We start from the raw sequence: 574980 nt of genomic DNA, 5'->3' as shown, positions 1-574980 counted from the left end.
AAAATAGATTTCTTAATATAAAACTTGATGACTTTGTGGGAGTTCAATGTAGTTTTAGCAACAACACAGCACAATCAATGTGTTTTGAAGTTTAAACCAAGACAGTAACACAATTCACTGTGGCTTCATGGTCTTCAGGGTAGTGTTTTCAGGATGTGAAGGCAAAAATTCGAGTGTGGTGGTCTAGAGATTGGATGGGGCTGCTACAAACAGTTCAGATCAGCTTTTGCAGCTCTTGAAGCGAGTTGACTTTTAGGTTGAATATAAGCCTGCTTCTGCTTATAGAAGGCTCATTTGCCAGTTTCCCATCCCACTTTAAATATCAAACCCTCTGCCCACTGCCAAAGCTTCAGCTGTGTTTCTTTTTCTGATTAATGTGAAGATGCTCTTTATTTATCTGTTCCCTTTTTCTCTTTCAGAAGATCATTGTCAAGGAGACAAGTCAATGTTTTGTCGCATGGAGGTCCTCTCCCGTTACTGCTCCATTCCTGGCTACAATAAGCTGTGTTGCAAGTCCTGCAACACCTACAACAACATATCAGGGGATGGCAATGTGACCAATGCCAATGTAAATAAGAATAATATCATTGAGGAGGAGCTCCTGACAACCCGCAGCCCTCCAGTGGGAGTGTCCACCACACAGTCTGCCACTAGCCCTCCTCTGCTCTCCAAAACACCTGCACCCCCTTCCAATGCAACTGAGGAGCACCCAGAAATAAATGCAGTGGATGTCCCCTATAAAGTGGATGGGTTGGATAACGAAGTACCACAGCACAACATCATTACACGGAGGAGGCCGTATGAAAGGACAAGGAATCAAAGAATTCAGGAGCTGATCGCTGAGAAAATGAAAAGAGAGACTCTTAGGAAAATAAACTAAAATGGAAATACGACGCAAACAACATTTTTCTCTTATAGAGATTACCAACATCATAGTATTGGCCATTGTAGAGACTAAAAATGGGGGGAAATTGAAGTGGTGCTATGGCAGAGATACCAAATTCTCAAGCCTACTATAAATGGAAAAGACAGATTGTTTCATAAGTGCTAATCTGAACACTTGGATGGCTAGGTTAGGTGTACAGGGTACAGCAGAGTATTAGTGCAATATCCCTACAGTGTGCCACTGAATCCAAACAAACCACATTACTTAGGTCAGGTTAGCAGGTTTCTCAGTTACAGGCTCTTTAAATTCTTCTATGCCTGTGTAAAACTGCTTGGGAATAGTAATGGGAGTCACACTTAGTATGGAAGAAAGCGGTCCCTAGACATAATAAATCCCTTTAACTCTGACAAGCAGGGGGTCAGCACTCCTGTGATGCTTCTGTGCCTTGCACAAACCCTGGCACTAGCACAGCCCACTTCGGGAAGTTTCTTAGGACATTCCAGGCTTGGTTTGGCTGACCCTGGCAGAGCTGCCTCTGTGGTCACAGCTCGGCATGTGCTCATGTAGCTTCCTGAACCAGGGCTGTGTAAGAAAATACAGAGAAAATTCTGTAGCCGTATATTTATGTGTAAATTAAAAACTGACAAACAGTAGTTTATGTACTTCCATAAACAATTTCAAAGAATTCTCCTGAACTTTTGGATACATGCAAGACATTTAGTAGGGTAGATCTGGCCAACTTGGACTGACAACATCCTAGTCTTTCTGTTTACAATTATCCATATTTTTTATAGTCTTTCAGTTCCTGTAATGCAACAGCCTCAGTGACCTTATTGGTTGGTGCTTTTTTTATTGGTCTGATTTTTTTTCTACCCACATTCTGTTTAACTTAAAGATGACTGGATACTGTTGTCTTTTCTTTGGTGCTTTGTTAAGACAAACTTTTTTTTCCCCCCACATAGGATGCAGTTATTTTTTTGAGGAATCAATTTTGTGTTATCTTCCTTTTTTTAGGACAGCTTTATTGGTGCAGAAGTGAACAACTATTTGCTGTGCCCTTACAGGAACAAACACACACACACACAGATGTGTATTCACAGCACCAGGTCTGCTAGAAAACTTTAAGATGTGTAACCTGACAACCCTTTGAGTACTTTTTTCCCCCTCAGGGTCATCATGGTTTTCATAGGTCATTTTGCATTCCTGGTTGGAGAAAAGAAGATGAACTCAGCTTGGCTCTAACACTGCCGAGACAGGGAGCATGGACTGGTTCCTGCTGTGGGTGGCATTTGAGCAGTTTTTTTTCCTGGCTTGGATTCTTCCATTTGTTGCTTCTTTGCTGGTAAATCTCCTGCAGAGCCTGGGGCTTCTCTGAAATCCTCTCTTTACCATTAGGTAGGTCTGGTGGCTCCAAGTTCAGATTTTCCAGTCTGAGTGGAAGATCTCACTCTCCAGCCTGAGCTGGTCCTGGTTTGAAGAGGCACCAGCAGTATGCCTGTTTATGGAGTCACAAAATTATTGGGAATGTGCTGCATTCTCAGCAAAGTGTGAGCTCTTCTCTGGCCCAGCTGTTGGCAAAGAGTTTCACAGGTATTGCAAGGTAAAGCTCGTGACTTCCTGTGACTCTACCTTCCTTCTGCCCTTGACCACCACGACTGAATGAACTGCCCAGTCTCCTCTTCTAAATGAGCCATTCCTCCTGGAAAGGAGGAGGGAGTCTGCTTTGCAGCACCTACATGTGGGACTGTTTGGGCCTGGACTGTGGCTAGAAGTTTTTGAAGCACAGGATCTGGTCTAAGAAAAATTCTTCATGGAGATACTAAGCCAAGCAGAGAAGGAATGTTTTCAGCTGATGTCGTGGCATCAAGTGGCCCTTCTTACACAGGACAAAGGGGATACACGTGGAGCAGCTCAGATAGTGAAGGGATGAGAGATACACTGAAGACCATGGAAACTAGAAAGCCCAACAGGCCTGCTAAGAGTCCAGACCATTGGGAAACATCCCCTGGGCCAAGCAGACATGTCTGCAGATGTGGAGGCAGCAGCCAGCACAAGCAAAAATCTGTTCTGGTTTGGAGAAGTAAAGCTCAGGCTCTGCAGTTTGGCAGCACAGCAGGAAGAGTTCCACCACAGGCTTTCACTCCTGGGACATGGAGTGTTCTCCTGCGGTTAAAGGTGCTTGTCCTTGGTGCCCTGTCCCAGCCTTGCTCCATGGCCTGTCAGCCATCCCATGGCCATGGTGCGTGGACAAGCCCCAGGATCCTGGTGCCAAGGGATTTGTGGTTGCCTACAGACAGAACAAGTTTTAATAACAGAGTGGCTTCAGGTCACGCCTGTGCACAACAGCAATGTAGTAATGAGCACTGAAGGGAAAAAAAAACAACAACCACCATTCTATTTATAAGCAAGGAAGACGTGTCTAGATCAGCATCATTCCAGCTGCTGTGCCATGGGAGACACAAGCTGTAGCCGGGCTCCCAGCCTGTAGTCATAGTATTTCTTGCCTTCCACATTTCCTTTACACAGATGTGCTTAGTATAAAACTAATCTTTTCCCCTTCAAGTTAATATCCTTTTAGCTCTGTGGACAATAAAAATAAACCACAACCCCCAGCTTTTTCATAGACTAGAAGCTCATCCAAGCATATGAAACTTAGGAAAAACCCAAAGATAGAAAGGGTTGGAGCTGGATTTACGCAGATGGGGAGGTAAAAGTTTGCTGCCTGGAGGGTACCAGTCTTACCCTCTGGGACTTTTTTGAGACCCCTTGCTCCAATCCCCTGAGGTAACTAATTTAATAGATGCTGTTTTGCCCTAGCCTCTGGAATAGGCTTAGCCAACTAGGCAGTGTGAAGAAATACCACAGAAGGCAGTGCCCATAGCTCAAAAAAGCATTTTTCCAGATAAAGTGGAAAGTTCTGCTGCCTCAGGGAGCAAGAACAGCCTCCTAGAAGGCTGGTCTGGTGCTATGTTAAGTTCAGCATTCATTAGGAACCCCATGAAATGTCTGGTGCCATCTGCATTTGGGAAGGGCTTGTTCCCTTCTCAGTCTCACCTTCTGGGAGATTTAATTTGGTTTCTTTCTCAATGGTTTTAATTCTCCTGAATGTTTCTCTAGCTGTTTTTTTTTTTGGGGGGGGGACACTTAACTACTTGAAGCAGAAGCTTCAGTCTACATTGCTCAAGACATGGAGAGGCTGATGGACCATCTGTTTAAGGATCAGGAGCCACCAGCTGCCTTCACACTCTTCCTGTATGAGAAGGAGGGAAGTTAAATCTCTTCAGACCAGGAAAGATGCCTTCTTTACAAGCTGCCATGGGTTCTTCAGAAGGTGTTTTTTTCCAGCAGTTCCCCAAGAACATGTACATCACTTCTACTGGAAAACACAACACAGGGCTCTATTGATAAAGAAAAAGCAGCCCCAGACAAAAGGTGGGGAGTTGCTCTCCTGAGCTGATTTAATTTCTGTGTCATGCAGTGGAAAATTTGGTCTTTTTTTTTTTTTTGTTTGGTTGAACTTTGACAACTGTTTCATCTTCTCTACAATGCTGTAATTGGGCAAGAGCATCATCACAGTGGATCTTCTGTGACCAGTTTGCTGTTGCCCAGGTGCTGCATTTTCAGACATAACAAGCAGAAAGAGATATTTTAATGTAATCTAGTCCCCAGAAACTAAAGCAGGTTTATAAACAAATATATTCCTGCAGAGACTATCTCAGAGATCTAAGAGATAAAGAAATGTGCTCCCACAAAAGCAATGTATTTGTGATCTAACCATGTAAGTACACAGTTTTTTCAATTGTCATTTTTCTGGCTGTCTAAACCTAAAATCCAAGTGACAGCCACTCTTGAGAAAAAAATCCCAAACAAATTCTGGTTTCTTTGGCTTCAGTCATCTGCCAGTTTTTTCACCATCATTTCTTTAAAAATTTCTGTTATCTATTATGAATGCATCACTTTTTATATTCATATATCCATTCAATATTTAGAGTCTCGCAACACCTCCATAGAATGCTTTCAGATATTTTGAGAATTCTAGAAATGGTGCTTTACCAGTACTCAAAGGGTTTTATGTTTTATTTTATTACATAATGCATTTAATGTCTTATTTACTCACCTACAATGCACAGTATTAGCTATGTTCCTCTGAATATCTATATGCAACTTCCATTCACTTACATATGCCTTCACAGAGATTGCAATAAATAGCCATTTCTTGTATATTAAAAATGTATATACAAATTAGAATCTTTAATTTTATAATTTATTAAATTCAAATGTCTGTGTTCTTTTGCAAAAAAAAAAAAAAAAAAAAAAAAAAAAAAAAAAAAAAAAAAAAAAAAAAAAAAAGTGTTTGGCTTTTCCCTGTGCTTTTTTCATTGAGTTGATGTTATGCAAAGATGCTGGAGGACAAAGAACCAGCATCTTCAGATTCAAAACCAGTTCAATTTCTACAACTTAATGAAGTGGGATTGGGATACATTTGCTGCCTAAATCCTACATCCGTGTTACAACATCCATTATCCAAGGCTAAATATCAAGAAGTCACTGGACCAAAAGTTGATAACTGCACAGAAATTAATCAAACTCACTTAAACCTGCTTGAGGCCCAAATCCATCCTGGTCCATGTATCATCTCTTTAAAAGGCTCAGTTATCTGGGCTTCTATTCAGGACTGATGAGTGAATTCTGCTTTGCATGTCCTGTTGATAAAGTAATTGCTCCTTTCCATGAAATTCTTCTGCACGCATTCTCCTGCTGTATCCTGCACACACAGAGCCAGGTTTACTTTAAAGCATAATTGAATCTTTCCCATCTGATTGAAGTTTGTTGCTTGAGGATTTGAAAGATCCCTTCTTACTGTGATTATTCAGTGAGCACCATGCAGTGCATTCAAGTCCAGCATTCTTTAGTCAGGTAATGAGCCACCTCAACACTTTCCATCTGGAAAAGTAATTTACATACTTTAATGCTCCAATAAAACAGTGGACAAACCCAAACCTGGGGTTCATTGACTGTGATAATTCATGTAGCATTTATAGCTGTGACAAGGGTGATATTTAATTGCCTTTTTCTTTCAAAGATTTAAAGATTTTTAGAGTGTCCACGGCAGACATGAGGAATACCCAAGGTGGGGTCAGTCATGTCCAACACCTCTCCCTCCCCCTGGTCTTGCTCTCTCTTTCTCAAATGCCAAAAGATGACACCCACAGGAGGCCTTCTCTTCCCCTCCTGACCTATGTCAGATTTTTAGCCCTTTTCACCATCACCTGGCTCTGAGGAAAAATTGTTTTAAAAAGGCAGGTCAAGGAGCTGTGATTCTGGGCCAGGAAAGCAGTTTTCGGGTTATTCTTAATTACACCAGGCAGAAAGCAGCTCCTCCAAAGTGCTGTGCAAATTTGGCTCTCCTTTCCCCCAGCGAGGGGGGCACGGGATGATTCCCAGCCTCCCACAGGGTGTTCTGCCTCAACACTTGAATTTGCTCACAGGGGTCAAAAATGCTGCTGCTGAGCTTTCCTGGGAGATAAATGCCTGGAAACTCCACTGGGGCTGTGTGTGTGCATGGGGATGTGTGTGTGTATGTGTGTGTGTGTGCAGTGCTTACCTTTGCTCTCCTTCTCCCCACCACCTTCCCAGTCCTTCTTTAGCAGCCTCCCAAAGCTGAGCAGGTCCCGGAGCAATGGAGCCACAGAAACGCATCAAGCACAAGCAGCACTTCTAAAATCTGATCGCAGGGAGGAGCAGGGCAGGATGACACATGTGGGAGAAGCCTTATCCTGTTAACCTGCCGGGGTTTATGCTTCATCGGCCGAGCGCTGCCAGCAGCATCCCCCCAGGGATGAAGCTGAGCCCAGCAGCCCCGGGGCTCCCGGCAGGCCGGGGGTGCCTCTCCTCGCTGGAGTCACCACTAGATGGTGGCACGGCACAAAAAGTGCGAGCATGAAACGGCCGCTGGACTGTGATCCCAGCCTGAAAATTCCCTGGGTCTGGTGAGGTGCGCTCGGGAAGGGCCAGATGGAATAAACCCCACTCGGCTCACCCATCACAGTGTGGATGTGACAGAAGATGCTGCTATGCCCTGGCTGTGCCCTGGCTGTGCCCTGGCTGTGCCCTGGCTGTGGCTGCTGGGGGGAGAAGGAATCCTCCAGGAGAGAAACACAGACTGCACCTGCAGTGGAGAAATAGAGACATGATCAATCCCACCACTCAAATCATTGAAAATACCTCAAGAATAAGTTGTTTTCTGGGTTTGTTATTTCTCAGTGCATCTGAAGACATCTCGGCTTCTCCAGAAGAAAGTTTAGAGGCTAGTAACATTACAGGAGGTTCCACTGATGAATGTAATTTAATTTTTTAAATTAAGAGGAGACACAACAGCTGTGGAAGGAGAAACCTGTTTTAGGTGACCTGGGCTGCTGGCAGGACAGGGGGTTTCATGTGACCCCAGGCAGGAGAAGGTTTTCAAGTGATGGCAGTGCTGCCCTCACTGAGAGCTGCAACAATTCCCAGTGCTCAGCTCTCCAGCCTCTGTGTGTGTGTCCAGAAGGGACCAATCCACACCAGTGTTCAGGCACTTTGGGACATGGGATGCATGATGAAAAATGCATCCATGCAAAGATACAATTTAATCATAGGCAGATCAGTGACAGCAGAAATAAAAATGTTTACATTATTTTAAATAAATAACCTGGGCTGGATTCCCGTGGGAAGTTGCCAGCAAGTTGTCATCACGGTTTGGACTTCTGAGCCTTCAAAGTATTTCAAGAAAAGTCTGCACTGGCACAGAACTCTCTCTGTCTGCTGGCCCTGAGCAACCACTGCCAGTGAAGCTGTGACCATGTCATGGCCTAGAAACTCCCAGCAAAGGCTCCCAGGAGTCATTTTCCAGCTTAATGAAACTCCCAATGAAACAAAGTACCTAAATCCCTCTGAGCCTTTGCAAAGGCTCCCGACAGGACTCCACCCATGTTCCCAGCTGGATGGAGAGCTCAGGTCCTGGAAAGGAGCCTTGTGCCCTGGGATGATGTGCTACAGCCACCCAGCCCTCACAGCAGCTGGTTCCTCACCTGAAAAGGGCAAGAAACAGCCAGGAACTCACAGAAAATCTGTATGCATCAGTAACAGTGTTGGCATACCTAGCCACCTCCAGCTGCTGTGTGAGCTGCAGTCAAGGCAACAGCTGTGGGTGCAACAATTGCAACCCAACTCTGTCTAGTTAATACAAAACCAGCTCATTAATACTTCATGGCATTATTTTCACTGGTACCATAGTGACTGCCTTCTGTAATGCACAGGAGGTTAGTGGGCTGGGGGATGTAATTAGAGAACACAAATCATCTGGAATCTGGCACGAATCAGGTCAAAACATTTCCCTTTTCTAAACTTTTAATGACAAACATGGAAACACAGAATCACAGGATGGTTTGGAATGGGTCCTTAGAGATTAACTTATTCCACCCTCCCTGCCATGGGCAGGGACATCTTCCACTAAACCAGGTTGCTCCAAACCCTGTCCAACCTGGCCTTGAACAGTTCCAGGAACCCACAACCTCTCTGGGCAACCTGTGCCTCATCACACTCACAATAAAGATTTTTTTTGTAATCTAAATCTCTCATCTTAATTTAAAACTGTTCTTCCTTGTCCCATTCAATATCTGCCCTGTAAAAAGTCACTCTCCCACATGCAAGAGAGGAGCAGCTCTCCCAGGTTGTTGATGCATCTTCAAGGAGGACCTGCACCGAAGTGTGGAGATGCTCAGTGCCATGGTAACCCTGTCCCCCAGCCTTGGCAAGAGCCAACAAGCTGCAAAAATGCCCAGAGGAGCATCACCTGTTACACTTACCCAGCTCTGCTAAACTGTGTGGATTTCCCAAAAACTGGAAGCATTCCAAAAAAACCCCAAAACTAACAAATATAAAACCAAACCAAGAAATAACTGTTAGGATTTATATCTCAGACACTCAACCAAACTCTGCATAACTAACAACTGGTGTTTTCCTCTGCAGCTCAGGCACTGCTGCTGTTGCTGTTTTCTTTTGCCATTAATGCCATTTGGTGACAGTTTTCCTGCACCCAGTAATGCTGATTGACTGCACCTTTGGAGAGTATAAATACAGGAAAATGGCATGATTTATCCAGAACCATCCTCACAAGTGCTTGGGAAGAAACCTATGGCATTCTTGAAACAAGCATTCAAAGTTGCACCTTGTTTCTTTTAAATCAAAAATTTTTGAAGATGCAGCTGATGAAAGAAGAAACCAAATGGCTGTGGTGTATAGGTAAAAAAAAGAAGAGGTATATTATACTTGTTCCTCCCATCTAGCATGTTCTATTCACTCCATCAGACCTTTGAGAAGGAGGCAACTCCAGCAGGGAGGAGGGACTTACCAGGGCAGAGGAACCATCTTAAAGACTCTTTTTAAAGATAATGTATTCATGCACATCTGCACATGTGGAGTTTCTTTCCAGATCAGTGATCTTCCTCACAAGATGTTTTTCCCAAGCTCCATACTGCAGCTGCTTGGCATAGCTCATGTCTGAGGGTTTTTTTCCTTTTGATGGTAATCATGTTTCCTGTAAGCAAGAAGGAAAAATCGAAGCTCTGAGCTACTTCAGCATGATTCCAGCTGATCATTGCTGTTGTGAATTTAATGCATGAAGGTTGTGGGTCATTTCAGCTAAATTCAGCTGTTTGGCACCAGAAGTCCAGACAAAAAGCTTAAGGTTACATACCTTTTATAGTGAAATGCTGAGCAATGGCTATTTCCAGGAAAAAAATAATCTGCTTGGAACCATATCCTGAAGGGATGCACAAGCCTGTTTAGCTGCTTATTTCTTTTTATTGGAGATAGAGAAAAACTTGAATGATGAGTGTGGGCTTGGGTGACTAAATCAGCTGTTGCAGCCAATTCCAGCCTGAATGCTGGTGGCACAGAATATTTGCATTAAAAAGGAAACAGTTATTTTTAATCTAGGATTTCTGTTTTTCTGCAGCAGGTCAGGAGAGGCGTTGTGGGGAGCAGCAAGGCTCAGAAATGCAGTCATACTCTCTGGGCACACAGGGATGTTGTGTGGGATGGCTATTCCCCAGGAAAGAGCAGCAGCTGTTGGGGCTGCCTCTGAGGACAGTGCTGGGAAATAAATACAGAAGGAAGATTCTGCTGCAAGACGACAATTCATCTCCCCACACAACCTGATGCTGCAAGAGAGGCTGTGAGAGGGACACCGGGGCTGCTCCAGAATTGCAATCAGCTGGCAGCATGTTAATAAAGCAGGAAACTAAGGCAGGTCCCTGCTGCCAGGGACCCACAAGGCTGGATGCTGCCAGGCCCCCCTGCCAAACCCATTTGCTGTAATGCCCTTGTGTGGTCTGAGATAAACATGAGCAGGGATGATACTGGGAGCAGTGGGAGAGGGGGTTGGTGGAGCAGAGCTCTGGGAGGTGCTGTGGCAGAGCTGTGGCTCCTGCTGTGCCTCCACAGCAACCTGGATGTACAGCCCAGCCCAGGGATGCACAGCTCAATTCAGGGATGTACAGCCCAGCCCAGGGATGCACAGCTCAATTCAGGGATGTACAGCCCAGCCCAGGGATGCACAGCTCAATTCAGGGATGTACAGACCAGCCCAGGGATGTTCAAGTCAATCCTGGGAGGTACAGCTCGGCCCAGGGATGTAGGGCCTAATTCAGGGATGTACAGCTCAATCTTGGGATGTACTACTCAATCCAGGGTGTACAGCTCAGGCCAGAGGTGTACAGCTCAAACCAGGATGCACAGCTCAATCCCGGGATGTACAGCTCAATCCCGGGATGTACAGTTCAATCCTGGGATGTACAGTTCAATCCTGGGATGTTACAGCTCAATCCCGGGATGTACAGCTCAATCCAGGATGCACAGCTCAATCCCGGGATGTACAGCTCAATCCCGGGATGTTACAGCTCAATCCAGGATGCACAGCTCAATCCCGGGATGTACAGCTCAATCCCGGGATGTTACAGCTCAATCCAGGATGCACAGCTCAATCCAGGATGTACAGTTCAATCCCGGGATGTTACAGCTCAATCCCGGGATGTTACAGCTCAATCCCGGGATGTACAGTTCAATCCCGGGATGGTACAGCTCAATCCAGGGATGCTCAGCTCAGAGCAGAATTGGAGCAGGGACAGGGGAGAGCAGAGAGCAGCACTAACGAAGCTGCAAACCCCCACTGCCTCTTGGGCAAACCGGCACAAATTTGTTCACAAATTAAGGCAGAGAAGGAAGAAAAACAGTCCCAAACCCTACGGACCCTTCCAGCAATAAAGCATGAGGGAACCACGGCTCCTCTTTTCCCAGCCCAGCTTGGAGCAGAGGCAGCCCTTCCCCTCCCGCAGCAGGGCCCCGCAGCCCCTTCCCCACGGGGAATTGTCGGCAGGCCATGGACGAGCCGCAGGGATGGATGTGCGATGGCCGCGCCCGGGGCTGCCCCGGTGCCTCGGCGCCCGCCGGCTGCGGCTGGGGCAGGGCAGGGCAGGCAGCCAGGGGATATATTTAGCAACAGCAACAAAACAGGCGGCGGGATCAGCTGACTGAGGCAGGGAGCTGGCGCATGGGTTAGTGTTAGCACATCTCCCGTGCTGGAAACAGGGAGCGGGGCAGAGCCGAGCCGCCAGGGGAGAGGAGAGCCGCCCGTGCCCGCAGCCCGCAGGTAACGGGAGGGGAGGGGAGGGGAGGGGAGGGGGCCGGCCAGGGACTGCGGGCTGGGGGCCGCCAGGGATACCCGGGGCGCTGGCAGCCAGGGATGCTCAAGGCTCGGTGCAAGGGGAGCCGCAGGGCAGCGGGTGATGCTCCCCGGGGGCCGCAGGTGATGGGGAGGTGACCCCGCCACCCCAGCGCGGTGCCCCGGGCAGGGGGGGCCGCATCCGGGCGGGACCTGATCCAGCCCATCCTCCGAAGAGTTTTACTGCAAATAGGTAATTTAATTTCCTTCCGGGGGAAGGGCGCGTTGGCAGGACTTAGTTACTGATTAGCGCTATCGTGATTTAACACGACATGCCCGCGCCCCTGGCCGGGAGCATCCGGCCGCTCCTCATTGCCGGGCCTGGAGTGACACTGCCCGGCTCAGGAAAGGGCTGGCAGGGCGGGGAGGGAGGAACCAGCCTTTTCTTTAAGGCTTGAAGACATGAGAGAAACAGAGCAGGCGGGGAAAAGGCTAATAAAAAGGCCCTGAGGTTTAAAACGAGCATCTCCTGCTGTCAGGTCAGCAAATCCCAGTTTGTCTGGCTTTACCAGTAGCGCCTGAGAAAAACCAGTGAGGGCCAGCAGCAGCCTGGGGAGGGATGGGCACCCAGAGAGCTCTGCCCTGGGCTGGAGCTGCTCATTTGTGCTCCGTGTGTGAGCTGCAGCTTTGCAGGGAGGTTCAACAAAGCCAGAATGACAAGCAAGGTATTAAAATAGCCAGCAAGGCACTTTTGTGTTTAATCACACAACAAAGCTATATTGTGTCTGCAGATTAGTCACATACAAATTTCGCTGGGGCAAGCAGTAAAAACAAAAATTAAAAAAAATTTACAGGCTATGTGGTCATTTCTGCCAGAAGGAAAGATAAGCAAAGCACGGGGGGGAGTGTTTGGAGAAAAAAAAAAATCTGTACAGTTAGAAAACACTGCAGCACAAAATATACTGAAATATTTGTAATTCAGTATATTTAACTGAGTAATGGGAGCAGTTTTACAGAAATTCATCCTGAAAAAGGAGTTGAGGATGAGTATTTATACATAAAGGACATGAATTAAATCCCTTTGACCCTATGTAAGCATTCAGGGGAGGCCTTACCTCTCTATAGCTACATTTATGAGCTATGGACAAAAGTGACCCTGTACAATGGCACCTACAGCTTCTAGAAGAGACCACTGTGATGTTGCTTTATTTAGGTGGTGCTCCTCATAGGGGAAAGGCAGCTCCTCTCCTCTTGGGTTCAGCTCCTGCCTGCTTGGACCAAGGGTTAAGTCAGAGCCCTGTCACAGTGAACAGACATGGAGCATTAAATAAGGGAGTAGTTTGTGCCTTCCTGCTCCAGCAAGGGCAGTGAGACAAGCTCATGCCCTTGCCCTACACCTCTCTGGCTGTGCAACCTTGCATTGCTTCAGGAGGAAGCACCATTGCTGATGTCCTTAATGAACCTTCTATTTACTGCCACATTTATTGACTTGGCTTCTTTGGTACATTTATGAAGTTCTTTATGAAGCCATGGATATAAAAGTACCGCCAGCAAACTTATAAAATGCGGTTTTTGTTAACAGCCCTGTTTACCACAAGAAGACATCAGGTGGCTCAGGTAGAAACAAGCCCAGGATTTCTTTGCCACAGCAGATTTCCACACGCTGACCATGTCTGCTCTGTCCTTTGCAGCCATGGCACCCCGGATCAGACTGAGCCTTTCAAAACCTCTCCCAACCATACGGGAAACCCATGAGGAAGTGATGGAGGATCCCAGCAGCAACCCAAAGCGTGCTGGAAGTGCTGCAGCCAGCCCAGACTCGTACTCCAGTGATGACTACATCCAATCCATCTGCCACCTCGCCAGACCCACCTTCCCAGCCCTTCTGGAAAGCAGACATAAGGGTCAGGACAGAAAGGTCCTGAAGACCCTTGAAGATGTGTCAGGTTCTCCACCGCTTGCGGGGACACAGCAGGAAAGGTCAAAATGTAAATTGAGCAATTTCATCTCGAATGTGGTGCCACTGGGAAAAGTCCCACCTGCAGAAACCAACTTTTGGTCCAGGGAGGACCCCCTGGAACAAATTTACACCAATGCAGGCAATCTCTGCTCCTCTAAGGCTTCTTCCTATGGTGAAAGTGCCAGCACTGGTTACTCACAGTGCAACTCTTCTGCCCCAAATGATGACCTTCATCCCACAAACCTGGAAGAAAAAAACACAGGGAAAACCAGTTTTCCACGAGTGTTCAGTTTTCCAAGGCTTCCCTCCCCAAGACCAGTTCAGAAAGAAGCAGGATGCTCAGAGCTGAGGTATCTCAGAAGGGATGAGGGAACAGTTTTAGGGAATAATCACAGTCAGAAAGAAAATGGCCCTATGATCATTAACACTGAAGGGCTATTGGCACCCTCAGCCAGAGGCAAGGTTGTAGGAAACCCAGCCCTGCCCTGCTCTGCAAGAAGGCAGAATTCGTTCAATACAGCAGGCATAGATGAAAAAGAAGGAAGAGAAACTTCTCACTGTGACAAAAATGTCGTGGGTGATGTTCCGACTAAGCAGAGATACTTCGAGTCTTTCCAGGTACCTAAAAAAGCCACCATCCATAACTGGATTTCAGAGCACAGATGCATCTGGAAAGAAGCAAAGATAAAAGCTTGTTTGCTCCCAGCCATTGCTGAAGTGTGAAGAAGTAGCTGCTTAGAATAATTTTATTCACAAGATATAACCACCCTGTGCTCTAGCAGCTCTCCCTGGAGTCCTCACACAGAAAACATGGCTTGAACATGCATGCGAGTCAGGCAGACTCTTGTGATCCATCATATCCCTCATCCGTGGGCAAAGGGACAATTCAGAGTCTCATCTGCTAAGGAAACAGCAATCAGTTCTCATTTTGGAAAGGCAACAGTTCATAAAGCATCTCCTCCCACCTACAGCCTAGAACTGCCCTGAGCATGAAGAAAAGCTGGAGAGAGCTAGAGAGAACACAAATCCCATCTGTGCTGGAGAAGAACTGGGAACACTGAAATACCAGTGCTTTCCAGCCAATGCCAGGCAGCCAGATGTTGCTGACACTTGGGAACAGTTATTGAAAAAGGAACCCTTTGCCCAAGGCTCGGACAGTACGAAATGCACTCTCTCTGATACAAACATTTACTGGGAGACCCACCATAGATCCCTGCCTCTGCACCAGGATCCCACTGGAGAGGTCATCCATTAGAGCAGTAGCATAAAGAAATATTTCTTAAAAGTCATAAGAAGTCTTTTATGAGGATTTGCTGGAGGGCAACATGGAGAATATTACAATCCTTGGGTGGGGATTTCCCTGGTGCTTACCCTGGCACGACTCTGTTCCCTTTACTCCTGGACTTACCCCTGGCAGGAGGAGAGCTGGGAGCCCTGGTGGGCATTGCCATGGCAGTGCTGTGGCTGTTGTGGAGCCAGCTGTAAAGAAACAGGCATCATGTTGGACTCTGCACTGTCACAGCCAGACTGCACACCACGGGCACCCACAGGATTTGCTGCTCAGGTGTAGGAGCCCCATGAGCCCACACAGAGCTCTGCAGGCTCAGAAGAGCAGCCTTGGCTGAGGGGCAGCCTAGGGATGCTGAGCTGGTGCTCACAGAACCTGAATGTAAAATAGTAACTTGTGTTTCCCTTCATACCTGTGCTTCTGTATTCTCACCTACCTGACTGTGCTGATGTTGACTGAGCTTTGCTTCGTGCTGCGAGATTGAAACATGGAAAAAACAATTGTGCATGTTCCAACCATCCTGCACACAGCATATACAAATAACTCATAGTGATGGTATTGCTACATGGGATGTCTGTAGGATGAGAAGCATTCCCACAAGGCTGGGAGGTCCTGGCATGGAGTAGTGGACACATGCCCAGGCCATCCCTCCCTGCCACACAAAGACTTCTCCATCAGAGAAGCTGCCATGGGCACTTTCTCCTGCAGTCAGAACAACCTCACCCCCCTGTGTCTGGTGCCACACTCTCCATAGCCAGTCAGGAGATATAGCTGAGAAAACTGCAAAGCAATACCAGCCTAATTATTACTACTACTAGGAATAAATGTTTTGGCACAGCATAGAGCAGAGGGACCAGGCTGTTTGCTCAACAGCAGCTAAGATGAGAAACAGCATTGGAAAGCTGCAATTATAAAAATGCTCACAAGTGATTTCCAAACCACCCTCAAGCAGATTAAATGAAAAAGCAACTTCTACTCAGTACCAACATGAGTGTAAATATGTTCAAAGGATCAAAAGGTGAGAGTGTTTGAGCTTCTCATCCTCACATCTCTTACCTCAAATATCTTTTTCTTCTGTTGAAACTCATTAGTGCTATGGAGCTGAGCTGCTTCTTAGCTCTGTTTTTGAACTAACCACACAGCAAGTACAGAAGTGAAGGTGTCTCCAGCATTCATTAAAGATGATGGAGAAAGTTGAATCCTGGAAGTCCCAACCTGCTCTGCCTCCTCCACACCTGTCCCTCCCTTCTCAGGAAAATGTTGGGGTTCAAGTGATGCTTGTCCTCACTGCTCTGCTGTCATTTAAATTTCTCTCCATGTGAATATTTATGACTCTAATGCCTAACAAGTCTTGTGCCAACTGCATGTATCACTGCTTTTGACAGAGGAAACAAATAAAATCCTTCCATCCCGTTGTTGTTTCCATTCTGCATTCCACGGGGGATTATTTTTAGTGGGGGTCTGATCAGCACCTGGGGTGTGTCTTGCCATTCAAACACCTTCTCACTCTACCAGGTCACCAAAGGCCTTCACACCTCACCCCTTCAGCAGCTGCTGCCCAGGACTGTGATTCCTTCTCAGCTGCCACATAATCCTGCAGGTCTCTACACCCTGAAACCCATCACCTTTTCTCTCCAGAGCAAAGAGGCACAGCAGCAGATGAGAGCTACAACTCAGGACACACTGGGGAAAGCCTCCAACTGCTCTAATGTTGGGCTGGGAGCAGGTTGTGGGGGCTGGGGTGGGCCCAGGGTTGGGCTCAGAGCTGGGGACATTTAAAAACCCAGTGTCAGTTCCAGGTTTGCTCAGCAGCAGCTGCTATGTGCCCATGGAGCACCAGGAGTTTGGAGTTAGGTTTGGAGCAATGAAGCTTTGGAGTGAACTGCCTCTTTCTGCAGAATACTTTCTCTTTAGTGAAAACTGAGATTCTACTCCAGCAACTGGGTTTTGCAAGAGGAGCCAAAGCTGCTGGGATGCAGCAAAGATGGGGGCAAAGAGACATGAGCAAATTGGGGTCATAGAATTGGAAAGGCAGGGGAGGGAGGAGGGAAATGGGGGGCTGGTGGTGAGTGAGCAGGGCAGCTCTGAGCAGGAGAGGGATGATAGGTGGCAGGGCCAGGAGCCCCAGGCTGAGGAATTCCAGCTGTGCAGTAGAAGCTCTGACAGGTAAGAAAAGAAACGCTGGTTTAACACAAGATGGAGGCAGCAGATAGGGAAGGTTGTTTCTATCCAGGTTCACTTAAGTCCTGTTTTGAAAAGCACAGTCCTCACCTTCTTCACCATCAGTTCTGTTGGAAATGACCATGTTGGTCCTTGTGAAATCACTGCATAATTAAATACGCACCAGTTCCCTGGATGAGGCAGTTCTGCAGCTGTACAACATCACCCACCTCCTGCAGATGTGCTTTGGGCTAGTTCAGGGAGGGGATGGGGATTGGGGCAGTTTGGGGAGGGGATAGGGATCACTCCTCTGTCACAACCTCTCTGCTCCCCAGCTGGTGAGGGAGCCTGCAGTCCTACTGTTGGATGGGATAATGTGGCCTGTAGTTATAGAGCACTTTTCTCCCTGTTCACCCCATGGATGCACACCGGGACCATCAGAAAATGCTCTCCCTCTTTCCCTCTCTGCAGAACAGCCCCTGAGGAATCACTGGTCAGGGTAAGTCTGTAGAAGTTGCTGCCTGTTCGGAAGTGCTACCAGACAAGAAAGAAAACCTGATTGAGGAATGTAGGTCACAGAGAGAGATAAAAGCCGTGCTGCTTCCATGGCCAATCTCATGGCAGGCTCTGCATTTGAAGTCACCGGCAGAAAAATCTCATTTATTGAGATCATCAGAACTGCCAAAGGGATTTGGATTAATTTGAATGGGGAATTGGTATCCAAATCCCACCGGCAGCTTTCAGTCTCAGACTTCACATCCAGTTCACAGGCAAACTGTGAGCTAACATGGCAATTTTGCTTGCATGATCATGCAGCCTCTTCCTGCTGCAAACAGTAAATGCATTTGGACACAGAGAATCATGACCAGAATTTACAAACAGGAGATGGCAAGGCAGAAAGAAAACTGTCCCACTCTTTCCTCAGATTCTTGTCTTTTAGATGACAGAAATACCCATCAGCTGAAACCAAAGATGAAGAAGCAACAGCCCCACAATCCTGTCTCTGGTGATCAGACCTGTGCAGTGCAGGAGCTGCTCAGAAGCCTCACCCAGCCAGGAGGGGCCTTTCTGTGCCCACACAGACACCCAGCAAGGGAGATGTTGATAAACAACCCAAAATCTGAGCCAGTGCAGAGTGGTTACAGACAGGGATATGACATGAATGGGGCTCTCTCAGCCAGGGATTGCCATGTGAGAGACAAGGGGAGCAGATCGAAGGGAGATGCTGGAGGGGTATGAGCAAAGTTGGCAAAATCAGTTTCTAAAAAGGTCTTTAACTTTGAAGTTAGGACTGAAGCAGCTATTTTTAATTTCAGAAAAAAATCCAACTCTTAAAGCTCCAAGGAAACCTTAAAGCTCCCACCTTTTAAGGAGATCAGACCTGAGCCCAAGGCAAAACCAGGATGCCTCAGCTGAAAGCAGGGGCTCTGTGGGTGGTGCTTCAGGCTTTCCTCCTGCCCTGAAGTGCCTGCGTTTGGGCCTAATTCCTCATTGAGGGCAAATTTTAATTAACTTTCAGACTTTCTAAGTGCAGACTAACTTCATTTATCATGGTGCAGAATGAAGTTAAACTGCATTTAGTGATAAGCAGGAATCCCTTAGCTTTGAATGAAACCTTGACTGAACCATCAGCAACATGATTAATGGCAAAGTGCTTTGTATTTTCCATTTGCAACTGTAACCATGGGCAGAAGAGAGCTCTGAAATGATGGCTGAAAGCTTTTCTGCTTGGGTTTGAGGAGCCAGAATGTCCAGGCACAGCTCTCTGCTTTGCTCACCAGGACCCACACGTGTTTTGGTGGCTGGCATCACTTATGTGGGGCACAGTTGACAGCAGGGATGACCCCTGAAGTGCCACATCATGGGCCCGTGGCCTTTCCCCATGCTCAGGGATTGTCAAGTATAATCTAATTTGCTTGACACGAGCTAGAGCTGATGCAAAATACATGTTGTGTAAATAGAGAGATATTGTTCCTGGTAATTGCAGCCTTCCTGGAATTAATGGTCCTGGAGGCAATGCTTCCTAGGACTGTTGCAAAGAGCTGTAGAAAAACTGGGCATTTTTAGAATACCAGCTTGTTGCTCCATAAAGTTTGACCAAATGCCATTTAAATCAAAGGGAGCCTTTAAGTGCTTTGAAATGGGCTTGTAATGGGAATAATTTTCTGCTGCATTTAAAGCACGGATTTCTAATAGCAGCTGATAGGGAAAACCAAATTATTAGTTTATTTATTTGTGTGCATTAGCATTGAATCAACTGTTTCTCGTCTTTGCTTTTAAATTAACCTAGCTGAAAGCCCATGAGCCTGCTGTGAGCTTAGCAAAAACTGTGTGTAAACCACAAGGCTTTATCTGCCTGTGCCTCACACACCTGCAGTGGCTTTGTCCCTGAGGATCAGCAAATCCCTGCTCTGCAGGGCGGGTGGTCACGCATGGGGAGAGCAGGAGGAGCCAGCAGGGACACTGCCACATCTCATCTGGCAGCACAATGTGACATTTGCAAGTCAGCTGTGCTTAACTGAATGTTTTGTTATTTTTTCCTGGATGGCGAGAATGTGGGAGAGAAAATAGTTTATATCAGAGGTGCTGGGCTGCTCTTTAAAGCTCTCTGAAAAGAGGCTGTAGCCAGGTGGGTGTTGGTCTCTCCTCTCAGGTGACAAGGGGCAGGACCAGAGTAAATGCCCTCAAGTTGTGCTAGGAGAGGTTTAGATGAGGTATTGGGAAAAATTTCTGGATAGGTTGTCAAGCCCTGGAATGGGCTGCCAGGAGAAATGGTGGAATCACTGTCCCTGGAAGTGTTCAAAAAACATGTATGTGTGGCACTTAGGACCATGGTTTAGCAGTGGGTTTGGCAGTGCTGTGCTGAAGTCAGTGATCTTAGAAGGCTTTTCCAACCTTAATTATTTTATGTTTTTCCAATTCACTCAACGAGCACTGGCTGAGCTCTACTAGCTCAGCTTCAGAACAGGGAGATGCCACATCTCAAGTGTCCAGGCTCCAAAACAATTACACAAGAAATACCAAATTTGCTCCAGATGTTCTTCACATTCCCCCTCAGGTCATGCTATAGAAGAATCAAAAACTGCTCAGAATAAATTGTTTTGGCTCACAAAAGCCCTTCATGGTTGTTTATCAGTGTCAGCCTCCCACCAGGCCATGCTGAGCTGGAGGTGTGTAAATGCTCAGAGTGGCCATCCCTCACTGGCTGAGCCTACAAACCATTCCAGCCTCATCAGTGGGATGAACTGGGGGCTTCAGATTGAGGCTGATTTGCACAAAGGGCAAAGGAACCTGAGCAAGGTCCTTGCTCACAGAGCCAGCTGTGGGGAACAGTAAAAAACACAACTGTTTTATAGGGGCTGCAAATACAAGCACAGACCTGATCATGCCCAGTTTTGAATACAAAATATCCAAATCCTATTCCAGACTCCAATTTAGGACAGATGAGTGTCTAACAACTGGTGCTGTCTGCTGGTGAGAAGGGTTTGGTGGTACAAATATTGCAGGTGAGTTCCTGCTGCTGCCCAGAAGAGCTGATAGGGACGGGCCAGAGTGGCTGCAGCTGGGATTCTGCTGCTGCTCCCAGCTTGGTTCAGTCCCAGCCCTCCCCAAAACATCACTACACTTGTTCCTTCAGGCACTACAAGGTGACATAAAGCACAGGCAGGCTGTGGTGACATTTGAGCTGCTCGGTCAATGTTCAGCTTCCCTTCAGGTGTGCTGGGGTGTGAGGCATCCCCAGCCCTCGAGGGATGATGACATCCCTGCCTCAGATGCCAAATTCTCTGTTGACTTTCCATGCTGCCTCTGCTCAGACCTGGTTTGCTGGAACGAGGGCACAGACAGAAAACAACACAGCCTTTTTGCTGTGCAGGGTCAACTCCTGGAATCAATTGCTGCAGGATGTCAACAAGATAAAATTCAGCAGGATTCAAGGGAGGATTAGACAGTCCTGTGATCAGGAGCGTTTATGCAATGCTAACTGGGTCAAAGAAATACAAGACAAATTAAGTGTTGTGCTTCCCTGAAGGGCTGAGCTGATACCAGCTGGGTTTAGAACAGATTCCTCCCCACCTCCCTTTCCCAGTCTTTTTATAGCAACAAGCAAAATAGCAGGATCTATTGTAAAGTGTCTTCTCTTCCCTTGGAATAATAAAGCTCTGCCTGCTTAGGAAGTCCTCGAGACCAAAGTGACAACTGATCCATGCTACAGCACTCAGCAAAACCCTCCCCTTGTCATTTTAGAGGCAGAAAATAAAAGTTTTCTTCCTCTGCTGTCTCTAAGCTTCAGAATCAACAACTTCTCAAGAAGGGAATGAACTGCACAACAAACTGGCTGCAGATGAGCTGCTTGTGTCTCCACCCTGAAACTTACTAAGTGTAATTAATCAAATTAATTATATAACTACAATAGTGTTAACAAGAAAAACATGTGGGGTAAATAGCTGGATCCAGAGGCCAACAGTGGTATTATAGGGAAGTGGCAGGAGGATAATGGGAGTGATGGTTTCCACCACTTAAGAGAGAAGAAGAGATTGGGTCTTGCAATACGGAAAAAGAAGAGCAAAATCCTCAGGATTTTAGAACAGAGTTCACTCTCCAGGTTGGCAGACTCTGCACCAGGTGCTCCAAGGTGGGACTTGCCATGGAGGTAAAAGGTGGAGGCTGGGGCACCCAGTATAACCTTTTACTAGATTTTATTTTTCAGTGGAAAGATGCTGACAAACATCCATAATCTCTGCACATTTTTCTGACACGTTAAAGTGCTCCTGGCACAATTGGGCAGCAGGCACAAGGCACTGCATGTGACAGCAAGGGCAGTGCAGCTGCTCTGAGCACATCAGTTCACTTCATTACATTTCTCTGTCTTCAACAACAGGATTCTGAGAGAAAAGCCTCATTGAGGCTAATGCTGCCAACAGAAAATTACCTGATGGTCTCAGACAGGCAGCAGAAATCTTTGGATTCTGCACCCAAAGATGAAGCCTCTTTCCTACAGTCCATTGCAAAGGATACAGGCTAGGAAGGAAAACCTGTCAGCATTTAAATGTCACCTCATTAGGCTTGGCAAAATTTGTGATGTCCCTTGTATTCAAAATTTTCATAGTATCATAGAATGGTTTGGACCTTAAAGGTCATTTTATTCCAACTCCTTGCCATGACACCTTCCACTAGACCAGGTTTCTCTAAACCCCATCTAGCCTGACCTTGAATATTTCCAGGGATGGAGCAGCCACAACTTCTCTGGGAATCTTTGCCAGGGCCTTGCAGAGAAGAACTTCCTAATACCCAATATAACCCTGCCTTTTGTCAGTTCGAAGCCATTCATTTTTGTATTTCCTTCCAAAACTGACAAAGAACAAACTCTCCCCAAACCCCTCCACCACATTTAGTTTCATCTACTACTAATTCTAGCAATTTAATTTCAAATGGAAATTCAAACTGTTTTTATTGTTTCCCTTTTCCCTGTCCTTCCAGAAATAGCAATGGTTAATATGGCCTGTCCCACTTTGCCAGGCTCAGAAATCTGTGGGGCTGTGAGGACCCAGCTATCAACCAAACATTGTAATTAGTCTTTATTAGAATCCTTCCTTTCTCATCAGAAGGCATCAAGCACCATATTTACACCATAGTTTGTCACACATTTGTTTTTCTTTTAGAGAAGTGTTTTTTGATTGGACCACAATAAAACAGTTGCACTCTTGGATTTTACTGCTCCTGGTACAAGCACTCACATCCTGACCCACACGGGCTCCCAAGGTCTCTCAGCTCCACTGTACTTCAACAGACAATGCAGACTTATGGATCAGAACCTTTGCAGATGTATTTAAGGAGTCACTGCTCTCAGAACCTTGTACAGAGTGTTCCAAGCCAGCAGTACAGTACTTTTAAAATCCTTGTGAAAACGAAACACTTCACCACATGTACTCCTTTTCCTGGGGAACCAACCCACCTGACAGACTGAAGGCACATTGCTCATCCTGCTGTGGAGAGGAGCAGAAGGCAGGACAAGGCCATGGCTCTGTACTCTCCTCAGACCATTTGATCTGCCTGAATGCAGAGCAGTTTTACCCTTGCTAAAATCCCTCAGCTCATGGGATAAGATTCTCACCTGCAGGACAAGAGGGAGTAGAACCAATCCCAGAGTCCAGGCTGGGGACTGCAGGTGTGACCTGCTCCATCACCCAGACACCCAGGACCTTCAGCTAGCTGCTGGTTTTTGGAATTATTTCTGCTTTCTGTAGAACAGGAATCATTCCTATTTAGGGGACAAAGATTCATAGGATTAGCCAAACATATAAGAAAAAAAAAATTTAAAAGATAAATATATATATATAAAACCCTCCAGATTTTCCAGATCAAGCAAAGAATTACAGAGGTAAAAGAGGAACATGTATTGCAGTGCCAGGTGGTTCTTTCTCTTTATTCATTTCACCAGTTCCTGCAGGACATGAGTAATACACAGACAAATGTAAGGGAAAGGTTGACTGACTCCTGAGGATGATGTAACAAGTTGAAACTGCAGTTTTCACACCGTCAAATTGAAAACTTAATTAAATGGTACAGCCACGCCAGGGATTTGTACTGGACCCAGCAAAAAGGTAAACTCTGCTCAGTGGAATGTGAATCCTGTGTTGGGTGCCACAGGTCAGACACTGCCCTCGTGCCTGCAGGGCCCTGGGGGTTAGGACAGGTCTCAGGGAAGACAGGCTGTTCCATGGGCACATGTGGTAACTTCATTTTTCTGCACTCCTGTTTTCCCAGTGAAAGCCCAGTGGAGTCAATGGAAAATTTCCTGTTGGCTGTTTTGACCCAAATTTCTACCTTTTGTTCATCTCCCTCCTCCCTCACTGATCTGTGGATTATTCCACCCGAGGGAGAAAATTTTACATAGGGGAGTCCCAATCCTTCCTGTAGTATATTACCTGAACTTACAGCAGGAATACTCCTAGTTTACTACCTGCAAGCATTAGCAGGCATAGCCCCACTTACACAGGTGTACAGCCTCTCACAGAACAGTTAAGGCGCAAACATTTTTCAGCTGCCTCACACACCAACTTAAAACACTGCAAAGGACATGAAAATACATAAATTGGTGAAGTCAGAAACCGAAAATCAAAGAGCAGTTGAAAGAAAAGCATGTTTGATTTGATCTTGCCTCACTAGGCAATGCATGTAGAGTTTTACAGTGTCTAGTTGTTTTCATTCACCGGCAAACTGGCCAGCCATTAACCCAGCACTGCCAAGCCCACCACATCCCCAGGTACCACAGTTGAACATGTTTTAAATCCCTCCAGGGATGGCCATTCCACCAGTTCTCTGGGAAGCCTGTTCCAGTGCTTAACAACTCATGGAGAAATTTTCTATTGAAATCTAATATCCAATCTAAACTTTTCCTGACAGACCATTTCCTCTTGTCCTATTGCTGGTTACCTGGGAGAAGAGACCAACCTCCACCTGACTACAGCCTCCTTCCAGAGAGCTGCACAGTGGGATGAGGTTCTCCCCAAAGCTCAGTTTTCAGAGGTATTAACCAAGGTAAATATTCACTATCTCCATTTGGTTTCCTTTGCACAGTAACCTGTAATTCATCTTCCTGAGCCTGTTCAGCCTTTCAGCAGCTGTTCCACGGCTGGCAGCACATGCCCCCCTGTGATTCACGTGAGAGCACAAGTGTGGCAAGGACTTGGTCCCCAGCATCCCCCCACCATGCTGGTCATGAAGCACTCTCACAAGCCACTGGAGCCTGGCATGTCCCCAGAGACCAGAAAACTGCAGAGAAAACTTAAACTAGAAACAAGACAAAACAACGTGTAGCCTCATCAAGTGACCAATATGTTAATTAATCTCTGTGGTCACTAAAACCCAAAAGGAGGGTATGTATGTTTTTTATTTTCTGTAGTGTGTGCTTTTTTACAGTAAACATCTACCATGTTTAAATAAATCAGTACTGTCCACTGATACACTAGGGAGACTTAACCAAAATGTACCGTTTTATCTTTTAAAAACTGATAATCTGTGAGAACACTAGGCTTATTTTGGAATAAGAAAATATTCAAGTGTACCAAAGATCCCTATAAACAGCTTAATTAGATTTACTGCTTTCCATACAGAGTAAGGGAACATTTAGAGAGTAAACCATTACTGGCTTTGGGTTAGAAAGGGAGGATGAAAAGCAAGAAAAAGACCAGAACGCTCACCTTTAGTGAAGTATGGCTTCTCCCAAGAGGTCACTTCATCTACCTGGCATAGTCTTGTCCTTTCCACTTACCTTTTTCTCTTTGGGCTCAATTCCACAGGTTTTAAGGTTTCCTCTGCTTCACCAGTGCCAGTAGAAAAGACAAGCCACACTGCTTTGATTTGGGAGATTCTCACCCTAGAAGGCCCAAATCCAACTTTTTTCTATCGCTGAAGAGCCAGTGGACATGGGGTATGAAGGACCAGTAACCAGTCTGTCCAGAGAGATTGTGTAGTCAATTCTATTAAAATAGTTCCAGTTATTTGCTTATTAACTGCAAGTTAAGCAAAGACAAGATTTCTTTGACCTGGCTGAGGATGACAGGACAGAGGCTCAGCTCAGTCCTTTGCCTTTGAGGGAGAGATGCTGTTTACTCTCTGACAAGAACACTGGCCTCTGCCAATTTTGGCAATTTTTCTATAAACAGCTCTCCCCATACATGCATGTCAGGTTTGCAGATACTATTTAAGACCTTGTAAACTCCAATCTGGAACCATGTAACAACTGTACTTAGCTGAAAACATAATGTTAAGTAGGTAAATACAACAAGGGAAGACCCTACTGAATGATTTTGTCACCACGGACCAAGTATGTCCTTCTCATTCCCATCATGACAGCTGGATTTATAAAACCAGTACTAATTGGCAGGGATGTTACCAAACCAACTGCTGCCACTAGAAAAGGTTATCCCTGGGCCTGAATTCCCACAAATATTCTTCAGAATAATTCTACAAGCTACACTTTGTTCATGGCACTGAAATAGATTCAGGCTGTGTGCAGCTGAAGTCTGTGTTTCCCACTCCATCTAGTGGCAATCTTGCAAATGTGGTGGGAATTAACATCTCACCCAAGGGACAAAAGCAAAGAGCAATCATAACTAGGCCTGCAAGGGACCCATCACACTGCTGGGGACTTACAGCTGCTTCAAGAGAGCACGTTTTAAACCTACAAATAAGCTGAACATCCTGGGGCCTGTGGCATTTATGGGAACACTGAATTAGATCATTTATTTATTATGTTGGTAGCAAAGCAGCACCAACATACAGAACATGGGCTCTGAGAAGTACTGGGTGCTTCAGTGCTCCACACTCACACAGGTGTGCTCAGGTGTCTGATGTTTCCTGCTGCCAGTGATGGGAACATCACACCAAACGTGCTGAGGCTGCACCATTACAGACCCTGAGACAGAGGCACCCCCAGAGGAAGAATGAGGTATGAAAATACACAAATGACGAGTTTGCTGAATCACATTCCTGAAAAAGAAGTTGAAACTCTGTTTCCCTCCCATAGTAAATTGACTGTCAGACCCCAAAGCCTACTTTGTGCTTCTGGAGCAGTAAGAGGAAGGAAGGAGGGGGGTCTACAGGACTTGAGACAAAACCTCCACTGCACAACTGACCTTACAGACTGACCTGGAAGGTCAGAGGATGCCAGCTATGAAGACAAGGGGTTGAGCTCTGAGTAGGTTTGGACAAGGTTCTCCATGAGCTCTGGAGGCATTTCTGATCATTCACTTTGTAATCCAAACCCAGCTGACTGGAGGAGATTTCTGGTGCAGCAAGAACAGCAAAGTCTTTCTGGGATTATCAAATTCCTCATGTTTCCATTATACTCTTCATATACTTCACTCACTTTGGCTGTAACTCTTGAGGAAGAGCTTTACAAATCAAGTTAAAACATGAATTAGACTTCAAGAAGGTTTGAAACAGATACTGGATTTATTGGTCAGCTATGAGTAGGAAAATACATTGGTAAAGAAAAAGAAGACCCTGTATATAAATATAATACTAACTAGTTAAAATTTGACCAAGAAGAAAGTTCCACTGAAGAGAACAGTAAAAGCCCTTGTTTACCATCAGACCATATTCAGTTTCCCATTTATCTTATTGAAGAGCTGCCTATAGACAAATGCAACATTCTTTGAGCTTAGTGCAGATAATGTGCTGGTTTTTGTTACATGAATGGTAAACAAGAGTTAGTCCAGTGCATTACACATTATACAGAAGTACTGTGAATAAAGACTAAGATATTCTATTTTAGACACTACTTAAACATACCAAGACACTTAAGAGTTACAAATTTATGCAACCAAAAGAAAAGAATAGCAGTTAACATACTAAAAAATACTGTGTCCGGCTGAATGAGAAAGGCTTTGCTACTGAAGCGGTTAACTGAACTTTTCAAAGTTTTACAGTGTAATCAGGGTTTTTTTCCCCCCTCCCCCACAATGGTGTTGCAATTATTTTGTCTTTCATACAGGTTTTGCATGGTTGAAAAAGCAAAGCATAAGCTATTTTCTAAGCCTGCTATTAAAAAAAAAACAACCTTGAGAGATTTGCTGAAGTTACACCAAATGCATACAATATTCTTAAAATCAGTTCAGTCAAATGCTAGCCAAATTTACCTTTAATTTAAAGCTGCTAAAAGGACAAAATAATTACAACACACACCAATTTATATGCTCTTCCCCCCCACCTACTTGTGTTATGTTAAAAGCAGTAACTTGTGGTATTAGTCTTGTACTCTAAACAATTGTTTTAGTTAAAGGTGTAGTTCAATTTACACTTTGACACCCAGAACTCTTGTTAAATGTAAATAAAACTAGACAAGATATGGCAGAGTGTACTTTAAGTGGAAAAAAGCCTGGTCTTACCTAAATAAATCCTTACAACCCCAAGGACGTTCTGTGACTTTTGCTATATGTGCTTTTACAACAAGAACACTGAAGGTACATTATGGCAACACCCAAAACCACCTCGAATAAAAATATTGCAAATAACCACTTCATGTTAAAAACTATGAAGCAAACATTTTGATTTTGTGAAGGTTTATTGCCTTATTCTATGTTATAGCTGGAAATTGAGACTTTTGAGTTAGATTTGTTTGACACAAGAATGTATTTTCTTTGAAAGATTGTTTGACAAAGTTAATCTCAGCTCTGTTTTGGTGCCATCTGGTCTTTTCCTATTTTCAAAACATTTCTCCTTCCTTCCTTCAGCCCCTGAGTCACAGCTGCAGTCCAGTTAAAACCCAGAGAAGTCAAAGGAGTGTCTTCAATGGATTCAGAGGGTTTTCAATCAGGACCTGATGGACTACCATAAAAGCTGGAGGAAATGGTTATTCAAATGGACCCTTAGACCATAAGGTGACTAAGCAGGAACAGTTGTGTCTCCAAACGCACAAGGGGCCATATTTTCACATGCTGTCATAAATTCAAATATTTTTTAAGACTAAGCAATAGAGGAGAACACATACTGGATAAAGCTCAAACCTTTAGAATCTAACAAGTGCACTCAAGCTCCAGCATCTATTAAAGTAAATTATCCCCCTCTAAAAAAATACAAAATGAGTAAGTGCTTCCCTTCCCCTTCTGTAAAGCTTTCTGGACTCCTTACACAATCCAGATATCAGAAAACAAAAATAGTTTGCTTAGTCTGACAAGCTAAATTGGCTCATCATTTCTGGAAATTGTCATGATGTACATTACCAAGACATCATTAAGGAAACATGAGTAAAACACCTTTTATTCACACTTTACAAAAAAACCCCAAAAAACAAACAGAAAAAAAATAACACTACGCATTAAATCTACTACAGCAATACTACCAGCATTTCAATGTACTGATTATAAACTGGACATGTTTGGTGTTTTTACAACTAAAACCAAAACAAGATAACCCCAAGAGATCAGGTCCCAGACAAGGATTCAAGATCAAAATTTCTCGTATTGAAATTTTAAAATGTACATTTTACACATCCGAACTGTTTGCAATTTTTACTTTGAGCTTAAAACAGAACGGTTTGAGCACACGTGTGTGCTGACTACTTTTCAATAAAATTTTGAATCATTATTACCAATTCACTTTCTTATATATAAAAACCTCATAATATTTAGAAAGTTTTCTCTTAATGCTCAGTGTCCTTTTGCTTCCCTGCCCGCAGCTGAAACAAAAGCTGTTTAAGACCAAGCTCTATCTCCATTATTAATTTTTTTTTTTATATTTATTATCCAAGTCGTATTAGTCTAAGGAGATGATGAATTCTCCCTTTCAGGATACAAACAGACAAGTTAAATTTGTAAGCTGTTACATACTTGGCTTCATGACACAAATGGCACTGAGGGTACACTATAACTTCGGTCTTGCTTGACACTTTAAAATAAAACTTGGTCACTTTAAAATATGATCTGAAGAATTGTCTTTGGGACCTGTACTGAAGATGCATTTATTTTACACTGCTTCATTAATAGAAAATGTAGGGCTAGGTTTTTATCTTCAAGGAATTATACTTTCAGAAACTGAGGAACACACAAACGAAAGAGAATCCACATGATAGTAACTCTTAGTGGGAACAACGGCACTGTGCAATGACACTGAAAGAAGCAGTGCATGGGCATTAGAAGCTAGAAACTGTGTACCCATAACCTGAACATGTTCCAAAGTGTGATATTCAATGCTTCACAAAGGAAAAAAAGATGCCACAGCTTATACAAAAGTATCTTCATAAAATTTTCACAAGTGTTAACATTATTTAAAAAAATAAAAGAGGATGCACAGGATCTCTCTGCATGCACAGGCAGTGCTAGTTGAGAACAAATTTAAGCAGGCACAGTGGAGATAGGACAAATATTTAAAACAGAAATGAAGAAGCTGTACACAAGTATCCCTAGATTTTACTTCAAAAGTTAGAAATGAGAAAAATGTCTGAGTGTGTACACATCAAGTAATAATTTTCAATCCATACAGGTCTACTTATATTCACTGCTCAGCTTATCTGTTCTGCAAGAACTCTATGCCTCTCTTTTTTTTTTTTTTAATTAATCAGAAATAGAATGTATTTCCTTAACTCTGTAAGATATTAAGATTTTATAGGTTTGGATTTTGAAAGCAACGTTCTCAATTGAACATAAAAAGTAGTATAAAAGGGCTAACAAAACCCTAACAGTGCAAATCATTAGCAGAGAAAACCTGTGACAACCTCTTTTACACGCTGGCCTTTATAACACATGAAAACAGATAAAAATTTAGCCTTAGTTTACAATACAATCATTTTCCAAATCTGATTTTTCTTTTTTTTTTTAAAGTACAAAATCTCATAAATCAGGTTTTCTGTTGTTCATATACAATCAATAAAGGCTAAATTCAAATTCTATATTTTACAAACAAGTCTGAAAAAGGAGGGAGTGAAGTACGGAGAATGTTCTGTGGATGTTCCTACTGGCCTCAAAAAAGTAGTGCTACAGATAACTGTGCAAAGAGAATACACTGTATAACAATTCCCTATTTCAAGGCATGAAAATGTCACGTTGGAGAAAAGAAACAGGAAGGTTAATTGTAACGTATTAAAGAAAGGTGCAAATGCACCAATCACTGTGGAACAGTATACAAAGTATATTGGGCTCAGAATTGTGTCTGTTGATAGCACCTGGCTTTTACTATGTCTTTAGCAAATAATTAGATTTAAGATTAAGATTATTAAGAAAAAAAAAAATCCCTGTTGGCCATACCTCACTCCTCTATATTCAGATTTTACAATTGTACAAGTTAGATTGAGGTTGCCCTCTAAAATGTATTTGACTACCTCCTGCCAGGGAGATGGATTCCATTTACAGGAGGCAGGAAAGGCAGCAAAAGCTCCAGTTGTGCAAAAAGTGAGAAGTGGTCAGAAGGGATGAGTGGATGTGGACAACCACTTATATTGTTCTCTATTAACCAATGATGATCCAAAGGTCCAAGAATGCCAAGTATGTTTAGCTGAGGTTTAGAGTAGAAGATGTAATCAATAATACCCTAAAACAAAAGGGAGAAAAAATTATTGTTAGTATTTATTCTTGTCTCAAGTTATTATTCCAAACAAGAGGTGAACTCAGTGCTACAAGTAATGAAATATCCCATTCCTTCTCTATAGCACATCACAATTTAGGAGATTTCTTCATCCTCTATCCAGTGGGATGCTCAATATAGATTAGGAAAACAAAAGAAAAGGCCACTCTTTATCACTTCTGCTGTGCTTTTGTGGGTTTCAATTTCCTACCTCCTACAGAGCTTCAAATCACATTTTGCTGATTTTGAAGAGGAAAAAAACCAATTTTTGTTTTCCCTGGGCAACAGAGAACTGAGAATTTTCCAGAGGAACATGGATTATCTCCTTGCACTTGACAGCTTAAGTGCCCCTGTCATTTAGCTTGGAGTATCAAAATACAAACTCTCACTGTTTACAGGGAAGGTTAAGAGCATCCCAACTCTTGCAAAGCTATTGCAAGTTATTAAAAAGAATAAGACAGTTTCTAGGAGACTGAAGTGTTGGGCATTCTAGTTTGCTCTGTTTTAAGTATAAACTTGGTAAACTTAGCTACTTATATAACAACTTCACAGAACAAATCACTTTTGTTACACTTGAAAATGGAAAACTTCTCCAAAATATAAGCAAGTCCTTACCTTGAAGTCAAATGTGTAATTTGTATAAGGCATTAGACCATTCTCATAGGCACTCTTCAACTTGAAACCATGTGTAATTCTTCCATTTGTTGTCCCATTTTTTCCATTACAGCTGAAGTTAGTAAGACTTTCATTGTATCTCAGTTCCTTAAAATCTTTGTGGTTTGTTTCCACTCCACCAGTGCTCAAGTACTCAACAACACCTGTGAGGAGACACATTACAAACAAGAAGGTATAAACAAACATTCAGCAAATAAGTTCGTGTAGGTACTTGAAGTCAGACACACAACTTTAGGCTTTACATAACCAAAACCTTAACAATACACAGTACAATCAACTGTAGTTCTTTTAAAAGACGGCAGGGCAATGTGTATCAAGAGCAAATGTCACCTAGAACAAAGAGACATACTTTGACCAGAAAAAATAATAAGGCATAGATTGGGAAGGGGAAAAATGAAAAAAATCAGAAGTAAAATTCTCTCAAGGCTAGTTACTGGCTGCCTGTTCTTGCTTTTATGCTCAGGTCCTGCCATTCAATGTTCTTCAGCTAAAGTGTTGCAAAAAAGCCTCTGAAACAGTACTTCAAAAGAAGTTAAAGAGGCTGCAAAGCCAAATTGATTAGATTTGTGTCAGAGAAAACTGATTGTGCCTCAATGTCAGAATAGCTGTGTTAAAGTTCTGGAAGGTAAAAGAAGCTGTTAAGTTGCTCTGAAAACACAACCAGACACATGAACTGGTCATTGCAATCACCACTAGTGATACTGGCCTTCCTGGGATCAAAAAGAATCCCACTTCCATTACTGCTGAGCAATAACTGCTCCTTAAAACCCTAACAGATGTTAAGAGTTGCCAAGATAAAGCCAGAAGGAAGGGGACCAGGAATGGAGATGATAAGATTGAGCAACCAGCAGTAAGAAGGAAGGTTGGTTCTTGAGTACAGCACTTCAGCTGGGTGCCTGAGTAAACAAGGTGGCAGTCACTGAATGTGTTCTTTTCTTGCACTTTATAAAAGTGCCACCAAGTCAAGAAACAAAGTTCCATGTTAGTAAACAGCTCTGGAAAGTCCCCTTCTAAAGGGGATGTATTGAATTTTAGAAGTTCTAAAACATGACAGAAAGTGATTGTATGGTAGCAAATTTAAAAGTAAAAAAATAATGTTTTCACACTTAAAATTAAGAAAACCAAATTATCAGCAACACACTCATATTTCCAGTTATTTTTTGAAGGTATTTTAAAAAATACAGGAACAAAGTGAGAACATAATCACAGTGGAAATGCTTCTGAAACACCAGACACAGCTACAGCACAGGCAATAAGGTCACAAATGGAACGGTTCTTTCTCCTCCTCCTCTCTCCTACCTTCTCTCTCCTCCTTCTCTCCCCTTAGCATGTCTAGAGCTTTTATTATCAAACAATACATTCTCTAAATTGAAAAACTTAACATTGTTACACACTTGAAACAGTCTAAAGAATAAGAAATAGAACTCTTACCAGAGTCTGGTAGAGAATTGAGATCTGCACACAGTACAAGTGGAATGGTTCCAAGTTCTCCCGAAACACCAGGTTTGAGACTACGAGAAGCTTTATCAATAATGTTCTTTACCTCGGACAGGAACATCATAGTCTGAACCAGCTTCACATCAGAATAATCTGGGTCCCAATGCATATGTGCATTAGCTACAAGAACTAGCTGCTTTTCCATCCCAAGATGTGGCTTTCCAGCTAAAATTTAAATTCAGTTATTTATTTATCATTAGTCAGCGAAAGAAAACACTATTACATAAATTTAAACAAAATGCTTAAGGGAACAAAAAATAAAATACCAGTATGACTTCAAGAGCGTTAATATAATTTGAAGGAAGAGGGTCAGATAACTCCTCTTATATTTAGGAAGTGTTTTAGTTGATATAAAGCATTAGGAATGATATTTCACATTCAAGACCACTAACAGACTATCTTGTTACATGTAATGCTTTTGTATTGACTGAAAATTAACATAAGTAACAGATAATCCTAATTACAGGCAAATAATGTTTTTCTAAAAAATTACAGCAGCTTTCCTCAGGCTATGATAGCAAACAGGCTCTGTTCATACCTCATTAGGCACCAAGCTCTGAATTCTAACTTATCCACATTTTAAGTTACCTCTCTTCCTGGAAGTGTTTCTTAAAAGGCTTGTTTGCTACAATCTGAATTAACAAAATATCATTTGGATAAATATAACAGAGGCTGAGTAGCTTCCCACTGTGATACTTATAAAGCCAATTTACATTTCCTAAATTAAGAATGACAGGGCAGAACAAAGAGGTTGTATAAGCGTGACAGTAAAGAAAGTAAGTTAAAATTATGGAGATACATGATCTAGAAACACAACTAACAACAACTGATTCTTTGGTATTTGTACATAATTTTAAGAAAAAAATCCCCAAAACTAAACAACAAAATCACTCAAACTCAAGTTTTTATATCTTTTTTTTCCTTAAAAATACAAGTGGGGGAAAAAAAATAACCTCATCATTTAAGCAATATGACTTTTCTCCAAAATCTTCTTTGGAAATAAGTTTGTCTGAACATACGACCTGCAAAGCCAAATTCACCTGCAGAACCTAGTTCCTCCTCTTGTTTATTACAACAAGAGTAATTTTTTTTCATTTACAAAATACCACCTATTTAAAAAAGAAATGAAATGAGACTTACATGACATTTCTATCAATTCCTTTCGCAGTTCTAACAGAACAGCGACTCCAATGTTATCTTTTGTCATAACTCTGTTCAGCATTGCCTCTGAACCTTCTGAATTTGCCATTGCTAGTTGATTGAACTCAACGGTATGCTTTTGAACCAAAGTAAATCTAAAAGAAAAACATACGCAATTTTTTTCAGCAGCCAGATACAGTTGGAAATGCTATCAATAATTCTCCTTTTAATTAAAGCTCAAGCACATTTATGATGTGAAAATCTCAGCCAGTCACATCATTTTCATAAAATTTGAAATTGAAATGAAGTGATAAGAGTTTTCCTAGCTATTTTCATGTAGTATATAGTACCTTAGTTACAATTAAAAGATTTTGTTAAGAGAGAGAGATATTTTTAAAAAGTCATGCTTGTTTCTAACTCTGCATCTGTTCCTAGTTCAAATACCTAGTTCAAATACTGAAATTTAACAGAGAGGGACAAAATAATTTTCCAAGCCACTGGGTAGCAAACCTGGCACCTACTTGTGAATACACAGGAATGGAAGCAGGAAAGGACATTATTACCATCATATCCAAAGTTGTACAAGTGCAATATGACACAACTAGAAAGTGCTGCAGCTCTTAAATGATTAGGGTTTTTTTTACAGAAATGTGCAGTGATACCTTCTCCTTTGCTTTACCAAAGGCTAATGTATCAAAAAGTCAATTTCATCTCAGGCCTTATTTTAGCAATTTGGGGGATTACAAATTCCTTTACTCAAAAAAGACAAGAAAATCTGCTTCATCTTTCATTATTTCCTTCATTTTCTGTTATTATCACCTAATGGCTGGGACACCCACACTCAACAAGTGAAGGATAATTTAGTGAACTCCCAACCAGCACTGCTCAAACAGAATGAAATCTCATTCAACTCAGTATTTCAAGGTTAATTTTTTTATTGCTAGCTCCACACAGAATGTTCTCTCATATAAACCACTCTTTCCAGGGGTAGGAATGCTCTGTATGAAACCCTGTGCTTGGCTACAAAAAGACACTTAAAGCCCAACTGTTCGAACTATAGACCAACCTGAGAAATTATGTAAAAGACAGCAAGAGACAACAGAAGGCTCAGCAAACCACATTACTCACTTTTCTGTTTTGAAAAATATTGCACAACCATCAACATGTTTTCTTTCCTGTTCTGACATTGTCCTAGCTCTAGATTTTGGACTGAAGAATCCATTATAGCCACGTTCTTTCAATTCTACCAGGAAAAAACTGTAGTACTGCTCTGTTTCAACCTCCTGTAAAGTTAAGGAAGCACAGCATGAACATTCTATTAGCAAAATATAGAAGACAGATATTATTTAGACTCTTCAGAAGTGTAAATCACTTTCAAATTAGATTTAAGGGGAAAAAAATATAAGAATTAAGTACATCAGAGAATGCAAATTCAAGAGCAATATCCCTATTTTAAGAAAATATAAATGAATTTCTGTAATCCCTGGAGTTATGATTATCTCAAGCCTCTTATTTGAAAATGTGTCAATTACAGCCCCACATACACACACAGGCACAAAGACACCCCCACGAACATTGCTTTGATCAGGGGCTGCTGGTTCCCATTCCAACTGCGGGGGCTGAGAGCCTTCTTTTGATGTCAAGCAACAAATAACGTTCTAAACATCACTTCTTTTTCTTTTGTTTGCAGAAGGTTTTGAAAACAGACCATTTACTATAAATACACTTAATGTGAAGAAACCAGCACGTGGCAATAGAAAAAGAAAAGAAATAATGGTGTATTTTTTTTTTACCTGCAGACTTATGATGTCAGCATTGCAGCTCAGTATTTCCTGCATAATGGCTTTTTTTCTGTATTCCCAGTTCAAGGCCCAGGATGGACAATAGCCATACAGCTGCCGTGTGGCATATTTGTCACAGAGGACGTTGTAACACATGACAGAGAACAAGGCTGCAAAATAATAATTTTACTTACACACTGATAGATTAAAGAAAAAAAAAATACAATTATGTTCCTGACTTTTGTCTTCTGTGAATTTATCAATTTGCGCTTCATTTGTTTCAACCAAAACACAGCATGTGTATCTATGCTAAAAAAATTTGTTAGCTCTTCTAGGGAGACAAATTACATGTTTGGACTTATGGCAGCTGTCTTCTAGCATTTAATTAGGAAACAAACACCCCCCCTTTATATGGTTAACACAGTGAAGAGCAGAAAAATATGTTTCATGGTAAGTGGTGCTGTACTGTAAAAAATCCAAAACAAAGTAAGCATATTTGAACACTTGTATTTGCCAGCTACACAAAGGTCTGCAAGTCTACAATTAGATTCTTTAAAATCTACCTTAATTATGGCCACCACAAACTGTAAGAGATCCACAGGCAGGCTGAGGATCCTTTCCCACAAAGAAGAAGTGTAGGCTTATGAACCCCTCAAATACTTCCACCTCAAAAAGCCATTCAGGCATAGGACAAGAAGTATCTCTTCTCTGTATTAATTTGACACAGGAGTAATAATGAGACAGGCTGGGGCAATTTGACAGGTAATCCAGCAAGCATGGATTTGGGGGCTGTTTTGTTGGGTTTTTAGGTTTGTTTGTTTTTAAAAAGCACTTAAAGAATTTGTAGTACAACAATGAGATACTTGGAAGCTCCTCTCAAATGCAAGAAAAAGAAACAAGAACATTGTTTGAAGATACAGAGAACTGAGGAAAAGAATTTTGGGCTGACTGGCGTCAAAGTCTAGCATTTTGAAAACAAATAAACAGGTGACAATAAAACAGAAGCTGCATTAACATCATGACCTTTGAAGCAATCACCTTAATAATGGGAGAATTATCAGTCCTGAAAGAGAAGACACTGCAATAATCGAGAAATACACTAAGATTTTTGGTGTGTGGGTAAATATAAAAAATAGTGTTTTAAACAATTTATGCAGGAAAAAAGTTTAGTAAAGAATTAAACATGACATGAATCCTAACAGCAAGAAAAATGCTGAATCAAGGATGATACCCTGATTACTTCAAACAATTCTACATTTTTCAGAAATCATGCCCAAATGCTTCCATTTTTTTATTCTTCAACAAATATTAAATTAAGCCTGTTATAATTCTCCCATTTAACTAATTGTGGACAACAGTTTCAATTCCTGTGAGGGGGACATTAATTAAAAATAAATTACTTTGGAGTAAAAGATGGGTAAATCTGGAACAGGTGTTCCAATTGGGATAGAATGACTTCAGCTGGCTGGTCAGCACTGCAGAGATGATTGGTTAATTTAAGCATTAACTTCTTCTCCAGTAAAGATCAACAACTTTTATTAAAAGGAAAACAGAAGAAATGAGAAATCCTTGAAGTGTTACAATACCTGTTGGTCTTGTACGGTCCGGTTCTTGCAACATAATCCAGGATCTTGGAGGTGGCTGTTCTGTTGAAACTATGGGAACATTTTAAAATAGAGATACAAGTGATAATCACATTTATTTTACACAGCAGAAATAAATGTTTTAAAAATGATCACTTACTTCTTTTTGCAGTACCTGCCAAATTATCAAGCAAATAGTTCAGTAGCCGTCGTGTCCCATCTGGTTCCTGATACAGGTTCAGAATATCCTGTGTAAGTGGGTTTCCTACAAACCAATTCACAGGAATATTGAATAAAATATACAGAACTATTGCAGACTTGCTTATCAGTGTTGAAAGCTGACATCTTGGAGACAAGATCTACTATGAACTACTTTGGAGTTACAGATTTCAGGTCTTCAATCCCACAAAACCCTGGATGTGTGGACAGCCCTAGTGAAGTTTAACAACATTCCCTAATTCTGCTGCGGGACTGAGCATCCCAAAGGTGCTCCTAAGAGCAGCAAAGAACTTGTGTGGTACAACAGGCAGAGCTGATGAGCACAAACACAGGAGCGACCTCTGCTCAGTGTGAAACATCCACCAGCAGTTGATCTGACAGTCAGATCTCAGCAGAGACTCTGCCATCTGCCAAACATAAGCAGATTGCAAAAGTTGTTGTCATGGACAACACACACTGCAAGTGCCCTGTTTTAAGGGGGAGATAAACAGACTTTTGAGACTTAACAGTGTTTAGAGTATTATATCTCTCAGTGCTTCTGATTTTGTGACTCAAAATTCCCCAAGGTCAGCAATTTTGTAGGCTAGAATCCATAGAGTTCAGAGGGAAAAAAAATGTGAAAAGACTTAAATTGCTGCTTGCATGAACAGCACAGAACCCTGCAGCTGTACAAAGGATGCTCCCTTTCTGGCTGGAGATGTACCACAGTTAACCACAGACTATTTCTTAGTTAAAGCAGAACTGCGTTCAACCCCCATGCAAGCAACAGAAAGCTTCTGCACACTCTGCAAAAAGAAAAGGAAACTTCTTTCTATGGGCACTGCTCTGCTAAACCTGTTATTTTTCTAAATAATCCCTAAGTAACAGTATTTCTAAATGTGGAGTGAGCAGCTACATCTGGGATTGCTAATCAGTAACATTTTATGAACCAGCAGACTACAGCCATTACAGCTCAGCAGCAGTATCACTAAACAAGAAGAGATACCAAGAAAAAAACAGCAATACCTTTCAGACCCAAAGTCTGTAACTGGAACAGTTTTCCCAGCTCAAAAGGTAAAACTCGTAACAGGTTGTTATTTAAATGTAGTTCCCTGTAGACAGAGCAAGAATCATATGGGTCTGAAAACAGAGCAACATTTATCTGCAGCAGTAGAGAATTGAACCATAAGAGAATCAATACAGGAGCAAGCCACAATATTGAAAAATTCAGAGACTAAACAGCAATGGTTAGGGAAATCCTGCTGTACACAGAAACACACACCCAGACAAAACACATTATGTTGAAGTACAAAGGAAAGGAGCTGTTTGGAGAGTTTATCTTAAACAGTCAGACATTTTGTGAACATTAGCAATAATTAAACACTTTAATATCTACAAGTGATGATGCAGTAACAGCTCAGACAAACCAGGTCATGAAACAGGTCAGCTGTGATTAAGAAATAAAGGGAAATTATATCCCTGAAACCAAATTAAAAAATCCAGGATCATGGCAGTATGATTACAGCTATGGCATTACCATGCAGTAGTCATTTACAGCAGTAATTTTCTGTTGGTTTGAGTGGTTTTCATAATTTCAGTGGTAAGACAAAATATGTGCTTTGTAACTCACAAAACCAATATACAGACAGGAACAGAATTCATATCCTGAATCCTGATATCCCAACAAATCGGACAGAGAAAATAGACTTTTCACTTTCTTAAATGAATTCCCACTAAACAGTGAAGACTTTCATAGAATCAATCAGTCTAAAGTTGCTGCTCCAAAGTGTTTAGAACTTGGTGCCTAGAGACTTGACAAGTATTTCTGAAAAAAAAAAAAGAAAAAAAAGAAAAAAAGGAAACCCAGAGGGCAAGAGTTAATTTAACTGTTGTTGATTTCTACAGAACAGCATTGGAGGGTTTCAATGTCTTTCTGTCATAAGCAGCCCAGAATTGACCCCAGGATTCGAGGTGTGGCATCAGCAATACCCAACACAGGGGGACAGTCACTGCCCTGGTCCTGCTGCCACATTATTGCTACTCCAGGCCAGGTGCCATCAGCTTTCTCAGCCAGCTGGGCACACCTGGCTCATGTTCAGCTGCTGCTGACCAACCCCACCAGGTCCTTTCCCACCAGGCAGCTTCCCAGACACTGTTCCCCCAAACTGAAGCACTGCTGGGTTGTGACCCAAGTGCAGGACCATGACTTCACCTGACTGAACCTCACACCACTGGCCCTGGCCCATGATCCAGCCTGTCCAAATCCCTCTGTGGAGCCTTCCTGCCCTCCAGCAGATCAACCTTTTCACCCAGCTCTGTCTCATCTGCAAATGTACTGGGGGTGCACTCAAGTTCTTTCAAGCATATCAAGAGAATCTGTTTTACAGCTGAGCTTTCCAAGTTAACATGTTACACTGCTTATTTTTTTCTCCTTTTTCTGCAAAGATCAGAAATCCTACTGCTCTGACATCTCTTTTTTCAACTACTTGCAGTAAAAAGGGAGATGAAAGGAGTCTTGGGTGAGCTCTACAGTATACAGACCAAACCCAGAGCTCCAGATGTGGGAGCTGGGAGAGCTGTTATCAGTTCTCAGCGCTGAGAGCACAAATGTTTTCTGTGGCTCGGGATATCAGCAATGCCCAGGGTTGAATTACCATTAGTTTGAACAACTTCCCAGAATCCAGGGGAAGTGTCTGCAGCAAGAAAGAGCCAGCCTGGAACACAAAACCTCAGCCCATCTGGGACCTGCAATGTGCTCTCACATAGGATGTGCTTATGGGTTTTTATTCCCTTTCACTACAGTGAAAAAAAAAAAAACATGGAGCAGCTGCAATTACTGAGAAGCACAGTGGGTTCATGCACAGCTTTTCACATCTAGAGATGTGGGTTCAAGTGCTGTGTTTTGGTCATAAATAGAAAGCTTATGTGATCCTAGACCTTAGCTACACATTTCACATTTACAAGATTTACTCTTGCCTGCTCAGAAGAAACTTAGGACTTCAGCAAGAGCTGAAGCTTCACAGAATCAGCCAGAATAAATCACAAGTTCTGGGAAGAAGGCATAATTAGTTGACATTACTGATAACTCTGCAATGCTAAGCTATCCCCATGCCACAAGTGTTACATTTACAAAAATGTTTTAAAAAGAAAGACTGAAAGGAGGCTAATGAAATACAAAGATGAATTTGAGACTATTCCAGTAAACTTAGGGTTGCTAGCTCAAAATATCCAAGGAGCTGGATAAAGAAGGGAAGAAACCTGTTACTAATAACTGCTTTAAATTGAAATAATAATGCAAAGAAAGAACTAGAGCTTAGAACAGACTCCTCTCCAGTTGAAAGCAACTATACAACATGCTACAAAACAGAGCTGCCAATTACGCTTCAAAAAGCAAGGTCCCTTTGCTCAGCCTCCAAGGTTGAGACTTGAACTGCTCTGGAATTTGAGCTTTTAGCACCAATTTAATCAGCTAGTTTAATCCTCTCCAACAGAGCGGACTTTTCTAAAAGGGAGGAAAATGCAATGACAGATATTTCTATGTACAAACTTGCTTTGCTTCCAGTTTCATGAAAGCTGTGCTGGCACAGTCCATTTCTCTATCATTGTCTTTACTTCTAATAACATTCTCGTTACTTTCAGACTCTATTTTCTGGATTTGAGAAAGCTGTTCAGAAATATCTTCAAAATTAACAGCAATAAAGCCAATTACTGGCAACTGTCTAATAAACCTAAGATAAGGCTCTTCCTTTAGGTCAAGGGCAAAAGACTGTTGCCTGTAAATATTTACTCTTATATAAATAATTTATATATTTATGTAACAGTGTTTTTAAAAAGTAAAATGCTGCAGCCTTAAGGATAATCTAAATAGGCATCATTATTTGTATTTCACTTCCAAAAGGAGCTTTCATTCCCTGTTAACTTTGTATATCTTTGCATTACAAAACCGAAGGAAAAAAAAACTCTCAAAAAGCTGTGATTAGAACATTTTTTCTCCTTCCCAGTTTGCACAGGAATGCAGTTACATCACAGGAAAGGTGGGGGGGAGATGATACTAGACATGTTGCAATTGTTATACAATAAACAGAACAAGAACTATTGTTAAGTATAATTACTAAATATGAATAAAGAGGAAAACATTGTAATTAACATGATTATAAATGTTTAATCTGATCTTTTTCCTACCCTACTATGAGTTAAAAGCATTTTTTTTTTTGATGCTCCACTTACTGTTTGAGACAACCACCACATAAAAGATTTGTAAAAGAATCTGGAAAGAGATGCCTGAGTGAAAACCTGACTTGGAAAAATATAAAATGGGAGACTGCCATCAACCAAAGATTTCTGAGGCTCATTCTGTGCCTCACACATCAGATCAGCAGATTACAGAAAAGCCAGTACTGCTATACCTGCACAGCCCACAGCAAGTATTCAGGGAGACACATAAGAAGAGAGGAAAGGGGTATTTACTTGTGCTGAAATTTGAACTGTTGCTACAAAGACGATAAAAGAACAATTTTAACTCCTGTTAGGATTTCCATACCTGAGCGACACCATGTTTCCGAGCTCTGCTGGTAAACTGCGGATTTTATTAGAGGACAAGTCCAGATATACCAGATTGTGAAGCTTGGCAATGTCTGAAGGAATACGGGATAAGGAATTGTCACTGAGGTGCAAAGCTGTCAAATGGGTCAGTGTCCACAATGATGAACTTAAGCTTCTCACTTTCCCTGTGGAAGAAAGGTACAAGAGAAAACAGAACACTTAAACAGCTTGAGGCTGTTTTTCCCAATCCACATTTAAGGCTTAAACATCTGTCTTTATCTAGTTCCATGCAGACAAAACATATTAACTAGCTGACCATGAATTTATCATTACAGAGGTATAAGAAACAGATTTTTTTCAATTATAGTTTATGTCTGAGATGAAAGACAGTGCTTTGGTTCATCCTTTATTTCTGCACATCTTTCAAACCAAAAATCTTTACTCTATGGCATTAATCCAGCCAAGAACAGATAGAAACACTATATTTAGGGTGACTAAGATGCTTAGTTGAGAACATGGATTTCCATCTGGCATTCAACTAAAAGCTGTATCAACTATTGCCAGATATTTAAAAAAAGGTATGATTTTTTTTGTATAAACTGAAGGGTGGAAATATGGATTTGGGTGAGAGAATCAAGATTTTTACACTGACACATGCAGTGAATGTGAGATATCATCAGAAGGTCTCAAAATATTTCTTCTCTCCAAGACTTTTTTCCCTCCAGGGGTAAATCCTTCTTCATTTACAAAAATCATCTCACTGTACCAAAAGCATTAGGAGTACCAACACTGGTTTCTCCAAAGCAAAGAGTTAGTTGGAACAACTTTAAAATCCCCACAGTGAATCATCAAGGTTAACAACAGCCTGGTTAATATTACACCAACATACACATTTTAATATTATACCAACACAAACATAATTCCTTTCCTAAATTATTTTCTTCAAAATAAGAATTCATATTTAGTGCCCAGGGAAGGTTACTCTGAGACATCTGGGACTCAGTCCCTGGGAGCAAAATGTTTAATACTGGTATAATTTCTAGCGAGCTATAACAAAACAAAGAGCATAAAAAACCTTGTAGCGAAAAAAAACATGATTTAAATGAGATCAGTTAAAACATCTGTGGCTTTTTATATTATGTGACCAAGTATTTTGCAAGGAAAAGACAGTGTGAACATTAATGAAACAAAAACACTGCACATTTTGCAAGGCAAATGCATACAGTTCTTAAGGGATTGATGCTCCTCTAAAGCTCGTTAAAAAATCTTTTGAAAGGTTTTAAACACAAATCAATAGTTCTTTGCATTTTTAAAACTGAATTAACACCTCTTCCCCACCCCCAATGCAAACAGGTGACTGTGATCATAGAAAGCCTTGTAGCTGAAAGGATTTCCAATCAACATCCCTGATCCAGGCTCTCCACTCCAGCACCTCCCTTGGCGGGAATCAGTCTAGAGTGAGATTACCAGGCATGAAAGGAAAGAGCCATCACTTAGTGCATTTCCTATGCAGAGCAGCAGATGTCCAAGAGGATTCCAAGCCTAATGCTGATATATAATGCTGATTCCTGAAGCAGCATTTAACTGGGTTTCTGCATCTGTAACCTTCAGTAAAGAATGCCATTCACATGGTGAGGCACGTGGGGGTACTGGAAGCAAGGCACAGATTCAGTGAACTGGATGGAAAGATTCTTCACAATTTGAAGAACTGTTTGTTTAGTCTTTCTTCCATAAATCTCTCTACTGAACAGTCATTTATAAATCCTACATGGCAATTTTTGCAGTTGTTTAAGAACCTACATATTTATGCAAAATTACAGCCTAAATTTAAAATGTCACAAAATAATTTTTTTTACTCCTTAAAATACTTCCTTTAATTTCCTTGTAAACACACTTTTTGTAGCAAACACAGGATTTACTCTACCAATCAAGAGTGGTTGGCTAGTTGAAATACATGTTTATGAATTCTGAGCATTATCTTATTTTTCAGAAAAGATTAAAGAGTCCAACAGCATTTCAAAGCCTGCACAGATTGTGGAGGTTTTGGTGTTTGTCTTCAATCTTAAGAACAAAGCAAAATTTCCAACTGCTTTCAAACAGAAAACTTTTGCTTCATGGACTAATATCTTATTGTTACATTACCTACAGTAAGAACATACCACTATAAATCAACCCCAACTTCATGCCCTTCTCTTTGACAAATTAAATTCATGCTCTCACTCACTTCATCTTCCTAAAACACACAGAGCTCACATCCATATCCTCACCTTGACAACTTTCCTACACATGGGGATTTCCTACCTGCCCCACCTTACCCCTCCTACAGCTCCCTGTGTTATCCCAGCCCAAGCTCTTCCCTCCACACACCCCTCGGGCTGGCAGCTCCCAGCCCAGTGTTTTGCTGGCTCACTTCACCCTCGGTAACTCCACTCACATTTGGCCAAGCCCAAACTACTTGCAGTGAGTTTGTAACTCAGGACCATGCCTCAGTTTCTTACCACTTATTTCCAACTCTGCCCAGTGTGATTTCTTTCCATTGGCTGCTTCCTCTGAGGACATAATTGTGTACATCCTCCGTGGATCAGGTGGATCGTACTTTTCCTTGGGCATTCCTGTTGAAACAAAAAGTCAAGGGATTAATTGAGATATTATACTGAGAATTCATTAGAAGGTAATTCCCAATTTCAGTTAAATTTCATATTAGACTTTTGTACCAAATACTTTTCAAAGCTACAGATAATGTGCCCATGTACAAATGTCGCTGAATGGGAAACAGTGCTATAAAATAAAAAACCACAGAGATTTCTAATGCCCCTAGACTGGCAGACAACAGCCTAGCCCTCCCTAGTAATTTACCAGAATCTGCAAAGCAGTTTAAAAATTGTGTCCCACCACCTTCCACCTTCCTCAAAACTGACACATCCCATTGCAGGCACTTATCTCAACAATGAAACTTCAGAAAGGGATGATCACCACCACTGGGATCTCTCATACTCCTAGAGAACACATTTACTAATAACTCAGATTACCAACCAGCTCCAGGTTTACTCCAATTCTCAACTTTTCACACAAATCAGCATCAAAAAAAGAATTAAGGTTTCAAAAAGATCCTCAATTCTTTAAATCTGCAAAGTGGTAGGTTTTAATCCAACTTCACCCTACTCTCTGCAGTATGAAAATATTGGACCCAAGGTAGATGTTTCTATCACTTTCTTCAGATAGGTATTTAATACTGAAATTTAACTTCATTTTTCTCATTCTTTTTCACATCATTCCTGGTAACTTTATAAGAATAATTTTTCTAGGTTCTTTTTACCATACTCAATCATGTACCATGACAGAGAAGCAAACATTTGTCTTCAACAAACAACGAGCTATAAATCTATTTATATGAAATAGAGAAATTCAACAATGCTGGCTCAAATCACACTAAAAAACACATTACAAGCAATATTATGCAATTATTCAGTAAAATACATCACTACCCAAACCCACTCAATTGAGCAAGCAGCTTTACTGGTCAAATTTGTAAGGACATCTTCCAACTAAATCTTTTAAAGCTTTCTCATTTTTTCATTTCCTGGGACAAACTGAAAAATGTTGTCATTATATAAAATAATCAAAGAATAACTCCTAGTAAAAAAGACTATCAACCGAACTTATGATTTGTTTACTGATTTTACTGAAAAATGCTTACTCTGCATGTTAAACAAAACAACGGAAATCCACCAAAAACTTTCTGAAAACTATGCATTTTAATTAAAATGAAGGTTTTACATATCACATGCTTACTTTAATATAACAGTTCTTTTAGTAAGTCACACTCCCCCTTCCCCTTCCCACTCCCACTACTGGTCAGAACCAGATTTCTGCAGTGAAGAGAAATTCCCCTTTAAGAAGTGAATTGTGGGTAAAAGGATCAGATTATAAATAGCAGCTGGGTGAGGCTCCTCCTAGAGTGAAGGCATTTGAGTACCCAGGGTGTGGGAATCACTAAGTGTAACACTTTTTTCATCAAACTTCACTAATTAAACGGGAGGAGAGTGGATTATAACCTCCAGGAAGGTAAAACCTTAACTTCTCCCTGCAGTAATTATGCAACTGGTGCAAAATATATTTATCAGAGTAATGTGCAGAGCATCTCTCCTGAAATTTCTATGTATAATTATATGTAATTCACAAAGACCTTGTAGGAATGCTCCAGCTTGTCAGGAAACATTTACCTTCCTCAGACACTTACTGCTTTCTCTTCCTGCCGCTCCCTGAATTAATAAATATGTTCCAATTTCTCGAGAAGCAGGTATTGCAAAGACAGAAATCTCATTCAGCACAGAAACACGAACACTCCCCAGAGCACACTCAATCACATGCACTAATTAACAGCTTTGCTGCTACCAGCAGTGTATCACTGCTCACCGCTACAAGAGGATGACATACTTTTCCAGTGGGTTTTGTTAATGTACACTAGAACCAGCAGAGATTTAAGAATTTGAGGGTTTAACACTGGATCCTGGTGATCCTGCACTCCCAGTTACTCCATGGCACCACTCTCCCTCTCAATAAAGTTCCTGCTCTCGATAGTTTTCCCTCTCTCACTGCTGCATTTCTCAGGGCATCAGTTCCTGCTGTTTAGAATTACCAGGTGCCAAAAAAGCAGCAAATGCTTGAGAGCCTCCTGGCTGAAGGAGCTGCTGCTGCCTGAGAGCATCACTGCCAACAGCAGCAACATCTAAAATACTGTCATATCAGGCATTAGCACATCTTCATCTATCACCCAGAACTCAAAATTTCTCAGGAACTGACAGGAAGGCTAAATTTGGGTTGTATCTCACAGTAAAGCATAAAATACAAGCACAACACCTTGAATTGCATTTCAAAACTTCACAGCATGGAGTAGTTCAAGAAAAATCAGTCTCTTTTACTGTCTCCTTTCTCCACCTCCCCAAATCCAAATTTAGTACCTGCTGAGCTGCTACAGTAAAACATAAAAGGTGAGGCAAACATCAGATTAAGTGATAGAGTTTTGTTAGACTAAAGCAATTTTTAGTAAGACCCATAAAATAGTGTTGAACATCCTTAGAACCATTGCTACCTGCAGCTCTTAACAATCATCATGGTCATTTTCAAAAGGTCTTATACCACCTGTAGTTTTCACTTGCACCAACACAGATGGTGGAAGCACCATTAATGTTAGGCTGTTATCACATACAGAAAATCAGTTTGTAAAGGAGAAAATTTTTGTAACAAAGATATGACATGGATGCCTGGAACACACTCCAGACTACATAAATTTAATGAAAAAGACATTAAAATATGTTTGAATGCAAATGAAGTTGTTTACAATCTTGTACCAGGTTGTTAAAATTGTCATTTTAACAGCTGTAAAAACAGAAGAGCTTGAGAGTTGTACTGAGTGCGGCTGCCTACTCCCACTGTGGGTCACTCAGTCCCCACACAGAATTAACACCCCTTGCCCCAAAGAAACTGAGCCAAGGCCAATGAGGTCAGCAGTGCACAGGGTCTGATACAGGGAATTAGAGCTCAAGCCTCCAGTGCAGACACTGCTTTAAGCCCTTGTTTGAACAGAGGGTGCTTAAAGACCCCTCTGCATTGGGGCAGGGTGAGGGGCAGCAGGGACCCACAGCCCCTGCAGGGAAGGAGGGAAGGATGACAGGGACCAGAAAGAGAAGGAAAAAACCTGAAGGTTGTTATGTCAAGGGAGGGCCAAGCTGCTGGAAGAGAGCTGACAAAGCTGGCTACTGCAGCAGGTGGGTGATGGAGCTCTGGCTTCCCTCAGAACAGAGCACTGGAGACAAAGCCAAATGTTTCCAGGCCAAGCTGCACCTGCCCTGACTGCTGCCTGTCTCCAGATTACAGCCATGACTGCAGCCAGGCCATGCAGAGCCAGGCTGGGAGCTGGGTCTGGGACTGTCCTGGACAGTGACAGTGTCATCACCAGCACCACAAGCTCCTGGGGTGCACCCCTAGCCACAGCACCAGGGCCATGGATGGCACCATGTCGGGAGGAGCTGGTGGCCTAGAAAAGGACTTCCTGGAGGCCAAGCTGGCTTAGATACACTGCTCAGGGTAGAGGAACAAAGGCACTTTAGTTCACTGCCTGACAGGACATTTGGAATGGTAAGTGTCCTTGGCTATGGACATGTGCAAAGCGGAAGCTGGACTGTGAGGTAGTTAATGCTCCAGGTGACCGTGGAAACTACCAATAAATAATCTCTTCAAAATGGAGAAATGAGTCTGCTCTGAGTGACAGGGCAGGAAAAATGATGACTTTTTCCTATTCTACCCTTCTGCTATTTTTATTGAAATTGGAAGATGGCAAGGAGGAAGAGTTAAACAAAATAAGTCAATGAGGATATACTTTGAGATTAAGGTTTTTGGAGCTTTTTTAAGCACACCAGTACTATAGCAATTCTTCATTTCCTGAAATGCTTTCTACAGTACCATGATAAATTAACTCCATTTCAAAACTAAATGGATTGGACAACTCCTGTAGACCAAGTACAATCTTTTATACTATTACTATGGTTGTAGATATCAAGTTTGCCCCTAAAACATCTTCTTTAAATTAGGAAAAGGAGACTTGAATTCTAAAACTGTGTAGAAAATTATGAACAAGTAAAAACAATACAGTGCTCAGACATAATTACAACTGATCCAATCAACTATCCCAAAATAACTATTTCCATACTTACTGTGATCTATAAAAACCATTTACAAATCTGGGAGTACCTTTAGAAATACTTCAAGATCACAATGTTGAAGCATTATAGCTTTGCTTCTGAAACTTCCTATCACATGTCGATGACTTCTTTTGGCATCCCCTCCTTCCTCTTTACTTGCTTTTACTTGTCACCAACACACTAATGCAGATCAGGAGATAGCCAGAAGGGGAAAGTAAACAAAGTAGCACCACACCTGATCAAAAATTACTCAAACTTTTTTGCTGCTTTAATTAAAAACAGCGAATAAACAATGCAAATCTAGATCTAATAAAGTAAGAAGTAACAAGACAATTGGACAATATTTTCCATTTGTTGGTGCAGGGCAGGATTACTTGCCAAATAAATTACTTCTCAAGTGCTGAAAAGTAGCAGGATAGAAAGCAATCTATTAAGTTGCTCAAAGATTTCATAAGAAAACAATAGCACATATGAGAGACTTTTTTTCCCTTTCTCTCTCCAAACCCTCAACTGGAAGCTCACCCCAGATCATTCTTTTGTAACCTTGTGCTTTTAACCCTGAAGCTCTTTTCCATGCAATCCGAAGTTTCACTTAAAAATGGGTTCCAATGACCTTCCCCACAAATATAAATGTTTCTTAAATTGACTGGTCTGTTTTGAATTCAAAGTTAATTTAGGATCCTCCTCCACACCCTCTACCACTTGCACTGTGGTTTTACAATGCATGAAGCAGAACTAAGCTGGTCCTGCTGCAGTTCCTCGTCCCCAGGACCTTGCATTTCCACTTCACTCTTGCATCAGCACCGACTTTTGTCTGATAACAAAGGAGCTGGTGAAGAGAATTAAACTGGCTAAAGAAGGGGGAAGAGGAAAAAAAATATATTTGAGGGAGACTAGCTTCCTGTGTTATTATTGCTGTATAGCAGGAATGTATGTGTGGATTTGCAGCTGTTGAAATCAGGTCAGCACCATAATGGCACTTCTGGCCACACTGACACAAAATCTCCCATAGCAGGAAGCAAACTCTTGCTTCCAGTTACCCTCACCCAGTTAAACAGTAACACTGAACAAAGTCTGAAATCCTAACTGAAGGCAAAGTACATTGCTTTTTAGATAACTTAAGGCTGTAGCAGGTCTAGAAATGTATAGGCTAATCAGATGTGTTAGCCTGCATTGAAAGGGTTAATTTCTACTGTTAAGCTTTATTAGAATTAACAGGAATTTCTGCTTTCAACTCCTACCAGTGACCTTCTTCAAAGGGAACAGAAGTACCTCTAAAAGATAACTACTGTACTTTGGAAAAAAAAATCTTTAAGATAATTTCACAGTGCTGTATTTCAGTTTTACTATAAAACTGCAGATTTGCCCTTTCCTACTCAAAGACTCACTATCCCTTCTTTAAAAAGTGCTTTTCCAACATGAACCAAGCTTGCTGCTTTTCTTGTCCTGTCACTGGCGGCGCTTTACTCAGCAAGCCATGAATTTCTATGGGAACTTAATTACATTTCAGCTTGAAGTACAGGCAAATAAGCAACAACACCGTCCCTGGCCAGGATGACAAAGGTGCAACATCTGGCACCTCCTCACAGCAGCTTGAACAGGATTTATGATAAAGGTCATCCCTGCAGAATTTACACACTTGACTTGATGAGCTGAGTCAATGACTGAATTTATCCTCAGCCTGTTCCCAGCCTGGGCAACAAACTCGAGAGTGATGTCAATACTGAAAACTGATGGAAAAATATTCATGGGCAAGATGCCATGATGAGGAAAGGAAACAAACACCCAATGCATCCCAGCTAAAACCTCGAGTGCCCTGTGAAGCACATTTAATGTATTTCAGCTAAATTCTTATTTAAAATTATTTGGCATCACCCCACCCACCTAAGGCATAAAACTAGAGAATTGAATATTTTTTCTGTATCCTGACACTGTTCCTACAAAGCCTTCAAAATCTCATGTTATCTTATTTCTATAAATGTCTTACTCAAAACATACTAAATTGAAACTTTGCTTTTATAAAAATAAAACTTAATATATGCCTGTAGTTTCGTATTTCCCAACTACTAGCAGGGATACACCATAATATAGCACTTGCATTCTGCTATGAAACATGGATTGCTACATAATGCATATTTTGTTGCAATATAGTATACAATATATATTTATGTTACATGTAATTTACACATGTATTTTATACAAAATGTATTTTTGTATATGCAACATATCTGCAAATTATATTTTGCTACAATGCACATAACCAGATAAAGCACATAAACCAGATAAAGTTCAGGGAAGCAGGTGTGAGCTACTGCCTGAAAGAAAAAAAAATCTGAAAGAATTAAATCTGCCTCAGAATTGAGAAATCCATACTACAGCACATTAGAACTAAAATCACAAATATTCTGAAGCTGAATAACAAGAAATTTAAGGACTTGCTTATCTATTGAAATACAACCTTACATTTAACTTTGTAGGCACAAACCAGATCCCTCTATTGAAATATATACAGAGAAAACACCAGTGTTGCAAGAAGCCACATATTTATTTTTTCCCTACTAGTATGCTACTTCAAGGGAAATATCAAGTCTGTTGTGTAAACACCTATTATTTGTGGACTAGTACAAACACTCTTGGCATTTTATTTGAAAAAAGCTGTTCAAGTAATTTTTTTTTTTTTACAGTAAGTATTTGGTATTGAAAAAATACGGCTAGGAAAAATCCGACTGGGAAATCAGCTAAAGGGCAACACCTGAATTTTTCAGAACACATGCTGGAAGTTAAAAATTTCCTTTTGCCCAGTGTGGGGAGGGATGGCATGTACAGCCTGCGGGCACAGGCAGAACTGCAGCAGCACAAGGACAACTCCTGAAACATTCCCCCCTCCCAAGAGACTCAACTATAACATGTGGGAAAGTGTCAAGATCCCTTTAACCCAATTTATAGCTTAATGTTGGAATAATCTAAATTAAAATTATAAAAATAGCTGTTGAGTCAACATGAAGTCAATTGATTCATTCCAAGTACTTTTTCACTCGCTAAGATCATATTTTAGTGGCTGTTCGCATATTAAGATTTAATGGCTTCATCAGGGACATAATGCTTCTCCATCCTATTTTGAGGACTTCTAAAACTGTAACTTTACACAAGCGCAAAAAACCCCCACGAGTTACCCTTCCTCTTTTTCAGACTTAAGATAATGCTTTGGGATGTGAACATGTGTAATAATAAATACAAGATACTGATTAAGTCAATAACAATTAATTCATGTAAGTGTATCTGGAATATTACTAATCAGATGAGTTATATGAATTTGCATATATAAGTTCTTCTAGAGAAAATCAGAAGCTGACAAATGCTTTAATATTCTTTTAAAAATCTATAAAGCTGTTAAAGTTCAACAAACCCCTTAATCTAGCCAAAGCTGACTAAAATGAAACATAACCCTCCTGAAAGTCAAGCAAAGCATCCTGGTTCAGACAAACTGGGCCATAAATGTCAAAGGATTTACTTGCTGTCTTCAAATCAGGAAGGCTCCATTAGACTAGAGAGCACTGACTAGAACAGGCTTTAAATTTTGTTAAGTTCAAAACTCAGTCATTTCATATTTTTAAGAAGAGCATATTAAATTTTGACCTGTAGGTATTTCAAATTTAATTAAAGTTTCTTTGTCCTTCATAACTGCTTATTTATGGAAACTGGCTGGTTCCAGTTGGCAGTGGCAGGCACAGGGAGGAGGATTTTCCCAACTTCTACTTTTTCCACTCAACCCCTGGCTATTACAATTTCTCACAGATAAGCAACGTGCAGCCCTGTATTTTAATGGTGTACATGTAATCCTCTAAACCTTGCACAGCATGAAAAACACAATGCAAAGAAGCAATTGCCACTTCCATGTTCAGTTGCTATAAAAATCAGTTTAGGTTCAGAAGAGAACTCTAAAATGACTGGAGTACATAAGGCACAATTGAGGACAGAGGTCCTTGACTGCTCCATCTTCTAGACAGACCTGTTTCATCAGACTCATGATAAAACCCCCTCAAATTCCCACCCCTTACCCTGCACAACATATAATCATTAGAAATACAATCTCCAAATGTTCTCAGTGTTGCAAACATGGTCCAGATGATTAGAATAGTTCTTAATTATAAGAAATTGTATCTAATTATGACTATAGTAAAAGGCTGCTGTATACAAAACAAACACTAACACAAAACCAAATTGCAAAGCAAAGACTGACCTTAACTGGTACCCCTGGAACCACATTGGCTAGTTAATGAGTACTGCACAGCACTCAGCTTTTTGCACATTCTGTTAGTGTATTCTGAAATGCCAATATATTAAAGAGATATCAGATTCACTAATTACTTCAAGAATTTAAATAAATTACATTGCATTACAGAATTGTATACTGTACGAGTCAGATGGAACCAAAAAGACCAGCTTTAAAAAGGAAGAGGCTGTGTTGTAAAACATACAGCTTCAGGTTTTATAAATGTAGGCAGAAAGACCAAGGCTTAAAAGCTTCACCTACAAATATCTCTAGAAAGCTGAGAATAGTCTTACACTCCAAAACATTAATATAATACCAACTCCCACTCCATTGGTTGTATCCAATCATATTTGACAATTTAGTTATTTAGATTCTTCACAATGCATGGAACATTGATTCTTGTTTAGGGAATCTAGTGCAAAACTTCTTATCTTGGTCCAACTCAGTAAGCTATTCTAAAGACTGGCACATGCACCAACATGTTCCTGACCACATTTTCCTTTATGTGTCTGCAGAATGTTTACCACATTTCTGTTGTTTCATGGGGGAAAAGTGAAAGTCACCACACAATATTTCTTAGTCTTATAATAGAACTAAGGAGTAAAAGAGAACTCAGCTACTTTAAATGAAGTTTGGACATCAGCTTATTTCCAGCATTCCTGCTATAGAACTGAACTAGAGCTTCAGATGAGTATCTAAAGATAAGATGAGATGTCAGTATTTAAATCTGAAAATCTCTGCCTTCCTAGAACACAATTTCTAGATACCTAAATGCTTGTTAGTATTAGTGTTGCTAAACTAACAAAAGGTCAGGATGTTACACAACTCATCATACAGTTGATGCTCTACCCACCTAGCCACATCCTGACAGCAAGCAAATTATTCACAGATTGGTTTTACTTCAAATTTAACCAAGCCTGAAAATGTTTTTCCACAACCACGATGTTGTGCAGCAAAGCCAACTCAAGACTTCTTTCCTGTCCCCATGTTCCACTGCATCACCTCTCTCAGTTGTGTTGATGCAGCTGTTTGTGAGGCAATTCTGAAAACCAACAATGATACTCAGGTAAGAAAGTGGGGTTTATAGGCTGTGGGGATTGGGGTTTTTAAATAATGAAGTATCACTGCTCAGCCACATCACTGGCTGCTTTTGAGCACTACTCTGACAACAGCTGTACTGACACAGATGATGTGGATTTAATGTGCAACCAAAGTAGCAGCTTTCCAAATTCTGCCACTGGAGAGAAGCGCTGACCTACTAAATCAGAAGAAACCATGAGGTGATCTAGTCCCCTGCTCCCTATACAGAAAGCACCTATGCCGTGACTGGCCACAGCAAACCTACAGAGGTAGATCTTTCATCATGTTCCTCATCAAAACATCCTTACTAGTTTTCATTATTCTTCACACTTACTACTTGTTTCTTAAGGCTCTCATTCCTGAAAGTACCCTGCAGATGAATTCTGATTAATGCTGCACTGAAATCCTTCTTAATCCACAGGACCTTTGCTTTGTCAGACAAAGCTCCTCTGTTGGGTGAGCAACTGTTAGAACTTCTTTAAAACAGTATTTAAAAGTATTAATGGTCAGAGTATGGCATAAAATTTCTCAACACTTTTTATATTCAGCCATTATGTTGCCTTTTCTTTGCTATGACACACATCAGATGGTGCACAGCCAACCCTGGTGGTGTTTAAGTTTAGTTTCAAGCCTTCTGTCTTTGTAGGTGTTGGCTAAACATGGCCTTTGTTGCAAAAATCACATGAAAGATCTGTCTCTGAAGCAGGCTTTTTTTCTGATCCCTGACTTTGTAAACTGATCTATGCAGAGAAATACTTTTGTGGAGCAGCATTTAAGTCAGATCAATGTGCAGGATCCACATCTCACCCATCAATACACTCCAAAATAGCTCAAGCAATAAAGCTGTGTATTGTTTGTAACATGCAGGATCATGACATTATTGTATATTCCTGGCCTCCTAACCATGGCAAGATGCTGCACACTCATGAAAGGATCCATCACTCAAATGGCTTCGGCATGTTCTGGAAAACCCTGGTGCTCCAACTGAAACTGCTGCCTTGCTAAGGAAAGGGGGAAGCTGAAAGGATGCTTTGGAGACATTGGTATGATAAAATAGAACAAAAACTTTAGGAAAGTCCTCAGGTAGGGAGCCCCTTCACTTGCAGAATAAAGGCTGCATACCAGGAACATGAACTAAGATGCACAAGAGAGCCATCCAAATATCCAGGCTGTGTTCACAACGTTGAGCTGGCAGCCTCCATAGAACAACTAACAGCATTCCTAGCCCAAAAAAAATTCTAAAGTCAAATCAATCTCTTCCTGCAGATCTCCATTGTAGCATAAATTGGAATCCTAACAGCAAGGACTTCAGTTCTAAAATAAACTGTGTATATTTACTGCTCCTAGTCCCTCCTTGATTCATACACCAGAAAAAAGGCCTCCAAGGCATTAACGAAAGGATTCATGTTGCAGTCTTACAAAAGGAAAAATTGAGCTGTTGCCAATCTTTTTTTTTTTTTTTTAAACAAGCACCATCTTGGAAGTGCAATTAGCAGCTAAAAGTACATGTTAAGCATTTAAACAGCTTTTTCTTTGGGACCTGCCTAAGCATTTGTAAACTCTTCAAGATGTCAGCTGCAGAAATTGCTCCATGTAGAAACTGAGTGCAGGTCCCCAAGCTTATGCCAAAACTCTCTTGTTGAGTGGACTTGTACAATCCAATTTCAATGCAAGAACATAAATTATGTCACTTAACACAATGCTAATAATCTTTCAGGGCATTGTACAATAATCACACTTCCAAGTGTGAAGCACCAACACTTTAGAAGGAACAAAACCAGATTAAACCCTGCAGTGACTCAGTTTGAACAATTTATGCATGAAGCTTTCAAAATTACACCATGGAGAAGGCTAAATTTAGACTGGAATCAGTAATGTCAGTATTCTGACATGGGAAGCAGTGTAAAACCTCAATATATGGACTGAAAATCCCAGATACTTTGTATGCAACTGGGCATGGGTCAACCTCTGCCTCACGCAACTAGAACTGAAATCTGGTGGTTGGGTCTGCTGAAAATATTCTTGTGGTGTTTAAAGGTCACTGGTAGCTTTTTAAAGCCCAGCATACACAACTGTAATCTTTCAATAATATATATATTTCCTGAAAATAAAACCCCCATAGAAATAAGTGCCAGTTCTTGTACATCCCTTCAATTCTGAAGGCTGAAAGGCATCCTCATTCCTAAAGATTCTGTGTAGAATTTTTGCCTAATGTGGACCTGTTTGAGACTGGGATATAATGGCCAGACTGCACATAAACAAGTGTACAGCCAAAAAGACACAACAAAACCAGAAAATAATAATTTAAAACTCAACAGTCTGTTAGCAAACAGAACCAGGGGCTCTGCAACAGGGACTGCACAAGTGGATGGACGAATTCTGGTTCACCACATGGACACCTGGCATGGTGGTGAGCCAAACAGCATGGCACAGTGCACCACAAACACTTAATATTTAAGTTTTTAGGTAACAGATTAACAGAATCATTTTTGTTTACACAGCCATGTTTTCAAATATAGATTCTTTTGTTCACATGTTGGGAAAGAATTTTTAGTTTTCTCAGTCTTTGAACCATTTTAAAGACAGTGGTTTCCATCACAAACATTGTGCTTGGTTATAAGAATGTCTTCCTAATATCTAGTACAGCCCTATCCTGAAAAGGTGGTACCATGCTCATTCAATTTGTGACCCTTCATAACATGTTTTGATGTCTTCATGTATAAAATGTCAAATGTATTTACCTGCCCATGCAGTATTACAGTTTCATCTACCTTTATATTTCAGTTCTTCCTCTAAAATTCAAGCACAATAAACAGCCTGAACATGAGACTGTATTCAGAGTTCTACTTCAGAATGCAAAAAGGACAGAGAAGCATGGTAGGGTCCTTTTTAAACATGGGCTGATCCAAGTGATTCAGGTAAAAAAGTGAACAAAGAGTTAATCCAAATGCGAAGGGCTCCATTTCAGTAATAGCATGAATAAACCCCCACAGAAGTCTCCATTGCTAGCAGCAAACTCCACAGAGTCCAGATGAACCAGCAGGAAGAACAGAGGGCGGATAATCCTGTAAAATTACCCCAGTGGAAATGTTGATAAATTCCCAATTACGAGACCTGCTCTAGAATGAAAAAAAATGTGAGATACAATACAATTACCAGTCAACACTTGCACATCTTTGTATTTAAGCCAGACAAATACCATAGGTATTTCTTAATCCCTTGGATTTTGAATTAGTTACCCACTATGGTGAAATCTAGATTATGAAAATAAGACCCAGAAATGAAATGAAAAGTAGGCAATCTGCAACTCTAGTTATAATGCAAATACCCATCCATGAAGTTCCATTTTCAGTGATACGATTTTCTATGCGTTTGTGGAAATACAGATGGCTGTATTAAAAAACAAACAAACAAAAAACCAAAACAAAAATAAAGCAAAACAAAAAAAAACCCCAACAAAACCTTTAGCTTGCTGCATTTGTTTTGAACACACTCCTTATATTACACGAAGCAAATCAGCACAGAATCAGCTTGGAGAAGACCTCTAAGATCATCGAGTCCAACCTAGGACTACAACCTATATCAATTTTTAACGTTCGTGGAAAAATTGCTGATAAAATATGTGTTCAGCACAGATACCAAAAGAGACAGGTGCATTAGATATCTCCTTTCCTAAAGCCCTGTCTGATCCCAGGCTTATCGCTCTCCATAAAATTCTGGAGGAGGAATGGCTGTCCTGTGAGCCCCAAGACGCACCGGGGGGTGTGGGAGCTGCCCACCGCCAGCTCCTCCGCGCGATGCGGTTGGGCAGGCAGCCCAGGCGCTGTTTCCCGGTGTCCAGCCGAGTCGGTGACCCCTCTGGAGCCCCGCCCGGTCACGGACCGACGGCCGGGCCCTGCAATCCCAACCGCGGCGCCGCCGCCCCCGCCCCAATTCCTTCTGTTTATCCCTGCATGCGCCTGTCCCGCGGCCTCGCGCGCCCGCCCCCCGCGCCCCCCCATTGGCCGCCGCCGCTGTCACTCACGGCCACCGCGGGCTCGCATTGGCCGGCGCCGCTGTCACTCAGGGCCTCCGCCCGCCCCGCCGCTCCCTCCGCCGGAACGAGCGAGCGGCGCTCCGGCCCCGGCGCCAGCGCGGCCGCGGCTCCCGCTGCCGGCGGGGCGGGGAGGGACGGGAGGGCGGGCGGCTGCCGCGGCTCCTTCCGGAGCAGGCGAAGCGCTCCGCTGACAGGCAGCGCTGCCGCCCCTCGGTGCGCGCCCAGCCAGGCGGATCGGCCTCCGGGGAGGCAGCGGCGCGGGGTGCCGTGCGTGGAGGGGTGGACGGGCAGTTCCCCCGATTGATGTCATTTCCCTCGGCCTTTTGTTTAATTATTTTAAACTCAATTGCACGGTGAGGAAAAAAACAAAAAAAATAAAGAAAACCAATAAAAACAACAAAACCTACCAGCACCAATGATAACAACAACAACAAAAAAAAAACAACTTCAGGCTTTCAGATGCCATTATACTAATTTCTCTTAATTGCCTCCGCGATGCAAACAGAGCCGCGCTCCTGCGCGGCGCCGCCCGGCCCAGCTCCCTCCCTGCCCGCCTCCCCTCGCCGGTGGGCGCTCGCGGGGCTCGGCCCGGGGCCGCAGAGCCCCCTCCCCGCCGCCCCCGCTCCCAAAGCCGCCGTTCCCCGCCGCCTCCCCGGGCGCGGAGCCTCCCCCCGGCCGTCCCCGCGGCAGGACTGCCCAGGCCCAGCACACCCCCCCCACCCCCAGAGGGGCCTCGGCCCCCCCCGACACCCCCAAAGGACGCGGCGCGGGGGTTTCTCCCCGCCGGGCCCGGGGGTCCCCCCTGGCCGTGCTGCCGCCAGTTCCCCCTCAGCGCGCTCCCCCCGCAGCGCTGCCCCCCCCCCCGCACCCCGGGCAGAGCCCCCCGCTCCGGGCCGGGCCGGCCGCCGGGGCCGCCCCTACCTGTGGCTGCAGCATCCCCGTCCCCCCGCCGCCCTCGCTCCGCCGCCTGCCTGGCTCTTTGTTTCCTGCCGCGGGCCGGACGGGAGAGCGGCTCCCCCCCGCCTCCTCCTCACACTCATTGAAAGCAAACAAGCATCATGGCGGCGCTGGCGGCGGCGGCGGCTGCGGGCGGGCCGGCCCTCCTCCTCCTCCGCCTCCTCCTCCTCCTCTTTCCTCTCCTCCTCCTCCTTCCTCTCCTCCTTCTCCTCCTCCTCCTCTCGGCTCCGCTCTCCGCCCCACCTGCCCAGGCCGCCCGCACTGCGCGGCCGCGGAGGGAGGCCGGGGAGGGGGCGGCAGGGCCGGGCCGGGCCGGGGGGATGCGGAGGGAGGAGTTTGGAGCGGGTTTGGGGGTTCGGCCTCAGCAACGCGGCCGAGGGGAAAAGGGGGTGAGAGGAACGAGCGGGCTGCGATGTGAGCCTCGAAACCCGTGTAAAATAAATGGTGTAGGGCAGGGAAGGGGTTCATAGCAGGAGCCCGAGGAAGGGGAATGGGAATGAATAGTCGCTTGTTTGGAAAAGAACTTTTAAATTCTCCTGGAAAAGACCAAGTAGGGAACTCGGCTCTGAAGCGGTTGAGTTCGGGTACGGTGCAGGTGATAGGCCGGACGCCTTTTTGGAAAGAGAAGATTTCTTCTGTGTTTGTGTTTTTAATGGTGAACCAGAGCCTCGGATCCTTTGCTGTGACACACTCACAAACAATGTTTACTGTCAAATGTTCCCCAGAATCCCCAGCAGTGCCTTTCTGAAATTCAGGTCGAGTCTCACATCATTTTCTTCAACTGATTATTGGATTCAAACCAAGATATTTCAAAAAATTAAGTACATTCTCATTAAGTGTTATGATTACTGTCCCTGCACAGGAGTTTCTGATGAGAGATGCCAAGTGAAATGATGGTGGGGAAGTGCCATCCATGGTGTAATATTAGCAAAACTCCTAAATAATGACTCCCAAATTGAGGGTTTTGTCAGTTTTTGTCATAGAGTTAAAATGCTGGAGCATTGATGATGCTGCAGCAAGTGAGGACTTGGTACACACCACTTCATCCAAAGGTATAGTGAAGACAAAGACACTGTCCCAAATACAGGGCCCTGTTTCTGATCTGGGAAAGCTGAATAGGAATTGAGGCCTCCATTTAGGTATAACTGGATATGTCACTGGAAATAAATGGCACTCACACTGTTGTGCAGCCAGGCATTCTCTTTTAACATAATGTGAAAGAGGATGTTACCAGGTCCAATTTCTGAGGAATACCACCCCCATCCACCGAGGCCAGTGCTTTGGAAAACATGACCCTGGCACGCCGCAGACCAAACCTGCTCACAGAACGTCCTCCACGGAAAGGTTGACGCTTGGTTGGAAATAATCCTGCTATCCTTCAGATTTCTGTTCAGCCTTATCATATCATATATCTGAAATGCTCTTGGATGATAAACTATCTCCTCTCCACATGGTGCAGTCCTGTGCTAAGACATCCGAGCCTGCTCCATTACGGATGCGCAGGGGCTCCGGCAGAATGCCGTATCTGCTTCCCCGGGCTGGCTGCCTCTGGAGAGCTCACAGTCATTCACAACTAACTCGAGTAGCTCTACATGTCATTCTCCTGCACTGCATGTCTTTTCTTTCCGATAAGCAGCTGTCCTGCACATTCTTCAGTTAATACTTTCTGGGTCAGATATGGCCTCAATAGACTATATCATTTTGCCCAGAGCTAATTCTCCAAAAGCAGTAGGAAAGTCTTTGAATACGTTGCAGGATTTTCCAGGAATTGCTGCTCAGCAAAGAAAATTCAGTTGATCATAAGTGTCTCGAAAAATGCTTGCAGGGAACCTTCATTCCTCAGGGATGGGCGCTGGGGTAATATTACATTAGACATGGAAAGGTCTCTTGGCAAAGGCCTTCAATGCTGTAAGTGGAGAACAAATGGCAGAAAATACTGTAATTCTCAAATAACTGAGAAAAGCAAATGAGAACATTAGAGAAAATAATTTAAAAGCAATTTAAAATAATTCTGTATTATTGTCCATTATATACATTAACAGATCACAGCAATTTGGCAGATTTCAAGTTAGTGAACTTTATTACGATTTTACAGGTTATTTATAAAACAACAGCAATATTTGAAAGGTCTAAAGTTACAGCCTTTTATGTCAACAATTTTTTTTAACTGCCAGCTTGTGTGGTTTGAAAGAGCAAAATGAAGTAGTAAAAACAGGTATGTGGGGTTTTTTTTTTAGAAACTGTTATGTTCCACTGAATTTCCTGTGCAGAAGTGCTGTTGCTCATCTGTACGTCTGATTAACTTTTGCTCCCTGAAAGTGTTATCAGACCTGTAACCAGGCAAACAGCAGAGCAGATGGCCACTGCCAGTATCGGTGTTTCTGGTCTGAGTGCTTAATGAGATCTGAGAGTGTAACACGAGCCTCTTTCATTTTGTCTGTCTCACATGGCAGATATACTTGGTGCAAGTGCTCTGGTTGCTCAAGGTCACAGATTCATCAATCAAAAGAGAGCCCTTCCCGTTAATCTTTTACCTGCCCATGACAGTTCCATACATCTCAGGAACTGCCGTGTCACACTGAGTGCTGTTGTCCTGAATATGGAACAGTAGTGCTGTGAGAGACAACCAGGTTAAGCAGAAATTAGCCACTGTTTAAAACACAACATTAGATGTACTTTACTCTGAGTACATGAAACAATGAGTTTTCATTCATTAACTCTAAACCAAAAATGCCTTTTTGTGCTGTGGAATAAGCCTTAAGCTGGGCCAAACCTCCCATCCCACACAACACCATGTCCCACACTATGAAGGTGAATGCCCTACAACATTTCTCACCTTACACTTGAATACACAGAAGTATTTGCTGTGAGGGGTTTAAAAAAATCACAGTAGTCCCCACCATTTTCTCTCTAAATGCACACATTCGAGGCTGGAACTGGGAATGTGCCTGGGAGGCCTCCGAGGCCACTGGGTCCATTTGACCAACACTTACAGCTGGTTTGAGGTCCTGGTGCCTCTGCACTGACAGAGGGATGTGAAACTTGTGGTAGAGAGTAGTCTTTGTGGCTGAGCAGTAGTAATTTTTTGCTTTATTTAAATTGCTAAATTTGGTGAAGATATACTCTTGAAATATCTATATACTCTTGCACAGTAGAGGCTTGTTTGACTTCTAAGTTCTTTGTAGTAAAGGATCCTGCATGGCTCATACATGACCCTATCCTGAGGGGGAGCAGGTACAGAGGGGTTGTGGCTTGTGGGATCTCTTGTGTCTGGGGTTACAGAAGAGGTGACCAAGAAAAGGGTCGGTCCTACCCACTCCCTCACTTTCTGTGCCCAGGAAATATGACAGAAGCAATGTAACTGGAGGAGGAAAGGAGTTGGAGAGGAGAGCTCAGTTACGGTAAAGCAGGGGAGATAATGAGGAGGAAAGAAGGAGTAACTGGGAGATGGAGAGGGATCCCAAATAGGAGGGCAGAGCCTAATTATGGTCTCCATTTTTAGTCTGTGTGGGTATAGATACCAGGATCTGAACTGCAGGATGGCTTCCATGGCTGTTGAGATCAGTGGGATAGCTGCTCTGAACATGGCATATGCCTAAAATGACAGGTAGTCTGAAAAATGAGGACTTGGAGCACTCATATTGTGCTTCTGAAATCATTGCATTTTTAATGATTTCAACCTTAAGTTTTATGGCCTGCTCTCCATCTACTGAGTGAATGTAAGAGCATCTTCTTTCACAGCTGGATAGTAAAGATAAATCTTTGATGTTTATTGAGCATTAAAACTACAGTGAAAGCTCCATACAAAAAGCATTGAGGCAATTAATATTCCTGCTTTCCTCTGCATGGAATGGAGTTCAGTGGTTTCCAGAAGACCTGTATGTAAAAAGGTAATTGAAATCTCCCCTTATGCATATCCACAACAGAGATGAATTCAGGAAATTTAATCCTGGGATGGCACAATTTTTAGGTAAGGGCTTTGCAGCCTTGGAATTACTTTAATATGCATTGTTAGACAAAAGTGGAATAAGTACTTTGAAAGAAACTGAATATGATCAAAGGCTTTCTTTCTAGAAATACCTGCATTTTAGTGGGAAGACTTCAACAGTGAGAGAAGAGTTTCTAACTCCTTTTTGCCTTTATCCTTTGTTATGGATACTACTATATAACTCTCCCACCACCTGAGATGTTTGTGTACTATGTTTAGATGACTCTTAAAATTATTTGGATATTTGATAAACTATCAGGATTGCAGCAGTTTAAAATGTGCATTGAATCTTGTTCTCTATCTCAAGCTTGCAGGTCTGTAGAGCATTGAGTCATTAATACTTCCTAGTCTGTACATTTGTGCTATACTGTAGCAGTGAAGTAACAGATCTAAGAATGCCATAATTCTTATTGTCCTAATCAAATATTAAAATCTGAAGGCTGTTAAGAAGCTGGATTTATGAACCATGATGTTGTTTACCTCATTGTCATTTTTTAGACACAGGCTGATTCTTGCATGTTCCTAGAATCACCTCTCCAACTCATGGTCACAATTCTCCAAGAAGATATCCATCTTTTCATATTAGAACTAAGTTATTAATGTGAAAGAAAATATTCATGGTATGACCTGCCTGCATTCATTACATGGACAGAGCTCCTGGTTGCATTCAGAGCTCTGCAAAAAGAGCACAAGGCTTTGCCTTTCACAGCAAAAGCTTTTATGTATGTGAGTGAATAGAGCAAATTGCTATGAAATACCTGAATGCCCAGTTATGGAGTCACAACTGAGAGGTTAAATGCCAAATAATGGCATTATTAATGTAAGATGGAAGAATTCTCTTTATTGGAAAGCCAGTGTTCAAACTACCCATCCAGATCTTTGGTGTTTTCTACCATATCCTCTTCCCTTTGTATCCATTTTGGCGGCTTTTTCCCCTTCCTCTGTCAGCATCTTATTTTTCATCTTTATTCATCGTCGTTTTCTATGCTTTTCTCTAGCAACAGAAACATATTTACTTGCAAGCTGATCCCATCTGTGCTCCCGCATTGTAAAGCTTCCCCCTGCCGTGGCACTGCATGTCTGATGGAGTTTGATGCGACGGGTGGGAAGCTCCAGCCTTCCGGAGTGCCAGGATTTCACACCATGGATCAGGCAGGCCGGGCACTGCCCACTGGGCATGGTTTTCTTTTTAAAAAAAGAGGGTTTTTCTTGTGTAAGAAAATGCAATAATACTGTAATCATTTGTTGCCTGGCCGTTCATTGAAATGGAGGAGTGCTGAACTTTTAATTTAATTGGGTCTCTCATGCTTGCACTGCTTCCTGCTCATGAACCAGAATATATGAGGACTATAACTCAAGTATACACTAAGCTGTCCCTACTGCAGTCTCATCCCTTGCAAATTAAGTAGGATCAGGACTCAAAAGAGATAACTAAGGAGACCTATGTCCTGGAGGAAATTACCGTGAATTACAAAATGATGGTTTCTCTCTTAATAAAAAATGAACTAATGCTCCAGTGTGACACTATGGAACTCTTCAGTTTATAAAGGTACTGTCTTTCAGGAAATATATATGTTAATCCAGTTGTCATGCATAAATTCTCATTTGGGGCCTGATCTAATTCCCATTGAAGTAGAGATGGACTCAATCTACTTAAATTTCTCCATGCAGTTTCACGGCTTTCCACTATCTTCATCTGTTGTATCACATTACTGTGTGTGGGTAGAGTTGCCACATTCCACCCATGACACAACTGTTTCAGTGGCAAGTGAAGTGATACGTGCATATGGTACACACAGGCTTTACACAAACCGTATGCTTTCAGACAGCTATCTGTGTAATTGGGGGACTCTGGAGAGGCTTCCTGAAGAAAAAGTCCATTTGCTACATTATTAGAAAATGTAGCAGACTTTGTTTATTATCCCCATGAACTAACTTTTGATATTTGAGGGATAGAATGAGCAATTTATTGTTTACCTTTCGTAAATTAGCAAGTCAGATTTATTACTTGGAATAACAATAAAATGGTTGCACGAGGATTTTGGAATCAATCTCTTAATATTATTATTTACTGTGGCAAATCTTAGGCACAAATTTTGCTTATTTAGCAGCAAGCAACTTCATAAAATTTTCAATTACAGTTATACATAGTCTTCTTTATGCAATGTGTTTTGCATTTCCAAAATGTTGACTGTCCTCATTGCTGAATGTTTTGTATAGGAGATTATTATTATTATTTATCTGAAGAATTTTGGCTAAGGGCAGTGTCTGGTGGGGACAAAAACCTCCAGAGAATTTATAAAGTATGCTTTAAGCTTGAGGCTATTATTGGCCTATTATTCTTGGTGTTTTTTTCATTGGTGGTTGCAAAAAAAAATTACAAAATGACTGAATAAATTTAGCTGGTAGTTAAGTGTAGCTATTTCTATATTATCTCAACTGACAAAATGCTTTCCTTAGGACATTAGGTATGCAGAGAGAGGGGACAACATAGTGTTGGGTCAAATGCCAGCACAGCCAAAATAATTAAATATGAAAACTTCTCAGCCTCTCATGGAGCTACACATTAATTAGGTTGTTCCCCACCTGTAGGTCCATTGCTTTGGGACACACTGGAGTAGGATCACCCAAAGTAGTGTGGGCATATCTGCGTGTGTGAGCTGCTCACTGCAGGATTCCCCTGCACTCAGAGAAGGCTGCAGTACCTTGGGGCTCTAATTTCTTTTTGAAGGCTTTGAAGGCAGGCACTGGGGCTGAGGTGATGAAACTGGAAGAGTTTTGTTTCCAAGCACTGGGAGACCTCACTGAGCTGAAGGAACACAGGGTATTCACTGCTGCAAAGGGTGGGGGGTGGCTCAGTGTCTGCAGCCATGGCAGCTAAAAGGCTGCAGCACGGAACTGCTTCTGCTCAGAAAAAGGGTGAAAATCATTGCCTGCTTTCCAGGTGATCACTGCAGGTGACAGGAAGAGAATTTGTCCAACATTCACAGCTGGTGATTGGTGTGGTACATTAAGGGCTTTTCCACTCCTTTCAAAATATTGGGCATTTTGAATAAATGCCCCCGAGGAGGGACAAAATGCCAGGTCACTGATCTGACCTGCTGTTGTTTCCTCTGTGTCCAGAATTGTTGGTCTGCAAGATTAAAAAAAGGACAAAAATTTGTCAGACAAAAAAATCAAAATGTTTGAGCCTAATGCAGCAGGCTGAGGCTAAATCACGTTCCCCAAAGTGTGGCTTTCAATATCAAGCCTACTCCTGAGGAACTGGCAAATGCTCAACGAGCACAACACAGAGACAACTGGCAGCCTGAGTCATTTTCGCATATGATTGTTGAATGTGACAGATTGAGAATAGCAAGGAGTACGAGTTCATGCTATGAGAGTGAAGTAACCCAGCATCCGCTCGCTGGCTCGAGCCTGCAGAGAGATGTGGAGTGCTGTGGCAGAGAAATGCCACTGAGGCTTTGGAAAAATGGCTTTAACACACATGTTGTTTTCTTTCCTTTGCTCATTTTTATTTCACCATAGAATGTTTCTTTCTTGTCTTCATGGCAGATGGAAAGTAAGAGAAAAACCCTTGACATGTTTGTAAAGCCTGGATTGACATTAATTTATTCATCTTTTTGCTTTTTCTCTGGTTACCTTTTGCCTTTCTACTTTTACTGATGCTGTATTGACCTTTTTGTTCCATTGCTCCAGCATGTTGGCTGTACAGAGATGGTTTCAGATAAAACTGGGATAGACTTGCTTATAGAAATTATGTCTTCCAAACTGACCTGGTGGGATTTTCTTTCAGAGCAAACTCCAACAGGCTGAGAAAGTCCAGGGGAATTACCAATGAAATATCTGCTGCAATCCAACCTTCTGTTGCAGCTGATCAGAGAATTATATCTGAGTCATTTATTAATTAAATTTAGCCACAGTTTATTTTGACACAAGTTATTGGAAAAGGCAACTTCTTCCCAATTTCTTATTCAGAATTGTTTGGTGTGTGGTCTCCGCCAGCACAGCTGAGCTCCTCGGCTGTGGGACATGTCTGTAATGTGTTCTGCACTGAGCTGCTGTTTGGTCTGCTGTTCAGCTATGTTACATAGTATGTAAGGGATTAGTTAGTTTAGTCTTTGTAAAGCAATGTGCTTGATTAATTAGTTGTAGAGGTGTTTTGAGGGTTTTGGATGGGAGACACCATGGACCAGTGACACGTTGCAACCAGTGACATGTTAAGATGGGTAACGTTGATGCCCTTGCAAAAAGAGAAGCCTCTGCACAGCTTGAGAAGAATAAGGGAAGGGTTTTTATGTGTCCAGAATTTTTTTCTTTTCTTTTTTTCCTGTAAGATCTTACGTGTAACCATGGGTTCAGGATATATATGGTCCTTTTTACAACAATTAGAACCAAGCCCTTTTTCTCCCTTAATTCTCTCTTAGTCCAGACTTTGGGAAGATGATCATTGCTGGGAGCCCCTTGGCTGCAGTGAATGGTGAGTACCTGGACTGACTCCACTGGGCTCTGTTTTGTTCTGCAAATAATTATAGGTAATACATTAACACAGAGGGCTGCCTAATGCACCGGGCACGCTCTGTTTGCTCACCACAGCAACAGAAAAGGATTAAATGCATTCTTTGTGTTCGTGAGCTCTGGGCCCTTATTCTTGCCAGCCCGAGGTGATTTATTGCTTCAAATCTGAGTTGCCAGTCCCTGGCGGGGACGTGTGGAAGTGAAGTGACCTGTACAGAAATTGGTCTATTTAAACCCATATTTATTTGGTGAATCGTTTGCCTTAATGGCTGTTTGTGACAGCAGCTGCCTGTCAGGGATGTGCCAGTGGGTGGTGAGGGGCCCCAGGAGAGCACCCAGGACCTGGATGTCTGGAGCTGCCAATGCTGTTTTCTCCATCCTGGTACCTCCGTGTCTGTCCATGGATCTGACACCACAAGGAGCTGCACCAGCCTGGGCACTTTTCTGGCATTCCCTTTAACCTCATTTCCTAATTCTCTCCTCGATGCTGCTGTTTGTTCATGAGAATTCAACAAAATGCCTTCTCTCCTGGGTGACTGGTGCCCCTGAGCTCCCCAAGACTGGCTCTACATGAACTGAAGATGCTTTTAATGTCCTGGAGCCAGAGTGGGACTTGGGGCTGTGGAAAGACCGCGGGTGCCAGGCCCTGCTGGGGACCCTGCTCTTCCAAATAATGGACAGCAGGTGGTAGCACATGTTCATTTCATCACTTTTGGGGTTTTTTTAAGAATTAGGCTTTGCAAAGCTTCATCTGATTTTCTAAAAAGAGAAAAGGTGGGAAGGCTGCTCCCGGAGAGGGTGAACACTTGGCTTGCTTCCAAACTTTTCAGTTTTTCCAGGAAAGCTCAAGCCCCCGACATTTCTACAGACACTTTTCCTCCATGAGTTCCTTCGCCCTGTTACCGAGAGAGCTTGTCTTGGCTGCAATCCCTTCCTGGATGATTTCCCTGCGGAAGTGCACAGGTAACGCTGAGCCAGCAGAGCACCGGGCTGGGAACAGCAGCGAGCTCGGGCACACTCTGAGCACCTGAACTAAAGCTGAATTAAACTGGTTGCGTCAGTTACCAAGGAAAGAAAACACGCTCTTCCAGCCCAAAATCCTCCTGAGAGGTGTGAAGGTAGCCAGGGCAGCGTGTCAGACAGACAGGGCTCAGTCCACCCTCCAGCTGGCAGACAAAATATCCAGATCCTTCTCCTCTGCAAGCTGAGTGGCAACAGGAGCAATGGAAGCATTTTTAGACAAATATTCCTGCAGGGTTTCTGATAAGACAGTAGTTTTTGTTGGCCTGGTGAGACCATCTGCATGGGCAAAGGCACAGAGGTGGTTTTGAAATATCCAGCCCAGTTAATCTATGTGTCAATAATACATTCATCCTGAGATTTATTTAATACAGACGCTTTGTTTACTCCTGGCTTTGGGAATATTTCAGCTCCAATAAAAGTGAAAACTTGCTTGTTTTTTTAATAACTGGACTTATGTAATTACCTGACATGTTATGACAGTCTACCATAGCCTGAACAGCAGAGCTTCAATCACACATCAAATGTCTTAAACGAAATTAAGACAATCTAACCTCAGGTTTCTTGTTGGACTGGGTTTATAATTACTTTCAGACTGCCCTGAAAAACTCCCACATGTGGACAACAACACCTGCAGTTTGGCCACTGGGATAACCACTGAGTTGTTTCCAGAACCCAGCTGGTGAGTGCCAGGAGGCTGAACCCTCCTACGTGGCCCGTGTTTCCAGGTGTAGCTGGTTGTGTAAAAATATTATACGTGTAATCTCTTATATCTGTATATATCTATTTATAGCAGGGAGAGCAGAAATGCCAGCATTTTGTGCTCTAGGAAATGGATACTGTCACAGGAAAATGTGATTCAGCTTGGCTCCACTTGTTTTGAACTGGTTAGGTTTTCTCATGATTGAACTAAAAGCCTACTGTAATTAAATTGTGAGCTTTTAGGTCGTGATTTTGACAAACCAGAACTTTTCTTCTGAAGCAGCAGGCTAGGATTCTGTTTCAAACTTAAATTTAGAAAAAGTAACAATTTTCTAAGGAATTAGCCAGAATTAAAAAATTTTCTAGGACTTCTGAGTAGTTTAAATCAGTTCTCAATACACTCTAGTCACTGTGTCATCTGTTTTTCAGTGCCAACCTGTCTCAGGCAGGTGCTTATTACCTTATGTGGCAATATAACCTTTTGTTTCATTAAACTTTTACCAGTAAAACCTCATTCATTTTCATCTGGATAATCTAGAAGATGAATTATTATTGCAGTCCTCCTGCTTTACAGTGTTGTAGTTGAGCCAAACCCCAGCTTTTCCAGAAAAGCAAATATTAATTTTGTGTCCCAGTAGCTGGTAAATCACATGGTAACTTTAATTGCAAAAATGGCTCCTCAATGACATTGCATTTTTTGTAAAGCTTACACAAAAAAAATACTCTTTAGTAAACCATCCTGTGAAAGATACATTTGAAGTAGAGAATAAGGGGGTTTTGTAGCAGTGACTTATTTGTTCCTAAGTGGATGTAGAAGTAGTAACTGATATGAAATTGCTGGTCAAACTTAGCCAAATTCTGACGTGTAATTGCAACATGCTGCTTCAGAAGGGTGGTGCTTGCAGAAATATCAGAGCGTGTAAGTAGAATTCCCTTCAGGACAGGATGATAGGGAAGCTCTGGGAACAAGTCCTGAAGTAGACTGGGTGTCCTGCCAGTAACCTTCACTGTGGTGACGTGGGAGGAACCACCCATTGTAGGAGTGCAGATGGCTCACGTTATTAGAGATGTCCCCAGCAGGACTAGTCAGTGCTTTATTATTTAATTTCAGCACAGCAGGGAACATGCTATTAACAGCAGAAGGGATAAGGATGTGCAGGATCCTGCCCAGCTCTGTAAACAGAATCTAAAACCTCAATCTCCCTTCCATCTTCTCCTACCTGGCTGATGGTATCAGGGGCTGGACCAGGGTCCAGGACAAAGTCCTTCCTTTCTGTGGTGTCTTTTGTGCCTCCCAGCAAAAGAGCCCAAATTGTGAATAAACACTGGCACGGAGGTGGAACTGGGACAATTTGGTTTTGCTTAGTGGTGTAAATTATTTTAACTTTGTTTCTCAGTCCTGGCTTAAAAAATAAATAAATAGAATTTCTCAGAGACAAGTTACAGACCTTCGTTCAGGGAAGAAGCATGTCAGTCTGAAAGGCCAAGTGATACATGTTTTTCTGTGATTTGGGAAGCCCTGCCATTTGACCCCCTTGGTGGTGGCTCACATGATGTAAATACTTAAATGTAATACTTAAATGTGTCCCTTGACTGCCATTTGGTGCTGTTTTCTAGCCCAAGTGACAACATGTGCGTGCCTGGAGAATAAAGTGATGCTTCACTTGATTTTGGCACAGAACAGAGTTCTTCTGTTGTTACTGATGGGTGAGCACGTTAAAGGCTGTGTCCTTCCCTGGTTTAGCAGAGCTGTACATCAGCTCTGGCTCCCTGGTGGGATGTCAGAGGTTCAGTTCTCTGGCTCCTGGCCAGGACAGGCAGGAACTCCCTCAGTGTCCTGCTATTAGATATAGATGGGGCTAAGGAGAGCATTAGTAATCAGAGCAACTCCACCCTGTTTGGTGGAGATACAGTACCTTAATGGGAGATTCCCGTGGAAAACTCTAGTAAAGCTGATAAGAATCCACAACTGACCTTTGATGTCTGCAGCTTTCGGATGCAAAATGTTTAACTGAAGGAAATGGTGAATCTGAGGTGTTCCCAAGTAGATCTGAACAAGAGAAAGCTGAAAATGTATTTAGAGCTTTTACTACAGATGTGTAGGTTTAGTAGGGTCCAGCCAGAGGGAAAAGGCTTTCCTTTCAATGAGAGGATGCTGTGGCCAATTTCCCTACAGAGTCCAGATCCGGCAAGTCTTGTTTGATAGAAAAAAAAGAGTTTCTCTGCTGGAGCTTTGCCTGAAGAGATTTGGAACCTACCTGTGTTTTTCTCATCTTACACAGTTTTCATTTGAGTATTTGTGCTGCTGAGGTGATGTTTGCAGAGGACAGGATTGTTCAGGGTGTTTTGTTATGTACATTTTACTAGTGTACATCCCTGGAGGCTTGTACAGCCCTGAGGAACACACTGTCTCTGTCACAAACTGTATCTCTCCAGCACGGAACTGAATGAAGTAAATCATAATCCAGTGCAGCAGGTGAAGTAACCTTCTGGCTCATCACCATGGGAGAGCTGGAAGAGGAGAGCAGCCCAAGCTGCAGGCGTCAGAGGGGAGTGGAGGTGATCAGCGTGCAGGAATGCAGAGGGGACATCTGCTCCAGACCCCGGCAGTGACAAAGCCAAGCTGCAGAAATACCCTTTGTTTCTTGGGTGGGAGAGTTCAGGAATTCTGTCAGTTATCACTGAAAAGCAGACTGCAGCCTCAGTCCTGTTTTCTCCAAGGGTGAGATGTGTAGGTTCTGATCAAAGGACCTGGGTTGTACTTAGTGTGTATGGGCTCATCAGGGCCCTACAAAGCATTTCAGTGCTTTTGCAATGAATGTGGACAATTTCATTGGTCTTATTGAAAGTCTTGGTGTATGTAAATTCGGTGTTGGAGTGCTTTGCATGGTTACAAAGTCTCTAGGAGAGAAAAAGGGCGATTTAATGGAAACATTCAAGCACTTCTAAAAAACAAAATTTTCCTTCAAGCTGGACTGCCTGCATTCAAATGAGGCTTCTCAGACCACCTATTCAGGTCAGATAAAAAAACCCAACCCAGATAATTCAGGGTGAAAAAATACTTCTGAAGACAACGACCTCAGTTAGCATCGCTTCCAGTAACTTTGTTAGTGACGCAGAGTTCCTTGGTGCATCACAGGGTGTGTTGAGTGTATTACACTATGTTATATGGTGTAAAATCCTCCTCATTTGGCAGGAGAACTGCTGGGCAGTATTTTGAAGGGCCTGTAGCTTGTCCATAAAAAGACCTTTGTTTTTGAACGGCTGCACTGCTCTGCACAGGAAAAGTGATGTTCCATATAACCAAGTTGTAAAAAAACTCAGATATTTCTGGGTTTAGCCCTAACTGGTTACCACTGTGGGCAGATGTTAAATATTTCCTTTTTTTTTTTTTTCTTGTTTTTTTTTTTTTTTTTTTGTTTGGGTTTTTTTTTTTTTTTTTGTTAGTTGTCATATTTTTAAATGTACTAAAAGATAAAAAATGTTGCATAAATATTTCCTAATCATCAGACTTTTTAATACAAGTTCAGCCTGCTCTGTAGTGTCTGATCTATACTGTTGCTCACAGACGTGACAGAATTGGTGCAGATGTTTTCCTTCCTATATCACAAGTAACAGCTGAACACACAAATTCCAGCTTTTTTCAGTCAGAACTGATCATTGCCTCATACATAGCTTAGTAATATATAAAAAATAGATTTCAAAATGTTACAGGGAACTGAGCAATTGTCTTTTTTGCCTGCTTTATAACCCAAACCCAGTTCTGTAATTTTCAGGAGTTTTCTTTGTCCACTCAGATGCTCTGGTCAAGGTATTAGCTTCAGTAGGTGTAACTGGCCCCAGAAAACAGGAGGAGGGTTGGGTGCTTCCTGGAGTGGCAGAGGTCTGGTTTGAGGACAGACCAGCACTGAATGCCAGCGCCAAGTTTTCACTGTTCTTCCTTTGCTTATTTAGACCTGTCTCTAATCAATAGCTGGCCTTACAGCATCTGACAGATGATCCATTATTACAGATGATCCATGTGCACTTAACAATATTAGGAACGAGGCTGTGATGTGCTACTTCTCTTTGGTACCCTTCCCAAAGGGAGTAATTGCAACTCCAAGGGACGACCACTCACTTCCAAGCATTTAAAAGGAAATATCCTGGATGTTCATTCTCTGGAAAACAGCAGAGAAGCTGAACTGGAGAACAAGCAATTTAAAAAGAAATGGTATAAAATATTTGCAGTTTACTTTCTACAAACCAGGTTGCCTTTGACTTCAGTGAAGTGCCCCAGGATATTTGCCCAGTGGGGTATTTTTGGAGGGTCCTGGGAGTACTGGGGTGCCAATTCCAAGACCAGCAGCAGCAGGAGCAAGGCTGGTGTGCCCTGTGGTTTGGCTGTGCCTGCAGTGAGGCACTGCAGAGCTTCCCCACACAGGACATTACGTTCCAAAAAAACTCCAGCTAAGCTGGGCCAGCCATGAAGCAGAGCTTACACAGATCACTGGATTTTCCACAGTTGTTCAGTTGCTTATAAGAAATGGGAAGGAAAATCAGCTCTGTTATCACAGCTGCCTTTGCAGGGGAAAGGGTGGATTTTATGATGTGGTTACAAGCATATTATTACCTTATAGTAATTCCTAAGTAATTCCTTAATTTGAAGGTAAGAAGATTTGGGGATAAATATCTATTTTCAACCAACAGACTTTCCTTTGGTTCTTAGTAAATCTTCAGAAGTGTTTTGATTCATGCACATGAGAACCCATCTGCCAGGGTTTTCGTAAACCAGCACCTCTCTCTTCTGTCACCATCCCCTTATGCCTGCTCCTGCCCTGCACTGTCCTTTTCCAAAAGTGGCTTTTTCTCCTTGATGTGGCAGCTCCTTCCTCTGCCTCTCTCCTGGCTCTTGATCCCCTGCCCTACTTCTCTCCAAAGACCAGGACTCATTATGCTCAGATCTCACTCTGATTTTTATTTTTGCTGCTGTGTCACCTAACTGACTAGCTATGGCCATCTAGCAAAAAGTCAAAAGAAAGAGAGTTAGTGTTAATTTGAGGGAAAAAACCCTCTATGAATGTTATGTGCTTTAAAAACATTAATATGTTTTATGCTCTCTGTCCTCTTGGCTCTCATCATTTATAAATTTGCAGCTCTGCAGAAGAACACACTCCTCAGCACAGCAGGATCCTGATTTGATCCTAATTGTGACTGCTGGGCCTGAATAGGCTGTTAGTCAGCAAAGTGCCCCGTGCACACAGCGTGCTGGGGAGCCTGAGATGTGTGACCAGATTATGTGCCAGCTGTCACCTCCCTGCCCCGTGCCCTGCCAGACCCTGATTTACCTGCAAAGGGAGGGCAAGGGCACAAAGACACCAAACCTATCTGGGTACAAAACTTTGGGAGCTGAGAAGACCAAGTTTTGATGAGCTAAGCTCAGGACTAAGCCAGGCAAAGCTCTTTTAACTTAGTGACCACCTAGAATTTTTCTAGTGTAAACATAGCCCATTATACAATTTTTTCATCAGTGAAAGATTGCAAAAGAGTACACAAACATTTACAGTTGTGTGTTCCAGACCACTTAACAGCCTATATAACCTTCAACATTTGTGAGCCTCTGATTGAACTCCACAAGAAAATATTACATTGCAGGTTGGAAGGAGTCTGAAACCTTGCTGTTCTCTCTCCCAGGAGAGCACACAAGTTATCTCACAGACTTATGCAATTCTTGTTTTGCATTGCTGCTGAGGGCCCTAATGAGCTCAGCTGGCTGTGCCCCTGGCCGGGGCTGCCAGAGCTAAAGCTGTGCAAACCTGTGGTTTCCCCAGTGGAAATTGCAGCCAGATAAGTCATCTTCATTTTGTGTCAGCTGGAGTTCCTGCAATGTGTAGTTTTATTCTGATAATATTGGCCAGCCACTTCGGATTTTTAGGGTTGTTTTCCTAATGGTGCAAAGGTGTAAGAGAGTGGAATTCCCTCTCACTCACCCATGTGTACAATCCTGCAGAAAAATAACCTGAGATATGAAGTTATTTATTGAAATATTTTTAATGGATAATCATGCATGCTTGTATTCTTCTTGCATTAAACAAGACACTCATCTATAGGATGATCCCTTTTGTGTCCCATAATACCAGAGAATTCAGCAGTGCTGGTGCTTATGGAAGTTGGACTCCTCCAGAGTCACCAGCAGCACCCTCTGCTCTCTATCAGGCTAGTTGGATTTAAAGAAGTGACAAAGTATGGGATTTTTCTCTAGCCTTTGAGCAACCTTTCCTTTTTAATGTTTATATTTGTATCTGCAGGTGGTATCTGATCCATAAGACATGTTAATTGAAAGCCTACTTTAATCATTAAAAAAATGTGGGAAATAGCTGGAGGGTGAAATATCAGGCTGGGATTATGGGACTAAAGCTGCATTTTACAAAGGAAAACCTTGTGCCTGGCAATTGTGCCTTGTAATGTTTCAAGAGCCGGAGGCGCTGAATTAATTCTCAATACAGCTGAGTTCTAATTATCCAAATAGATCAGAGGACCCAGGAGCAACACATCCCCCACAGTGCTCACAGAGCCACCCCAAAGCTGTGTGTTGGTGTTCCCTGAGATGTTGGGCTGTGTGCAATCACCATGGGTGGTACCTCAGTCAACATCATCTCTTACCTCACTGTCATACTGAGGGATGCTCACTATGAGGAGGTTTGTTGATTTTAAATAGGACGGGACATCCCCTTATTTAGGTAATGTGAGTAGAACATAACTCACTCTGAGGTAATGGAGAGTGGGATTTGAAAGGAAACCTGAAAAATGATGTTCCTATAGGGGAGCTTGCACTCTCTAGACAATTTTCCTTGTATATTCCCAGAAGGACAAATCAATAGTTCATGAGCACGTTGAGCTGAAGTTTATCAGACTCATTTATTTTAAATTGACAGAATAGGGTGTGGTATTTTGAGCCATGGGTGGAATGTGGATTTTTGGGTGTTTTCCTGATTTATGATTGGAAATACTTAAAAAGCGATTTCTGTTTTGCAGAAGAATAGCTATGTCATCTTCCTGTGAATAACACAGGGTGTTCACATCTCCATGGTAATTGGATGTGATAAAACAAACAGATGTTCTGAGGTTCTACAAGGAAAGTCCTGTAAAGGTCTGAGTTTCAGTGCTCCCTAATGCACATACATCCCTTTGCCTTCACATTTCTCATAAATAACAAGGTCCACTGTGGGGCATGCTACAAATCATGGAGAAGAAAATACAAATCTGAAGAGAATTATGGCTGGAAAATTTTTCATTAACTTTGTTAAAAAAATATTGGAGAAGATTTTAGGAATAGGGCACTTGACTCAACATGCCTACCCTTCAGTTCCCTCTGCCCTAATCCTGTCTTCAACTTTCATTTCATATCCTAATTCCTTTCCTCTTTCAGAAATGAATAGAGATATCTCCTAAATTCCTCAGGCTCAATCTCCTGCTCTCCAAAGGCTGCAGCAGCACAGCAGCCCCTGAAGGAAGAACACTCTGATGAACACCCTCCTGCCCAACACAAGCCTGTTACCTTTCACCATTGTGTTTCCATGGGCACACACACCCACCACACAATTTCAGGAAGCCCTGAGAGACTATAGCAGTCAAATGAATGTGATCCTTTATTTGAGCAAGTGTCAGAAATTGTTGACCTTCCTGGTGCAGCTGCAGAGCCCTTTTTCCAGAGCCAACTCCTGGGGGGTTAGGGCAGCTTGGGAGGATTTTGGGGTCTGGGGGGTGCTGCTGAGGTTTTGGGTTGTGTTTGCCATGCATGAGCAGTGATGGAGAGGAGGGGAGTGCTGCTGTCTAAGTCAATATATTCTTGTTGACATTTCACTGATGCCTAAAAGCTCAATATGAGAATGTAGCTGCTTCATGCTCTGTGCTGCCTTTGGGCTCACACAGATGCTGCTTTCCCAAAAGGCTTCATGCCCTAAATGGATGAAGCAAAGAGTGGGAGGGGAGCATGGGGTGGTGGGGAGAGCTCCTCCACCCTGCCTGGAAGGTCTCTGCCTGTGCTGGAGCAGCACCAAACCCTCCTGACTCCCAGCCCAGCATTTCACCCACAGCTTTTCTTATCAAATTTTTGCATTCTTAAATGCATTTGATGGACTGCCTTTGCTGGAGCACCACAGATCTGCTGAGAGGCTCTCTGAAGTGCTGGAAGATTAAAGTGTAAATAGAATATTTTTGGGGAGCTAGCCATATTCCACTGATAAACCTGAGGGAAGAATGGATCAGAAGAACCCAGCCAAAGTCGCTGCTGGCACGTGGGGTGTCCAGTAGTTTTGGGAGTTGTCAGATTTTCTCTTTCTTCATATAAATTTAGAGAAGACAGAGTTTTGTCCTTGAAGAATAATACAAAGAAGTATTGAAAGTATATTCACCACACTTTCTATCTTTAAGGCACCCTTTAATTTCAAATGCATTGTTCCAAGTTGTTTTTGCTGGAATAATTATAAGGTGTTGCAGTTTATCACCCTCTTGGATGACAGCCATACCTGGAAAAAAGCACTGAATAAAAGCCATGTTAGCAGTTAGCCCTGGGCTGGTTCCCACTGTGAGCCAAGCGCTCTCTCTGGAGCTCAGCTGTTTGCAGTTGGCAGTCCATTTATTTAAAAGCTGTTAAAATACCTAAATATCTTTTTCCTAGGAATTCGATGAAATTGTGTGCAATTGATTTCCGCATTTCTAGCTGGCAGTTAATTTTTTTTTTTTTTTTTTTTTTGTTTTTTTTTTTGTTTTTTTGTTTTTTTGTTTTTTTGTTCCCCATTAGCTAATAAAGCTCTTGAGCTTTATGGAAAACTGCTTTCCTGCCACAATGAAACAATATTAATATTTTGCTCTTAAAAAAAATCAGTGTTCATCTGGGGGTCACAAAACATTTTTCAAGGGTGGATGACTGAATGGGTTGGTATGTATACACAAGACAGACAGACAGACAGACACACACACATATATATATATATATATATATATATATATATATATATGCCATCTGTCATGGGCTTTTCTGTCACTCTCTGTTGTCTCTCACTGCAGCCACAGCTGGTTCTGGCTGGGGTGAAAGCTGACCCTCACCAAGGAAATGTGGTAACTTCCAGACCTCCAAATTCTTTAGAAGTGGTTTAAAAAGTTTGAAAACATCCATTCAGTCTCTTTCCCTGCCTACTTTCATAGTAGAAAAAAAGACTGGGAAATTTTGATTATGTTTTTTCATTAAAAAAAAAAAAAAAAAAAAAAAAAAAAAAAAAAAAAAAAAAAAAAAAAAAAAGGCAAGCAAGCAAACCCCCCCTCAGGTCAAGCTGACTGGAAGATTTATGAGGGTGAGTTGGGGGAGCTAATTTTCTTGGAAAGTTTCAATTTCATTTCTAAGAAATAAGAAAATAAATATTGAAGCCTCCATTTCTTTTTTTAAATTAAATATAATGCTGTTTTCTAGCCAACCCTAAGTCTAAAAAGCCCAAACAATAACTAACATGATCCAGTCTTGGGTGCCAAGGTAAATCCTTTCTGGCGTGAGTAGAGACCAGTGAGCTCTGGGCAGGCGCAGTAGTGGGGAGAAAGGTCAGGGCAGGATTTCTGGAGAGATTTCTTCCTCTCCAGGAAATTTTGATGGGAAGCCCATGAGCCCTGGATCTCTTCCCTTTATCCAACCAATAACTCAGGCTCTCAATCCCCAGCCAAGTGTCTGTTCCTTTGACAAGTCCTTTGGCCCCATCCTCAATGTCCAGGGGCTGGTTCCCCCGTGGTTGTTAACAGCTAAGCCTCTTCACTCCAGCTTGGGAATTTTATCCTCTCCTGCATTTATCCTCACTGGCCTCTCCTCTTCCTCATCTCTCTCCTCTCCCTCTCCTCTCCCCTGACACTCTCCAAGCCTGGCTTGGCCTGCCCTTTGTCAAAGCTCTGAGATTCTCCTTCTGCTCCAGTGCAGGAGAAACGTGACCACACACATTGAAAACCAGTTTGCTGTGGCTCCTTCTCGTGGAGGTGGATTTGCCAGGGAAGCAGATAATGCACAAACTCAGTCCAGGGGCAGGAAGCATCAGTCTCGATTGCTGATGACACTTTGAGGGGAAAGTTGCATGATTCTGCCTGATGTCAAATGACAAATCATGGCACTCTAATGCAAAATTGTTTCCACTTCCTTTCCAGGAAGAGAGAAATTAATCCAACCCAAAACCACCCATGCAGGAGCAGATGAAGTTGCACAATGGGGCGTTTAATGCTGGGTGATTTTTAAAGTGAGAAGATAAGGGGATATATCTCATTTAATTAGGAAAGCAACAGAGTCAGTTCAGAGGTTTAGGCCTATGAGCAGCAGCAAGTTTGGAAATAAAACAGACCTCTTTCAAAATATACTGTAAGATCTTTTGCCAAACATCTACTCTTATTCACCTTTCAGTGATCACTGGCCTTTTTAATTAAAAAAGGGAGCAAATTCCCTTATTATGAACTCTTGACTGTCAGTAGGAGAAGAAACATCTGTCCTGTGTTAATAAATTTTCAGGATTTTTTCCCCAAAATACCTCCTTTTTATAGGCTTTAGCTTTATGAATACTATAAATGCAATAAATTGTATCAATTTAAACATCCACCAAAACGAGCAGTATACCTGACTTTTAATAACCATGAGTGTAAGCCATAGAAGAGAAATCTTTATGAAATGCTGTGAAACTTTTATGAAATGAAGTGCAGTCACTGGAAGCTTTGCCATTAACTTTGCTGGAGTCAGCTTTTCCCTTCTGTTCACTTTCAACTTTCATTTCTTTCTCCAAGCATGGGGACAATACCTGTCCCTTTCTGCCACCTGGACCTAGGCCAGGCTGGCCAGCCCATCCCTTCCTTTCCATCCACAGGTTTATCAGTTTCACCAAACCTGCACCACCACCCTCTTTCCTCCCTGTTGCTTTGCTGAAGGCAAGTGGAACCCAAAGCTGTCCCCAGACCACCTGCCTGGGATGCAGCCTGGTTAAACGCAGGCAGGTCTCAGGTCTGAGGCCACACCTGCATTTGCAGAGATCAGCATCAGCACTTTGGTGTCTAAGCACCATAAACCAGGAATTTGGCACTAACACAGCCACTGATTTCCTGAGGTGGGCAGGAGAATTTCAAGCTGTACCACAGCATCACCTGCTGCAGGATGTGCTTCCCCATCCTTAAGTAAAATTATGGTCCCCACCTCTTTTCCCTCCCTCCTTCCCTTGCTCCATCCCTCCCACCCTTTTTCCCTGCAGTCAACTGGTTCCAATACAAGAGCTGACTCACCCTGAGCTGCTTGGATACTGCATAATAAAACCTTGATGTACATTAACTATCCTTGGATTTATGCATAGCTTCCAGCAATGCTGGCTTTATCAAACCATTAAAATGAATATATATTTAAAATATTTTTTTTTAAAAATTAGGTAATTTCCCTCTTCAGGACTCAACAATCAACACCTTCCACAGTATGTCCTAGAATGAAGAAAAAGACATGTTCCATAACTAAGAAAACAGAGGTTATAAATATTGATCAGGTGGGAAAATGAGTGGTTCTTGGTGTTTAATACCCATTCTTCAGTGCTGGGTACAGCAAGAGAAAATGGCCCAAAAGACTCTCACCTCAGTAAAGATGCTCATTGTCTAAAATCTAGGAGAGCCTTCAGACTTTCTGGATAGCAGCACATGTTGCTACACATGCACAAAATGCCTGGCTTGGATGTTTTATTTACCTTGGTTTGTTTTCTAGTTGCCATTCAGGCCTTGGAGCTGGCCTGTTTTTCACACCTGAGGCTCACAGAAGGTCTGTAGGTCAGTGCTAGACATGAGGGAAGGGGCAGGAGATGGCTGGCAGGGGAAGTGATGCCTCCCAAGTCCTAAGGGTAATTATTTATGTAACCAGAACGTCACTCACTGGAGCAGTGGCTGGAACAACAGGCCAGAGCACTGAGAGCTGTCTCATGCTGAGGGAATGGCTCCCCCAACAAGTGTTGCACTGATGGGTGGAATTTCTAAAGCAAATGCAGCCACTGCTCTGCCTCTTGTCCCAGGGCCCTGACCCAGAGACCGCTGCAGCCAAAAGGAGACTTTCCATCAACTGGAACACACTTGGAATGGAATCTGAGCCCCAGACACACTAGATCTTGTGCACAGAAAAATAATTAGAAAAATTCAGTTGGCTGCAGTTGTTACCAACTCGCATGTTTGTGGATTTGTCTGGCCGGACACATGGTTGGGAGAAAGAATTAGGGCTGCACACAGATCCCCCTAGAGAATTAACTTCCCTTATTCCTATCTGACCAGCCCACCAAAGCCAACAAACATCTTGACACCAGACTCTTTACTAAGATGTTTGTGAATCTGCAGTGGAAATGAGACTCGAAGGGCCAGATTCCATTGCTGAACTGGTGAGAGAGGACTGGGCCAAGTATCAGGGGAAAAAATCTGCTGGAAGAACTCTAGGTAAATTTATCTTGCCCACAAAAATCTTTTCGCTGGAGATATGCTCAGCCAATTGGGGCTTGGGAGGTTGGTATCCTCACTCCAGCTTGGCTGTGAGCCCACTGGGTGATCTGGGCAAGTACCTTTGTTCTGTGTGGCTCATTGGAGGCACTTGAATTATTCCACAATTAGATATTCCTGGCACTCTAGATGCTTCACAGCTATTGCATTTTTTTCCCCTTCACACTTCTGGGCACTCTGCAGAGGAATCTTGCATAACAGAGGCTCTGGAGGCACAAGTCAGAAGTAAATCCTGATGTTGGGGTGTCTCCAAGCCTTTCCTACAAACCTGACACTTCTGCTGACAGACCTTTTGCTCGTGCCCAGTTTTACAGTCACTTAACCTGTTTTTGTCCATCTACTGGGAGAAAGGGTTTCTTGCTGAAGAGAAAAGGAGGATTAATGTGTGATGAAATAATGAGGGTGCTGGGGAAGCAGCCCTGAGTCAGAGGGCTGTGGGGGTGTGTTACTCACTGTGAGCACAGCCTGACTTCTGCCTGTGCTCTTCCTCAGGATCAAGCTGGATACGAGCCAGCAGATCAGCACTGCAATTAATGGAGACTCACCTACTCGTGCTAGACTTGGGTTTGCCTCAGTGTTTACACGGCTGGTAAAGATCCAGTTGCCTTTTTTCCTTCATTTGAGCTTTGACAAATCACAGTCAGGAGAAATATTAACCTGAAATATGTGTGCTGAACCTTTGATCGCCTTGAGCCAATGAGAAGCTGTGATTAATTTTAATCCTTTAAATGCTCAAATGCAAATCCAGAAATCTGAATTAATATATTTTGCTGGCATCAGTAGAGGATTGTGAAACAGGAAATTAAGAGTACAATAACTTAAACAAAATCTTATGAAGAAATAATAGCAGTGGTATGAGTAATGAGTCAGAGCGAAGGCTGGGCTGTTCAGAGAAGCCTGTAGGAGTAGGGTACCAGTTTGGTGGGATTTGGGGACCTATTGCCCCTTAAGTTTCTGGAAAATTCCAGCCTAAAGCTGTTGCCAACATTTTATTGCAAGTTTATATCTTCATAGCAAAAGTTCTTAATAAAATTAGCTTTCCTCTGACCTTGTGCTGAGTCCCAGCAAGGACCTTTGCCTGTGGGTATTCCTGGAGTCTCTTGTCTGCAGCAAGGACTGATTTGTATTGCACAGGGTGAGTAGAGATGGTCTCCATCATCACACCAAGAGATGCTGCAGTTTAATTGCTTCTTGCTACTGATACTGGGCAGCAGCCTCACAAAATGCAAGATGTAAAATGTATCTGGTGGTTTTGATCCTGTAAACTTGGGTTATGCATTCATCTCCAATTTATCTCTAGTGTCATTCGTCATACTAAAAAGTGACATAAGTATTATTTATACATGATGGTTACCCTACTAAAGTACTTAGAAAGATTTAATAGGTGATAGATGTTTCCATGAGGAACAGGTGTCACGAGTGAGTACAGTCATATGAGCAATAAATAACGAGTCATAAAAGACTAATTCAGTAACAACAGATTAATCATCATTAACCCTCTCTGGAATATTTATAATTGGAATCAGTTCATTGATTTTCTGCCTACAAGCACCAACAGGTTAACCAACCACTTGTATTGCTGAGCTACACCTCTGCAGGTCTGATCCTGATGCTGTTTGCATCCTGTGGGACTGGAAATGATGCTGCTCCAAACTCAGTGACCTGGTGCCCCTGGTGCCCCTGGTGCCCTGTGCTGGGCTCCTCTGTGGCTGCCACAGGCAGGGGACATCATCCCACCAACACATTCCTGAAAATACCCAGAATATTGACTAGCCTGTGCACTAGTCAGTCTGGGGGGGATGAGTTTGGGAGTCTGTAATGTCTCTGTTTCTCATGCTGCCAGTCTCCGCTGTCTGAGGAGTCTGGGATTATGTCTGAGCTGAGGAATTGTGTGTGTGTGTGTTTGTGTGTGAGCCACTGCCGGAAATTCAGCATCTGGAATCCATTGTGCCACAGTCATCCCGAGCTGAGCTGCAAGCCAGAAGGATTTCAGACTCCATGGGCGCATTTTTTTCCTCCGTGCTTGTGGGATTTTTAAAGTGCGGAGAGAAACCCAAAAGAAATCCGAATCCCAGCATCTCTAATCCTCACAAGTTTACTTCACATTCTTTGGTTTTGAGGGTCAAATTGTGACCCTTGTACAGGAGCCAGAGAAATCTCCTTCCTCCTTCCCTTTCAAACAGCACCCACTGTCACCAGGCACACTGTGCCCACAAAAGCCAGTCTTGGAGAGCACTGGCCAAAGCTCCACACTGCCTGGGAAGGATGTGCAGCTTCATTTCACCTATTTACACCACTCACATGGAGATTTACAGACCACAGAGGAGGTGGAAAATGACCTCTCCAGAGCCCCATGTCTACCTCTGTGCTAGGCATCATCCCTGTGCTGCCTGCCTCATTCCCTTAGAGAAATGCACACCAGGAGGAAGGAGGGAGAGCAGAGAGAGGAAGGTGGTAGAAAGGGTGGGTGTGGGCTGCATTGTGCTGGTTCTCATGAAGGGCTCAGGACCCTCAGTTTATCCCAGAGACTGTGCCACCCCTCCTGTGCCCCCAAAATGCCAGCAGCCCATGAGGATTTTTACCCCTTTGGAACTGGTGATTTCAGTCTCACTTCATTTTAGAGAGAAGTTTCTCTCTGAGGTTTTCAGAGGCTGGAACCTGACACCTCCATGCTGCAGGAGGCAGGAGACAGAGCCTGAATGCCCAGAGGCCCCAGAGGCCAGAGTGTACAAGGGGACACTGGGAGAGGAGCTGGAGCATCCCTCACTATGGCTCAGCCTGTGATACCTGTGGGGCTAAAGAAAAGCTGCCATCTCTGTGGCACATACTGTAGGGCTTTGCAGTGGCATAAATCTCAGAATAAATAATTCCCCCTTTGGCACAGCCCCCTCCTGCAGAATGCCACAATTTGTGGTGGAGGGATTTGGATTCTTTGCCTGTTGTAGGGTTCCAGAACCCCACTGCTCAGATGGTGCCTGATTCCGAGCCTGGACTGGTCTGTGGTCACACAATCTCATCTGTGCCCTGCTAAAATTGCTCTTAAATAGCTCTTCTCTCTCACAGGCATTATCTTTCCAAGTATTTATAGAAAGCAATCAATGTCCATTCTCACTTGTGTAGACTGAGGATGTCACTTCTCAAAATCTGTCTTTGAGGAACTCCCAAAGTGACGTGGGCAGTCAGTAGTTCCTTTTTCTGCTGCTGACTTGGTATTTCCCTTTTTAATGCAAAATCAATGTTTTCTCTTTAGCTGGGAAATTATTTATTCAACAGTTCTTTATTAATGCCTCTTTCCCCCAGTTTCTTTGATTTTCCTGGTGATACCTAACCAAATGCTTTACTGAAATCTTGGTGAGATCTACCACATTCCTGTTCTTTAGGAAATGAGATATCATTTCTGAAAGTGTAATTGGTGTTACCTTTGATAACTTGCAATAGAGGTTCATCCTGTTTTTCTACATCTGAATGTGAAATGAGACTTCAGGCACATTCAGGTGCTGGAATCGTTATTCCATGTATGGAATTTAGTGATTAAAGGTAGAAATTTGAAGGAGATAGATGTGGGTTTCTTTCAGAAGATAGATAAAGCATCAGGAAATGAGATTTGAAGCAAAATGAAAATGCTTTGGTTGTTAAATTTAAGAAAATCCTCCATTCAGTTGGATTGTATGCAAAAAAAAAAAAAAAAAAAAAAAAAAAAAAAAAAAAAAATCTGTGTTTCTTCTTTTGGGTTTTCTTTTGATGTATGACACATGTCAAGACGTGAGTTTTGACCGGGTGTATGAAACTGTAGTTCAGATAAAGGAGACCTTCCCCAAAAATCCATTATTTCTGCCTTTCTTATACTTTGCGGTCATGTTTCCTTCCCCTCTGTAGTGAACTGCCAAGTTGGGGGGTTTGGTGCCAGCTGGTGGAGAGCAAGGAGGACTGCTGCAATGGAAAACATGAATGCTTTCACTTCAGAGCAGTGAAATAAGCAGCAGGAGCCCCTGCCCATGTCTGATGAGCCTCTGGGGGTGGAAGGGATGTGATCTACCCATCACTGGCCAGAGCTGCCTTGTGCCAAAGATTCAGAGACATTCAGGTTCAAAACCCCAGGAACCATGTTGTGTTCAATGTGGGACTTGGAGAGCTCAGCCCATTTTGCCAGCCTGGTGTAAGTGACATGGGAGTGTCTTTTGTGTCTCTTGCATTCTGCTCTCCGTGCTGGCCACTGTGGACATCCTCTACAGCAAACCACTGGTGTGAAGTGTGACAGCCCCACACAGCCCAAGCAGCTCTTTCTCTGCAGCTACAAACCAAGGTTTGCTCCTGTGTCCTCCTGTGAACATTTTAAGTGTCATAAGAAACCCAATAGTGTCCTATTACAATCCTGTACTTTATTGCCTTAAAACCCCACTGCTGTAGGAGTAAAAGTGCCTCCCCCCCTCCACTTTCAATACCCCAAACTTAGTGATTCAAATATTCCTGAGCTATCAGCTCCCCTAATCCTGCCACAGAATTTATTCCGAACTCCAGCCAGTAAGTGATCACTGAGGGAGGCTTGAGCTGAGAAAACAAATAAACCCTGGTACATTCTGAAGAGATGCAGATTTTCACTGCGTATGAGCCTTGACAACATACATGTCTGCATTCAGCAACAAATCTGTTATCTCCTGGCCTCAAAAATATGCCACAGATGCAAGTTACAGAAAAACAGCTGCTACAAAAAGAGGATGTGTAAGTAGTTACCATCAAAAAAAATCCACAAACCTAAACAAATGTGAACTACTATAATGTCTCACTGCTTACCACAACAGAGAAAGCAAGTCTGGTTTAGAGGGGAAATGATGCAAAGCACCGCTCTCCAAATCAGAAACATCCCAGTAAGACCTCCCATAGCAACAAAGGATTAAAAATAACAGAAAGAAAACAGGACAGGGCAGCCAGCATTACCTGGGCTGCATATTCGATTTAGAATCCCTCACTGTCAAGCTGAAAACATTCACTGTTATGCTGAAAACATTTACTGATTAAATGACCTGCACCCAGGCACTGTCAGGAGTGGCACTGCAGTTGTGGTGCCCTCAGCATCATGGGCTGATTACATCACACTAACTGAGGTCTCCTAGATAGAGTCTTCAGTGCACAACCCCAGTTACTAAAAGCCCCAAATTCTAATCAACCATGTAGCTATGGTTTAGGAGAAGGAGCTAGATCTGAAACAGAAAAGCTGTGGATTTTAATTTGGCCCCTAGGAATATTGCCTGCGGCAGGGTCAGGCAGGGGTTATTGGGTTACATGAACTGTGATATGAATATGGGGCTAGAAATGAAGTGGGCCCTCAAGCACACAGAAATTGGCCATTTCTCAATTATAGGCTCACTTTTTGAGCAGCTTCAATGGACGTGGTCAACTCTTGGCCATGAAATGTTGATGGAAAACAACTGCAGTGAATGAGCCTTTTGACTGTACCTGATAAATGATAGATCTTCAAAGAGGGATAAGAACTGGACTGTACAGAAATTCATTAAGAATCAACATACAACGCATGGTGTATTTTGAGTCTTGGGTTTTAAAATCTTAAAATGTAGCCAACTACTTGTACTCTTTTATATTTTCTTTTATTACTTCAACCTTCTCTCTCAGTGGAGTTTTCTGTTACAAGCTGCTATAAGGACTTCCCAGCTCCATTTCTGGTGTGGCAGTAGGGTCCCAGACTATATTTGGATATAGGAATTTCAGAGTGGTAACTATTCACTAATTACTATTTTGGCCTCTGCAGCAGCATATCAGGCTCCAACACCTTGGCTTCTTTCACTTCAGAAATCAGAGAGTGTCTGCCTCCCAGCCATGAAATGGTTATGTGCTGAGGAACTTTCTGCCCAAGACTTTGTGGGCACTTGAAGTTTAAAAAAAGTAAAGAATAAAATTCAATTTAGCATTTTCTCCTGCCTGTCCACCACACTGCGACTCTGTAATTGGTGAGCTCTTTGCCATGTAAAAAGAAAATAATATGAAAATTCAGAAGAAAAGCTCCCCAATTCCCTAAAGAACCAGAAATGGGAACAACATATTCTGAAAGTTCATCCTCAGCAGCCAAACTCTGATCCAACACAGATGTAGTTGAATATTGTAGATGGAGAAGATTATTGTTTTATATATTGTTTCTCTTGCTTTATCATTCTCTACATTTTTATGGGCTGGCCACATCTTGCTTCATGTACGAACATAAACACGTATGTGAATGAACACTGTTGTGCAAAGTCTTTTTCTGATACCAGCACTGGGAATTTTCATCCTGGGGTTATCTGTACAGCGCACGAACACGCACGCTTCTGATTCCTGGGTATTATGCCATTTCCTGATAATAAAAGTGTGCAACCCCAGTTTATTGCTCTCCATTTGGCAAAGGAAATCAATGTTTATTTTGTATGTCTGAAAAGTACAAACTCGATTAAAGGAATGACCGATGAAATACTGACTCAGGAGTTTGGACACACATTTAATCACATGTGTGGGAGAAGCCCCCTGGAAGATTGATTGTGCTGCCCATTGAGATTGGTGTCAGAAGCCATCACCTTCAACAGGAATAAGAACTGGCCAAATCTTCAAGTGCCTCTCCAGGCTTATGGTTGGCAAGAAAATTCCAGCATCTCCTGCAGGATCCTGACTTCTGCTGTGCACACAGAAATGCTCTGCCCAGAAAAGCCCACATCTACAAGGACCCCCTGCTGCAAAGGGCAGCTGGCTGGATCCGGGTACCCAGCAGAGCATAGCTTGGATCCCACAAAGAATTCATCCATCCCTGTGGTATTAATTTTACTGTCTTTGAGCAATGTACAAGTGTGGGCAAAGGTCACAGCTGGAAATGGCCAGTCCTGCCTTGTAATGCTGAAGGGGGAATGGCAATTTGGTTGTGTATTTCCCATGCATAAATATGGCAAGTTACAAAACTCTCTAATGTTTTAGTTAGTTAAAATATTACTGACAAATTTTAACCAGGCCTTGCTCTAGCAGCTCTATGCCTGATTTTTAACACATGAAAAATAGAAGTTTTTTGCTGGGATAGTCTGCATCTTCAACATTATCATTGGTAGAGCTGAAGTCACTGACAAAATTTTTCAGTTGTGTCATTTTCAGTGTGATTTAGGCACAGCTACTTTCAGATGAAAAAGACATTAGGAAGGAGAAAAGCCACACTGGGCGTTGTAACCATGACAGTGACCTGCTCACTTCCCTACTACAGATGACTTGTGTATTTTGATGGTCAAGCCTATTGAAACTACACAACATACTCTGTTTTTCAATTTCATGGACAATGATGTAACTCCAAAACAAGCAATCATTAATGAAATATCGTTCGTCCCACCCAAAGCAAGAAATGTCACACTGCTCCAAGCTTTGCTATTACACTGAAAATGTCTAATAAAATATTTCTAAAAGAGCTTCTGCAGCACTATTTCTGTCCCAGGCATGCCAGCTGGTCTTCTCTGCCACAGGAAATTCCTTGTGATCCACGGTAGGGATGCTCTAGGTACATCTGGAGAATGGTTCTGGTGGTTACAGTTGGGTAAATGGTTCCTTGCTCAATATCCTCAGTCATTATATCTGCTAGATTTTGTGTTTTCTTTAGAAACCAACAGAACTGGGTTATCTCATGCAAGGCCACAGCTGAGAAGGAAATATCAGAAGAGAAAATATATGGATTTGGAAATGTGTCGTCTTGTGGAAAGGTGACTGTGTCATGTCTCATGCATCAAAGGTTTCCTCATGCCTGACTGCTGTGGGAGGGGTGAATGAACTCCACACCAAGAATTCACACGGAAACCTCAGAATTTCAGATAGACTTGTTCACTGCTCAGCTTCATCTCTCATCATCATTAAAGTAAAAATATCATATAAACCAGGAAATCACTCAGTAAAACTTGCTCCACATTAACCCACACTGATGGAGTGAGAGATGAAAAAGAAAAAGAGAAGGCTAAAGAAAGGCACACCAAATGCAAAGGCAAAGTTGCTGTGTGAAATGTGCTGCCTCCAGGGCCACACAAATCAACAGCAGATGTTTGAGATAACCTCTTGTGGCTGGAACTTGACCTGTCAAAGAGCAGTTCTGCCCTACAGACCTTCACTTCTTCCCCCCTTAGGAGGGTAACAGGAGATCTTTCTGTCATCCACTGGAATTTCTCTTCTACCACGATGCTAACTCTGGTAATTCAATACATATCAGCCTCTGAAACTGATACATATCAAGGGGCTGCAGAGGTAGGAATCCCTCCAAGCTCTGATACTATTTTGGGGATTTATTAGGACACTTCCATGGGACAAAAAACTCTGAAATATTCACAGCAACCCACATTGCCTGGGGTCTGCAGCAAGTGGTATCCTGTGGATGGGCCACTGCTGTGTAGGAATTGGGAGCTGGGGTGAATGGGGTTCACATGCACAAGATTGATCTCTCTGCTGGTGTCCTGGCTCTTCTTGCAGGTAATAGAACTATAAAAGTGGTTTTTTGAGCTGGCAGTTGGGCTCTGATCCCTCACAGCAGAGTAAATGTGACGTGACTGAAGCTGGTAAAAAATGCTTTGCAAAAGCTCAGTCACTCAGCAAGTTACTGGGATGAATACTTTTGTCACCAAAAAGTGGCAATTAATTCTTCACCCAGGGGATCTCTGTCCTCTCTTCCTCCAGGCAAAAAAGTTTATATTCTGCTATTCCTGCAGAGCTCATTGTAGGGACATAACAGAAACAAGAGAAGTATCTTGGATTTGATTAACCCTCATATAATGAAGGCATGGGGAAAAAAAAGCCCAAATAAAGGTGAAGCTGAAGAGGAATTTTGCCAACGTTCTCATCTTTCTAGAAGCAGTTTATCACTTTCACTCAGCTGCAAGGGGCAGCCCCGGGGTGGTGGGCTGGCAAGCAGGAGTGTTTCCTCGGTAAGATCACCACTGAAAGAAACCAAATCAAATCAATTCACCTGAACTTCAGCGATAACCTGGTTACACCAGAGATCCAAACTGAGTCTTGAGGTCTGTTCTAAACTAATCCTTGTTTTATCACATTGCTGTGCCACTATAGACACAGGATAAGGCTTCCATCACCCTCCATCATCACATCTCTAACAACACTGCACACATATGAGTCTAAAAGACCTTTATTGCCCATCCTTCCTCCCTCTAATTTTTTTTTCCTTCAGAGGTTGAGTTTCCTAGTTATTCTCCTCCCTACATAATGAAAAATACTGTAGTAAGGAAGAAAATGCTCCTGCTTATAATGAAAACCACATTATGGCAGAGCCCTGGGGACTGGCTGGGGGAGGTGGAGGCAAGGGGCTCCCTGGCTCTGCTCGAAGTATGATCCAATAAGTCATTTCCAGGGTAAACACATAAATCTGTCTATGTTGAACAGAATCCAAACAATCAGAAGTATTCCCCTTGCCTTATTCAAAACATCTCTGCTGCTACTGAGGAAATAAAAGGAGTGGATAAAAACAAACACACTTTGGTGGAAGTCGAAAAAGAAAACATTCAGTGTAAATGTTCAGATGGCCACTGAGTAACTTTGCTCAGAGGTGAAGTTCTGGCTGCTGCTGATGTTACCTGCCTCACTGGTGGTGTCATGAATGCCCTGATGTTGTTCAGGGTGCTAGGATGAGATGTTAGGATGGATGCCCCAGAGAAAAGAAAAAGTGGGATGGGGAAAAAAAAAATCAACAGTTCTTCCCCTGCAGCAAATATGGTTTAGCTAATGTGCAAGTCTGGATTTGTACAGAAAGCAGAACCTCCAACAGCAGCCTGTTTTCATCAGTCTGCCCTGCTGGGGAAATAGGACTGGCTCAGTTGAATGGTAAAGATCAAGGACAAAATTCTCTTTATGAGGGTCAAAACTCCTTGAAATTTGCAGTGTCAAATTAAAACCCCAAACCTGATAGACTTAGCAGTGCAAATGGAAGCTACTGAGCTCTCATAATGCAAGCTCTCCCACTCCCAAAGTCTAGCTCTGTGTGTGATGTCACTGAAGAAGCCACGATCTGCTACAATTAGTGTCAGGTATGGCTCACCCTGCTATAAACCAGTGTCTCTCTGAGGAGCTTTTCAGACCCAGAACTATTGTCTGGTATCTGGTTTAAAGCATTGTTCTCATTGCCATCTTAAACACCTTTTTCTGCAATGGCAGTGATGTTCTCAGAGAGCTGGAGTCACAGTGAAACACCAGGTGTTACAGAGGCATTTTCATCTGGGTAGTGACTCCAACTGAGCATTTAAAAATGGTGACACTTGAAATCACCTCTCTAGCTATCTTCTAGGATTCATTTCTGCTGCAGAATCCTAAAACTACCCAGTTTCCTACTGAGGTGATACAAACAATTCTGTTTTCTACTTTAGGTCTTCGTTAGGAATACTGGGAGCAAAACACAATGTTCAGCTTTAGCTCTCTCCCAAACTGTGCCATTCAGTTATTTTCCTTGAAAGCCCTGTCTTTCACCTCTGCTGTTAGTTTAGCCCAGTTACACTTCAAGTTTGTTTGTTTAGACAGGTTTATAACCCAGTAAAAGGTGAGTCAGGTTCCCTGAATTACGGCTGTAAATCGCACAAATGCAATCAAGTTGTGGCCAGTAGAAGTCAGGAAGATGCCACCAGTCACAGAATCACAGAATCACTGGGTTGGAAAAGACCTCCAAGATCATCGAGTCCAACCCAGCCCTAACACTTCAACTAAACCATGGCACTGAATGCCACATCCAATCTGCTTTAAACACATGCAGGGATGGTGACTCCAACATCTCACCAGGCAGATCATTCCAGTACTTTATCACTCTTTTGGTAAAAAACTTTTTCCTAATATCCAACCTACATTTCCCTTGGTGCAGCTTAAGACTATATCCTCTCCTTCTGTCAGCTGCTGCTTGAAGAGACCAAACCCCACCTGACCACAACCACCTTTCAGGGAGCTGTAGTAGTCAGTTTATCCTTTCTGTGTAACCAGCTGGATTCTGCCCTGAGGATCTACTGGCAGTTCAGCAACACAACTACAGGTAATTTTCCAGCAAACACACACAGGAGTCTGTGTATCTCTGTGGGTCTTTTACAACTCTTTGGTAGCTGCGTGCTTGTATCTGATTTACTCTCTACTCATTCTACAATTCTACTCATCAGTCCAAACCCGTCAATTTTAATTTGAATTGGTTAGCTAGAAGATGATTTGGACTTCCTCTAGGTTATGATTTTCCTGCCTCTTGCTCAGTTGACGCCACTCTTGAGCTTCTGTTTCTTGCAGGAGGTTATGAAATGTGCTTCCCAAAAGTGCAAGGTCTACAGCTTGGATAGGTCATTCCTGTCCTGGTCCAACCCCTTCCCGCATTAGCTCAGAGGGATGTGTCACTGAGACGCACATGAGCCTATCACTCGACTGCTCCTACACACAGGGCAGACTGCAGAGTGAGTAGTAAGGAAGGAATTAAAATTTTTATGTCACTCCCTTCACTGGAGAGAACGTTTAGAGACATTATTGGCATAGTCATGTGGAGCGTTTTCCAGACTAGATTTCACCGGAAGATTTCAAAGCAGTTCTAAGGATGTAACTTTAGATGATTTTGCAAGGAACAGATTAATTCAGCCTTGCATTAGAGCTGAAGAAACTCCTAGCAAGAGTAGAATAAAGCCCATTTTGTGCAGATGGAAGCTCATTATCTGAACTCATATGGCTCCTGCAGTCAGTGTCAGGGAAACAGTCACTGGTGAATCTGTTCTCCTACATCAAGAAGGAAAGAGACAGAGCACCTAGGAAAGGAAGAGCTGGAGAACAATTGGGGCACTCGAGGATGGCATGGGATGGGTTTGGCTGTAGAGGATGGATTTGTTATGTACACACATCTGGAAGAGAGTTCACAGCTATTCTGGCAGAGGGAACCCTTCCTTGTCTCAGATACACATATCAGGTCAGAGAGGTATATTGAGCATCTGCTTTATCATCTGATCATCTTTCATATCAGGTCATTCATGGGTAGATTTGATGTTTCAGTGGGGTTTATTTCGCAAAGGACATATTTTCCTCCTTAACTCTGCTCTTCCCATGTGTAACTTGAAACGTGGCTACCAAGGGCTGAAAGTGCTGCTGAGTTGCTTTTAGAGGCTCAGGACTTCAGTTCTCAGGTTGGATAAACACAAGGCATTACAAAACCAAGGAAACTGGTACTTGAGTATTTTTAATGATCTGGACTTTAGTGACTTCCCTACATTTATTAAAAAAAAAATCAATGATGGAGCATGAGATTTAAATAGGATCTACTAAAGCCCACTGGACCCTTGAACCATCTTCTCCTGGTCTAATTCGTGCTTTAGAGCTAAAGGAAAATACCACAAGCTTAGTTCTAGGGTTCACCTTGGAGACAACTCTAAGCAGAAAGCAGACTTGATAGGTATTTCATGTCCCTGAAGGGGTACATTGTGCTTTCACAGCTCTCTGTGAAGGTCAGGAAATCAGCTGCTCAGAGCCTGTTCTGAACAGTTTGCCGACTGAGAACTCCAACATCTGGGCTAGGGGGATTGTGCTTCACAGGAAGGTCGTGAGCAGTGGGGGGTCTCTTATAAAATTGGGCTCCTACTCTGCATCCATTGATGCTTCTTGTCTCAGTGAAAATTGCTGTTCTATTTCTATGAGATGACTGCTGAAACTCTGCATGCAGCTGCTAACAGTGGGATGCTGGGGGATATAATGCATGTACTAAGCCATTTTCTTGGAAGCTTTGTAGATATCAAAATTCTGGAGAAGGAAATTATTTCCCCTGAAGGTACCTCCCTTTTGATGCCTTCTGTCCCAACAGTGTTCTTCTGATGCCTCACTTTGTGGAAGGAAGCAGAAAGGCTGGTTCAAACAGTGAGGATACTGCTTTCCCACAAAAGACCTGGCAAAATGTCTGTTGGTTTAGTTGCATTTCCAGCAGGATTAAAACTCATCTCCTTTCTTTTCCTAAATCAAAACATGGAAAGCAGAGGAACCACAAATACTGGAAATAAACATTTTCATAAAATCAGTCTGAACTTTGCCTTTAAGTGTTATTACTCTAACAATTATGCCCAAATAAAACACAATCTACTGGCAAACAATACGTCAAATCTAAAAAAGAAAATGTAACTTATATTGGTTGATAGTTTATTTTGTATCTGACTGTTCTACCAGAACCATTAAATCCTGGTTAGCTTAGGATGGTTAATTTGTTTTTGAAAGAAATCTCCATCTGTGTAATATGTTTTGTTAAATCTAAGCCAAATTAAATAGAAAGAAATTGTATTTTTGCAAACCAGATATGTTTTGTGCTAATTTTGCAGACGTGCCTTTTAATTTTCTGCCCAATAAACAGTGCTCAGATCCGCTGAAAATAGACCATGTCAGTCATTACTGAAACCTCCTCTAAACTGTCAGTAAATGCTATTTGTGAGAGGTGGTCCTTTAATAAAAAGGGAACAAGAACTGGATGTAGTTTACCAGGGGATACTTCTTAGCTCTTTCTGCTGCCAAGAGGCCAAAGCTTTTACTGCATTTTGGCACTGTTTCACTAGCAATGCACATTACAGTTCAGTAGGAGCAGGTAAAAGAGAAATGGGTACTGGAATTGCTCCTTTACTTTTTGTTGGCTGCAAAAAAACCCCAAAACAAACAAACAAACAAAAAAAACCCCCAAACAAACAAATAAACAAAAAACCCCAAAACCGAACCCAAAAATCTCAAACCATTCAGTCTCTTCTTGCATATGTTTTCTCAAGTGTAGAATAACACACCAGCAAGAATTGCAGGGTAAGAAGAGTCTTCAAAGGCAAAATTTGTAAAGGGCAAGTCCTACCTGACTAGATCATCTGACAGAATTCTCGTAAGGAAAAATAAAATATTTCATTACCTTTGGTTTTCGAGTGTGATCTGAGGGGTGAGAGAAGGACTTTTGTGACTGGGACAGAGACACTACAGATGCTCCATCCTCAGCATCACACGCTGCCTCTGGCTTTCTTTGGGATCTTTGATAAGTCCGTTATCCCAAGAGAAGGAATAAGTATATTTATTTATCTCCTCAGCAGATGTTTTGCCCTTTTAAAACCAAATGCAAATGTTGACTTGTAGGTGCTGTGAATAGTCTGTTTTACATACAGCTCTGCTCGTTAAAGGCCACAGGCACAGATCTGAGATTACAGCTGTAACACACAGCCTTTGCCCCAACCCCAAAGTGCATTTACTGCCCCCAGCACTATCCTACTGTGCTTGGGAACTTCCAGCAATAAAGACTTGCTTTCTTAGGCATTCTCCTAGCAGCTGATTGCTTATCTAAGGAAAAGTGACAGATATGAGCATAAGCAGACACACAGGTACTGGATGCAAATTATCAGAGGGAAAAGATTCCCTAAGGCCAACAGTTAGGCTTGGATATAGCCAGTGGCCACCTGGCCCAGAGCTAATAAGAAGCAGTTAAACCCAAGAATCCACCAGTCTGAATAAGAAAGGAAGAAATAGGCTTCATCTATTTATCCTCACTTATTTTAACTCAAGGGATAATCCAGAGGGTAACCCTGGGGCCAGGCTCAGGACCTGCAAAGCCACACCCAGGTGGTGCAGCAGGTACAGCCCCTGTGCCACTGCTGCTCCTGAGCACTCCCCCAGAGCTGCTCTCTGCTGAGCCAGGTCACAGAGAGGCCTGAGGGATGCAACACTCACAAATGTAGTTCATGCTTCCAAAAGCTCAGATCTCATCCTAAATCCTCAAACCATCCCTGTGGAAAATAGAACTAAGGTTCCCAAAGCAGCTGTGTATTTGGGATGTTTCCTTGAAAATCTGGTAGTCTCCACCTGTGAATTGTAGATCAGATAAATCACTCTGTTGTGTGGCTCAATGTCTCCTGTTCATGGGTCACCCTTAGCTATATTTTACTTGTTCATGTAGTCATCACCAATTTTAGCGGACTGATTATGCCTATGAAGGAGAAATATTTCTTTTGTTGTTTGGGGTTTTCTTTTTGTTTGTTTGTTGGGGTTTGTTTTTTCTTTTGTTTTGGGGTTTTTTTATATTTAAAATCCATCAATTTAAAGGATAAGAAAGAAGCTTAAGTTGGTTAAGTATTAGCAGACACCAGGTTCAGGGTAGTGAATAAGCTGTGGTTACACCATCAACAGAGCACAGAGTGGAAGATTTAGTACTGGGGTTTGTATTTTGCTAGTCAGAAAAACAACCAAGCTAATATTTATTTCTGTTCATGGGAATTTATGCTGCTGATTTTTGTAAAGTCAAAGGAAAAGGTAAAGATAAAGCCTTGCATTGGACCTGGTGGGTTTCTCTCCTGTTCTTCAGTAACCCTGCAAATCTGAGGGTGTAGAAACACAAGCAACTGCAATATTTTGTTACCCTTCATACAGCTGTGCTTAGTTGTTGACAACATGACTTGGGAGAAAGCGGATGGTTTTGCAGTCCAGAAGTCTGGAATTCATTAGTGGAAATTTTCAGACGTGGGTTATTTTTCTGTGTTTTTTTTTTAAATTATTTTTTTGCTGAGCTACAAAATGTCAAAACAAACAGATGAAAATTCATCGTGAGGGGTGTTAAAGAGTTTCTTTGCTCTCTTTCACCAAAGAAGTGACTGGACAGGAAAATCACTTGAAAATTACTTTTTCCTGGTTTGCTTTATTTGTGACATCAAAACCTTTCCTGAGAAGAGGAGCTGTTAAGAGCTCCTCTGGAATTCAGGTTTATTTGTAGAACACCAACTAAAGCCTGCAGTTGTACTAACCTCAGAAAGGAATGGGGAGCAGACAGAGAAGTGATGTTAATTTATTCACTGAAGAGTTCAAACTATGCAGTTTTTCCCCTCCAAGGAACTTTTTCTCCTGCTCAGGAATAGAAACTGCACAGTAAATATTAACCTGTGACATCCTGACTCGAGACAGGAGTAGATTGGTTTGAGTTTGTTTGCTAGGCACTTAGTGAGAGCAGACTGCAGCATTTCAATATTGCAACTGCCTGGAAGAAGATGGAGGTGGAATTTGTTTGTCAAGAGTGAAAAATTCTTTGCCTGAGTAAAAGCACAGGAGTGCTGAGCCCTCCCGAGGCTGCTGGTCTGGCAGGGATCTTGGTCAGGTTCTGCTTTGAGCTCTTCCTTCTCAGTTTCATACCTGTTTCTTCCACTTTGTAGGTTTTTCCTCCATTCCCACCATCTGGGTTTTTTGCTCTAGGCTCCCCCTGTTTAGGGTGACAATGGCATTGTCTCAGCTCCTGCAGTGTTTTCCAAGACATCCTGTGCTCCAAGCCTGCCCCAGCATCCACCCTTCCCTGCTAGTCTACTTCCCATTATCCTTCAGACAACAAATCTTTCCTATCTTGTTACACTCCTCTGATGCTGAGCCCTGGGAGAGAGAGCCTGGGCTCTGGTCCAGGGCCAACAGCTTTCTGACAAGCACAAGCAACACCGTAACAAATAATGGGGCTTTGGAGAGCTGCCTTTCCATAAGGCAAGGGGAGGTGGAGGGAGCAAACAGGCATGTGGAACCTCTCTTGTTAAAAGCTTTCAGCACACGCTGTGGATCTGCTGCAAAAGATGTTTCAACACCAGCTTCTGGAAGCTGTGCTGCTCATGAATCATGAAGTGGTTTACACACACCTCAGTCTGGGAAAGCCTTTAAGCCTCAGGTAAATACAGGTTAACAAAACTGCGTTGGGACTTCAGAAGTGTTGGGTAAACTTCTCTGGAACTGGGGGAATTGTTTGTTTAAAAAAAAAAAAAAAAAAAAAAAAAAAAGAACATCCCTGTTCCTGCTTCCCATTTTTGGGCCTCTTGGATTTCCAAGCTGAGTTAGGTGTTACCCTCCCATGCAGACAGGGAAGCAGATCTGGTGTGTCACAGCAGCCTCAGCAGAAGTGATGTCATAAGAAAGCTTTGCCCTAGTCCAGACAGGATGATGACTCTCTTCAGTTGGACTAAGGACTAGCTGAGCCCCTGGCAGCCCTCCTCTCAAATCTAATACATAGAGAAGGTGCTGCAGCTGGTTATATGTCTGTGCTCCTTGGACTCAGACAGCCAGTAAACAATGTGACTAAGACACAACGAAATTGGACTTTTTTTTTTTTTCTGTAAACTGTAATATGTAATTATGGCAGACGATAATCCCCCAATTCCTGGAAAAGGAAAAGATTCCTATCTGGGATGTTCGTAGCATGACACAGTTCAGGAAGCAAAGGACTTTTCACAGTATTCACTGCAAAGCTAAAGTAGCAAATTTCCGGTCCTTGGTGCCAAGGATGCTGGTTCTTGTGAACTGACATGCTTCCTTCTGGTTTCCAACATGGAAATTCTTGTTGTAACTCCAATAGCAGATGCAGGACTGACTGTGAAACTGTTTCTTCTGCCTACCTTTTACTGCTGCTTCTTGTAAATGAACTCCAAAGATATGGGATGTAGAATACAATGATTCCTTATTTGAAAATTTTTCATTATATTTTTAGCACATCCAAGTTAAAACTGCATTCATTTAGGTTGCTTAGAAGTAATTTCAATTTTTCATGATAGGTGGATTCATAAATGTGCAGACTAGTGTTAAATGTAGGCCATTTAATTCAACACCTATCTGTGTCTGAATTAATTTAAAATGTAATCAAGCTGCATTATAACAACATTTCCAAGCTTCGAGCCTGGACTGACTGTATGGCATTCCCATCTCTCTTGGGCTGCAGCAATGCTGTGCCTGTAGCTGTACAAGCACCAGTTTAAACATTGCTATGGTTAGAAAACTTTAGCAATGCTTCCCTCCGAAACATGGGCAGAACTGTTGTAGGCTGTAAGGACAGAGGAGGCTTGTGATCATTCCATGTCCTGCTGCAGGACCCCGAGGTTACTGCCTTGATGCAGAGTTGATGTTCTGCAACTCGATCATCTGAGGGGGGTGGAGGAGAGCCCAGTGCCTGCAGCTGTACAAATAAGGGATTTAGCTGCTTGGGTTTCAAGTCTGCCAGCCAGTTTTGGTCAACTGAGTTGAAAACTGACTGTCTTTGCTGTCAAAATGTACAGCACACACACAAAAAAAAAAGTTTCAGACTTGAATTGCAATTATATGTTTTGACTAGGGGAGAATATTTTTAAGAGTAAATCCCTTCATTTTAAGTGGTAACTAAAATATATAAAACAGAAACATCTATTCCTCTTCAGTTTTCTAGCAACTTTGTCTTATTTACTCCTCCAACTCTTCCTTAAATTTTGTCCAAGTTACCATGAGTTAGTATTTTTTTCTCTTTAAATTGCAGAAACAGTAGGAAACATTTAAGAAGTACATGCTCAGTTTCAGCACACAACTCAAAGAAGGACAGTTAAAAGTGGAGAATCAAACCCATGATCTGGTCTCCCATTTGCCCAGCTAAAAGGATGAGGTAAACTGTAGGTTCACTAAAAGCAGAAAACTCAGTTCTGAAGCAAAACATCGTCCTCGATTTACCCCATCTGGTATGTTCACACCAAAGCACCCGGAGCCCAATGACAATACCACAGGAACTTCCCTTGCCAAAGGCAACTTTGCAGTGCAAGAGCATGAACACCCCCACAGGGATGCCATCCTTTCATGCATCTCATGGGATACTCTAAACACGAAGTTCTAAATCCATTTAGTAACTGGAGCTGTCAGGACTCGGTGGAGTCCATCTGAGTCAGTGAAACCCAAAGGGGATTTCTACTTTTACAGTAAGACAAAATTCCTGCGCTTAATAGAGGAAAACTATATTTACAACCAAAAAGAAGAAAAAAAAAAAAAAAAGAAAAAAGAGAAAATACATGGAATTTTTACTGGCAGTAAAACAGTGCAATTCATAGCTTGGTTCTGAGAGCTGTTTGGCTGTGTAGTTGGCAGAAGCTGCCAGGGACAGATTTACTCTGCAGCCCATGGGGCAGTGGCAGCAGAGGCTGGTGTGGGACGTGCACTTGAGGTGACACCATGGGGGAGCTGCCATTTCACTGCACAACCCTTCCTCCATTCCAGGCTAACCTAAGGATAACATCCCGCACATTTTCACAGGTTGGAGAGCAGTGCTCCTGTTAATGATCAACTTGTGACTTCTACTCAGTGGTCCCCATCACCCTGTTCCATAGCAATGTTGTGTGTAGTAAACAAACAGATGCACTGAATTATTTTTTTTTAAAGTGCTTCCTAATGTCTAGTACAGAGATAAAAAATCCTGAAAGTGAACTGGTTTTGCATATGGCTAGTGATAGAAAAGTTATCTTGGAATCTCCTGTGTGCAATACCTTTATTTCCACCAATGTTGATGTGCAACCTGATTTTGACAACTGGTAGATTATGGCATATCTAATGACCCCGAACCCCTGGAAACAGAGATGTAGATGAGTCATTAACTGTCAGTGAAAGAAAATGACAACTTCTATTTAAGCAGAGTTAATGCCATTTTTCTTTGAATAAACTGCCAAAAGAACAAGATCACAAGCTGTTAGAAAAACAACTTGAAGAAGCTGTAGCTGTGATTTGTGTCAAGCTCAGGAGAAATATAGAATCTGTAGGCAAGAGCAGACATCATCAGAATAGCTGTGACTCTGGGACAGAAAATAACTCACCTGTGAGAAGAGTTTTGTTCAATGTTTTATCAGTTGCTAGACAACAGCATCACATATCTATCATAACTGGTTTTTATTTATTAAAGCTGAGGAATGCCTGGTTACCTGTGCTTGGACTTCGGGTACTTTACCTTCACCCTCCTCTAAAATAAATAGTCGCACTGGAGTGTTAAATAGTCCAGTCCATTTTAGCTTAATCTGGCTCCCCCCTTTGATTTATTTATTTTAATCAAAAACGGGAGAAAAGGGGGAAGAGGTGGTGTTTAAGTTCCCCTATGTAGCCCTTTAATGCCTATCTCAATTAGAAGGAAGTGATAGGGGCAGATTAGGATTTGGGGATATGGACAGATTGGGATTTGGGGATAAGGAGAGATAAAACAAATAGATCTGAATGTGTGAGGTAAAGCCAGATGCGTCTTGTTATATGGGCTGCTTTTAGAAACTTGGATTTGTTTTCTTTCAGCCTAGAGCTGCTGATAACTGGAGCTGTTTGGAGGTAACTCCCATTCCCAACACCTTGCCTCCCTCCAGCTCGTTCCAGCTGCTGCTCCAGCAGCTTCTTGCTGGGCAGTGGTGACAGAAACAATGTTAGGGGTGAGACAGTGGAGAAAATTGGACTGTTATTCAGCTTGGCTTTGTGCAGAGTACAGGTATGTGTTTTGCAAAATCAGAAGTTTCTTGCCAGGGAACTCTTTAAAGGGCAAACCAGAGGGCAGCCAGCAGCAAAGCCATTTTCTGTCTTCAGAGGTGTTATTCTCAAAGGCCAGCATAAATCCTTGAAGCATTAAAGCTGTGAAAACAAAATGAGAGAAGAATGAAATGAAATTGTTCTTACCCAAATAGCAAGCAAGGTTGATAATGCTTAGAAATAAAATTACCCAGAACAGTGCAGAAGTTACACTTCACTCTGCTCTGCTCTGTAGTGATGAGTGAGCCAGTGCAGCTGGGGGAGAGCAGAATTATTGCACACAGAGGGTGGTTGCTGTCAGGAGGTCTCTGCAGGAACTGGAGAAGGAGAGTGAGGCTTTCCTTCAGTGCAGGAGAAGGAGGTGATGCTGTGGCCTGTGTGGGGTGTGATGGAGCTGTGTGAGCCATATGGAGGAGCTGCAGCAGTTTTTTGGTTCTGTGACCAGTTCCCTGTTCAAACACTTTCAGCCAAGTCATGTTTTGGTGCATTACTGGAGAGAATTAACTTCTTGCAGTGCTTTTTCCATCTTTTGATTTTAAGCTTCTTGACTTCTTACGTGAACATGCTTTCTGCAACTATTGTAAGTAGCTAGCTTTGCTCCCTCCAACCCCATGTAAGCTGAGAGAACCCCAAATTTATGAAAAATACTGAGTAGATGGACTTGATCCCCAGAAATGGGGCAGGGGAGGACAGGTATGCAGATACCTGTGTTAGTCTGTCAGCATTCCTCACTCTTGACCTGAAGGACCACAAAATATGCTGGGAAAACTAATCCCCTACTGAAAGCTGGCTTGAAAAATCTGTAGACTTTTCCAAGAATTTATTTTTCTCTCTGACACTTGCCATCAATTTATTTGCAGCTCCTGTTATGAAGAATTTATGTAAAAACCTCAGGAAACCACTTGATGCTTTTTAAAACACAATGCTTTAGATGAATTATTACTAAATGTGCCTTCATGGTTTTTAAAGTATTTAAGATTAGTTAAGTAACTCTCCCCTGTTCTCAAATTAAAAGCTGATAATTATTATTACCTACTTTTAAACTGAAAATACCAATGCCTTAGCCCTACACAGATCCTAGGTAAGCAGCTAGTTGACACCTCAACTGAGAGAACCATCAAAATAACAAACATTTTTTTCATCTCTTTTGAACTTCTCTGCAGAATAAAGGTGTTGCTGTTTTCACTTCAAAGACTTTGCTAGTTGTTTTCCAGACTCACTGTGGAGTTGAGATGGAGGCAGAAGGTGTCCTGAAGCTCAGCCTGACCTTCTTCATATGCCAGCAAGGTGAGCACTTCATTTTTATATTTTCTGTTGGTAAAATTCAGCTTCACTGGAGTGACTCCTGGTTAACAGCAGTCATCGTTATCAGACTGGGAAGAAAACAGAGAGATCCAGACCAAGCTGTCAGTCCAAATATTCTTGAGAGCCTTAGTAGGGAAAAACACTGTCTAATTTTGTTAAAATGAAAGTGATGGTGATGAGAATGTTCAGAATTTGTCCATGTGTTAAATATTTTTTATTCAGAGTAATACATAAAAATTGCAGAAGTGCAGAAGCCTAGTTGAGGGGGATGATGGTCTGTAATGTACAGTCACTGCTTTTAGGCTCTCAACTTGCACATTTTGAAGCAAGAAATCTCTGAATAAATTATAGATAATTACATGTAATATAAAAATATATAATATAAACTAAAATAATGGATTTCATTGTTTATATAAGAACTTGTGCTGTGTATTCTAGTATTAATCTAGAGACAGGCTATTAGTTCTCAGAAAATGTTGTAACCACTCAAAGAGCAGTTCAAAAAGGCACTTTAAAAGGAGTTTTATAACCTAGCCATAATCATGGAAGTGCTGGAGTTGGGACTGCCGTTTGGTCACCCCTTGTCCTTCACACCACACACAGGTCACTCAGTGGTGACTCACAGGACAGGGTCTATTCCAGTGGTGTCACCAGTGAAAGGGCCATAAACCAGCTCTGGGGCCTGTTCCATTGTATGCCATTGCTCTTCCTAATTTTTTCTTGATATTTATCACAGTTCTTCCCTTCTGCACTCCACATCCACTACTTATTTCCTGCACCTGTTTACTAATGAGAGGGATTTGGTCCTTTCCTTGTCCTGGGACAAGGGAATTTACTGAAACTCCTCACCAGGAAATCCAGTCCCCATGGAACTGAACAGAACAGAACAAGGTATTAAGGGATGTATCTGGACCTCTTGAGTGTGCAAATGCAGTTTGAACTATCTGTCCTTAAAATGCTGATGGCTGCTTTTCAGGGCAGGTCATAAATGCTGTGAGAACTAGTACCTGTATTAGGTTCAGAGGGAGCCTAAACACAAATCCTTCCTCTTTCCAGCCACATGCTCAATGATTTTCATTGCTCCTCTCCTTTGCCTATTGGTGCCCCAGGCAAATTCCTCATTACCTAAAACAGTGATACAGTGATCTCCATCCTGTACCCTACTGTTTCCTACTTCTGTTTTTGATCACTTGTTACAGACAAAAAAAAAAAAAAAAAAAAAAAAAAAAAAGAGAAAAATGTAGCTGGGAAAAAAATTCCTGATTCTTTGGGTGCCCCTCAGGTTTGTGTTCAGACTTTAGTGGGAAGTTGCACCAGTTGACCTCCTTATTACTCATCAGTTGCCTGTCTCTTATGACAGGAAAATTGCAACCTTCAATTTACAAACTCTCTGTCAGAACTGCTCTGTTTTGGTTTGGTTTTATTAAATGATCTCATGAGAAGAGCACTTTTCCAGAATTTCTGGATCCTTATGCTGAATACAGTAGGTGATACTTTCAAATATTTTGGCTTTTAAAGTTTAAGAAGTTGTGAGATGGGATCAGTTTGATCATCTCATCTGAGTGCTGTAAAATGTGTCCTTCAAGCCAAACAAACCCACCAGTAAAAAGAATTAGTGTACTCTCTAATGCACTTCCAAAATGTCATGAAAAAGCCAAATGGGATCAGACAGATGCATCTGGGAAGTGTTGACTGATAAGTTATCAAGGTGATGCATTAACCATTAATTAATGCAGTTGAGTCTCATTTTGTTTAGTTTTCTCCCTGGGAATGTCACATAGAAACATGAAATGTCTTGCACGAGTGGAATTTTGGGCTCTAACTCGTGATCTTTGGCAATTAGTATTGCAGTGATGTTAAAAAAAAAGTGTTCCTTTCCTACTGTCTGCATCCCTCATTAGTTAAAATGCTCCACAAGGAGCAAATAGGAAGTTTTCCTTTATTGTATATATTTAATATAAATAGCAATGCCATGTAACACACAGAGCTGTGATTGGGAAAGTCCCTCTTCACTCGGGCTGGGCTGGGGGAAACAAGATGAGAGGTTACTTTAGAGGAGGAGCAGTTACCTAAGCAGAGAAGAAAAACTGGAATGGAGTGTCAAAATGACTTGCCTGATGTCACAGGTCAGTGACAGAGCTGGGACTGCAAAGGTGACAAATCATGGCCTGTTTGGTCTTATTCTGGGAGACTGGGGGAAGGAAAACAATCTTGGTTTTTAAGGAGCATGGTGTGCATAGCTGTGCACACATTAAGTGAAAAATACACTTAATTTGTCCCTTTTTATAAGATAATTTAAATGCTTTTAATTTTATGACCTGAAAATATTTCAAATCTATTTTTTACCTTAAAACTGAGACAAAATTTCTCTTTCTTAAAGTGGCACAAAAAGGTTTTTTTTTATGTAATTGAAATGTTAATGTTCCAATCTTTATCCTTCATTCAACCTCTCCATCGAGACAAAAAGTGAAAAAGTTTGAGGGAATCACTACTTTAGGTAAAAAATGACCTGCAAAATAAATGCAAGAGGAAAAGAGCCATTAAAATCTAGCTTAAATAAGACACCTCACACTTGAATTTCAAGAAGTCTATGAGATAACCAGGATTATGTCTATAAAATATTTTGGTACTTTTAATAAGGAAGAAGAAACTATTTCATGAACCTGCTTATTTTTAAGTCATGTTTGTTGGAAGAATAGCTTCAGCTGTTCTGTGAACGCTGTCAGTCCAAGTGTGCTGCACTCTCTTTAAAAGCCACCATTCATTCCTTTTGTCTGGAGGAGGCTCTGTGAGATAAGAGATGACTTTCTTTAGAGGAAGATAAAGCTCGAGGCTCTGCATGGGCCCTGTCTGCAGACCTGACCCCAGCCAGGGGCTGTGGCCTTCCTCCTCCTTGCCATGTCTGCCCCTAGGAGAGAGCCTGGGCCAGGAGGCAGAGGCTGGACAAGGCTCCTGAACAGTTTCTCTTCTGCCAAGTGCATGGAAGGACCACAGGGGCTGAGCAGGAGTTGAGGCTCCCCCTCAGGTGAGCCCAGTGACCACGTTCAGCACTGGCAGGTGCTCCCGGTCCTGCCTGTGCAGACACAGGTGGCTGCTGAGTGTGTGTCAATTCCTGTGGCTGGAGGATGGGGGACACCTTCCCCTGCCCAGCTCAAGGGGCGCTGCCCTGACAGGACAGACCTGTCCTGTTTCTCCACACCACTGCGAGGTGGGAAACCAGAATCAGTGCACAAACCCTGCTCCTTGTGCTGCCCATGGGCACACAGCCAGGTCTCTCCAGGGTTCCTGTCACCCCGAAAATCCCTGAGCCGGCCTGAGTCACCCAGACCTGAGGTGGACATGGCATTCATCCTGTCCTGATGTGACTGGAGGATGTAGCCTAGAGCCGTGCCAGAGAGAAGGTTCAGGTTGGACATCAGGTAGAATTTCTCTATGGAAAAGGTTGCCAAGCATTGGAACGGCCTGCCCAGGAGGGTGATGGATTCCCCATCCCTGGAGGTGTTGAAGAAATGGTTGTCATTTAGCGCACTTGGTGATCTGGGAGGTCCTTCCCAGGCTCAGTGGCTCTTGGCTCCCCGTGTACAGAGCTCGGCAGGGCCGGGCCGGGCAGGGCGGGGGTCACCGCGGTCCAGCCGGGCTCCTACGGCCGAGCTCTGCCCCACGGCCGGGCTCTGCCCCATGGCCGGGCTCTGTCTATTACCGGGCTCTGTCTATTACCGGGCTCTGCCCATGGCCGGGCTCTGTCTATTACCGGGCTCTGCCCATGGCCGGGCTCTGTCCATTACCGGGCTCTCCCTCCGCCGGGCTCTGCCCATGGCCGGGCTCTCCCCATTACCAGGCTCTGCCCATGGCCGGGCTCTGCCCATGGCCGGGCTCTGTCCATTACCGGGCTCTGCCCATGGCCGGGCTCTGCCCATCCCGGGCTCTCCCCATGGCCGGGCTCTGTCCATTACCGGGCTCTGTCTATTACCGGGCTCTGCCCCATTACCGGGCTCTCCCCATCCCGGGCTCTGCCCATGGCCGGGCACTGCCCATCCCGGGCTCTCCCCATCCCTGGCTCTGCCCCGGCCGGCTCAGCCCCCGCGGGGCCCCGGGCAGGGGGCGGGGGGAGGCAGGCCGGGCCCGGCCCTATAACCGGGGCTATAAGAGCCGCGGGCGGCGGGGCCAGCCCGGCGTCAGCCGCCTGTGCCGGAGCGGGAGGGGCCGTGCGCTGCCATCATGTGCGGTGAGTGAGGGCTGAGCCCGGCCGGGGGGACAAGGGCCGCTTTGTCCCGGGCCCAGCGGCGTCGGGCTGCGGGTCCGCTCGGGGCTGGCCCCGCTGTGTCCATTTCGGGGGGTGGGAAGGACAGGGGGCGCCTGGCAGGTGAAGGCGAAGCCCCTCCACTCTTCTCCCAGGAGCGGCGATCCCGTTCCGTTCCTCCCTCCCCGAGCCCCCCATGCCCGGCGGCGTGTCCCGGCTTTTGGGATGGGAATGGTCCCGTTCCCGCTGTCCCGGGGTGCCCGGTTCACCTTTGCTCCTGGTCCCGCTGCCTCTGATGCCCGGGATGCGCTGGGCTGTGTTTCCTAACCCGGGACCAGGAATTGATCAATCGTGAGTCACTTCCCAACGGCTGCGATAAGGGAGAGTTTGCGGTTTTCGAACAAAGGCAGTGAAGGAGTTTAATTCTTAGCTGTTGTGAGTTTATTCACCTCATTTTATCTCATAAAGACGAGAAGATAAAGATGTACAGCGTGTACACAGTTGCTCTGATGTGCTTTGGATCAGATGGGAATGGAGGTGCGGGTTCAGAAGCCGCTAATGCACTTGTGTTTAGTTGTGGAGGAAAATTTAGCGAAATTTTGTCTGTCCCTGACATCTCCTCTCAGGTCTGATGAAAGTAGAAAATTTTGCACTTGTACTTCTTAGTTATCATCAACAAAACCTCTTTTGTGGGATGCAGACTGAAAGTGAGTTGAGTTGCTGCTCCCAAAATTGTGCTTTCTGAATTAGGTATCTTTTCCTTGCCTCCACATCCTTTCTAATTGTAACCTCAGACAGAACAAGGAGCTCGGGAATCCTCTTTCACTTAATGGAATCACGAGGTGATATTGTTTCAGCTCCTGTTGTTTGAGCTCCTACGTGACAGATCACTATCAATGGGACAAACCCGATGCCTTCTAAACAAAACCCCTCCAGGTGAGAGACCTGGCGCAGGGCCCGAGCCACCTTCGAGTATTCACGGAAAGCCCTGAGACATGTAATGATAATATCCAAAACTCTGCATGTCTGGGCTGCGTATTGATTGGGAAGTGATGGTGTTAACAGGGCTCGAGGAGTTCGGCAGAACGTCCAGCTTGGGGTGGAGCAAGTGACTCAGTATGAAATGGCTGAGAGTTCATGAAGGGTGACAGCAGAGTTGGTTTTTTTCCCATCAGCATTTAGAGACCTTTTATATTACACTTCTTTTCATGAAAGGTATCCCCCAGCCTGCTCTCCTGATCTCTACAGGGAGTGTAGAGTTCTTCAGACTGCAACAGCAGTTTCAAAATCACTTTTTGTTGTTGTTGTTTTTATTTTTTTTTCATATCTTTCCAGGTTTTAGTGCTGATTATAAGCCCTATTGTGTTTTCTTTGGCTTCAGGTAGCACATGAAGATTTATAGCCCTTGGTTTATGTGTTGAAAATACGTAGGCCATAAATACTGCTATAAACATGCTCGTAAGGAAGCCAAGTTGAGATGTTATCATTCTCACGTGTAAGACAGTGTAGCGAAAGTATTCAAGCAAAAGTATTCAAGCTAAAGTATATACTGAAGTATATATAAGGGCTTAAACAATAGTCAAGATGCACTTAAACTGATGAACTCCTTTAAATCAAAGTTAGCTTCATCAGGATATGAAGTTGAGACTTTTTTAAAGCTAAGTCTCTGGCATCAAGAATGTGCTTACCCCAACAGAGGTATCCTTCTATTTTTCAAAAAGTAAATAATTGTGTTCAAATTTCAAGTATAGGCTGCCCCCTTCTTGATTTTGGTAAAGTCTTGCAATTGCAGGAGTTCTTGTGGAATTTTTCCACAAAAAGTACTCAATTTACTTTTCCTCCTTTTGACGTTCTGCTTGTAAATCCTGAAAGGGGAAGCTCTAAAGTCTTGATATGCATGTAAAGCGAGAGCCTTGTATTCAATGTCTGCACACTATTGAAGCTGGTTTTAGTAATGTTTTAGCAACCTTCTCTTTCTGTTTTTAGTATCTGCTTCTAAAGGTAAGCCTTACATGACTGACCTAGTTCATCCTTCTAAGCAAACTGTGAATATGGAAAGTAATAAACTAGATTTAAAATTCAGATCAAGAGGGTCATGTCCTAGTAAAACAATTGGGCGCTTTTCCTGGATTTTATGTTTTTAAGTCTTCTTAGGGAAGCAAGATCTGGAAATGGCATCTAATACCTTGGGGAGGCCGTCATAAAGGAACTTGTTAGCATCACCAAACTCTTATCATAAGTATGATTCAACTGAGATTCAGTCATACTGGTGTGCTTCCAGAAAGAATTAAGATACAAGGAGTCTTTATCAGAAGCTGTTTCTATGTGAGTTCAGTAATGTGCTTTAAATCTGGCCAAAATGATGACTGAGGAGGGAAAAAATACGTGAGTGGATAAATCATGGAACAGAAACATACTAGAGAAAGTGTTACTCTCAGTGCTTGGAGTAAGATTTATTTCCCTTCACTGGAAGAGTTTATAACATGTTCTTTGAAGTCAGGCTGCAGCCTATTGTTTTCATTTTAAATGGCCTCTGGTGACTTCTGTATCTTCTAGTGCATGTGTGGAGGTGCAGCTCCAATTCCCTGGAAACAAGGATCTTTTTAACAATTGCAGCACACTGGTAGCATTGTAAGGATGGTCCCAGAGGAAGGTTCTTCCTGGAGCTCTGTGCAGTGAAAGATGCCACATGGAACATAGAAGGATGTTGAGGCTTAAATTCATTGTGAAATCTGGCCTAGAAAGTAGAGCTGGATCTGAAATGAGGTGTGTGGCAATGTTTTGGAATGATGTTGAGAAATTTGTATTGAAGAAATTGAAGAATGCTGCTCTTGAGGTTCATGGTTGGTGCCAGAGAACGGTAAATATCTGTCTGGAAAAATGATCAACAGGCTCTCAGTCCAAAGTGACTGCTTATAACCAGAGGCATTATTTTTCAAAGCATCCATGAAGAACAGTATTAAGCAGTTCAAATTCCCAAATACCTCCTTAAATACAAGAGTTGTCTTAATGTCTCCGTTAATGTTGGATGCGCTAGAAATAATTAGGCTGAGCTCCTCGTAAATCTCACTTCTGAAGCAGAAAAGTATTATCCACCCTTTAATCTTTCCAAAAACATTCAGAGGCAAATGTAATACTCTCTTTGTCTCATTGTCAAATCATCAGTATTAATGTCTTATAAACCAGTGGAGTAACCAAATTCACAGTAATATTTATAAGGGAGATTTATTGGTGTATCATTATAACAGCTTCTTCACTACGGCCATTTACAGTCCAAAAGCCTTAATTGAGGAGGAAGAGGGTGTTAAATTTCAAACAAAGGCTTTCTCTATCTGAAACACTTGTCTGAACTGCTTATCTGTTCAGTTCTTAAAGTCTGGGTTTTTTTCTAACTGTAGTCTCCAGTCCTGACGTGTTGCTTGGAGAAACTGTTGAAACAGTGAAATTAGTTGTTTCTGTTTTCTTGGGGTACAGAATTGCAAGAATTAATAAAAAGGCCTAATGTATCCTTTTAAATGCCACAGTCCCAGGAAGAGCGGTAGGCAGAGAAAAGGAATGGCTGTGTTTTCCTTTGCAGGTGACTCTTTTATTACACCTTTTCTTAATATGAAACAAGATCCTCAACACCCTTCTAATAAAAAAATAATAATAATAATAATAAAAAAGTCTGTGTACTTTAAAAAAAAAAAAATTAGGGTGGGGAGCCAAGCCCTGAACTAAAAAAGCCTCTTCTTGGTTGATGACTGGTCTATTGAAGAGAAGAGGGGTCAGACTCTGGGGCTCGGGCAGGCAGGGAGTGGGTTCAGGTCTGGTTGTGATGCTCTGGAGGAGCTGACCCGGGGCAGCCCCAGGGCTCTTGTCCCTGGCTGGGTTTGGCAGGCGGGATTGTGCTGGTGTTTTGGGCGACCCTGTTTTGTACCTTCTGTTTCTTTCTTTTGTCGCCCTACCCTATTGACTTCTGCCCTTTCCTCATGTTTTCTTCTCCATTCTCTCTCTGCTGAAGTGACTGTTGCACGCAGGATTAAGCTGGAGCCTTTCAGAAATAGATGTTGTGCCTCGTACCTACCCATGGGTATTTAAGGCCACGACTTGGATTACAAAAGTCTCCTTGTGTTAGTACTGGTGAATATATTCCTTCTTTGAATGCCTGGATATGAAATAGATCACAATGTTCCCATTTTCAGCTGTGGTTTTCGTGAAAAGTAGAGGTTTTTTAACCTCTCCTAACTGGTTAACTCTTGGTGGGTAACATGAGGAGAGTGAAACTCGCCAGTAAAATTTATGTGTTGTGTGTTCAAATGAGGGTTCTGAGTCCTTTATTGTATTTAACTTCTCATTTAAAAATATATTAGAAAGAATTGTACTAAATGGGATGTTGGATGCCCCTAGGACTTCTCCTTGATACTAGTTTTAAATTGAGTCTGAAGTGATGCAAGTTTTTAAAATAACCCCTTTGCTTCTTTTCCCCCCTCCTTCCCCCTTTCTCTTTAAACAGGAATTTTTGCTTATCTAAACTACAGAGTGCCTCGCACTAGGAAGGAAATATATGAAACCCTGATAAAAGGATTGCAGAGACTGGAATACAGAGGATATGACTCTGCAGGTATGTTAACCAACTCAATAAATTAATTTTAGCAACCAGTAGCTCCTTCCATGACTTTACTTGGTACTTTCCATGTCTGGCCTCTTGGATTTTTCTTTCTTTATTCTACAGATTAACAGATCAGAACTAATTAGCTTGATTCTTGGAATGCTACAGCTTTCCTCAGGACTTAAAATTGGTTGTTTAGCTCAGTAATTGGATGGTTGAGGTTAGTACACGTAAGCAAAACAAACAGGGTGTGGAAGAAGATCTCTTTACAGGGCCATGCAGTTTGTGCCTCAGCCTTTTTCGTGCATGTGAATCCCAGTGAAGGATGGGGAAGATTAAACTTGTCTTAAATTTGAGTTGGCTCATTTCATCAGGAAAAATATTTCAGTCTGTTGTCAAATACAATTTGAGATGGCTCATGTATGTTTACTTCTGTGCAGTGGATATAGACTTGATGTAATTTCATTTGAACGTGCATAGGTCTAACAACAGACTTCAAATATATCCATTTAAACCGTAATTTAAAAATACTCATTTCAGTGGTGCATGTCCCTGTTTATATTTTCTCAGCCTTTTCCTCATTCTAGTGTATTTCATGCTTTAAATAACACTTATGACTGTGTTCTGTGCTGTAGGAGTGGCAATTGATGGAAATAATAATGAAGATAAAGAAAGATTCATCAAACTGGTTAAGAAAAGAGGAAAAGTAAAGGCCTTGGAAGAAGAGTTGTACAGTAAGTGTTAAAAATGACCCCTTTTCTTTGGCTTCCCAGTCAGATACCATCTGCATCTCAGAAGAAATTCAGACCATAAAATTGCAGTTATGATTTTGCATCAGCAATAACTGCATTGGGAAATCTAAGCAGCTAAATTTTTTGCGCCTCTCAAATCTGCACTTAAAAAGCAACCTGATATTCAGATCCAGCCCCATGAAACTGTCAGTCTATAACTCCCTTCTTTTGGTTGCTCCTTTGTTCAAAACCTGGGCTCCTTTGGTGCTTTACCCATGTGATTTCTGTGCTGCATGGCTGAAATGCTGAAACATGCACTCTGACAGAATTTATGACTATTTAAGCAGCTGGCTGTCATCACAATCTGCTTTATGCAGTGCTTCCATCTGTGAAAGGCTGAAGTTGTGTTTTAATACGTTTACATTATAATTTGTAGTAATGGGGTCTGTTAGCCTGGCTGTTAGTATTGGCTAAAAATGCTCTTGTCTTGGCAAACAAGGCTTTAATCACAGTTGCTTGAACTTTCTGAAGTGTAATGTCAAGAAAGCAAATGGTTTGAAAAAACCTCAGAAGATAGCTTTTAGAGTTTTGCCTGTAGGAATTGTCTTTGTGCTTTACTAATTTTGTGTGTGAGAGAAAGAGGGAGAGAGGCAATATTAATTATTCAGTAAACTGAATTTCTCCTGTATAGAACAAGATGACCTGGATTCAAAAACAGATTTTGAAACACATTTTGGAATTGCTCACACTCGCTGGGCGACCCATGGAGTACCAAGTGCAATAAACAGTCACCCTCAGAGATCAGATAAAAGGAATGGTACGTAATCTCTGCAGCACCTGAACCACATGAATCTGAAATGATTCAATCCACAGAGCACATATGTTCTTACTATTGTTATGGTATCTATTTTTTATACTAGGGCTAAGCTGTTGCCATTCTATTTAGCTCAGACACTTTTAAAATGAAATAGACTCTTCTCAGGCTAAAGTAACACTAAAAATTAATGAGATGTGTTCTCTGAAAATTGCAAGTTAATCGAAGTATGACATTCTTGTTTTGAAAGATAAGACTGAAAATATGAATGTGTAAATACTGCCTGGTCCAGAAAAGGGAGATTTCATATCATTCTTTATTTGACATGGCTTGGTGCTCTACTAGGCATAGTTTAGATCTCTATCAATAATTTGTAAGCTTCTGCTTTCAGTTGTCCATGTTGTGATAAACTGTAGCTCTGAAAGCTATAGCAAGTGGTTTCAAGTGTACTTCTCAGCATTTTTTCCCTTGTAATTTTGTGTTCTGAATTAAATATCTTAATTGTTTCTTGCTCATGAATATATATATATTTTTCTCTTAGAATTTGTTGTCATCCATAATGGAATCATCACAAACTATAAGGACCTGAGAAAATTTCTGGTGAGTCTATGGCAACTCAAATCTAAAACTAGAAAGCTAATACTCCCCCAAACTGCCATCAGATCTTTCATCACTTTGGTGGAACATGAATTCAAGTTTTTAGATATAATCTATAGAAAAGCTGTGTGAAAGAGTCTCCTAATAAAGATACTTAGGAGCTGGTGAAGTGCAGTATGTTCCTGTAGTTCTAAATGCAAAGTGTTTATGAGCAGAGTAGCAGTTTGTACTGAGATTTTCTGAGAGGGTGTGCAGAGTGGGCTCCCTCCTGTCTCTTGGTGCTTGACAGATGCTAAACAAGTCTTATGATGTGTCTTATTCCAGTATTTCCCAAAGAATATCTATGATATGATAAGTCCTTATATTTTATCTATAGTGATATATATCCTCTGGTCCAATGTAGTGCTCCAAGCTCTGACTGCAGTTTCTGGTAGGAAGCAGCTGAAAGGCTCTTCAGTGTTTCTTGCCTGAGGATGCACACAATTTTTACTCTTCTATATGATATTTCAGGAGAGCAAAGGATATGAATTTGAATCTGAAACGGACACAGAAACAATCCCCAAATTGATCAAATACATGTATGACAACAGAGAAAGCGAAGACACCAGTTTTTCAGCCTTGGTAGAGAGAGTTATTCAACAGTTGGTAAGTGGGAAATTACTTTTTTTATTCCTGTACAACACTATAAGATACTTGTGGGGCTCCTTAGCATTCTGCCTTATGCATTTAGATCCTCTGCAGGAGTTCTTAGAAGATGGTGCAAATAACACTTTTAGGCTTCTAAATAATGCTTAATAGACCAAGAAATGAGATTAAAATTTTGGAGACTTCAAAGGCTTTTCACTGTTAAATCTTTAAATTGCAGTAGCAGCAGTTTTTATTTGTTGAGTTTTTTGTTTTGTTTTGTTTTTAGCAAGAAGTTAAAACAGCTTTTTAATGAAGCAATTTAATTTAAAAAAGGAATAGGAGCCTCTGGGGGTTAAAATCTCTCATAAATGGCAGTGTGTTCCTGAAGGTTATTCTGATCGTGTTGAAACACTGCTGTGATTCAAGTTTGGCCAATGCCTTGGCTCTCCTATTTGGAAATAGATCTAACAAGCTGGACTGGTTTCCAAACTGTGAAGTGGGAGTCTACTGTTACTCAGTATGTGAATGCTTAAAAACTTTGATAGATGCACTGCAAACTTGGAGAAAGCTGGCTTTGTTTCCTCCCCCAGTCTCCGGGCAGATGTTTTCCCTCCCCTTCCTGCAGTTTCTTACACTCTTTTCACCTCCCCATCTCCTCTTTAAAGCAGCTCTGTAGGATTCCTTGGAGCAGGGCTGGAATCCACACCAAGTCAAGGCCTGTGTGGGTGAAGAAGGAGCAGCCACAGAGCTGAGGGGAAGGGAGGCTTCACCTGACCCCAGAACAGAGGCAGAGTGCTCTGAGTGGAGCCCTGGGAGAGGAGGAGGGAATGTCACCATCTCTGTCCTGCTGGCAGGGTGTGGGAGCCTTGGCTCCTGCTTTGGGAATCCTCCTCCAGGAGTTTGCCAGCTGTGTTAGTACAACTGTAGAGTTGTTTCTGATTTTGATTGTTTTTTTGTGTTTTGTTTTTGAAATACATTAATGAGAATTTGCTGCTTGAACTAGAAATAGTAACTCCAGGTTTTTGGTTGAAACTACATGATAATGAACTACATGCAAATTCTGATTGAAGGTCTTAGTGAAAGTAAATATCTAGTAGCCTTCATGTTGATTATGAGTAACATCTCTGACATTTTCATAACCTTTGCATTAGAGTTTATTGTTTTTATTTATAAAGAGAGTCTAAGTGCTCACTTCCCGATCTTTCAGCTGTTGCACCTTTAATGTGCATGTCAGCTTGTTCTGCTCCATGGCCAATTCCTTTAAAGGTGCAGTCTGCCCTCCAGGAAGAGATTCCTGATAGCAGCTCCTCCAGTGCCTCTTCAGAGAGGGGCCCCAGCTTAATGAGATGCAACTATTTGAGATAAGTTGTTTAGGATCTTTTTTTTTTCTCCTTTGTGTTCATTGTTTCCAGGAAGGTGCTTTTGCATTGGTTTTCAAGAGCATCCATTACCCAGGTGAAGCTGTTGCCACCAGGTTAGTAAAAGTCCATTTTATACATAATGCATGATTTATATTAGGTTAAAAAAAAAGCCAGCCTCTCTTAAAGATACTAAAATATTGATGTTTAAAGTGCTTAATTAACCAAAATCAGTGAGTCAATAAAGAATCTCAGTGTATCTGGTGTTTCTAAATTTGTATTAAGAGAATGGTAACATTTTTCCTCTATCAAAAAGGGAAGGGGGAAGGGATATTGTTCAGTTTTAGTTCCCATTGAGTAAAGACTGAGATAATTATATTCATGTTGGCTGAAAGACCATTATAGTAACAGGTTATACAAATAGTGTTCTATAGCTGTCATAGCATTTATGGTGTCTTTTGGTATAAGTTCTACTTTTATTTACAACTTGAAAAATAACTCTCAGGAAATGTAAAGATACTAAAATAGCAAGTGATTAAAATAGCAAGTGATGGGAATAAAGACTGTTTTATATTACAACCCAAGAGCCCATTGCTTTGGTGGTCTAAAATAAGACTACATTAAAATTTTGAAAAAGCCAGCTGTACCATCACTCCAACTGGAGAACATCTTCTGAAATGAACTATTCTGGATGTGGTTAACGTTTGGTTTTTTAGGGCTGAGTGATTTAAGAGAAGCTAATCTTGTAATCTGAGTGTGACTTGTTCTTTTATTCTTATGATTTTTTTTTAATAAGGTACTCAGTGACATGTAGCCCCTATAATTAAGAAATAGTCTTAATATTCTACGGTTTCAGAGGTGCAGTAGGAATATTTGATGCTTCTGAGTTTGAAAGGCTAAAGAGTGTAATAGTATTTCAATTCTAAAAAGCATGACAGCATATTGTTTGGTTCAAATTGGTCCCTGTACTAAGCTGTTTTCTGATTACTGGAAAGAAAACAGCTGGTTCATATACATTTTCCTCTACCTGGATGTAGTTTATGGGTAAAGAATCACCAACATGCATGGTAATTCCTTATGTAATAGTATTTGGTGAAGAACCAAGTTTATATAACTCCTGCCATATAATGGCCTTAGGACATGGTTAAAGGAGGCTCTTCCTATTTAGGAAGCTGGATGGGATATTGTCTCTTCAGCTTCACTGACGTCTGGTAACTTCTTTATATGCACATTTCTCTTTATAAACTTGAGTGTTTTCATTTCCTTAGGAGAGGAAGTCCTTTGCTCATTGGGGTTAGGAGCAAGTACAAGCTCTCAACTGAACAGGTTCCAGTTTTGTATAGAACATGTAAGTTGATAAACAAAAATACATTATTTTTAAGAATTAAAATTACTTTATGATTAGAAATTAGGTTAATTGGTTTTTGTACCATAAAACTACCAGCTGATGCCCCAAATAGCTTCTTGGCTGGAGATATTTTTATACTACTGAATGTGAAAGTCCCATGCCCCAACCTATCTCTGTAACTGTGAGACCCTAAACCTGTATAGTCTGCAATCTTAACTTGAGTAGAATTGCTTTTGCATTTAGAATGTCCCATTTCTTTAATAGGCAACATTGAGAATGTGAAGAACATCTGCAACTCCCAAATGAAAAGACGGGACAGCTCAACCTGCCTTCATGCTGTTGGGGATAAAGCAGTAGAATTTTTCTTTGCTTCAGATGCAAGGTAGTAACAGTACTTCAGCTTTGCTGAAAATAGTGGGTTTTTGTTTAAAAGTGAGATAGTTCTGGAAATCTAAGCTGCCTTGCTCTTGTACAATGGCTTTCTGAAAGAAGAGCTTTTAATCCAGGTAACATCAGAAAGCCCCCAGGCTTGAAAAATGTTTGCAGTTTAAATGCTGCTGACAAACCTCCTCAAGTGTAATACCTGTCAGTTGCTGACCTCTATGTGAAATACATTCAGTGTAGGAAAGTAATTTGGGTACAAATAGACACTCATCAGCTGAGCATTTGGGCAGACCGTAGGTTAGTTGGGGTTGTGATGTTTTCAATTCACATATCAGAGGAGGAGAATAGTGCTGTAGTTCCAAGCTGGGCAGGAACCTGGACATCAGGCACACATTTATCTTGGAAACAAGAGTAGCAGGATCCATCAAAGAGACTGAGAGGCAACTTCAGACCGGCAGGAATGGCTGCAGTGGCTTCTGAGCCTCCTGCCGTGGGTTGCTGTGAGAGTGCAGGAGGAGCAGCAGATGGAGCCATTGCCTTTAGGATGGCTCTGTCTGCAGTTCTGTCCAAAAGGAAGAGAGGAGCAGGGCTGGCAGTGCTCTTGTGGCATATTTAATTGCTTTGCTGTTACCAACTCTGACGTGTCATGTTTGTCTTGCTTCTGTTTTTTTCTCTGTAGTGCTATCATTGAGCACACCAACAGAGTGATTTTCTTAGAAGATGATGACATAGCAGCTGTAACTGATGGGAAGCTCTCGATTCATCGTCTGAAGCGCTCAGCTAGTGATGATCCTTCCCGGGCCATCCAGACCTTGCAGATGGAATTGCAGCAAATCATGAAGGGTGGGTTGAAACATCTGTAAATGAATATCAAAGATGGATACTTACTGTTGTGTAGTGGATGAGGCAGGAAACTGCTAATTTTTTTGTGACAATTACCTTTTATTCAGGCTGTTTGTACTGGGAGCTGACAATTCCAAGTTTTGAGACCAAGAGAGAATGGGCAGTCTGGGACCCTATCCATTTTAGCCTTGGAAAAGTCATAGATACTTCTATTCATTTCAGTATCTAGTGAAAATGTAACTAATGTTAACGTGTTGTAGTGGTTGGCAAAGTTTGGTTGTAAATTAAGAACTGAAGGGGAACACAGATGTTTCCTTATGAAGGAAATTATTTATCTTGTCAGTATCAGGAAATGGAACCCACCAAACACAGTGACCTATCCATCCTTCTTTTCCTCTTGCCTATACTAAGCTTTCATTTAGGCTAACGCAGTCAAGTTAGTCTTAAAAGTTCTCTTGTAACTGGAATAGACTTAAAATAACAAGCATTGCCATGTCATATTTTTGTAAACAGGTAACTTCAGTGCCTTCATGCAAAAGGAGATTTTTGAACAACCAGAATCAGTTGTCAACACAATGAGAGGCAGGGTGAATTTTGAGAGCAGCACAGGTAATAAAGAACAGCCTTTCAAACTACATTAAGTTTGAAATTTGTAAATATGCTATCTAGAAAATGAAAACCATCATTGATATGTGTCTTTATTTGTTTGCAGTTCTTCTGGGGGGACTGAAGGATCATTTGAAAGAAATCAGAAGGTGCCGTAGACTGATCATTATTGGCTGTGGGACCAGTTACCACGCTGCAGTTGCTGTATGTTCCCAGCCTTGGTTGAAATGCACATATAACTTAATTGCGGGGGTCTCAGACAACAGCTTTTCATCTGCTTTTTCTTCTGTGTCAGGCTTTGTCTTTCATTGAGGGGTCTCACCCTTTTATTTGCCTTTCCTTAATGCCACATTCTTTACTAATGCTCCAATGCCATTAATTACCATGATAGAAGTTAACTTTTTCCGACTTGGTTTTTAAAGCTCTGGTGAGCTGTAATTACCAGCTTTTCTAATAAGAGTTTATTTAGATTTTCTCTGACTTGTAAAATGTCCAAATGTTAGTGGGTGGCAATATTAACAAATGCTGTGTTCTGCTTGAATACAGACTCGACAAGTCCTGGAAGAATTAACTGAATTACCAGTGATGGTGGAACTTGCCAGTGACTTCCTGGATAGAAACACACCTGTGTTCAGGGATGACGTGTGCTTTTTTATAAGCCAGTCAGGTGAGCTGCATTTGCCTTTGTGTGAGTGCTCTAAGATTGCTTTCCATTGCACTTTGCATCCTGTCAGCCTGGGTACAGTTATTTAGAACACACTTGTGTAGAATTTGATGCTTTTCAGGAATCATTTTTTATGTCAAGGTGTGAATGTTTTCCAGGTGAAACTGCAGATACACTCATGGCCCTGAGGTACTGTAAAGAACGCCGTGCTCTGACAGTTGGCATCACAAACACAGTTGGAAGTTCAATATCCAGGGAGACTGACTGTGGTGTGCACATCAATGCAGGACCTGAGATAGGTGTAGCAAGCACAAAGGTAATTGCTGCTCAGTGTTTGTCTTTCACCCTTCAGCCCTGTGGAATACAATTCAAATTTTAATTGCAGCACTTCAAACTGAGATCATATTCACTCTCTGCTAATTTCACCAGAATTAGCTGCTAAATGTTTTTGTTTCGTCTGCAGGCTTACACCAGCCAATTTGTGTCTCTTGTAATGTTTGGCCTAATGATGTCTGAAGACAGAATTTCCTTGCAGAAAAGGAGACAGGAAATCATTAGTGGACTAAAATCATTGCCAGGTATATTGATATTTTGGGTTTGAGGAGGCATAGGGGATGTTGGCAGTGTAAAATACTACTCAGGGATATTTCTTTCTCATTTAAGTTTCACTCTCCCCCTCATCCTGAAAGGCAGACAATATGGGAAAAATGGACTGGTTGTTTCTGCACTATTTGCCAATTTCACAAGCACTCTTCCAAGAAACTTGGCAGGAAGATTGGAATTCTCATGGGTTGGGTTTTCTAATTACAGTATGGTAGTTTTGTAAGAGAAATATTACTTGATCTCCTAAATTCATACTTTGAAATTTTTTAAGCTTCCCACTTTAAATCAGGATAGATAAAAGGAAACTAATTAAAGAGGACTTTTAAATGGATGTTTCACAACTTCCTTTAGAAATTCAAATGGGATGTATGACCACTGCTTAAACCAATAGTTACTTTAAATTTATTACTATAAGTGAGGCTGGAGAAAATATCCTTAAACTCCAGTCAAAGTTGCTGAATTAGTAGCTGAATTGTATTAAGTGTATTTGTTCTATTAGATAATTAGAACATTCTACTACAACCAACCTATTTTTTCCAGTTAAAAAAAAAGTTGTTTTGTTTTTCCTGTGCCTCAATAGAAATGATTAAAGAAGTCTTGTCCTTGGATGAGAAGATACATGATTTGGCTCTTGAACTGTACAAACAAAGGTCATTGCTGGTTATGGGTCGTGGGTATAATTACGCCACTTGTCTGGAAGGAGCTTTGGTAGGAACTTCTCTATATTGTTTAATATTATTTAAAATAAGATTTTTTTCATTTCTGCAAGATTGTTTATTTATAGTATTTTATTACAATTTAATTCTTCTGCAGTAGAACTGTTGTCTATAACTAGGAGCCTTTCATTAAACATGTACATAAGGTGAACCTGGATCAGTTTCCTGTTTCTTTCACATAATAAACACAGTATTTAATGAGCCTATTTAAAAACGAGAAACTAAGAATTTAAGTTGTTGACCCATTTGAAAACAACATCAGAAAAACACAAAATGTACTGATGTTGAGAAGAGATGGTCATGCAGGAAAGTCATGAATTATGTTATGAATGTTGTGGTAAAATGGACATGTATCCATCCCTCAGAGGATAAAAGTGTTAAAGTAGACTGCAGTAGCCACAAGGTTGTGCTGAGTGTTTAGTTCCTAAAGTTCCTGTTGGTTACTACATGTGCATGGGCGAGTTCTGCTGTTGCCCACAGCCTGCTAGAAATCCCAGCAGCCACTGGTGTGTTTTCACTAATACTTGATACTGGGTACATGTATTTAAGTAGCAGAGGTACAGCCTTGGTGCTTTGTTTCTTATGGCTGTTGTATTTTTAGCTGATTTAGTACTAACTTGAGGCATTTCCCTTTTTTTTAGAAAATAAAAGAAATCACCTATATGCACTCGGAGGGTATCCTGGCTGGTGAGCTGAAACATGGGCCCTTAGCCCTAATAGATAAACAAATGCCTGTTATCATGGTGATCATGAAGGATCCTTGTTTCACCAAGTGCCAGAATGCTCTGCAACAGGTCACTGCTCGGCAGGTACAGTGTCCAATTAATTAACTTCTGCTGTGTCATAGGAAAAGGGATTGTACACCCTGCATTGCTGCTGCCTGTGCACCTGGAAAGGGATGTACTGCTGATTATTGTTAGTTATTAAGTTATAAATAAGATGCTACAGCTGCATTGCAGGTTGTTATTACAGGTCAACATCAGCAGTTAAAACTGCTTTCATAAGGCTTGTTTGTTTGTTTTGGGGTTTTTCTGTTTTGAAGCAAATGAAATAATGCTGAAATTCTATAGGGTGAAAACATTCAAATCTTACAATTGAAAGTGAAAGTCAAGAGCCATTATGCAAGTCTGGCATTGCCTTTGTTAGCTACTTGAGTATCTTCAAACACATACAGGCATGCTGTGAACAATATTTCAAAACAGTTCTAGGCTAGCTCTTCACTTAACAATGTGAAATTTTATTTTCAGGGTCGTCCAATCATTCTGTGCTCTAAAGAAGACACTGAAAGCTCAAAATTTGCCTACAAAACCATTGAGCTGCCTCATACAGTTGACTGCCTTCAAGGAGTGTTGAGTGTCATTCCTCTTCAGTTGCTTTCATTCCACCTGGCTGTTCTCAGAGGATATGATGTAAGTGTTTTCCATATTTAACACTCCTTTTTAGTGAAGTTTTGAACTTCCTCCTACCAGTGTAAAGTGAGAGACCCAGTTATATGGCATATCTAAGATTCACTAGCTATGAAAATAGCTAGTGAGTCTCATAGTGATTATGGTTACAAAGGTGGCATTTCAGTGCCAATTCTTCAGTTTCGTATTTTTTAATTAGTATCCTTCTAAAAAAATTATAAAGCTCTTTGGCTTAGTTTGATTAGTTAAGAGTGCAATTAGTTTCAGAGAACCTAATCTTGAAATGTGATATTGTGCTTTGACTTAAAATAGGTCAGTGCTTTGTACAGCTTGGTTTGTTGATGTGTTGGTGTGTCAGTTTGGTAATGACTGCTTTGGAAAGGTACCCTCTACAAAACAAATTGTATTTGTTCAGAGGGTTTTGGAAGCACAGATGAATTCAGCTGCAAGTCATTATCTGCAGATCTACAGTCTGTTTTGTGTGTGTGTTACTGTGTCTAGAATAAAGCAGAACTCATTAGGAAGTCTGAAAAAGCACACTAAATGAACTGTCAAATGCAGAATGTCAGTATTACTCTGTCATACTGAAAGCCTGTCTCTTCATTCTAGGTGGACTTTCCAAGAAATTTGGCCAAATCTGTTACTGTAGAATGAGAGCCAAGAACAGCGGATGTCTTTGTCACCAGACCTCTGTGTTATACTTGTAGAATGTGTTGTTCTGAATGGATAGGTAAATGTTTTTTTCTAAAGAGAATGACAGTGCTAACTGGAAAGTGTCAGGATTTATCTTGCAGCTTTAAAAGCTTTTGATGTGCCTTGTACCCAAGTGCTTTTGCTCACAGCAAATACTTCTCTAAGTCCTGAAATTGCCAAAGAAGATAAAAATTGTTTACACATGGTATACTGAATGAACTTTTTTACTGTGCAATATATATATATATATATATACAGCTCTCTTCAGAGTAACTGTGAACTTTTTTTTAGCCAACACTACATAACTAGTTTCAAAGATATAGTATTTATAAGTACAATTTGTATAGCTTTTTTTAAGTTATTTTTTAGTACATTGCTTATCTGTAACATTGGTAATGCTCAGAATGTAAATACTGAGCGTGTTGATACTTCTGTACAGTTGTTAGGGATTTTCCTTCTTCAGCCTCAAACTGGAAATTTGTTGTCCCCTCTTCTTTCCCAGCTTCTCTTCCCCCATTGCATCCGTGTTTTGTATTTAACCAGTTATTTGCAAAGTTCTTCTGTGGCTGTAAATTCCCAGCTATGTTTTAAATTTCTGCTTCTTTCAACTGTTTTGAAAAGCCAGAATGACATTTGTTTTGTATGCCACCCCAGCTCTTATTTGCATAACATGTATAGTGCAACAGAATAAGGGAACTGGATGTCTTTCAAGTGATATTTTTGTTTGAAGAGGGTACAATGAAATGACAATGCAATTAAAAGATTATATAATTCTTCTTATTTTGTGGTTTGATTTTTTTTTGTGTGTGTGTGTGTGTTTGGGTTTTTATTTGTTTCATTTTTGGTTGGGTTGTTTGTTTTGTTTTCTTTTTTTAACTTGATGACTTCTATCTTTGGTCTGAAGGAAGTCCTATTTTAGTACCATATATATTTGCAAAAGCACACTTTGCTAGTTGTGAGCCAACTTGCAGTAGGGGAGCCCCTATAAACCTGCAAAAAAATAAGGTAGATAAACACAAGAAGTTCTCTGCTCATTTGTTTGTTTTTTATTTCCAAACGGCCAGACAGCATAGTATTTCATTTTTCTGCATTTTATTAACTAAATACTTCAATAGTCAAGTTTTCTTTGATAGTTCTTCTGCAAGTTTGGTTCTAAGTGGAGGTGTTTGAATGTTTACTTAGGTTAGGAGCTTGAAAGTGTTACTGGAAACTGGCTTAGCACTTTTTATAACCACATAATAGAACCAAAATCATAACGAAAAATTCAGTACTAATCTGACCTAAATGCCAGGAATATGTAACTCTGTATCTAACATGTTCTGGTAAGCGATGAAAAGGCCCCTTTTACTCTTGAATTAGTATTCTCTTCATATTAAAGACTGGAATTATCAAAGCATACTGATGTCATCTAGTCTATATGCAGCATTTAATGGATTTATTAAAAAAAATTACAGCTGCGTTTTTCTAAAATCATCTGTGAGAACAGAAATGACAGAAATGAAAGTGCTCATCAGTCCTGGGAGAGGTGGAAAATTGAGTTTATTTTTAGGCCGCACCTGTTTTAAAAAGAAGCAGTCCTTGTGTCGAGGCAGGGGGTATGGAATGGATAGAAGGCCTATGATTTTTGAGTTGAAAATAGCTCAGGGAGGGAATAAATCCCTTCTCTTCTGAGCCATCCCTATGGAAAAGGTGTGGGCAGTGCGTGCTCGGGGGCTATGGCAGCACCGGCAGGTCTGGGCCTGCTGTGGTGTGCTGTGCTGTGGTGACAGGCTGGGACTGTGGGATGGCACCATGGGATGTCACTGTGCCACCATGGGATGTCACCATGTCACCATGGGACGTCACCGTGCCGCCGTGGGGGCTTCTGGCCTGCCCGAGCTGTGAGGAGCCGGCAGCAGGATTGGTGCCCCAGCCGGCCGTGACACGGTACTGCTGTGAAGTGACATCATGACTGTCGTGACAGGCTGACGTCAGCCAATGACGCAACAACTCCACTGAGGGCCTGAAGTCATGCGATGACGTCACAACTATCGTGACATGCTGACGTCATACAATGACACCACTGCGGGGGCGGGACCGCGCGGACCCGTCACTGCGGCCCTTTAGCGCGCTCCCTTATATAGCGGCCAGCTGGTCCCGCCCCCAATCCCGATTGGCTGAGATCTTTCAGCGGGGGCTGCGATTGGCCGTGGCGGCTGTCAGTCAGGGGCGGGCCGTGCGGAGCACCGGGAGGCCATTGTGGCTGGGGCAGCGGGAGGCGGCGGCCGCGGCCGGTCCCGCCGCGTCCGACCCAGGTGAGGGGGCGGCCGCGAGGGGCGTGCTGGGCCCGCGGGGCCGGAGCCGGGGCGGGACGAGTCCTGAGCCGGACGGAGTTTTCGGCTTGTCCCGCGGCGCGGGCAGAGCCGGGGCGCCCCGCGGGCCGCTGCCCGGGCCCGGCCCGGCGGAGGGACGCGGGGGAGCGGCAGGGCCGGGCCCTTCCTCCTCGGGCCGAGCCCCCCGCCCTGCCCGTGCCGCAGCGCTGGCCCCGGGGCAGCCGCCTCTGCTCGTCCTGCTCCGCTCTCGCTCCGTGCCGCCTCCGCCGCTGCCCGTGTGCGGCCGGCCCGGCTCGGCTCCCCCAGAGCCCCGTCCCGGGCCGGAGCAGCACCGAGCGCCGCCGCCAGCCCGGGCTCTGCAGCCGGAGCGAGTTCTTAGCAGAAGTTTTAGGAAAGCTGTGAGAAGGCTCTTTTTGCTCGGTTCCTGCATAAACAGCGAAATTGCTTACAGCACATGCATGTTTCGACTTTCTCTCTCTTTACACCAGCTTGCCCTGGCAGAGTTCTGAGATCCTTTCAGTGTTTGCGTCTGTGTGTAACAGCTGAATGATACTATAACAGGTAGTGGTGAAAGCTTCCTTTGGGCAGTAGTAATGTGGGTGGCTTAAAGAAAAAGGACTACTTTCCAAGAGTTTCCCGTTGCAAGCTACTTCCAAACTGCTGTAATCCTTCGGCATTACTCAGCTAGTGCTTTGTTACACTTTCGTTTTAAAGGTTATGAGAAGTGAGGTAACTCACTATGATTTTGTAGTTGGAATATTATGTTTTGATAAATACTGCTGTAAAGAATAAAAAAAAACCCCTTGACACTATTGGATGATAGCCCTTAAAAGGGCACACCTGAATTAGAAGTGCTTTTGCAAAGGTGAATAAGAGAATAGGGGGAGATTTTCTGCACGGAATTCCCATATGTTTTCATAAATACGTGTGTTTGTATATATACACATTCACTGCTAATATTGTCAGCAGTAGAATTTTAGCTAAAGGCTTAAAATTCAATCCAAGCTTCATGTTGTTCTTGTGTTTCGTTGTCAGTAATAGTATTTCTGTAACCAAAACAACCCTGGGAATGTGTTCCCAGTCTGCTTCATAAGCTTTTGACTTGAAGATATCCAGAGAACAGATCTGGTTAATAATAAGTTGCCATTTTAATAAATGTATTTTAGGGAAGCGACTGTTTAGTGCAGGATGTATTCTATAGTGCAGTTGCTTTCAGCTTCTAAAGATTTCTTGCTGGAATTGTGTATAAACCTACTACTGGCAGGTTTGGTGTGTTGGTTATTTTTCTAGTAGGAGAATAACAGGTAAGTACTAAGAAACTTACTTGACAGTTATACTTCTTACTTGCACAACAGAAAATCTATTTTTATTTGGGGGCTCTTGCCCCCAGAATGGATTGTCTGAAGTCCTGTGAACAGCTGTAATCCTTAGTTTTACTTTTATGTGTATGTGTGAAGTAATGTATGTCCTGATGCATACAAGCAACTTGAAGCCTGGATGAAAGTCAGGACTCATGGAGAGGTGCTTTTCACAGAGATTTGCAAATGTGTTGAAATACATAAAACTTGTGTGTTCTGATACCCCATTTCTCTCTTCAGGGCTTTTCTAAAGAGCTTATCCTCATCTCCAAGTGATTTTTGAAAGATGATTTTGTGCAGATAATGGTTCTTAAAGGGAGAGGTTTTTCAGCATCAGGATAATTTCCTATTCCTGTATTTCTTTATCCCTGTTGCAGAAAAGTGTTTCATTAACTACTGAAGAGGTCCAGCTTAGTTTTTGTGTAGCTAACAAGTTGATATCTTGTAACTTGATACCCAGTTTATGCAAAATCTGCACAATTTTTTTTTTTGTTTGTTTGTTTTTTTTTTTTTTTTTTTTTGTCTCTAAGTCCTTGCAGAGGGAGGATCTTGACCTTCCTTTCTTACAATATGGAAGATTCAGTGAAAACACCACAGCTGCTCAGGAACTGTTCATCAAAACACTTGGTTCCTCAGAGTTCATAGCTTTGAAAAGGGTTGCAAAGAAGAGTGGGATGTACCAGGAAAGTCTGGGAGCTGCCCTTGAGGCATCCTTTGGTCTCATGTTAGTGCTGGCTGGCTGTGGCACTGCATCTGACTGCCTCTAATATTATTGTGTAGGAGATAATGTTTCCTTTCTTCTGCCTGTGACAGAGGCAGAAAGTTGGTAGCCCACATTTTTTTTTTCTAAAGCTTCTAAGAGGAAATGGGAAGTAAATTGACTGTCTAAATTGCTGCTGGAGATGACCCAGTTGAATGTCTGCCTCTTAAAATGCTGCATAGATTTTGAGAAACTAGAAGGTAAAAGGGACTCAAAATATTTCTCGAGAATCTCTTAACACTATTACAGTTTGGTTTAAACTCTTTACTAGGGCTTGGAGGTCTTCCACCTATTTTACTGCATATTCCTTGAGTTTGTCTGCTGACATAAAACATGAAAAAGGTGTTGCTCCCTCCTACGTGCACCGAGGAAGAGAGAAATACAAATTCTAATTCTTGAAGCAACCAAAAGTTCTTTGTGTGGCTTTGTGCCCTTCTAGGGTGGGTGTCTGGGTTGCTCTTGAGGCTTTCCTGTTTTGCATTGGCTCACAGATATTCGATGGGGCCAGTGGAGAGAGAGACGAGCTGTTCTTTCTGTTACCAAAGCAGACAGCACAGAGCACAGCTGCTCCGGGGGAAGGGGCTGCTTGCATTTCCTGTTTTAAGGAACAAGTTTCAAGTGATTTGGCTGTGCAAATCACTCAGGGCTCTAATGGCACTATCTGTCATAGTGAATGCAAAATTATAAAGGGGAGAATTTGTTAGAGAGTTCTTCAGTAATTACTGAGGTAATTTTCTTGTAAGGTTTGGAAGAGGGATGGACACCCAGGAAAACTGTTGGTCTGTGCTCTCGTTACTGTAGCACTTCAGAGCTAAAGAGGTTGAGTCCATTACTGTGCTTCTCTGATATAATTACTTACCTCTAATTCATTCTTGACAGATGAATTTAACTTACTCTCTATTGTGGGAGGAAAGTCTCTTCTACACTGTAGCACAAAAGTCTTCATCTGTAGTACTACAAGGACACTGAGATAGTGTAGGGTGTTGTGGTGTGTGTAAAATGGGAAGGAGAGTGTGTTACCGTAGGTCTGGATCAGGGAAGGGTTGCCTGGCAGAGGTGAGAAGGTAGAGCCATCCTTGAAATTTCCTGCTGAACAAGGCTGAAGGGGGTGTTGGAGAAATTGCAGCAGCCACAGGGATTTGGGGGCAGTTTTGTTTTAAACTTGTTTTGCTGTTTTAATCAAGTCTTTTATTAAAACCCTGTTCCTTTTGCCCATGGCCTCCATGGATGTCCATCATCACTTTTTTCTGTGTTCTCTGTTTGAATAACATAATTTTTGATATATTTTTTCTGTAATACAGAAATTAGTACAGTCCTAGCACATAGCAATAGTTCTAAGTTATGGAGTAGCTTTCAAGGAGTAGAGAGTTGTGTTTACGTGGTTTTGTTTTTAGAGTTGTTTACTTAGATGCTTTTTGTTTGAGGGATTGGAGTAGGAACGTGCATTCCCTTAAAGCTGTGAAAGCTGTAATTGCTGTCTGTCTGCAAGCATTTTTCATTAGCAGTGGTAATGCACAAAACTGAAAGAATGTTTGTTTAATGGTGTGCTGTTGAAAAATTCATACGTATTAAAATATGTATAATATTTCCCATCTTGTCTGCCTGAAATTAGTGAGATATTGAACACTTGTTTTCTTTCTTTTTCTTTAAGATCTTGAAAACTTTGCCAGGTCCCTGAGAGAGAAAACCACATGACACTACACCATGACTGACAGTAAATGTGATAGTCAGTTTTACAGTGTTCAAGTTGCAGATTCAACATTCACTGTGCTAAAACGTTACCAGCAATTGAAGCCCATAGGATCAGGGGCACAGGGCATTGTTTGGTGAGTAAAAAATAATTTATTTAAATATGAAAAGCAATAAATATAAAGCAAAGTTTGCATGTATTTGTGGTAGAGATACCAGAACATAAAACACTGATGATAAATTCTCTTGTTGCAGGGTTATGGACTAAATAAATTCTAAACCAATTGCTTGCTATAGTTCATGTGCAAACCTATTTTTTGTTGTGTTTTTAGGGAAAATTAGTATTTGGATAATTGCATAAATTAGAATGGTCAACAGATTTCTTCCTTTCTCATTAACCACTTTATTTCTGTTTCTAGTTCTCCCATTGCCCTTGTAGTTGTGATATTGCAGTGTAAGGTATGACAATGGTGAGAGATTCTGGGTTTTACTCGTTTCTTCATCATGGCCCCCTTTCTTCCCCCTCTTTTATTCCCAATCACTCCTGTCCATTTCTAGGAGCCATCAAAGCAGTGCCTTGCCATTAACTGGCAGGATGAGGCAAATCAGTGTCATTGTCACTCCATGGATTAACCAGAAAGGGATGCTGTGTGAGGGGCTGGGCTGGCCGGCTCTCCCTTGGTGTGTCACCCCAGCTTTGTGTCCAGCCTCCACTGGCCCAGGACATGGGAGTCCTTAGGCTGATCCTGAACCTTAGTCTCTTGTATGGCACCACACCTCTGGGCCAGCTAAAGGTAAACACTTTCAAATGTTTTTCAGACTGCAGCAATCCATTCTGCACAGCTTAGTGCCAGCCCCTATTTTGTTGGGCAAAACTTACTTGGTAACAGCAGAAATGTTTATTGATGTGGGTTTTCATTCCATAAACAGGGGAGCAAACAGATGTACTCAGGAACTCTGTGATATTAACTTCATCACAACACATGGTGGGCTGTTCGTGCTCTGAATCCAGCCTGCAGTTTGTGTTCGTCTCTAAAATCTGCAGAATAAGTGTGATGACTCATGTACTGTGAACAGCTCCTTAACTAACAGCACCTGCCCATGTCTTCTTGGCCTTTCCATAACCACAATCAGTTATACAAGGAGGGAAAGAGTGCATTTCTGTGAGATCATGCCTTTATTTTACATTTTTTTAGCTACTCCTTTTGCCCTGATGATAGGTGACAAACAATCAAATGAAAACACCATATTTCATTCTTCTTCAGTGGGTTGAGTGATGAGGGAGGTCCTGGATCTTGGTCATTAGGATTTGGGAAAGATTTAATATAGTACTGACATTTTCCAGGTGTCAGTGCTCTCAGAGTTGGTTTAGATGGTGTGCAGGAATTCAGGCTGCTTGAAAGTGCTTCTCCTTTCATTAGAAGCAGAGCATTTTTAAACCAAATTAATCTGACTGGATCTCTAATTGAGAATGAAGTGTAGGTAGTGTTAAGGTCAACATGTTGGGAGAAAGAAGAAATGATTTGATTTATTGACTTGTTTTGAATCTACTTGACTTATGGAACAACAGAGTGAAACATTGCATAAATTTTCATCTTCCTGTGAAATAGCTCAAGTCGAACAAGGAGCAACATCTTAGTTTCTCCTCAAATCTTTAGGCAAGCGGAGGATACAAAGAACTAGGAAGTAAAATGTAGAAAACTCAGTGTAAGATGAGTGCTATCCTGCTATGTTTGGCTGAAAAAAATTGTCAAGTCATTAGGTAACACACAGATGGGACTTTTTTTTTATCATCCCATGTTTAATATAAAAAATAGGAAAAAATTTTCTGGGGTTTTCTGTCTGGATTTCATTTCTTCTATGAGAAATTTTTAATACCACCTTTGTCACTTAAGCAAGGAGAGGTCTAAGTTTGCACTTTTTTCTCATGATTTATGGGAAAGTCCGTTGGTATTGCTCCATGTACTTTTATCTTTGATATTGAAATGTAGGAAAATAAGTTGTTTTAAAAATGCATACTTAGGAAAAATGGTAAATGAGAACTCGAAGAAGATGAAAAAGTAACTCAGTTGTCCTGTAGAGGATATTTCTAGCTCTGAACACAGGCCAGGAGAGAAACTGGATATACCTTTTGTATTTTATGTACAAAACACACATATTTAACTTACTGCACTTCTTTGTTCCTAAGTGTTAATACAGCTGAAGTCTGGTAATCTGTTCTGGACTGAATCAAAATAACTTTTGTTGTTAATTTCCTGATATCTCTTTTTTTTCCTTTCTTGTCCTTGATTTCCTAAATTTTCTAGTCAATCTCCAAAATAAGAGGTGGAGTTCTTCATATGTGCTTAGACTGAGGTTTGTCATACATATGATTTGTCAGATCACAGAGGGACTTCCCCTAAAATTATTCCTCTATCTGCTGCTGCCCTGTGATTTACAGCTAATTCATGCAGAACTCTGTTGGTTACTAGTTTGATACTAATTCACAGGTATAGTCATTAACATATGGAAGTCATTAAACACTAAAGGCATTAACATATAAAAATTAATTTACATGTAACATCTTTTGGGTGAATACTGAAATATCAGTGCTTTTGTGTTTAGAAGGAAAATAATTTCTCCAACTGTCTGGCCAGTTGCTTCCCTCCTACTCTGTGTTTCCTTTTGCACAGGCATAAAGGCTTTAAATCAGAGACTGATGGTAACATTCAGTAATGACTTGTGCATTTCACAGAACTAAGCTGAAATAAATGCCAGCAAGTCTTTAGTGTAAGTGGCACGTTGGTTCAAATTGGAGGCATGTCCCAAGAAAACACATCTCCTGGGTGAGCCCTGCCTTGTGGTGGTGTTGCTTTTTGCCAGGAGGGAAAACAGTGACTTTATGCTGGGAAACTTGATATAATTTGAGTGTTGTTGTTCTCACAGGGAAGCTGTACTTTCTGTTAGACTATTGTAGTGCGATGGCCCTTTTAAGTCTGGTGTCACATATAACTTGATGAGAGAGGAAAGGAGCTCACAAAGAGCTTATATGTGCTTGGAAAAAATGTGAATGAGAATTCTTTCCTACCCTATGAAAGTAACGTTAAATGGAAATGGGGTAATGTGGGAATCCTTATTTAAAACTGAAACTGTTTAAAGACTGGAACTCCTGAGTAGCATGTGCTAGGAATTCACATGTATTTTGCCAAATAGTCTGTGTAACTAATGAAGAGTATTGCCACTTTAGTCTTATTTTGTTTATACAGATACTTTAGCTTTAGATTCTTACAGCTATTAAAGCAAGTTTAAACTTTGACCTCAAACTGCAGAGGGCAGGAACAAACAGAAGTGGAAAACAGGGTAGATTTGAGGGTCATGGTCACTTTTAAACTCCTGTATTCCTCCCTTCAGTCTGAGTTTTCCTTATTTCTCAATTCAGTGCATTTTTTTCTGCCCAGAAGCAGATGAATGTAATTTTCTGCTAGGCACTACATTTTCTTATCATTGCAAACTATCCATGTAAAGGAGAATATTGATCCCTGCAGAATGGATCATGGAGACATCATTGTGACTCTCCTTTAGCAGAGAAATTTCTGCTGCAAATACTAAATGCTTGTCAGTCAGCAAAAGTGTCCAAAAAATATACCAAATATACAGATTAGGCAGCTGCAATGCTTCTTGATTTTAAACAAGCCTGAAATATTTTTAGATCTTGCAATTTTGACTGTGAGTCTTGAGTCAGCAGTTTCAGTGTAAAGACAAAAAGGAGAGCAGGAAGACCTTTGATGAATGTCAGTGCTTCTGTTTGACTTACTTGTATTTCTTAAAGGTTGTGTAGTTTTTAAAGGACGTTTCTTTTCTGAATTAAAATTAGGTGTAGTACCAACAGAGGTTAGTAGATATACTTTGTCTTAAATCTTGATTTCTTCCTCACTTCTGCCTCCCTTTTACCCCCTGCTCTCCCTCAAACAGACTTCAACTTGTTTGTCTTTGAACACTTGTAGTGCTGCGTTTGATACAGTGCTGGGAATCAATGTTGCTGTGAAGAAGCTGAGTCGTCCCTTTCAGAACCAAACCCACGCCAAGAGGGCCTACAGAGAGCTCGTTCTTTTAAAGTGCGTCAATCACAAAAATGTGAGTCGGCCTTTGTGTTCCTCTCCTTACTCTGAGTTATCAAAAAAGCTCAGCATTTGTTCTCTCACTTGCTGTTAGTAACCATAGGAATGGAAATAGTGACAGGCTGGAAGGATTTGCTGTGGACAGTGCAGTTCTCCACAGTGTATGGCTCAGTTTTGGGTGAGCTCCTTGGGGTCTGAGGTGCCAAGGGGAGAAGGTTTTTCTGTGTTGTTGGTACAGGGCTGCCATCAGTGGCAGTGTTAGAGATCAAGCCTTGCTCTGTTGTATTTTCCCTTTTTAAACCATGTGCAGCAAAAGCCTGTTTGGCCCTGGGATGGTTTGTGGGTTTGACCATTGTAACCTCACTGCATTTAAATCTTCTGAGCTTAGGCAAGATTGGTATTAAACACAGTGTTTAACTGGTGGGGTTTTCAGGGCTGCAGCACTGCCTACAAAAGTGAAATGCTAGGGACAATACTTGTGAATTTTGAAATCTTTAAACTCTCTAAAGTCAGCCTTGATGTCAGTAACTCATTGTTCAAATACAAGAATATCAGGTTTATGTGACTGCTGTGTGCTGGTGCTAACATGAACTAGAAACATTCCTGGTCATTGAAGTTGTGCAGTCATCTCAAACTTCCTGCAGTCAATTAGCCTTACAGGGTTGCTTTTTAAGTAAGCTTTTGGTGAGGCCCAGATGTAGCAGAATAAAAGCAAGGTGGTTATTAAAGATGGCAGTACAGCAATTTTAGCAGTTCTGGAAATAGTGCATCATAATCTAAGTTTAATGGGATGGCGTGGGGCACCTCTGTGCATGTGCTGTTGGACAGCCTTGGTTAAAATTCCTTGCACAGCATGTGATTTAAAATAAGAGATTATTATTTATGGGGGAAAATGGGATGTATTTCAGACATTGGAGAGGGAGCTAGAAGGTGTCATATAACTTTAAAAAAAAGCAAGTTATTTTGTTCTGTCTTAGTTCCCTTGGCACACAAGCTGCAGTTTGGAACTATTTCTGAATTGGCAGTTTTTCAGCATATGTGAATTAAGTGCAGCCAAGTAACATTCAGATTGTGTATATAGTAACAGTGTGCACTTTATTTTGCATAGTAACTTCTGCAGTAGTGGAGTTTTGTGTGAATTAAAGCAGAAGTTTCTTCTAATGTTTGTTTTTATTTTCTAGATTATTAGTTTATTAAATGTATTTACACCACAGAAGTCACTAGAAGAATTTCAGGATGTGTAAGTACTAGATTTTTTTCATTTTCTCTGACAAATACTGGCCTAAGCCATAGAGATGTATTTCCAGGATCCTACAGACTTCATGCTTTGCTACTTTCAAGAGTAGCTAAAAGCTGAAGTAGACAGAAAAAAAGGGATATTTACCTTTTATTCATTAGTTTGCCATACTTTTCTTGTACGTGCATCTGGTTTGTGAGCATGGTCCTTCACCTCCATGGATCACCTCAGAATAATAACTCAGTGTGGATAATGTGAGAGCAGTTTTTTACTGTACCAGTCACATCAGCATAACAATATTTTGGCCTCCATTCAGAACTGAATATATTTCTTTTTTATTCAAGCATTATCAGTTGTTCTAGAAAGGATTCATGGCCATTTGAGTGGTGGGATGTCCCTGGGTTCCTGTCAATGTGCTGTTGTGGTTTGTGAATAGGCTGCTTGGGTAAATGAGGGAGTGTTTGTGTCTGAAGAGGGTAAGTAGATGACAACTGAAAATTATTTTATGATTATTAGTTTTCACTGTGATTATCCTAATTTTCTTATTTTTTTAGAGTAAAATACAATGAAAGAGCATTTATGTTGCAATATCTGCAATCTCTACATCAACTTCACTCAGTCTTAGTTTTTCATGATGCATAAAGATAGAATTATTCTCTTGATTACTATTTATAAAACCAGTGGAATTTTAATATTTTCTGATGGAATATTAAACATTTAACTTTTAATAGTAGGAATTTCTGAATAAATAATTTTACTTTATAACTGTGATTGTGCATGGGTTTATCATTGGCTTTTTGACATTTAGCAAGGGAGGTGATTCTTCTTAAATATCTCTTATGCAAAGCTTAAACCTCATATGAAAAGTAAGATTTGAGTTTTCTTAATGCTTTATTTTTTGTGCTTTAGATATTTGGTTATGGAGCTGATGGATGCAAATTTGTGCCAGGTTATTCATATGGAATTGGATCATGAAAGAATGTCTTATCTTCTCTACCAAATGCTATGTGGGATCAAGCATCTCCACTCAGCTGGTATCATCCACAGAGTAGGTAGTAGTAGATCATTAACAATACTCTTTGTGAACACAGTTTTTATGAAACAGGGAGGAAGGGAGGGGGTTGTATAAATAAGCACATACACCAGGGCAGGAAAATGCAGTTATTAGTAAAGTGAATTTTTGGTTTATCCTGATTGTGGAGGGGAGGGGGGGGTGTGGGTATTATTCTTCATGTTAATCCCTCCTTAACTGAAGTAATTTCTTGTTAGGATTTGAAACCCAGCAACATAGTAGTAAAATCAGATTGCACGCTAAAAATCCTTGATTTTGGACTGGCAAGAACAGCATGTACTAACTTCATGATGACTCCCTATGTAGTAACACGGTATTACAGAGCACCAGAGGTTATCCTGGGAATGGGATATAAAGAGAATGGTAAGTTCCTGGAGTAATGCTTTAAATCTTCTCTCTAAAGTATGTCTCTCTTGGAACATAACTACGTAAAAAAAAAAGAGGGAGGGCTATTTTCCCTGTCAAATTCGTTGTTAAAGTATTCTAATCATGGTATTGGAAATGAAAATTATTACAGTGTAATTTTTTGGTTGAGACTATAATAATCTTCTGATCTGTGTGCTTTTCTCCATTTAACAGTAACTGCTCGCTCTACCCTGCTATAGTTTTATCTTGTCATATATTCGCCTATTATCTTTTTGGCCATGTTTTTTATTCTCAGAAAAACTGTTGAGACACTGATGCTGATTGGTATTAACAAAAACCTAAACCAAAAGATCAGTATATAAATAATAAACCCTTTAATCACTGTAATTTTATTCTGAAACATCTTCTTTTGACAGTGTGTCCCCTTTTGCCTCTCTGATTATTAAAATATGCTGCAGATCCCTACCATAATCCATGTCTTATATTCTCTTAAGTCTGCCTAGCTCAAAGAGGCTGGGAGTTATATTATTAAAAACAACACAGCTGTAATATATTGAACAATCAGCCAACAAAATTGCTGCCAAGGAAATTGTCCTTGCATTATTGGGGGTTTTACCTGCTGATTTTTACTAGCACTAGACTTGTATGCTCTTTGCTTTGTCACAAAGGCTTGTGGATGCCATGGTTTTGTATATCTCTAATTCTGGCTATGTAAAACAAGGGACTTGTGGGACCTTGCTGGGCCCTTGATAATGATAAAAACACTTTATTTAGTGCAGAAGGCAGATTGTTGTACAGCAAGTGCTGATGTGGATCAGAACTTGAGCAGAGATTGTTCTGGTTGGGACAAAAATTAATTATCTACAGGACTGTGGGAATACAGTGTGAGCTTTCAAGTAAATAATTGTGGTATTTAAAAAAAATCTCTTTAATCTTTTGTCCTTGTTGCACCTAACATATGATAGTGGATATCTGGTCTGTTGGGTGCATTATGGCAGAAATGGTCCTCCATAAAGTCCTGTTCCCAGGAAGAGATTGTATCCTTCTTCATGGTCACTTCACAAGTGTAAACACTGACTCTGTTTTACAAAGTACCAAATTCAGGAACAATCAGTTGGTGTTGATATGATTGAAAATTCATGTGAGCAGTTTGGTTTTCCACATCGTTGTGTTTTACTGTAGATGCAGATGGTTTTGTTTGTTTTCCTCACATTTGTTCATGATACTTCATAATTTGATCATTTCACTTTTATTTTCAGTTGATATCTGGTCAGTTGGGTGCATCATGGGAGAATTGGTGAAAGGTTGTGTGATATTCCAAGGCACTGATCGTATCCTTCCCTAGTCAACCTTGAATCACATTCCACTTCCAACAGAAACACAATTATTTAGATCTGTATAAAAGCATAAACAATATTTTCAATAATATGTTTTACTAGATCCACTGTACTCTTTGAAATTAGTGTCATTAACCAAATTGTTGAGCTCTTAATTTTATTTTCTTAGTAGAGTACATTTCATGTAATTTATAGTGATTGAATCAAATGTGTTATGACCTTTTGTAGCATAAAAGACAGATACTGCTAGGTTTGAAAAATAGAAAAAAAAATGTTTTTTACTCTTGTCCTTTGTAGGTAAGTGTTTTAAGCAAAAGCCTACAAAGTTACTTCTTAACTATGCATGGACTTTGCTTATTATTTGTTTGAACAGTAAACTATTTTTTTTATTGCACAATTTTTTTGAGTTTTAATCAGATTTTTTTTCTTGTTTATTAGCGCTTGCTGGGCAAAGGTGACCTAATGGCAAGCACACTGCATGAGACCTTTTATTATTATTATTATTATTTAACATAAAAATAAAAACTTCCTGGAGATTCTTTTTTTTTTTTTCCATTTTATGAAAATTTGATTTTGGACTTACTTTTTCTATAAGATTGTTATTCTTCCATTTCTCCCTCCAAAATTTTTGACCAAGATTTCATAGAACCATAATCACAGAACGGTTTGGGTTGGAAGGGGCCTTAAAAACCATCTCATTCCAACCCCCTGCCAAGGGCAGGGACACCTTCCACTATCCCAGGTTGTTTCAAACCCCATCCAACCTGGCCTTGAACCCTTCCAGGGATGGGGCAGCCACAGCTTCTCTGGGCAGCCTGTCCTCATAATTGTGCTCCAAGTTTTTGATGTCAGTATAATATTTTTGCTCACAGCAAGGAGCAACCACCACTAAAACATCAGGGGCCTGTTCACAGATGCCTGTGTATCTTATAGAGGAGGATTTCCAATTTTAATGCTAAATTTCATGACACTAATCTTCAACAGTTGATCATACATTATTTAGTAGTAAAATGATTAAATATTAAGTCTCTTTTTTTTTACCTTTCTTCCTTTCTATATTTATTATTTTACCTTTTGAAGCCTTCAGACCAACCTAACACAATTCTTCATGGATGTTATGTGTCTTTCACCTGCATGTTGTTAGCATGGGCTATTTTGATTTATTCATGAATAAATGAAGGAAATTTTGTTCATACTTGTTGAATCACATTTGTGATTCTCTCAGGGCCACTGAAGCTCCACCAGTCTATGTTTCAAGGAGTCTCCTCCCCTGATAGGGAAGTGCATAGCTGTGCTTACAGGGATTTTTGCCTCTCTTAAGAGTTTCAGTTCTCTTCAATGTGAGATACTGACAACTGTTTGTGTTGTTGGGGCTTTTCCTGAGTGATCACTGTGTGGGTCAGGTTGTCACCTTCAGCTGCAGGATTGTCTTGGCAGGGTGGTTTATGGGCAGTGCTGCTGTGCATGGCCATAAAGCTTTCCTTTTCTTGATTGTGTTTGGGGTTTGTTTGGTTGCTTTTTTAAAAGTTAAATTTTAAAATGTCTTACCATTTGGGCATTTAGAGGAGGGAGCCAAGTTCAGCATATTGCCCAATACTTGCCTTTGACTGTCTTCAGGAAAACCTGCTCTTAGACTCAAGAATTTGTATTTACCCCAAGGGTAGATGGGAATTTCTGGGATACTTGCAGCAGTGCTCTGGGTGGAATGAGATGCTCTGTGTTGCCAAGGTGATGGATGCACAGAACCTGCTCCTGACTGTGCTGGGGAGGCCTGAGTTACTGCCAGTTGCTGTTGAAAATGAGGAATGGAGAAAATCCAGGGAATGTAGACACCTAAGGTGAAATAGAGGAAAAACTTGGCAGCAGCTGCATGTTTTTGATGTTCTTTCTGCCCATAACGGAGAAGGAAACTGCCTGACCAGTGCAAAAGGCACAAGGAGTATTTGTGCTTTCTTGGGAAAAGTCGTGCTTGGTTGTGATTGTAATAAGGACTCTGTTTTCAACCTCCAGAGTCCCAAAAGGCAAATAGACTTGGCATGGATTAAATGCCTGGTTCCTTCTGACCCTGAAGTCTCTAGAATGAGGAGAGTGGCTTTGTGCCAAGGCTGCCAGGTCAATCACAGAGCTTACTCTGCCTGCTTTATACTGAAATCCCACTTGGGTTTCTGATAAGAGGCTTATTTTAAGTCCATCCTATACTGAGAATTTTTTTTTTCAACTTTTACCATCCATAAAGCACTTCAAAACTGAGATATTGTTTTTTGCCCATTTTTACCTCTAAAGTGGGGTGGGTCATTTTCTGCCCTTCCCTGCAGTCTTCTGAGGCCTCAATAAACTGGACTCTAATTTGATTATCTGACTAACCAGGCTGCTGTTACTCAAAGGAAAAGCATCTTCTTGAACCTAGATTGGTGGAGATCTCAAATCAGTTTCTCAGCTAGGAACAAAATTTCCTGATGTATGTTAATTTTCCCTCTGTCTGTGCTTTGTTTTAGCATGACTGTTAACAATACTCAGTTCTTAATTTTGATTTTAATGTAGCTTTTCCATTGGAATGCATTCAATAAGCAAATAAAATTTTCAATCTTTGTATCAGAAGTCTAAAGTCTTAGCATGGAGCAGTGACTATACATATATTCATAATTGTATTTTTGACACACTAGCTGAAATAGAAGCACCTCAGTGTTTTATAAATAAATCTTAATTCAAAGTACAGCATATTTGTTGTTTAGTTGCATAGTCTGTCTATGAGAATGGATAGGTTGATGTGCTGGATGGTGAATTTAGCTATGGATGTTGGCAAGGTCAATGGATAGGTTCTGCTGGAATTGCACATTCTTTTATCAGGAAAAATTGAAAAGTGTAGATCCAAGTTGACTTAAATATCAGGAATATTAATGCAGTGTCTCCTGAGTGTAATAAATGAGCTTTGTTTCCCCAGCTGGGCTGGTTCAGAGCAGGCTCTGATATCTCTGTAACAAGAGTCACCATGGGGAAAATGCCCTCACTTGAGAGAGGGAGAAGGGACAATCCTGAAGAAACATGAGGCCCAATTTCAATTTGTGACTTGTTAATACTAATCTTATAAAATGTTTAAATTTTGAATTATAAGAACAGAGTTATCTGCATTACCATGATTGATATAACCTTCTGGAGTATGGATTTCCTGTTCAGAACTCCTCTGGACCTTTTCTGAAGTTGAAAAAGACCCAACCAACCCCACCCAAACACCGACCAAAAAAGCCCCCAAGCATCCAACTACACCCCTGCAAAATGCTCCAACTCAAAGTTTGATTTCCTTAGGAGACAGGTACAAAGTTCCTTACTTTGGATGGGATGCATTTATGCTTTAGGAGTTTATGTGTATTTTCTCTACTATCAAGAATCTTCAGTGTTCCTGATGTTACATTGCACTTCAGAAGATTCCACAGCAGCCTTTCTTTTCTGACCTTAGAGTTGTTTTGCTATGGATACAACTGCTAAATAAAACTTCTTTTTGGATTCTAGAAAAGTATTATAATTAGAAAAAGATACTTAAGCATAATGCATTGTGCAGCACTTCCAGCCTGTCCTTCAGAACACAAAATCTGAGTCTTATTTTTGTGTCAGTGTAGCTTTTTGCATGGCAGCTCAGAATACTGCTGATGCTACAGTGCAGTTCATCTTTGTGTCCTCTGTTCAAGTGTCTGTTAACTTCTCAGATTTTGCAAGCGGTGTTTTTGTAGAGCGCAGACTTCAAATTCTTCAGCTGATTTTCCTAAAGATATGCTGCAGATATTGATCAATGGAATAAAGTTATTGAACAATTAGGAACACCATCAGCAGACTTCATGAAGAAACTACAGCCTACTGTGAGGAATTATGTAGAAAACAGGCCAAAATATCCTGGTATTAAGTTTGAAGAGCTCTTCCCAGACTGGATATTTCCATCAGAATCTGATCGTGACAAGTTAAAAAGTAAGGCAATTTTTTTTTCTCTCTTTTTTCCTATGATGTTAATTTAAAATGTCTGCAGAACACCAAAAGCCTAATAAAAATATTTATTGCAGTAGATGTCAACATTAAAAGCTGCATACCTTCTATTTCTTTCATTTATGAGAGGTTCTCAGATTGTAGTAGTAGTTACTAAATACGTACTCTTCCCCTGTTCCACGATTCTGTTTTAATTCTCTTCATTTTAATCATTGAATAATGTCTGTCACTTAAGGTTCTCCAAAAGTAATGCTTTTTATTGATATTATTGCTGATTATCTTTTTCTAAGTGCATACAGCTCATTGTGGCTTATACTTTATCTTTAGATAATTACTAAGAAAATAAACCCAAAACCAACAGTCCACCTTATTATATTCTGTAGAGCAGAAGTGAAATTTTGCATTGCATGTCCTTTGTTCCCAGTATTTATTTCCTGAGTCAGACATTAAACTCTACAGCTCTTTTACATGTGTGTTCTTTTCACCTTTACTTTCTAGCCAGCCAAGCTAGAGATTTATTGTCAAAAATGCTTGTAGTAGATCCAGACAAGAGAATTTCTGTAGATGAAGCCTTACGTCATCCTTATATTACTGTCTGGTATGATCCAGCTGAAGCAGAAGCTGTAAGTTTGCAATTAAAATAAATTTTTAAGATTCCAATTTAATAACTTTAAAAATACCTTTAATTTTAGTCAAGAGCATGCTTTGAACTCATTGGCTAACGTGTCACACAGGAAACCTTCAGATGAGCATTAGGGGCAGAGTCACCTGAAGGACAGCTGCTGGTGGGAAGTTGATGTAATTTTGAAAGTGGTTGTTAGTATTTTATTTTACTCACTGGAAGAGGTGCCTGTTTGGTGGCAATCCTGGGCTTTTTGAAACAGAGACTTGGTGTCTAAGGCCCTGTAAAGCCTTACAATGAATTTAATTTTGGTTGATGCTTCTAAACAGCCTTTCAGTGTGAGGCAGGACTTAAAAGCAGATTCTAGAGTTGTAAAATGAATGTGTCTTTGAGGTATAGGGAATAAACTGCCAACAATAAAGGTAAAAAATGCTAAAAAAAGTTGTAATTTTTAGATTTTTTTTATTTAAGATTGGGTGTGTTAACCAGATGTAGTAGGCACTATAGACTTTACTTTTCTTTGTAGCCTCCACCTCAAATCTATGATGCACAATTGGAAGAAAGAGAACATGCAATTGAAGAATGGAAAGGTAAGAAGTGAGCATGACAAATTACACTTATGGTAGTATCTTGTGTTATTAATGAGTGTCTGCAGCGTGTGCTGGATTGTGTAACAGACTGGAACCACTATTCCAAATAAGCAGTACTGCCTGAGGCAACAGAAAAAGAAATCAGTGAAATCATGGAATCATGTTGTGTGTGGAGTGAATACATACCTAGGTGTGTGAATGCTCATATACACATGGAACATTTGAAGTCTGTTCAACAAAATGCTGCAGTTTTCTTTTTTTCCTTCCCTTTTTGTTCTTAAGTGCTTGTAATCTCTATAGCTTTTTTCCTTGATAGAGAGTTCTCTGAAAAAGAAATATTCCTCTTCTCAGTGTGCATTATTTAAGCCATATCTCTTAACAATATTTACTAGTTCATTTGTTCTAGAAATCTTAAATAGCAGGAGAGTCCTTTGGTATAGTTTTTTTCCTCTAATCTCATTGCTTATTTATTGACCAAATAGATTTAACTGTTGACTTAAACAAAAGAATAAACAGCAATGTGGTATTAAAATCAATTCCACCTTATAGTTTTAGTCAAAACCATTGAATGGTGAGGCAGTTAAAATTTTAACATCTTCTATCACAAGACCAGGGGTAATAGACATCTTTTATGACTAGTTTGAAAGCTGCTTGCTTTTGTAAAACAGCTTTATAAATTTCAGATATTGATTCTGCTGATCTATACATATATTATCCTTAGGGCATGCCTGCACAAATAGGTAGGTTTCAAATCATCTTTGATTACTGCAAGGTGGAAAAGTAAAATGGATCTGCTAAATGTAATTGAATGCATTTGTAAACATTGTTAGTCAGAATTGAAGAGTCCTTAATGTATTTAGATATTGTTATCTAAGTTGCATTAAGACTATAGGTACATACAAGCTTCTGTGATTTAAGTTACAGTTCTGGATTTTTCAGGGTGTTATTCGGATGACTGTATCCTAAGTTGTCCTTGATTATTAAATGAGGGTTTTCATACAATGTTTTAACTGTTTAACCTTTTTCAAAATATCCAGACTTTCCTCAATACACCCATGGAGATGGTTCTTCAAGAATAAATATTGTGTATAATTTTGTTATCAAAATAAAATTTCTAGGGAAGTTTACATAAAATCAAATTTTGAATCCAAATCTGATTTTTTTTTTTAGTTAATATTAGTGCATTGTAGGTATACATAACATTTTGGAGTGGGATATTTGTTACTTTTAAGTGGACAGCTATGCTATTTATGTGATATGTTCATTTTGGTACAGTTTTTCTGTGATGCTTGAGGAGATTTGTATAGTTCTCTTATCATTGTTGTAGGGCTGGAAAGAGGGCAAGTAAATACCTCTACAGGTCTTCTTCCAGACTGACCTTTTAACCATTTCCTTGTACCTTGATACAAATGTGGATTGTATACAAATCCTCTGTGATCTTACAGTGCTTTTTGTGTCTCTTTTTTTCTTTTGTCCCACTGTTCTTTCCTAAGAATTAATATACAAAGAAGTTATGGATTGGGAAGAAAGGAGCAAGAATGGTGTGGTAAAAGATCAGCCCTCAGGTTAGTCATTGTTTCAGTAGTTCTGTAACTGTCACACGTAGTGCTGTGAATGAAGAAATCTGCTCAATAGTCCAGGTAGGCAAAGCTTTTATTGTCTGGGACTCTTGAGACTCCTTTGCCTTTTGAGATCCATGTGCTCTGTTTTTTTTTTAGTTGTTCTGAACTTGTAGAAAAAGTTCACTGGTCTTGTGTGTCCCACACCCTGACCTGCCTTGTCCCCAAAGGGCTCAGTCATCAAATGAAATTATCAGCACCAGTTACCTCACCTGGTGCTCAGATAACTCTGTGCTGAGTGCTGTTCTGAGGGTCAGCATGAACCCTTTTCCTCGGGGTTAAACAGCATTAGGATACTTAACAGTGCTATTTGTGCCTGTGATGGAATCCATGTGTTTGCTGCTGTTCTCACAGCTCAGTAATCAGAATATTGTACTGTCCTTTATTAACTATACCTGTTGGATTTCTTGACACTCAAGTCACTATTCACACTATGCGTTGTTAGTTTTATCTTCCTTTCCTCCACAGAGAGGGAGAAAAATAAAAGTCTCTTAAAAGGTCACCTTGGCTTTTGAGTGCTAGGGTCCTTAGTGCTTACTTTTCTCCTTTTTTATTAATTCATTGATTTTCTAAGGATTTCTGTGGGGAAAGTGCTGCTCACAGCCCAGAAGCACGGTTATTTGTGACTGCAATATTGTCTTGCCTCAGATTTTATTATGTTTGGTTTTCTTAGCACAGATGCAGCAGTGAATAGCAACACCAGTCCTTCCCAGTCATCATCTATCAATGACATTTCATCCATGTCAACAGAGCAAACATTGGCCTCAGACACAGACAGCAGCCTGGATGCCTTGACAGGACCCCTCGAAGGATGTCGATGATCAGCCACGATTGCAGACTTGACTTTGGAAAAGAGCTCTTGTTTCCATTGGGCCTGAATTGCTTGTGAGTTAATGGAACCAAGTAGAAAAACTCCATGTTCTGCATGTTCTGCTAAAGTAATGCCTGTTGTTTTTTTTACTCAGTTGTTATGAAATTGCCTGCTTAATGTTGTAGAATGGAAGCAAATCAATGTCTAAAGAACAAAAAAAAATTAAATTTAGACACTAATATAGGCTTTTCTTTGTTTCAGCCTATTTCAGGTGAGCAGTTACAATAGACTTTTAGCCAATAAACTCCTCTTAAGTGGGTTCCTCAATCTCCAGTTCCAGCTGGCAATCTTCTGTGACACAGTGGTTGTTTACATTTTAGTACAGTATTGCTCATTAGTAGGTTTTTTGAATGTATAGTCCCTATGAAGTTTGTTTTACAATGTGACTGTGGCAGTTTGCTTTATTTAATGACCAGAGTGTTGTGTGTAAGTGTGAGCTCACATGTGGAACGCTCTCAGTACTATGTTTAAAGGGCAGTTTTTCTTCTACATAGTACTTCTTTTTTTTTTTCAATCAGACCCTTTCTATCTTCACTTTTCAGCAATTCTCTCTTCTTGTAGAAGAGATAAATGTGTGTTTTAAAGCATAAATCCATTACTTTGTATTTCACCTGAGTGTCTCCAACTTTTTCAGTCTTTTTAATGCAGATGGAAGATACAGTGGCTTAAATAAATTTTGAGGAAGGATGAGTGACTTTTCTGTAAAGCAGTGCCTGTTTAGAAGAGGAGAATGTGCTAAAATGTTCTGTATTTCCTATCTTGTGATACTCATCCTTTAACAAACACGAACAGAAAAATAAGTTTGATGCTTTTCATTCACTACAAACTCTGATAAAAGGAGAGATGACTTGGAGATACTTGCAGCCTCAAAAAGCTGCATAAATATTTTCCATTTTTTTAATGGGTCCATTCTATCTAGTGAGTAATTAAAGAAATAAAAGTACAGTAGTTCTGAGTCACTTGTAAATTAAGCATGTAGTTAACAGAGTTTACTCTCACCTTAGGAAAGTCTCTCCATTTGTAGTAAAAAGTAAAACATGTTTAACACAAATTTTCTAAATGCAGTGTCAGACAAGTGGAGGAGGTTATTTGCTGTTTCCATACAGATTTATCAATACAGTTTTCCGAATCAGATAATACAAAATTACCTGTTACATTGCATAATCTGTTGAATTAGAAAATGCATTTGCAGTAGAGTAGGGCTTAAATTGCTTTATAACACACACTTGTGACTTCGTGCACATTCACTTTGGAGTGCACAGGTGTGAAATTTTGCTAAAGGATCTCATGTGTGCATGTGTGTGACTGAACTAGAGAACTGCAAGAGTAATAGACATGTAAAAGATGAGGTAAACCACCACTTTCTTAAAGGCACTATATTTAGCTGTTGATCAGATACTCTGGTCTTGAATATATAAATAGAACCTGTAAAATATACTGGCCCAGACAGCCACTGCATTACTGACATACTTCTCTTGTAAAACACAATTGTCCATTGTTTCAGACCTTATAATTCAAAAAGCAGCACTTTCTTCTTATGCAAACGTTGCTTTTATATTAAAATTTTGCCCCTTTTTAATAGCTTAATTTGCTGTGGTAAAAATATCAAGATTTTAGTGTCCCAGAAGATTAAAAAAAATTAACAAAATAGTTCATGTTACCTTGAATTGTATTCTGGCATCTCTGATTTTTTAAATTCTGTTTAATTGAATTGCAAGATATTTGGGGCTTGTGTTTTTTCTTATTGTTTGGTTTTCAACCAAAGGATAACTTACTTTTATCTTTGGATACTGACAGTATATGTGAAATATTTTTAGTGGATTCTTGTCACTGGAAAAACATTTAAAAATACCTATTTACCGTATAGCAGAACAGTACACTTTGTGTTCTTTTGCTTTTTTTAGTCCATGTTATTCGTATAAGTTAAAATAGCTGAAGACACCTATTCACAAGGAACAATTAGTGATTCATTATGGAAGTCATCTGCTGAATTTCATTTTTCAAGACTTTTAAATTTTTCAGCTGAAGTTGCACTGTGCTATATTCATTTTAACAGTTTCTGCTTTAGAAGACTTAAGATTTATTTCTTCTTCCCCATGTGATTTGAATATTCACAGAGTTTAATTTTTTCTATTGAACTTGGGCTGCTCAGCAGAATGGAGGGTCGGACCAGATGACTTCCAAGTCTATTCTAACCTAAATTTTTTTGTGATTCAAATTGTCTTTTAATGTTTTTAACAAAACTGTTCTGTCTTCATGACTTGAGCTGATATCTGACCTCCTCCTAGTACATACTGTTAGCTTGAACATATACTCTTGGAATAAGAAAAGAAACCCCAACCTTGAGATTAAACGAGTTTATTTGTAAATCTTGTAGGAAAAGCTGTCTCATACCCTAATTTTTTTGCGGTCTTCTTGCTGTGGCATACATTGAATTACCTTCAGAGCATGCATGAAATGTTTGTGAATATTGTGGATTTTGACTCCAGTTTAATTCAAAACCTTAGTTCAAATGCATATGGATCTCCAGAGGACACCTCTGCAGACAATACCCACCAAACCCTGCCAGGTGCATGCTGCACTTCCCAGGCCATCCCAGTGTGCTCATGTAGGCCCTCCATGCCCTGCATGCAGCCTCTCCCCATATCACTGCTCCTGACTGCAGGGGAAATTCACTGCCAGGTTTGTGACATGATTCTCAATGCCACGAGAACCTCCTCGCTGATGGAAAACAAAATCCAATGTAACTTGACTGGGGTTTAAAAATTAAGAGAGTTTGGTGTGCAATATAATGACTTTTATTCCTAATACTAAAGTTATGTATGTAAAGTGATGCAATTGACCTTTCTTTTTTGCACTTTGGCATTTCTAAATATTTATGTGTATTTAAAGATAAAGAATATGTGTGTGTGAACATATATATTAAGAAAACAGCTCAGTTTTGTAAACATGAATGTTACTTTCTTTTGAGAGACTTTGTATAGTGTTAACACTACTGCAGCATAAATAGACAATTTATGAACTATGACTAAAATAAATGGTGGTCAACATAGATACAATCTGTAATCTTAACTGCTCACCTGAAAAAGAAAGGGATCTTTGGCTGTCAATAGATACTTTACCAGAAACTTGTTAAACATCTGAACACTGAGTAGCTGAATGGCATTGCAGAAATGGAGTATGTTTTAAATAGTTCATTTCATCTGTGCTCATATCATTTTTCCTCAAAAAAGCCTTAGAAAGAGAAGCTTGGTATTTTGCAATCTGGGTAAGCAGCCTGTATGTGTACTTTGAGGAAATACTGTGATATGACAAGTCTAGGTCTTTATGGAAAAAGATGAGAAACGAATGTCAAAATTAAGGCTTTGTCTGCATGGATCATACAAACTAAACTAGTCTTAGGACTGGAAACTACAGTTTGCAAACAGCCTTTGAAGTTTTGTAATGTTTCCAGCAAGGGCTTGCATTTTCTTGTCAAAATAATGAAAAACTCAACCTTGACTAGAAATTAACTAGTTGGTTGGAGAGTTTCAAAAGCTGTTAGGAACCAGAGGGCTCTTGAGGTTTTATCTTTTTTTACATCCTAACAGAGCATATGTGTTTATTCCAAATTAATTAAAAAAAAAAAAAAAAAGCAATTCCATATGTTTAATTTTTCTTTCTTAAAGGAAGGACCTTAAATGCTAAATCGCTTTCCTTAAAATGATAATTTTATGAATGAAGCTGGATTTAGCTATTCCAAACACAGCTGACATACAGAGTCTCCAAGGACGGGGTGGAGGAACCTTGTGTTGTCACAGGGGCCACCCTCCATCTGGGAGTGAGCTGGGAGGTCACAGCTCCAGGTGCAGACAAACCTTTGTGGTCGCTGGGGAACGTGGGTTCAGTCTTGCAGCAGCACAGAGTGTTTGGGGAAATGCTGAACTGCATTTGCCTGCAGGTTCTACCCGTGTCATATGGATTCCAGCAGGGCTTGATGCTAAACATAGTGAGACCATATACTGGGAGCCAGATTCTTTCCTGGGATGTGTGTTGTGTCATTCCTGCTCGAAACTGGTTTTGATTCAGGGACACCTGCATCCAGGTGCAGAATTTGGACTTGAGTTCTATAATGAATCTAGTGATTTCTTTGCTTTTCCAGAGTGTCTTGAATTATTTTTTTTAATGTGTTGAAATATGAAATATGAAAAAAAATGTATTATGGATCATTATTTTACATATTTTAGATTGTCTTTTACATGAGTGATGTTCTAAAAGCTTCTTACACAAATTGTCAAATCAGTTTTGGTTTTTGCCCGCTCTGCATGCTCAAATGATGTCTGGAGCTAAAATCATGTTTTAAGTAAACCATCTTTTCTCACATTAGCTTTGGAGGAAAGTGGAGAGATAACCATTTCTTCTGTTTGTGTTTTATAAAATGATTATTTTTGCAGCTATAATTTCAGTTGTTGGATTTCAATCTCACAATGTTGCTTTGTGGATATAAATTTCCTGGGTCCGCTATTTCAAACATGTGTATAACAAGTCCAGTATAAAATCAATAAAATGCACTCTTCTGCAATTTGTTATTTGAAAACATGGCAAATCATTTTGGTCCAAGAATTCAAAACAAAATAGAGAAAATAGTTTTAACTGTTTAAGTTTATTCCTTGATGCTGCTGCTTATTTTTTTAAAAGGTGCTTGCAGTTTTGCACAAAAGAAATCAACTTTATTAATTGCTGGGTTTGAAGCACTTTAGGATTCTTCTAAATACAATCATGTATGGTGTGAAAAGGAATGACATAACATGCTTAATGTGCTTTAAATTTCGGTTGTAGCCTTTGCTAGTCTGATAGATTTGATCAGCATGTTCCTTTAAACCCGTTTTCAGAGATTAGAAATAAGAAACCTTTTGGGGGCTGAAATTTAACACCTGGTAAGAGATGATTTGAGGAATACCTTCTGGATGGGTGACTTGGTTGGCAGTGTGACTACCTGGCCATCTATTAGATAAAGACCCAGCAATGTCTGTTCCTGTAGCAAGGGCAGCTCGCTGTGAGCACTGGGATTCTTTTTTTAAACAAACTTTTCTTAACTCCTGGCTATGCACCATCAAGTTGTATGTGCTGTGGTAGGGCCAGGAGAGCTGCTCTGTGGGACTCCCCTGCAGCAGATGCTCTGTGACTACCACGGGGAGACACTGTCCCTGCTCTGCTGTGCTCCAAATGCCAAACCCCTGGTATTACTGGGGTGTCCCTGAGCAAGTCCCTGTGATTCTTTCCCTGGCTGAGCAGTAGCTCAGCACTCCACAGGCTCCTTAGGACAACAAAAGCAGAGGAGAAAGGAGTCAGGTACAAAGAGTGTTTGGTGCTGGCTGCCTGAAGCAGAGATTGTGTTTGTTGCTGATCACAGAGCTCCTTATACCCCTGAGCATGTGCTGTTGTCTTGTCTTCTAATGGGGAAAACCTTTTTTTGAAAACCCAAGTGTGTCACAAGCTTTTCTATGAATTCAGATGCTTAAATTGGTGCTAATTTTTTAAAAGAAAATGTAACAGATGGTTAGCACTGTATTTGTCTGTTTTTGATACCTATATTTTCTTAACTGGTAGCAAGCCAAACTTTATAAATTGACTAATGTGCATTTTCAGCTTCATCAGATTCCCAGTTTTTCCTAAAGTAAAATGTTTAAACTTCCATGGTAGCTACTGCTTCTTTGGAACCATTGCCTTCAGGTGTTTTAGACACTGATCAAATGAACACAATTAGGACAGACAGCAATACCTAACTATCCCTTTCTTTGAATCACAACGTGGTTCCCCAGGTGGTTTTAGCAGTGTAGTGTGATCAAGATGCCTAATTAGGAGCGAAATAGAGATACCTGTGTGCAGTTAACTCAGTACATTGAAGCCTTACCTGGTTGTTAAGATAATTTATAAAGATTATACAAATCTTCATCTATTTTAAAGAGGGAATAACAAGCAGAAATAATTAACTGTTTTTGTACAAATTAAATGTAAATTCCAGAAAATATATTATTTATTACAGAACACGGGCTATTAAAGAGTGTAATAGGCTCATTGAGTGATTAGTTAGGAAATCCGGTTTTATCCAATGACTCAAAATAAATCCCCTCCAAAATGTAGTTCTTTGAGAATTTCTTTTGAATGCCTTCAAGTTTTACTCCCCTCAGAATCCTTTGTAGGTTTGCTCCTCTTCCCCACCTTCTGTTTACCAAACGTCACCAAAAGTAGCATCAAGCCCTATCACTTGTTACAGTGTTCTGGTTTTATGGCCTTAACATTAGTTGTAGTGTGGTTTATAATTTCAGAAGAAAGATGTGCTTTGAAGTCTCACTGTAGATACATGTGGCCTCTTCTGCCTATGGAATTAGGCTTTGATTGTCATATCTCATCCTCGATGCTTGTGCAATAGGAACATATTCCTCTCAATGCAGTGGCTATTTTGTCTGATGCTGGACTTTGGTTTCAGGATGACTAGAAAGTTTTTTTGGGTTTTGTTTTTTTTTTTTTTTACTGGACAGCAGTCACACTTCATTGGTTTTTTTGGACTGATACTCTTAAGAAAATAGAATTTCATAAGGAAAACTGTCAATAACTAGTTCTGTAGTTCTAGTTAAAGCCTTGTTCTGAAGCTTTTTGGTTGGTTGTTTATTTTCTTTCCAAAAACGTTATCGTAAAACAGTACTAAAGCCACTGTAAAATTACAAATAAATATGTATACATAAAAGATTTGAGCAGTCTGTCTTATTTACCATATTCTTTCTTTCTTGGCTCTTCCTCTGTTGAAGTTTAATGTTCTTTGTAACCAATGATGTATGCTTGATGTATGGATTACTTCTTTCAGAACACAAAGTTTCAGTTACCACTTTAGCTTCCAGTTAACTGAAACACAGGTGTTGGCATGAAAAATGAATGAAAAAAACTTTTAAAAAATTGATTTGAGCAGCTTCTTCCTAAACAACTGGAATGTTTGGACACATTAACAGCACTTGGTTTTACTACCAAGTGTGTTTTGAAACTTGTTTGGGGGCTTTTGTTGTTTAAATGGCAGAAGCTTGAGAAAAATAGTTCCACTTTGCTTCTTTTGAGGACGATGTGTGTATTTTTGCAAAGACAGTGATGAGGTCTCCAGGCACCTTGCAGAGCTGTCTGCTCTGACTCCAGGGAATGGGAAGTAAAACTGAACTGCTGCTTTGATCTACTGGATTTAATGAAGGGTTTCTGATATTAAAGGGAGGATTAACAGCTGCCTTCCCAGATCCAGGGCGAAGGCTCTCAGCCAGCTTTTGGTGTTGTGAAAGCTTCACCTGGGACAGTCTGAAATGATTTTTACAGCAATGTTTCTTTCTTGTATAGAGAACCTGGAAATTTGACCTCTTCTCTACAAGGCTTTGCAACAGAGTGTCTGGATAAATGAGGGACGTCCAGTACATCCCAAAGCATCCCTGTATTAGATGATGGGATGTTTTTCAGGCTGCTGTTTGAGCTACAAGGAAGATCTAATCTATTAAATACACACCCGCAGCAACAAAAAAAAATAGGCAGGATGATGATGTGTGAGCAGAGAAATGCTTTGCAAAGCATTACACAAGAACGTTCCTCCCTTATGCAATACCTTTTCTTTATATTTCCTGCAAGTCCTTGATGCTGACAGGACAGTTTTTAAAAAGTTAGGAGGCAGTGATGTGATTGAACAAAACTCAAACATTTTTTGAGGAAGGAGGGATTTCAGAAGCTGATTTTTCTCATACTAATGAGGTCTAAAAAAGAGAGTAGAAAAAAGAAGAAGAATGCAAGTGCTGGAAATCAAATTAAAAGCCTGCTCATTTGTGATTGCTTGGTATGAAGGTGGCAGTGAAACAGGCTCTTGTTCAGCAATACACTCACATGAGTGCATGGAAGGGGTTGGCCAGAAGGCACTTGGGAGTGAAGAGTTGCAATGCTGCCTGGGGCTTGGAACAGAGCTGGGCTGTCTCATTCCATGAGCCTTGTGGGGTAAGGCTCTGGGTTTTTGAGTCATTCGTATTTGATCTTAAAACAATCTCCTTGCTCTTCTCTGGGGAAGAAGAAGAACATCTGTGTGGTTCCTGCTGACACACCATCACCTGCTTTGGAGACACTCAGCTCTCAGGTAGGTGGCCACTCTTACTTTTCATCTGGCTGGAAGAGCAAATAACAAACCACATGTTTTTATCATACAAAGTGTAGTTTGCAATTGGTACAGGTTTAAGTAATTTGGTATTTGTTTATGTGAAAGTTCTGCCATGGGTTAAAAGAACAGTGGTCATTTTTGTTGATACTTAAACTGTGTGTCAAGGTAGTTACTGTATTTCTCAAGACCAATGTGTTATGGGAGTGCTATAGGAAGGCTGATTATAATCCAGAGGAGCAAATGGCTTTGTAAGAGACCTCCTTTCTCTCCACGAATGAAGAATATCCCTTCAGTGAGAGGGACAGCAGCTCTGATCCCAGGCACAGTGCAGGTGGGAGCTGTAGGGCGGTGCACTGCTGTCTCCTTGTTTCTGTGTTTGTCTCTACCTGAACCAGCTGCTTTGGGGTGCAGGTGGGAGCTCAGCTCTCTCCTAAAGCCCAGGGAATACCTATGGCACCCCTGGGATGGCTGCTAAAACACTCCAGGAGGTGTGACATGCTGAGATTAAAACCACTAGAGCATTTAGAACATCACTTGAGGCTACCCGAAAAATACCAGAGTGCTTTCCCAGTGCACTGCACAGGCTGGCTTGGGAGGGGGGAGTATCAAAAGTCCCAAAGATTTTTCCAGTGTAAGAGAAAGTCCCTGGAATTAGCAGGGAAGGACAGAGCTCCTGGGGTTCCCATCGTGTCTAACAATTGCTCACTGCATAATTGACAGGCAAGGTTTTCTGCTGAGTTTCCTGTTTCACCTCAACAGGAGCAGACCCTGGGACTGGCCTTTCTCCACCAGCTTACCTCCATTTCCAGGTGACACACTCCTGTTTATTTCCACTTGTGCATTTCCCCAAAGGTTCCAAAGAATTCCTCTATTTCTCTTTCTGAGAAATTTAATTTCTGAGCATTTCATTTCTTGTCTCTTCATCTTCCTTTGCTCTCTCTGCATGTCTCATCCCCATCTCCCCCAGCCTGTACCACTTATGCTGCTGTCCCACTTTCCAAAGCATCCCCTGAAACTCCAACTGCAGCACTCTGTTCTGCTCCAGGCTGGTAGAAACACAGACACTGTAAAGCACAAGATAATTTCCCCCTTAGAAAAGCTCTAGTCTTTTAAAGTTAGCCTTTTTAAACATATGTTCCCATAAATACAAGTATTGGCACCCCCAATACATTTCCAGTCTTTGGTGTTATGTATTAAAAGTTGCAATTTTTAGATATCCTAATTTATAAGTATAAATAACCATATGGCCAAAGGAGTCAGTTTGTGGGTTGATTGGGTTTTTTAGTGTTTTGTTTTTGTAGTGGAATACTCCAGTAGTGTAACAGCAAATGGCAATGCAGCATATTTTAGGAGATACTGGTGATTCTGCTTAAATTGCAGTTCCCTTGTACTGCAGGGGAAAATAGAATAATACAGCAAAGATATTTAAAAAAAAAAAAAAAGACTAAAATCCCACAAACAGTTCCTATACTAAGAAGAAATTGAGGAATACTTTAAGAAATTAAAGATTAAATGGATCTTTTTCTTTACACGAGGCAAAGTGTAATTTGACATTTCCCACTTGCCATCTGTTGAAATGCAGCATGTTGAGGTATTTTCTGGTTTATGTCAATTTACATGACATACTTGTAACTTTTAACTAATTAACAATGTTATATTTAAAACATTCCTTTTAACTGCACAATAGTAGAGCAGCATTTGGAAAGTGAAGCCTGGAAATGTTGCTGCCGTTTGGCTTTGATAACAAGCTATGGGTAAATCTCCATTCAATTTCTAATCATAGAAATTGGGAAAATACTAATGAACACTTTCCTCAGAGCTGTTAAAATTCATGACTTGCAATTTGTAAAGAATAATGACTTACTGCTAATGCTGCTGAGCCGCCTGCACATTATTCCCTGGAGAAATGCTTGATATTGGATTAAGGCAAAAAGGGAAAATACACAATAGAACAGAGGATTTTCAAGAGCTCTGTGCAGCCCTGCAAAAAATCTTTTAGATGCTCTGGAGTTCCTCAAGCACCTTACATGAAAATGAGTTTGAATGACTCTGAATAATTGCCCACCTAATCTTGTAATGCTGGATCCTGGTGCCATTCCCAGTGGTACAGGGAGGCATTGACTGCAGCAGCATCCACAGATCCTGCTCCTGGTCACATACAGTGGGAAGCGATGCCTTCCCTGAAGCCTCATAGTGTTTAAAATCCTTTAACTTGGTAATGACAGATTCCTACTCAGCCTTTTCTCTGGCCATCAGCATCCCCAGAGCTGCCAGGTGGTGCTGTGAGGGTTTGCTGCCAAGTCCCCAGGGCAAGCAAAACTACGACTGCCATCCCCTGGGACCTGTCCTGTCTTTCTGTGATCCCACAAAACATGACTAAGAGCTGTCTTGGTTTCTTGGGAGTCTTCTGGCCAGGCAAGGTTTGTCAGGTTTCTTTAGAGTTCCCCTCAATCGTGGTTCCTCAGGAAGGAGCCTGTGAGCTGCCCAGCTTGCTGTCCCCAGGCCCTCCAGCCCTATCACCCACTCAGTGCCTCTTCTGCTTAAGAGGGGACTTTGTTTGTGTGTGCCTTGCTCTGCCTTGCCACAGGTCCTGAGAGTTTTCTTCCTCCCCACAGTTGTTTGGAGCTGCTCAAGTACTTGGAAAGGGTCCATTTTGCCAGAGCTGGGATCTTATTTTAGCCTCCAGCTTTGCTTTTTGTGCACAGCAGGTTGAGGTCTTGAGCCGCTGTACCCATCTGCTGCCCACTCCCATTGTCACCATGGCTGGTTTATTGTCATTTCTAGGAGCTACTGCTACTTTCCTACCCCAGCTCTGTTGGCTGTAGCTTGTCTGACACCTGCAGGTGGCTCATTTGAGAGCTGAGCACCGTTAAGTGGCTCAATTCCCTGGCTGGGAGGGGAATTCTGCAGCACTGTCCCAGTCTCAGGGCTGCACAGGAGGAGCAGGGAACCCCCTTTGCAGGCAGAGAGACACAGCTCCTTGCATTCCCCTCCCCACACTTCAGGAGACAGACCTGTAATGTGTGTTTTGGCTGGTCTGTATCCAGCTGGTGAGGCATGAGAGAAATTGCATGGATGTGAAATGGCTCATGCTGCTCATCCCTGGAGCATCCACTGCCTCGGCTTCGGAGCGAGCAAATGGCAGCAGGGCAGGGAGGGAGGCGACTCCTCCGGTCATGATGCTTCAAGGACAAGGAGCTGGAAGTTAAGGAAAAATAGGCCACATCAGCGATATTCCAATTCCTCTTGGAAAAACTTTGATGTGAATAGATACAGAGTGTTTATTTTAGCTGCCTGTTCTCACAAGAGATTCAAGCACAGCACAAAAATAACTCGGCTCTAAGTAAAGGAAGAGCAACCCTTGCAGTTTAAATGCATGTGTCAGAAATAATAGAGACAGTTTAAAATAATCTGGAAACATGTTTCCCTCATCCCCACATGTTCAGTCTCATGATATAAGAAATTAAAATGAGCTGTTTTAAGTGCTGCTGTGTCTCAGTGTTTTACAGGTCTCTTCTGAAAACCTCTTCAGGTTTCCCTCTGCCCAGCTGACAAAGCTGGGATGTGTTCTTAGCAGAAATTGGGTCTGGGAGGTTATTGAGATGCTTTCCCACCTTAACCTGCACTCCCTTCAGTAGAAAGAGTCCTTAGAAATGAGTAGGCCTGTGAGGTTTTGGGGATACAAAGAGTGCCTGGGGTGAAATATGTAAAAGCCAAGTAAGGCTTTAGCTGTGTGAGGGGGAAGATGCTGTACTGGTGAAAGGTGGGGAGAAATCCACTAATTTGATTTTGCAGAAGTGAAACAATAAACTGTTTTAAATTCCACTATCAACCACCCTTCTTTCCCCACCCAATGCTGCAGTTGCTGCAACCTAAACTTTTTCCTCCAAACAGGGATCTTCCTGGAGCATTAATGGCAGTGCTTTAGAGGAGTTCTGTGCCTATTAATAAGCTGACAGATGGCTGTAGTTTCTGATGAACCGGATTCGGTTTCATTGATTAATCTGTTTTCTGCCTGCCCCAAAGGACAGGCACAGCTGTGCCCACCAGCAGCTGCTCTTGCACAGGCCTGATTTCCATAGGCACATCTGCCTGCCTGGTGAGGAGGTGATCCCAGTGCTGCTGCCATGGGGAGGCTGGAGAGAGATGGTCTGGAGTGTCTGCAAGGGCAGGATGGAGGAGCAGGGCAGCCAAGGGGTCCCCATTTGAGAGCTGAGGCACTGGGAGGAGTCTGAGCTCGTGGTCCCCATTGCAGTCACACTGTTAAAACAACACTGTGTAGGTGAAATCGGGGAGTTCAATGGGAAATTCAGAGAGCTGACTTCTTCTCTTGGTCCCCAAGCCCAGGTATCACTGGAACTGATTCACATGGGGAGAGCCATTGGAGGCAGCAGGTTTGCAGCACATGGGGCTGGGACTTGGGGACAAGCAACCCTTAGTCTTGTGCCTCTTTTACAGGGTGGCTGCCAAGCTCCAGGTTAGGAACTCAAAGTACCCCAGACCGACATCAGTGGGGTGTCACAGCTGGGATCTCATATGCTCTGTGCTTCCTCGCCCAGTTATGATCTTGATGAGGCACAGCAGCTCATAATGTTGATTTCCTCCCCCACACCTCTCTGGAATTGAGTTTATTCATATGCCATGTTCTCCTTTCACCTCCCCTATGGCTTCTCCAAGAAGATTGCTTGTACTAGTTTCCTGACAATGTAAAGGTCAGCAATGAAAAGAGCTGTGGGTTTGGTTTTTTTGCCCTGAGGCAGAGGAAGAGCTCAGTTCCAGACTCTCAGCTTGCAGAAAGCTGGGATGTTTTGAAAAATTGTTTCTTATTTTGGACTGACTTGGGATGGAGCTTGTGATTCTCTGCTGTGACCTCTCCCTGGAGCACAGAGATGCTGCCATGTGTGGTTAAAATTTAACATGCTTGAAATAGTTCCTCCAGGCAAGCTGTGGGATTCAGCCTCCCTCGATTCTGGCCCTGTGCCAGTTGCCTGTTCCCCTGGAATCGCTTCTGAGCTCTAGAAGAGAGACCAGAGACCCCTTGCTGTGCCTTTTGTGGGTTATCATTGCACTGCAGACAGATGAGATGTGACTGTTCCAAAAGGGATGTTGATCAGCCCTGGGACTGTGCATGTTTGAGGTCACTGTCTGGATAAAAGCTCAAAACTTCCTTCACACAAAAACTGATGACAGAGAGTCACAGAATGGTTGAGATTGGAAATACTTAGGTGTTTCAGTATTCCCTTACATTATCCCATATTGGTCCAGACTTGGTTCAGCCTGGCTTTTAACACTTCCAGGGATGGGACACCACAGCTTCTCTGGGCAGCCTCTGCCAGGGCCTTACCACCCTCACAGGGAAGAATTTCTTCCTAATATGTAAAATCTACCCACTCTTTGCCAATTTGAAGCCAATCCCTCTTGTCTGGTCACCACTTGCTGTTGTCCAAGTCCCTCTGAGCTACACCATTGGAGTGTTGTTGTAAACTGGGTTAATCAGCACTTTCTTGTCTTCAGCCCAGGGCTAGAGCTGAGCTCAGCTGCCAGCAAGGGAGAAAGCAGAGAGATCTGCACACAGCTGGCAGGGCACCTCCCTGTGCCAGGCTCAGCTTTCCTAGTTTGTTAAAGCAGCCATGGGGTTTGTGCAGGTAGCCAAGAGCTGCTCAAAATGCACTTCCAGGTGTGCACTGGAATGGCTGGACTTGGCATGACCTGAACCCACCACTGTGCTCCCAAATCACCCTGCTCTCCATGGAGCCCCTTGTGCAACTGGGCTGGAGAACATGCGTGGAGAACATATGGGGGACCAGTGCTGCCCTCTTCTGCAGGATGCAGTCAGAGCTGTGTGTGGAATGAAGGACTTTAATGCTCTCTTGGTTTGCCATTAATGAATTGAAAGTTTTGTTCTTGCTGGGGCTTTATTCAGCTTGGACTTCCATGATGTTGGAATAATGAATGTCATAGCCTCATCTTTTGTTTTCCTCTTGCAGCTGAATTAAAAATAAAAACAGTTTCCTGTGCTTTTTTTTCAAATCCCACTTGGGTTTTAATGCTGAACGAACTATTTATTGTGGTAAATATGGTGAATAAAGGAAAACAAGGAAAATGTTCTCTGTGCACCTGCAGAAAGAGAACCAGGATGGACCAGCCCTGGCTGGGACAGGCTCTCAACCCTGGCACCTGCCCATGTCCTGGGCCTGACCTCTGTTAAACTCCTGGCAGCAACCTTGTATTGTTTGATAGCAATCTTTTTACAAAAAGAAACAGAAAACAATAAAAAGCAAAAGTAAATAACTTGATTTTTGAAATCTGATTACAATTTTAATTTAGTTTGCCTTTTTATGATGCATGTTCTTATACAAAGGTGCTGCCCTGTTCCAGTAGAGGAGGAACAGGTGTGTGGCTCGATGCCATAAGGACCTGAGCTTTTTAAGCTTTAGGATGTGTAAGGAATATTGGATATTGCCTGTCCGCATAACATAATGCTTTTGTGCATAAATAAAGGTCTAGGGCTGCAGCCAGAAAATTAGGGTTTCTTGCCTTTGGGCAGCTGGAAGCTGCTTGAAAAATAGAGCTGGAGTGTCCCTGCTGTGGGCCCAGCAAAGAGCCCTGAGCACGTCTCAGCTCCTCGGGCTCGTTTGGAGCTGAGGGCGCATCCCCCTCATCCCGCCCCAGGGCTGGGGGCTGGGGCTGTCCGGGCCCTTCCCGCTGGGACAGCTGTCACACTGATGGGGTGTGTGGGAAGGGGGAAATGACCTTTTTCCTCTCCTCTCCGGAGAACAGCAGTGCTCAGCCCATCTCCCACTAGATGTCACGGTTGGGGCTGGGTTGGGGCTGCCGGCGCTGCTGGAGCCAAAACGCCCGGAGAGGAAAAATCCCACCCTTTTCCCAAGCTCTGTGACAGTTTGTAACCAACATCTTATAAAAACAAGCTATAAAATTATTTACATTCCTTAAAATGGGGGCGAAAAGACAGGTGTGGGGGAATATTCGAAAAAACACAGGCTCCTGGCAGGAGAGGGCACTGTGTACTTGGCTATAGCCAAGGCAATGTGCGGTTGGGATGAGTATTTTGGGTGGAAAGCTGTGCAGCCTCAGAGCAAACACCCCACTGCCCCTGAGGTCTGAGCAGCCCCGTGCCCTGGACAAAAGCTCCGAGGACAAAGCTCCTGCTCCTCTTCCCACAGGGCGCTGGTTTGGGTTAAAACCTGCTTTGTACCTGATGCTGGTTACAGGGGCAGAGGGGCTGCTGGGGGAACGGGCTGGGGTGAGGGCAAAGCCAGTGTGGGGAGGTGGGAAACAAGGCTGCACCACAGGCAGCACCTGCATCACTCTGCAACAAAAGCATCCTCACCAAACACATGCAAATACCTTTAATTTGAGATGCTTTTCTCCCTCAGCAACTGTATTTTGTATCATAACCATGATTTACCTGTTTGCTTTAATGTAGGGTTTCCATCTGGGGGAAATGGAGTTTCACTGGAAATGTGTGCTCTTATCCTTTGTTTTCTTCTGTAGAATAACTCCTGTTGTGCTATAATGGGGGGGAAATGGCTTGGAAGGAACCCCCTCAAACTGCCTATCTCACAGACTTGGCTTTTAATGGAGGCAGTTTTGATGCAATTCCCTACTTTAGTTTTATTTTAGCTTTACAGATCTGCAAGGAAGGATTTCAAGCATTGGGTTTGTTCAGCACTAGAGGCAAGCTCAAGTCTTTCTTACACTCTCAGAATGACCCTCAAACCCTCACAGGGAACAGCCTGTTTAGTTCAGTATTTGTATTTCTAGTAAACACTAATGGGAGCTGCTGGTGTTCAGGCTGTCATTCGGTTTTAAGGATTTTATTTCCCTTTCAGGTTCTTCCCAAGGCCTGTTTCCATGTGGGACTTTTGTCTTTGCATAAAGATGAAGCTTTGACTTTAAAATAGGGAAAATACTGAGAGCTCCTGCGATCCCTCTGGAAATGATCACTGAAACAAATGCCTGCTGCTCGGCTTGAAGCGAGCTGTCGTGTTTAGCTGCATTTTGGATGGTGTCTATAAACACAGCAGCTGTCTGCCTGCAAACGGGACTTTCCAGCAGTGCATAATATGAAAAGAATCTTATTACCAGTTAAAAAAAAAAAAAAAAAAAAAAAAAAAAAAAAAAAAAAAAAAGAAAGGCTCAAAGAGCTCGGAGGATGCCAGCTCCCTATCAGCTCCAAGAGCAGTCTAGACATCTCGGAGAGTCATCAGACTAATGTGATGTGCGTGAGGCATTCACAGCTCTGCGTGCCTTAAAGACAGCTGGGAACAGGGAGCTTTCCTCCGGGATCAGCACAGCTCCCCAGGGCTCCTGTCCCTGTCCCACTTCTCACCTATTGCTTTCTCTCCTGCCCGGGTTGGGGTGCCAGAGGTCACCTCTGTAATGAGGCACAGTAGGTGATGATGAGTTTCTTTTAGTGTCATTAACCTCACTGACACTTTGCCCAAACCTCAGGGGTACTTGCCAACCCTCCTGGGGCAGGGCTGTGGTCACTTCTTTTAGCTGAGCCCTGTGGCCATGGGAAGGGCTGAGGCTGTGGGAGCTGCAGGGACACTGCCAGGAGCTCAGACACCTCCACTGCTCCCTGCCCTGGGCCTTTCCTCAGGGTGGTGAAGGAAAAAAGCCAAGATCTGACCCCACTCCCAACATTTCCCCCAGCCACAAGCTGCTCTTCCATCTGCTCCAGAAACTGCTGCACTGGAATACCCCAAGATGGGGCAGCTCCTTCTGCCAGGGACCATTTCTGAGTCAAGTGTCCCCATCACCTCCCATCCAGGCTGCTCTTTGGGGCAAGAACAAACCATCTCCCTGTTCCAGGATTCTATTTGTAAAACATTACAAATTTTTTGGGGAAAAAACCCCAATGCCTTGCTCTTTAGCAAGTAATTTACTTATTTGAGTGCAAAGCCAGGGATCTAAGTGGGCTTTCTGCCATCCCTTGTGACCAGCTGAGCTGTGGGCGATGGATGCCACGGGGAAAACTTGGCTCTGCCTGCACTGAGGAGGTTCCCAAAAAAGAAATACCAAAACACCAGAGGAAAGACTGCTTTCGTGATAACTTCTGGCTCATCCAGAGGGAGAAAATGTCAGGAATTTCCCAAGAATATCTGTAGTCTTTGACTTTCCAGCTGAACTCTAGAGCTGTCTGGGATGGAGGAGCACCAGAGGCTGCAGGTGTCCTGCCTCTCCTCCAACACCCAGACCTGGCATTTCTCACAGGGCTCTTCTTTTAACAAGATTCAACAAAATTTATTTGGTGCTTCTGGGTTTTTATTCTTCTGTTTTGTGTTGACAGGAGCATGCTGGGCTGGATACACAGCTTCATTGTTTGCATGTTACAGGGGAAAAAGCAGCAAGAAAATGGTGAGGCTTATGGTAAACTAGCAGTTCTTTGCTACCATTTTTGGAAAATACAGCACAAAATCCAGTAGTTCCAAGCAAAGGTACTGAAGAAAGAGGGAAGGAAAGAGATATGTCACTTCATGTGTTACTTTTCCTAGGCAAAGCAAGCAGAAAACAGTGGAAGGAATAAATCCCTGTTCTTATTCAAACTGATAAGGAAAACACATATTAAAAATACAGTGAGAGATCTCTTTAGGGGGCTTTAAATTATGGCCCCAAAAAGCCCTGACAATTTACTGGCTTGAAAGCACAGGACTGAAAGTGGTTCCTGTGTAATCACTGCCCTGTGAACATGACTTTGCTCTTCCCTGCACCCAGTGCTGGAGTTTTGTGCTTCACTGTGGAGTCAAAATCTCCCCTCAGCTCAGGACCCTGCCTGCAGGCTCAGGGATGCTGGGGGTGATCAGTCCCTTCCTCTCACCTCACCCCCCATCCATGGAGGGTTTTCATGGCTGAAGGGGAGCATGAGGAACCAGGGGTGAGACCTGGTTCAGTCCACATCAGGGGAAAATTTTGGTGAGAATAAAGATAAACAATGAATGAGCCCTGTCCTGCTCTGATGCTGCCAGCACAGGGGACAGAGAGGGACAGCAGCATATTTGGCCCTCTGAATCAATCATTTTTTCCTAAATGTCACTTGAAGAGAGTGGTCGTAATGTTGAGTCATTACCAGCCATTTGCATGTACAATTACAACAGGGGAAAAGATAAAAAAATCAATACCGAGATCAATTGAGAGCTCCCTGCTCTGGGTCTTTTGCCTGGAGCTTATCATTAGTAGACACTCACAGAGCAGAGTACTATTAATTAGAGGAAGCATTTCCAGTCCATGGGAAATGACTGGCAGGTGGAAAATCCTTGGATTTTTGTTTAACTATGTTTTTTGGAGGTGGGTTTTTTTTCCCTTTCACTTCTGACTCTTCAGTGTCCTGAGTGAAATATCTCCTTCCTACCTGTGTTCTGAAAAAAAGTTTTCTCACCTGGAATTATGGGAAAAGATGAATTTCCAAAACATGTGAGCAAAAGCCAGGGACAGCTCTGCTTGAGCTTAAACCCTCTCAAATCACAGGGCAGTGAGCCTCTGATCCTCCTCTCTTGCACCCTTTCCCCCAGCACTGCTCACAGCCTGGTGTAGCACATAAATAACAAACATTTCTGTTGTTTTTGCAACAGCAGCTGATGGGTTTCCAGGAGAGGGGGCTCTGGGCAGGCAGAGCATTCTCCAAGTGCTGCAGGAAGCCTCAGCCCTGGCCTGAGCAGGACTAGAGCAGGGCTGGTGAACACCAACCTTGGCTTCCACACTATTGGAGTAACTTGCATTGAACCTCCAAGAAAAACCCTTATTTCCCCCCCCCCCAGCTGCCCCCAGGCTGTGGCATCCTGCCATCCCCAGCTCAGGGCACCCTGCAAGGCAGGGCTGGTGCGGTGGCCTTTGGCTGCTCCTCCCTGACCCCTGGGAAATGGCTCTGTGCCAAAACTCAGCTCCAGAGCCCCCAGCCCACCCACTGCTAAGACCAGCTATAGATTGGCAGCGAGGAAAGTACACAATTAACTGCAAAAAATCCAATTATTTTTGCTTATTTTTGACAGTTCTGTGAGCTGAAATGAAGACCAAGTGCAGCAAATGTGTTTAGGGACAGCTGTGTCAGGGCTGTGCCAGGGCAGCTTCACATCTTTGTGCTGGGGAGAACCCACTGGATCTCAGGCAGAGAGTGAGGATCTCAGCAAGATTTATTTTTTTCTTAGCATTTTGGGGGAGTTAAAACAACTTTAAGTGTGTGAGAGTGTACACAATCCTGCCTGGACTGGCGGGGCTGTGAGCCTGTCTCTTGGCACTCTGTTTGCTTTATTGTCTGTGGTTGTGCATTTACTTTAATTAAGAAACAAATGCTGAAACCACACTTGAGATACTCTTCCTCCTCTGCATCATGGTTTAGCTGATCCCAAGCAGCCTCTATTAGGTGGCTTTGTATTTTGGGGATTTTTTTCTTACTTGCTATTACTACCATGAAAGCATTTCCAGGCCCCAGGGAAGATGAGGGGGAAAAAATCTCTTTAAAAACAGCAATTATTCTTAGTAAAATATTCTAAATAATTCATTGCTTACTGTCTGTAGTGCACTATTAAATGCCTTTTAGCTACTGCTTGTATAAACTCTTATAGCCCTGGTTCAAAGCCAAGCTCAGGTTAATGATACAGCGATTTCTGTGGGAAGCTCCCTGTGTCCAACAGAGCAGCTCCTGCAAAAGCCCCACAGAGCTGCACACAGAGGGGTCTGTGTGGGCAGGTGTCTGTGTCACTGGGCTTGCTTTTAACCATATTCTCAGGATTTCTGAGCCTAGGAAATCTCATTCTCACCCAGCTCTGGAGAAGCTGGATGGACAATGTACTCCATTGGTGCAATGCTCTTCCAGCAGAAACCCAGGAGACTGAAGAACATGACAATTGCCTGTAAAGGATGGAAGAAAGGGCCACAGATGTGAAGCCAGCAGTGCCTCAGTTCACCTGCCTCTCCAGGAGCCTGTTCTCCATCCACACCCACCGGAGATAAAGGAGAGTCCTCGGCAGACTGGGCTCACTGCAGTGCTCATCAGTGTAGTGTGAGGGTGTTTTTTCTTTTATTTATCGTATGCCTGCCACGTATTTGTTTCTATTTGGTTCAATCCCAACGCAGCACTTCAGCACCTAAATCTGATCCAGATGAGTCCTTACTTTTCTAACAAAAACTTTACCTCAAAACTGGTAAAAAAATTGTGTAAGAGGACTGACCTGGGCACAGCATTAGAGCCAAGGTATCTGCCTCCAGCTCATGTCTTTGGGCATCACTTTTGGGTGCAGCTATAAAGAAAAGGCTGAAAGATACTGAAGCATGAAGATTTAAATTTACATTTCCTATATAAAGCTTTTTTTAATTTGCCTATTAGCAGATATTAGCATCTCTTTGCATCCTTAACACGTGGGTAAAAAGGAAAAGCTATGACATGGCTCAGCAGCCACCAGATACATCACATTCCAAGGTCATTTCCATCAGCAATTCAAGCAGTGCAGTCTATAGGATGTTTCCAGGAAAAATGGCTGGCAGAACCAATTAAAGGTTTTCCAGTTTCATTCCTGTTTAAATGATGAACATTGCAGAGTTTCAGCAGGCATTGAACTGTTTATTTTGTCATTTCAGGTGAGAACAGTTCAATTTATGATTTAAATCTTAGAGCTCTTTGCAGAGCTGATCCAGGTTAGTTTCCAAGAAGCAGAAATTTGTTGCTAGACCTGACAAACACCCATCTCAGCTGCCAGCCCTTCTCCAGACACTGCTCACCCCATGGCACTGGGATGTTTTCCCTCAGGTCAGCCACAGACCCTGGATTTGCAGGGTTTGGCTCAGGGTGCTTTGGGAACCAGCAGCCACGACCTGAGTTCTGCTCCCCCAAAGGTCCCCAAGTATTTCACAAATGGTGACCTTCACTTTATCTCTTGGAGGTAGGTAAATAGGAATATACTAATTTTACAGATGACTAAACAGCGTAGAGAGTTTAAATGATTTGGCCAAGGTCAGAGCAGCCAGCAGTGGGACTGGGAGGAGATCCAGTCCTGCTAAATCCCATCACCTCCTCCCACAGCTCTGAGCAGGCCCTGCCTATCACAGAGCTCAGGGGCATGGGGTTGAATTTAAATAGAGCTCAATTTCATTTACAGCAAACTCCAGGATATAAACTGGGGGTTTCAGAGCAAATCTTTTATCTGGGCATTTTTTAAGGACTGTGTCATTTAAAATTGCACTTGGCAGAAATCAGGCTCTTAGAAATCAGAAAATAAGCTGCCTCCTGAATGACAGCTATGAGGAAACAGGCGAGTTAGGGGATTAATTTGTTTGATTAAATCTTTAAAGAGTTTACTGAGAGTGCAGACAGGTCTGCAGATTATAGCATGGGTGCAGTGATGGGCAAAGGAGTTATTTAGATAGAGTCCACGTGCTATCTTTCATTTTTCTCAGTCTGTAATTACTTATAAATAAAATAAAAGCAAAACCACAACTGAAGCCACAGAATTAGTTACTGTGCTATTTTTGCTCCTCCAGGATAACAAAATAGTGTGAATGACTAATGGCAGCAGTGCTTCCTTCAGCCACCAGCACCCTGACACGGGGGCTCCAAGGAGAAATCAGTGCCACAGCCCAGATGGGCTTTTGCTAAAATCCTTTTTACTTTCCCAAACATTAAAGCAATCGCTGAAAGCACACGTTCAGGATAGGAACAGGCTGAAGACACTGGAGTTTTTGATCATAGTAATGAGCTGTTTTCATTAGGGCTGAGAGGCTGGAATGCCCCATTTGTCTCCAGGTTCTGCTGAGCCCCTGGGAAGCTGTGCTGGAGCAGCTTCCGAGAAGGGGTGTCCGTGTCACTGGCACTGGCTGCTGCTGTCAGAAACAGAAAGCACATTTATTTCAGCCAACAGCAATTAATGTAGTGTTTTTCTTAAGTTTTTTTCTATGATATGCAATGCATCAGGAACCCAGGAACACAGGTTTCTACTTTATTTAATGACTGAATGCAGCAGTTCCCTGCCAGCCCTCGGGCTGCGAGGCAGAGGCTGTGGCAGAGCAGCAGCTAAAGGAGCTGAAGGAGCTGGACTGAGTCTTCTTCCCAGCACTACGAGACTTTTCACAAAATGCCAACCACGGGGTAAGGTGCTGCTCGCAGGGACACCTTCCCTCAACCAGCTTTTCATGGGACACATTAGGGACAGGTGGGGCTGGATCTTCTCTGCACCCTTTGGTCTAGGGGGGCTCTCATCTGTGTTAATAATTTCAGGGCAAATAAATCCTTTGCCAAAGTTGCCATTAGCTGCCCAGAAATGGGGATGAGCTTGGTGCAATTTAGCACTCCACCTGATGGCCATGTGGTGGGTATAAATAAGGGACAGCCCCTAAAACTCAAGGTTTGCAGTGTGGCTGAGGTTAGAGGTGGGCTGAGTTTGTGATGTATGAGTAAAGGTTTTTGTCTTGATTGCAAGTTTTGAAGGGCTGTGAAGCTGCTGAGTTGGACCCTTGAGCTGCCTAAAGGAAATGCCAGGTGAGAAAAATGAAGTTTTTTAACATAAGAAACTACAGAGGAGTTAAAGGTACTGAAATGCCTCACCAGGCACTTGGCAATCTTGTGCTGGGCTTATGAAAGGCTCGTGTGGGGTGAGCATCTGCCTTGTGAGAATGATGGCTCAGGTGGGGGCCCAGAGTCCCCCTGGCCTTGTGGCCACATGGTGAAACATTCAGAGTGGGACACACACAGGGGACAGCTGTAGGAGTGGTGTCCTCAGCAGCTCCTGATCCCTGTCCCAGTGTCCTGACAGCACTCCCTGTCCCACACCCTCAGGGAGAGATGTTGGAGGAGTTCACTGTGTGTGGTTTGCTCTGCTAAAAGGCTACAAGTGACTGCTCTGGGGGGACTGGTGCCAGGTATGGGGGGCTTAGTCTAAAAGTTTGGGAGCCTTCACTAAAGCTTGAAGACACCATGGAGCTGAGGGGTTGGGTTCTTTTTGGAAATATTTGGTGTGGGAAAGGGTGGAAGTGACCAAGTGATGCTGTTGCTGTCATAGGCTTTCAGAAACCCTGGAAGAACTTTGTTGCAGGTGGCAGCTCAGGACCTCCCTCTCTGTGCTGAGGTCCATCAGTCCCTGTTGCTTTGCTCCCTCATGTCTGATTTATGAGGTAGGGCTTGGTTGGTGTCCCCCTGTGAGCCCTGTGTGCTGTGTGCCAACCTGCTGGGCTGGACTGGCTTGGTGGGAATGATGGTTCCCAGCAATGCTGAAATATCACTGCACTATTGACAGAGCAGCTGATGGATGTGAACATCACTCTTGCTTTTTATTTGCAATTAATGCTGGGTTTGTGCCTTGAACTCTTGTTGTTGTCAATGCACACAGACCTGTTCTGAGCCATTAACCTGACAGCCAGTGAGTGGTAGCCTTTATTTTGTTGTTTTTGAAACAATAGAAGTCCTTTTCTGGAAAATGAATGGATCAGGTTATTAAAATCCTGCAGGAGCACTGTGGTGAGGCACTGAAAAATCAAAATCCCGTTCTTAATCCCAGCTGAAGACAGCAGAGCTTTGCTGGCCTGTGTTGAGGCAAGAGTCTGACCTACTCTTCTGGGTTTGCTTTGGGACAGGATGTAGCTGGTGTTAGAGAAATTCCCACTCTTTTTATGCACTGATTACCTGGGGGTACCAAATGGTTTGGCTGACAAATGGTGTGTTTCCCATAAAATGGCAGATTTTCAACACAAGCCCTGTCCTGTAGGATTTCTCCCATCTGATGATGCACAAGTCTTCTAGCTTGGTCAGGAGTGAAAAGGAGCTGGGTAGACAACATATATAAACTTATACAAATTTGAAATTTCTGGTGTAAAATTTAAAAATTGAAAGCAACTTCCCACAATCATTGTCAAAACAATGGTGGTAGGACAAATTCAGGATATCTCTCCTGAAGAGCAGCAGAGGCTCCAGTTTCACATAATGTTACTCAGAACAAGATGAATCTTAGCAGCAAGTCTTTGCAGAGCAAAGAGTTCCTGTGCAGCAAATGGCCCTGAGCTGTATTTTAATTGCAGTTCTGATTTTTTATTGTTATTATTCCAGAGGCAGCTTGGACTCCTGTGCTATTCTTCTGTTAAATGCATAAATAGGCAACAGTCTGGCAAGAACAAGTACATGGTGCAAAAAGAAATGTCCTGGGGGCCTGAGTGTCTCTGGGATAAGGTTTAAACTCAAGTTTCTTCACAAGTTCTCCCAAGCCCTTCCCTGAAGGCAGAGGAGCAGCAGGTAACATCCTTGCTCCCATTGAGCATTGCTGCCATTCCATGGCTTTGAGTTGTAGGGAGAACTTGTGAGACTTCTGGGTGGCACAACCCACAAATGCACAATATGCAGCATAGAGGTAGAAACAAAAACAAAGCCATAATATTTTTGTTGTAAAGGCTGAATCACTTGGAGAGAGAAAGGGAGTTACAATATTTTGTCCTTGTTTGCAGTTTTAAGTACAGCCCCCCTCTGCTTTTCTTGTTACTGCAGCATAAGTATTTAGCAAAGCATTAATCTTGCTTGTCAGTAATAACATGCAAATTAAACACCTGCTCTAGGAATCTGTAGTGCTTTGTTCCATTAGATGGTATTGACATGTCAGGTATTTGGACTTTAATTCAGAAAAATGGTGCCATTTTCATTTATCTCCCCTAATGAAGAATGAAGGTGTGCACTGATACACGGCTGCCCACAGCAATGCAGCTAAAAGTGAAAAACAATACTTAATATAGCCACTAAATTACGTGTGACATCTCATTTAAAGATAAACAGCCTGAAGGCATATGTCCAAGTGGCATTGATGAAAATTTTAAATGTTCCTTTGAATTTTCATTAAACCACCAATTTGGTAGTGAAGGCGCTGTGCTGGCTGGGAGATGGAATGTGTTGCTGCTTTAAATGTGAGCTGGAAGGAGAAATAGGAGAAACCTGCGAGTCCTTGAGAGACGTGGATATGGATTGGCCTAGACATTCCCCTCCACTCACATGAGGAAATAGGAGCTGTGGCCATGAGATGGGTGGAAGCACTTCTTGTGCTGTGAGATGTCAAAGCTTCCCTATCCCCACCTGCACAGTGACACTGGTGCCAGAGGCTGGGCACAGCACAGAGAAGTTCAGCCTTGCAGGGCTGTGTGTGACTGTGAATGTCCCCTGGTCTCATGAGCTGCAGGCTGGATACTGCTGAACCCTCACTCTGTCACATCTGACCCCTTTTGCACATCTTACTCTTCAGCTTTCCATCCTTTTCTGTAAAAGCTCAGCTTTACATGGAAAAATGTGGACACAAGGGGGAACGGTTTAAACTTTCTTCTTTAAAAAGAAATTCCTTCTGTGAGAGTGCTGAGACACTGGCACAGGTTGCCCTGAGAAGCTGCAAGTGCCTCATCCCTGGCAATGTTCAAGGCCAGGATGGGGCTGGAGCAACCTGGTCTAGTGGAAGGTGTCCCTGCCCATGGCAGGGGTTGGAACTGGATGTTAAGGTCCCTCCCAGCCCAAATCATTCCATTATTCTATTAAATGTTCCTTAGCAATTTAAACATGGAAATTACATCCTATTTTCCATCTTAGCAGGGAACCCCTCTATGCATTTGAAACATGTTCCTTCCTTGCTCTTTTTTCCCCCATCTAAATAATCCAAATTAATTTGCTCTTTTATCCGTGAGTTTTTCAGTCAAGTTTTGTTTTCCCCTGGACCTGGTTGGCTTCGCTGTGTCATGCCCAGCTAGACACAGTAACTGAGCTGAGGTTCTTCCAGTACAAAACAGAAGGAAGATCCCTTTTGAGGGGTTATGTTCTGGCAATAGAAAGCCCATGTTTTCAGCAGAGCTTCATCTGTGACTTTGTTGGTGTGGGCAATCTGGGCTGTTGAGATGTAAACCTTGTTTGTGTGTGCAGGGCTTTTGGGAGTCTTCCACAGCTGGTTCCCAGAGGCAGGCCCTGGGGCAAAGCATCTTGTGACAGAAACAAAGACTTCCAGAGGGAAGGCACACAGTGCCATATTCTCCTGCCAATATTTGCCCATCTCTTGAAGTGACTGCTAGAATGGTGTCTCTCTATAATGTTTTTCCATTGCTGTTTTTGGATGAGAACCTTTGATTTACTTTCAACTAATTTCTTTTGAAGACTGCTCCAGAGATGAGCTCTGTGATTTATTTTTGTCCAGATCTCCTGAATTTGTATCAGAGATTTTTTTTGTTTGCTTGCCTGTTTTCCCCCAGAAGGTAACTGGCAGCAGAGGCAACAAGCTCATGCAGAGGGTGCTTTTGTGGCCAGACACTGAACACACAAATGACCAGGCTGCAGATCTTCAAAAGCATCCAGCAGCATGAAAAGGCCATGCTGGAGGCGAACAGCAGGCACTGAGAGACCATTCCCTCCAAATCTTTGATTAGTCACATTTAATGGGATTTCTTCTCATGCTTTTGAGCTGCTCAGCAATGCTGGAGTTTGACCAGCACTCATGGTCACCTATTACTGGCTCCAGTCAACTTCCATACAGTCACTGAATGTTTGTTTGTGTCTCCCTGGTAGATGTCAGGCTCAATCTAAGACACAGCTCTCAGAATTTCCTGGTATGGGGTCACTAGGATCCAGCTCTGGGAAAGATTGCATACTTCTACTTGTTCAGTCTTGATTTTGATCAGGAGAAGAACTGATGTCATTGCATCATTCCTAAAGCTCACCCTCCTTTTTTTTTTTTTTTTTTTTTTTTTTTTTTTTTTTTTTTTTTTTTTTTTTCTTTTCTTTTTTTTTTTTTTTTTTTTTTAAGAACATAAAGCAATTTGACACCACAGGCTATGCTTGTTGGGTCTTATTTTTGCATCTTTCAATGTGACAATATCCATAATAAACACAGGCTGGGATTGCTTGTGGAGAATCTACCCTTATTTTGAATAGATCCTTTCCATTTCCTCCCAAGATGTTTAAACCTTGCCTTATTAAAAATAATAGAAATGCATTTCCCCGCATATAAAATATTAAAAGCAGTTTGATGGGTTTTATTGTTTAATAAATAGTTTGCACTCCCAAGGCTCTTTCCAGCAGAGAATATGAGTACTTTACAATCCTTTCTGGTGTCTGGCCATGTGAGTTGCCTCCAGCAAAGAGAGTTCTTAATTCACAAAGCACCTCCCGACCACGCGCGATTGTCAACCCTGGCCCGGTGAGCTCTGATCACAGCTGGCACGAGCTGGCCCTGCTGCCATTCCACCCCTAGGGAATCAGACATTTCCATACCCACTGAATCTCTGGGTATTTCCTGATGGACACGGCAGCCTGTTAGAAGCTGGACCGACTTCACAAGCCAAGCAGGAATTGGGTATTTCTATGAGTGGCCTCATTTATTTACATCACTGAAGTATCCGTGTATTGCATAGCTGTTAATTTACTTACCTCCCCCAGACCACAGGACACGGGGTTTTTCCATGTTTCCTCTTGTCCAGCTGGGAATTGAGACCCAGGGAGAGGAGGGGGAGCTCAAGAGAGCCCAAGGCAGAGCCAGGAAGCCACGGAGGTGCACTGGCCCTGCAGGCTCAGCCCTGCTCCTGCTTCTCGCTCACGTTTCCCTGAGCTGTGACAAGTGACATTTAGCAAATTATGTCAAACTGAGAATTTGTTGATATGATTCTTCTGGCTTGATGGGAGGGGGTGGGGAGGAGGAAGCCTCTTGATTAACAAGAAGAACTAGCAAGAAAAACTCTTTTCTTCAGCAACAAATCCTTGCAAAGGCAAGAGAGCTGTACAGGGGAATTGGGGCTCTGCTGAGCTTCCTCCACTTCTGCTTCTGCAGCTTCATGGCAGGTGTTGCTGTGGGTCACAGATGATGACTTAATGATGCAGTATTTTGGTGGCCTTGCCTCCTTTCCCCAGCACAGTGCAGGTTATCTGGGAATGTTGAGGAGCAGCCCCTGCCAGCCCAGCCTGAGGATGGATCTCTGTGGTCCCATGCTCGAGGAAACTTAGATTTCATAACAATATGCTTAAAAGTCACTATTACACAGTCGGTTTATGGTGCCCTTTCTGTATATTTTCTGATTTACATGACTCCTCTGGATGGCAAATCCAGGGCTCTCTTGCCTACAGACTGTGGCATCCTTTAGCTGGGTGTTTATGGGTGATGGCTGCTAAAGAAGGGGGGGTAAGTGGTGATCTCAGCTCTCCGAGATAAGGGAATGGGGTGTTTGAGACTGCTGTAATGAGAAGTGAGTGAAAATGGCATCAGGGAATAGATTCTTAATTTAAATAATGAGCGCCCTTTGTTGCCTGACAGATGGTCATTTTCTGAGAAATGCAAAGTCTCTTTGGAGGGGTCAGATTGCTTGTATTTACATGGAATAATGAGGGAGAGGCACCGGTCCCAACACATGCTGTGTTTTTCACATTTTTCCAGGGGTATTCCCAGCTGTCTTTGAAAAGAGCAGATTTGATCCTTTGCAAACCTTGTGTGAATCTGACCACGAGTTATTATTGCACAAGGAAATCAAACAGTGATGGGAGTGTCTCTGATATCCAGGCAGCTATTATAATGCCCTTTAAGCATCTTTAAGCATCTAGTTGCTAGAAAGGAAGCTTGATACTGATGCCAGAAAACATCTTGGGCCTGAATGTGCCTTTACTTGTGCAGGGCTGGCTGCAATCCAATATCCAGTTATCTGCACGCTGGTGGTGTCTCTGGGATTTAACTCGTGGGAAGGCAGATGGATGGCAAAGAATTTGCTTGGGGTAGGGCACCTTCCTACACACTTCCTCCCTTGCTGCATCCACTTTTAATGTAAGAACTAAAGATCAGGCACCCAATGGTCTGTTTTAACCATTATCTATTCCACCAGTTCTGGTGATGGGCAGCAGGGATTACAGAACAGGAGGGGGTTTGGGGTACACCAGGAACTCCTTGCTGTTTCACGGTATTTTAACTGGGATGATGACAGCCCTGTTGGGGCATCAATCATGTCTGCTCTATCTGAGGTGTCTCAGATGTCCAGCTGCCTCTCTGGATTGTGCAGGTTCTTGCTGTCCCATCAAACAGAGCAGAAAGGGAAGCAGCCTGTCCCAAGCCAGTGGTCAGGAGACAAAGGTCCTGGTTGCAATGGCTCATTCTCCCATGGTGTTCAAGAACTTTGTTGCCTCCTGGTCAAGGTCAATATTTTGTGTACACAAGCATTTAAAAGAGGTACAATGCAAACTAACCTTTGAAGGCGTGTTTTGACCATCCTTGAGCCCCCACAGAGGAACTATTAAGGGCAATTGGTGACCCTAGCATGGTTCTCTTACTGTTCACCAATCACCACTTAGGCTGAGGATTTAGCCCAAATAAACCCTTACAGTCCTATTAAGCTTCTCCCTAAACAGCAAGGAAAACAAACACTAGTCTTGAACCCCAAATTTTCTTAATGGCACAGACTGTACTTAGGTGTTGGGTTCCTGCCTTCTGTGTATGGGTCCCTATTCTGCCCTATTTCTTCCAATGCCAAAGAAGGATGAAGACTTTCTGTGGGTGAATGTGCAATGATGACCATGTCCCAGAAAAAGGAGAATTCAGCTTGCAGATATACTAAAACAATCTTCTTTTGAACTCCTTGCAGCAGTGCAGGGATATGTTTTGCTATCACATTAAAAAAAACAACAAAACAACCCTAACCTCCTGATTCTGAAAGTCTAGAAAGGCACACACAAGTTTGAAAACACTAAAGGCAGTGACTTTAGTTTTGTTGCTTGGCAGCTGAGAGGTGTTCCTATAAAATTCAGCAGTTTTGTACATCCTCACCATGTGTTCTTTAATCTCTGGGTAGCAATGTGTTCAGAAGAAGCCAAGGCAATCAAAACCCATTTTTCACACTGAATCAACTACTGGTCTCAGATTCTGGTCTGTGTTTTATCCCAGAAAAGGCTTGTTGTCACCTAAATTTGGAGTATGCCACGTCAGGCTGCAAAATCACTTCTTTCCTGGACATGGCCCTTAATTATATATGCCCTGTTAAGACTTGGAGACTGAAACCAAAACTGTATTGACAGCACTTTTCCCCCTTTTGGTTAATTCCTTGCCAAAGGTGGTTGCCTGCTGTGTTCCATATACCCTGTTCTCAGACTGACAGAAAACAGATTTGGGCAGCATGGTGTCCCTGGCAAGGTTTTTGCCATTCTGTTGGCTGGTGCTCCTTGCCAAGAGCTCTGTGCATCTGGGAGGGAGCTCTGGACAGTTGCTGGACAGTTTGCAGGACACTGGTCTGATCTGTGTGGTTTCCTGGCAGTGTATAGAGGCATTGGCTTTGCTCTGGCATGGATAAGTTGTTACAGCTAATAAAATATTTTCTTTTTAAAAGGGTATTTTATCTGATTGACCTGCAGAGAACCAAACAAGTGTGTTTATCAGTGGCATTCACATGGACAGGACTTATTTTCAGGGCCTGGAAGAAAAGGAAGAAGACAGGAGTGGCAGAGCAGTTGACAGTGTGTAGTATGACAGGGAGTGAAACCTTTAACCAAAACCAAAGCACAAGTAATTTTTAGAGGTTAGTATTCTAAATTTAGCTTCAAAGATGCTAAAAGATGTGTAGATGATACAACTGGTCAGTGATCTCACAGGCGGTGAAAATTGTATGTTAATCCAAAAAATACATTCACGATCTTCTGCACCCTCTCACCCACACAAGTTATATTTGTGCTTAGGGATGACAATTGTGTGTAAATGGAGTGGTGATATCCAGGGCTGACCCACTGGTGTGCAATGGGATGCTCCTAAAGAACCTGCCCAGCTCTGTTGTGCTCTGTGTGAATGCAGGTAATGAAATGCCAAGGGCTTTCATTACACTTCCAAATATAAAGGAAACCTTCATTTATCCATGCCTGGAGAATCAGACAGAGAATCAGCATCAAAGAGAGCCTCCTACTGAAACCATTTGATGTTATAAAGGATAAAGAGTATCTGGCAGAGGCCTTAGAGGGGGGAAATCTGACAGGCACTCCAGTGCTACAAGCAGTCCAGCCTTGTAGCCTCCAGTAAAAATTGCTCCAAGAGTACAATCATAATGCACAGGGGCATTCAGAGCATAAATTGATGCTTTGTCTTTGCCTTTTTTTTTATTTTGTACTAAGAGTTTGCCCTGCAGCTCCTGGATTAATTAAATGCTGACAGTCTACTAGAATAGGGGTGGAGGCTCTCTCCTGGCCTTTGGATGTGTTGTGCAGAGTGGAGTACACAGTGCCCCTAGGAAACGAGCTTGTTCCATTAGGCAAAATCAATAAGGCAGAAATCTCAGTGAAGTTCTCCTATTAAATTACAAACAGACTAAACCCCTAAACCAGGTGACAGTGATCATTGCTTTTACGTCCAGGACAAATGCTTGTGGGAGCACTTTGGTCAAAAAGGCACGTGCACATCTGCAAATATCAGCTTTGGGCTGCTCCCTGTGGTGGCTGAGTTTTCACTCCTTGGGCTATAACAACAAAACTTTATTTGGCCTCTGTGCCTCTCAGCTTTTTTCTGGGGTACTTAGTGTAACTGGTTAATGCAAACATTTACCATATAGGATCATCTCATGACAATAAATTCATGCTCTCTCCCCAAGAATGTTGTCCTCAATATCTAATTTTCCTTGGTTGCAGTACAGAAGTTTTCTTGTCATGTCAATTTTATCTCAGGTCCAAGCTTGGTGGGGCATGAAGAGCTCAAACAGCTCTTCAGAAAGTGCCATTAATGCACAGGCACTGCCTGGGATGCAGCAGCAAACATGCCATGCATTTACTGTCCTCGAGCAGCCCAGAGTGACACATGGCCTGCCACCAGCTTTTTTGTCAGTAATCTTTTAATATTGCAATACTCATGGCTGCAAACACCTCTTGGACTTCTCAGCTGGGGCAAAAATCAACAGGTTGTTTATTCCTGAAATGGTTGGACAGGGCTTTGATCAATCTAGTCTAGAGAAAGGTGTCACTGCTCATGGCAGGGGCTCGAGACAAGGTGATGTTGAAGGTTTCTTTCAACCCAAACCATTCTGTAATTCTATTTCACAGGAAACCTTGTCTGTAAAGGCAAGAGCTTGGACACCAACAAGTTTTGATAGGCTCTGAGACTTGCCAGGCCTTTCACTTTCCCTCACAGGTCCTGTCTCCAGCAGCTCAGGAACTGTCAAAGCAGCAGATGCCACAAAACTTGATCTTAGAACATACAACACAGAGAAAAAAGTGCAAGGAAATCGTGATCCTTACTGGTGTCATTTTCACAGGAGATAAATCCTAATCCAATCCTAAAAAAATTCATTTTACCTACTAGATGCAGGTTGGTTTTCTTACCCCTGTTGGGAGGGGCAGGGAACAGGGGAGTTCAGCTGCAGCACCAGGGGCACATATTGGGCATTAGAAGTGTGGGCAGGTACTGGGTTTCTTTGGTTGGATGGGAGAGTCTCCATTTCCAGAAACTCTTAAGAACAGCTGGATAAGTTTAGTCAGAAGTGTTTTCCCTGACTGACAGCCCAAGGAAAGGGTTAGGTCACTTGTTCTGGTCCTTTCCAGGGTTATTTGTCACCAGTGCTGAAGGTCCTGTGCTCTGTCAGGGTGCTGTGTTTTTTTTGGAGGTTTCCAGAATTAAAGTCCTCCTTGCAGTTCCTGGAAAAAAATGGCTTTTGGGAAACATATTTTGTTGTGAGGGTCAGAGACTAACACCCTTCCCAGCATCCATAGCAACCTGCCTTAAGAATCTCTGCTTGGAAATCTTGTAATCTTGCTTGGATGCTTTTTGAACAGTTTCCAGGAATGTTCTGCTCTTTCCCATTCACAACTACTAAATATATGCTCTGTTTGGACTGCAGACCCAAGTCTATTTCTATATTTATTTCCAGCAGATTTTAATTTTTCTACCCTGGGTAGAACAATTTGGTCTGTTCTTAAACCCAAGACCTTGCTGCCCCCTCTCCTGCCACTGCCGGATTTTGGCATCACTTACAAGGAGATTATTATTCTGGGGTACTTCTGTGTGGACAAGGACTGTGCCAGCTTCTGAGTGACTGGAGACAGACTTAAAACCAGAAAAAAATATGGGCAGGAAAAAAAGAAAATCAGTTGTCCCTAAACAAAGGAGTAATAAAGAGTACAAAGTGCTTTATCCTGTTTATAAATGGTTAACTGAGTTTTGGGGCAGAAAACACTGTAGTAAAGCAGTGAATTCCTACTTGTAGAGCATTCCTCATTCCTCAGGGTTGAAATGGCCAAAGGTTTTCATGTGTAAGGCACAAAACAAGTGGCTGCTTGCTTTCTTGTCCTCCTGTGTGCTCATATTTAGCAGGGCTTTATTTATTTGATTTGGTGTGAAGAATATGGGCTCATTGTTTACACTGCATGAACAAGGATGGCAAAAAAAAAAATAGATTTTTATCAGTGCTACTCTTGCCTTTGGTTGCTACCCTGGCCTCTGGAGTGTTTATTTCTGCATCTGGTGAAGATTTAAAGGTGAGGAGCAGGATTTCAGAAAATATTCTCAGGCATGTGGGTAGTGAAGGACTATTCAATTTGAGCTGTGTCTTGATTAAGCTTATATATCTCCTTATGACCTTGACATGGAAATTCCCCCTTTAAATAATGTTTATGGGTCTCCAGGGTCATATCCAAGCTTCTGTGATGCAAAACATGACTAATGAAATTACTGTGTCCTGACCTGACAACATCTTTCTGGGCCATAAAAGGCTGAGCCTAGAGCAGTGCTGGGATGTCCCAGCTCTGCTGGGAACCCACCTCCAGCCTTTGGGAAGGGGTTTAAATTCAGAAACAATGGTATTTTAAAGTGTGGGTTGAAGCATTGCAAAGCTCCAGTCCCACAGGGACAGCCATGGTTCTGTCCCATTACTCCTCACTAACACCCACCACAGCAGCTGGCTTGGCTCTGCTTAGTTATTTTTCCTCCAGACAAGGACTGTGACCTTTGATAGTGATGGAGGGAAACTGTCCCAGCAGTACTGGTGCTTTAGAAATGAGGGAAAAGGAACCCAAGCCCCGAGTCTGTTACTACAGAAACAAAATCCTTAATCCACCAGGGCTGGATGGTGCAGCAGGAATGACTGGAGTCTCCAGCAGAAAGGCAGGTGAAGGGGTTAAAGACAAAGCTGCTACTTGTTCCTCCATGGCATTATCTGTATGATTGCTTTTCATATCTTGTTTATTGTGGTTAGCGGAGCAGCTATAATATAGAGTGCTAGATGCAATAAATCTTGTCATTGCAAACAGCACACTTTTCATCAGAGCTCCAGGAATTGCAAGGTAAGCATTCAAAGGCAATCTATAGATTTAATTATATAGAAAGCCTAACCCGTGTGTAGATCTTAAAATAAATTATAACTGTGAAGGCTGCATTATGTTCAGTTTTATTTGTATTACGTGTATTATCCTGTTTTAGTTGTTACGAGGACATGGGGAATGGCATTGCCAACACAGTGTCTTCTGTGGTTTTGTATCAGCACTGAACAGCCAAGGATGCTGATAATTTAAGGGATGAGAGTTTTTCAGCTTTTCTGACAGCTGTGTCTATAAATTTACACTCCTGAGTTTTAAAGTCTTCTCAGATGCTAATTGTAGCATCAAGAAATCCCACGGGGTAAAGGAAATCATCTCCGATTTTATTTACTGAAAGAGGCCTGTGACCACAAAGCAAAACACTGTGCATCAAAGTGACAGGTCCAAATTGCTCTAATCTCCACACTCAGGTCCTGGCACTGGGCTGGTCACAGCCTGTCCCCACCCAAGGGACACTCTGCTTGTCCCCCTGCCTGGGGCAGGAGTGAGGGGGTGACTTACCCTGACAGCAGAAAACACCCACCTGAGTCCTGGCTGTTTGGAATTACAGCAATTTCAGCAACTTTCATTTTTTCCTGAGTTGTAGAACCCCCAGCTTGGTGTTGCTGGTGTGTGGGCCTGGGTGGGTTGGTCCCAGTGTGGGACTTTCCTCCCCCAGAACAAATTTTGTGAGAGCTGCAGGAGTGCAAGGGGTGCTTTGGGATGGTTTTGCTGAGACTGGTGTTGTCGGAAGATGCCAGTTCAGTGACCCTAACAAGCTTCTGGGGGTTGAGCTGCTCTGCTTTGGGCAAGGTGTGGTTCTGTGATGGTTCCCCCAGCTGAGGCCTGAGGGGAGCCCTTGAAATGGCAGAAATTGGACTGTTAGAAATGGAGAGATGGATTTGTCATTGCCAATTAGCCACGAGACCAAGCTGGGTGGGAACAACCTGGTGGCAAACACCAGTTCAGGATCCCTGGCTGGCAGAACCTGCTGTGACCTTCCCAGCTCAGGACAGGGCTGGGGAGCTCCTGGGTGGTAGGTAAATGTGATGTGTCACTCAAGTGTTTCACCTGGACACAGTCAAGGATGCTTTTGGAGCACTCCTACAGACCATGAGTCAGGAGAAGGCTGCCCAACACGCCCTCAGGGTGCACGTTGCCCAGACAGGTTTGTCCAGGAAGGAGCACCAAAAAATTCCCGCTGGAAAGAGGCAGAGCAGGCAGTGGATGTGCTCCAAATTCTCCACATCCAAATTCTCCACACCTTTCTCATCAGCAGCCCTGAGCAGGACTGAAAGGTGTTTGTGCTCATTTCACTGACTCACTGGTCACCCTGGATCTATAGTGGGGAAATGATGTTCACAGCTCTGCTGATGAAAACTGTAAAATTGCTGCCAGTTTATTTCATTTTCTTGGGCTGTGTGAGTGAGGAGCTACTTCACAAGGGATTTTGTACTTGTGGCACTAGGAGACTCAGGAGTGGTGCCAGGCAGGAGTGGAGGGATCCCCACAGCACTAAAACCAAAACAGGACTAGGTTTTGGCTCTAGTCCTGTTTTTCACTTATGGCACTGCTCAAAGTCCTCTTGCTCTGCAAACTGCTGAGTTTGCCCAGTGCTTCCATTCATCATCCTTTGTTGGACACAAGGATTTCCTATTTCATAGTGAGGGCTGGAAGAGCAGTAATTGGTAACTGTAAAGGAATGTTAAATGGTAAGAGCAGTGTAAATCTGGCATAAAAACTAAAAAGCACATTTTCTTCCATCTCACTTTGCTGAAGTAAACCACATCTGACTAGAAAATGTCTAAAATCAATAACAGCTAAGCCTCAACAACAAAATACATGTACCTAATTAGCACAAAATTTATTTCCATTCATAAGCAAGATGCTGAGGTTTCACTCCTGCCTCATTGTCAGCAGTATCACTCTCCTTGTGCCCCCCTTGCCAAATCCCCTGAGATCTGGGGACAGCAGCATTTTGGATTTAACACAGTTAAGATGTTATATGGGGTGAACTTAAAACACAATAATTGTCTGGCAACTATGCCAGGGTTAAAACTTTGAATAACTCTTTTCAGCTGTGTGCTGGAAGGATGGGATAGGCAGAGCATGGCTCAGTCCCCTCTGTGGCAGGAGCAGGGGGAGGTCACTGCCTGATCTCAGTGTGAGCAAGGGACCACCTCGGTGCGAACTCCTGCAGCCCAGCTCTGCTTCCCTTGCTGTGCTTTTTGACTTCAGGGATTAGTTTTCTCAGCCATATTAGTATACATTGGAGCAGCAGCACAATCCCAGAAAGAAGCTCTTTTGTTCATACACACAGCAGGAGCAGAGACGTGTAATTTGTTTGTGTGGATGGGGAAATCCTGTCCCATGTTGTTTTTAATGAGATGTCCTTAAAGCTGGGTTTTGTGCTGATGGCAAACCTGTGATCAGAGTTGGTGACAGCAGCTGTGCACACAAGGACTTTTGCTTATTAATTCAGCACAGGCATGTGATCATGAAGAAAAGGCCTTTCCCAAAACTCTCCCAAAATCTGCCTGAACCCACCTCATAAACCTCTGCAACTTCTTTTACCTCCCCTGCTCTGGTGGGAAAAGCAAAGTGTCTGCTCCCACCTGTCCTGTTTTTTGGCAGAGCAGGAGAATCTCTCCCTTGCAGCTCTGATATAGATCTGGGTGGTTTCTCCTGTGCAGGATCCATAGCACTCAGAGGTTGAGGGTGAGCTACACCCTGTTGCTTGCACAAACCCACATTCTTCAGGTCTCCAGAGGAAATCCCAGTCCTCAGACCATAGCTGGGCTGGTGCTGAGCTACCCTAATCTCACTGTTACCTTTCCAGAGGCTTCTCCAGGGCCTTAATTCAGGACTAGACCCTGGGGACTGATGCTGTCCCTGCTCCCCTTCTGAGCAGGCGTTGGTTGGTGAGAAATGGGCACAGTCATGGCACGTGTCTTGCTTTCAGCACGCAGAGCTGGTTGGTAAATGGAGTGTTTTGCTAATGCAAGAGGAAGTGGATGGATATTAATTGCTCTCTGGCAGTTTGTCATTTTTCCTGTTGGTTATTGATGGAATAGCAGCGGCCTGAGGGAAAACAGCAGAAGAGACACAAATGTTAGGAACAACCTGAAGTCAGAAGTAGGAGGCAGAAGTAGGCTGCATCTGCATTTTAAACTGAACTTTTCCCAGTAGATTTACCAATATCCAAATATTTCATCAATTCTTGGCCTCACCATGCTGCTGTCTCATACCATGCTTATGGCAGCATAAATATGGCAGAATAAAAATTTCTTCTCATGGTCAAAACATCCTTTCAAAATTTCAAAATGAGCCATTTTGACTATTCTTCCAATTACTTTACATTCCATTTATTATGAAAACCACAAATTTTGGGGGAAGAAACTTCCCAAGCCTAAATCTCATTCAGCCCCAGATTGAGAGCAGAGCAATAAAACCTTAGTTTAAGTAGAAAGGAGCCTTGTGTTGGATTCCTGAATGTTTTGGCACTTCTCTTCTTTGTCTTTTTCTTTCAGCACATCTGCTTTCTTTGGGGGGATTGCAAATGAACTAAAATAATAATAATAATAATAATAATAATGCAATTATTTTCTCTGCTGTGGGTGAATTCCTGTGTTGGAGTGGAAATGGTGGAGTTATAGATGTTAGAGCCAGCAGACCCTGGAGTGGACAGAGCTTAGATGAAAAATGCTGGTGCTGAATCCCACCAAACATCATTATGATCATCTTGGGCCAGCTCTGGGGAGGGAAATCTTAATTACCCAGGTTAGGCTTTCATTTATCAACTCTTCCAATTTAGCATAATAACCCTGAAGAGGCAATGCTCCTTTGCCAGCAGAGGCACTCTGTGCTATTCCTAGTTCAGAGCAATGAGCAGGTACAAATATTCAATGAAATTTATTAATTTCCTATAGACAGCAGAAGAAACCAAATTATTTTGCCCTTTACAGATAGAGTTACAGCTTCTTTAAAGATGCAGAGCTACAACAACATCTTTTGGTTGGGGGAGAGTCCAGGGGAGAACAGAGTGCACTTGAATTGCTTTTGCTGTGAATGTATGGAAAACCTGGACCAAAAAGGGAATATTAATGCTTTGCTCTGTCTCTTTGCACACTGCATTACTCAGTGATGCTGCCTAGCTCTCAGCATGCTGTTTCATTTATACATGCATTTCTAATAATCCTCATTCTGTGCTTCAGCCTCTTCTCCATTTTTCTTTTTTCCCCCCAGTCCCCACATTCCTGGCAGCTGGAGTAGGTTGGGCTGTCCAAGAGCTGGTAGACAAAACAACACCATGTTCTCACCACCTTTAAACACAGGAAAGATAGAGGCTTCTCTTGGAGAAAAGGCTTTGCTGTTTTGCATTTAGTAGCATTCGAGTTTCACATCCCAAAAATGAGATTCTGTCCTTCTCCCTGAGAGCAAGGCTGGGAAAAACTCTAAATAGACATAGGGCAAAGAATCATTGAAATGCATCTTTTTTTTTTTTTTTTTTTTTTTTTTTTCTCCACTGCTTCCCTACCCCCCACCTCTGATGTAAAGTGTTATTTGGCTGACACCTGGTGCCTGCCACCTCCATCATGTGTGCTATTAACATCCTTTGCACCCACTGGGCCCCTTATCCCCAGGAGGGGTGGCTGCATCGTGTGTTCCTGGGCAGGGGGAAATCCAGGTTCCCCAAAACCCAGACTGGGAGAGATGAATGGGTTGCATGGGGCTGGTTTTACACAACCTCAAACTGAAATATTCACTGCAGCCAGGATTTTGTGCAGGTGTTGTGACATGGGGGGTTTGTAGGTGATAAGAAAATGCTGGAAAACCTGGGGGATTTTTTTAAAATTATATATTTGTGTGGGGAAACTTTTTCAGGCTCTTGGAAAGAGTGGTTTGGCATGTGTGGTGTGATGCCATTAAAGAAAGCCAAGCTTAGCTGAGCTTCTGACTTGGGGTGATGGCAGGGGCTCCTCAAACAGGGACAGACAAACACCAAAGTGACCGCACAGGTCGTGTCCTCTCCTTTTGGGGTGTCCTGAGGCAACCCCAGCTCAGCTTTCACACCCCAAAGCAGCCGGAATTTAGGATCTGCCCTGATCTTTGTGCAAACACTCCAGAAAAGCAGTTCAGAGGGGTCTCTCCCAGTCCCTGGAGTGGGACCACAGGTCCTGTGGATGTCACTGTCACAGGTGAGAGGCTGAGCACAGCTCAGGAAGGGACCTGGTGTGCAGCCTCCGAGCAACTCAACGTGTTCCCGACTTCAAAGGCAGGAACTGAGAGGTTTCTCCCAGCCTCAGCTTTGTTGTTCCTCTTCTCCAACGCTCATAAATTATCAACAAACAACTTCAGCTATCAAGTCAGTGAGGAGGACTGGGTAATTATGTTTGTGGTTCAAAATGAGGGTTGTCAATTTTAATTAGGGAAATCTGAGGGCACAGGGAATTTTTAATGTTACTACCTGAACTCTCGAGTGCTGCCTGGAAAATAATTGTAAATGAAAAATTAATCAGGGCTTGGTGGGGAGTGCAAGGGGTGCTCCTTTTTCTCCTATTTTAGGAATTTTGTTTTCTTTGAATCAAATTTGGGTCTTGTGATACAACTGCTGTGAAGTTTGATTTTAATTACAATAAGGAAAAGGTATAGGCATGTACCAAGGGGTGATTTCAAGGGGAAATCAGGATTTTAGAATCCAACAATCATTACTATTTGAATATATTTCTCAGGTATGAGTTTCAGAACAAATCCACTACCTGATGGGTGCTGCTCTCTGGGGTTCTGGTATCAGCAAGACAATTCTGAGCTGGTTCTTATGGCCCTGGCCCTTCCTGCAGGTTTCCCTTGCCCTGATGCTCTGCCCTCGTACAGGCAGGATTTGGACTTTGTACCCTTCCTGGGCAGGGCTCAGCAGCGTGCATGGAGGAATCTTAGGACTAAACATCAGTGAGTGTCACTCCCATCATCCCTGTTCCTCCTGAAATCTGGGGAGTTTCATCCTTTAATGTCACCAGCAGCCAGAGGGGCTGTGTTTGTGTGACTGCAGTATCTGAAGAGCAGGCAAATGTCAGCCCATCCTGGGGAGTGTGTGCTAAGTTTTAATCAGCAGGCCAGCATCTTCTCCTAATTTATTTTCCTTCATTTAGACAGGATTTTCTGTGTTGCACATGATGCTGTGAATATTTATGATGAGATTTTTTTTTTCTCTTACTGCTGCTGTGATTAACTAATTTGGTACTTCCCAAGGATGAGCACAGTGAAGGTTAAACTGATCAGGACCAATCCTTACCTGGCATTGTCCTTTGAGCATTAGCGGAATGGATAGGTGTGGTTTTGGCACTAAGGATTGTTTTTCTCAGCCAGATGACTCTGCCTTGCTTCAACTGTGCTTGGAACCAGCAGAGCTGTGTCCTAAGTAGTCTCAAGACAGCAGAAAGATGTTTTAGTGGGCTTAGATCAGCCCAAGGGGTTTCCAGGTGCCTGCCACATAGGTGGGTAGGGTCACAAATTAAGGGAGGAAAGGAGGGGAGCTTGTGTTCCCAAACCCCCTCCTGCTCAAACACCTCTGGGGCACTTGCACCTCACTTGGATGCTCATTCTGTGATCCTGAAAAGCTGGGAAGTGTCTGTGGTCTGGGAGAAGAACTCAGGGGATTTTTTTAATTTTTTTTTTTTTTTTTTTTTTTTTTTTTTTTTTTTTTTTTTGCCAGGCAGGGTGACCCAAACATCACTGGTGTATCATCCCAAACCATGCTCCGGAGGCAGCTGCCTTGCTGCCTTTCATTAATTTTGACATCTCTTGCTGCAATTACTGATTTGCAGCCAGGCTTGAGGAATACAAATATCAAGGAAGGCTGCAGCCAGGTGAATTTGTTCTCATGCCACTGTACCCACAGTCAGGTCTATAACTGTTTGATACTTCAGCATTTGGAGGGAAAATATGCACAAGAGAAATACACTCCTGATAGCCTCCACATTTGGGGTGGTTTCTGCAAATTGCAGCTGATGGTGTTTCAGGCTGTGCTGTGATTTGGGGCTGGGAAGTCAAAGTCAAAAAACCAATTTGGCCTGAAGATTTTGAGACTTGGGGACATGATTAAAACACTGTTACTTGGTTCCCATTTATTATCCTTGCTCAATACAACTCTGTAGCCAAAGATCTGGCCCATTTATGGATTTCTCATGTCATGAAGAGACAAGCTGGGGGTGCTGTCCTGTAAATTGTTTGGTGCCCTCAATTATTTCTCTCCACGAGCCTTCTTTGTTCAGTTGCTTCCCAGGCGAGTGCCTGGCATTGTCTGGAGGGCAAAAAGTGCCATCGTTCATCTGCACCAGGGTGGAGAGCTTGTAAACTGTCTGCCTGCAAATGGGATAGAGGGTGGTAATTAAAATGTGCTCTCAGAACACAGAAAGAGGTTGCAGACAAGTATTTATCGTCTCCCAGGCCTTCAACAGGCTGGTAAAACATCAGAGCACATTTAAAACAACAGCTTAATTAAATGGTACTACAGTCTTAATCTTGCCTGGGAAAATCATTGGCTTGTTTCCTCTAAACTGTGCTTTTAGAGAAAGGGAAGGAAAAAAACATGCACAGTCAAAAACTTGCTTGTAAAAATACCTAAAAATGCAGAAAGGGGATACAGCATTTGGCTGGGCTTTAGGAGAATGACCCTGGTTCTGCTGATGCAGCTTCTCTAAGACCCCCCCTGCTCTCTGTCCATGCAGGGACAAAGCTGGTTTGCAAAGAGCAGGGCTGCAGCAGCAGCTGACACTGCCCTCAGTCCCACCTGGGCACCACTGCCTGTGCCTGGAGGCTGTGGGATGGGTTGGTCTAAACCAGACATTATGGGGAATAAATGGCAAAAGAGTGAGGCTGAACCTACATAAAACATGGAGGAGGGGACACGGTGCTTCAGTCACAGGCTGGTGCCATCCTGTCCTCTCCCCACAGCCCTGCCAGGTACAATTCAAACTGTATCAATCCCTGCTCCCCTCAGCCCTCCAGACACAGGTGACAGAGGGATAACACAGCTTTATCAACTGGGTCTTAAAAATGCTAATGAGCCCAAATTGAGCCTGGCTTTTCTCTGTGTCCAGAAATGCTTCTGCTTCTCTGAGTGCTGTTCAGTGGGCTGCTCTGCAGAACATCACCTTGGAGCAGGGAGCTCTATTAAACCAAGTGAAGGGTCTGATCCAGCTCCTGCAGCCTGATGGGGTTTATTTTTGGAGTTTCACACAAGTGTGGCAGTGGGCTCTGGAGCAGAGCCTGTGGATGTGCAAGGAGAGTGTGCTGGCCACAAGTGATGCCCAGACAGGAGCACCCCAGCAGGAGCCAGCTCTCCATGCCTGGGTGCAGTGCTCTGAGGGGTTTGGGTGCTTGTTACAAAGCTAATCCCAAAGATGACTGTAAAGAACCGCAAGCGCCTTCCTCCCTGTCTGTTTGCATTTGTGGGATCTGACCTACTTCTTATTTGTAACGCAAAAGCATCTCTTGTTTTCTGACTTGCAGTGAGCTCCTGCAGGAGTGCTCAGTGCCTGGGAGTCCCAGTGTCCTGCAGTGCAATGAGCTCCACCTCAGAAAAACCTCCAGGGGAAGGAAGGCGGTTTTATGGGAAGCTGAGTTAACTGCACATGTGCCAGGACATGTCCCCAGCCTGCATCTCTGTCCTGCCTCTCCTTGCACCTGAGCTCAGTGCCAGCCCTCCCACAGTCAGGGCTGTCAGGTGTGGGGGTTGCTGCCTTTCTGCTCCCAAAACCCAAAAGTGCAAACCCTCAGCAATACATCCTGCAAAATCACACTTTGTGTGGCCACAGCCACTCCCTGTTTCTGCAAGGAGAGGGATGGTTAAACCCCCTTGGGGTGGAGGAGCTCTTCAGTCCCTGTGCAGCATCACTTGGCAAGGCAGCATTGCCAAGAGAAGAGGGGAGAGTGGAAGGGCAGGAGGAGCACTGATGGCTGTGCCTCAGTGCAGGGCAGCAGCACATGCTGCCCCTCCTGATTTGCAGCACCAGCATCCCTTGGCTGTGTGTGTCCATTTTGTCTCCCCTGCTGCCCATCCACCAGCACTCCCTGGCTCCCCTCTCTCTGGGGCAGAAGCAGCTGATATGAGCCAGGGAAAGAGGCACCCAGGATACACTGTGGGTTTTAGAACTAAGCCTGAACAGCAAAGAGACATTAATATATGCTCTTTCCCCTCGTAAATATTTCTTCAAAAGACACTGCAGCTATCTGGGATGTTCCTACACAACAGCAAGTCATAAATGATGGCTTTCTTCAAGGAGAGTAGACTGGAAGTTCAGTTAAATACATCAAATTAACTGTCAAAATAATCTTCCAGGAGTTGATGAGCCCAAAGATTAAATGGCATGTTATTTCTTCTCTCTGCTTTTTTTATCTTAGCAAAAGGGATTTGCAGTATATTTCAGAATCCATATTTTAAATGAATTGCAAATAGTTTCTATAGACTTGGCCTATATGAAAAGATTATTACCCAAAACAACCCCTCTGTCAGGGGGAATGTAGGTTAAAGAAAAACAGGAATGTAAATAAGTGTAAAGTCTTTACAGTGAATTCTGCAGGGGGCATGTTTATTTTCCCTTGAATCCCCAAGCCTGGCTTCCTATGCAATTAAAGGCTCTAGCTCTTCATTGCAAAACATACCAGCATTTTTGTGTGTGTGTGTGTCATTAGTAAATATTTGGGCTGAAACTGTTTAAACATAAGCTTTCAATAATCTTTGTTTTGCTTCTTCCCCCTGTTCCCTGGCTGAGTCTTGGTTTGAATCTCCATAGACTAAAATTTCATGATTTTATTGGAAGAGCTTAGGCATCTTGTTAATTTTGCTGTTTAGCTATTACCAGGAAAGTCCTAATCCTCCTCTGACTGCTGTTCAGTATCACATAGTCAAACAGGGATACAGGATGTGCAGCAAGAAGTTGTTATCCTGAACCACACCTGAGCCCACTGCTGGCATCACTCACCTACCACACATTAAACTGTATGGCCCTACCAAAACCTCCTGCCACAGGCTGGGAGCAAAAATTGTAACAAATAGATGCAAAAAAGTGATAAAAGCCAGCAGTGGCAGGGGGTATGAGGAGGCACAGGGCAAAGAGAGAGAGTGGGAGCAGTCAGTCCTGATTTTCAAGATCTGACTATGAGGCACCGTTCCCACATTGTTCCTGTGTGAACACTGTCAGGGAAGGATGGCATGTGCCCAACCCATGGCTTCATAGCTGTGATGCTTATCCACATGTTTATCTGGAGTTCTGAATTCCTTCTCCCCTTCCAGGATGTTTTATAGGCAACAGCTAGTGATTTCTTTAATTTATTGAAAGACCTGTAGGGCAAGTAAGCAGAGAGAGGGAAAAGAAATCCAAAGCTGCTGGAGAATTTCCCCATTTACTGTGCTCCTGGATGTTCATGTCCAAGCTGAAAAGTAACATTAATTACAGGCATCTAGAGAGGGCCATAATCATCTGTCATTCATGGTGACAGGATGACATCTCCTGTTTGGATGTTTCAGCATTACCATTCCCAAGCTGAAGAGCCCAGGCTATGATGATAACTGTTCCTGACAAGCTCGGGAGAGGGATTGGACATTTTGGATGTGTGAGTGTGTGCAGGGGAGGTGGTGTGGCAGCACAGGTGTGTTTTGGGCCTTGCACAGATGAAGAGCAAACAGGTATTTTCATTATGAGCAATTGTAGTTTGGATAAAAGGGGAAATAAACACAGAAGAAAGCAAGCATTGAATATGAGGTACCTTGTGTGCTCTCCATACAGCTTCTATTGCAGATTCACCACCACATCCAGAGTCCCATTAAGCCAGATGCTGCACCACCCAATGACATTAAACTCTTCCAAACAACACACAAAACGTGATAAGTTGTTAAAATTTGGTAGCTCAGTTGTGCATTTTATTATTGCTGAATTTCCACATTTATCTGGGAGCACATATGAAAACAAAGGCTCTCCTTTCCCTGGACCAGGGTCACAGGCTGCCCACTGGCTCAGTGACCTGGTTAGAAGGGACCTCTGTGGAGCTGAACTTCACCCTTTGCTTCTGGAAATCTCATGGATTTTCTTGCTTGCAGTATGAGTTCCAGGAGAAGTGCTTGTTTGTAAAAAATAAACAAACACTAGTAGCTATTAGGAGCTGGTCTGTTTATTCCCTCCATCTATGGTGTTATGATTGCAGCTGTCATCAAAATCTTGCTTGCAAGTGCCTAAACTGAGTAAATTGGAGAGCAGCAGGGGCAGGAATCCCAGACCCAAATAATGGGTTCAGCATGCTGAGCCTCCCCAGTTCAGGACTGGTAGGAACCCATGTGCATATGAACAGATGGGCAGTATCACATCTCTGCAGAGCAGGGCCTCAGAATGGCAGGTCTTTTTTTGTCTGGGTGGGTATTCTCCCTCCTGTCAGATATCAATCTCTTGGAGAACTGGCACCTCACATATCCTTCCTGGCTTTGGCTTCTCTGTGTGTCTGCATAAAGTGGGTCTGCTGGCTCCTGCTCACTTCAGAGCTGTGTAGGAATTGGGGCACCCTGCCTGCATTGCTGCCTGCCCCCAAAAATGTCCCTGCCTGCCCCACAAAATGTTCCTGCCTGCCCCATAAAATGTTCCTGTGTGCCCTTGTCACCCGTGTGGTGCTATGGCTTGTCCCTGCAGTGCACTGCAGGTAGTTCACAAGCTGGGCTTGGTCACGTAGCTCAAGTGTGTGAGGGATGCAGCATCCTCATCACTCTTGATTAATAATGTGTCAAGAGAGACAAGAGCCACTTACCTGTGAAATTCACTAATGATGTGTTGTATTAAATAACAGCACAGATGAAGAATAAAGAATAAAACAAACAACAACAACAAAAAATCCTCATCCAACCCCAAATCCAAGTTAAATAATGTAAGGAGTGTCTCCTGTGATCATCTCACTGTAGATTAGATCAATAACAACCTCTGAATAAAGCCAGGAGAGTGGCTCTGAGCCCAGAGCTCTGCAGCACTGGCAGTATTCTCAGCCCTTATCGTGGTTTACTACAGAAATGTTTTCCCTGTGCATCACAAGGTTCCCTGGCTGGATAATATACAGCCATTGTTGAAATAAATATTTCGTTAATTTTTTCTTGTTGGAAGAGAGATCAAGCAGTAATTCTTCGCTGCCACCTGGAAAGAATATGCAAAGCCAGTTCTTCAAAAGGTCAGACTTACACCAGACACTGAATATAGATAGAAAAGGAAATCTGCGCTCATTCTCCCTTTGGGTGGATGCTCGGCATCACAAAGTTTGGGGTGCAAAGTTTCTTTTTTATACTTACAGAATAAAGTTTTTAACATGAACTCTTGAGAAAGCTTGTGAGAATCCCTTCTGGGTCTTGACATGACATTTCTAACTAACATGATGAATGCCTTTGTTTGCTTGTGTTTATTTTTCTCCCTTAACTGAACCAGTCTGGGTGTTTATTGTGTAGTTCATTATTTATACCGCAGCATTCAGCTGCCCTCATCGGATCAGCTCCCTCTGTGCAAACACACAGTGGGAAAGTCCCTTCTCTAAAGAGCTTTAGCCATCGGTGCTAATTAGAAGACAAAGGTGCCTGCTGCTCTGCCGTACTTTGTTCTCGCTGATAATAACAGGCAGTTTGTTTTCGCTGATGTCCCGGGAGACAATGGGATTGTACCTCCCACGGGTCCTTTGCCAAGAGTCACTGCCCCAAGGGTGCAGGTTCAGCCGTGGAGGATTTACCCAGCCCGGGAACAGATGAGGATTTGCAACACACTCCTCGCCTGTAGGATGCTGAAGTCCTGGCATGTCTTTGGGGTTTTTTTAACATAAAATAAATATCTCAGCCGTGGGAGGTTGTCATTCAGGTGTCTTTCTGTTGGGCAACCAAAGAAACCTGGCTTTTCCTGACAGGAACGTGGCAGAAGGTGGGGCCATGGTAGCACCCTCCAAACACTCTGATCCATTTCAAGGACTCAAAAGGATTTAAGCTGCAAGTTCTTCTTCCATCTTTCTTTATCTTCAACCTTTCCAGTCTCTGTTTGGGAAGATATGAAGGAATGGTTTCCCACGTTTCTGATTATTACACAGGGGGAGTGCAACATACAATGAGAGTTAAAATGATTTATCATGTAGAATGCTCCAAAGGATACACAACACAGAGAATGAGAGAACTGCTGGAACACAATCTTCTGGCAGTGCATGAAAGGCCAGTAATGATCTTGGAAACCTATTGATTCAGGGATTAGCATGAAAGGCATCCAGCTATGATGCTTTGTTCTGTTTTGGGTGGCATCACTGGAGACCTTGAGGAAGGTCAGCAGATCACACTGACTCTCAGCCATTCCAGCTGGAAGTTGGGCAAGAAGCAAAGACCTCATGGAGGACCAGATGCTGTATCCACACTCACTGTTCCAGGATAAATAAAAGAAGAAAATGCTTTTCATTTGTTTGAGCAGCTGTTGTTCTCCAGTGAATCTTCCTCTCCATCATTTTCAAATGCAAATTGTCTAACTGTACCTATTTCGAATGAGAAAGATAAAGAATGATTTAAATACATAATTCTGTTGCCATTGAAATGGCATCAAGCACAGTTTGATACTGCAGTCAGAAGGGTTACCAGTGTAGTGACACAGAAAAGGCCAGTTGTGCTGGCTGGGCACGTCTCCTGACTGCATTACACAAGGATTTTCAGAGAGGACAGAAAAGTAACACCATGAAATAAGACCTGGAGGATCTAAAATGGTTTTAGTTTTAAAGTACAGCTGCTGTGTCATTTGCTTCCCCATCTCCCTCCCAGCTATTTCTGCAGTGGTGGCCATTAGATGTGGCCAGAAATGCAGACTTGGCAGCATAGACTTGGTCCAAAGAACCCTCTGTACCTTAGAGGAGGATAAAGCCGTGTCAAGCTGGAAGCAGAGAGCTGCTCCATTGCGGTGTGGCTCTCCTGTGAGCCCTGCACAGCCTGCAGGGTGGGATGGGCAATGCTGAGAGCACACAGATCCATGGGCAGCCCTGGACAGGACATTCCTGCCTGGCAGCAGCCCTGCCCTCACCTGAGCTGCTCCTGCTCCTGCACCTGGAGCACCAGGAGCTGCACACCCACCCCTGCTCACCTGGGGACAGCCCTTTGGGGACACCTCTGCAGCTGGGGCAGCTCAGTCACTGCTTTTTCACAATACACAAAGTCTGACTGCAAACTGTACAGCTCCTTCATTAATGACTTGCTGGCTTCCTTCCCAACTCACGGCTTCTCCATTTAGACTATTCCAGTCACATACACTCTCAAAGCAGCTTTTGGCTTTTACAAAGGCAATCCAACAGATGAATAAATAACAATAAGCTCCAGCTGAATGCATTCAGGAAACTTCTGATAAGAACTAATTTATTTTACTTTATTATTTAGCAAACCAATATATAAAATTACCTACCACAAGAGAAGATGAGCTGATGCACTGATTTCCTTTTAGCTTTTGGTTGCTGCTATTGAAAGGTTCAGATCTATTTTTTGCATGGCAGTTATGTAAGAAAGAGGTTTTTTAAAAAGACAAGCTATTTTCAGGGTTTCCTGACTACCGAAATAGCCCTGTATCATCAATCCTTTGAAGTATCTAAGCTTCATCTTGAAAAGCTTACACCCTCGACTGGTTTTAAGGAAGACATCACTGAAAACTCTTCCATAAAGATTACAGCTGACACCACCTGTCCTCAGGCACAGTCAGACATCCCAGCACATGGGTGAAGTGTTCCCAGGGGATGGCTGTGCCCCCCAGGAATGGAGCACCAGCTCAGATCTCCCTGCCCTCAGCTCTGGCAGCAGAGCCCATTGCACTGACTCGTCTCTTCTAACATGAACAGGGAGCAGCACACACACCAGGAGTGAAACCCCAAATTAAATACTACAAAAGCAAAATATTCCTTGCACATACAGTCCTTCACTTGGGAAGATAATAGAGTGTGCATTATCTCTTCTAGCTGTGCTGTCCTTGAAGGGCACTGAGGCTCCAGGCAGTTTCTGGGCTCCTCCCTCCTGCCAGAGGCTGCAGCATGGTGTTCAGAAAAACTCATCACAGGCATGGATAATCCTAGAAAGCAGGGGGACTACAGTGAATCTCCAGTAGTTTGGCTGTCCATGCACCACGCTGACTCTGCTCTGACAACAGAGTGTGGACAGACTCCCTGGAGTCAGAGGAAACCAGACAGGGCAGCGGAAAGAGCAGCCAAATATATTCCCCTGGCTGGAAATAGCCACTACTACTAAAACATTTTGGTGGATACAGTGACTCTGTATTCCTGAAAAATACAGTTATAATGGTAAGGGTGAAAACTGGAAGAACAGGGAACTCACTGGTTGGGATCCACAAGATGCCCAGTAAAGGAAAGCAAACCTTCAATAATTCTAAATGTGGTGGAGTTTTTTTTTAATCTTTAGACCTTTTCTATTGTATTCTGATCTCTCTGCTTGACAAAAGAAACAGCTTGAAATACTTAGGCCCCATTCCTAAAAATAAGAATCAGTTAAAGGCCTCAGTACCTAAAGAAATGTGTGAGTCTTTGCAAGAGCCGTAACTGTATTTCTATACTGTCATATTCTCTGAAAATCTTAGTTTGTAGAAACAAAAAAACCTGAGCATGGGTAACTGAAAATTTTATGGTGGGTCCAGACAGTAAAGAATTATTAATGGAAATCTGTCTATGGCATACCAGGAGATACTGAAAGTTGAGTGTGTCACATGCTTGAGCTGCTTTATTTATACAGTCATTTATTCAGCAGTCATCCTGGTAGCTTTTCTACCCTTTCAACTTTGTGAAAATGTAGAACATGACACAGTTTCCTTGCAAAGCTTTGCGTGGTTATATCGAAATTAAATTTGTCATTACTTAAAAAGGTCACAATATGCAAGGAATTTGTTGGGATGTTAAAGAATTGGAATGACGTTCTGTTCAATTTTAGAACGTTTAGCAATTAATTCATCAAGAGATTTGTCTAAAAAATCAGTAACCTGAAGCTGAGGGTTTGGCAAGCAAAGGCAAATATACAATTCTTGGAAAGAAAATAAATTGAGAAGAAATCAAGGCTTAGTAAAAGAAATCTATAATGGTGTATTTTCTTCTAATGTGTTTAAGAAGGCACTTAAATGGCTAAGACTGGCCAATGTGGGACAGGGTAGGTTAAGTGACTTTGAGTACTAACAATGTCCCCAGGGTTCACAGGGATAAAAAGAAGAGAGAAGCATATTTGAAATAAATAGAATATTGAGTGTACTAGAGCTACTAAAGAGCTACCACCAATTAATTTCTGGGGTGAATGGAAATGCAGAGCAATGTGATACGTGTCTGGGAGAACTCTTGGAAGAGAAGAATGCCTGGCAGGGAAGGGTAGTGGGGAAAGAATTCTCCTCTGTTGCCATCAGATCCTTGTCCATCTCTCCACATCCTTCCTAGCTCCCAAAGGCACAAATGCCAAGCTGTGGCTGGCTGTCAAACTGCCTGAGTAACCAAGCAACTCCAAATATACATATAGAAGTGTGTGTATGTGTGTGTATATATATATATATATATATATATACACACTTATATATTAAATGTCTTCCTTTCCCTCCCATACATAAATATAGGCAACAGTATCCTGGCTCAGATTCTTAAACTGGTTTCCCATTTTTATGATTCCCTCCCTGAATACAAGCTGGAATTTTTTTTTTTTTTTTTTTTTTTTTTTTTTTTTTTTTTTTTTGTGTCAGTGGCCAAAAAACATTTTGCTGGCCCTTAACACCTTGAGCACCCCATCAGCCCTTCTTGCCAGCCCAGCAAAGGCAGGCTGTAACTGAGGTGATGTCTCTTGCTCTGCAGCACTGGCAGTGATAATTCCCAAGACAATTTAGCTGTGCTTTGAGGAATTAGTTAAACCTCCAGCTCTACCTAGAGCTGAGGAGTTTGTGGGGGTGGGGATGCTGCATGAAAAGTAGGCAGCGTGAGACAAATATAGAAACTGTCAAGGGAAGCTTATTTCAAGCCTGTCCCCCCAAACCCACCAGTCTATTATTCCAACCATAAATTTGTCCTTCGGTGTTTGTTTTTCTTGTCTTAGAGTCTGAAAGGCCTATTTCTAACATTGTGAAGCCTCAGCTGTCATATCTGCTTTCCTCTTATTGCAAGCTATGCACTGAAGCACCGTGCCCTTTCATATCAAATACATCATTAAAAAAGAGCCTTTTTCCATCAGAAAGAAGCTCTGGGTACAGCTCTTCAAGCATTTTTCTCTTGCAGCCGAGCCAATCTAAGGCATCCCCACCTCCCTGACCTGTTTGTGCCCACACGTACAGTCTCCATCCCCTCACGTGTACCTTGGGAGGGGGAGTGCAGGGGGCTCCCCATGAATTCCTTGTGGATTAAACCCAGAGCTCTGAAAACACATCTCAGCACATCAGAGGGGGGCACTGACCCCTGCCATGGAGACGGGGAGTGTGTCCTTGTAACCACATCTTCAGACACAGCTAAAGGCTCTTTCTGCTGCTTACAGACACTTCCCAAAGCAAAGCCTGCAAGCAGTGAAAAACCTGACCTGAAACCTTTATACAATTCTCCAGCAGCCAGATAGAGACCAGAACCATTTATTTATCTTTAATGGCACTGTCTTTAGGCATTTCCCCAAACACAATTAACACCCTTAAATCCTCAAATCAATTCATCTTCTCCATTTTGCTGTGATCAAGCAGCATGCTGTTATTTATTTAATCCTCTTTGGAAACAGCGGAGTTTGGTGTGAAAAGAAGAGCCACATTTATTTTCAGGCATTTTAAATTCATTGCAACCCCATACTCGTAGATACAAATGAAGATTTCAATCTGAAACACAATCCAGGGTGAGTCTCCAAAGCTGCACTACAGTCTTGTATTCTCCTTGCAGACACAACCCTCCCAAAAGACTCCAGCCCCCAGCATGCTCCCAATCCAATGGCATTTCTGGAACCAAGGTGACAGCTTGCATGAAGAAGCAATTAACCTGCCTTGGCAAAACCAGGGGGGAGTGAGAAGAGTCATGGCCACAGCTGCTACGTATTCCTGAAAATTCGGTGCAGCTGCCAAGCTTGTGAGACAACCCTGCACTTTTCAGCGAGTGAAAATTTGCAAGCTGTTTGATGTGTTGGTTGTCAGGAGGAAAAAGGGATGCTAAAAATGACTGGTGGAGGGCTCGGTAAATGCTGCGATATCCCAGGAAGGTACTTAAATGCAAAAAAAAAAAAAAAAAAAAAAAAAAAAAAAAAAGCCAAACGAAAAAAAACACCTCTGTGAGCAAATGTGCGTTTGTTTTGGAGAAAATGCTTTAAGTTAAACTCGCAAAGGAGCAGAACAAAAGCTGAAATGTGTCACAATGGGTGTCCGCATCCAGAGCACACTAATGAGCCGTTCCACCTAATGAATGAACCCGTGTTCCATGTTTTGGGGACAATGCCAACAAGCTGCAGCTCTGTGACACACGTGCTGACCCCCCCAAAGGGCGTTTGTGCTGCTGCCAAGCCTGGGGCCAGCCTTGCCAACCAGCTGGAGCACAGGGCACTCCGAGGGCTCTGGGAGGGAACAGGAGCCTTGCCTGCCCTTTCCACACTGATTTGGAGCTGGGCGCTATTTAAGAGTGTATGAAAGTTTAGTTTTATGCAAACCTGAGAGTTTGTGAAGAGAAGCAGCCTTGCCAGTGCTCATCTCCTCAGCAGAGAAGAGCTGGGTTAATTAGATTTGCATCACCAGTTGCATCTGCTAAATCAAATTTCTTTAAGCCATTCCTGTTCTTTTCCCTGGGGTGAAGATGCTGGAAGAGAGGAAACTTAACTGGAGACAATAAATCCTCTTAGTTTTCACATTTTTGTAAAGTCTTAAAAATAGAAGTAGCCATTTGTTTTTCCTCTAGTCCTGTCAGAGTTAAGGACTTGGGTGTGTATTTGTACAAGATACACGTGTACATCTATAAAAATCTTCACCTCCTCTTCTTCTCCCCCACACATACGGACTCACTGCTGCACTTGAAATTCTTCAGTTGCTTGCTAAAAAATGCTCTGAAGAGTGATCAAAGGTTAATGAAAAGTTCAGCCAAGGAGCAGACCCCAGCAGAGACAGCAGTTCTTTAAAGCTTTCAAACAGCTGACAAGAAACCATCAATAAGTATTTGTGGTCAGGGATAAAGAGAAACATCTTTTTGAACATATCCAAGCATGAAACCTCCATGGTAGTTTCCTTATAATATTATCCCTACATGTCAAACCATGTCATTTTTATGAAGAAGACTGATTTATATATGACAGCAGCAACTTTTTACAGCCCTCAGGGGCTGTGACTTCAATAGCTAAGATCCAAGTAGTAGTAGAACTGTAGTCTACTACTCCCATACCAAATGGCAGTGGGAGGAAGATGATTGTTATATTTTCAATCCTGTAACCAGACTTTAAGTATTGCCTGCAAGTGCAGTCAATTTGCTTGCAGGGCTCAATGAAAATGTCCTTCATGGAGCAGTGCTTTTTTATTATTATTTTTACTCTTTTTTTTCTGTGTTTCTCATGTTTTAAAATAGCACTGTCTTGAAAGTAAGTTTTGCATAGATGCCTGGGAAACTTTTAAGGACATTTATTTATGTTTTGCAAATGTTCATGTTACAAAATGAGTGTACTTGTGTTGTTTGTGTTCCTTGAGCACTGAGAGCTTCACTCACGTGCACTGGGTACCTCAGTGTTCTCAACATCAGGTCAGGAGAAAGAATTATCACCTCACGTGGGCTCTGGTTTGTGTTGTAACACCATGGTCAGAGTGTGGGGGCTCATGATGGGGGGAAGAACTTGGAGAATGTGTTCTGGAGGAAAAGATTGATCTATATTCTCTGGGGTTAATTATATAGTGGATGCCGATGGACTGGACAGAGACTTTAAGATCCGTAAGGTATTTGTAATGGGGGTTTATCATTCTACCTATCCTGTTATTGATTGAAATGGTAGTGACAAGACATCCGGATCCTACTGATTAATTTAGATATGTTAATTGAGTGTGTGTTCTAAACAGGGTTTGATGCACTAGTGCACTTTTTCCTTACTTTATTTTCCTGTCGCCATGGTGCTGTATATGTAAACATGCCTTCTTTAAAAATACCAAATATGAAAGCAGATTTAAAGCGTTTTTAAATGTAAGTGCTGGGATCAGAAAAACATGTGTGGTGTTTTGACATGAGCTGAAAATATATCCAAAGGCTCCTTTCCAGCATGCTGACAAAATATATAAATTAGCCTGGCAAAGGTCTGGCTCCCACCAGAGCTCCAGCTCCATGCAGAGCCCTGATCCTGCAGAGCCACTGGTACATGGTGAATAATCATTTTTCTAGCAAAGATTGTACCTGTGGTTGTCACAATAAGGACCACAGGGAAGGCAGAAGCTCACTGCCCCTAAATTCAGTGATAAATTAGGATTGCTCTGTGCCTGGCTGCTGAAATGGTGGCTGAGAAACCCCCACAGTGGCCTTGGCTATTCCACCAGTGGGGAGAGAGGGAGCAGAGTCTGCTCCAGAGAGGAGCAGGGAAAGACAGCATTTCCTAAAGAGGAGCCCTGAGCATCACATCTCATACACACCAGCACTTCCTTCTTAAGGAGTCATTTAGTGTTTCTAATTTTAGGCCCAGCTTTACCAGCACTGAGAACTCAGGCCCTGATTACACCAAAGTCACACAAGCACCCCAAGAAGGAAGTTAACATTAGGAGTGTAATTCCTTTTAGAGCATTACAGATCCTGTAATTTACACTACTAATTCCTACAGATGCTCTGGAAAAGACCACTCAGAGTGTTTCTCAAGCATGCTCAAGCAAGTCTCAAGTCTGCTGGTGGGAAGTTCAAATTCAAAGCATTAATATCACTGCTTAGCTAATTGTACCTGAAGTACAAAGGGGTCATGTGGGCTTTAAAAGTAATTTGAAAAAAGAAATCTTCCCCTAGAGAGATCAGCTTGTTTCTCCCAGGCAGACCTGGAGTATTGATGGGACACTCATTCACGTTCACATCTTGTCTGTTCTGATAGAGGCTGAAGGAAAATCTCCCAAGGGAATGCGTGTGGCTGCTCCAGTTCTTGTGTTTCATCACTGCACCTCATCTGTGCTGTCCTGCAGCTCAGGCTGCTGCACTGCTGGCAATAAAATACCAAAGATCAAGCTGGAAATCAGGTCAGCCACCGTGTCTCAGTTTCAGCTGTTCTATTTGCTGCCTAGGACAGCCAGGCACAGACACCCCAGAAGGTTCACCTTTGCCTTTGCAGGGAACCCCCCTCTCCATGTTGCTGGATCCAGAGGGATTATATTTTGCTTCTGAGAGATATTAATTGGGTAAATTATTCCAGGTGTGAATATTCCCTCACCTTGGTCACTCCATCTCCCTCCCAGCAGTTGGAGGTGGAGGGGGAACATCTTTTAGCTGACGAGGAGCCCTGAATCACTGCCAGCTGTGCACTGTCCCCAGTCCTGTACACCTGTCCCAGATGCTTTATAGCTTTAGTGGCCTTGCAGTTAAGGGGGTGTAGCTGCTCTAGTGTGTGTCTGAGGGGGATTTCTCCCCTCATTACTGCACTGTGCACTTTCTGAAGCTCTCTTACAGCACGTGTGGCTCTTCAGCCATGGGCAAGCAGCAGTTCTTGGGTTAATTGGATGCTGAGAGCTTTCACTCAGTGTTTCACTTCTGTGAGTTTTGAAGTGGGTGAGATCAAGTGGGTTGTTTTCCCTCAGCTTGGTCCTAGGCCTGTGTGAGTTCTGTGTGACCATCTGCCAGGGAAGCCTGTCTGTGTCCTAGGAAAGGTAAAAGTGGGATGAAGTTCTCCTGTTCTTCATGAACAACTAAAAACCATGAGACTCTTGCTTACTTCTTGTTATGATTGCATATCATCTTCTGTAAAACTAAGCACAGATAATGTTTGTGGGTTACTTTGGCATACAATAAAGCTTAGTGGCATATGGCCAAATTAATTCAAATGGAATTTTCTTTGTCATGCTTCTACTGGCTTCTTGCCCACAACCATTCCATTTGAACTTTGATACAGTGCCTATAAAATAACGATCACTTGGGAAGTGGGTGAAGCAATGAAAATACTTAGCAGCTCTTGGGGGGCAGGTACCTAGTGATTTTCCAGAAGTGCTCAACATGTACTGTACTGACAGCTCTGAAAATACAAAAAGTTGAGCAGGTGAAGAAAGATGTTTGATCCTGAGGTAGGGAAGTACTTGACCTTCTGTGTGTGTTGTGCCCTCCTGTCACTCTGGGCTGTCTCTCACTGCTGTAGAATACATGACACGTTTACAAAGGACCCATTTAACACCTGAAATAAGAAAGGGGTATTTTTGTGGCTTCTTTCCTAATAGTCTGAACTTCTAAGCTATTCAGGTCGTCCTTTTATTTATAACAGTTTTCTCTTGGTGGAGTTCATAGCAGTTTGTGGTGCTTTGTCCTGGTATAGGAACAGACAACTTATAAAGGACTAGGACATTGGAGGAAAATAAAACCCCACCAATCCACCCCCCCCCCAACCTCAAAAAAAAAAAACAACCCAAAAATAATAATAAAAAAAACCCACCAAAAAACACACCAACCCGCCCCCTCCAAAAAAACCCACAAACCAAACAACCCATTTGGAGAAAAAGCAAATCGTCACCTGGTTTGTTGTGACTCTGATTTTCTTGGGGGGTCAGGGTGGAGTGTGTGGAATTGGCAGTGAAGTGTCTCTTGGTCTATAACTAGTGACTGAGGGGTGACCTGAATATTTGCTGTAACTCTCCTTGCCTTGTTGAGGACCTCTGGCTCACAGCAGAGCTTCTCCAAGCCCCAGAACAAAGGGCTCAGTGTCTCACTGCATAGAAATTACTTTCTTCCTTCTGTCTTATCTGCATACTTCAGGTGTGTGGCAGCCAGGCAGGGGCTGTCTGGGCTCTGTGTCCTGTAACCCTGGGATTCTTGCAAAGGTGGGGGACTGTCACATAACTAACTTTTTTTGAAATGCCATCAGAAAATAAAATTTGAGGTATTTGCCTAGAACCTCCAAGTTCCTTGTTTTGATTCTAGGAATGGACCTCACATGAGATGTTCAGGCAATTCCTCTACTCAGGACAGCAGAAACCTGTTTGAACAACAAAACAATATGTGATAAGCACTGAAATTATTGGCTGGAAAAACACAAGTAATTAATCAGAATCAGGTGCTTTGTGAGAATTCTGGACCTTAGTTTGTGCATGTCAAAACTCCAGCTGGCTGGCGAGGACTGTGGGAGCATCCAAAAAGTTTACCTCTTTAAACATTTGCTTTATGTCAGCCTAATCTCTCTGGACAGTGAATATCTGGTGTATTCTCTGCTCTCATAATCAGGTTGCTTTACCTTGGTGAAACTGAGAAGACAATCCAACCTTTGTTTCTGATGGTTACTTTTCATACAAGATCTTCTATCTCCAGCAAAACCAATTATATTCTTCCATATTACATTTCCAGTCATTTCACAGTTGTCTTTTGCACCGTGGAAATGGAGCATAAAGCCTCTTGTAAGTGCCAATCCTGGTAAAGTGAGTCCTGTTTCAGTATATTATGGTTGATTTGCAGTGTTTCTTGCTGTTACTATACATTTCTGTCAAGGAAGAGGAGGTGGATATGCTGTATTGCCAACTACTGAGGTATTACACAGGTTCAGCATTGTAGTTTTCCCTGATAGCAAATGTTGTAGTTAGGGATGCAAAATGGCTTCCATTATAAAATTCAGACTGAGTGTTCTCATTGTTAACCTTGGGATGAAAGTTGTCTCAAAAAAGAAATGAAAGCAATAAGAAAATAAATTATTTGACCCACCACAGTCCTTTTATTGTGAAATTTGCTTCAAGTCCTCTGCCCAGTTATTGAAACTTAAACTTTTCCTAAACATGGGGAACTGCAATAAGATACTCTGCAAGTAGCAGAACTAATACATATCAGCTTCTCAGCAGTGACAGGAGTTACTGAGCTGCTTTCAGAGCCAGGATGGTCCTGTGAAGCCATCAGTGTTGTCATATTCCAATGATGTTGTACCTCTGCTAAGGAGCCCTGGCAGATTCAGGCTGGCTCCACATCTGGGCTGGCTCCACATCTGGGCCATGGTTGTCCTGGAGGCTCATAAGGCACCCAGAACAGCAGCGTTGATAGCACAGTGTTGTATGGCAGCTACAGCAGCCATACAGGGTTAGGAACATGGAAGAGATGGGACTGAGAAGGGTCCCATGAACATGAAAAACATGTACATGAAAAACAGATCTCTGGCACAGATGAACTTCTTTCAGTCCTGGGCTTCTTGATAAGATCAGAGCTTACTATGAACGGAACATTCCCATTCACTGTTCCCTTCATAAAGAAGAAAGGAACCAATTTTGTTGCCCAGGGTTGCCTGGTCCCACTGCACTTTGCCCTGCTCAGCTGGTTGTGGGTAGTGGGAGAAGTGGCTAGATGCTTCCACAGTGCTTGGTTGATGTGCCAGTTTTCATTCTATTTCTAGAGCAGCTTCCTTAACATGAGGATCTTGCTTTCACTCCAGCAATCCAGAGTTCAATACTGTCTTCCCAAAGTCAAGGGCAGGGCAAAGGTAACTGCAGCACCAAGGAGATAGTTCTTAAGCAGGGGTTAGAGGGCAATGAGAAGATGAGTTTGTGGTGTGCTGCAACAGCAGGGGTCAGGGCCTGGGTCTGTTTCTATTCTCAGTGACCTACTCTGACTCTGGGAAACTCGGGCTGCTTCAGTCCCTATTTGTAGGGAGAGGGAAACACTCCCTCATCTTCACCAGAGTAGCAAATATAACAGCCCTTATCTGAGGGATTTTCTTCAATACCATGATGCTTCTTACCCTCTTTCCTCTCAGCTCTGGCTGCACAGGCAGCCTTAAAGGAGGGAGGGGATCATCCTTTCTCCCCTCTCTCCTCTTAGTGCCCTTACCAAAGAGAGGAAGCACTTTCGTGAAGGCAAGGAACTGCTGTGCTGCTCTGAACGTGCTTGATCCAGAAGAGGCTTTGTTAGCTGACTCAGCTTCAGCAGCACTGAAATGAAATTAGCAGGTGTTAAGCCTATTTTGAAATGCTGCATCACTATGACCCGATTAATAACAGCCTAACTCTTTTAAGCTGCCTCCTTGGCCTTCTATGATTAAAATTTTGCCAATACATCATGTTGTTCCCTTGGTTTTTCTTATGCCAAAATGAAATTCACTTTATTGCATTAGCCTTGGTGGCTGGAGGATGGTTGTTACTGAAGGCAGTCAGAAATCTCTTGTCCTGTTCCTGCAGTGAGCAGAGTGTGTGCAGCTCCTGATGGAGCTCCATGGGTACCAGCCAGGGCTGCCCCACACCCAGGGATGTGCAGAGCTGTGCCTTACCCATGGCACCAACTGACCACTGCTAGAAACTTACTTTATCTGGATTGTTTGGTTAGAGATTCCAGACTCAAAGCTTGCAGGACTTTTCTGGCCGGTTAAAACTTGTCCTGTTTGGAAATGATGTGTTTTTCTTGCTTCTCCTGTCTTCTGACTGCTTGTGGAGGTACAGAGAGATCCATATTGTCTGCTGATTACTGTTGTGGCAAATAGCAAACAACATTGCATTTTTATTTTGTTTTAATGCTTAGGGTGCAAACCTCTCCTGCATTCCTCATGTAGTGTGTGTGATGTAGACTTCTGTCCAATCCTTTGCTGCAGATGCTGTTGGTAAAGCAGCTTCTAAGGAAACTACTGGGAACAATGAATTGGGACACCTGTCTTGGAAGATGAGAATGGTATCACTCCTCTTGTAACCTTCACCTTCCCAGACTCCTGTTTTCCTCCTCAATTTGTTTATTTAGCCTAGATATTTCCAGGGCAGGGCATGGCTCGTTTCTTCCAAGCTGCATTCAGCAGAGCCCTGATCCTCTGATAACGCAGCAATAAATCTCCTGGAGAGTTTCCTGACTTGACAATTGCCTGCTGAATCCCATCTTCAGACATTCAGGAACCCAACAGGCTCAGGTATCTTGGATATAACCAGCAAGACAAGAATGAAAACCAGGTCAGCTTTTTGAGAACTAGTGTCTTGATACCCCATCATCCTGCAATTACAGGAAACGAGATAACCAAATTTTCAATATCTAATGCACTATCTGCTGATAATCTGCCTGCTGCTTTTGATGACTAAACCAGGGCTGACTCTCCAGGTGCTGTTCCTACTTGACTTATGAATTTGACTCCAGCATCTGATGCCAACACAGATGACATTCATCCATCTGCAGGAGGCCTGTATGTCACCAAAACTGAGTTTTAATATGGTGACTGAACTTTATCCTGTTCATTTCTGCCATCTAAGCATGCTGCTTATCCCCACATGCCCCTGAAAAATGCTATGAATCTCCTGGATGCTTGAGTTGTTGAAGGGCCATATCCTTTCTCTCCTTCCCAACACACCTGGGCAGTGAAGTGTTTACACCCACAAACATGAGTGAGCTCTCAGCAGCTCTCAGCTCTGCCATATCCAGTGTGAGGGCATGCTCTGTTACACTAAAACTGATCTAATCCCATTAAAACCCCCAAGCTGTGCAAGTTCAGACAGCCTAGCTCTTTGCTCTGAGTTCCTGAGTACATCTCTGAGAACAGGAGAGAAAAGGCAGATATTCATTAATGACTTTAGGCACAGACTATGACGAAACTAAAATTGCACTGCTGCTAGAAGTGTTTGTGAAGGGATTTTTTTTTTAGTAAAGAATTTCTTTGGCTTGCTATGATTTCCTTAGTTAGTGCTATTTTCATGCAGATACAAAGATTTGTTGTATAACCAGTGTTTGCACATGTCCTGTATTTTGATACAAATTGTCTAGCACTAGAGCTATCCTAAATGGTCATCACAGTAAACAAAGGCCAGTCAGTGTGTGTTGGGTGAAAGGAGCAGATTTGCAGTAGAACAGCTGACAGTGGAAGAGACAGTGTGAGACTGCAGCCCTGAATCATGTCACTGACTTCAGGCAATGCAGAGCAGCAGGAGACAGGACTGCAGCAGATGGTCTGAGTTTGATTAATCAAATGTCCTGAATTAAAGCCTGATTGTTTTTCTTTAAAAGAAGTCGGTTAAAAAATAAAAGCAAGCTGACAATGTAAATTCATGCACTGTCTATTGCTTTTATTAACTTCAAATAACTGAAGGCTGAAGGAATCGTTGTTTTCCTGACAGATCTCAGCACATGGAACATCAGAGTGTTTAAAGAGATTTAAAACATTGTGGGGATCAAGCACAGGTACAGCAAATTCTGCATCCTCTGGAAGGATTGAGCATGGTGGGCTGGGAACCTGGTGAAGGACAGGCAGGGCTGTGCTAAAATACACAGGGCCCCACCAGCCTTGGGAGCTGCTCTGGGCCACAAAACCCTGTCCAACCCCAGACATTCCCCATCCTGTGCTTGAATTCAATGTAGTTGAGGGGCTGAGCCTTCCAATGTGAATTCCAGAGAAGGACACCAGACCTCAGTTCTCCATGGCTGAGATTGCATGTTTATTTTTTGCTTCTAAATAATGCACATTTCATTATAATTAATCATCATAATCCAAGAAATGGGGAGAATTTGCAGAAGTGGTGAAAATCATATTCAGCTCTGATTTTCTGTCTCTAAAAACAGCAAAAGCCACCCAACATTTTAGGAGTGCAGAACTGAATTAAAACTATAGATTGATCATAAGTCCTCTTGGCTCCCAGCCAAGAGCAGAGCTATTAATTTGACGCAAATTAATCTATGCAAATTTGCACACTGATTTAATGAAGAGATAGACATGCAATCATTTCATTACTTCTCAGATTTTCAATTAGATTGAATTCAGTAGCTGGCCACCATCACAGTCGCAGAGTTTTGCTAAAAGGTTATTTGATGAATATTTATGAATTTGTGACTCTGCTACAGCTGGGCTTAATAGCAAGTATCATAGTTTCTGAGTACATGCAAACGATTCTTCAAATATCCCAATGCAGTGATTGATTTGCCTTTTTTTTGTCTTGACTGCTCTATCTTTAATCCAGGTTATTACTCTGGTGTTCTGGTCGGAGACAAATGACTTGCTTAGGGGTAAGTGACTGTTTTAAATTATTACAAACACTGTCTTGTTTCATGGCCATTTCAGTGTGAGACGTGATGTTCTGAGCAGCTGGAAATGTGACAAATCTCGCTAAGAGTGCAAACAGATAAAAATTGAGACAACCCATAATACTGCCCTGGGCGAAAAAGGTGTCACTTCTACAGATGTCTGAGATTAGAGGGATGGATTCCTTTCTCATGGAGTTCTATAATGATGTTCAGCTTGCAATCACACCTAAGGATGTGTTCAGCTGGAAGTCTGAGGCTTCCCCACTTCAGTGAAGCCAGTACCTGCTTAAGCATTGTCCCAGTTTGAACTAGTGTTTCTGAACCTTATCCAGCTTTTGCTGAAATTAAAGGAGCTAGGGAAAAAAATATCTGTGACAGGAAATAGGAGCAAGTCCAACACATCCTAGTCCTGCTTTTCATTGTTTCAAGTTTTCAGTTGTTGTAAGGATCCAGATTAAAAACTGAATGCACAATGCACTCATGTACTGCAGGACCATTTTTGAGCTAGAGGGTGTTTGGGGAGCAAACCAGGTGAGGAAGATAAAGCTTTAATGTGCACATGCACTCTCTCAAGGGTGCAGAAATGTTCTCCTCTGGACTCATTTAAGGCCACAGATGATCATCTAGTTTTAAATCTGAAGGTTCAGCCACTTAGTTCCTCCAGGCAGCTGCTTTTATTTTTGATAGGCTTTGGGGTTTTTTCTTTCCATCTTTCAACCTGCCTGTTCACAAGACATTAGGTTGGAGTTGAACCAGATCTCTTCTGGAGACAGCCAGAATCAGCAAAACCTAAGCAAAATAGTGGCTGTCCTGAAGTGGCTTTTACATCCCAAACTATAGACAGAATGTTAGAAGCTTAGAGTAGAAAACATTTCATTTGGTGACAGGCTATCAGGGACATGAGGAAAAAGTGATCACAGCATTATGAGCACTCTGAATCTCCATTTTTCTATGTTGATCCAGGTAGGCTCTTACAAAACCTCTGAAACCAGTGTCAGGGCATCTTCCTGTAACCATAGGTGTGCTGTTTAACATCTGGCATGAGGGACTCTGTGTGTCTCTGCATCTCTGCTCAGCTGTGCTACAAAGGGGATTTGCTTTGGCTGTTCCAGGAGTCAGCCTGGAGAACACACAGCTGGTAGTTTGGATAGGGGATAGGGGAGTTGTGATACTCTTCAGTTACCACAGAAAGCAATTCTGATGTTTCAGGTCAGCATCTTCCTGTTTATCACAAACAGCAAACTTTGCCTTGGACTTTAGCTCTTTATTGGTGCAATGCAGGTGAAAGGACAGGTAATGTGAAAGGAAAATGGCTGTAATTTGTGAGCTTTACAAAATGAGATCTTGAACTGCACAAGGCAACATGGAAATTAGCCCTATATTTTATCCATTCAGAACTGGAAAGAGCTGGCTAACAAGAGTGAAAACAAACTGATGTCTTAGTACACTGGGATGGAGGTGACAATGGTGACTTCACAACAAAACTAAAACTGGTGTCACTTGCACCTTCTGTCAGACCCTGAGGTGTGCCAGTTAAACCAGTTCTGTTGCCCTTTGGTAGACACCCACATATATTATAATTACTCCCACATAACTACAAAACTGGCTCATTTTACCTGAGCAAGAGTATTTTCTTATGAAGAGCCAGAAGAGCAGGATGTATCTAGAAAGACAAGAAGTGGTGATAAGGAAGTGATGACTGAAGGAGGCTACACCTCCCTTTAGATTTCACTCTCCACTGGAGCCAGGGTGTTAAGTTTATTCCTACTGTAACATACACCATGTTATATCTTCTCACTGACCTCTGTGTGCTAGCCAGGCTATGAATTAAATCTTCTTTGTGCTGGAGGAGTTTAGCTGGGAAAATGGGAGAGCAGCAGATTTCAGAGGGTTAGGAGGTTACCAGCACAAGAAAGGCGTGTTTCCATTCTGCTGAGAGGGACTCCTATTCTCTTTCAGTAGCAAGAAGATTCACTATTCACTAATAGCTCCTGAAATAAAGAATATTTATAAATTTTTGCAATCTCTTTACTCAGCAAGGTCAAAAGGGTGTTGCTTTCATTGCCTGTTTCTTGCACTACATAAACACCTGCAGGTTATGTCAGGCAGGACTCAGCTGCTCTGTGAGGAAATGCTGCAGGATTTCAACACAGGCCTGGGCTGCCTGGGAAGAAGAAAAACTCATTCAATAGAGGCTTTGGGAAAGTTTGTAAAAAATTGCAGGGTTTGTCTATCAGTTATGTAAATTGGAGTACATGGAAAGGAGGATTATCAAACTGGCAAAGCAATACTATCACCAGGATGTAACCTAAGGCTGAACCATTGCAGGGAGGCTGGGCTGAGGCGGGGCTGCAAAATTTGACTCTATTAAGGAGTTTCTGATTTCCACACCAATTTATTTGCATGATGTCTGTGAGTGTCTAATCTCCTCCTGGTTATTTATGTTTTTCCCTGTCTGGAGAATATCCTCCCTGAGCTTTTTCTTTAATGTAACAAAAGGAGGTTTCATCACTTGCCAGAAATGTGACCATACAACTTGGAGAGGTGTTGCTGCTTTTACAGCTCTGTTATTTGACAATGTGTGATGTTTCCACACTTAACTGGAGAGCTTGTCCAATGCCTCATTGCCCTCCTGAAAATCGCCTTTCTTCTGAGCAGTGGTGACAAATGACCATCACAGGGCCCACGGAGCAAGAGGGAAACTGTAAAACTCAGTAGAAATTAATTTCCTGAAGCCACAGACTAAACCCCACATTTGCACAGCCCAATCCATTCCAGCCCCTGGCAGCTTTTCTGCCTCCCTGTAAAAGCAGTTGAAGTGTGTCTCCTGCGCTGATCTTGGAGCTGGTTTTTCTTGGCTTTTGTGGCTCCCTGAAAGGACACAGCATGTCCATCTCGGCACAGTGCAGTGTCTCTTCCAAACTGTTCCTCAGGACTGAGCAAACAACAAACACCACAATCCCATTTTCCCTTTAAAAAGCAAGGATGTACAAGAAACAGGACCACCCAGTCTAAGGGACTGGGACAGTTTTGTCCCCAGTCTTGTTACTGACCCATGCTGGTGTTTCTGGCATCTCCTTGCCCTTGTCCTTTCCTTGGAAGGGGACCCTGAATTGGCAGGAGATATCCTGGAAGCTGAGGAGATTGGTGTGAGGGAGGAACACAGGAGATCTGTGTGTCCTCATGGATAAGGCGCCCCTGGCTTTACCTGAGGTAACTCCCCCAATACCATTCGTGGTCAGGTTCGTTATTATTACCACAGCTGCCTTCAGGAGGGAGGCACTGGTGCACTCCTGAGTAAAGGAAAATGGACGTAAGGAGCACTACAAAGGTGCTTTTCCTGCCCAGGGCACAGTGCTGAGGGGCTGTCTCTGAGGACTATCCCCTGGCTGTCCCCTCTGCCTGGGGACCAGGAGGAGACCCCTGCCCTGTGACAGGCCCCTTGGGCACGGTTGGATGCCCTGTCCTGCCCTTGTTCCCCACTGGGCTTTCAGCACCCCCTCGCTGAGCAGGGCTGTGCCAGCACCAGCTGCTGGAGCAGGCATGGAGAAGTTCTTCCCATGATTTAAACTTAACAAGGGAAATAACTTGTTTAAACAAGGAAAAAACATTGCCTTGTTTCCTGTGGTGTGTAGCCTGTTGGTCTATGGAGGGGCTTCTACTGCAGGGTCTAATCTTCTGCTGCGGCTGGCACTTGTCTGCATTTTGTGCATATTTCTCTCATGCCTTGGCTGCAGGTAACACTGCCTGCTAAGTTGTGCTTCACTTGCACCCCTGTAACCCTCTCCAAACTGTCCCTGAGTGGGGAGACGGCTCAATTTATTGTCTCATAATATTAGGTCTCTCAGCCATACTGCAAATAAACCTCAGGGAGAAATCAATATATCCCACCCTCAGCACATTGATTTACACCACCTTTCTAGTGATGGCTCTTGTAACAAATGCAAAAGGGGTTTTAAAGACTTATCTGAATGCAAATGTGTTCCATGCGCAAAGCACAGCAGTGTGTGGGGTGGTAAGGAATTTGTGGTCCTGAAACAACTTGCACAGGGTCACACAGGCTCATGCAGGGCTGACTTCTATGCATGTGAGTGCATGTTTGAGAGATGCAGCCCACGGTCTGGGAGGAAGCAGTAAAACAGTGGGATGCTGCCTCAGCATGTGGGCTATAATAGAACTGGGATGGTGACAATACATGACGACAATAAAAATATAAATATATAAATACATGCAGTGACAGGGTTTGAACCTTGAAGCACTTTGTGTCAAGGGAAGAGCAGAGCTGAGCACAAAGGAGCAGCACACACCATGCCGTGCTTTTGAGCTGCCTGTATTTTGGTGCCAGGCAGCTGAGTGCCTCAAATTTTTGTGTGAGAGCCTCAGTGAGATGGTTACAGTGCCAAAATATTGGCCTTTTAGCTAACAGGGCTGCAGTGAAACTCCCTGCTCTGAGTCAGGCAAGGGGAGAGGGTTCAGACATAGCTGGGGTTGATTAGGGGCTGCAGAGGTGGGTCCTGTCAGTATCAGAACAATGTTCTTCATACTTGCTCACACCCCAAAGCCCTCCAGTGACCTGAAAGCCACCCAGGATTGTGTCTCTACCTATTTTTTAAATTTGCTGTATAGACAATAGAAACTTATTGCCTATTAGAAAAATCTATTTTCTTATAGAAAGTATAATTTGTATTGTTGGGTGGTGTGTGAAATCCAGGCATTGTTTAGCCACAGCAAACCTTTGTGTTGAGCTGCCTTTTGGGGAAGTATCAGTACCTGATGTGCCCTTTCTTATGGCAGAGCACCCACCACATTCACCAGCTGAAGTCACCACTCTGAGGAGTTATAGGGGATTCCTGAGGTGCTGTTCTGTGCCCTGGCAGAACAGCATCACATTGTCCGTGTAAGCAGCCAGAGACAAGCACTGGCAGCACAGCCTTGAGAAAATGCTGAATGCAGCTTTTTGCTGGCTAAAAAAGGACTTGGAGCTCTCTCCTGCTGCTTCGTTCCCAGTGTGTGAAGCGAAACAAGGCTTTGTACATTATTTGAAAGCAAACGGGATTGTGTCAAAGATATCTGACTTTACTATTAATTATTTCTGCAGACTGGAATGACCCATGGGAGTCAGATATTTTAGCCAGCTCCTCTGGGCAGGTGGATAATACCATGAAGTGTTCTTATCTGATGGAAGTGGGCATCACCCCCTGAATGATACACTGATACACCCCAGCAAAGAAGCTGACAAAACTGAAAAGAAACAAATTCTATTGTACTTGGAGCTGAGCAGTACATGAATTTAAATAGCTACTTGGTATATTGAGTACATAATTTTCCTGCTCCATTACTCCACTGTAAAATGATCACTAATGAAGATAGAATTAAGAGTTTGAAAAAAATGCTTTGAAATACTTTGCAGTTTGACTCAAAGTGGTTCCTTGTCTAAAAGGGTAGATCTGATAGCTCATAGAGCTGCAGATATTGCTGATATGCACTATATAGTTGCTTTAAAGGTGTCAGCATTTCAGAGCGTTGAGCTGTACATCTGCATTGCTGCAGCCTATGAGTTCCCATTAGGGAAGTTTCCAGTATTTTCCAAGCTTCATCTCCAGTAAAATTGCTGGTCCTTGAGGAAGAAGGGACAGAGGAGAATAATTTCTTATGTGTTTGTACAGTGTCTACCACAATAGGACTCCAGTCCTAACTGAAACCTTTGGGTACTGCCACAGAATAAACAATCTTCCAAATGAGAAATAAATCTTCCAAATGTTTTTTAAGGGTGCTTTAGAAGGCTGTGTAGCATGTCTGAGTCCTACTGTACTAGTTCCCTGGACCAAGGAATTACTGTTGATAATTTCATAGGATGGGTGCTTGGGTCATAGTGAGAGCTAGGCATCTGACAGTGTTTTCTCTTGAAGTCCTCAGACTCAACCAGAGGTACAAAACCTAAACAGAAGCTTCGACATCCTTCAGCTCTAAGGCTGTATTGTTTTGTCTGAGCTTGTGGGGTCCTAAGATGTCCTCAGAAATGTGACCTGCTGGGGTCTGAACATCTCCTTGGGTCCAGCAGGAGCAGAGGGTTAGGTTAGCTCAGGACCTCGTTGGTAGGCAGACTCAGCAATGCATTTTACTGATGTTGTTTCAATATGTAGAATGTTTGTTTCTTGAAAGAAAACAAAACTCTGTCTTAGAAACAGAATTTGTAATGATTGTAATTTGGGTAAAATTGGCACCTTTCACTTGAATGACCCTCTATGCAAAGATTATTTCACTCACTGAACATCATGATTACCCATCAATTCCCAGAAAGGGCACTGCTCAATTAAGGCACCTCTGCCTGCATGGCAGATCAGTGCTGCAGCAGTGGTACTTTGCATTGTCAGTGAGCTGTGTTTATGGTGCACATTTGATGTTCCACTCATAGTCCCATATCTTACATAAAACAACATGTATTTTCCTTGCAAGGAGCTCTGCTGTACCACAGATCTGCTGTGCAGCTGCCTCTGTCCCCAGCTCAGCTCTCAGTCCCAGCAACATCTCAGAAAGTGCAATACTTTAAATGGATGGTTGCATGTGAATCAGCGTAGGCTGATTGTATTCATAAGCTGCCACTGCTCTGGGCATGTACAGGAACAGGCATTGCATCAAAAAATGGAACAAAAAGCCACAGAGGCTTTTATGCTTCCAAACACTTTGGCTGTAACTTGGATATTGGGAAATGCACTTCATAGGACAATGCACAACCTCTGCATTGAGACCCATTTGCATGATTTGTCTCTTCTGTATTCATGAACAGCTCTCTCATTATGGATATTTCTCACATTTATTTTATTTCTAGTTACAGTGATTTATGATTGGGTTTTAATTAACTTCTCTTGTCTGGACCCTACCTATATACTTAATTGAGCCTTGCAATCTAGGCCTCACACTGGTGGACGTTGCACATGGAAATACCCTTGCAGCCACTAGCTTTAAATTAATCTCAGATTAGATTCTGGAATGGAGCAGCTACTGAAGATGATCTCAGCTTTTGTGATTCAGAGGAGGTGAATAACTTGTTCAAGGTCTCTTCTGAGCCCTGGTCCCCCAACACCAAGTTCATGCTCAGTGGTCCTCAGACTTCCATTCCATTCCATGAGCTGAGCTCACTGTGCCTGTGGATACACCCTGCTGTCCCAGAGGGTTGGCTTTGTGGATGCTGCCTTTCACTGTCATGGCACTCAGCAGCTCTAGTGAGAGCTCAGCTGTGATTTTGGGGGGTGCTGGGACCCCAGAGCAGAGACAGGAGGACAGCAGACAGTGCTGTGGTGTCAGTCCCTGTGAGGCTGCTGTGTGTTCCAGTCCCAGAGAGCCCCTGTGCAGTGCAGCCCTGGCTGCAGGAACAGTGCCATGAGCCAGCTTTGATGTGACATCAGACTTTTACTATGACAGTCCCTCAATTTTCTAATAAATTTGGGTCAACGTTGTGGGATAATTAAGGTTGATCCGTTCTGCAGGGCAAGCAGGAAGAAAATTCATTACTGCATGAGGAGGTCAAAGAGGGCCAAGGTGGAGAATATCTGTGTTCCAAGCACTGCTGTTTAGTGCTGCATCCTAATTGATCAGTGAACTATGTAAATGCAGAACCAGTCAGGCTCTGCATTTTATAAAGTGTCAGAACTTTTGAGTCTTGCTTTGGAAAGTTACCTTGCTGTGCTGCATGCTGCCAAGAAAATAGGAAAACGGGATCTTTAACAATTGTTCATTTTTAATTCATGGCAAGTTCTTCTTATGGTCTTTACACTGTGCTTGGCCTGCTGAGCATAGTGATTGCCCCTGTAAACAAAATACGCACAACACAAATACAATAACAAACATTCTCCAGCCCTTCTCACCTTTTCCCCCCTCATGCTGGGTGCTGTGCAAAGGGCAGAGGTGGTTCCCTATGACTGCAGACGATCAAGCTGCTTTGTAATAAGATTTATTAGTTGGTCTTGTGGGCAGGCAAATTCAGGAGCTAGAATCAAAGCCCACTGAGGTCATTGTTTCACACTCCCTTGGGTGTAGACTTCCTTTCTTTTTTTTTTTTTTTTTTTTAAGAAACCTGATCCCAAGTGCAGTCTCCATCTTACTTCTACCTGGGCTCCAGGATGCTCGGTAGAATGGTGCCATGAGCACCACTGCCCTGCACAATAGAAAACAGGAGCATCTCATAGCAGAGCTGGGTCCTTGTATGGATAATATGGATAATAATTCCAGCACTTCTAAGCTGGAATTCCAACACTGGGAGGAGGAGATTTGCTATAAATACAGGGCTTTGTTTGCAGAGTTTAACTTGCAGGATTGTGCTCAAGTCCCATAGCCTGAGCACTCTGCTAGAACAAATTGCTCTGAGAGATCTCAATGTTTTTCATTTTACTATGACTGGAAGAATGCCAAGTTCTTTTCATTCACTTGTAGCAAAGAAACTTACCTGACCTCAGGGCTTTACAAAGTGCAATGAGTTAGAATCATGCAGGAATGAGAACTTCCTATGAAGCAAGCTGCATATTCATTTTTACAAGTGGTGCAGGAACAGAATTCCTACTTGTTTCATTAATCACTTTTGTGACAGGCCCTTCACCACTCCTTCCTATCAATGCTAAAGCTGGGAAACATTGTTTTTCACAATGAGAGAGGCAAGAAGTGGATCCCTAATTATGAATACTATTACAGAGCAGAAGCAAATCACTCAAGGCTGTTTTAAGTGTCATGCAATGGAAATCATCACTCAGGCTCAGACAACACGCATCTGTTACTGATATTAGAATTGTTAATGTGAGCATGTCATGGTTTTCCTTTGTGATAAGATTGTGCAAATTAAACAAAACAAAAAAAATTCAGAGGGTGCTTGATATTCTGGTTCCTCCAGGCAGAATTCCTCTGGTGGGCCCTGGGCTGTTCACTGTTTGAAAGAGTGGAGTGGAGGACTTGCATCCCAGTCTGGGACAGGTATGCTGTGAGTGATGGTCTTGTTATGAAGAACAAGGAATTTCTAATCCTGAGAGAAGGAGGTTGAGGCTCTCATAGGAGCTCAGCAGCTCACAGGAGAAACAGCTTGGCTTTTACTGCTTTGTGAAATGAGAGCTGAAGAGAGAATGTGATTGTTGAGTATAAATTCAAGAGGAATAGATGGCAGGAAGGAGAAGAACTCTAGTACTTGTTGGCCCATGTATCTCTCAGTTCTTTCCCAGTGCTTTCCCATTGTATGAACAGATTATTGAAAGATGTTACTTCTCCTAGAAGACTCTGGTTTCCTTCTAGTCTTGGACCCCAGCAGCTGTGGTACTTCTATGCTTGGCACTAGAGTGGAACACTTAGAGTCAAGTTGAGATAAATTTAGTTTCAGTGGGAGGAGGATTCCAAATACGAGAGCTGCAGGGATCTGGGAAAGGCTCACAGTGTTCAGGCAAAGCACCTGAAATAGCCATAAATTGGCTTTTGATTAGTATCTGAAGGATTGCATGACGTGGGAGCGTGTGATAGCTGAATTGTGATGGCTCAAAATCCTCTGCAGTCCTAAGGGAATGTGTGCTGAAATAAAGAGACTGGGTAACATCAGTGAAGTGGGGAAAAACCTACATGAGGAACATCAGCAGATTTACTAGCCAGTGGTTTCTATTTAATTATTGATAGTAATTCAAGTACTTCTTACTCTGTTTTGTACTATTTTACAGTATTTTCCTCTGTGTATTGAATGTCTGATTTACTAAGGAACTATATGCCTTGGAGTTGTGTAAGAACAATGAATGTATTCATCAGCTTTCATATAAAGCAGCTGTAAGATCTCACTGAGGAGGGCTTCTGCAAAGAGTTAAGCTGGGGGATGAAGGGAAATGTAAAAGAATTATACATAAGATTGGCACATCCATCTAATGTGCTACATGGGCTCTGTCACAAGGTTGGTTGTTTTGTTCTCCCTCTCTGCTTAGAACTTAGAAAAGCATTTCAGAAATTCAGCATCAATATCTAGGGTAAGACTTCAGCTCCCACTTAGGGCCTGTAAAAAGGGGCCAGGGTCTCAAATGGAGGGCTGTGCTCAGCACTTTCTCCTTGGCTGTGGCATGGACAAAGGCTGCTCATCACACTCAGCCAGGAAGAACAGGGCACAGATCAGTGCCTGCCCTTCCAGGCTCCCAGTGCCTGCAGAGAGGGGGGCTGGCTACAGGCATTCTGGGGAGTCACGGTACAAAGGCAATGCAGTGTTTTGAATTCTGCAGCAGTTTCTTCAGTATGACTGGTGTGGGATGGCACAGACGAGGGAAACTTTGCATGAAATATTTACCTGAGTGAATTGCCAAACTTTCCGGATAAACCACCAGGGAACATCAGATCGTTTCTGTAAGTTCACCTCTGCCAGTGGACTCACTGCAAGTACCAGGAAAAACTCTCATCCTTCCTCTGCACTGCCTTGCATCCTTGCTTTGTGTTGGTAAGATGGAGATTTCCTCATCTGGAGCTTTAATGGTTCATTGTGCTACAAAAGACTTCATCCACAGGTTTAACTAAAAGGAGGTTGCAGTGAGGTTCTCCCATGTAACAAGTGATGGCACGAGGGGAAACAGCTTCAAGTTGTGCCAGAGGAGGTTTAGATTGGATATTAAGGAAAATTTCTTCACTGAAAGTGTGGTCAGGCATTGGAACAGGATGTCCAGGGAAGTGGTGGAATCCATGTCTCTGGAAGTGTTCAAGAAATGTGTAGATGTAGAGACATGGCTTAGTGCTGGATTAATGGGCGGACTCCATAATCTTAGAAGTCTTTTCCAACCTTAATGATTCTAAGATAATATAAAATTCCCTGTCTAAGTTGTTCTTTGATATTCCACTGGAAGGGGTAGCCCATGATGGAGGGCTGATAAAATAGGATGGAAAACCTCACTGGGCCTCCCTGAAGGAATAATTGAGCTCAGAAGAACAAGTAAAAACACTTCCCACACCCTCTCTGGGCCTGTACTCTGGACTTGGGCTGCTCTTCTTGCTTCTCTTCTTGACAGCTTGAGCAGGTTTGGATCAACCCTTGCAAATGGGAGTGTATGCCCAGAAATTACACAGCAACACTCTCATGAGATGCTACTCACCAGGACTAGTTTGGAGCCATTGCAAACAACTGGATGCACACAGGATGATGTTTTACACTGTCCTCAGCTATCATCCCTCTCCTGCTGTAACTGCATCTGAAGGGTGTGATTCCCCTTTAGAGTCCATTATAGAACCAGGTCAAACATGAGGAATTCGGGTTTTTACCTGCCTGCTAACCTGACACACCATGTAATTTGATCTGGGTGAAATTATCTGACTAGACATGGCACTCTTCAAAAGTAGAGGATTAGGAACTATTTAGACAAAGGAGAAGACAGGTGTATTAAAACACAGTGATAAAAGTTGCTTACCCTATATTTACAGGGAAAATTAAATTAAAAAGGAAACTGTTACTTATTTGACACTGAATGCGGGAATTATTGGGGAAAGTGTTACTCATTTCACTGTGAATGTGGGAATTATTACTAATTGCAAGAGTAATTTCTTGAAAATGATGCTGTAATGATTCTTTCTATTACAAGTGGCAATGCTGTCATTACTACATTACTCAAACTCAAATCCACGGGGGAAGCTCTGTAGGGTGAGCAGTGATTGAATGTTCCACATTAAAATAACTACACTCAGACTTAAATTTAGAATATGCGATATAATCTAAAGTTCCCTAGATTTCTTAAGATTCCTCTTCCACAAAGATGCTTCTCTTATCTGCTCTGTGGATGGGCTAGTTTGTTCTTTTTATACTAATTAGTTGTTCAGGACATGTTTAATGATAATATTCAGAAATGAAAGAGTTTTAGCATTCATACAATGGTGGAAATCAAGTAATGAAGAGCTTATTTCTAATTTATAATGCTGCGTGGAGAAAAATTCGTCAGTCCTATCCAGAGCTTTCCTGGTTTTGCTGCCTCTTCAAGATAGGATTTAAGCATCTCTGTGGAAACATCCTGTGGCAGTGTGAGAAATATGACAGAGGTAGGTGCAACAAATGCTACTCCAGGTCTCATTTTGATTCTGTAAGCCCTGGTGAAGTGGGCAGGGTGTGTGAAGGATGAAGAAGGACCCTTCTGATCAGAGTAGAACAAAGTTATGAAGTTGGGCTTCCACACAGCCTCTCTCTGCTAAGTGTCTGTCTCACTGACCCAAGGGCACCCCCAGAATTTCCTAAGGAAAGCAAGGCAAGCCCTTCCCCTGGGAAATACTTTTGATTCAGTTCTCCCAGAGCTGAGGAGCCTGCTTGATCTGGAATTTTAACCAGTGTCTTCTGTACTACTCAAGAGTCAATTCTTTGACAGCCATATGGAGGCATGTGGATTTTGTGTACAGACATTCCTTGGTGTGGCAGAGACCAGGGAACACCTCTGAAATGCAGGGAGAAAATAAGGTGCTTTCCTCTCCTTGCTTTTTTCCTGTGGTGCTCCTGGTAGCAGCTGAGAACTGAGCCACTGCTGTGCCCTGCCCTTGGCTTGGCTTTCAGTGGAAGGTTGGCCTGACCTAAGTGATAAATGCTATTGTAGGAACAGGTCTGAAGGAGAGTTTTATTCTGGCTTCTCTGCACTGAATGAAGGGGAAAGAAGCCCCCAAAACAATTTTTGGTTGAGTTAACTGGATGGAAAATGGGTAGTCATAGAAAAACACAACCCAGTTCAACTAGGAGGTGAAGGAGCTGGGGGAGATGGATTCTCTCCTGCTCTTGCACTTGCAGAGCTTCTGCTCTCTGTTTCTCCACAAGGTCCTGAGCAGGGGCTGCTGGCTGGGACTGCTGAGGGGTCCCACATGAGGGTGGTGGCTGGCCCAGTGTGAGCCCTGAGAGTTTCTCCCTGATCCCACTGCTCCTCACTTCAGTCATGATCTTCCTTCTTTACTGAGGTTGTCCCAGTGAACTACAGCTGGGAACTTGTCAGGATCCTCCTCTGGCAGAGAAATTTTAGTCTTGGCTCTTCCAACATATTCTCCTTTGTAAAAACATTCAGAATGTGTTTTCTTTTTAAGTGTAATTCTGAACACATTAATGATATTGGCAATTACTCAAAGAAAAACATGTAATCAATGAATGCTTGCTAGTCTGTGGGATGATAAATTTTAGAAATACAGTCTGTGCTTGCCTGGAATTTATCGCTTCAGGCAAGGTGATGGCTGCAGCAGTGCCATTTCCAAAGGCTATGCTGTGCATTTATTTTCTCATTAGCATCTAGTTTCTATTGTATATTTTGAACAAAGGTAACCTTGGAGTAGGAACACATTCCTTTCTGTCAGGAAGAACTTGTGATGCTGTTTCAAAGGTGCATGCATGATTGAGCAGCAATACATCACAAGAAGCTCTGCAAAGAAGATAATTCTCCATGGGCTGTAGTTGAAGAAAAGAAAAATCCATTTTTTTAGATTACTGTACTTTGGGGAGGGGGAGGAGGGTTAATTTATGTGTGTTGTGACAAGCTCTCTCAGATGGTGAGTAGACTGTTTGTCAACTCATAACTATCATTCTCCAAAATAGCAAAGATTCATTGATTTGCATTTTAGTAGGTTTTGATAAAAAATCTATATTCCTTTTGAAAGGAAGAAAGGAAGCTGTTGTCAGTGAAAATTCTTTAAAAAGCAGAAATTCAGAGGGAGTTTTGTCATTCAGGAGAGGAATTTGAAGCAGTGACTCTAAACTTTAACTGCAGCATCCAGTGTACAGTATAAAACCCTTGGTATATTGCTGTCATTTTATGCCCACGATGCAGACAGACTACACTGAGCTGGAAGTTCACAGGAGCTGCATTTCTGAGCATGGAGAAGAAGATGTGGTGGGGAACTGAGGAAGAGGAGTCGTGTGGCAAAAAGCACTGAGCTGTGCCCTGGAGGAAGAGGAGGGAGTGGTGGAGGGAGAAGCGTTTGTGGCCAAGAACATCAAATGTCAGGGGGAGGCCTGGAAACAGCCTCTCAAGAGCTCCTCTTTTGGAAGCACCTGGATGCCAGCAACATGTCAGAAACATCAGACCCAGCCCAAGAAGGTAACTAGGAGTGCTCCTTTCTGTAGCTTGGACCAGAGCTGGGATAATAATCACTGCCCAGCACAGGAAAGACACATTCACATCCCCCAGAAACCACAGGGCATGGTTAGAACAGGAAAAACACTGGCAGCAGAGGCAGGTATTGCCCAGGACGCTCATCCCAGGACTCTCATTTTACAAAACACAAGCTGAGACCTTTAACAACTCTGCTTAACCTCAGTTTCATCTGCTCCAGCAGAAATGTGTCCCCACATCTGAGGTGAGCACTGATGCAGGGGAGAGGCTTCTGCTAAAATCCCACCAGAGACTGTAAAACCTCTGATGTTTGGAATGTCCATCAGTGCAGGGGCAGCTGCCTCAAATGCTGCCAGGATTTTGACTTAATGTGCCCCTGGAGCAGCTCCCAGTGCCACCAGCACTCTGGGCACACCCTCAGGGATGAGCTGAGCTGTCCCAGGAAAACAGAAGCACAGATAATGAGCTGTGGAAGGAAAGTGATATTCCTTCAGGCTGCTGTTGGGGATGGGTGTTATGACAGCTGAGCTGGCTCTGTGTGCCGAGTGTGGGGCTGAGTACAAACAAACTGCTCAGGCTCATCCCACTCCAAAGAGAGAGCAGAGCCTGGGGAATTGCAGGGATACTAAAGGGCTGCCCCAGCCAAAGCAGCTGGACTGTGGCTTTCAGCTCTCAGTTCCACTGAGCTGTGGTGTTGGCTTTTGCTCGTGTATTTGTGGTGATGGGGGTGGAACTGACACCCTGGAGTTTCTCGTTTTCAGGGTTTTTCTGTGATGGCAAGTTTGAATCCTCAGCTTTCCTAAAGGACACCAGTGTCCCAGGAAATTGCTTCAGGGGAAACGGGGCTGATCAATCCTATGCCAGGTTGATCCTAAAGGTGAAACCTCCATCAGAGGAGTGAGGGGTTTAAGGATAAACTCCTGGTGAGAAGCACTGTGTAATCGCAACGTGGAAAGATGGCTCTTGGCTTGAGCTTGAGCTCTGCAGTCAGCTGCAGCTGGGCTGGCTCAAAAGATCACATTAAATCTGTGTCTGGTCCTATTCATGAAACTTGATGGGCTTTGAGCATAACAAACTTTAATGTGTTTGAAAGTGCCTTAAGTTGGTAATGGTGATGAAACACAAAGAATCATCCAAATTTCTTCTGTTTACTTCTCTAGTATAAACAGCTTTATTCAGTAGTTCCTGCACGGGGTAGTTGAGATTTTTAACTGACAACAGAATTCCACATATGGCTCAGAAAATGTTGGCATCCTCTTGTGTGAAGTTTGTTAAAATTGTATGATAGACATCTTGTTCTTTAAAAAATCCTTTTCCTTTCAAACAAATTTATTCTGTGTTTTAAAAACTGTGTTTTAAAAACTAATTGGACAAGGCCAAGGTTATAATTAGATTTATACTCATGTAGAGTAGTCTCCTAGGACTATTTTGTAACTCCATGTCTGAAACTGAAGTTTGTCAGGGTGTCAAAATTTATTAAGAAAAACTTGTCATCTGCTGTAAGTGACAATTGCAGTTGTACCAGGAATTTTTCAGTACCAAAGGCAGAGATGATCTCAGATGGGGGGGGATCTGCCGTCTACCTTGTCAAGCTGGTTTCCTCCCTTCTGTCCTGGAGGTGATGCTGATGGCTAAAACTGTCCTGCTGGTGGTTTCTGTGGGATTAAGAAGGTTAAACCAACATGAGGTCACTCACTGAAGGCTGATTCATAGCTGTTAACAAGTGCATTCAGTAATCATATTTTTTCTCCCAAAGCAATCACATCTTTAAGAGGAGCAGAAAATAATTTATTTAGGACATAAGAGTCTTCAGAAGCAGCCTAAACTCTATTTAATTCTTTTTGAATGGGAATTTAAATTCTCTCCTTCTCTTACACAGAAAAATGTGCCTTTGTTTGCATCATTTCATGGCTAAGAGGTGTCTGGGCTCTCTTAGAAAAGCACAAATATTTCATTCAACTTACCTTGGGCTTGTAAGTGCCTTTCCCACCCATACTCTGACTTTGTTGATTCTCCCCTTGTGCTTTTGCCTGCTGTTATCACAAATCAGTGCTACGTGCTGGGTCCTGGCTGAACACAGGGCTGTTCCAGGTCCTGGCTGGGCACAAGGTGTGCTCCAGGTTCTGGCTGGGCACAAGGTGTGCTCCAGGTCCTGGCTGGGCACAGGGCTGTTCCAGTGGGTCTCTGTGGAGAAGTTCTGCCCTGATCCTCTGTGACTGTGCTTTGTGTGGCAGGTGCTGTGTGCACGGGCCCCTGCGGGAGAGGATCAGCTCACCTGTGCTTTGTCTGCTCTCCTTCCTGATTATTACAGGAAGCAGCAGCTTTTACAGTGTAAATGAGAGGCTGCTGCCAACAAGTTCCTCCTGATCCCATGGTGCAAATCCTGCATATTAAAGAAGCTGTTCCTCATGAGACACACACTATCATTTAGCACATGGAGGTATCAACAAAAGGCAGGTATCCCTTTGCTAACAGCTTCATATCTGGGTGGTCAGAGTTCATCTCTGTCCTGAAGAACTTGCAGCTGGAGCTTGCACACAAGACTCACAGGGAACTTCTTGAATGGGGAATTTTCCAGCCGGCAAACTTGAGTTTGACAGGTTTGTGGAAATGACCTGACTTCCCAGACCTCTGACAGAGCATATCCATGTCTGAATGGCCACTGATTCCTGCCTTCCTAGAAGCCCCAACCCTTCCAAAACCCCATACAAATGAAATCCATAATAAAGGCTTTCAGTTTCATAAAAAGACTGAGGGTCTTGGACAAAAATGATCCTGGAAAAATTTGTTGCTGTTTTTTGCTTTGTGTGTTAAAGTCTTGTTTTCTGGTGAGCTCTATTTATCACCTAATAGAAAAGGTGGAGGAAATGTGCCTTTGAGAACAAACCCATTAAATTACTTCCCCAGGGTCTCACATGTACTCCAGAAGCAGAATTGAACTTACAGCTCCTGAGTATTAGTAGGGCCTTAACTGCAGAATGATCTCAGTCTTGTTATGTGAACATAATCTCAGCTATATGCTGGCTGACTTAAACCTCTAAAAATAAAAGCAAAGCTTGAGCTCAAAAATGAAATAAAATGCTGCAATCTCTTCAGTACAAGTGAATTATTAATATTAACCATTTAAAGAGAATTGTTGCTGTTGTAGAGGAATAGCCTTTTTAAAAAGTGTTTTCAAAGGACAAATGTTTATATTAAATAACCAGACTGCAGGGAATCAGCTCTGAGAAAGCTGCTTTGAGTCTTTAGCCATAATTTGCTAATGAATTTCATCTTAAATGCAGTTAAGATGTAAGACTTTGACTAGGGACTGGATTGAAAATAATAATTTTTCTTCTTCCTGTTTTGTCTCTGGGCACTTGTTAAGAAATGTTTGAATGCAGTGAAGTGTTAAGAGACTGAGAGCTTGTTAAAATAGCAGAGGGGCAGCTGTTGGAGGGGAGGCAAAGAAGAAAGTAAGGAATGCATCTGAAGAATCTTTCTTTCCAAGGAAGATTAAAAGTACTTCAATTTGAGGAAAAATAAATGTCCTTTCAGATCTTCCTGTTACACACTTTAAAATCAAATGAGGCAGAAAATTTGTTTGGCTGCTTCTATGAGCATCAGTCTTTTATGTCTGCATTGGGACACTGGACCTGGTGTGCACAGGCCCAGGCTAATTGCACTGGTAATGGGCTCATGCAGCAACTGGATCCAAAATTGGATGGATATTTAGGAATAATGGATGTACTCATAGTCACTGGGATTGGCTAAAACCAGGATAAAGTGCTCAAATATCTATGTTGCAGTGGGTGATACATTCAATTTTGATAAGGACATTTTGCATTAAAAAGGCTTCTCTATCCTCAAAAATTAATCAGCTTCTATATTTATTGCTCAATACCCATCACTGAGCTCTGGTTAGGCATCTTCAGAGATGGCTTCTCCCAGTGCTTCTGCATCCCCTGCAGCCTTCCCAAATGGTGTAACCAATGGGATCAGCTTTAACTATGGGGACAAACCCAGCAGCTCTGAAGCAGAGAAGTGTCTCTGTCCTGGTGTTTGCTGGCCTGGCAGGGGCTGAGTTCAGGCTGTGTCTGTAAGAGCAGCCAGCCAGGCTCTGCAGGGCACAGCCCTGGGATGAGAGACTGCAGCAGGTCAGAGCCTGGTGCTGACAACACCAAGGTGGTGGGTGTAATCCCCACATTTAACAATTCCCTGAGCAGTTGGACTTGATGATCCTTGTGAGTCCCTTCCAGCTGAGAACATTCTGTGATAAAAATCTGGAATAAGAAAACTGCAGCTGGATCTTCACAGGAACTGTGGGGCTGAGCACAGGCAGCAGCTGCAATTGTTCACTGCAAGTCCTCTCAAATAAGAGCCAGCTCATGTTTGTCTACAAACTGGCACAAGGGCAGATGTCTCTGTCTGTGTTTGCCACATTCTAAAGGAGGGGGCAGGTTCTCCATGAGTCCAACCCACTGGTGCCAAACAGGACAGGACTGCTTGGCCTGTGCCCTGTTCGCTTCTGCTCTCTCTGCCTCTGCTGGGTGGATCTGATGCTTTTTGGACCCTGCCTGGAGCTGAGTCTTTTTGTTCTAACTGAAAATTAACCTCCCCCTTTTCCAAAGAACAAAAAGGTTGTCTTTGGTTTGGTTTTGGTTTTAGTTTGTTTGGTTTGGTTTTGGCAGAATTTCCCCAGAGCTGGCTCAGCTCAGTTGGTTCCAATGAATTCAGAGCTGAAGGAAGGCAGGGAGCAGCACCTCTGCCTTCAGAGCTGCTCTCTCAGCTGTTGGCTCCTACACTGGAAAGTGGAGTTAACAAGGAAGATTTGTTAAGTGAGGTGTCTTAATTTTTGTGAGATTATTACAAGTTAACAGGACAATCTGTGGAGCAGACATCTTGCACTGGCAGCAGATCTGAGCTGACTCTCTGGAAAGGTGGCAATACACTTTTGCTTTTGAAAATCTGAGTTGATGTGTGTGCAAGGTTAGCTTGTTTCGTGGTTTACAGGCACAGATACTGAAACAATTCAATTAGATTGCCTGTGATTAAGGACACTTTTGCTGTTAATCAGTGTGGATTAGGAGGAGAGGTTTAAGAGTTTGAAGGGGGAGCTATAAATACAGAAGGGGATTTATTAATATTTGAAGTGCAGGCTGTCATTCATTCAGCTGTAAGGTTTTGGGATCCCCAGAAGCCCCTGTTCCATTTCCCAACAGCATACAGATGGGAAAGTCTGTTGACAGATGCATCATATTCTGTGGGAGATTTAGTGGGAATGTTTGCCCTGGACTTTTAGTATTATTCATATATAGTTCTTATTTAGATTGGATTTTAAGCAAGAAATCTGCCTCCATTCTAGTCTTGTTTGCATTTCAGGGTTTACTTGTACACGTGCTAGTACAGGCTGAGCTAATGCCACTGAAGCCCTGGGTGGGATGTGGGGATGGAGCAGGCACAGGGGCTGAGTTAAGGTCCTGAGGAGCCTGGCCCTGAGCTCCTGTGCCACCCCAGCTGGTGTAACACACAGGTACAGATCACCAGTGTGCTGGGACAGCCCATTGCTCTGAGCCCATCACCAGGGAGTCAAAGGAGACATCTGGCAATGACTTTGTAACCAGACCCTCAAATTAAGGTACCCTGAACTCTGAAACTCTGCAAGACCTCCAAAGATTTCTTGGCTGATATGCACCTTGCTAGGCAGAGATATAGATATCCAGACAACTAAAGAATATCCTGGCTTGTATTCACGTTGCTGGCTTTGAAAACTGGAATGGTATATTTTAGGGACTGAATTAAGCCATTTAAATCATCCAGCCTGACTTCTGTAACATCAGAGTTTTTCCTTACATTCTGATTGAGAAAAAAATATATCTTTTAGCTATAAGGACTGGTCTGTCACATCCCCCAAGAGAGCTGTTCACCTACAAATTGTCCTTAGTCTTAGAAGTGCATTTTGTTGTGCTGATGCCTTTCAGTTGAGTAGGCAAGTCCATAAAAATGCCTTTGATGTTCAGCCTAATGTGGTAAATTGAGCCTGGACATTGGAAACATTGCCCAAGAAGGGCACAGAGGTGACCTGGCTTAAAATTTGGCTTGTCTTCACCTTAAAAATAAAAACGAACAAACAAAAAACCAAACAAAAAGAAAACCAAACCAGATAAACAAAAAGTCCCAAGCAAAGAAAAAATACACACAAAAATTATTGCCATCTAGTTTACAAATGATCACAGCCAGTCCCTGTATGGATGCTATAGTGTTGCTAACACAAGGGGATCAGGAGTAGTGCTACTACTTTTCTGGCTGAGCAATAAAAAAATCCACGTTGGGTTATGAGTAGTAATTTTCTTCTACTACTTTTCTGGTTGAGCAACCAAATAATCCATGCTGGTGTACGAGTACTTTTCAGCCCACAACTGAAAATGGCTTTATCAAAATCCTCAATTAAAACAAACCCTCCCCTAGCCTCGAATATGAAATCCTATTCATTGGCAAAACTCGTTAGCTTGTCAGTTTGTTAAGTATTCCCAGGACTAAACTCACACTGCCAAAAAGGATAACGCAAAATGCAGAGTTTTAACAGAGCCATAAGAGGGATGGAAGCTCTCCTTTCTCCTGCTAATGTATTTCCAGCTCTGTTTTGCATCCTTATAACTCTGGGGATCAGAGTCTGCAGAGTACACGATTAAGCATTATCACTGTGATTTCAGAGCCACCCTGTTACACAGAGTAATAACTCATTTTCCACCACTGTGCACACCAATATTGCTGTCAGGGCTGAGAGCCTGACCCTGGCACTGGCAGTGCAGGGGAAGGGAAGCTGCAAACCAGCAATAACCATTGTGAGCACTTTTACACTTGGTAAAGCCAAACAGGCCCGTGGACCAGAATTGCAGACTTGCCATAGGCTTCACAGGCTGGGCAAAATAAGGCTGTTCTGTTCCTCCAAGGCATTCTGGTTTATGGTTATAGTTTCTGTGGGTTTATAAGACAGTCTTATGTTTTCCTGGAGGCACCATTTTCATTTTGAGGGCAAATCATGACCAGTGTTGGATTCGTCTGTTTAATGAGATTGCTCCAGGTAGAAGTTGCTCTCTCTTAATTAAAACATTCACTTGAACTCAAACCTGAAGAACTGTTTGGAAGCAGGAGAGCAGCAGCTGCTGGGTGTGGATATGAGAGGGAGGCTGAGGTTGGTGGGAAGGTGCAGCTTTGAGGCAGAAAGAAGCACAAGAACCTTTACTCTTTAAATCCTTGCTTTTTCAGTCTCCCTGTTGAGCCACCTCACATGCAATGAAATGATGGCTGAGATGTCAATTGATAGCATATTACAAGGGGCTCTTGCTGATTATAATCCCTAGACACAAAACTGGAGACCTAGTCCCCATTTCCCAAACAGGCAGGAATGTTTTCATTACTATGTTAATTCAATCTCTCCTAGAATAGTGATACTTTAATTGCTCCTCTGTTTTCCTCAGACATAATCCAATTCCCTTTGGCCTCCTAGTTTATCCACACATTAATTGGGTTATTGCCTTGTAAAACAGAAGGGCAAATATATAGCTTAAATTTTATGACAGACAGTTAATAAGCACGACTGAGATTTTTTAAAGTGCCCTAATGCAATTACGTGCCAAGCTCACAGGAATTTCAGTGGGATCTTGGTGCCTTCCTGCATCACACTTCTTGGAAATTCCCATCCCAGATATGTAAGGTTGACTATATTTCTTTATTGTACACTGAGTACTTCAAAGTTTCTCCTTTTCAACCTGAATTCTTGATCCTACAGTCTTTAATCCTGTAAATCTGCTTTTGATTTAATCTAGTAAAATTCCTTTTGATTTCCTTGATTAAGGATTGTGGGGTCAAAGCCTCTGAAGTACAGCTGAAATATAAAAAAGGCAGACCCAGAGCTTGGGGGACTGGTAAAGGGACACCCAGGTTCTCACATTCAGGACTGCAATCCCTGTCAAAGGTGACTCTGTGCTTGTGGCTGCAGGATCAATGTCCATCCCCTGAAATCTGAGAGAGCTGCTGAGCAACAGCCTTGTTCAGCAAACACAGAAAGCTCTGGAGCTTTCCCATCTCTCCACACCACCTTGCTGTGGAAAGGAGCTCACTCTGTCTGTGCTGATTGTCCAACAAGCAGCTTCCTCTGAGCCTCCCCTGTCTCATGGGCACTTTTGTCCTGTGAACTTCAATTGACTGTGTCAAGAAGCACTGGACCAGGATAGCAGCAATGAAAATTATTAGAAAAAAACCAGAGACTGTCAGGGATGGCCTTAATTCATTTTGACTTGAACAGTGCAGTAGAACACCAGGACTGAGCACACTGTGAAGATCTTCCCCCCTCCTTGGCTGTTTCAAGCACCACTTGCAGCAGCAGGATCAGAAATAACCTTCACTCACAATCAAACACAGCCTGTGACTCCTTCAGCTGGCTCTCCTGAGAGGCGACAGGTTGCAGCAGAAGGGGAGATGGCTGCTGCACCCTCCCATGGGATCCTGGTGAACACCAAGCTTGGGAAGCCACGAGCAAAAAGCCACCACTGTGACAGAGCCTTCAGCAGGGAAAAGCCTGGGCTCTTCAGTGTCACTGACCTGGAGTTTGAATCAAACAGCATAAAAGGCAATAGGGAATGATCAAAGGGTGAATACTAATGATAAGAACATTACATTAATGAATGGAATATCTACCATGCCCCACCCACAGCACACCTGTGGAGTGGCAGTGATCGATTTTCTTCAAGCTGGCAAGGAAGAAATTGGGAATTGCTAAAGCAATACATGCTTTGGACTCTCTAATCTTTTAAAATATGGACTGAATAAAATGGACAGGGTTCATTTTGCTTTGATTGGTATTGAGATAAAAACACTTTCCATCCAACCTTACACAGTGTAGGTGTTATAATGGCCAGGAAAAACCAGATATTTCATAGAGCATTACAGGAGTTGCTGAAAATCAGAACTAGAAATAGATCAATAAGTTGCAAGTGGTGGGAAAGAGCTGAGGGCAGGTGCTCCTCCAGTTCAAGCAGGGACTGAAGACCCAGGGCTGAGTTGAACTGGAACCTCTGAGTCCTGGAGAATGCAAAACATGATGTGTTTTGGTAAAAAATTCTTTTCTTTATTGGAATCTTTCTTGTTTAAAGTAATTTATGGATTTAGAATCAGTCTCAAGTAACTTTCGCTGACATGTGAACTGGGCTTTTTCAGGAAGTGCCATGTTCCTAACCTCAGTGGACAGAGGGATAATGAACATCCTGGTTCACATGGGTGTGTCATGGCTCAATATTTCCTTCTGCTTCTGACTCTTCCATGAGGAAAGTCAACCCTGTTGTTGGCTGGGCTTCCAAGTGCCTGTTGCTAAAAAATTATTTCTATCTGGAAAGTGTCTTGTCTAAGAATATAGAGATATGCCATCCTAGGGGAGCTGATCAAAGTCCCTGGAGGGGCTGGATTGTCTATCAATTACAGACAAATTCACAATATTTTAAAGGTACAGTTGTCTAAACAAGCTGAGAGCTTTATGTGGAATGTTTCTGATCAGTTACACTATATTGGCTATGACTGTCATAAGTATCATCTTAAAATCTACAAACAAACCCTGTGTTGTGTCTTTCATTTCCAGAAAACACCTTTAATTTAAACAGAAAACATCTGGGTAATTAAGGCAAGCACAATGCTGTAGTGAGGAATGTGCCATCCAGCTGTGATCGTGCTAAGTGCCCAGGTTTCCTTTCTCCCTTCCCAAGAAATTAAAGGAGTTACAGTCTGGTTTCAACTCGGTTCCAGTCTCCAAAGCTCTCTTTGCCCATTTCCCACCGTGGCTGGAGGCGTTCAGCTGTGCATTTGCAGAGAGGGAAGGGTTCCATGCCTGGGCTGGATGCACAGACAGCAGCTTGGGAGCACCTGAGCCAAGCCTGAGCGAGGGCAGCTGTGCCAGCCTGGCTGGGCTGAGCCTTCCCCGGGCTCTGCTGCTCCTGCTGGAGTCTTCACCGTGGTTTTCTCCCTCCTCAGCTCACCCAGCCAGCTCCTAGGACTGAGCTGTGAGTCCTCCCCTGGGGAAAATTCCCCGTGTTTCATTTGGGAAATAATAAAAATGAAACGTGGAGATTTCACAGCCTGCAGTGTGGTGGATTTGGAAAAGACAGAAATGACTGCAGCAGTGCTCTGTTAAATGCTCACTGCCACAGGGGAAGAGATGCTGTGGCTGCTAAATTTGGGGTGGATTAAAACTCCCTTGTAGTGAGGGTAGAGTATTTTCATTTGGAGCTTGGAGTCCGTCCAAAACAGAAATGCAGAAATACAGAACAAGCTGTGATTCTGACAACTGCTCAATTCTGTCCTTCCCTCCCTTCTCCCTGAGCAGAAAAACAACACAAGTCTTGGTCTCAAACTCTTGGTCTTGCTTTTCCTTTTAGCTGAGGACTCATTTCAGGTAAATGCTGCTGGGAAATTCTATTTCTTGGAAACCCAGAAGCCCACAGAGAAAAAAAAATCTCATTTTAGGAGATTTTTTTTCTTCATTGCAGGCTTCAGAGTTTACATGAAGGGCCAGGATATACTAGTTGGGTTTTTTAGTTACAAAAATATCTTAAATAATGTTTTTTTATAGTCTCATACTCTTTATTTGTTGTTGGTCTTTTCTAATACCTTTCAGGATTTATTAGCTGTGTATATAGAAAACACCCTAAAATCTGATAATCTGTAATACTTTTACTCAGGCTATTGAGTTGATTGCACCTTGTGAGACTTGGTGACATCTTAAGTACTTCATTGAAACTACAGCTATAAGATGATCATTGCAAGGTTATTGGCATTAAATATAACAGTAGCCACAGGGGTTTAAAGCTGTTGCATGCATTAGAAAGGGAATAAAATATATTGATTACACTGGAATTTATTCACAGTCCTTTAAGACTTCACTGTGTCCAGATGAAGTGGGAAAATGCTGATCTTGCTGATAGAGGCTGAGCTCCCATCAGCTCTGCAGCAACAGAGTCAGGCCCACAGGAAAAGCCTGAAATCAAAATACCACTTGAGCTGCTGCTGCTGTCTCTCTTACCTACATGGGATGTGGGCTCCAAATTCACAGTAGAGGGAAGTACAGCACTGATTTCCTCAGACTGATTCCCAAGTGACCAACAAGTCATGGGGGATTGGGTGTTTTCCCCCAGTGAAGTTCCTGGTTTTCTCTTTGAGGTGTGTTGTCTTGGCCCCGTTCCCTGTAGGAGAGCTGCATGGATTGAATGGTCTAAAACCTTTAAGATCAACAAGAAATTGGCCAGCACAGATGGGAACTTGAGTCCTGTCACTAACTTTGAACAGGCAGTGTAAGATCTCAGGGATAAATGAGAAGGCCTAAGGGAAATGTTGTGCTTAAAGAACTTTATTGCTTACATTCTGTAGCACTGATTTTGATTAATAGCTCTCCAATGCTGGGAGCATCATATCCAGATCAGAGGGAGCTCCACACATGAGCTACACAGAGAGCCCAGAGCTCACTCTAAGGGGCATGATCATAAAATAATTTGTGTGGTTGGAAAAAGTAAGATGATAGAAATGGGAAAGGGGCAGAGGTGTTAAAAATGCAGATATGGATTATCTTTCAGCTCCGTTTCAGTGAGGCTCAGCTGTGGTGCATGATGTGTGTTCAGAGGTGTCAGTCTGGGTTGTTAACCTGGGACTTTGAATGGAGCTGCATCTGGGGTGCTGAAAATCATGATGTGATACAGATTGAACCACTCCTTTGTGTGCCATGACACAATTTCCCTGGCCCAGAAGGACCATTCAAGGCTGAGAGGTCATTTGACTCCTAGGGATGCACAGACTGTAACTTTGCCATCTACAAGTGCTCTGTCACTCTGAAAAATCAGCCCCATGCCTGGCATGAGATCTGAATTTCCCCTTTGTGCCAGCTGGTGCAATCCAAGTCTCAGGACTGCTCTAACTGGAGAGATCTGTGAAGGTGGCAGTAGCAGTTGAATCTTTATCAGTTTTTTCAGATGTGAAGGTAAACGAATCATAGACTCTGTGACCTTGAACTGAACACGACCACTCTCTTTACAGCCTCAGCATAAACCTTATCAGGACCACGTGAAAACAGCATTATCACCTTTTGGAACTGAGTGGGCTGAGGGCTGTGAGCTGTCCTGCAAGCCAAATGCAGCTCTGCTTTCCCTGGCCACAGCCAGCCCAACTCCCGAGAGATTAATGAGCCAAGTTCTGATCTCAGTTATATTTGTGGACTTGTCCCATATCCATCCTATATAAATCAGTCTTACCCTGCTCAGCAAAGCCAGCTGGGTTTTGGTCCCAATTAAATCAATGGGAATGCTGCCATTGGCTGCAGTGACTTTGGGTTTCATTTGGGATTGAGAGCTTTTGGTCTCATTTAACTGTTTCCTACTGGAAAAGGCAACATTGTCCCACAGCTGAAATAAATATTTGGCATCCTCTAAGCAAGGCAGCTCTCATGTAAAGGTGCATTTCCTTTCCCATAAAAACTGCTGCAATATTTGGTTGGCCAGGATGGTTCCCTTTCATGCTGAATCGAGGGCTCTAATAAGCATGATGACAAAATATGAGGAATTCTATGTAATTATGGCAACGGCACCACCTGCCTCTAATTAAGCTGCCAAAACATTTGGTCTAAAATGATGCAACGAATGAAAAAAAAAAATTATATCCAATATTTTGGCAATGCAACAAGAAGCTGGCTTTTCTCACATAATTAGTTTTAACAAAGTGTTGTTAATCTGATTTTTGATTAATAGACTATTTAATCTTATAGCAGGCTGACATGACTCTGATCTGCCTCTGGTTTAAGTTTTTTCCACAAAAAAAGGCTAAGATTTGTAAGAGTTTTAAGAGATATACTTGTATAAGAAACATTAGATTTTCTTATTATTTTCATTGTTCTTCATGAGAGCCCCAAAGGTTACATTCTCTGAATTCACTGAACTTTTAAGTCTTTCATTAAATTGGAAGCCAGAGGAAAAGCTCTTTTTCTTTCCCTCTTCCAAATTCCTTGTACAGAGAAGTCACTGGTATGACTAATTGGGGGGAGGAGGGGTGCCCAGAAAGCTGACGAGCTCTGCACATTTCAGAGCTGCTGGTCGGCTGGCAGAAAGTATCAGCTTTGTGGACTGCTGTGATGCCCTGGGGTGTTTGGTGGCTAATGGTCTCTCCCCCTAGAAGGGCTTCTCCGGTTGGATTTAGTGACAATGAGGAGGGGAATATAATGTGTATCAACAGCAAAGCAGCCCAACCGTTTTTGCAGGACTTGTGTGGCCATTTGGGTTTCAGAGCTGTTAATGTAACCTGGCATGTTAAATCAGACATGATCAACACTGTAAAAGAGCCAAGCATACCAACAGTACAGATGGGTGGCAGATAATGAAAGCAGCCGTGGTTCAGCAGTGTAAAACTGCTGATCAAACCACGTTAATATGTGGGTCTTATAATTCTGAAAATCAGCATTTGAATACACCAGGATCCAAACAGGTAAATGTGTATTCTCTGTAGGCACCACCGATAAAAAACAAGACTTTAGCAACTTGCTTGTCTCTTGCCCTGGGTGCCTTAAATGCATGATTTTTCCATTACCTTGTGCCCCCTGCAGCAACTGGTGGCTCCATAAAGTAAAGGTGTAAATAGTTTCTGCCAGCTGCAGTTTGATGTCTGTTGTTTCACCCGTTGAGTTTCTTTCCCCTAGCAGTGTCTGGGCTGAATTAGCTACTCCCACTCCCCCTGAAAATTCTTGATGAGCTTTAAAATTCAGAGGACTTTCAAGAAAGTCCACAAACTTGACAGCTCTGGGCTATTTGTAAAGATGACTGTTAATTCAAAAGATTTGTTTCACTTTTCTCATCCTGAAGTAACAATAATGGCACTGTTCTTGTATCTGGTATATTGTTAAGCCAGTGTTGAGATTGCAGCATTTGAGAAAAGGTTTCCTGGTGCAGTTCCCTGCTCTAACAGCAGAGATTTGATGACATGAGTGATACTCCCTTTAGAGGTCAGACAGCCTTTATGTCTGTGTGCTCACGCACCCTTCAGAGCTGGGTGCAGAAGTCCATTTGTTATCTCCAGGCTGCTTTTGTGCAAGCAGTAGGTTGGCTTTGTAGCCAACCTTAACAGATTTGCTAAACAAAAACTGAGTTGATGTGTGGTACCCTGACCCTCCTGGTGTGAGGCTGCAGCGTGAAACCACCTCCAGATTCTACCACCTGCCAGCACTGGAGATGTGGAGCATCCTCAGTAAATGTTTCCTGTGCAGCTGCTGATAAGGGAAGACAGTGAGGGCCAAAGGTCTCACTGAGTGCTGACCGAGTGTGTGAACCACAGCCCGACGGGTGAGTGGCCCACACTGGCTGCTGAAGCAGCAGGAATTTGAGGTTACTCACTGTTCACTGGCACAGCAGACAATAATAAAAGCCAGGATCTCCACTGATTCCCAAATCTTGCCAATAGACTGCCCTGCTCCTCCAAAACAACAGCAACAACCCTTAGGTGGCCACCTCTCCTCTATTACACATTGGACTGGCAGATTAAATTCTTAGGACTTTTTTTTTCTTCTCTATTTATCTTCTAATTTATCAAGTAAGTTTTCAGACACAGATTTGGGAATACCCTGTGTTTACTTTTAAATGCACTTGGTAACAATTGTTTTCTTAAAAGCTTATCCAGGAACTGAACAAATGGGCTCCTGAGCCAGTCTGTAGAAAGAGGTGGCTAGGGTCAGTTTAATATTTGCCATGATTAAAGTACACACTGCTGAGTAAATACAGAGAGGAATTATATGTTATTTGACTAGCTGCTAATTATGGTGAGCTCTTCCTGTCTGTGCTTCCTGTTAAAAAGATGAAAGTCAGATCCCTCAAAATTCTCATATTTTGCTCCTTTGGAAAAAATGGTCCGGTAAATAAAACCAGTATTACTGCTCTAGTTTGTATCATCTTCTTTTGCATGCTAATCCGGAGTTCCCCTGAGATAATTTGACAAGAAGGCCATTAATGCAAATTTAAGCGTGACCTAGAAAGGACTTATTTTTCATGTACCACATTGACTCTCTGCTATTGTTATTTGTTCTTCTTTGTTTTAAACTGCTTGGTGTTTTGGAGTTGCCTTTTCTTCTTTTTTATTTCTCTTTTTTTTCCCCTCATGATTATAGTAGCACAACTCAGAAGAAACACATTGCTTTCAAATAAAATGCTGGAGTCAGATATGAAAGTGTTGCATGTAAAGAACAAAATTTATCTAGCAAACACTAGATATAGTTTGGGAAAACTCTATTTGTAGGTAATTAACAAAAGTTGACTTTCATTTCTTTCATTTTCCTGGAGAACTTGTATGTAATTTTGTTATAGATACCTGAGCTTTCCTAGCAGGTGTGCTCTCAAAGCCCTTCATTGTCCAGCCACACCAACTGGCCAGCAGAATGGAGTAAATGCTTACAGACCAAAACTATTGCAGATGTAAGGATTAAACATTCTCTTTTCCTCAATGGTTTTCTTCAGTAGTTTCTAGGCATAACACCATTTTTGGGAACTCTGGCTCTGGCATTCATGTAAGTTATCTGTTGTAGAAGAAAGCAAGGAACAGTCCCAAACACTGCAGGATCTCAATGATTCTGGGTTTGGTTATACTTTGTAAGGGGTAAAAAAGTCAGAGATCCCACTTCCCTTTAGGCCTTTACAGGTCACTTCAGGGCTCCTACTACTTTTATAATATAATAGATATGGAAATGAAGTGTGTAACGTTTCCCAAAGAGAACTCAAAGCTCTGTACCATCTTCTTTCACTAAGCCCTTAAAAACCACACATTTGTTCACAGTCGGGAGAAGTGGATCTAGCTGGTTTCCAGATAAAATGTGGCTTGTTAGTCTGTCGTAGAAACCTCTCTGTCCAAGCAAGTAGGAGAAAACTGAAGAAGTTTTCCTGCTTTGGTCTGGTAATGGCAGAAGGAAAACTTTACTTTCCCTCTAGCTCCCGACTGCGCTGGGAGGGCACCACAGGTGCGCACAGCCGGCTCCGGGCTTAGTTAATATTTCTGCTTTCCAGGTCGATCCATCTGCTTAATATTGGGCTGGAGAGAATGCAAAACACTTCCCGGTGTAGCGCAATGCGGCCAGCGCTCAGTCCTGAGGCGGAGGGAAGCTCAGCAGCCCGGGGTTGCGGGGTAATTGAAGTGGAGGTGCGAGTCCCGCTGGAGCCAGGGCCGTGCCTGTCCTGCCCTGCCCCGCCCTGCCCTGCCCTGCCCTGCCCCACCCCGCCCTGCACTGCCCTGCCCTGCCCTGCCCTGCCCTGCCCCGCCCCACCATGCCCTGCCCTGCCCCGCCCCGCCCCTCCCTTCCCTGCCCTGCCCTGCCCCGCCCTACCCCACACTGCCCCACCCCGCCCTACCCCGCCCCGCCCTGCCCTACCCCACCCCACCCCGCCCTGCCCTGCCCTGCCCCGCCCTTCCCTGCCCTGCCCCGCCCTGCCCTGCCCCGCCCCACCATGCCCTGCCCTGCCCTGCCCTGCCCCGCCCTTCCCTGCCCTGCCCCGCCCTGCCCTGCCCTGCCCCTCCCTTTCCTGCCCTGCCCCGCCCTTCCCTGCCCTGCCCTGCCCTGCCCCGCCCTTCCCTGCCCTGCCCCGCCCTGCCCTGCCCTGCCCTTCCCTTTCCTGCCCTGCCCCGCCCCACCCTGCCCTGCCCTGCCCTGCCCTGCCCGGGCGCTGGGCCAGGCAGCGACACAAACTGACACCCAGCCAAGCTTCTGCTGCATCCAGCGTCCGGCCCGCTTGACCCCCCGTCTGAGTAACTTGTGTTGCCATTTGTCACTGCCAAATGTTTCTTTATTCTGCCTCAGTCACTTGGTTCGCCACTCATTTGACTCCCTGCATAATTAACTTTGCCAGCCAATTGACTCGCTGTGTAATTATCTTTGCCAGTCGCTTTGGTCTGTGCATATTAATCACGGTGTGTGCAGTGGGCCCCGGGGCAGGCTGCGGCTCGGTGGGGCTGGCACAGGGGCCGGCCAGCCCTGGCACCCACCGGCGCTGCCTGTGCAGGCAGAGAGCCCAAGGGCTGCCGGCGCAGACGGGACCTGGCAGGGATGGGCCGGCAGCAGGGCTGGGACAGCTGCAGAGACATGCTGCCACTTGCTGCTTCTCTTCCCTGACCCGAATTTAACTCCGCTTCCCAGCAGTGCCCCCCTCCAGCCCTGCCCCATCTCATTTAATTGCTCTCATATCTGGTCCCCCGCCTTTGCTGGCGTCCCTGACACACTTCCCCATATGCTTTATCACACTCGGCTTGTGCAGCCCTTTGCTCCCCCAGCAACCTGCAAGGCATCCCCAAAGTCTTTGTTCAGCTTCAGCTGGGGGGCTGTTTGGGCAGGATGCCTTGGAAAAATTATCTGACTTAGAGTGACAAGTGTGAAGAGCAGTTGCAGACAGTTTATACATCCTCCTCGGGGAAAATAAACCTGTTAGTGTGTGCCATATGCTACAAAGAAGTGGCTCTCGGCCACGCAGCTGAAACACTGGAGCCCTTCCTTGACTCTTTGTCTGCTTCTCTATTTGTCTTCAAAGCAGGAGCCCCTTACAGCTGACACTTCTTAAGTCCTGTTTACCAAATAGCTGTGGACTTTGTAAATAATGCAGATAAAAGTTTTGGATGTTTTTGGGAATAAATAACATCATGGCTAGATTAATCTCAGGATAATGTACTTTGGACAACTATCTTGCCTGCCTACCTTTCAGAAAGAGTTGTTTTTCTCCATTGGTGCAGTTTGCCTTTAAAATCTCTTAAGCCTGTGCTTTGTTTTGCTCCTTCTGTCCAACTTCAGTCTAGCCCCTGTATTGCTTGACTAAATTTCGAACAACTTCATTCCCTATTGGATATGCTTTAGCTCTAAAAACACGATTCAGCACCAAACCCAAAGACTTCCAATCTAATTTTCCCTGACAGTGTTTTATAGTTTGCCTGGACGTATAAAAATCCATTGCTAGGATTTTGGCCTCTCTGCATCCTTTTGTAGTGACTGGTTATTTCATAGTCCAGTCATTCTCCTTGCTTAGAGTACCTGTAACAAATTCTTGTAAAGAGCTTTTTAAAATCCTCTCCCATTGCTCAATGTTTTGCATCTGTATGTAACTTAACAATGTCATGCAGGGCTTATTTTTCTGAAGTGTCAAGAAATAATAAACTCCCAAAAGCATTTCTGAGATACAAAGGCACAGGTCGGTATGGTGCAATCAAGAATGGTGTTGTTACCCCACTTAATTTTAGTTGAGCTCTCCAACAGGAGCTTTCCAGGTGCTGTGGTTAGGATGGCTCTAACCTGAGGTGCTTTAGCTCCTCTGCCCAGCCCTGTGCAGCCTTGCTCAGAGGTTTCTCATGGACCTGCACACGGTGGCTTGTGGGATGAGTGATGTGAATGTTTTGCTCATGTCAAAGGGAGGAAAGTATTCCCCCTCCTCCCAGCTTGTCTTTCAGTCTCCAGCCCTTACATTCCCTCGCATGTTCCTTGGAGAGCCCAAATTATTGTTGGTAGTGGTTTTGTTTTGCAAGAGGACGAGTTCCTTGGCTGACTGATGCACCGGCAAATCATCTGTCCTGGCTTGGTCTTCCCTTAACTTTCGCATAACAAAAGGAAAAGGAGCGAAAGGAGAGATCCCATCTCAGCTGTCCTGTGCTCTCACGCCTGCGTTTCAGTCTGGGGCAACATAAAGGAACTACTCTGCTGGGAAGAGATCTGAAATTCACAATCTGGAGTCTTTCTTCTGAGGTTTAGGAAGCTTTTTTTTTTTTTTTTTTTTTTTTTAAAAAAAAAAAAAAAAAAAAAAAAAAAAAAAAAAAGAAGAGTTAATGTGTGAAGTAATGATTGCTGTTTATTACTATTTTTTTTTCCCTGAAATGTCTCTGCTCTGCCTCTCCCGACAGCTTTGAGCTGCAATAAACCCACCCAGAACTGCACCAAGAGCCAGTTCTGACTGGTGCAGACAGTGAGGCTGCTGAAATTCGATTTCAGCACAGGAAGTGACATGACTGGAGAAAATTCCTCAGCTTGATATTTAAGAGCAAATATAACATCACTGGTGGTTTGGCTCGGGCTGCCGTTGTTTTGGACTAGGCTTGGGTCAGTGGGGAACACAATGGCAGAGGGGCCCTGCTAATGCAGTCTCACGTTTCCTGCTCAGGGACAGGCTGGGGGACCAGGGAACAGCCTGGGGGACAAGGGAACAACTTTGCATTTCCCCCAGGTCAGTCCCTGCCTTTGTACAAACTCAGGGCTCCGTGCACAAGGAAGTCCAGCAGAAAGGAGGAAAGAAACATGGTCCTTGCACCGAGCTCTGGCTAAAGATTAACCTTGCTGACTGATTGAATGCTGGGTACGAAAAATGTTAAAACTAAGAGACTAAAAAAACCAGGCTGTATTTTTCCTTTCCACTGGCTGATGGAGGGCAGTGTTGCCACCTGTTTGGGCCAACATTTTTAGATATTAAATAAACCTAGTTTCCTTCTGTGATACAGCGCTGAGAAGTTAATTCAGCTCTATTAGAAAAGTCTACAGCTCAAAGTGAGCCAATAACAGCTTTGAGCATGTCCTTAAAACTATGTTTCACACCCACCCAGAACACAGAGATAACAGTGTTTACTATCACTTTGTAACTCTGGATGACTAAATCAAAAAGTAATGAAACGTGGCTGCCTGCTGTGTTCCTTCTTCCTCTTTCATTTATTCATCTTTCTGTAAAAGAGCCCAGGGTCTGTTATCCCCTCCTCTGGGAAAAGCAGGAGCAGGTTCCCCTCTGGGGAAAGCCTGGCTGCATCTGGGGAGACATGGAAGCACAGAATGCTTCTCCTGGGGGATTTCACCTTTGCTGACAGAGTGGGCTTTGCCCAGGACTCCAACTTTAACCTCCCCACTGAATAATCCTGCCACCTTCCAAACCCAATGCAATATGCCTCTCTCTACCAGTACTGACAACAGACTGTCAGAGCCAGGGAGGAAAAAGAGACAACAGTAGAGGAAGGAAACAGGGATGCTGTTGGAAATCATTGGCCTTTGAAGACCTTTTTTTAAGTCTCTCTATTATTGTGAAGATGAGCTTGCTATAAACTCCCGAATGGACAGACAGAGCCTGATGTGCAAGAGAATAGGCCTGAGACAGTTTTCTATTATCTGGGAGATTTCTGTCTTAATAGAAGCTTTCAGAGCCAGCATGAGAGTTGAGCTCTAAAATTATGCCCCCACAGGAACATATTGTGTTCTGATGGAAAAAGCAAATAAATTGTGTTTTATGATATTGGACACACACAGTATTATTCTGCTGGTTCTCAAGTCACACCGACTCCATCACTGACATCGAGCCTAAACATCTTGTGTGGCAAAAATCACTTTCTGTTCTCACTGAGAAAATATAGGGCAATACCGGGTGAAGGTGGTTGCTGTGTTCATCTCACAGAGCTCTTAGGAGTTTTCTTCTCCTCTCTGCTGCTCAGCCCTTTCTACTCTTATGCACTCATTTTCCTTTTAATTTTTCTTTTGACAGTATCTCCTTACTCAACCTGTAAGTGTGAAAATCAATGTTTACATAATTTGAACCAGTTACAACTAATTAAAGCAAACCATCCCCTTCCAGGCTGGGCTGAAATGGAGAACAGTCTTTGTCCCAATGCACAACACCCCTTCTGTCCCTGCCTGTCACACAGCAGGAGAAAATGGTAACAAATCAGAATGTCAACTTAGATGAAGTTCTGCTACCACACCACTACTCTGTGCTGTGATTTCAGCCATCAGAACAGAACATTCAAACCTGTGGTTTACGAAATAGATTTTGTACTTCCAGTCTTGCCACTACTTTATTTACTTTACTACTTTCTTTACTTGCCACTTGTGGGTGGTGCCCTGTTTGGGAATGCTGGCCATGGCTTCCATTACTGGCTGCACTATTTATCATTATTCCACATCATTCTATTTTCTGCCAATGGCAATCATATTGTGGCAATGGATTATTTACCTCCTTTCAGCTTAAATATGATCTATATATTTCAGCCCAGCTTAATAGCTCTTACATTTACTGTGCATTTTTTGAAGATTTTAATCAGATGCATGCTGCAATAATTCCTATAATATTTATTTTTTTAGCAAAACCCAGGATTCAATAAAGAGGCAGCCTTAGTGTTTTACAGGTTATTAAAAGGAAAGAATCTCATTAGCAATTTTTTGTGTTATACTTTTTTAAATCTGCAATTAAGGGAATATAATTACTTTTCACCTTGTGTTCTGTTTGCTTTTTCATTCCACTTCTGTGCTTGGGGTATGAATCATGTTTTATTTCATAGTTGGAAAGCAGTCATGGGTGTGCTGCTGATTTCATGTCTGGGCTGTATTTTTGGTAGAGACACTCAACAGCTACAAATCAACAAAGGAGTCACTGAAGCCAAGTTGGTTTAGATGAGCAAAGGATGTAACCTTTGATCTTCTGCAAGAAAAAGCCCTTGACCCTACTCCTTTGAAAAATCTAATTTCAAACAAAAAAAGTACATGACTGTCAATCAAACACATACTATTGTCTGGTGAGGGTTTGCCCTTGCAGGCTTTTTTCCTCCTCCAAGGAATGCAGTCGACAGAATTCAGATAAAAACCTGATAGCTCAGAAAGACCCTTCAGCAAAATGTTTGTCCAGCAGTGTTAGAACTTGCCCCTGATGATGAGTTAGATCCACCTTTGTCATTCCCTCACAACTCTCACGCAATTAGGCAGCCGACTCCAGCCCTCCTTGGAACTCACTGAGAGTTTCCAGCCTGGATCTGCTCCTGCTGACAATCAGTTTGACACAGCTGGGGCAGAGGGGGCCTGGCCCATCTCTCCCAGGTTACCTGCCTGTGTCCTGTTCTCCCTTCCAAACCTCAGTGTGTGGCACTGATGCAATAACTCCGGAGGCTCAGCCGAGCTTTCCCTTGAACCTGCTCTGTAATTAACTCTGGTATAGGTTCTTATCAGTAGATTAACTTACTGCACAAACATTCTGCATTTCCATAGCTTGCAAGCCACAGAGGAACTTGGCCACAGCCTTGGCATTACTCAATATGTCAGCTGAAGTCTTAGAAGTTTTCCAGACCTCTTAATCTTTACTCCTCACATAATATTGTTCCCTTCAAATAGATGTCATTCCACCCACAGACACTTTGCCTCGTGGGGATCTAAAGCAAGCTGGGTTGAGTAAAGACCCATTTCACACATGGAGGAAAACACAAGATAGATAAGACCTCTAAATATAAACCTCCATTTAGGAGGACAATAAAGCCCATGCTTAAATCCATTCCTGTTGTAATTATTGGTGTTATGAGAGCTATAGAAACTAAAGCCCTATTTGTGCTTGATGTTGTATGAATATATAATGAGGAGGAAGTGGTGTGTCCTGAAAGACTGCCTGGCAATGTAAGGATAAAGGCAACAGGGAGATCCAAAGAACAGACAGGAGCACGGGAAAGTTGACAAAACTTTTATCTACAAAAGGATTCACTGGCCAAAACAAATTACCTCTTCAACAGCACTGTGATCTCTGTGGGTATTGTGGCATATCCTCAGCCCTAAGCATGTATTTAAGTCTAATTGAAGAAATTAAAGTTTAGTGTGTGCTTCAGTGCTTTGCTGAATCAGGGCCACGCTGCTGCCACCAGCCATTCTAACGCTGGACAGAGACGAGCTGAAGACTCTGTGACATCAGTGACATTCCTCAGCAGCTCCCAAACTGGGGACATCGTGTCCAGCCAGGAGAACTGAAGCCCCTTTCTGTGCTGTGATTTTCAACTCTGATTAAACCATCTCAATATACATTCCCGAGGCCACTGATGTAATAGATTCCTTCCAGAGGAAAAAAACTGGTCAAGCAATGCTGCCAGGAAACAGGAGCCCTCACACTTGGTGCCTGTATTTATTGTAAATATCCTGACTGAAGTCTTTTGTGTGATAGTTTGAGAAGCAGCTTGTTGTTGTCACCCTCTTCAACTGCACCATTGTCCAAGTCTGAAAAGAAATTGGGATCTCATCTGTGGTGAAAAAAAATCCATCTTAGAAAAGGAGATGAAAAACAGTAAAGACAAAAATAGCCTGAAAATGGGTTTTCAGTGGGAAAGTAAGTTTCCCGGAGTTCTTGTCAAAATAATCTTCATCAACAGAGAGTTCTTAAATGCTATGGGATTTTCAGGGATTTTTTTTCTGTAAGAGTAGATTCAATACATGAATGCTCATTCCCCAAAGCGGTGCTCTCCCTGACCGTATGGTCACAACATGACCCCCAGTCCCTTGCTGCAAACAAATTCAGCAGCTTGGCAGCCTTCTGTGCAAGGGGCCAGCTCACCTTACCCTTAGTCAGTTCCCAGAAGCAGCAAAATTGAAGGGGAGTTTTGCAGCTGAGGAGGATAAAACCCTTGAGTGTTTGTGCTGGGCACTCCACCATGCCTGTACCAAAGGCTTGAGAGCTCTTCTGCTGGAATCAACAAGCCCCTTGTCCCAGAACTCCAAATGTGCAAGGCTCCTTTATGTGTTAAAGCAGCTGAAATGTAGACAAAAGAAGCAGCCAGTTTTTTGGCACACTAATACCATTAAATGTCATTATACTGTAAAAGATCAAAGAAACTGAGCTTGGACCAGAGCTCTCCCTTGCTGAAACCAGTCAGTGACTGCAGGCTATGGCATCTGGGCAGGCCAGCACTAACCAGAGGGGCACATCTGCTGGCTGGGCCTGGCTGGGAGTCCTCAGCCACACAATCAGCATCCACAGCTGCTTTCCAGCTACTGCTGAAACTTGTGGCCTTTCCCTGACCACTCACCAGATCCTCATTGAGGTGTCAGAGCTAAAGACAAGGAATGTCAGGTAAAATGTAGGGCAAGGATAGGGCTCAGTCACCACCGAGTGCTGCAGACTTTGACCCTGAGGACATGTGGGGACACTGCTCCAGGGATGATAACAGCTGTGGTGGCTGTGGACAGCCACACCGCCCTGTGGCTGCTGATGGGCCTCACCTGGTAAAAATTATCCCAGCACTAACAAAAGAGCACAGGGAATTACCAAAATTGAGAGGGGAATGTCTTAAGTGAAACCACACAGCTCACTGGGTGCGCCTTTCAATTTACAGTAAATCCCTCAGTGGAGACATCATCAATCTGCCACCACAGGTACTTTTCTAATTAAAGTGAAAACATCCCACAGACATTTCTCAACGTCCAATGCTCTTTCTCCACTTGCAGTGCTGGTTTTGCTCTAGGAGCTCCTCATGTGATTTGGTTAAGGGCTGCCTTGGAGTGTGCTCCTTCTCCCTGCAGCCACCACAGCACAGAGACCAGGGATGCTGTGACAGGCACTTGCTGAAGCTGAACTGCTGATAGAGTTTTGGGCAGTTCTGTCTTCGTGGAATTAATTCCCCTGTTGAGTCAATAAAATCTGGATGTTGGAGTTAGCACAGAGTGTAACACTGAGCCATGTGAGTGAGAACTGAGAGGGTTTCTTAACTGAGGAAACCATGCTGGTGACTGTCAGAGGACACATTTTTCCTTTCACAAAACAGAATGCAATGAATCAGCTGCTGATGAAGAAAATATATCTCTGGGCACCTTTTTTCTTTCTATCTGAGAGCCACATCTGCATGTGAAATGATGATGAGTGAGAATCCCACCCTTCCTTCAGAACCCTGAACTTCTGCAGCCGGCTGGCAACAGAGGGAATGTGGCTCAGTTGTCTGGAGAGACAGCAGTGATGAAGATGTAAAGACCAGAAACTTCTCTCTGGATTTTTTCCATGGTGTTTTATAGATTCTACCATCACCTTCCCTCACCTGTGGGAAAAGGTTATGGTGGGACAGGGAACAATGCTGTCACACAGCTGGGTGAAGCTGCACCTTTGTGTGCCACGACCAAAAAGTCCTTTTGTAGGAAGGCAGAAACAAGGAGAGATTGGGAGACCAATTCAAAAGTATTCTGGGATTTTTGTGGTTTTGTGATGTTTCTTCACTCTCCCAGGTGTCTCATTAAAAATGAATTAAAATGAGACAATTAGCTGCTACAGAGAATTTACAATGCTGCTGCATCAAAGTACTTTGGAGTACTCACTAAATAAGAGCCAGGTAATTGGTACCTATCTCTACTGCCTGTCATAAAAACAATGGACATGGCAAGGGTCCTGGAGAGATGTGGTCTTTATTGAAGAAAGAAAATGAATGCTTAAAAACACTAATTATAAACAACATATATAAATTAATATGATTAGCAGTAGCTTGACTGGCTTTTTCTTTCTTTTCTCTTTTTTTTTTTCCCTGCTTCCTTCCACACAGTTTTGTTCTGGTTGGCTGTAGAATGAGTCTCCTGGTGAACAAATAAAGGCAGAAATAATATTTCACAAAACTATGGTCAAAATGCCCTTGTGCTTCTTAAAAATGGGAACACATCAACTGGAACCCACTGCCTGACAGTGCCTGCAGGAGAGCTACAGCTTCTTCTGTCTGCTGTCTCTGACCTTGCTGCTTCTCCTGTTAGTTCTTAAGCAGAATTCAGGTCTTGACTACCATCAGGGCCAAAATTAAGGCCATCATTTGCCATGTCAAAGGTACTGTGAGTGCAGCAGCAGCCCCTGTGTGTGTGGGGCACACACAGCCTGGCCAGGTCCTGCTCTGGCACAGGCATGTTTGATCCCTGCAGGCAGAGCCACCAGCCTGGCCTCAGGGATCCTGCCAACCCTCTGCTGTGAGCCAGGATTTGCTGCTTTTCCGCATCTTCAGAGTGGTCTGACTGCTTCTGCTTCCCCAGCTCTCTACTCTGCAGGATTTCACCCCAACAAAAGGAGGAAAGAAACAGAAAAAGCAGTAAGGCAGGGGAGTGGCAGGAGAGAATTTCTGATTAACTCGTTTTCACGGGCTCCATTTTTATTTGAGACTATACCAATTCCAGTTTTCATAACAATGCATTTTTCCTTTGACAAGTACTTATTTCATTTCATATAGTTGTCTAAATAGTTATCACACTGCTAATGTTTCCAGCCAGAAATTATTCCCCAGTGTGCCAGATCCAGACCTTCCAGTAATTTGTGTATGCAAATTTAGATTATTATTATTATTATGTTCACATGTAATACTACAGGTAACAAAATGAAAGAGCAGGTACAAATTATCTGCATAAAAATCTGCATAAAATATTCACATAGAGAAACCTAATTTTTCTTGTTTGTAGAAATGTCTGAACATGTGAGATCTATTAATCAATCTCACTTGCACCCATACAGCTCATATTTTTTGTGTGAATCCTAACACCATCTCCCAGTAGCTCATAAAATATGATCACTGTGAGGAGCTGAGCAGAATTCAGAACTGTATGATTATTTGGTTACTACTCTGGGTCTAAAATGTCTTTTTTTTTTTCTCATTTGACAGCCAGCTCAACTATAGTGATCTGGGATTTAGCAGCTGATGGCTGTTCAGCACTATAGGATGCTTAATGCAATTAGCAAAGTTAATAAAATGTTGGACAGGTGCCTTGTACCAGGGAGAAAAGGCATTGTTCTTATTTGTTCAGGATTGAACAGTTATGTTACCTTGTTTCTTTTAAGAAAACACGTATTTTAAAAATGGGATGAAATAAAGAACAGAATCAATGATTGACTTGTTACTGATTGAATTTTACAGTAAGTTTCCCTGTTTTCTGCTTCCAGGAAAATACAAGCACAATCCTTTCAGGAAACAACACCTACCTAATTGCAGAGGGGCACAGAAACAAAAAGTACACTGAAAACGGCAAAGCCTGAAGAAGATTACCCTGGAATATCTGAGGAACAGCCTGGAGCCAGATCTGAACCATCTACCTTTAATAATGGGTGGAGGACAGGAAATACAAGAGAGGTCAAAGAGGAGTAAGTCCACTGTTCCTCCTCTCTTTGACAGAGTTGATCCCTGGAAATCACACACTTATCAGCTTTACACCTGGGAAGACAGCACAGAAACCCAGTCAGTGAGAGAGAGCTGAAAAGTACTTATCTGTAGAACTGGGGGGAGCAGAAAGCTCCTGCTGAGAGGTCAGCCATGAAGCCTAAGAAAAGCAAGGATAAGGTAAGTGTGAGAATTTGCTTGGACCTTCACTGGAGAGCTCACATGCTAGAGAACTCCTCTGTTTAAGGTGAATGTTTTCCTGCATCTGCCCTTGAGGGAAAACTAAACTAGGTAGTTCTTTGAAGTAATTTCTGTGTTGGTTTTAGAGGAAGATTGGGCAGTCTAAGTGAGAGTCTGTAATTATGATGGGCTGGTTTTTAAAGTTAAAAAAAAAATATTTACATTTAAAGAAAAGAGCTTGAAAGAGATATTGCAGAGTCAGTCTGTTAGGTTGCTTGTCCTCTGTTTCAAATCATGTTGTTCCAGGTTGTATTGCTTTTGTGCTTCCCTCACCTCTTCTATATTTATACCTTTCTAAGAAAAGATTCTATTATGGCTGAAGTGAAAGAGAAGACAGTCTTAGTTTCTTTGTCCCCATCTTGCCTCCTAAGCCATCCACTGCAGAGGCATCTGCACTCAGGGAATACACACAGCTGCCTCTGACACTACACCTTCCCCAGTTCTGGGACCAGAACTGAATCAAGAACAAAAAGCAGATATGAAAAATAGTGTCTGGAAGACCAGCATCACTTATATCTCTGTGATTGTGTTGGATTCTCTGTCTTCTGAGCAGCCATGGGTGTATTACAGGGTGAGCAAAACCCCAAAGAGGCCCAGCTGAAGGCAAACCAAGGATGCTCCAAGTCCTGCCCAGCTTGTGAAACTCTGTCTGTTTTGGTCCCTCAGATATCTGCAGAACACAGGTGTGAAAACAAGGAGCATTTTATAGTTTCTGATGAGGGAAAGGCAGAGCTTCTTGTGCTGAGACCAGGATTAATGCTGATGTAGCTCCAGACTCTGTGTAGAGCCACTCCTTTACCCTTTCCATAGGTCCAAAATAATTCTCTGTTCACAGTTGTCACCTTGGTACCACTGGTAAATGTAAAATGGGAGCGTGACTGTCATTGTGGGCTTGGGTTGAGAAGTTTGTAATTGCTTGAGAGAACTGTAGTTGTTTGCCTTCACTTAAATTGGTAAGAGCTGGTGGTTAAAACCCTGGACTGGGCCAGAGGAGTGGCCAGGACAGAATCTCCTTTGTGGATGGGGGAGCTGACTTCAGCCTGCACTTTGTGTGAACAAGCAGGGCTGCCCATCCCCTTAGACACTGCCTGAGCTGACAGGAGAGTACTGATGTGTCAGCTCTCTGTGGCTCCCCTCTGCAACCCTGGGCTAAAAGAATTCCCTAATCCTGCTTATCTGAAGTATTTACACACCTCAGAGTGTCCAGGTGTCAGCAGGAATGGCATGGCTGGGTTTCAGGTTTGAGTCATCGGGTGAAAGCAGTGTGGTCTGGGGCCTGTAGTGACTGGAAATCATTACCTCGTGTTGGCTGCTTGTCCTCTGCAAGATGAATTTGTGGGCTTGATCCTTTTTCCCCACATAGATGCATAAAACACCCACACACCTGGCTTGTATTAGCGTGTCCTCATTGGCAATTTCCCTAAAGACAAACCAAGCTGGGAGAGAACTGGGGTGTTTTAACCGTGTGCAGCTCACCTGGGGGAGAACTGGGGTGTTTTAACCATGTGCAGCTCACCTGGGGGAGAACTGGGGTGTTATAACCATGTGCAGCTCACCTGGGGGAGAACTGGGGTGTTTTAGCCATGTGCAGCTCACCTGGGGGAGAACTGGGGTGTTTTAACCATGTGCAGCTCACGTGGCCCGTGGAGAGCACAGGTACAGCGAGGGAGCTACACAGGGGGAGCTGGTCCTGCTCAGCCGGCCAGGACTGACATCCTCTGCTGCTGAGCTCCTGTTCAGTAACGAGGTCCTGCCTTCCCCAACGTGTGCAATAACCTTTCCCTCCGACAACCACGTTGTTTCATCCTCCCTGGCTACGGGCAGCGCAGGTACAAAGCAAGCCCTGCTCTCTGAGGACTCGCACTTTAAGAAATAAGTAAATAAGCGTTGCCCCTCATCTTCGCCTGCTGCGAGCAAAAGCTCCCATTGCAATCGCAGGTGTCTGAGCGGGGGTTCTCGGGAGCAGAGGGTTCCCATGGCTGTGAGGGGTCCCCAGGGCAGTGCCCGGGCCTGCGGTGCGGGCGGGGGGAGCGCTCGGCAGCCGCACGGGGGGATTCGATCGGCGCGGCTGCCAAAGCCAATTATCGGGGAGAAGACGATATAATTATATTAGGGAACATCTGTACTTCATTAAAAGCCCTCGCGGGGCGGATTCGCGCCCGGCCACGTTACACACAGGCGCTTCCAGCCGCTCCTCGCCCCCCGTTCCCCGCACGGCTCCGGCATCTGCGCCGCCCCGGGGCCGCGCCCGGCTCCTGCTCCGGCTCCTGCTCCTGCTCCTGCTCCGGCCCTGCGCCGCCCCCCGCCCCGGGCCGCTGCACCTGCCCCCGCCGGGAGCCCATCCCACCCCATCCCACCCCACCCCATCCCATCCCAGCCCGTGCCATCCGAACCCATCCCATCCCCTCCCGGCGCGGCGGGCAGGCGGCGCTCTGCGGCCGGGCTGTGCGGGGCTCCGGGGCGGCGCGCTCCGCTCTTCCTCCTCCTCCTCATCCTCCTCCTCCTCCTCCGCGGCGGCGGCGCCGGGCAGATGCGGCGGATCTTGGGGCGGCCGTGGCCCGCAGCGGGCTCCCGTCCCCCCGCCGGCCCCATGGACGGCAGCGGGGGCAGCAGCAGCAGCCGTGCATAGCTGGGTGAGTGCCGCTCCCGTCCCCTCCGCCCTGCCCGCCCCCAGCGCGCTGCCGCAGCCGCGGGTGCCGCTCCTCCGTCTCCTTCTCTCCGAGGGAAAATCTCCCCTGAGCCCGGCTGGCCCGGCTGGCGGCGGGGCTGGGCTGGGCTGGGCTGGGCTGCGGGGACCGGCTCTGCCACCTGCTCCCTGCGGCGGCTCCGGCCCCGGCTCCGGCTCTGACTCCTGCTCCCCTCGGGGCTGCGGGAGCGCCGCCGCCTCCTGCCGCTCCCTCCCGCCGGGACGGGGCTCGGGGGGCGCTCCCCGCTCCTCTCCGCCCGGAGTCCCGGGCTGGGCTCGCAGCTGGGCTCCCGAACATTTGTTTCAGGGTAGGACTTTACCAGTATCAATTTTAGAGTTATTTTGTTTCAGTTAAATTTGATTTAAATTGACCCAGCGGTTGTGAGAAGCTGAGAGGGGGAAAAAAATGTCAGTTTGAGGATTGTTTTCTTTACCTTGCATTTAAAGCTCTCTCTCTGTATATTCAGTAATGATTTCCTTTTGTAAAATTATTTTGTTGTGCTTTATTAACTCCGGGAGTTTAACAGCCCTCCCAGACAGACAGGCTTGTTAGAGGCTGAAATAATCAGCAGACAGTGCCCTTGGTCGTAACAGGTGCAGCGTGCATATTCTTATGAACAATGAAATGGTTTCAGCGTTCAGGTTTATTTGTATGCTCTGCATTTCTGTGTCTCTGGAAAAAATTGTCATGCTGTGTTATGTCAAAGATGTGCCCACGGCGTGAGCGTGTCCACAGTAGCCAATTAGCAGGACAGGGCAGCAGCTGCACAGACCTCGGTGGTGGCTTTAATACCCAGGGCACTCCTGGGCGACATCCCATAGCCTTCGGTGTTTTGGTGCCTGTTTGAGGACCCACGCTGGGCACTGCTCCCTCTGGCACAACATAAAACACTGGGAGATGATGAGGAAAAAGAGAAGTGCAGAGGAGGAACCATTTATGCTTTGATTGTATTCTCTAGACTTGATGGTCTCTGCCCATCAAGTGTTGAGTAGGGTGGTGATGGCATATCATATGATGCTACTGAAACCTGAAAAACTGACATTTGTATTCCACAGGAGAAATTTCCTGGGCAGGTATTTTCCAGATAAAAAGATAGTTATTGTTTTAAGAGCTTCCTGGGCTCCTTATTTAAGGCAAACACCCTGAGTGATATCACAGTTGGGAACTGGCTTAATGGGAGTCACTAAGGAGTCAGACTGTAGATCAGGAGGAAATTAGGCTGGAATTTAATTATTGTTCTCAAGCCAGTGCAGCTGAAAAGGTGTATTCCAGTAGTCCCTGCCCAGGTTCAGTTCCTGCTGTGGGATACCTGTGCTCTGTGGTGCAGCCAGTGGCACCTTTGCCTGGAGATGTCCCTGCCCTCCTGAGCACTGAAAGATGCCAAAATATCTCCTTGCTGGTGCCCTGTTTCCCAGGACTCTTTTGATCTCACTGTTTTGTAAGGGATGGGAGAAGGAGTGGGCAGCCTCTGAGGGATGGAGGAGGATGACTGGGTAAAGGAGTGAGGATGGGGAGTGAATTTCTTTGTCACACTCTGGCTCTTTGTGTACTTCAACGAAGAAGTGGTGGAGCAAAGGAAGAGTCAAGCCAGGGGAAAGTGCCTGATAATGAAGTCCTGGGTGATATTAATGGAGGCACTGAACAAAGCAAAGGCACCAGAGATGTCTAAGAGGTCTGAGCTTACTGTGAGAGATGCCCTACACTGCACAGGCTTGGTACAAGCTACAGCTTGTAGCTACCCCATCATAGGAGACATTGCTTCTTCCTCCAGGAGACTGGTGAAATAAAGTCATGGAGGTGTTCTCTGGGGCTTTCAGCCCTCTCCAGAGGGTTTCCCCAGTGCTGGGATCTGCCAGGTCATGCTGATAAGCTGCAACAGCACTGAACTTTGTGTTGTTTTGTAGTGTCTGCAAACCTTGGGACAGCAAAGTGTCTTGCAAACGAGGTGGAGAAATATAACCAGGATTCCTTGTGGTGTCTTAACTTCCCCTGGACTTCTTACAGCCTCACCCAGAGTTGTAATTCCATCCCTCGTGCTTCTTGGTCTTGTGGCAGGTGAAGGTAGGGATATATTCTGCCTCCTTTGAGTCAGGGCATTTCTGTGTAGTTTTAATTCAGCCAAACAAGGAAGATAAATACCTCGTTAACCCTTTGTAAGGTGTGACTAGTACAGCTCCCTCTGGTTTATTAAGGTAAAAGGGCTGTGTACTGTTAAAATACAACATGCTTCTCAAAAAGCCATTACTTAAGAAAATGGTACTTTTACACCATCAAGTCCATTTCGTCTAATGATGTTTAGTTGAAAATGTTTTTAGCGTTTTTAAATCAACTTTGAGGACAGCAATCTTAAAGGATTCTTTAAAAATCCTTAGAAATAATTAGCAGCCTTATTTAACTTCTTGGACAATTTATGCTGGTGAGAGAGTGATTTGTCCTTTTCACGTTGCTGGCAAAACCTGATGCTGCTGTGAGTCAGCCGGGTAATGTTTATGGGTCTGCTACAGCAATGAAGCTCTGCTTAGTGGCCCTTTGGTTGCCTGAGGCTTTTCTTGCTATACATGCTTGTTTAACAGGGCTTTGAAAATCATCTCTGGAAGCCAAGCTATATGTTTATGCTGCAGATGCTGGTCTGGCCAGGGCTGTGTCCGTGCTGCAGCTGTGGCTGTGGCTGGAAGTGCTCTGCTCTGCAGGAGTGTCTGACTGAGTGGAGCTCACTGCATCCTAACGCTGCAGCTCCCTCCCTGCTCCTGCTCTGCCCAGCTCACCTGCACCAGGGGAGTGTGTCCTCAGCCACAGACCTCATCCATCTGCACGAAAGGACTCAGGATATCCTGGGTTAAAGTAGGGTTGATGCAAGAGCAGAGACTCCTGGACACTCTGGCCAGCAGATTTAGCAGACTGGTAGCCCCAAGCCATTAGCTAGCCCAAGAGTTTAGCAGGATGTAAATTGAGTTAAGATATTTCAGATAGTGAGGATGAGAGAGCACCATGTGCTGAAAATGAACAAGGCTTTAAGGGTGTTCCATTCCTTTTGCTCAGTATTGTTCCTTTCTGATGCAGAGTTATGAGGAGATGCTTTCTAGGTGCTGCTGAAGGCATATGGAATTTGTGAGAACTGGGTGGCAGTGCCTGTCCTCTGAGGAAAGCCTCTTCTCTCACAGCAGACAGTTAATAAACGAATGCATTCATTTGCAACTATAAATTCCTAGTCAGAAGTTCAAATCTGGGTGGTGAATTTCTTAATAAACTTCATTTATTCTGTTTTCTGATTTCCTTGCTCAAGGACTGCTCTGCCTGTGTAAGAATAGTAGGTCACAGGCTCTGGGGTGCTGCTTTTAAATATCACCATGCTGGTTATTTTAGAAAGGTTTTGTCTAAGCAGACTCTGGACACTTTTCCCACCTGCAGGTTTCCTGAGGATGCAGAAGCTTAGCAGGTGTATAGTGAAGGCTTTTTCTTTGCTGGCCAAATGTTTGCTCATGTCCTAAATATAACTTCTGGGAATTTGTGTTTGTTTTGGAGCTGGGGAACACTTTTCTCTTTTTCTCTCTTTATAGATTCAGAGAATTTAGGCATATGATTAACATTAAACATGTGAATATTCTCCACGGACTCATTTTTTGGATCAAAGGCAGAGTGCTCAGTCTGTTGAGAGGATGGAGCCCACAACCACTAAATGCAGGGAGCTGATCTGCTGCTATGCTTGTCTAAAAAAGAAGTATATGATACGAGTGCTTTGGATTTATGTCTGTCTGTGCCCCAAATCCCTCTGCTAAACTGCTGTCTTGATGTTGCTTATCTACAAAGTGCTTACAAGCATTAACAAACCTTTGTGATGCTGCTGAGACATGTTGTTATCCCCCTTTTCCATAAAGGGATGCTGAGAGAGTTTGGTGATCTCCTGAGACCACTGTGGGTTATGGACAAAGCTGGGCACTGAACGTGGGGCTCTGAATTCCCAGCCCAGGAAGGGGCAGCAGCTCCCTGGCAGTACTGGGTTCAGCACTGCCATCTCTCACACTGCCAGAATGCTGCCCAGATTTCCATCCTGACACAGAAGCGTCTCATATCATCTGCTGGATCAGGCTGCAATGCAGAATACAGCCTGTCTGCAGGAGTGAGCAGTGGCCTGTTAAGGGAAGGAATCTCAGAGGGAATTGTGTGTCCGTGCTGGCTCTCAGCCTGGCTGGATGCTACAGGCAGAGCTGATACGTCAAGAGTCCTCTAATCTGAGCTTAGAGAAAAGGGAATTTTTCCATCTTCTCTAAGAACAGGGATTCTTGATTTCTGGCTGATTTAAAAATACTCAGAGTGCCTCTACCAAGCAGGGAGCCCGAGTCCATGCATATAAATATAGACACACAAGGTGTGTGTGCCTATGAGCTGGCACATGAATCAGTTTCCAAATCTGAAGTTGGCATGGTGTCACTTTTGGCTCCGAGGTGGTTGTTTTTCTTCTTCCTGGTTTGATTGTGTTTCACTTGCTTAAATTAGAAGAATTTCTTGAAAGAGAATGAGCAAACTTCAAGCATGGAAGGATGTGCTTTGCACTGGTCTCACTGTGCTTGTGCAGAGGTGAGAGGCCAGTGCCTGCCTCCCTCCCTTGCCCCTGGTGCATAAGACCCTTCTGGACCACTGCAGGATTCCAGGACATTGAGAAACAGTCCTGGCCAGGCAGGCTTATTCTGGGTCCAATTATAAGGCTTTGTCACAGCAAAGGTTCACAAGGTTCTGTGGTTTTTTTATTATTATTATTTTTCCTTTAGGAAATGCAATTCATCAAAATTCAGCATTCTGTAATATAAGGCTGGTGACAAATTTGCACCGATTCTCAAATTTTCCACAAGACAGCCATCTGCTGTAGCTGCACACAAAAATGTGTGAGGGACAGATAAGCCATAATTGGGAATTTACTACCTTTATGTGCTGGGTGAATGAACCATCCTGAGCTTTTGCATGTCTATAATGGCATCTTTTCTTCTTTCCTTTTATCCTCTGCAGGGAACCTGTGTTCTTCTGAACTAATGTTCCCTTCCATAAATGACCCAATCACCCTTCATCACTGCTCGTTAGATCAGAAACTTATTAGTTAATAGCAGTACTGTTCTTCCTTTTAGTCCCTTCTACAGCTAAGCTCATGGCATTTACAGACAGACTTGTTAGTCATTAATATTCTTTGTATTCTTCATCTTTGGCTTCAGAAGAGAAGGCCTTTCATCTTTTGCCTTGCTTTGTTTTTTTAGAAGAAGCCAAGTTTGACTGGAGGAGAAAAGAAACCAAAAAACCATCTCTCTACTGCTTTCTTACAAGCTTCCAAGCAGTCTCCCCTGCTGACTTTGTACTTTCACAGTAGACAAACATTGACTTTGTTTTCACAGAATATAGCTGATTTTTTTTCCCTAGTTTGCCTTTTTGGTTATGCCTCAGTAGCTTGACAGGACAGGATTAATTAGTCAATGACTGTGTCTTTTGCTGAAATTCTCATTTTTTATTCAATTTTTCCATCAGTTTTATTGTACCCGAAACCAAGTTGGTGTAGAGAGAACGCAAGCATGAGTCTAAATTTAGCAAAATTGTGAAGGATTTCCCTGGTTTGGAGACTAGAAGATTACTGAGATTGATCTGTGGATTTTTGTTCTCTTCTTTAAAAGAAACCCAAATGCTGATACCCAGGAATGTGTTTTAAGTCTCTGCACTGGGGGTGACATGTGCGTGGGCAGGTACAATAGGAAATCATGTTTCTCAGATGGGGAAGATGAGTCTCTTTGTTAACATCACTAAATTCTCACTACTTGTAAGTGGTCAAATCCTTTGCTAATCTGCAGTGCTAACTAAAAGGAAAATACAGAGAGCAGCATTTGTTGTCTGTGATCACATGAAATCTCACACCTCATTTCTGAAGAGCAGGATCAAAAGATAAAAAACTTGGTGCCTGAGTTATGTGTTTTGTTCTTGAGCTTTGTTAAATGCTTATTTGAGTGTGCCAGTAGTTCATATCCATTCTGCTCAGGTTTCCTCACTCCCAGCTCTGATGCGGTGCACATCACAGTGTGATCATTAAGTGTGATTACTGCATTTTTGACCTATTTAAAAGTGTCTGGCTGTGAAATTCCAAAGATTCTAATTTAAGCTATAAAACAGATTATTAATGTGCCGCCGCTTACACATTTCATGGCTCATTTCCTGATTACAGCAGTTTTGAACGTGTCTGTGTAGGCTGTTCCAAAGCATGTGTATAAACATCCTGCACCGTGTTCAGCCTGGTCACCTGGCTCGGGGATCACGTTCTGTGTGCCTTCCACAGCTTGAAAACAAATAGAAGAGAAAGCCACAAGTGCAGGAAGTTGGGATGTTCCACTTGGGTGCTGTCAAAAGACCTGATGCTTTCTGCAGGAAAGGCTGGAACTCAGGACAGGGTGTAGGGATGGGGATCATGCAGGGATGTGGAAGCTGGGCAAGGAATGTCTTCAGACAGTTCCCTGCTGTGCCCTGTGGGCTGGAGAAGGTGCCCTCTGAAAGCATCAGGGATCCATGGCTGTCCCTGGATTGCTGCCAGGATGCTTCAGCTGTACTGAAACTGGAACACAGACAAGATGCTGAGTGTAGTCAGTGGATCTGCAGAGAGAAAAGGTGGCTGTTGAGATCTTGACTCTTTTCCATTGCTTCATTCAAATCAACTTGTTCATGGAACTGGAACTCTGCAGAGCCTCCTTAGCCAGGTGAGCAGAAAGTTTGGGGTTACAGTAACGTGGGTCACTTATGATACAGCCATTAGGATGAGCCAGCATGGAATAATTCACCTGGGTTACAGGTGCAACTGCAAACAGTGGGTCCAGTGGAGAAATTCAGGTACAAAGATCAAGAGCAGGTGAAAATGTTGTAGAAAATATGCTGTGAGGCACTTTTGTGCAGGTACATTGAGTCTTCTCCTGGTGAGGACATAAAGAAAAGCTTGTCTTGCTGTGTTTTGTAGGATCAGTTACATGCTGAAAACTGCACCTGGAGATTTCTCTCTGAGCTGGGAACATGTGTAAAGCCAGGTGTGTGACTGGCTGAGTTTGGTGCTTTGTTCCAGAGGGGCTGAACCTTGTCCTACATGAGCTGCCAGACACGGATATCTGCCTCTGTGTGAGATTAGCTGTGATTTTATACAAGTTCGGGATGCAGGATGAAAACAAGGTCTGGAGCAGGTGTGATGCTCTGTATCAGGGGTGGGATTTGTGCTTCTGCTCCTGGCATGTGCACACACTAAACAGCATTTCAGTGTGTATTGCTTCAGAGCTTTGTGAAGGTAGAGTTGCTGTCTTTCCTCACTCAGTTGCTGGAACTGATCTGGATCCTCTGGATCCTTCTGTCTTTCTCCCAACAGGAAGGTTGGCTGAGGCCTGGTGAAGGTATCATTGCATAGTGTACACAGCTGGGAGAGCATCAGTTTGTCGTCTGCAGTTGTCTTATTTCTTAATGTGGTGTAGTAAATTATAAATGTACACAAACATCTACGGAGTGTTTCATTCATGAGCTGCCAGACTGCACTGTGCTTTGTGAAAGTGCTGGTTTGGGGGTTGTTTTTGTTTTGTGAGATAATTTCATTATCTGATACCAGGCATTTCCTAGAAGTAAATTGATCACACGAGGACTCTGTGTCCATTAGTGATTCTGCTAATAAAAATTCGGTTGTTTTTTTTTTTTTTTTCATTCCATAGACGACCTTCTGTACCACAGCCCTTTTATGCTTTATGTTGGTTATTAGCTGTTATTAGGTCGTTTTAGGAAGGTCATTTTTTTGTTATGGGCATGCTGTGGGGCTTGGAAGCATATGCCACAACATCCTGTAGGCCAACAGAAGTATTTGAAAGTCTAGATTGTTAGGAAAATGCACAGGAGGGTTTGTATAAATAGGGATGGTTATGGGGAAGCCCCTCTGGTGGCATTACTCACATGCCTCTCTTGGGGCTGCAGCAAGTGCTAACAGCCATCCCATTAAAGCAAAGATCTTCTGAAGTGGAACCACAAATGACAGCAGAATTATGATTAAAGGGCGGTCAGTACTGATGGCAAGCCCAACATAACATACAAGCCTGGCTGCGGTTAGGGGAATGTGCCCATCTAATAAGCAGCTTAACTTGGTATATTACTGTGAAATAGAAAGAACCATGGAATATGTGATGTGAATGGTAGGCTGGATTTCCCTGTCACTTCGTATTTGTGTTCCTGGAGCTGCCCTGGTTTCTCCAGGGTTACTTCTGAATTGCACCCAAGGGAATGAACGGCGGATTTCCACTTCTCAACACCTTTCTTTTTAATCTGGAAACGAAAATTTCTTTGGTTTAGCTCTAGATTTGAAGTTTTCATATCAGACAAAATGTGTGCTAAATATCTTAGCAGTAAGAGTAATTGATCCAAATGTTTTATTTTTCCAGTTCAGCTGCTAACTGATGCAACTTCATCCAACTCTATTGAAGAAAATGGGCGTTGTTCCTTTCTCACTAATAGCCGTGGAATTGGGCCATTAAAGGCCAATTCCAGGAGAGATATTAGCAAATACTAAGGCTTGATCCACAGCACTTTGCAGTCAATAAATCAGCATTTGCTGTCTACACAATAGCAGGTCTAGCAGGGTTTGAGTGTCTTTGAGATTGAGAGCCCTCGTCTTGAGTATTGCTTAAGTTTCCTGAAATCAGTTAAATTGAGATAAAGCCAGTGACTTCTTCGTGTCTGTTGGAGTTGCTCAAAATTTATGTTCCTCACTAAGAATAGACTGTGCTCTGCTGGGGGCTGGGCAAAGTGGAAACTTTTCCCCTTGAACTGTAAATAGCCTGCTGAATATTTGTATTCTAAAGGTGTTCTGCCAGCCACCTAAACGGTATTTCTAAATTGCCCTAAATCCCGTCCTCGTCGTTTCTGTTAAAGGTATCCAGGTTTTGCTCTTTGTAGCTGTGTGAAGTTTCCTTTTCAGATTGATGAAGTTTCCCTTCCCTCCCTCAGGATTCTTCTTTACAACCTAGTCTCAGGGGTGTGTTCTGGAAGGAAAAGCCTTTCCACAGGCTTGTCTTACCTACCAGGCTGTGTGTTTGGGTGTTTCAGCAAAGACCCCAAGAAGCCGGAGGTTGTCCTGCACACCTTCATCTCCATGCTTTGACAAGCCCCATTTCAAAGCTCTTATGGCTGGTGATTTTTACGAGCGCGTGTGGAGAGGAGGAATGTGCAAAGTGCCCGAGATGGTGGGGCCTGGAAGAAGCCTGACAACTGCTTTGTGTAAGATGAGCTGCGTTGGGAGGAACAAATGGTGCATTGAGATGACAAATGGAGCGGCAGAGGTGCAGCTGGGCTGTTCCCTGCTGGCACAGGGGGTGCGGCCAGGCAGCTCCTTGGAAGGAGTTTGTAGTCGATATAAACAATTTCCTGTTGGCTTTGGGCTTTCTGATGAATTAGTGATATAATTCTCATTGATTTAATTAAATCAGATTCCAGGGGCTTGATTTGCAGAGTTTTCTGGTGGTAGTTTTATAACTACTATAGCTGGACAAATAAATGGCCTTTATTTTCTTGCTTGCTAGGTGGGGTGTCTGGTGATAATTACTGCATTTATCACAGCGTCCTCCCATGTTGGAGACAGGCTGGTTTCCACTTGTGATAGACAGAAATAGGGATAGTGAGATTCTGGGATTTGTCCAGCGGCTGCAGTGTGACAAGAGTTAAGTGCTGGCACCCTAAAAGCCAGACTGGTCCCACCAGTTGTGCATCACCATCCTTTGGGCCACACTCTGCCCTTCCTCGGGAGGAACCGCACAGACCTGGCACTGCTCCCTGCCCCAGGGTGTTGCTGCTGCCACCAATTAAAGCTCAACTGTGCAAAGATTTGAGGTTTCGGGGACCATCCCAGCTTGGCTTTTCACCTGGTGAGACAACGTGCTGGTGTCACATTGCTCTGGTTAGTTTTGGTTTCTCTCACACGAGTTTGTGTGTTGGCTTTTGTCAGGAGATCAGGAAGGAATTACAGCTGCATTCGACTTAATTATTCCTCAACAGTTCAATCATGACAAAAGTGCTCCACCCCAACTAGTAAAATAACACTTAAGAAGACTTAATAAGAGTCAATATCTGAATTTTGTTTATATCTATCTTTTTATTTTTACTAATTAATGTGCTGAGTAACAAGTTTAATAAGACCAGCTTGTAAGATAAATGACAGTAAAAACATGGGAAGAAGAGAATGCTTGGGTTTTTTTTTCTGTAACAGGACTAGAGAAATTTGTACCCATGGGTTAGATTTTCAAAGCCTCTAACCCTCCCCTATTGAGTTTTTTGGTCTTAAAAACAAAGATGCTGTCAGCACAAGTCACCACATCTCCAAGAGTGTCGTTTACCTTTCATAAATAATAATAAAGATCTGTATAAATACTCCCCATATGCTGCTGCTGGATTGTATTAGTGAAATATGTCGCTGTTTGTGGCGTGTGCAGCCCCATGTTTCATGGCACCGCTTGAAAAATGCGAGACATTCATGTGAGTTATTTGGAAGACAGTGACAAACCTATTTGGCAAAGCTGTGCTCTGAAGAGAGGCTCCAGCAGAAGCAGACATGTGTGACCAGACACCACCAGTGCTGCTGGAAGGGTGGATGGCTGTGGGGCTTTCCAGTTTGCTGGGTTTTCCCAGAGTGACCTGTGGGACCAAGTGCTCACAGGCACCAAGCAGAGGGCCATGAAGATCTTTTTTTTTTTTTTTTTTTTTTTTTTTTTTTAATAGCTTGTGTATTGTTTGGTCTCTACTACATCTTGGCATTTCTTAGCCTTGTCTTTACTGAGCTTCTTGGATAATCTGTGTGTTGCCAAGTCGTGCTGCAGAGCTCAGCAGACACAGCAGAATCCAAGGCTGTGATCAACCTCTAAAGCAATGTAGACTTCACCTGACAGTGCTGGCTGGAGCAGGTTGAACCCCAGTACATCTGGTGCCCTGTACTGCTGAGTGACCACAGTTGGGTTTTTTTGAGCCAGAAGAACAGGGGTGCTCAGGGACAAGCTGTGTTTGGATTTGGGCAGCTGAGGAGAAGGTTACCCCAGCCACCCTTCCTGCTGAAGCTGTTGTGCTCTGCCTTCCCCATCCAATACAACAGGGACAACTGATAGTAAAGAGCAAGCAAGAGCCAGCTTTTGCCTGCATCATTTTATGATTTTATCTAGTCCCTGAGCCTTCACTGTATTATCTCCTTAAATCTCTGTGCCTGACACTTTTGCTTTAGCAGAGTTGAATGTATTACTGTCCTGGGTTGTAAAAGAAAAGCGTGTGCTTGCAGGCTTCCATAGGCTTCCTGGGAGGGTTTGGAGTAAATCTCCCAACGTGCAGCTGCCTGCTTCAATTCTCCCTTTTCATGCAGCTCTTTTTTTAGCAGTGATCTATTGCAAGGGTAAGTTGCTATATGCAAATTTGAGATTAAACCTTTTGTGTTTCCAGCATTTTCTGTTTGAATTGCTCAGAGAGCAGTTGCAGGTTCCCAGCTTTGGGCTCTGGCTGTGCAAATGCCCCAGCTGAGGGCTGGGAGTGCTGCTGCATTCGAGGCTCAGCCTTCCTGGGACAGTGAGTGACAGGATTGATAAAACCCGTGGGTGGGTGATCTGTACTGCAGGCAGCAGCAGCACAAAGTAGGGGCTCTTTTGCTTAATGAATATTGAACTTCTCCTGTCTAACAGCAAGTTGTGTCCTGCTCTGCAAATGAGCATCTTTGCAAGAGGCTGAGCTGCAGCCAGGGGGGACTGCTTGGGAATTCATTAATTCCTGTCTGGGTGATGAGTGTGATCCAAACAAGGCTCTGCTGGTCACCCAACAGTTGGTGCCATGCAAGATGACTTTTTTCAGTTGTTCAGTTCTAATTATTTTCCTCTCAAACATCTTTACTAAGGGTTGGATGCTTTTCTGTGGATGCATTTCTCTAGCTGCCCACATTGCATTTTCTACATGACAATGTCCTCAAAGAATTGATGTAATAAATTTGTGCACTCATCAGTCCCTAAATTCAGCAGAGTTCCAAAGGGCAAATGCATCTCAGGAGCATTGTGACTGTTGCATGAAATGGTAATTGTAATGCATGGAAGATCAGCTGCTGATTTATTTTTATTAGTGCAGATGAAAATTACTGTGATGTTTCAAGTAGGGCGTAAAATAATATCTTTAATCTCATTCCAGGAGGAATATTAAACTTCACATTTTGTATTTCTTTTCTTTCCCAAACCACTGAAAAATGCTTAGTATGTAACTTGAGTGTCTGTTCTATCATGTTTATGTAGGAAGGCTTCTCTTTTTTTTTTTTTTTTTTTTTTTTTTTTTTTTTTTTTTTTTTTCATGCTCATAATAGGGAAAGTGTATTTTGATTTGTTGTGTTTTATGTTGTATAGAAGTTCCAGTCCTTTGATCAGAAAAGTCTCCATTTTTAAACAGAAATGTGCCTTTATCCTCATAGACAAGAGTGCATTAGAGAATACTTTTCCAAACAGGTCACTGCAGGTGAACTTCAATTTAAAACAGTTGCTATCAGCAGGAATACCTGGGCAGTCCCTTGTGGAAGGGACAGTTCCTACTCTTGGTTTCCTACAGCTGAGAACCAATTTGTTCCTGGAGACTTCATAGATACACAGGTAGTTCCCTGGAAGGCTGACTGTAAACTGAGGTTCTGAGCAATGTCTGTGTCTCCACTTCTGGAGTTTCCCCAGCTATCTTGGCACGAGCTGCAGGGAGAATAAGCCCTTTGTAGACTTCACCTGTGTCCTGTCTGTGACAGTTAATCTGCTGCCCACGTCCATACCTCGGGATGGTTGGCAGCATGAAACCAGCCCTGGAAATGGGAAATAGTGCCCCTTCCTGCTGCCATTTTGGGGCTGGCACATTATGAGAGGTGAGGGGCACGATGTGTCCCAGCTGCTCTGGCACCCTTGCATGCTGTGCTGCTGCTGTACAGCCCAGGTGAGTGTTAAACGTGGGTGGTAACTGATGGCACTGGCCACGCCAAACATCCCTGAAGAAAGAGTGATGATTCTGCCAGGTGACTCAGCACTCCTGCTCTGAACCACCAAAACAGAGGAGAGTAGGCAGAGTTGTGAATAACTACGGGTTATGGGCAAGCCAGGACTTCACACCTGCGTGTGGGGATGTGGATGTGTGTTTCTGTCACATTGCCTGTCTCTGAGTGCTGCTGGAGAAGAGCATTAGGTAGCAGTGGTGTTTCAGGGGGGTTAATTGCTAATCTGAATAGCATTTGTGGGGAAAATTGTAAAAGGCCTTGAAGAGAATATTAAAGGATTCAAGTATTGCTTAAAGTATTAACAGAAGATGCACATGTAGGTGTGTGCATGCATGTGTGTAATTGACAAAGCAAAGCCTTTGAATTGGAAATCATTGGTACAGAAATACAGTTAAGGGTTTAGAATGGACTTGGTTCAAACAGCCATAGGGAGAAGTCAGCAGTAAAAAGATGTGTGGCAAGGCATTCACTTCTTTATCAATATATTGATTATGCTGAAGGTGCAGTGTGTATAGACATGGGTCTTCTGGTAGGAAAAGAAAAACTATTTTGGGAAATGGGAAAAATCACTGGAAGTGCTGTAAGACATTCTTAATACTTTTTTCTAAAGTCTGGAGAAGGTCCTTGTGAGTTATGCTCTGTGTTCCACAAAGCTGAAGACTGTCCTCTGTCTGGGAAAAGCTTTGCACAGGTGAAGAAACTGGTGTGGTCTAAGACTCCACAGGTATAAGAGAAAGAAAGTAATGATATGAAAATATTTATAATGACAAGAATTTGTACACTGCTGAAGTGACACTTCTGCTGTGAATAATTTTCCATAATGAAAGTCAAGAGTTGGGCATCCTGGTGAGTTGACTTTGACTGTTTGCAGTGGGAATGCTCAGAGATGTTCCTGAGGAGGGCAGGTTGGTGCTTATTATTCCATGGAACAACTCAGATAATCTTTCTCTGTCAGTAGCACACAGCCTGCTAAGGGTTATGATCAGCTGGCCTGGGGAGGGAACACCTGGAGTTGTGTGGTCAGGATGTCGTCTATTCCAAATGCCTTACCTGCCTTGGAGCCCTCTGTATGCAGCTCTGCTGAGTGTCCCCTCATCTGTGGGTGTAAAGCTTTTTGTAGGCAAACTTTTGGGAGGAATTTGGAGGAAGTGGCTTTGGGAGTGTTAGAGGTTGATCTGGGCAGAGACCTGATAACCCACACTGCTCTTGTGACTGGTCTGTCTGCTGTTGACCTTGTTAGTGGTGTCCCTGCCCTCTCTCAGCAGGTTTAGGGTGTCTGAGGGACTGTGACAGAAAGCTGCCACGTCTGTGTGCTCCAGAGCGAAGTAGGAGAAGGGATCCATTACCACTTCTGTTTTCTCAAGATGTGCACTCACCCACTTGTCGTTGGTGCCCAAGGCCACTGTGGATTTCTGCACAGTGCTGGGGATGCTGAGCCTGTCCTGTCCCTACACTGCAGTGGGCACACTGCACAAACACTGTTAACTCCATCCAGACCAGCTCACACTGTGCCTCACTGTTCACATCAAAGTACACAGTGGCCTGCAGGTCCTGGCAGTGTGAGAGATGTGATATCTGTGCAGGGTATGGAGCCAGTTCATTGCTTTATACTGCAGAGCATAAACCTGCCCCAAGAGCCTTCTGGTCACAGGAGGCAGCTCATCCCTGTCTCCTGAGCTTTTGTATAACCAATGGGCTGAGCTACTGTGGGGTGTTTTCTTTTAACTAAGTGCTAAATCTTTGAATGTACCAGCTCCTGTAGGAGGTATTGGTATTTTTAAGGATTGGTTTCCGCTTGCAAATACACTGCTTGTATTCCTGGATGAAGATATTCTTGGAATACTTCAGTGCGAACCCTCCAGTGGGCAATCTTTTATTCCAGAATAATGGGCCTTTGTCCAATTTAACATAATGTACTTTGGAAGTGGAAGCCTGCAGTTTGTTGCACAGGAAATGCACTCATTTACCAAATCTCATTAATTAACTGGCACCTACTTAAGGGAAGTCTCTTCTCTCATGCGGTGTTTAAAACCTCATCTATCATAAAAAGTAGCTCTTTAGTTTTTTAGAGTTCCTCTTTGATTTTACAAATTATTTCTTCTGCATATTAAAAGTAATTTTTCTGCTGTTTCGTGTTATGAAAAAGGGACTTCATCTTTGAGAATTACAGTTTAAGCTGCTCAGAGTTGTGTGGCAGCTCTGCGCTTGCTGCCAGAAGCTGGGACTGTGCTCAGGACACTGCGTCTCTGCCGTTCAACATAATATTCTACGTGATGAAAAACTAAAGTAGCTATTTTCTTCTTCTGTGTGTAGCCCCCACCACTTCTGAAAGGTACAAGATTAATCTTCTGGCTGCCAATCTAGAGAGCTTTGCCCACAGCAGAGACATCCAGCAGCGCCTGCACTGCACCAACTGTGTCAGACAAACCTCGTCGCCTCTCCTCAGTGGGCTCTGTAGAAATAACCGTGCAGACTTTCCTCCTCAGCCACCTCGTCTTTGCTCCTTCCCTTGCTTCACTTTGTCATTTCCAGGTCACTTGCCTTGCCTTTGTCAGCATGTTTAGCAGTGCTCCGTGTAGGCACTGCCCTCGGGAGCACTGTCATGCATACTAAATCCACGTCTGGGGCCACGGCGTGGAGTGGCCCATCCACTGGGGAGTGAGATACAGCTGTAGGGAAGAGCAGGCAAGCTGCTGACCTTCTGGAGGCCAGCTCTGGGCAGCCACACGGGCACCTTCTCCTGTCCTCCCAGAGTCAGAGTGCCAGGGTGGCCCTTGTGCAGGTGGGTGCACTGCTTCTGCCACCCCTGTCTGCTCTGACTTACCTTCAGTGGTGCCTGAGCCAATCTATTTCAGTAATGCAATTATTCACGTTGAGCTTAATCAATGAGCCACAGAGTAATCTACTGGTGGCTCCAATCAGTGGAATTAGAAGGATCAAAATGAGCTGCTCTTTCTGAAAATGAAGCTGTCGTTCACACAGAAATGAGTTCAAGGGAGCCCTGTTCTTTATGCAAGGCATGCTGTGACTCAGAGTACCTGTTCATGGAAGTCCTTGTCTTGCTGTAATGTAGGAGTAGGGTCTGTGCATGTTTAGGAGGATAGAGATCCCAAAGCAGGAGGGCCAGGGTGATAACCTTGCTGAGAGAATACGAGTAAAGGGCTGCAGAGAATCCTGTAGTTTGCTGTCTGCCTGCCAGCAGCACCAGTGCAGTGGATAAAAGATTGTTCCAATGGGGCCCAGCTGAGTGTCTCAAGGACAGTGTGGCACAGCCCAGGCTGTCATCACTGCCTGAGGTGGACGTTTGTGCAGCTGTCCAGCTGTGAGCTGCTGTGTCTGGTACCTGCTGGCATGAGCCTGCTGTCCCCATGCAAGTGTTCCTTATACCTTCAGCACCAGCCAGGGAACACACAGCATGTGGGCAGCTCCTCCTGCCTCTCTCACATGTGCTCGTCCTTCCAAATGACAAGAATACAGGGAGGATTTCAGGGAGTGGGGAGGGATTTGGTGTGAAAGCTGGCACTCCTCTGTGCTTGGCAGGACTTTCTCCAGGCTCACAGCTGTACGAGGGGAGGCCAAATGTGCCCCCCTGTCTGAGCGTGCCTCGGCACAGCTGTGGGGAGGAATCCTGCTGACTGTCAGCCCCGTGCTGTGATCTTTACGTGCACATCTCTGCCTGCCCTGGTTATGTGTTACTCTGCAGACCTGCCTGTGTCTGCTGACTGGACCCGAAATCCCACAGTGCTGTCTCCTCCCCCACATGTGCTGGATGCCACTTGCCCACTGACAGCGTGGCTTGAAGGTTTTACCCTGCCCGTGAACTGATGCCAAAAGGGAATCTCTTTCCTTTTCAGGAGCTGTGAATCTCCTCCCTCTCTCTTGCCTCAGGTTTGGAGGTTGTGGGTCTGACAGGAGCAGGCTCACTGGGCTCATAGTGTGGGCCATGTTCCCTTTTGATGAGGGGCAGGGCAGTCCTTGGAGGGGTTTTTACCTCTCAGTATGTTCATTTTCTGCTGGATCAGCAGATTTAACAGCCTCATCCCACTTTCTGCCAGTTGCTGTCTGTTGCAAGGAAAGCAACAGGCAGAAGTGGGAGAGCAGGATCTCTCCTCCACTCTCTGCATGGTCACACCACATTATGTTTAACATCCAAATGCTGTCTTGCTTACTTCTTACCTTGGATGTGACTGCAAGTGGAAACTGCTGAGCTTTTATATGATTATTTTTGAGTTCTGAGTATCAAAATGCAGCCACAAATAGCTGTTTGGCTCTATAAAGCTAAAATGCTGGGGATGTGTAGCAATTATTTATTGTCAGACTCAGTCTGGCTGGGGTAAGTGAGATGGTGAGATCTAAATACTTTCACGCTTTCAGAGACCTCAGTTCTCAAGTTGGAGATTAGGCCCAAATGTTCATGGTGATCCTTCTCAAAATGCCTCATCCCAAAGGGTGTAACACTCCCTGCCCATTCTTGGGCCTTCAGCTCAAGTTCTTGAGTTCAGTTCCTGTCCCTGGTCATCCCATACTGTCCTGTAGAGGTAAGGGGAGACAAATCTGAAGGCATTTTGAATTGCCAGAGCCATTTGTGTCTTGTGTATTTCAAATCTAGCTGCAGAGGAGGGTTTGTTCTACACCACATTACTGTTATTTTAAGGTATCAGTTTGGGTGTTTGGACAGTTTTTGTGCGTTATTTGTAATCTTCTCAATAGATGTTTATGAGATGCAGAAAACCTAGTCTAGGATTCCTGCTGCTCAGTAAAAATAAAGGCATCATTGAAAAACATCCAGTTGGATCCAGTTTTTCAACTTAGTTCAGATCCTTGATTAGGGAACCCAAAATGTGGATGAGAAAGCCAAAGTGGACAAGTAACCAATGTTCCCAAGACACCAGACTATCTCTGAGCACGTCTCTGGCATTGCCTTTCCTCTTGATTTACAGGAGAAAGTGGGTAACATTGTGATACGTGTTGGCAAAATGGGAACTTCTCGTGGCAGCCTCTGCAGGCTTTAGGCATCAGTTCAGCAAAACACAAAACCATCTGAGCAACTCCATCTCTGCTGGATGGGACATTTACATGTTTACTAAATTTTGAGCACATGAGTAGCTTTGTTGGCTGTTGCATTTTGAAGCACACATTTAAATGATTTACTGACCTGGGGCTACATGCAGATGTGAATATTAAAAAGGAAAATTAAAGCTTCCAGTCCAGATTGTGAATCTTAAGCACATCCTTTCAAGGCAGTCTTGAGGATTTAAGCAAACATTTTCCATTACGTTTAATGGAAGATACATACCTTAACTCCTGTAGACTGCTTTGAAAAGCATCAAGTGTTCCAGTGTGAAGCCCTAAATGCTGGATGTCTTTGCATTGCAGGTAAGTGCTCAGCTCTGAGGATCTTGTAACGTCTCCTGGTCACTGTTTTGCATCAGGATTCTCACTGTCCTTGTCAGACTGTGCTGCCAGCCCTTGCAATTTTGTCTTTAGCTTCATGGTACTTACTTAGTTTTATCTTGAAATAACAATTCCTCATCCTGATCAGTACAGTTCAGTTTCTAGTCTTATTTCTACTTAGCATGTGTTGCAGGGGGAGATGAACATTTACAGCCTTTAAATTCCTGAGGGAAACACTTGAAACACTTGACAGCATTAACCATAAGCACTCTTATGGTTAGGGAATAGGAATTTTATAGACTTGTGCATGTCTTTTTAAATCTTTAACATCAGTCTCCTGACCTGTTGCATTGCTGGGGGAGCATTTGGTGCCAACCTGGCACATGCAGCCTCACAACCTCCCACATGGGCATCAACCAGACACGTGCACTGGGACACCGGGTTTCTGTCCTGCTGTGTTTTCAGCATGAACCTCAGCTGGAGGACTTTCCTACCTGTCTTTCTGAAAAGCACTCACAGCTGTCCCAGCTACTCACGTTTCTTGATGCTCTGCCTTCTTTGTAGTGGTGCTCCAGGGATTCCAGATTGGTGCAGCAAGTGTAATTTCTGTGTGCTATTTGTAGAACTGCTTTGGTTTTTTGGAGGTAAAACTATTTTCCTTCAACTCTGCCTTTTGTTCATAGGCACGGTGCTTGAGGCAGAGCGTTTCATTAAAGATTTATGTAAAGCAGGGGCTGGTCTCTGAAGCAGGAGGATAAAGCTGTGCTTCAGAATGCTAATGCAGAGCTGAAGCAGTTTGCATAATGCAGCACCGGTTGGCACCAGCTGATGTCTCATCCAAGAGAGGGAAACTTGCACCATGTTGGTCTTTGCCACCCTGTAACTTGGGGGATCGTTCACATTTCATGTAGGTGAGGAAACAGAAACATCCTGCAGGCAGGCCCTGCCAGGAGCCCCGAGAGTGCACGGGCTGGGAGGAGTGAAGGGGGTTTGGCTCTGGAGCTGGGGTGGCAGCAGCCACTGCACTGAGCTCCATTTGTTGGAAGGAAACCACAACCATGTGATTTTGTTCTGTCTGCCCAATCCTCCCTTTTCCAGCTGGCATGAGCAGAATGTGGAGGTGAAGCTCAGCTTATGTTTCCTTCACTGAAATCTCTCTGATAACTTCTGCAGTGCCTTAAATGTATGGAGAGTGACCTTTCTTCTGTCCTTGGTTCCCCAGTGCTGTCATGGTAGGGAATCCAGGGAGTCTATCAAACATTGAGACACTTGTGAATATTTACAAGTGCACCCAGCAGCACTGGTGTGAGTGGCTCCACTGAGTACCTGGCAGCTGCTGCAGTGCTGCTGGAAACATGCCTTGTGGGAGAGGACATGTGTTCCTACAGAGCTGGAGCAGGGACTGTCCCAGCCCCATCCTAGCAGCTCGTGCAGAGCCAAGCAGCCTCTGTCTGACAGCACTAAACAGATATCTCAGAGCATATGGAGCTTCCCCTGGGCTCCACAGTTGTGCACAGGAACCCACAGTACTCCTTCAGAGCAGTGCTGTTTACTGTTCATGGCAGGTGCAGCTCCTGTTCCCCAGTTTGCAGGCAAAGCTCCTTCCTGTCAGGAGGCACCCAAAGCTCCCAGAGACTTGCCAGCCTCCAGCCATACATTAATGTATTGCTGAGCTGTTTCTTTGGATGCAAAGGCACGACAGGAAATGGAGTTTGTATTCATGGAAATGTAATTATGTATGTTGTGTAAACTAACTAGTAAGAGTAATTCTGGAACTCATAACAGGACAAGATTTGAATACTTATTAATCAAAACAATGGTGGTTGCTGAGTGGGTTGGAATAAACATCTTTATCCAATAGGAAAGGCTGTGTTGTCCCATCCTCCTTTATAGCCCTGACAGCTGGAAATGACCATCCTGCAGACCTTGTGTAGGAGGTTTTGGCAAACGTGGTTCTGGATTGTCTCTGCTGTGTGGACATCCTGCAAGTTACTGGATAAAAGACTGGAGCAAGCTTGCCTGCACAGGCAGTGCCCTTCCAGCTAATCTCCTGAAGATAGGATCTATATATCCCTTTGAAGTCATTCATGGAGAGCCATGATAATGTGGAAATCTCTTGGACTGTCTCCTTCTGGCAGCAGCTGCAGCTGGCCTCACATGCCAGACTGCTGCACTGAATGTGTGAGAAGCAAATGCTGCTGGAGGACTCTTGGCATGCAGAGGGGGGTGGTGGTGGTGAACAGCCTTGTCAAGGGATGAACAGGATAGGGTTTGACCTAAGGCTGAAATTTCAGCCAGAGCAGCATTAATGGTTCAAGTGTGGATAAGTTGGAGAGCCCAAAGGTGTGGTTGCAGATGGTCCTTGTGGTGTGAGCTCCCAGCTACATCAGCTGTGTGAAACAGTGATGTGTCAGACCCAGGACTGGTTGGTTTCACTAATTTCACCGTGAACCTGAATTAATAGAGCAGACTGTGACACTCTCATTTGTAGGTTGTTTTGAAGTAAGGCTGTGACAAATTGGAAAGTCTAGTCCCAGTCCTCTTTATATCAATCATCTGCATGGAGGACACCAGCCAAGTGTGTGTTTTAGCAAGAACACACCTAGAGAAACACCTGGTGGGTTTTGCTCTGCATTTGCCAGAGGCAGGCAATGCCAGCTGATAACTTTTATAAAGGAAAGTTCTGAGAAACTCAAGTTATTCTGGTGCACATCAACTTGGTTGCAATATGAGTGGAGCTATAGATAAAGATTGGCCAATGTTGTTAATCTTAAGCAAGGGATAGTTTTCTAGTTCTCCTAAACTGTAGAATACGAATTGAAAAAAAAAAATCCAAATCTATTTCTTCACTTTTGCGGTCTCCATTTTTGGGCAGTGCCTGTGATGTAGGACAGCAAAATGTCACCTGGCTTACCTGTTGTCTTCAGCAATGAATGCAGGCAGCCAGCAGTTTCCAATGACTTTCAGCATCTCTGCAAACAAGCTCTGGAAATGTCTTTGCTGATCTACAGACAATGTCAGGTCTAGGAATAAGAGGTTGGCAGTGTCACATTGTTGTTTCCCAGCAACTTTGGAGGACAGGGTATACAGGAAATAAATCTACCAGGTAGGATTTCAGATTGGCCAGGGCTGTAAGTAACAGTTTATTGAGCTTATTTATGATGTGGCACCTAGGAAATGAAATGGAGAAATGTCAAGTGCTTTCAACACCAGCCAGTTTAATGCCCCCTCCCCCTTGCTTGGAAGCTCTGTCTTGGCTTCATGCCGGAAGCATATTATTGTAATAAAACACAATCACATTCTAGGTGGTAAATGGAATTTACCCAATAATTAAAACTAGAAATAAAATAAATTCATTCATCATCTTCATTCCCAGCATAGCTGACATTCTTAGCACTATATATGGTATAAAAATGTGCACCTTGGGCTTTTTAGCTGTTTATGGTGTAATGACCAAATCCATCTGTGAGAGTCTTGGGAATTAGAGCTGAAGCAAAGCCACACAAAAGCTAGATCTGAGCAGTTCCCATAAAGGATGTTTCCACAGTCTCTTCTCCTGAAATTGGACTTTGGCCCAGGCTTCGGCCCATCTTCTTTCCAGACTGTTGGTTGTTACCATTGTACAAAGACAGACCAGCCTCAAGTTCCTCAGCTGAGTAACCATCTGTCTGCCCTCCCACACAGACACCTGAAGATGAGATAATGTTGAAAAGAAAACAAATAAGTTGAATAATTTTAAAGCCTCAAATGCATCTTTTTGCAATCTTTAAAATTTCCAATGTATTTTTTTTAATGTGTTAATAGGATAGTTATATTCTTAGAGGTTAAGTTTGCTTGTTACATTAGAATTATGCATTCAGTTTGATAGAGTTGTTTCATAATGTGCTAAAGGTCTGTGCAAATGCACAAATGAGTTGGATTCAGTCCTGAGGGCCAGCAGCCCTTCTGCAAACCTGGGGCCTGACGTGAGCTCTGCAGTCTGCTTTGCAAGTTATGTCTCTTTGTGCAGTCTTACTGACTAAAGCCTTAGTAAGCAGTCAAATAATCCAGTACAAGCAGCACAACTGAGCACGGCAATTTCTTTTCAGAGGGGTGCTTGCTAATATTAGGATAAACTTACACAAAATAGAAAAATTAAAGTCAACTTTGAAATGAATCCTGAAATGCAGCTAGAGGGATCTTGGATTAAAAACCTCTTGTGTGCTGCTTTATGAACAAACAACTTCATCCGTGATAGATTGTGAGCCCTGAGCGTACATAACAAGGCAATTAAGAGAAAGCACAGTCAATGGAATAATATTGCATTATCTTTTTGTTTCACATAAGTCCTGTATCTCCTTTCCACTGCCAGTTTGCTGTAAATTGCACCTTGTCATTAATAGGATTATTGATAACTCTGCCAAACAGAGCTTCTGCAGAATTTAGTGTTAGCTAAAATGCCTCCTTCACCATTTAAAAGTGTTACTAATATGCTTTAAACATAAATCTTGTACCATTAATGCTCTAGGTTACAGCCAGCAGCAAGCAGAGCTCCACGGATCACTAAAGCTGGAAGACAGGGATGCACTCCTGCTGTGGGATGTAGTGTGTCCAGCTGGTGGAATTTTTTTCAAGTCTGTATGCTTAAAAGTGAATTTGCCCTTCCCCCATGGGGCAAATTCAGGGGTGAATTCCACCCTGGATTAATTGTCTTTGTGCCACGATCGACTGTTCACCATAACAGTGGTATTTTCCTTTGCTTTCACCCTCTCCTGCAACTTCTTGGAGACAGCAGCTGTGGTGCAGGTGGCCCCAGGCTGTGCTGCTGGGGTTGGCTCTGTGGGTGGCTTGTGCTGGCCTTGGCCATAGGGACACGGTGATACACAGGTTCAAAGTCTGATGGTCTCCGGGTCAGCTGAAGGATGTGGGTTCACATCCAGCAGCACAAAGTTCTTCATCTCCTGCCAGCAAGGCTGTCAGCAGTGGGGCTGCATGTCATACATGTCACACACTGTCACCCTGCTGGGACCCAGGGTGGGTGACTGCAGGACATAGGCTCATTTGGGGATAAAACTCAGAATTGTGGCTGAAACTTTCTCCAAACTGCTTTTCTTTGCAGAGTAGCATCACATTTCTGCAGCTTGGGTCTGGGTCTGAGCCAGCCGCTTCTGCTCTTTGTCACCCTGTCCTGTGCAGGGCATCATTGTGGCACCTGTACTGTGGCTGTGCAGGGAGAAGGGTTGGTGGCACTGGGTCTCCTCTGCCCTTTGACAGCTCCCCAGATCCTCCCTGCCTGATGTGGTCCCACAGGTGCTGAGTGGGATTCCAGAGCAGGGCGAGTAAGCAAAGGTGCCATTGCCCATCACTGCAGTTTATTAGGAAGAGTTATATTGTAGGATATATATATCCTGCACTACTTTGCTCCTGCTGTGAAATGCTTTATTACTGACAGGTCTGAAAGCTGCAGAGGATTTGCAGAAATGAAAATAAATTACTCTCCCATGTCTGGTGAGAGCCAGAGATCATCTGTCACTGCTTTTGGTGTCCCACCTCCAGCTTCAATCCAGGTTGTTGTCTGGACCATGAGCTCATTCAGGTGATGGTTGCTGCACCCAGTGTGCCCTGTTTGTGTGTAGTATTCTCTAGTGCACGGTCCAGCTCAGACTGAAATAACACAAATGGATTTAATTGTTTTTTGATGGAACTGTGTGGTATCAATCGGACTTTGTAAAAAGACACAAACAGACGTGCTGTGGTACCATCCTGATATTTTCAGGACAGTGACCAAATTCAGGTCAAGCAAAGATGGTGCAAAGCAATTCCTTGAGATTTTCATTACCAATGTGGTGATGTTCAGATATTGTTGAAGTCTGTGGCCTGCCTGGAGTTGGAGCAGTGACCACTATGTGCTCCTGCAGTCCCTTCTCTACTCGTGTAAAGCAATGATTGAGGCCTCCTGCTCAGTCATTTAGAAGATGGTTGTTCTCTCAAAGCAGCAGTTTGTCAGACTGCAATTTTAAAATTACATTGTGTTTTTCTAGGACTTGGCAGAACTTTTCCAAGTCTTTTAAAATAGTAGTCCAGAAAAGATCATTCCTGGTGCAATTAAAAACGAAAAGAAGGAGGAAGAGTGGTTTGAAATGAACTGTTTGTTTGAGAGCTGGGTTTTTGCTTTGGTTTTTTTCTAAGAGAATGGTGCCTGAAACTCTTGCTTTTGAAGATGTATTCCCACACTGAGTCACATGCAGAATTCCTGCAGAACAGCCTGGCTGGTGTTTTAGAGGTCAATATTTGTTGACTATTTCAGTGATGTTGCTGGTGCACAGCAGTGGTGTCTTGCAGAGGAGGGCTGCAGGCATGCCCTGAGATAAATTGATTCAAAAGGTAGGCACTGCCTCTTGGCTGCTTTAATTTTCCTCCTGCCAGGTTCACTGTGCTGGTGTGATTGCAGCACACACCAGGCTGGAGTTGCCATCTTTCACTGGGTGACAAGGACAAACATTCTTGCTTTCAGAGAGACTGAAGGTTTCTCTATTGTGTGTCACTGTGTCTGGGGAACATGTAACTGTATGTCACCTGTGACAAACGCAGCATTAGAAATAAGTCTGCTGTGGGTTAAGAGCCTCTATGTGGAGGTTATGTGGCTGTTATGCTACTAAATGTCACTTTAACTTACACAGTCTCACTCCAGCCTTATTTCTCAGTGCTTTGGTTGGTGAGCGTGTGGTTTTGTCACTGCTCCTCACGAAGTGCATAACTCAGCGTGAGTAAAGACACCCATCTGAAACCATAATGTACAGCTACATTAAGCCCCATTAGTTAAGAGTCAGACTGGTTACAAATGAGGGTGAAATGGCCATTTCATTGCTGCATCTGTCTCTTCTCTGTGTGCATGTTTAATTCTTTGAACAAAGGGTGGGGAATTAGGAGACACCTCTGTGATATGTTTGGTGCCGTTTTGAGCCAGCCCAAGTCTGGGAGAGCAATTGTATTTTCATCATCTCTTTGAGTCATCACAACAAGTGCCAGCTCAGGTTTGATTGCTGAGATAGGATTGTTGCTGAGGTGTGAGACACGGAGTAGAAGGAACACAATGTGGTATTTAGCTGCAAGACTGAGCTCAAGATGCTGACAGTTTGAAAAGCTCGGGGTTGACTTTGTGTGCCAAACAAATTTTGGAAGAACACATTGGCCACGCGATGATGTCACATAGAGTCACTTTACAGATGGTGCCCACAGCTCAGCAGAAGGCTTGGTCTGAATACAAAGACCTCTTCAGGGTTCTTCTAGGTCTCCTGGTCGGAAGAAAGCCAGTACTGATGTGATGCTGAAATGCAGGTAGTGAAACTACTCATCCAGTAGAATTCCTGCCTGAATTCACTTGCAAATCAAAAGTGTCATTGAACTGCCTAGAGCAGGTGAAGATTATCAAAGGTTTGCAGATGTGAGAGAGAAGAAAAAAATTCTAAAGATCCTACAGAGGACGGAGACATGGTGCTGGACCAAACTCTTTCTTTGTGGGAGGATCATTTGGAAGTTGGAAGCTCCTGGAGACTTTTGTAGAAATGAGCGTTGTATAATGATGGACTGAGCTCCAGAATAACCTCTTGACTCTGGCTTCTCATGGTGTGTGGTGTGGCAGTGAAGCAGAATGAAGAGCTGGTGTGACATGGAAAGCTTTAAAAGCTGAGGATTTGGGAATTTTGAAATCGAGTTCTCACAGAGAAGTCACTCAGCTGGCAAAATGGACTACAGCCCTGAAAAATGGTGGTGGGTTGTACCATACGTGAGATGGAGCTTTTTTTGCCCCCAGGTAATTGTGGTAGCCACCTAACTGCTCACTATGTTAATACAAATTTTAAACAAGAAAGCAATTAAATATTTATGAATGGCAGGCACACACTAAAAAGTGCCCTGGACAATCAAGAAGAATGTTGGTCATTAGTGTGATAAAAGATGTATAATAGGCTAAATCACTTAATTTCCCACACATTTCCGGATTTGCCAGTGGGAAAGATTTCACTGAAACGATCACAAAACAGACTGAGATAATCTTGGCCAATATCCTCCTTTTTGACAAAACAGATTCTAATAATAAAATCCTGCGTTTGATCACTTATCCCAGTGAAAGGCTTTTCATGGTCCTTCCTTTTCATAGTGTTTAATAGGCTGTGGCACCACTGCCAACCAGCTTGGAGCAGGAAGGGAAGGAGAGCTTTGTGCTGGCCTTGGCAGGAAGGTCAGGGCACAGATCTGGCCAGAGTGCAGTGGCCTTTGCAGGGACCAGCTGGGGGGTTCATGAAATGTGTGGGATGGAAGTGAATGGGAGCACTGGTGTGAAGGGGAGATCTTCACAGATACCTCTATTTAGAGGATAGTTCTTGAACAACATGCTTGTTACAGTATGGAGGACATTCAGATGTGGGTGAATTCCTTCTGTTTCCCAAAAGGGCCCCCCATGCCAGGACTGATGGGAACTCTTGGCCCCACTGACATACGTTGAGCTCCCCAGGTGAGGTGATGTGACTGCAGGTGGGCACTGCTGAGCAAATAAATAGCAATACATCTCTGCTTTTGGACTCTGTAGCTTCTCTGCTGTTTAATCAGCTAAAATTCTTTGAAGAACTTAAGTATGCAGAGCTCTGTCTAAAACTGAATTATGGGTTGTCCTGTTCATGTAGCACAGTGTGGTGTTTTCAAGCAATCTCTGAGCTGCTGGGTTGGGGTTTTTTTTTCTCACTGACTATTAAAAGGCACCCGATTCTACCATGTTGTTTTAAAGCTTGAGTATTTCAATTTTGTGGATATTTTAAGCTGGCATCCTTGAAATCCCTAAGAAACCAGCCTGTTTCTCTGAGTCCCAGGCATGTCTTCTGAAAACACTGTCAATGTCATAAGAAGCTGTTTCAGTGTACGGCTGCCCAGAGCAGACGTATTGATGTTATTTAGCCTTCACTTGCCAAGTTGAGTGTTAGGATTGGGTTTTCACATGCGAGGCAGCTATCAGCTTTACAGATAGCCATATTTTCATAAGCTGCATTTGGCTGTCACACCTTCTCCTGTAGTTTCTTGATATGCAAACAAGTCTCAGTTATATATGCTCCTGGCGTATAAACTGATATCCCTGAAGAGTTCCTGATTATCCTTCCATTAACTTTTACTCTCCTCTGTCTCCCTTGGGGAGGTAACAAGTAGTCTTTCCTCCATCATGGGTTTCCAGCTGGTTACCTCCCTGCTTCCCTCCTAAATAGATTCTCTCAGTAGAGAAGTACAGTCTGTGAAATTTCAGTGCCATCTAAAAGTACAGCAGGGACTGCTGACATGGGAATTTCGAAATTTGAAATTCAAGGAGGGCATCCTGGATGTGCCCTCCCAAAGAATAGAATAACCATACACGTCTAAATGCAGAGTTGTAGTGAAGCCAGGAGCAGGGGCTTTGCTGTTTGTACGTGGTGTTTCAGCTCCTCAGCTGTACTGCTGGAAACTTAAATGGAGGCTTGTGTGAGCTTCTGCCATTCTTACATTTTCTGGTCTAATTAGTGTTTACAAACCAACATTCAGCCCCTCTTCTTGGTTTCACTCAACACCACACACCTCACAACATTCCTCACTTCCACAGTTTTCTCTTTATGGAGTTCAGATTGTTTCTGAAGCAGATTCCCATACCCTGTGTCCATCATAGCTGCAGCTGGGGACATCGTAGCAAAGCATTCAGCAATGAAATCTTCACTGTGTGCTTGTCCATCCTCCTGCAAACTCATGCAACAGTAAAAGTTTGTGTGAGTACAACCTGAGTCCTGTTCCCAAAGACTGGGTCCATGGAGGGTGTATTGTACTGGGAACCCTCCCATGCAGGTTCTTCCACATGCTAATGGCTTGACCCCTTATCTCTATGATTTTTTAAATTCTAAATGTTCCTAAAGCAGTCCTTGAGGCCACTCTGTGCTATCACGTATTCCTACTTGGATTATATCCAGTTGATGAAGGGCTGTGTGTATCTTCTGGTTACTGCCTTAAATTGAACATAAAGCAGGATTCTTGTCAATATGCTTTGTTTGCAGCAGGATGCTGGCTCAGCTTCTTTAGAAATATTCAAACTGAAATAATTATTTAGTTGAATAAACATTTCAAGACAAGTTGCACATTTCTTTGTTTTGGCATTAGCACTCTTAGAAAATTTGCAAATACCAGAGACTAGGTTTTTAAATGTGATCTTTAACCTTGTTGCTGTAAATATTGATGTGAGCCTTCAGTTCTGTTTGGGGAGCAAAGGTGACTCCCCTTACCCAAATAAGCAGAAGCATACTTGTGGAATATTCACACTGATTTCAATACCTTTTTGTGGCCACAGAACAGAATTAAGATAGCAAGAATATGGTCCCAGCTTTGAGGTGATGCCAGGCCTAATTTGAGCATGTGATTCATCCATTTCCCATGAGGAGCGGAAAGTCAAGGGTTTTCTTCAATTGCAGGTATAAATCTACAGGCTTGAGAGATTACAGGTGACATTAGACTCTTCCTCTTGCAAATACTCCGTGTTTGCATATCTGTAGATGCATAGTTTACCAGAAATTCCCCTGTGGAATTTAAAATCTCGTGTCTGTCTGTGCAGGTCTGGAGCCTGAGAAGATTAAGTAAGGGTGAGACATTTAGCCACAGGGTAACAACTCTGGTGTACATTCAAATTTTGTATCCGCCAGTTTGTTATATTATTAAAACAGTACAATTTCATAACAGTGAGAGTTGCTGCTTTTTAAACCTCACTGTTGCTCAAATAATATGCCAAATGAAGGAATGAATATAGTTTTTATATGTTGGGTGTTATCTGTAGACACAAATTGGGATTTTCACTGTCCCTGTACAGCATATCCTTTTCCAAGCACTCCAGAGGGGGCTCTATGTCCCATCTGGGCTGCCCAAACCTTGGACAAGCTGCTGCCCTGCAGTCTTGGAGGGCGGGGGGAAGAAAACCTATGTGTGTTGTTTGGGGCTTCTCAGAGCACCAAAATACTGAGTAATTAAAGCTCTGTGCCTTCTGACAGGTCACATATCTTTTTGATCTATAGGATTTGCACCCTTGACACCATCTTTTGAGGAGCACTCCCAAAAAGTATGGAATGAATGTAGATTATGTGGGAAATATCTCAGTAGTGTGCTCACACAGCTCGAGTCAGCACAGTCTCCCACTGTTAACTGGACATGTCCTTTATGGAAATTGGCTTTGTAGCCACATTTCAACTGCTGAAGAGTTATGAGGTCAGCAAGTGCAGTTCAGAATTTAGCTCATTTTGTGTATATCTTGGACCATGCTCACTCCTGCGTTTTATACCACAAAAATCAATGGAGTGATGCCAAGAAAAAAATCATCTCCTAATATTTAGAACCAGCTCCTCTGACAGGAGTGTATTTCACTGAGCTCCCTCCATTGCTGTAGGAAGAATTCTGGTCCTGGTTCCTGAGGGTTATAATTTCTGCATGGGCACTGAGAATCACTAACAAGAGCAGGTTTTGGATGGATATTGTGCTTCAGGGTACGAACTATTCTCCTAATTCAGGAGCTGAAAGAGGCTGCTGTAGTGGGCAAAGTGTTGTATTTCTGCCCCCTGCAGTGCCTGTCTAAGGTGCACCCAGTGGTGGCCAGCATGAGAGGCAGATGGGTGAGCTGGATGGACCATGGGCAGTTCTCATGTTTCTCTGAGAGCAGATTGCTGATCCCAAAGCCAGGGCATCATATTGCTGGTGCTTTGACCGGAAGCTAAGAACTAATGTCTGCAGTCCTTTTTAATGACAGGCTTCTAGCAGTGATCACAGAATTGTCTTGCAGAGTTCATTTTGGCTAATGAGCAATTAGTCAGCTCAGCAGTGACTCTCCCTTGGGGTGGTCAGGGCTGAGCATGGTGCTTCCCTGGGGTGTTGGGAGCCCCAGCAGGTGGGTCCAGCACTCTCACCTGTGCTGCTGCATGGGCTGCAGCTCACATTTCCTCCTTCTGAAGCAGAGGGATTTATTTTCCAACTACAGTCTTGCAGTGTTATCCTAAATGTCAGCAGTCTTTTTTTTTTTTTTTTTCTTTTTTAAATACTTAATGCAGCCAGAGAAAATCTGTCAGCTGAAGACTCCTTGCCCGCCCAAATGAAGGTTGAACTTGTATGGGCTTAAGCATATTCCAGCAGGGATGTGTTTAAATTTGTGGACAGCCAGAGATGCTGCTGCTACTTCCTGGGGCAGCCTCGGGTCACGCTGCGGCAGCGGGTGGTGGGACTGGGAGTGGGCACAGATGGTGCTCCAGAAGGGGAAATCCAGAAGCTCACGAGCTCATTTCTTTTAGGAAGACGTGTCCATATGTCACCCATAGAGGATGAGAGCCTGCTCATCAGTCTGGAGCACTCTGAGGCTGCTGGGATGAAATAACCTGGGTCTATGTCTGAGCTGGAGCCTGGTGCTGGCTGTGCCTCTGTGCTCTGTCCACCCTCCCTGCCAGGGAGGGAAGTCCTGAGTGTCTGAGTGTTTGTTCAGTGCCTCTCCTGCCCAGGGCTGCGAGGGGGGACTTTGCTAGGGAGCCTGCATTGCTGAATCCATCACTGACATTCTCAGCTCTGACCTCTCAGTTTTCCTGCCCACAGCCCTGTGCACAGCTCCTGGAGGTGAGTTGAGGCTTGGGGATGTGAATACCATATATCAGGTGCTTGGTTGTCTGTCCCCTCAGCCAAGCACCGCACACCAGAGCACAGAGATGCTCCACACAAAGGATGCCTTGCAGCTGGACATAAATCTCAGGGATGCCTCCAGACCCTGGCAATTGGCACAAATGTCTCTTGAATTTTTGCTCCTAATCTGGTAACTGAGCATTGCTTGAACATAGTGTAATGAACAGTGGTGATAAATTGTCATTGGTGACAGTCAGAATATGTTGACGTTTTCTGAGATAAAAATGAGACCCTCTTCCATTTAATATTTTAGTGAATTTGGGGAAGAAAATAGGTCAACAGAAATGTTGTCCCACTCAAACTGGAGCAGTGGTAAGGAAGTGACTTGAATTTCTGTATTTACATATTGAGGAGGAGGAATGCACTCACATGAATGTGTGTGTCTCTATATAACTGCATTTACGTATGTAACACCAAAAATACATCATTATGCATTCATATTCACATGTGGAGTCTGTCTCAGGATATATGTGTAGGTATAAAAATATGATTTATAGATTTTTAAACCTCCCTGGCAGATTCCAGGAGACCAATTTCTAAATGTATGCCAAGATTTTTGACTAAGAGACAGGTAGCAGTAGGTGCTAATAAATGAAAGAACTGCAAGTAAAATGTTGTGACATCCACCTCTCTGAACAACCTGCGGAGCGCTGGCAGAATCATCAAACCGAGCTGAGAGTAATCAGCAGGGACTGATAAAGCTGCTCTTATAATTATTTGTTTGATATACAGCTTTCCTTCTTCCCTCTGCATAAATAGCAGAATTGCTTTGCTTAGTGTGGGAGGCTTTTTTTATTCCTGTCAGGGCTTGTTCTCAGCAAGATGTCACGAGAGGAGGACTGAGATCTGCATTTTTTTGTTTTATTTATGGGTTTTCCATTGTAATTCTGGCAGCATTCAGTTAGCTGGGGAGAGGTGGCCTTGCTCCCACAAAGCTGTTGGTGCTGCGGGGGCCAGACTCTGCCATGCTGCTTTTAAGCCTCTCTGATTGCTCCAGGTTTGGCCTGGAAGAAGCTGTTCCTGGGAGGAGGTGGCTGCTGAGGTCTGAGGGCAGTGGCAATGTCGTGCTCAGGTGTTTGGATATTAAATACAATTTCCACAGCGGCTTTCTTGATTTTAGGTGTGAGTTTGATGATGCCACAGCCCAGGCTGCCCAACACAACCACACAGCCCTGCAGGTTGACAAGTGTTTGTTATCCTTAAATAACTTCCTCTCCTCACCACTTCCACTGCTGAAGCAAGAAAATCCAAGCATTGACTGATTTCCAGGCAGTCACAGTGGTGGCCCGTCAGCGATGACTGAACTGAGCCAAAAGGCTCCTGTGGATGTCAGTGGTTTCTGGGAATGCTGCCTGTGTGGTTTTGTTCCGGGATTTCCCTCTCTGTCCATGCCTGGTTGAGCTCTGACTTCAGTCAGGGCAAAGTTTGCAATTTTGTGTTTAACAAAGGTACAGTGATTCATTCTCACCCTAAGCACTCTCATTCTCCTTTTCTCATTTATGTTCTATTTAGACTCTTTTATTCCTTAAAAAGGGAAGGAAAAGGGTAATGGATAATTTCTAAGCAGATAAAGAAAGGATAACTTTTACTTTAAAAAAAAATTTAAAGAATCTATGCACCAGAATAGTTTTGATATTGTCTAAGGGTTTTACCAGAATACCGGGAACTCAGGAGGAAGGGGAGGTCTAAGGGGAGAGAGAGGCACATTAGAGCAGAAAATAGATTTCTTAGCCTAAAGAGAGAAATCCAGACTGCTGCCTTTGGCATGCATTTGAATATTGTCAAGGGCATCTGGAATATGTTGATAGCTGTTCTCCTTCTAATAATTATAAAAATCTGCTAATGATAAGGCACAGATTTGCCACTGGCCATGTCTGCCACGTGCACACCCAGCACTGGGAAGGGGTCTGAGACATCAGAGGCTGTGTTGCTCTCCTGGCAGGGTCAGCACCAACTCCCTGTTACTCAGGAGAAATACTTCAGACTTGAACCAGATTAATGAAAAGAGAAATTGCTCTGAGACTGAGAAAAAAATCTTTACACCCATTGCAGTGCTGTGGGGGGATTGTTCTTGAGCGATTACAGCTCATCCTTTCAATACCTTCTGATTCCAGGCAATGATGGCATTTTAAGATAAATAAAGTGTTCATGGCTCTGCTTGTTATTGAAGGGCTTTTATTATTGCTGATGTTACATGAAAAAGGAAGTTATTAAAAAAATGTGGCACTAACAAATTGAAGCCCCCAGGGAACTGTTGCCTGAATGGGATTTTGATTGGAGCTCAATTTAATTGGCCATAAATCTTCCCTTTTCTGATTTACATTCTACTTCAGACCAGTCTACCAAATTCATGATAATCAGGTTTTCATTTTTCTCTATTGAGCAAAATACTCTGACATGAGCATAAACAGGAATATTCCTTCAGCAAGGTGACCTTGTTCTTGCCTGCACTATGCTGGTAATTGATTTAATGCCTCCTTACCTATAAATTGGGCTCCTTTCTGAGGCATGTCTGTCAGATTTCGAGGTAATTGGTTAGCATGGTTGTTTTTCTGACTGCAAGATATTTCTCATAAGCCTCTAGTACAAGATCATTTTACCTCTAAGATCATTTTACTGACATGATGGAATGATTTCAGTGGGCAGACTTGCACTGGCTCTGCTGCAGCTTTAAATGCACCTATGTGTGTTTCTTGGAGAGCTACAGAAGATCTTGTTCTAGCCTGGAGTAAATCTGTGGAGTTGTAGAGCCCAGTAATTTCTGTGCAGTTCAATTTTGCAGAAGAAAAAGAAGAAAAGTTTTCCAGGCACCCTGAGGCTCTTGGCCCACATTCTCTGCTGTGGAGTGTTGTGTACCACAACACATCATAGAGCTGTCCTGCCCTGTCCTCTCCTCTGCTACTCAGCTCTCCTTCCCTTCCTTTACCCAAGGTTGCTTTCTGTGATTGCTGGCTTAGATTTGTGAGTTTTCCTTCTCCTCTCTAAGGCAACTTCACCGGGCGAACTCTTTAGGGAAGTGATGTGTGTGGGTGGATGAGTAAGAGGTGAGAACCAGGTGGGATCAAAGGAAACAGAATTGACATCTAATTCTGATTAGATATCCAAAGCCATAAATTCACTTGCTGCTCTTGCATCCTCATTCGTGGGAATCTCACTGAAGTCCTCAGCTGCTGCAAGGAGTGGGTACAAAAGGGGAGGGAACCTGCATTGAGATGTAATCATCATTATTGGGATTGGAGAATATTGCAGTTAAGTGTTTTTCCCCAATGTTCTTATCCCTTGTGCTTCCTTTGTGTTTCTAACTCATGTAGAGACTCCATTATATGGCTCACTTAACCATTTCCAGCAGTACTGGGATTGACAGGTTGAGTTTTCAGCAATCTCACAACTTCATGGGCTGTAAATTGAATGTTTTAGGGCCTGGTGAAAAGGTGATAAGAAAGTTGCATCTGCTACCAGTTTCCTAATTGCATCATCATCAAATACATTGGGTTTGTTAATGCCAGGTACTCTTGCTGAAAATACATTTATAACCATGGCCTTGGCAACTGGAAGCAATTACTTTGCAGTGGTTTTCCTTTTGTATTCTGAAACACCAGAATTTGTTTCTTGTCTTTCCCCTACTTCCCTCCCTACAAAAGAAGCAGAGAAAAATCTGAATGTTAACTTGTTATGATTATATTCTGATTTTTTTTTTGTCAGCAAAGATGAATAGCTGGAAAATTACTGAAAGTAATGTAAAGAAAAATGAGCATCTGCTACTGAAGTTTCTGATGAGCTCAGTGGTATTTAGGGCTTGTGTGACAGCAGTGGGCAGGTACTGAGGCTGATGAGACCTCAGTGTATCTTGTGCTGTTGTGACAGGGATTGTGCACAGGGTTTGTTCTCCATATAGTGATGGCTGGGTAATAGACCTGGTTACTAAAACTTGTCCAGATGATTTTCCAAAATGTTTTATTCTGAGCCATCTTCCTTTAGCTGTGGGTTTGGTGATTGTTTGATCAGAAAAGACTTTTGCAGGATTGAGATGGGATGAGAGAAGTCTCCTATCTTGATTCCAAACTCACTCTGGATTAGGTGTGTTTGTTAAAGTCTGAGCCTTGCCAAATTAATGCTTGACTTGGGTCTCCCTTGGTTTGTCCCCTGCCCATGCTCCCTGAATCCCGATTTGCTTGAGTGACCCTGGAGCCTCCCTGATGGCACAGATGGATACTCAGCCTCCACACCATCCCTTACCACCCTCTCTAGCTCCTGTAATTCTGCTGGGAGATTGTCAGGAGCTTGTGCCTTTCATCCCTGAAGTGGGAAGGCTTTTATTTATTTGGTTGATCCGAAAGTTAAGTGGGTGGGAAGATAAGTCGGCAGCCCCGTTCCCTTCGTCACATGGCACCAACTCTTGTTTCCCCTTGAGAGAGGCAGAGCAGATGGAAGGCAGAGATGAAATGAAGATCAAAAGTAAACAGTGTGATTAGGTTTTTGATAAAGGATAAAACACTTATCACATCAAAGGCACTGAAAACCACATTAAATGTTTCCTGAACATTTCGTGTCCATGTAAGCATTAACTGTACTTGCCATGGGGACACTTGTAACAGCAAGTGGTGGAGCTGGTGGGTATTTACCCTCCTGGCTGTGCTGCAGGTCACCTGCCTGGCCCAGGAAGGCAGAGCTGGGAGCCTGCAGCCATCCTTCAGCACCTTGAACCTCTCCTGCCACAGATCCACAGGCCCATGTGCATGCTCAGGACTCCTTTAAGCCTCTTCAGTTTCCCAGGTCTGGGCACTGGTTTTCCAGAGATTCAAGGCACTTGCAGATGTAGATAGGTGCAGAGTTTGTGGGTAACTTTTTTCCCAAGCACCGGTGATCCTCTGGTTCCATGCTTTAGCTCAGTGAATCAAGTCCTGAAATATTTTGTGTAAGCAGCATCATTTGTAGTGAGAAGTCTCTGTGTCTCTTTTCATGACTGTGTTGAAATACTGGGCAGTGCTGGCCAGTGGAGAAAGAGAAAAAGGTGTATGTTGCCATTACTTTTAAAGTGCTGGTGCTGATTGCTCTGGCCACTGCTGGTGGACATAACATTTTGGTAAAATGCAAAATGTTACCAGCCCAGAAGAGCAGGATTTGGTGTTCCCTTTTCCAGGTAGTGCTGAGTCCAATCTGGCTTTGTTTCCAGTTCATCACCTTGTTTTTCTGTAGGCAAGGAAGGAGGCACATGCCCTGTCTTCTGCCCCATGGGAGGTTCTGTGAAATAGAGACCAATCCCAGAAAGAGTCTGCCCCTGGATTTTCCTTTTGTATTTTTTAACCAGTGCAGAAACATTTTTCTACCTCCTGCTTTCAGCCCTTCAGAGCACAGAGGTAGTTTAAATGCTGTATGTGTGCAGCCACACACAGTGTATCATCAGTCATTTTGCGTGTTGAGGGTGGAAGTTTGCCCTTCACTAACATTTCACCATCTCACTTCCTCCAGAGCACCACTTATCAAGTGAAATTGGCATCAGATTTGCTTCTGAAATGAGAGGAACAGCAAAACATTTTGTATTGAATTGGATGAAAGTTCATGGAAGAACCTGCTGAATGTTCACATGCTTAAATCTTATTGACTTCATGTTAAGTTCAAGAGGTTTTCAAGTGAGGTTTTGAGTAATTTTTGCCACATTTGAGCTGTTGTTTCCAGGAAAAGTGGAAAAACCTTTTTACGCCAAAGTGGACTTCTTTACAAATATCTAATAATCTGGACTCAAGTTTTACTTGCCAGGGTTTACATTAAAAGCTCAGAAATGGGGCAATACTTGAATGGAAGTGTGTGAGAGTCACAGAGAAGGTAATTAGAAGCGACTGCTTGCACTCATTAGTCCAAGCTCCCACATGAAGCAGGGCTTGAAGTTTGCACAGAGTCTTGTCTAGTTGAGTTTTGAAAACCTCCCAGGATGGAAATTGAACATCCTTTCCAGGTCTCTCTTCCAATTTCACACAGTGCTCAGGGGATGATTTTCTCTTCAGCTGGAATTTCTCTGCTGCAGCCTGGGAGTGCTGCCTCTCATCCTGTCACTGTGCTCTTCAGGGAAGGCTCTGCCTCTGTCTGTGCTGCCTTTTCCATCATCCAGAGAGTTCAATAAGACAAATCTCCTTGGTTGTTTGCTTGTTTGTTTTCCTCTCAGTGCTCCCCTTGTTTCTGTATTCTCTGAGTAATTGACAGCAGAACCATGCCTGTGTATTTGGGCTCTTTCAAAGACAGATCTTGTTTCTATTTAGTACTCTTGAAAAGAGAATTCTGGAAATGTATGATCAGAAAAAGAAATTAGATGGTGTGAGCAGAGAAGTCCCTGTCCCGAATTCATGTCTGCCAATTGCTAATGTTAGTTATTTTTGAGCTTAGTAATGCCAGAGGCTTTTATCCTTTGTACAGCTGGCTTCATCCTGCTGTGAATGTAATGTGAAAGGGAGCAAAAGGCATCTGTTAAAACCTTCAGGTCTTCTTTGGTGGCAAGTAAGGTGGCAATCATGCACCAGCTCAGATATGATACAGGCCTTGCCTGAAAACTTGAGGTTAGACCAGGAATTTCATAATAAAATATCAAATTTAATTTCTTGACAATACCCAAGACAGATGTCTCAGTGACAGTTGTACAGCTGTTTTATTTCCTTTTAAAAAAATGTAACTTTTTCTTAAAAGGCATTACCATGTATTTCAGTGAGATTTCTCATTTAATAAGATGCAAAAGCTCAGGCAATATCCTGTTTAGATGGTTTCTATTTGATAATAAAAATGGTTTTGACAGTGAGAGATTGCACCAAATAAATCATTACTTGTGAGTTCTGTTTTATGCTGCAGCCAGGATGTGTCCTGTAAGTTCACAGCTATTTTAACTTTTTTCTTTCCTCATCTAGACAGCTGTATGTCCATGAGATTTATTTCTTGATCTATGTGGACATGAAATCCTTCTTGGGATTATTGCCATAGAAACAAGCCATAACATAGAGTGTGTTAGAAGTAACAAATGGGATTTGGCAGTCCTTCCCATTTACTACACAGAATCTGAGCTATGTAGTACAAAAAGCAGCAATTACTTGCCCTCAGAGCTTTATTAACAGGCACATCTGCACATTCATTAGAACTGAATGCTTCAACTTCCATCCTGGCTGGGATGGCATTTACAGATTCAGGTCTTTAAACTAAAATCCAACATCTAGTTTATTTTCCAGTCAAGATAGGAATAGGTCAGGTTTGACATTTTGGTTCCCTTTTCTTGGTTGCAAATCCCAGAGGCAGCCCTTGTGAGCCTCCCAGGAGATAAGTGATCAAACTGCTGGCTCCAGGGAACGGTCCCTCCTTTGAAGGATGAAGTCACCCAAGTTTTGCTTGTAAAGCCTGATCTCCCACGGAGGTGGGACTCAGCTCCCAGCCTCTCCCAGGGCCTCACACCCTGCCAGGCTGACAGGAATGACTCCCTTCTTGGTGGCCCAGGGTGGTTCTGAGCTGGGGGAGTAGATGGGTTGTACCAGGCAGGGAAGGGTTTTCTGCAGGAGTGAGCACAACAAGCTGTACCTGGAGCTGAGGCTGAGCTGATTGTCTGGGTCACAGCACAGCTGCTGATATACATGAGGGAAAAAGGCAAACTCCAAATTCCAAGCCAAATCCATGGGTCAGCTTTTGAAATTGTATGGGATAGTGAAGAGGCAGAAAAGCAGAGGGAACAGAACACAGAAAGTGCAGAGGAATATATTAAAACCCAAGATGTGTCTGCTGTCTCTGTGTGCCTGAGCCCTGTCAGTGCTGTCACCATGGCCCTGGGCTGTGGGAGGTCAGTGCTGGCTCAGCAGGGCACAGGTTGCAGATCCTGCTTGGCTCTGGTGCTCTTCTCTTCTCTCTTTCTTATCCTCCTTTTATGAATGAGGTAAAATCAAACATGGAAACAGTCAGGTCACGGAGGGGTCCCTTGTACAGACCTGGAAGGGAGCACACACTATTCTTTTCCCATCCATGTCCTATAATGCTGCCTCTAGCCAAGAGAGGAGCAGCTTCCAGGGGGGATTTCAGAGGCAGCTGGAGATGCTTTAAAGCTCTCAGGGCAAAATCTCTCATTCCTCTGCAGCAATTCAAAAACAAAACAACTTTGCTCAACAGGAGGAATATTAAAAGCTGATTGTAAACCACAAAATCAAGATGAAACCTAGAATGCAACCTGAAAAACTCAGATAAGTGAAATAGAGGGATTTGAATCTGGGCTATGCTCAGAGTCTGCCTGGCCTCCTTTTCAGAAGTGCTGAGTACTGAGCAGCTCTAGTGAAGGTGATGAGTGCTCAGGATTTCTTTGAAACATTTATTTAGTACCTAAGTATAGATCTAGGACTGACTAACTTCAGGCTCCAAATATAGTTCAGGTGTCTGCCTTCTCCCTCTTCCTCATTTCTCTATTTCTTGCTATTTAATCTCTCCATCAACTCCCACATTCTCTGTTTCCTCCAACTCCCTTAATTTTCCATCCTCCCCCAGTTGGCTTCTGCTCCTGCTTATATCTCCTCACCCACTCTGACACCTCTGCTGTCCCATGGGAGCCACAGGGTATTCTCCAAGGTCCATCCCTAGCAAGCTCTAGATGGCACCCCTTATCTCTCCCTCACACCCCAAACTCTCCCTGCCTCATTCTCAGGAGGGCAGAAGTTCGAACAAACTGCTTCATCCTGTTCAGGAACCTGCTGAGGGTTTAAATCCCAAGTATATCTCCTCTCCTGTGTGGGCCTGACCAGAGATGGCAGTGAAAAGGGAGTCATCACAGACACTCTTGACTGGGGGAGAGCCCAAAGTAGCTGCCATCACCTTCTGGCCCAAAAGCATAAATCAAAATGTCCCATTTTGTGTGCTCTGCCTGTTGCAGGTGTGATCTGCCAGTGCCAGCAATGAAAGAGACATGAAGGTTATCAAGAAGGGATCATGTTAATTTTGTGAACAGGAAACTCCTTGTTAGTGACTGTGTTCTTCAAATCAGCCAGAAGACAGATGTGGCTGTGGGTCTGATGGATCTTGTCCCTGTCTCTGTTGCAGGAAGGCATGCCCCAAACGCTGACTTCTACCAGTATGTTTACCCCATGTGGCTTCAGCCCTCATCTACATACTTCGAAGGAAGGAGAACAAGGAGGGCTGATCTTCCAGGATGGAAACCTTACCTCAGCATCTCTGGATGCTCTAATCCAGCATCTGATACCTACGACTGATTACTACCCTGAAGTAAGCAATTCACAGTATAATAAATGATTTAATTTTGATGAATTGGGGCAGTGCTTTATGCAAAAGTGCAAATGTGTTAAATTTTGAATTAAGAGGGCTCATTTAAAAGCTGCATACAATTAAAGCTTGGTAAGTTGATGCATTGCTTTAAATGCTGTTTCACTGCTCTATAATTGTTCCCATGAAAAAGCAGATCCCAAAGATGATACTGCCTTTAAATAAGAGAACAGGGTAGAGGGAGCTGTCGTGGTGATGAATTAGTGATGTAGCAGTTGGAGCACTTCAAAAATAGCATCACTTCCCAGAGAGGTTTAGAGGAAAACTGAAGCAAAAAAACTCCCAAGTCTGAACTGGCATTAAATTAGCTGAATTTCAGTGGCTGCTGGAGTCATCCAGGTTTGCCTGTATGTACAGAGCATTCCCTTGGTGACAGCAGAGATGCTTCTTCTGGTGGGTTTACCTGGTATTGTATTCACAGCTTGGCAGTCACTGGACAGCAGCGACTAATCCTTGCTCCATCAATGGAAATTAAGTGTTTCCTCACCAAGAGTATGAGGATCTAAACTGGAAGCAGGTTTATGGTCCTGCAAGCTATTAACTTCACTGGATTTTGCACATCCTCAGTGGAATTCAGGCAGAGTTTGACTGCAAGACTTTAAAGTGCTAATATATCTCCATGGCTTGTATTTCAAAGCACAGAGGAGCATTGACTTCTGGGTACTTGAGGAGACTGGGAAAGCTATCAATGCAGGGCAGGCAGCATGGTTTAAATTACCCAGAGCTCAGTTTCTGATCAGCTAAAAATAAGTAATAAAGAAGCATCTCAATTAGGAAAAAAAAAAAAAAAGGGAACAGAAAGGCAATAAAAATAGGTAATGGACAGATCAAGCTGTGAGATTTTCATTAGGCAATGTGTGATATGTAATATTATACCTGCTGCTTGGGAGCATGGCTAGGGCTGAGGGAAAGGAGATAATTCAGGTGCAAGGATGCAGGGAGGGGTCAGGATGCAAACAACTGAGACTTCATGCATGCATTTTAAATTCACTGCTGGAATAATTTGAATAATCCAAGGATTTATCTAGCAGACCTGCTTCCCACAGCTTCACAGATGTGGAGCTGCATATGATATGACTTGGCTGATAGAAATGAAATTTGGGGAGTTAATAGAATAAATGAAATATTGCTTAAAATATGCTGGGTGAGATCTCTTCAGCAATGGGAAGATGTGGCTGATGTGAGGGTGTCTGCAGCTCCCAACCCGGCACAACACAGAGATTTCTGCCCATTTACCTTTACTATCTCCACCATCCTGGTTGTGCTGTCTCCTGTACCTGGGCTTGCTCCTGCACACTTTCTTCACTGGATGTTTGCCCAGGCTTTAGGTAACCAAGGGCTGGGAGTGGATGCTGTGGAGGAAGGAGATGCTGCTGCCCCCTGTGCCCAGTGTAACCAGTTCCATATTCAGAGTCAGGAATTGTTATGTCTTTTAGATAAAAAAGGTCTTGCCAAGTAAAAATGAAAAATCTGTGGCTGCTTACAGTAGGTCTACTTGTCTTTGTCCTGCAGAAAGCCTATATCTTTACATTCCTGCTGAGTTCCAGACTCTTCATCGAGCCCCATGAGCTTTTGTCCCGAGTTTGTCACAAGTGCATTGAGCAGCAGCGGCTGGATGACCCCGTGCTGGACAAGGTTAGTTTATCTTTACAGCAGAAAAATATGAGCTATTTTCAATGGGTAGGGGATTCTGGGGCTCTGGTGTGTGTCCTTTGCCTCTCTTTAGATTGAATGAAGCTTTCTCAAAATGGATTTGCCACTGAGATCCTGACATTGAGGCATCCTGGTATCCATGTCTGAGAGCAACGCTCATAGTCACTTCAAATCTTCTAATTTTCCCTTTCCCCCTGTCTCAGTCTTCCCAGGTGACTTTCCCTCTTAACTTCTTTAAGGCTCTGGTTGAAGCCTGCAGGATGCAAGGAGGTAGGACATAACCCTCACACACTGTCAAGTGCAGATGTCCACACACCACTCTCTCTCCCATTTTTACTTAATGTCTCTGCCCCTTTCTTTTCTTGAACCTGGTACAGTACTATTTCCTTTTGGCCTTCCCTGTCACTTTGGGCACTGTGTAACAGGGGCAGGTGCCCACCACCCTCCTGCCCTCTGTGCTGCAGAGTGGCACCAATGGAGCACTGGGAATGGGCAGGAGCAGCAGTGAGGCCTTGACAGGTGAACAGAGTGAGAAAATCTGAGCTGTTCCTGCCTCAGCACTCCTCCCATTTTGCCCCAGGGACTGTGCAGACTGGTGCAGTGTGCAATACGTGTGCATCCTCTGGCAGTGCCACAGACAGTGCAGTAGTGCTGGATCCCACTGGATGCTGTTCAGTGCTGGATTCTGCCCAAGCTCTCCTTGCTGCATTTATGAACACTTGTTGGTACATTATCTGGAGCAGGAGATGCACCTTCAGAGCAGTGGAGGGGGAAAGAATGTGCATTTGTTGCAAATTTCCATAAACACCAAAATTTTGAAATTGTTTTCAGGATCAGGCTTTCCAGCTTTGAAACTGTCAGTCTGGCATCAAATACTGAGTTACTCACATCTGACCATGTGCTTGTTTTTGCACAGGTAACTGGTTCCATGAGTAACAGGAACTCTGCCTTCACTGTGGAGAGCCATTCTCCAGAATGTTCAGCAATCCCAGACCTGGGTTACCCATACAGCTAGTGTTAATAGAAATAGCTGTATGGGGTGAACCATGCAAAACAAGTTTTCTAAGGTGTGAGGTTCTATTCTCCAGTTCTATGACAGATACAAGTTTAGGAGGATTAAATGTGAGCATTGCAAAGTTCTGCTGCTCATTAAACTTTTACAAAATAAGAAACACTGTCTTATGGAGACCTCTTATCTGCCTGAAGTGCATCTGGATTTTGTAGCAACACAGGGCTGGTGGGACACAGCTGATTTTGTGTTCCCGAGTGTGGGGCTGATTTTGAAACTTTGTACACAAGCAACCTCCCATCCCATGTCCTGTGACTTGCACAAAGTCCTCTCCATCAATTCGTAATGCAGTTTACACAGCTGGAGCAAATGTCTCCCCAGACCTTTGTAGTTTCCAATAAAGCTTTCCCTTTAGCAGCCACCTGCTGGTCTTTGAGCCTGAGCTTAATGCTAGCTGACAGCAGTTATTTTTAGAAATGTGGTTCATTGAAACCTGTTGTTGGTGGAAAGCTGAAATATGCATTTTAACCACCTTGGTTGAAAAACAAAGAGCTGGGGAGCTTAAGAGTGTAATTTTTCCTGATTACAGGGTATACTTAAGCTGCAGTACGTGGGGATGCAGAAGAAGGCTGTTTGTTTCAGTCTGTGTTTTCTGTAAATAAAAATGCAGTTTGTTGTTTAACACCATTTCCTTTTCACATAATGGGAGATAAAAGCTTTGGGAGCAGCCACACTGGCTGTCTTTTGAGATAACACTAATTCACCAGTTGTGCCATTCCCTGCATTTCCCTCCTTGCCCCATCCCGACTATTTCCACTGCCACATCCTCGGATAAATCTCCACCAGAAGTGGGCATCAGCTGTATGCTATGTGAGTGTCCTTGTCCCATCATGACCTTGAGTTCATGAGGGAAGAGAGCAACATTACCAGCAGCCCAGGTAAAGTTACAAAAGTGCTGCTGTTTTGTTCATCTTTTCTTCATTGAACATCTGCCACTGGTCAGTAAGCAGTTTTTTTCATACAGCCAGAAAGCAAAGGAGCAAAAAATCTCTTTGTTGGTCAAGAAATTCATTGCAGTTTTTCAGAGAATGATGAATATATATATAGAAGGGTTGTAAGTACAAAAGGGAAGAACAAATGGTTTGAATCAGCAAAAAGGCCAAATGTTTTTAAAAAAGGTATAAAGGTTGCACCAACAAAATGTCAATCCAGCCATAAACAGGCCAATTGCATGTGCAGAATACTTAAATCTGCATGTAAAACAGGCAGTTGTGCATGCACCTGAGTTCTGGTACATTTTGCATGCCAAAATGTATTATTTGTGCACTACACTCTTTGTATGCATGTGTGCAGGTTTTGCAGGTGCAACACAAATGCCTTCTTTGAAAACCTGGCCCCACACTCACTGACACACACAGTGAGGGACTTTAATGAGTAAATGTTTCATTCCCTGCCCATCATTTTGCAAAAATGGTTTGCATTTCAGGCTCGAATCAGGAAATTTGGACCCAAAATCTTACAGTTGCTGACAGAGTGGACAGAGACATTCCCGTATGACTTTCAGGAAGAGCGGATGATTGGCCACCTGAAAGACATGATTCACAGGATAGCCCCATGTGATGAGGTGAGGATGCCTGACTTGGGATGTTCTGCTGATATGTTAAGTTCATCTTCCCACTTGGTTCCTCCTTTTCCTCTTTTTTCTGCATTCTGTTCCATGCCTCTTCCTGGATACTCTCAAGAGTTTTATTCTCCAATAACATAAAAACATGTAGTGTCTTCCCTGAAAGCCACATCTCCCTTTGGGTGCTCCTGAAGCAGTGAGCCCTGGAATTTGTCTCCTGCACATCAGATTGTAGGATAACAACATTCCCATTTTATAGAAGGAATATATGAGGGCATAGCATAGACAGAACATGCTGGTGACAATTCAAATAGCAGCAGAGCTGTGATCTCCCAAGTTAGAATCATAGAATCACAGACTGCTTTTGGGTTGGAAGGGACCTTAAAGACCATCTTGTTCCACAGCCCTGCCATGGACAGGGACACCTTCCTCTAGACCAGGTTGCTCCAAGCTCTGTCCAACCTGGCCTTGAACACTTCCATGAGTGGGGCATCCACAGCTTCTCTGGATCCAAGTTCTTACATTTAAAGAAAATACTAGTCTTAGTGGACATGTAGCTTGTCTGGGAGCATGGAAGTGGCAGAAGACAGCAGTGTGTGGCCTGCTGAGCACAGACTCAGGTTAGATGTCTGTATGATCCTGGTGTTCAAATATGTGAGCTCTGTGTGTGGCACAGGGGATCACAGTGAATGGAGCCTCTGGGAGACCTGCTTGCAAATTCAGGTGGGTGAACCTCATAAATTAATTTGGAAACATTAAAAAGACCACAAAGTTCATGAAAATAATAAGCAAATAGTACACTGAGAGTCTCTAATTACTTTTAGGTTAACCATGGGATGTGGAAAAATTCAGTTCCACTGGCTACATGAAGGCCTGGCCTCAAGCCACAGAGGGGTGCAGTCCAGTAGAACAAGAACATACCCATGAGGATGAGAGAGAGAAGAGTGGAGAGAGGATAGAAGGAATTAGCAGGGCTGCAGCACAACAAAAATTAAATTGAGCTCTCTTATGCACATGAAATATGTCATAAATGGGAACAGCTGCTCTTGGACTGGGCTGGCATCATGTCTGGCACTTTCAGGGAGCTGTTGGCTGGCATGGACTGACTGGCTGGGCTGGGCAGGACAGGGAAGCAGTGGTGGAGGTGAAGGCAACAAAAAAAACTTAGAGCCAACTGGCTTTAGTTCCATTTGGCAGAGTAGTAGAATTCCCTCAAGGAAAAGAGGGAGGACTTGCTCCTGGCCAGCCATGACAAAAGATGCCTTGCAGCCCTTCAGCATCAGAAACCCACACAGAGCCACCAGAACTGTGTCCACTGGAAAGAAGGAACCAAAGAGTGGAGAACAGGAGCACACTTAGCATGTGCTCTTTAGCAGCAGTAGTTGCCCTGATGAAGAATCATAAATGCTATAAATCAACTTTCTGCATGCAAAGCAGTGGTTTGTTTGCCTAACCTGAGCAAGCACTGCACACCTTTGCTGTGTACAAATGCTTGTGGGTGCCCTGGGGGGCCTCAGACTACATTAGTTTCAAATCACTGTTTTTCAGATATTACTAGGCACTGTAATTGCAAGTGATTATGCCTGAGCAAAATCAATAATTAATTTAAGAAACACCTCATATCCTCCAAATGCAAATTTCCTTTTTTCGAGGGACAGCATAGAAGAGTGATGGTGGCTGTTAGTTTTTTGGAAGAAACTTGTTCCCATTGTGAACCACAGAAATTAAAGACTGAAGGATTTGTGATGTCATCCAGTCCATGTAGGTCAGTGCAGGATTTTCCCCTGCAGTGTCTGCTCCTGTCCTTTGTAGAGTCCACTTTCTAAAGGCTGTGATGTGCTTATAAAGGTGTCCATGCTGAGAAGCATTTCTTAGTAAGTGCTGTGATTTGCATTTAGAGTTAGAAATTTTAATTAAAATTTGAGCTCCTAAGCCACCTGCTGAGGCCTGCTGTCTTCAGAGGAACTTTCCTAGTTAAGAAAGAAACATTTTCTTTAAATATTAAACAGTAGTGTGCTTCTTTTGACTGTTAATGTGGCAGTGAAGTGAAATTGGTTGATAAAGTCCAGCATGTAGCCCCTGTACGGTGGGGGGTCACTTTGTGGCAAGATAATTACCAGCATGTTGAAGGTAATGAACAATGTTGTTTTCAGTTAGTGGCTGTAGTTTAAAGAAGGCAGGAAAGGCTTTTAGAAGGGCAAAAGCAGGATTCTTTTTTTTTTTTTTTTTTTTTTTTTAATTTCTCTCCCTATGTGCACAGAAAAGCTCTCTAGGCAAGGGTGCACCCAGCTGATTTCCAGTGCATCTCTTTAAGAGCTCTGATTTCTGTGTAATTGTTTGTGTCCTTTAAGTGTCTCTCTTTTTTTTTTTTTTTCATTCTTTATTATGATTGGTTTACCTGAGTCTTTGTTTACTGTTGTCTATATCTATTTTTTGTGCCATTCCCATTATTCCCTACAAAACAAGGTGAAACTGGATCTCTTGATAAAGATTTGTTGAAAGACTGGTTAATATGCATGTCTTTCAAGCAATTTTATGTGGCTTTTTGGCTTTTCATCTAAACTGTGAAGAATTTGATACTGCATAGACATGGCCAGTCCAAGAATTTTCATCCAAACTCCTTTTAGAAAGAGAAGCTGGATTTCCAGCCAAGCCTTTAGCCAGATGTTTTATATTCATTAGAAGGCTTGGCTTTCAGTGCTGTTCCCCCACCCCCAAAAAACTGAATTTCCCGTTTACAAAATAAGTTCACAAAATGCCAAATATGTCACTATTTGAGTTTTCACTAAAAAAATCACACTGTGTTCACAGAGCTTCATAAGCTGTCTTGGGATTTGCAAACATACCTGGATGTAAAACAGAGAAATATTTAGATGGTGGTCAGTAGTTTGGGTCCAGAACAGGCTTTGTAAATCAAAAGTGTGACCATCTGTTGACATGAGGATTTACATGAAGAAGGCCTTTCTTGGAGCTAATATACATCAGGAACAGATAAAAACTAAAAGAGTGGGAGTTTATTTTTCTCAGTCAATTTTCTCTCCACCTTTGGGATTTGATTCCAAATACATTGTGCGTTGTCATTCTCCAAGACATGTCCCTCCTGCCTTCTGGGTACTTGCTTCATTTCAGATTTAACAGCTCTATTTTGCCAAAAAAAAAAGAAGCCTGACTACATCCTGCTTATCTGGTACATGTTCTAGCCCAGCTCAAGAGAGCATCTTCCTTAAGTGAAAGGAAAGCAATATAAGTCCAAGAGAGCAATATGAAATCTTTTGTTAGAAAAGCTGCATCACAGTTATAAAGTGTTGTGGCAAAAGTTGAAACACTTGGGACATTCTAAAGGTTTCCAGCCTTTCCTACCCTGTAATGAAGACAGAGTAGATGTGAGAAGTTATTCTTCACTGAGAAGTAGGAGGAGGTGCTGTCTCCAATGTGCAGATTGGATTCTGTGCAGGTGAGAAAAGCACTAACTCTGGTTTCTGGTTCTTTGAACACTTAAAACATCAATGCTGTCAATGCCTAACACTGAAGACTATCCACAGCCTACAGAACTCTAAAGACAGGGCTGGATCTAAACCATGGGATTACATCCCAAAAGTTCACTTGAGCTACATCCAGCTTGGGCCATGACATAGGTGTGTGCTGTTCTTTGTGGGGAGGCACAGTCTAGCCAAGGACATTTCCAATTAACCTTGTCCTTAGAACCCATCCACCAGTTCTGTTATCTCAGTTTTGTGATGTCGGCATCTGTCAGCCATGAAGAGTTGAAGTAATTTTTTCTGCCCATCCTCCATGGCCAGAGATTCCACTCATTGTAAAGAGTTGCTCCAGCTCTGAGAACAACCTGGGCAGGTTGGTAATGATGATCCTGCTGAGCACATAGCTGGGCTTGGAATACAATATGAGCTTCCTTCAGTAGAAATTAACATTTGGATATTAAATACTCAAAGCTGCACAATGCTCCAGCCACTCCAGCTGGGTAGCAAGCAGCTGCAAGCTTCTTCTGCATTCAGATCAAAAGGATGGAGAAAATAGCATTAGGAACATTTCTTATTCCTAATAAGAGTTGACAAGGCAGCATTAACAGGTAGAGTTCTCAGCCAAAACATAGCTGACATAAAAGATAGGTACCAAAAGCTGCAGTGCTCCAGAAAGCTGCAGTAACTCATGTTGTAGCATTGCCTTTCCTTTGAACCTGATGTTGGCAGGAATCTGGAGTATCAGTGCCAGCCCAACCCACCAGTCCTGCCTGCCTCTGCTCTTGACTGCAGTCCCTGTGTCCAGAGCACAGAACTGTAATTAAGCCAACTGGTTATTCTGAAATAGGCTTGTTGGAAATAAAATGGTAACCTGTTGCTGGCTTAGGAGTATTTTGCAGAAAGGAAAATTCAGCACAAAAAAACCACTCCTATGTCAAGTTTTTTGGGTGGCTTATGTTTCTCTCCCTGTCTCTCCAGGCTTATTGGAAAAAGATGAATCAGCTTTTGCAAGCCCTGAATCAAAAGCTTGCTTCTCTCAGCCATGGGCAAGAAGGGATTGTCAAGATCAGTACTGCTGTCTCTGATAAGCTGGTTGCCTTTAAAACTAAACCTCCATCAATTCAGAGAGAAATCCTGAGTGTCTGCAGTGACCCTTACACCCTGGCCCAGCAGCTGACACATGTGGAGCTGGTAAGTGGGAATGGTTCCCAACTTCTGCAGCCAGAGATGTTATTTTAAGCCATCAGCTGCTAAGTATTCCAGACATAACCAAAAAATGTCTGCACTGCTGCAGCACATCCCATGCTGTATCAGCACTGCAGCAGGAGGCAGGGTTTGACAGGTTAAGAGATGCTTGGGAAGCAAATTATATATCAGAGTGTCCCTGTGCAGCTTGGAGCAGGTCACTGTACTTCAGCTTGCTTATTTGTGAAATGAGAATCCTATCCCAGCAAAGTCAAGTCCCAGGAATGTCACTTCTATAAGGTGCTCAGAGCCCCACAAGCTCTGCAGGTACCATTGAAATGCCTGGTCATTAACCCTTTTATAAATCTGGAAGAAATTTTAGCAGTTCAAATCCATTTCTCCAGATACACAAAGCATGTGAGTTGTCTGATGTGGCTTTCATTCTTCCCTTTGGGATTTTGTGCGTGGACAAATAAGGGTGTGCAGATACCAGCCCCACAAATTCCTGCTGTTCCCCCTGCGCTGGGCTGCAGTCTGCTCCCAAACAGGCTCTTGTGTGAAAAATGGCAGTGCTGAAACCTTGGATGTGCTGTTGTGCTGCACACCCTTCTCCCAGGGCCAGGCCCTCCCCACAGACCTCCTGGGTGTGCACAGGAGAACATAAAACATTGCTGCCATCTGCAGATCTCTTGTTGCTCTGGTGCCCTGCTGCCTGTCCTCCTGTGGACTCTGCTCATCCTTCAGGGGAGAGATGGAGAAACAAAACATAAAATGCTCTGTGGATTGGAGTGAGTATTAGGAAATTAGCCTTTGGATTTCTGAAGATAGTTTATATTCTATTTGTCAAAAAGTGGAATAGTTAGTTTTCAAAACATGCAGCTTTGGCTCTCTTTGCTTTACATAACTTAAGCCAGAGAGTAGAACTCCTTTTGAATGGAGTTTTTTCGTGCTTTTGTGTTTTTCCTCCTCCACGGTGCAACTGTCTTCCAAGGGAAGATTCCCTGTAACTGAGGCATCACTGCCATTTTAAAACAGATGCAGCTAGAGATTTTAATTCCACTGTACCGTAATAAATTCTTTCTACCTTCTCTTTCATTGCTATGTCTGATACATCAAGTGCTCTGCGCTGAAACTGTCTGATGCTTATTTGTTAGTAAGAATTATTTGATACTTATTTAAAACAGTTATTGATTAGTAAGAGCCCTATACAATTATCAGTGTTAAGGTGACAGGCCCAGAGAAAAAACATAGGACTAGACATAAAATTTTCCCTTGAGCAGAATTACCATTTATTTTATTGTTGCTTGAATATTCAAAGTTTGGGCTGTAGGAACTCCAAAATACCTCCTCTGAAATACCTACAACCTACTGAAAACATTTATTTTTCTAATAAACCTGTTTAAGGAGAGTGAAAAAACCTAGCAGGAAAGTCAGTGTGTGGTTGGAGCTGGCACGTTTTTTCAGGAGCTGCTGGAGGTGGCCTCTCTTTTACTAAGAGAGATATGGACACTTTATTTATTCTTGTTTTGTTTAGTGCCTGGGACACTCTCCAGTGTAAGCAAAGCCTTTAATGGGTCATGTGCATCCTCAGTGCCTTCCTTACCCAGTGACCCAGAGCCAGCACCCCGGGGCAGCACCTGAGGGTCAGTGGGCAGGGAGCCAGGGCAGAGCCCTGTGTGGGCAGCTGAGCAGTGGATTGCTGTGGACACCAGATAACAGCATCACTGCCATGGTAACAGCTGGGAAACAAGGCTTTTGAGTGATGCTGGACCACAGCAGGTCTGAGGGAGCACCAAACAGAAATGATGTCTGCTGGCTCCCAGATGAAGCCCAGTAGATCCAGCGCAGTTGAAGGGACTCTTACTGTGGTTTTTCAGTAATGAGACGTATTTATTCTAATTTTCATCTTCCTGCTGACATAGTTCTAATTGTTATTATGAATTTTAATGTCTCGTTAGTTGGCTGTCCACCAGTTCAGTGACACCACTCAGAGCTGACAGAAAATTATTATGTTTTATCAAGAGGAACAGAAGATGTTCTGGCGTGCTTTCTTATTTTTTCTTCTCTCTTCCCACTCCCTCAACAGGAAAGACTAAGTCACATTGGACCTGAGGAGTTTGTGCAGGCGTTTGTACATAAGGACCCTCTGGATGGCACCAAGGTATGGTTTCTCCACAGACACTTGGTCTCCTGTGACCACAGTTTGTCCAGTTGTGATGAGGTCCCCAAGAGCAGGGGACAGTCACAAGCTGACATGGGCCAGGCCAACTGGTGACCTGTGTTGTCGTGGCGAGGATGGGAACCTGTTGGCAGAGCTGGCACTGGCAGGTCACTGCCATTCCTCCTGGTGACAAACTGGCCACCATCCTGATGTCCTTTTGGGCTTTTTCATCCCAACCTGCTTTGACTGGGACAGATGTTTGTGGCTGTGCACAGCAAGGGAATGTCTGCTGCTCTGCTGAAGGACTAAAGGCTGGGGATGTGATGTAATGGCCTCAGTGTGTGCCCAGACACCACAGAAGTGAGTCAGTGCGTCATGAATCAACTCTTCTCTCTCTACACAATGGCTTCTAACCCAAAACACTGCAGGGAACACAGCCTGATCAGGGCTTCATCCAAAGGCTGTGAAAGCCACTTGGAGTCTTTCCACTGATTCCACTGAGGCTTGAAGTAACATTTCAGAGAGTGCCTCAATAAGAAAAGAGGCTTCTTAGCTGGAGAGGGAGAGTCAGAGATTTCACATGCTGTCTGAAGGAAAGGGTGGAAAATTCTTGCCCTGAACTGCATATGCATTCCTACTGAGATCATACATCAATGGCTGAATTTCCTCATTGGATGCCAAAGGTATCAGGAAGACCTGTGTTTGTAGTGCTGCACAAAGAGCACCAAAATACCTTGTAATGGTGAAAAGATGTATGGAAGGATGGAAGGATGAACGGATGGATGGATGGAAGGATGAATGTGCAACATTGGGCCCTTTCCTTCTCTTCTTGGGCCTGTGGAGATTCTGCAGTTTGTTTCAGGATGAGGCACATAGGCAGAGATGGCGTTCCAAGTATTCTGGGCATTGATCACATTATGTAGAAAGGAACTCCAAGGCAGCAAATGTGTGTCAGAAACAGAAGATACCAAACCAGCCACAGTGAGATTTCAGCCACCTGGGCTTCAAGTGATCAAGGCCGATCACAGTGGGAGTAGTCTGGATCTTCATGCTCTATGTGGTTGATTTAGAAAAGCTTCTGTGCCAAGATACAGCCCAGGGGGAGAGCATTGCACACAGAATCACAAAATAGTTTAGGTTGGAAAAGACCTCCAAGATCATTGACTCCAACCCTTAACCCAGCACTGCCAAGACTAAACCATGTCTCCAGATGCCACATCCATACATTTTTTAAATACTTCCAGGGATGGTGATTCCACCACTTTCCTGGGCAGCCTGTTCCAATGCCTGACTACCCTTTCAGTGAAGAAATTTTTCCTAATATCCAATCTAAACCTCTTCTGGCACAACTTGAGGGCATTTCCTTTTTTCCTGATGCTTGTTACTTGGGAGAAGAGACCAGCTCCCTCTTGCCCTACAGCCTCCTTCCATGGAGCTGTGGAGAGCAAGAAGATTCCCCCTCTTTGTCTCCAAGCTGAGCTCCCTCAGCCGCTGCTCATCAGATTTGTGCTCTAGACCCTTCCCCAGCTCCTTTGCCCTTCTCTGGTCACGTCTTTGGACAAAATAGCACAAACCTTATGTGGAGTCATGTTCCCTGACCCATGAAGAACATCCCTGTCAAACACAGGGAGTTGGCTCAGGTCTGAATTCCCTCCAGCTGGAGATAATATTAAACATCTTTCTTGCGTGAGGGCTTCAAAAGGCTTCACTTATGAATGTTTATCAAGCATTCTGAGCTGCAGATGGAAGATGCTTGGGAGGTGCTAAATATTGCTGCCATTTATAAAGCTTAACCTTTAAAAAGCAGTCTGTCTCAACTTTACTGTTGCACATTTTTCACAAGTTTTGCGTTATTAGCTGTGGCTCTTACGCCCTGGCACAGGACAACAGTTCTGAGATGGAAACACTATTTTCAGAACAAAACCTGGGTTTTGTGTACTTTTTGCTGTAATAGGAAACAAGAAACAGAGCACATGAAAAGCAGCTGCCATGGTTAGACTGGGGCTGATTTGGGTTTCCTTTGGGTTTTTGATATTTACATGCTGCTCGCTAACATTTACTTTTGAGATGCTTTAAAAATACACTTTTATTGTATTTGTAGTCTATTCATAAAGTGGCTCAGAATTTCAGTCCTGTTAGGTTTTGCTCCTCCATAGCATGGTACTGTGATTTCTGTTTCTAAGTATGTCTGTATACAGAATCACAGATGAATATTTTCTTACTTTGAATTACCTTGGGAATCATATTAAGCCCCATTTCTGAAGGGGTTCTTAGTCACTGGTTTGCCTTACATAATATGGGTGATTCCATTGACATTAATGGATCTTTGCTTATACATTATGATTTTCCTCTTAGTGGCATGTGTTTATGGTACCTCTGGGAAACGATCATCTTAATAAAACAAAAATCAGTATTCTCTGGTACCCTCTAGTGGATGCTACTGAATGTTCAGACCAATCTCTTGAACTTTAGAGAGCTGAGTGTCCTAGATGGACTGTCCAAGAATTTAAAGCACTTGAATTCTTAATTTAAAGCACTTGAATTCTTAAAATCCCAAGCAACATATTCAGGCTGTGTGAACTGCCCTATCACTCCTCTGAAGTCAAATTTTCTGTTGATGACAAAGGAACTGGAAGAGTTCACCCAAGCATCTGCTCGCATAGTCTGTATCAGTTATGGGAGCTTATGTTAAGTTTTATATAAATAAGTGAAAAATATGCTTCTTGTAATGGCTCTTATCAGTGAAGTGCCTCTGGCATGTAAGTGACCTGTTCAAGCACAGCCAGAGCTGGTTGCTAAGAACCTGGTTTTCTGAAAACTCACTAAGGAAAATAGTGGGGTTTTTTTCATAAAAAATCAACCAGAATTGTGTTTTCTCTTGTTTATCTCTTGTATGCTTCACTAAATTCTGGTCCCTCCCAGAAAAGAAGGGCTGTGGGTGATTTTATTTACTGAAGTGGAGGAAATCCTGGAATCAAAAGTCACAAACTGAGCCTGCTGTGGAAGACTCTGCCTGTCTTATTTTTTCTGCATGTCCTTGTTGATGTCACAATCCTGCAATGCCTCAGCTGTTCATCTCCCAGTGAACAAGGGTCAGTGCAGACTCTCAGTGAACGCTTGCTGCAGGCAAAATGGGGCTGTTCTCTGGACACCAGTGTGAATTGTGCAGTGTGACAAACCCAGCTAGAGCCCCATCTGCCACTCACAGGATTTTTTAAAGGGGACCTTAAATGCACAGTCTTCTAAGAGCATGAGAGAGATGTGGCAAGTAATTACCTCTGTGCAGTATTTATCTTAGTGATCAGGTCACTGACTGGAACACAGTTATATCTTTCTGTGGTTTTTTCCCCCCCCAGACTTGTTTCAGTGAACAGAAGAAGACAAGTAACCTTGAGGCCTACGTGAAATGGTTCAATAGACTCTGCTATCTCGTAGCAACAGAAATTTGCATGGTAAGTTACAAGTATGAGCCATGTTTTACCACATACCTGGAGCACCACTCTGAGATTTTATATTAATAAGCAGTGCTGGGGATTTATTTCTTATGACCCAGCTAAGCATCTGATGGTAAGTTTTAGTAGTGTTGCACTTGCAGAAGTGACCTGATAAATGACAAACACATTGCAAAACAGAGGCGGTGGCACACGGGGGAATGCTCTGTTCTCTTGATGTAGTAGAAGCACAGTGTGGAATAATGAACCCTGCAGGGAAGAATAGAGGAAAAAATGCCTTGAGTTATCCTGTGAGATTTCTGCCAGCGAAGATTCTAGTGGAGCCATATTTGTTATCTGTCATCCTAAAGATCTGCTGTGTGTGTGAATTCCCACTGCATGGCTCTCTGTCCTGCTGCCCATTAGTGTAACTGTGGCTGTTGTTTCTTAACTTGGTAGTGGTTTGAGTTTGTTTAACTTGGTACCATCAAAATGAAATAATTTTTTTCCTCTTTGAAAAGAGTATGGAAGGGAGGAATAATAATAAAGAACCTGGATAGCCTGTGACACATAAGAATTACCATTTGAAGGTCATCTTTGGAAAAGATAGGGTGATTCCAGTCCAATTAAAATGTATATTTAAAATGCTATCATTTGGCCTGGCCATATTGCTAAAGGGACAGAAGAGGGGAAAGGGATTAATGCAATGGAACAAGCTCTTTCTGGGACAAAGATGCTGCTGTTATAGGGGTGTGAAATCCTGCCCTTAGGAAAGTCTGTGCTGATGAGCCCATGCACAAGGGAGGCCAGCAGGGAGCTGAGGCTCTGCTTCAGGACTGCTTGGGCAGCCTGTTCAGCACTGAGACAGTCACTGGGGCTGGGAATGGCCGTGAATTTCTTCTGTGTCACTGCAGTGAAAGCTTTGATTTCAGAGGCTGCCAGTCACCAGCATCCACTGGATTGCTGGAACACAATTAGGACCAGTGACTGAAAGCAGATGGCCCAAACTGTGCATGGAGCCACGTTACGCATGGAACAAATGCTTAGGATGACCTCCAATTCTGCATATGCTCATTACAGATACTCATTCATTTTAATTTACAGCCTGCAAAAAAGAAACAGCGAGCACAAGTCATCGAATTCTTCATTGACGTTGCCCGAGAGTGCTTTAACATAGGGAATTTTAACTCACTGATGGCAATCATTTGTAAGTACAGCTTCTAACCAGGTCTTCCATCAGCTGTCACAGATGAAAAAGGAAATCCAGCTCTTATCAATGGCTCTGTTTTTTTCTCTCTCACTCATAGCTGGAATGAACATGAGTCCAGTCTCCAGGCTAAAGAAGACTTGGTCAAAAGTGAAAACAGCCAAATTTTTCATTCTTGAGGTAAAACAAAACAAAAAAATCCTAATGCACTGCTTTAATTGTATTCAGGATATTTTTGTTTGGGAATTTTACATTGTTATCCAGGTGTGAGATGTCTGGAGACACATTTCACAGGCAGAGGGCCTGATTCTAAGCTGTAATATCCCAGGTGTAGTGAAGAGGGTGTAAAGCTGATTATATGTAGAGGGAATTCAGAGTACTCAAATAAATAAGAGGAATTTTAAAACCCCCAAAGTATGAACCTATACGCACGGCACAGCGCTTCCACTGATGCAGGTTTTGTTTAGCCATGGACACAATGCTGAATGTAAAGCTCCCAATCTATACCTTGAAGGTTGAGTGAAGACAGAAGGTTTTATTGAGGATTCCAGGATTCTCACACATAGAATGTGCAGTGCTTATTCTTCACATAAAAGCTCAGTAAGCTGAGCTTAAGATAATTTTAATGAGAAAAGACAAAGGTATAAACAGCCATGGGCTGTAGACCTCTCATTGTATCCTTGGTGCATGGGGTTCTGCATGCATGTGGATTTTGAAGGTGGAGGCTCTGTTCTGTTCATGGTTTGCTACAATTGAGTGTAAAATAGTCTTAAGAGGCTATTTTCTAACCAAGGTGTGCTGTTTTGTGCCTGTAGCACCAGATGGACCCTACTGGCAACTTCTACAACTACAGGACAGCGCTGCGAGGGGCTGCCCACAGGTCCCTGACTGCACACAGCAACAGGGAGAAGGTGGGTGTGAACACATCCCATCCATCTCCACATGCCTGGGGGACACTTCTGCTGGGAGTCACTGGCTCAAACACTTCAAGCAGATGCTCTCCTCCTTTCCGTGGGTCCCCAGTGCAAGGCCTGTGTGCTTCAAGATGCAACCAGAAATGTAAAATGTAAAAGAAAAATGTGATTGAAAGAGTCTGGATGGGATCAAAGCAAATCTTTGTGGACTTGCTGTCAGACATTGGGAGGGTTAGAGAGGGCAGAACACACAGCATGGAGGACTTTGTTGTAAGTGGCTTTCCACCTCTGGAAAATCCACATTGTTTAGATTGATAAACCTGATGGAACAGGTATTCCAGGCTGAAATTACTTTTATTTTGGTGACAGAGCATGAGCCTGGCAGATGCAGGTGGAATTGTGCTTTGTTAAAACTGTGCCCCGAGGCTCTGGCACAGAAGCCTCCATTGTGTGATGTGTGAGGTGAGATGGAGAGCAAAGGGCACAGCAATGGAAAGTAGGTGAACCTCCATTTACATTAGGGAAAGATGATTTACCACAAGTCCTGCAAGGGAGTTCTAGTCTGAATCCATTGCAGCAAATTTGGGGTGATATTCTGTCCTTGTGAATTTTCATTTCATTTGATTGTTGCTGCCATCTCAGTGAGCAAGAATTGAAGTGTTTCATCAGTGTTCATGGCAGATGTGGAGCTTTCTGACATGTCACTGATGCTGCAAAAATCAGATTGACAAGATGTTAGAGTGTAGGATCCTCCTGTTTTGTGCCCTGATACGTTTCTTGTTAATTTTCTTATTCCTCCATTCAATTCTTTTATTTTGGTACATGAAAGAGAGTTTGTGTTTTACACTGCAATTGCCCACAGTCATAAATGGGTAATCTCTGCACTAAGCATGGCAGAGCTAAAGTAGATGCTGCATGAAAAAGCACAATATGGAATTTAGTATTCATTCACTAGAGGAGCCAGGCCAGATGCTAATCTCACACCCCTGTAAATTTGATGTAAATCTGCTGAAGCTAATGGAATCTCACAGCATTTACAGTGAAATGAGATCAGCATCTGGTGGCAGGCTGACTCAGCTGCAATGGGAGTACACTGAGTTGTTCTGAAAAGCACTTCTCTATGCAAAGGAGAGATGATTTGGATGTTTGTGACTGGAAAAGCAATTCTTTCAACTCTCACACACTGCAGCAAGGACCTGTCAGTCTGAGATGCTTTTGCAGTTTAATTCTTCTGGAACCATCATAGATATTCAAACCAGTTGCTTTATTGTTTGACTTAATTTCCTGTGAAGTTAGCAATCTCTGTCATATCTCCACCTCCAGCTGGTTAATACTGATGGCAGAGAGGTTATTAGACTGAAAGGAATCTATTTTACATCAGAAAAAGCCCATATTCTGTTTTCCTTGTGTAGACAACATTAGTTCAGGAAAATGTTCCAGGATATGTTTTGGTAGCTCCTCATACTGGGTATTTTACAGTGTCAGATACAGCAGATCATGTAATGCTTTCTGTAGGATTAAGGAATTTTGTATCTTTTTATAAGCAAGATTATAATTTATTTATTTTAACGAACTTGAACACATCCAAAAGAACATGAGCACTTCTTTTTCATAGAAGATGTTACATTGTTTCTTGGCAAACTCATAGCAAAGCTAACTCTGAAGAATATTTTTATCTTCAAACTGAATTGTGCTTGCAGAGGCGTGTACTGGTTAGTAAGTCTGGTTTTGTCTGTGCAGTCAAATGACCTGTGACAGCTCCAAAATGAAGTTATTCCACTGGGAAACTCTGCATTGTACTCATGGCATGGCTGTGGCTTTGAAATGTTGGGAGTAGAGCACAGTGCTGTGTTGTTGCTGTCTGATACCGTGGAGCAAGAACACGTCGGGTCTCATTAACTTCCTTCTTTCTGCAGGAAGCAATTGTCCTTCAGTGTGTGGGTGGGTTAGATGGCATGGAAGGAGGATAAAAATGGAGAGAAATATGAGTTTCTGGAACTCACCCAGGTTTTATGCTAGCAAAGTGCCTGGAGTGAAGCCAGCATTAGAGTATAATTGTAACCACTTCTGTTGTTTTTCCTACAGAAATTTGGAAAGAAAAACATAGAGGGTAATATATTTTTATAGGGGAAATAAATGGTGACCAAAATACAGCAATTCCATGGAAATATGTAGAGAATTGGTATCCTTGGGTATGTCTTTAGTGCCTTTTGGATGAGATGAGAATGAGCTCTGCCATGTTCTGAGCTGACTGGGGCCTCTGTAGCTGTATTAGCCTGGCATCCAGCCCACATTTGTGTACCTTTCCTCTCAGCAAGGCTTTTTCTTCATGTTTAGTACCACTAATGGTGCTGACCTTGCTCCCAGGCAGTGGAGCAGGACAGAACAAGCTCACATCTGCCTGTAAACAAATAAGTAGACAGAATCTGGCAGCGATTTCTAGCTGGGCATCAGTGTCTGGCTCCAGCTCTCTGTGTCTTTCACCCTTTTGAGATCACTCTGGATCTCTGCTGAAGTTGAGGATGCACGTCAGGAGTGCTGTCACTGCTTTCTGCTGGAGAACATCTGACATAAAATTTATTTATCCCTGCTTGTAATTCCATCAATTTCAAAAGTCCTACCCAGACTTTTTTAATAGCAAATTATGATCCAGCTCTGATGGGTTAGAGGGAAGGCTTGGATCACTGCTAAATACCACTCTGCCCTGGATGATGGCCAGGGCTAATTTTGAGAATTACAGTGGTCTCTCTGGCTACTGTTAGCATTTCCTGTCAACCAGCTTAATTTTTTCAACCCTGTTGTCTGCAGGTTAATTTGGAGAAGCAGATTGTACTAATCAGACACCAGGAAGGAAATTCCTCAAGAGGTAGACATGCATAGAGCTGTTGAAAATGAAACAGCTCCTGATTAACTGTTTGTAGACAAGTCCTTGGTCATCAAATTTTATGCTGTCTTTCCTCGTCCAGGGACAATATTGGTTCTTAGGTTCCCACCTGTGTTTAAATTGCTCAATTTGTGTGTTCAACATCTCTGCCTATAAGGACACAGCAGGAAAGGGAAGAGTTCTGCAATATTATTTTGCTCTTTGCTGTCTGATGTTGTCATCAGACAGTGATGTTGTTGATAAAAAACCGGGCTTTTAGCATTTTCTTAGTCATGTTATTGTGCTCAGTGAACATTGTGTTCAGTTCACTTTCATCTCAGCATACATTCTGCTGGTGGCTGAAGGTCTCTCTAGACACTACTGCCCTTTTGCCTGCCTGTCTCTGTACTGCTTTTTAAGTGCACAGCACACTGAAAAGTTAATACTTCTTTATTCTCATCTCTCCCAATTGAGTTGTTCTTTCATGCAGAGAAAATACTGAACTGAAAAGATAATGGTTATGTCATTTCTCTCCACAGATTGTGATCCCCTTCTTCAGCCTACTGATCAAAGACATTTATTTTTTGAATGAGGGATGTGCTAATCGCCTTCCAAATGGACACGTCAACTTTGAAGTAAGATCTGAAAAATGTTCTTACCTATCACATTCTGATAGCCAAAGGGACTATCTGAGACTCTTGGCCTGCAATTTTCAGTGCAGACCATCGAACACTGAACATGAGGTAACCTTACTATATCTGAGTGGAATGATTTTATGTTTACAGAAATTTCTGGAACTCGCTAAGCAAGTAGGAGAATTTATAACATGGAAACAGGTGGAGTGTCCATTTGAGCAAGATCCTAACATCATCCACTACTTGCACACTGCTCCCATTTTTACTGAAGATGGTAAGACTGTACAATCATTCATCACTGAAAATATCTCTCTTTATCACTACTAATGAACACCCTGATCTATGCTTTGGTGATCTCTCTCACTGACCAGTCCCAGCTGTTTCCTAGCTTTTCTGCCAAACAGCTTGTTTATCCCCAGTCTATCAATGTGTTTTTGCAAATACAACCTTCTAGCACATGAAGCTGCTGCCTGATGACTTTTCTCTTGTCTGTAGCTTCTCTACAAGGCACTGTCTAGGAACCTGTCATTGTGGCCCTATTTTTGTAATCACAAAAAGAGGCCACACAAGCATGTCATGGGCTGCTGTGAATGTCAGCTGTCCCTTAGCCACTCATTCTGTGATTGATGGATCTAGAGCTAATCTCTTTCACAAACCAACGCTGTCATCTCTTCAGTAAACACAGCCCAGGGTGATAGAGTCCAGCTGACCTCCTCCTCTACAGCAATGACACACGTTACGTACAGAAAAGAATTTTTAAGAAAACCTTTTCTATTAATTTCAGCTGTAGCTAGGGACACCCTATTCTGAAATTATTTCTCTGGTTGTCTTTTTATACTTTTCTGTCCTCGTCAGTTTGGTATCCAGCATGTCAGACTGTGTCACTTCACACTGGTTTGTGTCAGCTGCCTCTCTATACATTGTCACGCACAGAATTGTCTATAGCAACCTTCCCTTAAGCTATTCTGCTGCTGGGTTTAGTTTTTCTTCCTTCTATAGGCAGTTTTCTGTACTAATCCAAGGTAATCAGACCAGACAGCTTTTATTTCAGAGACTACTCCAGAAAGCAAAATACTGCTTCTAAAAAACTGCCGAAATGTTAAGAATGACTGCCAAAACAGAATAATTAATGTGATTGAAGTAATATGTATCAAAAGGAGATAGGATGAAGGCATTTCTTCTTGTTTTAGGCTCGAAAGGGACAGAAAATGAAAGGGTAAAAGTACAGTTTTCAGGCTACTGGACTAAAAAAGAGTGACCTCAACCCACTAATTGTTTGCAGATTTTTTTCCCTCATGTCCTCCCCTGTATTCATACTGCTTTTGTGAAATGCCCTTTGCAGAAGCCACAGGAAGCCTCCCCTATTACCCAGGGGCAGTGCAGAGTAGAAAGAACTGCCCTGAATGAAAGGTGGGAGGATGTCTGAGAGAGATTCAGCAGTGGCATGTGAAATGCAGCTGTACTGTGCTTGTCACAATGTGGAGGAATGGTGGCCAACACTTGAATATTAAGACAATGCATTTGTAGCACAGACATGAATGCTGAGACAGTTTCAGCATTAAAGAATAAAATCATCATGGAACAGTCAAATGAGGAAATGTGTGTGAACACAAATTACAGCCTGTGATTCCATGAAGACAGTGAGATATTAATGCACTGCCAGCTTTTGCAGAGGAGATTCTACAATGTAGACTCATTTTGGTGTCATAGAATGCATCCTATAGTGTAAAGATTTGTAGGGGGAGAAAAGACAAATTTATTTTCTTTCAACTGCATTCCTTCTCTGGTTTCTGTAACTCACTCTTACCTTGAGCATATTGTGTATCCATTTAAGATACCATGTCTCCATAAGCTTTAAAAAGATCGAGGAACATAAAGTTGTGTTATGCGATGAGAATATCCTTAATTTTTAAAAGCTTTTGTGTTTAGGTGTCAGCTCTCACTGTCTCTTTTTTAAAGTTCAAGTAACTCTAGAGTAGCATTGCTGTGATGGAGGAAACAGGCCCAGATCTCTGTATGCAAAACCAGAGACCATTCAACTGCTTAATATTGTAATGAGAAGGTCAGCTAACATATTTTAACTCTGGACTCTTTACTGTTCCATCAAAATTAACAGCTTTCCAAGGTAGACATGTGAGCTAAACATCAGTGTCCCACTGGTTACCAGCTACCTGAGGGACCATGGAGTTTTAAAATTTCTCTATTTGCGTGGTACAAAAGGATATACAAGAATGCAGAGGGATGGGTGTTACTGATGCTGTTGGAAACAACATATATTTACTGTTTCCAGGTTTGTATCTGGCTTCCTATGAAAGTGAAAGTCCGGAAAACCAGACAGAAAAAGACAGGTGGAAATCTTTAAGGTAACCTCTCATTTTATCAGCTCATTTCTAAAGTATCTCCAAACGGCTGCTCTAATACCAAAGCTTGTGAAGTGCAGGTATTTAAGACCTCTGAGGGAGGTCTTTTCCATTTAAAACTCATTTGCAGAGCTGAGGCTGCACTGATAAAAGCTCATTTTAATCTCAAATTATCCTCCCTGTAAAGAATACCCTCAGCTTGCTGTATCCATGCAAAAGCCTGATGCAGATGAAGACTGCCTCAGTTCAGCTGGATCTTCCAACAATTTACAGCTCTTCTGAGACATGTGTAATGGTTTGATATAAGCGAGAATATGAAGAGAGTGATTAAAACAACCCAAACCTTTAATTTTGCTTTTTAAAAAAATTGTCCTTATGTTTTTACATTTACAGATCCACTATTTTAGGAAAGACTTGAAGATTGAGAGATTATCGCAGTAGGTCAAGGAAAAGAAATCCGCAAACATTTTGCACTACTGATTCCAAAGATGCCTGTTTGGGATTTAGACAATTTCTTTTGTTTGAGTTTTTTGTTGGGTTTTTTTTTGACTGCCTAACGTGATGGATGAACTGGATTCATCCACTGAAATCAACAGAACTGTGTGCACAATGATGCTTTTCTAACTATGAGACAGAGAGAGGAAGGACAAACAGACTATTTGTGGCTGTGCCCAAACTGCGTCAGGATCACTGTAATCTTGCCTCTGAAGGAAAATGCAAGAAAACCAGGAGCAGGGAGAATCACGGTACTGCAACAGAGAATGGAAAAGTATAAAAAAGGAAAGCAAAAATACACAAGAGTATTTCAGAAGCAGGTGCTTCAGACAGCAGTTCTTTAAACCTCTGAGGATTGTAAAATTAAATCAAAGACAGACAACAGCAATCTGGTTAATTGCTGAATGAAGAAAAAAGAACTTAATCTTGCATTAGCAGTCTTCCAGCCTTGTTGAACAAAGCAGTGACTGCTGCAGGTTTGAGCTTGCAGGGATGAGGACTGATATGGCTCACAGACACGTCTGTCACAAACAGGCCACGTCAGCATAGGACCGTGGTGCTGACCCTGCAGGTTTTTACACAGAACAGCCAGGAGGGTGACTCTGTCTTGGTTAATCTTCCCACCGCTGTTGTTTCCTTATTGTGAATCTGGGCCGGTCTGAGGAGGGCACAGAGGGTTAATGGTGCTGCTTAAAGTCACCCCCACCACTTCTGAGGTTGAATGAAGAAGCTAATGACTCTGGACTCAACTTACCTCTATTTAATGTATGTAGTGTATTCCCTAAATTTATTGATGCCGAGTTGCATCTTTTAAGGGGTTTTATCACACTCAAAGAAAAAAGGTACCGCATTACCATTTCTATCAGGTTCCAATGAACACAGTACTGTTTGTTTTGTAATATGATATTTAGGAGGATGGGGGGGTAATTGCTTTGAACTTGGAAAGTACATGGTATGCTTTAAAAGGACAAAGGGTTTCAGACTGGAATGAATGCACTGAAGAATTTGTTGCTCATGAGCAGATAACCATTTTTGTCTTTTTTACTTTTAGGATGTAAAGTTCACCGCTTCCTTACAGGTACCATAAAATAGGGACTATGTCTTATGTTTAAAGATGTACAATAATAAAGGTGCTACTGTAATAGATACATTAAATGATAATGAACTATATTAGATTCGAAATTAAGCCCTAACAGTAGACTTATTGTTTGTGTGTGGAAGAAATATTCCTAACTGCCCCAGAAAATATCTCAAAAAGCTTAAATGAAACCTAAATGCCACATCATACTAAACTGCATTTTTATTGCTGACTTGGTGCTACCTTTTCAGATGTTCCAGTCCGTCTCTTCCTATAACAGAAGGATGTAACCTCTTCTTTGAAATCAGTAATAATGTTATTTCAGCACAGAGTGATTCCAAGTGGCTGTAGTGTTTTGAAAGATTAGGATAATCACAAAACCTAGCTAATGTTGGCCTAAAAGTGGTACTGTTCCTGCCCTCTGCCAGGCCTTGAAGTTGTCCATGCCTGAGTGAGCTGTGACCTGGAGGCATTGGCAGGCTGCTGTTTGGTGCACTCCAGGTTTGATGTGTCTGCAGAGCAGTTCTGTGCTGGGTTACACCCTGTGGAAGCCCAGTCTGGCTCACTGGATCCATTTGTGCTTGCTGAGCTGAGCAGGATGGATTCTTTTGGATTTGCAAACAGGGCTTGAGGCAGAACTTCAGGTCTCCTTTTCCTGTACATCTATCAGCACATGAATTCAGATGGGGGGACATAAAACTCTAATGTGTTTATTTGAGCTTTGTGTGGAAGAACTAAGTGTAAGGATGGTACAGCATCATTGCAGCAATGGAGTGATGACTGTTCTGCTGATACTGTGAATCTGCTGTTTTTTAATTTTTGTACATGAGCTGAGAGCTATACAGAGAAACTATACACATATAGCTGTTCCTTCAGGCACAACCATTTCCAAAATGAAGCCATTAAAAGCCTGTTAAATTTCAGATGATTCCAGAGCAATAACCATAAACATATCTACAACAATGCTAATGTTTAAGTGTGTTTGCTAAATGGTCTTTTTCTTTTTTTTTTTAACTATCTGCATATTTTTAACAGGCACTGTGACTTCACAGTGGAAATATGGGGTGCAGGTGAATGGGCCCTTCCTTAAAACTTGCTTTATAAAATGAAAATCCTCACTCCTTTTCTAAAGAGGCACTAGAGGGTGGTACAGATGAGATTATAAAACTGTGACAATTTATTAAAAAGTGATTTCTCCTTATAATTCCTTATATTTAGGAGCACCTTCCATGAATCTGGGCAATTTTGTAAGTACAAGTTAAATTAGATCTCCTAAAGTTTATCACTGTTGCAAACTCTAAACCACTTTTGTAGTCCAAAACTTTCAAACCTCAGTGCTTAAAATGGAAGCATAAAGGTCAGATTTAGGTGGGTATTAAGGGCTTAGTGGGACTGTCACAAGCACTAAATTATTCTTAAGCCTTTATGTAGTCACACATTTAAAAGGTCTTTTTTCAGAAGTGCTAAGCATCCTCATCTCTTGGGGAGTAGTGAAGCAATTGTTGCTTTATAGAGGTGTGTGGCACATTAATCTGTAGTATTTGATCTCCAGAGACACTCACTGCTCTTTGCAAAATGACTCAGAGATGAGAGTGCAAAACAAAATGAGAAGTTAGTGCTTTTAAAAAATGGACTTCAGGAGTCATAGCTTGTCTTCACATAATTTTGTAGCTAAATCCTATTTAAACAGAAGCAGTGTAAGCCTGAAGGTGCAGCTGTCCATTGCATTTCTAATCCATCTGTGGCCTAACCAGGGTTAACAGCTCCTGGCAGGAGAGGGGTTAGAGCCTTACTTTACCAACAAGCACCATTACAACTGAAAACAAAGAATGGGCAATAGATTTCTTCTAAAAATGTATTAATATTATATGAAAATGAGAATGTAAACATGTCCAGTAATCAATTTTTCTTGCTATAAAGGCAAAAAGAACTCCTGCCATGCTGAAATGAAAGAATCACTTCCCACCAAGCACTAAACCACTGTAAGGTGTGCAGTCATTAGACCAACAACTAGACAAGTTACTTGTAGTAATGTTGTGGATTTCTAATTCTGCTTCTTTGAGTGGATTCACTCCCTGACAGCTGCTTGAACTAATGCTACACAGAGAACAGAGCAAAACTAGACCTGTAGGTCTGCAGTGTTGGTATTAAACCCTTTAGCTGTAAGATGTGACTATGACACAGTTTTGCTGAAGCATTAACTTAGCTTCTGATATATAGCAGTATTTTAAAAGACACAAATATGAAATCACTTCTGCACCTCCTCCAGTGTAATCAGAATGGTAGCAAAAATCTCGTTTTTCCATTTCTTGAGTGTGCCATCCTGCAATGCAGGGCTAGGTATAAAACTCAGTGGAAACCAAGGACAGAATTGTGTGCCTTCAGCTTGTGTGAAGTCAGTAGATGAACTTGCTCAATGCCTTTCAAAAGACACTTAATCATATAATGTTGCCCTCAATTTCACATCAGCATTGATTACATTACTGAATTAAAGGTGCATGGATGTAGGGCAGCTGGGCATGACTAAATTTTCAGGGCAGAAACTCAAAATGAGTCAAGCACTCAAGTACACTGTGCACCAGCATACCCTGATTAGACTGTCATTATTTCCTCTCCTAGGCAATGAACTCCTTTTGTACTCTGGAAGCTCCCCATGTGAATAGAGCAAACTGTGTTCTCAGCTGAGATGTCACTTTAAAAAGTGTGGACAGCTGCTAAAGCACTTCAAATAAGAAACAATTTAAATGTAGAGATGTTAAGAATATTTTATGATGTGGTCAGTGGTGATAAGATAATCACTACTTAAAATTAAGCCTGTCCCTTCCTGATATCTTGGTTATTTCATCATGTTTTATTGCAATAGTATATGCACCTTTTCTTAAAGCACATGAGCACTGGTTTGCACATGACTGTAAATCCAGTTTAGAACAGAGCTCATATCACTGAATATGTAATTGGAATTATCAACCTAAAAGACATGTTAGTAGAAAAGATAGTTATGCATATCAATGTAAAAATGTTACACAGTTAACAGTCTCTGGCCTAGCAATGACTGTGTTCATGGCTGATTCCAAGCACAGCAACGTGCCAGAGAAAAAACTCCAATTAATTTTGATGGGCTTTGGAGCAGTCCTGCAATTATTAACTGCAGTAGAGTTTTTAGTTATTCATAGGTATTAAACTGTATTGCCAGTCGGTGTAGTCTCTGTGCCAGGTGGGAGGTGCACTTAATAGGGTGGAAGTGCAGCCTTAGCAAAAGTTTTCTTTGACATTGTTGAAGTTTCAGCAGCAAATTCAAGGACTAAATCTGATCCAATGAATTAATTCATGTCTGAGAGCAAAATTTGACTTTCTGGCTTTAAGAATCTTTTTCTCTTTTTATACTGGTAGAAATTAGCCATACTTTCTCAAATTGCTCTCTCACTGGAAATTGAACCCCCTTTGTGAACTGATTATTTCCATTGTTGTAATTGCAGAATGAGGTTAGGGATTGACAAGGGAACAAGGAAAAAAGCCCTTTTGTTGCTGCTCAGAGACTCAACTGTGGGCTAAAGCTGTCTTTTCTTTTGTCCTTTCTAACATTACCTATGGAGTGGAATTCCCTCTGTAGGTGGTGCAGGGCATTCCTGAAATGTGGCTGAGGAGCAGCACACACATGCCCAGCTCTGGATAGCAGCACAGGCACCATCAGGGACAAACTGGGGTGATGGGGTGATCCTGGACAAAGCTGAGTGCATGTTCACATCTGAGCCTGCACTCTGCTGTCTTAGAAGATTACCTGAGGCTAAGCCTACTTTACTTCCTTATCCACCCAACAGAATGATTACGAGAAAGTTCTTCGAAGTAAAAGATGTTTTCTCTAGTGGATTTAAAACAGTGAAGAATTTGTTACTTAGCTGACAGAGATTTTAAAATCTAAGAAAAATAAGTATTTTAAAAATTATGAGAAATACTTTGATGGTTGTTAACTTTCATATTTCACTGCATGGCAGCAGAGTAGAACAAAATATCTTCTATTAATACCAATGGCAGCTAGGCAGGTGAAGGCAGGAGAGCATACAGTGAGATACTGGTGCAGAAAATGCTACCAATAATTATGTTTTAATATTGGCTAGAGCATGTCCCTTCCCCTGAAACCACTGCTCCCTGCTCTGTGGAGCAGCTGAACCAGTTACCTTTTTAGATGGAATAGATCTGAAGTTTAATCTGGTTTGTATTAATTTCTTTTCCAATTCTTTCTGCATATTTTCCAATACTAAATACACTAAAGCTAAAGCTCATACAAGGCATGACATCCTGTATTGTTACATTGTGCAAGTGTAGCTAGGAAGCAAATAGCTTGTATGGCTGGTATTTCATACACTCTGCATGGGTGCAAGACACTGAAACTCAGGCTGCAGCCTCAGCTGCAGAAAAAAGCTAATTGTAGTAACTCCTGCCCTGCTCCATGGCCAGCACACTCTGTAGTGCTGTAAATTCAGAGTGGCTTGGACTGCTCACTCCTCCCCTGATGCCTTTCCCTGCACAGAAGTGGTATATTGCTCCATAAACAGCTCTTGCAAAATTCCAAAGGAGCATTTTTCTAGCTCTCTGCCATACAAACACTCTGTATTCATACTCCAGATCTGTCATAACAGAATAGAAATCCTTCTCTCTTTTCATTCCCATGGCCTTAAAACTGCCAACCCTGATTAATATTGCAGTGTAGCAATGTTCCCAGGCCTCCTAGAATGCAGAAGACTTAGGAGTTCAGAGCTCAGGAGTCCTACAAGGTAAATGTTTGTGAAAGAATGTTCCTTATGAAAGGTGCAAAACCCCATCTGATGGAATTCTGAACAGAAAATTCCATACTTCAGCTACCTTTCAGAGAAACATAACTTCCTCAGTGAACTATTATTGGTCAGTACTATATCACTGCTTTCATTATTGAATTATGCTTCTAAAATTCCAGTCTTTTTGAAATGAACATATGATGGTTTTTTGATGATTGGTCTGTGGGCAGACAGAATAGAGAAAAAGGGGGCTGTAGTTTAGACTGTTGACATCATCTGTATTTCTTTAGCAGCCCAAGTTGGGTTGTCACTTACTGTCTGTCCTTGCCTTGAACCAGAAGGAATTGTTCCAATACAATTGTCTAAATTATTAAAACTTTGTGCACACAGAGATGCACACACAGAGCTATTAAATTCAAGTGTTTCAAAGTCTGATTTTTCCAAATGTACAAGTACTTCCCTTAGGGGTCTGTCTGTGAAAACACCATTACTAGTACACAACATAGATGAAAAATAAATTATCCTCTGGATTTCAGAACTCTTAGCAAGCATTCATCAACTTATAAAGGGTGAAAAATCATATTTTAAGATTTTTTTTTTCACTTTTAGCAACAGTGACTATCAACTGTCTTAAACCTAAACTCCAAGAAGATAGTATTCTAAAACTATTAGAATGATACTATTTAGTCACAGATCTAAAAGCACAGAGTAAAAATGGGTAAGCAGAACCGTCTTTATTTTCAGTCTGAGAAATTCAAAGGTTGCATGACAAGCCCAAGGTTACCTGGAAAGCACGTCCTTTCAAAAAACAACCCCCAAAAGATATCCAAATTTTGGGTTTATATTTCTTCTAGTGTTACTCCTTTTTACAGCTGTGCTTAAATAAATGGGAACTAAATTATCATTTTAGGTTTTAAAAAGAATCAAGCTAAGAAATAAATATGGCTTAAAGGAGTGGTATATATATAAATCATGTGCGTGATAGCAATGAGGAACTGTGCTTTTCCTGTATCTTTTTCATTAAATTAAAAAATTCATGTTGTGATTAGCATTTTCAGGTCAAATTGAAATCCCTCTACCATAGAATCATAAAATTGTAGAATCATTTAGGTCGGAAAGGACCTTTAAGATCATCAAGTCCAACTTTTTAACCCATCCATAATACTCAAACCATGTAGCTTTGTTAGAAATTCCCAGAACAAATACCAACACTTTATTAATTGCACAGGCAGGAAACAGTAAAGTTACTTGAAAGTGGCTGTTATGATTTTGTGACTGTACATAGATCTTGCAAAATGTTATTGGTAATATGCATCCTGTAGCCCACATAAACACTGCGAGAATAGCATGGTCATTGTTACGCTTTATAGCTGTTGTGGAAAATGTCTTAACCTGCATTCATGATGATAGTGCCCATCCTACTCCCATGCCTTTTTATACAGTTGTGGTAAGATTGTTATGAAATCCTTTTGTCAGTCATGTTCCAGCTAACTTACCTATGTATAGAATTTATATATTAAACCCCCCCTAATTTATACTGTGTTTTAACAGTTTGCCTGAACTGTCTATGGTTTCTAAATTTTGTAATGTGAGTGTCAAATAAGAATAATAATTAAAAAAAAAAAAAAAAGGCTTGGCTGTATGGATTTTTTTCTTTGGTTTGGTATGTAGTAAAGATTTCGACAACTGGAAATCTACAGGATAGGCTGTAAAGAGACTCACATTGCTTTGAAACTCCAAAAATACAAAGAAATGGCCCTGAGTCTGCACAACAATTCATGCATATGTGTGTAAGAAGAAACCTGTGGTTTCTGCTCTTTCTCATTTCCACTTTATTGCTTCTCTCTTCATCCTCACAGATACAGAACATTGCACAGCTGGGAAAGGAGACATTCACAGTTCCCATAATAAAATATTTTCACAAATAGAAGTTGTAGAATGGAAACATCATAATAATAGGAGGAAAAAGCTGAGACTGGGTCTGAGTATTTTTAGGTTGTTTCTACAAGGCTCTGTGTAAAAGTGATATTTAAATGTGTTCTTCTAAAATTTGTATTGCTGACAGCAATACAAGTAATAAACTGAGAGGTGCTACTGCAATGAGGGCCCCATTTCAGTAACAATGTGCAGTAAGAGACATCATTGGTTCAAGCAGATTAAAATTCTTTTAAATAAAGAAGAAAGGCTCAGAGGTAAAAACCTGCGTAGACAGAAGTGGTGGAGTTCCCTTGATGTAACATTTGGCACCTGCATCATGATGCTTCTTCTCTGAGTGAGTAACTGCTGTTGAGCACAGCTGGTCCTGCCTGTTGTCCCCAAGGGAGAACGGCTGGATGTGAGTGGTGTCACTGACTCCAAACCTGTGGAAGTGGGATGTGCAGCCTCCTTTCTCAGCAATGTTCTTACTCACAGTGCCAGAGCTCTTGCCAAAAGGAGCTGTTGAGTCATCTGGCTGAATTTCCTGTAAGCTGTGGTTTATTCAGGCTTCCCCATGTGAAGCCCCCAATTCTCTATAAGGCTAAAACATCTCAATCCTCAGGAGGCCCAGCTGCGTCACAGAGAGTGAGAAAAGCCCAAGTTTCAACCATCCCTCTGAGCTTTTCAGTTAAAGGGAGTGGATGAGCTCAGCTCAGCCCAAGGTGATCCCAGCTGGCCCATGTATCACCAAAGTAAACCCAGTTTGTCCACGGAAGGGAGGGAGCTGCAGCTGCTCTGGGCAGGGTGTCCCCATTGCCCTCAGCACAATGGGACACACTGAGGGCAGCGCAGTTCCAGTCTGCCCCTGGCCACAGCTCAGGGAGAACCATCCTATTACTTGGCCACAACTTCTCCCCAGTGCACATGGGAATGAACACAAGTGCCCATGGTCACACAAAGTTTCTGGGTCATTGCTTTTCTAAGAAAAATTCTAGTAACTCTTAAAGAAGGAAAATGTGTCCCTAAGCCATAACCATACCTTGTTCTTTTTCACCTGGCTGAATATATTTGCTTTTCTTTTTCTATCCTACTCCATAATCTAAAAAGAATAATAAAAAGAAATCTATTTTAAAATTTTCCTTTATAAAAAAATAAATTCTCGTGAAATGAAAATACAACTGTCAGTGGGTTCTCACTTTGCCTTTCTGCTGATCCACACATCCAAGCTCCCATTATCTCTTTGAATTTACATATGCCACAACAATCTGGGACACTGGCTCCCTTGATCAGTAGTTACAGTGATTTGTGAAATTAATAATATATTTTGCCTGATATATCTTAGAAATTCTTGTGGTGTTTTTTCCATCTCCGTTCAGTTCAGTCCCTTATAAAGAGACAGTATTGTCATTACTCTGTCCCTGAGCTCCCAAGCAAAGATAGAGCTGCTCCCACACAGTCGAGGGAACCTAAGAAAATCTCTCTGTCAGTATAAAAATCAACCCATGGAACTGTAGAAATCCATAAACAACTAAAGGCAAAGCACAAGTTAATCAGCCACCCTCTGACACTAACCAGAGGGAGGAAAAACAAAACCAGTACATCTGTAATTAAAAGAAAGCAAGTATAGCACTGGAAATACTGAAAGCCAGGAATTTTTGACTCTGCCTCTGAATTTTTCTGAGGCTTTGGGCAAGAAAGAAGACCCTTGCTTTAAATTTTGTATCCAAAAAATGAGAAAACTAGATTAGATCTGTATCTCCCGAGGAGCTGCTGTGAGGATAGATCACCTCCTGTGGCAAGGCATTTGAAAGAGGGACCTTACAAAATAGCATTTTGAAGCAAATGGTTTGAAATGTATCTTTTCATACACTCACAAATGTGTCCCAGCAGCACAGTAAACTGAATTGTAATATACTGTGCTGTACAAAGCAATCTAAAACATAGTTGCATTGTATGTTGCTCACTCCACAAGCTGTGCACACATTTGGCATTGCAAGTCTAATGAAAGAAGGGTATCTCTCACATACACGAAAGTAAATACCATAAGGGCTGACAGCAGAAGTGGCTGTAACTACACTTTAAGGAATTTCCTGGATTTTGTAATGCCTACATTTCTCTACTTTGATTCTTCGATGTTCTTCACCTCATTCCTGACTTAAAAATGTCATGGCCAGCGAATTTCTCCTGACTTTGTCCTTCTCTAAGAAGGACACCTAAATTCCAGCTGACATTCCTCCAGTGCTGTGTCTCCACTGCCACCTCCTGAACAGGAAGGAGAATTAACTTCTTCCAATTCTGCTTTTCTTTTGAAGGTCTGCAGAGGCGGTTTTGAAAGCGCTTTGTTCAGCAGAGCAGGAGCTGAAACCGCTTTGCAATCTGTCCACAGAGAATACATTCTATAAAATCCATTGTAAGGCTTTTGCTTCAGAGGAAAATTTCTTTATGGATGTTTGATATGAAGGCGGTTCAACCTTTATACACTCCTTTTCTTCTTCAAAAAGGTCCAATTATTAACTCTTGATAGGTTTATTCCTCTTTCAACTGTCAGCTGAAAGCCAAACCAGCAAATTTTTACAGCTCCCATTCACTCTGTTTTCACAATGTACAATAGTTATTTCTACTTTTCTATTCCAGACCGAAGATCCCTATTTCTAACAGGAGAGAACCAAAATATCCCAGAACCTAAAATTTTCCTGCTTCCAAAGATAGTCAGTTCTGACGGCTTCTTCTGCATTAACTTCCTATTTTCCCATTAAATGTGATTTCTCAAAATTGTCACTGAACTGTTATACCCTGTTATAGGCCTTGTAATCCACTTATAAGGGGAGAGGAAATTAGGTGAAAAAAGGTAAAACCCAGTAAAAATTTGGAAGAGGCAGCAAGGCAAGAAAGGCAGACAGCATGATCCTGTCACATCCCATCTTCTCTGCCCTGCCAGGAATACCAGCCAGTGGTTTGTAATCAGCCTTCCAGCAAGAAACTTTCCATAAAATCCAGATGGTCTTCCTAGACACACCTCTTGGATTAAGAAATTAGAGAAAAATTGTAATTATGTGGTACAGTTGGCTAATATCAGGTACCGTGGATATTTTCTGCCTCTTCACAAGTGAACATTCACTCTCTGTAAATTTAATTCTATGCTTCTTTTTGCTGCTTTCAGTCTGAGAGAATTCCTCAGACAGTATCAGTGGAAGTTGGGAAAACTCCTAATGCTTGGCAGATATTACTAGTTTTTTATAAGTAATAACCAATAATTTAGGTGCTAAATGAGAAACAGTGAAGCGATGGCACCAAAGTCATATTTGGCATTAACAGATTTGGTATACAACATTAATTATGAGGTTAAAAGGTTTTTTAAAATACAGAGGGCAACAAACAGGTGTCAATGCTCTGTATCTTAGTTTCTCTTTTTTTAAAAAAACAAGAAGAAACCCAAGAAGAGGAACAGGATTTCCACTCCAGTGCAAACCAGGTTTAAATGGTTATCTTACGCTTGTTGGCAAATGAATTTTAATGAAAATTTTAAAACCACAAATGCAAAATTATGCTCTCATTTTAGAACATTTTAATAATGTTATTGGGGACTGACATTAAAAAGACAACAGCACTCATTAAATTAAAAGTACATTACACCTTGGCTATTCTGGATTTTGCTCCAGCTCCAAAACCTTGCTGTGTTAGAGGTAATGCTGAAGTTATTCTGGAAAAGAGCCACTGAGTTCAGGAATCTTTTAATTTACCCATTAACCTTCAGAGACCGCGATTTTCCCCAGATAAAACATTGTGAGCTCCTAAATCTCAAGCTTGTATTTCAGTTCAACTTATCCCTATTTTGGGGTTTGCTTTCCTTCACTTGGTATCCATCACTTTGGGCTCATTAAACTCTGTGTGAAGGAAGGCGGGAGGATTTGGTGACACCGAATTTCCCCTGTGCGGTCAGTCCATTGTTAACCCCGCAGTAACCCGGGCCTGGCACGGGGTGTTATCTCTGCCCAGACATGACTCAGCTGATCCGCCAGCCCACAGGCTCCGGAGTGACTCAGGAACCGCTCGGCAAAGCCGGGCAATGGCACACGGCCGAGGGGGCAGATCCAACAGTTTTTATCTGCAGGCTCCAGTAGATAAAATATTTTATCGGGTTTTTACCGTGAGCATCGCACAGGAACGGCTCCTATAAAGAACAGTGAGCCTGAAGCCAGGCCTAACTGCAGAATCAAGCCACGCACCAAACTGCTGCGTTTGGCGAGCTCATTAGAAGGAATTAATTGGCGGATGCGGCTAATGGGTGATTTCTGCACTGCTACACGCGTTTGATGAGGCACCAGAGGAGGGCAGCTCTGGAGTGGCCTCTGAACTGGCCCTCGATGCCTGAACTCCTCCATGAAGTTGGCTTACAAAGCCACGAAGATTTAGATAAAGTCGATGCCCAGTCGATGTGGGGTGGGACGGGACGGGACGGGACGGGAGGAGCCCCACCCCGCCCCCCTCAGAGCGGCCGCCATGGCGGCGGCACCGCCTCGGGGGCGGGGCGTGGGGGCAAGGGCCGTCCCCGTCTCTCCCGCCCCGCCCGCCTTTTCGCCGTGCGTCTGACGTCACGGCGCACAGACGCCGCGAGAACGAGGGAGAAGGAGGAAGCCGCTTCTCCGCGCTCGCAGCCGCCATTTTGTCTGTGCGCGCAGGGCGGACACGGAGCTCGCTCGCTTTCTGCTCCAGTTGTAAGTGGTGAGGGCGGCCCTTCTTCGTTCTCTTTTCACCTTTGCTTTTTTTCCTCACTCCTTTTTGTTTCCAGGGAGGACGAAGCAGCGGGGAAACGGAGGGGACGCAGAGCGGGGCGGGGGGGGATGGGGTGGAAGAGCTGCTTCCGTTGTCTCCGCGGTGCGGGGCGCATCGAGCGCTGCCTCAGGAGCTGTTGAGGGGAGGAGGAGGAGGATTCTCGGTGCAGGAGCTCTGTCGGGGTCTCTGCGGAGGGCAGGGGCGGGCGGAGCTGGGCTCCCCGTGCCTGGCGCCCGCCCAGGTGGCAGCGAGGCCCGGCCCTTCCTTCCCCGGAGGCCTCCCGGGGAAACGTGGCGTGGAATGGGCTCGGTGCCCCTCACCTGCCTTGGGGTGCCGGGTGTCCCCTCCAGGATCCGCCGTGTCGGACTTTGGCCATCCCGAAGGAATAAGCCTTTGACCTCCTCCGCCTGCCAAGATTTTCAGGAGAGGCATTTAGAAATTGCTGTGTAGGCAGCTTGCGGCAGGGCTTTCGTGGCCCTGGTGTGTGTGAGGATCTATCTGCTCGAACGGGGAATGGCTCCTGCTTGAGGAGCCTTATGGCGAAATGTGGGAGTGAAAGCTCCCTGCGATATGGATTAGTTCCACATGCTACAGGAATGCATATGTTCGTGGCAGCTGTCAGTATTACATAAGTGAAGTTCTTCGGCGCAAAAAATCAGATAGAGCACAGTAGTCAAAAATTTCAAGGTGGCGTCTACCTTAAAATGGCCTCAGACCGATTCTGGCCATTTCCTCCTCGTTTAAATTTACTTGGCTCCTTTCGGGACAGAATTTGTAATTTTTATCTTAATTTCACTAATGATATGTGCGTTTGATTGTAGTTAAGCAGCAGTTAGACTTCAACAAAGCATTTTCTCCAGTTTCCTGTGTCAAATATCCATCCTTCTTGCCCCCAAGCCGTGCTCTGCAGGACAGTTTAATGGTGATTTCATTTAGATAGTTGTTCACAGAGCCTCAATGCAGCCTGCCTTCTGCCAAGTAGAGGAAGAAAAAAAAAATCCCAAGCAACCACAAGTAAAATTTTCAGTTCACTGAACTGAGTGTGTGTGTGAAGCTCTGCACCTCAGGATTAACTCGAACCTGAGTTATGTGAGGTGAAAATAGAGGAAAATGGCTTTGGAGCTGTATAAGAAGAGAAATTAAAGCACATACATGAGACACTAAGTTAATTTTTCAGGTGTTTTTGTTTGTCTTTTGCTACATTTTTTATTAGACTCTCACAAGTGAGTAAGGTTTTGTGCATTATGACTCACCCGAAATGTATACAAGGCACTTATTTTGCACAGTTTGGTAATATATTTTTGATTTTCAAAACATTGTTGCAGATGTCTGTAGGTGTTTTTAGTTTTTATTTTTAAATTACCAGCCTCAGATTTTCTGAAAGTATCAAAATAACCTTTTTTTTTTTTCAGAGTAGGCCTGTCATTTGCATGTTCTAGGAGTTTCCATCTTAATGCCTTCTCTTTGTATAGAGGCATTGTTCTCTGTAAAATTACACGGATTTGCACAATTTACACATGATTTACAGTCATGATTTTTCTACTCTGTTGCTATCATTGTCTCTAAACTACTGTTCCCACTGTCACTGCTTACTGCAGAAACTTTTTATTATCTTTTATAAATTCATTCTTTGGAATATACTGGAATAGATATAGAAGGTTATTCTTACTTTCAAAAAACATCTGCACATGAATAAACAAATAACATTTGGTTTTGTTATACTCTTGAATTCTACAGCCATGTTTTACTTTGCCTTTTTTTCTTTTTTTCAGTTGTGCATGTACCTGTTTGAACAAAGAATTCCTGCACCCAACATCCAGCAACAGGAGCTGGTGGGTTTTGTCTTTGGCAAATCACCTGAACTGTAGAACACCCACAGTCCTGCATGTTAATGGGGTGCAAAAGTTGTGACTTGGCTCCAGCTGCCCCAAAGTTGTGTGAATCCATCAGAGGTCACAGTGGTTGCTGCTAAAAGTGACTGTTTCCTGGTGGTCTGTAAATAGTTGAGTGAGAGAAGTTTCTAGACTGATTGTGCAAAGTTGATTTTCATGTAGTAACTTAATGATACAGTAGGAAGACCTAAATCCAGGTTTTCTTGTTAGAGGATGTTTGGAGAGGAAGGTTTCTTCCAATAGAAGGCTCTTTAAGGATGCTATTGTGTTTAGTCACTTGAGAGTTTATTTAAAACAGACTATAATGACATGTTTGAAGCTATTAAATGAAGATGAGTTGGCCTAGTTAATCTTGATTTGTGTTTCATAACATCATTAATTTTGGGATGAGGGAGCTGTGTCTGCTCGCCAAAGCGAAATAATGGGGGGAGGGAGCTGAGGAAAAACGGGTCTTTTTACTTCTGTCATGCTTGTTCAAACTACCATTGTTGACTTACACCTTCGTGTGTGTTTGTTGATACTCTTTTAAAATTATTATTACTGTATTTTCCAGTGGGAGATGAGGCATTCAAAGCAGTCTCATTGCCCTGAGTGGGACGACAGGAGGAGCTGGGATCAGAGGAAGCACAGCAGCAGCCGCAAACGCAGAAAGAGGTCCCACAGCAGCGGCCAGGAGAGCAAGCACTACAAACCCAGTCGCATTTCTGAAAGGTATAAGACTCTCAACTGAGTAGTGCAAATATTTCTTGCCATGTCTAAAGTAAATGTGTTTTCAGGGTAGGAGTTTTTGAATGCTCAGAGTTGTAAGTTCCTTATGGTTTGGCTCACTTAAGACAAACCTGATAGGAAATTGTTAACACAGCACCTGAACTATTAAATAGAAATTCTTGAGTAAAAGCAGGTAAATGTCACTAGTGTGTCTCAGTGGTGTAAGTTAAATATTTGGTTTTGAATACAATCAATTTAAATATCAAGTGAAGAGGATGCCTTTTAGTTTAATGTGAACAAAAGGAGGAGAAGGTTTGTTTAATCATTTAATACAATGGTAAGTATGAATTTCTCTTACTAATTTGGAAATTATTTGTGTTTTATCCCACACTGCTTTCACTGGAAAGACGTATTTTTCTGTTTTGTCTTGATTTTTTTTCCTTGACAAGATCCAATGGAATTCTTTTAAAAGCTCACACTCATGCTTATTAAAATGCTGGAAGGAGTAGGCGTACAGCAGTAAGGGAACTCTGTGCCTCAGCAGCTTTCTTAATGGTCTGTTTTCTGTGCAAAAGATCCTTGTTCCATATAATCTCTGAGGTTTTAAAGTTGGTTGCAGAGTACTTAGAATGATCCTACTTCTCTCAGTCTCTAGGTTTTATTTAACACCTGTTGCTTTGATAGCATAGAGAGATGATTTCTGTATTGAAAGTGGCTTATCATGTGACTTTTAAGGTTGTAGTGAAGTTGCCCAGTATATTATAGGAAGTGTTTCTCCTTTTTAAGTCTGAGTTTCTTACTGTGTGAACTGTGGACAAATGGTACGTTGTTCATGTGGATGGCTGCCATGTATTTGAGACTGACAATGTTGCTAAATTCCTAATAAAGTAACATCAAAAACTCCACTATTTTTGGGGAGGGATTCAATTAAAAAAATTTCTGCTGTAAAGACAGATACTGTGTAACTCAGCTCAGGTCACTTATCTTGTTGGAACCTCAAGTTTTTGAAGTGGAGAACATTCACTTAAAATATATTTTCAGTCATTATTTGGACGATAGAGCCATAAATGAAAGAGACCATCATGACCGGAGATATGTTGAGGAGTACAGAAATGACTTCTGTGAAGTGTATGACCACAGGCATTATCACAGAGACTATGAAAAGAGTCACCATCATCACTATAGCAAATCCTCTGGTCGGAGCAGGAAAAGTAGTCATAAAAGGAAGCATAAGAGACATCATTGCTCCAGTCACCAATCGCATTCGGTATGAGTAATTTTTAACTTTATTATTAATGAATTAGTGGTAATAGACTTCTTAAATGAGTGCTAGAGCTGCAATTCCTGATCCACGGTACTTTAAGAAATACATTATTAAAGAAGGATTTGTATTTATTTGAGTCTGTTTGTGGAGCATGTGAATATGTTGTTAGCTGAGATTCTTGGATCAGTGTTGGGTGGGAGGGTGGGATCAGCAGTACTAGTTGTACACTGGGAATGTAGGTGGTTGGTAGTCAAAATCACTGGGATTGATCTGAAAAATGTTGTCTTGAAATTGAAGACAGGTAGCTGTCCTGTTTTAAAGTACAGTTGTCACTTAGCTTTGCAGCACAGTGAACTGTATTTTTTCAGGCAGATTGTGGGATGCTATCCACCCAACTGCTAAAAGTAGTTGAGATGACATGCCTTTTTAACATGAATTGAAAGTATGAATGTGCATGTCTGGTAAATTGATGTGAACAATTCTACACTTAATTCCCGAATGCTTTGATAAACCCTGTACCCAGCTAAGAGCAGCTAATGTCTTAGTGAGATAGGATGAGTTTGCTGCTTGCCTTCTTTGAAGGTGTGCTGTCTGAATTTCTCATGATTGTCATAATGCCCACTGATGCATCTACAGCTCCAGGTGTTTTATACCACTTTCCTGCAGTAGAACAGCAAGGTGTATTAGATTATATAGTACAAATTAAGGACTTAAGAGTAATTTTTCTCCCCTCTCTAAACATGGGGGAAGTAAAATTGTTTACATGAGTGGATGTTTCAAGAACAGAAACATTTCACCTGACTGAGAGCTTAGGTATGTAAATAAATACTGGTTTTTGCTATTTGCTAGCAAAGTATTAGAAGTAGCAGTGTTGCAGTCTTAATCTGTCTTCAATTAAGCCACTGTTTGAGAGACAAAATTGTGTTGTTTTTTTTTCTGTTGCTTGTATCACTTTAAGTATTTATCTGAAAATCTGTTCCTTGCCATGTTTTTCTTCTGTAACATAAACTGTGCCCTGTGAATTTCTGGGGACTGAATTTGAAATTGCTCCTGCCAACTGTTCGTGGCCTGGTGTGTAACTGAATGCCTGAATATCTCCCCGCTGAATGAATTGCGTATTCTGCCCTGAATTCACTCTGATATATTGATTGGCTGGACGATCTTGGTGCCGTTCCCAGAAGAGTCACCGAAGGAAAAGATCCAGGAGTGTAGAGGATGATGAGGAGGGTCACCTGATCTGTGAAAGTGGAGACGTTCTAAGAGCAAGATGTATAGAACATTTTTCAACACTTTTAAAAAACTTTTCAGAAAAAAATCTGTTTAGAATAGTATGTCAGAGGAGGGGGGCTAAAGAAATCTCATTGCTCTTTTTGTTCTGTTTTTTTTGTGCTTTTTTGTTTTTTTTGCATATCTTCTTTTCTGTAGAATTTAAATACTGTGTTCAAAAAGTTCCAATTAGTAAATGAACTTGAGATTAGAACAAGAGATAGTTTTTTGGCTAACTGTTTTCATGACTCCTGTCCAATAAAATAATGCATTCTGATGCTGAAATTTAAAGTAATTATGCTTTTGTAATGGCACATTTAAAAATCTACATTAATATGTTCATTCTCCTTGAAGTAGTTGTATAGTTCTAACTTATCTCTGTTCTTTTTAGATGAAATTGTTGCGACTTTAGGAGAAGGAGCTTTTGGAAAAGTAGTGGAGTGCATAGATCATGATATGTAAGTTTTGGGTTATCTTTATTGGTGAATCTCATGATAAAAAATACTTGGATCAGAAATTAAAGCTAGAGGATATTTTATTTAAGAGAAAGTTGCAGTCCAAATTCCCTTTTTAATGATTGAGAACTCTGTTTCGTTTTGTTTCATTTTTCTGTTTCCGGTAAGTGCTGCTGCTGTAACTGGAGAGTGTGAGAGCAGCTAAATAGTGCAGAATTAGTTTGGTACACTTTAGGATCCAGTGAGGTACTGAGAAAGTAGTTTTGATTCTTAGTGAAAGTAGTTTCTGGAAAGAAGTTGCTTGTAAATGGTTGAGCTGTCAATTGCTTTCCTCAGTTTTCATAATGAAAATTATCCTTTTAAGTTTTTTTTTAAATTAACAGTAGCATAGTATCCAGTGCTTTTTTAATGATTGGAATGATTGCTTCCATGTGGTGGCATGTCTGGTGAAGGATAAGAAACTTAACTGTATTTCCATTAATTCTGTATGTTCCAACAGTTGTTAGAACTCAGACTATTTTAACTCTGTTTTATATCAACAGTTCTATGACATGGTTTTAGTTACCTTTTCCTCTACCTTTGGTTTGTTTGTTCTGTCATTTCATAAGTGAAGTCTGTTCTGGAGTTTGAGATCGTGTTGTGAGGGGAGAGAATGTTCTGAAGTTGTTAGAATTCAAAGAGCTCTACAGAGACAAAAGTTGTCTAAGAGCAAATAGGACAGAAGGAGCTGTGTCTGTGTTCCATTTCAGTAACAGCCTTACAGTGTGAATGCTTGCAGGCATTCAGGGCAGGGCAGTTTTCACTGGTATGAAATGCTCTTAATCCAAACTTCAGAAATTACTCAATTCCCCTGATTCCATAAGAGCACTGGAAAAGAGCCAGGACAAGTTGTGCAAGTTGCAGGAAAAAAAAAACCCCTTCAAGTTTTTGTAGAATTTTTTTTCAAATAAGAACTTTGTTAATTTTTTAATCATTTTTCTGCTGGGAGATTCTCAATGTTTATTCTGCTTCAGATGAGATAATAACACTGAGAAGTCACTAATAAAGCATATACTATAAGTATTTGAGAAAGGAAAGATCAGGATTACTTTTCTTTTATAAAAACTGTTCTGGTTGAGTGCAGCATGCTTAAATCAAATTCCCCTAATGCAGCTCATAATTCTCCATGACCTTTAATCTTCCTGTGTTTCTTTTATTAAAATCAAGCTGCTTTGGGGTTGTGGGTATTTAACAATAATTGGTCCAGTTTGCCATGCTTTACTTTCTTTTCAAGGAGAGGAATGCACGTAGCAGTTAAAATAGTGAAAAATGTTGGTCGATACCGGGAGGCAGCCCGTTCAGAAATACAGGTGTTGGAACACTTGAACAACATGGATCCGAGCAGCAATTTGTAAGTATGAAATTGGAGTAGTCAGCATACCAGGGATTTGAGGAAAGTAGTTATTCAATAGATTTTCATTTGTTTTCTCCTTTTTTGTTTTCTCTTTTAAGCCGCTGTGTCCAGATGCTGGAGTGGTTTGATCACCATGGCCATGTCTGTATTGTTTTTGAGCTACTGGGGCTCAGTACTTATGACTTTATTAAGGAAAACAGCTTTCTGCCATTTCATATTAATGACATTAGGAACATGGCCTATCAAATTTGTCAGTCTATAAACTGTAAGTAAATTTCAATACTCCTTTCAAATATATGGATGTGTTTTAGTTTCTCCTTTAGGAATTCAATGTGTAAATTATGGAATACTGTTCTCTTTTTCCTTGTAGTTCTACACCATAATAAACTAACTCACACAGATTTAAAGCCTGAAAACATCTTGTTTGTGGAGTCTGATTACATAGTGAAGTACAATGCCAAAATGGTAAGTTTGTTCTTTGTTTCTCCCAACTTGAATTGCACTACTTCTGTCTTCATTGAAACTTCTCTTTAAAAAAAAAAAAAACAAAACAAAACAAAAAAAAACCAGAGATAACAAGTAACTGGACTTAGCTTAAGGTTAGCAAAAGAGGAAAAGAATTCTTGTTACTGCAAATGGTCTTTGCTCAGCTGTTTTGGGTATTGAGATTAAATCACTTTGTTACCCACTCTTCTTTCTTGGAGCATTGAGCTGCACAGGAATCCTAGTAGTTGGAGGAAGAGTTTTGTTACGCATTCTATGCTAGCTGGTACTTTGAAGATAATGTGATAATGCCTTTTGCCTAAGCATGCTTTTGAATAGTATTAACAGCATTTTGATTTCTTGCAGAAACGAGATGAACGCACTTTAAAGAACACAGACATCAAAGTCGTTGATTTTGGAAGTGCAACTTTTGATGATGAGCATCATAGTACATTAGTATCTACAAGACATTATAGAGCTCCTGAGGTTATTTTAGGTCAGTAAAGACTCTTAAATCTTCTGAAAGTTCATTGCAGTTCATTCAGATGTCTTTACTTCATAAACTGGAGTAGTTGCTCATGGTCGTGGTAATCAGTCATCCCTCAGATGGTGGCAGTAAAATTATTGAGAGTAAACAGTAAAAGAAATACTCTAAAACCAGAAATGAACACCAGGGTTTGAGGAACATGTGGGGGTTAAGTTGGGCATCAGTAAATGTGTGGAAACTGGGCATGTGCTTTGTGGGTTACAGATTTTAAGAATATACTAAAAATTAGTAAAACAAACTTTGCCTATTTTGCAGCACTGGGATGGTCTCAGCCATGTGATGTGTGGAGTATTGGTTGTATTCTGATTGAGTATTACCTGGGATTTACCGTGTTTCAGGTGTGTACATAAGCTTAAATAGAATGTGTTTCTTATAGTCTACTGATTTTAATCTTTCAGTGACATGCACTTAACTATGTAAAAGGCATAACCCCATGGGTTTTTAAGGATTATATAGATGAGATTGGAAAACCAGCATCCATACAGGAAAATGTTACATCTTTGATATCTCCTTCAGAGTATCTAAGATGATCTTTTCTGGCTTTTTGAGTGAAGAAGACTGTCATGATACTGCTGGAATTAAGAGTAAAGAGAACATTTGTATAATATTTGGTTTGTGAACTGTTGTTCAAGGGTCATCCTAACTGTGGGAAGTGTTGTATAATCTGCATTGCATAATCTGTTTTTAATAATTGAAGGTGGCAGTGTTTAAAGATACTGTGACAGTGCTCTGGCCAAATCTTGCTTGCAGTTTGAGTGTTGTTACCAAGTGGCTTAGAGGAGAAACGTGTGCCAAGTGCTTTCATTGCTTTTTCCACACAGACTCATGATAGTAAAGAACACCTGGCAATGATGGAAAGAATACTGGGGCCTCTGCCCACTCACATGATCAAGAAATCCAGGTATGTTCATTATAGAAGTGGTAAGTTGCCTAGTGTTTTCTCTTACTAGAGAAATTCCAAAGTTGTTATTGTAAGCTATGAGTTGCTGCAGATCAACAGAGATCCATGGGCTTTTTATTACCTTAAGTAGTTGACAGTAGTCCTCTTTTCTGATTTTAGTATGGTCAGCCTTTTGAACTGTAACTTGAGTATGAATGTTCTTGAGTCTTTAAAACTAAGTTTGGTAAGGTCACCAGAACAGTATTAGACAGAATTTTTTCTTGACTCTGAGAATAAAGAACATGTTGTCATCACAATAATTATTGCAAGGAGGAAGAGGGTCCTTGCTTGCTAATGCAGCTGTCATCCTCTTCTACTGCCCCTCCATATCCCTCAGACGTGTGCTTCAGTGATCTGTCTCCTTCCTCAAAGACAGCTCCATGCAGCAGGAATTTCTCACTTCCATGGCAAGGAGAAGCAGCCAGCACAGGCTTCTCCCCTGACCCCTCTATGTGCAAAATTTAGAGGTCCTGGGATTTGATGGTCTGTTTTCTTTCTTACATAAGCTGTCCTCTTGCCAGCTCATGTAGATAATTCCGTAACTCATGTTAGAGAAGAATTCCAATAATTCTGGGTTGGGTAATGTATATTGTTTGTTAGAGTAGTCCAGTCTATTACAGTGCATTTTGAAAAAACAGGAAAAAGCTTGGAAAGCAGCAATTGCAGTAGATTCAAGTAATACTAAAAGAAAGTTATTGTTTTCTAATTATTGTGGCAGCAGTAATAAAAAAAAGTAATAAAAAAATGTTCCAATCTCTGAACAAATACACACTAAAATAAATGTTAGCTCCCAAATGCAGAGATACGTGCAGAAACACTTAATGGTATTTTAAAACTTCTTAGAAAACCATCCGCTTGCTGTGTGCACTGTCACTGACTTACTGTTACTTCCCTTGTCCTGCAGAAAACATTATTTTCACCATGACCAGTTGGACTGGGATGAGCACAGCTCTGCAGGCCGGTACGTCAGGAGACGCTGCAAGCCTCTGAAGGTAGGAGACAGCATTTTTATTGCTCTGTTACACAGTTGTGAAAGCTCTCTCTAAAATACCTCCTGCTTTTTTCTTTCAGGAATTCATGCATTGCCAAGACACAGATCATCAAAGCCTGTTTGACCTTGTTCGCAGAATGCTGGAATATGACCCAGCCAAAAGAATTACTCTTGATGAAGCCTTGCAGCATCCTTTTTTCGATCCATTAAATAAATAAATTCAAAGATCTTCTATGCTTCTTCAAGGAGATTTCCTAGACTGTGTCAGTCAGTCAGCAAAGGTTGCATGAAACTTTTGTAAGCTTTAAATTATTTTGTACAGTTAAGTCTGTAAATAATTACATATGTTTTGTATAACTGTTATGTTTACCTTGTTGAGCAGTTGTAGTCTTATGGGTATCAAAGTGAAAAATAAAAGTAATTTTCATTTTTGAAAGTCTGCATCACTCTCCTTTTACAGATGATGCTAGTGGACCCTCTGGCTGTGAGTGAGGAGTCTGGGCTAGCTGAAGGTGTTCTGGAAACATTCCCCAAAACTTCCTTTTATTAGTCATGAAGAAAAGATCCACCTACTTATGGTGTATATAACAGTTTAATGGCATTTTGAAACATAGTTGGAAACAGTGTGAATCCTAAGTAGGTAGCTTTTGTGGGTCACCTTTTTCCCAGATTTTCTGTTACCTAGGTGCATTGCTCCCCAGCCAGCTAATTAGCTCTTGCAGACTTGTCTGATGCTTTTGGTGTTAAGTATTCATAGCTAATCTTTTTAGTTAAGATCTGAAAATAGCATCTCCTACTTTCAATATTGTTTCTAGTCATTAAAGATGAACATTTTTGTACTAAGTTTTTGGAAAGGCTGTACTACTGCAGGGAAATATGGCCTGCCACAGAATTGCGGTGTATTTAAGCTCTTGCAGTAATGACATTCTGAATTTCTGTGGAGCTTTATTTGTAGTTACTGGTAAATGAAGTGACCTTGAGAGCTTAGGAATGCTGGCATTGAAACTGTACACGATGGAGGTGGCTGGGTTCTCAGTTGACTCCTTAACTCTGGTACTGAGTTGAGAAGAAAATGGTGCAACTTTCCCAGACCCATTAATGTTAATTAATTAACCCATTACTTTGGGAGTTTTGGGATTTCCATGTCTATAAGTTGATGGAGACTATGAAGTTTCACTCCAACTCTCTTAATCCATTTGACACTAAGGGTGGTGTGCTGAGCAGTAGGAAGGGAGCCTTCCAAAGAAAAGTTCATTCTGACTGTAATAAGCAAGTTTGGCCTATTTATTTCAATCTTGACTTTACTGCACAAGCCTTTCTTCAAAGGAAGGAAACTAAATTGTTTCAGCTCCACAGGAGCCCGACTTCAGGTTTTCTGCTTGCTGAGTTAGCCCTAATGCACAGTAAGATTTTAAACTGATGTCAAGGCAGCTTCATTTGCAAGAGGCTCCAGACATGCATATCTCTGAGCTGGGGGTAGAATAGAGCCCGGCCAGGCTTTGAAAGCTTATCTTCTGTTAGCAGTGCCACCTCCTGGGCTTGATTACAGCTCATCATAGCCACCTCCTCTCCTTGGATGTCCGTGTTGATGACATTGTTTCTGCTTGGTGTGACAGAAAATGTAACAGTGTCTGCCATGCAGGTCAGCTCGGTAGGGCTAACCAAGACAAGAGTAAATTCCTTCTTCCCACAGTGCTTTCCATCCACAGCTTCAGAGGCAAAGCAAGGACTTGGCTGAATGTATCAGCTAAGCAATGCAAATGAAAGGCAGATGGGGGAGAAAAGTTTATATGCTGCTATAACAATAAAACTGGAACCATAAAACTGTTCTATCGGAATTAGGGAAAGATGGTGTGCTCTTGCTTACAGAGTGCTTCTAGCTGCTGGTGTAGGTACTGAAATTTGTTGTGCTTAGTAAAGGAGATAGAGCCTAGTCCTATTACAAAGCCACGTTTAAATTGACTTCTTTCAGTAAATTTAAAAGCACTGTCAGGATTAGTGTGGCACGTGCAGTGACGTGCCAGGTGCTTTTGCAGGCCTTGCAGCATCTACACCAGTGCTGGTTTGCAGGCACACGAGCCCAAGGCCCCCGGGCTCTCCAGGGGAGGTGTGAGGTTCTGAGCAGCACCCCGGGGCAGGCTCTGGTGCTACAGCCCTGCCCTCAGTGCTTCTGTCTTTAGCAGGGGTTGGATTTTTATGTGCATACACCACACCACCCCCCACAGTATCTTCATACTTGAAGTGTGTAATCTTTGCATGTTTAGATCAGCTATAGCTGTTAAATAAGTAGAAGAGCATTCACATCTCTTTTTGCAGTTCAGATTTCCAGGTATTGTACCTTCAAAATACAATCTGTGATGGGTCAGCCAGGCAGACCAGACTAACAGTGTGCATTTCCATAATGAACCAGTCACACTTTTACTAAACATGGAGGACAAGACAGAATGAAACTCTCTTTTAAGTGAACAGCCAGGGTTCATCACTAAGTGCATTGTGTGAGATGTAGGGCTCCAGAAGCTAATCCCAGTGAGAGGAGAGTTGAATTCACGGCTAAACTGCATGGGAGAGGGTTTGGGTTTCTCATATCTCAGGGGCAGGAACTCATCTGCTGCAGGAGTGATCAGTCCTGGCTGTTCCTTTAGTGTCTGGATATCAGGGCTGCGTGGAGGGCTCAGGTGACACAGGATAAGATGCTTTGCACTCAAGTATCTCCCCCAAAACGATGGCACTGTGTGTTCTAATGCTCTCATGGAGCTTGTAAGGAAGGTCTTGGCAAGCTCATACAAAGGAGGTAAGAAAGAGGGTCTCACAGAAACCTGGAGTTTTCTTTTTATCTTCAGGATATGTAAGAGAGCAGGAACTGGTTGTCAGCAAATGCTATGGATTTGCCTGGTTTAACTGCTTTGGGAATAGCTACAAGAAGCCTGTGTCTATCCCTGTGTGTGTGTGTTTTATTAACAAACTTAATTAGAAACTGACATTGTTAATGTTACTGACATTGTAGCATTTCCTAACTCTTTCCTAGGCTTCAATCATCTATTCTAGAAGTAAGAATTACTCCTCGAAGGGCAAGCATCTGTTTCTAGGGGGCAAAGGGTACACTGAAATTTGTATACCATGTGCTTAGAATCTAGACAAGCATTAAGTTGCAGGAGGATGTTTTATAGGTAAATTAAGAGCCGTGATGCTCTGTGTAACAGCGAGGAAAAGGTTCGACAGAATATGTGGATGCTCGGTGCTTATCGATGAGCAGTTTTCTCTCGTTCAAAGGCTCACGAAAGTGGATGGAGCACTCGTCTGAGATTACAGTGAGTTGCAGTGCATGCTGGGGTCCCGGGTACGGTCTCTTCTCTAAAACAGCTCGCGGTGCAGACGGGCTGCAGGGCAGAAAGTACGAAGCTCCGCTCGGGTGACACCTCTCTCCGGTCGCACACTCCGGGGCAGCCGGGGCCGGGCTCGGCAGCCGCCCGCCCGCTCTCCCGGCGGGGGGAGCCCGCTGGAGGGCGCCCGGCCCGCGCCCGCCGCCGCCCCCGCCGCGGGCAGCGCTGCTGCGGGGACCGGAGCGGGGACCGGAGCGGGGACCCGAGCGGGGAGCGGAGCCCCGCCAGCCCCCCGCGCTCCGAGCGGCTCTGGCAGCGCCCCGCCTGTGCGGCACTGCCGGGAGCCCGAGGGGCGCGGGGTCCGCGGGCGGGCGGGGACGGGGCCGTGGGGGAGCGGTCCCCGCGGGGGGCCGGGCAGCCGGGGGTGGGATCTGCTCCGCGTAATCCCCCATGGGGGGCGGCGGGCCGCGCTCGGAGCATCCCCTCTTCCCCAGCGCGGGGGGAGGCGGCGGGGGAGCCGCCACCCCCCTCTTCCTCCGTTTAAGACCCGGGCCGGCGGGGCGAGCGCAGGAGAGCGGCCGCTCCGCAGCTCCGGCCCCACGCCCGCGGCGCGCACGGGGCGGCGCTGGATGCGCGGGCGGCGGGAGGCGGGCGGCAGCCGAGCGGGACCCCGCGCAGCGGCGCGGAGCGCGGCGCGATGAGCGCGGGCAGCGGCAGCGGCGCCGGCGGCGCGGCGGGCACCGCCACCTCCGCGCTGTGCCTGCTGCTCTCGCTCACCGCCGTGGCCGTGTGCCTGCTGCTGGGCGCCAAGACGGCCGAGCTGCAGGGCCGGCTGGCCGCGCTGGAGGAGCGGGGCGCCGCCGGCCACGGGCCGCTGCTGGACGCGCTGCAGCCCCGCGTGGAGCAGCTTTTCCGCGAGGTGAGTGCGGGGCGGGCAGGGCAGGACCCGCAGCAGGATCGGGGAAGGCGCTCCGGCCCCGCTCCGCCGCGGGGTTCGCTCCGTGTGTCACCGGCTGATCCTCCTCTCTGAGAAAACTTCCTCGCTTTTACCAAACTTTCCCCTTTTTGCTGCCGTTTCCGTGAATCAGGCGTAGGGCCGGGCGCGGCAGAGCCCACCTTGTTTAGAAGAGAAAACGGCCCAGGTGAAGGGCCAGCAGTCGAGGGTTAGAGGACGTGCAACTTTCCCCCTTATTCTATTCACTGACACAGGTAACCCGAGTACTTTAAATATTTATCTTGGGATTTAATGGACCATAATTTCCTTGTTAGAAATTATGAATATGATCCCCGCTATCTGGGCTGTCTGTCACAGGCTATTGTGGTCTGGCAGTGCAGAACTGATTTATGGCAGGCAGAGGAGACCCACCACTAGTTACTTCACTTTCAATCCTGGGGTTTTCTGAAATTATTCAATAAATATTTCTGTGCTGAACAATTTCCCCTACTTAGAGAACTATTATCCACACAGATGCCCTTCTCTGTTCCCAGCTAAATCAAATCTCTGGGAGAAGTTACACTTTATCCCAGGGTTATCTTTTTCCCGATTCTGGTGTTTAGGTTTGGGGCTTTTTACAGGCAAGGAGGACGTGAAGGGCTCCATCACTCATAGGAAATGCTTGAAGGTCCCACAGTTGCTTTGCTGGATTTGTATAAACAGTAGTTCATAAAGTTCAGCAAGATTCAAACACGGCTTGTGGGGCTGCTGAAGGGCACCCCTGAGTGATCAGCTCTGACATCTGGGGAAGGTTTTACACTGGGATTTTATAAATGGCCTGCCTGGGATGCAAAACATGCATTAAAATTATGACAGCCACGAAGCCTAAATCATGCAAAAATGTGTTTGTAGGTGGAGCTCTGTGAAAGCTCTGGGGCTGTGAGCAGGAATGGAGGCAGCGCTGGGGACACAACTCCTCATGCTGTGCTTTGCTCCTGGAGCCGGGGTGAGCGTACTGCTGGCACCACCACAGCATGTCCTTTTGCCTGGAAACTTGGTTGCATTGATGTGCCTCGATAAAAGTGAAATGCTAAAATATTTCTGTGACAACCCTGAATACCAGAGCAGGGGGGTGCCTGTGAGGCGAAATCACAGCCTCCAGTTAAGGTCTTTTCTCCAGGCAGGAATTAGCCTGCCCGTTGTGGCAGTGGTTCTGTTCCAATTACTCCAATAAATGTGCTTAGCAATGGGAATGGTTTCTGTGGCACTTCCTAAGATCATGTGCAACCTCTTGCTGAGATTTAGTTAAGTGTGGAAAGCTTGTTTTGTACTGGGAATGCTCAGATGGGGTTTGTACAGGGGAAAATAAAGCAAAACCACATAATTTGGTTTCTAATGGAAGAGTGAGCTCGTTGAAACATTTAGTACGACCAAACTTTTATCAATACTAAAGCAAATTTTGAATCAAGCAACAAATTCGAGGAATCCATAATAGTAATTGCATTATCTATTAATGGTCATTTTAAATGAACTTTTTAATTTATGGTAAAGTTTCAGAAAGTGTTTCTTGCCCAAACTCTGTTACATAAGACTGCTCTCTTGTCAAGCAACTCCTGCCCTTTCTGTGCTTGAGAGTTTCTAGAGAGCCAGAGAGTATTTCCATCGTCATGAACATCAACTGCTGCCTGGGGTCAGTTTTTTTGTTAAATTCTGCGTTGGTCCTCCTTTGAAGTTTACCACAGTATTTCAGAAGTGAAACCAAAGCTCCATACGCTCTCTGTGCATGACCCAGCATCCTTTGTTCTCTGCCACGACCCAAAAAGCTTTACTCCATGTACCAACCAAGGGGTTTGCTGGCATAATTTACGGCAGAGCTGTGTATAGAGAGCAGCAAATACAACACCAGCACACTGGCTCTCTTCCTTTTAGTGCTGTTTAAATGTTTGGCAAGTAAAAGAGGATAGGAAATAATAAAGGAAGGGTAAGTGTGTAGTTAAGGTAATGAAAGCCAATTTGGACAACTAGGATTTAGTTTCTGGCTCTGTGACAGGCATCCATGTAACTCTGGAGAAATTGCTGATTTGACTGTGGCAGGACCTTGCCCTTCCCTTGGCTTGTCCCATTAGTGGGACATGCTGCAGGCTCTGGATTTGATGCCCTCTGAAACATTGCCAACAGCACGGTCCAGGCGTGGGAGCATCTCCACTTGCTCTGTGTCAAAAGCCCCAACTCCAAGTGTGTAGTTTTTACACTAGAGGGAAAATATTAACGGGAGGATTATAGAAACATCCAGTTGTTGTAAACAAAGCTGGACCGTTTTGTTCACAAAGGATTTATTGTCCGCAGTGTCCAGATTAATCACTTTCATGTCAAGAACAATTCAATGGGAGAACAGAGGACTCACTCCAGGATTCAGATCTCCTCTGCTGTTCCCAGTGATGCCTGCTGAACTAAAAATGTGGGAGAGCTTATTTTCATTTCCTCGAGCATCTTCATCATCCAAATTACTTTAGAAGTAAACAGATAAAACTTGAGCAACTCTGTAACATTTAGACTTCAGGTGGCTGTCAGAAAAATCTCCTTAGATGGCTTTTTGCCAGATTTTCTCGAGGAAAGTGCATGTTTTGCAGAAGGCAGCTGGATTGTTCTGATATTTATACTTCCCTTAGGACAACTTCTCTGTTAGGGGCTATGAAACCGTGTTGATACTTTCAGGACCTCTTAATGTCACAGCCAAGCAGATAGAGGAAGCATAGGATTTCAACAACAGATAAAACTATTTAATCTTCAGAATAAAAAGAAAATAACCTAATTCACAGGTAGCCTGATACCTGAATAGTTCACAGTGTTCAAATATTTGAAAAGGCACTGGGTTATCAGTTGTACAATGTCAAGTCTTAACACCCTAAACCAAATAAGTACTTTAAATTTTCTCTCTTTAAAATGTAGGGACTCCAGTTATCAGATTATTGGTTTGTCTTTTGGCAAGTACTTTAGGTAGGACAGGGCATTCCTGGAGGACTGAGAGAGTGAAGATTGTGGGTGAAGATGAGCTGTTCCCACCCCTGCTGGGCTGTCCCAGGCAGGGATATGCCTGATCTAATGTAATGTACCTGTCATCAGGCTCATTAACTTGGGCTTGGCAGTGGGCTGAATGCAGGCACAAACAGTCCCGTTGGCTTAGGGAGCAGGCAGAGTGTGTGCACATCTGCCTGCAATATGCCACGTAGACACTGCTCTAGTCTTCTGGATTTTTATGTGTTCTAGTTGTCCCATTGATTAATTTTTCACTTTGGAGATTGAAACACTGGGCTTTGGGTAGGCCTGAGGTGGGTGAGCACTCTGGCCTTGACTGTCCTCCACCTCATCCCTCTGCTAAATAAACCTTTAATACTCCATAGAGCATGAATTTTAAGTACAAAAGCAACCAAATCAGGTTGATTGGTTAATCAACAAGTGAACAACTTAAGTTAACAAAACTTAAGTTTATCTGAGCATGGGACTTGTAAAGGAGCTCAGAATGGATCCTGCCAAAGGAGTTTGGCTCCAGGGACTTTGGGATGTGCAGGAGGGAGAGTCTGCCTGCTCCACATGAGGGCTGAAGGCTGCCACTTGCCCAGAAACTTTTAATATTTATGTGCTACCACAGCATGGGGTATTATCTGAGGGGGCTGAGTGGCATAGGATGGAACCATTACCCCTCTATGGGAGGAGGCAGGATGGTTTGGATATTGGCATATGTGCACAGGTGTAATGTACTGTCTTAAGGGGCTGTTTTCATTCCCTCTCCAAACAGAAACTCGGCGAAGGACTTGCGAAGCTGCGGACGGCGCGAGAGGCTCCGTCAGACTGCGTGTGCCCCCCAGGTAAGTGCCAAGGTACAGCACAGCCACAGTGCCCTGGGGCTGAGGTACAGCACAGCCACAGTGCCCTGAGGCCAAGGTACAGCACAGCCACAGTGCCCTGGGGACAAGGTACAGCACAGCCACACTGCCCTGGGGCCAAGGTACAGCACAGCCACAGTGCCCCAAGGCCAAGGTACAGCACAGCCACACTGCCCCGGGGCTGAGGTACAGCACAGCCACAGTGCCCTGGGGTTGGGGTACAGCACAGCTGCAGTGCCCTGGGGACAAGGTACAGCACAGCCACAGTGCCCTGGGACCACCTGCCCACTGCCCACACCACTGAACTCCTCCTCTCCTGTTCTGTGTGTTCTTTTTTATGGAGGAAAATGTGTTAAGTGTTTTACTCCAGCTGAAGCACTCTTGTGCTTGAGACTGTTAACATCTCCCAGCGCCTTGCTTTGGCCTGCTCACAGATCAAGGAGTTTGAGGTTTGGACAAAAGCGACGTTTGGCTATAAGAATAAAAGAGTGAAGAACTTGACTGGGTTGTGAGCCCTGGGTGTTGGGCCAAAACAATTTAGAAGTAGTAACAAAATCACTGGGGTTTAATGCAAGTGTGATAATTAAAAGCTGCAGCCTCTCTCTGCCTTTTCGGAGGGCAGCGATTTCTTTTGCTGTAGGAAAGCTGTCACCGATTGTTTAAATTTCCTCCCAGAGTTTAATGAACTTCTAAAACTGTCAAAACTTCCTGTTCTGCTGTGGAAGTGCATGCTCCTTGGAAACAATAAACAGCTTAGATTAGTTTGTAAAGGAACCTCATTTATAGAAATATTATGTGAAGTGCTCAGCTGTCACACTGAAGGCTGCAGTGGCTTAGAGCTGGGGCACTTCAAGCCTTTAGTTTCTTTTTCTTTTCACAAAAGTAGCAAAGGATGGGTGAAAGATGTGAGGTGCTTTGATGTGGAAGAATTCACAGGCGTATTACAAGGACTTTCAAGCAGCAGAGCTCCATTCTAGTTTTAAAGAAAATAAACAAACAATAAATGCTACGTGGGGATGACAGAATAGGGGAAGGTGCATGGTCAATTCTTCCTGCCACCCTGGATACAAATCCTACCAAAACACACAGTTTTTAGTCTATACTCACAGGACAAAAAAAAAAAAAAAAAAAAAAAAGTGGCTTTTTTTCCCCCATAAGATTATGTTTAATCTCAGAAACATTTCACTAATGATGCTTTTAAAGGTACTCGCTGCTTTTCTGGTGGAAGGCTCCCTGTGTGCCTCACTGCCTGGTAACAAATTCCATCAGCTGAGAAACAAATCCTGCTTATTTTCAGCTCTTTGCAAGGTGGTCAAATCAGATTCCTCTCTTATGATGCACAGACCCAACAACAGACAACACAGACCCAACAGGACTCTGGGGCTGAGTCTTTCTCTGCTCTGGACAAACAGGACACTATTGGTGTGCTTAAGTGGTCAAGAGGCTTTTCCTTTGCCCTGCGGAGAGCAATTGGGATTGAAGAGGCTTCTTTTGTCCAGGAAAGTCCCAATTCTGTTCCGGGTCACTGGGTTGCTGGTTGCTGGGGGGAAGAGAGGAAAGGGAAGGTTTTCCCACGTGCTGCTGAAATGCTCGTTACAGTCATTAGTAAAGAACGTCAAAGTAATTTGTGAGCTGAGGGAAGGAGAAGTGATTTCCTGGTGGGTAGGAAATGTCCCATCGGTGGCTGCTCCTGCCACCACTGTGGGGAGCTGGGGTAAGGATGTGCTGCTGGACTGTCCTGAAGCCTTCTGGCTGTTTGTGAGCAAATCAAAGACATCTTTAGCTGTGTTTAATTTTTTTTCTTTTTCTCCTGAAAAAGGCTGAATTGCCTTCTGCTCTGTAGTTTAAGAGCTTGGTCTGGAAACATCGGAGAGCTTGTGGCTCTCACTGGCATTCAGGTGGCAAACCACCAGCTAAGCTTCAGTTTGCACTGAAGAAGCATCCCATGGTGAAAGGAACCGTTCCTTGTGGAGGAGATGGGGAGATGCTGTCAGCCCCGCTCCTGCTTCCCATGGGCAGCTGGTGGGTATCCTGCACAGCTGGGCTGGGGGGCTTTCCTCTGCCAACAACCCTGCTAAGCTTAAGAATTCCTTACTGCGACTGGATTAAAGCAAGATGCAGAGAGAGAGCCGAGGATGAGGATGCTCTCGGAACTCCATTGGTACCTCTTTGGAAAACGGGAGCAGGCTGCCCCATAGACCCAGCCGTGGGCAGTGGCAGGAGCAAACACACGTTCAGAGCTGGCCGTGCCAGCTGGGCTTGTTTCAAACAAGCCCTGATTTTTCCTAGAAGCGAGTGAATTTGAGGGTTTTTTGGACTTGAGGGGGTGGGGGCTGTTTTTAGGGCACTGTTTTTGATACAATTGACTTGCTCCACATTCAAAGCGGTTTGGACCGAGATGACAACGATCCACTCAAAAGTTAAATGAGGATCAAGTTATTCTGACTACAGAGAAATCCTAAATCACCGCTTGTAAAATACACACAGAGGACAAACGCTCTTCCCTCCCAGGAAAACCCCCAACCCAAACTGACCCATATTGTGCTCTGCGCTCCCAAGGAAGTCACATTTGGCTGTAGGGCACAGCTGGGTTGGCTCCTGGAATGGGACCCTCGGGGGTTTTTGCGGCGAGGGGCCGGTGGCCGGCAGAGGGGGCCCGGCCGTTTCGCCAGGGCCACGGAGAGATCGCGATCGTCTGAAGAAATCAAGGAAAGACTCCTTTAAAATCACCTAGTCCAACTGCCCTGCAGTAATCAGGGACATCTCCAGCTAGATCAGGTCTCTCGGAGCCCTATCCAACCTGACCTTGGAAGTAATAACAATTTGAAAAAAGAAAGATAATTGAAAGAATGTCTTTTTAAAAGCTTAAAAAATAACTTTTCTGTCTCTCATGCTGAGCATGCTGCAAAAAGAGTTGCCTCTGCAGTTGCTCTGAGCATCTGTGTGCTGCTTTGAGCTGACTTGTTTTGCTTTATTCATTCAACTAAGGCGATGCGGGGGAGGATGACAACAACTTTGTGTCACTTTGAGTCCTTTGTGGTTTGGGCATTTTTGTGGCTGAGGGAGAGGAGAGCATCCTTGGGGGGGTTGAGGCAGCTGGACTGAGTGTGGGCCAGGCTCGGGAATGCTGTGACAGGCTGGTGACCCCACTCTGGGGACGGACGTGGCCTTTGAGTCCCCTCAGCTATTTGGGACGGGGCGGCAGCGGTTGGATGCTGCGGGCGCCGGGCAGGGCCAGGACAGGCTGTCCCCATATGTTGTCTTGCAGGGAAACAGCAGCTTAATACTGTGTTATTGTCATTCCCTAAGCCAGGGCTGTAATACTTTGCAGAGAGGCCCCTTGTCCCGTTGTGCTGAGCCTCTTTCTCTGGTGGGATCCTCACAAAGCCTTTGCTGCAGGATGACACGCAGCAGGTGCAGGGACAGTGGCGTATGTGGCATTTGGGACAGTCTGCTGATGGGTGCTGCAAGGTGGGTGGGAGGCAGGACTAAAAGTTCACACTGGTAAACAATTTGTTTATCAGTTGTGTGGGCTCTGCCTGCCTCTCGTATATATATATTTTTTATTTTTTATTTTTTATTTTTCCCACCTTGTAATTTAAACAGTCTTTTAAAACCTCAGGTGCAAAAGGCTCTTGCTCAAGGCGGCACTTGCAGTGCCAAAAGTCTTCAATCTCTGTGAGGATAGGTCCCTTGAGATGCACCATGCTAGAGCCTGAGAGCAAATGTTTCCTTAAAGTAAAAAAAGGCTTGAACCAGCCCCAGTCCACAGAGCGTGCCTTGCCCAGCAGCTGCTCCTTGCTGAATTGTGGACTGAGAGTGTGAAAAGCTCCAGCTCTGCTGGCTGTTCTTGCACTACGTATTTCCATGTATGCATTGTGTTTCCATGTGCCTTTTTATTTAACAGCACCTCTGGAGCCTTAACTCCAAATTCCCTGGCCTCTGGACGATGTATGTCCCTGTTTTCATCCTGAGTTCACGCTGAGACGGTGTCATATGCTTTTGAATGTATGGATATATTACAGAACAGCGTTAAATGTTCAGTGTAGTAATCTGATGTTCCAGCTAATATGTGACAAATATTTCCCAATAATGGCTTGGCAGCAGCAGGAGTGCAGTGGTGCTGCAGCCGGCAGGACGGCGGATTGCTCCATTTCTCCGCAATTCAAACCATCTGTACTGGGGGGAGCTGAGCATTGCAAACCCCCTCCACCTCTGCAGACTCAGCAGCTCCAGAGGCTCTCTCACTTGGATTATTTATAGAATTTTATTATTATTATTATTGCTTTTTAAATAATTACCCTAACTTTATACCCAGAGATCAGCGTTCTCCAGCTTGTCCTGGTAGGTTGGTGTGGAACTTTTTGTGGTTTCTAGAAACTTGAAATATCTGCCTGATTTTTACTGGTGTAAATGTTGCTTTCAAGTGTCACTCGCTATCTGCCTTCTCCTCGTGTTGTCTCCCCAGGTAATTAGCACAACAGAATTTCCCTAATTGCTGGAGATCAAGGGGGAGAGGCTCTTCTGGCTTTGTAGTCCTGACAAACGGCAGATGTTTTCCAGGAGGCCAAATGGGATGCACCCAGCTCTGCTAATTCTGGCTCTTTGTTTTGTGCTCTCCCGTGATAGCAGCTCTGTTATTGCATCTTCGGGGTTTGGGCCTGTAGTGCCACATTTCTGACTCCTCCAGGGTAGTTCAATAGACACTGAAAAATATCAGATATAAGCAAGTATTAATTTTTTTCTTAAGTTAGCAGTGATCTCTGCTTTTCTGAGTTGCTTTGCATCTATTGACCTTAAACCTTGGAGATATTCCTTACACTCACCTCAAGACACCCTTTTCTGCCTACCGAAGTCATGAAAACTCAGTATTTTTCTGTAATTTCTATGATACAGAGTGAGATAAAGAGCTTTACAAAATCTTCAAGTTTTAAAATGTCTTCTGAATCCCCCCTTGCCTTGGTTTTCTGTACCCTGCCAGTCACTTTGCTTCACCAGGGTTTACTTTCCCCATCTGCCTTTGCCCATGGGAGGCTGGGACATTGGAACTATGGATTAGTATAAGCAGGATTTTTTTTTTTTTTGTACTAAACTTATAAATGCTATCAGAATTCTCTCCTGCACGGAAAAGACTTTGCCAGGATTTTAAAAAACGAGCCAGAAGCCAAGTGTTAAAGCATCTAAATAACAAAGAACAACTGGCTGAGAAGGACTTTTGACAAATGGTGCCATTTAAATGCAGGCACTTTCTTTCTGTTTCACGTGTTTTCAAATCCTACTCCTTCAAAAATCCAATCTGCAGACCTTAGCAACTTTTGGAAAAATGCTCTTTGAGCATAGAAATGACTGCTGGCTACCTTCCATCAGCTCCTTCCTGGCGACCATTCCCCAGTCCCTTTTGGATATTTGTGGAAAGCCCCAAGGACATCTGGAGCTGTGTCTGCACGCCACATGTGCAGGAGCTGCCAGTTCCTTCTCCCAGGAGCACCTGGGATGGGCACTGGCACCCTCCATCGTCTTACTGGAAGATGCTGGAAAGCAGCTGCCACAGAGTGATGGGCCCCCACCTCATCCTTGGGACCTCAGAGCTTTGGCTTCAGGATTCTTTGTTGACAGAAACCTTTAGGTCAGGGGTTGTTTTCCTGAGTTGTTGCAATAGATGGAAATAAACGGAGGAGAGGGAGTCTTGCTTGCTTTGGCATCTCCTCCCAGCCATGTGAGTGCCAGCAGCAATGGGAAAAGGAGCCCAAAGTCCCCCTGGAAAGAGGAGTGACTTTCTGGTGTTCCTGTGGGTTGCTGTGTGTCCTGAGGGGGTTGCTGGAGTGGTGGCAGCAGCCAGGTGTGTCATGGGAGTGTCAGGGGGGCTCTGCTCACAATTTTGGTACTGCTCACATCCCTGCTGATGAGCTCGTGGTGGTAGTGGTGGGAGCAGGAGGTGACAGCCAGGTGTGCAGTGAAGGGGAGGTTTGAGTCTGGGAATTTGGGGACTGTCTCAAACTGAGTTCCCCCTCATGCTAGTGTGTGAGGGAGAGCACAGCCTCTGTTCCACACCCATCCAAACAGCACCCTGCCAGATCAGCTGCTGTGTCAGCCAGCAGTGACATTTAACGTCCTACCGAGGTGACTTTAAATGCTGGATGTGGTCAGGACTTTCTGGGGCAGGAAATAGCACAGTATCAGTGTTATTCCCAGAGCTGACGGTGCCTCTAGCAGAGGCAGAGCACGAGCTAAAAGGCAGTCTGGCCTCAAAACCACTGTCGCAGGGAAATGGGCTGGAGGCATCTTCCAGTGAGGCTGAGGCAGGATTTATCCTGGTGGTGTTTGGTGCAGGCCCAGCATTTGAACACGAAGGCCTGGAGCAGGACACCAGGAACCAGCCCATCCCGGCAGCATTTGCCTTTAGACCACTTCAGCAAAAAATAATTAAAACTGGTGACATCAATAGGAGAAGGCTTTGAAAATTTATTTTTTCTAAGTCTGCCAAAGTTATTTTGAGTGTAATGAAAACTACAAAAATAAACCTGATGACCATGTCCTCCGCAAGAGGCTCTGTGTAACTTTATCTTTGTCTCGACATATGAAGTCATTTATCCAGGCACAGATATTTTTTGCTGCCAACCCCTTCAGTGCTGCCTTTCCAGAGTGGAGTCTCTGGTGCAGGTTGGTTCAGTGTTCATGGACTGACTCACCTGGGAAGTTCCTGTTAGTTTCCAGTTGTTTTCCCCCTATTTTTTGTTCAAATGATGGATCAATGTCACCCAAATGAGCAGTGACTTCTCTGTGCAGAGCTGATACTGAAAACAGACAGTGCTAGCCTGGTACCTACTGTACCTCCATCCCTCATTGGGCCAGTAGTGCTGTCATCTCCTGTCCACTCTGGGTGTAACAGGGTGGGAATGTGTCTCACCCCAGCAGGCCTTAGGTTGAATTTTTCAGTCATGCAGTGTTGATAGAAGTAGGTTTTAGCACAGAAATGATTATGGGACAGTGAGCTATCACTGATGTACTCCTAAAGCAAGAGCCACCTTATTTCTCTGGCACAAGAACCTCCAGACTGACATTTCATGACTCACATTGCACAAATACTCTCTGCACAGGAAGGACCATCACCTGTGACTGTGGCTGAGGGTGTGCAGGTGACAGCAACCAAAACCAGACTTGGGCAGAGGGGCTGTGTAAAAGTTTTTAATCTGCTCTCACTGCACTAGGTGGGTGCAATGTCATTCACTGACAGGTACCATTAATTAACCTTCCCTCTGGCCTCTTTCAGGGAGTGCCAGTCCAGACAAAGGCTGGACAAATAGCCCCATCTGCCTCACCAGCTTCTTCCCATGGCTTCCCATTTGAGAGCTCCTAGACTATCTATAAAACTGGTGTCTCCTGATTTCCATGACCAGAAACACTTCTCTTCTCTGGTGCTGTTTGTTTGCTACTGTTTTGCTGCTCCAAGACATGGTCATTTGTTTGACTTTGTAGGCTGCAGGGGCAGTAGGTGTAGTGCCCTTTAACGGATCCAAATATAACTCCATCACTCCTGATACTCCAATAAAGGCTGGAGCAGCCAAGGGCTGAGTGGTACTCAGTTGTCAGCTGGAGTAAAGACGTGAACAAATCTATCAGTAGCTTTTTTTGGTTATTTTACAGACTTCTGGGTTAGACAGTCACTTTTAGCGCTTGTTAAATAGAGTTTTCTTAGAGGAAAGTGTTCTGACCTCCAGCCCTGAACAGTGGTGCCTTTGCATTGCAAATTTGCTCATGCTTTTGCCACCACATTTTCATGGGAGGGAGGAAGGTGAACTGGAGAGTGATACCCATAGTTGGCTGTAGTTGAGAATCCTAACAGGATTTTTACCAAGTAATTATGTTGCAACAGTTGCTGGCTGAGAAGTGGCTTGCCTGGATTACAGAGACCAGGGTGTGAATCCAAATACCAGCCACAAGCATGGATCACTTACCCTCCCACTACCCAAACCCAAACCAACACAAGCCAAGCATTGATCATACCAGCTGTGATCATACTTAAGACTCCAAGTGTTATTTCAGACAGAAAATGGAGAGAGATCAGGAAATTTTTGTCTGTTATTGTCTGTTACCTTTATTGCAGTAGCTGTCTGTCTAGATCAGCAGTAAAATTACTTATCAAGTCTGATGCACAGAGCACCCAGACCTTGCTCCACGGGCAGGTGCTGTGACACCAGCAGCTTTGTCCCCACACGTGCTAAGGGACAGGCAGTTCTGACACTGTGTGATGATGCTCCTTGTTTTTCATGAAGCCAAGCTGGCTGTAGAAAATCACTGAATAGCTATTTTAAAAGGAGCCAGTGTGAAGAATTTGGCCACAGATTTGTCCATCCATGGTAGTGAGGAGTCTGAAAACAGCATTGCTGCAGTGGTGTCCCTGTGTCCCTTGGCCTAGGGGTGCTGGGTAGGGTGACAGGGATGCATATGGTGGCTGTACCTGGCTGGAGTTGGTGCTGGATGTGCAGGAATCATTAAATGAACTCAAGTGTGAGTGACAGGTCCTGCTGGTGATGCACTGCAAGGAGAAGTAGCACAAGGGGACAGATTCACTTGCTGATCTTTTTTGCATTGCACCTGCCCCACCATGATAAACTTGACTGTAAAAAGGCTGGATATCTCCCTGCTTTTCTAAATCAGACCCAGGAGGCAACAATTCTCGTCACTTCCCAGCATGAGCCAGGATAATCCCACCCAGCATCCAGCCTGGGAGAGCAATGGGCCCTGCAGGCTGTGCCTTCCCACCCCAGCATGGACTGGTGGGTATGAGCACTGGGGTTAATGCAGCTTTACAGGAGCCACTCACGTGGTTAATGACCTAATTAAGCCTCCACCTGTTCTTTGTTGTCACCATCAGTCTGTTTTATCATGTGGCAGAGGAGGTACTGGTGCCAAGATGCCCCTGAGCACACGGCTTTGGCAGCCTGTGCAGCACAATGTGCTTCTTGGGTTTCATCCCTGTGGCAGATGGAGCAAGCTCATGGCCTTGTGGCACAGAGCTGCTGGAAATGCAGGAATGACAGATCCCCAAAGCCCCCCTGCCCCCAGTATGTGCTTGTTTGCTTTGTAAATGTCACCATGTGGGGCAAGAAGGAGGAAAAGCTGCATGTGCTGGAGGAATTATGTGTAGCCAGAGGACTGACAGAAGAGGGCTCTGGAGAGCCCATCGCTGCCTTGAATGCTGATTTGATGGCAGGAATTAATTATTTTTTCTACAAATTTGAGATGGGGATGCGTTTGTGAAAGACCTCACATTCATCTTGTACTTCATACAGAATCTTGGTTGGGGTAGGGATGTGGGGCTGTGTTGGTTGTAGTTGAAGCTGTTGTTCATGTTTCTGGCTCACTTTTAAATTGGGTCTATTTATATAATTACATATTGAAGGCATTAAAAGAACTTGGCTTCTGCTGAATGGTGGCTGCCCTTGATGGTTTATTGTTTCACAATGATTGCAATCATGGCAAGACATGAAGGCCCAGAAAAGCCAGTCTTTACCTGAGGCTGGTTGTATGACACAAATTACTTTTTAACCCACTTAAGCAACCCTATGGCAAGAGCCACTGACTTTGGGACTTTGTTCATCTGAAGGTTTCCTTCAGTGCAAGTTTACTGGGACCATTTATGTCAAGACAACTCCAGTGGAGGACTTGGCTCCAGCCCATGTTTCCTATACATTGCAAGAAATCCCGTGTTTCTCCCTTTGTTTCTGGTTCTCAGTGGCACAACTGTGGATGTTGGCTGTACAAGCAACAGAGAGGCCATGTGCCCCTGGGTGGACCTATTGAATCCTGTGCATCACATAAAAATTTTACCCCTCATGTCTCAGGCTCTTGGGTGGCTTCTCAGCAAGGGTGACATGGTGGAGAGAGAAGTATTCACAAAGAAAAATTAAATAGGTTTGATGATGTTCCTGACCATCTGTGTGTTTGTGGTCAGACTTCTAAAAAAATGCTGGTAGAGATGAGATCTGTCAGTGCACTGCATCTGGAAATGTTTCTTTCTGGCTCTAGTTTGTCTGGGTTTTTCCCCCATTTTGTGCTGTCTCTGAGCTGTCCCTGTTCATGCTATTCCAGCACACTCTGGAGGAGGATCGAGCAGGTTTGTGCTGCTTCACTTCTCACAGACATTGAAGAACTTGGAGGAGATGTCGAACAGATTTTTCTTTTTCTTTTTCTTTTTTTCTTTTCCCCCAGCAGATCTGTCTGGAGGATGAGAACAGTTGGTATTGATATGATCTGCTTCATATTTTGGGAAATCTTGGCAGTAACTACTACCAAATAATGATGCTTCTGGGGCCCTATTGTGCAAACATTTAAATATGTTCAACCGTGTTGCGCAGAAGCCCTGTCAAGAGACTGACACGCCATCCCAGGGGGACTCGAGGGCATGGCTGATGGCAAAAATGGGCCTTGATAGGGAATTGGGAATGTATGTTCCCATTTCTTAAAAGAAATCTTGGCCTTTTGGCTACTGGCAGCTGCTGGTATCTTGCCTGAAGGCTGCTGGTTATTTACTGGAGGTGGGTTAGATGGAAGCACGCTGTTGGTGGAGGACTGGGGGCTGTTGGTGTGGCCAGTGCTGCTCTCTGTGCCACGGGTGCAAGGACTCCCTGTGTTCATTTACTTCTCTCAATTTTTCTCCTAAACTTTGCATCCTAAACCACAGCTTGTCCGGCTTGTCCACCTCATTACTGGGGTGGTCACTGTGCGTGGATCTGCCCCATCTCTCATCCTGGGCAAGGCGTGTTGGGGGAAGGCAGTGATGCCCTGACCCTGGCCAGAAGTTGCACATGCTTTTCTTTTCTGCTACATTTTCTCTTTTTTTATATATATATTTTTTTAATCTATCCATTTTGTACACCAAGACTATATAAAAGTGGGTTTTTTTAATTCCAAAGATATGGTTAAATTCCCCAAGAAGTGCCGTTCAACTCCACTTGGGACCTTACACAGACCAGTTGACTTCAGGGATGAAAGCACCATATTTGAGCTCCTCGAGGGTTGCTTTAATGTGAATTAAGCCAGACTTCAAGGAGCTCTGCTTCATTTTCAGAGTGACAAGGTTCCCAGTCTCTAAACTCTTTCTTCATACAGACGTGAGGTCAGAGTGCATCGGTGCCTCGCAGCATCCCCGGTGCCAGGACAGGCAGCTGTGCTGGAGATGATCAGACACACGAGCTCTGCTCTGTGTGCAGCAGCAGCAGCAGCAGCACAGCCACCCCCCTGGTTTGGTTCCCTTTGGTCGTAGTGACACAAAGACACATTCAGGCCCTTTGATAAAAGCCAGGCTTGGCTGCTTTTACAAACACAAAACAAAACAGAAAAACAGCAGAGGAGAGGAGGCTGGGTTTTGTTAAAGAGGAGACTTGGGATTTAGCAAGAAAAGAAAACTCAAACCTCCACTTCTTTCTGAATTAACTGGGGAGTCTGAAGTTGGAAGCAGCCATCTCCATCTCTCCCACCCAGTCAGGTCAGTGGACATTTCCAGACCCCTACCCGTGAACATCTTCTTCCTCTTCATCCTCATGGTGGTGTTTATAAGGAAGAAGTAGTTTAATAGAAATACACATTCTCTCTCTCTGTCTCTCTCTCTCACCATATATATATATGTCTCCCTTCCCATATGTAATCCCATAAATATTTATATTTAATGCTTGTTAAGTGGCAAAGCAAAATGCAGTGAAAACCAGCAAGTGACAAACACATTTCTTCCCCTTGGTAACTAAATGCCCACCCTCTTTTACTGGGGTTTATTCTGGGCTCCTCTTTGCTCCAGACTGGCCCTGACTGCCAGCTCAGTTCTGAGAGCTCATCCCCAGGGGACTTCACTGGTGGGAATAGGTGAAATTAGGTGGCTTCATCCTGGTTTGGTTTAAGATGGTAATTATGTGTTGTTTGAACCCAACATTTTGTTAAAATGTTTTGCTTTAAAATTTATTTAATAACTCACTTTGAAAGTTTTTCTTGCTGTAGTTGGGATTTACTTACAGCTGTTCCACTGCTGTGTGTCTATATTCCATTACTACCCTGAATTCCAGCCCCTCCACAGAGTGAATTCACTGCTGGCAGGAATTCCTCTGTGCAGAGCCACCCTAATGAACTGGCCATGTCAAACCTTGCACTGATGCCCTGAGGAAACTGGCCTTTGCCACCAAATGCTGAAAATGTTTCCTTTGTCCTGAGTATAAAACTCTGCATAGAAGGCAGAGGGAACACACACATTGAAGTTGTGTCACTTGAGATGTGACAGCTCATCTGAGAGGGTGGGGGGGCCTGGCACAGGGTGTCCAGAGGGGCTGTGGCTGCCCCATCCCTGGAAGTGTTCAAGGCCAGGTTGGATGGGGCTTGGAGCAACCTGGGACAGTGGAAGGTGTCCCTGCTCATGGCAGGGGGTTGGAGTGAGATGAGTTTTAAGCTCCCTTCCAACCCAAACTGTTCTGTGGTTCTACAAAAACTCTTCTTTGCTGAGTTCCCTGAGGGAGGTTATTCATGACACTGCAGCTCTGAGAGGCTGAAACCATAACAATGAACCTGTGTTGGAAGATTCTTCTCTCAGTCACATCCCCTTTGACCCCAGGAATGACCCCAAAACTGGCCTCTGCCTCGCTGCTGAGGAGCATCTCTCCCTGTTCTGAATATCTTGGGGAGGGGAACAGAAAAGGCAATAGGGCTGCTCCTCTCTTTTTGCCAAGAGAAGCATTGCTTGGTTCATGCTCTTTCTGCACAGACACAGCCTGGGAAGAATCAGAGCTGCCAGGTGCCTTTGCAGGTAACTGGGCACAGCTGCTGCTCCTGGTGCACCACTCACCACACAGGTGTGTCTGGGGGCTCCTCCCTTTCCATAAATAAAACCTGGGTCAAGGGGTGGTCTGAGGTTGTTCACTGAGCCTTGTGGGGTGTCTTGACAGCAAGTGTGGGGCTCCAGGCTGAGGGGAGGCAGCTCTGTGCTCTCTGTGGCTCAGGTGAGACTTGTGCCTTTCACTCTTTCTCAATTCTCTGCATGGTGCAGCAAAGAGACAATTCGGAAATATGTTTATTCTGATGTGAGCTGGGATTGCTGGCCAGCTTGGCAATGAGAGCTATGTGCAGGTGACTTGAAAATATCAGAATCCTCTTCAATTTTGAACTGCAGGGCGGGGATTGAGATGAACTGCAGTAGAGCAGACAAGCAGAAGAGTGTGTATATTTATGCACAAGTGTGTGTGGGAGAGCTTGTGTCAGGTCTGTCTGGGAGTGGCTGCTGAGGCAGCCTTGGTGCCCTCTCGAGAAGTCCTTTATGATTTTGTTGTTGGAGATGTGGGGCTGTAGCAGAATTCTGTGCAGCTTTTGTTGCAGGAGGTGGTATAATGCTCCAGGATGCTTTTGGTCTGACCAGAGGCACGAGCGTGTAACGTTGAAGTTGGTTTTAACTCATCTACCCTGGAACTGGATGTCTGCTTGACTGTGCTGTGACTGTTGAATGTGAGAAATGTCTAAAAAAAGTCTGCACCTGAAGGAGAAATTCTGTGTAGAAAGGTGAAGTGGCCCTTCTTCAAGATGTTAGATCATAGGATGCTTCTGAGGAGTCCTCACCTTTCTGGCTGTTATTTTTAGTGCTTTTCTTGAATAAAGTACTGCTTTTACACACAGGCTGTGCAGCTATTCCAGTGCAGTTGAGGTGCGGTGGGGAGCAGGGACTGAGCCAGGTGACACACTGGGACATAATCCCAAAAAGGTGACTCCTAGAGATGAAAAGATTCATCAGGCAGTGGGGGCAAGGTTAGTAATGACACTAATTGGTTTCTGTCTGTAGGAGCTCAATTCTGTGACTGCACTATTGTCTTTAGTGCTTTTTTCCCTTGTGATGTTTATTTGTTGTTTTATTTTTGTGGAATGCCTCAGTTGGAGCAGGGTGGAGGCAGACCTTTATGGATGAAGAAAACATTGTCTTGGGTAGGTGTTACAGAATGCAAAAAGAGAGGAAATCCCCAAAATTCTTCCAAGCAAGCCCTGATTTGAAGAGGCATCTCACTCTGCTGTGGGCAGTGACTGCTGATGGTTCTGTTGCTCAGCCATGCTGGTGGCTGTTGGTGGAGATGGGGGATGCTGAGGTTGCTGCTGATGGGCCCCAGCTTTTGTGGGGTTGGTGCCAAGTTCTGCCTTTAGATCTCCCTGCTTGGTAGAATTTAGCAATAGCCTGGCTTAATGTGAAATGGGGCCCTGGGTTTGAGCCATTCATCTCTCCTCCTTGGGGCTGTGCCCTTGCCAAGGAGCCACCAACAGCCTGAGGAGTGGGGGCAGATGAGACACAACCTTCAGCTGGGAGGTGGAGAGGGATCCCTCTGGTCAAGGCCACTGACTGGGGCTGTTTTCACTCTTAGGACATCCCTGATAGCACCTGGGATACTGAATAATAACGCCTGTTACAGGCAATTTGTCCTTATCTGATGGCCTGAAGTGCAAAAGCTAAGGAAGATGAAGGGACAGAGGCTCAGCCCAGGACCAGAGGGTTTGATTTCCCTCTCCCAGCTGCCAGCGTCTTGATGGGGAGCCAGGAATGCTGTGGGCTGTGAAATGTTTTTGTTTCTCTTCATCGGGTTTGTGCAGCCAAGTCTTAATCGAGGCTGTCATTTCCAGAGAGGGGAAATGGGAGGTCTGTGTTTGGAACACCTCTGTGGGACTGTAGTAGGGGAAGGGTCCTTCCTGGCAGTTTTAAAAGCTGAACTTTGGTTGATGTTTGAGGAGGTTGTTGTTGTTTTTTGGTTTGGCTTTGTTTTCCTTCTTAAAAAGTTTTTTTAAGCAACACTGAATGGCTGTTTAGAGTCTAAGTGGTATAAAATGGGACTGAACTGAAGCTTTCCAGTCCCAAGCATCACACACAGCTCTGATCAGCTGGAGAACTACAGCCACAACTTTCTCCTTTCAGCTCAGCCAGGTAAAAACACATCAGTGATTAACATGATCCCCTCTCTGCATCTTTCTTAGGGACCAGCCTAGAGTATCAACATCACCAATGTGTTATCATTTAAGTCTCTAATTTCTGTTCACATGCAACTCTTCAGCTCTCATCTGTGAATAATTCATCTGAAATTCGGAATAGCAAACTGACTTTATTTGTTTGCAGATATTCTTGGAGGAGCCTTTCTTGGTTTTCTTGTCTTCCTAACCAGTTTATGTATCTTGACATGTCATTTCCTTCGTGGTCTGCCCCCCTCCCAAAATAATTTGCATATGAATAATTAAAAACAAAAGGAGGCAAATCCCCATCATAAATGACTTTCACATTGGGTTAGACACGATTTTTGGGAAAAGATGACTCATGTAGGCTATAATTCAAACATCACATACAACATACCTGTTAATGAAAGGGAACCTGCTCCTCTCAGCTCCTGCCTTGCTTCCATCTCATCCTCTCTTGCTCAATGCTCTGCTGCCTTTTCTTGAATCTTCTCTCAAAAGAGCAGGAGGGAACCATAGCGATTAAATTAGACAGGAATACATATTTTTGCAGCAGTTTACTTGAGGACATTGATTTAGTCATTAAGGGCATCCTCCTCTCACAGCCCTCAGTGCAGCCCCTGCATGCTGAGTGAATCCCTGCCCTCTCTGCTTTATGCAACAAGACAGTTGTAATTTTAAGGTAGCTCTTAAAGGGAAATGGAACTTTACATCTTTGGGTTGCAGTCAGTCCCGGTTCTAGTTTTTGTTGGTCAGTATTATTTTGGCTATTGTTAACAGATTTTTTTTCTTTATTATGATTGAAAGGTTTTTATTAGGACATAGAGATTTTTATTAGGCTCATGTATGCATTGATTTGCCCAATGTTCCAAACAGATCATCCAGAAGATGATCATATTTCCTGCAGGTGGTTTAACTGTAGATTCTGTAGTGTTGTGGTACCGCTCCTGAAATAGATTGATCTTTCAGTTTCAGTTCTGCTCAATTCTGCCAAAATTATTTCCTCCTTACTCTGGTTCATATTATCAAATTGCAAAGCCATTAGTTCTAGTTCTTGGTAAGGATGCTGCTGTCCAAATCTGGCCTTCACTTAGGCTGAGTGAAACTCGTGATTATTTACTCAGCCTGAGGCAAAGTACAGGGAAAATGAGATGCAGCATTGGATTGAACAAGTCCCATCAGTACAAAATTAGTGTATTTTTAAAATTTTGATTTTATTTGAACTACAGCAATGTGTGCTGGAGAGCTTGAGGTGTGGTGCCCACAGAGACGAAGACAATGTGAATCCTCTTTACAGAGCTGTAGTGGTGCTGGTTGTCAGTGGTTGTCCTTTGGGGGGCTGGAAGGCATTGCTGTGTTCCTGTCCAGTGTGGGGAGAGCAATGATTTGCTTTTCAGGAGGAAATAAATTGTGTTATACAAACTCAGCCAAAATGAACAAGTGATCCTGCAGGAACCCAGCCTGCTCTTGTGCTCTGGGCTCTTCTGGCCTTGCCGGTCACTGAGTCACAGCACTGGAGCAGAGGTGCTGCTGCTGTGACCTGGCATTGCACCTCCTCTGTAGCTCACAGAAGAACCTGCAGAAACCATGAGCCTGCTGGGATCTAAGGTGTCCCTGTGATTGATTTATTAATTTTAAAAGACCCAAATATGCTACCCATAAAACAGCCCTCTCCTCTAGAGCCACACTTGAATATTCACTTTCTTTGGCTCAGAGTGCATTATTCTGATGCTGTCAGCATCCTACTGCAAGTCTGCAGGCAGCAGTGCAGAGCTGCAAATGTGGGTGGGAACTTGCTGCACTGAACAGCTGAACTTGTTTCTTTTGTGTGGCAATAGCTCTGATCTAAAATTGTTACTGAGAATTCAAGAAACACAGTCCCTGTGATCAAAGTGTAACACAAATGCACTTCTCCAGGTGATGTCACACCCTCAGACATCAGACTTTCTGCAGGTATTCACCTCCTGAATCCAAATTTCTCACCCAGCAAAGCCAAAGGTGTGTGCTGGTGGCAGGTTGGGTGACATTGTGTGTCATGCTGGGGGTGCTTGAGGCAGTGCTGCAGATGGAGCAGAAGAAGAGATCTGGGGTGGGGAGGGGGCAAAGTGGCTGAAAGAGTTTCAAAACTGGCTAGGTCCTGGTAATAGTTGTATCAGTACATGAAATATTGGCTCACACTGAACGAGGAGATAGTCTTGGCATAATTCAGCAAAAAAAAAAAAAAAAGACTCTTAAAAATCTGTGGCTTTTCTTTAGATTTACTCTTAATACCCTAAATAATCTCCAACTTTGACATTTTAATTGTACAGTACAGATGTGAAAACTTTCCACTAGGGCCTGGCAGAAATCCCAGCAAACTTCTTCAACCAGAAAAGTTTAAAAGGGGGAAAAATTGTTTCTTGCACTTGTAAACTCTATTGTTTTCAGAATTTATGAGGTAATATTGACCTCTCTAGGCTTCATAAAAAGCAGGATAAAAATATTGCAAGTGATGGTGTGAAGGAGATGTGATGGAGGCACTTTGTGAGCATCAAGTAGTGTATTTGGTACTGAGGAAGTAGGAAGCTTTTGACATTTGTTTGGTTTTTGTAAGATCAGAGGGAGGCAGGGATCCAGTTCATTGGTGCTCAATACTGGCCTAGATGTTACAGGTTTAGCACTGCTGCTTTGAATTTTATTCACTGGTACTTGCTTGCAGGGGACAGACTTTTTCCATCTGTTTAGCAAGTAATCCTGGACCTGATTCCTCTTGTATCCACTCTGCTGCCAGGAAAGATAGGAAATATGCATAAAATCTAGAGAATATGCATAAAATCAATTATGTAGGGTTTGGGGATTCCTTTGAGTCTGTCTGCTGTAATGGACAAGCTCCTTGAAAGGGGCCAGTACAGCCCCAGAGCTCTCCTTCTTGTGTCTGGAGCATGTCTGGGGAGGTGGAGGGAGCTCCTGCAGCTATTTCTTCCCTTAAAGCAGTGTCCTGACCCTGTGTGTGCATGGTGAGGCTTTCCCTTGCCAGGGGCCTCTGCTCTGGGAGATGAAAATGGAATTTTAATGCAATTCATGGGTTGGTTTTGCCAGTTTCTATGCTTGATCCTTTAGGCATTGAAGACTTTGAGACAGTGGCTCCTGTCCCAGGTGGGATGGAGGGGCAGAGAGTCACATCTGACAGCCAAGAGGTGACTGATCTGTGCCACCTTTGGGTCAGTGGTCAATCACTTGGTGTGCAGAGCAGGGCAGGGCTGTGGTTCTGGAGGAGGAGGCTCTGTCAGCCCAGAATCCACAACCTGCACCTCTCAGCCTTCGTCTGCTCGTGTGGGGTCAGGCACAGCCCTGTCCCTGCTGGGGTAACCTGCTCCAGAGTCTGCCTCCATCCCCAAAGTGCTCTTTAATGTCAGCTCAGCTGTGACTACAGGAGTGTGGGGATGGCCTTCCCTGTCTATTGAGGGGAGGTTTGTGTTGGGCACAGCCAAGCAGGACTTTGCCCAGAGCAGGATGCCTTTTAAGTGTTGGGTTAAATCAGTTCAGCAGCTCCTGGGGGAATTGTAGGAGTCCACAGACTGAGCCTTTGTTGTCCAAGTATCTCCCCTATCCCAGTGAAAAACCATTACAGAAAGACAGACCATGGAACCCTTGTAACTGGGCTCAAAGAAGATCCAGACCTCACCCAGACATCTTCCCCTTATCACACAGAGTTTGAACTGATGAATTAATTGAGTCTGCAGGAGAGGGATGGGTGAGCGCAGAGAGGCTGTAAATTAAATTCCCATGTGGGAATGTGACTGCTGGAATAAACTGGCAGGGAGGATTGGTGCACACATGGCCACTGCTGTAGGTGAGGGGTTCTGGAGCTTGTGAGGGCTCATTTACTGAAGCAAAGAAACATTGCTGGGAGTTCAGTGCTGCTGTAGCAGGGAAGAGAGAGCAGGGATCAGTTTGAGTTCTCAGATCTCCAGTGGCACAGCCAGCTCACTCATAATGGTTCTCCACTGTCATTCTGGCAAACTGGAGCTCATCATACCCCTCTGAGGGCATTTGGACCAGCAGCACTATTTATGGAGGCAGAAGCACCAGCAGTGCCCTTTGGCTTGTCTGTCTCTGCTCTATACCGTGTGGTTTGCCTTTGATGCCAGTAAAGTATTTTTCTAAAATTTGCTGGGTTTTTTGTGGCTGCTGGGCTCTTCAATAAAAGTCCAACATCTGAAATTACAGCAAGGCATCTCTGGAGCTTTGCTGATGTCTCAGAATTTCATTAGCTTGGAATTGCTGTTAGTACACTAATTGTATTTCCCCCCACCCTTTTTCTTTTTTTTTTTTTCTTTTTGCCTGCAGGAAAACGTATGGTTTTTACAAACACTGTTTGTTATTTAGCTCTGGCTTCACATAATGCCTGTGAAGATTGGTCTCCATGAGAATCAATTGCAGATAATTTTCATTGCAAACAAGATCCTGCAGTACATACATGTGCAGCTGGGTTGGCTTCTCTTTGGAGCATATGTAATGGTTTCTAGATGGAAAGGAAAGTCTGAGATGAAATAGATCATGACATGACATTTTGAAAGTTTATGAAACAATAAAACACAATAATCATGGTTAAAATTTGATAAATGTGTGGTGGTGTTTTTCTAGCACAGAATACAGTTCTGCAATAAACTCTAATTAATACAGTCTGTGGTAAACAGATTAATTCCTGTTAAAATCAAACTTTCCATGCCCTGAACCGAGACAAGCATGCATTTTAGCAGCCAGTGTCTAAACCAGGGAGTAAAAATATTTCTGTTCCTTTTTTTAAATTATTTTTATTGCTTTTGTATTCATTGTATGCCTAGAGCAAGGCCAAAAAAAAAAAAAAAAAAAGGCAGCTCTGAAACTGCCCTGGGTGACATCAGGCCCTGGCTGTGTGTGCACAAACCATCTCCCTTGCTGTGAAACACTGACAGCTTCATGTCTGCCTGTGCTGGATTGTGTGGATTCGTTTCCTCAGGGAAGGGGTGGTTTCTTTACCAGCTTGGATACATTTTCCCCAGCGGGCACAATTTCCCTTTTCCTGGGCTGAAGTGAGTGGCTGTGGGAAAGGGCACAGATGTCCTCAGAAAGCACCACCTTGAGTGGGGTGTGCTGGAGCACTTTGAGCTGAATTTAATGTTGACTTCAGCTGTGACGATGCAGTTAAAATTCATTTAGTTAGAATTCATTAACTTGGTGAGCCATCCTCTGGTGAATCAGGATCTGAGAATCTGAGATGCACTGAGTGTCAGTGTGTGCTGGTTCCTGTGTGAGGGGACCTATGTTTTGGGAGCAGGAGAACATTTGCTTTCTGAATTTCCCAAGGCTACTTGTGACTCAATGATTACTGGATGTCTAAATCTAAAATTGTTTTTGTATCAAGCTTTTAATTTCTTGAAAAGTGGAAGATAGCCTAAGTTTTTCTGCCGTGGTAAAACAAACTTCATCCTTAGTGCAGAGGATCTGCACTGAAAATGCACCTTGTCACCTCTGTGGTTTTCCTAATAAATAGACCTGACTGCCAAGGAAAACAATTATTACACTTGCTGGAAGGAGAGGATTAAATTCTGCTTCCTGGTGACTGGATTTCACACAGGTAGTTTAGGCCTAATAAAAATCCAATCTGATTTTTACAAAAAAGGAGAGATTTTTGTATTGGCACTGAGTTGTGGCTGGGACAGTGTGTGCTTTGGCTCTGATTGTGTGGGTTCTGTTTCACTGGAGCAGGGATGCCCAACCTCCTACACCACCAACACAGGAAACCTCTCAAAGCCTCTCATGCAGCTCCTGCTCTGGTCTCCAGAGAGGATGCTCTGCTGAGAAATTCATCAGCAGTGCTGGTATTAAAACAAAATTAAAATCACTGAGGTGAATGAAAACTTGACAGAATTAGGGCTTATTTATCTAAGCTCCCACAGTTTTATTGTGATCACTGAAAGCAGCAATAGCAAACTGTGGTGCATCTTCCATGTGGCAGCAGTGCCTGGAGCGTAACTCTTGGAAAAAGCCAGATCAGACAGTGGAGCTGAGCATTTATGGGGTCTTTCCCCCACTTGAACAAGTTCAGTGGAGCTGAATAATGCCCTGGCTCGTGGGGCTGTGGGCATAGCAGCAGTGGCTGCTCACCCACAGCCAGGAACCCCAGCAGCCATGGAGAGCCAAAGGCAGCATTCCTGCTGGGAGCAGGGATTGGAAATAACGATTTAAGTAAATGTTCCTGTGAAGTTCAGCTTACTGAGCTGGCTCTGGGCTCGCTCTGCTCCACAGGCTTAGTTATTAAGTTGTCCCAAGAGCATGGGATTTGCTGCAGAGGGGTTCTGGGTAGCTGTGGGATTAAAGAGGAGGGTGTGAATCCTTACATGTGAAAATATTTTGTTTGTTAATGTTGGATATGTGACTCAAAGCCTGATAAGGTGCCACTGAAGGTCTTCTAAGTGAATATATCAGTGACTTGTTTACTGAACTAATTGAGTTTATCATGTCAACAGTGTTTATGGCTGTCCCTGGGATCTTTCTGGCAGACATATTAATGTGCTTTCACATACCTAAAATCTGTAAAACAAATTGTTTATTGTGTGCTTGAACATAAACAATTGTGCCAGACTGAGTTTTCACACTGATGTTTGTAGACCATGAGCATTTCTGCTGTAAATACCTTCTCTGTTACAGCACTTCTTAGCCCAGATTGATTTCTCTGCCTTTAAAATGCAGTTTCTTCCTCTCACTTATGACTCCTTGCACAGAACTGCCTTTGGATGGGGTGTGTGTAATGTGTAATGCACATGTGAGCAGATATGTGTGTAGCCATATTAAAAAACAAAAAAAAATATGTGCTTTTCCCTCTTGAGAGGGTGCTGCTTGAGTCGGGCTCTTTCAAAAATGGGAGAAAATTCACACTTGGGTAGGTGCATAAGAAGTGTATTTCAATAGTGAGACAAACTCAGCAAGGAGGTCTTGCTTCTATACTGCCTTTTTTTTTTTTTTTTTTTTTTTTTTTTTTTTTTTTTTTTGTAATATCTTGTAAATGTAAGGGGTAAGCATCCAGGTGAACTGTGTCTTACTATGAAATAGTCCCAAGTATTTCAGACTGAACTGTTTTAGGAACTGATGTATAGTGGTATTTGTAACTGGGGGGAAGAGACCAAATGGTCTTAGCTTTCTGCATAATCAAGTCCCAAGCCCTGGGTGAGCTCTGTGTGTGCTGGGCTTTGGGATGGCACTGCAAGGTCTGCGGCCAGGAGGAGTTTGTCATAGGCACAGAGATCCTCACTCAGCAAACTCCTGAACCACCAAGGCTGAAGGAAAAAGCAGTCACCTGGCTTGTTATGGGGACTGCAGAATTGAGCCAAGATGTGCAAGCCTCGGATTGTTTATGAGCACTTATCCCCAGGAAGCAACAGGTAGTGAGAAATCCAGTGACTGAATAATTCCTCTGCTTAGGATGGTTTCCAGTTTTTTCTCCTCTGAGCACCAGAAGGCCTTCAACTAATTCTGACCTGAGTTAAATGAGTGCTTTAATTAATGTGTGTGTCTGTTGCTTAACCATGAGGAAAATCAGGTTGAAAAAGGTTTGGGGTTGTTTGGAAAGCTCTAAATGGCCTGAATAGTTTCAGCCTGAAAACATCACTGTTCACATTATCACAGCTCTCATTTCCCCAGCCCCCTGCTCCTTTTTTCTTAGGAAGTGCAGAACTGGAGAGGGACTTTGGAAAGGAAATGGGTGCCAGTGCAGGCCCTTTGCCCTGAATTTCCTGATGAATTGGATGATGGTGTGGGTTTTTTCCGAAGGTCAGACATGCATTTCTCTGTCCCTGCACACCTGTGAGCAGTGGCAGAGCTGGAGACTCGAGGGTGGGACTGAAAACAGGCTCAACACAGCAAAACTCCTGTCAGGAGGTTCACACCTCGCTCCCGGGGTCCCTTTAGGAGGTTTCACACATTCAGCTGCAAAGCAGGTGGAGATGTTTTAAATGCACGAAAGCGCCTTTGATCGCCAGGAGGGTTTCACTGCCGTTAATGTTCCTCCTGTCCTGCAATGCTCGGTGTCTGCAACTTTGAAAAGCCAAGTGACTTATCAAGACTTCAAATCCCTCCTTCTCCTCCTCCCTGGGTGAATTGGAAAAGGATTTGGGGAAGTCTCACCGTGGCACCCTCGAATGCCTTGAACTTGCCCACCTGAACTGAAATTTTCCAAGTGTTAAGTGATGGCTCTACTTGAGGAATTTGCCCTGATTGTATTGATGGCATCAGCATAATTCTCCAACCAAAGTCCTTCTCCTCCCTATATTTCTGTAATTAAGAGATGGATAACAAAATTATTTTATGTATGGAAAGGGATTACTCCTTCTGAGTAATTTTTACTGAAAAGCAGATTGTTTAAGTAACTGTTTATGGTGATTAGTTGTGAGTTTTCAGGCTGAATCAATAGCAGATGTTACTTTAGAATGACCTTTATGAAATGTGGATGTGTTTTCATGCTAAGTTGACTCTTCAAGGTACCCTTGAAGTAAATCAGATGTCTTAAAAACCCCTAACCTGTACTGTGCCAGAATGCCATGCACTTAGGAAATCAATGACAGAGAGCTCTGCAGGCCAGAGCACCTTGGGATCTGCATAAGTGATTTTATGCTCTTGCAGCCAACAAACATCAGGATGTGGTTTTCATACCGGTTTCCATGCTAATTGAGTTATACATGGCAAAGCCAACACGACAAAAAATCAGCTTTTTTTTTTATATATATATAACCTCTGACCAGGTTTGGTTTTTAGTATTTTTTTTTAAATGCCAATATCTCTATGGTTTGTTTTAGAAACTGATAATTTAGAAAATAGGAAGACTTTATTTCTAATATGTGTAACTGGCTGCTCATTAAAGGGTTTATAGCTTTTTTGGCAGTGCAATTAGCAGGCATTCATGTGAATGGAAAGATCAGGTCTTTATTTAGATTAACATCTAAAAATCTGTTCTTTGTCAGAAGTATTTGATTTTGATTTGTGTGGTTATTCTTCAGTTTTTATTTGATGGCCTTAACAAGTGACGCTGATTTGGCTGCTCTGAAACCCAATATCATCTTCATCTACACCAGAAATGTGATGCTTCAGTTGGGTTAGCCTGCCTTGCAAAAGCATGTTTCAAGTGGATAATCAGTGAATATACATCTCTAAATTCTCCTACTCGGTGTGTGAATACCTTGTGCGTTGGGAACTGGGGTAAGACCAAGCACTTTGGGAATCTTTATTTTGTTTGCAAGCAGCAGACCCACACAGAGGTCTTCATTTCGGGGTGAGACCTCTCGGTATGCTGCACTCAATCAGCAGTTACCTGAGTTTCTGGCAGGCTGCAGTGACTTTTATCTGTCTGTCCCATCTCCATCCCCCCCTGGAGTTCTGTCTCAAACCAGAGAAAAAAAATTACATTTTCAAATCGATAGTGATTTTTCTGAATCTGTTGTTAGGCTTTGACTTGACTGCAAGATTTAATTCCAGTTTCAGGAAAATATTAATATATTCTTTTAAATAATATAAAAATTTCAGTTGTATCTTTGTTTATGGCTTTTTTCCCCCCCTCCTGTCTCTAATGTTGTTGAACAAACAATATTCATAATCTTTAGCAGGGGAAAAAGTTTCCTGACCAGCATCTTTTTCTTGGTAGGAGAATATCCAAATCAACTGTAAAACATGGGTGAAATCACAGGTGTGTTTCCTCTGGAATGACCCTCTTTTGTGATGAGCACTGAACATATTTGCAGTATGGTACCAAGTGGCTCCCATTTGCAGAGCACATCCATGCCTGTGCATGGTTCACTTCCAGTGAGAAATTTTCCAGACACATTTTTTCCTTTGCTGTGTGATACATTATCATGGGAGTGCTCAGCAAAACCTGTGCATGGTATTTGAGGTTAGAGAGCTCGGGGGATATCCCAAAATCGCCCCTGAGGTACTTAAATCTCAGCTGTGGAGGAGTAGTGGGAAGGAATAAAGGGAAAATACAAATAAGTTCCATAGGATGATTTCTCTGCAAGCTTCTTTGTCTTGGTTTGATGGGCTAGGCTGCTGTGTCTGAATGTAGAAATGCAGGAGCACTCAGAGCTCACCAGGGTGTTTCTGAACCTGAAGAAAAAGACAATGGAGTAATTTTAACTCTTGCTGAAGCTTTCAGTTAGATCAGTAATTGAAATGAATCATCTTGAAGCTCTGGCATCTTTCTGTAGGGTGTGGGTGTGTGTTTTGAGAGAGGCAAGGTATGTATTGTTATTTCTTTGGTAGCAGCTCTTGCACACCTAGTGATATGTATATAGCACTCAGATACTTCAATTAAGGACCATTATTATCCACAGCCTGGAAATGTAGTGCCCTGAGGGCTTGTAACTCACCTGACTGTTACTGAAGCAGGTAAAAAAAAAAGTGTTAGTTATAGTTCCTGACATTTTTGGTTGTGTGACACAGCAATATAGAAAGCAGTTGACAAATTCCTTTCTGCCATAAATGACGGAAGAGGATAATGAGATCTGCCAGACACACATGTGGGTGTTTCACTCCTGTCTGTCCTGGGCATGCACATTTTCGTTCACGGTGTAATTAGGTGTAAGAACAAGATGTTTAAGTGTACTTGTTCTCTGACAATCTGGCCCATCCTCTCTGCCTGGGTGGAGATCAGGGAAGGAAATCCACCTGGGTCTCATTTGGAAGGTGTGTGTTACAGTGCTGGGCACCTCCTGCTGCCCTGGCCTTTCTCCTGCCTGGCTTCTCCTTTGTTTCTTACGATGTATATCAGATTTGTTGTGTTAAAATCCACTTCCAAAAGCTCTGTTTTAGCCCAGTGTCTAGAAAGCAATAATAGTGCTACAAGCAGGACTAAGTGAAAATTTGATTTTTAAAGCACAGGGAATTCTGGTGTTGTTTCAGTCTTGGCCCCTCTTTGTTTTAGTTGTGAGAAGTTGTGAACCATGGAGAAAGTTGTGCTGTTGTGATTGCAAGACTTAGAAATCAATGAGATACACAAAATATGCTTTTGGCTCTGCCTTTTACAATTCTATTTTCTATTCTACATGTATTTTAGAAAATAAAAAAATATTTTGTCCTCATATTTTCTTTTCTTGAGGAAACATAGCAATGTGACTTTCACATCTACTTGGGGTGACTTGCTGAATTCTGGCCTGTGATGTTAGACTTATTTCACATAATTTAAAGTGAAAGCAGGTGTATTTGAGTAATTAGAATTTTTTAAAGAAGCATTATTTTAAAAAGAGATGAAATGAGTTAAGCGGAAGATGGATTTTTTTAAACTTTATTTTTATCTTTCTTGGGCTCATGTACCATTAGCAGGGCTTTCCCACCCTATAGGAAGGACCTAACTTGGCTTCTCAATTTTGGGGTGGTCTTGGGGGACTGGGACCTGAACCACTTTTTATTCTTAATATCTATAACTGTGAAATTGAGTCCAAACCCCCAGATAAGCTTTAAGTATCTCCTCTTCATGCACATCAGTGAAACTGAATGATAATACAGAAACTTCTAAAGTCTTGCTGATATTAATAACTCAATAGGTTGTTCATAATCAAGACATACAGGCATAGAAATAATCCCATTCTGGCTTGGCAAAATCAACATTTAGAGTAAATTCTCCCAAAGGAGCCACAGGAGGCTGTCCTGAATGAGATTGCAGCAGCGTGAGCTGTTGTGGTAACAGCTGCACCGTCCAGATTGTCATGCTTGGGCAGAGCGATGAGCATCCCCAAAGCGCTGTTAAATGTTCTTTTATTGGTTTGGTTAAAGCCCTGGTAGTTGTAATTACAGTGACAAAAAGCACTTCAGAAGTGAACAATCAGTTTATGGCAATAAAATCCTGGAGCAGGCCCAGCCCTCTGCAAGGGCACAGGCCACAGGCTGGCCACAGAGCAGGAACCTTTGAAGAGCCTGAAATGGGTCTGCTAAGAAAACTGCAGAGTAGTTTGTCAGCCCAGGAAAAATCTTGGTTTTGTTTTAGCACTGCAGCTGTTTGTTCCTAAGAGAACTTTGAATTGTAGGAGTGTTGGTGGGAAGGGGCTGATGAAGGGGTCCTGTCTGGGCTCCAGTGCAGAAGGGTTTGATCAACATCCCCCTTGATTTGGGGGCCCAGAGCTGGGTCCAGCTCCCATCTGCAGAGAGGGGATAGTGTTGCTTTCAATCTACTACCCTCCCAGTGCTATTGAGCAATGCAAACCAATAAATCCACAGTGGATATGGCTCCTCCAGCCAGCCCCACCCTGTGCCTCCCTGGGTCAGGATGTTGGTTTGTCAGGCTAAGCCGTGCTGTCGAAGGATGTGACATTTAGCAGTCTGCCTTGTAAAATCCATCATTTGTGTTTGGACATCCTCAAATGCCTGTGGGAGAACACGAGGTCACCCATTAGGTTCACAGTTGTGCTTGCTGTTCAGCCCCCCATGCTGGAGGGGCTTTTTTTCCTTTCTTTTTTGCATATCACAAACTGTTTCAGGTCTGTGGACCCCCACCAGAGTTACTGGGTTTTATATTGTGATAAGCCACAGGAGTTTCATTCTCTTGTGAGAAGCATTGTTTAAGTGTGTTTAGGCTGAAGGAACATTTATAATTGTTTCATGTGGTCTGATTATGAATTTAATGTGTTGAAAACATAGACTACATAGACTTTTTTCTTTTAAACACACAACACATGGTGTGGAAGGTGGAAAGATTTTGTCTTCCATGGTCCCACCCCAGTATATAAGGGAAAAACTTAGTCTGATGCTTGTGATGACTCTGAGGGTCACTTTAGGTAGCTGTTCAGAGGTTTCCTTCTTGCTGGCTTATTTTTAAAAGAGCCTTCAGGGGAAAACTGGATGCTGCTTCACGAAACTGCACACATGAATCATTAAAACAAAACAAATGGGAAAAGGAGTACCAGCCATTCCACTAAATTTGGGCTTTGAAGTGGATACTTGCTGTATGGGAATCTCTGCTTTTGTCAAACCCCATGTTCTGTGTCTCTGCCCGTTTTCCCCACAGCACCATCTGGATTTCCTGATCTGCTTGCAGAGAGGTCAGTGCCTTGTGTCACTGGGGTAGGGTAGTGTGTAATGGTCACCACTTTTTGCAAATGATGAACTTCATTAATCAGAAGTTTACATTTTTGCAAGACATTAGGATGAGGGAATAAGCAGAGGGGAAGAAATGTCTCCAGGTGTTCAGCTTGTGGAAAGATGGCAACGGATACAAGTGGGCTGGAGCACTTTGGCCAAGGTGGGACAGGACATGGGTCCTGGAGGCTGCTGGGGTTTGGTTTAATGCAGTATTGCTGTGATTTACAGAAGCATAAACCCAACATGACTCCTTCAAGATGTGACTTTTTTGCAGATTAGGCTGCACCTTAAATCCTGTGTTCATTTTTGGGCTCCTCACTACAAAAAACACATCAAGGTGCTGGAGCAAGATGAGAGGAAATGGCCTCAAGTTGTTCCAGGGGAGGTTCAGACTGGATACTGGGAAACATTTCTTCACTGCCATGCCCAGGGAGTGGTGGAGTCCCCATCACTGGAGGTGTTCCAAAGACAGAGATGTGGCACATGGGGACATGATTTAATGATGGATCTGACAGCTCTGGGTTAGTGGTTGGACTCTATGATCTTAGAGGACTTTTCCAACCTCAATAATAACGATTCTAGGTATAATTCTAGCAAAGTTGGATCTGCTCTGTTGGATCTGTAACGTGAAGACTAGGAGAATAATCCTGGGAAGCTTTGGTACTACAAAGCTAGTTGCATGTTTTGGTATGCATTTAGGATATTTTAATCACTTTAAAATAGTCTTTTTATAAGAAGGTTTTTTTTTATGGGAAGGTAAGATTTCTGCAAAAACCTCCACATTAGCAAAGTCCATGGAAGAATTGGTAGGTAATTCAAAACCCTGGCCTTGCTTTTGGTTGTTGAAGCTATTCTAATTTTATAAAAACATTTTGATTAACACAATCTCTGATTTTCAGATGGTTTTGGAAAGGAACAAGCTTCTGTGGGAAGTGAACTCTTCCATGCTGCCTGAGCAGACCGAAGAACAGGGGAAATGGGGATTCTCTGGAAAAATACTCTCATGATTCACTCAGATTTGGTAAACTAATATGGGAAGGGCTTAGTCTTCCTAAAATCCAGCGTGGTAACACCTGGTTTTAGTTTTTAAAGGAGCTTGTTGCCTGTGCTGCTCTATCAGCAGAGCATAACATTTTCCATTACTTTAGGCAAGAGTTTTAACATGTTTGTTTAGCAGATGTACTACTGTGAGTTTTTTCCAGTTTCTACAAATACAAATATTCTGTTTTCTAGTAGGAGAGGACCAATTACATTCTACTATTTTGCCTTGTAGCTCAATAGTGTGTATACATTCTTTTTCCAAGGAAAACTCAGAGCCAAAATAGCAAGAAAAGAAACACAAGTACAAATTGCTGCTGCTCTGTTGAATATTCCTACTCTGCACACATGGAGAGACTTATGCCCACTTTTGTAATTATGATCTGGTCCTTAGAATCTGGCTTAACCTATATATTACACTTAATTATATAATTTTTTTCAAACTTATAAACATCTGAAATAACTCACCATTAGACTTTGCATACGATTTGAGGGGACTCCCCAAATTCAGAGACTGAATGCTGACAGCAGGAATCAATTATGAAACCTAATATGAGATTAAAAGGTTCCTGACTATATCTGTAATTGAATTGTACAAAATGCCTGATTTGTGCACTGGACACAGCACACAAGAGACCACAAGCCTAAATGAAGCAAATTATAATTCAATTATATAAATGCTTCCAGAGCAGTTCAAATCCCGTCTTTAAGACCACTTAATATGGAAAAAATGCTTTTGCTTTTTTCTCTTAGGATACAAAAAATAAGCCCTTATCTGAAGGGTGTCCTCTGTACCACTTCTGGCAGCAAACTGTAGTGTATAACCACACTGGCTACAGTGATGATGTTGGTCTGTAAAAAAGAAAGAAAAATAGATGTTTTGTAGAGAAATTGGAGAAAATGATGATAATTTGTAGTGGTGAAATGCAGTCTACTGGAGCTATCCTGCAAGCTCGGCTCGAATTTTCCCATTTTCATGAGGCATTTATGAATTATGAAAGTCCCCTTGCAGAGCTTGTCACCAAGTAAGTCCAGCCTGACTCAAATTTAGTTCAACCCAACTTGTGCTTATCTTGGATACCTGTTTGTTTCCTCCCTACAATCAATGTATGCTTGACAGTTTCAGCGCTGTAATCTTTAATTAACTTTCTCAGTTGCTTTGTTAATTGCAGATGTTCAATATTTAGATAGATGTCCATGTCTACAGTAGCAGAGCAAAAACCCCAATTTTTTAATAGAAATAAGAACCTGAAATGTCAAAAAATTATAAAATATGAAGGTTTCAAGTCACTTCTGCTTATTTTTTTTTTTATTTTTCCAGAGGGCAATATTGGATATTACCACCCCAGCCAGCAAGCAAGGGTATGGCTGTATCCAAAATTTGCAGAGAAATTATGGATAAGGTGTGAAATAAGTTGGGTTGGTGGTTGCAGGAGTCTAGAAAGCTTAGCTGGGATTAGTACACTTGGTGAGTAACAGGAGAAATAGGAGCTTGTTTGTTTGACATATGTCTGACACTCATTCCCATAGTTTTCTAGCAGATTACTTCTATCGGGGATTTAAAAAAAATATATAAATTTTTTTTTTCTTTTTCTTTTTCTTTTTTTTTTTTTTTTTTTTTTTTTTTTTTTTTTTTTTTCTTTTTTTTTTTTTTTCCTAGTGGGGCAGATGAGCATAGGATTCCTTCAGATTTCTGCAGAGCCAGCACCAGGAATAATCCTGGCAACAGTCAGGTTGTGCTTTCTTGTCCAGACTTCTCAGCTGTTTGAGCACCACTGTTAGTCACTAAAACCCCATTATTAATAATAATAATAATACACCTTTAAAAAATTGTGGGGCTGGGAGGGGTCTGGCTGCCAGGCATGCTGGCAGACTGTAGCCACTCAGTAAATACCACAGGAAATTGCTTAATGAGAGCAGATATAAGAATATCACTGCCTCTAAAATTTTTTTGGCTTGGCTGCTCCTGGATAATGTGAATTAGGCTGTGTGCTTTGTGAGGCCCAGAGGGCAAAATTGGCATGACTTCCCTGCCCGTATTAGGAAATAATTGCTGCCTAGATAAGGGAGGGCAAGGTTGCCTATTAATTTTAAGTGGAAGCAGTGAATGGGCTTGCTGGTTCCTTCAATGTATCCTATGGAAAAACCCTCTGTTCCTCCATCAGTGGTAGCAGAAAACAGATTTATGCAATGGTTTGCCACATTTTATCCTGTCTGGAGGAGCTCTGGCTTGGGATGCTTGTGGTGTTTTCCTGGTTCAGGGGACACTTGTCCAGGATGACCCCAATTGTCCCAGGTGAAAATCACTGGTATGAAACCTCTATTTCTATACAAAAAAAAAATGCTGTGTAAGCAGAAGCAGGCTCAGAAATAGATCCCATGTGTGGATATTTACTACAAATCCTCCATGTTATCCAACAGAGGAGTGCTGAACACAGCAGTCAGATTAACTCTTGTGCAAGTTTTGGGTAGCTGTGACCTATCCAACAAGTATAAATTGCTCTGTCACCTGCAGTCTTTAAGTATTTTTGTTAAATAATCCTCCTCTGTATAAATCTGCTGATTTTAGGATGTGTTGATATAAATACTATTCCACGGATGTGTTCAGAACAGCAGGCCAGATTTGCCTGTTTCAGACTTGGGAGAGTTGTGCCAGAGATTAGTTGAGCTTGGTGCATTTAAGGCAAATTTCCTTATGTTTGATAGTTCTGGTGCTTGTGATAGGCACTTCTCAATGTTAAATGTCTTGCTCATTTTAGTTTCTTCTTTGAAAATTTTTCAGTCTGAAGGACTGTGTGATGAATTGCCAAAGTTCACATTTCAAATTACATTCCTTCTGAGCTATATAAAAGAATAAATGAGCGTCATGCTGCTTGTGTATTTCTTGTTCACTTTATTATTTTTCTGGTTTCAAAAGAAGTGGGTTTTTTTGTTTTTTGAAAACTTGTGAAGTGAAATGAAATGTGCTCTTTTGCCAAACTAATGCATGTTCAGATTCACTGGAGACCAAAACTCAGCTCTGGGTTTCCAGTACATCCATTTAGACAGACTACTGGAGGTATTAAAACACTCTGACTCATCCTTCCACAACTTCAGTTCAAGGTACCATGCATGGAAACTATTTTAAAGAGTAAATTGGAATTCATCCAAATGCTCCTATAATTATCTTTTCTTGCTGGCTGGATTCTGTTTCTTCAAGCAGACAGTTTCTTTCTCAACCTGTAACTCCAGCTCGCTCCTGGTCTTCTCTCTGGCAACAGCTGCATGAATTAGTGAAGCTCTTTGGTTGTCCCCTGGCTTGTTGTGGCCCATCCACCTTTCTCTCTTTCCTCAGGGTGAGCTGCAGCAGGGCAGATCCCTTGGGGACTCAGACCATGGGGATTTATTTTGCTCCCTTGTGTTTCCTCCTAACACACACTTGTGGGTGGATGGTGGGAAGAGCTGTGGGATTTGAGTTCATTATGGCATCCTTGCACCAATATGGGCAACACCAGTGTGTTTGAAGTGCCTTGAGAGTACAATTACCAATCATTAATTTTTGTGGTCAGGCTGAGGGAGTCACATTGTTCTTGAGTGTACTTTAACACCAAATCCCCCAGTTTGCTGAATCTCCCAGCAGCACATGGGCAGAGAGCAGGAGCTGCCCTGTGTGCTGGGGTCTCTAAAAGGCTGCTGGGCAGCTTCCTGCAAAACCTCCCTTTTGGAGTTAAGATCTGCCACGAGCTGAGAGCTCAACTACACTTGACATAAATCTTTCATGGTCCAGCAGGGAAAACTGTAAGTACCTTCTGGTCTGAAAAAGACTTGCTTCTAAACTGCTCTTCTATTACTCTTGGCCCACACTTTCAGAGAAATAATCCCGTAATAAAAACAAGATCTTTATTTCCTAGAGCTCTGTTTCTTTCTGCTCTCTCGAATTTCTCATCTTCCCCTTCTGATACAGCCTGACTAGGCAAGACACTCTCTGTAAATCCACTAAGAATCAATATTTCTTGTTTCCTTTTCAAAAACTCTTCTCCACTTTCTATGCTCAAGCTACCTCAGTTAAACTATTTATGACAACAGGTGCAAATACATAGGCTTTGTTTTCTTAGCTTGGATCTGTTTTCTTTTATGAATATTGTTTCCTTAGCTCTGCTGAACTGAACATCATCTTTAACCATCAATAAAACTCCCAGTGCAGAACATGAGTGCTTTTTTTAAACTTCTTGCTACAGGAACTTCAGTTATTGTTTGGGAGTTTTTTAGCCTAAAATTAAAGTTTTTTGCTGGCCCTGTTTTTTGAACAGTTAATTAAAAAACAAAACAACCCCAAACTCAAAAGCCAAAAGAAATAACAAAACTATGAATGAGCAAATTTAGAAAATAGCCCTAAAATACCTTTTGGCAAACTTCCTGAACGGGCATCTTGCCATACTTGTCTTTGGAGATGCAGGAAGTTTAATCCTCTAGAGCTGATCAAATTTGCAGAACTTTGAGCTTTTAGCAGCTTTTTATTTGTGGTAAATAACTAGGTTGAAACAAACTGTGTGTCTCCTTGGCCCTTTTTTGGGCTAAAAAGAAGCAAATTTATCCAACACACAATGAATGCTGCTGATCTTGGCTGCCCCAGCTCTGTGTTGTAGGGTTGCTCTGGGGTGGTTTTCAGCTATTTCCTGACATTTTCACTTGTAACACAGAAGGGTGTCTGGTTCAGTGTGATACAGCAGGTAGGGGAGGTTGGGCTGGGTGACTGTGGAAGTGATGGAAAAGTCAAGGCACAGGTGCACCCTGCATTAGGATCAGCCTTTGCTTCCTCCCCTTTGCTTCCTTCCCCTTTGCTTCCTCGTAGTTTTGTGTAAGTGAGCAACAATTCCTCCCAGAGGCCTGTCTGTAGCAGGATGAGAGGATGTGTAAGAAAATGAGGCAAACCAGACCCTGACCTGCTTCTTTTTATCTGGTTGCTGTCAACTCAACTGATCTTGATTGTCGACTTCTGCGTTCCTGAAGTTTACTTGTTTATCTGAGCAGAGGCCAAATCAAACAGCCACAAAATGTGCCTTTAATCTGCAGCAATAAAGAATACCTTGGAGAGGAAATTACACTGTAATGTTGGGAGAAGGGGAATAACTGGAGAGAAATGCATGTGAAAGCATTGCTCTGCTTTCCTTAGAAGCAGTTTTTTCCCACCACATTTTTCTCCCGAAAGAAGAAAAATGAGGGAGGGAATGAGAACTGTGGGGAATGGCTGGTTCCTGCTTGCTGTTTCAGAAGGAAATTGCAGAATATTAGTTACAAAGGTAAAATTCGAGGGGGGATTAAGAATTGTTATTTTGAGATATTAGTTTCTTTCCTGAATGCTTTGACATTGCTGTGATACTGTCTTTCCTTAATAAGAGTCTTTAGCTTTGTCTTTACTTAATGTAATATGTTAATTAGTTTAATATTTTCTGTTCTTTCTCCATATTTCAATATATTTCCTGGGAGTGAGTTATTTTGAGTTTTTCTTGCCAGCCTGGCTCTCTGGATTTAGCCCTGATTGTCAGGCCTTTGAGGAAGGGATCATATTTCATTATGTGTGGACTATCTATCCCAGAGGTTTCCCTTCTCCCAGTTGGAATTGCAGATGCCCATATGTTCAGAAGGATTCTGCTTTTTAAGTAAAAATAATTGTGAATAAATTTTGCCATGACTTTGTTTCCCCTCCTTCAACCAATGGGTTCTCTAAAACCTGGTTTGTGTTTTCTTATTTTCTGGTGCTCATAACTCCAACTTAACGTCACTCAAAGTTTTGCAAGGAGAACTGCCTTTGGGCTTTGTGTGGAAAACTTTAGTCCTTTGCAAAATTTGTTTAATAAAGCTATTTTCAATTGAAATAATTAAATTAGAAATGCCATCTAGTCCTAACGCTCTCTGCTGTAACTTATGCCTGCACACATGTAATACCTCATATCTTTACCATAACCTTCTGCCTTATTCAGTGGCTTATCTCTGTGTGAAATTCCTGCTTAAGCATTTTTGGTGAACAAGTTTAAATAAACTGATGGATAATTGCTTTCCCTCATTCCTTACAGCTTTTGGCACTTCCAGACTTTGCAGCGTTTTTATGAGGCGTTTTAGCCTCATGCTTTAAATTGGTAACCTGAGAAGAAAGCTGGTATATACTTCATTTAAGTGAAATCAGAGCATTTTAATTAAGGCATTTCTTGGGCTGTGATGGGGGCTGACAGAGATGCAGAGCACAGTCAGCCACTGGTAAAGCCAGTTATGCAGATTTTTGCTTTGCCCATCTCTCCCTGTACTGTACATCAGCCCAGTGCTGATGCTGGTAGTGTATCCCTAAATTCTGGCTTGGTTCTGGCTTTAGTTTCAGTAAATTTTTCAGTGGTTTTGGTTTGTACAAACTAATCAATGTGTTAATCTGGTCTTTTGGGTTCATATGCAGCCTAGAAGTCTGAGGAAAGTAGCTGTTCCCTAAAAAAAACTCTCATATTATGTTACCAAGTGCTGTGAACCAAAGCTGGTCTTGGAAACAGACCATAAAACACAGCTCTTGTGGCTCTAATCCCTGGTTTAGGATGGGGTAGAAACTGGTTTCCTGTGGTGTACTGGGCAGTGCTTTCACTGGGGAGCTTATTTGATGGCTAAGAAGATAATTTGGTATTTCAAACCTGTTCAGCTGATTTTGGTTGATATTTCACGCTCCCTGGGAGTTTGGCACATGGAGCCAGAGCTGTATAACAGCCCCAGACTTCTGTGGGGGTCTGAGAGGAAAAAGTTATCCCTTCCCTTGTTGCTTTTGAGTAATAAATTCCCATAGTGACTTATGTATTTCATCTCCTCTGACTCCTCGAACAGAATGAGTTACATGTTTAGTGGTATTTTGTAGCCAGGAAAGGGAAGGAGGCACACAGATTCCCTAATATGTTGCCTTTGGTGTATTTCTGTTGAGTTTTTGGAGGATTGGAAATGAATATGCAGTTGTCCTCTTTAATTTAGATTTTGTGACACATTGCAGATTAAATACCATAACTCAGAGCTTAATGTTGCCTGAACATGACAGTTTCAGCCATAAGAAATCAATCATCTTGCAGTACAGCCTTGTAACACATAAAATGCCCCAGCAATTACATTCACATGCATTGCTTGGACTCACATATTTTAAAAAGTTGCTATTTCTGCACTCTGTTGGGAATGGAGGCATCAGAAAGGAGGAACTGGTTGCACCAGCACTTTGTGTTAACACAGAAAATATATTAATACTTAATTAAATACAAAGTCCCTCATGTCTGGCCTCGAGATGTGTTCGACTGGTCAGTATTATGTTCAGTTTTTGACACTGAAGCTGAGAGTGACATATGTAACTGAATCTAAAGAAATGAACAAGGAAACTCTTTTTGTGAGAATAGTGAAAAGTCTTGCAAAATTACCACGATCAGTAAGGGAATAAAATTATGGCATTTAAGGTAATTGCACTCTGAATGGACTGTCCACACTGGACTTTGTAAATTATCTTTTTTGTTTATCCAGAGCTGAGAGTTGTCCCTAAACAAGCTGGGAAATAAAAAAAAAAAAATCTTCTTGCACAAGAGAAGTTGAAGATTGAGGACAAAGGCCTGTGAAAAGCTGGTTCTCTGTGCGCTGTAGATATTTTTTTTTTTTTAATTTGTTTTGGTCAGTAAAAAGACCACAACTGTAGTATTGATAGGTCAGAGTGGATGTGGAATAGTGGATACTGTTCTCTGAACTGGCACCATCACTGAAGTTTCCATGATGTCCTCTGATGCAGAGGGAGGGTTGGAATAAAAACCTGTGGCTGAGCTCTCATTTTACATACAGAGAAAGGGAGGAACCACATCTACAACTTAGAAAAAAGAAATACAGAAAAGCTTTTTGTGTTCTGGTTCATGAATAAGTACAGGACTGAGTTTAATACCTTAAGTTCTGTTTGGATTCATGTCTCTTGCCCTGTTGATTTAAAATGCAATTTTAAAGTATATGGGTTCAGATGGTGCCATTGCTGCTGTGCTTTCCTAAAGACATTTCATTTGTTGAGGAACTTAGTTTGAGCATTAGAGCTCAAACTATTGCTCAAATCCTTTGAGCATTTGAGCAAGTAAAATTTTTTGAATTAGACAGTTGTGGTTTTGTCCAAATCTGAAATGACAGTTTACAACTTGATAAGCACAAGTGCTGCAGAGCTCAAGTTTTTGAATCGCCCAACAGCTTTTTTTTCTGCCAAAGTCACTTTGACCCAACCTTTTATTTTATTTTGGGAATTAGTCATTGCATACTTCTGTTTTTAATCAACCTAATTGGTCAAAAAAGAAAATTGAAGAGAAGCTGAGACTTGTACCATTTAGTCTGTTGATCACAATTGCGGTGTATGGTTTGACGTAGGTATTCAGCTGTTTTTGCTGGTTGTCTCTGCAGTAATTCTTCTAATGTTAAGAAAGAGGGATTTTTATTTGATTGTAAGTCTTTCCCAACCAACCATAAATGGCATTACACTCCAGTGTCTCTGCCTGGTGGTGATTGGGACTGAATTAGATTGACATGGCAGGCTTAAACCCTGGCATTTGGCAGAACTTAAAGGGGCAAATGTCCAGCTCATTGCTGGTGGCAAACATTGGGCTGTAATAAGGACCATGAAACACCTCCCTTACTTAGCTGGATGCTTGCCATTAAAAACATTTTGGTGTAAAATGTGCTGAATTCTGACATGTGGGCAGTGGCATTGGTGCCATCAGTCACAGAGACTCTGGGCTCCTTGGGAGCCACAGGCAGTGATGTCAGGCTGCATTTACATCTCTTTAATCAGATTGGGTGTTGTAAAATCATTTTGGGTAACCAGAAGAGCTCAAGTTCCCAAGAGGGGCCCTGAGGGGGGTCTTTCTGGCCAACTCAGTCAGCTTAAATATACTGCATTTTGTGCTTGTCATTACCAGCCTAATACCATTGGTGACAGCCGAAGTCTGCTGAAAGAAGCAGCAGATGCTAAACCCAGCCTGAGCTGCTGAGCTGAGTGTGGGTCCCTCACCAAAGTGGCTTGGCCAGAAAGGATTAAACCATGTGACTAAAACCACTTTGGGTCTGTGTTTAGAGATCACGTTTGATGCAGTGAATGGCCCATCCCTGGAAATATTCAAGGCCAGCTTGGACTGGGCTCTGAACAACTTAATCTAGTGGAAGATGTCCCTGCCCATGGCAGGAGGTTGGACTGGATGACCTTTAATGGTCCTTTCCAACCCAAACCATTCTGTGATTCCACCTCCAGCTCGTGCCTTGACAACATTGATCAAGGATTTTGATAACAAGACTTCCACAGAGGTAATTAGCACTGTGCTTTCACAGGCTTTTTGAGTGGACAATTTCTTGTCTGCTGTGGTCATGGGGACAAATGTGGTCTCTGTGTGACTCATGAGACACAGGTGATGTTCATGGCACACCAGTAACATGTTTGCAGGGCACAGGCAATTATCTTTCCATTGCTTCAGCAGGGGTGCTTATGAAAAACAGACCTTTTGAACAGGCAGTTTCCATCATGAAGAGACCTCCCCTCTACAATTACTGCTGTATCCATGCTGCTGCTTGTGCCACCAGCTCTTCATTTGAGTGGCTGAATATCCTGAGTCCAAAGTGGTTTTTCTTTGCTGATGCCTTTGCTGATGCTAGGAGTGGCTACCTAGAAGAGAGGCTAGACAATGTTGAGAATAAAGTCCGTATTTATTAAAGGCCTTAATAGATACACTTTGGGCAGTCAGGAACCTCTCAGAGGCTACACCGAAGCTGGATGATGGTCATGAGTTTTTCAGACAGAAATAAGTTTGGTCTATTTGCCTATCGGGGGTTAATCCTCTGACCACAGCTCCAGATATTGAAGTCCTATTCTTCCAGTTTGCTCCAATCCACTTTTGTTTATACTTTTTTGGGACCTGAGGCATCAGAGTGTCCCCAAGCCTCAGGCCCAGAGGAACTGCCCTGTCCAACCAAAATGTGAAGAGAGTAGCCAACACCCCATATGGAGCTCAGAGTAATGCACCAGTGCAGCACGGGGTTCAAAAAATATAAAAGCTAAAAATCTTAAGGCGTCATTGCAACCTCAATGTTTTTGGTGCAGAGCAGTCACTGTGATGTTGAATGATCAGTGCTGTGGGTGGCCATAAAGTGCCATTTCTGTTCTGTCAGAGCAGTGCAATAACACATCCTGTAAAGCAGGGAAAGAAGGTGTGAGAAACACAGCTCTGCCAGCTGTAATGCTGAATGAAAAGCTGGAGTGGTTTTGGATTGAGGATAGCAAATAACTGGCAAGTCAGAAGAGCTGATGCTTTTTTTGCTGCCAGAAATTCCCCTGGAACATCATGGAATTTCTGAAAAAGGTATCAGGGATGAGCAAATTTCCCAGGTGATACGGGGGAATAGCAAGGAAATTCTTAAAGAGGAGGATGCTCTTGGGAAGGGGTGATTCCACAAAATTTTGTGGGTTTGTGTTTTCAAAGAACATCAAGCAAAACAAAAAGACCCCTGTGGGTTTTATAGATGTTACAATCTCTGTGCAATACAATGTTTTGAGCTTTGATAAAGCTTTGTGCTGCAATAGCAGGTGTAATTTCAAGCAAAGGAATTCCTCTGGCACACACAAGGTGAGCTTTAGGACACACTGACCGGGAGAGTGTCTGAGCTCTGCAGAGTGAGATGGAGAGAGGAGAGCAAATGACTTTTGGGGGAGAATTGATAGAAGTTGTTTACAGCTCACATCTGAGCTCTCGAGCTGAAAGGTTGGCTTTCCTCAGAGGATGATGCTTGTTGATGTTTTCAAGCCTGAGAACAAGTCAGAGGGCTGATGAGATATTTGGACTTTCATTATTATTATTTTTAACTCAGTGTAGGTGGGTGGCAGGAGGCAATTGGTGTCCCTGGTATCTTGGCTCCTCATGGCACTGTGCTGCCTGCTATCTGTGTGGAAGCTCCTCTCATATTTGATAGATTCCTAATGATAGCATTCTTCATGGTGGCTTTGCTGTTGTTTAAAAATGAGAATTAGAACCACTGGAGACAGAATGTGGTGTCTCATTTCCAAATTCACTATCAGTGGGCTGGGACAAGTGTGAGGCTACCAGTCTTACGGAGAAATGATTCCCAGTATCCCCCCTACACTTTCTACAGGAGAATGATAAGTGTTATTAAATAACTGAAAAAGTATTTTAATAAAAAGAGTAAATACCACTGTTTATAATGTGATGGCTGGTGCAGCTCATAAGGAGGGCATAGACTCACCCTTTTCTTTATGCCTGGCTTTGGTGCATAGCTGGGTCAGCCCAAGACATTTTCAGATCCTTTTGCTGGTGCTCTTGGCCTTTGGAGAGTTTGATGTCTTGAGCAGTATGGAGACATAGGGGGGGGATGTTTCTGTTCCCTTGTAATGGGAGGACAAAATGTAGCCAGAAAAAGCTTCCCTTGTGCACTTAGAGTAATTGGAAAAATATCTTTGAGTAACAGGAGTCCTAAAATGATCCATTCTTGCCCTTTCCTCAAAGGATTGGAAAAATGATGAGAGCAGATGCTGAGCAGCAAGCAATGAAGATTGAGGTGTGTGTGGGTGTTTGGTGTTTATTGTCTTTCCTTCAGCAGCTGCTGGTTCTTCAGGCTATTTTATAGCCATCTGTTAATCTTGGTTTACTAGTGCTTTTAATTAGGAGATACTTCTAAGCTGAGTTGCCTCTTTTAGTTTACAGGGGATTTCAGAAGTCCATCCAGTTATGTAAACTGAAAATGTCCTTGCTCTCATGAAACACTGCAGCTTTCCTGGAAGTTTGCAGTTCTCATTGAAAAATTTTGTATAGAACATTGAGGTAGTAGGAGCCTCTGGTGTCAGTCTTTACTCAGTGCTTGTTCCAGCTGGGGACAAACCAGATGCCTCAGCAAATGCTGCTCCCCAGCTCTGGGCAGGCCAGCCCTGGCTGTTTCCAGGCATGTGGTGGTGGTTGGATTGTGGGGTTTCTGTTCCAATCCTGGCTACAGTTGAATAATACCCTATTTTAAACCACACCTGGTCTCTTAGAGCCTTGTGTGTTCCAGGTCTTTATGGGGAGGAAAGACAAGGAGGAGCATCCTGCTCAGATGTGGTGTGTAGGGAGCTTTCCAAAAGACCATCTCAGATGCCAGATCCAAGTTTTATCTGTTTATTTGCTGTAGCTGTGTTTACACATGTGAATGCAAGTGGACAGATGTATGGGGTCATGCATGAAGGCACCTCAGCCCTGAGTGTGAGGAAGGGCCTCCAGTCTGGGTTTACAGTGCAGCAAATGCAGTGTATTGATGAACAATACGTAGCCACCAAAAGGTCCCTCTGGCCATGGCAGTACTCTTGGTGTTGGGGGTCTCTGCACTGATCTCTGCCCAGGTCCCATGACAGGGAAAAAGGGCTATTCTTAGAGAAATCCTGCTCCTAGATCTATTTAGACACATCACAAAACCTCTCTGTAATACGTTTCCCCAGGCAGAGTGAACCAGATCTACTCACATTGCAAACAAAGAGTTTTTGACCCTGTGTTGGCTCTTGTCCCTCTACCCTCTCTTTTCTTTTGTTGGCATGAACTCTTAGGGATTCAACCCCACTTTATTCTCTCAATTTGTCCACAGTAGTCTCTGTTCTGGCTCACCCTTCAGTCATGCCAGCAATGGGCCAGCACGGGGTTGGATGAGGCTGGAGCTGGGAGTGAGCAGCAGAGCCTCTTCCAAGGACAGTGCTGGTTCAAACCCCTCTCACCATGGTGGCAGTAGGTTAAATAATGTGTTGGAACATCCACGGGGTAAGAAACTGAAACTACTGCATGTCCAAGGACTTGTGCCTGGCATTAAACATCGTTCCTGATGAGGACACATTTTTTTGTTCACATTTTGTTACTGCAGAAGTTGTAAATATTTATAACCTACAACTTGAGAAATCATGTTTTCCGGCACAATATGCAACTTAAAACTGCATCAAACTGATTGGGATGGGTTTAATCCAAAGCACTGTTACTGGGGTTTTTTCTCTTCAAGTTTGTGTACATTAGCATAAAATTCTGGGAAAAGCCTCTCTGCACGACAAGGGTGAGAGGCTGCTAGAACTTTACTGGCAGCTCACATCTGCTTTTGACCTGGTCTCCTGCCTGTCAAATTGGTGGAAGATCTTCCAATTACTTGTAAACCTTATCTCCTTAAGTTGCTTTTCCTCTTGTCTTTAAATTTTTGGGTCTCTGCCAAACCCAGCTAGGGCAAGCACAGGACACATCCCACATCCCCTCATCTCCTTTGTCACTGAAGGATGGCACTGAAGGATGACGTGCAGGTTGAGGTTACAGAAGCTACAGAGTCAAAGACCTCAGCCCTTTCTGGGGCATCCTATGCTGGGTGACCCCTTTCCCCCTCCTCTATTTTGTGAGGGAGTGTCTTCTCTTGTCCTTATTGATTTCCTTGTTTGATGCTGCAAGAGTCAGGGTGGAATAGGGGCTCTTGCAGTGGGGAGCAGCAGGGATGAAATGGATGTTCCCCAAGTTCTGACAAATCTGAGCTCTGGGCTGTGGCTTGGTGGACCTCGTGCCCTCCCACAGAGCCCACGGAGAGCAGCAGCCTTGCTGGGCTCTGGTTTGCCCAGGTGTGTATTGGTGCCTCCCCATCCAGCCCCTCATCAGCAGTGGTTTTCCAATGTAAATTGTAGAGTGGTTGCTGTGCTGGTGGGCAGGCAGGACTTTGGCGTGGATAACATTAGATACAAACACAAATTGGCTTGTGTCTTGTGGTGCTGCTGTTCTGCCAGCCCATGTTTCTGGCTGGAGGGGAGCTTGTCCTTCCTTGCAGCTCTGTTCTAGATCATCTGAGCCTTGTGGCTTTTCTGTTTAGTTCTCTTTTATTTTCGCTTATACAAGGATTGGTCTTTCTTATTCATATTCTGATGAAAACAAATCAGAATTCCCATATGCTAAATACACTTTCAGCCACCTCTGGCTTAGCTAAGGAAGCCTGTGCTTGGGCAAAGTTTTGCAAAGGCCAGCAATTGCTTTGTTTTATGAAATCTGCATTTTAAGGCTACGTGTGCCATTTGGTCACCAGCTGACTTAGCTGGAAAACCAAAGGCCTCTTTTGACTTCATAAGTTTTCAACTCATGTGTGGCACCTACAGAGACTGACTTAGCAAAGAGTTTTCCAGTAATAATAATTTCATTGTAAGAATAAGGGTATGAGTCACATAGGATTAAACACATGGGGAGAATGTCAGCTTTTCAACTGCATGGATTTTTTTGGAAGCTGATGGATGATTTTTCATAACACACTCATGTTCTTCTGTAGGTAAAAAAGTGGAAAGCCATTGCCCCATTGATTAATATAGCAGGCATCTACTGTATTGAACTTGAAACTAATTCATTTTGATTAAATTGCCTTTCCTTTAATATGTCATAAGAAAAACATGGGTCTTTTGAAGACATCCAAAATCATACTTGAGATAAGAGAAAAGAAAATAATAATTTTATATATGCAAGAGATGAATCACCTGGGCTCACATACTTTGTTTTGCCATTTCTTGCATATATCAAATCAAACTTGCAATTGTCACAAATATTTGCAAAACAAGTCAAGAATGCTGTCCCAGGGATAAGAGGGAATCCATGATTCCCAATCCCAGGCTGGAAGAGGCTGTGCCCTTTGAGTGAGTGGTGATTGCTCCTAACAGGAGAGTTATGAAGAAGTGAGGCAGCATCTGCCTGCCCTGTACAGTAGTTGTGGCTGGGGGAGGCGTGAGAGTGCAGGGCTCTGGTTTCTTTTTGCTGAACACTGATACCTGTTGTTCATGTGAATCAATTCCTACCTTCTAGTTAATATTTTTTAATGCCTATTTCTTATGTATTTTTGTCAACTGAGAGACATCAAAGCTGTTCTACCCAGAAAAAAACAAGAGAGATAGGGAATAGCAATTGTTTCAAATTAGGTCTTAATGAGGTGCAGATGTTGAGCTGTGCTTGCTCGAATTTCTTTGAAACTACAGATGGTCTGGTAGTTCAGGGGTAAGAGAGGGGCTGGGAGTTTTTTTGGTTTCATTTTCCCTCCTGTGCCATTTGCATGACATGTTAGATTAGGGCTGAATGTAAATGAAGAGCTAATACCCTTCTTGGGTCTCTGGTCTTGCAAAAGCAATGTGTGTGTAATTTTGTTAGTGAAGCAGATTTTGTTAAGCAGCCTTGGCTTATGTATAATACATCTTTCTGCTTTCCCTTGGAGTTTTGTACTGCTGAGGGTTGGAGGTGAATGGTGGAGAGTAGAAGGGCTCTGAAATATGCAGAGACATCCCAACTGTCTAGAAGTACTTTGGACCTTTTCTAGTCTAAAATGTATGATTGTATTTTAATAGAACAGGTGTAAAGGATGTTTAAAATGCGTATGGTTCTCTCTGCTCTGTTAAATTTGGTAAAATGTAAAATCTGCCTTCTCCCACTAGTTCTTGCATTTTACTGCTCTCTGGGGTGAATCTCAATAAATAACTGGGAACCAGATCAAAGGCCCATCTTTAAGACTGTTTATAAATGCTCATGTTCTCTGGAAGAGAGGATTGTGCACGTTGGAGGACAGGGTTTGGTCTGAACAAAATGATACGTGTAAGGCCTGCTCTAAAATTCATCATGCTTTGGTGGCTTTTTTTCTCATCCCAAAGGTGCTGAGCCTCAGAGCTTGGCTGAACTCAGTGGGGTTTTCAGGCTTTTAGCACATTTGGAAGCCACACTTATCCATGATTATTGAGCTAAGTAGGGAGCCATGAGGAATGTTTTGAAGCTGCTTCAACCCTTGGTGAACAGAGGGATGCGGTTGCTGGTCTCCTGCCCTGCTGGGTGCTCCCAGCAGATTTGTCTCCTCTGGTTACATTGCTGAGCCCCAAAGCTCCCATTGCCTGCTGTGAAAGAGATTTCACCCCAAAGGAGGGAAGTGTTCAGTGTTTGTGCTGTAACACCTTGTGCGGCCCCATATCTCCACGGTGAGTATCACCAGTGTTGTTTGCACGTTTGGCATTAGTCCTCCTGCTAATTAATGTGAAACAAAGCCCTTGCAGTCCCTTTGATGTGGTCTTCTGCCTTTCTTCCTCCTCCATGTAATGTTAAGCCTTTTAAATCTAGATGGATAAATGCAGTATCTATGGCTGTAAAAGCACTAACATAATTAAACCTTCAGTAATAGGGCTACACTTTTGTCCTGGATTTGTGAGATAAGAATGTATTCTATTTGCCATCTGTTGGAGGTGGGGGGCAGTTATCTTATCTCTTCCAAGAACAATGTCTCCCTCCGGGGAGATGTCTCCTGCTAATGGGCCATTAAGTGACTCACTGCATGACTGATAAGGTACATCATCCCATTGTGAGATGCTCCACCCAGAAGGAGGAACCAAGTATTCCTACCTGCATAAAATAAGCTTGGTCTAAGCCATCGGCCCCAGTTTTCTTCACTGGATTCCCAGAGGAGCAGCCATCTTCGCTGGATTCCCAGAGAAGCAGCTTCTTCCCTGCTGGATTCCCAGAGGAGGACCAGGCCCATCTACTCTATCACCAGACCTTCACAGAGAACTATACCCTTCTACAGGATCTCTGCTTCAGCAGCATTTCATCTGCCACTGCAGGAGGCACAGCCACCATCCAACTGGACTTTTACCAACACCCTGACTCCTCAGGGTGTCAGGTTTTCTGACTGTATCAGTAGTTTTGTTTGTACTAATTACATTTGTTGTTCTTTTTTTTCTATTTTAGTTTTTTCTAGTAAATAACTATTATTCCCATTCCCATACCTTTGCCTGAGAGCTGTTTTTTTTATTTTGAAATTGTGGTAATTCGGAGGGAGGGAGGGGGTTTACCTTTCCCACTTCACAGGAGGCTTTTGCCTTCCTTTACAGACTCCTGTCTTTTCAAACTAAGACAGATCTTGGCGCCCAACGTGGGGCTCAAGGGCATTGAAAGGAAAAAGGGAATAATAGTTCTTAAGTAATCTAATTGTGTGTACTGATATAGAAACATCTTTGAGTGTCACCATGTGGTCTAGCTTACCTTGGTTTGGGTGGCACGTGATCGTGGCTGTATTTCTCCCATTTGCAGGCCCTTATCTAGATATGTGTCCTATAACTAAGGCTACTGTGGCTGTTATCCAGTTTGGCTTATGGGTTAATAAGGTGAGGAATTCATGGATCTTTAACTTCCTCTGGAAGGCAGGTACATGGATTCAGAGCTATCATACACTAACTGTGTGTTTTTGGGGTTACCTTAATAATGGTACCTATTGTGAAGAAATGACACCAGGGGAGATTTTCTCCCAACCTTTTAACCATCTTTTTGGGTCTGCTCCACCAGTTTTTGAAGAGTTAAGATCCACTCTGAATGCTAATGATGTCATACAATGGGTGGTGTTGTTGATATGCCTGTTATATTTAGCACTCAGAGATAAGGGAAGATTAACATGGAGAACTACCCTGACACCTGCCCCAGAGACTAGAGATGCTGCTGTTCCAGAGCCTGACCCTGCCCCACAGTCTGTCTCAGAAATGAACCACCCAGATTGGGTGGGGGTTCTGGTTAAGGAGATACGTGAGATGAGTCAGATGCTGAAGGAGTGCATTTCCCCAGCTATTGAGAAACCCTCACTTTGCCTTCAAGAGGGACAGCCAAATAGTACAGCAGTGGAACCCACAGGTGTTACAACTGTCCAGGGTCCAGCCGAACCACAAAGGCAGTCACAGCCAGCAGCAGTTGCCCCGGTAGAAACAAGGAGGTCTAAGATGAAAGCTGAGCACCCAGATAAGGATAGGAATGGAGGAACCTCACAACCCACAGGGGAGCCAGAGGTTGCAATCATCACCGAGTCCCTGAGGTACGAAAGTCTCCGTAACCTGCACAAAGACATTGTGCGACGGGGACGTGAGGCTTATACTACCTGGTTACTCCGGGTCTGGGATCTTATGGGTACAGGCGTGCAGCTGGATGGTGGTGAGGCAAGGAACTTGGGACCCTTGACCCAGGACTCAGGTATGAATCAGATTTTTGTAAGGGAGCCAGGGTCTCTTTCTCTCTGGGAGCGGCTTTTAATGAGTGTCAGAGAGAGGTTTGTCCACAGAGAAAGAATGCAGGAGCACCACCATAGGATGCGCTGGAAGACCCTTGAGGAAGGGATCCAACAGCTGAGGGAAGTAGCAATATTGGAGGTACTCTTCGGGAGGGATGGACAGCATGACAATGACCCCGACAAAGTCAGGTGCACAGGGCAAATGCTGTGGAGCCTAGCAAACCTTGGGCCATCTCAATACACCACTTTTATTGCAACAATTGATGCAGATACTAACCGAGAGACCGTGGGTTCTGTTGCCAACAAGCTGAGGAATTATGAGAGCATGATCAATGGCCCAATGCAGGCTCATATCTCAGCTGTGATTAAGGAGTTCAAAGAGGAGATGAGGGAGATGAGGGAGGAGATGAAGAAAGTTAATGCAGCCCCTGTGCGAGTTACAGGCCCCAAATTCAGTGCCCAACATTCCCCAGCTAGAGACAGAGGGTACACCCCAAGGGCCAATTTGTGGTTCTTCCTGCGTGACCATGGGGAAGACATGGGTAGGTGGGATGGGAAACCCACTTCTGTCCTGGCAGCACGGGTGCGTCAGCTCAAAGAGGGAAACTCTAACCGAGGAACTTCCACCAAGGTGAAGGTAGCCTCGACCTCCCATGACCGAGCTGCCGGGTATGATGTGTCAGATCCCCTTGAAGGAACCTCTAGTATGTATGCCCAGGAAGGGAATAATAACCAGTGTTAGAGGTGCCCTGTCTCTAGCCAGGGAGAGGCACGGGAAAACCGGATCTTCTGGACAGTGTGGATCCGATGGCCTGGCACATCAGAGCCACAAAAATATGATGCTTTAGTTGATACTGGTGCGCAGTGTACTTTAATACCATCGGGACAGGTGGGGGCAGAGGCTGTTTCCATTGCTGGTGTGACAGGGGGATCTCAGCAACTGACCCTGGTGGAGGCCGAGGTGAGCCTGACCGGGAAGGAGTGGAAGAAACATTCTATTGTGACCGGCCCAGACGCTCCATGTATTCTAGGCATAGACTTTCTCCGGAACGGCTATTACAAAGACCCAAAGGGACTCAGGTGGGCTTTTGGAATAGCTGCTGTAGAGGCAGAGAACATTAAGCAGTTGAACACCTTGCCTGGATTATCAGAGAACCCGTCTGCAGTAGGACTCCTGAGGGTGGAAGAGCAACGTGTGCCAATTGCGACCTCGACAGTGCACCGCCGGCAATATCGGACAGATCGAGATGCTGTGATCCCCATCCACCGGATGATTCGTGAGCTGGAGAGCCAAGGGGTGGTCAGCAAAACTCACTCACCCTTCAACAGCCCCATCTGGCCTGTGCGCAAATCCGACAGAGAATGGAGATTGACTGTGGACTACCGTGGCTTGAATGAAGTGACTCCACCGCTGAGCGCTGCCGTGCCAGACATGCTGGAACTCCAGTACGAGCTGGAGTCCAAAGCAGCAAAGTGGTATGCCACTATTGACATTGCTAACGCGTTTTTCTCCATTCCTCTGGCAGCAGAATGCAGGCCTCAGTTTGCTTTCACGTGGAGAGGTGTGCAGTACACCTGGAACCGACTGCCCCAGGGGTGGAAACACAGCCCCACCATCTGCCATGGACTGATCCAGACTGCACTGGAAAAGGGTGAGGCTCCAGAACACCTGCAATACATCGATGACATCATTGTGTGGGGGAGCACAGTGGCAGAGGTGTTTGAGAAAGGAGAAAAAATCATCCAGATTCTCCTGAAAGCCGGTTTCGCCATTAAGAAGAGCAAAGTCAAAGGACCTGCCCGAGAGATCCAGTTCCTTGGAGTGAAATGGCAAGATGGACGCCGCCAGATTCCCACTGAGGTCATCAACAAGATCACGGCGATGTCTCCACCGACCAGCAAAAAGGAAACACAAGCTTTCCTGGGTGCCATAGGATTTTGGAGAATGCACATTCCCGAGTATAGCCAGATTGTGAGCCCTCTCTACCTGGTTACCCGCAAGAAGAACGATTTCCACTGGGGCCCTGAACAGCAGCAAGCCTTCACCCAGATCAAGCAGGAGATTGCTCATGCGGTAGCCCTTGGCCCAGTCAGGACGGGACCAGAGGTGAAGAACGTGCTCTACTCTGCAGCCGGGAACAATGGCTTGTCCTGGAGCCTTTGGCAGAAGGTGCCTGGTGAGACTCGAGGCCGACCCTTGGGATTCTGGAGCCGAGGTTACAGAGGGTCCGAAGCCAACTACACCCCAACAGAGAAAGAAATCTTGGCTGCCTATGAAGGAGTTCAAGCCGCCTCGGAGGTGATTGGCACGGAAGCACAACTCCTCCTGGCACCCCGACTCCCGGTGCTGGGCTGGATGTTCAAAGGAAAGGTTCCTACTACCCATCATGCCACTGATGCTACATGGAGCAAATGGATTGCCCTTATCACCCAGCGTGCCCGTATTGGAAATCCGAATCGCCCTGGGATTTTGGAGATAATTACGAACTGGCCGGAAGGTGAAAACTTCGGTCTCACTGATGATGAGGAACAGGAACAAGTGACAAGGGCTGAAGAAGCGCCACCATATAACCAACTACCAGCAGAGGAAACATGCTACGCTCTTTTCACTGACGGTTCTTGTCGCATCGTAGGGATAAACCGAAAGTGGAAAGCAGCCGTATGGAGCCCCACACGACAGGTTGCACAGGCTACCGAAGGAGAAGGTGGATCGAGCCAACTCGCTGAGCTCAAGGCTGTTCAGCTGGCCCTGAACATTGCTGAAAGGGAGAAGTGGCCAAGGCTCTACCTTTACACCGATTCGTGGATGGTAGCCAATGCTCTGTGGGGGTGGCTGGGAAGGTGGAGAAAGGCCAACTGGCAGCGCAGAGGAAAACCCATCTGGGCTGCTGATATATGGAAAGACATTGCCTCTCGGGTGGAGAAACTAACAGTGAAAGTCCGTCATGTAGATGCCCATGTCCCCAAAAGTCGGGCTGATGAGGAGCACCGAAACAACGAGCAAGTAGATCAGGCAGCAAGAATAGAGGTGTCAAAAATAGACCTAGATTGGCACCATAAGGGGGAGTTGTTCCTGGCTCGATGGGCCCATGATGCGTCAGGTCATCAGGGCAGAGATGCCACCTACAAGTGGGCACGAGACCGAGGGGTGGACCTAACCATGGACAGCATTTCTCAGGTTATCCATGACTGTGAGACGTGTGCTGCCATCAAACAGGCCAAGCGGGTGAAGCCCCTATGGTATGGTGGACGGTGGTCCAAGTACAAGTATGGGGAGGCCTGGCAGATAGACTACATCACACTGCCCCAGACACGCCAAGGCAAGCGCTACGTGCTGACCATGGTGGAAGCCACCACTGGATGGCTGGAGACCTACCCTGTGCCTCATGCCACCGCCCGGAACACCATCTTAGGCCTGGAAAAGCAAGTCCTGTGGAGACATGGCACCCCTGAGAGAATAGAGTCGGACAACGGAACCCATTTCAAGAACGGCCTTATCAACACCTGGGCCAGAGAACATGGTATCGAATGGATATATCATATTCCCTATCATGCTCCAGCTGCCGGCAAAGTTGAACGGTGCAACGGACTCCTTAAGACCACCCTGAAGGCACTTGGTGGTGGAACTTTTAGAAACTGGGAAATGAACCTGGCAAAAGCAACCTGGATGGTCAACACCCGAGGGTCCATCAATCGAGCTGGTCCTGCCCAGTCTGAACCCGTGCACACAGTAGATGGAGATAAAGTCCCTGTGGTACATATGAAAGGTATTTTAGGAAAAACTGTTTGGATTAATCCCACCTCAGGCAAAGACAAACCCATCCGTGGGATTGTTTTTGCTCAAGGACCTGGTTATACTTGGTGGGTAATGCAGAAAGATGGAGAAACCCGTTGTGTACCACAAGGAAACCTAGTCTTAAGTGAGAAATGGGTGTAAGATTTCATTGTGATGCAGATGGAAATAGAATAAGGGGTGGATAATGTCCTGGATTTGTGAGATAAGAATGTATTCTATTTGCCATCTGTTGGAGGTGGGGGGCAGTTATCTTATCTCTTCCAAGAACAATGTCTCCCTCCGGGGAGATGTCTCCTGCTAATGGGCCATTAAGTGACTCACTGCATGACTGATAAGGTACATCATCCCATTGTGAGATGCTCCACCCAGAAGGAGGAACCAAGTATTCCTACCTGCATAAAATAAGCTTGGTCTAAGCCATCGGCCCCAGTTTTCTTCACTGGATTCCCAGAGGAGCAGCCATCTTCGCTGGATTCCCAGAGAAGCAGCTTCTTCCCTGCTGGATTCCCAGAGGAGGACCAGGCCCATCTACTCTATCACCAGACCTTCACAGAGAACTATACCCTTCTACAGGATCTCTGCTTCAGCAGCATTTCATCTGCCACTGCAGGAGGCACAGCCACCATCCAACTGGACTTTTACCAACACCCTGACTCCTCAGGGTGTCAGGTTTTCTGACTGTATCAGTAGTTTTGTTTGTACTAATTACATTTGTTGTTCTTTTTTTTCTATTTTAGTTTTTTCTAGTAAATAACTATTATTCCCATTCCCATACCTTTGCCTGAGAGCTGTTTTTTTATTTTGAAATTGTGGTAATTCGGAGGGAGGGAGGGGGTTTACCTTTCCCACTTCACAGGAGGCTTTTGCCTTCCTTTACAGACTCCTGTCTTTTCAAACTAAGACAACTTTGTTAGCTCAGAATCAGAGCTGGGAAATAACAAGTAAACTTCAGCATCTCTGAGCCTTCTCCCTGTTCAGTAGGGGTCAGGAAGGCATGATGTGGCTCATCTGCTGCCCAGAGGCTCCCTGCAATACAAAATTACATTTCTGGTAGTGGGTTAAAGCTGTTGGACCTGTGCTGGAAATGGGTGCAATTGCATGAATGAAATAGTTGGAGGAAAGAAATGGGACTTTGTGTGAGTGTAGATATTGAGGTGCCTAATGTCATCCCACATTGCATGATCAGATTCAGCTCACAGGTTTGAAGATCTCTAACCAGATAAGGAAGGATCATCATGCAGGAATTACCTAGTTTGACTGGCTCCAAAAGGGACTTTTTGATCCTTGACCTTTTTGTAGAATCACAGCATAGTTTAGTTTGTGAGGGACCTTAAAGATCATCTTGTTCCACCCCCTCCATTGTCAGGGACACCTTCCACTACACCTGGTTGCTGCAAGCCCTGTCCAGTCTGGTCTCGAACACTTCCAGGAATGGCTCAGCCACAGGTTCTCTGGGCAACCACCAGGTTGGTTGAGTTGCCAGGGCCTCACCACCCTCAGAGTAAAGAATTTCTTTCTCGTGTCTAATCTAACCCTGCCCTCTGTCAGTGTGAAGCCATTCCCCCTTGTTCTGTCATTCCATGCTCCTGGCAGAAGTCCCTCTCCAGCTCTCTTGTTGCACCATTATGTTGGTGCAAAGCTGACTTCAGGGAAATAGTCAAGTGTGCTCTTGATTTTTTTTTTTTTTTTTAAATTTTTGTCTTTAGCTGGTGTTAGTAATTTTTCACTAGATAAAGCTCCTGTGAGCTACAGGCTTGCACAGCTCCTCTTTTGAGGGAAGGCAGTAGGGAATATCTGATCTCTGAAAAAGTAGTGTCATCTTCAAATGAATGTCAGTGTGTCCTTGGGGTGTTGGGTAGGAGTGTGCATTGCCCGAAATTGTGTAGAGGAAGAGTTGTAAGTGAGCACCAGTGGGTGCTCAGGATGGAGCTCTGGGGCCACCTGAGGCACTGGGCACATAATGCAGATGTCTGGTGGCTGCTATGTCAAGGTTTGTCTGGATTTCTGGAAAAAATGAGCTCCAGATGCACTGTAGTTTGGAGTGGCCATCTGTTGACCAGCTAGCCAGTAGTTATTAAGCATTTCATATTTATCACCTCTTTTCCTTTGTGAGATTTTTATGTAGGTTTATGTGATTGTGAAGGAGCAGCATGGTTGTAATCTCAGCTCTGGATAACAGATGCTGAACACTCCCAGATTACAGATTAGATTTATTTTTTAAGGCCAGAAAGAATTATTAGGGTTATTAAATCTGTGTTTGATACCTCCCAGTGCAGGATTTCTTCCAGAAACCAGATTAAAACCTCTCATTCTGGGGAGGTATCTAATCTTCTCTATAAGACTCCAAGCAGGGGCAAGTCATCCATCACAGACCAAAATAGTCAAGCAGTGATGGGCTGGCAGCAGGGACTTCAGATTTGGGTTTGGAGCAGCACCCAGGCTTCACATTCTTGCTCAGAGCTTATCTGGTAAACCCAGACCTCTGGAGCCTGTGGATTCAGCGTGGGAGCTGAAGTGAACAGCCTTCTCCCTTGCATGGCTGCAGAGGAGCTGCTTTGTCATTCTCTCTGTGTATTTGAGTACAGAATAGAGCAATATACCTGGATTTGGGGAAGGAGTGAGTTCAGGAGCTGATGTTTTACACCACATGTCAAAGCTCTGTTTGATCCATTGCTCTTCCATGTGCCTATCCCAAGTAACGGTGAAAGAATGACCAGGAGCAAAATGTGCCTGGAAGCATCACTTTGTCCTTTCTTTTGGATTTAATCTCTGCCAGAGGTGTGTTGGTTTAAATTTTTCTGCTTTTCCCATTAATCCATTTGTTACTCTTGAGGAGCTGGGATGAAGAAGCAGCTTGTACTGAACTGAGTGAGTGTACAAGTGTCCCAGCTTGTGTCAGCAGCTGCTTTTGAGTTTCCTGAGTGAGAAGTGAGGAACATCTGCAGTGACAGAACAACTTGCCACCACTAGAAAATGTCATGGTGCTTATGCAAGAGTAATTTGGCAAGGGAGGGAAAGAGATAGAAAATGAGAAGAGAGCATAAATTCAACAAGCTTGACTTAATGTTTTTCACTGAAAGTTCAGTTTACCCGTGGAGAAATCAAGCAGTTCAAAGGGGAAAGGCTGCATTGTTCATTGACAGATAAACTGCATCTGTGCTGTCTGCTATTTTTTAAATATTAGGTATTTTATAGGGATTTGAAAGATACCCGATTGCAAATGGTAGGGTTCAACCTTAAGTGGGATATGAGTGGCTGTCATTTGAGGACAAGGAGAGCTTAGATGGTCTGGAGCTGTATTTGAAAGGTGGGACTATTGACAGACAGGTTATATAGACAGTGCAGTGATGGAAGTCACAATGTCCACTGACAAGGCTGGCCAAGATTAGAAAAATCAGGTGCTGGTAAAGTACAATGATTATGTAGACACTAACTGTTAATGAGGTGTTTTCTAACTGGTGAAAAGCTGCAGAAAGAGGTTTAGTGACACAGGAATCCTTCTTCTCTGCTCTTTGCACAAAGAACTTTTCTTCATAGGAACTTCTGTCATTAGGAGCTGACTTTGGATTGAGTTTCCCTTTTGTATAAAGTTCTCTGAACCTTTTGTAACTACTAATGATTTCTTCTTTCTTTTTTTTGGCTTTGCTATTGTTTCAAGTAAATCTTTGCTGCAATGGCCTTTAGAGCCTTTCTCGGTCTTGCTGGCTGACAGCAGACCCGTGTCTCATTCTCTTGTTTAGGTTTCTGCTTGCTTTGTTCCAGGCATTGGCATGCTGGCATGGAAAACGGTCAAATTTTCAAAAATGCTAAAACTCTGACTATCTAGTATTGTGACAAGAGAAACCTTCCAGTCACGAGTGGCTGCTCCATTCCCTTGCCATCCTGGGAATAGAGAGAGCCTTGGCTCTGAAAGGATGTCCTGAGATGCAGGTCAGTGCTGCCCTTTGGAGAGGTTAGCTCAGGTGGTGCAGTGGTGGTGTGAGCCTGGACAACTCATTGTGAAAGAGCCTGGTGGCCACTGGGGCCCTGTCTGAGCCTCACAGACTGCAGGGCTCAGCTGGGGATGGACTCATTGTTGTGTTTGCTTCCAAATGCCCTTGGGGAAGGGTTGTGTTGGCTGCCCACAGACATTCCTGGACCAGGAGTGCCAGCTGGACCCACAGCTGTTTTTTCTCCATCCCTGCTCAAGTCTGAGAAGGAGCTTTGGGAGGAGCAAGGTGTGTTTGGTTCAGTCCTGGTGATCTGAGCTTGTGCATAGCCTGGGCTTGGGCTTACACAGAGGGGGAAGATGTGCTCTTCTCGAAACACAGCTAGTAAGGATTCTGCACAGCAGAGGGCTTACTTAAAAAGTCAATGTGGATGGCATGGATTTCTCTGGTCACATCACTGGTGGAGTGGCAGCAAACTCACCAAAACCTGCAGAAGCCCCACACAAGGTAAGGATCTCACTCAGCCTTATCAGCTCTGGTGGATTGAGAGACTCGTCCTGGCTGACCCTGATCTCTTAAGGGGCTAATCACAAAATCAATTGCAGAGTGAAAACAAGCAGTTAACTTGGAAAGGATGAGACAAGAGTCTTATCAAAGTCCCACAGGGTGTCAGAACTGGAAGTGCCTCGTTTCATGCCAGCAGCCCCAGCCAGGCACTCTTTCTTGGCCTGTTGATGGTTATTAAGCTGGTGACAACCTACGCAGTGGCTGGTTGGCAGCCTGGGGCTTGCATGACACCCCAGAATTCTTTGTAGCAATTCAAATAATTAGCATTTTATTGCAAAACAAACAAACAAACAAAATCCTAAACCATAATGGCAGGAGTGTTAAGTATTTTCTCTTTTTTAGGTTTTTTGCAAGGCTTACATGCTAGAAACTAATCAGGTTGGAGCTTTACCTTTGTTTTGCATACTGAATATGACCTATTGGCATTTTCTTCTGAAACTCTGCAACTCCAATCTGTGGTGAGGATGAACTGTAAGCTTTAAATGAAAGAAATTCCTTGTCTAGGGTAACTCAATGACCAGGAAGTTTAGGTGCTTAGTGCATCTGTGTCTGCAGTGGGTTGGGGGTTGCCAGGGGTCTGTCTCTGCTGCTGGGAGAGGTTCTGTGTCCCCAAGGATGGCACTGTCCATGCAGTTGTTCCGTGGGACTCCTTGCTGTCCTTCTCCACGGTGGTCCCTTGCCATGTCACAGCTCTCTGTTCCTGTAATGCTGGAGGAAGCCACCCTCTGCTCCCCAGCCCTCTGTGCCCCCAGGGTGCAGGCCTGTGGTCACCAGCCCTTTTCTCCCTTGGGCTCAGCCCTACTTTGAAGGCTCACTAGCATGGGACAAGCCAGCGTTCCATGTGGGGAATTTGGGCAGCTTGGGGGCTGCAGGGCAGAGAAACAGCAACAAGCAATTATTGTCCTAGTTTTTATCTCCATGCCAAGGATGGGAAAATTGTTTCCTTTTGCCTTCAAGTAAAGATCCCTGTCTCTTCTTCAGCTAGGGTGAGTTTGGTGGTTGTGTGGCATTTCCTGTCCTTCCCTGTGTTTTGGGTGAAAGGATGGAAACTGTTATGATTTTGATGTGACCTAGAGAAAAATGGTCTGATCTGTGCTGGGTTTTATGTGAGTGTTCTGCTGCAAAGGAAGCTCTTTATAGCCTTTTGTGTTGACTGCCCATCTTCATCTGGGGGAGGCTGGTGGTTTGGGGCATATATATGAAATTGGATATTCAGGCTCCATCTCTCAAAGGGAATTGTTAAACTTTACCATATTGCCCCAGGAGCTCTGTTCCATAGTTCAGTAACAGCTCTGTATGAAGTGATGTTCTGATCATGTCTTGCATTTCATGGTGCAGCAGTGCTAAGGAAATGTGCTTTATATGCTTATTCTTGGATATAATGTTTAGAGGAATAGAAAAAAAAAATCTAATTTTTCTACCGAATAGAAGGTAGGGAAATTATGGAATGGGTGGTATGTTCCCAGCGTCTCCTATTTAACTGGAGAACATTGTTCAGGGTTGTCTTTTCTGCTGTCCTGTGACACTTTCCCTCCTTTCCCCTGGTATTCCCATCTTTGCACCAGTGCTTGGAGAGTGATAGTCATGGCTGTGACTGATTTCCCAAGCTCAGTCTGGGCCTCCCCAACAGTAATTGGTGGGTGATGTCTCCCTGTCCTTATCTCAACCCAGAGCCTTTAGCTGTATCTTGTCCAGCTGAGGAGGGGAGTAATGGAGGAGCTTTGGTGGGCACCCAGAGACCAGCCGAGATCAACCCACCACACAGAGACATGATGCACAAGGGTTGCAGGACAGAATTCATATTTATTATGTATTAAATGAGGATTTGTATACTTGTATTTGAATTTTAACTTGTCAAAGAAGGATTTTGATTTTCTCCCATGGAATTGGTAATCACAGAATCTTAAATTCCTGGGCTTTCACCATAGTTCAAGTGTATCTTTGAAGTGTTTTCAAGTTGTTCAGCCTCTGTTGCATTCAGGTCCTCCTTTTCCCAGCCTTGGTCATGAGAATGGGAATCTTCTCTGGTGGAAAGTAACATTTTTATGCAATGCCCTACTTCCAGGAACTGCTGTCTGCAGGGAAAATGCCTGTTCTAGAATAAGATTTTGCAAAGCAACAGCGATTGCTAGCATTGATAAAACTAAAACACTGCTAGTGTTTGACTGGGACTGCACAGCTTCTTGTTAGTGGTGACACCTTTGAGTTGGTCTCCTGGTGCTGCCAGTGCTGAGCAGACAAGACACTAGTGGTAGTGGTGTGGCACCAGATGGGTCAAGCACAAGGGATGATTTTCTCCATGCTTTGTACTCATGGAAAAAAACCATAAAACCCCTTTACAGCTTGCTTTGACAGTGTTTAAAGAGCTGGGGCTGGGGTGCTTTGTAGCACCGCAAATACCAGAGATAATGGGGATGTGTGTTTCCCTGTCTTAACTGAAACTTGTGCTTGTGCCTTTCCAGGACAGAAGGAATCCCTGTAAAGCTGCCTCGTGTGCTTATGGGGCTTTCACTTGCAGTAGTACATGTCAACTGGAAGGGAGGATCTTTGCATGGTCTCCTAATGAACAGGAGAGGGGGAAAAATGTGCACAGCCATCCCATACCCTTATTGATGGGGACAGGGAGTGGAACAAGGGTTTTACACATTGCTGCACAACCTTTGTTAGTGCATGGCTGATACTGACTCTGGGAGTTCTGTTGTTTCCCTGTTCAGTTTTGCACAAGAATTGACAGACACCAGCTCAAAGACCCTCAGCTTTTTCTTTTTTCTTTTTTTTTTTTCCCTCTATGAAGCTGCTTCCCAGGGAGCCTGAGCCATGTGCTGGGGGTTCCCAGGGAGCATGGAGAGGGAGGCCCAGCTTTGGGAATCTTATTTTATTTATTTTTCCCCTGTCCTGCTGCTTTCTCAAGCCAGCTATCTCTGAAGTCAGGGCAGGAAATGAAAGGGCTGAAAGGTCAGGGGTGCCTGGGGAGTGCTAAGGACCTGCCTGCCGAAAGCCTGCAGTGACTCTCCAGGTTTGGACACAAAAGCAGGAGACTGCATATACTTTTTAGCATTTCTAGCTTGATTCATTAACAGCCAAGCCAAAAAATTAATGTGCAGCCCTTCCAAAAGAGGAATATAACTGTGTTGAGCTGTGTGCTGTATTTGGAGTGCAGAGCTGTGTTTTGGGTAGGAGCAGTGCAGGAAATTCCATGCAATGCTGTTAAAGGTCTATAGGGATTACCTTTGGAGCTGTGTCTTTGTTGCTGTCTTTAATTTGCCCATCAGCTGTCATCAAAAGCTGCAAGATGCTGTTGAGAACTTGAATCTCAAACTACAAGTGCCCTCATGTAGTTTCCCAGTGATATTCAGTGTATGAGAGGATAATTTTTAATATTCTCTATATAAATACTCAGGTGTTGGACAACAGAGCTCACAGCATCAGTACAGAAGGCTTCTGAGCAGCTTCTCAAAGGATTTCTGATTCTTCAGGGCATGACTGGAAATAGAAGAGGCCTTAGTCAGTTTGAGGCTTGGTTTAAGCTCAGAATTATTCAGACAGTGATGTGCCAGTGTGTGGTACTCTGTCCAAGCTAAAACCATTAAATGAAGTGGTGGACGAGGCAAAGGGGAGGATGTGCAGTGGACTGGGGTGCATGGTTGGGAAGAGGGGATTGAAAACCAGGAAAGACTGTTTTTTCCATGGCACCCTGCTCCTGGCTGGCCCCATCCAAGAGCCTATCTGCATCCTGCTGTGCTGCACACAGGATTTGCAGCCACGACTGCTGGGTGTTTGTCCTCTCCATGCATGCCCAACACCTTTTGGGCTGGCAAGGGAGCCTTCCCAGGCTGAACACCTCTGCCTCTTTAGGAGACTGGCTGTTGTTTGGCTGTTTGACATCTGCCCACGTTCAGTTTAGGGGTGGACTGAGAAGTGATGAGCTCCTGGCATGGCCAGAGGTGGCCTTGCTGATGTGCTGCAGCTGTTTTGCCCCAGGAGGGAGCTGAGGCTGCCCAGTCATCCATCCCCACCTGGCAGGGATGCAAATTTAACAAAATGCTCTGAAGGATGGTCCTTAAGGTTTTTGGTTTTTTGTAGTGTAAATATTTGCAAATACCAATTGTTTGTTTATTTTGCACTCCTGCTCCCAAGCTGTGGTGGGTGCACCCACCCTTTGGGTGCTGACACATTGAAGCTTGGAGAGTTTTACCTTACAAGGATGTTTTCCCAAGTGCTAATGAAGCTTTTTTGCCGTATACTTAGTGATCTTGTGAGAACTCCAGTGAGCTACCGGGAAAAAAATTTGGAAATTAATATCTTCATTTTTTGCATTGTCTTGTAATGGTTTGAAATAATAGGGAAGTGGGCTTTTCAATTAGAATTTTGGTTAGTTCTCCTCTATGAGTAATAAATTCAGTATCTGCTGTGCAGGTTTCTCTCCTGGATTGAATTACTTAACTTAGTTCCACACATTTTTTTGCCTGAAATAGCTCAGGCTTCTTTATTTTACAAGAAGTTTTTGCCTTTCTTTTTCCTTCTGTTATGATTTTTGTGTTATGTGACTTAAAAAAAAGAAAGCTGAGTATAGTGTGCTTTTTTGGGCACTGCTAATGAGCAGACATTTGTAAACCATTAGCTTAAGAATTAGTAAGAACAGATAAGAACGGTTTTGGCAAGTCTGTCAAATTAGACGTTTGCTTTATCTTAGTAGAAGACTTTCCAAGTCATAAGCAGATCAGCTGCCAAAGTGCCATTGACTTTTTGGAGGAGTAAGATGCATCCTAACACAGCATCCTCTTAATGGAATGCACCTTCCTGACCTTCTGTGTTTATGTAGATACAATTATAATTGGATGGGATTTTTATAATTTAATCATGATGTTCCAAAGCAGTGGTTAGTAATCACTGGTATTCCTCCAATATCCCTGAAGGTGAGCTTTCCTGTGGCCTTGTACTGAATGCTTTTTAAAGAAGATTGTAAAGCACTCTGCAATCTTAGAAAGAGGTTTCTTTTGCTCTGTTGGTTTCTTAACACAGAATCCCATGAGGTTGCAGCTGATTGTCAGCATTTGTAAAAGCTTATTTCTACTTGTATTTAGAAAGAAATTTATGTGAAGTTTTCAGATGCAGAGTTCTAAAATCATCTCACAGAGCAAACATACATTTAGCATTACCTCAGTTTGCATTGCAACTCCTTAGGAAAACAAATGATCTTCATCAAAAATAACTCAGAACTGGTGCCAGTGCTTCTATTGCTTAGTTCTCACATTTATTTCAAACAAGCACCTTCATGCTTGGGAGCAGCTGCATGTGGGCATCTGCAAAACCATCTCATCATTCCCATCCTGAGTCCCACTCGTAAATCCCTCAAGGTTCTTAAAAAATAAAGGAAAAGGCTTGGTTGGTAGGGCATTTTTACTACATTGATCATTAGGAGGTTTTGTACTTTTGTCTTGGTTTGGTTAGGGTGTTGCTTTATGAATTCGGAGCTTTTTGGGTAAGGGGTTACCTGTGCAGTACTTGACACGGTTTTTGTGTGTGACTGGGGCAGGGTAACACTGGAGTACTGAAAAATACAAATGCTTGTAATAAGGATGGAATTTGCTTGTCAGGGCCGTAAGCTCCCAGCTCTCCAAAGAGTAAAGGATTTCCCTTATGGATGGTACTGGTGTGCTCACTTCCCAGAGCTGCTGAATTTCTTTTCTTCTCTGAAAACCTGGTTTTGTTCTGGAGAAACCACCAAAGGAGACCAGCGCTTCTCTCCTCCCTGCTTGTTGCTGGGTTTTGAGGATGCCTTACACGGAGTCAGGGTTGAGCTGGAGAGAAAGGCATTGGCACAGCTGCTGTGGCTGTTGTTGCTGCTCCATGATGCCGCAGCAGATCTTGCAGACACCCCTGCTGCTGAAGCCACTCTCTTCTGAGGACACTCATAGCTGAGGAGTGAGATGTCATTCCTCAAGGGTCGGAGAGGAAACAGTTTGTCTTCTGTGAGTCCAGTGATACTTCCTTTTCATTAATGCATCTCCTGGTGCTGAACATCAGAACGAGTTTTTAAGAATGAAACAAGCGGTCACGACTGTTCTTTGCTTTAGAAGATATTTTAAGTGTTTGTAATATAATCCGTGGTTCATGGTCTTAGCAGTAGTTTTCCAGCGTAGCAAAGAGTCAATGGAGGGGTCAATTACACATGCATGGAGAGGAGTAGTTGAGAGAATAAACACAGGAGAAAAATACTGTGTGTTGCAATAAAAATAAGCAAAGTTCTTCTCATGGGCTCTTGAACTCTGTGCTGGGTTTGACGGGCAGCATGAGGTTTGCAGCTGTCATTCTCCAGCCTCTTCATGGGGACAGCTTCATAACCTGGGAGGTCTTTAAATACAAGCAGCAGATCAAAAGCAAGAGGAGGAATTCAGCTCTCAGCTCGACTCTGCCCATTAGGTTATGTTACTTTTTTAAAACGCCCCCCCCCCTTTTTTTTTTTTTTTTTTTTGGGAAGCATGTGAGGGAACTGTGTGCTGCTAGCACCACAACAGTTTCTGCGGCTTGCAGATGTAAATGCAGTGCTAACAACACTAACTAAAAGGCTCTGGCTGTGATTTATGGCTGGTACATATGGCAGTGAAACAATATCCCCCCGTGAGCACGCTGGTATGAGCAGGATGCATGATGAGTCTGCCCCAGGAACAGGTGGTCACGTATTATTTGGGGGCTCCAAATCTCCTGTTCTGTATGTTCTGTGTAGGGTGAAGCTTCATGTTCAGCTGCTGGCTGCATTTGATGGCTCTGCTGGTTTGCATGGGAGAAGTGGCTGGTGCTGTGAAGGCACAAGGATTCTGCTGCTGTACTGACAGTTTTCCTCTCCTTAGACCAATTTTATCTCGTGCAGCTTGTCAGTAGTAGCTGTTTTCCCCTGCAGACAAGACAGAGGGATCAATGACTGCTCTAATAGTTATCCTTAGTTTATGTACAGTCCTCTTTCCTAAAAGGGTTAGTGGATTTTATTACCAATGTGCAGCAGAAGCTTTTTGACTAGTACCATCAAACACCAAAATGTTTCTATTCTGCAGCGAACTTCAAAGGGGGAGAAGCAGAACAAAGCTAGGAAGAAGATAAAAACAAACTTGCCAACTATCCAGGATGCTGTAAAGCCTTTATTGATTCTGCTTGGGAAGATCTTCATAATTCTACCAGACCTGGACTCAAAGTAATAAAAACTTTAAAGGAATCTGTCCAATCATATGTTCTTTCTATCCTTGAATTTCATAAGCAATGTAAACATGGAATTTTACCAGGCTCTAGTCCCAGAAGGAGGCTCTTACATACACAAATAAGAACAAGAATATGAGTGCTTTTCCCATTTTCATTTTTTTCCCCTTTTGCATGTTGTTTACCATTTAGATTTCATAGACTCATATATTTTCCTGATTATTATCCAAAAGGAAACCACAGTAATTAGGGAGGTTTTGGTATATACAGCATCCTATCATGCCTCCATAAAAGAGAAAATGATGATGATTCGACTTGGGGTCAAATAATTGTAAACCTCCATCTGACAGTCCTTCCTCTGGAGTTGTGCTCTTCATGGCAGCACTGTAGTAGCACCCTGGGGGTGGGGAAGCTCTCAGGCTTCTCTCCATCTTGAATATCACCAGAACATCAGGGTAGTGTTAATTATTTCAAGATTTGGGAGTCTGGAAAACTGTTTTGTGGGAGTTTTGGGGGCATGTTTAGTTTTGGGTTTTTTTAAAGAAAATAGCAGAAACACTTTGAGATGTGTGCTTATTTATTCAGGACTCTGTTTCCTATTGAGGACATGATCCAACTGTGTGGTTTTAAGTCTTCTGCAAATATTCCTGTGCTAGGTTTTGGAGCAGGAATGTTGTTGCTCTGAAGTGTGCTTTCATGTCCACATTGAGAAATGAGGTGGCCTGTGGATTTGCATAGAAAGCAAGCTGCTTTTAGATCTTGTGATGATAAACTGAAAAATGGCAGTTAAAAAACTCTCTATGGTATAAACCACTGTAATCCTGCAGTGTGAAGGGGAGAAATGGTTTGAGTGAAAGATGAGTGTGCTTTTTTTGGAAATAAGAAAGGGAAAGAGACTCCAGCTTCTTGGAGAATGAATTGGTTGGACATAATCCAGTTGTGGACTTGGAAGAAAGTGAGATGTGCCACCAACTTGCTGAATTCTCGTGATGTTTGTGCATCCAGGAGTTAACTTCTGTGTAGACAACTTTTAACATTCTAAATAATGATCTCATGTGTTTTTAGTAAAGTATCTCTCTGAAATGCATGGGTCTGGTTGATCTTGGCCTTCCTTTGTCTCTTCCTAACCAGCCTTCCTCCAACTCCCTTAAGATACAGCTGTCAAAGTAACTTGAAAGGTGTGGTGGGATGTTTGACTAAGCAGTTTCTATAAAACCAGGACAAGCCTGCAGGACACATCTGTTCAGAGCTCTCCAGGGAGCTTTCGTTGAAGTTAAAGCTGAACATGTGTTGTGAAGAGCCTGGGTGTGGTTGGGTTGGGGTTTTGCTCCACTATGTGGGGGTTTTGGGGGTTGTTTTCTAATGACAAGATACATGTGGTGTGTCCATGTTGTAATTACCCAACAGCTGCTGAGTGCCAGGTGATAAAATGACAGACAGAATGTGGTGCAGATAAATAAAATAGTCTTGTGTGTGGGAGATGGATGAGTAATGACTGGGAAAGGCGAGAGACATCTCGGGCTCACCTACATCTTGAGACAGCATGTGTGTCTCCTCCTTTCTCTAAAAGGAGACAGAGGACCTTTGAAGTGTGCAGAGGAGGGTGAAAAGGGTGATGAAATTAAAGGGACAGCAGAGAACTATTGAATAGACAGTTCTTGCATGTTTTCAAGCACCTGCCCAAGAGCAGGAAGAGTCCTGTGGCTGTTTTGGTTGGCATGATTTGAGTTTTTAGCCAGGGAAGAGTACAAATGTAATTGCCCCCAGCACAGTTCCTAGAGTTGTTTCCTGCCCCCGGGGTAATCAAGCACAAGAATTGGTGCAAGTGCTCAAGAGATGATCTTCTCAGCCTGGGAAAAGCATTTTCCCTGTTCCCCACTGTTGGACATGGGTTAATAATAAAGAGAAGAGTCATCCCACACATGTTCATGTTTCAGCTTCTTGCTAATGCCGTCATGTGCGTCAGCAGAGCTGCCAACAGCAGAGCCATGTAACACCCTCTTCCCCCAGCCCTGCACTGCCTCGCGCAGCACAGAATCCTGCTCATAGCCATGGCATGTGGTATTAACCACCGTGGAGAAAGCTGGGTTTGTGGGTTTGGCACTCCATCTGTTGTGATGGCATGTGAGCATTTGCCCAGGCAAATCACTGCACAGCTGGGCAACAGCTTAAAGCAGCACCTTGCTCCCACCAGGTAGGCAGCACTCCAATAGTAGCTGTTCTCTAGTAAGTCAGCAGATTTTGAGGTGATTGCTTTGGGTATTCACTGGATTTTATTTTCACGAAAATAATCCAGTAGTGATTTTGTGATTAGAATCAAGCTTGCTTTTTTTTTTTTTTTTTTTTTTTTTTTTTTAAATTTTCCTCTGAAATAAGTCTATAAGCTGAGTTTTGTCTAAGCTAATTTTTTTGTGTGTGTGTGACTGTGCTGCCCAAACCAAATAAATATTATAGTTTTCCAATTGATTTCACTGGAACTCTGATGGGGTCTAAAGTTACATAAAGGCTATTTTGGTTGGGTGATTTTTTAAAAATCTTGGTTTTCACCTATAGAATAAAAAGATACAATCTCAAATTCAGGCAGCTGCAGGTGTGATTTCCTGGTCTTAATTAAAAATCATGTAGCAGCACAAATAGTTGTCTCTTATGTTGACCCAGGATCTAGTCTTGCTTGTCTGCTTGTGGAGGGAAGTCTTTTCATATCAAAATAAGGGAAGAATTTCCAAGTGTTAAAACCTCTAATGTAAGATATCTGGACACATATAAGACACTTAAGGTTTCTGGGCTTCTAAAATCTTGTTTGTATCTTGGGATCAAAGAACCCCTTGTTTGTAAGTAGTCTGTGTCAATGACTGGCTCAGAATAATCTGCAATGCCTGTTTTACTGGTGCTGTTCAGTAACAACAAAATACCTTTGGTCCTTTTACATGCTACACTCATCTTTCTAGTTAATGTTGTCCAATTAAATGGGTCAGAGATGGGCAGACATGGAGCTGAGTTCATCTGCCTTAAATGTCCCTCTTCTCTGGGTCTGAGTGCACAAGATGGAGTTGGTTGGGGGTTCCTGGGGAGATGCAGCTCTCCTGGCGACAGGGGACCTCTCTGGAGGTTGCCATCAACCTTTTCTTTGGACTATAAAGGGGTTGGGATGAACAACTCTAATGGAAAACCCTCCTCTGAAGGCAAGCCGAGGCAGGTGAGAGGAATCCCACTCTCAAATCTTTATCAGACATGCTGGAATAATTTTGCTGTGCTTTGAGGCTTTCTCTCATAATGCGGTGCCAAAAATAGTGAACTATCTTCAATTTACTCAAGAATTTAGTTTTTATAACTCCTTTCAGACAGAAACATGTGAACACGTTTCATAATTTCCTCTACAATTGTGTGCATCCATCTATGCAAATAAACAGGCTGCTGGAATTATTTAATGTTGGAGTGCTTTGAAAATGTAATGTGCTGTGTAAATGCAAAGTATCAACGATAGAGTCCTACGATTAATAAGGCCTTTTATTAAATAAATGCTGGTTCTTGCCAAAATTCCAGAGAGACTTGTGGTAGAGCATGTGTACTTAACAGGTCAGAATGTGAAAGTAATAACACACATTCTCAAATAGAAAACACATGTATTTGTTTTTAAACTTGGATATATTATTTTAAATTCTTAATGCCCTCACCCTTCTTTGATTAAAGGGCCATAGACTAAGTGGGGTTTTGTAAGAGATTTTCTAACAGATGTTCACTGCTGAGAACATTTCAAACTGAAGACAGAACAGATGAAAATCTGTAGAGGAAAATATAATACAAAATTGATCTTTAAACTTGGAAGTCTGTGGGAAATAACAAGCACAGCTTTCTTTTTCTTAGCAGTTGGTGCCTTGCACTGACTGGGCAGTTGCAGAAATCCACCTACAGCAGAAGCAAGAGGGAAAAATGGGAAAATTGGTCTATAATAAATAATACTCTGGTCATACAAAGAAATTAGGCTGTTTGTGTTAATCCCCATGAATGTCACTTAAGTGAGCAGGTATATAAAATTATACCAAGGCTTAGGTCTCTCTCCTATCTCAGCTGCATCATCTTAAGTGGAAACATTGCTCAGATTGATGGAGCTTTTGTTATCAAGTGCTGCTTTATTAGTGTTAGGCTCAATTCTTGTTTCTGTTCAATTTATCAGCTCTTACTACAAACAGATTAGAAGCAATAGAAGCTTTATCTGACCTGAAAGCCTCGAGATTCAGCCATGAATTATACAGTTCTGTTACACAGACCACTGGGAAAAAAATTGAACTGATCAAGGAAATAAATTGTATGGACACTTAGAAGTTTGGGCTTTTGAAGAGAGATTACCTTTGCTATTCAACGGGATGTGTTGTGGTAAATGACTCTGTAGTGCTTTGGGGGGATGTGGGCTGGCTTCAGATCCAGGGCTTCAGTGTCCTGAGGTATTCGTTAAGATTCCAAGCACGACAGGAAGGTGCTAAACAGCCTCCCTGGCTGCCTGTTTCAAAGTGGGTGTTTTGACAATTGCAAAGGAATCTGAGATCAGAATCTGTCGAAGCACAGCTGTAGATAACGTCAGTCAGCAAACAGAAAAGCAACACTAAAAATAAAATAAAAAAAAAACAAACAAAAAACCCAAACAACAACAACAAAACTAAACAAAAGATGAATCAAATCAAACTAAAAAAGCCCCCAAACTGGAAATTGTGTGAACTTCAGTGTTCCAGGCTCCCTTCCCTCTATTTATACTTTAAAAAAAAAACCACAAAAAACAAACTGAAATGAGGCAATGAGGAGAGAAAGGTGGAAAACCACTTGGAGGGAAAACTTTCTGTATTTCACTGGTTCAGAACTGTGGGATTCCAGATCTCTCCCCATCAGGGAGGGAGGGTAACCAAAGGAATGGGGCTGGCACAGCTGGCTGCTGCATGTCCCCGGGGACGCTGCTGGGAGCACTGTGATTGCAATGTAGGCTGGAGCAGAATATTGATTTGGAAATCTACTGCAGATGAGTGTTTAGGGGGACAAATGTATGCCACCTTGATGGGATATTTCAGATAATAAGTTCTGCCCATCTTGAAATCTTGTTTTCTGCATTGCTGTGTGAGAGCATGAACAGAGCAGCTGGCAGTGTGCATTGATCTTTAACCATGATAGAGCACAAGGACCTTGATATCTTGTGGCAACTCAATTTTTCTCTTTTTTCAAGTTCAGTTTGCATATTAAACTACTTAGCAGCTGCTAAAAATGGTTAGCACATGATATGGACATTCTCATTGTACAATGTATCTCTTAATTTCTACTTCTAGCTGCTTTTATTCTTCCTTTTATTTATCATATGGATTATGTTATCTATGGATTTAAATAGTGAATCAAGGAGAAGAGTTTGATCTCTGCCAACCTACTATACTTTACCAGTTGTCTTTAGACTTAGATTTTACTTTACAGCCTAGTGTGAATATAAAACTGTGTTCTGATTCTGGACAACTTTGGCATAGCTTCTTTAACGAAAAATTTGCTCTGCTTATCTTGATGGTGTGATTCAGCTATACTTCTTGTCTCTTTGTTATGTTCTTTTCCCTTTCCCTATTTTTGTTGCTATTAGATATTGATAGGCAATATGTTTGGGGGAAGCCTTTTTTTCCTGTGTTGAATTTTTGCATCAGCAGTGCTGGCACTCTGTGGTGCAGCTCTGGAACCAGAGCCTCTGCCCATTTTAATATGGGGAGAGGCTGGCTTTGGTTTCCATACAAAAATTTGTTAAAAGCAGGAGGATCATCTTTCATCTCATTTACTGAGGGAAGCATGTTTTACTACAAACCAAGTCTGGAAATAGGAGAATGTAGTTTGTGGAGAAGGAAAATTATCAGGTTTGGGATAGCAAGGGCTTTCTGCTTGGGAGGCAGTGGCCCTGCTGCTCACTCGCTGCTGAAAAATGGTGACATCTATCAATCCATCAAAGGGCAGAGCAGTAAGGTAAACAACAGCCCTAAACAGGGACATCTGGCTCCCATAAATTAATTGGCCATTTACACAGTGAGGGCTGTTTGCATGTAAAAGAAGGCCTTCCTGCTAACACTGTCATACGCTTTTGATTCTCCTGGTTCATCCATGAATTAGGATGGCTTGTTTTAGTCAGCTGGGTTTAATTTATTTTACTTTGTCACTCTTGAAATGAAGAGGAACTGGGCGGCCATGAATCATCTGACACTGACACTTTGTCTTTTGATCGTCTGGGATCTTGCTTATATTTTTCTCTTATAATAAGAAACCCAAGAAAAGCGGATGATGAGTCTGTCTGCACGAATGTGAAGTTCAGACTCCTCTTCCCTTGAGAAATCTTTTTTTTTTTTTTTTTCCTCTCTCTGCCACTGCTGTTGAGTGTAATTGATGGTGTCACGGGCTGAAGAGGTTTCCTCCTTGCTAAGAATTTTCTGAACAGTCCCCATATGTGAGAGGTTCCCTGGACTGGTGTTGGCCTCATGAGTTACTAACTGGGCATGACAAGCTCTGAGGCCTGGACTTACTCTGGGGCAATCAAGAAGTTTTAGTTGACTGAACTCTTGAAAAACATGGGATGGATGGGGGGGGTGTGGAGATGCTGCTGTTGGGATGGACAGGGCTTTGGAATGCATCCAGTGGAAAGACTGAAGCAAACTCAATCCAGTGTAAGGAATGGATTTATGTTCCTGGGCCTGCAGCCAGGACATGCTGAATGCGTCCCAGAAGTGTTGTACTACTTATTTAACATGCCTTTTCCACGGTTAAGAGAAGTTTGCCCTTCAGGGTTACTCTTCTTGATTCATCCATTAAGTGATGTTGCAGTGGGGGGGGGAGGAAAAAAGTTCCTAATATGTTGTTTTAGCTTGAATGAAGTAACCCTTGCTGCCACATGTGGCACTGAGGATTGTCATCCAAATTTTTGAGTCTGTTAAATAGCTGAGGCTTCCTCTCTTCTTCACCCTGAGGTGAAGAACATGTGGTCTGGCTTTTCCAGGAGACTTGTTGAGCTGAAATGTTGGGGTTTTTGGTTTGGGTTGGTTGTTTTGTTTTCAGGCATCTGTCAGCAGTGCTGTGGGGTGGGTGGTTGACCCTTTCTGACGTTCTCAAGGAGGAGGTAATTGATTTTAATCCCTCTTGGCATAATTGCTGGAGTGTGTTATCTAGTGGAAAAAAAACTGAAAAGGTATTATAAAGAGGAAAAAAGGCCATTTAAAACTCTGTCTTCATATCTACACAAAATACACATGGAGGGGAAGAATTGCTGCTGGTATATGAAACAAGGTGGTCTAGAACTGAGATGCCTGAGGGGACATGATTTGCTGCTGCTTTTTCCTTTTGACGCTATGCAAAGATGTATTATTTTTCTCCTGTTTGGCAATCTCTGCCCCAAGGTACCAAGATTTTAAGCTCAGCTGGGTTGGAGTTTGGCTGGGTAGATGGACCCTTTGCAAACCTGTGGATCTGGTAGATGTTGGTTTCAGGATCAGGGCCATCTGGACTGCAAGGAACAGAAATCTGCCATTGAATCCAACCAGTGTACCCAGCTTTTCTTGAAAAAGCACTATGGGAATTTTTTTTTTTTTTCTGAGCCAGTCTGTAAGCCACTTGAGAAAATATTAAGTAAATATGTACAGTTAGATCAGGCAGGCTTTGTACTAAAGAGGGAATTTATTAGAAAGTATTCAGAGAATAATAAACATCACTGAAAATTCCTGGGTTCCTGCCCATGGATTTATGAGTTTATATTTTAGCTGGATAAATCTCTGCCCTTTAGTGTTTTCCCATTAGGATGTAGTGTCATCCCAGCCTTCTTTTCCTTGTATCATGGAACTAAAAAATGGCATAACCATTGTTCCATTATATCACTTCATGGGCTTATCTGAATCCTGCTCAAAGTGGTGTTGATTGATAAGTGTCTGTTGCCGTCAGGATGAAGATTTAGAGAGATCCCTGCAAGATTTAGAGAGATCCCTGGGATCTCTGTGAGGAGTTGTTCCCCATGCAGTAACTACTTTGCCTTCTGTCTGGAGTTGTTTTCCTGACCCATAGGTTCCTGTGGTTGCTTTTGGGCACCTGCTGCTCTGAGAATAGAGGAGGCATATTTTCAGTGCAGGTATCTAAAAATGAATGAGTCCAAAAGCACTGGCACTGTTTGAATGCCATCAGAGAAACAAAAAGCCTGTTTTTCAGCTTTGTGAATTACCCTGGTTTTAAATGCTGATTCTGGCACTATGGTTTTAAAATTTGCTGATTTTTAATATGACTAATTGAGGTCTGAAGCACTGACCCTGGCTACCTCCCAGGAGCATCTCCTCTCCACTGAGGATTCCCTGCAGGAATGAAAAACCACCAACCCTTTTGTAACAAATACAAGCCTCTTTTGGGGCATGTTTTCTAAGGAGAAATGTTCTTTCTTCCCCTGCCAAATATGGCTGAAGAGGTTGTTTGTGGCTTCCTGAGCAGTGACAGTTTGAGGTATGGGGATGTGCCAGCCTTGGGAAAGTTAAAGCTGTCTTAGAGCACTTTAGTAGGTAAGGCTTGGAGGGAGCTTAAAAAAAAAAAAGGCATGATGAGAGGCCTGGGTTTGTTTTGCCTTGTTTTTGAGTCAAGGTGAAGTTAAGTAATAGGAACTCTTCTCCCTGCTTCCCACTAAGCAGGGAAGTTTGTCAGTGTCTGAGCCCACCAGACTTCACACTGTGCTTGTGATTTCTCCAGCCAGTGGTGATGAAAAGTCAAGGGTTCAGGTAAAAAAGTCAAAGTTTCACCTGGTTCAGGTAAAGCTTTCCACAGTGTGAAGTCACCAGGGTCCAGCCCAGAAACACCTGATGGGACTCCAGGCATGACATCTCCAGGATCTGGGAGATGCTCCTTCCAGCATGGCCTGTCTGCTTCTCCCCTTCCTTTTTCTCCAGCTTCAGGAAGAAACTGCCCTAAACCCTGCTGCGTTTCCAAGGCTATTTGTTTTGCTGAAGCCTCTTGTTGCAGGCCACCATGATGGTAAATGGAGCAGTGTGTGATTCAGGCAGTTGTGTTGAAGGAGGCTTTCCTCTTGTTTTCTTCTCAAGGGGTCCAGGTTGAACCCACTTATCTCCTTTCCTGTGGATTATCAGGAGCTTGTTTGTGTGCTCCTCAAGCCCTGTCTCTTGGGCTTCATCCACTTTCCCTAAAATCCAGCAGGCTTTTGAAAGCTGTGAGGCATTGATGACAAAGCACAGGAGCTGTATTTGGGTTTTGATGGGAAAGATATTTTTTCATATGTGGGTTACTTCTGAAGCTCAGAGCGGGGAAGAGTTTTCATTTATACTTTCAGAAGTTACTTCCAGAAGGAACAATGTCGGTCTTTGTGTGTCTATGTACCAATTCCCTTAGTGTGTTTCTACTCATATTTCATCAATAAAAGAAACATATTCTAATAATATTTTTCTAGTGACATTAAATAATGCATTCTCTTCTGAACAAGTTGAAATCTGTCCATAAATTTTAAGTAGACTCTTTGTTGCTCAGGGCTGGCTTGAATATTTCAATCTCTGTCCAGCACTGTAAAATGTAACAAGCATTTTGAGTAAGTAGTTTGGGGCTATTTTTTAGTTCAGTGTGGATTTTTTTTAGTGCCTCTAATTTAAAGAATCAAATTGATACTCCTTGCATTTCCTAAGCAGAAACATAGTTTTGATGGATGGCATGCTTTCATAGGACGAGATTAAAGTATCAAATGCTTACTTTAATGATGTAGTGAGATGCAGTTTGCAGATATTCCTTAAAATTTTAGGAATTGATGAAAGTCCCTCCAGGTTTATAGTGCATCCTTATGGTCTCATTTCCCATTATCTTGTTTTGGTAGAGGGACTATAACTTATTAAATGAGGAGCTGGAGTTTAATTTATTATGGGTAACTCTCCTAAAATCTACTTTCATGTACAGATGAACTGCAGCACTTTTAGGTGACTGTTGGGCAGAATGATCTATTTATTTTTGTTGCTGGTTGATAGAGAAGAATTCTTCCCCAGGGATGTAGTACTGCACAACTGACCTATTGCATTAAATAAATTCTCTGCTTTCCTTTGGAGTAAGCAAACCAGTCTATTCCCAGAGCAATTACGGATTTGTGCCCCTTCCCTTTGCTGTGATTCATACCACATTGGTACAAAGTCTGTAAATAAACAGAACTGGATTCTTACCTAACTGTTTTACATGGGAATGGTGCTGTTGGGCTGGCTGGGGGTGATATGATCCTTTTGAACTGTTGCAACTGTGCTTGAGAATTGCCTTGACACATTGGCCTCGTGGAAAAGGTTTGGGGATGAGCTTTGCAGGGGCTGGAGAGGTGGTCTCAGCCTTGAGGGGTTGTAAAAAACAATCAAGCAATAACCGTGGCACGATGGCTTTGAGGAAGAGACAAGTCCCATATCAGTCAGTGTGGAGCTGTCATCACTGGGAAGCTGAGGACAGCAATAAAACACAACTCCATCTCCAGGCTGGTGCTGAGCTGTCATACCATAGTAGCACAAGAATGGGTGAAAATAGAGCAGGATTTGCTCTGTAATTCAGATTATTAATAGAAACTCTAATGCTAATTCTCAGCCCTGTTCCAGATTTCCTTTCTAGATTTTACAAACTGCTGTTTGCAGAAAAGCCCAGTTTATCTTGATATCATCTGAGTGCTTGACATGAGCACAGATGTTGTCGACAGAAACTCCCTAAGAATTGGCACCAGATCTGCTGCTTTGCCTCTTTATTGTGCCTCCATTCCCCCAAGGAGCAGACCCAGGGCCAAAAGGAGCAGTCTGTCCTCCTGTCTCCAGCACACCTGACACATCTGCTGCCACATTCCTTATGGGATGGTTATCCCCAAACACAATTTTGTTCTCATCGCTCCAGTTTTCCTTTGTTTTAATTCCCTTTGACTTCCCACCTTCTGAGAAGTATTTAAAGCAAAGAATTATGCAATAGAGACATGAACAACCTAAGCCCTGTTCCCAACATGTTTTAATGAAGAACAGAAAATGAGAAGGAAGTGAGGCTACTGCCAAACCCTAATGTATGACATAAGTTCCAAAGAACATCACAAACTTGAACATGTAGTCTGAGTCCTCACTTAGGAGTTGAGTCAGGCTTAAGATTTTATGGGGAATTCTACCTTTGCATCTGTGTTTTTTAACAGATGATGTCAGAGAGCAGTCTAAAATAGTCATGCAGTTGTCCTCTTTTTCTTCAGATGGAGACAAAATTACTCTTACAGTGGAAGCTTGTTAAACTTGGATCTGAAATTGTACATGTTCAGCCTATTAAGCCATGTCTACAGTCACTGGGACTATATGTGGAAAAACTCTGGAAAAAAATTATTTGCACCTTGGTTTTGATTACAAAACCACGCCCTCTTTTCTTATAGCTTTAGGTCTTGTTTATACTGCATAGTAGTTACACTTCATAACAACTTTATAATACACAAAATTGACTTGGCATAAGTACTTTGCTCATAAAAAGAACACTTCAGCCTGCAAGTGCTGGTGTTCCTGAGCCTCAGGGATTTTGGTTATTCCAAAACATGAAATTATTTATCACTCAGTTTTAAACCTATGTATAGAAGGAAAATCCTTTCCTAAATGCATTTTTATGTCTGTCCTGTGAAATGGAAGTGTTGTTCCTTTTTACCAAAAGGGGATTCTCTGAAAATATTTTTGTATGCAGAAACCTGGGTTTTGGATGTAAATGTGAGAGAAATCCTCCACAAAGCATCATAGTTATGGAGATCACAGAAAAGCACTGTGCATTTTGATCTGATGGATCACTGCTGTACACAAATTTAAAGCCTTCAATGAAATGAGTATTAATGTTGAGTTTTTGTTGTTGAAAAGCAGGCTTTAATTCCCAAAGAGATACCCCACCAACTAGTCCCATAGAGGCCAGTAGAAATCCTATCAGAATGACACTGAAGGGTCCATTGCCAAGACCTGCTGTAGTAGGTTTGGCTGTAGTTGGGCTCTTATGGGCAGGAAAGCAGCATATTGTGCAGAATATAAAGGATAAACAGCTCTCAATCACAGCTGTGTGTTTCTAGCAGTTTTATCTATTTTATCCATTTTCTGTATCAAAACCTGGTATTGTCAGAATTCTCTAGTTTTCTATCTGTGGCAAGGCAAACCCCACACCTTTGGAGTATTGGAAAGACATGAAAATAATCATAACAAATGACTCCAAAATTAATTTTTTGCTGGTTTTGTAGTAAAACACAACAGCTTGAAGGAAACTTGTGCCGTGTTCAAGGATAACTGGGATTTTAATGTTACTTATATAGCCTTGAATTTTCTGCAATTGCTAAAAGCAGCTATTGATCAACTGAGGAGTAAATTAAGTCCATTTGTTATGCCTGTATCCTTTCATTAGAAGCAGCAGCATTTGATTAAGAACTGCAGAGCCTGAGATAGTAACCTCAGCTACAGGAAGATATGCCTTGTCCTAAACAAATTATTATTTACCAATTTGAAAGCACCTCTAAGAAGCCTAGGCACAAAGAGAAGTGCCTTGCTGAAGGCTGCAGCACTGTACCCTTGAGCAAATTGCTGCTGAAGGGGAGCAGTGGGTAAACCCAAACCTCCTGGGACATGGTCAGGCTTTCTGCCCCATGGATCAGGCTCATGGAGTCTTGGAATATCATGAGTTAGAAAGGATCCATAAGGATCATCAAGTTCAGCTCCTGGCTCACCACAGGATGACCTCAAAAATCACAGCTTGTGTTTGACAGTGCTGTCCACAAGCTTCTTGAACTCGAGTGATTGCTCTTTGTTTCAGACCCCTCCCAATGGCTTTCTTTGCTTCTGTCTCTTTGCAGTTGTGATTTTACTGGCTTTCTCTTCATGTGTGTTGCTCTAAACTGGTAACTGTGCTGTGTTGAAACATTTCTGACTGTGCAGGAACTGATTAATCTGAGCACTGGAATGGTGCCATTGACAGAAGAATATGTATGCATGTCTGTTTTCATCAGTACAGAAAAAATAGTAGTCATTAGTCATTGGGGTTTTTTCAATGAAGATTTTATTTTAAGACATGTCAAATATCTCTTGGAGCCAAGGAGAGGTTTGTTCTGAGTCAGCTGAAAAATGAAATCCTAAATACCAGTAGGAAATTTTTCTAATCGGATTTTCTGATCATATGGGATTGTAGCACGCTAAAATGGAGTTCTTTTAAAAATAGGCTGTTTCTTGGATTATGGCAATTATAGAGCAGAGATAAACTTAAGCTAGTGGAAAAATAAATTTATACTTGACAATTTACATACTGATGTCCAGAAACAATAAAATGTACTTGATGTGCAAATAAACAGATTCTCCCCTCTGATGAATTTGAGTGGCATGGCTCCAAGCACAATAGTTCTCCAACAAGGACATTTTCAGGAAAAAAAAGCCTGGGTGTACTATTTGTTTTCCTTTTCATCCACAGAGAATGTACAATTTGGGGAATTACAAGGGTCTTTCTAGGAACTGTGCCAAGAAATGGACCTTGGTTGTGGTGTTGTCTTTGGCAGCTCACCAGGGAATAATTCTGAATTAGGTGTATGAAGGCCCTGTTTCTAAGAAGTCCAGCAGACCAAGGTCAGGGTTGAAACAACCCAGCAAGGCAGAATAGAAAGGACATTTTGTATCTGAAATGATGCCTATTTTAGCATTTTAATCTTACTTTGCATGGAATTTTGCTGGCTGTGCCCAGGCACCTGTGTGAGCAAGATAGTGCTTGTGTGGGCTGGTGGAAAAGGATGCAGCAAAAGTCCTTGGCACAACTACTTTTAAGGAAAAAGTGATAGTTCATGCAGTATTGTTGAAAGATTGTTGAGAAGCAATACATTTTTTGTGACTTGAATGTATTGGATATAATATCCTGATTTAAAGAGGAAAGGATCTGGTTGAAGAATTAATCAACAGGAGATGTTGGTTGGTGTAAAAGTGTTTATTTCTTCTTTGACCATGTAACTCAAGGGCACAAAATCACTCCAGAAATGCTTTGCCCTGACTGTCCAGCAAGAGAAGGGGAGCAGGACCAGCACCCTTGGCTGCTCTGCTGCAGCAGAGCATCTCAAGGGAGTGAGATGGAATGATGAGTGCCTGGAGATTCAGCACCTTCTTTTTTCCCCTCTGTTTGCCCATGGTCTAATCATGCAAATGCTAATGGGGAGCAGGGAGAGGGAGGCTGTGGAAGGGAAGGAACCTGAAATGGGCTTTGGGGTTCACCAGGAAGGGCTTCTGCTCACACAAGCTTTGAGTTCTCCATCACTGGGGGTTTGTGGAGGTCATTGCTTTCCCTGTACTTTACATGAAAGGAAAGGAAGGAATAACACAGGTTGTAGCTTTGAATTTATGACTGAAGAAGTAAGTTACCATGTTTTCAATTCGCTACCATCCTCCGCTCTTAAGTAGAACTGCATTTTATTGCAAAACGTTTCTCTTACACATGCATATGTGACTTTTTTAATACATAGAGTGGATGCAATTTATCTGTGTGTGTGCAGAGGAGATGCTTCCTTATATTGAAAATATGGACAACTTTCCAGAAACTAAAACCATGATTTTCCCGCAGTTTTTGCTGCTCATTTGGCACCAAAGAGGTGAGAAAGGCAGAGTGCAGGGGAGAGCTGGGCATAGCCCCAGCTCCACGTGCTCCATCCTGTGAGGAAACCCCACTGTCCCCGTGGCCCTGCCTGCAGCTGGGGATGCTCCGTGCACATCCTGGGGCTGCAGATCTGCTTGCGTGATCCCAGCCCACGTAACATGTTTGGGAGGGCTGTAAATTCTGCAGTGTGACAGCCTCTTCCATGGAATACTGTGCTGCTCAAATGCTGAAGTCACTTTTGATTTACTGCATAATGAAGTTATACGTGGCTTTGAAACACGATGTGCGTAGTTTACCAAGAGGTCCTTCCAGGCTTTTTTTTTTTTTAATCTTGCCACAAAGTGTCACGACTCTGGAATGGCTTGTGTTTGGTCTGTGGTTTTGCAAATGGGCTCTGAGACTGGGGTTTGAAAGGCAACAACAAGGAAAACCTCAGAACTTCCAAACGTATCCCTAGCTCTATTTTGGGATCCAGATCCAGTGCTACAAAGGAGCGGCAAGAAGCAGGAGCCAAGGTCTGCTCTTGGTTACCCTGCTGAAGCAGGGAGTTGTTTCAAGCTGTCATCCAACCAAAGTCTCACAGCAGCAATACCAGCACAAGTAGTGTCTGCAGTTCTGCGTGGTGAAATGGGCTGGGAACTGACTTGGTTGCTGAAAATAGCACATGGAAGTGGCTCTTCTGAGCCTGGGCCAGGTCCTGGTTGGGTACCACTGGAGCTGTCACCCAAGGAAATGCTTCTTGCCTTGCACACTGCAGTAATTGCAGCAGCCCTTTTACCACATAGTAACCAAGGCTGTATGTGGCCAAATGTTTGTTTTCTAGACAAAAACCAGAACCTCAAGCCTGCTGCTGTGGAGAAAGGGCAAGGGTGTACATTTTGCAACACAGAGGGCTTGCTAGGGTGGACTCTTGGTCCAGTTCTCCTCATAGATGCAAGTCTTTGGTGGTGGGCTGATGCTCAGCTGTGCCAATGGGACTGAGGTTCTTGGACTTGATTTATCCAGGAGAGGTCAGTTCAGAAGTACCATCTGGTTTTCAGCTGAACTTTTCTTGGGTTTTCAACTTGACAGAGGCACAGGGAAGCTCACCACAATCTGCCCTGGGCCATGTGGTGAATAAATGGCTTGTTTTTGTTATCACAGGCCCTTCTAGGTTAGTAGTTATTGCTAGAGCTGTATTAACTTTGTTGAAATACACAGATGTCCTTCACCTTAGTAAGTCTATTCCCATGTTGTTTGGAAATGCAGAGAGAAGAATCCAGCTGAATTTCAATGTTGTTGGAGTATTGCATTTATAATCACTCAATTTGATCTCCTTAAAGCACAATGTGTTCATGTTTCGTGTAGAATGTGAAATATTGCCTGGACTGTGAAATACAATGACCCAAGGGATGAACTTTTCCTTACCTGCTGTACCTAAGACAAGTTTATCTCAGAAACACCATCTGAAAGCAGAGCTGACTCTTGTATGGGAGATTTAGGAGCTGTTTTGTTTTGGATTTTTTTTAATTGATAAAAGCTTATTGTTAGCACTGGGGTATCCTGTGTTAAGAGGCACGCTTTTTGTGGTTTTCCTTTTGGAAACGTTCCCATGTTGACTGAAAGCACAGACATGCTGCTGTGTATTTGGGCCTTTTGAGCTCATGGAACGAGAGGCTGTGCCATGGTGCTGCAGCTCTGGGAAAGGGATCCGAAGACCCCAGATATACAAATAGAATCCCAGAATGGTTTGGGTTGGAAGGGACCATGATAATCATCCAGTTTCATCTGCCCCTGCCACTTTCCACTATCCCAGGTTGCTCCAAGCCCCATCCAACCTGACCTTGAACCTTTGCAACAGCCACAGCCTCTCTGGGCAACCTATGCCAGGGCCTCACAGTAAAGAATTTCTTTCTAGTAACCCACCTTATCCTGCCCTCTCTGTTTGAAGCCCTTTCCTCTTGCACTGTCACTCCAGGCCCCTGTCCAAAGTCCCTCTCCATCTCTCTTGGAGTCCCTTTAGGCACTTGGAAGGGGCTCTAGAGTCTCCCTGCAGCCTTCTCCAGGCTAAACAGCCCCAGATCTCTCAGCCTTTCCCACAGCAGAGCTGCTCCAGCCCTCTGAGCGTCTTCATGACCTGCTCTGGTCTCTCTCCAACAAGTCCATGTCCTTTTTATGTTGGTGGCTCCAGCTCTGGATGCAGTGCTCCACACTTTGCTTTAGTGTGACATGGTAGGCAGAGCTGTCTGGGCTCTGTCAGATCTTACAGGGAAAAGGAGTTTTTCCAAGGCAAGTTGTGTATCTGCCCCTCAGCTGGACTGGGACTCTCAGCTGACCAAAGGGTGCCACTGGGGATGGGGAAGCACATCTCAAGTCATGTCCAGAAATGGAGTGAGCAGTAGCAGGGGGAGAATCTACCCAAACAATGGTGTGTTATGGCATTCTGCAGCACATGACAGTTTGGGGTCTGGGTGCAGGGATGTGCCTGTCTCGGTTGCAGGATGTGGGTGCTGCTGCATGGCCAAGATGGAGCTGAGCCATGCTGTGCATCTCCCCCAACTCACAGAATTCAGATCAGCCACACATGGGTGTTTAGGTTGCTCTGCAGTTGCTTTATTGCTTTCACATGCTGCTTTCATTATACCTTACACCCTTATTCATTTTGCTTTTTTTATTTTAGGGAAGAAAAAATAGAGAAACAAATCCAAAACTAAAATTAGTTGTTTGATAGTCCAAGTTTGGTTTTCATTTGTTTGCAGATAGGATGAGTTTGAGTTGGAGGAGGTTTGCTGAGAGGAGGGGACTTCAAAGATGAGTTGTGGGGCTGAGGCACTGCTGCCTCTTCTCCTTCCATATCAGCATAGTTCCTCTGCAGTGACACACTAATGTAACACAAAACTCTTGGTGTTTTATTAGCATCTTCCTCCATTGGCTCTTTCCTCTTGTGGTGTTTACATGGCAGAGATTAGTTATGGCCAAGCCACCCTCATCAGCACTCACAAGTACCTTGTTGCTGCTGGGGCTGCTGCTCTTCTCCTGGGCTGCTGCTGCTCCATCATTGCTTCATGCTGGAGTGACTGGTGGGACAGGCTCCAAAAGAGTTAGAACAAGTCAGATGTGACCCAGCTGTCATCTCCCATTGCCGTGCTGGTGTGTTTTGGTGGATATTTCTGCTCTTTAGCCCACAGCACGTCTGTCATTGCTGTCCTGCTGGCACTCAAAAATCACACACTCTCCAGTCTCCTGGGACTGACGTGGCAATGCTGCTGGTCTTGGGTGAGACAGTGATGATTTGGTGCGTGCCAGAGTAGTTGCTGTGTGTTCCAGCTTGAGCTGCAGCCCTGTCTTTGATGGGTTTCCCATTCCCAGGCACCCTTTCCTGCCACATGCCACAAACCCTCATCCTGACTCAAAACCAATGCTTTTTTCTTTCTTTCTTATTTTTTTCTTTTAACCTTCTCACAAAAGTTTTTCTGCAACTATAAAACTGGCTTTTCCCCAGAGCCTGGCTTCTGCATCTCTCCTACTGCTGGGCATGTTGGCCAGACTGATTGACATCTCCCCAACAGTGGGCTCGGGACCAGGCACTCATTAACAAGTACTTCAATCTCTACTGAACAGTAAAAAATATAGTTGTTTCCAACATGTTCTGGCCTCCTACCAATCACCTGGAGTAAAAATGCATGGTACCTATTGCTGTTCTTTTATTCTGTGCTTCCTCCACCATTCCTCTCACAATCTCTGTGTGAGGATGGGCTCCATCCAGAATCCCAGAGCTGTTCTGGGTTGCGCAGGGGAGGCACAGGGCACCCTGCCCATGTTTCCTGCTGGGAGGATATCTCTGCTTGAGAGATTGTTGGGCCTTGGTCCTGCCGCGGCCTAAGCAAACCTGCTGGTGGTGCATAATGATAAATCTCCTTGCTCACCCTAATCTTGCCTCAATTCTGGTTTCTCCTGCGCAGGATCATGCCATCCCACAAAGCCCTTTGGGTGATTTTAAAAGTAGTAAGAAACTGTTTTACTGTTTGTCCCTATGGGAGCTTACATAGTGATTTCAGTGATTTCATACATCTTCCTGATGGGATGTTTCTCCTGGCTGCCAGCCTGAACTTTTATCTTTTCCATTTTCCTAGGCCTGGGGTAGCAGCATGACTGGAACATGGCTGTCCTCTTTGTGCCTCTTCCTGGTCAATTTATTACCAGTCCTGTTTAAGGTTTCATTTAGCTACCTCTTCATTTTATTTCTTTCTGCATGAAGATACTATGGTTGTAGAAGAATTGAAGAGTACCTGTTGCTACACTGGTTTCTGGTGGAAGGACACCAAAATGAGAGAGCTTTCATCATTTGCAGCCTTGTTGCACTGCATCCATTGTCTAATATATAGCAGGCTTTATTCATATTTTCCTTGTGGAGTTGCTGCTTCTCTGATTTTCTTCTCCCTTTGAAGAAGTTGCTGGGAGTGATGGTGCTGGTCCTACCTGGCACTAACCATAGCACAGGGCTGTGATGTGTTAACTTCCATCCTGTCTGGGACAAAACCTCATCCTGCCACGCTTTTATGATGTATCAATTCAAGCATCAGCTATGTTCATATTTTCTTTTAAACTTTGATAAATCTCCTTGTATAAAATCTAATTTGAGATTTATAAGGAGAGATTTAAAACAGGAAGAACATCTGAGTGTAGGCTGAACAAAAATCCTATTAATGATGTGTTATTGAATTTGACGTCAGTCAAGGGGTTGTAAAACACGTTATAATAGAAATGCGCTGAGAACAAAATTGCTCACTACTTTTTGGCTCAAGTGATTTAGTTCATCATTACAATCATAACTTTATAATATTGGGTTTGTATGTATTTTCTTAGATTTTTTTCTTTTTAAGTGCTGTAGAGCATCTTATAGGATCCTTACTGATCACTTTTAACCCTTTCAGTAATGTTTCTAATAGAGATTTCAGGAGAACAGAGTGTTGTGTTTGCTGTTTCTGATGATGTTTTGTTGAGACATAGAACATATGTCCAAGAGCTACATGAGTGCCCTTTGGGTGGAAACAGGCTCCACTGTGAGTTTACAGAAATTGATCGTGCCTGGGCAGAGAGAGGAGGGAGAAAACGCACTACATATCTTCCTTCCTTCCACCCCCTTTTCCTCTTTGGCATCAAATAAAACAATGTCTCATATGGCAGAGTACAGTGTTCCTGATGAGTTTACTGTCTCCATACCACCCAGGATGGGTCTGGTTCTTATTGTGTGTACTTGCACACACAGCGTGGAAAAACAGACTCCTTTGCTGAAAAACAAAGATGTCAAAGCTTAGTTAATTGGCAATTATTCACCTATCACCTCAGGATAGGAGCCTGTAGGTTGGATGTAATTTTCTTCAAGTTGGGTTTGTGCAGCTTGGGATGGAAAAAGAGACAGTGAACTTCCCCTTTCAGTGAAGGGTCCAGCTGTGGACTAGAGTTGAGAGCACTTGTGTTTGGTTTCTACCCCAAGCCCAGTGTGAACAAAGCTTGACAAATTGTTGTCTCTTTGTCTCCTATCTATAAAGTGCAGAAATTCTTTGGCAGCCTCAGGGTAACTACTGGAATGTGTGGTGTTAGTCCATGGCTGTGGTCTCACTGGTACAAAAGCAGGGGAAGAACCCTTGGATAAAATCTCTTCATAGAAAGAAGTTGCTTCACCCTCAGTCCTGCTGGTTCTACGTAAGTGACAAAGCCAAGGCAGAGAAGTCAGGCATTTTACCTCTAGCAAGTTGAAAACTGTAGTTTGTTAGTGTTTCCTCCAGGCTCAGGAGCCCAACAATAACAGCTCTGGATTGGCTGGGGTTCAGCCTGAAAGCACTGGCCAAGTTGTGACAGCACATTGCCTCCTCAAAGGCAAGGAAGATGGATGTGTGTGGAAAACGTCCCAGCTGTGGGATTGCTTGGCACAGTTCACCAGAAAACACCTAAAGTAAATTCTCTGTTTAAAAAAAAAGTAATTTTTTTTCTCTTGTGCACTTCTGGATGACAGTTTTGTGACTCATGAGATGCAAAACAGGTCTGTGATGGACTGGACAGCTTAGTTGGGCTTTTATCTACCTTTGAATCCAAGATGTTGTAACACTGAAGTGTCAAAGTGTGCTGTAAATAACTGGGATGAGGGAATGAGCAGGATCCAAGTATTTTTCCCTCTGAAAAAACTAACTTCTACTTAGAGCAACTGATATAAGAATACAATCATGTCTGTGTGAAATATTACAACAGTGTGATATTCACTTTCAGGGAATTTATTGTCCAGAAACTCTATTTCAGAAAATGCTAAAATTGTTTGAAGGCGCAAGTAACCCATCTGTATCTTAGATTCACTGTTATTCTTGTGAGAACATGAAACACAGCAGGTATTTGTGGGATTTATAGGGATCTTTTACAATGGGCTTTAGTAAAGGGTTTATTACTGGTTCTAGATTTGTGTTTGGCACCAAACTGTTGGGAGGGTCTCACCATGTGGCTTAGAACATTCAGATGAAACATTAACCCTGTGTTAAGTGGTTTTTCCAGCTAAATTAAAGATTGTTGTGGCATACTTTCAAGAGAAAAGGAAGCACCTCTCCATCCTGTTTTCACGTTGGGAGGCTCCCCCAGCAGGCTGTGAGCTCCAAGGGTGGACAGGAGCCCTTGCAAAGCACATAATCACAGCTCTGTCTGCCCACGCCACCGGGGAGAGCCGGCACTGGCACCGCTCGCGTGCGAGGGGAAGCACAACTATGCAGAACAAACCAGCTGAACAGCCCACACAGACCTTGTAGACGCCAATAGACTTCATCAGCCAATGTTTTCATGAGGATTAGGCAGGGTTGTTTGATAAAGCACATACAAGAACCATTGTGTGTTATCGCCTGGCACAGCCGGGCCAGTGCACATGCACACTGATGTGCTAATGTGCAATGAAAGGCAGCTGCAGGGACTCCTCTGATGCCCGAGGATCTGATGACAAGTGTGCTCACTCAGAACCCTCCAATAAAGTCACTCGTGGGTTGTGGTATTCCCTCTGTGGGCAGTGCAGTTGGATGGGGCCACGGCTGGCAGACGGACTGGCCACAGCTGATGGGAAACCCTACAAGGGCTCCAAGTGTGGAGTGAAGAAGAAATGAGAGACATGGGCAGTTTCTGCCCATGTTTAAATAAACAGGGATTATGCTCAAGATATTTTTCTTTCATTTTGATTTATGGCAGCTGCACAGCTAAATCTACATAAATTAATCTTGCCTAATGCAAACAGAGTCGTTTATCCTGTGAGAGAAGGTCGTGCTGGGGGAGGGATGGAGTGTGACAGCACAGGGACTTCAGACTGGGAATGTTTCTTGCTTTTCATGAACTTGGGGTGTTTGCTCCTCTGTTGGGGATGGTGGTGTAAAAGGTCTGCTATTTGAAGCATGAAAGCCCTTTCCCAGATCTGTAAGTGTTGTTTTGGAAAGGATGAGAGAGGAAAGGGCTTGATGTGAGCAACATGCTCCCTGCTGCAGCTGCTTGTGTTGGGTGCACCCAAGGGTGTTAGAGGCCTTTCATATCAGTCTGGTCAGACCTTTTATGTGGGTTTTAACACCAATTCCTGCCTAGATACAAGGATTTGTAGGCATGTGCCAAAAGGAAAAAACTAAAAATTATTTTCCCCAGTTGCAGATTAAACCAAAAAAGTTTTGGTTTGGGTTTTGGTCATAGCAGAATGAGAGCTTCAGCTGTACACCTCTGATACATCTCACGTGCTGAGCTCCTTCCTCCTGGGCTGAGCAGAGTAAATCCAGACTGACATCTACAAGCAGGTCTCCCAGGGTTGTCCCTTCCCAGCCAGGTGTTTTTGGTGTAGAGGAAATGAGGAGCTGGAGTGTTGGGAAGCAGCTGTAGGAATTAGCTCTCTGAAGCAGTAAATCCATAGCCCTGCTACTTATGAGTACTGCAGGGAGGATTTTCACTCTGTTTTGAGCCACTGGCTTTGCTAGTAAGGGAAATAAAGCTTAGCAGCTCTCCTCAGCTGTGGTTTGAACTCTCAAATGAAAAAAGAGCTTATTTAATTTTATTTTTTTAATACTGCTCTTAACATACCCTTTCCAAGAACAAAAATCTGCCTCCTTTGAAAATGACACTGGGGTATTGCATCTGCTGCACAAACACAGTAATAAATTCCATATTTAGGTCACAGCACAAACCCATGGGCTGTTGTGTTTTCTTCTTTCCCGCGTTTCAAATATCTGTGTGCTCCACCATGGTGTGTCTAGTCCCACTTAAAAGCTTTAATGGTGTCTCTGGGAGAAATGTGGAATGATTTTTGCTTTGTAATGAGGTTTAAACACATACACACAAATTATTTAGTGTTAAATATTGGAAGAGGAAGATAATACTACATGAAGAAGGACCAAAGCTTGTGCTACAGGGGAAAGGGGAAGGTGTTACTGGTTAAAAAGAAAAGGGTGTGTGAAAAACGAGGTTCACTTTTTAGTAAATTTTAAGGAATATGTTTAATAAAATAATTAAGACAATTAGGAGATAAGAAAAAACCAAAAACGGCCGGCCGGGTGACTCGGCATTCAGCCAAGTCCACACCTTGCTTTCTCAGAGACACTCGTTAAATACCCTTCTCGTTATATCGATATATGAAATTCCATCCATATTCCAGGAACTGCCCTGCATGGTCCTTCCTTGGATCTGCCTTTTTAGAGCATGCGTGTTTCGTGGCTGTGTCCTTGTTATCGCGTCCAGCTTGGGCCTTGGTCCGTGCCTTCTGCAGGTGGTAGATGCTGATAGTTGGTGTTATCAGTAGCAGAGTCTTCTTTACATGTTCACTGGATGTTATCCCAACCAAACAGACAGTTTAAGCAGCTGCTACATCAACTACTCCCTTTATATCTAGTCTTACCAATAGCAGAAATAAACTTTATATCTTTATATCCTTACTATGTTATTAATCATATAGCATACATCTTGCGAAAAGCCAATTTTATAATACACACATATAACAGGTGAAACTTTGATCTTTCCAAACAGTTCCTGATGGTGCAAATCATCAGGGCTACTGAGTTACACACACACATTCCCCAGCCCCGGGTTCTGGGGAGTGTGATGGGCGATGTGTGCAGGCAGCTGAGCGGCACAGCCTGTGAAATGAGACCCCAGCACTGAGGAGCATCTGGAGACTTGAAAAGTCAGATGGGTGAAACCAAACCCCTGACAGTGTCACACTGAGGCTGCAGGGGGCTGGGCAGCACTGCCTGTGCAGCCTCTTGGCTCACTGCTATTTAGCCAAAGCAGCCTCTGAAGGGAAAATACTCAAGGGATGCTCACATTGATTTTTAAAGTATTAGTCACTATGAGAAAGGGAGCAACTTCCACATTGAGATAAATGCTGTGCAGACGGGAAGTTCTGTGTTGACAGCAGATAAAATTATCTCTTCAGATTACTTTCTAGCTGACTCTTTCAATCACTGCAGTGCTCTTTTAAACTGAGCAGTTACAAACTCCAAATTATTGGTCCTTTATAGGATTCTTCACTCTAATGTGCCAGCTCCTTGGGCTTGGAAAGTTTTTCTTCTTCAAACTCAGCAGTAGGAGGCAATAAGGGTTTCTGAGAAAAAGAGGACTGTGGTGGATCCCCTGATAATAAGCATTTGCTGCCAGGAACTTGCTGCTTCTGAACTCCTTTGGCTTGGGACAGAAGTTCATTTCTGGTCTGGCTGGGAAACCAGGCAGGTCATTCCCACACAAGTGCACTCTGCTACACTATTCAGGCATGATGTCTGTCATTGACATGACCAGTGGGGGAATTTTCCATATTTTCTGTTACCGGCAAATAGAAAACCTCCCATTTCTTTGGAAGTGGATTTGGGGAGCACATGGCAGCTTGGTGGGCTGGGGCAGTGGCAGGGTCCCATGGCTGGGACGTGGAGCTGGGGGTTTGAAGAGCTGGGTTCATGTCTCACTGTGTGATCAGGCACTGAGTGCAGCTTGTAATATATCTGTGAACGCTGTCTGAGGGTAAAAACCCAAACAAATCACAGAAATACTCCATTCTGAGAGCTGCGCTTCAACAAGGGCGTGTGAAGATCCTCATTAGTGTTACAAGTGGTAATTAGTGCTTAAATTCATCACTCACATGGAGTCACAATTACCTACTAATGTTGCAAGTGACCTTTCCCTGCTTTTGAGCAGTCTGTGCCATAAAGCCTAAACCAGAATATGCTAAGGCAGGCATCATTCAGTCTATTCTTAATCCTAGCCCAGGGTACAAGAACCTCTGCTGGGAATGGGTCTTTGAGTAATCATGGCAGTTTGGGAAAAGAGGGGAGAGCATGTTAAATCTCACATTACACAACCTACCATTCTACTTACTGAATCATCTACTGCTTTAGTCACTTCTTGGAAGGGAAGCTGCTATTTTTCTTCACTGGGTGCTTAGCAGAGGTTCAAATACTATCAATATTATGGAAACACTTTTTTCCTATGTGGCTCCTGGTATTTTGTAAGTAACACCAGTTTGCTCATGAGACTGCTCTTATTAGGGCTGTTACCTTGGATAATAATGAATGTTTTGGGTTCCTTGGGTTATAACTGGATGTTAGTTTAGTTATAGGACCAAATTCCTCATTTATTTTTGTGTATAAACAGTTGAACCTGTTAAACTTCATTGGTCCCAAAGTACATGGTTAGTACCTAGGTTTAGTACAATGTCTTGTGAAGAAAATTTGGTTTTATGATGTCATTTGAAACTTGCAAGAGACCAAAAGACTCTTCAAAACTAATAATTGAAAACCCAAAGGAAATCATAATTCTACAGTGATTTATTCCCATCAGGGCTCTGAGATTTTTCATGTCTGACCTGTGCACTCTGTTTTTATTTTACAGACAACAGGGTATCAACCACAATTGATATGTAAGGCTGGAATAGTGGTAAAAGGCTGATGGATTAGTGCTTCCCTTCCCCTTTGGAAGCCTTAGAGACTGGAATATTGCAGTAAAAGCACAGAAAATAGTGTATGGTAAGACAGTGTTGGGAGTTGGAAAGTCTTTGTGGGGATGAAAGGTCAAAAGCTGGTGTTCAGAGGCAGGGCATCGGGGTAAGTGTCATATAGACATTCTTAAGAAGCCTCCACAACTTCAAAGCCCAGACAACTGGGTGCTTGTGCCAGAGGGTCACTTCCTCTATGAATTGCTAAGAGGTACTAAGAAACCCTTTGGAGAAATTCATGGTACAGTGCCAGAAGTTTAATAGTCACAGGGTCATCTTTGTTGTTTGGTTTGAGTTTTTTGCTTCTTATAAAAATATTTTGGCAAGAGAAATACTGCTTTTCAGGATCTTGTTTTTAGTTGAGTTTTTGCAACCCCTGGTAATACCTTGCAAGTCTTTACTCTTTCATGCAGAGTTAGATTTATTTTATAATCACATCTCATTGGAATGTTTTATCCCTGATTTGTAATTAAGTCTTGCATTTGTTTCTTAGCTCATTGCTTACCCTGGTGTCTGTGCATAGGTGTGTGTAGTTGGGAACAGCAGAGTGAGAGGAGGGAAGGAAGGGCAGAGAGTGGGGAATTTTCTCTACTGGTCTCTGCCATGGTCCTGGAGGGCAGCTGGGGAAGGGGTCTGGGAGGAGCTTTTCCTTGGAGGTACCAATATCACAGATGTTTGTGGCAAAGACCAGATTTTTCTCCACCTTTGCCTTGTGCCTTCTGTGTCAGGGACAGTCCAGCCAGTGTCACTACAGCGGGCATTCCCTCTTTCATTATAGTTTGAACAGAAGCAGCTATTTGAATTCCCAGCCCAGCAGTGAAGAGAACAGAACCAGTTCTTATTTCTCAATAAGTGGGAGTTGGGAGTAATAAAACCAGGCCTGTTGTTTAAGGGCTTGGCTTAACCCCACTGGCATTTATGACTGCAGACAACAGGATCGCTTCTTGAGAGTGCTTATTTTAGACTAATATTTTCGTGGGGATAAATTGTCTTTGTCCCTTCTGCCCCCACTTAGATGCTTGCTGATAATGTGATTTCAACAGCTGGGATACCACAGCATGGCTTGTGAGCATAAGCAAGTGCCTGAGCTTATCTTGCACTGCTTTGGGCAGCTCTCTGGAAAGCACCCACGCCTGCTGTTCCCATGGCACCTGTAATTCTGGAGTGTGAAAAAGCAACTTGCAAATAAACTGTCACTGAGCAGAAAGACCAGTGTCTCCCATCCCATTCTAACCTTGAAAGTTTGCTGCATTTGCCAGCTACTGGGCTTGTTTTATGAGCAGTACGTAGATCTGATGGAATTCTTTTGAGAAATCTCATGTTCATCTGCACTCGTGCAGCTTTCCAAGAACTGTCATGTTGGCAGATTCTCTGAGAGTTGCTCAGATTTAAGCTAGACCAAGCCTGCAGGAGGATGTTATTTCCTACAAGAGCTGTGCAAGCAGATTTGAAATTAGTTTAAGTTTTTTTTAAAAAAGTTAAAGAAATCCACCTGTCCCTGGAAAAGGGAGAAATATAAACCCCTTTGCCAGTAGCCTCCTTATTTGGTGTTTTGCACTTCTCTGCGGTCCAATTTGGACCAGAAAATGCTTTCTTTATAGGGCAAACATTTCCTGATGTGATTCTGGTAAAGTGTCTTGCAGTTCACCAGGGTGCAGCTGCTGGAGCACATCAAAGAGCTACAGGGGGTTTCTGTGGGGGGAAGATTGGCTGTGTCCTCCTTTCCCCATTGCAGTAGGTCGGGGTGCTCTGTGTCACAGGGCCCTTCAGCAGTGGTCCCATGGGATCAGTTCTCCAGCCTTTTCCTTCATAGGGTGGTGGGATGGCTGTGACCCTGGTTACTGAGGTGTTTGCTCTCTGTCCTCCAGCTGAGTCTATCCAGATACTTTTTCAGCACTGCTCAGGTCTGTGGAAGAGCAGAAAACCAATTCCCTGCATGGGCTGAAGCTGGTGGGCTGCCATGCAGGCTGGGAGAGAATCTGCCCTACATTGCTTTCTTTAAACTGGAACTTAATTGAATTATGTGGTTTTCTAAACCTCTTTCTAAATTTAAGAGCTGCTCTAGAGTGCACAACGTTTCAGTAGCTTCATGAGAGAGAAATCAACGTTTTGGCAAATAAGTCAAAACCTTTTGTGTGTGGTGTGGATTCTTTTCTATCTTAAATGGGCCATTTTAAGTCTGTTGGTGTGACAGAAATAATTTCAAGATTGATGGTAAATCTTGCCCCTGCAGGGAGTATCAGAAGCAGTTAGCATTTTACATACAGTGTAAACAAAAGGATGATCATTAGCCATAATTAGATTTTTATGGGTTTGTAAGATGACTCATGCCCCCTGGAACTTTTGCGCAGAGAGCTAAAGACATGCCAAGGTTTAGAAAATCATGATTGCTCTTTGGCTTGTGAAAACACCAAGCCTGGATGTACAGCTGTGCTGTGTCCCTAATAATAATAAGACAACTGCGTTGTAACCTTTACTCATCTCTTCTTCCAGCAAACTTTCCATGGGATTGAGTAAGAACTGCAGGATATAGTTTGTGGACCCTGGCTGTTAATGTTAGATTGGAAAGCCAGAGGCAAAAACAGCTAAACTCTGATGTTTCCTCAATTTTCAGGGATGCCAAAGATAGCAGGCTTCTGAGAGGCCACCAAATCTCAGTCCAAGCTTTGAAGTGATGAAAAATATCAACTGTAACTGCAAGGCTTGGCCTCTTGGAAGACCAAAACCATGTGGTATGTTGTGGTTGAGGAGCAAGACATTCTGTAGGGCACTCTCTGAGACAGAGATCTGGAGAAGTTCCCTCTGAAATGTGACAGGTGGATGACTCCTGAGTGTGCCTTGTGAGTCTGTGTCATCCACCTGTAAGGCTTTTACAGCTTCTCACAGCTGTCTGTTGACACAGAGCATTCTGGATTAGATAATTCTGATCTGCAGGTCTGCTGGCATGAGTTTCTACCTTAACTACCATTCATAAAAGATACCTTCTTGACATGTATCTTGCCCTTGAGGTGATCCCTGAGGCCACTGGCTGTCACTGAGCCCCTCTGGCTCCTTTGGGATCAGAAGTTCAGTCTGGCACCTGAAGTTTCCCAGGCTGAATGCTCTGTGCAGGATTCAAGGACTGTACCAGTGTCCCTTCTTCCTGTGCAGCCTCCTGTCATCACTGTCCCTCTGCCATCACAGCTGTGCCTGGCTAGGGTACTTGCCTGACCCTGGGACTGCCACTGCTGTGTGGGGCTGGTGGCTTTGGGCACTGTTTTCCCTTGTCTTGTATGTACCTTGCTCAGCTTTTCATGTCTCTATCTAATACATTAAATTGTATATGTAAGAGACAGGAACAGTTTCTTAATGGACAAAATTATTGAATATTTTTTCTGAAGAAACTCAGAAAAAGTATCAATATGGAACCACCATCCTTCAAAATTATTGCTCCCTCTGGTGTTTTTTTTTTTTAGCATATGGGGACTGTCTCCTCCACATATGTGGAGTATTGAGATGGTTTAAATGAAGGTGTGCATGTCCCCAAAGGGGCACATGGATGTGTGTGAATAGGGAAATAAGCAAACTGGTTTCACAGTGCTGATTTCCTTATTACAAGGTGCAAAGCACAGAGCTCTGACAAAAGGCACAAACTGGCCTAAGGTTCTGTAGTACTGAGTCTGTCCATGCTGAAATCATATAGATGCTGCTCACTCAAAATAAGAGATCTGGTTAACCCCTTTTCAAAAGCATATTAATAATACAGCAGCTTCAAGCATATTTTATTTAACCTTGTTGATAATGCTGCCTGTAACTTTAAACTTGGAAAAGCACTTCCTAAGAGAGCACAGGAAGAAAACGATCCTGTGTTATTTGGGGGTAAAACAATTAATGAGAAAATTGGCCAGCATTTGTACACTTCTAAAATGTGTTGTTCTGGAAACTCTGAATCAGAAACAGGAGCTTTGAGGTGCACAGGGTCTGAATTTTGGGTCGTTTTCTTGTCCCTCCTCACCCTCTTGCCCAGGGGCTGCCAGGCAATGCTGCAAGTTGGGAGCCAGATGCCTGAGAGGGGCTTGTGGCTGTTTGCAAGTTTGCTGCTGACTTCAGGAGTGGCTGCTGTGCTACCTCGGTGGAGACTTCTTTTATTATTTTCTTAACATCTGTTGTGCATTTGTCTATGGCAAGAATTACAATCCCCGGAGGAATTGCTGGCTGATGTATAGATGATGCCAGATGAGGAAAAGCACCGTTTGGCACATTCCAAATTAAGCAGCTCTCCGTGTATGACACTGTCATTTGGAGATGATTTACACGGCCGTGTTTGCCATCAGGATGTCATCTGCCCTCTCTGCACTGTTGAGCTTTAAGGCTTGGATGCAGCCTGACTACTTAAACACACTGCTGTGATTGGAAACACACTGAGGGAATCACATGCATGTGCTTGCCTTTTGTTGCAAACTGTTTTATTTCAATGGAAAGCCGAAAGTGGAGTCATTTTCCCCTCCACTCCCCCCAGTGTTGATGTCAGGATTTCAAGCCTGACTGCCTGGATGACGAGAGCCGTGGTATTTCCACAGGACAGAGCCATTGTCAGGTTTCAATGTGTTGCCACTAATGTGGAGGGAGAAAACTTCGGATTCCTTCCCATTTTGTCCAGATGTTTCCATGCATTAGCAGGGGTATCATGCATTTTGTCCTTAGGAGATTTTGTTTTCCATCCTTTCATCTTCATTTTGCATGATGTAAAAATAAGCATGGACAGGTTGTGATCATTAGTCCAGATCCTGTGCTGGTGTAAATCAGCAGAGCTCTGACTTCTACAGGATGGCCAAGTCCATCTCCTCACTGTTTTTTGGCTATGTGTGTTGTAGAGAAGGGCTGTGGGTGGATGTGGTGATGGCTGGACCAGCAGCTCCTCTTCCCTCCAGCTCTCAGCTGAGCAGCTCATTGAAGGTGTTACTCAGGTTCAGTTAAAATGGGCTTTATCTGTTTTAGAAGCAACAAAATCCCTGATGCTTATTTAATGTTGTGGAAACAACAAAAGAATATCCAAAAGTTCTTTGTCCACAGCTTGGGGCAGAATTCAAGTCTGTATAGGGACACAGCTGCCCTTTGTAAGAGTTGACTTTACCACTGAACTCTGTCTGAGGAGAGTTTCTTTACTTTCAGCTCTGTATTTAGTGTGTTTAAAATTGTGTGTGTCCAGGAGACAAATATTTCATTCTGTACTTAACTCTAATGGTCTTTCCGAGACCATGAGGTTACTTAATCAGTAATCCTTGCCTACAAATGCTGTCTTTCCACACCAAAACCTTCCAACTCGAGGTAAATCCAGCTCTGCTATTTTTTCAGTAAAGTCCCATTTCCCCAGTATATGTCTGCCTATGCTGACTTAATGAAATATTTGCTGGAGCGAAGCTTATGGCTTCAAAAGGATGATGTTGGTGACTTTTCCCTTCTGTATGACAAGAAAATAGAGGCAGATGTAACCCGAACTGAAAGCCAGAGTGTTCTTTGTCTCCTAGGTAGTGTACTGATTTGAAGCTTAAATTAGGACAACTTAGAATTCTGTTGAGAACTTTCTATGTTTAGTCTGTGGAAGCTGAAATCACTATTTTGAAACGGAAAGCAAAAATTACATTCTATTCTGCTCTTGGCACTGTATCAACATTTATGTAGCAATGTTAAAGTTTTAAACTGTGAAAGAAATAATCGCCTGCTCTAATCAGCATTTTCAGGGGAAGGCTTATTAAAGGACTGATACATTATCTTAAACTTTTGAGTACTGTTCCTTCCATTTACAAGAACTTGAACTTTCCATAGCTGCTTCGATAAACTTTTCAACAGGGTTCAAAAAACTAACAAACGATCCCATTACACCATACGTTAAAAATCTATTCATCTTATACTAATGAGTTAGTGGACATGCATAAAATAAAAATATCTGTTCCTTTTACTTTGTTTAAATCGCTACTGTCATGTACTTCAGCTCCAAATGATAACACGTGCTTAAAAAAACAAATACATTACTGTTTCATGTTATTTTAAAATGTCTCTGACTTTTTTTCAAGTGATTTATATTGTGTTTGTGATTCAAGCATGAAAGCATGCTAAGAGGCCTGGGGAGAGAAAAGTTGCTTTAGAATCAGAGTATTTTGCATACTCTTACCCTAAACCAGTGAAGTAATGAAATGCCGTAAAGAAATTGGAACAGATTGCTGGTTTTACCTTTAAAAAGCTTATTTAAAACCCAATATTTTATGAAATGCCAAATTGGTTTAGTGATGAGACCTAGAACACGGGATGCCTGAGTAATCCTTCTGTATTGCGCCTCATTTGCTTCCCCTTGTGGTTTGTTTTCGAGACATGCAGTTGTAATCTCTTGGAAAAATCAGCCCTGTGTTGTTGTAAGCACGTCTTTGCAATGCAGGCAAATCCTCTGCTTGACAGGCATCTCTGACATTAAACTGCAGGGCAGAAAGAGCACTGACCTTTAAGAAACCCTTCATGGGCACATGCACTGAATGGAAAGGGCTTTGGGTACAAAAACCCCTTTTGGCTTGATTTGTAAGGGAGAGAACAAAAAGTTCCTGTAGAGAGAACTCTGTGTGGTGGGAAACACTTTGGGTGTGTCTGTCCCACAGAGCTCCTGTTCCACCTGGGCTGTGTGGGTTTGCTGGCAGCATCCTCCTGCTGCAGTAGCTGTGTGCTGATGTGTTCTGGTTGCCTTCAGTGGTCTGATGGGAGCAGGTTGGGAGCCCACTTGAATAGCTGATGTCAGCTAACACTTAAATGAAGATATCCAGCAAAAGCTGTGGCTGAGCAGCCAGCCAGTTTCTGTGCTGAAACAGGAGCCCATGTGGAGGGGAACTACCATGGGACCAGGGGCTCTGAATCAGCTCACAGCTGGTGACTGTGCATTGTCAAGTTTGTCCCACAAGATTCCCTGCAGGGAACTTGGTGATTTAGCTCCCTCTGTGTCATTCAGAGATGCTCTAGGAAGGTGGAAGCTGCACACGGTGATTGAACTCCTGAGAATACTTCCCAGTAAGCAATCACATTTGTTTAATTCTTGGTTTAAATCAGTGAAACTCTGCTTTGAAACCACTTTTTTTTTTTTTTTTCTTCTTGTTTGGACTCAGTTGTTCAAAAACTACTCCAGATCTTCTGTTGCTTGCAAAACTCCTAATTTTTAACATAATCTCATTCCTGGTCAGTTTAATATTCTCATGCCAACAGTGCTCTATAGTTTAAACAACTTTTTAGAAACAAAACTGGGCGTACCTCCCTTATGCTGTGTTTGTAGATGGCAATCTGTCCCATCTGTCTTGGTTTGTTGAGGCTAAGGCTCTTCTGGTCCCTTGGCCAAGGCTGAACCTCCAGTGTCCTGCTCCTCTCTGGCTAAGGAATACAAGTAGGAATATAAATTCCAGCTGAAAGACACCTTCAGAAAGCAACACCAGGCCAGACTTCTCTCTGGACCTTAATTGGCTTAGTTTTATTGTTTCCTGATAAGGATTTAAAAAGGCACATGTGAGAAATGCGAGAAAGCAGTTGTGGATCCAGAGGGCTCTCCTGGAAACAAAGCTGGTCTGTGTGTGCTGTGTCCAGGCACCGGTGGAGATGCTGTGGTGTTTCCATGCTCCTCAGGCAGAGATTGTGCTGATGTTAATTTGTGGAGAACAAAAGCAAAGTCAGATGTGAGTTTATTTCTTCAGCTCTTTGTGTTTTCAGTGTTAACTTGCATTTGAATAACTCAGTAATTCTGAATGATTTTATTTGAATACCTTCACAGTTACCAAATCATACTGATGATTTTTAAAGGATTTTTTTTAACTTGCATGGCTTTTTGAGGATGATGTACAAAACCAATTTGAAGCAACCTGTAGACATATCCAGAAAATAACTGCACCCATTAGGTTGATTATAGTGTCATGTTTTCCTGAAGACACCTGGGTTTGAAACAGGGCTAGCAATGTCACATATGGTCCATGCAGAGGTTTTACTGAGCTGATTTCTGTCACAGCAGTGGAAATGCTGCTTATGGATTAAGACTACTTTTTTAACTACGTGGCTGAAAAACAGCCCATCTTAAGAGCACTGTCTTGAAAAAGCAGCTGTGTAAATACTTCAGTACATTTTCCCCTCCTGATTTGTTATTCTTCCCCCACCCCCAGCCCCCTCTGCGATACCAGATTATTCACTTTTCCTTCGGAAAAAGATCTTTGCAGTTTGAAGTTTCCTGGCATCAAACTCCACAGGGGACCTTCACTCTCCTTTGCAGCAGAGTTGAGCCCTTGCCGTCACACTGGTCAGAATTAAAACTAAATTATGATCCCTGGTATTTCCTTACCAGATGACCAGATGTCACAGGCAGCAACCAGGCCATGGCAAGCCAGCCCAGCACCTGACCACCCAAATCTCTGGGGTATCATTCCCATTTTCCACAATGAACCTGCAGACCTTGCAGATGGAGTGGTCTGAACCCGGGTGTTTGTTTTAGTTTCTGTTTTGTTATTAGCTATACTGTAATCTGTTTTTCAATCTGCTGGAATAATTTGCAGGAAATCAGTGTGACTTTTCTCTAGACCAAGATAAGCAGGAAGACTTTGCTTTCCTGTTTTCCGAGGGCTTTCGTTCTGCAGCTTGAGGATTCCAGTGGATGTTTCTAAGCTTATAATAATCTCTTGTCAGTAAAGATTTATTCTGCTTCATTTGTCATCTTAATGGGCCCAGAAAAACTGTCCATCTAAAAGTGTTCCCCAAAACTGGAGCTGCTCTTCCAGAATGGACCAAATGATCTTGGTCGGCTGCTCCAGCTGTGACCTGTGACTTATGCTCCTGAGGAATTGTTCTGGAGACAAGCCTGGGCTCTAGCAGGTGGTTTATTCATGTCCTTTGGGTTTTTTGGGGGGTTTTTTTGGTTTTTTTTTTGTTTTTTTTTTCATTTTCGTTGGTAGGTTGGGTTTTGGTTTTGTTTTTCATGTGGACCAGTCTGGACTTAAAACCACGTATAAATTTCAGAGTTGGAAGAAGTGCTGGGAGCCCTCCTCCCTCACTGGCTCTGGGAAATCCTTATAACTCCAGCTCAGATTTTTCCTTATTTGATACCTGATACATGCTAATAAGCTTAATAAGCTTTAGGTTTGTGGCTTTTGTAGTGTTGTGTTCCACTGTAATTTTGTATTCCATTTTCTATTCTGGGATGCCATCAGAGCTATGTGAAGAATAAGACCTGTGGGCTCTGTGGTTTGCTCTCAATATCTATTAAATTTTGAATTACAAAGCCTGCAGGAGCTAGACACTGATAGCCTTATAACAGCATGGATTCATATAACTATGTCCTAAATGGATAATCCCTACCCAAACAGCATCTTCCTATACAATGCCCTAAAGAATGTGTAGTATCCCAGATGTATAGTTTAATGCTCTGAAATAAAATACAGAGTTTCTTGTAGAAGGTGGACCAAAGCATTATATTCACTACTTTCTGCAAGCATCAGCCACCCAGTTTACATGGCAGATCTTAAAAGCAGAACCTTTGGTTGGGAAACCCTAATTCCAGGCTGGGCAAATGCCAGCTGTGTGCATCTGGCTCAGGGGATATTTGTGCAAACAGGGCAACTGCTGCCTAGAAAACACAGGGGTGTGAGGGGATAGATTGGGTCTAATGTGAGTTGTAGCTGTTTTAGTTCAATGTGTGCTGGTTTTAAACCTCAGTTGATGTAGAAAAAGGAGATCTGTGGGGTCAGCCACTGATGTGCTCCCTGCAGCTCTGCTCTCCACCCTAATGTGCTGTGCAGGCTGTGAGTGAGCAGCATGGAACTCACTGGGTTGCTACTGAAGTGAAACTTGGGACTATTTAAGTCTGTGTTGTCTTAGAATAGAAAATAAATGCTTAAACGGTGTCCAGCTGAGGTTCCAAGGGACTCTTTAAATGGGCTGGAGGAAATTCCTCTGGCCAGAATCTAGCACAGCTCTTCCCAACCACACATGTGAGTTTTCCCATCTGCAACTTGCAGAAGATGCATCATTCCGTGTCTCGCTTACACATTCATTGCTCTGCTCAAGATAGCCACTAAAAAACTTTTTAGAAAGTAGGAAAGTCAAATTACTATGGCAGGAAAATGGGACTGAGCCCTATGGCATGGCTTGCTGAAGGCTGGAGAAAAGCAGCGCTGAACAGGGGCAGGTTGTGATTACTTGGAAGGATCCTAGTGAAGGGTTTGGACTCCCTCTATTTAACCTTGGCTTCTCCCTTCCCTTTCACTAAATTTTCATAACCATCCAGAAGTCAGGAGGGAAGTGAACCTCCGGGCTTGTGTCCAAAGGCAGGATTTGTGTAAGCACTGCTCTGGAGGAGTCTCAGGATGTTCTGGTGAAGGAGCTGAGTGGCCTGGCCCATGCGGAGCTCCTCATCCCTGCAGCTTTGCAGGATCTGAGTTACCCTCTGCATCTGCATGGCACAGATTGCTGTGGATGCTCCATCTGCAGACAAGCAAAAAGATATTATTTGGGATGAGGCTGATACTCTTCCATCAACAGTGATCTGGCACACCACTTTTGCATTATTACACTTGGACCTTTTTCTTATTTATTTTAGTGATCATTAGGCGTCTTAGAAGTTTTTCCTCAGTAGTTGTATCCAAAGGAATTAGGAGGCAAAAATAATCACATGTTGTTCAGGTTCTACCTACAAGTCAGGAGTGGACATGTTAACTCTTGCTAAAAAAACACCCTCAAAACTACTCTAGATGTCAAGCCTATATTTAAGTTGACACTACATGCTCTGTCCCTCCCAACTGAGGGACAATCTGCCCTCTGATTTTCTTTTCTCAAATTAGTAGAACTTAATTAAGGGATTTTTTTTTTTTTCAGAAAGGCACTGACTTTTACAATCATAAATTAAATAATAGCCTGTAACCACTATCATTCCCTAAGCATAATTTGCAAAAAATACTTACATCAACTAAGTAAATGTGATCTGAATCAGAAAATTATTCTGAGAGACTGTTTTAGCTTAGCTTTGACCAAATTAATGTCAGTCTGGTTAGTGGCTTGATAATAAACATGCTTCTGCTTTCTGAAGCCACTACTGTATAATCTGATTACAGCTGATGTGGCTGGCAGGGAGCCAGCCCCAGCTTGCAGCAGCCTCCTTCCCCACTGGAATGTTCCAATAAAAAGCACAGAATTTGCTTTGAAAGCCACTGGCCGAGGCAGCAGTGCAGGATTTCATCCCAACCAGTGGCTTTGCTCCTTGCCCTCGCTCCTGTGAGGTGATGTCTCTGCTTTAAAGGCTTTGTCTGTCTGCAGGGACAGAGCAGGGGGTTGACATGGGACTATTTTGAAGGTTGCCTGGAGCCAGGGTGCTCAGGTCAAAGGGTCCTGTCCCAGGTCTGCATCTCCTGCCCCTGTGGGAAGGGCTGTTCCATTCATCTGCTGCAGAGGCTGCTGTGGGAATAAAAGATGGTCATTGCAGTGAAGAAGCCTGCAGCATAAGTAGAATGTGAATTTTTCTTATGAAAAACTCCTTTTGAAGCTTAAAAATAAAGTTTTCCAGGATTTTTTTAATGCTTTACTCCTTTTCTCTGCAAGGTTCTGCAAAGTGAGTTGGATACCACGAGAGTGGTTTCCTGGGCAAAGCATCATCTCTTCCAGATAAGAAATATTTTGCTTCTTGGCAGCTGGATTGTTTTTAGTGCCTAAACATCTTCAAAGACTATAAAAAGGGAGACTTGTTATTGTTATTTCAGTGACTTTGTCCAAGATGCTTCTCCCTGGATGCTATAAATATACACAGGGTCTGTATTTTATATTTTCAAAGCTGCCAGCATGAAGGTTAATGTAGGAAATCAGAAATTAAATCTTCTGAAGTAGAAGAAACTAGAAATTACTTCACCTGAAGGTAGCCAGTGATGAATAAAAGAGTTTAAAAGGAAAAAAAAAACCCCACGAGACCAAAGACCCTTTAAACTTATTCCATGCCACTATTAAATTAGTGAGTTATTTTGGTACTTCAGTTACTGTGAGCCTTTCTTCCACTGGTGGCTTCCCCAACCCTTCTGGAAAAGTTCATGAGAGGTGCAGGGTTGACCAAGCTCATATGCTGTGAAATACTCCTTAGGGCGCATGGCCCAAGAGCCAGATCAAGGCTTAAAAAATGGCAACTTGTGTACTGGGTGGTTGTTGGGGTTTTTTTAGGGGGCAGGCTTTGTCTGGGATTTTTTTTTTTTTTTTTTTTTAAGTTAGGGCTGTGGATAATATGGATACAGATGCTTGATGTTGGTCCAGGCTCAAAATTCTTTGAAACTTTTTGTCAAAACCTGAAAAGTGAAGGTACCTATTGGGTGACTAAAGAGCCTGTGGCTCTGCTTGTTCACTGTCCTGCACAGTGTAAAAAGTGGCACCTCTTTTAATCCAGACAGTCATTTATGTGTGTGTGCAGGGGGGTGGACTCTATCCCATATTATGGTGGCTAATAGAAAACAACTGTGCTCTGTTTGCTCACACTCGTTACACTGAAATAGATGAACTTTTCATATTCCATCTGAAAGGAATTATGGATAGATGATTGACATGCAAAATGGGAGAAGATTGGGATGAAAAAGAAAATAATGTTGACTTTAAAAAGAACTAATTCTAAAATTGCATTTAATTTTGGTTAATGGATTGCTAAGAAAAGCACCTGAAACAATAATTTAGCATAAACTGTGAATCATTACTGGGTTTTTAATAATGGAGAAGGAACAGGAACCTGAAAGAATTTCAGGAGAGATAAATTGACTTGTAAATGGGATATAAAATAAAGTACCTAATTTTCTAACAGGATTCATCTCAAAATTTTTCAAATGTTTTAAGTATTCTCTGAAGTGCTTCAGATACTCAAATCCAAGGAGTGTACTGGTGTTCTGATAAGTTGAAATGAAGTGAGGAGTCTTTCTGCAGCTTCAGAGAGGCACTTTAAGTTTATTTTGTATGATACAGAATACAGTCTGCGCCAAAGAGGTCTGGATTGTGGAGATATTAACTATTTCTTTGTCAAGATGAGGCAATCCGCCACAAAATTTAGTGGAAAGTCTGTTCTGCCATTCTGTTCTCTGCTTCACATGAGATTCAGGAACTGAAAACAATGGCTGTCCCAGGCTTTTCAATTCACAGTGATTTGTTGAGGTTTCCAGGACCCAACTGCTGAATGGAGGAGACACAAACCCTTGAAAAATACAGACTTTTGGGCAGTTGGTACTTTTTCGCCAAGAGGACATCAAATGTTTCAGTAAATTCTTTCAGTAGAAATGTTTGCTTAGCTAAGAGGAAAATGGGTCATTAGAAAACTTTTCAGTTGTCTTTTTTTTTTTTTATGTTTCTGCAAAGCTTTTACAGATTTTTTTTTTTTTTTAACTGGAACCTTTATGGGACCATAAACCACAGTTTCATTGTGTTTTTGTTCTCTGCTTTTTGTTTTTGTAAATACATATCACTTGCAGAGCAGACGAAAAGCTTCAAGGTTAGTAAAGGCAGAGGGGATGCAGGTTGTTCCAGAGCCATGAATGGTTTTAGTTTATTTGGTACTATTGAACTTGAACTTGCTTTTCAATAAAGCTGGAAAGGAAATGCTATTATTTTCCCTCAAAATTGTGCCAGGAAATGAATCTGCTGTGATTCTGTTTTATCTCTGAAGTTTTCCTGGAGCTTGGACCCCTAAAGTGTGCCACTGTCCTGAGCATCATTTCTACCTCCAGGCCTCACATCACTCTGTGCTCTCCTGTTCTGCCTAGAGGCAGTACTGGGGCTCATTGATTTCTCAGGGGGTGTTATGGCACAGATGAGTACAGAAAAAGGCAGAGGCTGGCATATCTGCTTAATCTGGACATTATTTTTCCAGATGTGATGTGTGAGGCTCTGTGTATGCAGGTGAGCAAGAACCACTTCTGTGTGCAAATGCTTGTACAACAGATCTGCACTGCCCAAACCTATGAGAATTTTAGTGTGTGATGAGTTTCTACTCATCATCTAGGCAGTGCTGTGCCTCCAGAGTAATTTCTGTGTGACTAAGAGGTTGAAAATCCTATTTAAAATGCTGATATGGATGTCTTTGTCCTGCAGATTAAACTACTCTAGCCACAAACTCTGCCTGGAGTAAAGCACAAGTAACTTCTTGTAACAAAAGATGTGCACGTGTGTGGTGTGTTTGTATATGTAACTTCTTCTCTTTTTTGCTTTTTTCTTTTTTTTTGTTTCACTTAAATAAAAGCACAATCTGTTTTTTCTGGTTTTCTTTCATTTCCTCCCCAGCACGCCAGGTCTCTGCAGCACTCCTGCCTGCACCTCAGCTGTGCTGGATCCCTACAGGAGACTCTGGGGGAGGTATCTGACTTTTTTCCTGTGAAACCAGCACTGAAGAACATAATTGTAATGCAACTGGAGACACAGGCTCCCCTTGCTTTTCTAAAGTACGTTTGGCAGCTGCAAAGCCAGAGGGTTTCCAGGTCAAGCAGAGGGCAGGTGTCTGCTCAGGAGGTACCAGCAGTTCCCCTACCTGCCCCCAGACCCTTTACTTTTCTTTTGGGGCATCTGCACTCAGCTGGCAAGGAGCAGAATTCTTGAACTGAGGCTGGGAGCAATGAAAACAACTTAATCAGCTCCTGGTCTTGACCCTCTTGTCCATTCTGCTCGTTTTCCCCCTGCTCCCTAACTGGGTGAAGTTCCAGGCAGTTTGGCTGCTGAATGGCCCCGAGTCTGGGGAGGGATTTCTCTGCATGGGGACTGTGCACAAACGAAGTGCTTGGGCTAGTTGCCTTTCTGCTCCACCCCAGGGTGGTTGAGCTCTGATTTTGCAAGTACTTGGCTGTAAGGATTTGAGAAATCACGGCAATCCAGTTAATGTTATCTGCCCTGCTTGGAAGAGGGACCTCCCTGCTGCAGTTAATCCCGAGGATGAGACCACCCTTTCTCTTTTGTTTAAAATATTTGAGCTGGGAGATGAATGTAGTGGCATCTTCAGCTCCTGACTCCTTGGCCATGCTCCCCTGGGGAGTCACATAAGGAGTCAGGACTTGTGGCAATAACTCCATCAGAAATCATAGTGGAGCTGCTGGAAAGGCTCTTCCCCATGACAGGAGTCCCACGGCACTGCCAGTTCCCTGCATAATAATCATCTCTCACTTGGTTCTAACCAGAATTTGAGTTACATGTGTTTTAAAACAGAAGAGGAAGGGTTGTTTTTCCTCTCTTTTTGCACGGATCTGTCAAACAAGGAGCTGTAGGACTTTGGGGATGAAGACTGACTTTTGGTTCTGGGTTCCTGCAGCAGCGGGTGCCCCAATGCTCAGAGATGTGGCTGTTGCTCTTAGGATACAACTACCACAAAGAGCCCAGGAAAAGGCCATCCTTCTGAGTGTGGAGCTGGGAGATTTTGTTCTTTTGTGTCTCTTTCTGGCACTGGAGGTGGCTGTGGACACCCCTGTTCACTGGGGCCTGTTGCCACACATCAGTTGCACGTCAGCTCAAAGGGGTGTGTGGCTGTGCTGGTGGTACTGACGGGAGGTTTTCCACCACTGTGATTTTCCTTTTTTTCAAAGCCAGCTGTTGCTGGGGGGGTTTTGTGTGCGTGTCTGCGCGTTGTGGAATTGCAGAGGATTTTGGGTTCTGTTTTTTAGCAGACTCGTAAAATTCTAGCAGGGTCTTTAACATGGTATGTACTCGTAGCACTGCTGCTCCACAGCTGTACGGTTATTGAAATGTTTTATTATTTCAATAACATTTTGAAAGGGATGTTTCCCTCCCAGCTTGAGGGAAGAAAATTTAATCCCCTTTCTGTTGCCTCATGGCTATGGGACTAAAACTGATGTGCTCAGACCTCATCTGAAAAGTGTTCATTGCCTGTTCCTGGTGATTAGGCAAAGGGTAGGAAATGTGTGTCTCAGCAGATATCCTTTGCAAAGGCCAGTTTTATTGGTATACTTTGCTCAATGTGAGATGATTCTTGTGAATATAAAGGCTTTCTTCCAATAAATCTTAAGAGATTTGTGCTCCCTGGTTCTGTGCTGATATGTGTTCTAGCAGGAAGAGGCAGCAGGCAATGTATTTATACTACACAAACTGCTTAAGAATAGTTTCTTTTTCCTAGAGATCCCCTGGCTTATGAAATTATAATTTAGAGATGAATTTGTACAAGCAGATGGGAAAAAAAAAAAAAGAGACTGAGCTTCTCTGCTTCCTATTGACCATGAGGATATGGTCCAAATCCTCTTTTTGGTTTTCCTTGTCACCCTGTGGTGCTGCCAGCCTTGTTTCCAGCCTCCCTGCTCCCAGCCTGGGCAGCCTCAGAGCACTGGGATAGTGTCACTCGGGATTTTCTGAGTCATCACAATGTTGCTTGGGCTCTGTGGGTGTTGTGCAAGGAGGATTTTACTTTGAAGTCCCTCCTGGCTTATGTTCTGTTGAGCAAATTTGTAGCAGGACCTTGTTTTGTTGCTGTCCTTCTGTGTTGGATTAGTGTATTCCTGGCTTTGTGTGTCAGTGGTGGTTGATGCCTGACATTAAGACCAGGTTTTCCTTTGTGCAGCATTCCCTGGTTGATGGGAATGGGCACTGAGGCCAAAGCAAGATCAGTTTTCAGTGGTTTATCCACTATTTTTGTCCCTTCTTCTGAAAGGAGTAGTTCCCACACATGTGAGGAGAGCTTGTACCCTGGAGGTTAGGTTGAGAACTTTCTTCAATCCTGTGCTAAAGCTGGATGTTCTGCTTAAATTTGCTTCCAAATGCAACACATCCTTCTGGTTTAATACTTAGTGGTGAGGAGAAAGAGGGTTGAGCCAGCAGCCACAGCAAAACAGCTTTGGAGTTGCCCAGGCTGCAGCCTAGCCCAGCTCTTCATGTCTGTCCTTGGGGCTTGAGGTACCAAAAGAAACCAGAAGTTAAATGCATTTATTGAATTTGTACTCTTTGTGGTTGGAAATGAATTTATTGTCTTAAAGCAATAATAAAGAGGTGACTCCACCATGCAGGTCTCCAGCAAGATGATCAGGGTGGACTGATGGTGAATTTGGCAGGGAGGGATAACTGTGCTGCTGTCCAGGAGAGAAAGACAAGGACAGGGTGTGTTCCACGAGGGTGAATTGTCCACTTTATTAGATTTGCAAGTTTTAAGTTAACTTAAATATAAAACCTCTGGAACAACAGAGAGATGCTGTTTACAAAATCCATCCCCAAATGAGGAGGTCTGAGGTGGTGTGAGCCTCAGAGCCTTCTCAGTGCCCAGCCAGGAGCCAGTGCTCCAGCTCCTGCCTAGAGTGGACATTAGGAGAGGGAGTGCTCCCTTTTGTAAGGCTCAGTTGTATGGTGAGCACATGTCCACATTAATGTCTCTCACTGCGGGTTATATGAGCATATTTATCACTCTTTAATATTAAGCAGTTGTCATTTGCATTACTCTCATGCCTCTGAGCTTCAGCCACCAGCTGTGCCCTGTTGTGGTCCTGGCTCAGCAGAAGGAGCTGCCAAGGAGCCCATCCATGCTGCCATTGTGGGTGCCCTTGCACTGAGCCCTTCCCAAACTACACCAAATAAACCCCTAGCAGAGGCAGGGCTGCTGAAATCATGGAAGCATGCAGTTCTGCAGTCGTGGAAAAAACTGTTTAAGATGGCTCCAGAAATGTTTCCTTATCTTTTAGTAACAGATTACAGCTTTGTTTTCTGAAATAGATTCTGAGATGGTTAAAGGATGTAGTGAATTTAAAAGCATATGTGTTACTCATTGCCCCCCCTCCAATCCCTCAAACCCACTCAAAAAATAAGCCAAAAAAAACCCCATAAAAACTCCAAACCAAATAAACAAAATCCCATCCCTCATTAGATTATTAATGAGGCAGGGCACAAAGGAAGGAGAGGCTGAAGACCTGCTTAGGTTGACTTTCAGGTCTTCCTTTGCTTGACTTCTTCCTTCACCCCACTGTCCCCAGCAACACTTGAGGAAAAAAATGTCCAAGGTGTGGACTTGATGACAATGTGGGTCCTTTTGTTTGGTGCTGAGCTTTGGGGTTTTGTAAGCGTGCCAAAGGATTAATGAAATAAGCTCTTATAGACACAATGAAAAATGACTTGATTGCCAAGAAACTGTCGTCCTAATGAACTTGGGTAGTCTGTTTGCTGGAGACACCAGAAAATGGAAATGGGCTTGCATAGCTTTATTATATTCAAAAATAGACTTTAACTAGAACATTCTGTATTCTTTCCTGTTTGAGTAAAAACAGGGGCTGATAGAAGTTGAAAGCAGCAGATAAACTGATGTGGAGACACATATGGCTTGAAGCTAGTGTTTGAAAAGCAAGGAAACCATAATCAGTTGAAGGTAAAAAGAAAAATGTTCTCAGTAAAGAGTCCTGTTCTCAAGGCATTGCTTCATGTTGGTATGAAGACAAGTTTCGATTAAGTCCAGATAAATTCTTCTTTTTTTTAATGTGTACCTCATGCAGAATGGGTGTTTGTCACTGTCCATCTTTGTTACTAGGGAGGAAAGAATGTGGAAGCATGTTGCTGCTCAAGCTTTTGGGGCCTTAATGCCAGAAATCAATTCAATGTGGTCATCTTATGAAAATGCTCTAAACAGTCTATGTGCTGCTTGGATTTTTTAGTCAAAATGGATAAATTTCCTTCAGAATCAGAACTGTAAGATGGCAAAGAAAATTCAGCTTTTTCTCTGAAGGCTGCTTTTTCTAGGGGTGTTCAGTGGATCTGGGAAAGAGCTGAGTAAAGTATCTTAGGTTTGCAGGAGGAGGGAAGACCCATAGTGATGGGTAAGTATGATATGCATCACATCTTCCCTGGTCTTTCCTCCTCTAGCAAATCTAAATCAAATCTAAATCATCCAGCACAAAGACTTGGCTGGATCTCTGCTGGTAGGATGCTGAACCATGGTCACTTGTGGCTCATCTCTCTCCTGGAATATTTGCTGAGATCTTGCACATCCCATATAGTGAAGAGCAGGATGTCTTCATAAATACATTGTCTGTCTCAGACACTTTTAATTTTAAAAGAAAAGAGGAAAAACATCTTCCACAAAATTGAGAACACTTCCAACTTTAATACTGTTTTTGATTGGAAAATGCAAATGCTGGTGTTGAATTCTTGACTATTTAATTTTTAAGTCAAACAATTCACTGGGAAATATCCCTACCTTCTATCTGGTAGCTGGGCCTCTGTGCTTTGGACAAAGAAGTGGTTGTGGTCTCTGTTTCCTGTAACAGAAGTGCCACCTAAAACAATGATGGCCTTTTATGGATGCTTTGAAGGTCAGAAGCAATGTCATGACACTGACAAATCAGCAGAATGGTACAGAGTTATTTCACATACAGGATTGAAAAATAAAAATACTGTGTAGTTTTGGTTTTGCCCTTAGTTTTCAGCAATCAGACCAGAGTATAAAAATAAAGATAGTTGCAGAAGATTGACTGCAAATGAGTAATTTGCTTGCTTTCAAGGTTTTTGTGTCTAGAATTTAGTTGGTAGGGAATAGATTAGTTTAATAAGTTGTTATTATTAAAGTTGCCCAGCAATAGAACATTGATGGGTGAACAGAGCAGTGCAAGCATTCCAGCTGGTCCCCAGGATGAAAGTTGTCTTTTGAAGTGAAAATCAAAAGACTTGACATTATTTCTGACCATAACTGCTAACATTGGGTAAACATCTCACATATTTGGGAGTTGCATTCCCTATATGCAAAATATGAATAACAATATTGTATAAATGTTCTTTGATCTATTCCCATGAAAAGCTCTATGGAAATTTCAAGAATTTGATATTAAATGCTGGATTTAACCTTTGCAAATTGAGCCCAAGTTATTTATAAGTATCTTTTTTTTTTTTTTTTTTTTAAGTAAAATATTCATTTGGCACAGTTAATGCTTTTTACTGTGGTCAAATATGAGTGGCTAAGAATAAAGTAAGTTCTATAAGTAGCAGTGATTAAACAATAATTTAATCTCTGCATTCCTATAGTGTGTTCAGAGGCAGATTAAAAATGCCATGATCCAAAGAATAATGCAGTAATATGGTCTTGGTGAATGTTCTGGAGTAACTCTGGGACAGGACTTGTGGCTGTGGCTGTATAGCACTGGAAGAGAGAGCTGTCCCAACATGAGAAAGGAATTGAGATGGTAATTCTCCAAGTCAAACAAGGAATTGGTTGGTTATTGCTGGTTTAACCATCATAAAATGTAAGTCAAAAAGGATACTGCAATCCAGGCTTTGGCACCTAATCTTGTCTCATTTGAACTCATGTGCTCCTTGATTCCCTGCCATCAATCTCCTCTTTAGGAACTGCAAGCTGAAGTCAATGGCTTTCATCATAACAGCAATGAAAATACCATTTACCTATTTAAAATGCTCAGCAGGGAAATATTAAAGAATGATGCCTTGTGCTCCAGGCTATTCATCCAGTTTGATGAAATCTCAATTTTTCGTTATGCCTGCGTGTATGCAGACACTCTGCAAGGCTTTGAGCTGTCCATTTTGGGGTGTGATTAATTTGTGTCCTCACCAGACAGCTTGTTGTGCATTAAGCCCTAGCAGGCAACAGATAATTTTTCTAGCATTTAAACCAATTTATGGTCTAGCTGACGTGCTCGCTGTTTCCCTAAACCTGGCCAGTCAGCACCGTCTCCACCACAGAGCAGGAAATTAATCTTTGCAGTTATTTGACTCCATCAGCTTTACCTGCTGCATGCAACTGAGGAGGAATCTGGCAAACTTTAAGAGCTACATCCACAAACTCTGTGTGTGATAGCTGCCAGTATTCCTTCCTTCCCTTTCCTGGACCATACCCTGAGGCATCATCTGCTCTCCCACCCGCCTGGGTGGAACCAGAACACCTAATGCCCACGGGAGAGGGTTTGGCTGTACTTTGTACAACCCAGGAGGGAGCATCTGAGGTTCCTGAGACTCATCCCTTGAGGAGACAGAAAATAAACGTCTGTGTGATCTGGAAACTCATCTTCCATCTTCTGCTGTTGATGTTATTAGCTTGGGGCTATTGAACATAAGAAAGACTTGGAAGGTACCAGCTTAGCTCCTTGGTTATGTCCCTGGTTTAAAACATGGGTGCAGATGTAATTAGGCTCAGGCTTAATCAGAGCAAAGAGAAAAATTGCAAATTATCCAAAATGTGTACTTTTACCTGCCTGTTCATATGAGCCCCTTACAAAAATATGGATCTGAAGCTCCTGTGTTGATTGTGGTGTGCTGTTGCAATTGTTGCTTTTAAGAGATGGAAAAAAAAATTGAGAAGGAATTGAGAAGGAAACTCAGGTCAAATTTTCCTCAACAAAGAGTGCAGTAAGACTGGCAAAAGCTATCTCTGTATCCAAGCCCCCTGTAAGTTAAGCCTCCATTTGCACAGGGAAGGTGGAGCTGAGCCTTGTGTGTCGCCCGACAGGGCTGGGAGGTGCTGCTCTGCCAAAGCCTCCCTGGGGACTTTCATTTCAATATTCCAAATATCTACCTGTGTCCTTGCCTTGGAAAGAGGCCTGGAACTGATAGATGGTTTAAGCTAGTGATTATTTTATGACAACTCTTTGCTTAAAATGAAAGCTTGGAATTCAAGTTATTTGGCTTATACTTTGCATGACTGTGAAAAGGCAGTTTGATTTGTTTTTTTAATTTTCAGAGATTGTGGAGACAGAGCTATCATGTGGAGAAATTTCCAGCAGAAAATTGAATCTAAAATTAATTGAGAGATCCCAAGGATTTCTCACTAAGTGACCAGTATTTTGCTGAAACACTAGCGCCGTTTTTCTTTCCAATTTTGTTTTCTTTCTGAGCCATATCTATTGCCTTTGAAGTAGTTACAGCTGAGGCCAGAATTTGTGAATGCTGGGAAACCAGCAGTTCTGAGCAAGGAGGAACCTTTGTAGTCTGTTCACAGGCAGAGCAACAGAGTAGGAAAATATTTTTTTTAATTAATATTTTATTTCCAAGCCTCCAGCATTTGATCCTGAGCTTCAGTCTTGTTGCATTAAAATGCGTGGTGCAATCTTAAAAGTCAGTTTGCCACAGGGCAAAACCTTCCTGGTCAAGGAGACCTGGCAGGGAGAGTGTTCTCCATGCTCCTCTACTGCCAAATGATTTAGGTTAAGTCATGGATTAAGTCTTGACTGGCTTTAAAAGGCAATTGATTAAAATGCAATATTGCCTCCTCCAGGAGCTGTGCTGGTTAATTTGAGTTGTGGTTGTTGTCAGGAAATCAGGCCTTGGTTAAAACTTGTGCAGCACTTCCATGGACTGACTTAGAGGGCTAAAATTAGGAATTGTCAGCATTAACACTATATTCAATATAATTTGTGCTTCTTGAGATTGCCATTGGTGGGTTGCAGCTTCTCCATGTTCCCAGTTCTTAACTCCATCACCACAACTGCTAAACTAAAAAACCTTTGGCTGTGACTGATACAGTTCCTATTACCCATGGCATAGGAAGAACTAGTGACTATTGTGAGCCATGTTGAAAAATAAAGATAATTAAATCTTGTATAACAGAAGTTGGTGTTATGTAGCACAGATCCTGCCATGAGAGTGCTGCTGTTGCAAGCAGAAGATGAAAATCCAGAGATTTAAAGATCATTACATTTTACTGTGATCTTTACATGTTCCCTTCCATGAATTTCAAAAGAAAAGATAAAAAAATTCAAATGCAGAAGAGTCTGGATGTCATCTGGAATTTATTTGACCTCTTACATTGGCTCTAAAAGTAATCACAAACAAATAAACAAATAAAACTTTTTTCTAAGATAAAAAAGACTTAATTTAATAACTGGATTAAAAACCAATTTGAAACTTAGTGGGGGAGCTTGCGTGTGGCACAAAAAAGGGAAGGAGAACATTTCATTTTAATGGAGGTGCTGCCAGTTCTTTTGGTATGAACCCTTTCTCAGGACATGAAGAAATTCCTGTTGTGGTGAGCACTCCACAGCTGCAGTGACATGTGCCCCTCAAGTCAGTGAAATTGGGACCTTTCTATGGAGGGTTGGGATGTTTGAATTATAAAACAGTAATTTTATTGTGGAGGGAGTGAAATTTTAAAGACAGTATTTGGAAAGGACTTTTTTTTTTTTTACTAAGCAGCCCCAGTGGTATTTTAAATCTATATGATAATCATAAGGGTTTGTTTTTTAATTAATAACTAGTGTTCTCCACCTTTAAAAAGGTAAGTTTTATTTAGAGCCAAAAGCACCATTTGAGACACACAGGAGCTACTGCTTTTCTCAGTAGGACATTGCCCCAGCTCTCTCCCCATCTCCCCCAACACGATTCTCCCTCCCAGAAGTCGCCACTGTAGATCTCTTGGATAAAATGTGCTGCTAGACATAAAACAAGAAAAATATTTGTTTATTCAATGGCAGACAGCTGTTTAGGATGCTGTGGAGGTCTAAGTCTTATAGCAGTGTTGCAGATGTTGTTTGTACGTGACTTTTTCTTGGAAACCATCTGTGGTAGGAAGCACGGAGAGGTTCTGTGCATCCCTTGGCAAAAAGAGTTGGGCTCTTTTCCCTCAGCATCTTTGTCCAAGGAATTTGAAGGAGGAGAGAGAGACAGAGGAGTGTTACCAATATTTGGTCAAAGTGAGGACCCATTTGGACTTGGGTTGCAAAAAGGTTTTTCTGGACATGTACTGGGATATTTAGTGTGTCAAAAATCCAATGGGACACAGAGAAAAATCTTCTTCTAGAAAAATGTAGAGCAAACTTCAAGTGATCTGTATGGAAGTGGTGGATAATGTCTAGAAACAAATTTTAGTTTCAGCTGCTTTGAAAAATTTGCTGCTGAGTTCAAAAGAGCTGGTTTGGTGAGATTAATCTGCAAATCTCCAGGGCACCATAAGGAAAAGGGGCTCCCTAGGGTGTGATGGCTGCAGGGTAAGGCAGGTTTCTCTCCAGAGGTGGGGATAAACATGCACTCACATTCGAGTACTTACATATTTCTATTAAGATAATTCAGCCAACAGAGCATATAGCCAAGGGTGATAGAAATTGAGGAATGTGGACTTTTTCTTGGCAGTTTGAATCTGACTTGGAAGTATTTCAGGGGAGGATTAAATCTCGCTGCTGGGCGGGTCAGGGTTGGGGTAATGGGCAAAGGCAGAGGTTGGGGATGGCTGAACTGGGGATTAGTGCAGCACGACTGTGAGTCTGGGGCTGCTGGAAATGAGGATACAGGTGAAAATATGTCAAGCATCTTTCATACTGGGAATTTTCAAATGGGCTGTGCTATTTGCAGGAATTTTGAGCCGGTGGAGTGCAGAGGGAAGGATGACAGAGCTGCTACCTGTGCTCAGCACAGGGATTAGCTGGGAAGTGATGGTGCTCTAGGCTTGTTTGATCCTGTTTTGTTTGCTTTGTGGGTACTCAATATCTGAAGTATTATGATGAAAAACTGACTTTTGTGCCCTGACATTGTTTGCTTTGTGAAATTATCCACTCTGTCATTAGTTCACCCAATTCTGTGCAAGCTGTGCATTGTATGCAAATTAATATGGTTAAACCAATGTCAAATGCGCTTACATTTGAGAAAAGTTAATATTTCTTTTGGCAGCTCTGATATCCTTTGTTCCTTATGTGCTGAATTAATTTCTTCTGCTGGCTCTTGCTCTGTGCACATGGCCACAATGTCTGAGGGACTTGCTGAAAGGGTTCTGCCTTTCACTGGACAAGGTGGAAATTCCTCTGTTTTGCAAAGTGCACATCTGAGACACAACAGCTTCTGCAAAGCCTCCAGAACAAGACAGCAGACTGAAAACATGAGTAAAATTAAGCAGTTTGTGGTATGAAGCTCCCACAAGCAAAACAAAGCCAGCCTTGGCCTGGTGTTTGGATATTTCTGAGTTGGTGGCCGGGCTCAGTGCTGGGATGTGGGATGAGCCCAGAGTGGTGGCTCAGTGCTGGTGTCCCCTTTGCCATGCTGGTGTCCCCTTTGCCATGCTGGTGTCCCCTTTGCCATGCTGGTGTCCCCTTTGCCGTGCTGGCGTCCCCTTTGCCATGCTGCCATACATTCCAGGGGCAGGGCAATCAGCCAGGCTCCAAATGCAAATTGCAATTTCTGGATGCACAACTCCAAATCTGGAGTTCATCCACCGTCAACAAGAGCTAAAACCAGAGACAATGCTGGTGCCTGCCACACTCAGCATGAGTATTTATCACCTCCTTAACTCCGGGCAGGAGCTGCTGCCGTGGTGCAGCAGCACTTGAGGAATTAAGGGCCTCTCAGCCATTTCTCAGGTTGTCACAGGGATTCTGCTTAAACACCCATTGAGAAGTTCGGGGTTTTTTTCGGGTGCAGATAAAGCTCTCAGGGTTTTTGCAAGTTGATTCAAAGGTAGTACAAACTGCGGGTCTTTGTGTCCCCATATAAAGTGTGATTTCAGTGTATATAAACATAAATATATGTAAGTATCCAAAAGGAGAGTGTCAGGAGGATGGGGCCAGGCTCTTTCTGGTGGTACCAAGTAATAGAATGAGGCAATGAACAGAAAGTGACCCACAGGAAAGTACACCTGAACATGAGGAACAACTCCTTCAGTGGGCAGTGATGAGCACTGGGACAGATTGTCCAAAGGGAGTGTGGAATCTCCCTCACTGGGGATATTTAAGAGCTGTCCCAACATCATCCTGTGCCATGAGTTCTGGATGACCCTGCTTGGGCAGGGCTTTGGGTCAGATAACCCACTGAGGTCCCTTCTGACCTGCACCATCCTGTGATTCTCCAGCACCATCAGTGCAGCCCCATGGAAACATCAAAGCAGTGTTGGGTTTTCAGTCCCTTCAAACTGGAAATTTTGTGGGTTTGAGAATGCTTATAATTTCCACAGTGTTCAGGGGGCCAGGCTCCTACAGTGTCCTCATGAGCTGCTTCTCTCTCCTGGACATGATCATCACCTCTTCAACTGAGAAAATTATTTATATTATGGAATCTCAGAATTGTTATGGTTGGGAAAGGCCTCTGAGATTGAGTCCAACCATTAACCCACCACTAAACCATGTTCCCAGGTGTCCCATTCACAAACCTTTTCAACACTTCTAGGAATGGAAATTCCACTGCTTCCCTGGGCAGCTTTTTCAATGCCTGACCACCCTTTCAGTGAAGAAGTTTTTCTTACTATATAATCTAAACTTCCTGTGGGGTAACTTGGAGCCAAACTTTGAGGTTTACAGTGGCTTTAATGAAGGTACTCACACATCCCAGAGCACATCTGTAGTGGAGTCTGTTGGGTAGGACCAGGGAGATGGGGATGCAGGGGCAGCACTGGAGGAGAAGGGACTGCTCCACATATGTGCATGAAGGTTTTGGGCTGAACCCATCCATTATTCTTGTGTTTATTTCTCATTCCATCAACTTAAGTTGTGTTTCTGGCATTTGTTTGTTTCCTTTGGGCAGCTATAGTTATATTAGTGTAAATATTTTCTAGTGATTGTCAAGTGTCCAGTTTACATTAGTTGCTTGCAATTTCCTGCTGTAGCTTTTTTTTTTTTTTTTTTTTTTTTTTTTTTTTGTTAAAGCATGAAATTACCCTTCCCATAAGCATCAAACTCTGCTTTTTCAGGCAAAATCCATACCCTGAAATTTCAAAGGCACCTTTTCATAATTTGAGAACTGAAAAAAGAGGTGGCATCTACATGATTGAGTGAATTCTCCTTCATGGTTGTAAAAGGATTCAATAAAATCTGAGTGAGTCACTACCACCAGAGTTAAGTGACCATGGGAAATTTATAGTCATACTCAGGTTGCTGTTTATCCTGTTTTTCTTACTGCCCATTTCCTATTGAAACTCATTTTTGTTGTCATGTGGGTATATCCAATAGCAGTGTCTTTAAAACAGGAGCCTTGTATGCCTGCCCTCTGCAAAGCTGGTAAAAGTCTCCTGGTTGCTGTAACAGTAATAGCACAATAAATACTCAGAGTGAACTGTGCTGAGTACCTGTAATCTGGGACTATTTTTCTTTATACTTTTTTTCCCCCACAGTTGTAAAGGTATTCTTTCCTGACTGCTTTCTACATTTTCTCATTCAGTTCATGGACAAATGAGAGCTGACTCCTGCCCTAGGCTGCCCTACTTCTGCAAAATTAATTTTTCTTGCAGCAATATGAGGAAGGGGTGGATCTTAATTATTTTACCAAGTAACTTTTTCAATATGAGAACAATTAATAAATGATTGAGGAAAAGAAATTCTGCATTTGTTCTCCAACCTCTATAAATAAGATAATTACCTTCTCCAGAGGGAATGTAGTTGGCAGGAGTTTCACAGGGAACTCTTGAACTGTTTGACATGTTTTAAATGGTTTATCAAGCAAAATCAGTTTTAAAAGGAAAGGGGCTTGTCAATCAGTCAGCTTGTGTTGGGTTGTTGATGTCCCCCTGTCAATCAGAGCAATAACAGCTTTCAGAGGTGGCTGAGGAGTTGCTGGAGGGAGGGGAGAAGCAGCTGTGATAATTTGGGGTGGGGAGGGGTGTTAAACATTCCTATTTTATACAAGTGACATGTAGTTTCTTGGAGCATCTGATTTATTATTATATGGATTCAGGCAGAGTGTTTGCAAAATTTACTCTGCTTTATGGGACTGCAGCAAATGTAAACACATATAATTCAACAGTGCCAGAAGAAAATGAAGGTGGGAAATAATCTTTGTCAGCAGCAGGAGGGGTTTAGAGGGAGCTGGGAAAAGGAGAGAAATGGCAGAGCTGTGACCGAGAATAGTTGGGGGCTTTTTTTCATCTCCAAGAGGAAGACTATGGGTCACTTTTGAGGAAAATGGAGATAAAGCAGTGCCAGGGGTAAGGGGAGATTTGTGCCACCACTGGATGGTGCCCAGCACTGGACTGGCCATGGGGAAGGTGTCCTGGTGAGTTCCCTGCCTGGGACCCAGGGTGCAGAGGGGCCATGGGGGCTGACCCCTGCAGCAGCCAATTCCTTCACTCAGCTGGAGCTTGTTTGAGCTCCAAACACAAGCAAGAAGATAAGAAACAGAAACATCAGCAAGAGAGAGATTTGACAGCCAAGCTGTGCAGAAACCAGATGTCATTCTTCAGAGCTTGCTTGCTTTCACCTGGGAAACTTGGGTTATTGCACCTCTGCCTCGGGGTGAGGGAACATCTCCCTCCCAGAAAAAAGCCTGGTTTAGGACAAGTTTTAGTCATGGTTTCAGTGGGATTCCTGGTTATGGGTCTGTGCAACCACTCACATGTATACAGCATGATGTGCAACACAACCCAAGACTCCCACAAGGTTCCTTTGTGGCAGGAGATGCTTCCTGAGGACACAGGGCCCCCAAGAGTTCCCTGCTGCTGGGGACAGGAGTTCTTGCTCACCAGTTCAGTAGATGTCATTGCTCTGCATCAGATTAATTTAGGCTCATTTTTTTTCCCAAAGGCTGAGGGCTATGTAGTGTGAAATACCTGTTCCTGCTGCATGTTCCAGTGGCTGCTGGTGAGGGTGGGATTTGCAGGGGATGCACAGATGTGGATGGAGCTGTCTGGGAGTAGCACTAAGATAACGTGTACATGTGGTGGCAAAGCAAAATCTACTTTGGGAATTTACTCTGGCTTTTTGGTCTTTCTAATTATCCGGAGAATCCAAACCGAGAATGGATTCTGAGACTGTTGAACAATTTGGGAAGGGGGAAGGGGAAATGGGAAATGCCATTTTTTGTTATTCTAAGTTCTTACCTTAGTTCTGCAGAAATGTATTTAGTTTCTATAAAACCCTGTTGGATCTATAGGTATTTCTTTTCTTAGGGTGGGGATTTTTGGAATGTTTTCTGAAGCCTACAATGTGTGGAAATGTTGGGATTTGGTTTCACCTTCAGACTGAGCTTCATTGCACAGTACTCCCTAAATCCCTCAAAGTCCTGGCCTGCAACACAAATGGGCTCTGTATTATTCAGCTGAGGATGCAGTAAATGCTGAAAGGCTGATTATGGATATTGATGAATAATCAAATTACGCCAACACAATTCTTAGAGGAATCTGCCAGATGTCCTAGAAAATTTTCATCTGTTGGGAGAAAAAAAAAAACATCTGAAGTGGTTTGAAAGCATGGTAATCCTGTGACCCCTACCATCACGTTTTATCCTTTTTTTTTTTTTTTTTTTTTTTTCTGTTTTCAGTGTTAGTTTCCATCTGCTACACTTCAATATGTGGTTAAGTGCCCTTTCAAAGGCTTTATTTAACTCCATTTCAGAATTCAGTGGCAATATATCTATATTCATGCAAGACTCTCAAGGTTTCTTCTTGAAATACTTTTCGATCCTCAGGTGAAATTACATCCAGGATATCAATAGTGTAAAAGAGTATCCTGGAATCCAGAAAGCAAAATTGAAAGCAGGATTTGACTTATTGTGTTGCATTTAAGATCCAGGTCTGATTTCAGTTAAAATCTTGGAAAGATCCAGCAATAGGCATCGTATATTAATCAGTGTAAAATGAAGGCCAACCCTGCTGCTTCACTTTGAGGAGGAATCTGCCATTTTTCATTGTTTTTCAAGGACAAGGTAAATTTGGAGCGTTGGCAAAAGTCTTTGTATAGTACCTAGACCACATGACTAAGAAAATAGTGATCTATGGAAACAAAATGCTCATGAAATTATAAAATGCTTCAATCAAGTCTCAAACTGACGTATTTGGGAAGTGGAATCTTCCTTATTGATTCTCTTTGGTCACTTACTGTGCCAAAAGGTTGTTCTGTCTCTCCTGGGTCCATATGATCCCACCACTGCCCTTGTCCTTAACACCAAACCAAAAGAAAGTCAGATGCTTCTTGTCTTTCCCTTTCATATTTTTCTGGCTTGGTTTCCTTCTTCCACCATGTTTTGTGCTGTTTTTCCCAAACTTGGACTCTTTAAAATACAAGTGGAAACTGATGGTCTTATCCAAACTTAGTAACATATTGGATAGCTTTGCTCAGAATAATTGCTTCTTTCTTTTCATCTCATCTCAGTGTTTAAAGAGCAACAATACCTCATCTCTGCTAAACCTTTGAACCTTTCCTGGATAGCATTTGGTAAGTTAAATTGGTGATCCAGCATTTGTTTAGCTGAGCTCTAAAAAGCTCAGATGACACAATTCAAGTATCTGCAGGTATAAATTTGCACCTTGGGATTGTCAGAAATAATTTAAATTTTCCATTTGATCGTCAAGATGCTTTTCACTATTAAAAGAGAAAAATGTTGTACACCTTCCACACTGCTGCCTTTCTGTCCTACTGATCCTACTTTTTTCACTTTAAAATGGGAAAGAATAGGTTTAGCTGCCATGTAAAAATATTTATAGACCTATTGCTTTATAGACAACTGGAACTCTGTAGCTGAAAATGATCTAGGTACCTCTGAAAGATGCATTTGGGTAATTGGTAATGAGCTAAGCATCTGGAAGAAGCAGCTGAGCAAAGTCAGCCACTTCATTATGGCTTTTTGAGCTGTTTGCCAGACTGGTGAGCTCAGATAAACCAGACTGGTCATTAAATAAGATGCACTGAGTAGGCAAATTTCCTGATTAAGCAAATTACAGTGTTCCTTTTGGTAATCTGTGGGTTTAATATGCACTTGCAGAGCTCCCCACTGTACCTGTGTCTAGGAAAGGCATCGGCTCAGGCACGTGCTTGGAAGAAACTTGTGGAGCAGCACATTGGCCCAGAAGACTTTGGTCCAGAATGAACTTGTTACTGAAACATTTCCCAGATGTGTGAGCAATAAATCATCTCCTCTTTGCACTTCAATAGAAACAACCATTGCCACTGAATTCTGGGCCAGAGCAGGCTCTGAACATGGCAGAAAGGGGCTGTAACAGGGTTTGCCTTTGCAAATTTGTGTCTGTTGGCTCATCCCATTTCACTAATTGCACCCGTTCCCCACCTTGAGCATGGCTCCTCTGGGGCATGGCATGTGCCAGAGAAGTGTCAGCAGGCTCTCTGGTATCTTAACTCTGCTTTTATATGTGCTAATATACCTCTTTTTTTTTATTATTCTGCTTTTCCCACAGCTGTTTTGTAGTCAGCCTCATTGCTAACCATATCCTTTATCATGCACACTCCTTCACCCTGACACTGATTTCTGCAGCCTGGTCCTGTAGGGTTGGGCATGGCCAAAGGGAGATTTCATGTGTCTATGGCCAGGAATCTTAGGCTGGAGCTGTCCTGCCATTCCAATGGAAGCTGTGATTAAATTCTGGAGCACTTTTGTGTTTCGTGATGTTGCCCAGAGGCTTGTGCAATTGTTGCCCATATCCAGCCTGAAAGTGCACTTTGGTTTTATTCTGTTTTTTCCTTTTCTTTTCTAATCAGTTCCTTTGTATTAGCTATCATGCTCCTGCTTGTTAATTGAATTCAGACTCGACATGGATTAGCATTATGGCCGGAAGCCTAATTCTTTAAAGGGATATACAAATGCTGCTCTTAGGTTAGTCATTAATTACTTTTATTTATTAGAGCTTATAAGTGTGGCCATTTAGGCCTCATCTGGCAATTTTAACTGCGACTGCCTCAGCTTATTTCTGCTGGAAGCTGTGCAATGTAGGTCAGGTACACTGCAGTAAAAGGGATTATGTTGTTTTGATCATTCACACTTGCTACAGGAAACATCATATTCTTTCTGGGGAGTGAATATGGCTGTAGCACGTGCTGGTTCTCCCTATAGAATGGAAACTGTATTTTTCATTAGATTTCATGTATTCCTTTGTTGGAAGGATCTCAGATGGGTGGGAAAGCAAAGTGTTTACACATAGTCAATCTGGTGTTTGCCCAAGGTCAGCAGGGCACTTGTACTTTTAATTATATTCTCAGTTAAAATAAGAAGTTAAGTTTAGCAAATGACAAGACCTAAGTACTTCTAAAGAAATACTTCTCTTTTTCCTCTGCATCTCTTCTGTAAAAATTTTTCATCACTGATTTCATTGCATTATCAGGACTCAAATGAGAAACACTGCTTATGAGCAAATATAGCATCTGAATGTGGGCCAGGAATTCCTTTTACAGTATAAGCTTTTGTGTGAAATAAAAGCCAAACAGCTGCTCACAACTTAAGTCTGAGTAAGTGATCTAATGCTATTGCTCTGGTCTCAAATTTGAGGCTAAATTGTTTTTTTGCCAAAGACCTCGTGCCAACCTACCTGGTCCCAATTTGTGAGAACAAAGTATATTGTTTCTGCTGCTCTGGGACTGGAATCACTTTATTTGCCTTTTTTTTTTTCCACTACAATTTCAGACCTGACATGGGAAGCTTCCACAAGGTTGAGAGTTGACTTCTCACCTCCTGTCCTCCAGGAGATCTCTCAAGTAGGAAGGTGCCTCCTTGCAAGACTGATCTGAATGATGTGTAGGGATGTTTTATTACACTTGAAGGCTCTTTCTGGCTTTTGATTTACTGTACTCTTTTACTCCTCAGATCTATTCTCAATCTTTTTCTTTTACTTTTGCCATGCTCTTCATCAGCTGTTCTGCAGGCTTTCCCTGCCTGGAAATACTGTAAAGATGAGAACTTCTCTAGTTATAAAAAGGACAATTTCCCACAGCATTAGGCAGAGACTGTATCCCTCAAATATATGGTTATGCACTTGCACTTTCACAAAAGGTTATAATTCCTAAAGAATTTGAGTTGTGCTATAAATGTACAGCTAGAGCTTAAGTTCCTGTCCGATTTATTGCAAACATATTAGCAGAAGGGAGAAGAAAAATGCAGAGGCCAAGAAATGTCATGTCCTCTCCCATGATGGTGACACCCTTATCTGTACCCAGAGAAATCACAGGGTGACCCCAGCCTTATTCTTCTCAGGGCAAAACTGCGATTTACATGTTTGTTCTAAAAATTGCTTATTTTAATAGAAACTATGAAGAAGGACATTTGGGGCATCTGTATGTTGTACATACAAGTTTATGTTGTTAATGAATTTTTTTCTACTTAAAAGAGAGAAGCCTTTTTTTTCTTTCTCCTTGGGTCAGCAAGTCTGCTTGCAGATGGTCTGCTCTCTTTTTGTGGCATTTAGGGACTTAGCACTGCTGGGTTAATGGTTGGATTTAATGATCTTAAATGTCTTTTCCAACCTAAATGAGTCTGATTCTTGGATTAACTGCTTGTTGGATAATTCACGGCAGAATGAATTCACATATCAATTTGAGTGTCTGAGAGGAGGATCACCTGTGTCTAATTTCCATCACTTAACTCTGTTGGAGACAGTGTGGGAGTTTCACTGGATGTTTTATATTGGGTAAAATTATTTTGAAACAGACAACCTTGTTAGTGTCTGTAACTTACAGCTTCTTATTTGTGTGACACTGCTGTCATTGAAATAAAATGATGTGATTTTTTTAGCTTTGCTTTGTACAGCTTTTACTTATGTTTTACAAGGCTTCATCCACATGGAGGGGATTTAGCTGTTTGCATTTTGCTTGGTTCTGTTTCACTAGGATGTGCTTTTTTCTTGTCTTTTGAAGCATATGGCATCATGTAGCCCTGGTCAAGGTTAATGCAGACAATGGAAGTAGAAACAGCTCCAGAAGCTGACTTCATATTTGCTTGACAGGCTATTCCTGATCTTCTCTCTATATAGAGATGATGATGCTTGTGGAATAAGGTGTAGAAAACAAGATAGTTCTTACAAAGGTGGAGGAAATGCCTTCTGCATGCAGGAGATTTGGGGTGGAGAGAGGGTTACACAGGAGAAAATGTTTCTTTTGAAGACCACAGGAGGAAGAATTTAACAGGTTTTGTAGAGATGCTGGAATAGTCACATGTAAGTGCAGTGTTGGATGAGTCTGGAAACAGGAAAACTTTGATTTTTATGTTGAATTTGATTTGTAACATAGAAGCAGATTCTCTTGATATTACTGTGATGGTTGTGGGCGTGTTCTTAGGATGTGCTTGGCCCCATCCCTTGGATGCTTTATGGTTTGCACATGGAAGCTTGGGCTCCCCTTCATAGGAAACTGGGAAACAATGAGGGTGGAAAATCCTGCCAGAAGGGGCATTATCCACAGACTGTGTCTGCAAGTGTGGGAATAACATTTAAATACAAAGGATGTGATTTTTTGCTAAAAATCTCCAATATATACGCTTCTCTGTAGTCACTGGGATCTTCCTTAGATAACTGTGTTATTCATCTGCTCTCAAAGTCTTGATTTGCTGGTTTCTCATTTTTCACATATTGAAAATGAGAATATTTTATTTTTTTTTTCTCTGTGGGATCTTGGCTCTGGAATGGCTAATTCTGATTGTAGATAAGACGCATTAGCTTTGAGTACTTCCGTGCTCCAAAGATGCAATTCATCAAAACCCAAGTACTTTGTGTCAGATCTGAATGTTTCACAAGAGATTTTGTAATCCAACATGTCAAGCTTGTTTAAATGTGAGATTGCAACTGAAAGCTGAAGGAAGAAGTAAGTGCTTTGTTATCTTCCTTACCTTACAGAAGTGTCTTGCAGTTCTTAGGAAATAAAAGAAAATTGTCTTATTCCTGCAAGAAATACACAACTACCTCATGTTGTACCTCATGCTCCTTAGGTGTGCATGTGCTCCTTGTGTTGGTAAACAGGCTGGTGTTCCATCAGGCAGATTTAATGATTCTAGTAGAGCAATCACCATCTTCATCTGCTGATTAAATCTATTGCTGATAACTTCTTAATTCTTCCCAGAGATGAGTTTGTGTTAGAAATTATTTGAGCAAGAAAAAGACTTCAAGGGTGTCTGTTTGCTCACCTCTTGTTCTGGGCAGTGCTGCTTTCAGTTATCCGGTAGCAGAATATAATGTAAGGGTCATGACTTTCAGTCAAATGCAGTGTGAGTTGGGCATCATTTCTGTTCCCCAGCTCTGTCACTACATGGATTTCTAGCTTGTATCCTTAGAAAAAAAATGAATTTGTGTTCATTTTCTAGATTCACATTGATACAGCTCTGTCTGACTTGCCTAACCAGTAAGTCACTGAAGAGATTGTGACCTGAATGTTTTTTTTAATCTTTCCAAGTGTTTAAAGTGTGTAGGAGCATATGGGGACGATGAACAGAGCTGGTCACTGTTCTCATAAAGAAACATGAAACCAAATATGTGTGCGTGTTTGTGCATAGACACTTTCTGAAGGATGTTCAGAGTTCCCTTCTCTGTCCAGGGCTTGGACTGAAGCAGCTGTCTCAGTGCAGATGTGGAAAACTGAAATCTGCCATGAAAACTTTTTTACCTTGCATATAGCAGCCTCCACAGCTGCCAAAATATGCATCCTCTTGTTTTAAAAATAGAGGGGGGGATGCTGAAAACATCTGCTCCTGCCCTGCACTGCAGCTGTGCCAGTGTATTATCTGGGAATGGCCTGAGTAAGGCCGGCCATAACAAGAGAAGAAAAATCCCATGTTTGATGTAAGTGCAATTGTGGCTTTATTCCAGTCACTTCTTAATTTATATCTCAAATTCAGTTTATCTTCGTGCCCTGATGACTAAACAAAAGAGCTGTATGCACTTGACTGTTTGAAGAAACTGTCTCTGGGTGTGGGAAGAAAAGAAAAAATATTATTTAGGGGTGGAGGGTGGGGAATCCAGAGTATGGAGTGAGTGGCACCATCTTGGTTGCTTTAAATGGAGCAAAATCAGAGCTCTGGTTTCAGTGGGTGTGCATGTGTCATTTCATGCTTTGAATGAGCTTGAATTTTGTTTTTATTTCTTTTGCAATCAGCATCCCCCCAGGGTAAGAGGGGACTTCTCTGACTAAAGATAAAACCACGCTTAAAAACTCTAAATTTCTCCCTGGTCTTGAAACATTGTGTCATCTCAAGCTACTTCACCTTGTGTGCAGGTTTTCTCGGTGCTGCTGAATGTTGGATTTGGGGCTTGGATTTGCTCTGCTGCATCTTGTTGGAACAATTTAAATCTGCACCCTATCCCCTCCTGGATATCCCTAATTTTGGGGGTAACCACCCATTTTAGCTTAGCTCTATGTAAAGAGGAGTTTTAGGCTGTAAACCTTTAGTACTGAGGTCCTGAGGTGCTTTAGTCAAAATAAATTTTAGATGCTGCCCTGTATTTTCCCAATAGTAGCAGCAATATTCCAGTTTGGCTCCTGGGGTGGATGCTTTGTTCCCTGCTTGAGCACAGCTCTCCCATGCATTGTGAAGAAGATGCTTTTGAAGGTATAAGAATGCAAACAAATTTTTGATGCTTTTGTACCTTGAAAGCAACTGGATCAGGTGTGGAAGTGCAAGGAGCTCTCCCCAGCTAACAGCTAGAGGTTGCTTTCTGGGTGGTTTTTGCTAACACATAATGCAGCCCAGGATTTCAGAGAGCTTTTGGGGCACTTGGGCCAAATTTGAAATGAATCTAGATATTACCTTTTATTTTGTTTTATTTGGAGGACTTCTGCAGACCATAGGTGCTGTGTGTTTCCAATCTGCATCTGGTATTTGCTTTGAGTCTTTGGGTCTGTTGGAACCCGAAGCCAGGAAGGTTCATGCAAAGTGTTGTGACCCAAAACTGTTTAATCTCAGATCTGTGGTCTCGGAGCCGCAGCCTGACTTGAATACCTGATGAGTATCAGCTGAGCAAGCATCCCAGCATCTGACTTCTGCCCATGAACCATAAACTTTTTCCTCAGGGAACAAGAAAGTAAATTGGCCTTTGTGCAGGAGCAGCCAGCTAGGCCAGGGCCGTGGTTTCCTCGTGCTCGATACCAGACCCCACGGTGCTCTGCTGCAAAGTTCTCCTTCCTTCTAAGTGAAGCCATATGAAAAAAAAAATAAGAAATCCACTTTTTGAGAGTGGCTGAAGCAACCAATTTGTCCAAGCCATTCTTCTGATTGATTCATTTTTAACTGGAAAAAATACCAAAAAAGCTGATCTATTGAAAGCAACTTGAAAAATGCCAAAAGGGAAAAAAGGGAAGAAGGGGAAACAAGTTAAACCATTTGAAGCTCATAAAAGAAAGAAAAAAAGAATTTAAGTGCAACCACATGAGTGGTGTAAAATTGGTGTAACACTTAATCCCATGTTAGAGCACAGTATGTTAGATATGAGTTCCTCCAGAAAATAAGGCCCTAAAATAACCTTAATGTTTCTGATTGAGAGCTCACAACATGATCAGCTCACTGAGTCATGCTTGCAAAGGAAAAAACCCTCTGGTTTCAAGATCCACTAAGAAAGGTCTTCATTTCACTTGGCCAAGGTTTTTAACTTGAATGCTCTTCCCAACTACTTCTTTGGATCAACGTAACAACAAAAAAGTCTCTGAGAGCCTCAGCAGCACATGGCTTGCAGGGAGAGATTGACCCAAATTTATGGAACAGGTCTGTGTAAGTGTTCTCAGTGGAAAAGGAGATGTGTAAGGGAAGGGCACAAGTTGGTGCCACAAGTTCTTGGCTAAAATGTGATTCACTGGCATAACATTTAACGAAGTATTGGTATTCAGTGAGGTTTTGCTGGACTCCCTCTCTTGCTAACATTTCAAACTCACTTTATCCTTGACAAACATTGATTTTACCTTATGTCCAACATTAATTTCCCCAGGCAGAAATTTATCCATCCAGCTGAAGGGATGGGAGGCAGCAATACAGCCTCCCCGCCATGGGAACATGGGTCAAGGACTAGATTTGGTTTAATTATAAGGGATAGAAAGATATTAAACACACATAGTGCCTGTTCTCCTGGTGTTGATGGATTACACTGTTCATTGAGCAGCCCAATTTACAACGGGTAAATTAGTTCAAACAAAGGTTATTTAATGTACTGTGGACAAGTACATGGGTTTGGCTTTTGACAATATTTTACGTGAATAATAAAGTGATGTTGATTTTTAATATTTCATTTACTTGCCCACAGTAGATGACATTAGTGGCTGCTACCCAGCAATTGTGAGTGTTTACTGTGAACTTTTTACCTTGTTTCTGAGGATCTATTCTTTAGATGCATCCATCATCTCTTCCTCATAATATTTTCAAATAGCAATATATTTCATGCTCTTTCTTTGTCTTGGGGTTACTAAATCTATCATCTTACTGGGAAACTTATGGTATTGTCAGAAATTGCATATTATGCCCTGGATTAAGGCTGTTTAGCTTGAACGTGACAAGTTGTTTAAAAATAGACTGTTATGCTTTGTATTCATTCTCTACTCCAAAACTCTCTTTCATAACAATGTAAATAAAGGACTCCCAGAACTGATACAGGGGGGCTGGCACAGTTAGAAGAAAAGACTCAGCTATTGCTCAATTTACTTTAATGCAACATAAATCTTAATTATATTGAACAAGCATCAGACTGCGAGGTCTGGGGAGATGGAGTCATTAGCTAACAGTTTGCAGGGAACATTTATCTCCAAGCAAATTCCCAGGGCTCCTTAATTTCTTTTGTAGTTTCTTAAAGTGGTTGAAAGCAAGAGGTATAATGTGGATTCACTTTATGCCTGGCTCATTAAGCAGTATCTGTAGCTGAGCTCCCAGAGTAAGCTAGAAATTGCTAAAATAATAATTTCCAATTGTGCCGAGCACAAACATTATCACATCTGCGGAGTCTGAGGTTGCAGAAGGCATTAATGACTCCTGTGCTGCTCCTCTGTGCTGCCCCCTCCTGTGGGAGCTGGGAGGTCTCTGTCCTGCTCACCCCCATCTGCAACACAGAACTCACACTTGCAGCTCTTGCCCAAAGTACTGGGTTTGATATTTTTCTTTTTGATTCCCACCAGAAACATTTCCTAACCCAGCTACTGGATGGAAACCTGTGAGCAAATTACTTAGGGAGCAGTGGTAGATGTTTCTACCAAGTGACTACCCAGGGCTTCTGTCTGCAGGTTGCCAATGCCATAGCAAGAGAACAAGTAGGATTTGGGGCTTCCACTGGAGCCCCTGTGAGGGCAGGGGTCTGCTGGAGCTCTCTGGTGGGCTGGGGAGGGGGAGTGCTGGACAGTGTATCCAAACTTCAAAGAGGAGAACTCCAGGACATGGCTGAAATTCTGGAGATGCAGTTGTGTCTTTGAGCACAGAAATGTTTATGCAACAGGGGAAATTCTGATAGGAGTGCAGAAATATTTAATGGTCTTTGTTTATCATCCTTTCCCAGCAGAAAGGAGAGGGAGCAATGTTGTTTTACAGATAAAAAGAGAGTTCTTGCTTTTTGTTGATATTGCTGCCACTCAGCAAATACTCCACTAGAGCTGGCTGACCTGCTGCAGAGGGCTGCAAAAAGGGGCTTTTTTTTCCAGGCTGGTAATGCACATATTGTGGGAGAAGTGATGCTTCCAGGTGCCAGGCAAGGAATGCTGGCTGCAGCAGAGAGGCTGCAACACACTGGCATGAAGGACGTGGTGTTATGGCTTTGCCAGGGACCTGGATGCTCTATGTGTGCTGGAGCAGTATTCTGTATCAGAATTTATTGTTTGAGTACTTTTTTCCCCTTAATTAAAGGTATTTTGTCACTTATGGCACTTTATTGATCCCTTAGCCATTACTGCCCTGTAGGGTAAGAATACAACCAAGACTTATATCTGAAATTATAAATGTATGACTAGATCTGGGCTGTGTCAGCAGCCTGCACAGAAGAAGCTCTGACTCGGATAATGATTAGTACCTAGAGATTCATGTTCATCACTTTAATACTTTAAATATTGTGATCTGCAAGTCTTTAACAGCCATTTGCAGCACGCAGGAACTGCACAGCAATGCTGCTTGCTCAGCAAAGGATTTTTTCCAGAATTTTGCATCCTGTTAGATCTGGGGTTCTCTATTATGTAAGCAATATTGGTAACTTCAAAACCTGATTTCCCAGCTTGCCTTGGTTTTTTCACCAGAATTATGCTGGGGGGAAAGAAATCCCAAACTGTATTTAAGTTGTGCAACGTACTAATATTTTTGGTATTTGGGAAAGGGGGGAAGACATGAGATGGGTCCAAAGGGCTGGACATGTGGTAGATACTCTCCTGAACTCTGTCCATGGGCCATCACTAACCCTGTGCTCTCTGTTTCCCACAGGGCCCCCGGGGAGGCGAGGGAAGCCCGGCCGGCGTGGAGAACCGGGTAAGCATCACCTGCCCAATGGCACTGAGGGCTGTCACTGCATGGTGGGGCAGCCTTTGGGTAATGACACCTGTCACCTCCATCTAACAGGCTGTGGAACAGGGGCTTCCCTCACCCCTGTGTGCTGGGCATGAAGGGTTTTATTAAAAACAAACAAAAAAACAACCCAAAACCCTAACAATCAAAACCAAATTAAAATTAAAGAAAAATAACAACCAATCAAAACAAAAAAAACCCCAGGTAAATCCTACTCAAAACACCCACAGCTTTGCATCTTTTATCCATCCTTCCATTTCTCTTAGCAGCATTCAGCCTCATCACTGCCCCACCCAACACTGTAGAGGGACAGTGAATTAGCATGGATATAGGGAATTCCCCAGCCATGTTAGATGGGAGGTGTGCACTGGCTCGTTCTCTGCAAATGGACATGTCCACATGTTGCCTGCCAGCCATAGGGGGTGGTGGTGTCTGCATTTGGGAGTCAGGGATAACCAAATCTCGGCCACCAGCCTTGGGCACATCCCCTGAGCATCATTGTGCCCTCAGCCCTGGCTGAAACCACAGGGCAACCCTGCTGGGAAGTTCATTTGAGCTGACTGTAATCCTGTGTCTCTGTCACTTGTTGACTGTAGTTCTGTCTGTCTGTTACTTCAGTGTATCTGCTGAGGTTTGGGGTTTTGTCCCTGCCTTTGAAATGGGAAAGGACTGACCTTGTTTCAGCCCTGTTTACATTCTGCTGCTGGGTCTGAGTGCTGCTGGAGAAGGGAGAGATGCAGCTGGCATTGCTCTTTCTGAGGAAAACAGACAGGGATGTGCCCAGAAAGCCAGTCTGGTTTTGGGATTTTCTCAGTGTGCTAGAAAGCAGCACATGAAATTACATGTCCCAGCTCTTAGGTTCTTGAACACAGAATGAATGGGAGCCAGTGGATTTTCATTTAGTGAGAAGGATGAATTCTATTCCCTGCTATAGAAAATTCACAACTGGGACTTTCAAAAAGGGCAGCATAGCTTTCTGATCACCAATATTTTAAACAATTCTTTTAACTCTGAGGTAAGGAAATTGAGTGGATTTGTGCTGCACATGAGCAGCAGCACATGAACTCGTGGACTGATGGACAAGAAAGGCAGGCAGACATTTCCCTTCTCTTCCACTGATGATATTCCAGAGTGAATTAGGGATTTTCTGAGATATTTTTGTTCTGAAGCATCAAGGATTTACTCCTGGCCAAGGGATGGGTGGTGGTGGATCCCAGCCAGCTTTGTTAATTTGTTTCATTTTCCCAGCAGCTGAGCTGTAGGAATAGCCACCAGACAGCTTTGATTCTTCTTGTGGTTGTTTTTTAAATATCACCTAAGGGCTTTAAGGAGCACAGTGGAATACAGAATTCAACCAAGGGCAGCTGGAGAGGTCAGCCAATGGATCTGATTTTATATGCAGGCATTTATGTAAACGCTGTGCAAGATGTGTCTCTGCTCCATACAAAAATCTGGGAGGTAGTGCTGAGCTTGCACATGCCCTTAAATCTCTTCTCCATGCTTCATGCAAAACTTTTGAAAAGCAGCATTTTCCCTTGTGCTGTGGCACATCTGTAAATGCACTTGAGCATCCCTCTGATGAAGCAGAAAGCTGCCAGGGAATCAATGCAGAACCAGGAAAAAAACAAGCGTTATAGAAGAAGAAAAAAATAAAAAGAAGAAATTAATTATGGATGATGAAAAAATTCAGACCTTAGTAACAACTTTTTTGAAATTTCTGCAATTGTGGAGGAAAATAGAGAAGAGTGCAGGTGCCACCCACTGCTCACAGCCACACATTCAGCCTCAGAGAGGCACCGCAGTGAAATCCAAGGAATGCAGTGCAGAGCCTGTGGATTGCCCCACTGCAGATACACAGGGAGCAGACATCCCACTGTGTATTGCTTTTGGCTGAGCTGCCAGATGTTTGTTTCTCCAGATAACTTGAATATATATTTCTATATTTGTTTGAGAACCTGACCACACATAAACCAGGTCCTTGTTCCTTCTCTACAGCTGATAAAAATGTGAATAAAACTTTGTTTGTGTAGCATGCTGGTGTCCATCCCCAGGGACCCTGCCTGCTTAGGGCTTCACAGCCTCAGACAAAGGCTGTTGGAGAGCCAGAAGGCTCAGCCCTGCCAAGAGAAGGGTTTTTCTCTGACATTCGTTGAAATGGTCACGTTGAAAAACCTTTTTGATTCATATTGAAACTCTCAATGTATATCTCTAAGAAACAAGCAGAGAAACTGTTAAGAGATACTCCTGTCCCTTTTAATCACACCCTCCTGTTGATATAAACCAAGACTGAATTTTGCTTTTTTCTCCTGCCATGATGGATTCAGATAAAATAAATTAATCCAACAGCTCTGTTTCTCTAAACCAAGAATTCATCATCATGAAAATGCATTAGGACAACTGCTCTCTTCCACAGATATGCACCATACCATAAAATATTAATTTTTAAACCATTTTTGGCAAAAAATATTAACTATTTAGACTGTTTGGATGTGGGACAAGCCTGGCAGCACATACTTCAAAAAACACTTGTTAAACCAATGGGATGAACCCCCATTGTCCCCAGAACCTATTGAGAGTAGGCAGTGGGTCCTGCTGGGGCCCTGCCTCTGGGCTTGGGCATTTATTTTGCTGTAGAGAAGCACAAAGGCAACAAGTTTCTCCCTGGGGAGCCCTGGAGGGCAGAGGGGGCTGCACTAAACCCCAGCCTCCCTTTGGGCTTCACATCTCTGGTGGCAGCTGGAGCTCCCTGTGGTGGGGTGATCGTCACTGCTGTCATCCCTCCCCTGACCTCAGACACAAGGATCAAGTACCCAGGGGAGTGTTTCTGCCACCACCAGCCCAGCTGAACAAACCAGGAGCTAAGTGAGTCAAATGGTTCCATCCAACCCAATTTATTTACTCTCTCCATCATCTGGCCCCATGGGAACCACTGCTGCAGCAAAGGAGCAGTCCTGGAGCTGGTCACAACCACTGCAAAAGAGGCCACTTTAAAAAACAATTTATCCCACTGTTGCTACCACAATGCCAGAAAATTCACACCAGCAGCTTCCCTGGGGAGATGTCACTTCGGCTGTTTGTCTGGTCCAACATGTCCTGAGCTCCATCCCATCCTGCCAGGACAGACACAAGGGTCCCAGCACCCTTTTTCCTGCACAGGATCATCAGCAGTTTCTTTGCCAGCTGGAAGGCAGGCACAGCCCTGAAGAGTCATATGCACCCACCCATGGAAGATGTGTATAAAAAGAAAAATACATTTTAATATAATTTTAGGTGGGATTCTCAGCCTTCTCTCACTGTGGGGTGGAAGAAAGGTTTTGCAGCACTTGCTGTCGTGGTTGGTCCTGACAACCAGCCTGCTCATCTCAGATGCAGTTCCTTTTCCTTGCCAAAGGCAAAATCAGGTTTAATGTCATGTTAGCTTATTTTTTCAATGTGATACGTCCCAGTGAGGACACAGTTCGACTGTTGGAGTGAGCGTTTGTGAAATAACAGGGATTTTTGCCAGGGACCTGGGAGGTTTTGCTTCCCCTCTTGCTGCCAGCTGGTGCTGTGTGAGTGGGATGGGGTATGGATGCACAGCCCTCACGGGGCTTTGTGTTTATTTCTTTTAAAGATTGAGCCACACAGGGGTGTTCCTGAAGGATGGATGAATAGGATCCAGGATTTGGGAGCTTAGTTTAAGTATTGGTTCAAAGGCTTTGCACAACTAGCTGGTGGGAGATGATGTTTCTGTCTCTTGGAATATCATTCTGCTTTCTTCCCCTGGCTTGATGATTGATCCAAAAACTGATCTGAAGCTCAGAATCTCTCAAGATAAACCAGCAGATAATCCACATGAAATGTTCAGCTTGGCAAGTCTCTGAGAAAGGCTCTGCTCTCTTCACATGAAGCAAGAGCTGCATCAGGACACCAACACCCAAAGCTGATGACTGATGGGGTGTTGTGTGACACCTTTGTGCCTTAGCTGTGCACAGCCACAGCCCAGGGGGATAAGTGTTGGCTGGTTTAGGCACAAAATTGCCTTTACAGGTGGGCCTGAGAGGGCATTTTTTTGAAGAAGTGTTATTGCATTGGAAAATCCTGACTTGGCATAATTACTGGGTTTGGCAGAAAAAGCTTTGTTTGCAAAATGTTTTCATTTCAAAAGCAGTTTTTGGGGAAATGTGTTGAAATTATTGCTATGGGATAGAAGTCTTCTGCCCATTGCCCATGATTTTTATTTCTCTTTACATTATGCTGCAGGTGTTGCCTTAATTTGAACTTCCAACAAAGATTTAATTCAAAGGAGGGGGTTGTTTGTTTGGGTGGGCTTTTTTCTTACAGCTCTTCTGTTTGTGCAAATACTCTGATTTGGAACAAGAAAGAATCTAAAGCTTTTATAAAAGGAAAAACCCAATGCGGTTACTATGCAGGGAAGGCTTATTTCTCTCCCAGCCCTATATGTACTTAAAATCCCATATTTTACGTATCAAGATTTACACTTTTGTACCCATTAGCCATGTGATTGAATGGACAAGTGTAAATATGCAACTGTTATTATTCAGTAAGTACATGTCACTAGATGTGGGTAAATCACACAAAATTGTATTTATTTGGGGATTTCTGTTGCTCCTCCTATTTCTCACTATGAACTGCCTGTGACAGCCTCATACCCAAGGACTTCTTTTTCTGCTGAAATTCAGGAAAAATCCGATCTGCCCCACATGGGCTCTCAGTAATGAGATTCTGCTAGGAGAGTATGTTCCCTGTGTGCCCCAGCACTGAGGCATAGATAGGAGTCAACACACAGTGACAGAAAGTTTTTCCAGATTCTGTGACTTCTTATGGCTGTAGCAGTTGTCCTCTATTGTTATCAATGGCTCAGTTACTCCCCTTACAGCATCCTGAATTAATAGCTGTATGTGTATGTATATGCATAATGTGTGTGTGTTTAAATACACATAGCCATGTATTAGTATATTTTTTTTAAATTATAGTATTTTTACATCTTCAGGTGGCCATAGATGCATGTTTGCTACCTTGAGGGTGGGTATTTGTCCTTTAGAGTTGCAGCAAAGTCCCCTCTGACTCTTCCTGAGCTGTAGGAAATGTCTGGCTGGTTTTGTTTCCCCTGCCTGGCTCTCTCCTCTCATTGCAGGAGAGCTTGAATGATAAACGATTTGCAGATTTAACAGAAATATCATCTTATCCCAAAATTTCCAAGCTGAAAAAATACTTGGAAATAAATGACTGTGACCTGTCATTTCCCATATGTTTGTGTACTGCTGGGGATGATGCCACTGTGACCTGCTCGGGCTTTGGATATACAGAATAACATTCATGTTGGTCAATCAGGAAATCTGGGTCATTAATTTTTAATGAGTTTTGATTTTCACCGCCTGCTAGCACAGCTGTGCATGTTCTTAAGGAATCTTTTTGTGTTTCCAAATATCTCCATGCCCTTGCATGCTTTAAGTACAAGATGTTCTCTCCTGGTTATATCAGCATCCTCCCTCTTCAGGTAAATCAATCATAGACCAAAATCTGTGCACTTGTAGGTTATTTTTGTCTTTCTCCTCTTCCCTCTGAAATCAGCCCCTAAGTTAATTTGTCACGTAGTTTTCAATACACAAAGGCTGTTTCCAACTTTTCTTTGTTGTAAGAAGAATTTCCAAGTTGTTTCATTCTTCCTTTCAGCCTCTCAAACTGATTCTTGCCAGTCAAAATTATTAGCGGTAAATTCTGGCAAATTTCTTTGAAAAGAGCATAAATCTTGTGCAATGTGCCCACAATGATGAGATGGCTGGATGAGGGGCAGCCCCTGGGTACAGGATCAGCTTCTTTATTTATTGTTGAATTGCAAAATATTTGACTTTCTTCCATAGGAAACAAGTGTCTTGTGGCTGGGCTGTTGAAAAACATGTTCAGCAAAACAGAAAGTGATGTTGTTCTTAGGAGGAGAAAAGATCAATTCAATAGGTTTAACTTTATGTCTTAATGAAGATTTATTTATCCTCAATTGGCCAACAACACAGTGAAAGATTGGTATAAACTCCACTGATGGGACTGGAAAACATCCAAAGGTGCATATACAGACCCCCCCCATTTGACTGGGATTCCTGGATTTGGGAAGAGGAAGCCCTTTAAAAGAGCACTTGCCTGCATGTATTGGAGAGAAAAAAACAGTAGCTGAGAAAAGGAAAGTAGGCAACAAATTCCAAAGAGATTATAATTGGTAAATGATTGAAATCCCATATTAAAATAATTTCCTGCCCACTTCTTTGGGACTTAGTCTTGACTTTTCCACAAAAGGGCTTTTGTGGGTAGCCTGGTGTAAGTGAGTTAATAAATCAGGTTTATGATTCTCAGTTAATAAATTGGCATAGAGCCATTGGCTTCTGTATTCAGAAGAAATTAAACCAAGGAGAGCAAGTTAAGCCCCTGTGCTCCTGGCCTGGAGTGAGACGTGGAGGTTGTCCCTGCCCCAGGTGTTGTCTGTGACTGTGCAGCACTGATCCCCTTCAGGTGACAGACACAGTTCAGTGGGATGCCTCTTACTGCACTGCCAGTCATTGCTTGCTGCCACCCCTCATTCTTAGGCTTGTTTGGTTTTTTTGTTAATTCAAGTTAGCAACGTTTTTAATTTTAAAATGAATTTTTAAATCCTTGAAAAGGCATTGACTTGAAATATGCTTTTTGAATAATATTGTTGAATAACATAAGATGAACAAAGCTGCCTTTTTTTTTTGCCTCCATTTTAAGCTTTCCCACATTTTATTTTCTTTTTTTTCTTTTCTAATTGTGTCTAGTTTCTGGTTTTGATCAGGCAAGAATCAGAGCATGAATAAATCCCAAACAGAGCTATAGGCTGCCTTGTGAACAGGAGTGCAACGTGAATTGCTTTGGATTAGGGCTCAGTGTTCAGCTCAGTGCAGCACCAGTTTGGACAAGCAGTGGGAAAACTGCAGAAATTGGTATGGCTGGTGGTGACCACCCTGAACTGCTGGGGGATTCTGAGGAAAGTTCCTTTTTCTATCTCTGTTAAAGCCAGCCCCAGACTGTGCTGCTGGCCCCTGAAGAGTAACGTGGGTGTGGTGGGAATTTCCCTGGAGCTAAGGCACTGTGCAGCCATCCACTGAACCCCAGCAGGGGCCACATGGGGGTGATACAGGGCTGTGGGGCATGTTTGGAGGTCAGGGAGAGATGGGCACCATCCCACAGCAACATTTGGGGTCTGTGCAAGCAGCAGCACTGTCCTTGTCAGGTCCTATTGCACTGCTCCTCTGGCTTTTGTGGGCTTATATCTCACTCCTCCTGCCTTACCCAAAGGATAAATAAGGTCTATGGTGAAAATACAGATTTTATTAATAAAAATTTGCACATATTTCTGGCCATGTCTGTCTCCTTTTAGCTGGCCACAGGTGGTGCCTGATGCCATGCACATGGGCGCTGCCCTGTGACGTGCCCAGGGTCTTGTGAGGGGAGAGGAAACAGAGTTGTGCTGTGAAAGAGATGGGAAAAGAGTGGCTTTACACCCTGTCAGTACTGCTGTGCCCACACCGTGGCTGAGATGGTTCTGTAACAAGAGGACATGGATGGTACTGAGTGGATCTGGAAAGTCATCACATGAGAATTGGACTGAAAAGTCCCAGATCATTCTGGTGTTTGTTCCTGCTTTGTGTTGCTTTATCAGATTATACTATTTCTTTGTAATTGACTATTCTTTTTCTTTGTTTTTCTTTTTGTTTTTCAGGACCTGCAGTAAGTATCGTGGATTTTACTCTTGGATCAACAAAGTTAAGGCTTCCCTTTCCCCTGCCTTTCAGTGTCCTTGCAAAAGCACAGCATTTTTTGGTAGAGGTGTGTCTGGAAACAAAATCGGTACCAGATGCTGCTGCTTTTTTTTTTTTTTTTTTTTTTTTTTTTTTTTTTTTTTTTTTCATGATTGTAGACAAATTGTGGGGGGAATTTTAAAATGTTTAACTTGCTGCCCCAAGGGACTTCCAGTAATTTTAAACTCAAAAAATACTCAGTAAAAAGGAGTTTTCACTTTAAAGAGTTTTTTAGTCTGCCTCTATTTAACAGAAAGGGTGCTATACTAATATTTAACATGTTACTGGGTTTATTGGTTCTAAAGTTCTGTCTTGCTTTTCTTATCTGTTGTGTTTCCAGCATTTAATACGGGTTTGGTTGCCTCACAAGGGGGGCTAGAGGGAAAACCATAGCTTGCTTGCTTCTTTCTTTGAAGTCTTGGGTAGAATAATGAGCATTCCTACCAATGCAACCAGAAAATTTATGGGGAAATAGTTGTTTGAAGGGGTAATAGTTGAAAATGTGTCAACTCCTCCTTTCAAATGTTCAGACATGCCTTTGGCTGTGCCACCACATCCAAATCTGTTGTTCTCCTGCTGGTTTTGGAGTGAGAATTTATGTTTTCTTCATGCCCTCCAAGTTGCTGAGGGTTTGTTTAAAAAATAAATTGTAGGGTTTAGGTGCTTCTGGATTTCCAGCTTTCTTCCTCCAGAGGAGGAGGAGGAGAGGTGCAGGCTGTTTGCAGCCTCGTTTCCTTATCTGTCGTTGCACTAACAGAGGCATTTCTTCATGTTATTCTCTTCCTATAGAGCCTCACTGGGTTGAAATGGGCTTATTTTAGGGAAAATAAATTTGGCAACTATTCCTGGGCTAATAAATTTCCAGTACTGTTTTGTTGACAAGGAGTGGGGCTGTCCCAGCACCATGACTTTGGTTCTCCTGAGACTGACTGCACTGCCTGTGGGTCTAGTTAAGGGTTTTCAACCCTTTGAATTTTTACTTCTATTTCATGTTCATTTTTTAATGTGAATACTTAAGAGGGAGTTGAGCAAAACAATTATTTGGGATTACAAGTAAAAAGGATACTGGGATACTGCCTATTTAAAACTCCACATATTTACCTTTGAGGGACATTCCCCCTTGACTGAAGCGCTTTGGCCGGTTTGGGATGAGTCTGTGCAGCAGTTTGGTGGTGCTCAGAGCTCCTGTCAGCCCACACGCAGGCGGGTGTTGCTGCCTCACGTGTGCTGTCTGGTCACGTTTATTATGGCGATCCAACACAGGCAACATATGGTGCACTATTAATTTTTCTTTGTCTCTAGTTGGTTTCATTTCCTGGTTCCCACGGCACTATTGAATTGCAAACGGAGCACAGGGGAGATTTAACACAAACAAGACCTTTTTTTCCTTTCCTCTCCCCTTGCCCTTCTTTGAAAGACAACTCGTGGTTTGGTTGATTTTTGGGTTGGGTGGGGTTTGTTGGTTGGTTGGTTTTGGTTTTTTTTAATCTTGCTTTTTAGCATAAGTAGCCTTTGCCAGAGACTTCTTTAAGCATAATATAAAATAAGTCCTAGAACCCACAGAACCACAATATTATTTTATTTCAACAGTACTGCATTTATTGGTTTCTTCTGTTTCTTGATTTAGGCCAGAAGGAATTGATTACTTCTTAGATGTACAGCATTACACTGCTCTAACTGTATCCCCAATTCTGTTGTTCCCTAGTAGCAGTTGTTCTGGTATTTTATTCTTTTGGCTGTCATAAGTTAGTTATGCATATAAAATTATTAGAATTTGTGGTACAGGATTCATGGCTGATGGATGATTGATTGTCCTGTCTGTGAGTAGGGGTATTCTGCTCAGATATGCTATAAAACCTCTGTTTTGGAGAGTATTAAAATCACATGCTGGGTAGAAAATTTCTACAATTGAAATATATAGACTTACCACAGACTGTAATTAAACATTTACAGTCACAGTTATTAGCAAACACATTATGTGTTAGTGTGCTCGCTGGGGAACTCACCAGCAAGCAAGGGCAGGGCGTTCCAAGTGTTTCCTTTTAATCTGTGTGTGCTCCACTGCCATACATCTCCATAAAAACCTCCCTGTACACTTTATCCCGAGACTGTGATTGGTTAAATAGGCGCTTGTTGAAGTCAGTGTTGTTTCTGGATGAATCAGGAGGACTGCAGGAGGCATTAAAGCTGCAGGGGAGAAGGGAGAACCCCTGTCACTGGTGTGAAGGGGCTGTCACTGGTGTCAGAGCTGTTCCATGCCATGAGAAAAGCCTCACTCTGACTCTGTACCCCCAGCACGCTGACACAACCTGTGTTTATGGCAGCAGATGACACTGCACCAGACATTCACCTCACTGTTTGTGTACCAGCTCATACTCACCAGCTCCCTCCCGGGAATCTGCCGCTGGGCTGGCTTGCAGCAGGCTCTGCTGGAGCTCTCTGCATGGTTAACAGCCCCTCGGGCTGTAAACGCCCCTGGGAACCCCCGAGGAGAGCAGGAAAGGTGAAACATCCTGAATGGGCTGTGTTTTATCCTGCTGATCCTGCAGCTGCTACTAGGAACTTCAGTAAGGTCGTTCTCCGCAGCATCAGATGTGCTTTCTGCTTCATTGCAAAGTAAAACAAAACTTGGATGTGAGCTGGGAGAGCTGCATCCTGCAAGGGAGTTAATGGATTTTAGAGGGGTAAACCTTCACTGAATAAAGTGCTGGAACAGGAGTTTGAAGTTCAGTGATTGCTGTCCTGGCTGCTGGCTCAGCAGCTGCAGCCTCCATGACCTCTCCCCAACACTGAGGTGTTTTCTTTTGGTATCCCTGTCCCAGGGCAGGTTTATGGCCAGGACCCAGTGTGTGCCATGCATGTCGATGGCTTCAGAGGCAGCAGGGGCTGGGCACAGCCAGCAGGGATGGGTACAAGTTGGGAAAACCCATGGTAAGTAGCCAAAGGGGAGCAGGAGATCAAAATCCAGGGAAAATACACTGTAGAGGTGACCTGTCTGATAGGAAAGTTGCCCCAAGAGGTTTATCCAGAGTTTAGTGCCAGGGCTGTCTGGAGAGCCGATGGCCCCGTGTCCTGCCTGCTGCTATGTGATGTCAAGCTGCTACAGGTGCATTGACTGACTCATCTCCCTTGTTCCCCCCCACAGGGGCAGTCAGGACGCGATGGCTACCCGGTAACTCCACTACTCCTTTTGATTTTTATTCTCTTCTAATCTGCGCTCTGTGGTCCTCTCCAGCTTTTTCCGTGACACTTCATTTTCCTTGCCTATTTTAAGCTTCTTCTTTTTTTCATTTTTTCCCTCCTCTCTTTCTTTCTTAGCAATAGCTTTTGAGGGATTCAGCCCTAAAACTTAAAAGCCTGAGCAATAATCTCCCTGAATGTTTATAGGGATGAAATACTTGAGCCCTTTCATGGTTGTATTCATGCTCTTGCTGAAGAGTTCACTGGACTGCAAAGTGAGTGAAGGCTTTGGGGTTTGTCCCATTTAGAACTGTAAGAGGGGATATTGGTGAAAGAGCCTTGGGTGTTGAGATGGATCATTATTTGCCCATCTCCAAATTTTTTTCTGTGGGTGCAGAGCTGTCCTGCTGGATGTGCAGGAGGATGAAGTCCTTGTTCTGGCCAGATCCCAAACCTCAGCCTCCTGGCTGGCTTCCCTCATCCTCATCAATGCCCTTGGATGGCCAAGGCCAGTGCTCCAGCTCCAAGGGGCTCAGCAGCTCATCAGAGAGCCATTCCCAAGCACACACTTGGTGTAAGGGGTTGGTAAAAAACACTGCGCTAATTCTCCATGTACACAGCATGGAGAGAGTTTCCATCTCTGCTCCTGCTTTTTGAATTGATGTAGTGAGTTCTGCACTGCCTGTTGCTCTGGAAGGCGTATATTGGCTTTTCTTAGCCTTCTCCTTCTTATGGTTGATGCCCTTTTTTCCTTTTTTTTAATTTTTTTTTCTTCTTCTTTTATTTTTTTCTTTTAATTTTTTTTTTTTCATTAACAAGTGTGTTAGAAAAACTCGCCGCTTGTCTCTGCCACCACATTCCCTGGCCTGGTGTTCCTTGAGTGCCCAGAAACCATAGAAACATCCATTGAGTTTTATGTGTGTCAGGGAGCTCAAGAGAGGAGGACTGGAAGGGAATTCCAGAGCTATTTGCAGTTTTCAGTTCCCCTGGCACCCTGTGATCCTCCCTGAGGAGGACAGCAGCGTTTCCCAGAAATGGCGAGGTGGGAGATGGGGTTAATTTTGCAGAACCAGCCTGTGTTGCCCTTGCATCCCTGAAAGTACTTGGGACTCCACCAAATGATTTGGATAGATGAAGTTTGTTGTGAGGGGAGGCTGTGGGCGAGCAGGGCTCTGTGTCCAGGGAAGGGGTTTGTCTCCCTCAGGTGGCACCTGCCCGCAGCAGCCCCGGACAAGCAGGAGCCAGAAGGTTGTGCAGACGTCTCAGGGGTCTGTTGGAAATTAAGAGTTTAATTTACTAGAAGTTAAGATGTGAAATTTCACTCTAATGGGCTGTTTATTGTCATTTTTAGCGTGGCTTTTTGCCCTTGTGGGGTGTGGCAAATGCTGCTGGATTAGCAGTGCCCTTGGCAGGTTTGTCCCTTCTCCTCTCTCAGTTATGTGGTTTAGCTGCAGAGCTCTGAAAACCAGAAACTCTGAGAGGAAACAGGGACTGCTCCCTAGGAGAGAGCATCACCAGTGTCCCCATAACAGCCTGGCACCTTGCCTGTCCCAGCTCCTAGAAAGGGATTTTGGTGATGCTCCAGCACTCCTGGATGGTGTTGGGGACTGGGAATGACCTCAACTCTGCTGCTACATCTGCACTGGGAAAATGGCATTAACATCACCACAAGGTTTTTCCTCCTCTCTCTTACCCCCAGGACCTGCAGTCCAGGTGAGCTGTGGGGCTGGTCTTATCCTGACTTTGAAACCAGCAAACACTGAATTACTATACCCACATGACTGTGGCTGCACTAATTAACTGTATCTAATAAGGAGGTGAGGATAGTTGTATTTCCAGAGCAAGACGTAGAAGGAGAAAACTAAATATAAAGCAGGCTTAGGATTATTATTCAGCAGAAGCATATGGAGAGGTTTTATTAAATCCAGTTGCATATTCAAATGAATTTACTTATTTAGTTCCCTTTAGGGTGATCAAATAAACTCAGAGCTGTTTCAGGGGGTGGATGTGGTGAAAATGCAGAGGTAGAAGATGGATATTTAGTGGTGTGTGGTGACACTTGCATCCCTCAGCCAGCAGTGCTTTGAGCTGCTAGTTTATATCTGAGCTACAAGCAAAGGAAGCTTTAAAGGAATGAAGTGATCCAGAGCTCTGGAAACGGAGCTGAGAGAGAAAACAGCTTCTATAAGATGATTTCAGTATTTTTATACTTAACATCTTAAGAGGAGAGGTTTGGGCCTTACAATAAAACTTTACAGCAGAAACAGTCTTTTTCTTTATGAAGTTCTGTAGGTTTATTGTTGGTTTTGAAATCCCACAGAGGATTTCGTTTCCATTTTTAATCCTATAGCCTATCCTACTAATGTTGTCATAACAGCTATGAAGGATGTTGGGATTTATTGCTCTTCTGTTCATTTGATTTGGTATTGACATCCCTGATATGGTCATGGATCAGAGCACATACCTTAGCCTGAATTTCAGTGTAAGGGATGTATGGATCTGTCTTCTCTTTCCCCAGAAACATTTGAATTGGGCCCATTTCAGCCAGATTTGACAGAAGGACAAAGACTTTGTAGAGAATGGTTTAACTTTATATACTGGGGGCGGGTTAAGGGAAAAAGCCCTTCTGATGCCCGTGGTGAGGCAGGAGCCACGATGCCACACAGCTGCCTTGAGCTCAGGTTTTCATGACGGCAGCAGAGGAAAACCAGATGTGCAGCCACCACAATGATGGAAATGTGTTTCTTGTTGGGCAGGACCAGGCCCTGGGACCAGGATCCCTTGGGATGTGTCCCAGGCTGTGCTTCCTGAGGCAGGGAGCATCCATGCTGTGGAGTGGTTCCCCTCCACTTGATGTGCTGTCAGCATGTTGGGGTCATTTGTCCTGGTGAAGCTGGGAGGGAAGGGAGGGGTTGGCTGTGCAGAGGGCTGGTGCACTGAGGCTGTGGCTGCTTTAGTGAGCAGAGCAGGCAGCTGCATCTGGGCAGGAGGAAAAGGAGAAAATAAGGAGCAGATGGGAGAACTGAACTGTGAGTAGGCTTTGAGCTGACCTTTCAGAGCAGGAAGATCTCTGCATTACACAGCTGTTTATTTGGATGTTAGGAAACATTTCTTCACTAAGAGGGTTGTGAAGCATTGGTCTGGACTGCCCAGGGAAGTTGTAGAGTTACTGTCCCCAGAGGGATTTAAAAGATGTGGCTCTTGATTTAGTGGTGTGCTTGGCAGTGCTGGGTTAATGATTGGACTTGATGATCTTAATGATCTTAGAGGTTATTTCCAATCTGAATGATTCTGTGATTCTAAACAATAGCTGTGCAGTGCTCTTAGCAGTCTTGCCCTCATTTCCTTCTCTTCCTCTTGCAGAGATAGTTCTACACTTGCCTTCAAACTACAGTTGTTCTCCTACATGATACTTCTCCTCTTTCCCAGTGAGATGTTGCTTTTGTGGTTCACCAGAACCCATTCCCTTCTCTTCTCCATTTACTGGAGAGGCCTTTTGAAGCCAAAGTCTCTGCTTCTTGAGAATTTCATCTGCCTCTACTACTCATCCCTAAAATCAGTCTCAGCTACACAACTATGTGACATCCCAAATGCAGGGCTGTCACTTCAAGTGGGAAGAAACCAAAAGAATGAAGTTGATTAATGAGGGGAATTACTTCATGTGCATGTCTTCATTAATGGAAAGCAGAGCAAGGAAGAGGCTTTGCAGAAGAAAAGTATGATATGAAACAGAGTTATCTCCTATTTTATGCATTTCCCTTACAGTATTAGGATTTATTTTTAGTTGAGCAGTGTGTTACTAGTTTTGTCCCTCCGGTGTATAATGTTTGCCTTCTGAATTTTGTTAATCACTTGTGCATTGCCTGGAAGACTGCAGGCATCATCCTGCCCATCTCTTGCAGCAGTGGGAACCTTTTGGGAAGGCAGGGAGAAAAGGCCTCATGCTCTGCCTGCTTAGAAGTAATGCAGCTTGTTACTGAAAATAATTCAGCATTGAGGATCCAGCTCTGTGGTCCCCAGCATGGGAAGGATATTGGTCTGTTGGAATCAGAGGAGGCCACCAGGATAAACAGAGGAATGGAGAACCTCTGCTATGAGGAAAGGCTGAAAGAATTAGGACTTTTCAGCCTGGAAAAGAGGTGGCTTTGGGGCATCCATTGCAGCCATGTAGTACCTGAAGGAGCTATAAGAGAGCTGGAGAGGGACTATTTACAAGAATCTGGAGTGACACGACAAGGAGAATGGCTTCACACTGACAAAGGGAGGGGTTAGATGGGATATTGGGAAGAAATTCTCTCTTGTGAGGGTGGGGAGGCCCTGGCACAGGTTGCCCAGAGAAGCTGTGGTTGCCCCATCCCTGGAGGTGTTCAAGCTTGGAGCAGCCTGGGATAGTGGAAGGAATCCCAGCCCATGGCAGAGGAGCTGGGCCTAGACAGGCTTTAAGGTTCCTTCCCACCCAAACCATTCCATGACTCTGTGACTAGTAGTGTCCTTTTCTAATGACAGGTAAGTGCACCAGTATAATCAATTAATGGACTTATGGTAAAAAATAATCACAACACAGACATTGCTCAATGCTGGCTTTTAATTTTGGGCAATAATTGCTCTGTCAGAATTGAAACACTTCTGTACAGGCCATTCTCACATATTTATTGTCCAACTCACACTAAGGAGCTATTGGTGCTAAGCAGGTCAGCATCTTCAGAAACTTTAGTTTTGGGTGCCTTGGACAGTGAGCTAATATCTTCCTTTGGCTGCAGTGTTGTAAATCCAGATCTATCCACTGAAGTCAGCTGTAATATATAAGCCAGAAATCAACTGGTAAGGATGGTAAAACTCTGGTTTTGATTAATTTTCAAGACATAAAGTGAAGCCAAATGTGTTTTTCTAGGCTGATGTCTGTGAGAGGGGTTGAAGAAGCACGTGTAGAAGGGAAGATGGTTCCCTGACATAAAAACCAGCACAGTGAAGCACTAGAACAGTGACTTTGGTTACAGCTCTAGACCATAAACAGTGGAGTCTGGGGTTTTCTCCCCTCAGCAATTAAGATTTTCAGTTAGTAGTCAACTTAGGGAAAGTCTGTGCAAGTTTTTGTGTGTGATCCATAAATATAATATGAATGCAGACAGGATGGTGTGTGGGAAATGAGGAACATATGCCTTAGCCTCTTCCTGGTGGCAGCTCCTCTGTGCCATTGTGGTTCCTTTTTTACCAGAAAGCTCCAAGGCATGCACTTAACCAGGCATTCTGGAAATGGCAACACCAGAAAACAAACCACATGTGGTATTAATAACAAACTATTTTTACAAGAGGAGTAACTTAAAATTGAATTGCCTGATGTCTTGATGAGTTGCCTCCACCTATGCAATTATCTCAAAGTGCTGGTTGGGTGTGCTCAAGGTGCAGCCTGGGAGAGTGGCTGGAGGAGCCCTGTGTAGCTCTGGTGTGCAAACCAGAGCAGCAGGCAGCATTTTAACTCTTCAGGAGGGCTGCCAGAGATCCTATGTGAGGTATGGGAGGCCATGCTATGTGGCTGGACCTCATGGGCTGTGTGGATCCCAAATTTTCCTGATGTTTTTGCAGTAGGCTGTTGCTTTCTAGACCTTCAGTGGTAGCTTGTGCATGGACACAGTTGCCTGTGGTGTCCAAAACACATTGCATGGTAGTTTTGGCTGGTTGTGCATTGCTAAACTTGGATACTTTTAAACACTGTGTGGTATGATGAATGCTTCTGTTGGTGAGGTATTTAGTTGTCTTAGCTAGGCTAATTAAGGTCATAACTGTAATTTAGGTTCCAGTCCTGTGTTTGTTCTCATGTTTTACTCATAAATATTCAGACTTCAAGGAGTATCTCCTGTGAGTGAAGTCTTTTGCACACATACCTCTCCCAGTAAGAACCCAAAAGACAGAAGTAACAAACATTCATTTTACAAGGCAAACTTTGTAGTTCCAGTCTTTTTCATTTTATTTTAATATCAGTTTTGTGGCCAATTCACATAATTATTTGCCTAGAGGGAAAACCCTCTTTAAACAGGGAAAGCAGATCCAGCGTGTTTTCCTGCTACATCCATTTGCTGGCTCTCTGATGTGGAAGCAACAATGATTTTGTGAAGACCAGTTCTTCATGGCAACAGCTTATTTTCCTTTTGATTTAGAGGTAATTCTTCCGCAGGGATAATAAAAAGTTGTCTTATATCCCACCCAGTAGAGGAATTGCAGATGCATTTGTTTATCCTCAGTGATTCCAGTGGTTTTGGATAGGGAGGGGAGAGGGCCTGGTGGAGCTGCTGACAGCAATGGCAAGGAGAACTGTGCAGCCCAAATTGCACTGGCAGGGCAGAGGTTTGGTTTCTGGCTTCTCATGCAGCTTTTTCTTTGGTTTCCTGCTTTGAGTGTTGAGTTCAGCTGGTGGATCTGCATCCCTGTTTGCAGCACATTTGGGTCCAGCCCTGTGGTACAGAGGCTTGGTGTGTAGGCACAGCAAAACTGAGAAAACCAAGGAGTTTTCTCATTAACCTCCAAAGAGAGGCAATCCAAACAGAAGCTGTCAATGATGCTGGTGTGGAAAGATTATAAAGGCAGTAAGCTGCTGAATTGTTTGTTTGTAATGCTAACATTCTTCCAAAACTACTTACCTACTTAAAAATTGCATTCCTAACTCAGAGGCCATCACCTCTCTCATTAGTGGATATTAAAAAAATATATCTGAAGCCCAACTGGACATCAAATGCTTGAAGAAAGCAGTTGCACAGAACACATGGAACTTATTTAAGCCTCAGAAATTTGGGGGAAGTTTGGGGACTCTTTCTTCCACAAGAGTACTTTGCTGTTTTGGAAGAAAACTGGTGCAATGTGATGCACAGATGAGTGAGTTCTTGCCTCTGAAATGGTGATCTGGCATGTTTGCCCAGGAACCATGGCAGTCTGTGCTGGGAGAAGTGAACAAACTGGCTCTATTTTGGTATCTCCCAGTGACCTTCCTCAAAACCCCCAGCAGTGCCCTGTGCAGCTCCAGCCGTCTTTATTTTCCACCCCTTTGGACCAGTCACTGTTAGATTTGAGCCCAGACGTTTTTCTTGAGCATCTTGGAGAAGACAAACAAAACAAAGAGGAAGCTCTGTGCACAGATAGAAGGCGGCACATCTTGTGGTTAAAGAGGAGGCAGCTCCTGCAGGGAAAAAGGTCCCTTATCTCATTTGAAACCCTGCAGAATGTGTTTGACATGTCTGGAAGACAGCTGGGAATTGAAGCGCTCTGCTGAGCTGAACAGCGGGCAGAGCCCAGTGCTGCCCCAAAAGCTTTCCGAGGATAGAGCTGGGGTTTGTTTTTTCTGGTTTAGTCAGTTTGTTTGTTTCTTTCCCAAGGCTGTGAGGAGTGCTGGGTGCCCTGTGGAAGGAGGTGGGCTCTGCTGGGCCGCCGGATGCCCCGCGGGCCCGGCCCGGCCTCCGAGGTGGCTGCTCCCTTGCAGAGCCGTCTGGTTTGCATTATGGGTGAAGTTCTTAGCAAATTACTGCTCCTTTCTGCTCCATTTCCATCAAAGAATGGGCAGAGGCCTCCCAGCAGTCAGTGGACAGATTTTTTGGAACAGAGCACAGATCCTTGGGTGTTTTTTTGGGGTTTTTTTTGTTGCCTTGTTAACACACGCTTGGCTCTTATCAGGCCACTCTGCGTCGTTTACCTGACACCTCTGTGGGGGGATTTATTGCCTGGGCTGTGGGACAGAAGGATTTCAGAGCCTTTGAGGGTTTGGTGATGCTGAGCCCTGCCAGATCCTGTGGGCAGTGCTGGGCTGTGCTCAGGTGGCCTTTTTGGAGAGAAATGTGGGAGATATAAGAGGGGTGACAGTTGCTGCAGCAACTGGGGATAAGGACTCAGCTCATCCCGCTGCCCAGAGCAGCCCCATCTTTTGGGATCTCTCTTTTGGGATGTTACATGCAGGGAGATTAATCTTTGGGCAACCCCTAAATGCTCTTCCTCATGAAAAGAAACGGGGTTTTCTAGCTGAACAAGGACAGCCTGGCTCCCAGGCCGTGCAGGATGCAGCCTGCTTGTGCAAATTGCTTCCAAATGGAAACAATTAGTCTTGCAAGGATTAAAAAATAATCACGTCTCATCAAGATTGCTGTTTAGTGCTTGTAAGAAAATTGGAGAAGCTGTTTGGTTTTGGGGTTTTTTTAAAAGATGCAAAAAACTATCATCTAGTAATGGAAAAGTGGGTTTCCAGTTTGCATGTAGTCATGGAGCAAATGAGGAATTTGTGTTGGACAATACTGAAACAGCTTTTTCCAAACAAAGAAAAAGAAATTTGGTAGCAAAGGTTTGTCGATAATCATGTTCATTGCTTTAAAAATAATATTTATTTATAAGTGCAGTGCTGTTCCCGTGTGCAGCAACCCCATCCCATTGCAGTGAGGCCCTCCATGCTATATATAAAGCTTAACATTAAACTATTGTGATAAAAATTATCTTAATGCTTAAACATGACAGCTTCTGGTAGGAATGTTCCCAATGTCTTGTCATGCTGCAGAGTGATAGGATTTTGGAGTCTCACATCAGGGACCCAGAGGTGAGGGAGGAACCTCCTGCCCAGGACTCCTCCAGGCTCACAGCAGTGAGTGGTGTGTGCTTGGGGTAATTCTTTGTATGACCAATTTCATATTCCACAAGTTCTTAAACGCAGTAATTAATTTATTTAGCATTATAAATAATAATGAGAAAAAAAAACCCAATAAAATATAATAAATCATGTGTTTAAATGCAATAATTTAAATGCATTTGAAGGGACAAATGATTAGTGCAGCAGTGGTGGTACTGTATGGAGTGGAAATTTGGTATTTTGTAAGGGTTTCTGATCCTTCTGCACTGAGGACTTCAGGGAGGGAGGAGGAGCAGCAGTAACTGGGGATGAAGTGACATCCCAGGGCAAGTTTCTTGGACTCAGTTTATTCACAGTTAGTGCCAGTGATTCTCAGCTGCTATTTAGAGGACTCACAGTTCATTTTCTGTTTCTCAGTCCCTTTTCTCCCTTTCCCTTCAGCTGGGAAGCTGGGAGCAGCCACAGTGACCTGGCTGCCTTCCTCCACTTTCCTTGTGATGGGCCTGGCAGGGCGTGCTTGGCCACAGCTTTTGCCAGAGCTTTCTTCTCACACAAAAATGTGCTGAGGGACCACATGGCCAGCAGACACTGTCCCTCCTGTGAGGATTTACAGCGTGGCCTATAGGAAGGGATGGTCCCTGTTCCCTGCCTGTGCTGCAGAAGACCCAGGGCCCTTTGCAAGAGCACTAAAATATTGTCATGCTCTTTTGTTCATTCCTTGAAATATAAGATTCTACCCTTTTTTGAAACCACAGAGACAGAGTTGGAAAGGCAGGCCTTTGAATCTGTCAAAATTTGACTGCAGGGTTCCTTCCGACCCCTGTGCTAATTTTTATCAGAGCAGGAAACATTAAAAATAACCATGAGAGAAGATTTCCCAACTCAGAAGGATTGTCCTCTTAACAATCTCTGGCTTTGTTTTCACTAGATATTTTCCCCCCTTAAAATTCCTGTAATGGTTTAAGAGCAAGTCCATCCCTGCCAGCAGCAGTGGGGGCACTGAGGGGGGACGGCAGAGGGCCAGGTAGCCAGGCTGGCACCTCGGCTTGCTCTGAGCCAGAGGTGGGGGATGGACGTGGGAAATGCTTGTTATTTATTGCAGGAAAAGCTTTTGCATGTGAACCAGAGCTTACAAGCTCCACATCATCCCTTTTGGGTGAGCTCAAAACTGTTCTCAAACCTTCAGCTGACCTCAGCAATGAGGTGAATCTCATTTTTGCAATGAGAGGTGGCATTTTGGTGCTATATCTCAAGACTTCTGAGCTTCTAATGTGAAACAAAATGAAAAATACATCAGAATTTGTTTTAAAATGCATCTGAATGCGGCCCCTTACTCTGAAATCAAAATGTTGTGTGGCAAAACCAAGGCATGCATAAAGACTACATGATATAGTAACAAGCTCTGCTCACACTTCAATATCTTATCTGACCCAAGTCTACATTCTCAGCTTCAAGGTATAATTGTATATTAGTAAATAATAGATCATCAATGCATACCATAAAATAGATTACATTTTTAAATAGTGTCCTCACCCAGGTGATGGCAAAGTGAGATGTACCATTGGATCTCCATGGATCATTATTCCTACAGGAACACCTGTGCCTGTGTTACTCTTTGTGAGGGGTGAAACCAAGGCGTGTAATTGCAATTATCACTCACCTCTGTTCTGTGTCACCAGCTCTCCCCACTAACCCAGCTCCTCCTGCTCCAGCAGCCTGAGGGCTCCAGACAGATGTTGCAGATGTATTTTTCTTTGCAAGACTGACAGCAACAATTTTTCTTTTCATATGGGGGTGTCCAACAGAGCTGGTTTGGCCAGGCACCAAACGCAGCTGGTCCTCACTGGTGTGTGGTCAGAAAATAAGATGTGAGTTGGTTACCAGCTGGGAGGGGCCTCTAGAGTCATCTGGGACCCCAACAGTGTGGTCTTCATTGAAACACCTGTGATTGACAGATTTTGTCCCACTTAGCCAGTGCAATGATGGTTTTGGTCAGAACTGTTTCGGGGGAAATTGATTGAATTTTTCCTCTACCTTGTTTTAAAGCACTGGGTTTGTTCTAGGCAGAAAGTTCATCCCTTCTTGATGTAGTGAGTAATGAATTATCTGAATTGTGATCACGGTGTGTGTGACTTAGAGCAAAGGATTGTGATCAAGAGTGAGTGAAGGCACAAGTGAAATTGCTCCCTGGGCAAAAAGCAGTGTCTAAAGCCACTGGGATTCTCTCTATTGCTTGAGATGTCCAAGGAAAAATATCTCCTTTCTCGTACACATTTCCTGGTTGTTTAAGCAGAAGTAATTTTTGTCCCCTCGAAGTGAAAACTTCTATAGAGATTGGTTTTAAGTGGGGGAATAGAGGGTTACTTGTTGCCCCACTCCTTGTTTATCAAATAAATTAGGGATTGCTTCATCTTTAGTTAAAATGGCATGGAGGAGAATTCAAATAAAAGACAATAACAATCTCAACATATGGGCACTCCTGAGGTTTGTAGGCAGTCAAGTCAGGCAGGCCAGATTTCAGATGTTCTCTCTGCTCTACTCATGAAATCTCCTGGCTGCTCTTGGGAACCCTGCCTTGCTCACACAGACATTTGGCTGGGCAGGTAGAGTCAATTAAATCTCCAGCCCAGACTAACAAGACATTTAAAAGTCTGTATTAGTCTTGTCCATTCAGTGCTGTGGCTGGCCAAGAGCCCCTTTGGAACCCTGATGGATATTGTTTCTCTCAAGCATTAAATGCTTTCCCTCAGACATCTTCTGAATAGGCCATTGTTTTTACTTCTGGATGTCTCTTTGTGGACTGATACAAGAATAGCTAAAAGCTGAAGAACTGGTATTTTATATTTTTAAAAAATAATAATTCTGAGACTTCTACTCCTCTGAGAAGTTGAATGTGCTGCCAGTTCTCTGTGCAGATCCCACAGCTGATCCTCTGGCAGTCAGGAAGTTGCATCAGGAGCTTCAGAGAAATCACCTCAAACAACTGTAGTTTTGGGAAAGAAGGTCTATGAACCTGATGCCATTCTCAGCTTTTAGAATCTAAGGAATTGAGGTGAGATAAAGTATAGAGGAGGTGTCAGGTTAGTTTGGTTGTGACCTGCAAGCCTTTGCATTAACAGACACAACTGCTTTATGTGTAGGAGGAAGCGGGAGCTGATCCCAAGGTGCAGCTTTGCAAGTGGAACCCTTGCATTTGCCACAGGCAGTGGATTTACAGTAACTTGGGTGTGTCACTTTGTCCCCAAAAGTGCCAGCTCCAGCTGATGATGGGGACAGCTTTGGCTTTAGAGCACCTCTGCTTCCTCCCTCCCCACATCCCTTATTAAAAGCAATGTTTCCTCTGGCTCAACACATTCAGTGGTTTGGTGTTAATTAAGGGTTAATTAAATGCCAGAAATGTTAGGGAATTCACCATTTTCCATATTGATGCAGCAACCCTAGAAACAGGAGACCTGAGGAAGAACTGGGATAACGGAGTGCTTTAGCAAAAATAAATGGTTCAGATCCAAGGTTGATGTGAATCACTCACGGACCTGCTCAGTTTAACCAATTCAGGCATGTTTTACTGCTGCTGTTCATGACTTTCAAAACCTCAGGGAGTCCCAGGCAAAGTGCCAGTGCAGTGTCACCTCATCCCTGTCACTAATTCTGTCGCTTCCTTTCACGCTCCTTCACACTCTGCAAATTGTTTGATGCCTCTTACTGTACCTCTGTGAAACCTTCCTGCTGGATTGCATGGATGGAGGATTAGGTAAATCATAGAATCATAGCCAAAGATTGTACTGTATTGTAAGTAGAGTCTCTTTCAGACCATGCCTGATAATGCTATGTTTGAAAGTTGTTGTTGGTTTTTTTTTTTTTTTTTTGTTTTTTTTGTTTTTTTGTTTTTGTTTTTTTTTTTTTTTTAAATAATACTCTTTCCCTTCCTTTTTCAGGGGCCTCTTGGCTTGGATGGCAAACCAGTAAGTAGCACCAAGTGCCAAATATAACATCTCTTTGTTCATGCTGCTCCACAATAAACGGGCAGTATCTCAACTATTACTCATTTATTGCTACATATATAGCTGTTTAGGAGGGACAATTGTACTTGGGAAAATTATTCTGTGCAAGTTTGAATTCTGAGCCAGGGCCAGAGCTGAAAGTGAACTCTTCTTTACCTGTCAGCTCATCTCAGCTGCCTGTTCCCCTCCTGTGCCAGCTCAGTGAGCACAGACTGCAGATGGGCATCAGGCCAGATTTGGGGGATAAACTCTGGTAGCACATTCGAAGAGCAAAGTCAGTGATCTTGGTTGTGTGCTTCTGGCACTACAGAGTGATACCATAAAAATAATTGATCCCAAAGCAGGCTCCATTTTCCTCCAAAGGACCTGAGCTGGGAACTGCTTGAGGGTGCCCAGTCTCCATGAAATACTTTTTGGAACAGACTGGATTAATTTATGAGCTGTTTTCTTGACTTCATTTTTGCTTGGAAGCCCTTTGGATATTCAGGTGCTTCATTCTTTTCTTACTTATTTTACAGAAACACAGACTTTTTAATTTTATGCTAATTGAACCCTAGCCAGCTCTGATTCCTTTCACTGAATGGTTCCTACAGAAGGTCACAGCTCCATATTTTATCTCCAAACCCCATTCTCTTCCACCACCTTCACTAGAGGGCCCCATATGAAATCTTTTTAAATTCTGGTCCTAAACCAAGTGGGATTGCAAAGAGGGTAAAAGTCATTCAGTCTTTGCAATTGAAAAGCTACTCCAGACACTTATTTCTATCCAGTTAGGGAGTGTGTTGTTACAGCCGTACATTGCTGTGGTTGGTTTTTATCCTAACCCTGAGGATAACAAATGTGAATAAAATCTAGAAATAAAGCATTAGACAAGAAAAGAAGGAAGGGCCAGCTCCCAGCCTGGAGCTCAGGGCTTGGCTTTCATCAACAAAACCTCATGCTGGGAGCGCAGAGCCCAAAGCACAGCCCTGCAGCCCCAGGCTGGAGTGCCACTGCCGGGCAGGAGTGAGACCCCAAGTGAGAAGCAAGGGAAAGAAATCTCAGTGACAAAGCAAACTTATCACACAGCCAAGCTCAAAACAGACTGTTCATGATCTCTTCCATGAGAGTAAGGGGCCAGCAGCCTTGCTCAGAGGAAAACAGCAGGAGGGAGGCTGCATGGGAATGCAGATGCTGCTGCCGCCGGCCTCTCTGCTGACCTTCCCCCACTGCATCCCACTGGGTCCCACTTCAGCACACACTGTGCATTGGTACCAAGGTTTGGTACTTTTCTGTGCTGGAAGGCAAATGCAGAGCAGAGACATCAAAGTGTTGCTCTCGGGTTCTCTCTGGGGCTGCAGTGTCTCTGCCTGTCCTACAGACAGCTGTTTAGAGGGAAGATGAACGATGCCTTCAACAAATAGGCCAAAGAAAGCAGCCCGTCCTCCTTGTTTATTTCAAACAGATGTATAATTGTTGTAATGATATACTGAGCATGTGTTTTTTCTAGAAGTGATTTAATACCTCAAGATATCTTTTGCATCTATTTAGAGTCACTTGTTGGTGAGCTGTTCTCACACTGCCTTGCCTTGCTCTGGTCCTTCTCTGTACTCTGTCCTGGCAGGAGCAGGCAGGACCTCAGGGATGCTTTTTGGTAAAGTGCTGCTCATGTCAAGCACTGCACAACCTAAAACAGTAGCATGTATTACTTAGAATAATAGAGAATGTGGCTCCGGTTTGTGAATTGATGAACATGATTTACTTGGTTTTAATGTCAATGCCCATTGGTGATTCTGCTGTTCCTTAACTTGGATTCTTCTTATGTGTTTCCAGGGACCTCCAGGACCAAAAGGGGAAAAGGTAAAGGCTACATTAATATGTGGATTTTGGGGAAGCAGTTCCTGTATATTCTCCCATTGCTGTAATTCTTTCAAGTTCAGGTTGACCCACTAACCCAGCTGGGTTTTGTTGGGATGTGGAGCTGTGAGAATGGGTTCTCACATTGCTCTTGGAAAAGCTCCAGGAAGGGGAGGGAAGGAAGAATTTGCAAAAAAAGTGTCAGGAACAAGTGTGGTCTTAAAGCTCATCCATGCTATGGGGTTCTGGTAAGTCACTAAGGGTGATGAGACTGGCATAAAACTCCTTTGATTCCTCCAAGAGATCTGGGCTCCATCACTCTGTTTGCATGACACCCGTGCAATCAGAGGAGCCAAAGATGGTCATTACAGAAAGTGAAGTTAATTTTCACATGTGAGGGACATAAGCAGTTGCTAGGAGCGCCTTAGAGTTGGAAACAAACTGTTATTTCTGATTTATTATCTGTTTCATTGCCTGCCAGGGCAGAAACTTTTCCCATTGTGTTGTCTCAAAACCATCTCCTCCCTCATATTAAATACATTAAGCAATAGGACTCTTGACACTTCCCTTGTGTGCTGTGCCTGTGTCCAGCTGACCCTGTGCTCAGTCCTTCAGGGTTGAGATTTGAACTCTGACCCTTTGCTGTTTTTCCTGATTTGCAGGGGGAATCAGGAGACATCGGCCCAAGGGTAAGTAGTGACACAGCACATTGATTTATTCTAAAATCTGGTTGGGTTTAGTCACTGCACAAAACAAAGCTTTGTGCAGCCTTTCTGCAAACAATATGGTAACAGTTGTGGAAATGTTTAATTTTGCCTCTGGAGCTCTTTGTGGTGGTGGTTTTCCTAACTTTGGCCATGAGGAAAATAGAGTCAAAGATCTTTGGGTACCTCATGAAGGGTTTTGCTTCTACTGAACTTTCTCATCCCTGATTTCCTCTTCCAGTGTCAGAGACAGACTCCATGTTTCTCTTGAGGTTGTGCTCCTTTTTTGTTGGCACTAGAGCACCAGTATGTGGGGGTGGGATCTGGTGTCCCAAGGAGAGGTCCAGCACAGAGTTGTGCAGGATGGAACATTCCTCCTCCCTTGCTGAGCTCCCCACCCAGGAGCAGGATGACATCCAGGTGATATCCAGCCTACCTTTGAAAATAAAGGGTTTAAAGTAAATGTGTGATGAGGGAAAAATCTTTTGGCTATAGCATACAGAAATTAATGGAATTTCATGAAATTTCTTCTCATGGAACTGCATGAAGTTGAGATTTACTAAAGTAAATCAGACAGGTCTCGTGTCTGATGTCAAGGGGGATGTCTTGTCCCCATGTTGGGGATGAGATGGGAGGTTTCACCACAAGGTGTGGGCTCTGTTGCAGAGATATTCCTGAGGTGTGGTTGTCTGTGGGTTATGAGCACCTGATGGAAACCCCATTGTGGGGATGTGTTGGAATCCTGGTGTACAAGTCACTGCAGGAGGCCGGATTTGGAGCTGGCACTCAAGAGTTGGCTGACCTGGGTTAGATGTCATTGCTGGAAACATAACCAGGACCTCAGTGGTTAATATTGAGTAGAGATCCCTCAGAGACATTTTTTGTTCTTTCCCTTGGAGGTTGTAAAATCACTTTATGAAGTCAGTGTCATATTCTGAAGCAGCTCCCAACTGCCTTGGGTGTGTTTGGAAATGTCACCCTGGTGCTCAGAGAGCCCCTAAAATTTCTCAGATAGATTTACAGCCTGTGTGGTGAAGGAGGGGCTCAGTGTAAGGTCTCACTTGGTCTAAGTGCCCACCCACGTTCTCGGAACAGGCTTTAAGAGGTGATTCAGCAGCACAGGGACAAGAGTTTTCACTTCTGGGCCAGGGCTATGGGTGACTTTGGGGCTGGCAACTCAGGAATGCCAGAGGAGGTGCTGCTCAGGCTCCAAAGGCTCTGTGCTGCCAGGTGCTGTGGAACTCACCTCCTGCTGCAGGAGATGCTCTGGGACAGGCTCTATCTGGACTTGCAGGGCAGGTACCAGCTCTCAAGGTAACACTTGTCCTTTGTTTTCATCTACCAAGAAATATGTGCAGAGTTTTGGGGGCATGTTTTGTCCTGATCTGCATTTGTCCAGATTTTGTTTCAGTTTTTGATTTATTTATGACTTTTTGCAGAACAGTTAGGAAAAGGCTCAAAAACTATTTGGGAGAAAAGAGAGAGAGAAAAGCCTGGCAGAATCATGTACAAGTAGACTTAAAAACAGGTGCCTGACTTTGAAAATAGCCCTCTTTATGTCTCCAGACACTCAGGGTTGTGAATAGGAGGCAAAACTTCTTAATACCATCTGGTCTAGATTACTTTTTATTTCTGAATTTAATCTATCTTGTTCCTCAAGTTTCAGTAGTGGTTTTGTTTAGCTGATTTTGAAAGATGTGTCAGTGCAACTCACTGCATCAATGGGAAGATAAATAACTAGGACTATATCCAGTGCCCTCTTCCTTGTAAATGGTTGTGTCCAAGGGCAGTGGAATGAGGATAGAGTGTGTCATTGAACATTGAAACACTATCATTAGGAATGATGGATCGAAAGAGAACAATTCTTGGGGTGGCTTTGGAGGCACTGTCTGTGGTGGAAGTGAGGTGATGCCAATTAGGGATTAGCTACTGCATATGTTCATGTCTGCACTGCTTCTCTTTCTGTAATAAACACCTGCCACTAGGGTGGACAAAAATAGAGGTTATTACGCATGGGAGTGTTTCTGGTGGCAGATGCTGGAGGGTGATTTTGGAAAGCTGAGGAAAGAGATGGCCTTGGGTCATCTTCATCATTGAATGCTCCTTGTTGTAAGCAGCATGAGGTAAGGATGCTGTGCAGCCTCACCTGCTCAGGATGGGGAATAAATGCACCCAAATGTACTGACAGAATGCTTGGAAATGTATTTACAGGGAGAAATCAATAACAGGTCCCCTCTGCTCTTGGGAGGATAGAGAGAGTTGAAGTAGTGTGCTGCCAAGGTTGGGACAGTTGTACCCTGATATTTGTGCCTGTGCTTCCCTCTCACAATGAAATACATTGCTGCACCCCTGGAAAGAACTGGTTTTATAAGCGTGATTTGCTCCTTGAGCCGGCACTGGGCCAACTGCTCTGGATTTATGAACTTAGCTGGGTGATCTTGTTCGTACTGACAGATGAGATGTTCAGACAAATGATGGGGTTGAGGAATCTCGGCACATCTGGGCCAGCGGATGCGCCTGTGGCAGCAGCACCAGCTTTGCTCTCCAGAGGGAGAAAATGAGCCTCAGCTGGTGAGAGAAGTGCTCTGTCTGCAGTGGCCCACGTGGGACATGCCTGCCCATGGCCACTGCTGATGGAGATGGGTCCAGCATCTCCTGTATCTGGAGCTGCTGGGGGCCAAACACAGGTGTGGCTGAACCAGCTCTGCAACTCAGTGCAGACAGAAAAAGAGCTTTTTCTCCCTTATTTGCTGCCAAATTGTAGCTGCTTGCCAGGCTCACTCTGCAGATAAAAACTCAGCACAGGAAGCATCCTGCAGAGCTCTCTGTGGCAGTCAACAGACACCTATGGATACTTTTATTATTTGCTTACTTTGGAGTATTATGTTGAAATGACTACATCGAGGACTCTAAAGCTGGAAATTACCAATGTTCAAGGTTTCTGTGCTCCAATACTCCATTGCTACATGGAGTCAGACTCATCAGCCTGTTAGCCCAGTGCCTTGCAACCAGATGCTTTGGGAATTGTGGAGCAGGAGCATGTTACTCCATCACACTTAACTCCTCTCCTGGAGCCTGTCTCTCTACAGCCTGGATGTTTCCTGAACCAGGGATGGTGTTTCTCTATTTGATACCCCTCATGGTTGTTCACCTCTCATGGGCCCATCTGTAATAGGGGCTGTTTAAACTTAAACACGTGATGGCTGGATTTGGTGGGATACGGTGTGTTTGGCTTTGGAGAAAATGCAAATTGTTATTTGCCATTAAAACAGATAGGGCTGGGCTTGGAACGTGCTTACTTGGATGATGCTCACCAGTCTGAGGGACAAGAAAAAAAAATTCAGTTCCTGTTTTGCTCTGTGGGCTTTTATGAAAATCCCACTTTATGCTCTTGTGTACTTTATGCACATAATGAGCCACAAAACTGTGTACCTTCTGCCTACCACAAAACCCTTTGCTCTCACTAGAGTCTTTTTGGTGGTTTCTGTAGTATTTGGAGGACTGGCCATGTGCAACAGTTCTGTGTCCTCATTAATTTTAATTTCTCAGTATTTCAGTGCTGTTTTTCCAAAAAGTAGCTGTGTTAGTAACTGAGTGTTGAGCTTACAGCCAGCCCCTCTCTATACCTGGAAAAAATTCTTGGTATGGGTTTATTTTCTGGGGTTGATTAGTTTTTTCTATCCGACTTTACTTTTTCCCTCTCTTCCTGACATGATGGTGCTGGGAGGCTGGGCAGGAGGTGGCCTTGCCAGTTCACTATTCCCCCCAAAATTGAGGTATGACGTTATCTGTTATTGGTGTGCAACATTTAAAAGCTCTTTGGAAATTTGGAAAAGAGGTTTGTTCCCCAGAATCCTCCAAAAATCTTCATGAAGGCTTTGCTGTGTGTTCCCACAGGGTTTGTGGCTTCACTCCACCCTCTTGATTCTCCTATGGATGTGTACAGGGATGGGTGGATGGGGGAAAGGGAGATGCACGTGGTGTCCTGAGAAAGGAAATGTTTTCCTGCTTCTCCCTAGACAGATGAGTGGAAAGGCTAAAACACAATAGCAATGACTACTGACACAGTCTAAATACATTGTTTTTGCATCATATAAATCTGGAAGATTTATCTGTAATTTGCAGGCTGGGAATACATCAGTATTCATTTGAGCCTCTGAAAACAAATACAATATTTGGTGTCAGGGAAATGCTGGGATATATCATCCCCTGTGGGGTTTACTGGAATAATACTCTTTATTCTGGAGTAAGGGAATCCTTGCCCCAGATGCTTTGAATGTCCTATTGTGCAGTAAGCTAGTGAAAAAATACTTTTCCCTCAGTCTGTGTCCTGTTACAAAGACCCAGTGTACCCAGACCCTTAAAACCCCAGTGTTGGCTACCTCGGCTATTAATTTCTAATTTATCAATGAGTTATTAAAAAAAATAAATTGTTATATATTGCTACAACCTTTAAAACTTGCTCTTCTGCTGTGCTTTCATCTTAAACTGCTGCTCTTTCTTCTTCTGCCTTCCACTTTCCCTGGATATAGATGGTTTTTCCCCACCTCAATCATGGATTTCTGGCTAATGATCAGCTTGTCTTTAGCCGACGAGTGCTCAAGGTAGACACCAAATCTATGCCACTGGTTTGCTGTGGTTGTTTGAGCTGCTTTTGCTTTTCCTTTCTGGCTGACATTGCACTGTTGCTATTTTAAATTGCCGTGACCATGGCTGTATTTAGAGATGTCTGTTGGGAGCACATTTGACTGAAATCCCATTGGAATTTAGGGGTCAAGCATTATCAAAGTAGAGGGATGTAAAACTAATGGATTTTAGCATTTGGTTCTTTGTGAAATTTGGGAATCAAGTGGCAAAGTCCTATAAATTTGATATAAACAGTGTTGGTATTGTAAAATAAAATGATTTAAATCTAGAGTAATCTAAATCCTTGAACTCTAAATGGGACATTGTAATTAGGAAAAATTCAGTGGGAGACTCAATTTGACATAATTGGTTGCAGTGCTCAGCATTTGCAATTGGGTTTTTTTAAAAAAGGATGCAAGTGATTTAGGAGCCCAGATCTTGTTGAAAGGCCATGGGACTTGTGCTGCTAAGTCACTTAAGGACTTCTGAAAAATCCCACACTTGTCCCTGGTTTGAGGGTGGACCGCATATTAAACACAGCCCTCTGACTGCCTCGGTGGTGACTCTCCCAGATGTTGCTAAAAGATTTATGAGGTGGCCTTTCCATGAGGCTTTCGCATTGTGCAGCCCCATGGATGGGCTGGGCCATGGCCCTGGGGCTGGGCTGTGCTGGCTGGTGGGGGGCCAGGAGCTGGTTCCCAGCCTGGAGCCCCACGGGAGGCGCCCCTTGGGAATGGCACCCCCCAAACCTGCACAGCCACAGGGACATGGTGTGATCTCTGCACCCAAAGTCCACAGGGTGTGAGCAGCTCAGGGTGTGAGCAGCTCAGGATGCTCACTTGTGACCTCAGCTGCCTGTAAAGGATGAGATTGAGCATTGCCACTTTTCTGTGTGGTTTTCTGGCGTGGTGTGCTGAGCCATGGCAGTGTGTGCATGCTCCCTGCCAGCATGTTGTGAGCCTGGATTGTTCTGGGTGCTATTGGGTTAGTATTTCCATGCAGACAGTCACTGGGTAAGGGTTTAAGCAGATTAAATCTTATTGGAAGGCGTTGAGTGCAGTCTTGGTTGAGGAACCAGGCCCAAATGGCACAAATCAGCCATGAGTGCCATTTCAGCTTTCCCAACTGGAAGCTGCAGTTAAATTCCTCTGGGACAGCAGAGGCCAGGGTGCTGGTGGCACAGGGATGCAGTGCATGTGTCGTGGACACCCTGAGACCATCCCTTGCCAACACTGCTTCGTCTCACCATGTCTGTGAACTTCTTCCAGGGTGATCAAGGTCGAGATGGAGCCACGGGCCCCCCTGGTCCCCCAGGACCCCCAGGTGCCCGGGGGCCTCCTGGTGACACGGGAAAGGATGGCCCAAGAGGACCTCCAGGCTCCCCTGTAAGGATGGGAGATGCACAGTGAGCACACATCAGGCAGTTCCCACCCCACGAGGGGCAGGAGGGTGAAGGGGGTCCCCTTCCCCAGAGCTGCCACCACAACCACTGAGCTCCAGCCTGAACCACAGCTGGGTTCCAAAGGCTGCTCACAGAGCAAAGCCTCAGGGTATGGGGCAAGGGAGCAGGAGGGGACTTTCCATCCTGGAAAGTCCAAACTGGACTTTGCTCCAGTTTTGGAGCAAAGAGCTGGACCTGGGGCATGTATTTGCAGGTGCTGGTTGTAACTCACAGAGCCAGGAGATCTCTTCCCCAGTGCATACCCTTTGGATGACCTGTTGCAAATCTGAAGACCACTGGCAATTTATTTAATGAAAAAAAAATAGACTAAAGCAGTGGAACATGCTAATTATGGCTGAACATTTTGGAGAATGAGAGGTAATACTTTCAATGTTGGTCTTTTTATTTTTTGCAGGGTTTCAAAGGCGAGCCAGGAGAGGATGGAGTCATGGTCAGTATTGTCCAGAAGGATTTGTGTGTGTGCCCTTCACCCCCACTGCACATCACCCTTCAGCTCACTGCAGCAAGGGGGTTTGTGTCATTGCTTATGGAGGACAAAAAAATTCCTAGTGGAATTATAGGTGCCCTAAAATGGATGTTTGTCCAGGGCTACCTGTGCCCTGGGGAGAAAAGAGGCTGGCTTTTGTGTCCCCTTGGCTCTTCTAGAGGGATGTGGTGCTCCTCTATCCTGACTCCTGCCCCCCTGAAGCCACCTGGCATTGTAACTCCAGATTGCTAAGGTTTAAGTTGGGTTAAAAGATGATTATGATACATAAAATACATGAACCATAAAAGGATATTATTTATTGGAAGCACAGGGAACAAATACAGCTCTATTTGTAAGGGAAGATGAGAAGTTGACATCTGTAATTTTTTTTTTCTTGGAATTAAAATACTCTTAGAAATGTTTTTATCCTGTTTTACTCTGTTGTCAAACAAGTAAACCGATCACTCTTACATTCAACAGGGTGCCAGAGGACCTCCAGGACCAAAGGTGGGTAATAATCTGTCTAATTTTAACATGAATTCTTGAAATAATGCTGCATAATGGGGGGGGGGGGAGGGAATGAAAATAAACATTTTGCAGTGGACTTGAACTCATCGGTATATATCAGATATAAAATTCCAAGGCATTGACTGGGGGTGTAAATGGAAACCTGGAAATAGGGGTGGAGGGAGCCACAGGGGGCTGGAATCTGCTGTACTGTGGGAACATACTTGCTTGCATTTGAGGGGGGTAAATATGATCAGCACAAGCCAAGTATTTTAATTTTACAATTAATTTTTCACAATTAATTTTGACATAATTGGCCTCATTTTCTGTTATGTCCCTAAAATTCTTTCTCTTCTGTTGATGTTGCTGTTGAAGGGTGAACCTGGTGTCCAAGGGAAAAAGGTAAAATGGTGATTTTTTTTTTAATAATTAGTTTTAATTTTTTTTTTCTTTGCTTTGCTCTGTGTTTGGCTGGGGAAACAATTGCCAGAGGCTGGTGTAGAAGCCGTGGTTGTGGCTGTCCACACCAACCCCTCCCTGTGTTCCCTCAGTTTCCCTCCCACGCCATCCTGGAGCTGGGCATGGCTGTGCCTGCAGCCTGGCTTTCATTTCCACAAGCCAGAAGCTGCAGCCACATCTGCCCAATAAACAAAGAATAAAACAGCAAATGCCAAGCAAAGCATCTTGGGCCCTTTCTCTCCAGTAATTCAATGAACCAAGAGGTGCCTGGAGGATGTTCTCTGCCAGGGACCCTGGGGATGGGTTTGAAATTCCTGGGGTGGCCATCACCATGCAGCACTGCAGTCCCATAGGAAATGTCCATTTGAGGGCCAGGAATGCTGCTTGGGTGTGGCACTGAAGATTGTGAGAGAGTCACAAGTCCAAACTCTCCACTTCTCCCTGCAGTGCCATCAAAATGTGGATTAATCACTGCCTTTAAGTGAAGTTAAAGCACTGACAGGACCTAGCATTTCTCTCTGACTGATTTGGCCTAAAACAGGGGTGGCCATGAGTGTTTTGTAGGCCAGAATTTGCCTTAAACATTTCTTAACTGGCTGGTAAAACTAATCTCTTCAGCACCCATAAAGTGTTGTTACTCCAGGAGAACAACAAAGCACAAGCAAAACTAGAAAACCTCCTCCTGGCAGAGGGTATTGGTGACTTGTGATGAAGTCCATGAGGATGGGTGGCGGCTTACAGGAGGCTTTGGGGACCAAAAGGCCTTAAGGAATTTAATGTTTAGTTTCTGTTGAAGCTGGGAGAAGACCTTTGCTAGGGCCTGCTGTAAGCAAATTCTGGAATATGTCCATCCACCTTCTCAGGAGCAGGGGAGGCAGAGGCAGGGTTGGGTGGGAGCAGGGGACCATGCTGGAGCCTCCTGTGCTCCTTGCTGCAGCTCTCCCATGGTTGCCTGCAAACCTGAGTGGGTTTCAGGTCTGCACAACACTCAGTGAGGTCAAATGATGTGTTGGGACCTACTAAGTGTCTACAAGTTCTGCTTATTTCACTTTTTATGTTTTATTCCATCAGGGTGATGATGGGATCCCTGGGGAACCAGGACTAGCAGGCCCTAAGGTACGTTCTGCTCTGTGTCCCTCTAATGCATGTGTTGGGCAGCATCTTTTGCTCTCTGGTTTTTGGCACCTTGTCAGAATTGGGGCAGAATGAAAAACATTTCTCCTCTGGTGTGGAAAAAGATTAAGAAACTGTGAGGGTGGTGAGAGCCTGGCACAGGTTGCCCAGAGAAGCTGTGGCTGCCTCATCCCTGGAAGTGTCCAAGGTCAGGCTGGGCAGGGCTTGGAGCAACCTGGGACAGTGGAAGTTGCCCTTGCCCATGGCAGGGGCTTGGTACTGGGTGATCTTTAAGACCCCTTTCTACACCAAACATTGTGAATTTATTATTCTATGCTGTGGTTTTGGGGCCAGCTTCATGGCTGAACACACCACCTGCAGCCAAGCTGCTGAATCTGAAAGCTTCATTTTTATCTCAAAAACTCCCCTTTTGCACCTGGGCAAGGTGATGTGTTTTACAGCTGAAAGCAGAGCTCTGCTCCCTCGTGTATGTAAAGTGAGGATAAATCAATAAAATGATAACCTGAAGAAATCTTTTCTCCATCCTCCCTGTATAGAATTTGTCTAAATGGCTTTTGTTTTCAGGGAGAAAAAGGAAGTGTGGGTCCCAAGGGAGAGAACGGCACAGATGGCTTCCCAGGAATAAAGGTAAGGAAAAGCTGGAACTCTGGGCATTGCTGAGGCAGAGGCTTCCAGCTGAGGTGTTTTGGGCCTTTGCCTTCTGAAAGGCTCCTAAAGTGCCAAAAACTGACACAAAAGGAATGATATTAAGAGTGTTTTAGCTTTTCCTGATTTGATGAAAGCTGGTTTCAAGCAGAGATTAGTGTAAGAGTTCGTAAGTCCTCTACTTGCACGTATTCCACTAAATTGCCTTTTTCCTCAAAAAATATAACATTCTGATCACATTCTGATCCCATGTTATTGATGGCTGTGGAATTGCTTCAGAGTCCTAAGCACTTGTGAGCTGTCCTGTCCTCCCGACCTCCCAAACTGCTGAGATACAATTAGACAGTTTGGGTTTGTTAAGTGGTGGCAAGGGGACCCCGACAGCATCTGTGGGTTATTATTTACCCCCTGAGGTGCTTTGTGTTTAGTAGGATCTGGATGCACTAATATTTTCTGTATCAGAGTCGTGATTCCTTGTTGGGCAAGAAAGTGTGTGTGAGGAAGAAAATGGGCTCTGGTGAACCTTAGTAAACTCTTTCTAGAACCACAGTAGAAGTGCTGATTGAATTTAGGTTATTTCTATACATTTTTATTATTTTTTACTTTTTGAAGAGCTTTAATTTGGTCAGCAAGGGGATTAACATGGTGTGACAAATGGGACATCTTTTGAATCATGAACAGAACTTCTGTAAGAGTACTATGATTTTTAAAAACTCTCCAATTAAAAAAAAAATGAAAAGGCGGGAAAGGGGGGAAAAATAAAAAAGAGGAAGAAAAAAAGGAACAATTTGGCACAGAACTTTTCCTTAAACTCACCCTTGAAAATGGTTTAAACATCTCCGTTGAAACTTTCCACATGCAAAACTCAGCCTGAAGCAAAGGGGGCCATGTGGAACTAGCACAAAGAGATGGAGCAGGGAGAGGAGCTGGAGAGCAGCACAGCCCATCCAGGGATCTCAACCCTGAGCTGGCCACTCCACTCCCCCTGCAATGAGACCTCCTCTTACTTCTCTTGTTGTTACACCAATTGTGTTTTTTGTAAAATACATTCGCTCTCAGGTCAAATCTATTTTCTGCTAGGAGAAGCAGTCCTTTCTTGATGTTAAAATTTTTCTTAATCTAAGCATATCTTTATGGGTGGGTACAGTATTTTTAGGATAAATATTTTATATTTTCCTTGGTCTCATGGAAAAAAAAATGTGATATTTGATTTTTCAGGGTGAACCTGGTGAGAAGGGAGGAATTGGCTCCATTGGACCCCGGGTATGGATGTTCAGGATTTCACTTCTGAGCTGTGTATTTGTCTCAACCTTAACTGTGCCCCACCACCTCTTTCTGCTTAGTATGTGGATGAATTGCTGCATGATCAGTTCAGTGTCAGAAAATAGAGATGGTGCATATTTAAACAAATGATTGCAGAGGTACTGAATACTGACAGGGGAAATCAGTGAAGTCCAATTTTCTTCTCCTCATGACCATCCTGTGACCCTTTTTTCTGCAAGAGGGAAGCAGGGAATAGGGGTAATCAAGTGAGGATTTTTATGCACTTCTCTATTACACAAATTGATGGCCTTTTGAGGCTTGACAGTTCCAGCTGTCAGACTAAGGACTGGTTAAACCCAAGGTGTTTGTAAGGTGATAACCCCCAAATGCTGCATGTCAGGTCCTTGCTTTCATACCAGCCACCTCTCAGAGATGTAAGATTAAACAGGATTCATCCCTGCCTGCAGGGTCCCCCTGGGCTGAAAGGGGAACAGGGAGACACTGTTGTGATCGACTACGACGGCCGAATCTTGGATGCGCTCAAGGTAAGCCCTGCACCAAGGCTGGGTCCTGCAGGTCATGGGAAAGGACTGAAATCTGCCAAGCTCTGCCAGGTGACATTGTGACAATGTGTCCACCCTTGCCCCGTGTCTCCTCCTGAGATTTCTGTCTTGGCACAGAGCTGGTTGAGAGGGAAGAAAGAGCTGGTTGCATCTGGGGGCTGAGGATATTTAGGGTGTAGCAGCAAAAACGGTGGCGGAGCTTGATGGCAGCAGTTGGGATGTGGGAGGAAGGGAAATGACACCCGAGCCTTAACCTGCCCAACTGAACAGTCCCCTGACCTTTTCATTAGGATGAAATAAGCTGAATAGAATACTTAATTACAGACATATTTGAGAACCATGCTAATTGTTTTATAACAGGCTGCAGGGATACACAAAGTGCTGGTAATTTTCCGTTTGCCAGATGTCCGCGTGGCACGCAGCTTTGGGAGTGGAGTTTGTGGAGTGCAGTGGTTGGAGAGGCTCCATCAAATGTCTGCTGGACCTAGACCCTGTTCTGCATGCAGAGACTGCTGAGGGGCACAGGACTGAGTCTCACTAACTTTGCTGTTTTCCTGCTTATTTGCTGTTTGCAGTGTTTGTGCACTGGCCTGCCTCATGGACAAGGCTCTGGAAAGGCTTCCAGTGTGACTAAGTGTAACAGCATTTGAGTGTGCAGCTATGGAGAAAGGTGCTCCAGGACATGATACTGGTTTGGCTTTCACTTGAGCAAGACCACAAATTTTGCTGCTTGAAATAATTTTCAAGTCGGAAAATATTTGTTCATCTCAAGGTGGTTTGTGGTCTTTGTATTCAGCAGTGCCCAGGAAAAATAACTTCTTTAAGTGTGCAAGGTTTTCCTGTTTGTGCTCACACAAAATCCTTTTTTTTCCCCCCCTCTTTAATTGCACCTCCCTGGCTGGCTTGACACTGTTTCAGCACGATGCTGCTTCCCAGGCTGGCTGGCTGGAGTGGGCAGGATGCAAAAAGAGACCATCAGATATGGGCTCCCACCTCCAGCTAAAGACATTCTGCCTCTTAACCCATGTCTTTGCAGCTGTACACCTGACTCTGCCACTGTGTTCTGTTTTGCATGAACAACCCTGTGGCAGAGGAACCTTGGTCACTGTGTCAGTTGAGCTCAGTGCTCAGGCAATTCAACCCGCCTGAGTGTCTCTGGCAGATCATGGCTGGGGGCTGCTCATCCCCACAGCACAAGGACAGCCTGCCATGCTCATGCTGGTCATGACCAAGCCTGTTTTGTTTGCTTTGTTTCAGGGTCCACCAGGTCCCCCAGGGCCACCGGGCCCCCAAGGCACTCCAGGTCCCAAGGTGAGCCTGAACTCTGCCAAGCAACATGGTCCTTAGTAGCTCTTCATGAAGAGTCTCCCAAGCCAAAATGAGGCAGTTGAAGCTGCCTGTAGAGGAGTTTGAGGCTGAAAAAAAGGTGGCTTTCACACAAAGGCCAAAATTTTGTTGCCCATGCCCTGCCCATGCCCTTCAGTATCTTCCAGAGGATCCTGTCCCAGAAATGAGCCCAGTCCCAGTCCCACACCTGACACGTGACATCCCAGCCCCTCTATGGGAGAAGTGAGAGGGGCTAGCAGCCTCATGGCTTTGCTGAGCCACCCTCATTCCACCCTCCCTGTGTGCTGTTTACTGTCCCAGCACTGTGTCCCAGGACCTGCTGTCCTCCTGCCTCACAAGCATTAGTCTGTAGCCTGCAACCAGCTGTAGTTTCTCAAAAAGAAGAATGCAATTTGTAGAAAAGTATCTCTTGAAATGATGGGTGTTGGTGCCTTTTGAAGACTCTGAGTCAATATTCAGATCAGCTGGTGATGCTGGTGCATCGCTGACACCTCCTTGATCCTGAGCTTGAGAGTGGCAAATCCATAACCACAACAGTTGTGTGTGAATAACTCATTTCCTTGCACAATGCTTTCCCAAGATGAGTTCTTAATTTAATTTACCATGGGCTCCCCTTTCTTTGTGTCCCTTCAGGGAGAGCTGGGCTTGCCAGGTCCACCTGGAATGGAGGGTGAGAAGGTGAGTGAGGCATGGCTGGATCAAGCAAGACCTTGCCAGGAGCCAAATGAAAAGGAAGATTCCTGTGTGTCTGTGAAAAACAAACCCAGGCTGCCAGGAGCAAGCTGTGCTGTGTGGTGTCAGCTGTGTCTCCCTGAATTGATGGCCCTCTGCCTGCAGCCCCTGCTCTGCTCTGAGCGTGCCGATGCTGCTCCTGGCTGTGCCTGCTGAGCTAAAGGGGCTCCTTTCACAAGCAGTTCATCAGATGCTGTCTCAAATCTTTTTGTAAACCTTCCCAACCCCAAATGGCTGCAATCCCTCCTGCAGCCCAGCCAAATTCTGCTGCACCCTCAAAATTGGCATCTGTGAGGTTGAATGTTTAAAACATGTTCTCATGAGCTCACGATGCAGAGGGAAGCAGCAGGAAGGCAGAAGTGGCTGTTGGGGGGGTTGTTTGTAAGAGTTTTCTCCTAAACATGTTGTTTTCTCTCAACTTGCAGGGTCCCAAAGGAGCAAAGGGTGATCAAGGCAGCATGGGCATCACGGGGCAGAAAGGAGAGACAGGAGAAATGGGCTCAGCAGGTCCCCCGGTAGGTCCCTGTGTCTGTCCCTGTCCCTCTGCTCTTGGTTCTTTATTGCACTGATTTCTGCAAATGCTCAGGATGGGGCTGGGTTGGCTGATTTAAGCAATGACCTCTCCACACCACCTTACTGTGGAGCTGGTGGATGTGAGAGCTGTGAATTGCCATTTCTAATCAGCTTATTCAGAATGTATCAAGGAGGAGAAAATATTTCTTCAGAGTCCCCTGGAGATGACCATGAGCTTCACTTGAGGCAAGGCTGGTGTTTAGAGGGAGACAAACCTATTTTTCTTTCATTTTTCCTTTTCTGGAAGATGCACCATGTCACTGTGACATTTTTTATCTTTCAGGGAGCAGAAGGGCCAAAAGGAGACAAAGGAGAAAAAGGAGACACTGGGTCACCATGTCTGCAGAATAATCATGTAAGATCTTGGCAAAGTCTCTTTCATCACACAGGATCAGGCAAAGTTGGGGATGCAGGATAGACTCACCAGTCCCATATCCATCAGCAAAACCCAACTGTTTTTTACAAGTGTCTAAATGGGGTTTATTCATTAGAGAAGAGCAGTTCACACACTTACCACTACAAAGTTACTTTAGATTTTGTATTGGTGGTTGAGATATTGAAAGCTGCTGTTGGAATTATTTGGGCATTAAATCATGATTCTGGGCTTTGTGATGTTTCCACTCCTGAACCATCTTCTCTCTTGCCCAGCCTTGTTAATGTGCTGTTTAATTCCCTTCTGCAGATCATACCTGAGCCTGGACCCCCTGGATTACCTGGCCCTATGGTAGGACTCTGGAACTGATTCCTGCAGATTGTTATTGTATGTGATAGATAAGGACAAGGGTGGTTTGTTCTGTTTAATCATTGTGGGCTGATTTGAATCTGGAAAAGAAAATCAGGGAAGTGCTACTGGTCTGGCCTGTCTGTGGAGAAATTAAAGCATCCGATTTAGGAGAGTACATCAGAGTTTATGGCTCATTTTGCAAAAAATCCTAGTTGTTCCTTGGGAGAAAAGATATAATCTCGTGGGATGGAAAATCTGTTCCCCACCACAATGGTGTCTGCATTCCCCTAAATTCACCCAAGTCAAGTTTTCTGCCATCAGCTGCACTGGGAGAGGATGCAGGTGGTGATGAGCACACAGAGGGTTTTCATGGAGATATTGAAGGGATTTGGTGCCTACAATGCAAGAAAGTGGGAAGGAAAGTTTTGGATATGCTTTTAAATTCTGGGTTTTTTTTCAAACACACCGCTGTCTTTCCCACAGGGTCCTCCAGGAATCCAAGGGCCTAAAGTAAGTCAATAAATTAAATGTCACCCAGTTTCCCAGCTGCCAGTGCATTATTTACAAGCCCACAAAGGCCTGTCAGCTCTGGAGACTGAGTTTTTTGTCACTGTTGTCACAACACATCCCTTACACTGTTCAGCAGTTGACATTTTGGAAAACAAGCCATTTTTCCTTCCAAGCATTTACAATCCAAACCCCTCCTCCAGCACACAGTCCTGAGGGCTGGTGAGAGTCAGGGTTTCCAAACTAAAAGGTTAAAAACTTGTCTTTTCAGCTATTTTCTTATATGATGTGGTCAGGAGCAAAACATCAACAACAGTGTGGGTGTAAGCACTCCCAAGAAGGGGTGGGAGATGGTGGGTGCATGAGGGGCTGCCCTGGGTAGAGCTCCCAGGTCTCCCTGGCTCATCCTTTTCATTTCTGCAGGGTTTGGATGGTGCAAAGGGAGAAAAAGGTGACAGTGGTGAGAAGGGGGACCAAGGTGACACTGGACCCGCTGTGAGTTGTTTTCCCAAATCTCATTTCTGCCTGTTGACAGAAACCTGTCTCACAGGAAACAATCCCAATGCTTTGTTTCTTCTTAATTTCAGGGTCTCCCTGGTGCTCCAGGGCTCATTGGTTTACCTGGTACCAAAGGAGAAAAGGTAATCACGGGTGTGGGAGAGGAGAAGGGATGTTGGGGTGCCATCCTAAAATAAGGGCTGTAAAATCCTGCCAGAACTGCAGAGCTGGACCAGCACTACCCTGGTGGGTGGGAAAGGAGCAGCCTCCAATCCAAGGGGCTCCTGGATGCTCTCACTACCATGTTAAACCAACTGTATCTAAGTTTGTCTGCAATGCCAAACTCAACACAGCACATCTTAATTTTTATTTTTACATCTGCAGGGAAGGCCAGGGGAGCCAGGATTGGATGTGAGTATGGAAACCATTAATTATTCATGCTAGAAACACAAGTAACACACATGTAACTTGAGATTGTTGGGAAAATATGTAGCTGACACCGTGTAGACTGGTCCCCTTAAAGAAATGCCCATGGAATGATGGCTGTAGGAAAGGGCTGAATTCAGGCCCGTTGCTGGGCTACTTCCACTGCACAGTGGAACTGCTCACCTAAAGGTGCTGCCAGGGCTTCCCTTTCCAACTGAGAATATTTGTATTGGATTCAGTGACATGAAAATTTCTAATAGCTGTAATGTTACTGGGGTGTGGTGATGCACTCCAGTTTTTCCAAGAAATTGCTGATATACCAGGTCAACAGAAAGAAAATGTCATTCTTCACTGTGGCAGAACAGGCTGATGGCTGGAGTTGGCTCATGTTGAACTGAGCCATTCACACACTAAACTTACAAATTTTTTTTTTTTCCTTTTTCCCACCTAAAAATTGTGGTGACAGGGTTTCCCTGGTCTCAGAGGCGAGAAGGGAGAGAGAAGTGAAAGAGGCGAGAAGGTGAGTGGGTTATGGCTGTATTGATGCTCATGGGGCAGGACAGGCTGCTCTTTTTGGCAGGCAGTGCTGCTTGCCCTGGGAGCCACTGTTGAAAAGCCTTCTGTGCAGCCCAAGGATTTGCCCATTCCCAGCACAGGGCAGGACAGGCAGTTGATTCCCACCCACTTGGAAAGGTTTTAGCAAGCCTGCCCCCAGCCCAGCCCAACCATTGTGGGGAAATGGAGCAGCCTGACAGCTCCAGACTGCAAAGAATTGCTGGTTTTGGTTCATAGACCTTGAAAATGGATCCATATTAAAGGTTTTGTTACAGGGACCTTTAAACAAAGGGACACCCAAGTGGAGCCAGGAGCCCAGCTGAGCACATGGCAGTAGCTGGAAGCTGCTGCTCCCACTTGCTGTCAGATATCATCCTGGGTTCCAGCAGAAATTGCTCATCTAGTCAATCTATTAGAAAATTACCTATCACAATATTTCCACCCAGCTTTAACTGAAGATTTTCACAGTGATTTCACTGCTCAGTTGAGATTACACTAGTGCTAGTGCCCTTACTGGGTGAGGACTGCAACTCTGCAAGTGCTGTGAGACATGAAGCAAAGGTGTTTCTTCCCCTTGCTCCTGACATCTTCCTGTTGTGCTGACAGGGTGAACGAGGAGTACCAGGGAGAAAAGGGGCCAAAGGACAGAAGGGGGAACCAGGCCCTCCCGGACTGGATCAGCCTTGTCCTGTGGTACGTCTTTGATTTCACTCCTCCTAAACACAAGCTGCCTGGGCTGAAAAGGAGACACAGCTTTGCAGCCAGGAAAAAGCAGAGAGGATTTGGGAGTTCTCTCTTTTGCAGTAAATCAGAGCAGATGGTTTTTGTTTTCTCACTTTTTGTAATGGTTTATCTGCACTGCTGGAAGTTCACTGCTCGCAGTAAGGGCTCCTCACTGGCCAGATGAGAGCAAGCCACAGCAGCAAAAATAAAGCATCTTTGTGTAAAGACCTTCTTATTGTAGTCAGGAACAATAGACCTCAGCAGAGCTCTTCAGGAGATAGTGTGAAGCTGCCTGCCTGGCTTCCGTGCATGTCTGGAATCAGGGTTCCTGTACCCATGTTTCCTGTACCATGTCTGGAAACTGGGTACAGGGGATGGGAGGCGATTTGAAAACAAGGCCAGCTCCATCCCTTCATCCCTGCAAACCGAGTGAGAGATGAGCCTGGGGAAGCATGTTGGGGTTAATAACATCACAGTTCTGCCAAGCATAAGTGATGTATGAGCTGGAGCTCCCCAGGCTGCCAAGAAGTGCCTCTGGGAGAAGAGACCTCCCCTGGTTTCTGTGCCTCTGGCTCAGAGCTGTCCCTTCCCAGACACACCCTGTATCCCAGTGGGCTTTCCAGGAAACCTCCTGGGTGTTTGTGCCTGGGGAAGCTGGATCTCCCAAGTTCAGTTCCAGAACCTCTCATTCATTAGATAAAGCCCACCAAAAAAATCTATAGTGGTTTATAAGAACTTGTTTGACCTGGTAAAATTTACCTCCTGTTCACTACTGTTTTTCATATAATGACTAAAACTAGAGAGATCCTTTCACTGAAGTGCTTTGAAACTGTGGGATGACAAGTATCAAATACTGAACTGAAACTGCTTAAATGTTGCTGTTTAGAACTTAGTTCAGAGGAGCCTAATTAAGAGCACCAGCTGCTTGCTCCATGACAATTCAAACTCCCTTTTCTTCTCTGAATGTGTGACTTTTCCTCACTGTCTGAGCACAGCTATGGCAGCTGAGACTGTTGTGTAGCTCCACTATACCAGCAATAAGCTCCTTTAGTCAATATGCTTTATTTTGCCTGGAGATTGAATGTGAACTGCAATTAATTTTTTCCTCTCTCGACATGTTGGGTGATTTATCCTTTTTCTCTTTAACTGCACTTTTACAAATGTGAATCTCTGGTTTGTGTACAGAAGATCTTCCCCAGGTGACAGACTCTGCATGTCTTGTGAATTCCCAACCATAAAACCACTCTGCTGACTTGCTGTGTCATCAGAAATGCACTGGGAAGATCTAGACCCGTCCTCCTCCCCCTGTGCTGAAACATGGGTGTCTGTCTGTGTAACTCCTGTGTCCTTTATCATTCTCAACAAGCAGTTATTTTTCCAAACAGGGAGATCATAGCATTGCAGGCAGCAAAAGGGACCCAGGTTTGCCAGGCCTGGATGGGGTGAGCCTGCCCTGCCCTTTGGTACAGTATCTACTCTTCCTTGCATGGCTTGTGTGTGTTCCTGCTGTGGCCAAGCCCTGTCCTGAGGAGCAAACCCCTCCAGGGAGAGGAAGGACACAAGGCAGCAGAGCTGGAACGAGATGTTTCACTCTGGCATTTGGGGAAGGATGCCAATGTGTTGTGCCTTCTTCTTCCCAGTTAAAATGACTTTAGACAAGGAGTGTAAATCATGTGAGATTACACAGGGGATGCCAGTCTCTTTATGGTAACAGATACTCAAAATTAGTTATGTTTCTCTCGTGGCCCAGTTTGGTTCCCCTCATGCCTGTGCTGCTGCAGCCCTCAGAGTCCCATTCCCAGCTGGGATCTGAAAAGCTTCCCTCAAACAAAGGGCCAGTCCTGCAGAGCAGGGCCACTGGCACTCTGGGCATCAGAAGGGTTTTACTGGGTCAGCACAGAGCTCTGCCCAGAGTTCAGGTTGAGTCCAATGGTTTTGCAGGAAGGTTTGTGCTCTGCACCACTAGCTAAGAGAGGTCATTGTTTTATTTTCATTTTTTTAACCATAGAAAATGCTGCTTGTTAGATGATTTGCAGTTGTCCTCAGAGAAACAAAAGGGCAGTAAGCTATTTCTCTTTCAAAAAGTTAAATTATTTTCAGATGTGTCCAAGAAACCAATTCCTAACAGCAGGCCTGACCTAACTTCATATTTACTCCCCAGAGTTATTCTATTTTCCAAGCATCTCCCATCTTAACTATACAGAAAACACAGGACCCATCTCTGTTGAAGGCATTGTAAACTGCAACAGGTGATTCCTCCAATTAATTACAACATGACCAGTCATTAAAGCACTTGTGCATCTTCCTGGTTAGTTGCAGGTTGGTTGAAATGTTGACTTTGTTCTGCAGCCCAGGGTGCAGTGGAGGCTTGCTGGGCTTTCAGTCCAGGAGCATCAGCACGGCCCCACACACAGCCACAGAGTCATTTTGGAGTCACTCAAGTGAGATTTGGTAAAAAGGTGTGGAGTTCTATGATGGCCAAAATAAGTGTTTTGGGTGCACAAGGAGAAATAACTCAGAGCAGAAATCGACCCCCCTGACCATCAATGTTAGGGGGCACTTTAACAACAGGTCAGGACATTTTAGGTCAAAACCTGCACCTTGTCCTCCATATGCATCACCCCCAGACAACTCTGGCAAATACACACGTTTTACCTTTTGTTTTAATAGCTTTGGACCAAAATATTGACTGTGTCTGCAGAAAAAAATGTGTGTTTTCTAACTAAGGTTACAGGAAAGCATAACTTCTTACACTATGAGTAGCTGGAGAGGGTTACCTTACTTCACTGCATCTGTTTTATTGGGCATAGGCTATTTTACATATAAAATCAATACAGAATACAAAAAATGTGATGACTAACATTTACAGTAAAAAATGTAAAATTGCATTTTGACCTGTATTTGCACTAGCAGTTCTCTCTGCTGCATCCACATCTTCCCACCCCTGGTGAGTCTGGAGGTGGCTCTGAGGGAAGGGTCAGTGCCCGTGTGCTCTCTGTGGCTCTACATGCAGAAATTCACATAATTGGAGATCCAAGAGCCTTAAAAAGATCCTTAAAAGCATCAGGAAAGGCAGCTGAAGTCAGCTATTTCTTCTGAAGTGTCTTGAGAGAGCTGGTCATACATAGCTCGTTCCTCTTCTGAGGGGCTCTTTCCTTTCCAGTGTTCTCCTCCTGGTCAGTGAGAGCTCTTCTGGATTTCTCATTTTTGTGTGTTTCTTGTATCTCCAGTGGAACAAGACAAATATTTTCACTTCCTTTGCATAGTCTACAACTCATCCTATTCTCAGTTCAGCAACTCAAGATTTCTTAAAGAAACTAAGTACTGCAGGATCAAATTTAACACAATTAGGATACCATCTAGGAAAAAAATACCTACATCACCTCCCCCAAACAGAAAAGCACATTTTAACAAAAAATACATTCCCACATCATGCTTTCCATATATATGTCTGATTGCAAAAAACACTACCTTATAAAGCAGATTATGAAGTTAATGAACTGTGATTTCAGATCTTTGTATTTGTACACATTTTCTTTGTTTAAAGGAAAAAAAGTGTAGATTTTCCAATTTTTTTTAACCTGAGGTGTATTTAGTTTTGTGTTGTGCGTGACACATGGATTACATTGCCTGCATATTCATTTTTGTGCATATACAGTAAATGGGTTTTGCATGGTAATTAACAGTGCTGCTAAGCTGTTCATTGTTGTGACAAATGAGCTTTGGGTTTTTGGGTCTGACACTTAAGTCACTGTCAGGAAAGCTGAATCTGTAAATTCAATTTTGCAGGGACCAGACGGACTGCCAGTAGCAGGATGTTGGCATAAGGTACAGTAACATTAATAATTGTATGTCCTTGAACAGGTCCTGAGTAATTTTGCTCCCTGCATGGTGATTGCACTGCTGCACATGCTTTAACATCTCAAAGGCCTGGCAGACATGATGTTATGCCTTGGGAGAGCAGGATTCCAGCAGCTTCAGGTCTTGTTCCCCTCAGCTCTAGACTGGTGCTGGGAACACCAAAAATTTGCTAAGCAGGACAAATCATTGCTAACACTGTCAGTAGAATGCCTTTTTACAGGCTTGCTTGGGCTTTTATTATGGCCAAGGAAGCTTAGGAACCACCCACGGAAAGGCTGCACCACATGCTCGTGTGACTTATTCAGTCCATACCCTCCCAGCTGAAGTTAACAGTGGGTTGTCCCTGTTGCAGAGTTCCAAACATTTTTTTTTTCTAACAAAGACTCTTCTGCCATTGTAATTATAACTCACAACCATTGCACTGCTTCAGTGCTTGGATCAGCAGCCTGGGTGCAGTTGGTCAGGTAATTTGTAGCATCTCAAGCAGCCAGGGATTGCAAGGGCTACTTGGCAGCCTCGGAGAATGAGATGTGTCCTCCTATAGGATGAGAATTTGATCCAGAGTTGTAGGAGAACTCTCATTCTCCAAGAGTATGACACTGAAGCTGAGTGGAATTACTAACCCAGCTGTAAACATGTGGTATGTGGACAGAGGTGGAGTTAACAGCATGTCACTAACTGGTTGCAAACCCTCAGTTAGAATGTGAGCACACCCTTAGTGTATTAAAGGTTTTAATTCTGTGTGATTTGTTTGGATGTACCATTAATATTAAAGTAAATCTGAATGCCAATTCTTACAGTATTAATAATTCTTACAGTATTAATAATAAGATTAGTAAGTGTAATGAATGGAGCATTTTTCTGATTAAAATGTTTGTTTGTGTGTTCTTTTTCAGTGATCTCTAACCATGAAGCACAATATGTAAATAATGTGATATATTTTGATCTTTTTAATTTTTGTATAAAAAAAGGAAAAAAAAAACTTTTGACAGTAATATATTGACCTTTTTTTATACTGGATTCTGACATTTATGGACTTGGAAAATAATGTAAAGCTCCCAAACCCATACCATTGCATGGTAACAACCAGGATTTGCTAAAGGTACTGATGACAGTAGCTGGGGACCACCAGTGCTCCCTGCTCATGCTGCAGTGTGAACTAACAGTACTGAGCCAGCCTCGTGTGCCTCACTGCATGAAGGAGGGCAAAATCCCTGTCCTAATTTGGCTCTCAACTTCATATTTGCATTGCACATGCACATTAAAAGGGTGAAAAAACCTGGCTGAAAACAAAGAAAAGAAGGATGCAGCCCTAAAAATAAAAGAAGAAGCTGCAGTCTACTGTCTGGTCAAACAGAAGGATTTGCAAGCTGCAGAGGAAACAAAGCCAAGCTCTATCCATGGCTACCTGCTGTGCGTGTGATGGAAACAGCAACTCTGGGGCTAAACAGAGCAACCTTGACTGCCTGTGGTTATTTCCTCTACAATCAAGAGAAACTTTTTTCCTCAAGAGGAAGCACCTCTGGGTCCTGTTCTGGGGTCTGTGCCTGAAGGTGTGCAAGCACTTTGTTACTCTGGAACACAAATTCTCCAGCAAGCCTCCACTGCAGAATTTCAAAACAGAAAAACCTGGCAATACTTTCAGTGCAGGGAGGTGCAGGACAGGGAAGGCTCTGCTTAAGTTCCTTCCTAAACAACAGAGCACATAATATTGCTCTTTGGGGTTCCCAGAAAATGGGAGTTTGGAGTATTTAATTGTCTTGGTTTGTGGGGTTCATTTGCTTTTATTTCTTCTTGGTTTACATGGTTTTAACTGTAAACTAACTCTGCACTCTTGTTGTCTTATTTCTCTTCACCTTTTCAGCATCTTTTGTTAAATTATCTCTTCTCAGGCACATCCCATGCAGAGCAGGGTAATGAATAAAATCATTATTATTTTGATATCTGCATATGCCACTGTGGGAACAATTAAAAATTGCAAATTATTCCACAGCTCACATTTTTTAAGATGTTGAAAAAACATCAATTGTGCAGCAGAGAGCCATAAAAAAAGTATTTCAAAGAGGAAGAAGATGGCTTACAGCTGAGTCTGTTCAGCTTACAATGAAGATAAAGAGACAACCAGATTCCTTTACAGGGAGGAGATACTTTGTAGTAACAAGTTTTCAAACTGGACAGAAAAAGATAATACGAATATTCATCCAATGGGTAGAAGTTGAAGCCACACAAACTCAAAAAAGTAAGCTGTGGATTTTTATTGGTAAAACTGGTTAATCCTAACCAGACCTTAATGCCTTTTTAATTTAACAGATCATGTCTGAAGGAAATTCTTAGCTCAATACAAGTTGCTGGGTTCTGCGTAGGAGTTTTAGGTGAAATTAAGAGCCTGACCATAATATCAAACGTGGTATTACGGCTCTTTGTGGCCTTGATCTTAGAGAATACAGAAGGGAGGCAGTTTTGGTGCACTGGGTAGATCCAAAATCTCTGTCAAGACTCTTGCTTCACTGCCACTCTTACTGCAGTTACTGCCAGAGAGGATTGAGGGAGGGATGTGACCATCCAGGTGCAGCCTGCCCTGTACAAGCTGACCTAGTGCTGGAGGTCCTGCTCTGATATTCTGAAGAACAATGGGAGTGTGCTTTGTGCTCCACACAGGTAGGCTGATGTCTGGTGTCTGTGAGTTCTCATCTATGACCAGGCTCTGGGTGTCCTTGAGCTTATCCCCAGAGTCAGGGGAGCCTGTGCTCTGTGCTGGTCAGTGCTGAAATGGCCACCAAGCCTGGGAGAGGTGACACAGCCTCAGGGCTGTGGGCAGTGGATTTGTTACTGTTGTTGGCTGTTTAGGGGCTACACCTACACATCCCTGGCTTTGTGGCTGTACTTGGCATCTCTACCAGTTACTCACCGTTTCCTTGGTCACCATACAGGTTAAATCCATGTTAATTTCAGATCAACTAACAAATCAAGAAACAACAATTATGTAACTCAAAACAGCAATGAAAATGCATTTTATTTACTTCCATTTCATGTTCTCAGCTATCACTTTTGGTGTAGGGGTTTTTAAAGGCATAAGGAGCAGCTAACAAGCTTCCACTGGCCTTAAGTGCTTTTGAAAAACCCCTTCATTATCCCAAATTAAAGCTAAAAAATTTTCTGTGAAAGGTTGAAGGCAAATCTCTCATTGATGTCATCAGGAAGATCTGTAATTGTTCCCTTAATGTACAGTTGCTCTTCCCATCTCCCCCAGTCATCTCCAAACTAAAAGCAGTTCACTATTCCAAATCACGCTGTGGGCTTCTACACTCAAATTCCTGCACATGTTGTGTTCATGGAACTTCTTTCAATATCAATGAGAGTTCAGTCCCCAGAATGACTGCAGAAAGCACAAGAATCTGGAAGTGTCCACAAACAATCTACAATGCAGATAGAAAAGTCTTGTTTTACATACGCTGGCAAAAACTAAACAGCTTTCTATCTAGCTCCTACTTGAAGAAGTTTGATATCACTGAAGCTACAAGACAAGCTAACCTCCAAAGCTTATGAAATTATATTAAAATTTATATTTTCTCTGAGGAAATACCCCGAAGTCCTATTATCTTCAGGTAAACAAGTCAGTATTCCGTCTTCAACTTGTGGAATATCCAGTGCTTGTAGGCATCAACTGTGACCACTGCCAGGCCTGCAAAACATTGATACAGAATACCAAAATAGTGCTTTACCCTCTCACCACTCTGCAAGGCCACCATCCCCCTCCCAGCACAGAGCCTCTGCTGCCACAGCACCCAACACATTTGTTTGTAATGGAGGAAGGCTGGAATTGCCACAGGAGTGCAGCTGTATCCACCCCCACCAGCGATGCAGCCCAAACCTTTTTGTCACCCTTTTTGGAAAATCCCAGGCAAACGCCCTTGGTTCTGCATGTACAAAGATCATCTATGCACATGCAGCCAGTCAGGAATATCCAGGACATTGGGACTCACTGCTCACATGCAGTAGCTTCTCTGGATCCTGCTGCTGCCACTCCCATCAGGAATGGTGGCAGGTACAGATCCCGCTGCACACTGTTGCACTTTGGCTATGAGGAACTAACCAGTAGGTCTCCAAGGCCTGGGGGTGGTACATCCACTCCACCAACCCCTCATCATCAAAGGAGCAGAGACCTGTGGAGAGCAGAGCTCCTGAGAGCAGAGCAGGGAATGGATCCCCCAGAAGGGCTGTCACTGACACCTGAAGTCCTGCCTGGACCTCAGCTCAGATTGGTGCATTTGGCCTTTAGATTCTGAACAGAGTACCTGGTTCCCTGCCCATGGCACAGAGTTGGACCTAGATGACCTTTAAAGACTGTTCCAAGCCCAGCCATTCTGTGATTATCAATCATATTACTCAGATCAACAGACTTTATTAGAGAAACTGTTGGGTTTTGTATTGATTACACAGAGGCTAAGAGGAAATCTGTTTAGAGACTTCCATGTGCCTTACACAAACATTTAGAAGAGCAGTTGTTAAGTACAGAGCAGTCATGATCTTACTGCAGTGAGTTTAAAAAGATGTGCTTTGCTCTGCAAATTCATGCCAGATCAGTTGATTATTTTCTCCTTCCATATGAAAATGTTTATGTGGGTCTTTTTGAATACTTTGACTTTGTGAATAGCTCACGAAGACAAATTTTACTTCTAGATAGTACTGGCAGTCTTGCTCAAAACTCAGTCATGATCTCAGCCTTTCACAAAGCTTAGGGCATTTTTCCCCCAGAAAATCACTCTTCTTTTCTTTTCCCCTCTGGTTTGAAAGAATCTGAGACTGCTTTACAGCAATTCCAAAAAGCAGCTGAATGTTAGCACTCCATGTCAGCAGCAGTGAAGATGATTGAAAGAGAGGCTGCTAATGCTTATGAAATGTGGGTTGGTCTGTGACTGAGCCACTGATTTTTCTTGATCACTAAAATAGTTGGTGTAACTTCATGGATCCATCAATAGATATTCTGGGTAACACACTGAAGTTACTGATATTGGGGGAACCTGAAACTCAGACATTTTTGGTTTTTTTAGTTGACAAAAATTCCTTCCTCTAATTTAACTGCCTGTGAAAATACAGTGCTTTCCATGAGGTTAAACCACCCATGTCTGCTGCTGCCCAGGAGCAGAGGACACACAGCTTTCTCTAATGCTTGCTCCATTCCAAACTGTAGCTAATGACCATCTTTCCAGTCACCACCAACATCCTCTCTCTTAATGCACTGTAGCCCAATCAGCTTCGGAAGCAAAGTTCCCAAACTGAATCATAAGGGCACAAGAACTCACTTGAGACCCCTAAAAGGTTTTTCAGCCACAAAGCTCTGCAGGCAGGGCTGCCTTGCCATGAGACACAGCAAGTGCATTCTGTGACTGAGGCTGGAGCTGCTGCTGGCTGTGGCTGTGTCACTGCTGGTGCTCCAGGAGTGGTGACGCTGCACCCAGCTGTGAGCTAAAGCTTCTGGGGAAGATAGATTTGGGGAAGAAGGGAATAAGGCAAAAAACTCCCACGTGTGTAACTCCACAGATTGACAGCTTGAGAGGAACCTTGCCAGAGCATGAACCCAATAATTTGGCCCGTTCTGATGGGAACAAATGAGATTAATTAAGAGTTTTGCAGTCAGTCATGGCTTGGCCAGTGAATTCAGGAATATTTCTTTGGATTACAAAACAGGTGGCAGAGAAATCCTGATCTGACCCCAAACTGAAACTGTTCCCAACTGTCAATTAATTAACATTTTAGTTTAGAAACATCATAATCACGATATTGCCACATGCTTTGTTTTATTCCCATAGGAGGGAGTGGCCTCTCCTGTATGCACTGCTTCTGACACCTCCTGTATATACAATGGTGATGAATTTATTTCTGTATGGATTTTTCTCCTGTGTATTTAAAAATGTTTCTTTTAATGGTAAGCGACTTTCTGATGTGTTTTCTTTTTAGGAAACCAATAGATGAGCTTTTTATTTAGATGAGCTTTTGTCTTCTGTAATTTCATAGATTCAGCATTTGAAATCTTTAAGCAAACCAGCAAAACACATGGGATGTTTCAGCAGTTTAAGACATCCCCTGCAATGATGCAAAGTAATCCATGGGAAATGACACCTCTGGTTTTAAGATTGTTATAGTAACCACCACCCTGGGTAAAGTTTTGATTTTGCACCCAGCCAAACAAAGCAGGCTCTTGGGCAAGAAACCAAGAACTCACATGTTGTAATGCACAATTGATTAAAATAAGTAATAAAAAATAATTAAACTATTAAGATGAGAGAAAGTTTCCAGCTTTATCATAATGGTAAATAACTCCCCTGGCCCGTCAATGTAATCTGTGCATTATAAAGGTGTTCCCTGGTCGTTGACTGCTGGTTCAATGCTGCCCTCTAGAGGAGACTTTTTTTTTTTTAAAATAGAAGCAAATTTTACGTTGTGACAGTGTCTCTTAATTTACAGCACACGTGGCTTTTGTGTAACTCTACACAAAAGAGCAGATATTTGTAAAACCAGGAGTGCATGGATAGAAACTTTAATTTTTTTTCCAAATCTGGTATTTCTTTATTGGAAATACCATGGTATTCTCACATATTTTTCAGTCCCACTGTTACCCACATAATTTGCAGTGTCACACAAATAAAATCTACCTATAGTGGGCTTCCTGACACATTTCTATTTTTAAAATTTTGAGTGTGGAAGCTCTGAATTATTTTCTTTGAAGGTAACGGATTTCCTCTTTAAGATACACAAAATGTTAATAACAACCAGTGATTAAGATATAAAAATTTAAATGTGCCCAAACCACTCATCCTGGACAAACAGTGCTGGTATGTGGCTGAACTCAGATCAGTGAGTTTGGTTCCAATGTGCTCTAGCAGAGGAAGGAGCTCTCAGCAGTGCCCAGGGGTGAAAAGAACCTCAGTATTGCTTTGTTTAATTTGAAACTCCTGGTTTTCACCTGTTCAGGGCAGGCTGTCGTGCTGAGCAGCACAGCCAGCCTTGCAGAGGCTTAGCCAGAAGATCTTCAAGTGCGAAGTTACATATATGGGTAATTTCAAAAGGGCTGTGACACTTTAACTTGCCAAGACAATCACTGTGGCACACACTGAGCCTGGCAACTTTACAGGACAGTGTTTATGTAAGCATATTTCTTGACTCTTTTGCAATAGTGGTTTTTTGTTTGTTTTTTTTTTTAACAAAAAGGAGGGTGCAGAAAGAAACATCTGATCATTCTCGTTAGTCCAGTCTCAGTGTCATTTACTGGAGTCACCTGCATTTTAACCATATCCCTGGCACTGCACTGGACCTGGCCGTAATTAGTTCAGTTTGAAATACTCCAGAGCTCCACTTGGGGGAACCTATTGCAGACTGAAACAAACCAGTGAGTAAAAAAATCCATTTCCTAAACTTTATTTTCCCTGGTGATCCATTATATTTGTAAGTTAAAAATTACTTTTAGTACTTCCACGTCCCCAGGTGAACTACTGCAACTTTGCCACGTGCTCTTGTCCTATTGCATGGCACAACACAAGGGATGTGTGACTGCTCTGTAACCTGGAGCTAAAGTAAGTGCTGAAAATCTGTCACTTAGATTTGAATGGAGGAAGGATTTAGGAGATTATATTACTGTATACTTCTGTAGAGAGCCTGGGGGAAACCACAGGAGGCTGGGAAACGTGAGTTTTCCATGCATAAGAAGTGGAATTATTGACAAGAGAGTGGCGTAAGAAATACATTGGTAATACTTGTGGTTTTCCTATCTCTTAGGACAAAATTCCTGTCTTGTGAAGTTCTGCTAGAAGGTGATTTAAGTGTGGTTTCATGGAACAAACATTTCTGTGTCAGCTCACTTGCGTGGTTTCTTACATAACTTAGATATTAATGAACAGAAACTTAAAACAGAGGTGACCCAGGTATCTGTAAATGACACTGATCCATCTGCTGCTTTTTATTATACTGTTAAACACTGTATTTGAAAAGTTGATTTTACAGAAATTTATTAAGTGTAGGTGAGTGCTTATCAAACTTTTATTTCTGCAATTACATTTAAAAATTAAAGGCTGGTTTTGCAAAGCAAAAGCACCCATGATAACCACTGAATTTGTGAATTTAGCAGGAAAGGTCATAAGCTGCCATCAGTGCAATCTGAGTTGTGTTTGCTGGCTTGTTTCATAGGTGTAGTTTTAGAAACAATTTCATAACAGCTTTTTGTGTTTCAATTTGGGTTTCCTTTTCTGCTATCTTAAAAATAATCAAAAATACTAAAGATGAAGGATGTTCAGCACAAATACCACAGTCAAAACTGAAAGCCCCTTGCTTTGTTTCATTACATGACTTTGGACATAGAAATAACACAAAACTGGTGCATACATTAGCATTTGAGAACCTGTACCTGCTTGTATCTTAAATCTATACAGTCTAGAAAATACATGCAACGTGTGCCTTATCTGTGCATATTTGTTTTGAAATTATGCCAACAGAGCTTAATCCTCTACCACATTAAGCAAGTGTCCCTTATTTATGTGAGCAGTTGCATCACTCCAGGGAGGCTGTTCAGAGGAGAAAGGGCTGTTTGTGTGTTTGCAGTTTGCCAAAAATGAGTTCTGAATGTATTTACATGGTATTTTATACAAAGCTGGCTAAATCTCTGTATATCACCTTTGAAAAGAAATATATAGATATTAAAATTACAGAAAATGTACTTAGCATCTCCATTTGCAAACTTTTTGTGATTTTTTTGCTCATGTATGTGCCACAAAAAGTATTCTATTTACTCTTCTTTGGGGAACAACTACTTTAAAAATGAAGGCATTAATAACAGTATTTCTTATCCATTGTTTTAACATGTTAAAATGGTATTAATTAGTACTGCATCATGTATTTCTAGTTTAAAGCTGTAATGGACAATACATTACCTTGAGACCTAAAAAAACTTTTTTTCTTGGGCTTTTTTTAATAAAAGCAAAAACTAGATTTTAAAAATGGTCTCTCTGTACAGATTACTTTTACAATTGTGTGAATATGTATAATGAACTCTGCATTTGTAACCAAGAGTAAACTTTCCAAATTGTAAATGTTCAGGTTGTTATTATAAATAGCTAGTAAATATCTTAACCAGACAAGAGTTCAAATAAAGATTAACAGCCATTATTAACTTCTGCTCCTCTGTCTTTTGTTACTTTAAACCTGACCTTTGTGAAACAATGGAGTTAGACTAAGTTCAGACTATCTTTAAGTACACAGCAATTTGGTTTTGCATTCTCCATATTGCACAAAATTTAAACTGCACCTCTGTTTATCAGGCAATTGCAACTAGAGATAATTATTGGTGGCTCTATCTAGTAAGCAAAGTCTGCCAAGTGTAGTTTTAAAATTATCTGTTCTGTTTTTCTATTTTTAAGAGCTGTTTGCCAGTTTAAACCAAAAGAGCCTGAACGTGTATTTGGAAGGAAAAAAAAAAAAGTGTCACTTCCTAGAATCAAACTGGACAAGTTGATGAACTTGGTTATGGAATGTAACACCTGCAGTAGCAGAACTCAATCCATCCCAGAACCTACTTTCCAGTTATCTTCCTATTTTTCTTTAGTCAAACAGGAATGGAAGAAAGATCATTCTAATCTGATTGACAGCATTTCCTCTTTTAATCCTAACTATTACCTGCTTTAGGATTGGCTCTGAAGGAGTCACTCAGTCAGGTGTCTACTTATCTGCCACCAACCAAACACGGTGTACGTGTAAAAGCTGGGTTTACTTCTGCTTAAACAATGAAGTACGTGGAAGAATTATTTCAGTTCTACCACCTTAGGTTACCCGCTGAAATAATTTTCAACTGTAAATAAGACTTCCTCGATGTGTATTTCAAAAGAAGAGGGCTCTTGCTGCACTAACGATCCTGGAGAGCCCTCCGAGGTGAGTGGGTTGTGGGGCTGGATGCAGCCGGGCAGTGTAAACCCCCGGGGTGTCTGGTTTAAGGGTGAGCTGCCAGCAGCCCCGCAGAGCCTCAGGGGCCGCAGCCTGTCCTGTCCGTCCCCACTCCCGGCAGTGCGGAGCGCCCCGGCCCGCCGGGTGAGCTCGGGGTGCCGCCGGGTGAGCTCGGGGTGCCGCCGGGGCTGCGCTCGGCGCTCCGGGCGGGCACAGCGCTCCAGACCCGGGCGGGGACAGCGCTCCAGCCCCGGCCCTGCCGCCCCTCCCCTCCCCTCCCCTGGCGGCCCGGCCCCCGCGGGAGGCGGCCGCTCCCTCCCTCTCTTCCTCCTTCCCTCCCTCCCTCCCTTCCCGCTGGCGGCTCTGCAGGCCCGCCCGGGCCCGCGGGCGGCCATGCGGGCGGCACAGCCGCGCACCCGGCAGCAGACGCTGGCCCTGCGGCGGCAGCTGGTGGGGTGAGTGCTGCGGGCACGGGGCCGGGGCCGGGGCAGGGGCCGAGGCCGGGCCGGCAGAGCCGCCTGACGTGGCCGGGAGCGGGGCCGGGAGCGGGGCCGAGCCCGCGGGCCCCGCTCGGCGGCAGCGCCATCGCGCCCGGGCCGAAAGCAGCGCCGCGCCCGCACAGCCCCGTACGCTGCTGTAATTAACAGGAATTAGCCTTTCTTAAGGAGGGGGATTACGAAACTGCGCTGTAAAGCCTGTATGATACCGAGCGCGCCCGTTTAGAGTCTAAAGTCCTTAGAAAGCGTTTTCGGTGAGCCCCGCGGAGGCACAGCTGGGGCTGCGGGCCGGGAGGGCCAGGCGAGGTTCTGGCTCACCTATTATAGCCCATCTTTCAGGAAACTAATCACACCAAAACCGTGATGGATTTAAGAACAAACGTCTGCTCTCTTTGACAGAATGAGGGACAAGACTCTGTTCTAAACTTCCCATTACCGGTGGTGTTTCAACCAACCTAAAAAAAGTCTTAGTTCTGTAGATCATAAGAATGGCATCAACTCTTTTGTTTAACTGTGGGTATATTTTCATATCATATACATTCAAATCCAAGGCTACTTTTATGTCTTGTATAAACGCAAAAGCTGGGTTTAAAGTAAATGCTGAAATTAGAATTCTGCCAGTTACACATACCTGAAAAATACTACACTGGCTATTAAATCTTTTTCTAACTGATTTGCCCTGCCTCTGGCAACAAAGGCCCAGCCTCTGCAAGCACTTTCTTTTGAACAGTGAGGAGAAGCTTACAAAACCCCCAACTGTTTTGCCAGCTGACACACAAAGTATCAGGATACTTTGGGGAGGGATAATGAAGCACTTTCTTATTTCACCATTGTCCTTTGTCATCCATTTGACAATGGCTTTGTATTTATCATCAAATTATTTCTGTATAAACCATCTTTTACTAAATCAAGTATGGAAGTTTGGCATTGCCCTTTAGAGTCAAATTTCTGCAACTCCTGCTTAGGCAGATGTGTTTCCATTTTATTTGTTTGGCAATTCATTTAAAAAGAGAAACAAAACAAAAGCACTTAAGTAAACCCAGCCTTATAAAATCACTCAGTGTTCTAAGCTATGGTTAGTGAAGCTGTAACAATGACCTGCAGCAAACTGTCTGGAAAAGCAGGACGTTGGCAGGAACACCAAGAACATAATAAGAGTAATAAAAAGAACATAGCATGAGGTAAGAGACACGAAAGAACAAGAAGGGCAGACAGCACAGACAGTAAGGAATTGCAGTTACGACAGGATGAAACTCTAGAGGCAAATCCTACTGCTGTGGCTAGATTCTAGAGTAGGATTTTCAGGTTTGGAATGTGCTTTTTTCCTGTAAATATAAGAAAATTTGAGTACAAGGGCTCAAAGGCAGGATGACTGTGCCAGCAAACAGGAGAAATGTCTTTTACCAGCAAGATTAACTAAACTCACTAAGAATTATTTTGCTTTCTGATGCTTGTTATAGCTCTTCTTGCAAGCTGTTTTTTTCTAACGATCCAGTGAAGATCGTGAAGGCAAAAGGCCAGTATATGTATGATGAGAATGGGAGACAATACCTTGACTGCATAAACAATGTCGCTCACGGTAAGCTAAAATCATGGTGTTGGATGTTATTTGATGCTGTGGTTTTTTAAGCAGAACAAAGAACAGTCAGTACTTTTCCTACGGTTGCACTGTGTTGGGGGAGGGGGTGTTAAACTGGAAAAGTGGAAGGAAACTTTCTTGAGTATGTAGTTTGGGTATTAAAGGTTTTTTTGAATTTGTGTGTGTGAATGTGCTTTCCAGCCTTGCTTCCTGTCCTTCCTAGGAATGTGTCTAAAACATGCAGATTTTTTTCCATGGAAAGTCAAGTAAAGCACCTCACTGTAAAACTGTTTTTGCAGAAGTTACTGTTAAGTGTAGTCACAGAACCACTGCTCAGTGTGGTGCCTTGTGTATAATTATCTGACTGCTGCTTTCTTACAGGATTCGCAATCTCTCTAACCTAACCCCTACCAGTAATTCTTTGATAGTAAATGTTACCTGCACCTTCCCAAACTCCTGAACTATGTAAATGCCTAAATCCAAGCATCAAATCAGACACTATTCGTTTTAGCATATCATTACATATCATGTACTAACTACAAACCTTAAATACAGCAGGAGGCAACTTCAAACTTTTTGAGGAGCACAAGAATGTTTTTACAAGATGTACCATTATTAAGGCCCTACTGATAATATCCCTGTACTATTAGAGAAATGTGTTAAGCTGGCATGTGAATGAACACCATGGGTAATATATATGAAGGACTCTCAAACCACTCTCCACATTCTCTTGCAGTTGGGCACTGTCATCCTGATATAGTAAAGGCAGCTCATGAACAGAATCAGTTGTTAAATACAAATTCTCGTTACCTTCATGACAACTTGGTTGATTATGCAGAGAGACTTTCAAAAACACTACCTGAGAAATTATGCATCTTCTACTTTTTGAATTCTGGGTAAGTTGGGTACATTAGAATTGATACCTCTCCTAGGTACATACAGGCAAGTAATACACTTTCTTATTAGCAACCAGCTTCAGTCTGGTGTGGATGAGCAGATACTGACAAAAACATGGGTTTGGTCTGCAAGCTCTCTACCTGGGAAGTAAATTAGTGCTTTATTTAAGAAGGGTTTTATTCTATTTTTAAGATCTTAGACCACAAAACAGTAATGTAAATAAGTATCTGCTGTGTTAGTTCCTTGTCTGATTTGTCTTCTGACTTGACAGTTATTCTCAAAATTAAATGTACCAATGCATTGCTTCTGCTGGGAGGGGGTGCATATTCTTAAGCAAGCTTTATCTGGAAGAAAAAAAAAGCCAAACTGTTTCTGAGATAGTTCCTGTACTCTGGCTTTTTAAGACAGATTTTTGTTCTGGTGAACAGTCCTCCCTAGTGAGTGCTGATTACTAAGGAATTTGTGCATAACGTGCATCGAGTTCTGTCTGTTCTCAGCAGTGCAAGAGTTTAGATTTCAAAACTCAAGACACCTACAATGAAACTGAATTTTTTCCGCTGTAGATCTGAAGCCAATGACCTTGCCCTGAGATTGGCACGGCAGTACACAGGACATGAGGATGTTATCGTTTTAGACCAGTGAGTATATTGGCAATTTGGGGGTACAAGGCTCAGTTTGGCCCACAGTCCAAGCATTTCTGAAATCCTCCTTTAATAGAGAGACTGTAACCAGGAAGCTGAGGGAAGTAATTTTTCCCTGTTCAGTATTTGCCAGCCCAGCCCTGAGAGCTGTGGTTGGGCTCTCCAGTACTTGACAGCTGTTGACACACTGGAAGGAGGCCAGCAGTGACCTGCTGCGGTGGGAAGGGAGGCACAGCAGTGAGAGGTGCTGGGTTTGTTCCACTGCAGGAGACAGCCAGATCTCACTGCCGCTATAACTGTATCATGGGAAGGAGCAAAAAAGATGGGAGCCAAGTGTGAAGATGTATGGTGACAGGAAAAAAGACCTCAGATATAAGTTCAAACCTGAGGAATTTTGATGAGATATAGGAAAAAAAAGTATTTTGCCATGAAAGGAGTCAAATATTAGAACAGGATGCCTACAGTCGCTGGAAACTCCATTGTTGGAGGATATTCAGAAATAGGCCCTTCCAGTTGTTCTGCAATCTTGTGATACTGCTCAGGTGTTCCCTGCTGTGATTCCAGTCACTGGTGCAGGCAAACCAGTGCTAAGTCCTGTCCCTCTGCATCCTTGATATATTAAAAAAAAAAAAAATAAATCCAAATGGGACTAAGTTTATTGATAGGAAAGAATTTGCAGAGCTGTTCTCAGCTTAAGTTACTCAATTTCCTACTAAGGTGATAGGAGCTGGCTACTCTTTACTATTTGGAATACTAATACTAAAGAACTCTTGATACTGAGAAAATTACTGTTTAGTTCTGCCAATTGTTTTTTAAGTGCTTACCATGGACATCTGACATCTTTGATTGACATAAGCCCATATAAATTCAGAAATCTAGAAGGACAAAAGGAATGGGTCCACGTGGTATGTACTTCAGCCTACACCTATCAATTACTTATCAATTGAGTGAAGTTGTTTTTATGATATATTGAATAAAGGATACTCTTCCTTTGCATAGGCTCCTGTTCCAGACACATACCGAGGACTCTATAGAGAAGACCATGAAAATTCAGTAACAGCCTATGCTGATGAAGTAAAAAAAATTATTGAGCATGCACATAAGAGAGGCAGAAAGGTAAAACATCATTTCCTCAACTGTTTGTCTTCTCTTAGAAATGAATGTGCCTGTCGGTGCAATTCAGTTACTAAGCTAAGTGCTATGGACTTGTCAAAAAGAAAAGATCACATTAATAGTCAAAAAATCATCTAAGGACAGAGAGTTTACTCCACAATTTTCTGTATTCTGTTCAAACATTATATGCTGTGTTTCAGATTGCTGCATTTTTTGCTGAATCTCTACCAAGTGTGGGTGGTCAAATCATTCCACCAGCAGGTTATTTTCAGAAGGTTGCAGAGTAAGTCATCATTCATGATCTTTTTTGACTTAACGTATTTGCTAAATAGCTAATTTCTTTGCCTGCTGTAGCATAGAGCTTGGGTAGGAAACTACCCCAGCCTTCATGTTAGAATGTGAACTTTGTATATGGCCAAGACCTGCTTATAAACACACAGTATACAATATAGACTTGTACATGTTTGTTTCTGCAAGTTTGCAAAGTAACACTTTCTGCATGTTCCTGAACAGTAAATGCTGTATTCTATTTGCTTTTAAGAGACAATCAAATTTGTTATGTTACAGGCATGTGCACAAGGCAGGAGGTGTATTTATTGCTGATGAAATCCAAGTTGGCTTTGGCAGGGTTGGCAAGCACTTTTGGGCATTCCAGCTTCAAGGAGAAGATTTTATACCCGATATTGTCACTATGGGGAAACCAATAGGAAATGGACACCCACTTGCTTGTGTGGCAACAACAAAAGAAATTGCAGAAGCATTTGCGGCCACAGGAGTAGAATATTTTAATACAGTAAGTAAAAAGTTGCCTACTTCTGTAAAGGAGCCTAAGGATTAAAATCTGATTGTCATGCTGTGTTATTAGTATTTACCACACAGTAAGACAAACTGTGTTACTGTACTATTTCAGTGGTTCTAGTCTGTGACTCTTATGTATTGGCTCCATCTGATAAAAGTGAGAGTATGCTCCTTGTATTGGAGGCTACACTTTCAGTGACACGATTACATCTTTCTTCTTCCCTTTCCATGGCTTCTGCGTGTTCCTTGCCTGGGCTCAGTTTGGTGGGAACCCTGTTTCATGTGCAGTTGGATTAGCTGTGTTAGATGTGATTGAGAAGGAACACCTTCAGGCTCATGCCACAGAGGTAGGCAACTTCTTGATGAAGATACTCAAGGAGCAGCAAATCAAGCATCCCATCATTGGTGATGTCAGGTATCAGTACCTTATTTTACATTTTCAGATGCTTTCTCTTTGGTTCAGTCAATCCAACAACTCAATCCAACAGATGTTTTAAGAAATTAATTAATTTCCAGCAAATAAAGAGCCTCCTGTACAATAAATAAAACAAACTTGAGCTTATCAGAAATATATGAATACTTTGCCACTCTGGACTGTTCTATCAATTTATTAGCTCCTAAAAGAATTCACTTTCCTGTTTGAACTCAAAGTTCAAGTGCACAGGGTACAGAAATGATGAGCTGGATGGAAAACATGCTGAACATCCTGTCTTGTGCTGCCAGTGTGAGCAGACAGAAGTCTGTAGTACTATGTTTCTTCAGAACAGCAAAACCTTTTCTAGCCGTAGTCAAACATCAGGTAATTCTCATGCAGTAAAGGTCTCCTCTTAAAATAACTTTTTAGTTCACTTGTAGCTCCTTCCTCTGACACAGACCGACTGTTTTTATTTCTTTTACAGAGGTTGTGGCTTATTCATTGGAGTGGACCTAATCAAGGACCAAGCAGAAAGGACTCCAGCCACAGCAGAAGCAGAGGATTTAGTAACAAGGTACATGGGACAACCAGGGAGGTCCTCAATATGGGAACCATCTGGCCAAAACTGAAATCAGTCAGTGTAGAAAGGCACTGTGTGACAGCCTGCAGGCTGCTGGTTAGAAGCTTTCCTGAAATACATGCAGAGGTAAATGTAATTCTTTGTTACTGCTCTTTCCAGACTTAAGGAAAAACACATTCTACTGAGTACAGATGGGCCAGGAAGAAATGTGCTGAAATTCAAGCCCCCAATGTGTTTTAATATGGAGGATGCAAAATTTGTTGTGGAGACAATTGACAAAATACTCACAGGTAAAAAATGATCAAAACTCTAAAAGCTAGAGGGTGGTTTCTGAACTTTCTTGAGGGCAATGCTGAGCTACTGAGCCTGATTTTCAGCTGTGCTAAAATGGAGCCAAAATGGTAAATGGTGAGCACAGAGCTGCCTTCCCTTCTCAATTATTCTGTGCTGAAGTTCTCTAACAAAACTACTTCCTCTACAGATGCATGTGCCTTTTAAAATAGCTTTGCTCTGGCTGAGGTCTGAGTGTTTAACTTATCTGAACAAGCACAACTTGTAAAAAATGTTCATATGTTCCTGAAAGCCATAATCCATGTACTTTTGCCACTTAGCTTTATATACAACTTCTACACACTTAGCATTAAGACAGTGTAAAAATGTCACTAAGTCATTACTTTTCTAACTTCTTGTTTATTCTCTCTCCAGATATGGAAAAAGAATGTCTGAACCATTACAAAACACCTATTTGTTCTACCTGAGCAGGTATTTACCTACAGTCAACTCAGTACTATTTAAAAGCCAAGGTTCCTAAACATAACTTCACAAGCACAGTCAGAATAAAACTTCCTCAGAGATGCTTTTACTCCAAGTTTGCAGGAATTTCTGGGACTCTCCAAGCATAGACCACACTTGTGTACATCCAGCATTCACAACTACCTTCCATTAGTCTGACACTCCCAGCAATACTGTGTACATTATTTGTTTGTAAGCTAGGGCCAACATGTCTCAGACATGACTGTCTCTAGAACATGCAAATGACTGCACAGCCACACAAACACAGAGTTTTCCTGCTTGCTGCTCAGTGACTTCAGGCTCCAGCCAGAAGCTGGTCCAGCTGCATAACCACTTCTCAGCAGATCTCCTCTTAAGTGTCATTTCAGGTTCACAGCTGGTATCTCATCCTTCAGGATCCATTTACCCCTAGACTCAAAAGTTTGTGGGTATCAGAGTAAGGTTGGTCTTGTTAAGTCTTCAAAGCCTTGTTATGTCTTCATCTGTTGAGGTCTCTCAACAGGTTGCCAAGAGAACATCTGACTGCAACTCATGAGCACAGTGTACACTTAGAGTTAACACCTTGGTAACAACACCCTTTGGAACACTTTAGTACTTCTTGAAACTACTCTTGACTAAAAGACAACCACATGTTTAGCAGAATTCTGGATAGCTGGGCAGGAGTGCACCTAATGTGATCGTTGTGAGCAGTGTAATAATCATTAGTGACCTCAACCACCATGAGATTCACAGTGCTATGGCCCTGAGCTAAGGAGAAATATGTTTTTAGTTCAGTATAATATTAGTATAGCAGGGACAAGAAAAATGTGTTAATATTTTATTTAGCAAGTTAATGGAAAGACATACAACTGTTTATACTACTTATTAGGAACAGAAAGATTACTTAGCAGTGCCAGTGCAAATTAGAGGCCTAATGACTTAATGTGCTTGTCTATAATCTAAACTAAGCAAGAAAAATGCCTTTATTTTCTACAGGAAACCAAGAATGCAAAAAGCCTCTTACTAAGTACAGTACTAGTAAGACACTTACATATAATGTAAGCGAAAATGAGGCAATTAAGTAATTTCTTTTAATGATACTTTTACAAAAAACCCATAACATTATTTTCTTTCCATAGGTTTCAAACAATGCTCAAGATCTACTACTAAGAAACATTATTCTACTATAATAATGCACATTTAATCTTCATCCTAGCATGTCTTAGACCAGATAAGTCACCTTTGATTTTTCTGTTTTCATTTTATCTTGTTTTTAGTAAAAGGTCGAGGAGAAATAAATTTTACAAGAGCTTGTCTCAACTCTGGCAGTGTGGAATTGGCTTTTATTTAAAACAGCATATCTAGAACTGATTATAAAGAAGGATCTTTCTAGTGACCACTACAAAATACATTTTCTAAGTTTATGCGCTTTGAGGTATGACTTTTTCAAATTAGGATGAGACAATGGGTGTTCTGATATTTTTAAGTCTTCAGCTACCTCTGCAAACACTATTCCAGGTGCCAGTACACCCAGTCCTTGCTGGGCTCCTCTGACCAGTCTCAGCAGTGTCAGAACAGGGTCCCTAAGCAGCTCTATATCCAACAAACACTCTCAGCCACCAGGTCAAGTCAAAAACTTCAGTTGCAAATTCCAAACATCAAACACATGAGGGACAGACACTGAGGGCTATGGCTCCCAAACCACTTCTTACAAACACAGTCTGTCCTCAAGAAATACCCAAGTAGAATTGGTAAATTAAGAGCAGATTACAGCCATAAGCAACAACTTTGTGTACAAGCCTACACTTTCACCAGGCAGTTCTTTGTATCACAAACTTCTCATGCAAAGAAAGGGAAAAGCCAGCTCTGCATTTAAGTACCAGTATCCTCAGTTTCTGCCTCAGGCCACATCACCTGGTAAGAAAAGCATTACCTGAGCACTTACAAAAACCACCACAATAACACCAGCTGACAAACTCTTGCTATGACACAACTAGCCAGAAGGACTGCAGCACAATGGTCCTGGCACATGCAATTTTCCCACTGGAGGGCCAAGTGTTTGCTAGAAAAATATTCTGCTACCCCTTATTTCACAGAAAAAATAGTTTAAAGTATTTAAATTTTAAATCTTGAGACAATATTACTTTTAAATACCATACTCATTTGTTTCAGTGATCTGTTCCTTTTTTATCTGCAAGTAAGTTGGGCTGGAGTTTACATGGTCCAGCTGTAAAGTTGTCAACTATACAATTTAAAATCTGGTTATTTTTAATACTCAACACTTCCACTTGACACCAGAAGAGTTTTACAAACTTCTAAATTTGCAAGCAAGTTTTTCTTTTCCAGGACAGCCAGCAGGGAGCAGCAGATTATAGTCCTTGCAGAAAAAGCAGCATCCCTTGTTAAAAAACTGGAAAGGTCGCTACTAATGTGTTTTGTTTCTTGTCTTAGTTACTTGGTTTGATTCCACCTCTGGGTGTTCAAACAGAATTTGTTACAAGGAAAAAAAACCTGCCATGTTTCAGCTTTAAAAGGACATGAAAAATGGAATTGATCACTGCAACAAAGATTAGAAGTTTACTTCGTGCAGTAGAGCTTGCTACTTAAATTCTGCAACAAGACAGGCAAATCACATGACAGTTAATTTGCCTTAAAACAACAGAAAACTAACAGTAAAGTCAAAAAAGGAGAGTATTTCCAGCTGGTCACTCATCTCTAGAGAAAGAGATGTTTTTTCCACCCACAACTGCAGCGGAAGTTCTTTTAGCCTTTTCTGTTATACAAAAAGACTGCAAAAATTCAGACTTTGCATTGGTAATTTAATGTCTGACCAACCTGCCTTGAAAGGCAGGTATGTACATCCTGTTAACAACTTGCAGACAAGTCTCAGACTCAAGACAGTGAAATAGGAAGTAAGTGCAGCCAGCTTCTTGCACACCTCTTGGCTCCTTCCTGCAATGCTGTCCAGGCTCTCAAGCCCTATCTGAAACCTACAACTCTGGCTCCTCCTAGCAGAGCCCACAGCAGACACCACTGCAGTTACTCTGAGCCTGTGCTTGCCTAGAACATGAGCCACCACCTCAGCAGCACAGCCCCACCACAGCTGGGGCCTCTCACCTGAGCTCTCCTCCACAACCACCAGGCAGAAGTGACAGCAGGTTTTAGCTGACACTTAACTGCAATTGAGCACAACTACCAACACAGCCTTCTAGTTTTAAGATTAAAAACATTAAAGCACAACTCAGCCTATTAAGGTACTGCCATGAACTAAGTTCTGGGAACAGGATACTGGTGTTTTACTAACACATGAGCTGAAGAATGGCACGAGACACTAGATTACGCCTTTTTTATTTCAAAAGCTAGGATAGCTTCAATATCCATGTCATGGTGAATCAGAACACATGTAAAATACCTTACAATACATTAGATTCCAAAAAGGTACCAAAAAGTACAGTAAAATTAACACTTCCATTACAGGAAATGTATGACACAAAAACAATACAAAATAAAAAGGTGGAAAGTGACACTGGTTCCCTAAGATGCATCTCATTCTGTACAATGTACAATTCTGTACAATGAGTAATGCAGAGTCCATAGTTAACTCCAAGAGGCAGTCCCTAGATGCAGAGCTGCAGCTTAAGCAGACCCTCAAAATCAGTTTCAGTTTAACCTATTAATAAAATCATTAATTAATATCTTCAGCAGTGCTGAAATTTACACACCACACTGTCTAGACAACTAGTTATTGGGAAGTATTAAACATGTAAAACATTTCCAGGGAGCTTTTCCAAGTAAGATGCACATTTAACAGGCCATAGAAATTTATTGTAAAGTTAAATTTGGTACAGAACTGAAGTATCCATCTACAGCATTGTATACAAAACCTATGCAGTCATTTTCCAAAAGAGACCATGCCACTGCATACCTGAATAAGTTTGATCAATATGGCTTGTAGTTATTCTGATGACCACCACGTCTTGGTGTCTTCCCATAATTTGCACTGCCTTGACCTATGAACAAGAGAACAAATGCATTAAACTGCTAATTAGTTATGTTTGCTTATACCCAATACAGTTCTCTTTACTTACTGTAATCATAGCCTGGTCCATATCCATAATACCCATATCCTGAATAATCATAGCCTCCATAGCCACCATAACCTTGCTGATAGCCGTATCCTTGATTCCCATAACCCTGGTTCCAGTAATTGCCATAACCTTGATTCCAATTTTGACTTTGAGCTATAGAAGGGAAAACCATCCACAAAATCCCATTTTAGTACACACAACTTATTTAGAATGTGTCCATACTAAAGTAGTGTGTGTGGTACTTACCGCCGCCTCTTCCACCTCTGCCTCTTCCTCCATAGCTACCTCTTCCTCCACCGCTACTGAACTGTTGCTGCTGGTACACTTCTTTTGGCTGTGCTACCTTAATCTCACACTGCAAATAAAAAACAAGGAAGAGTATGTAAAGTGTCTCAGAGCAGCATTGCCCAACCTGAGCACCTGGAGAAGCCAGAAGTTCCTCTGGAGGCAAAGGAGGTGTACATGCTGTGCTCCTGGTCAGGTGAGCAGCACTAATGCGTATCCAGGGGCATCTGATTCACTGTGCCACGTGGGCAAAGGTAAGTCCTTGTCAGCCTTTCCAAGAGGCCACTGCTTTCAGGGCATTTTATCCTGCCTGTTACTGTTCCCTACCATCAGTTTCACCATGGAAGAGGTGCTGAGGCCACCTCTCCTGTGGGAGCCACAAGGCTTTCCTCTCACCTGGCACAAGCTCCAGGACAAGGCTGTTGCTATCACACTGCTTCACCTCACCTGCACTGAATGAACAAGGTTCTGAGAAATACACCAGAACAAGTTTTCCTGGCAGCCATTGTACACCCTACAAACTGTGCATGGACTGTACCATACCCCTTACCAATGCCTGAAATCACCATTTATCAAATACTAACAGGTAAAACCAACCAGAACTGACATTTCCAAGACAGGTTCCCAGGCTGCAGTTCAAGCTGTCAGCCAACCACCAGGTTCCTGGATTTGTGCACAGTCCAAGATTAAAGCTACTGCTGCTGTAAAAGGAACAACAGCACCTGAGCAAGACTGGCTGGAAGTTCTTCACCATAGGACTCTTAAGGTAATCTGCTTTTTATTATCTATGGCTACAACACAAAAACAAGTGACAGGTATGATAAAGAAAATTCTCAGCTCTCTTGGCATTAAGGAATTCATCTCTCCTGAAAACAAACTGCACTTCCGGGTTCATTGCAAGTCAGTGTCAGACAGTACAACCAAGTGTAACAGGGCTCTCAAGTTATGTGGTCAGCACTGGCCTCAGAGCAAGGGAACAGGGACACCTTGAGCCAGTACACATCATTTGCCTCCAGTCTCCCTTCATTTATTGTTCCATGAGCCTCTCTCCATTAGCTGTTCCCAGATGAGCAGTCAGCTGGTCAGAGCATCTCCCACCACCCTCACAGCAGCTCCCATAACCAGCTGAGCAGGCACAAGCTCCAAAAGTGTACATTCACTCCTGGATCCCTGTAGTGGGTTTACATGACAATGTTTTGGTAACAGGGGGGCTGCAGGAAGGGGCTTCAGAGAGAAGAAAAGCAGAAGCTGCCCCCAGCAGGCAGAGCCAGTTTCAGCCAGATGTTTGCAAAGTTAAGCATCTGCAAGGCTTTCATTTATTCAAGTGCTCATGCTAAAATAGGCATCTACCTGTTGGAATGGCTTCCACTGCTACACAAGCCATTTTCTCCACATACATTTAATAAATACAATTGGATATTTTATCTACAAAAGGCCCTGAAATACAGCAATGGAAGCCACAAATATTGTCAAAGAGCCTTGGTAGCCTCTGTGACAGAACTTACAGCAAAACAATGCTGTGGTAAACTTCAAGCTGTCCTTATTGTAAATTTGCTACTTTGACAACAAGAAGTTTACAAAAGCCTTTTCAGATTATAGATGCAGAGACAAAGAAATTACAAGTCAAAGTTCCTACCTTGCTTCCACTAACGTTATGGAACTTCTTCTCCAAAACCTTCTTCACTGGATCCTCTTCCTTGAAAGTGATGAACACAAACCCCCTCCTTTTGTTGGTCTTTGGATCCATTGGCAGTTCAATTGCTTCAATCTGAAAACACGAAATACTATTTTCAGACTCATGTTTTAGATGAGCAGTTAAATGCACAGAAATTGGGACAGCAAAACTGTAAACTTTCTCTCTATGCATATTAGGCAATACCAAAGTTGCAAGCCTTTTTATGCTAACACAGGCTTTCACATCAGAGATTTCCATTTTACAACTCTTCAAATTGATTTTAACATCAGCTAAAATGCCTTGAGTTAAAGACAAGGGTATCTAACTAGCATTGGAAGCACCCAGTGCAGCGAGTGCCACTTTTGCTCTCAAGCTGCAAAACTTCTGGATGTTACAGAAGGCTCAACACATCTGAAGTGAACTTACTTGAAACTTGCAAATTATTAATAAACTAAACAGCAACTGGGGACTACACCTTCAGAATTCAGTAACCATTACACACCTCTCCAAACTCTCCAAAGTATTCCCTGATTTTCTCTTCTGTGGCTTCTGGGTTTAGTCCACCAACAAATATTTTCTTCACTGGATCCTTTTTCATTGCCATGGCCTTCTTGGGATCAATTAGTCGTCCATCTAGTCTATGTTCTTTCTGTTCCAGAACCTAAAAGACAGTTTGATATGATTAATTCAAGCTGAAAAGTTTCCCCTAGAAGTTAAAGATCTAAAATACAAAGCTTAAATTCACCTTTTCAACACTCCCAGGTTCTTTGAAGAGAATAAATCCAAATCCTCTGGATCTTCCTGTGTTAGGGTCCATCTTTATCGTACAGTCGGTTACCTCACCAAATCTGGTGAAGTAATCTTTCAAGTCTTTTTTGCTTGTATCCCAACTGAGACCACCAACAAACATCTTCCTGAAATTTCAAGGAGAGATGAGCTATTCAGATTCAGGAAGCACTAGAGAAAAGCACATGCAGTAAGAGGCTCAGTGGTACACACCTCAGCAGCATTGTCAGAACAGGACCAACTGTTCCAAATTAAACACCTGCAACTTGTCAAAAGCTGCTGATTTTACAGAAGTGCACAAGGGTGGGCTTCTCCCCTCTCTTTTTGAGGGAATGACACAATTTACCCTGGCATTTATTAGAGGATATAAGGAGTAGTAACAATAACCTGAAGTATTCCTTGCCAGTAACTTATGTTCTTAATATTGTATAATTTGCATGAAAGCAGTATTGATTATCAAGTACTGCAAACTCAGTTTTTGCAAAGAACTTGGGATGATTCCTACTGCTTTGAAAGCATTCAGCAAAAAAAGGTATCAAAAACAAAGTACTTGAGCTCTTTTAGGTTTTGGTTAAACAGCTGTAAAAATTTTAGTCCAGGTATCTGTGACCTCCAGTAACACTCACATACAACAGACAGGACTTTGGACCTGCCCTAACTACTGTGTTGTGCACTTCTTCCTGCTTAGTTACTGACTCTAGTTGTCTTCATCAGTACTACAGGAGTCTTCTCCATTCTTAGTCTTTAATTCCAAACAGGCGGATCCTGTTCTTCCCTGCCCACTTCCCCATACAAAATACCCTCTGAAGGAGGATATCGAGCTCAAAGAACTAAATTCGAGGCACAATACAAACGTGAAGTTAACAAACAAAACAGTGATAGCAGGCAGTAAGACATTTTTCAAATGCTCCACTTCAAATGAAAACATTAATAACATGGCTGCATTTTCTATTTTCATAGTTTCCAAGGTAACAAACTAAGCTTTTAAAAGCATTTGAGCCTTTTTATCTAACTATAGACTGAAGCAGTTTAAGTTGTCATTACTCTTGTTTGGAGGCAACCTAGATTGTCACTAGAAGGTAGCAGCACTTCAGAAATTAAACTATGCTTAAATAAAATTGGCTTTTGGTGTTTCTGCAAAAATCAGCATCTGTTTATGTGCAAGAGGAAATGGGGAGGAGGGGGAACCTCACAGGAGTTTTGTCCCTTTTTCTTAAGCTGAGTGAAGCCATACCCTTTATGGGCTGAAGTCAAGTTTTTTCAGCAGACCAAGCTGTGTGCTCTTGGTGAGTGCAGCAGGAAGCCCCGGGTGCAAGGAGAGCCTGTGCTTCCTGCAGCCATTACAGCAGGGCCTCGGAGGAACTGCCTCACAAAGTTTATTAAGCCTTTCAATACCGGGTCAAAGAAAGGGGCTCCTTTCCATCCCAAGAGCTGACTGTGCCTGCTCTAACCTGTACAGACTGACGGTGGCTTTCCATAACACACCCTGTCACCACTGACCACACTTGAGAACAATCAAGAGATTGGGAGATGACAGAATTTGTCTGGAGGCAGCTTTGGCTGCTTTACATCACTGGGTTGGAGCTGTGGCATTTGCCACGTGCTGAACTCACCTCTTACCACAGCTGTATGTGTTACACTTTGTAATCTGCAGTGCTTTGTAAAACTGATACCTAATTTAAATAACACAATATTTAAAACTTTTGAACCTTTGAAACTAAAACAAAAATCCCGGTATTTGCCTTTGCCTTCAGTGGACACAAACTGGAGACAACTGCAGTCTTAACAGAGTCATTTTTCCCTCCTGAGTGTATTAGTGCAGCTAAATTGAAGCTTATTTTAGCTCCTAATAAAACACTGTAAAATCAGTGCCTTGTATTTTTCACATAGGTCAATCCCTCTGAATAACTGTTTTTTTAAGTTGTTTCATTTCACAGCAATTTGGGGCTGAAGCTTGTCACCTCCCGTTCAAGAAAGAAAAATACTATCATCCTTTTTTCAGCACAGAATACTAGAAATGGTAAATAGAAATTTGTACATAGCTTAAAGGCCTGGTTTTCAATCCTTCTAGTATCTGCAGAAAGTACATCCGGCCCTAGCTTGTGGGAAGCGTGTACAAGTGTTACTCGTTCCTTTATGGTCAAAAATCTATTACACTGCCTTCAGCCCTCTGTTAACCTGAGGGATCTGACCCTCCGGTTCAGAGCTCAGCGGTAACAAAGGGAGTTCCAATTAAATACATGGGGTAGCCTGAATAACAAAGACCTGCTTGAGAAACAGACAGGTAATCCTCAGGTCAACTACGTGTATTTATAAACAGACCAACTTATGATAGGAAAGAAATTCTACTTGTATACACACGGATTCCACTACCAAAGCACGGCCAAACTACATTGACTCCTCCAGAAATCCCTTACAAGACTTAAGGCATTTTCTGACAATGCTGCAAAGTAGCACACCAAAATCGCTCTTACGGATTTAAACACACCGCGCATCGTCTCAGTCGTGCAGATTTTTCCATTAGTTCCCTTAAAAAACACTTAGCTTACCTCCCCGCCTTTCAAGGCCAGGATTATTTTTATGCGCTCTACACAAAACACATTCACATTTACATCGACGCCGGTGGCGATGAGCCACGCGATCCCCACAAAGTTTCAACCAGCTCCCCTCCCCCAACAGAAAGCAACTCCTTCCATCCGCCCCTTTCGCTAAAGAGGAAAAGGATGAAGAAAACGCGGGAGAGGTAAATCCCCTTCCATTTTACGGCGTGAGACGGCAACAGCCCCGCTCGGCGCCCCTCCCCCAGCCGCCACATGGCGCCAACAAAAGGCAGCGCCAGAACAAAGGAAGCGCTGGTGCTGCAGGGCCCCGGCTCGGCGGGGCCGCTCCCGCCGCCCTCCCCGCCGGGCCCAGCGGGGCCGGGGGCGCTGCCGCCGCAGGGCCGCGCCGGGCCCGGCGCTCCGCACATGGCGCCCGCGCTTACCCCGCGTCCTCCTCGTTCTTGCTGGCGTTGATCTGGTCGCCCTCGGCCCCGTTCTGGCTGGCGGCCGTGCCCGCTGTTCCCGCCGCCGGGCTGGCTCCCGCCGCCGCGGCTGCTCCCGCCGCTCCCGCCGTTCCCGCCGCCGCCGCCGCCGGAGCCCCGCCGCTCTCGGCCTGCTGCTCCCCGGCGCTCTCGGCCGCTTCGTGCCCGTTCTGGGTGGCGCCGGCCGCCAGCTGCTGCTCCGCTTCCGACATGGTGCCCCGTCCGCAGAGGGAGAGGGACGAGAAGCGCCTGCGGAAAACGAGCGCGGGTCAGCGCGGCGGCTCCTCCCCGGCCGGGCCGGTCTGATCCGGTCCGCTCACACCCCTCCCCCTTCCCGCCGCCGCCATCCCGCTTCTACTCACTTTTAAAATCCGCTCCCGATAAAACGTGGGCCGACCGAAATCTAATTAAAACCACGCCGGCGCTGGTGCTGGAGCCGATCCCGCTCCCCGCGGCTGCTCCGCACCGGCCCCGCCGCCACCACCGCCTCCCCCTCAGACACGTACTCAGGCCCGCGCCCGCGACGCGTGGCCGCCTTTATACCGCCGGAGCCCGCGCCACACCGCAACAAGGCGCGTCCTGGTTGGGCGGCGCCGCCTGTCACTCAGCGGATTCCGCTCTCGCTGTTGGCTGCCCGGGCGCGGTGGGCGGGGCCGCGCGGGGAGAGGCGGGCGAGGCGGGACCGGGAGTCGCCGCGGGGCCGGGACAGCCCCGGGCGGGAGCGGGATGGAGGATCGAGATCAGGATGAGGCTCAGGATCGGGATGGGAATGGGGATGGAAATGATCGGGATCGGGGTATGCTTCCAACACGCACCGTGGTTCGGCCGCGGCGGAGCCGGGCCCGCGGGTTCCGCACGGGAAGGTCCGGTGCGACGGGAGCGCTGTGTTTCCTCAGAGCGCCGCCCTGGTTTAGCTCGAGGTGCGTTACGGGCACTGAGTCAGTTACTCCAGGGCGAGAGGTTTGCTTAATGTTTCCAGCCCTGCTGGTTTTGCAACCGAGAGGGGCCAGAGTTTGTTGTTTTTAAACTTAGGTTTGGATATTACATAACTCGGGGAGCCGGAGCGCCGAGCACGTGCCCGGGCCTCCATTCCTTTGGCCCAAGGATATGTCAGCCTTGCTGGCAGAGCTCTGGGTGAGCAGCCCAGGAGACAACTGCTCCTTGGAACCAGACATTGTACGGTATACAGCTCCCAAGGTCCTGTTTGTCCATGCCAAAGGGGCAGATATTCCTTTCTAGATGTACAGGTAAAGCTTACACACCTTAAAAAAAATCCTAAAAGTTGAGCCCTTTGCTTGTGGGCAAAAAGTAACAAGTATTACCTAACTTAGTGCAGTAATGAGTGCACACGTTGTTGCTCCACCCTCTGTCAAATATGGCTTGTGGCTCAACTTTGATCTGCTGTTAAAACTCAGGAATGCCCACAGCCACTTGTGAATAGAAAGAGTGGCAAAACGTTAAGTGATCTGGTCTGGATCATGAACTGTCCTTCAGCTGAGCTGCTTTTAGAACAGTTTTTAGCCTAAATACAGTAGGTCAGAATTCATCTTCAGAGATGCCTGTCTTGCCATAGGCTACTGACAGGGGAGGGTATGTTATACACAAACCCTCGACCAGAACTTTGGGCTGAACTTCATAAAAAATGTTCAATGAAGTCAGGGCAGTAAAGACAGTAGAAGAGCAGGGCCAGTACACTTGAAAGTTGTCATGTCCTCAGGACAGGTTGTAGATGTTGGCTGATAGAGATGCTCACCTTTATGAGAATATATTTTTATATTGTTTTCTTGTATTTAAATAGAATGTTAGAAGCAAAGAATTATAAGATACCATAATTTATACCATGTCAGAGGAGCTTACCCCACATTCAGCAAGGGGGCTTCTTGTGATTTTTCAAGCAGCTTTGGCTTAGGTTTTAAACCTCTCCGGTCTGTACCAAAAAGATGTGGTTTGTGATTACAACCATCTAAGCCACTGTCTGTCAGCCAAGTGCATTCCCTTACCCTGTGCTGACAGCCTCCCTAATGGGAAAATAGCACACGTTTGTTTAAATCACAGGGAGCCAAGGCCAGACTGAGGCTTGCAGATTGCACGGCTCAGGTGGTGAATGCCACTGCCCTGGTTCTCTGTCCACCTTCTTTTTGCAGGATTTTGTGTGTACAGCTGTGGCAGGTGGCTGCAGAAATACATCTGTGCTGAAGTTACAACTTTACAGATCAGCACGTGAGAATAAACTGAAATTTGCAGCACTTTGAATGGGTCTGTCAGGCTCAGCTGATGGACATAATCCGAGTGCTCTGGATTATACATTTATAACTTCATTTTCTTGCAAGATTCACTGCCCATAACATCTTTGTATTTCATCAAGACTTGCTAAGAATGTAAATGACTGTCATCTCATTAGGACATCTACATACATTTCCCTTTACTTTCTCATATCTTTTTATTTCTCCAGTTCTCTTTTTTTGCTTTGCTGAACTTGTCTCATCCTTCCCTACCACTGGGACTTTGTCAAGTGTTTTTCTGCCTAGCAGTGCTTTCTTTAAAGCCACACCCATTTCCAGCTGCCCATTTCTCCTGGTCAGGTCCCTGTCAATCTCCCATGCTGGCAATTCCAAGCAGCAGGCCCCAGCTGGCAGGGCTCTCTGTGATTCCCAGTTGCCCCATGTTAATGGCTGTTTGATTGAACCTTTTGTGTCCCATATTCAGGAGCAGGATAACAATGTGGTTGTAGACTGGCTAAGCAGCCTGGTTTGAGAACTGTGACTGGCCCAACTAACAAAGTCATTCTTTATGCATCCAGACATCAAGGACTGAGAAATTTGAGAATATGGGTAGTTGTGATTATTTTTTGTCTCACCAGGCCCCATCATGCCACTGGTAATTTTAAAGAATTCCTCTGGGCTGTGACTTAGATTTTGGTCTTGCTTTTCACTCCCCACTCAAAGCCTGTGGTTAATCAAAGAAAAGTACACACATACCTTCTTGGGTGGTAATTCTCCCTATATGACACATTTACTGCTGAGAAAAAAAAATCCCTATCGTTGTTTGCCATTTTTTAATCCTGTAATTGCTATGTTTACTCATGGTGTTGACTGAAATTCCACTGAATTTTACTTTCATATGGGCTTTCTGATCTTGGGTCTAATTCTGCTCTTCTATCAAACTTGCAGTTTATGCCAAGCCCTGCCCTTGCTGTCTGTTCACACAAGTTTTGTGCCATACCTGTCTTAATTATATCCTTCTTTTTCTTGGTGATCCCCTCCATACCCTCATTATTCCCCTTCTCTTGATTTTTCTAGCTTCTCTTCTAAAAAAGAAAAAAAAAAAAGAGGGAGAGAGAGAAACAACATGTCATCCACTGCCTTGAAACTTGGTGTAATTTCTGTTTCTGGCATCCTATGCCTGTCTTGTCTAAGTTGATTGTAAGCGTCTCAGGTCACAGACTGCCTACTCTGTACCAAACACCACACTATAGGAACCTTCTGTCCAAACTAGTCTTCATGTACAGCATAAATAATTACCATTTTATTTATAATTATAACAAGTATGCAAGTAATCCCATCTATTTTAATGATGAGACTGAATGTAATGGCTCAAAATAAGCATGGCAAAAAGGATTCCTTATGCTACATGGAATTAAGATGAATAGAAAATATCTTTAAGTAGGCATTGACAATATATCTTCAAAACAGCCTTATTTAACCAATTGCCTCTTTTAATTTGTTAGATAAAAGATTTTTATTGGTTTATTCATACATTCATTTCTTCATTGTGGTGGGATCACAGTGACTACTTATCTCTGAGCTTGGTGGCCTCAGGGATAATCCAAGACCAGTATTATGTTAAACATTGTGTAGAACAATAAAGCAACAAACACCTGAAAGTGTTTCTGCTCTACAAAAGGTGAAAGCCTGATACCTATATGCAGTATTTGTATAGAATGTCTGTATACCAATGAGGACAGCTTTTAGGAAATAAGTTGTCAGCCCCAACCTCTACAGGTGTTCAACAGGAGCTCATCCTGAGCAGCAAGGTGGGATAAAGCAGGAAGGTGTTTATTTGAAAGGGCAGTAGTGGAATTCAGTTATAGGGCTGGCAGGAAACAGATGTCTTTACAGAGTGAAAGAAAAAGTGCATTGGGATGTCGAGCTGTGAGCTTGGAGGGAAGGGAGGAGAGTCAAGGACAGTGCTCACCAGTGCTCCTGTAGAAAAAGGAAAGAAACACAAGGGAAGAAATGACTGGCAAGCCAAGCTGAAACAGTGACTGGAGAAGCAAAATGTGAGAATAACTGCAAAAAACCAAGCTAGATAACTAAAAAACATGAGCTAGATATGCTGAATGTGATCAAAGGGCAAACGAGATTGGTTTAAAATGGATTGAGAAGCTTTTAGATGGTAAGAGGAAGCAAAACCAAGTTTGAAGGGGATTTAGGGTAGAACCCAGCAAGAGATGAAGAGACGTGACTGGAAGAACCTCTGAGGTGACAAGAGGCACATGTACCAAAGACTTGTTTTTTCTGCTTTTTTTTTTTTTTTTTTTTTTTTTTTTTTTTTTTTTTATGGTAAAAGAGACAAGCATATCTCTGTGGGTACTAGGAATCAGAGCAGACTGAACGACTAAAGCTGTGAACAAATGAAGGAGTGAGTGTTGGGAAGATCAGGAAATGAAATGGGGTGAAGTTATCAGGGCAAATGATGGAGTTACAGCAGACATGTTGATAAGCATTTTGTTATTGCCACTTAGAGACTTGTAGACAGAGGAAGCATGAAGAGAATATTTTATCACTTTTATCTTTACAAAAAAATAGTGAGATAACAAGTAGAGGATAACAGACAGGAAGGCTTGACAGGGTTAAACATCAGCAATGAAAAGCTCATTGGGATTTCAAGCATGCAGATGAGCTGTAGAAGGAGAATTATTTAGTTGTGAGAAGGCAGAAACAGAGGAGAGAGCAGGCATGTGGGAGAGGAAGTTGCCTTGATCACAGGATTTCCGTCAGAGACACTTTGCACTGCAAGAGCAGGCATGGGTGGAGCGGTGAAGGTAAGCTGGTGCTGTGGGTAGGTAAGATAGTTCATCATGAAAAGAAATAAAGGAAAGAGCCCATGGTGGATGAAAGTTGTGTGTGTGCTAAGTGTATAGTTAGAACACTGCCACTGAAGCAAACACGCTTTTCTCTACTTAACATTAAAATGCGAACAAAGCTAAAAGATGTGCTTCATTTTTAATCAATTTTACTAGCTGGTATTACTTCTTTCGCTTTACTTCACTTATTTTCATAATTCTGTTTTTCTTTCCTTCCTTTTTAACGGTCTGCAAGATTTTAGTTTTTGCACCTTCTTGCACTATCAGAGGACAAAGCTCTGAAAAAATATTTTTCCTTAAAATGTTACTTATCTGGTGTTACTAGGATGTAAATGCACCTGCAGCCACAATCTTTTGGTGTTAATATTCCATGCCAGCTAAAAATAAGTGAGACAACTAAGGCTTGTTAAACCGCTTAACAGATAAGATACAGCAGCCAGGGTATGCCCTGGGAAGTGTTCAGAACCGCTATGGTTCATTGCATTGTAATTATGATTTTCCTCTTTTTGTTTGGTTGTTTTTTTGTTTGGTTGGGGTTTTTTTCTTTTTTTTTTTTTTCTTTTTCTTTCTTTTCCTAAACGCACATCCCTGGGCTACAGAAGTTAGAGGAGATATTTCAGACCAGCCTTCTAGTTATCAGAAATATTATTTCAAGCACTATAAAGAAAATAAACACAATGATATTAACACATTATTGTTTTAAGGTCAGGTTTATGGAATCCAAGACTTTAGAAGAAACCTTTGAGGTTCTACTACCTCCAAGGTTTCTAGTAGGATGGCTCTGTTAGGGAGCACATAATGTTATTTTCTCTTAACATGTGGGGCCGCTTTAAATTTGTGCTTCTGCATTATTAAACCATCGTGGGAAGTGCAGCAGGAGGAAACCCGGGTAATTGGCTGCAGCTCCAGATGCAGCCGCTCGCTCATTGGAGAGAGGAGGATTCTCCCAGTACTAAAATTAGACCATCTCCGCCCTCCAGAAATGCTTCTGGAAACAGCGAGCAGGAGAAACTGTGACACAGCCCTTGGAGCTGAGGAGCTGTACAGGGCCCTGCACCGGCCAAACTGCAGCCTCGGGGTGCAGGAAGGTGCTTTGGGGTTATGTCCTGGCTGCAAAAAAAAATGCACACAATAAACAAACTGCAAGAGATTCACGTTAACAGTGAAACAAGCATATTAAATTCAACATTTCTTATGTAATAATAATTCTGAAGTGTTCATGCAGGCAGAGGAAGCCTTTGAACTGCTAAATTTAAGCAAGGGCTGTCAGACTTATGCTCATTGACTTTGAAAAGAAATGACTTGCTGAATTAACTCTGAACTAAACTAAAAAACTGGTGGACTCTTTCTATCAGCATTTCTTAAAAAATAAAACATGTTTATCCGTTATCTCTGTGAAGTTGCGGTGTTTACAATGTCTTCAAATGAAACACTGGATAAGGTATTTATTTCTGTTAAAGAAACAAATGCCATGTTCCCATGATGGAGAAGGAAAGCCTGTATCTGAATTTGTCTTGTGTACTTGAACTTTTATTTTTTAAGGTACATGAATAACAACACCAGTCTTTGGTTTTTAAATCTAGTTCAAGTTGGCTGCAAGGAAAAAACTGCATATTTTTATTTCTTGTTTCTATATTTACATTATTCACATTACTCATGAAAAAGATTAAGGAAAAATGGGTTTTTCTTACACTAAAAACAACTTTTGCTGTAAATTTGCTATTTCCTCACCTAACCAAGGCACATGGTGTCAGCACTTCTGGCTCCAAATCCTTGGGGGTTTTGGTTGTTGTTGTTTTTTGGGGGGGGGTTGTTTGGTTGTTTGTTGGGGTTTTTTTGTTTTGGTTTGGTTTGTTTGTTTGGGTTTTTTTGTTTGTTTGTTTGGTGGTGGTTTTTTTGTTCTTTTTTTTTTTTCGGTTTTTGTTTGTTTGTTTGTTTTTTCTTTTCTCCTTTACCTACCTCTACTTTCAGTCTGATACCATTAAAATTTAAAGCCTGCACACCTGTGTTTTCTTTCTCTCTGTCCCTTTGTCAGTGTCACCCAAGGGTTTGAGCGCAGTGCCCAGTTTTGGCTGAACTCGGCCGCCAGCCCCAGGTATTCCAGCACCCGGATCCCGGGGTTTGATGAGAACACGGCGAGGGGAAGGGACGAGGCACGGGGATCGAGAGGAGCAGGGCGGAGTTGGCGGAGTTACCGGGCCGCTCCCCGGCCCACACCCCGATAGCGCGGGCCCAGCTGGCCCGGCTCCAGCCGGGAGCGCCGGTAAACAGGGACGGGAGGTGACCCCGGGGCACTCCGCCTCGCCTGCCCGGGCTCTGCGGGTCACGGCTGGACGGACAGTGGCCACTGGACAGCCAATTCTGCCCCCAGAGAGCCGGGGAAAGGGGGGATGTGCGGGGAGAAAACGCGTTGGCACCAAGGGGGTAAAATCTGGGTAAAATCCCCAGAGAATGTGGCTCCCCAGCTCTGCTTAATGCTCGGCTCCTCATGGTTGAATGCACGGAACGGTGAAGGTTTCCTACTCGTTACATCTTTTTGTCACAAACGTGAAGTGGCACGGCTGTAGTTCCCTCTCAGGGCTGGGAACCACCATTACCGAGCTGGTTCAGGTCAGCGCTCCGGGAGCTCCCGCCCCGCCGCCGCCCGGGCGTGTCCACGGGAAACCTCCTCACAAACACGGGTAAATGACTCCTGGAAGGGCTGCTGGCTTTTCCTTTATTATTTCCCGCCCCCCGCCAATAAATCGCGCTCCGTAGCTTCATGAGCGTTTGCCATGAGCGCATGGCTCCCTCAGCAGTTCTTAGCGTGAGGTGAAACCGACATAAAGATTTTATTGTCAGGGAGGAATGAGATTTTTGAGATGAACCTCGGGTATCACCCCACTCCCCCCTTGACTCCCGCACCGCTCGCAGAGCCCCTCCCGGGGCAGCCACGGTGCCCCGTTGTGTGCGCGGAGCCCGCGGCGGTCCCGGGCCGTGAGGACCGCTCCGCTCCACCGCCATGGCCGCGCCGCTCCCGCCGCCATCTTCGTCCCGCCCGCCGAGGCCCGCGGGCGCCATCTTGTGCCCGGGGCCGGCCCCGCCATCGCTCGGCAACGGCGGCGGCTCCGGCTCTCCCGGAGGCCGAGATAGCAAACCCCGGCCGGGCCCGAAGGCAGGTGGATTCCGGGGTTACGAACGGCCTTGGCAGCAGGGAGCAGGTTTTTGCAGCCAGGCAGGGTCTGCGTGTCTGGATGGAGAGAGGCAGGGCTGGGAGCGTGGGGACACGGCGGGCAGGGGGCGAGGGAAGGGCTGCGGGCGCCATTGTGCGCGGCTCTGTGAGGCTCTGTGAGAATCCCCCGCAGCATCCCCCGCTCGCAGTTCTCTCTAAAAGGTTGAGACAGCTGAAGGTGTTCAGCCTGGAGAAAAGGTTCCATGGACACCTTCGGCCCCCTCCCAGTGCCTAAAGGGGCTCCAAAGGAGCTGGAGAGGGACCTGGGACAAGGACAGGGAGAGGCAGGAAAAAGAGGGGGCATGTTTTTCCGCTGGCGGAGGGCAGGATTAGATGGGATAGTAGGAAGCAATTCTTGGCTGTGAGGGTAGTGAGGCCCTGGCACAGGTTGCCCAGAGAAGCTGTGGCTGCCGCATCCCTGGAAGTGTCCCAGGCCAGGCTGGATGGGGCTTGGAGCATCCTGCGATAGTGGAAGTTGTCCCTGTCCATGGCACGGTGGAACTGAATGGGCTTTAGGGTCTCTCCCAACCCCATTCTGTGATGAAAAGAAGGTTACAAATGGATACAGGTCTGTGAGAAACCTCCTCACTGCTTCCACAGCTCAACAAAATTCTGTGCTCTCAAGCTTGTCAGTACATCTGCTCAGTCAGAAAATCCACACTTTGTCTGGAGCCCATAAATACAGGAATTAAAAATAAAAAGAGAAATTACTCTGAGGCTTACAGTGAACCAGCTCCAAATCATTAGTCCCACACCACAGTCCTTGTATGAGGAGATTTGGGGTTTGAAGGAGCCCGTGGTGGGTGGAGGGTGAGGGAGCACAGGGAACCCACATCAAGGTGTGTGATAATGCCTCTCTTTCCTCATACGTTGTCCAACTTAGTGAATAACATTATTAAATTTTGGCCTTATTTTCCACAAAATGCTGCTGCACTGAAAATGGGAATGTGAACTACAGAGTGCTGACAAGTGCAGAGAACATCTCAGGTGGATTTTGTGAGGTGGATGTGACCCTCTCTGCTCCTGGAGTACGTGGGTGAGTGTCACTGCAGGTGACTGCGGTAGATAAACTCCAAATGTCACGTACTGGTGTCATTGCAGGACGGAAGGGGCAAATGAATTCTAATTTAGAAGCCAGGATGGAGGTCGTAATGCCTGAACCTCAGATTTATGTGGAAAGAACTCTGGCTATCATCAAACCAGATATCATTGACAAAGAGGAAGAAATAGAGGATATCATTTTGCGATCAGGATTCCACATCGTTCAGGTAACAGGCTGTGCTCCAGAGAAAATAGCTAAAGTTTATAAGTCAGGAAGGTATTTCACTTGTAGCAATCAAGCCAGTAACTAAAAGCTAGTGTGTCCAAAAATTGATTAATATTCTTCATCTCATCAAACATTGCTGCTAGATTCTGTAAGGAGATGCTTTTTGGTGCATGGGATGGATCAGAGCAGACCAGCTATTTTGCTGACTGCAGGAAAACACAGACTTTGCTAATAAACCCAGATTTAGCAAATATACAGACCATATATGGGAACTTTACAAGGCAGCTCTTTGGAGAGTGCGTCATTCAGATCTCACAAGATTTTGTGCAGTGTGCAAGTGGATATTAGAGAATTAATTGAATTCTATAGCTGGCCGGTTGCAGCCTAACTAATTTTTTGTTTCCATTGTTTTTACAGTAAATAGACTTTATGAATATTGAAATGAGGTTATGAATATTTAACTATGCCGGGCCGGGCGGCCGCTGGGGGGCGCTGTGCCCTCGCGCTGTGGGCGGCGGGGGCCCCTCCCGCTCCTTTCCGCGGTGTCTTGTCTTGTTTTGTTTTGTTTTCACTTCCTCCCTGGCCTTTCTTGTTGTTTTATTTATTTGTATTTATTATTTGTATTTGTTTATTTATGGGTCTGTTGGAGCTACTCCAGAAGAGGTCACGAAGATGCACTGTGGGCTGGAGCCCCTCTGCTCTGGAGGCTGGGGGAGCTGGGGTTCATCCTGTAGAAGAAAAGACACCAGGGAGACCTGAGAGCCCCTTCCAGTTCCTAAAGGGACTCCAGAGAGCTGGAGAGGGACTTGGGACAAGGGCATGGAGTGGCAGGACAAGGGAGGATGGCTTCCTACTACCAGAGGGTGCAGGGTTCAGTGGGATAGTGGGAAAAAGTTCTTCGCCATGGGGGTGGTGAGGCCCTGGCACAGGTTGCCCGGGGAAACTGTGGCCGCCCCATCCCTGGAAGTGTCCAAGGCCAGGCTTGATGGCCTTGATGAAACAAGATGATTTTTAAGACACTTTTCAACCTAAACCATTCCATATTTCTATTTACTGAATACATATCAGAAGATGAGACAAATAGATTATTTATTTATTTATTTGCAATATGTTAGTAGAGTCTTCTGATGTCTGCAGTGACTTTTGACACCAAAGTTATTAGGACTCTGAGTATATGGAACTGTTATGTTGTATAAGTTTGAGCTCAAAGAATGCACTTAAAAATTTTTTTTGACTGCTCTATGGTTTCTGATAACCTCCAAAGTTGTCCTGATCCTGGCCACCTGCAGGCTAGACAGGTATTGGAAGAGTCACAAAGTACTGAATGAAAAATAGAACAATTGCATAATTAACAGTGTGGGCTGGAGAGAAACTTGTTTAAAAGTAGAACATTATGCTGTAGCAGCTGAGTAATAAAATCCTGCCCTTGTAATGCTCTTCACTTTTTCTGTACAGTGCTCTGTCATCTGGCAGTTAGAAAATACTGCAGTTTGCCTGGACTAAAATCACATCTTACTGAAATGGACTGTTTCCTTAATTAACTTGGAAAACTTTTGCTCTGTATCTCAAAGAGGATCCTATCTGGATGAATCAGAGAGTTTCAGAAGTTACTCTGTTCTGCATTTGAAGATATGACTGCAGGAGAGGGCTCTATCCTGCCTTTTAATGCTCTAAGCTGTTTCAATGTAGCAAGCAATTTTAATTCTTTTTTTTGTCTTTTACACTTTCTAGAAACGGAAGCTCCAGTTAAGCCCAGAGCAATGTAGCAACTTCTATGCAGAAAAATTTGGAAAAGTGTTTTTTCCTAATTTAACAGCCTATATGAGTTCTGGTCCAATAGTTGCTATGGTTCTTGCTAGAAATTCTGCAGTCTCATACTGGAAGGAATTGCTTGGACCATCCAACAGCCTAAGAGCCAGGATAACTCATGCTCACAGGTAACTCAGGGACTTGGCCTCGGGCTAGTCAGTAGGATGTTGTCATTCTTTTGATTGTGACCACTTTTGTGATTTGTTTGTTTGTACAGTACAGACACAGGCTTCTTATCTCTTCAGTTTTGTGCAACAGCTTTTCACCATTGTTTTTTAGCATGCAAAAGTTCACCTATCTTATGAGGAGTGTTGAGTGTATGAGCATTAAGTTTTAGGTAACTACTTCTTATGTTTAAAACAAAATCAAGCCAATGTCTTGTAATTAGTCCATATATCTATTGCTTTTCTGTGCTCTCAGGCTGCAGAGACTTGGAAGGGATTTGCAGTTGCCCTCCAAGTAGTCATTTCCCTTGTTTTTAGCTTAAGAGCATTCTATGGGACTGATGAGCTGAGGAATGGGCTCCATGGCAGTCTCAGCACCTCCTCAGCAGAGAAGGAAATTCGATTCATGTTTCCAGAAGGTAAAATGGTTTATTCAGTTCATTGCTGGTCCTGGGGAGGATGGAGTTCTTCCTTGTCCTGCCCTGACTCCATTTAGCAGAGGTTGGGTTTGTTTGCTTTACACAATTGTGGATCTCTTTATGTATAAGCTGAGATTTTTTGCTGTGAAAGGCTTACTAAAAATCTGTCTGAAGAGCCAGTGTGGTTACAGGGATTGCTTCCACTTTTCAAACGCTTCTCTGAGAACTGGAGCAGTCAAAGCTGGTAAATGAAAAGAAATAGGAAGCTATTACATCCAGCAAGTGTTTCTGGCACTGTCAGCCTTGGAGACTCCAGTTGACTTGAGAAGACTGACTCTTTCTTGGATTCAGGTTGAGTAATTACTATTCAAAAGCAGCTGGATGCTCACATGATAGTCCAATTCCAAAGCTAAGTGCCAGAGAAAAGGGCCTTAGAACCTGGAAAGGCTGCAAGAGGTTTGTAATGCAACAGGATTTTCTCTTTGACAGAAAGGTGCAAGTGAAACTGCTGGAAAAAGGTGTCTACTGATACTTTTTGTCAGCTGTATCAGTGAGTTTAATAAAAGATGTTGCCGTTCCTTACAAACTTTACCCCTTGTGTAAATCATGTCTCCTCCTCACCCTGACAAATAGAACAAGACTAAAGGTGAGATTTTTAGGATCTTCAGAAACCAGCTTCACACTGGAAGAAGAAAGGGCTAAACATGGGATATACTGTTTCTCTTCTGCCCCAAATGCATCTTCAAGGATTAAGGTTTTCTCCAGATGATCTGATTTCCTCCCTTTTCATAATAGACTGTAATTAGTAAAATTACCTCAGGGATATTGCAAAGAAGTTTGGGGAGTTTCTTTGCCATTCGCTGTGGGAGAAGCTATAAAATCCATGATGTATTATTAACTTACTAAGGAAAAGAGCAGCTCACATATAAACTAACTTTGGAAGAATGCTGGGTTTAATCGTTCTAGAGGCTGCTTTCTAACACCTGTGGTTCCTCCTTGCAGCAATCTTGGAGCCCATTCCCACTGGCCAGAGAGCTCGGGATTACCTGAACCTGTATGTGAAGCCCACGCTGCTGGCGGGGCTCACTGCCCTGTGCAAAGTGAAGCCACCAGACCCCCTGGTATGTGCAGTGTCCCAGCGCTGCTGGCAGCTTTGGGTGCAGTCACTTGCTGTTAGTGAAGTCCCTGTTTATAGGAGAAGTGCTCTGTAGGTGAAGAGCTGGGCTGTTTTAGCTCTCAGCTAATGTTTCTAGAAGCTGATTTGTTTGTTAGAGATGAAACAAGGGTGTGTTTTAAGTTCCTACGCAAAATGAGTTTTCTTACATCTGGAAAAACATGGTAAATGTATCTTTGTGTTCTTAAAGTTTCAGTCATTCACACCAGTACTTATTTAAGCATGCAGAATAATTAATCTGTGTGACAACTTGCTGGCAGTTGTGGTGGATTTTACATCATTATCACGTTTATAATCAACATTGCATTTTTCTAAAGGATACTTTTCAGAGAAAAAAAAGCCTTAAAAATCACTTGTGGTGGTCCTATGAACTATAATATACATGAGGTAATGTTTAAAGTACTTTGATTGTTCCAGCTTTATAACCTGTTTACTTTATCTGTATGTCTGGCACTGTTACCATAGAAATCTAGAAAACAGAGATGAAGTCCATTCCTTTGCCCAAAGACCAAACCAGTTGTATCTATTCTTGACAAATGTGTGTCTGGCCTGTAGTTTAGCACTCCAAATGATGGAGAATCTACAGTCTCCCCGGGCAATCTTCGTCAGTGTTTAATTATACTTGTTAAAAGCTTTCACTAAAAGATAGCCTAAATCTCCTGGCTCCAATTTTAAGCCCATTACCTTTTTTTCCCCTTTACTATCCCCAGAAGACATTGGAGACAATGTAATATCTCTTTTTTTTTTTTTTTTTAGCAACCTATTGCATATTTGAAAAGTATTCCAATTTTCTTTCCTTTCAGTCTTCTCTTTATTATTTTAAATACTGAGATTTTTTTTGTTGCAAGTTCCATCTTTTTAACTCATTGTTTTGGCTTCCAGTTAATCTGCATTCTTAGCACAATTTTCTAGTCAATTATGAAGTATCTAACAGTAACTTCATCAAGACAACGCTTTCCTTCCTTGCTTGTAAGAAAGCTGGATGAAGCAGTGTCAGTAGCTTTGCTAAAAACATTCTGTTTGCACCCTCTTAGTTGTCCATAATATCTGTGACCTTGCAACAGAAGGAAAATAATAATGTTGATTTGATACTGCTTCAGAAATTGCCTATTGCTTTTCAGTTTGTTATCTGCTAGGTGGCTTACAGGAGGCCTGTTGGAATGTTTTGTTTTTTCCAGTATCCTTTTCTTCTTTCCTTTCCTTTTGGAGATGGCATCAGAAACTGTCTGTGCCCTCAGAAATACTTGCTGTCAGCACAGAGGTTGTCTCAGCCAGTTCCTTAAGTAATATGGGATAAATTTATTTGGTTTAAATGATTTGAGGATTTCTTTTTTTCCACAGTAGTTTTCGTAAGGGTTTTTGTGGTTTGGGATTGTTTGTTTGTTTGTTTTCCATTTCTGTCTTGGGTTGCTTTACCTGTCCTAGTGCTCTGCTTGTCTCTCCCTTTGCAAACTGCCCTTCTTATCCGTGGTAGTAAAAGCAGAGTGTTGCTTACCTTCCCTGTCTGCTGTTCTCTCAGCTCTTCACAGTGTGGTATGAAGTTTGTTGTTCTCAGCATTCCAGAAACCAGTCGTCAACAGCCTTGTGAAATAAATAAGGATGTGTTAAAAACTTTGCTTTACAAGTGGAGAAATCAAGGCAAAAGGTTAATTTGCCTAAGGCCAGGCCCAAAGTGGCAGATGGAATTAGAACTCAAGGCATCCCTGCCTCCCACATTCTCGTTTAAGTACAATGTGCTGGAAAACTTACAAGATGTATTCCAAAAAGTGACCATGTTTTGGGTTTAAGTTTTAGGTACTGTAAGGTGATTTCGGTGCAGAAGGCTGGCACTCTGAATGAGATACTGGTGAAGTATCTCTAAGTGTTGTCAGCAGTAATATTTCATTAAGCAGTTTCATGCATATTGTGCAGCCACATTCCAAAACAGATCTGGCTGAATTATTTGAAGCATAGCTCAAATGGCTCACAAAGATAAACAATGCCAGGACAAGTTGTCTTCTAAAGGTCACTGTGCATTGTTCAAAAGCAATATAAGCTGTGAAGATTTGAAAGAACATTTTTTAAAAACAGGTCATCTGCATGTCCATTTTTTTCTGAAAGGTCTTAATTTTGCACCACAGTAGGAGAGTATCTGTAGCAAAGGTTTCAAGTAATGCTTTTAATATTCTCCTGTGCACTTAATTGAAAACAACAGAAAGCTGAAAACATTTGTGTTTTGGGTTTTTTGTTCACAGATTTGGCTTGCTGACTGGCTGATCGAACACAATCCTAATAAACCTAAACTACGATATCGCGTCTCACAGTGAGAGCATCGGCAGTGAGAGCTTGGTGGGACCATCTCACACATTCCCAGTTACAGCTGTGTGTTGTCATTGTCAGTGTGTCCTTTGACTGTATAACCAATACTATCTAAAGTAAATGCATTTGTCATAACTACCTGTGTCCTCATAGGATAAATAGCCTTACACTTAACCAGGATGTCATGGTTCTAGTACCTTCTCTACTGACAAAGTGAATGCAGAATTATACAATAAATTTATGAGTGATCAAAAAAAGATAATGTTCTCAGTGGGTGTGACTTAGTGCTATTGTCCACATTTTTCTTGCTTTGTCTGTGTGGGAGAACAAAATCCTTAACAGCAATGTGGATTTCCAAGTGACATCTCCCTGGCCTGTGCTTTGCAAAGCCAAAGGTTGTGTTTCAGCAATTTTTTAGCATAAATTCAGTTATGAAGGGAGGTACTTGGGTATCAGTGACTATAAATAAAAAGATGTATTTTAGTCAAGGAGTGAAGTTGTCTTCCAGCATTTGTTTGCAATAAAGGTGCTTAATTGGAACAGCTCACCTTAAGAGTCTTTTCTGTGTTCTCCTGCTCCTAAAGGTATACAAATTTCTGTAGTTTTCCTCAAACTTTCATGTGTTCTGTTGAAGAATTTCACAAGAGTGCTCTTCCACAGGCAATGGGTTAATGCAGTATTACTGCCTTTTATGAAGTAACTAAACTGTTTTTTGGGGATGTGTGGGGCTTTTTAATTTCCTTCAAAGAGGAAATGCTCTTAACTTCTAGCTTTGTATCTTATGGTTTGACTGGCTATAATGAAGAAAAGATCGTAATTTTCCTAACTTTGAAATAAGAGTATGCTTGACTAATGCTAAGCAAACAAGCAATTTCATAATTTGTTTAATGAAAAAACTTGTTTCCACAATTTGAGTAATTATGAGAAACATAAGTTATTTGTCTGTAACATCAAACTTTATTTAAGTGAATTGTTTATCTTCTCAGCGGAACAAACCGCTATTGCAAGCCCAGATAATAAACATTTAGAAACAGGTGCCTATGGTACCAAGACCTAAAAATCTCAAGGCTGCTAGGATAAGGTAAAAAAAAGAAACCCCAAACCCTCAAATAATAAAAAATAAAAGTATGAGGTACTTAGAAATACAGTGAATAGATATGTTTACAATCAGTTTATTTTGCCTATAATTATTGTGCCCGTATGTGTCTGATTGCTCCAATTACAGGACAGTTGTGCTTTATGGTTTCCTGTCAGCCAAATAAAAAAATCCATTTTCTGAAGATGCCAGAAGCTAAAATCTGGTGAATTCACAAGGCATTCCCCTGTATTTTGTTACATTTGCCTGCTTATTTTGAGGTGCTACTGTTGGACAATAAAATTCTTTATGTTCCCTTTATGTTATGCATCCTTTATGCTGGAGTTTTCAGTTTTGCTTTTGTGCCACAGCTGTGTTATGTTGCATGAGAGTAGGTGGGTCCTTAGCCGGGGGGTGGGAGAAAGGACAAAGGCAGTTGGTGTTGCAAATGTCACATTTATCACTCACACAATATAGGCTCTCAGTCATTCAGGTGTTCATCTATCATGGAATTATTCTCTGAAGTTGGAGCTAACACTCTCAGTTGCTGACTGGTGTTTGCTTCCATTTTCCCAAGAGAAAGGTGGAAAGAGAGAAATGGCCTTTATCCCATGGTGCTGTCCTGCCTCACTGTGTCCCTACACACAGGACAAGTATTGATCCAGCAGATGTCACAGCTGAATCCTGAGGAACCTGCTTTAATAAGTCGGATGTGAGCAGAAGGTCAGTCCTGGGAATGTGAAGTGGCCGAGCAGCCTGGTCCTGTGGGGGGAGCTGTGACACCACGGAAGAGCCTGTTGGGGCATGTGCTGCCACATTTCTTATATGTTAAGGTTTTTTATTTAGCCCAGAGTGGCACAGGCTTGGCCAGGGTTATAAATCTGTAACATGGAAAACGTAGCTTTGGGGGAAAAAAACCCAGCTTAAGTGAAAGATGTCTTTCTATTCGATGTCAGCAAGGTGAGATATTCTCTGTGGGAACGAGTAACCTCCTCTCCCCCTGTCAAGTCAAAATAATTACCTTGCCTATTGAGTTTTATTGGGCATTTTTAACTTTGAGGGAGTTCATTTTAGTTTTACTGCCTGAGTGCTGGAATAGAGCTATGTCCATAAAATGAGCAGTTTAGTCTGTTTCCCATAATTCTATTTTTTCAACATAGTTCCCCCTGGAACTTTGCTTATCATATGCTTGCTATCACCTGCACTGGAAGTTGTTCTTGGAACTATACAGATTGAGCTAGTCTCGAAGTATGTGGTTGTTCAGCCTTCCTGTCTCACAAGGGATTTATTATCTTCAGGAACAGTTAAACTGCCAGGAACCTTGGACATACTTTAAAAATAGCAGAAGCCTCAGTCAAAGGCAGTTTCCCATTGCCTGCATCTGTCAGAGCATTCCAGTGTGCCCAGCTTCAGAAGTGAGTCACTGGTCAGAGCTCGGGACTGTCATTCAGGAGATTTAAGATTGTTTCATGGAGATTTGCAAACCCCTGCTTTTCTCATGTAGGAAAAGAAGAGAAGATTTGTGTTTCTTCATTTAAGCTATTAATCTTGACCATCCTTCAAAGAACAGTTGATGAGGGTCAGTGCTCGTTCATTCAGTCAGAGTAGTCAGATAATTTGTGTTCTGCACAGTAAATGTTGGCTATTTTTGGTGGTACCCAACAACAGCTCATCCTCTGAAAATATTGTAGCAATAATACTCAATTTCCTTTAAAAGAAAACAAAATCAGAAGAGAAATTATTTCTATTGTGTTGGAAAGACTTTTTGGACATCATAAAAAGATAACTTGCAATTGTTTTATCAGTGCTATTTCCTTTTAGTAGATTTGTCCTTGGACTTAAATTAGTACTTCAGTCATCTCTACTCATTACCTGCTGATTTGCTTTACTCAAGCAGGCTTGGCACAAACTAGGGTGGCAGTGGCACCAGCACCATCACAGCAAATAGATAGTTCCTGGTTCTGCTGTTAGTGAAACAGAAAAACCTGAACCTGCTGCTTTAGGATGGTCAATCAAGAGCAGCTGCCTGCACCTAAAAACCTCCCCTGGTGTGGATGAGCTCCTCTGAGTGTGGAGTGTGTCAGCAGTGTGACTGATGTGTGCAGTCTCCTTGGGGGGACGCCTGTCAAATCATTGTCATGCTGCCTCCTGCCAAGTGATCATGGGGACACTGCCCAGGCTCAGGGGAGAGCTTTTTGTTGGTCTTCTGAGCCAGAAATGAGGTATTGTTGTGAGACAGAGCAGTTGGTGGGAGAAGAAGACAAGTTTGCAGACAAGTGGGTGAATGATACTCTAATAATGGTAACACTGAAGGATTGAGAATTCAGTTCACTGCTTCTGAGTGTTTTCTGGCTGAGGGAGGTGATGCTTTTGCACAAAGATCTTCATGCAGTGCCTTGCTGGGTGTGTTTGTATTTGTCAAGTGCGGCATCAAGTTTTGTCCCTTGAGAACCCCTGACTGGCTCATCTTGCATTGCTGTGGTGCTATTCTGAAGCATGATTATTAAAAAGATCAAAACACAGTTCTGCTACCATGTCTGCAACTTTGTTACTGTCATATTTAATTTATTGAAAAGTCTTCACCTGGAATCTGAGTCAGCCTGGATGGATCCTGTTTGGCCAGAGAGAAAAAGCAATTGGGTGCAGTTGGTCTGTCAGCTGCAGACTGCCTGGGCAACTAATCACGTGTGAACTCACCCTAAGTTCCAGGGAATTTTTATGTGCGAGAACCTAAATTGGCTCTATATGCTCTTGGCTTTAGTAAATACTCTCCAAACCACCCATGCTTCTTTATCATCTCTTTATGATAAAGCTTAAGCTCTCATTTCCTTGCTAGGGGACAGTTGTGTTTTTGTCATGCTTCCAGAATCTGCATGGATTATCAGGTTAGGAAATTCTGCTTCTCCAAAGGCAACGTCTTAGTACTATGCTGCCTGGTGGTTCTTATCTCTCTTAGGTATTGTAAAGTGTTTTCTTACTGGGTGGCATTCCTGGTGCTGTGTGAATGAGGCAGTGTTTTGTCCATGTTTAGTTTTGTGTCAGGCCTCGTCTCTCTGTGTGAGAAAGTTCCCAGGAGTGTTTAACGGACACGTGCGGACAAATCTCCTGCACGCCCCATAAAGCACTTTACTATGGGCCACTATAAAGCAGTCATTACAGAGCAGTGTTTAAACTTCTGAGATTAACACAGTCTTTCAATTGCACTTACTTATTTTTATAATGTGTAATTTAGCAACTGAACTGTGAAAAGTTATGGCATAGCAAGGTCTTCTTAAAAACAGTGGTTCCAACTGTGCTTTTTGCTTTCTTCGTTGTAAATCTGGAGCAATTCTGTTCTGTTAGTTAAAAGAAAGAGGGAAAATGGAATCGTTTCTGGGAGCTGCTCAGATGGTGTATGTGCATCTGAAATGTATTGTCAGGTGTTGGCATGGCACATTTTCCACATTTATGGAAAGCTAAGAGCTTGTGCCTGATTTCTCAGGAGCAAGACTTGGGCAATGCTGTTCCCTGCATACAGAACACTTTGGCAGTTGCCATTTTGCTCAAGGAGTTGTGTAATGGTATTTTTGCCTGGACGAAGAAAGTTTGATCAAGCCTCTGTTTGAAAACCAGATGCTTTTTCTGTGGCCACCACACATCTAGATAGCCATGAGATCCTTCCCTGCCAGTTACCATTTCCAACTGAACTATCCCACGAGGCTATTTCAGAATACTTGTTTTCTTCCCAGCTCTTCGATGTAAATATACTGAATTGACCAGCAAAGTTTTGACCGTGACTGTCTTTGTTTTGCAAAGTTCTCTTGTAAACAGGCTCTGTGGGGCTTCCCCAAATAGCTTCTTCAGTGCAACTGAATGGGAGCAACAAAGGCATAGGAAATGAAATGTCCATTCCTTTTCTTATTCATGTAAATGATAGTTTATCATACTGTTTATTAGCTTCATGTAGTCAGGATCTGTGATGGTTCTTAAGCCTTTTATTGCCTTTTTTTTTTCCTTTAATGAGCTGCAATAAAACATTGTCTTACCTGAGAGCTAACTCAGTGCTGAGGCATGCTCCAAATTTAGCATTATTATTGATATTAGTTTGTCATTACCCATGGCAAAGGCTGTCATCACAGCACAAAGCAGCCATGATATATCTTTACCAGTTGTTCTGTCTCTTTGCAAAATGTTCCTTTTTAAGACTATGTGGGATTCCTGGAACGAACAATTTCAAGTCATCCATAAACATGGTTTTAATAGTGATACCTGGTTTCTTGATAATATCTCTCCTCAGTGGATGGGCAAAGATGTACAAAGGAACTGGCAAGGTCGTGATGGTAAGGAACAGAGACATGAAAAGACTCCTTGGGTTCTCCCTTGGAGCAGCAGTAGGATGTAGAATCACAGAGTCATGGAAAATAGGGGCAAATGCAGATGGTTACTGCATGAGCTCTGTGGAAGTGCCTACTTGGAGGTAGGAATGGGGAGTTTAACATCTGTGTTCTGAAGGCCTGCCAGTGGTTTGGTGCTTGGATCAATCTTACATTGGATCAATCTTACATGTTGAATAATTTCTTTGGAGGCTTTTCTACCTGAATATGTGTAGAGGGTTACTCTCTGTGGTATGAGGTTTTGATGAAGATACCTGCTATCACTATAGTAATGCTGTTGCTAGTCTGTTAATCACTTCTGGACCTCCTAAAGCAGTGATCAAAAATCAGTGGCCAGTTTTCTTTCATATCTGGAAGTGGAAACAAGCAGAGCTGGCACAGCTCTGAAGTTGTGTATGGAATAGCAGGTTTGAGCACAAACTCCTAGGTGGGAGTAATTCCTCTCCAGGATAAAGATGAGTCTGTGGCTGGGAGGATCCCTGCTCCTCTGCCCCAGCAGCACCTCCAACTGTTTTGTTTTCTGTACTGTATTGTCTACAGCCACCAAAGGTGATGATCCAAGGGGAAACCACACAGTGGTCACTGACACCGTGGTTAGAGCTGTGAAACAGAACAGGTAGAGAAGAGGCCAGATGAGGACACGTGTGATCCTCTGCTCTGTCTTCCTCTGTTCCAACAACACAGAAATGAAATGTTTCCCTATCCCTAAACCAGGACATCCACCTTTCAGATTCTCTGACTGAGCTGCTCTCAGCTCAGCCATGATCACAGGCGTGTGCAGGAGGAGTGTGCCCTGGGCAGAGAGAACAAAGGCTGACAGACAATTAAAATCTGTAGCTATTTTTATTCTGCTCCAACTGTCGGGTTTCTTCCTAGGTATGAACAGTTGATGTGACTTTCATCAGCTGATATGAGGGAAAAGGTGTAAGGTAAAGTATATTTTTAAGTTGAACTATTTTATGTTTGCTTTTAGAGATTTGCTGCAGAACATGATGTTTGGCCATGTCCTTGGGTACTATAATCTGCTATAATTCTACTGAGGTGAATTTCTGACAGATTATATTAATTTGGGTATGACCTGAGATTGTAACACCCTGACAGTATAAACTGGCAGCTTTTGATTTTCATTCCCTTGTACTGACAAGAAATTGGATCTTTATTTATCTATCTGTCCAGTTCCAATGAAAATTAATAGTTTCGTTGTCACCTAGTATTAATTTACAATTCTGCTACAGGTTGTCTTTTAAGGTTGAGAAAGTTTAAATACAGAATAATTTTCATCATTTGTGTGTGCCAACCCACCCGTGGATGTGAAATAGCTGTATCTGGTACCAGGGGAGTTTTCCAAAAACACAGTATGTCTTTTATATGTCCACGTGTGTAACATTAAACTGTTTCTGCTCATGGAGGCTGTAGGATTTCCATACTGGTCCAGAAGTGACACATTACTGATGGAAATTTGCTTATTTTTTAATAGAAAAAAAATTGTCTTCTAAAAGTTTTGTCTTCCCTTGGCCCATAGTGCCAGGGGAACATGTTGAGGCATGCCCTTTTCTGTTCCCTTTCAACAACGATGGCAATTCTTCAGTTAAGTATTAAAAAAATGAAATTTCTACTCTTTTTGCCCCTCTCAAGTATGTTTAGGTAACTGAAGCACATTCACACTTGGAGAGATGGGGCTGTTTTGCAAGGGAAAAACAAAACATTCCAGTGCAGCTAATATTGCAGCTCCTCTGGTGTCTTAAGTTCAGGCCACAGCAGGAGGTGCAGATATCCAAGGGGAATGCAGTAACTTTTTGGATCTTTTCTTTGGAAGAAATAATAAGATGAGTCACAATTAACCCATTCAGCTGAGTTAGCAAGGCTCTGGGGGATGAGAGAAGAAATGGGATCTTCTTAGTTCTAATGATTTGCTCTACAAAAAATAAACCTTTTCTGTTACATCCCTTCAGGTCCAATCAATACACTTGTCTTCATCACTGCAGGAAGCATAAATTTGCTTCTTTTCTTACAACCTTCTCTTATACATCCCTCCTTGAGATGCCCAAGTCTGAGGTGATGATTGTGCTTTGATTATCTTGCTCTGGCAAACCAATGGGCTCCACTCTCCAGGAGAAAAGGGCTCTCCAGGGCAAGTGTCAGAATGTTGGCACAAAGCATTTTGTTCCTCTTACATGATTAATGTGGAAGGAGTGTTTTTAAGTAATTTGTAATTTGTCACAGTGAGACTTGCAATGGAAAACATGCCATAGCAGAGGCAGCCAGGGCCATAAAGTGCTGTTGTTGAGAAGTGAGGACTGTTCTAACACAGGTGATGTCTCCAGGGGGTGTATTCCTCAAGGACTGGTGGGTGGATTAGCAGTCAAACCTTTGAGGAGCAGGATGAAAGCCAATATGTCCATGGTGACAGGGACACAGCTGGAATTAAGAAGAATGACTAGCACATCCAAACCTTTTAAAAAGGATTTTGGTTGGGGTTTTTTTCTAATTATCTTTTCTGGTTTCATTTATTTAGCTGTCTCGAGAGTTCATGTCTTTCAGGCAGCAGAGAAGTGTCTGCTCTGATATCTCAGATGACAAAGATTAGTCTTTGGTCCCTCACAGAGGGAGCTGCACACTGGTGCCACGGGTGAGCAGGAGATGGAATGTCCCATTGCTCTCTGCCTGTCTCCGGCACACAAGTGCTTGTGGAGCTCATCTCAGCAGAGCTTTCATTTGCTTTCTGCTTTCATTTTTCCAGCCTCTGGGGCTTGATGTCACCATCTGGCTTTGAAAAGAAATGTCTTGAAGATGAAGGGGTCTGTGCAAAAAGTCACCCATCCTTCAAAATGGAGGTCAGGGTGGTGTTTGTTCAAGGAGTAGCACCTGAAGGTCAGTTCTGTAATTCCATAACTCCTTAGTTGATATGTTTTCCCAAAAGCCAGTAATCTCCAAGGAAGAAATGTCCTGTCTGGGAAAATAAAGCAAGACATGTAAATTGCTTTAATGGGGTGCTCTAGTACTTTTATATCTTCTTAAAAGGAAGCTAAACCACATGCATGAGATGATAGATGAGTTTATTTTCACATGTGGATTTAATAACCTACCAAGATGTAGCTGCATATTTAGTGCCCAAAGTCATCTCCAGGAAAATAGTTCCCTGGGGTGAGGTCAGTGTCTGCTTACAGCCAAGAGAATGAGCTGAAGGGTTTTGTCAGTGGTTAGCTTGGTTAGGAGGCAGGATAGTTTATATGGTATTGAACTAATCAGAGTGATGTGGAAATTAATTTTATCTTCTGCACAGAAGAGAGAGGGTGGAAGTGCCCCTGAGACCATCTGGGGTTTAAAACTCTGAGGAGTTGGAAGGAGCTGACTGCCACTCTGTTCTCTTTTCAGCACTGTTTGTTACTCTTCCCAAATATTTATTGGATCGTAGTTGTAATTAAATTTGTGCTGAAAATGTACAGAGCATCTTGTACTTAGTGTCACATAAAACCAGAGATCCTCTACACTGAAGCAGTACAGTGGCAGGTCCCTGGCCACAACAGCCCCCTTTGGAATGGGAGATAATCCAAAAAAGACTCCCCTGTTGATATGGAACTTGCTAAGTTAAAGCACAGGAAACTGTGAATTTTGGCTCCATCCTGTTTGACCATTTATATTATCCCCTTATCAACGTACCTGGCCTGGTCCTGGGAGATTGGATGGTGTCTGGATACAAGAGGTACAATTTAGTGCTTCCAACTGCTTGAAAGGGACTGGACAGTGATTTGTGAGCTCTCTGGTGATGAGTGAGATAAAGCTCTGCAGTGGGGATGTCCTCTGCCCTGCCTCCACCCTGCCCAGAGCTGGGCCAGGCTCCCCACGCACACTTCGGAGCTGGAGCTGAGTGCAGGCTGATCATTCCTGAATCATGGGCTGTCTCAAATCCAGATTCAAGTCTAGTAGATGAAAGAAAGGAATCAATGTGCTGCAGTCAAAAGCATACAGATGTTTCTCAGGGAATTCAAATAGCAGGTTGTTTGGTAAAACAGAGGCTGAGACCTGAGATGACAGTGCTCACACCCCATGGAGGAAAGCCCATGGGACAAGCAAGAAACAGGAGAGTGAAGTAGTCCAGGCTGGGAAGCACAACTGTGTTTGCCCTGGGATAAATCTTATTAACTTAAGCACATCAAAGCATAAATGTACTATCTTACTCCTGGACTGAAGCTGGCTCGAGCAAAGCCATCCTGAGAATCTCTTCCCAGCACTCCTGTCCAGGACTGGCTGGTGCTCCTGTGCCAGCAGAGATGTCCCCGGGAGCCACATTTGCAGCCCGCCCCTGACTGGAATTACCTGCTCTCCAGACACCTGTGGTGCAGCTGTAATGCTGGGAATGCTTGGCACCTCGGGAGGTATTTGGGACTGAGTTAATTTAATTATTCTCCTGCTCATTGGCTTCAAAATCCACTTAGAGATAGGGAGGAGATGCCTTGTCCCTATCACAACTGATGGCAGCCAGCCAGCAGAAGTCTGCCTGGCAGGAGTGGGAGTGAAGAGCTGGGCCAGAGTAGGTTTAGCTTCAAGGCACTGGGCAAAAGGGAGAGAAATAGAAATTACTGCCTTTAAAGCTGCTGACTCTGCTCTTGATGGATGATCCCCTAGAAGTGTCAGGTCAGGAGCCATGGCTCTGTGGGTTAGAAAAGCCTGTGGAATTGAGAAGAAATGTGAGAAGTACCTCTCACCCTTGCTTGTGTCCTGGCTTGATCTGAGTCAATAAAGAGAGTCCCACTGACATCACAACCCAAATTTCAGACCAGGTACCTCATCACAGCCCAGTTTGAGTGCTGGCAGCCAGGCCAGATGGGACAGGGAGTGCAGTCATGGTGCCAAGCAGAGCTTAAAACCAGCAAACTCAGCCCATGTGTGGCCCGAGTTTGAGCCCGAGTGAGGTAACCCTTGTGCCTCTCCCCACTGTTTTACAGTCTTTCTACTGACCTTGTCATTATCATCTTTTATGGCATCCTATGTGCTGTTGAAAGCATCAGAGGAGGAAATGAAGGGCTGTTTACTGTCCAGGCTCTGTGCTCACATGTCCCCTGACGAGCTATTCTCTCCTGGCCATGCCCACAAGGGGCTTCAATTATTGTGCCATGAGACACTGAAGGAAGAATAGAGAGAGGAAGAAAAAGAATAGCTAAAATACTATTAGAGATCTCCCTATTTCCCATCATGTCCTACTACTTGTACAGCTCCACTATCCCATTCTATGACAGATTTAGTCTCTTTCATTTTCTGGCTCTGAGTCACTCTCTGTCTCAT

At 43.2% G+C, this 574980-nt stretch overlaps 11 protein-coding genes across 28 annotated transcripts in view; 9 read left to right on the top strand and 2 right to left on the bottom strand.

Moving 5' to 3' along the window:
• The window catches only part of ADAMTS2 (ADAM metallopeptidase with thrombospondin type 1 motif 2), a gene marked incomplete at its 5' end in the record, with an annotated part of 169620 nt that extends 168259 nt beyond the window's left edge, over nt 1-1361 (top strand). The window contains 1 exon segment of the mRNA XM_083871974.1: nt 420-1361. Coding sequence (XP_083728100.1) covers nt 420-880 — 461 coding nt within the window. The 3' untranslated portion in view covers nt 881-1361.
• A 10123-nt stretch (nt 1362-11484) lies between these two features.
• On the top strand, nt 11485-16210 carry LOC310914966 (uncharacterized protein). The gene is made up of 2 exons (XM_083871484.1): nt 11485-11573; nt 13277-16210. The coding sequence occupies exon 2, from the start codon at nt 13279-13281 to the stop codon at nt 14266-14268; it is 990 nt and encodes a 329-aa protein (XP_083727610.1). The 5' UTR covers nt 11485-11573; nt 13277-13278; the 3' UTR covers nt 14269-16210.
• Nucleotides 16211-26926: 10716 nt separating this feature from the next.
• On the bottom strand, nt 26927-59660 carry CNOT6 (CCR4-NOT transcription complex subunit 6). Of its 3 annotated transcripts, none has more exons than XM_083871799.1 (12): nt 59482-59660; nt 44969-45082; nt 42469-42655; nt 38955-39040; nt 37891-37995; nt 37734-37802; nt 36160-36317; nt 35495-35649; nt 34367-34521; nt 33161-33391; nt 31670-31872; nt 26927-31021 (listed from the first exon to the last, which is right to left on the bottom strand). In XM_083871799.1, the coding sequence occupies exons 2-12, from the start codon at nt 45078-45080 to the stop codon at nt 30809-30811; spliced, it is 1674 nt and encodes a 557-aa protein (XP_083727925.1). In that variant the 5' UTR covers nt 45081-45082; nt 59482-59660; the 3' UTR covers nt 26927-30808. The 3 variants fall into 3 exon arrangements, with proteins under 3 accessions (XP_083727925.1, XP_083727927.1, XP_083727926.1); XM_083871801.1 differs by having other exon boundaries at nt 37906-37995; XM_083871800.1 differs by lacking the exon at nt 59482-59660 and adding an exon at nt 47331-47418.
• A 48334-nt stretch (nt 59661-107994) lies between these two features.
• Nucleotides 107995-125222, top strand: GFPT2 (glutamine-fructose-6-phosphate transaminase 2). Its single transcript, XM_083871994.1, has 19 exons — nt 107995-108044; nt 112555-112662; nt 113286-113384; nt 114073-114198; nt 114737-114795; nt 115303-115437; nt 116832-116893; nt 118046-118125; nt 118390-118507; nt 119189-119352; nt 119866-119961; nt 120065-120162; nt 120505-120625; nt 120781-120938; nt 121086-121200; nt 121806-121933; nt 122583-122750; nt 123189-123350; nt 123957-125222. The coding sequence occupies exons 1-19, from the start codon at nt 108038-108040 to the stop codon at nt 123999-124001; spliced, it is 2049 nt and encodes a 682-aa protein (XP_083728120.1). The 5' UTR covers nt 107995-108037; the 3' UTR covers nt 124002-125222.
• Nucleotides 125223-126246: 1024 nt separating this feature from the next.
• Nucleotides 126247-150122, top strand: MAPK9 (mitogen-activated protein kinase 9). 3 transcript variants are annotated; one of them, XM_083871960.1, is made up of 12 exons: nt 126247-126334; nt 130122-130296; nt 134143-134272; nt 135438-135496; nt 136403-136541; nt 136763-136928; nt 138191-138262; nt 142043-142225; nt 142739-142863; nt 143389-143452; nt 144946-145017; nt 145750-150122. In XM_083871960.1, exons 2-12 carry the CDS (start codon nt 130175-130177, stop codon nt 145890-145892), a joined length of 1275 nt encoding a protein of 424 aa, XP_083728086.1. In that variant the 5' UTR covers nt 126247-126334; nt 130122-130174; the 3' UTR covers nt 145893-150122. The 3 variants fall into 3 exon arrangements, with proteins under 3 accessions (XP_083728086.1, XP_083728087.1, XP_083728088.1); XM_083871961.1 differs by having other exon boundaries at nt 145745-145880; XM_083871962.1 differs by lacking the exons at nt 126247-126334; nt 130122-130296; nt 134143-134272; nt 135438-135496 and adding an exon at nt 135514-135969.
• Nucleotides 150123-292478: 142356 nt separating this feature from the next.
• On the top strand, nt 292479-321222 carry RASGEF1C (RasGEF domain family member 1C; the record flags this gene model as incomplete). The annotated part of the gene is made up of 13 exons (XM_083871872.1): nt 292479-292655; nt 294225-294347; nt 296861-296998; nt 301456-301668; nt 303749-303823; nt 307180-307275; nt 308359-308461; nt 308562-308641; nt 309277-309372; nt 312778-312873; nt 313024-313147; nt 315164-315236; nt 315627-321222. The coding sequence occupies 13 exons, from the start codon at nt 292479-292481 to the stop codon at nt 315649-315651; spliced, it is 1419 nt and encodes a 472-aa protein (XP_083727998.1). The 3' UTR covers nt 315652-321222.
• A 6860-nt stretch (nt 321223-328082) lies between these two features.
• Nucleotides 328083-338643, top strand: CLK4 (CDC like kinase 4). 4 transcript variants are annotated; one of them, XM_083871794.1, is made up of 14 exons: nt 328083-328210; nt 330041-330100; nt 330714-330871; nt 331910-332135; nt 333311-333401; nt 333790-333856; nt 335127-335243; nt 335345-335511; nt 335617-335711; nt 336096-336225; nt 336532-336614; nt 337098-337177; nt 338121-338208; nt 338288-338643. In XM_083871794.1, exons 2-14 carry the CDS (start codon nt 330047-330049, stop codon nt 338423-338425), a joined length of 1494 nt encoding a protein of 497 aa, XP_083727920.1. In that variant the 5' UTR covers nt 328083-328210; nt 330041-330046; the 3' UTR covers nt 338426-338643. The 4 variants fall into 4 exon arrangements, with proteins under 4 accessions (XP_083727920.1, XP_083727921.1, XP_083727923.1 ...); XM_083871795.1 differs by having other exon boundaries at nt 328086-328217; XM_083871796.1 differs by having other exon boundaries at nt 328092-328214.
• Nucleotides 338644-339221: 578 nt separating this feature from the next.
• Nucleotides 339222-524602, top strand: COL23A1 (collagen type XXIII alpha 1 chain; the record flags this gene model as incomplete). Its single annotated transcript, XM_083871519.1, is given in 36 exon segments — nt 339222-339260; nt 341233-341303; nt 341568-341968; nt 341971-342043; nt 342045-342086; nt 342088-342126; nt 342128-342446; nt 346258-346327; nt 474468-474512; nt 482281-482324; nt 498071-498097; nt 499949-499975; nt 500635-500661; nt 505209-505280; nt 506571-506687; nt 507159-507194; nt 507711-507737; nt 508113-508139; nt 509268-509312; nt 509895-509957; nt 511194-511238; nt 511706-511783; nt 512162-512185; nt 513059-513112; nt 513782-513826; nt 514306-514395; nt 514737-514808; nt 515136-515177; nt 515661-515687; nt 516108-516179; nt 516272-516325; nt 516567-516593; nt 517075-517128; nt 517770-517856; nt 519272-519349; nt 521676-524602. Coding segments are annotated over 36 exon segments (2508 nt in total). The 3' UTR covers nt 521724-524602.
• Nucleotides 524603-524726: 124 nt separating this feature from the next.
• HNRNPAB (heterogeneous nuclear ribonucleoprotein A/B) lies at nt 524727-549329 on the bottom strand. 6 transcript variants are annotated; one of them, XM_083871760.1, is made up of 9 exons: nt 549184-549329; nt 548783-549070; nt 545759-545927; nt 545516-545674; nt 544975-545106; nt 543300-543408; nt 543054-543206; nt 542891-542975; nt 524727-525429 (listed from the first exon to the last, which is right to left on the bottom strand). In XM_083871760.1, exons 2-8 carry the CDS (start codon nt 549031-549033, stop codon nt 542905-542907), a joined length of 1044 nt encoding a protein of 347 aa, XP_083727886.1. In that variant the 5' UTR covers nt 549034-549070; nt 549184-549329; the 3' UTR covers nt 524727-525429; nt 542891-542904. The 6 variants fall into 6 exon arrangements, with proteins under 6 accessions (XP_083727886.1, XP_083727889.1, XP_083727887.1 ...); XM_083871761.1 differs by lacking the exon at nt 524727-525429 and adding an exon at nt 537619-537730; XM_083871762.1 differs by lacking the exon at nt 524727-525429 and adding an exon at nt 542298-542635.
• Nucleotides 528131-542187, top strand: PHYKPL (5-phosphohydroxy-L-lysine phospho-lyase). 6 transcript variants are annotated; one of them, XM_083871758.1, is made up of 13 exons: nt 528131-529318; nt 531420-531662; nt 533632-533750; nt 534487-534646; nt 535211-535285; nt 536085-536193; nt 536288-536404; nt 536602-536684; nt 536969-537194; nt 537460-537614; nt 538099-538188; nt 538354-538484; nt 540105-542187. In XM_083871758.1, exons 3-13 carry the CDS (start codon nt 533696-533698, stop codon nt 540167-540169), a joined length of 1266 nt encoding a protein of 421 aa, XP_083727884.1. In that variant the 5' UTR covers nt 528131-529318; nt 531420-531662; nt 533632-533695; the 3' UTR covers nt 540170-542187. The 6 variants fall into 6 exon arrangements, with proteins under 6 accessions (XP_083727884.1, XP_083727883.1, XP_083727885.1 ...); XM_083871757.1 differs by having other exon boundaries at nt 531155-531662; XM_083871759.1 differs by lacking the exon at nt 531420-531662.
• Nucleotides 549330-556981: 7652 nt separating the features above from the next.
• Nucleotides 556982-565544, top strand: NME5 (NME/NM23 family member 5). The gene is made up of 6 exons (XM_083871959.1): nt 556982-557065; nt 558220-558386; nt 560117-560322; nt 560677-560777; nt 561780-561898; nt 564186-565544. Exons 2-6 carry the CDS (start codon nt 558234-558236, stop codon nt 564255-564257), a joined length of 651 nt encoding a protein of 216 aa, XP_083728085.1. The 5' UTR covers nt 556982-557065; nt 558220-558233; the 3' UTR covers nt 564258-565544.
• Nucleotides 565545-574980: the final 9436 nt, after the last annotated feature.

This window comes from Zosterops lateralis, assembly GCF_965231275.1.
Source record: "Zosterops lateralis genome assembly, chromosome: 14".
NCBI lineage: Eukaryota > Metazoa > Chordata > Aves > Passeriformes > Zosteropidae > Zosterops > Zosterops lateralis.
Note: the sequence above shows the minus strand (reverse complement) of the source record. Positions and strands in the feature narration are given on the sequence as shown.

What these genes read in the sequence shown, in the direction of transcription:
- MAPK9 (XM_083871960.1), top strand. Translation starts at nt 130,175, where the DNA reads ATGACTGACAGTAAATGTGATAGTCAGTTTTACAGTGTTCAAGTTGCA. An exon ending in AGTGCGTCAATCACAAAAAT is followed by an intron (nt 134,273 to 135,437) that starts GTGAGTCGGCCT and finishes TTTATTTTCTAG; the next exon opens with ATTATTAGTTTATTAAATGT. An exon ending in GGTAAAAGATCAGCCCTCAG is followed by an intron (nt 145,018 to 145,749) that starts GTTAGTCATTGT and finishes TTCTTAGCACAG; the next exon opens with ATGCAGCAGTGAATAGCAAC.
- NME5 (XM_083871959.1), top strand. Translation starts at nt 558,234, where the DNA reads ATGAATTCTAATTTAGAAGCCAGGATGGAGGTCGTAATGCCTGAACCT. An exon ending in CAGGATTCCACATCGTTCAG is followed by an intron (nt 558,387 to 560,116) that starts GTAACAGGCTGT and finishes TACACTTTCTAG; the next exon opens with AAACGGAAGCTCCAGTTAAG. An exon ending in AGGATAACTCATGCTCACAG is followed by an intron (nt 560,323 to 560,676) that starts GTAACTCAGGGA and finishes CCTTGTTTTTAG; the next exon opens with CTTAAGAGCATTCTATGGGA.
- CNOT6 (XM_083871799.1), bottom strand. Translation starts at nt 45,080, where the DNA reads ATGCCCAAGGAAAAGTACGATCCACCTGATCCACGGAGGATGTACACA. An exon ending in GGCAGGTACTGCAAAAAGAA is followed by an intron (nt 37,803 to 37,890) that starts GTAAGTGATCAT and finishes ATGTTCCCATAG; the next exon opens with TTTCAACAGAACAGCCACCT. An exon ending in CTGACATCATAAGTCTGCAG is followed by an intron (nt 35,650 to 36,159) that starts GTAAAAAAAAAA and finishes TTAACTTTACAG; the next exon opens with GAGGTTGAAACAGAGCAGTA.
- CLK4 (XM_083871794.1), top strand. Translation starts at nt 330,047, where the DNA reads ATGTACCTGTTTGAACAAAGAATTCCTGCACCCAACATCCAGCAACAG. An exon ending in AGACGTTCTAAGAGCAAGAT is followed by an intron (nt 333,402 to 333,789) that starts GTATAGAACATT and finishes TGTTCTTTTTAG; the next exon opens with ATGAAATTGTTGCGACTTTA. An exon ending in TGAAGTACAATGCCAAAATG is followed by an intron (nt 335,712 to 336,095) that starts GTAAGTTTGTTC and finishes GATTTCTTGCAG; the next exon opens with AAACGAGATGAACGCACTTT.
- LOC310914966 (XM_083871484.1), top strand. Translation starts at nt 13,279, where the DNA reads ATGGCACCCCGGATCAGACTGAGCCTTTCAAAACCTCTCCCAACCATA.
- HNRNPAB (XM_083871760.1), bottom strand. Translation starts at nt 549,033, where the DNA reads ATGTCGGAAGCGGAGCAGCAGCTGGCGGCCGGCGCCACCCAGAACGGG. An exon ending in AAGAACGAGGAGGACGCGGG is followed by an intron (nt 545,928 to 548,782) that starts GTAAGCGCGGGC and finishes TTGAAATTTCAG; the next exon opens with GAAGATGTTTGTTGGTGGTC. An exon ending in ACTTTGGAGAGTTTGGAGAG is followed by an intron (nt 545,107 to 545,515) that starts GTGTGTAATGGT and finishes TCGTGTTTTCAG; the next exon opens with ATTGAAGCAATTGAACTGCC.
- GFPT2 (XM_083871994.1), top strand. An exon ending in CAGAGGATATGACTCTGCAG is followed by an intron (nt 112,663 to 113,285) that starts GTATGTTAACCA and finishes TCTGTGCTGTAG; the next exon opens with GAGTGGCAATTGATGGAAAT. An exon ending in ATTGCAGCAAATCATGAAGG is followed by an intron (nt 119,353 to 119,865) that starts GTGGGTTGAAAC and finishes TTTTGTAAACAG; the next exon opens with GTAACTTCAGTGCCTTCATG.
- PHYKPL (XM_083871754.1), top strand. Translation starts at nt 532,068, where the DNA reads ATGCGGGCGGCACAGCCGCGCACCCGGCAGCAGACGCTGGCCCTGCGG. An exon ending in CTGCGGCGGCAGCTGGTGGG is followed by an intron (nt 532,130 to 533,631) that starts GTGAGTGCTGCG and finishes TGCTTGTTATAG; the next exon opens with CTCTTCTTGCAAGCTGTTTT. An exon ending in AAAAGGAATGGGTCCACGTG is followed by an intron (nt 536,194 to 536,287) that starts GTATGTACTTCA and finishes TCCTTTGCATAG; the next exon opens with GCTCCTGTTCCAGACACATA.